The sequence below is a fragment of the Perca fluviatilis genome, chromosome 14 (genome assembly GCF_010015445.1).
Source record: "Perca fluviatilis chromosome 14, GENO_Pfluv_1.0, whole genome shotgun sequence".
NCBI classification, from domain to species: domain Eukaryota; kingdom Metazoa; phylum Chordata; class Actinopteri; order Perciformes; family Percidae; genus Perca; species Perca fluviatilis.
This window is the reverse complement of record NC_053125.1, coordinates 18,195,357-18,752,856: the sequence shown is the minus strand read 5'-3', so window position 1 is coordinate 18,752,856 and position 557,500 is coordinate 18,195,357. Positions and strand designations below refer to the sequence as shown.

At 40.2% G+C, this 557,500-nt stretch overlaps 28 protein-coding genes, 3 long non-coding RNA genes and 7 other non-coding genes across 61 annotated transcripts in view; 21 read left to right on the top strand and 17 right to left on the bottom strand.

Annotated features, from left to right (window-relative positions):
- vax2 (ventral anterior homeobox 2) overlaps positions 1 to 5,468 on the bottom strand; it is a 30,500-nt gene extending 25,032 nt beyond the window's left edge. The window contains exons 1-2 of the mRNA XM_039823163.1: positions 4,361 to 5,468; positions 1 to 70 (exon numbers count right to left, since the gene is read on the bottom strand). The exon at positions 1 to 70 is cut by the window's left edge and continues 118 nt beyond it. Coding sequence (XP_039679097.1) covers positions 1 to 70; positions 4,361 to 4,595 — 305 coding nt within the window. The 5' untranslated portion in view covers positions 4,596 to 5,468. The remainder of the gene's footprint in view (positions 71 to 4,360) is intronic.
- Positions 5,469 to 11,557: 6,089 nt separating this feature from the next.
- Positions 11,558 to 48,200, bottom strand: c14h20orf27 (chromosome 14 C20orf27 homolog). 3 transcript variants are annotated; one of them, XM_039823022.1, is made up of 6 exons: positions 48,113 to 48,200; positions 43,418 to 43,521; positions 32,534 to 32,670; positions 23,745 to 23,883; positions 22,035 to 22,160; positions 11,558 to 13,804 (listed from the first exon to the last, which is right to left on the bottom strand). In XM_039823022.1, exons 2-6 carry the CDS (start codon positions 43,434 to 43,436, stop codon positions 13,704 to 13,706), a joined length of 522 nt encoding a protein of 173 aa, XP_039678956.1. In that variant the 5' UTR covers positions 43,437 to 43,521; positions 48,113 to 48,200; the 3' UTR covers positions 11,558 to 13,703. The 3 variants fall into 3 exon arrangements, with proteins under 3 accessions (XP_039678956.1, XP_039678955.1, XP_039678957.1); XM_039823021.1 differs by having other exon boundaries at positions 47,822 to 48,163; XM_039823023.1 differs by lacking the exon at positions 48,113 to 48,200 and adding an exon at positions 44,643 to 44,708.
- Positions 15,705 to 15,775, top strand: trnag-gcc. Its single transcript has one exon. It is a non-coding gene; the product is annotated as a tRNA-Gly (tRNA).
- Positions 48,201 to 51,279: 3,079 nt separating the features above from the next.
- Positions 51,280 to 87,666, top strand: LOC120572304 (importin-8-like). Of its 3 annotated transcripts, none has more exons than XM_039821567.1 (6): positions 51,280 to 51,566; positions 69,739 to 69,886; positions 82,114 to 82,211; positions 82,315 to 82,410; positions 84,235 to 84,453; positions 87,056 to 87,666. In XM_039821567.1, exons 3-5 carry the CDS (start codon positions 82,116 to 82,118, stop codon positions 84,433 to 84,435), a joined length of 393 nt encoding a protein of 130 aa, XP_039677501.1. In that variant the 5' UTR covers positions 51,280 to 51,566; positions 69,739 to 69,886; positions 82,114 to 82,115; the 3' UTR covers positions 84,436 to 84,453; positions 87,056 to 87,666. The 3 variants fall into 3 exon arrangements, with proteins under 3 accessions (XP_039677501.1, XP_039677499.1, XP_039677500.1); XM_039821565.1 differs by having other exon boundaries at positions 69,739 to 69,927; XM_039821566.1 differs by lacking the exon at positions 87,056 to 87,666 and adding an exon at positions 86,670 to 86,760 and having other exon boundaries at positions 69,739 to 69,927.
- Positions 53,000 to 53,072, top strand: trnak-cuu. The gene has a single exon. It is a non-coding gene; the product is annotated as a tRNA-Lys (tRNA).
- On the top strand, positions 53,360 to 53,432 carry trnak-cuu. Its single transcript has one exon. It is a non-coding gene; the product is annotated as a tRNA-Lys (tRNA).
- Positions 53,926 to 53,999, top strand: trnan-guu. Its single transcript has one exon. It is a non-coding gene; the product is annotated as a tRNA-Asn (tRNA).
- Positions 54,522 to 54,595, top strand: trnan-guu. Its single transcript has one exon. It is a non-coding gene; the product is annotated as a tRNA-Asn (tRNA).
- trnan-guu lies at positions 56,688 to 56,761 on the top strand. The gene has a single exon. It is a non-coding gene; the product is annotated as a tRNA-Asn (tRNA).
- trnan-guu lies at positions 58,085 to 58,158 on the top strand. The gene has a single exon. It is a non-coding gene; the product is annotated as a tRNA-Asn (tRNA).
- A 4,867-nt stretch (positions 87,667 to 92,533) lies between the features above and the next one.
- Positions 92,534 to 114,454, bottom strand: gba2 (glucosidase, beta (bile acid) 2). Its single transcript, XM_039822744.1, is given in 19 exon segments — positions 92,534 to 93,459; positions 95,940 to 96,131; positions 97,972 to 98,087; positions 98,327 to 98,469; positions 99,490 to 99,596; positions 100,072 to 100,223; positions 100,779 to 100,886; positions 101,632 to 101,736; positions 103,487 to 103,671; positions 103,813 to 103,938; positions 104,397 to 104,436; positions 105,245 to 105,259; positions 105,335 to 105,530; positions 105,883 to 106,122; positions 107,034 to 107,252; positions 108,137 to 108,252; positions 108,508 to 108,599; positions 113,248 to 113,973; positions 114,166 to 114,454. Coding segments are annotated over 18 exon segments (2,601 nt in total). The 5' UTR covers positions 113,442 to 113,973; positions 114,166 to 114,454; the 3' UTR covers positions 92,534 to 93,204.
- Positions 114,455 to 114,864: 410 nt separating this feature from the next.
- Positions 114,865 to 120,779, top strand: rgp1 (GP1 homolog, RAB6A GEF complex partner 1). Of its 2 annotated transcripts, none has more exons than XM_039823402.1 (9): positions 114,865 to 115,229; positions 115,465 to 115,580; positions 116,736 to 116,869; positions 117,078 to 117,161; positions 117,332 to 117,481; positions 117,741 to 117,887; positions 118,701 to 118,828; positions 118,917 to 119,094; positions 120,011 to 120,779. In XM_039823402.1, exons 2-9 carry the CDS (start codon positions 115,465 to 115,467, stop codon positions 120,232 to 120,234), a joined length of 1,161 nt encoding a protein of 386 aa, XP_039679336.1. In that variant the 5' UTR covers positions 114,865 to 115,229; the 3' UTR covers positions 120,235 to 120,779. The 2 variants fall into 2 exon arrangements, with proteins under 2 accessions (XP_039679336.1, XP_039679337.1); XM_039823403.1 differs by lacking the exon at positions 114,865 to 115,229 and adding an exon at positions 115,238 to 115,332.
- A 90-nt stretch (positions 120,780 to 120,869) lies between these two features.
- msmp1 (microseminoprotein, prostate associated 1) lies at positions 120,870 to 122,830 on the bottom strand. Its single transcript, XM_039823404.1, has 3 exons — positions 122,635 to 122,830; positions 122,410 to 122,518; positions 120,870 to 121,457 (listed from the first exon to the last, which is right to left on the bottom strand). Exons 1-3 carry the CDS (start codon positions 122,741 to 122,743, stop codon positions 121,292 to 121,294), a joined length of 384 nt encoding a protein of 127 aa, XP_039679338.1. The 5' UTR covers positions 122,744 to 122,830; the 3' UTR covers positions 120,870 to 121,291.
- Positions 122,831 to 126,784: 3,954 nt separating this feature from the next.
- pik3c3 (phosphatidylinositol 3-kinase, catalytic subunit type 3) lies at positions 126,785 to 140,184 on the top strand. 2 transcript variants are annotated; one of them, XM_039823285.1, is made up of 26 exons: positions 126,785 to 127,193; positions 128,651 to 128,839; positions 129,119 to 129,262; positions 129,449 to 129,578; positions 129,801 to 129,827; positions 130,810 to 130,896; positions 131,572 to 131,667; positions 131,781 to 131,852; positions 132,089 to 132,193; positions 132,975 to 133,067; positions 133,790 to 133,975; positions 134,266 to 134,396; positions 134,855 to 134,936; positions 135,131 to 135,198; positions 135,291 to 135,396; positions 135,611 to 135,727; positions 135,983 to 136,114; positions 136,241 to 136,369; positions 136,696 to 136,765; positions 136,959 to 137,023; positions 137,106 to 137,190; positions 137,292 to 137,366; positions 137,453 to 137,621; positions 138,181 to 138,271; positions 138,419 to 138,544; positions 139,882 to 140,184. In XM_039823285.1, the coding sequence occupies exons 1-26, from the start codon at positions 127,129 to 127,131 to the stop codon at positions 139,894 to 139,896; spliced, it is 2,655 nt and encodes an 884-aa protein (XP_039679219.1). In that variant the 5' UTR covers positions 126,785 to 127,128; the 3' UTR covers positions 139,897 to 140,184. The 2 variants fall into 2 exon arrangements, with proteins under 2 accessions (XP_039679219.1, XP_039679220.1); XM_039823286.1 differs by lacking the exon at positions 129,801 to 129,827 and having other exon boundaries at positions 126,786 to 127,193.
- A 7,344-nt stretch (positions 140,185 to 147,528) lies between these two features.
- si:dkeyp-75h12.7 lies at positions 147,529 to 154,428 on the bottom strand. The gene is made up of 7 exons (XM_039822964.1): positions 154,296 to 154,428; positions 153,982 to 154,102; positions 152,957 to 153,126; positions 152,589 to 152,767; positions 152,101 to 152,263; positions 149,795 to 149,919; positions 147,529 to 149,691 (listed from the first exon to the last, which is right to left on the bottom strand). The coding sequence occupies exons 1-7, from the start codon at positions 154,354 to 154,356 to the stop codon at positions 149,455 to 149,457; spliced, it is 1,056 nt and encodes a 351-aa protein (XP_039678898.1). The 5' UTR covers positions 154,357 to 154,428; the 3' UTR covers positions 147,529 to 149,454.
- A 1,638-nt stretch (positions 154,429 to 156,066) lies between these two features.
- tesk1b (testis associated actin remodelling kinase 1b) lies at positions 156,067 to 182,868 on the bottom strand. 4 transcript variants are annotated; one of them, XM_039821639.1, is made up of 11 exons: positions 182,453 to 182,868; positions 180,944 to 181,649; positions 168,943 to 169,064; positions 168,493 to 168,541; positions 165,919 to 166,065; positions 164,900 to 164,982; positions 161,972 to 162,062; positions 161,239 to 161,322; positions 158,614 to 158,700; positions 157,856 to 157,952; positions 156,067 to 157,760 (listed from the first exon to the last, which is right to left on the bottom strand). In XM_039821639.1, exons 2-11 carry the CDS (start codon positions 181,136 to 181,138, stop codon positions 156,634 to 156,636), a joined length of 2,082 nt encoding a protein of 693 aa, XP_039677573.1. In that variant the 5' UTR covers positions 181,139 to 181,649; positions 182,453 to 182,868; the 3' UTR covers positions 156,067 to 156,633. The 4 variants fall into 4 exon arrangements, with proteins under 4 accessions (XP_039677573.1, XP_039677576.1, XP_039677575.1 ...); XM_039821642.1 differs by having other exon boundaries at positions 156,067 to 157,757; XM_039821641.1 differs by having other exon boundaries at positions 182,602 to 182,868.
- A 5,522-nt stretch (positions 182,869 to 188,390) lies between these two features.
- Positions 188,391 to 194,395, bottom strand: LOC120572517 (uncharacterized protein PB18E9.04c-like). The gene is made up of 4 exons (XM_039821854.1): positions 194,360 to 194,395; positions 194,071 to 194,241; positions 191,765 to 192,080; positions 188,391 to 190,351 (listed from the first exon to the last, which is right to left on the bottom strand). Exons 1-4 carry the CDS (start codon positions 194,393 to 194,395, stop codon positions 189,372 to 189,374), a joined length of 1,503 nt encoding a protein of 500 aa, XP_039677788.1. The 3' UTR covers positions 188,391 to 189,371.
- On the top strand, positions 191,804 to 201,317 carry faah2b (fatty acid amide hydrolase 2b). Its single transcript, XM_039821643.1, has 11 exons — positions 191,804 to 192,128; positions 193,250 to 193,332; positions 193,673 to 193,809; positions 194,060 to 194,269; positions 194,664 to 194,783; positions 196,298 to 196,433; positions 197,240 to 197,357; positions 197,476 to 197,595; positions 199,039 to 199,150; positions 199,855 to 200,043; positions 201,004 to 201,317. Exons 1-11 carry the CDS (start codon positions 191,937 to 191,939, stop codon positions 201,177 to 201,179), a joined length of 1,593 nt encoding a protein of 530 aa, XP_039677577.1. The 5' UTR covers positions 191,804 to 191,936; the 3' UTR covers positions 201,180 to 201,317.
- A 2,000-nt stretch (positions 201,318 to 203,317) lies between these two features.
- nelfa (negative elongation factor complex member A) lies at positions 203,318 to 212,000 on the bottom strand. The gene is made up of 11 exons (XM_039821638.1): positions 211,755 to 212,000; positions 209,760 to 209,931; positions 208,484 to 208,645; positions 208,174 to 208,263; positions 207,858 to 207,985; positions 207,616 to 207,685; positions 207,441 to 207,529; positions 207,239 to 207,347; positions 206,735 to 207,060; positions 206,527 to 206,626; positions 203,318 to 204,117 (listed from the first exon to the last, which is right to left on the bottom strand). Exons 1-11 carry the CDS (start codon positions 211,962 to 211,964, stop codon positions 203,933 to 203,935), a joined length of 1,641 nt encoding a protein of 546 aa, XP_039677572.1. The 5' UTR covers positions 211,965 to 212,000; the 3' UTR covers positions 203,318 to 203,932.
- Positions 212,001 to 213,233: 1,233 nt separating this feature from the next.
- c14h4orf48 (chromosome 14 C4orf48 homolog) lies at positions 213,234 to 216,714 on the top strand. The gene is made up of 4 exons (XM_039821355.1): positions 213,234 to 213,368; positions 213,578 to 213,710; positions 214,491 to 214,579; positions 215,592 to 216,714. The coding sequence occupies exons 2-4, from the start codon at positions 213,599 to 213,601 to the stop codon at positions 215,661 to 215,663; spliced, it is 273 nt and encodes a 90-aa protein (XP_039677289.1). The 5' UTR covers positions 213,234 to 213,368; positions 213,578 to 213,598; the 3' UTR covers positions 215,664 to 216,714.
- A 13,401-nt stretch (positions 216,715 to 230,115) lies between these two features.
- Positions 230,116 to 254,117, top strand: nat8l (N-acetyltransferase 8-like). Of its 2 annotated transcripts, XM_039822759.1 has the most exons (3): positions 230,121 to 230,727; positions 232,061 to 232,225; positions 246,266 to 254,117. In XM_039822759.1, exons 1-3 carry the CDS (start codon positions 230,424 to 230,426, stop codon positions 246,631 to 246,633), a joined length of 837 nt encoding a protein of 278 aa, XP_039678693.1. In that variant the 5' UTR covers positions 230,121 to 230,423; the 3' UTR covers positions 246,634 to 254,117. The 2 variants fall into 2 exon arrangements, with proteins under 2 accessions (XP_039678694.1, XP_039678693.1); XM_039822760.1 differs by lacking the exon at positions 232,061 to 232,225 and having other exon boundaries at positions 230,116 to 230,727.
- Positions 254,118 to 254,747: 630 nt separating this feature from the next.
- LOC120573211 lies at positions 254,748 to 255,651 on the bottom strand. Its single transcript, XR_005641662.1, has 3 exons — positions 255,603 to 255,651; positions 254,861 to 254,946; positions 254,748 to 254,776 (listed from the first exon to the last, which is right to left on the bottom strand). It is a non-coding gene; the product is annotated as an uncharacterized LOC120573211 (long non-coding RNA).
- A 230-nt stretch (positions 255,652 to 255,881) lies between these two features.
- poln (polymerase (DNA directed) nu) lies at positions 255,882 to 306,779 on the bottom strand. Its single transcript, XM_039822761.1, has 23 exons — positions 306,665 to 306,779; positions 303,784 to 304,608; positions 303,366 to 303,535; positions 302,904 to 303,016; positions 302,170 to 302,306; positions 301,707 to 301,775; positions 301,551 to 301,611; positions 301,061 to 301,125; positions 297,632 to 297,715; positions 297,324 to 297,419; positions 297,090 to 297,146; positions 296,770 to 296,801; positions 295,215 to 295,302; positions 284,225 to 284,282; positions 280,865 to 280,942; positions 274,836 to 274,947; positions 272,873 to 272,955; positions 266,213 to 266,344; positions 260,784 to 260,894; positions 259,660 to 259,738; positions 258,710 to 258,777; positions 257,160 to 257,221; positions 255,882 to 256,611 (listed from the first exon to the last, which is right to left on the bottom strand). The coding sequence occupies exons 2-23, from the start codon at positions 304,117 to 304,119 to the stop codon at positions 256,519 to 256,521; spliced, it is 2,184 nt and encodes a 727-aa protein (XP_039678695.1). The 5' UTR covers positions 304,120 to 304,608; positions 306,665 to 306,779; the 3' UTR covers positions 255,882 to 256,518.
- A 753-nt stretch (positions 306,780 to 307,532) lies between these two features.
- Positions 307,533 to 309,627, bottom strand: LOC120572516. Its single transcript, XM_039821853.1, has 3 exons — positions 309,397 to 309,627; positions 307,926 to 309,120; positions 307,533 to 307,541 (listed from the first exon to the last, which is right to left on the bottom strand). The coding sequence occupies exons 1-3, from the start codon at positions 309,486 to 309,488 to the stop codon at positions 307,533 to 307,535; spliced, it is 1,296 nt and encodes a 431-aa protein (XP_039677787.1). The 5' UTR covers positions 309,489 to 309,627.
- Positions 309,628 to 311,047: 1,420 nt separating this feature from the next.
- haus3 (HAUS augmin-like complex, subunit 3) lies at positions 311,048 to 316,613 on the bottom strand. Of its 4 annotated transcripts, XM_039822755.1 has the most exons (7): positions 316,501 to 316,613; positions 313,573 to 314,624; positions 313,240 to 313,449; positions 312,698 to 312,930; positions 312,236 to 312,470; positions 312,107 to 312,153; positions 311,581 to 311,694 (listed from the first exon to the last, which is right to left on the bottom strand). In XM_039822755.1, exons 2-7 carry the CDS (start codon positions 314,599 to 314,601, stop codon positions 311,688 to 311,690), a joined length of 1,761 nt encoding a protein of 586 aa, XP_039678689.1. In that variant the 5' UTR covers positions 314,602 to 314,624; positions 316,501 to 316,613; the 3' UTR covers positions 311,581 to 311,687. The 4 variants fall into 4 exon arrangements, with proteins under 4 accessions (XP_039678685.1, XP_039678687.1, XP_039678688.1 ...); XM_039822751.1 differs by having other exon boundaries at positions 311,048 to 311,694; positions 312,107 to 312,470; XM_039822753.1 differs by lacking the exon at positions 312,107 to 312,153 and having other exon boundaries at positions 311,048 to 311,694; positions 312,185 to 312,470.
- LOC120573208 (prostaglandin reductase 1-like) lies at positions 315,261 to 321,464 on the top strand. Of its 3 annotated transcripts, none has more exons than XM_039822758.1 (9): positions 315,261 to 315,514; positions 317,535 to 317,659; positions 317,859 to 317,904; positions 318,032 to 318,091; positions 318,678 to 318,845; positions 319,567 to 319,840; positions 320,034 to 320,139; positions 320,394 to 320,512; positions 320,677 to 321,464. In XM_039822758.1, exons 2-9 carry the CDS (start codon positions 317,554 to 317,556, stop codon positions 320,785 to 320,787), a joined length of 990 nt encoding a protein of 329 aa, XP_039678692.1. In that variant the 5' UTR covers positions 315,261 to 315,514; positions 317,535 to 317,553; the 3' UTR covers positions 320,788 to 321,464. The 3 variants fall into 3 exon arrangements, with proteins under 3 accessions (XP_039678692.1, XP_039678691.1, XP_039678690.1); XM_039822757.1 differs by lacking the exon at positions 315,261 to 315,514 and adding an exon at positions 316,622 to 316,741; XM_039822756.1 differs by lacking the exon at positions 315,261 to 315,514 and adding an exon at positions 316,659 to 316,786.
- A 1,659-nt stretch (positions 321,465 to 323,123) lies between these two features.
- On the top strand, positions 323,124 to 327,065 carry txn (thioredoxin). The gene is made up of 5 exons (XM_039822750.1): positions 323,124 to 323,273; positions 324,391 to 324,495; positions 325,204 to 325,269; positions 326,071 to 326,136; positions 326,670 to 327,065. The coding sequence occupies exons 1-5, from the start codon at positions 323,250 to 323,252 to the stop codon at positions 326,733 to 326,735; spliced, it is 327 nt and encodes a 108-aa protein (XP_039678684.1). The 5' UTR covers positions 323,124 to 323,249; the 3' UTR covers positions 326,736 to 327,065.
- A 92-nt stretch (positions 327,066 to 327,157) lies between these two features.
- Positions 327,158 to 445,394, bottom strand: svep1 (sushi, von Willebrand factor type A, EGF and pentraxin domain containing 1). 2 transcript variants are annotated; one of them, XM_039822748.1, is made up of 51 exons: positions 445,380 to 445,394; positions 444,068 to 444,107; positions 439,797 to 441,721; positions 408,103 to 408,358; positions 405,857 to 406,033; positions 380,174 to 380,332; positions 377,568 to 377,747; positions 374,981 to 375,160; positions 372,393 to 372,587; positions 369,590 to 369,708; positions 368,927 to 369,056; positions 367,127 to 367,234; positions 364,111 to 364,242; positions 363,375 to 363,566; positions 363,172 to 363,293; positions 362,977 to 363,082; positions 362,663 to 362,866; positions 362,244 to 362,477; positions 361,534 to 361,695; positions 361,140 to 361,301; positions 360,583 to 360,744; positions 359,712 to 359,800; positions 358,749 to 358,845; positions 358,369 to 358,482; positions 357,997 to 358,110; positions 357,490 to 357,691; positions 356,896 to 357,053; positions 356,041 to 356,239; positions 355,241 to 355,416; positions 354,887 to 355,011; positions 354,567 to 354,696; positions 354,243 to 354,413; positions 353,735 to 353,908; positions 353,469 to 353,588; positions 353,175 to 353,351; positions 345,310 to 345,394; positions 345,004 to 345,195; positions 344,346 to 344,513; positions 343,534 to 344,206; positions 340,580 to 343,308; positions 340,001 to 340,235; positions 339,459 to 339,614; positions 338,515 to 338,578; positions 337,706 to 337,879; positions 337,398 to 337,574; positions 336,191 to 336,373; positions 334,146 to 334,316; positions 332,677 to 332,772; positions 331,242 to 331,337; positions 330,287 to 330,380; positions 327,158 to 327,462 (listed from the first exon to the last, which is right to left on the bottom strand). In XM_039822748.1, the coding sequence occupies exons 3-51, from the start codon at positions 440,343 to 440,345 to the stop codon at positions 327,432 to 327,434; spliced, it is 10,899 nt and encodes a 3,632-aa protein (XP_039678682.1). In that variant the 5' UTR covers positions 440,346 to 441,721; positions 444,068 to 444,107; positions 445,380 to 445,394; the 3' UTR covers positions 327,158 to 327,431. The 2 variants fall into 2 exon arrangements, with proteins under 2 accessions (XP_039678682.1, XP_039678683.1); XM_039822749.1 differs by lacking the exons at positions 334,146 to 334,316; positions 445,380 to 445,394.
- Positions 419,558 to 420,924, bottom strand: LOC120573206. 2 transcript variants are annotated; one of them, XR_005641661.1, is made up of 4 exons: positions 420,846 to 420,903; positions 420,581 to 420,755; positions 420,191 to 420,324; positions 419,558 to 419,899 (listed from the first exon to the last, which is right to left on the bottom strand). It is a non-coding gene; the product is annotated as an uncharacterized LOC120573206 (long non-coding RNA). The 2 variants fall into 2 exon arrangements; XR_005641660.1 differs by having other exon boundaries at positions 420,581 to 420,924.
- Positions 445,395 to 464,022: 18,628 nt separating the features above from the next.
- On the top strand, positions 464,023 to 485,136 carry slc7a8a (solute carrier family 7 member 8a). The gene is made up of 11 exons (XM_039821767.1): positions 464,023 to 464,155; positions 469,985 to 470,189; positions 473,424 to 473,575; positions 478,211 to 478,336; positions 479,744 to 479,897; positions 480,338 to 480,461; positions 480,759 to 480,862; positions 481,090 to 481,186; positions 481,329 to 481,478; positions 481,669 to 481,846; positions 482,468 to 485,136. Exons 1-11 carry the CDS (start codon positions 464,023 to 464,025, stop codon positions 482,620 to 482,622), a joined length of 1,578 nt encoding a protein of 525 aa, XP_039677701.1. The 3' UTR covers positions 482,623 to 485,136.
- Positions 485,137 to 485,207: 71 nt separating this feature from the next.
- nedd8 (NEDD8 ubiquitin like modifier) lies at positions 485,208 to 487,660 on the bottom strand. Its single transcript, XM_039821770.1, has 4 exons — positions 487,395 to 487,660; positions 487,219 to 487,266; positions 487,039 to 487,121; positions 485,208 to 486,506 (listed from the first exon to the last, which is right to left on the bottom strand). The coding sequence occupies exons 1-4, from the start codon at positions 487,410 to 487,412 to the stop codon at positions 486,416 to 486,418; spliced, it is 240 nt and encodes a 79-aa protein (XP_039677704.1). The 5' UTR covers positions 487,413 to 487,660; the 3' UTR covers positions 485,208 to 486,415.
- A 179-nt stretch (positions 487,661 to 487,839) lies between these two features.
- Positions 487,840 to 493,823, top strand: gmpr2 (guanosine monophosphate reductase 2). Of its 2 annotated transcripts, none has more exons than XM_039821768.1 (10): positions 487,840 to 487,952; positions 488,380 to 488,539; positions 489,760 to 489,879; positions 490,374 to 490,457; positions 490,563 to 490,736; positions 490,839 to 490,920; positions 491,256 to 491,362; positions 492,116 to 492,158; positions 492,249 to 492,408; positions 492,524 to 493,823. In XM_039821768.1, exons 2-10 carry the CDS (start codon positions 488,453 to 488,455, stop codon positions 492,711 to 492,713), a joined length of 1,047 nt encoding a protein of 348 aa, XP_039677702.1. In that variant the 5' UTR covers positions 487,840 to 487,952; positions 488,380 to 488,452; the 3' UTR covers positions 492,714 to 493,823. The 2 variants fall into 2 exon arrangements, with proteins under 2 accessions (XP_039677702.1, XP_039677703.1); XM_039821769.1 differs by having other exon boundaries at positions 487,867 to 487,952; positions 488,441 to 488,539.
- An 8,976-nt stretch (positions 493,824 to 502,799) lies between these two features.
- On the top strand, positions 502,800 to 504,414 carry LOC120573605. Its single transcript, XR_005641738.1, has 3 exons — positions 502,800 to 502,874; positions 503,827 to 503,892; positions 504,306 to 504,414. It is a non-coding gene; the product is annotated as an uncharacterized LOC120573605 (long non-coding RNA).
- A 1,843-nt stretch (positions 504,415 to 506,257) lies between these two features.
- Positions 506,258 to 510,288, bottom strand: cideb (cell death inducing DFFA like effector b). Its single transcript, XM_039823427.1, has 5 exons — positions 510,162 to 510,288; positions 509,655 to 509,769; positions 508,025 to 508,183; positions 507,635 to 507,825; positions 506,258 to 507,135 (listed from the first exon to the last, which is right to left on the bottom strand). Exons 1-5 carry the CDS (start codon positions 510,191 to 510,193, stop codon positions 506,994 to 506,996), a joined length of 639 nt encoding a protein of 212 aa, XP_039679361.1. The 5' UTR covers positions 510,194 to 510,288; the 3' UTR covers positions 506,258 to 506,993.
- A 714-nt stretch (positions 510,289 to 511,002) lies between these two features.
- On the top strand, positions 511,003 to 518,797 carry tinf2 (TERF1 (TRF1)-interacting nuclear factor 2). Its single transcript, XM_039822645.1, has 10 exons — positions 511,003 to 511,410; positions 511,750 to 511,952; positions 512,087 to 512,194; positions 512,489 to 512,584; positions 513,056 to 513,166; positions 513,530 to 513,653; positions 516,166 to 517,009; positions 517,599 to 517,657; positions 517,768 to 517,847; positions 518,265 to 518,797. The coding sequence occupies exons 1-10, from the start codon at positions 511,377 to 511,379 to the stop codon at positions 518,382 to 518,384; spliced, it is 1,779 nt and encodes a 592-aa protein (XP_039678579.1). The 5' UTR covers positions 511,003 to 511,376; the 3' UTR covers positions 518,385 to 518,797.
- A 236-nt stretch (positions 518,798 to 519,033) lies between these two features.
- dhrs4 (dehydrogenase/reductase (SDR family) member 4) lies at positions 519,034 to 523,818 on the bottom strand. 2 transcript variants are annotated; one of them, XM_039822647.1, is made up of 9 exons: positions 523,676 to 523,818; positions 522,197 to 522,312; positions 521,075 to 521,252; positions 520,832 to 520,933; positions 520,622 to 520,692; positions 520,474 to 520,525; positions 519,678 to 519,812; positions 519,506 to 519,561; positions 519,034 to 519,420 (listed from the first exon to the last, which is right to left on the bottom strand). In XM_039822647.1, the coding sequence occupies exons 2-9, from the start codon at positions 522,307 to 522,309 to the stop codon at positions 519,306 to 519,308; spliced, it is 822 nt and encodes a 273-aa protein (XP_039678581.1). In that variant the 5' UTR covers positions 522,310 to 522,312; positions 523,676 to 523,818; the 3' UTR covers positions 519,034 to 519,305. The 2 variants fall into 2 exon arrangements, with proteins under 2 accessions (XP_039678581.1, XP_039678580.1); XM_039822646.1 differs by lacking the exon at positions 523,676 to 523,818 and adding an exon at positions 522,608 to 523,039.
- Positions 523,819 to 523,849: 31 nt separating this feature from the next.
- On the top strand, positions 523,850 to 533,913 carry efs (embryonal Fyn-associated substrate). 3 transcript variants are annotated; one of them, XM_039822641.1, is made up of 7 exons: positions 523,850 to 523,986; positions 524,849 to 526,171; positions 526,392 to 526,529; positions 527,526 to 528,461; positions 529,506 to 529,577; positions 531,023 to 531,280; positions 531,446 to 533,913. In XM_039822641.1, exons 1-7 carry the CDS (start codon positions 523,975 to 523,977, stop codon positions 531,629 to 531,631), a joined length of 2,925 nt encoding a protein of 974 aa, XP_039678575.1. In that variant the 5' UTR covers positions 523,850 to 523,974; the 3' UTR covers positions 531,632 to 533,913. The 3 variants fall into 3 exon arrangements, with proteins under 3 accessions (XP_039678575.1, XP_039678578.1, XP_039678576.1); XM_039822644.1 differs by lacking the exons at positions 531,023 to 531,280; positions 531,446 to 533,913 and adding an exon at positions 530,879 to 531,015; XM_039822642.1 differs by lacking the exons at positions 531,023 to 531,280; positions 531,446 to 533,913 and adding an exon at positions 529,719 to 530,310.
- Positions 533,914 to 534,039: 126 nt separating this feature from the next.
- Positions 534,040 to 557,500, top strand: part of acin1b (apoptotic chromatin condensation inducer 1b) — a 32,921-nt gene continuing 9,460 nt past the window's right edge. The window contains exons 1-13 of one of the 3 annotated variants that reach the window (XM_039822640.1): positions 534,040 to 534,210; positions 535,462 to 535,527; positions 535,846 to 535,957; positions 536,073 to 536,146; positions 536,469 to 537,050; positions 537,141 to 537,923; positions 538,292 to 538,374; positions 544,284 to 544,404; positions 548,922 to 548,967; positions 552,707 to 552,852; positions 554,300 to 554,446; positions 555,878 to 556,046; positions 556,237 to 556,382. In XM_039822640.1, the coding sequence (XP_039678574.1) occupies positions 534,076 to 534,210; positions 535,462 to 535,527; positions 535,846 to 535,957; positions 536,073 to 536,146; positions 536,469 to 537,050; positions 537,141 to 537,923; positions 538,292 to 538,374; positions 544,284 to 544,404; positions 548,922 to 548,967; positions 552,707 to 552,852; positions 554,300 to 554,446; positions 555,878 to 556,046; positions 556,237 to 556,382 (2,610 nt within the window). In that variant the 5' untranslated portion in view covers positions 534,040 to 534,075. Of the gene's footprint in view, positions 534,211 to 535,461; positions 535,528 to 535,845; positions 535,958 to 536,072; positions 536,147 to 536,468; positions 537,924 to 538,291; positions 538,375 to 544,283; positions 544,405 to 548,921; positions 548,968 to 552,706; positions 552,853 to 554,299; positions 554,447 to 555,877; positions 556,047 to 556,236; positions 556,383 to 557,500 lie in introns of all 3 variants that reach the window. The other 2 variants (XM_039822639.1, XM_039822638.1) reach the window with 2 other exon arrangements.

The window sequence follows — 557,500 nt, the reverse complement described above, 5'->3', positions numbered from 1 at the left end:
CGCGTGCGCTTGGGTCGGTCCAGGTCGAGGCCCTTCGGCAGGACGATCTCCCGGATGGTGCCTTTGGCGTCTGTTCAGAATAAAAACACAACTAAAGTCTCAGGACCATTTTGAAGGTTACTAGGCTACTTTACGTATAGCCTATTATTATAAAGTACAAACGGAATCATGTTTTCAGCAGTTTTAGGCTAAAAAAAAGACAACATATAAACACCTTTCTTTAAGACTGGAGTGAATCTATAGGCCTGCGCGGTGCCAAACCGATGTAGTATGAGTCTGGCTACAGGCTAACGGCTTTAAAAGAGAAAAAAACATTGATGGATGTGCGTCTTTGAGATAAACAAGCTACATACGTGTTATTATTTAGGGAGTGTTAATAACACGTATGTGCTATGTGAAAAAAAGGCCCTATTGTCATTAACATGTATGTTAGCTACACTTTTCTGCAACCTAATTGTGCTCAAATTACTGTCTCGTAATGGCAAATACGTAGTTTGCCCACATCACTGTCTATAATCCATACTCAGTAAATGTATCAAATATTTAGGAAAAGTTTATGTCTGTTGTTGAGATTTTCCTTATGAATCAATAATGTCCAAAACTCAAACGCGTACATTCCCCGTGCTTAGCCTGCGTAATGTTGGACCACGTGATTGTGATCGTATGCAGTCTGTCAGTTTTGCTTAGGTTACTTAAACATGAAAATATATTGTGTTTTCATGAACTAAAAACTCAAATTAAAATCCTTGAAACACATACATTGCACAAAAAAGTGTTAAGTGATAAGTGTTATTTCTCTGCATGCCATTTAACAATTTAAAGAATTTAGAGCCAATCAAAAGCTTCACTCTCAGCGGTTTCCAAAGCTCTGTGCGTCAGTATCCATCCACAACAACAACACTGGGTGTTCTTGTGCCTTTTATTTTCGTATTTAATTTGTTGTTGGGTCGTTTGTTCCGCACTGGGATATCGGTTATTAATCTCTTTGTTTCCAAAGATTGTCTGCAAAAATCAGAAATTATTTAAATAGAAGAAAATAAATGTGGGAGTATGAAACATAGCCTATATTAAAAAGGTAGATTTTAGGAAAATTAAAATTATAGAGAGATATCCTGGATGGGTCGGGGTCACTACATCCCGCCCTGAATCCAGAAGCCCTCGGGTTATTGTCTACACTTTTAAATACATAAATTTAAAAAAAAATCCTAATTTTAATTTTGTTGTAATTTTGTTTTAAATATGTGTTTCAAACAGTATTATCTTTGTATTTTTAGCTTTTTGTTTGCTTGTTTGTTTGTTTGTAACACTGTAGCCGGGAATATTTGTTCGTATTTATCACATTGAATGGAAGCGTAGGCCAGACAAGACCTCCTCTTTGTCCAGGGTTTTTAGGTCATAAAATATGCAATCCAATAAAATATGAAGAGTCCTGAATTAAATATGAAACAAAAATTGAACCGAACATCCATATTGTTTCTATAGGCAGGAGCTACCAAAACTTTGAAGTAACAGAGTAAAACTGAAGTTTATATGTTTATATATATTTAGCTGTAACAGGAAAATTGGATTTGTTTTGAAGACAGATATCTGCTTACATTAACGTTATTTTAAAGTGTAGTAATGTAGAGGTAAATAAAATATCGGAGGTACTTAAATACAGCAGGTGTAAAGAAAGAAGAATCAGTGCGTAAAAGGAAAACCTGGGGCTGTTTTTGCTACAGCATAGGGAATAAAAGAGTTAATGAAACGCAGTAAATGAATACGTTAGTACGCCCTAACAATATTAAAGTTATTTCAATGACTGTTGCTGTGTTATAGACCGTTGCACTGCAGTGTTTAGTTAACTTACAGGCTTAATGAAACATGCCTGAGAGGTCTCCATCTTTACGCACGCGTAATGACTTTGTGTAATGTATCGCCAGGCAAGTGAGATTCTGCGCCTGAGATGATGTAAACCCTCCTTATATTTAGATATTTAGACATGCTTTCTTCTACGGTTATAAAATAACAGCTCACACTGTGATGGAAACATTTGCGAGCAGAGGAGGGAACCAGCGTCTGTGTGTAGACCGACTGACCTCTCGGTGACCCCGGCCTCTCTGCGGAAAACCCAAGCATCCAGACTCGGCTTAAAAACAAATCCTGACTCTGCGGGCGTCGTTCGCTCAGTCAGTGCGAACTATATGTCTTCTGTATCTCCACCAAAACCGGCTCACACCCTGGTCCTTCTACAGGCCACTTTCTCCTCTGATGGACACCATTAACCAGCGACTGATGCAGCACAATAACGACTGTATGTTTAACGGAGTACTTTTACAGAGACTAGCCTATATATGAACACCTGCCTGCCAGATCTAATGTAAAAAAGATACTCAGTATCAGAAATGCATGTGATCAGCAGTAGAGAAATGTAATTTGATAAAACGCTGTCTTACAGATGACAGTAGCTCAAATAGTCTATCAATAAAATAACAATCGTTAAAGAAAATGTTGTGACTATTGCAGCTGCTACGATTACAAACAACACTGGAACTGATCGACTCTCTGAAGAAGCAGATAGTTTTAAATTATTATTATTTTCTGCATCCAAGTCTCTCTCTCTCTTTCGCCATTTCTCCGTGATTCTCCTCCTCTCACGTTCTCTGTGTCATTTACTATCTCAAATTGCTCGTTTTTTATACTATTTTTATACTATTTTGACTATTCTCTGGCTAAACGAACAGCTTCCTTTTATGCCAGGACACCGCACGACTAAACGTCCAATAAAACATCAACTAACCAGCCAGAAACACAAATATCCACAACATCCGCCTATAACCGAGGATTGATAGGCCGACATATTGATTCTGTCCACAGCAAACAGTTACACACACCGCTGAAAAAGTATTGCACAAAAATATCAGTTGCAATATAATCTGATCTTTTTTTTTCTATACGGAATTCTGAAACCGTGCAATCTGCTGAGTTTTTGCTCTTGGAAAGCATATACAATCTCAGTAATGCAGGAAAACTTCACAATAATTCACATTCAAAATACGCATCACATAATAATACATTTTAAATTCTAATTTGTTTCCCCCTCACGGGGTCGTTCTGTTTACGTGCTGAAATATTACAAATGTCCTACATGCAAAAACCTTAAATAACCTACAGGTCGAGACAGATTTATACTATTTATATGTTGTCTTTATGTTATTGGACTCTTTAAGCTTCCATGTAAGCACATGACACACATTTACGGTGCAATTTAATTTTATATAATTTAACGTGCAAACATAAATTAAATACAAATGTTTTGAGCTTAAAATATGACTCCAAAACCAACTATAAATTATATAGATTTAAAATTTAATTTTAAGAGTGTTTTCAGACTGTAGTGATTTTATCTTCATTTTCTGCATTCTCTCATTCAAAGGCTGCAGGGCCTCAGGAGGGCGTGGACATATGAAATATTATTCTGGTGTTCATTAACATAACGTTGGCACACAAAGACGATCAGCTACTGACAAGTAACCTGCCAAACACACACACACACACACACACACACACACACACACACACACACCTTTACAGTGGTTATCGATGGAGACATTTCTCCTGATTATCCTCAACAGTTCCTTTTTTTTTCTCAGATCTGATTTTTAACCTTCAGACACAGATGTGTTAAAGAGAAATGGTTCACTACTTGTGTGATAAAAACAATGAGGCAATATATTCATATAGGATATACAGTAAATCATTGACTGTTAATCTGTTAACTAAATACGTTTTTATATTTTCAAATGAACAAAAGGAGTTGTCACAGCTGATACAGACTGTGCCAAACAAGAGGCCTATATTGCAATATTATTTTTTTTGTAAGTAATATTTACGGGTGTGGTGGTGTTCAATCATTTAGGTATCACGGAAGTGAGAGTAGCCTATTGTTTCCAAAGCATGATGTTTATGTGTCCACCCTGCACCAGAGGTGTTGTATTGTTCAGCATCCAGTCCAAGTTTAACACACTTCTGTTTGAATAGACTAATGTCTGCGTTCTTTCAGGTAATGATATTTTCTAGTACCATTTTGACATGTTTTAATGGGAGAAGCACCAAACAACTCCACATTCAGGTTCCTTTTTTAGAAGATTTGTCCCAAATTGAAGATTTTTCTTCTTTCCTTTACTTACTTTAATTGCTATGACTGTCAACACATTGTCTGGGGTGATCCTATGACTAGGATTTTTATTGTTGGGATAATTGTGAATAGAATAATAGTGAAGTTGAAAGAGCCTCAATTTCCTGGAAACTCTCACACATATGCTACTTAGATTAACGCACAGAAGAAAACAAAAATCGGTGGTTCCCCCCGTTAACTTACCTCTTACTAATATCCTCCGACAGTAGTCAGGGTCCACTCCCAAAAGTTTGTCGTGTCCGTCTTCACTGGAGGACGTCGGGGTGGACGCTGCTGTCCCCGGGGTGTCGGTGGAACTCTGAACCGGGGACCGGCTCCCTATCTCGGCGCGGCATACTGTCTCCATCCGGTCCGGACACAGCGGGTTGGGTCCACAGCGGTGGTTCCCATCGCCCATAGTCGTGGCCTGATCAAACATCTACAAGTAGCCGAAGTTGCACTATCTAATATTAGGCTATCTCTGCGTCCTTCTGTCGCTGCTGCTCAACCACGTCTTTCTACTTTATTCTCCTCTTTGCAAGTGTTCTCCAGAGACCAGAGCGTGCCCTCCTCTCCCTCCAAAAAAAAGTAGATCCAGTTACATATGAACCATGCGGTCCTGCAACGGAACCGGGGAACGCTTCAGGTCTCGCTGCATGACACACGATCCGGACTCCAAACCCAAGTCAGCAGGTCGGGGGGGGGGGGCGTTGGTGAGGACCTCGGGATCCTGCTCTAACTATAGTAGCCAGGAGGTGCAGAAGAAATGCATGGTGCAGCTTGTAAGGTACAAGGGGGGCAACCAGATCTATGGAGGAGCGGGGAGGTGCCCCAAACACACGCACACACTGCTCACCCACGTAGAACTAAAGTGAGAGGCGGCGAGAAACCCACACAGGGCACAGTTCACGGGGCACAAGCCAGGGAAGAAAGTTGCTCCTGGTCTGTCCAGAGCAGCAGCCTGTTACTTCAGCCCCGGTCACATCCTCTGCCGATCCGTGATTGCATGGTGTTGTTGTTGGCGGTGAGATGGCCACATAAGGGGGGTCGGTGGTCTTCTGTTTTTGGAGAGAAGATAGGCTATGTCTGTGTTGAAACCCTTCAAGAGGGGACTCTCGGGAAAATGGTCACATTAGCTCCCAAATAAATTCTGGAGCGCTCGTGTCAGTTTTTTGTTTTTTAAATAATTTGCTTTAGAGCTGAAACATCACGTCTGCGCGGGGTCGGCCGATACACCGTGCCTACGGTAACAGAGCAGAGATGTTGGCGTGTGTGTGGAGGATATCTGTGGTGACACGGTACACTTTACAAAGGCATAAACCTCAGACGTCATTTCCTGCCCACGCAGGGTCGTCGCTGATTGGTCCGCCGGTAGGGCACGTCTTGACTAGAGGATGAGCGGCGCTGCAGACCGGGATCCCGGAGCACGGAGACATGAGACGATGGTTGTGTGCGCTTTCCGCTCTGGAAACAGCTAAATGCAGCGCTGCCCGGGCTTCCCCGCAGCTCTGTCAGACGCTGACATTGTTTTACGGCTCTGAAAAAAAAGTGCAAAGACAAACAGTAGTTTAACAACAGCCAGAAGCACTTCTGACACAGTAAGGCACAAACTTGTATTCTTTCAGATCTCACTCATTCATGGGCCTCAAAATTCACAATATGAAAATATAGGATCTTAAATACAGAATTGAATCAACATACTATTTGCATAGCCCATGGGCCTATAGTGTAGGCTATATTATTGGATTTTTAATAAACATTGGATACCATAACATGGTTTAGGTTTCTAAGCCTGCAGCCAGATTTGAGTGTTGTTTCATTTTCTTTAACAGCTACATTCAAGTGTTTAGGTGCAATTTTAAATATCCTAGAGTTAATGGTGACTAAAATTCTGGGTTTGGATTTCAACCGTTTTTTATGTCCTTATAACTGCTACTGCTACTGTTTCAGAAGATGAGAACAAAATCAATTTTTGTCAAAACTGTCTGTTTTTATCAAGATGATGTTCAAATACAAACATCTGTAATATCAGCTCAAATATCACCTGTATTATCTTATTCTAAAAATAAGATATCGGCCCTCAACAACTCATATTGGTCACATCATCACACATTTTTTTGAGGATGGATACAACAGCAGCAACACATACATATTAAAATATAGTCCAATACAAAAATATCACAGCCTGAAAATTAAAGAGAAAAAAAGATTGAATCAACTGTCTCATCAAACGTAACAAGATCAACACACAAGCTCTTCTTAGTAATAATAAAAAAGCATAAATGGAGGTTTCTATTTGTTTTCCATTGCAGATAAAACATCTCATTCACGGTCAATGACTGCCATTTATAGCCTGTATGCAGAGCCATCTTCCTTAATCACCAGCCCATGTGCTGGTGTTGATGGTGCAGCCCGTAGTTTGTTGTGATTGTGGGATGATTTCAGTTGCAGGAATGATTGAAACACTGGCTGGAATGTCCTCTTTACAGGTGAAACATCTTTGAAAACACTGCGGAGAAGAAGGAAAAAAAGGATTTTGAGCGGAATTATATAATTATAGTTTTGCCATGTGTGTTTTTTTCTTATTTTTCTTATCCGAGGCCGTAATTACTGCACACAGCCATGGGTCGTTACTCCTTTCAGCTGGCCTAATCTCACAGAGGATGAATAGAAACTGTCAATCAGACGCTGCACTCAGCAGCGAGACAAGAGGGGACTGATTGCTGCTGCTGTGCTGCGACACACACACACACACACACACACACACAAACACACACACACACACACACACCACACACCACACACACACCTTTTCTCTCCAGTGTTTTTATTTCAATTTCATTTCTTTACTATTTTTACTTCTACTACGTCTAACTTTTCTAAATACTGCTCATATTTTGATTGCAATCTTTAGGCGCATTAAGGAAACATTTTTGTGTCATTCTGTGGTGTGATTATAATATTTTAGCAACCGTATGAACATTTTATAGCTACTGCTTTTGCTGCAAAATGTGTCATGCAGCATAATTGCAGCACTGACTGACACCTCTTTAGTCTTTCTTGGGAACCTGATGCACAATGTCAAATAAAATAAGTAGAACAAGTTCGTAGTGATAGATCCATAGATAGATAGACAGACAGATAGATAGATATAGATAGATAGATACACAGACAGATAGATAGATAGATAGATAGATAGATAGATAGATAGATAGATAGATAGATAGATAGATAGATAGATAGATAGATAGATAGATAGATATATAGATAGATAGATAGATAGATAGATAGATAGATAGATAGATAGATAGATAGATAGATAGATAAGTTTATTTCCCACTGATTCAGTTGGTCTTGGGAGACTAATAATATGCACATAGGCCATAATTTAAACGCAGTTTAAAACAGGAAGTTATATGATTACATTGAACAATATTAACATACTGTAGATGTAACTTAATTAAATGACCCAAACAGTATAAAACTATAGATTCATTCATTCAACATTATGTTTACATGTCAATGCATCAATAATCCTGTATAATGAGAACTTTATTTTGCTGATAATAGTTGTAAGCACAACTTTTACTTGAAACAGAGTATCTTAACATCGATGTGTTACTTCTTCCGACCACATCTTTATTTATCACGTTTCAATCATAGCCCGTCATGTTCTTTTTTATTTTTTATTACTTCATCAATCATATGACTTGACTTTGACTTTGACTTTGACTTCGGATAGATTAATAACCAAGTTACTACTTTTGAAATGTTATGGCAGTTCTCTCTGCCCCGAGGAGATGTTTACTTTAGAATAATTTTTATAATTGATGATCTGAATGCAGTGTCAGCTTAAAACCACGTAGTGCAATCAGGGAAAAAAACTCATTTATTTCCTGATGATGATCGAATCTAAACGAATTCCCTTAAACTTCAACTCCATTTTATATGAATCATATTTCTGCTCCACTAAAAATCCCAATTACTGCATTACTGCAGATCCTGATGCCTTTAGCCAGAGTCAAAACCCACATCTACTCTCTGCCTGTATTTGCCCGCAGGCCAAAAGGAAACAAATGTTTATTTGAACCATGCACCGATTGCCTCATCTACGCCCCCCGTGTACGGCTGGATTGCGGCCTCGTGGAGATGAATCTGATCAATCAGATCAATCAACAGAGATTACTGTAATCCCAGAGGTCAGAGGGAGGCCGCCGGGCCACTCAGAGTTCACACATCCCACACAAGCTCCAGACAAATCTGTCCAGGAATGGCAAACATTTGGCCGCATGTACGAGGCCATGGAGGTGTGTTTTTAGGGAACGATTCATGTCAGATGATTTATGCAACCTGGTGTATATAGCGTTCAGTTTAGACTCAGTCATCAGAAAAAAAAGATTTTTGTCACAACGAACGCATGTAGGCTATTTATGATTTCCCAAGCCTTTATAAGAGGTATTTCAAAGGTGTCTTTTTTAATATTGAAGCACGTTATGGCACTCACAAGCAGTTGTGATATTAAATAATTCAAATTATTAAATATAGGTGAAAATAGGTGAAAAATGCGTTGGATCTAGTATGAAAAGTCGTATAACTGCTGCTGCTGCTTAAACTGGGCGCGGACACGGCGAGTTTTTTTAGGGTCAGGATTCAGGTGCGTTTATGGAGCTTTGTGGGAATGTAAAATACTAATGAGTGTGACGGACACGCAGCTTTACGCACCATTTATTGGAGTTTATTTTCCAAATTAGCAGCCACACTGGCCTCGTCTTTATGATAAAATCTCAGCGACAGAAGTCAGGTCAGAATGTGGCCACTTTAAGCACAGACTTATTACCAACATATCTTTTTTTATATGCTTTTCCTCACTCTCAGAAGGTCATAAACCTTACCAGACTTTTGTTTGCGAACTGTAACTCGAACTTTCCTGCTGTGTAGTCGAAGTTAGATCACTGTAATAATGTTGCACAGTACCTACAATTTATCTGCTTTATAAAGTAGATTGCACAAATAAGGAAACGCAAGACAACTGCAACTGAAGAATGTATAATTCGTTCAACAAAATGGCTAAAACAAAAACAGGGCCACCGTGAAGAACTGAAGTTAAGTAAACGGAATTTAGTTCATTTTATTGGAACTGTTATGAGCTAATACAAACTCGGCCTTGTTTTTAACGTGTACAGGGCGACATGTGAGTGTAACAATAAGCCTTTTAGTCTATCAGGAGTTTGAATTTATATTTGCTGACTGTCAGTGAAGTCTTCAGTTTGATAGCTGCCAAGCACCACGATGTCAATCAACCAAATACTGATCACATAATTTGATTTTACACTTTCATAGTGGATAATAATAGATGCATACATATTAAACAAATACAGTAATATAACGATGTGTAAGTCGGGCTACAAGTTATAATGTACGAACACAAAATATTTGACTTGTGTTGCATTAAAGGGGCACGCTGTCGATTATTTAAAATAAAGGTGTAAGACAAATAACTGCAAAATATAGGCTAGTTTTAGTATTAATATTTCTCTCTTTTAACCGCTTGTAGAGCTCAGAGTTTAAATATAGCTATTTATTACCCATACACACATAACATGTGGATTATTATTTTATTATTATTATTTAGACGCTGCCGCTGCAACGAGCTCAAAGTTAATGCATGTTTACTGCAAATGAATCCTGACCCAGACTGTAGCCTCTACACCACCAATAGCCTATACTACCACTGTAACAATCAAGGGTTGTGTAGCCTCATTAATGCAAACTGCGAAACTGTTCTTCTCCCCGTCACAATCTTAAAGCATTTTTGATAGAACACACACGCAGCAGCGGGGCTGGGGCTGCCGTGTCCGGGTGTAACTCAGGACTCCAACTGTCCCACTGTGCTCAACTCGGCACAGTTCTTTAAACTTTTGTTCATATCTTCGCAAACATCATTCAAACAACCGATACTGATTCATTTTGGATTGTCAAATGTATATTTAACATTTTCAAAAAAATCAAGTTAAGTGCTATACTCATGCATTTAGAAGTTTTTAATTTGCATTTTCAATAGCAATGGTTATCTAAGATTGGTTATATAACGGCTGCAAATGAGCCAGAGAGAAGAATCCACAAAGTCCTCAACTTATTTTTTTTGTAGGATACTTTGTCAGAAGTGCCAATCTGGAAATTAAAAGTTTTAAATGTATAAGCTTTAAAGTTGAGTTTTTCAGCACAAACTTATAGAGCTACTCTAATGACTCCTAATGCATTTTTGTCCCTAAATATTCATAATTATTCTTATAATGTGGACTTAAATGGTAGCTGGTTATTGAACAGCTAAAACTAAACTTAACCTTTCTTTGTAATCTACAGTACATCCACACACAGACTGCTCAGCCTGTCCTTGTCATGTCCTACTCAACTGTTATAGAATAGAATGCCTTTTATTGCCATTATACCCATGTACAACGAGATTAAAGCAACTCCTTTTCCAGTGTGTTAACATGTACCTAAGAGAAATGATGTGCTGTTTTAGTAGTGCTATAGTGGAAGGTTTGTTGTTGCACTGTATATATTTCCGCCTGTTATTTATCAGTCATGATGAGGCTGTTGGAAATCCATAGTTGCTGCCGGTTTAACCAACAACCTCACATTTCACTGATTAAAAAGTTGTTTTTTTAGCACATTCACCACCTTCTAATTCTAATTAAAAAACGTGCAGCTAAAATTTCCTAAGCAGACCTAAATTCTACATATCTCTATATTTATAATTTATATAAAAAAAAACTAAAAACATTTCTTTGGACTTTAGGGTTCATCAGAAAACATTGTTTTCTATGCAAATCAGTCTCTAAAAGTATGAAGCAACAAAAGGACTGGATTGTGATCATTGGAAACATCTAATTAGCATTTGGCCTACAAAAGAGAAAAGATTTCAGTCTCTTCAATATTTGTGCTTAGCTCACACAATAGGTTTTTAATTGGTGTGATTCTTCTATCTGAACACAAGTAAAAAGTGATTTTGTACCACAGATGAGAACAGTGACTGAACAGAAGTTTCAGTAAAATGGCAACAAATGTGTTGAATATTAAAAACTATATATAGCTATATTCTCTGGGGCTGATTTTGGTCTCTCAGGAAAGTGTACACACTCACATTGCTAAATACAGTGTTTTCAATTAAAGTTTCAGTTAAAATGACAAGTTAGTTGTTGCTGTTTAAACATGTAAACTAGTTAATCTTATAATAAACCCAAATTCTAATAAGACTTTCAAATTAATCTGAAATGTTTAATTTTTTTTAAATCTCACGAGAATATATTGTAACAGAGGTGACGTCAGTGCAGCGGTGTAGACTGCCACCAAGTGTTCCTGCTGTGAACTGACTGCAGAAGCAATAAGTACCAAAACTCAAACATACACTTAACTTTTATTCATTTTTGATATTCAGAAATACAAACCACACACACACAGAAGACAGATCTCAACAAATACACTGCTACAGTCTTGAAAAAGTAACCTATTGAGTGTTTCACTTTAGAAGAAGAAACCAAGCAGACTTTGACCTATTACAAGCAAACATCAAATAAATCTATTTAATCTACGACGACAGCTTGTGGTCCACTATGTAGAGACATTACACAGAATGATTTCCTTTAAGGCTGATTTATTCAATAGGGTATAACAAAACAAAATGTTGATTCACGCAGAACGACGACAGTGCAGCCAGATCATGGCACAAATGTAAAAAAAAAAAAAAGCAGAGCTGAAAAGTGATCATGAACTCTCGATCTGCACTCGTACTGTGATAGGAGCGATGGGATTGAGAGACAGATCCACCAGTTTGAGGGGATTTAACACTGTTTGTCTGGTGGGTGCAGGATATGCAGGAGATGGTAAAACAACATGGGGCTCAAGCTAAATGAGGAACAGGACGGTATAATGAAAGGCACTTTGCGTCGCATGTGTGCTCTGAAGGCTTTATGAATGAATTCAAACAAAAGAAACAAATCCTTCCCAAACTTTGCTGAAGTGGCTGCAGCCGGTTTTATTAAAAGGGGAAAATCCACCCAAAACACAAAATAATGCAAAGACTATTTTTATTGTCGATTAATCTAATGATTATTTTCTTGATTTTCTTGATATTTTCTTATTTTCTATCCAAATTCAGAGAATAAGGGAGCAAAGATCCTGGTGACGTCTTCCAATATCTTGTTTCATCGAACCAACAGTCCAAAACCCAGAGGTATCAAATTTAAATAAAGAAAATCTTTACATTTAAATCTAGAACCAGAGAATGTTGATATCTTGGCTTGAAACATGTCTTAAATCATTCAATAATTATCAGAATAGCTGCACATAAAAAATGTTGTTGATTGACTGATCAATTAATCAACTATACTTTATTTCAGCTCTATGCAATAGCCTTTAAAAAAAGTATTTTTTTAATTTTGTGAAAAGTGGCAAAACATAACGACATGCCATTATATTTGCAGCTCAACAACGTAGAAGTTTGGTAGCAGGGATCTAAAACGTAGACACTAAACATCAGAATTTGGTGTCAGCTCCTTACAATAAAAGGACAAAGCACTTCTTTTTAGATGCACTATTTCACACAAATGTTTCATAATCATGCAGGGAGATCATCCCAGAAAACAATACCTCAGTAGATTAATGCCATATAGCTAGCGCGCATGTTTTTAAGCATTATTCTTTCCTGTTTTCTTTTCTCAGAGGAAAGCCTCTCTTTTCATTATTGCTGCTGCAAATACTTTCCTCAAATTACACCTTAAATACACCTATTACAATACGTTCACACTCTTTGGGATTTCCTGGGAAATGCAGAAAATGAAAAGTAGTAGTTATCACAACAGGAACCTCACATATTGAAGATATATAACTTTAGCTTTCCATACAGTGGCCTGCAGGTTAACCTTAAGGTTAAACAGAGACATTAAAGGCTCCACATTGCTAATCAGTTCAACGCTTTTGTTTTTTTTCCCCGGAATTGTGCAAGTTTCTAAAGTTTCTATTCCTGTCTATAGGTCACTTTTAAACTACTAGAATAATAAAAGAGCCCTTGTTTACTCCCTCACCTATAAATCCATATGAGATTCAGTTTGCACATCAGGAAAAGAGTGACCTAGAGCACAAGAGGCGGTGAAAAAGGATCTCTGAGGCTGCACGGATTCAAAGAGTGCTGCTGCCCTCTAGAGGTTCAGTAAGGAAAACACAGATTAACAACAGAATACGTCATGGTGACAAACAAGAACTGGAGGAAACTGACAAACTGTTCAGGTGCTGTCGATGTTGTGAAAGTTGCAGCAGAGGAATGTTTTTGTAGGTTAATTTTGTCAGGACGCATATATCCATTTCCTCTGAATCCGACACTGAACGCTGTATGTACATTATGTGGCACTAAATCATTTGTGGGTACACACTTTCCTATTTGGTGTGTGTTTAATTTGGTAGGGGTACACTTCAGTGATGGCAGGTGTGTGTGTGTGTGTGTGTGTGTGTGTGTGTGTGTATTTCAGGTGAAAGGGGAGCAGGAGCTTTAGTCGAATCCTTGCCAGTCGCTCTGTTCAGAGTCGTACTCCAACTCCACCCCGATGCAGCGGACTCCCTCTAGCAGCATGGGCGTACCGTGGTGACGATCTAGATAAGTGGCAGAGAGAAAAAAAAAAAAAAAAAAAAAAAAAAAAAAAAAAAAAAAAAGAGAGAGAGAGAGAGAGAGAGAGAGAAATTCACTAATCCAACAGGTTCATTAAATACTTTCTCAAAGCTTAGCGAGCAATGGGCAAAATATTTTGGTCTGCAGTTTTCATCCATAGGCATTAGACTTGGTTATACAGTCTAAGGTAATACTTTCTAATATCTGTAATAAGGAGAACAGCTTCATTCTCAAGGCTGTCAGGAAGTTCAACACGCTCCCTTCTCCCCCCCATCAGGATCAGCAACGGCCACTTCATAAAAATTAAAAATGTTATTGCACACTTCAATGTCTTTATCTTTAGTTTTCTGTACTGTTTGATTTTGCCTGACATTTGCACTATTTAGAATGTATTACTGTATTGTACATATTACTTATCTTTTTTTTTTCTTTTTTAATTGTATATAAAACTTATCTTTCTTTATCTTATTTGTATACATTTCTTATCTTTTTATTTTATACTTGTACGTGTCCTCATTGCGCTGTTGGTCGGAGAGAAACGTATTTTCAATTGCTCTGTATGTCTGGCACATATTGGAGAATTGACAATAAAGTTGACTGACTTGATTTTAAACAATATTTGGCTTGCCTTGGAGCCTCAAGCTGGGAGCGTCAAAGTGGGCTGGTTACCCCTGGTACTATATCTGGAACAGCCAGGAGACCCCCGTCTGACAATCTCAGGTTGCTTTGTGCTAAAAAAGGACTGAACGTGTTGTCTGACCACTTTTGAAGGCATAAGGGTTATGTGCTAGCTAAGTGGAAAGCTGGGCCGTGCTAGAGAAGTGGGGAGACGCAATAATGTTTAAGTATAGGGATAACGGCAGACAGGTGCTCCTGAAGGACATTTATAGTGTGGCACTCAGTTGTTCAAATAAACAGTGAAAGAAATAGTTGTACCAAGAATGAAAAAAAGAGAGCTAGAGAGAGAAGTTCAAACCCTGGCTCCTCTCACCTCTGTACAGCTGGCCAAGAGGGTGTAAATGTCTGATTATTGGTTTTGGAAAGTTACAGAAATGGCCACAAATGGACACAGCACCCCCAATCCGAAGTCAGAAAGGCGCAGGAGGAGAGGGTTTCCAAACACCATCTTCCACCTAACAAGTAGCTGATGACACCAGTGCCTTCACATGGTGCCCGCAGTACCTTAAAAATGATTAGCATTAAAACTTACAGGATGCCAGTGAAGGGATGCAAGCATGGGAAGGATGTGTCCTCTTTTTTTCTTGTATTTGTTATTAAAGTCTTGTCGAGCATTTTGAAAACGCTGAAGAGCAACTGACTTTTGGCTGAGACACAAATGAAGAGCATATTTCTCAAGAGGGTTAAAACTGAGCTAATTCTGTCTCCATTGAACCAAACAGTCACTCATTGTCCATTGAAAGGTCACATATATCAGTCACAAACTGTAAGAATATAATCCATGTGTGCACACAGCGTGTGAGAAAGGACTGACTAAGAAACTCTGTTTTGCAACACTTCCCCAACCCCCTCCGAACTGGAAGTATCTGCTTACATGCAGTTTTAGGCCCTCCCACGTGAAACACAGGAAGCCTCCTTTTGAACGGCTCCAGTCTCAAAAGCTTCAGAGCAGGACGCAATAGAGGATCACAGAAATCAGAACAGGCGTCCAAACTATTCACTCTGTACGGTTACGAACTGATCAACCTCTCCAGTTCTCTGTCATGGTGATTATAAACAAGGCAGTGTTGGTATATAATGCGTGCATGCTGAATTAAACACGTACAATGAACATTTGTGAACCACTTGTGATAGGTTTCACAGTTGAGACCTTTTTTTTGTAACTCACTGTTAAATGTTTTTAGTGCACATATGACACATATGTAAGCATTGGTGGTTCAGTGGTAGAATTCTCGCCTGCCACGCGGGAGGCCCGGGTTCGATTCCCGGCCAATGCAACACACTTTTCTTCCCACCCCATTTCCACAATGTAAGCGAATGGTGGTAATGACTGTAGACACACATAAATATACTCAAAATAAAAGAGTACTTTTTTCTTTAGGATTGCAACAAATGGCTATATTCAGTATCAATTCATTATTTTTCGTTTAATTGTTTGATCTTTGAATTGTCAATAAATAGGGAAATCGCCCTTTACAATTTCCCAGAGTAACCCCAAGATGACATCTTCACATTGCTTGTTTGTCCAGACAACAGTCTGAAACCTAGATTTATAATTTACAATGATATCAATGATAGAAAAACAGCAAATCCTCACATCTGAGAAGCTGGAACTGGTAAATATCTGTGTATTTTACTCGATAAGACTTGAATAATTAAGCGATTATAAAAGGAGTTGTATTATTATTTTTTTTACTTCACTTTTTTTTTTTGCCAGTTCATTAATTGGTTTCTGAACTAATGATCTCAATAAATACAACCTTTAAAGATATTAACAGGCTTCATATAATCCATTTATGAAGATTGAAATGTTTGTTTTAAACATGTATGTTCAAATTTTTTAGAACATTTAACTTTAACAACAAATTAAACAAAGAAAAACATAAAAAAAGCTTACGTCTTGATTTCTTTCATGACAAAAACAACTAAAAAAACATGTTCTGATTTCTTCAGCGCTCCCTGGACACCACAACAGTCAGCACAATATTACATCACACGCATCTAAACGCAGTAGTGTAACTAAGAATAACAGCAGAGCTTAATCCTTTGATCTGGTCATCATCCAGGCCTCAATTACACACAGACATCTGGACAGATGTTCAGACAATGATGCGCGAGTAAAAATAAATACTCCCCAAGACAACAACCATTCATCCTCACGCACATATGTGGATGCATACAAAAACACACAATAGCTCTGTTATATATACGCCGGCAATAACGGAAACACACATTCGTCCTCTTTACCTAAGTCTCCATCTGCTGACACAACTGCCAGCATCTAACTTCAGGCTTACTGACGAGAACATGCTAATTCATTACAGGCTCTTCTCTGCCTCAGAGAGCTTTACAATAGCAGGGACCAGAAAATAATCTTACAGTGTAGGAGAGTTGTTTTTACCATCTTTCTGTACACCTAAAGAAGAACTTTTTTTTGGAATTTTATAAAATACCAAGGATTTGATCCCCTTTCTTGATATTTTAAAACAAACTTTTATCACAAGTTTTTTTGTAAAAACAAATGCAAACCACATTTTGCTTCCTATTTTTAGTGCTGTTAAAATGACCCAGGGTACAGAGTCACCAGTAGGAGGCAGTAGCACACCGATTACAGTTGTTCTCAATTGCTTTGGCACATTTTCTGACTTCAAAACTTACTGAGTCAAAACTCCAAGTACAATCCTCACACCACGTGATACATTCAGCACATCACTATGTGACCTGCAAAAGGTGATTACTCAATCAAAATAATTAACTCCTGTTTCAAATGTAAATAAACCCATCAATGAATAAATCACTGCCATCCATACAAACGGTTCTTTTACCATTGCTTAGACCAGTGGTTCTCAACCTTTTTTGGACCAGCACCCCTATCCACTATCCAGGTCCCTAACCCCCCCCCCCCTTCAAATATTATGTAGGCTAACTGCACCGAATATTAATGATTACGCCCTAATATAGGCCTATTATTGTTATCAAAAATAATCAAAAAATCAAATCATTGAATGACAAACAACACATGTATTAGTTTCCCAGGTATCAAACAAGCCATGTGAATAGAAATTATATATATTTACAGGTTTTTAAAAAAATGCAACCATTTGACATTCAAATTAAATAACAGCAGCCAATCAGAACGACTAGATATGTAACATTCAAACTATAATTAGGTATTATCAAAAGGCCTGCTGCATGTCCCTGGTGTGAACCTCAGCACCTTTATAAGGTGACTATAATTGGAATGTCCTTTGTTGTTTGTGAAGTGACCTTGGGTGTTGCGCTTTAAATAAAATGTATTATTATTATTATTATTACTATTACAAACACTAACGGTAGCCAATCAGAAACAGCTAGCAATTTAACATTCAAATCTATTTTTCATTCAAATCTAAAATCGAATTGTTCCAACGGAAAACAAGCTGGCACTTATCAAGGTAAAAGCAGGATCACACACACACACACACACACACACACACACACACACACACACACACACACACACACACACACACACACACACACACACACACACACACACACACACACACACACACACACACACACAAAAGTATTTTGGTGATGACAAACGACTTGAAGAACGACACCTACTGCTGAATGGACATAAGTTTACAACCTTTGAAAGATAGTGAGAGCCCTTATTTGATGCTTAGAAGAGTCTAGGTTAGAAGAGTATAGGTTTGTTATCGCCTGTCTTCCGAGTAAATAGCAGAAAAAAACGTTTGGAGAAACCCTCATATCGCGGTGTGTTTGGTGGAGGTGTGAGAATCCCGTACAGTAAACTTTCGCTTCCATAAGACAGTTTTAAAACACCAAACACAAGCTCTGAACTACCCGTGAGTTTGTGAACCAGTTAAATGTTTGCCAAACAACAACGCACAGTCGATATCTCTCGCACGTCTCTTTTCTTTCCCTTTCTCCATGAAATGAAGCTGCCTTCAGGTGCAGTAGGAAACGTGTTCTATAAACAATCTGACGAAAAACGGTTACTGTGAAATATAAAGTCTACTTGTGCTACATTGGGGGAGGGTTAAAGAATACAACAGGACGTCACGGCGATTCAAATCTGAACGCAGCTTCACGCTGAAGTACAGAGCTCATTTAAGATGATGCTCTGACGTCCCGTTTCCATGAAGGTAGCACGGAGTTGCGCCAAACTAAGCTGACAGAAGCACAGGAGAGTTATGATACCTGTCTCATCCAGTCGCAGTGCTGTAAACTGGCAGCTTTTAATGTTGCAGACCACTGATTTTTTTAGTAGTTTAAGTGTAAACATGTAGTGTTATTGTGAATCTTTGGTTTAAACTAGCTTTCAAACAAACGCCCCCCAAGGGCACCTCAACGCCCCCCTTTCCAAAATATTGCTTCTAACGCCCCCCATCATCTTCTGAACGGCCCCTGGGGGGCGGTACCGCCCCGTTGAGAAATACTGGCTTAGACCAAGACAGTCAAAATGCAAAGGCATCTTGTCAAATGACAGTGTACTCTAAAAGGGTGACAGTGACCCTGTGTAATATTGTCCAGTTGCTAACATTGTATATTCAGGCAGCTGAAGAGAAATGATGTCAGCCATGGCACACACTATACTTGCTCAATGTACAAACGTTTGTACACACACAAAGGAAACGTACAGAAACGTACAAAACTTCTGGCATGACGCAGCCCCTACAACACGTGTCAAACTCAAGGCCCGCGGGCCGAACACGGCCCCTCTCAGATTTTGATCTGGCTCGCAGATCAATTTAGATTCACAATATATTTTGGCTCACCTAGTTGTACGCCAAAACCAAAAAGACTGGACTGTTTTCAAACTCCAATTACGTTAACACTCAGAGCCGAACTTGGCAGATTTACATCCATATACATACAGCCTAAATCTATTCATCTGAAAGGTTTATAGCAAATTAATGCAAACTATTATGATCTGCAAGGCTTACTCAATGCATTTTGTGCCAAAGCAATGACAAATGACTATAGTCATGTCAACAACTGACCTAATGTTTATATAGTCATATAATTTGACTAAGTTTAATAGTCATTCGATGATTGTGCCAAAGCGATTGAGAAAAATTGTAAAATACAACTGTCATTTCTCACTATAAAACTAAAAGAGAAAGAAATAAGAGACTCCCAGATGTTAGGAGTCAGCTGTAGTAAAAACTAACGGGCTTCAAAATGTTGCGATCAAATTAGTGTGAAAGAACTTGCTGGTAAAATGCAATAAAATATATTCTGACATTAAAATGTGCTCATTTCAAACTCTGGATGAGGACTCTCTTTTGGAGAAAATTCAAAAAAAAAAAAATACTAAAAAGTAGGGCTGAACAATTAGTCAATTAATCGATAGTTGAAATGTATTAGCAGTTATTTTGAAAGACGATTCATTTTTAAGTAATTTTTTCAAGTTTTTTGATCATACACAACAAAGAATTAAATCCCCCTTTCAATACCATGGATATAGTGCCACTCGACCAGTCATGCCAAAACACCTATTTATGAACTATTTATTTTATGGAAAATAATCTCAAAATGAAATAGCCCCAATGTGGTGTCAACATAAAACACATTGCTTTCTAGCCGGAGAGCGGAGTTCACTTTGCGTCAAAAACAAAATACTTTTACCAAAGAAACAAAGAAACTCGTTCGTTCCTTGGGAGGATTTTAAAATGTTGAGTCTTAACAGCACAAAATAAGTTTTTGAATTTTGGTGTTTCCACTCAGGTAATGTGTGCAAATTAAAAGTATGCACAAAAACAAGTGGATGTAAACACTTTCAGTTCCCAACAGTTAAACAAGCCACAAAAGTTCATCTGAAAGCTAAAGCAATTCTTACCGCTGAGGCCCTGTTTACACGATGACGCTCGCAGGTGAAAACTACAAAATATTTTATCAGATGTGTCTTTCGTTTATACGGCGACAGCATTTCTGGGGCTTAAAAACGCAAAAAAGTGAAACCACCCTCCAGAGTGGAAATCTAAGCGGTGTGGAGAGAGACGAGAGTAGGTATATTTAAATTAGGGCTGTGAATCGATTAAAAAATGTAATCGAATTAATTACATACTCTGTGATTAATTAATCGCATACATAATTAACGGTGCCTGAACCGATACTTTTTAAGAAAGTAAAAAAAGAAAAAAGAAGGGTACTAAACAACAGTCGGTGACATTAAAGAAGGGCTTGTTTATTGCTAAGGCCATATGGTCAAAATTAAATGATTTGATAATAATCTATAACAATAACTTATTTCACTAGTAAATTGCTGTTGAACGATAAAAACAACCACCAGATGGGAACAGGACATTTACAATAACTTCAAATGCACCACGAGGCTGTAGTTTACCAGTTTCATTGAACGCACCGTCTGTGTTGTTTTTCCAACGGCAGCTGCAGATTGTTAGCCTAGAAATCTAGACGCACCCTAGTGGCAGCTGGCTTGTCAGGCTAGCAGATTGTTCCATACCGGTGTTGAATCCTCTACAGTAAAACAGTCAAACTTTACACCGTTTAGCGTTAGCTGTCAGCATTTTAACAGTGTTTAATCCAGCTACTAGCTAGCGGTAGGCTAACGTTAGCTGCTGTCGAGTATAGTGTTAACTAGCGTCACGTGCAGCGGTGTTTGTGTTGCCTGTATCGTCCGTTTCAGAGCATCAGAGAGAAGAGCAGACATATCAGTGGCACCAGATTTCGGTAGCCAGGGTTGGCAGGAAGAAGTAACAAGTAGCTAAATGTTCCAATCAATGATCCAGGCAGCACATTCTCGTCTCCCTCCTTCATTTGACAGTCGAATAGTGGCTAGAATGGCTCCGGGTCAAACGTCAATATGGAATGGATTAATCTGCCTTATTTTTTTTAACGCGTTATTTTTTGTCAGATTAATTAATCGAAATTAACGCGTTATTTTCACAGCCCTAATTTAAATGATTTCGACAATGTGGATAAGGTTGTTATAGTTCGATGACCATTTGTAGGCTATTCATTTGAGCCAGCTGCCAGAGTAGGCTACAAGGTCGCGAATGAAGAGAAAGAGAGAGAGTGAGTGGCAGCTGGCAGAGGAGGGTCTGCTTCAGCCTCCTCTGCTCACTGCCTCTCGCTCTCAAGCAGCTGCGAGGCTCAGGATATTGGTAGTGCTCCCGTGGGTGCTGTGGCTTATCACGGTCGACTGTCGGTCATCATCAGACAAACATGCAACTCCACCTCTTCGTCTGTCCAGACAAAATTGTCAGCTTTTGTTGTTCGCTTCGACATGTTTTGGTTTTTAGCGCTACTAAGGAGAGAAGTAGAAGGTTCTATGCAGGCGCGCAGACTTGGTGGTGTTGTGTGGCAGTGCCACCTAGCCGCCTGGCGTGCATACTACATCGAATTTCATACACTTTTGCGTCACCATATGCACGCAGATTCTCCCCCAAAAAACTCTTGTCTAAACGCGGAATAAAAAGTGAGAACGCAACGCCACTTTTGCGTTTTCTCTTCAGATCGTTTCCGTCTAAACATGGCCTTATATCTGTAAAGTAGCCTCACCCATGACTCTGGCGTGAACTTTGACTTTAACACAGATGTCCTGGTTGGTCTCGCTCTGCAGCAGCACCTCCTCACACAGAACTCCCTCCTGCTGGGCCATGTACTCGCACGTCACCTTCAGACCTCCTGGGAAACACAGAGACAGAAAGAAACACAAAGAAGATGAAGAGAGATTGGATTTCCTCTTTATTGCAGAGTTTTACTTCACACACGTAACACACTTATTTTGTTGTATCTCTGCGTGAGGTGATGTTTTGAATATGGATCTGACTGATACTAGACACACAATCATGTGGTCAAGAGAACCAAATGATGGGAAAACCCCCCCGACTAAAACACACACACACACACACACACACACACACACACACACACACACACACACACACACACACACACACACACACACACACACACACACACACACACACACACACACACACGTTAACATCATATACACAGTATGAGTAGAGTGTAATACAGTATAAAGAGTGTGGCAGTAAGCTGAAGGTAAAGGTCAGTAACCTGCTTTAGTTACAGGCATTTAGTGGGAAGGACTCCCAGAAACATTAGAGGATCACCTTTGACCCAATTTAGCAGATTTGGTGGCGGGGGGTGGGAGTCCAGTAGAGAGGGTTTACCACCTCTGACAGCACGACGAGTGACAAGAATTCAGGACAAACAAAAGTGTTTGAAAGTGAGTTTTGTTGTAATGACTGACGGATTGCTGAGCGAAAAAAAACGGTCTCAGCTGTCTGTTCCTGTAATCCTCAGCCATCTGGTCGGACCTCAGCAGCCTGTTACAGTGCCGCTGAGAGTCCCTTGTAAAGTATTTGACATCAGGTCTGCCTGCAATAAAACTGACTGAATGAATGTTGCATTGTATGGGGATTAGGGAAGATAACTAACATTAAGAAAAGTAATTAAAAAGGGGATTTATGTAATGAATGACATTTAGGAGCTCTTCAAGGAACTTAAGATCTGTGACTGTAACTTGTGACTTGCACTTAATATCAAATCTGATTTTACTGTTGTGGATTGACTATTTTTATTTGCCTTTGGCGTTTATTATGTCACAATGCAATCAAATGTGTTTTAATATGTTGTGTTCTTACTGTTTTGGTTTTTACTTTGTGATGTCCGGATTACTGGCAAGGGGATTTTTCATCCGTAAAATGTCTAGTTCAGTTCATTTTATGGCCACAATTTTAAAAATAAAAAGTAATTAAAGGGGTCCTTGTAAATAATTCATGTTTATGCTTATGTTAAAAATTATAATATATTCCATTATTTGAATTTTGTTTTTAATATTAGCCTTAAAAACAGTAACAATTGGGCTACATTACAAAGTAATCCTTAAGTATGACATTGACAAATTACCTTATCCAACCTGCACATACAGCAATTAAGCTTTAGAGGAGTAGCGAGTGAATTACAGGCTTTTTTGCCCTGGATTTGGCAATTTGGAAGTTGTCAGAGCTGTGTGCTGTCTGAAAGAGAAGACTGCAGACACTACTAAGCAAACTAGGCTCCCTGTCGGTCTTTCTCCAACTAGTGTGCAGAGTCCAAAAAAGCTGCAATATACAGTTCACTGTTCTGTGGTTGATAGACTTGAATAGAATTCAGGGCAAGCATAGTGTGAAGTAAGTTCTTTTAGATGCACTCTCTGCTGTGTTTATTCAAGTTATGTTTTTTCCTCCATGATCTTACCATCTGGTACCGGTGTGATATCAGTGATCCGGAGGTGTGGACTGGGTACTGGTGCTGGACATACATCCTTCCCCAGAGCGGGGACCTCGGGCAAGGTGAACACTATTTCATACCGGTGCTGCGTCTTTAGGAAACCAACCTACAGTGAGGGAGAGATATTTAGAGAGTTGAAAGGGAAAGAGACAAGTAAAGAAAACAATGGCGGTCTTTCTCTCTCCCACAAAGTTTGGACTAATCCGACTGTGACATAGGGAGAGGGAAACCGGCTTTGGCTTGGCCTCACATGGCATAGTGCAAATCCATTACAGCTCAATAATAAAGGATTAATTTCTATGAGAAAAATGGATAACTAATTCTCATAAGCCTTACACTGTTGGGCTGAGCTTTCTGTGAAGGAGTCCTCTAATTGAATTCAATAGTTATTGCTCTGGCAATCTTAATCCCCCTCACCTCTGCCAAATTGGCAATTTCAGCCTGATGGGAAGTAAACTAAATTACCTCCTGGATTTTACTCAATTCCAAAATCTTCCAATAATTCTTTCCCTTGTGAAAAAGATTTGTCAGTAATTCAAGAGCTTAATCTTATTTGTGGTTACACCTTCTACAGCAGTTTGGAGGATGTAGTAAGGACTCTCCAAAAGCTCGACCACCCAAACATGGACGCAAGCATGTTCAAATTCAAAAATCGGCATGGATTTTCTGTGTGGTGGCAATGAACAAGTTGAGTATCTCTGACCTTTGCTGATCTTTAGCATAGCCGGAGCTAGATCTGCAATGATTAGTCGATCAACAGAAGATTAATATGCAACTTTTCTGATAATTGTCAAGTATTCCATGATTTCAGCTTCTCCAATCTGAGAATTGTCTGCTTTTCTCGGTTTTATAAACTGAATATATCTTTAGGTTTTGGAAAACAAGAAGATGGCACTTTGACTGTGATAAACATATTTTACTATTGTCTGATATTTTACAGACTAAGCAATTAATATTCAAAATAATAGATTAATCAATAATGACAATATTCGTTCGTTGAAGATTCCTTTCCAAAATTCAGAAAGTACACTTAATTATTCAATTTAAAGGGAATTGTAGCCACAAAAAAGATTTAAGTAAAAGAAGTTATTTGATTGGTTCGTCAACAGAAAATTAAATAACTGATTTGTTTCAGTCACTTATTAAGCAAAAAACACCAAACATTATCTGATTTCAGCTTCTCAACGGAATAGGTTTTGCTTTATTCTGATTTATATCACTGAATTTTGAATATCTTTGGGTTTTGGGACTGCTGTTCGGACACAACAAACAATTTGAGGACTTCGCCTTTGGATCTTGGAACTAGTGATGGGCATTTCTTGACATTTTACAACGATTAACTAAATAATAAAAAAAAATGATCAACAGATTAATCAATAAGAAAACAATCAGTCGCAGCCCTATTCAAGATCATCCATAAGGTTGAGTCATATAAAATTATTTTAAGAAGGAGAACAAAAGAAAAAACGGGTTCCAAATTGTTATTATACATAACTGACACAACCAAACGCAACACTCCTGTTGCTAAGGCACACAGCACAATTCACACCTTTGCAATTCATACTACCCCTATGCAAAATTTAAAAGGAGACTAGACGGTAGGGAAGTGAGAGCAAGAGCAACAGACGGGTAGAGAGAGGGGAGTGATGTAGAGGTAGGTGCCTAACATTTAGCAAAGAGAAAAATTCATGAGGGAGCCGTCACAGAGAGAAGTGAAGAAAGCCTCACAGAGGAGTCAGAATAAAAAAAGAGAGACAGCGAGAGAGAGGAGGAGACCGCAGGGAAGTGCAGGCATGAAGAGATAAGCCTAAAAACCCTCCAGCTAGAGCTGCAAACGGCAGCTCCATCCCCACACAAGCCCTGGTTAAAGCAGCAGAGCAGAGACTGCAGACAGCATGAAGTGGGAAGAGCACTGCACAGAAAAATCATTCTGTGAGCATAGTCCCACGCATGTCCAGACACTGTGAACTGCCTCTGAAAAATTGATGTAATATGAATGTGATGCTGCAGATTTGGACCAAAAGAGAGGTTGGTTGATTTAATGATGGAGACCAAGGAGTGATAACCAATGTGAAACATTTCAGTAAGTATTCTCCGTACACCTCCAGCTGCCCCTCCAGTCACCGGTCCTTCAAGCTCCTGAAGTTGGCGAACAACATCTACCTCATTGGACTCATCTCTGGTGGGGATGAGTCCGCCTACAGGTGGGAGATTGACCACCTGGTGACCTGGTGCAGTCAGAACAACCTGGAGCTAAACGCTCTGAAGACAGTGGAGACGGTTGTGGATTTCCAGAAAGACGCAGCCCCACCCACCCTCATCGCCCTGGGTGACTCCACAATCAACATTGTGGAGATCTATCATCTCCCAGGACCTCAAAAATGCACAACAGAGCATCTACTTCCTGCCGCAGCTGAAGAAGTTCAACCTGTCAAAGACAGTGATGGTGCACTTCTACACTGCCATCATTGAGTCCATCCTCACCTGCTCCATCACCATCTGGTACGCTGCTGACACTGCTAAAGACAAGGGCAGACTGCAGCGAATCATCTGCTCTACTGTGAAAGTGATTGGCTGAAATCCGCCATCCTTCCAGGACCTGTAAGCCTCTAGGACACAGGAGGCGGACGGGAAAGATTGTTGTCAATCCCTCCCACCCAGGTTACAAACTTTTTAAACCTCTCCCCTCTGGCAGGAACTGCGGTCCATCAGGACCAAAACCTCACGCCACGAGAACAGTTTCTTCCCGATTTCCCTGGGCCTAATCAACAAAGCCCGGGACCCCCAGTGACAGACTCTGACAGACTCTTAATCTAAAAGAAATATACCTAATAAATCTATTTTGTATGGTCTTGACTATAGCAGTACTTTGCCTTATTATTTATTGCTTCTTTGATTACATTTATTGTATGCACCAAATACACCAAGGCAAATTCCTTGCAAGTGAAAACTTGCTTTAGTAATAAATATGATTCTGATTCATTTGAAGTCTAACTTAAGAGTGTTCTACTGAACAATGACATGTCATTTTTTTAAATGTTCTATGTGTAACACTGGGAGTCGGACACACCCAGAGAAAAAAATTAGTCATCCAAAACAATGGTGCAATTCTTTACTCAACTTGAGGGGAAATACCACACATTTTATGAAGTTGTATGTCCAGTTCACCAAGACGATTTAGTCAGTATTTATGAACATGCAACAGTCTTTACTAACTAGAAGCTGGACATCCTTACATTTGAGATGTCACTGGGAAAAAATTAGGGCTGCAGCTATCGATTATTTTAGTAATCCGAGTATTCTACCGATTATTCCATCGATTAATCGAGTATTCGGATAAGAAATACTTTTGTTTTATTGAAGAGCAATAATTAACAATAGTTTGGTTAAATTTTTGGAAAAAGCAACATTTTTATTGCCTACATTGCTTACAATATCATATCTCAAAAAACTAAACATTAAGTGCATTCAAGTTTTTTTAAAGAAAACTTTTTCAAAGACATCAACCTCAAACTAAGGCATACATTAAACATACATAAAGATTACATTAAGTTGTGCAACTTAACTTTCAGTTTCAACCTGAGACTGATCTGTATATAGGCCTATATGTAAATATTAGTTATACTAAACCTATTTTTATTTATATAATTGATTACAATGCTAAACAGCTCTGTTACACTTATGCTAGTAGATCGCTGATCAGCTGTTTCTCCGTGGAGAGAGAGAGAGAGAGAGAGAGAGAGAGAGAGAGAGAGAGAGAGACAAAAAATGGTGCTCAACAATCAGCTGTTTTTCCGAAGGGATAGTCAACGCGTCAGCTCTTTAGATCAGATTGTAGTCACCACTACGTATTTTCTTGTCTTTGTTTTTGGTAGTTGTTGCGTTTGGTGTAGTTTCATCGTCCATACGACTCTGTGATTCACTTTTGTCGGTCCGCTTCGTAGAATGGATGATTAAGTCAAACTCAAATGTTTTCTGTTGAGATGCTAAAGCACTGACGTCGTGCTATTATTGTGGTAAGCTAGTTCGATTTTGCAGTAGACATACTGTACAGAGTTTTAATTACATTTGAACTGATTCCAAACTTTGGACACTTTCTGTTGTTTTCTCCAGCCTGTCTCTTCTCTTAGCCCCTCGCTATTTATTTGTCGCCAGCAGCAGGCTGAGCAGCATACAACGTTGGTAACATTGATTTAACGAAGCTTTGAGGCAAGTCACCTATAAAAGAACTGTGCTGAACTGAGGAAACGCCATCATAATTAAGGATGCGATTGATTTAAGTCCAATATTCACTCTTCTTTGAGCTCTGTTTTGTTCTCCACCAACTCCTGAGGGAAATGTCTGCCTCTTTAGCTGTTAAAATGCTCCACTATGTTTACCAGTTGGTAACTAACTGTGTCTGTCTTCTGTTTGGTACTAAGCAGGTAACATACAGTGGGTTTATTAGAGCTTGTTTGCTGAAGACAACTGCCTATTGCACCTGTAAACAACGCTAATGAGAGTGGTGAACCAAAACAGTAAAGTTCTTAGATCCGTTGTCATTATAAAAATATGAATTGCTGCTCTAAACCAAAACTGAACACAAGTATAGCCCTTTCTTATTTCCATTCTCTTTTCTTATGGCAATTTTTCCTGTAGGCAGCCACATATCCTTGAAGTCATTAACCCTTAATCTGGTTACTCACAGTAATATGATTATAGTTAATGTGCATGTTAACCTACTGATAAAGCTCATAAACGTAATCTGCAAGTCTATAAACATGGCTGTCCTGAGTCACTCAAATAATTTCCATATGGGATCTGCAGCCACACTTTTTCCAGCTGATCTCTGCAGCACTGACAGCTGATTATGTCCATTATCAGCATCAGATACTAAAAGCACACAAAAACACCACCAAGGATTTTGTGTTTGATTCTATGTGACCCCGCTTGACGCAGTGACATACAGACATTGTGAAATTCAAATTACCCTATTCAAAACTGGTATTCATACAGCTGTTGCATGCATACCACTTCCATCCCACACACTCCCACCTCATATTTGGTCTGTACAACCCCCCCCCCGACCATTTCCATAGCAACACCACCCCCCTCTCCTCCTCAGCTCCAAGATGAGCCACGACGCCGGGCTGACAGCACTCTGTGCCCACTCTCAAGCGCGCTTAAAGAGCTTTGTGAAACACACTCGCACAAACTCACACTGCTCTGTAACTGTGAAGGTCACAGCCAAGTTTGTAGTCCATCTACACATGCACAAGCAGCTTTTTAGCAAATCGATTTGGCTGTGAAATAGTTTCAAAGCTTGGAAAGGCTTAGCTACAGTGAGTGAACGTACAAAACCTTCGTTTGGAATTTTGGTCTAACTGAGAAATGGCAGAAGAAGAAGGCCAACCTGAAAGGCTCCTGATTGTGTTTGGTGTTTATTAGAGCAGATATACCATCCAAGTTTAGTGTACTTCAACCAACATTTACCACGATATAGCAGGTTTTCTGGTAATTCAAAAAATAAATAGTCAATATGAACCCTAACCCACATGGTAAAGCCTAGTTTTGTATACTCCTGCGTGAATTAAATACTTGACATATGAAAAGTATTTTTCCTCATTTTACCAAGAACTTTAGTGCAAAATGAACATAACGTGCAAGTACCAGAACGTAAAGCGTCATCCAAATTGCGTAAATACTGCTGTAACGCCCGCTGCAACGCCGAAACAATATAGGAAAACATACATATGATAGACTTTTTCATATCATTTTGATATACTGTATATCGTCATATCACCCAGCCTTAATTTAAGTGGTTGAATTCATCAACTAAAACGAGAAGGTAAGTGACAGTAAAAAGAGAGAAAAGGAGACCAAAGAATAATATTGATTTAAATGATTCTAGGACTTACTCTGCCTGCAGGCAGGAAATCTTTTTTGAAAACGTAAGCTACTTGAGATGCACTTAGTTTTGTGTGCCAGCCACTAGAAGGTTAACAAATCCATGACTTGTTAGATAAATCATGTGGTGTCGGTCCTCTGCCCGTGTGCATGTTTTTTCTCAAACATTTAAATCAGTGCTTTTGAATTGTTTTCACATTAGGAGCTATTATTCACCTGTACATAGGCGAGGTTCTTATTTTTTCCTTTTTAGTGTCCTCATCCAACATCTAAAAACAAGACTTAGAGTCTGCAGCCAAGCTAGCAGCTCTGTAAAGCCCAGCGATGCTTTGAGCTACATGCTAACATTAGCAGCACTTTAACATGCTCAATGGTAACATGCAGATGTTTAATAATTAGGTTTACCATGGTTTCCATCTTAATTTAGCGTATTAGCATGCTAACATTAGCCCTGAGGCTAATGTGAAGGTCATTCATTTTTCGAGTATTTGGTCATAAACCAAAGTATTGGACAAATTAAAATTTGATCTGATGGTGGCGCTAGACGGAAAGTCATTTCATTCGAAAACACAAATGTTAACCTCATGGTGGTGCTATAGGAAAACCACCAAAGTCATTGGGATTCATCCTCTAAGGACTTTGTTGAGATATTTCTGTTTCATGTCCTGTGCTCAAATCCAGCCAAGGATCTTTGCAGCAAAGTATCCCTTATGTTTCTTCCTGGAATTTCAATGCTAATAATAGTGCAATGGTGAATAAGTATTCACAGTAATATTAATTACTAACAAATAGAATAAAGCCATGAATAACTGCATCTATGACAATGTAGGATTGAAGAGCTGTAAAAAAAAAACAAAAAAAAAAACAGCAATCTCAAAGAAATAAATGAGCTATGTTTTAATTGAACATGAGGGAACACGTTTCATTGATGCAACCCTTCATTAGCATCACAAACACCAGCAGCTTCCATGTTAATGAAGTCTGCCCAGCTGAAACAAGTTAACGGTCACTGATCGTCAAATTTAAGACACAGAAGTACATTTGTCTTTTCCACAGGCTCCTGTTATTACAGTTTTTGAAGTTTTTTTGGAGCCGGTGGCACCTTCTGTTGCTGTTGCTTGGCTCCTACATTGAGCTCCTCCAGAGTTTAAGAGCTGACAGCAAAAAAAACAGATGAGAAGTCTGATATCATTGTTTTCTGCCTTTATAGCCGACAGAGGAGATTAACGGTGATTTAAAAGACTTTAATCTTCTCCTGGATGTTTTGCAGATAAAGCCAGTCAAAGCTCGTAGAAACTGAGGACACTACCCCACTAGATCAAAGAGTTATAAATATGAGTATACCTGTTAAGACTTGAAGGCCCAGTGGACTATACAGATACATTTACAGAAGTTAGTGTTTTTGTTTTTTCAAGAAAATCTAAATTAATATCTGCTTCAAAAATGATTACTTTGTTTGAGGTGGTAATAAATCTGTTTACATCTTTAGTATAGTAGCTTGGTTTGGCTTGGGTTTTTATTTAATTTGAATAATTTGATGAAATAATACAGGATATTGTGCCTGTACAGTATGAACCTTTAATCAAGCTTTAGCGGTCGACTCCCAGTCTCGTCCTTACCTGCTCCCATTTTATACACTATATCTGGCATTTTAATTGTCAGTTTTTATTGTGAATCTGATCTACAAAGATATTATAACCCTGGCAAGAACATTAACTTGGACTTGGATTAAGTGATCTGCTATAAATGGTGTCCATAAAGCAGATGGGGACTGAATAATGGCTGTTGGCTGGGCAGAAAACTACTCCAGAACACTTTTTGATCCAAGGGAGTATGTAATGATGCCAGCTGATAAGTGGGCTTGCTAAAAAAAAAAAGCCAATCATTATCTAATACAGATAAAGATTTCCAGTTTTTAGTGTGACTCCTTGAAACTAAATGGATGCGATTGTAACATTTGCTGGATAAAAAGCACGATAACAACCCTATGCACTGCAGATGATATCTTCGGTCAGTCTAAGAGTCATGCATGACACTGTCTCATTTACTGCTGTCAATGACTTCCTTCCTGACGATTAACTACTACACCACGTCCATGGGTCCCCTGTCATAGTTTTGCAGTTCATCCAAGTAATGACTTGAACTGTATATCCTCAATAACAGCTAAATGTTTATCTCATGATGTAGTGCTTTCAAATTATATTGACTAATGTGATTGTTAATTCTATTGAGTTGGGAGGGAAAATTATTTTTGAAGCGAGTTTGGTATCAAATCAAACCAAAAACATAAAATCAAATATTATTTTCTCTAAGTTACAACAATTGATTATGAGCAATGACAAAAAACACTCAATTAACCTTTATAAGCTGGACATGGGTAGTAGAGTAATTTAAATTAGGTGTTTCTTAAAAATGTCAGTGGGCAGACCCCCTTGGAGAAAGTAACCTGTTATAACGATGGGAAAATTATTTTATTCTTTGCCTTCAGGGTTCAAAATTAGCAATATCACCAGTCAAATGCTGGTAAAATATGCAAGTGGCTGGTAGATTTGATTCACTCACCAGCCAAAAAAACAATGGTAATCTATTGAGTGGCTCGTGAAATTTGAACATTCACTAAGCATTTTTGGCTGGTGGGCGAAAAAGTTAATTTTGAACCCTGCGAGTCTTATATGAGTAACAGGACTTGAATTTGATACACAACGCATACAGAAGTTGGTAGAGATAAAACTTTAAGATAAAATAGAAGAGCTAGAGACAGTACTGAGTCTAAATGTTCACAATCATGTAAAAACCTTACAACCTTAAATTTAAACAAATCTTATTCATCCATTGTAGCTAACGAGTTACAGGTTAGTTAGTTAACACACCTTGACCATGAAGTTGCCGTCATCCTCCGGAGTCACCATGACGACGGAGTCATGTAGCTTTTCGTCGAAGTGAACATGTGATGGGGCTCCGGCAGCGGGGGGCTCTGAGAACCGGACACCTCCTGCTTTCGCACAACCTGAGAGAAGAGGGAAGAACCACTGAAGGTCAGAAATGAACAAAAACACTCACACTGGATGCCTTTTAAAGGGAGAAAAGACGTGTTTAACCGGGCCTGTCGACTCTCAGTGACATTAGGCACTTTACAACCATAGCAGGTCACTCAAACCTGCTATGGAGGTGTGAATGCTCAGGGAGCTGCCAAGGCCCGAAAAACACACACAGGCACATATATCTATGCACACATAGCTGATCATATACACTCACCTAAAGGATTATTAGGAACACCTGTTAAATTTTACGTTAATGAAATTATCTAATCAACCAATCACATGGCAGCTGCTTCAGTGCATTTAGGGGTGTGATCCAGGTCTAGACAATCTCTTGAACTCCAAACTGAATGTCAGAATGGGAAAAAATGGTGATCTAAGCAACTTTGAGCGTGGCATGGTTGTTGGTGGCAGACGGGCTGTTCTGAGTATATCACAATCTGCTCAGTTACTGGGATTTTAACGCACAACCATTTCTAGGATTTACAAAGAACGGTCTGAAAAAGTAAAAACATCCAGTATGCTGCAGTCCTGGCGGGCAAAAATGCCTTGTTGATGCTACAGGTCAGGGGTCTCATTTATAAACGTGGCGTACGCACAAAACGTTGTTTGTGATTGTGATTTATAAAAAACAAACTTGACGGGAGAATGTGCGGTCCTCCACGCAAACTCTGACCCATGCGTACGCACATTTTGGAGACAAAATAGGAATTGGCGACGCAGATGGTGAGGTGGTGAACTGAAGTCAGACTGCAGAAAGTACATGTGGGAATAAGGGTTAGGCTACTCTTAATATGTTTAAGTATTAAAAAATAATGCCTCACGCACATTTCTTCACACCATATGAAGATGAAATCCAGCAGTGTTATTTGCACTTGTACTGAGTGATAATTGTTCCATAAACACCTCAAACTCAAATCTTAAATAAAAACTCATTCTTAATATTTAATCAGCACTGTCTCGCCGTCACATTGTCCGCTACGGAGCGCAGGAGTAGGAGATGGCCCGACTGTATGGAATACAGGATAGCATCAAATACCATACCATTAGATAACTGCACAACACAGTGTAAATAACTAAATATCTGTCGTTAAAACTGTGCATATATCATCAAATGTCAAAGTCTGGAAATACAGCCGTTAAGCTCTCGCGCAATCGTTACGCTCTATGTCCTTGTTATCAGTCTAAAATTGAATACTGTTTATAACAAACCCTTCATGAAGAAAAGTGTGTTTGCCTATTACATTTCGATTTCAAATTGTATCTCTGGGTGGGGGATACCAGTTGTTGCTGTGATTTTAGCAAGGTGTTAACAATCACAAATTGTTGTAGACTAAACATATAAATACTGCGGTGAACCCATGCGTAATGCTGCATGATGGCACTGCTGGCCCTGCAGGAGGACAGCAATGGAAGAATCAGGAGAAAAAGAGACCATGACGATGACTGGCTCATATGCCGATTTAAATTCCCTAATGTAGCTGTAATAGTAATATAGCTGTGCTCTTGGATCTATGTACTGAATTGGGTCCAGTAGAGAGGGCAACGCACCGGAACCGTGCCATCCCGGTCCAAATACAGGTCCTCGCCACTCTGGGTGAAACCGGCTGTTTCCAGAGGGAAATGGCTGACAGCTAAGTGTTTTTTTAAATAAATATTATATATAATCTTCAACTTCATCACTAAGGCTTGTTTGGATATAATATATAGTTCTGTTAAAATATTATTATATACGTCTGGTATATCGAAGCTGTCCCCGAGTACCGTAATGCCTGCTAATTTGGAAGATTTTATGAATAAAGGTAGTCTATAGATCCGGTTTCCATACGCTGTGCGACAACAGGCCGAAATTATAATTCAATTGGCAGCAATTCCCAAGCGTCCGAGAGTTTTTTTTTGTTTGTTTGTTTTCTCCGCCAGTCGTCATGATTCGGCATGTTTCGGTGTAACGAAGAACAACTGCCAGGGTCATTAACATACTGATCAGCATTCACGAGGTGCTTTACATTGACTATTTATGGTTAAAAATGGGCGTGTACATGGCGGGATAAGAGGTTGATCCACGTACACACACTTGTAGGTAATCTCTAATTTATAAAGGGAACATTGCTTACAGGTGTGCGTACGCACGGTTTCATAAATCTGACTTTTTTTTCGGCGTACGCCAATTTGGGCTTTTGGGTGCACGTACACTTACAGTAAGGATCCTACGCACAGTTTTATAAATGAGACCCCAGAGGAGAACGGGCCGACTGATTCAAGCTGATAGAAGATCAACTTTGACTCAAATAACCCCTCGTTACAACTGAGGTATGCAGCAAAGCATTTGTGAAGCCACAACACGCACAACCTTGAGGTGGATGGGCTAGATCAGCAGAAGACCCCACTGGGTACCACTCATCTCCACTAAAAATAGGAACATGGGGCTACAATTTGCACTAGCTCACCAAAATTGGACAGTTGAAGACTGTAAAAATGTTGCCTGGTCTGATGAGTCTCGATTTCTGTTGAGACATTCAGATGGTAGAGTCAGAATTTGGCGTAAACAGAATGAGAACATGGATCCGTCATGCCTTGTTACCTCTGGGCAGGCTGGTGGTGGTGGGGTGTAATGGTGTGGGGGATCCCTTTCACCTTCAGAACTGCTTAATTCTTTGTGTCATTGATTCAACAAGGTGCTGGAAACATTCTTTAGAAATGTTGGCCCATATTGATAGGATAGGGTCAAACACGGTATTAGTATGGTATTCATATATATATATATATATATATATATATATATATATAGGCAGGACAGAGGAAGAGAAAAAGAGATCAAAAGGCAAAGAGCAAAGCAGTTGAACAGTTAAAGGAGAGAGGAAAAAGCCTGAAGAAGGGGAAAAGAATAAGATAAATGGATGTTGAAAAAGTCTGAAAAGAGTAGATGATTTAGAGTGAAAAATGGTAGAAATGCTCCAGGAGCTTCTGCTGGCTGCAGTTTTAAATCACCAAAATAGTTGCTAAGACTAGAAAGTTTGTTTAGATTCTTGGTATCACAGGGGCGAGGGACCAATATACAGTCATGTTTTGGTAATATCGGGGCCTTTTTGAATACCAGAAATTGGCCAATCATGTCTTTCCCTGCTGATATGATGGAGATTTTTTTGGAGAAAGGTGGCCTTTTAGATTATTCAGTTACTATGGTGATTTTAGACTGCCATCAAACTTACCTTTTCAATAAAATTACATAGTCCTCTATGTCTCCACGGGATCCCAGTGTCAAAATAAAAAGGAGCTAAAGAAGTTTAAGCTTACAAGCTAAACAAAGTACTTCCAACTAGGTTTTAGCGCTCTCCTATGACACAGAGACACTGATATTTATTGTTCTCCTGCCCAGGAATTTATTCCCAGTGTGAGAGAATGGAAACTCGTTCTCCAAATAAACCCCCTCCTTCCAAAAACAATAATTGTCTTTGACAATAAACAATTTGTCTGAATTTGAAGGGCTTTGGGCTGATTATAAAGCATCACTTTCCCAGACCTCAGAGGAGAGTAGAACATGTACAGAAGTTAAACAACAAGACATTACTAAACATTTGCTACATTTACACAACCTTTTAAATGTTTATTACATATTTTATTAATAGGAGGTTGTCCTTTTTAGGGACAAAGAAACTCTTCGGGAAATGGCTGTTACAGTGTGTGTGTGTGTGTGTGTGTGTGTGTGTGTGTGTGTGTGTGTGTGTGTGTGTGTGTGTGTGTGTGTGTGTGTGTGTGTGTTTATGATATAGACAAGGCGATCCTTGTCTATATCATTAACACACACACTTCCTTGTTTGCACCATGTTTCTTATTGCCACTTAACTCTGGAACTAGGCATTTTGGCACTGCTTCTCAGGCTTGGGTATATTTATATCCAGACTTACAAGGCATTTTCATCTTCACACTGAACAGGTATGTGGATTCAAAATTATTAATTAAATAAGCTAGATGTTAGCTTAATTCACATTAGAAGATTTTCTAATTTAAAAGACAGGATGATGACTGGATTAAGGCATGGTTTATTAAGTTATTATGAAAATAGTTCAAGATAAAGCAAAACTGAAGTTATTATAAATGTAAATCAACTTTGTGCCTATTGCTCCAAAAACCTAAAATGCATGTTTTCCCAATGAATTGCTTTCTATGAGCCATGGGGTCATGTATTAACGCACAATTTTCTACCAAAGTTAGAACAATTTTGGTTATTTCACATGAGAGATTTGTGCTTTTGTTTGTGTTCTTACTGGTTTGAAGTGGGCAGGGCTCAGTTGGGAAAAGGTGATGTCAAAGACTTCCATGCACCAATCATGATTTAGCAACATTGGAATCAAAATCTAATGACTGTTGCTTATGTTAAGCAGTTTGGTCGACATAAAGCCCTAGAAAAGTCAGCAAAAAAGTTCCTTAGCCAATAAAGAAAGAAGGCTGAAAAAAGCAACAAAAAAACTTAAAAAAACGTGGGGGAAAAAGTGCCAAAAGCATCAGCAAAAGTGACAAAAACTAGGTGGGCCGAAATTTATTGTGACCCTAAATTGATATGCGGGCCGGATCAAAATCTGCGAGGGGCGGGATTTGGCCTGCGGGCCTTGAGTTTGACACGTGTTTGTACTAGTTAGTGTGGAAAAGGGCCGATTGCTCGGCCTCCAGTATTGCTGCTCGCTAACCGCTCATCCAAACAACTTCACGTTCAACACTGAGCTTCCTTGGGTCCTGAACAATACACCTGCCATGACATAGTTGCGGCCCCTAGTAGCGCAGTATACACGGCATTTGCTAACAGCTAGCTAAATTATTTGGGACCAGGCTATTTCCTGGAATAAAAGCATTCATTCTGAAAGTTACATTGCTTAAAATGTTCAAGTTTGCTACAATGTAACATCTCTAGTCTGTCTTTCTTCATCATCTTTTTTAACTGACTGTAGCAAGCGACAGAGAGGGAGCAGTACCCAGCATGCCATTTGGCGGAAAATCAAAGGACAAACATGCAGACAGAGACTCCTTCCATTTTAGTTAGATTAACTTGATTGTTGGGAAAATTCAGTCATACAAAGTTTTGAAACCAAGTTTTCAGGGACTTTAACTCCAATTTAAACTTTAATCAGGTATTCTTGACATCTTGACAGTTGGGATATGGGTCTCCTTTTCTTCAAATTTGTTGGCAGAGGCATTTCTTCCCCACTTTATCTGTATTAATTAATAAGATAACAGAGCAGAGCCTGATAATAATGTAACATTTATCTCAAAGATCAAACCGATAGCAACATAATTCATATTTCTTACTTCCAAAACAACAGCACATGAAACGCCAATTAAATCACATCTCGCTGGAACAATCATGCCTTACTACAATTAATCACACCTCAATGTTTGAAAGTCTCAAATGAAGAGCCAAGTCTATGGTGTATACTTCTTGCACCAATGCATTTAATTGAATTCACATGCTGAATTATGTCTTTGCATTACATGAAGCACAGGACATTACTGCCCCAGTTGGCCTAGTTCCATTAAACTTTTATACAGACTCATATTAGAGATTAGAAATCCTTGCTATCAGCAATATAGGTCACAATAATGAGTTCAGGAGTTACATAATGTTCCATATGTGCAGGCTGGTGTGTGTGTGTGTGTGTGTGTGTGTGTGTGTGTGTGTGTGTGTGTGTGTGTGTGTGTGTGTTATGTGTGTAGTTATATTAAAACGTTGTTTAATATGTAAAGCGGTTTGATATGGAAAGATAAAGCAGAACACCTTGCAATATTAACAATATCCCATGGTAGAAGTTTTGATTAAAGATACAAGCGCAATATCCTAAGTCTCTCCCAAATCCAGATAAAGGATAACAAGAGCCAGGGTAGGTTTATATCTGAAAAAGAGTTTTCTTTTCTGACAATGTGCCTTCAATTCATATATTAAAATAAAATATTATCAAGATTTTCCAAGTGACGCTGATAAGAAAGTATATAAAACCCATGTATTTGATGACAAGAAATGTAATATCGCAGTGTTTGGGGTTGAGTATTCAACATTTAACCATTAAGAGCAATGTATAATATACAGTATATACCATACCTTTTTACAAAGACGTTTTCCCCAAATGTATACATGTTTATATCATTATAAATTGTATATCTTTGGGTTTTTCAACTTTTGGTTTTCACAATTCTTTCAGCTCAATTTGATGTAACATTCATTTTTATCTTTTCAACAGCTCAACGTTGTATCTTTCCTGCCACAGTTTGGCACCAGCAAAGTTAAGTATGTGCGTGAGACAATGGTCTAATCACAAAAGTTAAACTACAGCTCTCTTACTCTCCAGAAATATCACATCTAAAAGCACAAAAAAACTCTTCATTTCTGACTGGGAACTATAAGAGGCTTTTTGTATGAAGTCTAGAAGTGCATACAATAGAACTCCATGACTATAATTAGAATCACACATTAAGCTTAATAATGGTGGGCTTTCATACTGTAAGCCAGTCTATCAGCAGTTAGAGTTGAGTATGTTATACTCTGGAGTTTAGAAAGAGAGGGGGCTTTCATTTGAAATGAGTCTAACTGACCTTCCTCTAAAGGGAATTGAACATCCATTAAAGACATGTGACAACTATTATTCATAAAATCATCAGCGTCATGAATGTAAGACTCACTGCTAAAATGTGATGTTATGTGTGTATTTACAGAACAAGCATTGCAATCAAAGCCTCAAAACATACTGTAGAACCGACCGAGTCAGCCTTATTGTGCAGACCAGCCATGATGGTGGTGGGTGTAGCTGGCAGCATTGTTCAATTTTGTCATTCATTGAGTTGCATATTGCATTGAGTACTATAGCTCTACTCATCCTGTCCTGTTTTCAGGAATCATCTCGGCACAGCCTTATCAATTACATTGATTCACTGCCTCAAGAGCAACAAATATGACCATTCATAACTGTACAATGTTGATGATATATTGCATAATGTTTGAGTGACTAACCATTTGGCACCTAAATCTGCTACACATTCCCCTAAAAAGTAATGTAACTATTTAGTGTGTATAGGAAAAAACACATTTGTCATTGGCACGTTTTACTGCATCGCTTTAATGTTTACTTCTTCAGCTCTTTTTACTTTATACTTGCCTTTGATGTACTTGCACCTATACAAACAGCCTCAGAGCCCTGGGCCGAGCCTCTGTCAGGCTCATTATCACAATCCTGAGATCTGTGGCCTTTTTCGATGGGTTAGATAATCTCAGACAGCACCAGAGCAGGGACATACATCCACACTTACCCTCTCAGTAGTAGCAGACCCATAACCACACGGATGCATGTGCATGCACACAACATAAAATTTGCACATGTGTACGCACATGCAATCCCATTGAACTGGCTTATTTCAGATTAATCTCCATCTACTTATGTCCTTCCACTAATCTGTCTGTCTGCCTCTGTTGGATATTACAGTGCTCAGCCTATCAGCCTTCTTCTCTGAACTCTCTTTCAAAAAAATATCAGTATGCTCCAAATAAACAAAAATCTGCACGCTTGTACGAGGGAAAAAGCAGCAGGTTTAGGACCAAAGGAAGCACCACATTTGGTTTCAATCAATGCAATATTTGTAGGCTGATCAGCGTCTCCCTAACACCATCGCCCGCAATTAAACAGCTCTGTCATATGATTTCCAAAAAGCACTATGGCCAAGTTCCCTTCCTGTTTCGATGACCTCAAGTCAAGTAAATCGCAAGCTTCTCCATCTGATGAAGATATTTAATAACCTAACACACCTGGGACTCTAGCGTTTGTAAAACACAAATTCACTTATGTTTTAAGTACACTACTTGCCAGCCTTACTGTTGGACTGCACAAATCCATCTCAAGAAACACAAATATATGTGACGACACATGGGGCCCTATCTTGCACGTGGCGCAAAGCCCACCGCAAGTGTCTTTGCTATTTTAAGACCATCCAGCGCCCACTTCGTTTAAAGAGCAAATGCACCTGCGCCCATCTTCGCGCCCATGGGCGTGCTGGTCTTACAGGGAGGTGTGTTCAGGTGAATTCTTGGCGTATTGCTATATCTTGAGGCAGCGGGAAGTGATCGCGCTATTGACCATCAAAAACCTGGTCTAAAGTCAATAGTTATTTTAACAACAAATTAGTAAAATGCACACTATGCTTGTTACGCACACACAGGGAAGTGCAGCAGCACACAAACATGCAAAAGATTACAAATAAAAATATTATGGTGCAAATCCGCCATCATTATAGCAAAGCGCCAAGTGACAAACACGCCTGGCTTTTAAAGGGAATGGGAGATGACACTCTGATTGGTTTATTGCATGTTACGCCCAAAACCCACCTATGAATTAATTAAGACACTAAAGGCCGTTTTATAGTGTGCATAGAATCGACGGCGTGTGTCGCTGCAACGTGTAGCCTGACGTGCACCTCTCAAAATGTAATTACACATTACATTATTTATGGCGCACGAGCCGAGGTCGCGCACAGCTCTTTTTTTTTCAGTGGCGCGCAACAAAGCGGAAACAGGAGGCCTGAATGAGTTCGCTGACAACCGGATGCCAGGACTCTCATGAGTGACTGCAGGTCTCTCTGATAAACTTACTGGGTTAAGATGAGTTATTTTATGGTGAATGAAAGGCTTGATCCAATGAAGTAGGTCATTCAAATCAAATCGAAGCATTGACGGCAATGCTGCTGCCAGTTCTGCCGTTGTTTACCTTTTTCTTCTTCTTCTAGCCAGTAGAAATAGCAACATCAGTAGCCTTTGCTCATTAGCGCCACCGGTGTTCAGGAGAAGCCTGCAACTAGTGTCGTGACCACCAGCGCAGCAATAGTAACGGGATTTCATGACGTCACATATGCACGCGCCAGCTCGGCTGCAGTTACTGTAAAATACGCTTCAAGTATAACCCTTTTGAACCATGCGCCCGGCGCACAGACCCTTTTTTCCACAGTCAAACTAGCAAAAGTGGATTTGGACAAGCCCTAAACGCACCTGCGCCATAGATCGTTAAAATAGGGACCATACTGTATAATCAGCTAAATTAACATAAAATAAGTGATTACAAAGAAAGTTTAGGAGAGTGTTGGTTTCATCTACTGTCTAACACAGGGGTCGCAACCTTTTTAATATGAAGTGCCCTTTTAAAATGTTCTTGTTAATCCTTGTGCCACATCAGCATTAAGCCTGCCACTATCTACCGGGCCCGCTCAGGCAGTGTAATTTCTTTCCTTTGCGCCGCATTCTGTGAAGAAGGCAACAAGTACTAGCCTGTCAGAGGCAGAGTAGGGTGGGTCTTTGCGGAATGCGGACTGGGAAAAAGTCAATCAAACTACCGTAAATAATAGGCTGTGCTCCTTCCAATGGCTGTTAAAGAGGTCATTTGGCATGCAGACTGGAAAATGTCCAAAATACTCTCTTGCAAACTTATTGCTAATGTGCCTTAGTTGAGCTACTGTGTGCCAATGGCTGCTGATCCCTGGTAATAGGTGAAAACCACATCAGTGTTTTACAAAATGCTGTTTTTCCTGCTCTCACTCAACATAATGTGGAGCTTTTTAACTTATCCACTAAGAAAATTAGCATTACTACATTAGTGTAAACAAAGTTTGAATAGCAAACGGCTTCTTCAGAGATCCTTGCCTATTGTAAAATTGGTCTAAAGAAACAAGACCAAAACTACCCAATAAAAGTGTCTTTCATTTATAAAATACATTTATTCTCCTAAAGATGGCAACACATTCTAACCTCTCCCCGTAGAAAAAGGCAACAAACACTCTTCCTGTGACATTTCAGTCCACCCCAGACATACATATGTAAAATATATGCAAGAAGTCAATAGAGAAGCTCCTTTTGCACCGCCCTTCATTCAGTGACCTTATCAAAGAGAACAAAGGCCTGCAGAGTGGTGCTTGAAAACACCACATACTGTACCTATACTCCACTGGGACAGAGATAAAGCATATTCATGGTTGTGATAAAAATGTGATGAGTCATTTACAGATCTCTGCCAGGTTCTCTTTTTTTTTTTAGCCCTTCCTGCTTTTGAGGAAATAAATTTGCTTGCCTTCACAAAAATTCGTCGCAAAGCTGCTGACACCGACTCGCCAGCATCAACACACCCCTTTCCCAAGAAACCCAACTGAAAGAACAAATCGATTATGGAATTAAATCTAATTGATTATCCTTCCTGCAATGTCCCCAGGATGTCTCACCCCGGTGAAAAGGTTAATGTGGGGCTCTCAATCACAATCCATTATACTGAAGAATCTGTCATCCTGTTTTTAATTGCAACAGCCAACACCTTCTAAGAAACTTTTAAATCCAAGTGAAACGGAAGTTAAGAGTGTAAGTAAGTAGTAACAGTAGACTGATTTTCTTTCTGATGCCAAACTGGGCAAGTTTGGACCTCCTTCACTTCCCCTAAAATGAATTTATGCAATTAATTGTGCAGCGTGTTGCCACATGATTGATTTAAACAACAAAAGACAGTGCTGAGACAGGCTACAACTTAGATATTAACTACTGCTTGCCCTGTCTGCCTCAAAGCCGTATCTACAATTTAAAATTGATTCCACGGCTTTAGAGTGGACTTTGTACTACTGAAAGACTTAGGAGACGTACCTTTAAATATGAAAAGTTGGTTTACATCACATTTATTACAACATGCAATGAAAGCAATAATAAAAACTCACTCTTCTTAGCTGCAGCCATTTCACAAGAATTGGTCCAGTACAAACACACTTGGACACACGCTGTCACAGCCTTGTCATCTCAGCAGTGTGACCGCAGAACGAGCCTGCAAAACAAGTTAGGGTAGAGGAGACAATGTGAGAGAATCAGTTAGCAGTATAAAGAGAGGGGGAGAGAGAAAGAGACAGAACAATAGGCAATGATTAAATCAACAGAAGAACACTGGAAGATAAGGAGGAAGGTAAAGGTTCAACATGAGATCGAAATAAAACGGGGAAATAACGGCACGTCACAGTAGGTGTTTTTCTTTCCAAATGCATGGCCCCAGGTTAGCCTGTATTTGAGCTGAGAGCACAGCTGTGCTGTACAAGTCAATCCAAGAGTATCAGAGACTCCCAGCAGAGACTTCAATCAATGGAAACAACAAAACAGTCTAAGAGGATTAGCTAAGGGCTGAAGTTGCTCTTCATGGGCTTCACACAAATGGAAAACATTCATCACATCTCTGGGAGGTGCCCAATATGTGTTATTTCATCAATAACCAACACGTGTACAGTTCTACAAGTTTTCTAAGGCTGTGACTTTATATATTATTAAAAACCAGGTGAAAGCATGAAAGACCACAAATGACTCATTACCCTCCCTAATGTTATCAGAAGTGGAAACTGTAGTTGGTGCAATACTAGTAATTATAGCAGTAGTATTTTCAGTTGTGAAAACAACACAGTTGGTCAAATCATTTTACCACCTGAGTTGGGACAGGCAATAATGTTATTATTAGTAGGCCCACACATGAATGCCTATTAGTACTGGTTAGTACTTTGTTAAAATCATCTCGAAGGGCATCTGAACCAATCAGGCAGCATGGATAGTGTACAGGTTGCCAGGTTTGGCATGTTGCTAATAGTGCTAGGGGTGTCACGATTTCGATTTTTTTATGGAAAATCCACCGATATGAGCTTTCAAATTTCAATTAACGAAATGAAAAGCAGTATCGCCGAGTCTCCTAGTATTTTCTTTCTCTCCACCCTGGCATACTTGCATGTGTCCGAAAAAAAGAGAAGAAGAAAAAAAATAATAATAACACGGAAGACACAGCGTAGCTCAGTATGTAACGTTAGCTAAAGACGACGTTAAATTAAATGTAGCCTGCTGCTGCACTTTTTGAAACACCGTGGCCACTGCCGGAGTCAGAGTTGACGGAGAAACAACAGAAGTAGAAAATACCTGCTTCCCTGAAGTCACGGTGTGACAACACCTTGTTGCCTTCCCTCCCTGTGTTATGTAGCTAGCTAAACAACTGCTGTTGTCGGAAAAACACAGACTGAATAAAGGTTGCATTTACTTAAAACTGGTAAAACTTGTGGTGCATTCACAGTTATTGTAAAATACCCTTTTCTCATCTGTTTTTGTCGTTTAACAGCAATTTACTGGTGAAAGAAGTTATTGTTAAAAGTGATTATTACATTTTTAATAAATCATTTAAATTCCCCCCTTTTTTTGTGCTGATCCGAAAATTGATCCGATTTGTGACTCATAACCTGATCCGATCAAAGTATGAGTTTTGTGATCTGTTGCACCCCTATACAAAACCATTCCAAATAATCAAAGTGATGTAAGGCAAAACAGCTTATTGAACTCATGTCAATTCCTGATGATTCATAATATATAAAGGAATGAAGTAATGCACAAATCATGAATTAATTCATGCATTAATTCATGTACCCTTCCCGTAAAGTGTTACCATAACTTTAGTTCAAGCCTGTGGCAGCAGTTCCAAATAATTCATTTAGTGCCATGCAATGAAAAATACCTTTTCACAAGTTCAGTGGGTGCATTTTCCAAAAGAATGCTTTAATTCTGAAAAATAAAGTTGTCCCCCACGAAACTCACGCATGTCTTTTAATATTATTTCTTAGATATGTAGGCTACATACGAAGAAAATTCATGAATATTAACTGAGATACCCCATTGTGTTGTGAGCAGTAGACCTAGGTGTGCTGTTGGCAAAATTGTGTCTAATCTGTCTGTGTCCATGTCTGACCTGGGCTGGCACATGTTCACGTTAAAAAGCGTAAGCGTGCACAAGCACTACAGTCATGCGCAAAGTGTCCCGGTTTTAGTTCCGGGAAATCTGGTCACCCTATGGTTGCTGCATGGTGACTATAAATATACAGTATAGGTACTGTGGTGGCTTTTGAGTGTTGTTGGGACGCAAGATTAAAAAAGTTTTCTTTCACTCTTTATGACAAGCGAATACCTGACCTCAGCACAGACAGTTAGACAGATGAGGCTCATGCATGCAGCCATGTTAACATACATTTATTTTTTGCAGTCTTGATCAATATTCCAATCTGGACACATAAAAAAAATCTGACACTGCTGGTCTAACAATAGCCTTGGAAGTGTTCTTGTTAAAAAATATCAGCTGTGCCAAGTCTGACCTTGATACCTGTGATTCCTTTGAGTGGGTGGTATAACCATTTAATTGCCCTTTTTACACATTTTTGAGACCAGCGACCCCATGATTCACTTGTGGTTTGCACTTTCTTCTTTCAATGTGGCAAGGCTGGAAATTAAGACAGAGCGCCAGAGTCTTTGCTTTTCTTGCTGCAACATGGGAGGGAAGGATGTCGCATCATGGAACAGAAAAATGTCACATCCACTGAGAATAGGTTTGAATCACCGAATGATCTACTTGGAACAGTAGGAAATATCAGTGCTGTTTTGGGTGCCTAAATGGGTCGCTATGATTAGAAAGCCACTGATGAGATTCAAACGTCTCCAGCTGTGAGAGCAGCAGGGTGACACGTAAAGTATGTCTGATTGGATGGAAACAGCTTTGCAAAAAACGTTTACATAAATCCTTTAGGTGATTGTTGGCACATTACATACATTATTTAAAATTTGACCACTGCCATTGTATACAACTTGCTAAAGGATAACTCCTCTTTATTACATATAGGATCTGGTTTTTTGTTTTGTAGTCATGGCCATCCTTGCTATCAGTAATATTGCTGAGAACTGGGGATACAGCAACATCCTTAAAAAGGAACCCAACAGGGCAAGATAGCCTACACGAGCAGTCAGACAATCAAACAGATTTTAAACAAACCTGCAGGTTGGCCAAACTCATTTGGAAGAGAAAAACCAAAAGGGAAAACGATTTTCTCCAATTCCTCGTGCAGCAGCGTGGGCTGTAAAACAGTGTTGTTGACGGTTGCAAGTTAAAAAAGGCAGCTGTGACACCAGATAGTGTTGTGTGGTGCAACAGGGCTGTTGTGTTTGATGTTTTGAACACAAACATAGTGTGGGGTACAGGTCGGAATGTACAGTATTTGCAATGTCAACCAGGACAGATGTGACCCAAAAAGCTAATGCGATGGTTTGTGTCATTAAAGAGCACAGATGCATTTATAAATGAGTTGTTAGACGTAATGAATTATTGGTAACAGCTGTTGTTGCTGTATATTCATACTGTGGTAACCAATGCATTGTACAGACTGGTTCCTTCTGCAGTGACCTCCAAAGGATGTGAGCACCGCACCTTATTTACATGCACGACCACCTTATTTGAATCGTGAAGCGGACAGCCCTCCCTCAGCTCTGTGCCACAGTTGACACGTTGAAATAGCTAGATGCCACAGAGAGCAGCAACAAGTCCGTCTCCTGCTTTGAATTGACGCTTGTTATTTTTGGAAAGTGATTTGATCTCCAATATGAGAGACAGGCACATGCTGGGCGTGACGGAAAAACATAACTTGCTATAAAGTTAACACTATCTCACTACACCTTTAACCTTGTCCTTCGCTTTACCTTTGTTCTTCGTTGCACCAGTCAATAATATGTGATTCTAGAGATTACAAAGAATTACCGGTAGGTGTTTAATTGAAAAGCGAATCAACAGAAAATGTATCGGCAACATTTGTATCAGTCATGCTATACAATACTCTAAAAAGAATAGCGGAGATATTGCACATCTAGATATTGCACGTGCTGGGTTGTAGTGGCCCTATATACAGTGCCTCCTTGTTTTTCCGCTCTTAATTGTGTATGTAAGAAAAAAAAGGTAAATAACGCAGCACAACACATAATGAATATAACAAGGCTGTGACTATGAATACACACAAAAAGTGACATATTTTTACAAAACTGCAGTAAAACACTCTCTCTCTCTCTCTCTCTCTCTCTCTCTCTCTCTCACACACACACACACACACACACACACACACACTGAAACTAACATGATTAAACTACACAGCAACATGAACATCTACATGCTAGCTAGTGAGCTGTCCCGACAGGTGAGTCCGTCCTTGTTGGGTGTTATTAATCATTTCCGTAAAAAGTTGTCGCGTTAACACAAACTGTCACATTTCTTTTGGTTTGTCTACAGTCAAGCTTACCTGACTTTTATTCACGGCAGCTGATCATTCGTACTCGTACATCTAACTGTGCAGATAACCGAGCGTCTGTGTGTGGACGTGTTGTATGGTCCAGCTAGTAACCACCAGCAGCTCAAAACACAAACGGACACCACAGCCTCCACTCCCCTCTTTTCTCTTTTCTCCGGCTACACTTTCCCCATCGGAAAATTTCCGCATTTGATCACGTGGTTTGTTCGCGGCTCCTCGTGTGTTGCTTACAACCACAACCCGGTTTTTCACAGATGATGATTAAACATAATAGCTGCTCACCCGAGACACCTGTGCCGATCCTTTCTACTCTCTGTTCCGCTGAGAAATGAAGATCAAACCTGGTTGTATGCAGCGGTTGGCGCCTCCCTCACTCCAGCCGCCGGTGCTTTGTTGTAGTTGAATGGCGCCATCTAGTGGTGTTTTGTACGCATAGGACGAGTGAAATTAAAATTCTATGCTCTCTCTCTGTCACAAGGTTGTCCTTGTTCTTCGCTATTATGTCTATTTCTGTGTAAGTACATTAATAACACTGTAAAAAAAAAATCCTTTGTGTACTCATAGCATAGGTCAGAGCAAGTCAGATATGTACTGATGTGTATGACCATGCAAGGCTCTATAGACAGACAAGGGCGTAACTTTGGGTTCAACTAATGTTCAACTATGGGTTCAACTAATGCCCTTTCTGCATGAAGTTATGGTGCAAATATCTTAATTTATGTAAAGGAAATTATAATAGTTTTTTTGGGGGGGGGGTAGGTTGCACTGGCCAGTTTTGATTATTCTGGGGTTTATAACTGTATACAAATTATAATTCCGCAAAACATTTATAAATACATATGTATACTGTATACATTGATTCATTATCAGACCTCAATGACAACATCTATTTGTCTCAACTATTTTTTTACCATCAGTTTTAAACTGACTAACTACTAAAAGTAATGCATTCTCTAATATTTGTAGGGACAGCATTCCTGTTTTGTTGCTCTGATTGAAAATGCAGTTTGAGCAAATTTTGTTAAGCATTTTCTTAAGCAAGGTTTTAAATACTAGTCTCTCATTGTTGATTATTTTGTCTGTCTTGTTTTACCATTACTGTAAGTGTCAGAATAAATTGTATAGGGTAATGGGGCTACACCATGTAATATCTTATAAACTAAACAGACATTGGAAGGCTACTTTACTACATTTCATATATAACAAAATATGTGATTAGCTTATATAATAAATGTGATATTGTTACAGAACATACTGCCTAAGAGCATATACATCAGTTTCCAACATGGAAAGGGTTCTTACACGTTTATGTATCAGTACAGTACTGATGATTAGACTACTGACAGGGGGCATTCTGCCTGATGAGTTAAAGTAGGCCACATAGCTTTTTATATTTTATATTATATTTCATATTTTTCATAAAGTACGTTTTCACTTGCAAGGAATTTGCCTTGGTGTATTTGGTGCACACAGTAAACATAAAAAGGAAATAAACAATAAGGCAAAGTACTGCTACAGTCAATAACATAAATGCTACTTTAACTTAAGTAAAGGATCTGATGATGTAGCATTGATATTGTGTAATAAGTAGGCTAGGGGTGTGACGAGACACCCAGAGACAAGACACGAGATTGGGTTCACGAGAACGAGACGAGATTTTAACACTATTTTAAAGAAAACTTCAATGAAGAAATAAGACTGGAAAATAGTCCTTCATTCAATCGAAAGTCACAAAATACTCTCTAACGTTCTAACACTGGGTTTTACAGGCAGTTTTTTCCTTCTGCTATCGCTCTGCAAAAGTTAACTAAGTCAACTTTGGAAAACGGGATCTTCTTTGCTACTTCGAGGTCTAAATCAGACTCACCTGTCACGACGAGAAATGTCGTTAGGTTACAGCCTAACATTACATTGTCAGTTAGTTCACAGATGATGTGCATGCATGTATAATAATAAGATGCGTGACAGGTCGTCACAATTATCTCTGTAATAGGTGTGCTCATATCTTTATTGCGACAATAAAACTAAAGCAATTCAAAATGAAACTACAAATTAATTATAAAAAAAACTACAACAAGACGCATACAAATATATGTTAAGGAACGATGGAGAACATAGCAGTAAATCTTTATAATTTGATAGATTGAAGATTTACGACACTTTTTTTTCAGCACCATGGATATGTGAAGCTAGCTAGCCTAAATCGTTTTTTTTTTTTTTTTTTTTATTGCAATGCTAAGAACATATAAAAAAAAAACCCAGGGTAAATACAATTGAAAGCACAGTTACAGGTTATAAAGACAGGAGAATATCAAACAAATGACATAGTGAGACAGTTTTAAGGGCTTTAGAGTTGCTGGATGTACTGAGAGTGTCCAGGTAAGATTTGAGTTCCTTACAAAAAATAAAAAAGTAGGGCTTAGTATCCTGAAATTTACATTTGTGTAAAAAAACTTTGCAAGAAAAATAAATAGGTTTATCAAAAAATATTGGTCCTTTAAGTCTTTATCAAAGTTGTGCTGACCAAATAAAACATCTTTGTATAACAAAGAAAATCTCTGTGATGAGAATGAGCGTACAAAGATACAGAAATCCTTCCAGAACAGACTTGTATATGTGCATTCCCAGAAGAGATGAGAGACAGATTCTTCCTCAGCACCACAAAAAGAACAAAAAGTGTCAATATCAGGAAACATCTTTTTTAAATAAAGCTTCACCGGATAAAAAAGATGAAGTAATTTGTAAGACACATCCTTGACCTTATTGGTTATTAAATATTTAGAAGACAAAGACCACACTTTCTTCCATGGAATATTAACAAATTGGCCATTCCAGTATGGCACAATGTATGGGAGAGAAACAATCTCATTTTGAAATAGCTGTCTAATTCTTCTGTTCCGACCATTAGAGTTAGATAAAAAACAAACATTTCCAATATTTGTATCAAAAGGATGAGCGACTGACATAGAAATCTTGAATAGAAATCGTTGTACATGTACGGTTGTACTCGTAATTACAGTTTTTGGCGTCACACACACATAAACAACAATGGCGACCCCTGTTGATGCTTTTATATATGTCAATGTGTTGATGCTGTACAGACGCCGGTGACTAACAGTGGGAAATATAAATAAATATAGCTACATATCTAAATAGGCAAACTAAAGTTATTCCACACATTGTAATCAGAACAATACACATACGATTGTGTACTAATACAGGTTATGTTTATTAAATGAAGCCCAAAATATGTCGCCGACTAGAAATCGCTAGTATCAGCTAGCGCAACGTTAGGTAGCCGCTAACGCTAGCTAGAAGGATATGTGGTGACTTTGCACTTTGACTTGAAGCCGTAACTTACGGGCTAAAAATTGTGTCTGGAACGCAGCATAAGAGAACATCATCATCACCCCCCCACCCCCTCCGGGCCTTGTTCTAAAGATCCCGGATGAAAAAAGAAAAAAACCTATGCACGTCGATAGAGCATCTCTGAACAAGATGTGTCGCACGTTTTTAGTTTTGTTAAACTTTTGAAACGTTGTTTGGATTATTCACGAAGGTTAAATGTATACATCGGGTAACTTTTCGGCTCGTAATAGCCATTTTTACAACGCTTTATTTTAGTTAATTTGATGCGCAACTGGAGGCCTAGCACCGATCACCAACGCCCATCAGGCCAACGTTCGAGATTTAAGCTAACTAACGTTAGCTGACGTCAAGCTCTAGCTACTTCACGGTAAGAAAGTGACTAGCTAAGTTTAACATAAGATTTTAATGATTAGTCACGATTAAACTCTAAGTGTTTAGTTGGGTAAAATAGTGATGTAAATGTAGGAGTAATTACTGATTGACACATAGCTGTTGAGTAAAATATGTTAACCAAACGCAGTGCATAACATTAGCGGTGCTATCTTAAAACATTAACGTCAATTAGCATGCACTTGGCGTTAATAGCTTTATCAGTAATTGTTACTCAGCGTGTGACCTCTTGCAATGTTAAGTTGTGTTTAAAGTGTGCTATGTAAAGAACCTATAGGGAAATATAGTTAGTCGAGGTAGATTCAGTATTTTTAGTCAAAACTAACTTAAGTTCAGGTCGCCACGCGGTTGATGGCATACATCATTTTGACTTTAAAGCCGATGTTGCAGGGTTTATTTTCTAACGAATTTTTGCAATTTGCTTGTTGATATTAAACATTTAAAGCCCATGTTGCAAGTTTAATTTTCCAACGAATTTGTGGTAATTGCTTGTTGGTAATAAACATTTAAACTGGTATTCATGTATTTGATGTTGTTAGGTATCACAAAACAGAATATAACACGAAAAAGTAGGTACTATTTTACAGCGGTTTGTCTTTCCCCCACAATGCATTGCATGACGTCACGTTGGGGAGACGACAGGCGAAAGCTGTCAGTACCCGATCCGTTCCACCTGCACAATCCGTTCTGCGCATGTGCAAGATGACACTTATGCCATGACGTAGGCGCAGATGATAATGCTGCGTTCATTCCACCACCACCTTGGAATAACGGCACCGCTTCCACCTGCACGATCCGTTCTGCGCATGCGCAAGATGACACGTATGCCATGACGTAGGCGCAGATGATAATGCTGCGTTCATTCCACCACCACCTTGGAATAACGGCACCGCTTCCACCTGCACGATCCGTTCTGCGCATGCGCAAGATGTTCACACGCTAGCCTCCAGCTAACGTTAGTTAGCTAATAGCTAATTCGGCGGACCGCTAGGTGATTATAGCGGTCTGCCGTTAGCCTCCCCCGGGAAGCTAACGTTAGTTTAGCTAACGGTTAATTCGGCGGACCGCTAGGTGATTATAGCGGTCTGCCGTTAGCCTCCACCGGGAAGCTAACGTTAGTTTAGCTAACGGTTAATTTGGCTAACAGCTAGCTGATTGCAGCGGTCTTTATTATGTGTATAATAATATTGGAGGGAAAGTGAAACAAGCTTGGACGGGGATGCTGTTTGGCTTTTCACAAGTTCAGACAGCTAGCTAACGCTACGCCGATGTTTGCTAACGTTAGCGCAACAGCGTTAGCCTAGACTGCTAGCTAGTTAGATACCTATATATCTAAATATCAAAAAAAATCTGGGTATTGCAAAGGTGACTGCACGTTCTTAAATCCAACTTTCAGGTGCTTCAACAGTAGCCCGGCTAGCTCAGTCGGTAGAGCATGAGACTCTTAATCTCAGGGTCGTGGGTTCGAGCCCCACGTTGGGCGTGTTCTTTTTTTCCGATGTATTAGGGAATTGTCAGATTGTGTTTTTTTCTCCAGCCTGACTTAATTTTATCAATGATGGTAAAAAAACAACAACAAAAAAACAGTATCCCAGGGGTTTCCCTAGGTTTTTAGAGTGAGAGTTTGTGACCTCATCACAAAATAATGACCCTGCATTGTTGGCAGAACACAACAAGTGGACGCTCTGTTGCATTGGGGAACTGATCTCCGTAGTGTCATATGCTACCTAATGTACGTTGAACTACTCTACCTTCCATCTTGATCTAGGAGCCCGGCTAGCTCAGTCGGTAGAGCATGAGACTCTTAATCTCAGGGTCGTGGGTTCGAGCCCCACGTTGGGCGCATATCCTTTTTTCCATTTCTGGGGGAATTGCCAAACATTATGCTTAGGTGCAAATGACATAATTAGCATATACTACCTAATGTACCTTTATCTTCTCTACTTTCCATTCTGGCACAGGAACCTGGCTAGCGCCGCACAGCCATAAATCATGCTTTAGTCATGTGTGACAGTCAATGCAATGATGCAGGTTAGGGGGAGACTTGTTTTTTAACAGCTGGTCCTTCAAGTGGTACATTTGAATTTGCAGCTGTAACGCATTAAAGTGGTAACAGCGTCCAATAGAACCTAAAACATCTGTTCATAAATTGCATAAGTATAACCAGGACCCTGAGATTAAGAGCCTCATGCTCTACCGACTGTGCTAGCCAGGCTATGAAGAACCCCTTCCCCCGAAGCAGTAACACGCCTGCAGTCCCCTCATTCATGGTCCATCCTCCGTCGCTGCAAAGCACAAAATCAAAAACTCTGATCTGTGGAATAAGAACCAACTTCGTCTCTGTGGCGCAATCGGTTAGCGCGTTCGGCTGTTAACCGAAAGGTTGGTGGTTCGAGCCCACCCAGGGACGAAAAGCTTTTCTTACCAGTGTACTGTAACCTAAAATTAAAATCCCAGCGACAGTACTTTACTTATGTCTATGTAGGTTCTCAGTCATCAAGGTCATAGTTATCCAAGAAAGGTAAAATCTAGGGCAACTGAACCTGAACTGAAGAAGTCTCTCAGTTAAGAAACAAATCGTCTTTGAGTACCTTTAACCAAGTCCAGTTGCCCTTGACAGGATTTGACAATGACCAGATGGTCCGGGGCCACTAAAAAAGTATGTCGGGCAAGTTGATTAGCCAGTCGCTGGCTCGTTTGAGCCAGTGACATTGTTAATGCCAGTCCCAATCACAAGTCAGTTCCTTGTGATTGGAAACTATAGGTGCAACACTAGCTAACGTTAGCCTAAATAAAAAAATAATGTCAACAACTGCCGGCACCTAGTGCTGGGCAGTGTGACCAATAATGTGCATCACGTATTTTTCAACAGTCTGGCTGGTTCACTGTATTATTTATGTCATTTCCAAACCTAACATTGGCACACTCAGAAGTCTCTGTGGCGCAATCGGTTAGCGCGTTCGGCTGTTAACCGAAAGGTTGGTGGTTCAAGCCCACCCAGGGACGACTTTTTTAACCTCAGACGCTGCTTTAGGAAAAACAAGGTCAATGGGGGAGAGGAAGAGGCTCTTTATGCCTTCATAACGGCTCTGTCAGGAGATATACAGTCCCTGCAGTTTGAGTCTTTCCACATTAAAGCCTGGTAGATTCCTTTTAATATATCACTGACAATTACATGAGCTATCAACTCTAAAGTAATTGGAACATAACTTTAAATTTTCCCCAACTAGCCCCCAGGGCCAGTAGATCAGTTTTACTGGCCCAGAAAAAGAGGGGGAAAAATAGTTTTAGAAATTGTTAATTTATTACATTGTAGTGATTTATACAAACAACAAACAAAAAGCATTTTCTGCATCTACAAATATGTGTTCAGTCAGTTTAGTTGGATTTGCACACTAATAATTCCTATTATTATACAGTAATGCTTGTTTTAATTTAGGTGAAATGCCAGAATGATGCTATATTTTCACTGTCGAGGCCATGACACTGCTGCCTTCATTGACTTTGTAAACTTCCAATGTCGATTGTCATGAATCGATATTGTGTATTTTGGTTAAAAAAAGAGCAATGATAACTTTTGTAATATGGTTTTGGTATATATGTTTTAGATATTAAATACATAGCTAATTTGCTGTGATGCTATGAAGAGAAGACATGCTGATCAGGCAACTATCAGATATTTAAAGTAAAAGTGTAATAGGCCATTTTGACCAATCAGTACAACGTTGTGGGCGTGGCTTCAGAAGAGGCCCTAAATCGTACCCAGGGACGACTTTTTTAACCTCAGACGCTGCTTTAGGAAAAACAAGGTCAATGGGGGAGAGGAAGAGGCTCTTTATGCCTTCATAACGGCTCTGTCAGGAGATATACAGTCCCTGCAGTTTGAGTCTTTCCACATTAAAGCCTGGTAGATTCCTTTTAATATATCACTGACAATTACATGAGCTATCAACTCTAAAGTAATTGGCACCAACATAACATTTTTCCCCAACTAGCCCCCAGGGCCAGTAGATCAGTTTTACTGGCCCAGAAAAAAGAGGGGAAAAATAGTTTTAGAAATTGTTAATTTATTACATTGTAGTGATTTATACAAACAACAAACAAAAAGCATTTTCTGCATCTACAAATATGTGTTCAGTCAGTTTAGTTGGATTTGCACACTAATAATTCCTATTATTATACAGTAATGCTTGTTTTAATTTAGGTGAAATGCCAGAATGATGCTATATTTTCACTGTGTCGAGGCCATGACACTGCTGCCTTCACTGACTTTGTAAACTTCCAATGTCGATTGTCATGAATCGATATTGTGTATTTTGGTTAAAAAAAGAGCAATGATAACTTTTGTAATATGGTTTTGGTATATATGTTTTAGATATTAAATACATAGCTAATTTGCTGTGATGCTATGAAGAGAAGACATGCTGATCAGGCAACTATCAGATATTTAAAGTAAAAGTGTAATAGGCCATTTTGACCAATCAGTACAACGTTGTGGGCGTGGCTTCAGAAGAGGCCCTAAATCGTACCCTCCAGATTTTGTAAAAATTGCATGAGCCCTTTATAAAAAAATTAACTTTTCACATTTGTAGCTCCCCCTAATGACCAGTTTTTGACAAATGTGGTCCAGAGCCTCAAGAGTATCATGTTGATGCGCCGACAGTTTTGTTGTCACTACTTAGAACTTAAAAAAAAGAAGTCAATGGCTAAAATGTATTTATCACACTATTCCTGTTGCCACCTTCTCTCAGCCTACTGCCACCTCCTCTCAGGCAGATATCACCTCCTACCATCAGGTACAATGTTAAGATGCTAATTATGCAGGCAAGGTGTTTCAGGCAGTTAAGGAGAAGTTCTTTGGCAGACCTGGCGAAAATTGCAAAGTTCTGCAATGATTTAGCTTAGGCGTGGCTAGCGGGCAGCCCCCAAGTGCACAACATCATTGGGATAAAGTTCCTTTGATGTACACGGAATTTTGTGGAAAGTTTGCGCTCCTCTTTGGATCCATAGATATTGAATTAAAATCAGAAAAGTAGCAAATGGAAACGGGTGGGGCTTGAAGAGTGAGGCCCCACCCCCTCAGGTTTGTGCCAGAGTTGTCTCTGTGGCGCAATTGGTTAGCGCGTTCGGCTGTTAACCGAAAGGTTGGTGGTTCAAGCCCACCCAGGGACGACTTTTTTAACCTCAGACGCCGCTTTAGGAAAAACAAGGTCAATGGGGGAGAGGAAGAGGCTCTTTATGCCTTCATAACGGCTCTGTCAGGAGATATACAGTCCCTGCAGTTTGAGTCTTTCCACATTAAAGCCTGGTAGATTCCTTTTAATATATCACTGACAATTACATGAGCTATCAACTCTAAAGTAATTGGCACCAACATAACATTTTTCCCCAACTAGCCCCCAGGGCCAGTAGATCAGTTTTACTGGCCCAGAAAAAAGAGGGGGAAAATAGTTTTAGAAATTGTTAATTTATTACATGAGTTTATACTGATTTATACAAACAACAAACAAACAAAAGCATTTTCTGCATCTACAAATATGTGTTCAGTCAGTTTAATTGGATTTGCACACTAATAATTCCTATTATTATACAGTAATGCTTGTTTTAATTTAGGTGAAATGCCAGAATGATGCTATATTTTCACTGTGTCGAGGCCATGACACTGCTGCCTTCACTGACTCTGTAAACTTCCAATGTCGATTGTCATGAATCGATATTGTGTATTTTGGTTAAAAAAAGAGCAATGATAACTTTTGTAATATGGTTTTGGTATATATGTTTTAGATATTAAATACATAGATAATTTGCTGTGATGCTATGAAGAGAAGACCTGCTGATCAGGCAACTATCAGATATTTAAAGTAAAAGTACAATAGGCCATTTTGACCAATCAGTACAACGTTGTGGGCGTGGCTTCAGAAGAGGCCCTAAATCGTACCCTCCAGATTTTGTAAAAATTGCATGAGCCCTTTATAAAAAAATTAACTTTTCACATTTGTAGCGCCCCCTAATGACCAGTTTTTGACAAATGTGGTCCAAAGCCTCAAGAGTATCATGTTGACGCACCGACAGTTTTGTTGTCACTACTTAGAACTTAAAAAAAAGAAGTCAATGGCTAAAATGTATTTATCACACTATTCCTGTTGCCACCTTCTCTCAGCCTACTGCCACCTCCTCTCAGGCAGATATCACCTCCTACCATCAGGTACAATGTTAAGATGCTAATTATGCAGGCAAGGCGTTTCAGGCAGTTAAGGAGAAGTTCTTTGGCAGACCTGGCGAAAATTGCAAAGTTCTGCAATGATTTAGCTTAGGCGTGGCTAGCGGGCAGCCCCCAAGTGCACAACATCATTGGGATAAAATTTTTTGGAAAGTAATTTTGCAATTGCTCCTCTTTGGATCCATAGATATTGAATTAAAATCAGAAAAGTAGCAAATGGAAACGGGTGGGGCTTAAAGAGTGATGGCCTACCCCCTCAGGTTTGTGCCAGAGTTGTCTCTGTGGCGCAATCGGTTAGCGCGTTCGGCTGTTAACCGAAAGGTTGGTGGTTCAAGCCCACCCAGGGACGTTTTATGATTAAAAACAGGCCCTATAATGCTTTTTGTGGATTTCCACCATCATTTAGTTTGTTATATAGTTGTTTTGTGTATGTAATAGGTCTTTAAAGTAAATAAAAACACATTTTACACCAAAGGGAGCTTTTCCTCCTACAGAAAGAACTTCTCCTTAACTGCCTGAAATGCCTCACTTGCATAATTAGCGTCTCAACTATGTCAATTGGTGACATCAACAATTGAGAATACCCATAATTAGGGTTATAGTTAGGGTTTGCTGTGGTGTTGTGGGATTTGCTGTGGTGTTGTTTGATTTGCTGTGGTGTTGAGGGATTTGCTGTGGTGTTGTGTGATTTGCTGTGGTGTTGTGGGATTTGCTGTCATGTTATGGTGAAATGCTGTCGCCCGAAACACAAACTGCCTTTTTTTTAATGCTATTTTCGGCCGAATAATTTCTGTTGTTGAACATTCGGTGCACCTCTAATTTTTGAGGGGCTTGGAATGCTTGAAAACTCATGAAAATGTGCATACATGTCAGACCTGGTGAAAATGACAATAATAAAAAGGCTACACCTATAGTACAGACCAGTGTGAATACATTCAGAGAGGAATTATCAGACAACATTGACTGTCTGTCTTTCAAGCGTTTTTAACCTGATATAAACATGAGAAGCATTCCACTATTTTGCTGCTGAACTGAAAAAACAGTTTGAGCAAATTTTGTCAAGCAATGTTTTATGTAACAGTCGCCCCTCGTCTCTGCTGAGTTCAATGATACCTCACACAATAGTGTAAATCAAATGGGTCATTAGTTATAAAAAAGGGGTGTGGCTAAAGCATAGGGGGCAGGTCAAAACAACACCAATCAAAAAGGACACACAAGACTCTACCTTAAATGGTTCAAAAGCCATAAAATGGGGCGTGGCCTGAGTAAGTGGGCGTGGTTGAAGTATAGAGGCCGGCTCAATTCAATTTTATTTATAGTATCAATTCATAATTAAAGCTGCGAGCAGCGATGGACGGGCCCTCGCGCCTCTGCGTGCGTTGGGGTTACCGGCGGACGCCGCTCCTTGCGACCGTGCATTTGCGCGGCACTCAGACGCCGCAAACCGTCGCCACTGAAAAGGGAACTCCCCGCCGAGTTCAACGATAGCTCACACAAGACTCTACGTCATACGGTTCATTAGCTGTGAAAGGGGGCGTGGCTAAAGCATAGGGGGCGGGTCCAACCATCACCAATAAAAAAGGAAGTCTCTGCTGAGTTCAATGATACCTCACACAAGGGTCTATCTTAAACGGTTCAAATTTTAAGAAAGGGGGCGTGGCTTAAACATAGGGGACGGGCCAAACCATCACCAATGAAGAAGGAAGTCTCTGCTGAGTTCATTGATACCTCACACAAGGGTATACCTAAAATGGTTCAAATTGTATGAAAGGGGGCGGGGCTTAAGCATAGGGTGCGGGTCAAACCATCACCAATTAAAAATGAAGTCTCTGCTGAGTTCAATGACACCTCACACAAGGGTATACCTTAAACGGTTCAGATGTTATGAAAGGGGGCGTGGCCTGAGTAAGTGGGCGTGGTCATATTATAGGGGGCGGGCTCAGTATCACATGTAGACCACATATTATAAGTTTCATGTAAATCGGATGATGTTTGTCATATAAGGCAGATTTCATGTGGCCAGGGGGGGGCGCTATGACCAAAAGTCAATTTTGGCCTGTAGGTGTCCTCAGGCCTGGACCCTTGTCCATCGTGAGAAATTTCGGGCAGATACGACAACGTACACTCAAGTTACAACAACTTCTTTGGTCATCGCTAAACACTCAAATTGGCCGCCACGCCACGCCCACACCGTCTGACGAAAAGTTTTTCTTTTAATAACTTTTCATCGTTAAGGTGTTGAGATGGTACAGACCAAGTTTGAAGTCCATCGGATGAAATCTCTAGGAGGAGTTCGTTAAAGTATAGCACCTTGACTTTTAGGCCTTTTCCTGTTGCCACTAGGGGGCGCTATGACTTTAAGTAAATATCGGCCTTTATTTGTCCTCAGGGTTGGACTCTTATGAATCCTGAAAAGTTTTGAGGTAATCGGACAACGTACACTCGAGTTACACCCACTTCCTGTTTCGGCGGCGAAACGCACAAAATGGCCGCCCCACCACGGCCACGCCCTATGTCGAAAAGTTTTTCTTTTAACAACTTTTCATCTTTAACATCTTAAGATGGCACAGACCGAGTTTGAAGTTGATCGGATGAAATCTGAGTTCGTTAAAGTACGACATGTGGAAATGGCCAAAATCGCACTAATTTCGAACTTTGAAATCAAAATGGCAGACTTCCTGTTGGGTTTAGGGTATGGCTCTAATGACGTTTTTTGTACATCTTGACATGATACATATGTGTACCAAGTTTTGTGAGTCTACGTTAAACGCATTGCAGGGGCTCAATTTTCTTAACTTTCTAGGGGGCGCCAGCGAGCCATTTTTGTGCGCCTATTCCCGAAACCCTTAACATACGTAAATTTTCATCAGACTTGATGCGACCGCCAAATTTGGTGAGTTTTTGAATATGTTAAGGCCCTCAAAAAGCCAATTCATTTGACGGGAAAAAGAATAATAATAGAAAGAATAATTCCTTCAGTTTCAATAGGGCCTTCGCCGCTGTCGGCGCTCGGGCCCTAACAAGAGTTATCTCAAGACACTTTACAGATAGAGTAGGTCTAGACCACACTAGAATTTACAATTACCCAACAATTCCAGTAATTCCCCAAGAGCAGCATTCAGTGCAACAGTGGCGAGGAACAACTCCCTCTCAGGAAGAAACCTCGGACAGACCCAGGCTCTTGGTAGGCGGTGTCTGGCGGTGCCGGTTGGGGTTGTGATGAACAGTGGCAACAATTGTCACAATAAAGATAATGGATCATTGACTAGAAATAGTAATTGTAGTAGTTCATGGCATAGCAGGGCACTGCAGGGTGTCACAGGACTTAGCAGGGCGTAGTAGGACGCAGCAGGACGTAGCAGGGTATCGCAGAGCGTATCAGGACGTAGCAGGGCACTGCAGAGCGTAGCAGCTGTAACAGGGCATAGCAGGGCGCGCAGCAGGACCATGGCGATAGGCTGCAACCATGATTTAGGGGCCACCCTAATCCAAGGAAACATGCTGGGCAAAAAGAATACATATAACGATATCCAAAATCTGAGACAATATCTAGTCTCATATCACGATATCGATATAATATTGATATATTGCCCAGCTCTAGGAAGCACACAGATGGAGAGAGAGAAGCTCAGTGTGTCAAAGGAAGTCCCCCGGTAGTCTAAAACTATAACAGCATAATTAAGAGAGACAGGGTAAGGAGAGGAGCCTGGTCAGGCTAGAACTCTCCCCAACCGGATAAGGCTGTCTCCCTCTACTTTGATTGTATCATTGATTATATGGTAGATGAGTCTAACGACTACGAAGAGAAGCAGAGAAGAGAAGGGGTGCTGTGTCTGAAGCTATACACCCTCCCCCGCCGGTCTAGGCGAACGCTGCAACTCCTCACTCCCTAACTATAAGCTTTATCGAAGAGGAGAGTTTTAAGTAGGGCTGGCAAACGATTATTTTTTTTTTAATCGCGATTAATCGCTGAATTTCTATAGTTAATCGCGATTAATCGCATGTTTTATCACATGATTAAAATTCTGTTTTGCATTTCAGAGCTGTTTTTAAGTACATATTAACAATGGAAAGCAATTCTTACCAGTGTATCTTGATTTGGGAATCAAATGAATGTAAAGAAAGTTACTTCATGAACTTGACTTTAAGATTTGTATTTGTTTATTATTTATTGTAAACAAAAGAAGAAAAAAGAAAAAAAAAGAAGGGTACTAAACAACAGTCAGCAACTTGTTTATTGTCAAGGCCATGGTCAGAATTAAAGATGAAATAATAATGATTATTATTAATAACTATAACAATAACTTATTTCACCCAGGGCTCTAGAGTGCGACCAATTTGGTCGCAAATGCGACCAAAATTTGTAAGGGTGTGACTAAGATTTTTCCTAGGTTGCACCGGTGCACCGAACGTCCGTGCATCCGCTGCCTCTCCACGAACGAAGCGATGTTGTTTATATCGATGTGGTTTAATGTTGCGTTACATGACCCATTCCTTCTGTAAAGCCGTGCCTGTGTTTGGATCTCTCCTCCGCGCAGCCCCGCCCCCATTCACACGGCTCCCCTGCAACATGGAGAGACGCAGCGCCGCCGGTCCAAACTACTTACATTTGTCTACAGTTTTAATTGTTATTAACACAGCTGTATATTGTTAAGTATGAGAGGGAAACCTGTATTGGTACCAGTGTTTCCGCTGGTAACTCTCTGTTATTGCGGCCGCCATGATAAGAAAAACACATTAGAAGTTATTAAATGCAACTAACTTCAGTTTGTTGAGTAATAGCGTGTAAGACGGAGCCTGCTGGATTATAGTTCATAAAGGGGAGGGCGGGGGGGATGACATGTAGGAAAGGGCCGCAGGTCGGAGTCAAACATCTATATTTACCAACTGAGCTATCCGGGCGTCCTCTTTCTTTTTTAATCAGTCTGTTATTGTTGTTGAAAACAAGTGAAGTAGCTTTCTCAGAGATAATTTTTTTTTTATATATATATATATATATCCTAGGCTTTTTTTTAGATAACTTTCATTTACATGTGTTGCAGCCGTATATTTTTAAACTGGTAAAGGAAACCTTGTCTTTGCATTTTATTTTAATCCCAATCTGTTTTAATAAAAGAGCTTGTGAAAACTGGCTTTGACTTAAAACTGAACATTTAGCCCACTTTGTAAAAAAATACAGAGCTATATATTGTGTATCGCCATTCAGCGTTAACGGCGATGCAAGGAAAAAGTTGGGTGCACCTAAATTTTGTGCCGGTGCACCTAAATAAAAAAAGTTAGGCGCACCAGTGCAACCAAGGCAAAAAGTTATTCTGGAGCCCTGTCACCAGTAAATTGCTGTTGAACGACAAAAACAACCACCAGATGGGAAAAGGGTATTTTACAATTACTGTGAATGCACAGAGAGAGAGAGAGAAGCTATGTTTCCATCGACCCGTTTTTATCCGAATTAAGTGATATCGAATGAAAAATGCCTTATGGAAACAGTAAAATCCGACTGAATTTCATGAATATCGACTCAAATGAAATACGTTCGGTCTCATTGGATTTTCTCTTGATCGATATACGGCTTATGCGATAAACGCTGATGGAAACGTTATTTGCCGAATAAATAATGAATTGCGATTAAGTTTTAGGTCATTTTATGGTTGCAACCTGCAATAAAACGAAGAAGAAGAAGTTTCAGTTCATTTCCGCCCAGTATTTCCGCTCTGTTTGCAAAACAAAAACAGATGTAAGTGGACAAACGAGGAGACGAGATACTTTTTTAATTTAATTTACCAGAAAAATATAACAGCTATTTTAGATAGCAAAAATCTAAGAAACGCCATCATTTATCAAGAGCTCGCGAAGGAAATGACCAACAGTTACAACAGGGACATTAAATGCTTAACTTGAAAAAATTTAACGTGGTTTAATGTATCTAAACAACGATGATCATCACCAGATTTATCATGGTTATATCTTGTCATGAACACTTAAGCCTGTCAAAAAAACTAAATCTAAATCCAACGATTATAGAAGTTATCTCACGTTAATATTTTCTTCATCAGTGGCCGTGTTAATATGGCGAGGAAAAAGCTTAACGTGGTTTAATGTACCTAAACAATGATCAATCATCACCAAATTTCTCTCTCATATTACCCATCATAACCACGGAAAACTGTCAAATAATCTAACCCAAAGTCCAATTATGGACGTTATCTGACATAAAGCGTTTATGCTTCAGGGCAGCGGAGCGGCTGGGGGTTGACTCTCCACGGTTCTCATTGGCTTTATAAGTCCTAATGTGAAAAAGCTTAACATGGTTTAATGTACCTAAACAACGATCAATCATCACCAAAAACCCTCTTCTCTATTGCTCATCATAACCACTTAAAACGGTCAAATCTAACCCAATGTCCAATTATTTGGGACGGTTATCTGACACATTAACGTGAGATAACTTCTATAATCGTTGGATTTCGGATTTAGTTTTTGACAGGCTTAAGTGTTCATGACAAGATATGACCATGATACATCTGGTGATGATTGATCGTTGTTTAGATATATTAAACCACGTTAAGCTTTTCACTAAGCGCTTTAGAATGTCCCTCACGTCAAGAGAAGGGACTCCCGCGGAGTAAATGGAAGGCGCTCAAACAGCGATACACGGCTCAAAAAAGAGAGTTGTCTCGCAGCGGTTCCGGAGGGGAAATAAAAGGCAAGTTCCACCTTTTTGATGAGCTGGATCATATCCTCAGCCAAAGGTCCATCGGAGCTTAGGCTATAGCTTGGCTTCTAATATTAACAACTACTTTTGTCTAGCAAAACTTTGTTCGCAAAATTTTGCTTGAATCTTGTACGATTCAGTTCAAAAATGAATGGAAACACCATAAAATGTCTCAAATCAATTCGATATACCAATTTAATTGCAAAACAGCATGTGACGTCATTACGCAGAGGTTTTTATTCGCTTTAAAGCTGTTGGATGGAAACACACTTCCACCAGCTTTATTCGCATGAGTTTTTTTACCGAACTTCAGATAATTCGATTGACAAGTGGATGGAAACTTAGCTATAGAGACGCAGTTGGATGCTGTCCTCCTCTCCTACTTCAATGCCTAACGAATCTATCTCTTTCTCTCCCCTGTCTTTCACTGGTTGAAGCCTGAAAATACTGTAAAACTAATTAATAACTAATTACACTGGTCGGACTGTTGAGCTCTGTTTCAGACTGATACCTCCGGTTCAGGCTGGTCCTCAACACGTGCCTTTTTCAGTCACGGAAAATACTTTTCAATACTCATCTGGATTGAAGCCGCAAACATTCATTGTAAGAGTAAAACATGACATAACATTATTTATAATACGTTTATTTGATTCACAGCTGCTACATATAATGTTTTGACCTTGACAACCCAACTGCATTTTACCGCAAACTTTCGACTAGTTAACTTTCTAAAGCAGGCACAATCGCTTGTTTGCCAAGAGTCAGGTCGGTGATTGTGAATGTGTGATTGTGTAAAGGTGTTCACGAGATAGATACTTAACAGGAGAGTCTTAACAGTTTTATTTGAGTGATTTGAATGTTGGGCAGTTATTTGTTTATCAATAAATGCTTATAATGGCTACCACGCCCACACCTTTGGACGAAAACTCAAGCTTTTAAAAACTTTTCATCGTTAAGGTCTTGAGATGGCACAATGAATTTGAAGTTGATGGGATGAAATCTCTAGGAGGAGTTTGTTAAATGTTAAATGTATAGCACCTTGACTTTTAGGCCTACTTCCTGTTGCCACTAGGGGGCGCTATAACTTTGAGTCAATATCAGCTTGTAGATGTCCTCAGGGTTGGACTCTTACAAACCTGAAGAGTTTTGAGCCAATTGGTCAATGTACACTCAAGTTACACCCACTTCCTGTTTTGATGGCGAAACGTACAAAAGGTCGCATCAAGCCTGGTGAAAATTTACAAAATTAAAAAAATGTAGCCCCGCTTAAACGTACTGTTTAACGTAGACTAACAAAACTTGTACACATATGTAGCATGTCAAGACGTACAAAAAAGCTCATTGGAGCCATACCCTTAACGCAACAGGAAGTCCGCTGTTTTGAATTGAAAGTTTGAAATTAGTGCCATTTCCACGTGTCGTACTTTAAAGGTCCCATGGCATGAAAATGTCACTTGATGAGGTTTTTTAACATTAATATGAGTTCCCCCAGCCTGCCTATGGTCCCCCAGTGGCTAGAAATGGCGATAGGTGTAAACCGAGCCCTGGGTATCTTGCTCTGCCTTTGAGAAAATGAAAGCTCAGATGGGCCGATCTGGAATCTTACCTCCCCTTTCTCTGCTTTGCCCGCCCAGAGAATTTGGCCCACCCATGAGAGAGAGACATCATGGCTTTCAAACGAGCAAAGTGGCAGTTGGTCAAGGCCACACCCCCACCCCCTCTCTCTCCTCCTCAATACAGACCCAGAAATGGCACATACTAACGAAAGCTCATTGTGGGACTGGCTCTAGTGGCTGTAATTCTGCACCAAGGCTGAATTTTTGGGAAAGAGACTTCAGATACAGTATTAGGGGACCATTAAGAGTACCATGTCATGGGACCTTTAACGAACTCCTAGAGATTTCATCCGATCGGTCTGTGCCATCTTAAGACCTTAAAGATGAAAAGTTATTAAAATAAACATTTGTGGTCATGGGGCCTGGCCGTGGCAGCGCGGCCATTTTGTGCGTTTCACCATCGAAACAGGAAGTGGGTGTTACTTGAGTGTACATAGTCCAATTGGCTCCTGAGGAACTCTGAGAGATTTCATCGGATGAACTTCAAATTCGGTCTGTGTCATCTAAAGACCTCAATGAAGAAGAGTTATTAAAAGCAAAACCTTTTGTCGAACGGTATGGGCGTGGCGGCCATTTTGAGCAATTATCGATGAACGAAGAAGTTGTTATAACTTTAGTGTACATTGTCATATCTGCCCGAAATTTCTCACGATTGACAAGGGTCCAGGCCTGAGGACATCTATAGTAGGCCTGCACGATAAATCGTTATAAAATCGTGATCTCGATTCACCCTGTTCACGATTTAATTTTTAAACGACTTCGATTTAAAAAAAAAAAGGACAGCTCTAACAAAGTTCAGGGCTTCACCCTCAGCCAATGACCTTTTAGTCACGTGTTTCACTCGTCGAGCGAGCGCGGTAGTTTGGAAATAAACCAAATGGATATTGATGAAAACCCAGGTACTAGTGACGAGAATCAGCCAACCACTCAGTCTCAAACCGAACTCGTTCCAAAAAAAGGCCTGCGTTCGGTGGTGTGGAAGTATTTTGGATTCAAGCAAGACGACGAGGGTCAGTCCAACGTGATTTGCAAGGCATGCTTTGCCCCCGTTGCAGCAACGCAAAGTAACACCACCAATCTTTACCAGCACCTTAAACGTCACCACAAAGTGCAATATGATGAAGCCAGGGCCATATTCAGTGCAGTGCGTTAAACTTCTATTTTTGGTAACTTATTTGAATGGCCAGTTGAATGTTAATTCTATAAAAGGCAAGCAGTTAAAAAGTGTGCTGAAAAATCATTCTGTTTTTGATACTGTACTTAAATTGGCAATTGACAAACTCCATTTCTCTAGAGTCTGAAGCTGTAGCATGTTGATTGACATGTTTTAATTATGTAAAGACACGTTCAAGGAGTTCAGATAGAACCTGTATCAGGGCCATATTTAGTTCAATGTGTTATATGTCACTATTTTTGGTAGCCTACTGTACTTAAATGGCCAGTATGTACTTTATTTTCTTTATTCATCGAAGCCTCTATGTTTACAGGCTTGTGGTGATGTGCAGTGTGCTATAGGTGCCAAAAGAAAATCTGTTTGGTACTGCCAATTTGTTTTGTTTTGTCATGGTTCATGTGTGCATTAAACATTATACTACTACATCATACTATACAATTCTAAGCTAAAAAATCATGATTCGTATTTTTCCCCGAATCATGCAGGCCTAATCTATAGGCCAAAATTGACTTTTGGTCATAGCGCCGGCGCGGCAACAGGAAATCGGCCTTACAGTATATGACAAACATCATCCGATTTACATGAAACTTAGAATTAGGGATGCACGATATTGGATTTTGGCCGATACCGATATCGATGTATATACACATTTTTCCCCTGATATACTGTTCACTTTAATTCTACTGAAGAGAAATCCAAGTATCTCTCCTGTACTACCTTTACCTTATTACAGTCATGTGTTGTAGATAAGGCAATACACAGGACCAACAACATTTGATTCTACCATAAATGTATCATTTTACAAATGTAGACTGACATTCACCCCTGAAAAATAGTTAAATTATTTAACTTGGAGGAGAATAAATTATATGCCAGTGCCACATTTTATTTTTAAGTTCAGACTTCAAACTTCAGTCCTTAAGAGTAAAATAAATAAAAATAAATTTTCAAATAAAAAATGTAACTCCTCTCCTACTTGAACAGGTCTGCTAAATGCCTTACATCAGAGGAAACCCTAAACAGCCGTTCACTGTCAACACGTAGCACGACATGCACTCGTTCTCTTTCTATTTTCCATTTCACAAACGTATTATCAAATGCAGATGCAATTGCAGCTGCTGTGTGAGAACCGGAGCATTCCTGTGTGTGTAGGTCGGACAGCTTTTTTAAGGGTGAAGTCTTCGTCTATCCACTGGGCAGTGAGGCTCAACATGCTAACAGGACTCACGCTTGATGTCCAAATGTCCGCAGTAAAGCTAATGTGACTAGCGCCGCGAGGAGCTTTTCAATGTGACTGGCGACAACACTCTGGAGATCAGATAACGGCACATCAGAAAAGTAGCGCCGGCTAGGCATAGCCTTGGCATAGCATAACGCGGCTCCACCACGCTCAACGGCTGGTTATCAAGAGCAATACATTCAAAATTCAACTTTTACCTTTGGGTGGTCGCTGCTGTATTTTCTAGCTTTGTCAAAGGACTGAAGTAGAGGCTGCTGTTGGGTTTTTGTCGGCGTTTTTTCTTCTTACTTTTCTCGGTGCTGCTCAGGATGACGGCTCTTGAGATGCGTAATCATATTTGTAGTGTGGAACACGCCTCCTCGCATCACTTGTGCTTTACAAGTACTGCGTATAGCAAGTTTGTTATCTGTTTTACATTCGAAATACCTCCACACAGCCGACATGTTTTAAGTTTAAGTTGCTGGCGCTCATGCTACGTTCATGGTCGTCATGTGCGCATAGTAAACAAGACACCCTATCGGCATGGCTCATCGGCAGAAATATTCATATCTGCCGATGCCAATGATGACCATTTTAAGCTTTTATCGGCCGATACCGATGTCGTGCCGATATCATCGTGCATCCCTACTTAGAATGTGTGGTCTACTTGTGATACTGAGCCGGCCTCTATACTTTAACCACGCCCATGTACTCAGGCCACGCCCCCTTTTATGGCTTTTGAACCGTTAACGGTAGAGTCTTGTGTGAGGTATCATTGAACTCAGCAGAGAGTTCCTTTTTGATTGGTGATGGTATGACCCGCCCCCTATGTTTTAGCCACGCCCCCTTTCATAACCTGTTGGAGGTCGGTGGGCCTGCCACACTTTAGCATACTTCTCAGAGAGAGAGAGGCTGAACTAGGCTTTAGCATCTGTGTTTAGGTGACTGCAATATCTTTGTTTACCTTTTTAAAGGTTCAGCTAAACGTAATGAGTTTAAATACACTTTCAGGAAGACAGAAAGTTCAGCGAGTTGGGACGGCACTGCACAATAACACGTTGTGGTTTAACTGTACTGCCTGCTTAATTGTTTACTCAATTGAGTGTTCATTAAATGCTTCTGTGTAAGTTATCAAGGTCTCCTGAACCTTCTTCACGTATGTGAAATGAGTTGTGCTGCTCCTGAGTTTCTCTTTCTTTTTTTTCCAGGTACCAGTGCAAACATACTGAATTTCCAGCTGTACCTCCTGGAAGGCCTGGACAGGTGGAACCAGGATTCAGGGACTGCGGCGGTGACCAGCAGGCCGTCATCCCTCCTCACCTACGCCGGGACTCTGTCAACACCAACAGCCTGAAGGTGTTTGGCCGGACATTTGTTCCAACCTGCCAAATACACTGGTATGTCTAAGTAGGGCTGGGTACCGAACGTCGATACTTTTATGGTATCGAAAAAAATATTTCAATCCTATGAGTATCGAAAAATACTTTATCTTTCGGTGCCAAATTTCGGTTCCAAAAGCGTCTTAGCGTGTAAGCGCAAGCTTATCTGTCCTCTCTGCATACTGACACAGAGCGGAGCTCCGACCGACACACACACACATACGCACCGGAGAGGTGCGGACGGAGTAAACTGTCTGCAGTTTTGTTGAAGTCACAGAGAGTCACGGTTGGTTTCAAGTGTGGTTACAGTTTTTAAAACTTCACGCAGACAGCGTTTGCTGTGATATGATATTAATGGCGAACGGGAAGCGGTCGCGGTGCTGTTGACGTTCCACTTCCTCTTACAAGCAGCCACAACGGTGGTTTCTCTGCCCTGATGACTGACTGACAGGCTGAGCTTGCAAGGCAAGGCACTTTTATTAATGTTACTCTGAGTGAGCAGTTTTACCAGATTTTTTTAATTTTGATAACTGTTTTGATTCACAATTAAGGTGGAAATAAAAGCTTTGTGTTTAATGTATTTTTGTTGATGTTGAAATGGATTTTAAAACATATGGTATCGAAAAAAGTATCGTTAGGAATCGGTATCGAAACTGAGGTATCGAAATTGGCACCGGATCGAAAGATTCTGAACGATACCCAGCCCTATGTCTAAGTGATATCTGGCAACATGATACTTATGGTTTGTAGGTTTTTAGTGTTCTAACTTTAATTGAACAAGGCTTTATTTGTATCACTCCCACTGCCAAAGCAAACCGTACATGTATACTCATAGCAGAAACAGCTCTGATATTAAAATTAAACGGTATCACAATAGAATGCTTTGAATACAACTCCGTAGAGGCTGCTCCCGAGCAGTGGTTGGAGGACATACAAAAAAATAAGAAATGATTGTTTACATCCCTACCAGAGGCATGGACAATGGACAGTTTTATTTCTGTATGTTTTTTGATGGTTATACTGTTCAGTTTTTGTGAAACTGGTGCTGAAATAACTAGAGATGTTCCAATACCAGTATCGGTATCGCCTCCGATACTGCCTAAAACGCTGGTATCGGTATCGGGAAGTACTGGAGTTAATGCACCGATCCGATACCACATAATAAAGCCCTAAAGAAAATCTACGTTAAAGTAGTTTATTTATGTTCTTTTTCCGTTATAACGGACTGTCAAACTGGATAGTAAAAGAAAGTTTTGTGGCATTCATTGTTTGTGTTTGTTCGTTTCACAAAGAGTTTAACCTGAGCCAGACCGACAACAAAGATAGAAATCATATCACACCCATACAGGGATAGTAGTATACAGTTGTTAAAACATAATATATGACACACTGGTATCGGATCAGTACTCGGTATCAGCCGATACGCAAGTTCCAGTATCGGAATCTGTATCGGGAAGAAAGAAATGGTATTGGATCACCTCTAGAAATAACCATGCAACTTCAAGTAAATTAACAAGGTAGTTGCCATAATCAGGGGAAACATCATCCTCTGCTGTATGTCTATGTATCCAAAATAATTGAATTTAAAGTCAATAGTCCAATTCTTAATTCTGCACATATTTCTGTTACTGTAGTCCTATTTACTATTTAATTATTTCATCCATGCGTGGCGCAGAGGATCCGTGCGCACTGTCACCTGCCGCGGAGACGCTGGCCTCACTAACCTCTCCTCCTCTGAGTCAGGTCTCCCTCACACTGGACTCAGTTTCACTGAGCCTACTAACACTTAGAAAATAAATTGCATTACATCAGTGAGTTCAAATTGCTTATTGTGCGTAATTTGGACTGACACTGAGATGCATGTTGTTCTGTAACTGGTGTGGCGCTGCCACTATTCTCTTGATTTCCACTTCGACATTAGACATTTTTTGAGTGAAAGAAACGTTACATTTAGCATATATCGTCACAGGTAACAAGCTAACCATCACAAAGTGTTGTAACAATGCTGGGAACAGGCAAATTGTATCTTTATAGTTGTATCCATATGATGTGACAGACTTAGGTTAATATTTCACCAGGTCCGAGGGCTAGAGGGATGTGTTAAGTAGACCCCATAAAGTTATCCTGCAACTGATTTTGATACTGTGCTGTACGGATGGTAGCTACAGGATTAATACTGATACTCTAAAAGCTTTGTTTCAGATTTTTGTGGCTTTGAATCAAGTGCCTAACTTTGTGTTCAACATTGGGGTGGTTGAGATGGCCACTTTTGAGCAAAATTAAAATTTTGAACGTCAAACACAATTTTTCTGCAACGATTGTTGCCTTTTCTGCATCAATTTATGGTTCAAATGCCTTTATTTATGTAAAGGAAATTATTATAGGTTTTTGGGGTGGGTTGCAATAGCAAGTTTTGATTATTAGGGGGGTTGTAATGTTTGAGATACCAGTATCAGAAAAGCCTCCGATACCACCCTAAAATGCTGGTATCGGTATTGGCGAGTACTGGAGTTTATGCACCGATCCGATACCAGATAATTAAGCCCCCAAAAAGGTATACTTCAAAGTAGTTTGTTGATGTTCTTTTTCTGTTATGACTGACTGTCAAACTGGATAATAAAAGAAAGTTCTGGCGTTTAACCTGAACCAGACCATACAACAAATGATATAAATCATATCACCTGCATACAGGGATAGTAGTATACAGCTGTGTATGTATTTTTTTTACCACGCTACCCGTTTCATAAAATTTGATAATAATTTGAAGCTTCTGGTCATCAGTGATTTCAGGCAACAAGATCAGTTATATTTTTTACACAGTCATTACTGTAGTTGGAATTAAAGACATTAATGAGACCAAATAAAAAAAATATTTTCTTATAATAAACCACTTTTGTATCATTCATAGCAATCAAAATGTGTCACACTTCTTTTTCTAACTTTAAAATGTGTTTAGTCCAGCAAACAATGATGGACTGATCATGTGTTTCATATTCTCAAAAATCTGGTTTATGACGCCGAAAGCATCAGTAACATAGAATCGTTCAATTCAGTTAGTGAAATATTCTTCCTCAAATTTTAGTGCAAGAACATTTCTAGACAAGACATCAGGACATCCTAATTTCCGCACATTTTTCGTGAGGCGTTATTGGAATATATTTATTGTTGGACTACTTTCATTTAAAGGTGCTTACAGTTAAAAACAGACTTGGTGGAATGGTGCACACTGACATTGAGGAATCTGGAAATGTAGTTTTTATTTGTTTAAACTGGTGTGTGAAACTTAAATGTAACATGATAAGACAATTTTATACTTAAATGTAACATGATAAGCCAATTTTATTTTATTTTGATATTTTATTGAATCAGTTATTTTATGTTATATGGACTGAATGTGGGAGAAAACCGGAGCACCCGGGGTAAACCCAAACATACCGCCAAGGTAACCTGACTCCGCCAGATGGATTGCTTCGCATTTGCTCGGCATATCCATCTGGGAACTTTCGGTTGGAGAACTTTTGGGAAGGGGCGAAAATACTGGTTAGCTGATTGGATGAACCATCTGTCTATCACCTATGTTGGTGATAGACGGGCCAAATCAACCAATCAGATCCACGAAGCGTATGAAAATACATCCACAAGCCCCTGCTGCTGCAGGCAAAGCATAGCTCGTTAGCTCAGCAAGTAAGCAACATGTCGGTAAAGGATATTTGCCGTTTGTGTAACGAGAATTTAGGAATTAAAGGCACCATTTCAGGTTCCCGGTCCATATTCCAAAAGAAGGATCCAAGAGAAAAAAAGCATTAGCGAGTGGCTAATAGAATTGGGGCTACCGCTGTCTGAAAATACTGGTTAGCTGATTGGATAAACCATCTGTCAATCACCACCTAACCCACCTCAAAACCAACGCTGATTGGCCCGGTCGTTTGGCTAACGGCTCCAAATTTTCTCTATCTCAAAATGCCAGACTGATCTGCGAGTGGAAAACTGGAGCTCGCGAGATCAGGACGGTCTCACGAGGCTACCGCCAAGGTAGACGAGACACAAACTCAGAAAGGCTCAGGCTCGATCACCGAACCCTCGCCTTCTAGCTGTGAGCTCACGCTGTTGACCATTGAGGAGGCCCTGGTTCGGGCTCGGGTCCTGCCCCCCATCCAGGTGGCCTCCTGCTATATTGGTCTCTGTGCCTTTAAGGACAGGGGCCGGTGGAGGAGACGGTAACCTGGATGTGAGGCAGGACTGGAGCCCTTTACTGCTAATGTTGTTCTTTTTATATTTACTGAATATGGGAGAAACACTCGGAGCACCCGGAGAAAACCCTAACGTAGCAGAGACACTACGTTTCACTTAAATACAACCAAACCTGGTTCTACATCTGCAGATGTTGGAGATGGCTTTGCCCACAGATGACAAGAACCTGGAGATGGTGCTAAACTTTTTTGGTGGTGTCATCAGGTGATCTTTGACTAAGGAGGCAGTACAGTTGATCAGTGCTGGTTCCTCTAGATACATGGAGACCAGCACATGGTCTGCACAGCCCCACTTCTTATACAAGTCCTGGAGAATGGCCTTGTCAAGGTTTTGAAAGGTTTTCCAGCTGGTACCAAAATCTACACCCTCGACTTTGGTCCACGTTCTTTCAAACAGACGGCTAATGGTGGCCTCTGGGTTTCCAGTGGTCCATCCCACTTTTGTTTTCCTTAATATTTGCGAAACCAGCTTCTCTGTGAATACCTTGATGTACATTTTTCTAATTTTATCCTTTGCCGTTGTATCCTGTGAAGGTTCACTACATGTCTCCTCACATACTGAGCGAGACGCTGCAGCAGTTGCCATGGGCAGATGACATGGACCTCTGGTAACTGTGGGGTTGCCAGGGACTGATTTTTTTAATATGGTGTTTAACACCTTTTCACTGTGGGTCTGGGTGTTCAGCCACCACCCCATCAGTCCCAGGAAATGTCACACTTTGTTCTTTATGTCAGTGTACATGTCAGCATGTGAAAGAGGAACAATTGCGTTACCGCATGACCTCCTTCTCACTGGTTCTGGGAACATCGCGGGTGCAATCCCATGGATGAGGTCCTTGTAGAGGATATCGGTAAGTTTCTGTGTGAATAACATCCTCTTACTGAGGGACACATTCTTGAACTTGGGAATCACATTAACCACATCTCCAACTTGTGGTTTTTTACTGTCCATTGTCTGAAGCAGGGCGTCAAAGCTCTTTATGGCTTCCTGCATTGAGTGGCTTTCAACATTGGAGTCCTTGTTGAATTTGGTCCTCAGATCCTACAATATACGATGAAACCATGTTTTGGCCAAGCGCATTGCAAAAAAGGTATTGATCTTGCTCTCTATTGCTTTTATAAACTCTTTGAGCTTCTTTTGAGATGGTGTCCCAGCCAAACTCTTAATTTGGGTAATTGACCGAGAAATGTCTTCTGCAACATTTTCAATATCCCAAGTGCATTCATGTTGCAGCAGCTCATATTTAGAGTCTGGCACTTCATCCAAAAGAGGATTAATGGTCGTAGTCACCTCCTCCATGATTATTTCTTCCACAGCTGTTAATGTTGAAATCTCAATAACACTGTCCTCTGATGAGCTCTATATCTTCTGTCTCATGTTTTCTCTAATCTTCAGTGTCTTCCGGCTCAATATGTCCTGTCAATTCTTTCTGGGAGGGGGTCTGACCTGTGACACCTTATGTGTTTGAGTAAGGCACACAATTTTCACCTTTGCTGGGAAAGCTTTTAACATTTTGAAGTCTGCGAGGGCGAGTGACGCGCTGAATAACTACAGGCTCTCTAGTGGGCATAGTAGTGGAGAGAGCCAAGTTGACATTTTGTGCAACCTCTTTAACAACTAAGCCTGTCAAGCGCTGTGAGCTGACACACCATTTGGTCCTCAGCGTTCAGAGCTCCTCCAAAACTCTGATAAAGGATGCCGCCCAGACTGGACAGAACACGCTCCTCAGAAACAAAACACTCCTCAGATGCTGAAACATTTTCGCTTCTAAGAGTCTTCAACCAGACTTTTGACAAGGCTGTTATAATGTCCAAAAGCAGGTCAGCCATCATGATTTTAGTGGCATCATCGGGAGTGCGGGATTTCAACGATTCCCACTGTTTTGCTGTTATCCTTTTGAAAAAGGATTCGATCAGTGGGCGAACGGTATCTTTTGAAACCTGAGGAACAGGTAGACATAACACATTACAAGCAGGTAACCAAGTCACCACATGTGGTCATTGCCTGCTACAAGCAAAGTATGCTCAGATTATTATTCTATCTGACAACATTATATAAAGGATCCCCTAAGAGAGAGACCTTTTTTTTAAAGAGTAAGATCCTTTTTGTTTAACATGAAACGTCCCCAACATCGCTTTCGCCAAACCCACCAGACTCCATGTAAATAATCAGTAGTTTTATCCTAGTAAAACACTCTTCATTAGGTATGCACCGAATATTCGGCCACCAAAAATTTTCGGCCGAAAATGGCCCAAAAGGGCATTTTCGGTTTTCGGACGAAATACTTTTATCACCGAAACAATACGGCCGAAATGTTGTGATGACTCAAACATCTGCACGTGTGTCAGTACCCGATCCGTTCCACCTGCAAAGCGTCTCCTAAGCAAAGAGATTGAGACGGACCACAGAGTGAAAACAATGAAAAGTACGCTCTTAGAGTCTGTCGGCACACGTTTCAGTGAGATCTATTCGGATCCTCTGCACTTTATCGTGACTGTACTTGATCCGCGTTATAAAGACCATTACTTGGATGCGGAAATAAACAGGGCGCACAAGAAATAATCCAGGCCGCGATGGATGCGGAGAACCCGCGTGGAGACGGAGACGGATCGCGCACGGAGCAGCACCCAGCGCAGGAGCAGCGCCCAACGCAGGAGGAGATCAGAGCGCAGAAAAAAAGACTTGTCTCTCTGCACCAGATGAGGGGCATGCACCCTCATTGGCCTGCCTCCCTCTACTCTCGCTATATTATTAATTATATAATAAATAAAACTGATGACTACGAAGAGAAGCAGGTGGGCCAGGTTAGGTGGACGCTGCAACTCCTCACTTCCTAACTATAAGCTTTATCAAAGAGGAGGGTTTTCAGTTTACTCTTAAATGTGGTGACGGTGTCTGCCCCTCGAACCCAAAGTGGGAGCTGGTTCCACAGGAGCGGAGCCTGATAGCTGAAGGCTCTGGCCCCCAGTCTACTTTTAGAGACTCTAGGAACCACAAGTAGCTCTGCATTCTGGGAGCGTAGTGCTCTACTAGGACAATAAGGTACTAAGAGCTCTTCTAGGTATGATGGTGCTTGACCATTTAGAGCTTTGTAAGTCAGGAGGAGGATTTTAAATTCGATCCTAGATTTCACAGGAAGCCAGTGCAGAGAAGCCAATACAGGAGAAATATGATCTCTTCTCTTAGTTCTCGTCAGAACATGTGCTGCAGCATTCTGGATCAGCTGGAGAGTCTTAAGGGACTTATTTGAGCAACCTGATAATAAGGAATTGCAGTAGTCTAGTCTAGAAGTAACGAATGCATGGACTAGTTTTTCAGCATCGTTTTGAGACAGGATATTCCTAATTTTGGCAATGTTACGAAGATGGAAAAAGGCTGTTCTTGAGGTTTGTTTTAAGTGGGCGTTGAAGGATATTTCCTGATCAAAAATAACTCCTAAATTTCTGACAGTAGTGCTGGAGGCCAGGGCAATACCATCCAGAGTAGCTATATCTTTAGATAATGAAGTTCGGGGGTGCGTTGGTCCCATCACAATAACTGTCTGAGTTTAACATCAGGAAATTGTGGGTCATCCAGGATTTTATATCTTTAATACACGCTTGAAGTTTAGCTAACTGACCACTTTCGTCTGGCTTAATTGACAGATATAATTGGGTATCGTCTGCGTAACAGTGAAAGTTAATTGAGTGTTTCCTAATAATATTACCTAGAGAAAGCATATATAAGGAAAATAGAATTGGTCCAAGCACTGAGCCTTGAGGAACGCCATGGCTAACTTTAGCGTGCTTGGAGGGTTTATCGTTAATGTTAACAAATTGGGATCCCTCAGAGAAGTAGGACTTAATCCAGCTTAGTGCGATTCCTTTGATGCCAACTAAGTGTTCCAGTCTCTGTAACAGGATGGTATGGTCAATAGTGTCAAATGCAGCACTAAGATCTAGTAAAACAAGGATGGAGGCAAGTCCTTTGTCTGCAGCAGTTAGAAGGTCGTTAGTAATTTTCACCAGTGCCGTCTCTGTGCTATGATGCTTTCTAAATCCTGATTGAAAATCATCAAATAAACTATTGCTATGTAGAAAATCACATAACTGATTAGCAACCACCTTCTCAAGGATCTTGGATAGAAAGGGAAGGTTAGATATAGGTCTATAGTTTGCTAAGACCTCAGGATCGAGGGTGGGTTTTTTCAGAAGAGGTTTTATCACAGCTATTTTAAATGACTGCGGTACATAACCTGTTAATAAGGACATATTGATCCTATCTAGTAATGAAGTGTTTACCACGGGTAACGCTTCTTTGAGTAGTCTCGTTGGGATGGGGTCTAAGAGACAGGTAGATGGCTTAGCTGAGGATATCTTTAACATTAATTGTTGGAGGTCTATAGGATAAAAGCAGTCTAAGTATATGTCGAGACTAGTCGTTATTTCTAGCGACCCTGCGTTTAAAGGTGAACCGTTAGAAGTTGAGGGCAAAAGGTGATGAATTTTATCTCTAATTGTTATAATTTTATCATTAAAGAAGCTCATGAAGTCATCACTACTCAGTGCTAGAGGAATAGATGGCTCAGTAGAGCTGTGGCTATCTGTCAGCCTGGCTACAGTGCTGAAAAGAAACCTTGGGTTGTTCTTATTTTCTTCTATTAGTGAAGAGTAATAGTCTGATCTGGCTTTTCTTAGGGCCTTCCTATAGGTTTTGAGACTTTCTTGCCAATCCAAACGGGATTCTTCCACTTTGGTGGAGCGCCACTTACTTTCGAGGTTTCGCGAGATTTGTTTTAATTTGCGAGTTTGGGAGTTATACCAAGGTGCTAGTTTCCTTTGCTTTATCATCTTCTTTTTTAGGGGAGCAACACAGTCTAAGGTTGTCCGTAGGCAAGTTGTAGCACCGTCTACAAATGTATCAATTTGAGAGGGACTGAGGTTAACATAAAGGTCCTCTGTTATGTTAAGGCATGACATAGAGTCGAATGCTGTTGGAATATCTTCCTTAAATTTAGCTATAGCACTGTCAGATAGGCATCTAGTGTATAAGCTTTTATCTAATTTAGTATGGTCAGGTAGTAAGAATTCGAAAGTAATTAAAAAATGATCCAATAATACAGAATTCTGCGGAAATATTATTAAATCCTCAATTTCAATACCATATGCCAGCACAAGGTCGAGGGTGTGGTTAAAACAGTGCGTCGCCTTGTGCACACTCTGACTGAAACCGATTGAATCCAGTAATGAGTTGAAAGCAGTACTAAGGCTATCATTGTCAACGTCCACATGGATATTAAAATCACCTACAATAAGTACTTTGTCTGATTTAAGGACTAAACATGATAAAAACTCAGAGAATTCAGATAAAAATTCAGAATACGGACCTGGAGCCCTGTAAATAACAACAAATATAATTGGCTGTAATGTTTTCCATTTTGGATGTTGAAGATGAAGAACAAGACTCTCAAACGAGTTATAATTTAGTTTAGGTTTAGGATTAATTAACAGGCTTGAGTCAAAGATGGCTGCAACTCCCCCTCCTCGGCCTGAGCCTCTAGGAATTTGAGTATTAATATGACTGGGAGGAGTGGCTTCATTTAGACTAACATATTCTTCATGGCCCAGCCAGGTTTCAGTAAGACAAAATAAATCAATTTTATTATCTGATATCAAATCGTTTACCAATACTGCTTTAGAAGACAGAGATCTAATATTTAAAGTGATGGTTCGGAGTAATTTACTCTAGGGTCCTTTGCACCATGACCTCGAGCCAAACACCCCCCCAGAAGCTTTTTTCACCTGGGTCTAACACTGGGCGAGTTAGCGTAGAGTAGCGTTAGCCGCTGAGTAGCTTAGCGCGGGGCTAATGGACCCACGTTTGTATCTCTTAAATGACCCCACTAATAATGCCCGAAATGATACCAAAGGTCTACACTAGTATATATAGGTTATGCTCTCATAAAACGATGGATTGGAAAGTTTGTAAGTACACCAGAAGTTTATGAACACTTGCCTGCTCTCTTCTGCTCTCTTCTGCTCTCTGTTGCTGCTGCTGTTGCTGCTGCTGCTACCTGCAGTTAGACGAGTGCTTAGGGCCGTCTATAAATTACTACACCGAAAAGAGATACAACAAACATATGTATTAATTTAATGATTAAATAAGGTAATGTCTCCAAACTTACCTCAATTATTACTTGTCTCCTGCTAGTTATATTACAGCACTTACTTTAAAAAATAAGTTAAATTAAAAAAATTTTTTTTGCATCTCTTTTGGTGTTGTAATTTGTAGATGTCCCTAAGCACTCGTCTCATACCTAGCAACAACAACAGCAGAGAGCAGAAGCCAGCGGGCAAAGTGTTATTTACATAAACTTCTGAATTACTTACAAACTTTCCAATCGATCGTACAACCTATAATATACACCTATATACTAGTAGAGCCTTTGCTATTATTTCGGCATTATAGTGGGTCATTTAAGAGATTAAAACGTCATTAGTCCGTAACTTTTCAGCGCCAACGACTAAGCTACAATGATGAGGAGCTTGGATGTTTGGCTCGAGGTCATGGTGCGAAGAGGACCCTTAGGGTGAATCATCACCAACCACACTTTAATAGTCCACATCTAATTTTCCTATTTTGTTCTATCGTTGCAGTCGTTTTAATTCCAATTAGGTTGTTAAGTATAGGCGCATCTTTTGTTTACCTTTGATTTAACCGATCTGAGCCGGGGACAGACACCGTGCTTATTAGACTATGAGTGGGCGACTGCTCCAACGGAAGCACAGAGAAGTTGCACGACTGCACCTCTGATTACTAATATCAAACTTGGGTTGTCAGGGTTTATGTCTGATAAACTCGGTCAGATTTTTTGATATGAGAGCAGCTCCGTCCCAGGTGGGATGAATGCCGTCTCTCTCAATCAGACCAGGCTTTCCCCAGAACGCCCCCCAGTTATTCACATAGCCCACATCGTTAGCTGGGCACCACCCCGACAACCAGCGGTGGAAGGATGACGTACGGCTGTACATTCATTGCTGGTCAGGTTTGGCAGGGGTCCAGAGAAAACTACAGAGTCCGACATTGTCTTTGCGTATGCACAAAGTGACTCAACATTAATTTAGTGATCTCCGATTTACGGCCATTACCACCTACATGAAGTATGATCTTACTGTATTTACGGTTCTTTTTAGCCAGCAGCTTTAGATGGGTTTCTATATCACCCGCTCTAGCCCCAGGGACACATATGACCGTAGGTGCTGTAGCTGCCGGGGCCGCCGGCTTCACATATCGCAGTATAGAGCTCCCAATAACCAGAATTGGCTTCTCAGCGGGTGTATCACTGAGTAGGGAGAAACTGTTGGAGAGGCGAAGACGCTCCGGTTTAGAGCGACCGTCATCATGTGCACTCCCTGGTTTAGATCTAACGCTACGCTTCCCTCGGACAGTCACCCACTCGCCCGGCTGCTCAGGGTCTGACGGGGTACTGCTAGCAGAAGCTACAGAAGCTACAGTATGTTGGCCCGCATGAGCTACATGGCGCTGGCTAGCTACGGAAGCATATTATTCTGATTCCATGGTGCGGAGGCGTGCCTCAAACTCACTAAGCCTTGCCTCCAGAGCAGCGAATATACTACATTTATTACATGTATCGTTATCACTAAAGGAGGCAGAGGAATAGCTAAACATATGCTGGCTCTATACACGCTAAAAGTATTATTTAGTTACATGGAGTCTGGTGGGGTTGGTGATTTCGGGGCCGTTTAATGTAATGTTTATTTAATGTAACAAAAAGGTCTGTCTCTGTAAGGATCCTATACTGGATCAATTTCAAAAGATCTGTTCACATTAGTCACTTAGACACAAAAACATATGAAAATAGTGTCCAGGTTGAAAAATACTGAAGTTACCCTTTAATACACCAACCCACACAAATGGCGGTAATGTTAATGAAGGTCTGTGTTTGTGTTACAGATATGATGCCTCTTTTGCACAACTATGTTACCGTGGATACAGACATGCTCCTGTCCAACCCTAAACACTTAGAGGTCATCTACAGCATGTGCAAAAAGGTCAGGCTATAAGTGTCTTCACCTGCTGTTCTCAGATCCATCAAATGTGAACAAGGATCTGGTTTTTGACTGGTCAACTATTATGACCTTTGACCTGTTGTAGGTGCTGACCATCGATGCAGGTGAGGACGCACAGTTTCACGCTGCCAAACTGTTGGAGGTCATCATCCTGCAGTGCAGAGGCAGAGGCATTGACCAGGTCAGAAATGGCCCGACGCACTACAGACCTTCATTTTTATGGAATCAGGTACTTTCGGGTGGGGGCAATACATCTTTTTAGGGGGACATACGGAACAAATATTTTTAGGGGGGACCCATACAATACAGCCAAACTTGTATAGGATATGTGTACACTTTGTGTACAATTTCACAATTTGCACGAGGTCTCATTCAGATCAGTGTCCAACATATCCTGACGAGTACTTCAACTCTGGCTCTACAGATTTAGGGAATCTAGGCAGCAACATGATAAGTGAATGTTTTGTTCCAGGACTGTCTCCTTTTTAGAGGTCAGTGGAAACTGGGTAAAAGGGCCTAAGTGTAAGCGCAGTTATTTTTATTTCGGCGTCCATATTATCCAATCTGTCCGTTCATACTCGCGCTGCGATTGTTTCTGCGTCACGTCTATTTCTTGCGCGAGACGCGAGCGTATGTGTCAAGCCAGCCAGGTAATCACATACAGGAAGACCACAGTGTAGCCGGATACTTTATACTTAGAGAGAGAGACCGACGGACGGACAGAGAGAGTGACACACACACACACACAAACACACACACACACACACCGCAACATATAGGCTACAATTACCACAGTTTTCCCCACTCATCCTGACTCTTTCTATCGGGGATAGAGAGAGAGAAGGATCGCTTTGTGATTAGCTGCATTAAAAATACAGTAAGCAACATGTTTCACTGCCTGGCTTCAACAGGTTCACTTATCCTGCAAGCTGCAGAGTATTCGGTGACACATTCTCAGCACTAGTTGTGTGTTTTTCACTGACCGAGGTTTTGTAAACTGTACGCACGGATTGTGAATCCATGGGCACAGGTTATAAACTGCACACAGATTTAGGCATGGCTTTTTAGTTTCTCAGCTGACTCAGCTCCTTCTTTACCAGCGCTGGAGGGTAAACTCAAAATCAAATGTGACATAGTTTGAATTTGGAATAAAATGTTATGAATGCCTTTTAAAGTTCACCATTTTTCAAAATACACTACTCGATTAGTGTGACAGTGGTGTATGTAAGTATTCCTTTCCTAAGGCTAATGGAAAAAAGAAAACTAAGAAAACTCTTACTCATTAAGGGACAATCACTTGGTTTTCAATTATGAGAAATGAGTATGTTGATTGAGTAATCAAAACAGCTAATTACTGTATGTCAGTGCTAATTCACTCCTAGTATGTATGAGGTAGTTCATTGGAACACAATATGGTTTCCTTATTTAGTATCACTTGAAATTAGAATCATTTTACAGCACAACCAGCTCTCAAAGTACAACTTATTTTATTTGAACCTCGTCATTCTTCAGGTGTGCTGCTGCTTTCTAATTCATATCTTATCCAGGCGAATACAATGGCATTCAAATATAGGTGGCAAAAAAAAGCCACACTGAAACACAGATCTAGGTCCTTTTTAATATATAATATTCTTCCTTTATTCTCAAAATGTACATGTGCTCTAAACTTGGTAGGGAAATGAAAGATTGTAAACATATGACAAAGCCTTTTCACTTGGCTAAATTTACAGTGATTTAAAAAAAAAAAATTCTGAACTCTCGAACCCTTGTTTGTGACATGTCACAGTCCAGGCTCACTGAACCACACATGAGTTAAAGTCATTTAAACAATATTTAATTGGAAACTAAGACAAAAACAACATAATACATGAATCTGTAGTCTTTAACTCAGTGGTGGTTGCAATGCTGAATGTATGTGTGGTGTTATGAAGGTAAAAGGAAAACCAAACCAAACGTTGAACGTTGAGTACCCACAGCCAAATTTCTGTGTTTCTCCTACGTGCAGTGCATCCCTCTTTTTGTGGAAGCAGTTTTGGAGCGTTTGATGCGGGGGGTGAAGTCCAGTGAGCTGAGGACCATGTGCCTGCAGGTGGCCATCGCTGCTCTTTACTACAACCCAGCCCTACTCACTCACTCTGGAAAACATGCACTTCCAGCTCAACCCTCAGCCCATCACCACCCACTTCATCAACCAGTGGATGAATGACACAGAGTTCTTCCTGGGGTAAGGGGGGAGGCCTCTGTTGTTTTGAACTCGTTAGGGTAGAAATCACAAGTATTGGGCTACATTCACATTGCTACGTTTTGATTTTCAAGCAGAGTTTTGAGCCAAAAGTGATCTCCGTGCACCCAAGTGTTTTTAGTTCCAGTAGAACCTGATCTCTGTTTAAACTTTAAACACGCCCAAACCTCATATCTCATCATCATTCTGGTATACTGGGCATAAACAGGAGGCAGCATGTATACGCCACCCGTTGCTGGTAGTTGCCATGTAGCTTTAGTCTCAGAGAACAAGATGTCGTGACCGATAAAACCCAAACAGGCGGCGAAACATTGGCGTCAGTGTTGGTGTTGCCAAAGGTCTCCGTTTGCGGCCGCTGAGACTGCAAGACAACCCCACAGATTCCAGACCAAAACGCGTCAGAAGTGTTTCCAAATGTCTCCGTTTAGAGGCCAGCAAAAGATATTTTGTTTTTAAACCAAAACGTAGCAATGTAAATGTAGCCTTAAAAGAGAATGACCAGTATTGTAAAAGAAGTGTTCGTGTTTGATGCTTAAATGACAAATATCAAAGCGACAAACTGGAAGCTGCATTCAGTTTGCAGTTGGATACTGGTTTTACAAATGAAATCTACCACAGACTCAGTGAATCCATTAGTGTCATTGGTGACGTCTACAGTGGTGTCCTGGAACGTGCTCCAGTCTGCGTCCAACACTTCTGGCCTCCCCGTCGTCCATTAATTCCTGATAATGGACACCTCGTTGTAGGGCTGGGCAATTTGGAGAAAAAAGTCAAATATCAGGATATTCTTGACCAAATACCTCAATGTCGATACTGCAATGATATTGTAGGGTTGACAATTGATGCTTTCATAAAATATTTTCACAATGAGATTTTAAATTAATAATCATCAGTAATGTGGATATAATTACTAAGTGGGTAAAGGCAAATAATAAAACAGAACAGTCTGGTAATGCAGCCTTTAAAACCAGGAAAAGACAACACTTATATTACAATATCCAAAATCTAAGACGATATCTAGTCTCTTATCTGGTTTATTGGCATTTATTTAAACCAATCACAATTGACTGGGGGCGGCACTGAGTGCCGGATGCAATAACGGTGTCTCTGCAAAATAGTCTCGGGAAGGAACTTGTTTTGGTGAACATGTGTACATTCAAAAGTAGTTTTAGACGTGCAACAGAAAACTCAGATTGGACAGATAGTCTACCTAGCTGTCTGGATTTACCCTGCAGAGATCTGAGGAGCAGTTAACCATAGTCCTAGTAAATCCAGAGTTTAGAACGCCAACACAAAGAAAGCGGAAGGGGACGGACATCCAGCCCAAAATGAGGGACATCAGGCAGATCTTCCGGCGGCACCAGAACAGTCCCGTAAATGAATCGTCGTCGATATAGACCAGCCCAGCCCTACCTCATTGGGTATAAATTAGCTGTGTTTCTTTTGAAATAGGCTTCTTTTGCCAGATTTGTGCCTTTTTGTGGTTGTTAAAATCCATCATGAATTCAGTTCCAGGTGAATTACAAGTGTGTTAGGAAGTTTTTTTTTATGTCTATTAATGCATGTAAATATCTTGACAAGCACTCAATGTTTTGTGGATTCTTTAAAAAGACTTAAGACTTAAAGCGCTCATATTATGCTCATTTTCAGGGTTATAATTGTATTTAGAGGTTGTACCAGAATACATGGTTTTGTTTAAAAAAAAACACCATATATTTGTTGTACTGCACATTGATGCAGCTCCTCTTTTCACCCTGTGTGTTGAGCTCTCTGTTTTAGTTACAGAGTGAGACATCTCCCTTCTATTCCTATCTTTGTTGGGAGTCGCACACGCGCAGTAGCTAGGTAAGGACTACTAACCAGTCAGAAGTAGAGTATGAGGGCGTGTTTCACTACCAGATGTGAGTCGAGTGCAGATGTGAGTTGCACATGCTCAGATTTAAACGGTTTACGGCATAACATGTCATACTGAAATTTGTGAAATCCATAAAATAATAAACTTCTCATTACAAACAATAACAGAAGATGGAAATAATTTCAAAAACGTTTCAGCTATCTATGATTGTTTGATTGCTAAATTTCAAACTCAAAACGCCATTCAAGTGACAGCCTTTGTTGTGTTTGATTGCTAACTTGTAGCCAGCAGTGAACAAACTTTTTTATTGTATTGACATTACAGAAGTCTCTCATTCTTGTAGGCTACTACATCTGCACTCAACTCACATCGGCCGCAAAGTGACGCATGCTCAACTCACATCGGGTAGTGACACCGTGTCCCGACAGTAGCTAAGTAAGGACTACTAGCCAGTCAGAAGCAGAGTATGAAGGCGTGCCCTGACAGTACCTAGGTAAGGACTACTAGCCAGTCAGAAGCAGAGTATGAGGGCGTGCCCTGACAGTGCCTTGTGAACAGTGTTTCTCGCTTTGAGTGTCCCTTTGGGGATGGACTTTGGGCTTTTTCACTTTGTAAACCTATTACATATGCAAAAAAGACACAATAAAGGAAAGGGAAAAGCCACAAAGCATAATATGAGCACTTTACGACTCCATAGCTTCAGTTTCCCTCATTCATTCATTCCCCTAGGCTCCATGACCGTAAGATGTGCATCATCGGCCTGAGCGTGCTGATAGAGCTGCCCAGTCGGCCGGCAGTGCTGGAGGGAGTCGCCGCCCAGATTGTCCCCTCCATCCTGCTCCTGTTCCTGGGCCTCAAACACCTCTACGCATCCCGCCTTGTCAACAAACCAGACCTGCTGGCCCATGCATGGGCACAGGAAGAAGACCAGAATGGTGAGAAAAGATGGGCATGGACAGAACAAGGACGACGTTAGGAAAGTAAAAAAAAAACGGAGTTGGGAAGATGGAGTGCAGGACAGAGGCAAAGGGACTAATGTAGAATGAATACAGACAGAAAGAAATTCGAGAGAAGAAAAGAAATAGGCTTAGTGATGATAGTGAAATGAGATTCTCAATTTTTGCCAACATCAGATCTCCCACTACTTGAATCTTCATTCAGCTCTGAGCTGAGCTCAAATGAACTGCACCACATTTACTTTCTCTTCCCCACAGGCTCTTACTTTGCTTCAGTCAAGCGTAAAGGAATTTGATTCCCAAACCTTGTCTACTGCTTGTGGGGCAGACTGATGAATTAAAGGAGAATTCAGGCCAATTTTTACGTTAGTCTTGATCGCAATAGCTACGCGAGTACTTTCGATAGAAAAACCCCCGACCCGAATCAGTGCAGGTAACACGGAGAAGCTGCAGCTACGTACTACAAGCGTCCCCTGAGCTAAAACGGCAGTGCTCAGGGCAAGTTTTAGAGTGCCTTTGTGCCTCTTAACAGAGGCACAAAGGCACTATGCAGGACATCCACCAGCCCACCGGGCGCTCCGTGGATTTTTATTGGGATGATTATCACAGATGCCTGGCGGAATACACTCACCGGACGGCAGCTAGCAGCTAACGGCTAACAGCTATCTGGCTGTACACACTCACCGGAGGGCAGCTAGCAGCTAACAGCTACTACCGCACTACTGTTTTTTTAGGGGGGAATACACTTCAAGACATGACATGACCTGTCCTCTGGAGGACATAGCCACACCACCACCGCTCCCGTGGATTGTTATTGGGATGATTATCACAGAAGCCTGTCTGAATACACTCACCGGATGGCAGCTAGCAGCTAACGGCTATCAGCTAGCAGGGCAAGCTAGCTACCGGCAGGATCGAGACAGGGACCAGGGTAGGTGAATTTAAACAATGTCTGAGTTGAAAACGCATCTTGTTGACACGTAAGGGCCCTGTTCATGTGGCACAGACATATTAATTGCATTTTGTGTCTGTTAAGAGGCACAAAGGCACTCTAAAACTCCCGAGCACTGCCGTTTTAGCTCAGGGGACGCTTGTAGTACGTAGCTGCAGCTTCTCCGTGTTACCTGCACTGATTCGGGTCGGGGGGTTTTCTATCAAAAGTACTCGCGTAGCTATAGCGATCAAGATTAACGTAAAAATTGGCCGGAATTCTCCTTTAACTTAACGTTTCTCCTGCGGCCTTGTATCTATAATGCATTGCTTTCACTGCATTCAATGGTTCAGAATGGTGTATTCTTAAAAGGAAATCTTAAATTTTTTCCAGCAAATGTTGAACGTGTTCAGGTTTCAAATCTGCTATCAGTCATAAGGCAAGGATATGAAAAGACAATGTTGCAGAGCAAATATCAACTAACCAAGCTTTAGTGTTGTATGTATTTGTTTTAAATTCACCTTAAGAGTACTAATAAAGTAAAACCGTATACAGTACATATGAAAAGTTATTGTAGATCTCAATATAGCAATATTTGTTTTCTTGAAGTCAGTAGGCATACTAGAATAGTTTTTTTATATATGCACTAAGCCAGGGGTGGCCAACTAGCTCAGCATAAAGAGCACCATAGCAAAGAGCCACACGCCACATGCAGGTCGACACTACAACAGCAGCAGTGACTTCCAGATGTAATGACAGTCCTAATACATAGCAGTTTTCCTAGTTTTTTTCTTACCTAGATTGACCAATTGGGAAACCTCTTAGCAGCTCTGTAAGAACAGAGCAATGTTTTGAATTTCAGTGTTTCAGTAGAAAACACTGATTCACAGACATAAGTTGATGCATACATTGACATTAGCTTGAGTTCAGCCTGTTTTAAAATTGGGATATCCGTCTCTGGGCACTGTTTTCTCTGTGGTTCCCTCTCTCAATACAGTCATCCTTAGAAAGTTAAATCATCTACAACTGGGACACTGCATCACATGTCACTAAAAGGGCTTTTAAATTTCAGATTCAGCAGTGAACGGGTTAATGAGTAAGGTGATCTGTGGTCGCTTATTTTCCTCAGGTTGCAGGATCTGTCCTCAAAACTGCAGCATTTTTATTTTAAAAAATGATTGGCAGATGTATTGGCAGTATTGGCAGATGCATTCAAATGCGTTTTGCCTTATCTGAAATATGTTTCACAAAGTAAACACAGCCCCCAGCCACACAGTAAAAGCCTCACAGGTTCACCACCCCTGCACTAGGCCATCAATTATAAGATAGAAGTTCTATACTATCCAATATTTCATTTATTTCTAAGCAGATTTTCTATTCTGTATTCTGATTAAATCAACCTGGACCGTATTTTCCCATGCTTTTGTGTCTAAGTGACTGATGGGAACAACAATCTGTTGGTCCAGTATTAAGAGAGATCGCTGCAGTTGGTAGAGGTGAAACAAGCTACAATGTAAGTTAATAGGACAATTGTCCAGCTTGTATTTACCTTCATAGAAGTGCTCGTTTTGCCGCTGAGTGTCTGACAACATTATGGAAAGGATTTCGAAGGAGGTCGCCCTTTCTGTTAAAGAGTAAACCTAAAAACATCCCAGAAATTGTGTTTGCCAAACCCACAAGGTTATTTATGTAAATAAACAGTAATTTTAGCATCGTAAAATACACTTCATTCAAAGTCGACAGAAACAAAATAAAACTATGAAAAGCAGTTTGGTCGTCTTTCCATTTTTCCAACCATCACAACTCTAGCAGGGTTCATACGGGTGCTTGAAATCCTTGAAAATGCTTGAATTTTGATGTTGTGTTTTCAAGGTTTGAAAAGTGCTTGAATTTTGGATAAAATGCTTGAAAATGCTTGAAATTGTAACTATATTTCTTTCACAACAAATATCTAACTTACTGAATAGTTTGTTTATTAAATGGAGAAATAAAATGTTGGAGAGCCTAAAATTAAACCTGCTCGCTGTGTGACTGCGATCTGCCACCACGCCAAGAAGCAGCTCGATTGGTTGGGGTAAGGCATTTCACCTCGAGTGGTTAAGGTTAGGATAGCTGATTGATCACGGTTACGCTACCTTGCGTAAGCATCATGGACACCTGGCCAGTAAATGGTTTTGAAGGGCGGCTCTTGGCGTGCCCATAGTGGGATTCGTAATATCGCTGCCGGCAGGTTGTCGTTTCAATGAACGTTGGCTAGAAGATGAAAAATACAAATTATGGATTAAACGGGGACAAACCCTACGAGTTACCTCTTGTAAAGTCTGCAAAAAAGACGTGCAGCTTTTCACAATGGGCGATTCTGCGCTCTCGAGTCACATGAGGTAAGTTTCAAGTCAGCCAACTGTAGTAGGCTACTGTAAGCGTTAGCGCCAGTTAGCGCCTATTTGTTGACGCTACTAACTTCTAGCTAAGAATTCGCAGGCTAAGTTACTGAGAGTACTTGGTGTGATAATGTAATGTTAATATTGCATGTCCGTCATGGCACATTCATTTGTGGAATATGCAGTGAACATAGCCAAAGTTACATCACAGTTACTGTAACATTACACTACCCGCAAATTAAAACCTGCAAACGTTAGCCCTGTGCATAACAACAATCGTTGATTGCTGAACAGAAATCATGTCGTACAAGTAGCCTACTGTAAGGTTGAGGATGGCCTTATGCAATATTTACACTGCTCTATTCCAGTAGATAAATGTATATGTCTTGGCAATAAAGTAAATTTTTATCAGGCAGGTGCATGTGCACTGTCAGAGTCTTCTGGGTTAAAATGGAATTACAGGTTGTTGTCTCAGATTTTGTTCAAATCTGGTCTATATCAACAATGTGTCCCAAAACCAAGGCCTGTAAAATATTTCTGTTCAAATCCTATGTCTTCATATTTTTAGCCCTTGAAATTACAAAAGTTTTACAGCCTGCAAATCAAATTATCTGGGAAGCAATATTTGGACATTAATTCATAGGCAGCCCAAACTTTGTAGATTGGAAGACAAACATGTCAGTATGACTGAACCATTACAAGTTTGTACAGCATGCCCTAGATTTGGAAAAAAAAGTGTGAAAGGACATTAAGGGTAGCATAAACTTTGAGCATAATCTAAGAGGGTGCACCACCTTTTTTCCTGGATTTTGACCCAGAATGACCCAGCTGCATGTCGTTTGGCCCAGATCCTCCCACTCAGTGCTCCTCTCCATAGCTGTCTTACTGTATGTTATGTTAGGAACCATGAAGAGGTTAAACATTTTAAAGGTGATAATTCAGGGTTAGTGAAGTGAACCTGTCGAGTGATTTTTTTGGGGGTAATTGTTTTTACATTGACTCAGGCAGGTTAGATAGCAAGCAAAGTCTACTTAGACAGTGATACATTTTGAAAAATAAAACTTGTGTTCTGCTTAAATATCTGATCCTTCTGCTATTACGAAACACTATTTTGTCTGTTTATAGTAGTATGTCTTTTAATGTAACAAAAACACTAAATAATAATTTTTACTATGTATTGGTATATATTTTACGGTGGTGTAAGGTGCTGTAAAAAGCTTTAAAATGGACCTTGAAAGTGCTTGAAAATTGCTTGAATTTTACCTTGGAAAAGGTGTACAAACCCTGTTATAATTGAAACTTAAAAAAATTTATTCAAAAATCCACACAATTAGATGCTACAAGTCTGCATTATGTAGCTTCCACTTTTTACTAACCAAAAAATATAGAAAGCTGTGTTAGCAGCATTAGAGCTCTAAATTCAGGAAACAATACACGCATAAAGATTAACAGCGTGTTGGCATCATTAAATGAACACAATCTTAGTTACGAAACAACACAGGAGCAAATAACAGCAACTTTTTGTAGCATTTCTACAAACAGACAGCCGGATCACCAGCCAAATTAATGCCTTGACCACTCGCCTGAAGATATCCGAATAGAAGTACCTGTACGTCTCCCCTTCACAGACATGCCCACTTTGTTGATACCATGCAACGATTCCTTGTCCTCATTTGTTGGGTTTCTCCATTCATTTATTCAGTTTTTCCTTTAATTTGTCACCTGTCTGTATCTTGAGTAACTTTAACTTCAATAAACTCTGATGTCCCAGTAGCTTGTTGAAAAAAATATTTGAATTTAATTTTATCAATCTTGGAGACTTAAATAATAAAACACAAAGGTCTTTGAATAGATTTGACATTCATCACCTCAAGCAGCTTGAAAAAATAAAAAATAAAAAAAATTCATATATGTTTTGATTAACACAATGAACCTGCTGTTGAATCTCATTCAGTAATTTATTTAGCATGATTGTCATGAGTTATTGATTTTGAAAAACATTGCAAATGTTGCCACTATATTAATATACTGTAGATATGGCCAACATGCAACAAGGCACCAAATGCTATTAAAAAGACAATGACTACATGTGAGTGGTATACTAACACAGCCCTCAAATATTTAGCATATAAACTTATCCAAAATATGCTAACATTATTGAGGATTGTGAAATGTAGTGCTTGCATGTGTGTGCGTGCAAACAGACAATATGTTGCAGAAACACAAGGTAAATTTTTATTATCAATACAGACTGGCTCTAATTTTGACATTAGCCTGGCTACCACCCAACACCGCACGACTAAAAAAAATAAATAAATAAAAAACTTGCAGTCTCTTGAAAAAAAAGTTAAACTCCTCACCATAATACCATAATCTACAGTTACTACTGACTTTGTCAAGCAGAAACAATCGCAGTTCTGACATTGAGTCTCAAACATTTGAAGCAAAATAAACTGTAGAGCATTAAATTGAAGGTGTGTCAAACAGAGCAGCGGGGGGGGGGGAGGCGGCGGCGTGCAGATGAGGGTGGTGGCTGCAGGAGAGTTTGGAAGTCGTTTTCAGAGGAACTCACTGTACCTCTCCAATCTCACCAGTCTAATGGCTCAGGTCCTAGCTCTGATTTACTCTCAAATCCCGTCCCTGCTCCCCGTCTGTGGCTCCAGTTTGAGCTGATGTGGTCCGATCCTTCTGCGAGGTGTTCAGGGCTAGCTGCATGGCCCAGACGCTCAGAGGCCTCATGTACGCCAGAGAGCGATAGATGCTCTTCTCACAGTAGGCTTCAGGAGTCTGGAAGGCCATGCCCAGCCTCTCCCACACAGTTCGGTAGCAACCCTCCGCCGTGCGCATACCCTCTTCCAGCATGCCCTGAGAAAAAAAAGACAGCCGCAGAGGTGTGAGGCAGCATTTCAGTTAATGCCACGCAGTCAATGCAACCAGCCAGGCAAACATCAAGTTACTTCTACTTGCAGCACTGTGGCCTCAAAGCAAGAAGGTACCTGGTTTGAACCCTGGTCGTCCCGAGGCCTGTACTATGAAGCAAGATAAACATGCCCTGGATTTATTTCAGTTACCAGGCTTCACCTAACCTAACAACCGCGCTCCCGCATAACCTGTGTCACGACGGTGGTTCAATCAACCCAGGGTTTCCCAATCCAGCGACGCGGGCGTTCACATAAAAGCAGCGGTGTTTGCACAGCACGACCAATCTCAAACAGCTACCAGAGCTGCATATTTTAAATAAGAAGAGCAAACTATAATTCTACATAAATATGAACACAGACGTGGTTTTACAGGCAAAACGCAATACAGTTGCTGCTTCCTAAAACAGGAAGGAAAGCTGGCAAAAAAAAAATAGCCAACGCTGTTTATGCGTAAGGCCGGTTACACACTGGATGCGTGGCGTGAGCATGTCAGCTGCGTGGCGTGTCCGTTTACATTTCGGCTCCCATGTTAACAGGTTAGAGCTTACACACTGCCTGCGTGACACGTGCGTCTCAGCGAAACCGCGTGCCTGCTAGAAATAGAACAGACGCCGATTTTTCACGCGACACGCAAGCGTTTTGGAAGCGTGTCCAGGCAAAATAGAATAGGAAAAGAGGTTTGTCGTTTAGACACGAATACATGTTAATAAATGACATGTTGATGTTTGAAAGTCTCTAGGTTTTGATATAAATGTTTAACATGGGATTTCATTTTATTAATGGGAAACATACGTGTCCAGACAAGGCTAGCAGCAGCAGCACTGCGTCAGACACATTTCTGGTGTGTAAAGACAGAAAAATCCATGCAGCTGACACGCAACAGAAACGCCACGCTCACGCCACGCAGTGTGTAACCGGCCTAAATCACAACTCTTAATATCACTTCCCCATGAGTCAAGCACAAGATCTGACCATAATTATACTTGTGCTTTCCATAAACGGTCATTGCTTTAGCCTATTATTTCAGTTGTAACCCTGACAGTGGTATGAGATTGTGAGGGCAAATAAAAATATAAAAACATAATTCAAATAGATGTGCACATTGGAAACGCACGGCTTGAGAACGCAACAAATACTCCAGATTTCCACTGAATAAAGAACGTCTGCGGACCGGCTCCGCTGCGCGTCAGCTGCATGCTCCGCCGTCCGTCAATACCCACAAGGTCCGGATTTGTTGCGGCACGCTGTATTTTATTTTGAAAATTAACCGGATGTTTATTTTGTTTCTGTGCTCGACTTCCTGTCCTGCACTATCTGCCGTGTGCTGAATTGCTGCGGAGCTCTCCGGTGTCCGGCAAAAATAGAAGCTCTGCGTAATGCTGCGGATCGCCTGAGCTGTGCCGGAGTCGGAACGCAGCCGTTCTGCAGTCAGTGGAAATACACACATCGACTTTAATGGAAACCTAATGACTCCGCCGCCGTTACGCAGATGGTGGAAATTGGGGGATAGCCTATACATAATTCCCTCTGCTGAAAATCTATATCTTTCATAAAAATACCCATCAGGGAATGTTAATGGGGTTGTCGGTCTCTAAATGCTTTTCTGAGCGCACCTTTCTCTCTGTCTCTCTCTCTCTCTCCGCGCACTGAGCTCCACCTAATCTAAGAACGGTGACACCGTTATCAATCATGTATTGATTGGTCAGTAGGCGGTGCTTTTACACCGGTTGATCTCTAATCTCCAACATAACCTGCTACCGACCAGGTTAGGTTTTCAGCATAAGTTACCATGGCGATTTAACCCGGTAACAATTGATCCACCATCGTGATACAGAAAACCCTGGGTTGAACCTGAAGTTACCTTGTTAATGCCAAATCTTGCTTTGTAGTACAGGCCTCTGGGCATTTCTTTGTGGAGTTTGCATGTTTTCTACGGGTCCTCCGTTCCCCTCCCTCTCTACCGAGCTGATGTGTGGTGCATCACCCAGGTGGTAGAGAGTAGTCCCCCTACCCTGAAGCACTATTGGGTGTTTATGACAAAGCGCTATATAAATGTAATTAATTATTATTACTTCTAGGGCAGTGTCCCTAAACAAAACATATGTGGAAACTTAAAGAAAGTTATATATTTTTGGGAAATAGGCTCATTTGCTTTCTTCACAAGAGTTAGGTGAGAAGATTGAATACCGCTATTATATCTGTCCCTTTAATATGAAGCTGGAGTCATAGTTAACAGAACATCATTTTAGATTAATATACAGTATATTAAGATTTTTTATGATTAACAATATATTAAGACTTAACCATTGAAAACTTAAGAATGTAGGCCTTTGAATGATAAATTACTTGGGATTTTCAATATTTCAATATCAGTTTCAATATATACTTTATTGTGGTACAGTGTAGATACTAAAACACACACACCTCATGGATCATAGTGGCTGCCAGTCCATACACTACTCCAATCCAGACCTCATCTGACTGGACACTGGAGCGGTCGGGCACTCCCTCAGGACGCATGCCGTTAACTGCCCCCATCTGGCCTCCAGCGAAGCTCATTACATTCAAGTCAAAGACAGATTTTAGTGCACTCTGAATTTTTTCTTTTGGAAAAGCCTGGTGGGAGAAAGGAAATGATGCTGAAACCACAAAGCTTTGATGCATGTCTTAATGTGAAAACATGATGTTATTGATGTATAATTTGCAGCTTAATAGGGAAAGCAAGAGATGTTAGGTCATGAACATTAAAACAAAAAACAATTTACTGTGTGCAGTTAGACATATTTATAACATTCAAACAAATTTCAAAAAGCTATTTTGCTACTATGCATGTATAAAAGTAGAAAGGGGGAAAGAAAAAAGTACAGAATAGCCCTTTTCAACCTTGAAAGGAAGGTGGAGAAAGTGAGGGGAAAACTAACAGACAGCATGGAGGAGAACAGAAAGAGGAGTGAGAGTAGCTAAAGGAGGAGATAACTGAAAGTTGAATCCAGTATTTGGATGTCTTTGCTCAAAAAAGAAAAACAGTGACATATATAGAAGTAAACAGAGTGGCAGTTTTTCCAAGAACTGGCTGGATTTCCTGGAAATCCCTCAGCAACAATGTGCTGCTGGGAGTGTGCTGATCCCTGTGACCTGCTCGGATGTGCCTGTGGACTTCCTCGTCTTTGTTGGACCCATAGACCGTATATAAACTGGACCAACAGATCCCGTTGCTCTGGACGGAGACCAATGAAGGATATTAGAAGCACTATTCCGGTGAGCGCTGAGCGTTACTGCGCAGCCTCCAACTGAGAGAGACGACGTAGATGTGACGTGAGCAACCTGTCTGAAAGTGTGAAGTCTTCTGGTAGCTGTGCCAAGAGAAATCTCAATCATTCCCAATCTTACAGAGATGGAGAGCGTAGGTATATGTAAGGAGATAATATAGGCACAGGCTAATTATTGCTAACTAAAATGCTAGTTAACATAAGTAATTAAACTTCAACAGCTAATGTGAGTTGAAACTGTCTGTGAGCTTCTCCTGTACTATAGGATGATTCCTCTAATATGCGACAGTAAGTCGCGTGGTTATGACACAATCTGCTATGGAGCCATAATGTGAGATACAAAGTAATGGAGCCTTTTATACATCGTCATGTTTCTTTAGAAATAAACAATGGACAAATAGTCTTTAAACGCTTCAGATGTAAAATTATTTGCTGTCAAAGTGACATCAAAATGAATGCCAGTCAATGGAATGCTAACGTAGGGAGATCGTTTGGTAGCATCAAAATGGCGCCATAGGAGGTTTGAGTTCTGAAGTGAAGCTTACCCCCTTGATTGGACCTACACAAGTTAAGTTTTCTTCTCCTGCAACTCTATTCTCCTGCATCAGGTCTGGTTAAAGCACATTATCCTTCATCTTCTACCTTCAGTCAAGTTACATCTACTTAGAGGATTCCAAGGCTGGATCTCATCACCCTTATTTGATAGCTCCTCGGTCCTCGGCTGAACCGGAAGTTTTACAGTTCCTCTTTGGTGAAGGCCGTCTCTAAGATCTTTTTCTGCACCGAGGAGTGAGCATCGAGGAGGGATCATCGAGGAGCTATATCCGAGGATACACAACAGCAGCCTTCCCTGAAGCCGTGCAGCTGAAGGAGTTGCTAACTCCGCCCAAACAGCTGACAAATTCACACAACGCTTCAGAGGAAAGGACGTCCCATCCCTCTAAAACACATTTGCTTGTTGTCCCTCTCCTCCAATGATTTCCTTGCATCTCTCCCGGGCCTCCTCGGTGGGAGGGACTAAGATGCGAGGAAGGGAGGCAAGTGGAGGAGTCAGGGATGCAATTTAAGTGCTATGGGACGTACTCCATGTCATCTTGTATTGCTTTGGAAGGGCTAAACAGCTCCTCTACTAAAAGCAGGGCTTAATGCCTACAGTTTAAAAAGGTGGAGCTTGTGTTTTAACTTGCCTGGTAGTCTCCCTCTCCCAGCCCGGATGCTCTCAGGAACCAGTGGCCAGCACACTGGTCAGACATGACACTATTAGAAAGGTCTCTCCCACTGCTGTCATAGTTGTAGTACTTGCCTGACATGAAAGGGAAATAGAAAGTAAAGGAAAGGCAGTTTACATCTCAAGCCAATTTATTTTTTATCATTGATGTGTGTAACAGTATGTGGGAATAAGCAAATTAGTTTGTCATGCCTCTCACTATTTAGCTTTTCACAAGATTTTATCAAAATACACAATTTGTAGGTTTTTAAATATGCACTAAATGCAACTGAGTGAACCCTTTTCATATAAATATTTTATAGGCATTTACTTACCGTTCCACAGCAGTTTGTCAAAAGCAGCACTGCCCCTGTCCAAGATGTCTCTATAACGTTGGTATGTCTCTTCATTGTCCACCAGTTTGGCCATTTTACACATCACACACAGGGACGCTAACCACAGCCCACCACAGTACGCACTGTAGAACACAAAACCACACCAGAGAAAATAGGTTTATTAATGGGACTTCTCTCACGTAAAAACAGAGTGTGGAATTTGAGTCAAATGTAACCTTGCTGTAATCATGTAAAACACTGAAGGATTGACTTCATGGAAACATTTCAAGCTTAGTACTGAACTCAACCTTGGCCCTCAGGTCACAGTTAGAGAAGCACTGCAGCTATGCACAACTCATTTTTTCCTTCTTTGTCAGGAGTCATGCTTTTTTCCTTTTCCTTCTCCCTCTCCCTTCCCCCTGCTATCCAATTCAGACTTAAGGTAGGGCTGCTCGATTATGAAAAAATAAAAATCATAATCACCATTATTTTTGGTCAATATTGAATCGTGATTAACACAATTACTCGTTGTCTTTTGGAAAGATGTTGCAATTATTGAACTTAAAAAAACAGTGAAGAGTCAACCATAAAAACACCTAGAACTGTGAAATTTCCCTACATACTTTTCCTGTTTTAACTTTTTTTCCCCCACTCATTCAGAACACAAGACAAAATAAGAGTTTACTTGCAAAACGTAATGTGCAACAACAACAAAAATCTTGATTATTCTGCGTTTGTGATTAGGAGCCAAAATCGTAATGGCGATTTAAAATTGCCATTAATTGCACAACCCTAAATTAAAGTTTTATGAATTTATTGCATTTATGCAATTATCATTCAGTAGTTTTTCTATGAGGAGTGCTAAATTAATTAAAATAGATTTTAATAGGGGTTACATTTTTGGGAGCTAAGCAGTTTCAAGGTTACTAATTTGTTAATAGAATTTGAATATTTTAATGGTATTAGGTGTGGACTGTGTGCAAATAGTGACTGGGTATTATCAAAGAGCACTAAGATTCACTGGGATATAAGAGAACCAAAGGGGGAGAGTCCTGTGTACTCAGAACAAGGGATACTCTCTTTTGCTCACCTAGACATTTCTGCAACCTAATCTCTACTGATAGTGTTTATTTCAGGGCAACCATGTTTTTTCATCCTCTCACCTTGGTCCAGTCACCGTCCAACCGTCATAGGTCTGGTCAGCATATCCAGAGTTCTCTATCAGGCCATCTCCATCCAGGTCGAACTTCATCTCTGACTCCATTACCGCCTAGCAGAACAACCACAACAAGGAAAATCTGAGCAAGTACCACATAATCCAGTATACTCGTGTTTTGTGTTACCACTACAGTCCCTAGTCTGAAATGCAGACTAGGGCTTAACAATTAATCATTTTCAAATCAAAACTGAGATTTGAAAGAATGCGATTAGCTAATTGTGAAGACGATCGATTGTGAAATATTTAGTTGAATGTTTGGGGTCACATTTGATTTAACATTTTTTTTTATTCCTCTTTTCATTATTATATTTACCGTTTTTTCATACAATAAATGCTGGAATAATGTTACATATTCAGTTTCATTTATTTTGAATTACTTTATTTAACATCATAGAAGGGGCAAGACGTAGCTAAAAAAAAATAAAAACAAATAACACATTGCAAATCGAATCATAATCGCAATATCTGGCAGGAATTTTCGTCCAAATCGTTCAGCCCTAAAGCAGACTATATGGATCAGTTATACCTGGCAGACGGGCCACATGTCCTGCAGGTACTGATTGTCCTGTGTGAGATGAAAGTCCCTGTAGACCTGCAGGACAAACTTCAGGTTCAGGTCCTTCCAGTCTGCAGTGTCATGGATGAGGTAGGCATTTACCCTCTGCCATGGCTCATCATCTAGGGACAGAGTCATCATGTTCAGTACTGAGAGACAATTCAGGACGGTAAAAACTTGCCCGGTAAAAATGCCAGTTTTAAGCCAGTTTAAAATGTCAGCACAGCACAGAAATGCTAGCCTGGGAAAACCCTGACGAACTTCCGGCAAATTGAGATTTGCTCTGCAAGTCGGTCTGGCGAAGAGCCCATTCAAGCCCATTTCCAATTTTTCCAAATCGAGGCACCAGTCACAACCGTTGAGGCGGGCTTTACACGATGACGATTGCGCAGCGACGGCAAGCAGCTTTTTGTTTACATTCAACATGACGGCTACCGAAGCGCAGCAACCCGTTGATGCCGCTGTCGCCGCTACGTCACCCGGATTGTTGGTCTGATTGGTTGAAGGACTATCCAGAGGCATTTGAGCGGCGTCCGTTGGGGACGCCCCTTTGGAAATGAGCTGTGAATTAACCTTCCCCAGAGTCTGGTGTCAACCAGGCTACAGAAATGCACTGAAACCCATGAAAATAAAACATTGAGTTATCCCTGTAGTTAATGAGATTGTCTTTCTCCTACCTGGGTCTCCTATGTCGTGAGGAACCACGTTTTTGGCCTTGACAGGAGAATACCGCCCACTCATCAGATGGAGCCTCTCTGTGGGGTCCTGCTGAACCACACTGCCAGCTGAGAAGAGATTAATGCCCCTAAATAAACCCTTGCCCTGGTATTGCTCTTTATCAAATACACATGCTTAGATAATTGATACAACATTAAAGTGATGGTTCAGAGTAATTTCACCTTAGGGTCCTTTGCACTACGACCTCGAGCCAAACAACCCCCCAGAAGCTTATTTCACCTGGGTCTAACATTGGGAGAGTATAATAAAAGTATAATAAAAATATTTATTAATTTAATGATTAAATAAGGTAGTGTCTCCAAACGTACCTCAATTATATCTTGTCTCCTGCTAGTTGTACTACAGCACTTTTAAAAAATAAAGTTAAATTAATAAATATTTTTGTTGTATCTCTTTTCGGTGTTGTAATTTGTAGACGGCCCTAAGCACTCGTCTTACTGCCGGCAGCAGCAGCAGAGAGCAGAAGGCAGCAGGCAAGTCTTATTTAAATAAACTCCTAGTGTACTTAGAAACTTTCCAATCCATCGTTTTATGAGTACATAACCTATTTGTACTACTGTAGACGTTTAGTATCATTTCGGGCATTATTAGTGGGGTAATGTACAAGATACATTCTTGGATCCATTAGCCCCTGCACTAAGCTATTCAGCTGATAACGCTAACTCGCCCAATGTTTGACCCAGGTGAAAAAAAGCTTATGGGGGGGGTGTTTGGCTCGAGGTCGTGGTGCAAAGGACCCTAGGGTGAAATTACTCCGAACCATCACTTTTAAGATAACAGCACTTCACTCACCAATATCGTATTGCACACTCAAGGCAAGTTTGGGCCACAGCATGATAAGTGCAAAGGAGGCGTAGAAGTGCACATCGTATGTGTTGTACATTCTGTACTCCTGACCTGGGAAACCACAATAACATAGTAATGTTGGTCACATATTTAATTAACACATTAATATTTAGTTGTGAACTGCAATCAATGAAAGCCTACAATGTGATTTACGTTAACAGTTTCTAGACCTTGATTAACAAACTGCAGTAGGGCTGCAACTTATGAAATAGTTTTGTGTATAAAATGTCAAAGTAGTGAAAAATCCCGATTATATAATTCCCCAGAGTTTAAGGTAATGTCTTTAAATCTCGTTTTGTTTGACCAACAGTCCAAAACCCAGCTTTTACAATTATATAAAACAGAAATTAGGGGTGGTACGGTTCACAAAACCTACGGTTCGGTTCGTATCACGGTTTTCGGTTCTGTACGGTTCTTGTTATTTTTTCTTTAATATCTTTAATATCTTTCGTTATCTTTAACGCTCCAGAAATATACTTCAGCACATACATACATACATACATACATACATACATACATACATACATACATATATAGCTTAATTATCCACAATGTTGGATACAGTATTAAATAATGATATAGTTATATCATGTAATCATGCACAAACTGAATTTGACTTTAATTTAAGCACATTATTGGGACCATCTCTGAGGAAAGCTAGGTGAGATTTTGATACAGCAAGAGGGAAGACTGATGATTTCAACAAGCTTTTCATTTATTTGGCAAAAAAAGGAGAATGTGTATTGCCATCTACAGGAGCTTATGTGCCTTTTTAGCACATGAAGATTGAAATATTACAGAATATCAATTGAAATAACTTGCATTTATCAAACTTGCAAACTTCAGAGTAGCTCTTACAAAAATTGGATCCTTTAAAAGAAAAAGAGGGGAACTCTTAAAGCTCCGTCTTTTGAATAAGTCAGAATACGTTAAACATAAAAACAGTTTACGTTGTTAGTTAATTTCCTATCCTGGCCTGGGACACACATTCATACGGTTTGATAAAGTACTTATTGGACTTTAACTTATCATTGCACTTACAATAACGAGTGTAGCTGTCAGGTCCTCCTGTACGTCTCATCTCTGTTTTTTCCTGCATCCACCGTGTGTGTGTGTGTGTGTGTGTGTGTGTGTGTGTGTGTGTGTGTGTGTGTGTGTGTGTGTGTGTGTGTGTGTGTGTGTGTGTGTGTGTGTGTGTGTGTGTGTGTGTGTGTGTGTGTGTGTGTGTGTGTGTGTGTGTGTGTGTGTGTGTGTGTGTGTGTGTGTGTGTGTGTGTGTGTCAGTCACAGGGTGAACTGAGCAGCCCCGCCCGCTGCAAAGACCCGACAGGATTGAAACAGCAGCCTCTTCAGCAACTTTAGAGTGAAAAAACGTTACAGCGTACATTGATGTGAAACTGTATACAGGTTGGCGGGACGGTCTGAAATGTTTTGCACGGTCTTTCGCTGTACGTTTTGTTGGTAACTCATCCACACCTCTTATTTCGCACGAAAAGGAAACCCACTGTCTGAGGTCACATACGGGCAGCTGACAGGCACGAGGCTACATTGCGCAAGCGTCGAACCGTGCGGTACACACACGCTCCGAACTGAGACAAGCGGACCGATGTTTTTTCATGAACTGTACCACCCCTAACAGAAATGCACAAAATCCTCACATTAAAGAAGTTGGAACCAGGGAATGTTCAATTATTTGCTTAGTTGCGGAGGAATTTCTTTTGTCCACAAACTAATCGATTCATTATTTGAGCCCTAAACTACGTGTCTAGTCTTGTGGACTAACACGTTTCTTTGGCACTTACCTTCTAGGTAGGCAAAACGGCCAAACTCCTTGATAACAGGAGGTTGAGCTGGCAGACCCCCGTCCTCGCTGCGCACCCCACCACTGACATCAGCGTCCTCTGGTAGCTCTGTCCACACGGTCCCTCCATCCACCACAAAGTACAACTCATTAAACAGCGCTGACTTATACCAGGAGGGGAGAGAACTGCAACACAAGCCAAGGTGAGAGGATAAACACATTCTAAGCATTCATAGATGGAAAACTATTGATTGGTATTGAGGTCATTGTAATTTATCATCGTGTTTGATAAACTAGTGTTTATTTATCACGTAACCTACAGACTACCTGTCCTGCAGTATGGGTCTTTGCCACTCCTCAATGCTCTTCTCCCACTGTGTGTAGTGTGTTAGGGCGTAGTGACTGAGTGAGGGGGACGCGTCCCCTTTGGTCCCAAAGTAACGCGTGTATCTCCTGGACACAGAAAATCCAAACGCTAATGTTGGAGACACTGCATGTTCAAAAAATGCTAATACAAAAAGCAGAAAACATTGTATTTTGATTAAAAATTTTAAAGTCTTGTATCTTAGAAGGTCTAACTTTTGCCTTGCATTACATAATATTCCATATAGAGGTCAAAGGTGTGTCAGTTGGGCCTGAGGCTTTGAAATAGTACACAGTGTTGAAAGTATATTGGACAGCCAATAGCTTTGTTAACGCTAGACACTGTACCCAGCACTGAAAGTGACCCAAACCAAACAACCACAGCAAAGAAAGTTAACAAGAAACACTAGTCTGATCTTTTTTCAGTTAAAAGCAACACATGTAATAGAAAAACAGGAGGAAAGATATCTGTAGCTATGACAAACCCCAGATTTTACATTTCAGCAAAGCACCTCACAGTATGTGCGTTTTCTGTGGGTTTGATGTACCTGATGTGTTCCCTCTCTTTAAACCACCTTCCGTATGTGCCTAATCCAGGTGAGAGAGGGAGGTTATATTGCGTCAACCTGCATCTCCATCACGCTCCAACTACTACTACTATGCTGCATATATATATATATAAATATATATATATATATTATATTATATATATATATATATATATATATATATATATATATATATATATATATATATTATATTATATTATATATATATATATATATTATATATATATTATATATATTATATTATATATATATATATATCTATGATATATATATCATATATAATACTATAATATATTAATCATATATATATATATTTTATATATATTATATTATATATATTATATATCTATATATATCAAATATATATATATATATATCTATATATAAAATGAGATATAGATAGAGATATAGATAGATATAATAATAGATAGATAGATAGATAAGATATAGATAGATAAATAGATATAGATAGATATAGATAGATATAGATAGATATAAATAGATATAGATAGATATAGATAGATATAGATAGATAGATATAGATAGATAGATAGATAGATAGATAGATAGATAGATATATATATCACTACAGAACAGTATTAAAAATAATGACATATAGAGAAAATATCACAAAATTGGTAAACAACCTCCTTTTTACTTTAAAGAAATGGAGTGGTTTAGCTCTTGCTCTTTAGTCACCACTTATTTATTAATATAAAATTACAATAAAATATCGCTGTTTTTTGCACAAAAACTCAGAGATTATGTACTTGCGGTTATTTATTGAACTATCATTTTGAAAAGAGTTACACCAATTACTATTTTACGTTTTGTCATATCTGCTCACAATGTTTAATGCTCAAGTGATGGATTGCTATTGTGGGTGTTTTACTATGTATCAGTTTCTTTCATTCTACTTTCCACTTTTTTTTTTTCCATGTTTCTGCTTCATGTTGAGGAAACAAATTCAGACATCTGTTTTATTATGAATCTGTCTCATCCCTTCACACCTGTAGGAGAGTCCAGCCGTCCGTCAGTGATGAGGTCACTCCACAAGCCGCTGCAGGTTCCCTTTGGACTGAACGCTGTCTGGTGACTGACCTCCCTGTCGGGCTATTAAAATGAACACACACACGAACACACACACAAACACACACACACACACACACACACACACACACACACACACACACACACACACACACACACACACACACACACACACACACACACACACACACACACACACACACACACACACACAGTAAATCTAAAACCTAATGCTCACTAACACCACAGATTTCAAAACCAGTTGATTATTATAATTCCACTTCCACATAACAGAGACTATTGTTGCAAATCCTGGTTGTTCCCTGATAATTGTTTGTGCAGCTACTGTACCTACAGTACAACATTTTACAAAAAACCTTGAAGCTGCTAAAAATCATAAGCTTGTAAATCAAACCTGTTCTCTGGCTGCGATGCACAGAGTGTAAGGGTTCACTGCAGGGCAGTGATGTAGCAAGACCCCAGACACCGCCTCCCCCTCCTTCTCCAGGTGGAATGGTTCATTCCAGTGTCCCCCACTCTTGTCGTCCTTGTGTCCCGACCCATTGACCATAGTGAACATGATGGAGACATCCAGAACGAAGTCATTCTTGTTCTCTATGTCCCACACAAATACTGCCACTGGGAGACTAGAGTCCTGAGAGAAGGGAGATATACATGGTGGAATTTGTAGAAAACGTTTGTAGAACCAGCATGTCAACATACATACACCGTTTGAACCTGGCAATAAAAACTAAAAAAACTAAAAGTATTTTTTAGTAATTAATATTTTTTCAACATGAGCAAGGATCAATAATGATCCTTAAGAAGGAAAAAAGGCTTAAAACAATCAAAAATATGACATTGATCCTAACATTTTTTGTCTTTTTGTGGATGCTCTTTTTAGTCATGAGTTATCAGTATTCTGTAATTAGGACATATCTTAACCATCTGACTGCTTGGCTTAAACAAGCTGTAATGTAGAGTAAGTCAATCATTAGCCCACATTTATTTTGACAAGCTTGTGTGCTTTTCAGCAACTATACTATTTATTGTTTGTGCAAATTCAAATTGGACTTCTTAGGAGTAAGACATTCAAGTCTCTTAGTTATATTTGATACTGGATTTGTTAGGCCAATACTGATAATAAGATATAGTCGATAGTTATCTTTTTTTAAAACATAAAATATAAACACTGGTATTGGTCACACACAAGTATTGTGACCAAGCTAATGAACTAGATATTTGACAGTTGGAAAAAAAATCCCCTTGCCATGTAATGGTGACACTTTTTTTTTCCTCAAAACTAGTTTGGCATTTCTTTGCTGCAATTTCTTGTTACTTACCGGCCAACATATTCTGCTGCTGACTGCTGTAAGGTAATATCGGTCTAATTTTAGTCTTAATGGCCAAGATGTGATGGTTGAATTTGGAATCTATCCATTTTCAAAAACTTAAGTCCTTGTTGTATTTTCTTAAATCCACAATATTAAAAATGTTTAATGACTATTGCAACAAAAGTATCATAACTCTATTGGACTGTATGAAATCCAGGGATGCCTCTGTTACCTGGTAGTCATGGGGGATGACTGGGGAAATCTGTCTGCAGGTTAAGGTGACATTCTGTCCTGGCAGGTGGTAGACGGTCCAGGCGCGGGGGTACAAGGCGTGATAGAAAGCATACTCTCCGCAGTAGCCCCAGTTCCAGCCTTGTAGTGTGGGAGGACGCTCTACAGATAGCACCTGCTGGTAAACTGTTTGCCCACCACGTCGCAAACACACTGTGAACTAAGAAAAAGAAAATAAATGTGAATTCATTCATTCGTCAATTCTCAACTTTTTTTACATTTTCTTCAGCCCCACCCCCACCGCCACAGCCTAAACGCACTACCCCAATTCAAAACCGTCCGATGACCTATGCAGCGAGTGTGAAGGCAGCCTTATCTTCCTACATTTCCCAGAATGCCCTCTGACAACCCTCTGGGGACATATCTAAACTTAAATGTGCATCCAGCTATTGGTTCTACATTCAGGTGGAGACCGCTGTAGTGGAAATGAAAGTAATAGCAATAGAGCGAGTTTATCCAGGGACAAAAAAAAGAGTCGCACCCATTCCTCAAAACACACCATGCATTGCATTATAGTCTACAGAGACTGCTGTAGGTAAATAATCTGTCGCCTCTACACCAATGCCTGAATTAGTATTATTGTATGTAACTGAAAATTGTCTAAGCATTACAATCCAATGTTGCCGTATTGGACATATGTTCATGTGGCATTTAGTTGGGAACCGTTTAAATGTTCTCTCTTCAGCTGTTCTCTCTTCAGCATTTGGCTGGTACTGGATAGGAGCTGTCCTTCCTTCCTTCCTTCCTTCCTTCCTTCCTTTCTATCTATCCATCTATCTATCTATCCATCTATCCATCTATCCATCTATCTATAGTCCAGCAGCCTGTTAAGTTAAAACCACCCCGTCTAGATATACGCGACTTCTTATAAACCTTGACTTAACAGGCTGCTGGACTTTGATTGCTAAGATTCAAATAAGTCAGGGAGCCATTGTCCATGAACCAAAATATATATACAGCCAGATAAATATCCTTTAGTTATTCTTTATGATTTAGTATGCATGAGCATCACGTGAGTTTTTATCTATTTGAGATCCTACATACCTGGTTTGCTGTGACAGTTTTGTAGTGGTACATCCCGGGGTTTAGTTGCCATCTGCAGAATTCCCCCTTCCAACCTCTCGTGATGGTGCCTCCTCCAATACCGCCAAGTGGAGCACCTGCAGATTAGAGTACGGTGTCAACTTGGATTCAGTCACAATTACAATTGCTTTTAAGACCTTAACTGGTCAAATTTGAAGGGTCAAAATTGGTTTTGGTCCAAGATCACACAAAATTGATAATCAGAATTATACTGGTAGTCCACAAAACTGAAATATGTTGATAAAACCTTAGATGTTGGACCACCTGTCGGTCTAAAATTCAACCATTCAGCATATAACTCTCACTCTGTTGTAAGATAGATCTGAACTCACCATATATTTGACGCAAGGGTTGGGCACGAAACATATCAATAAATGGAGCTTTCTTTTCCACCTGGGTCTTCTTGTACCACCACTTTAGATACCTGGATGAACACATATACAGTTACAGTACACAGATTACCTTAAAATCGCAAGTGGAAGGATGCAAATGAGAAAGTAAATAAAGATGCCAGAAAACCAGCGAGGGCATCAACAAATTCTCAGACAGTCAGTGGTAATACTTGCATCCTAACTACAGTCATGTGTTAAAGGGTTACGAATAGGGACGTTCTTCATTATCAAATTAGTTTATAAGTAACCATCACAAGCATGTGAACAATTGGTTAACATGAGTTTTCTCCTTGCTTATTTAAAAAGCAGCCACAGCCGTTTCCAAGCCTTTAGCACACAAACACACAGAGGCAGAGAGAAAAGAAGGAATTGTGCAACTTCATGAAGGAAGCACTTGTAAGATAAGGGGAATGGGGTCAAAGTGGCAGCTCTACTTTATGTGAGTCTTGTTCGCAGTGAGAGTATGTGTGCATGGATGGGTGTCTAGGTGCAGCACTCGCTATCACACCAGGGTTGTGGAGTAAAATATTAATAAGGCTATGTTACAAAGGTTTCAAACCGCAGCCCCAGGCTTAGAATATCGCAGTTAACGCGACTCATTCATCCGTGTATGCTCCGAGCTCAGATCTTATACGTGGTACACTTTCCGCTCGTGTGCCGAATAAAGTAGAAAGCTACTGCCGAGTTGAAGAGTTGTATTTCAGTAGGTAAGCCATTAGCTCAGCACAAAACAGGCTGTAGTGCTAATGATGCCCCTCACTGCATTTAGCCTGCATCATTATAACGTTTAGCTCCTGGATTTTGAGTGGTCCTTGAAAGGTCAGGATGCAATAAACACGCTTTCTGTTCCATTGCTTAATATATCTGCAGCAAGCTGACAGGTTGGTGAACAACAATGACTAAGCATTTACTTTGCAGGTGCTGCAATTTCCTGTTATTTGCTCAATGCAAAATCCCAAACCTCTGCATTTACAGATGCTCAACAAGCATGTCTAAAATATGTAGTTCAGTGCTACAACTGAACCACTGGCATCTCTAGTTTTGGCCTTCATCCATCTGTGGTCTAAGGCATATTTATTTGGGATGACATTAAACGGTTTAAGAACCCCTACCCTGGAGGAAACGAAAGAGTACAAGCTTCAAAATAAATGACCGCTTCAACAACCATTTCTGTTTTGCTTGTATAGCAGGCTTTCCCCCCCCCATCAAAAAAGTATCTTGTCTCGATCGATTTTGACTAAACACTTTTAGAAATCTAGCATTTGCGGTGTGAAAAAACATCCGTTTCTTGAACCTCTCTTCTTTTCATTCCAGAACCCACCTAAGGTTGCCAGAAACTCTGGTATAGCAACCTAATATTAATGTGGCTCAACGCCTCTACGGTCTGCGGCATCAAATGTCAAAACATGGAGAAATGTAGCTTTGTGCTCAGCATTATGACCGTGTTTACACACCAAATAATGTTTCAGCATCAAAGGGCTTTCTTCTTGTTGTGAGTAAGATCCAAAGCAACTGCACAATTGCTGTGCATGCCGATGCAGGGCCTGTCTGTATTGCAAACAATAACTTCACAGGAAAATCTCAGTCCAGAGAAACAACAATGGTCTGCCGATACAGCTCCACTCAGGAGATGAATAGGATCAGCTCAAGCGAGTTATTTGAAGCCATGGCAGGTTGCATTATTGTGAGGATCTTTTTGTTCTGTGGCTCAGCTGGAATGAATCTACTGTAACCAGGGGCCCGTTTCAGGAAGGAGGTTTAACAAATTCTGAGTCTAACCCTGAACTCTGAGTTGATTTACCCTGAGATGGGAAACTCTGAGTTTTCGGATCCAGAACAGCTGATTTGAGTTGGTTCAATTTACTCAGAGTAGGTTGACTCAGAGTTAAGCACGTGCACCACCACAATAAAAAGGCAGTGTGAATGGAGCCATGATACTTCGATTCACCATGGCAACAACCACAAACAAATCGGTCGGCATACTTTACTCCTCTGGAACTCAAACTACTCATGCGCACATACAGCGAGTTTGAATATATATTTCATTTAAAAAAAAAAAAGCAACACGGCTGCTGCTGCTGCAAAATAGCGAGAATTGTTGTGGGAGAGATTTGCTGCTCGAGTCAATGCGTAAGCTCTAATATAGTGTATTACTTTCATATTTAATCACAGGTAACCTATAATATTACTGGTGAAAACTGGAATGGTATTACACCTATAATTTCATTTAGGTGCAATCCTGCGGGCGAAAAAGTAAGCTACTACTAATCCCATTCTGAGGTTGCAGCACCATGTCATTAACAGAATTATAATTTATAATCATTTAATTCTTTTTAATGACTATCACTGGTTTGTGTCCAGGGAACACTACAAAAATGTTTAAAAAACGTTTCAGAGCGAGGCACACTTTTAGAGTCATCACTCATCTTAGGGTTAAACAAACTCAGAGTTTTCACTAAACCTGCTTTCTGAAACGGGCCCCAAGTATGCTAACCTAAATCTAAGTTTCCAGTCCTCCTAATTGATATCTAATCACAAACACATTTACCATTCAGCTGATTTAGGTTGAACCATTGGTCCACTGATGTGGCGCTCAGTGGAAGGTTTTGGTGAAAAACAATCAATTGCAACTTGTAATGACCATGAAGTAGGTTAGATACACATTTTAAATGACTCTTACTTTCAAAGATTAACTATAAAGTACTCCATTAACTTATTGTTCCACAATTAGCTTGTTTGGGTACAGTATAAAGTGAAAAAAGCCTCAATAATTTACAGTATTTTTATATATTTTTCTAGAAGAAAAAAAAAGGTACTCCTGCCTGTACAGTGGTAACTTGTACAGTGGATTTTTTTATGTATTCTAGTAATTCTACATTGCTCCACCTCTTCCCCAAATAATGAAGAGCTGAAATTGTGGCTCTCCTTGGGCTTAACACTCTCCAAACAACCTAATCCTACTGCATAAAGACTATCACATTAATCTGTGCAATAGACAAATGTTCCCATGGCGATCACACAGACCGAGACACACTTTGGGTAAGAAATTGGAAAGGTCAGCAGCATGGTTGTTTTACAGCAACATTGCAACAGATTGAAGAAGTGAAGCAGGTTTGTGGTTTAACGTGAACTGTTTAAACAGTTTTCTGGGAACTTGTTGGATTTCAGCGGAGCACTAAGTCACGTAATACAAAAACAACACGCCTCACTGGTGTGTTTGCTCGCAGCTCTAAAGGAAATGGCACGTCATATCGAGGATAAACGAGCTTACGTTGCACTGTAGGTGTCACGTGGGGAGATGATGTGAAAAAGTAGCAGCATTAATAGCTGTGATTTGGATGGAAATAAAATGATATAAAAGCCTGAGTTATTCAGTCAAAAGGTCATCAATAAGAAACCCATTGAGTCCAAATCACTAAAGAGCAGGCCTGATGACGGACAGATGATGACTGTCGCACCAGACTGACACAGACACACTCTGAAAGACACACTGAGAAAGTGATGCAGGCCATGTGCCCAACAATCCACTAAAGCTGCAGAATGTATCACTTTGCATCTTGGAAGTCAGCAGGTTGTCGGGAAAACAAACGCAATCAGATCAACAGATGTTGAGATCCGTGCAAGATTTATTTATATATATTTTTTTAAATATAGCTGTAGGGTGACAATTCGGATGCAGAGATTTAAGATGTACTCACTTTACAAACAGACATTAGGTTTGTGGGACTGTGAATGATAGATCCCCTCAAATCTTCCAGTCTTTAATGCTGGAGCGGTTTAAACGTTTTGGAGAATTAAATTACCGGCACCTTGAACTTGACCTGGGACCAGAGCTCATGTACCACTTTAAAAGACGGGTCAACCACTTGTTAATTTCCTCTGAAAACAATGGAAGTCTTTTAAATTGATAAATACCCTTTTTGATTCAACAGAACATTTTTTCAACGCTTTTTGAATTGAATTGAGTCTAATTTGCTGGTATGGAAATACAGAGGCAAAATCATAGGCAGAAACACCAAGAACTATCTATCATCTGCACTTGAATAGACTAAACAAAATGGCAGACAACACTACAAAAGAACCCTTCACCCCCCTTCAGGTGTTTAAGGTGCTCTTCTATCTGTACGCAGAGACAGGAAATATAGACACATGAAATACATTTTAAAAAGACAAAAAGCTAAACTGGTTTAATACTGTTGTAATGCTTCTTGATGGTTTACTGTGATGAATGCTGAAATGTATCATTTTAACTGCAAATTAAACTGCCTTGATGTGGACAAGTAAAATGTTTTATCGGAGTGCATGGAAAATATAACTTATAGCAGCATCGACCATTTCAAGGCAGGATTGCACTTGGAGAGACGAAGTGGAGCAGAAATCTGACACTATAGGCTAATGCCTGCCCAGGTACTACACAGGAAAACATCCACATTGGTTAAATGATAACAGGTTGCACGGACATATGGATGTGTAAACTGAAAACAGGCTGTCATTAGAGGAAACAATCTCTAGGGTGTGTGCACTGTACAACGTGTTAAAGACATTACTATTGTTGAAGGAGTGATGATTTTTTTTTTTTTTTTTCAATGGCAATTATTTGTTGGAGGATTTTGTTTATCATAGAAAACTGTAGACATGGGCTTTTGTAGTGTTTTGTAAATTGTGGAGTGCATGTCTCACCTGATTCCAAGACCAATGTGCTCCAAGACATTGGACAGTGAGACATCTTTTGCTTGAAAGGGCTTTCTCTTCTCCTTGAACTCATGTGCCAGGCAGATACGCCAACCCTCCTTGGGCACTCCATATCCCATTTCCTTGGAGACATACCTACTCATAAGGTCCGCTGAGGATTTTTCACCCCACTCTGTAGTCATTTTAGCAGGATACCCAGCAATGTGGAGCTTAAGTATGTATGAATGGGAGCATGAAAACACTTGTCATTAATGATAGAGTTGTCACCACCTTATGTCAACAGAGTTAGTTTGTCGTGCCTTCACCATGGAGCAAAACACCAAGGAGGTAAGCTACATGTGACCTAGAAATCTTAAAATTCTAAGTGGTTCAGTAAGTTTCAAATGGTCATTCCTGTGGGTTAAACCGGGTTCCCAACGGACGAGCTTTGAATACCTGCAGGTAAATAATTGCTCCTTCGGGTAGAAGATCCCAACGGCATCATAAGATTACTATTATCCACGAGGTAATTTAGCCTCTACAGCTCAATATATGTTTATATTCTCGGGGGCTAGTTGCAGCAATTTGCATCACCATCACCTTCTGGATTCCTGTTTTTAACAAATGGAAGACCCCGTCCCCCCGTTTGCATGGAGTCCGGATGTGTCTGTGCTGCCAGCAGCTGACAGTTAGAAAGTATTGAGGGTGCCGATCTCAGTCGTTCATCCGGGACACCTAGAATGACATTAAAGATGATAAAACAAAATGGTTAAAAAGTGGTGATCACTTTTACCTGATGGACATTACAGCAGGGCCGATATCAAGCAAACATCTCAGTAACCGGCGGTTAGTTGCAAAGCTGCAAACTGATAACTTAACACCTTAATCATTAATCATGTAGAGGTTTTATTTATTTTTTTATAATACCGGAGAGACTGCGTCATCCTGCTGCTGCTCCAAACCGACCTCAGTCAGGACCAGGACCCTGTAGCTTCTGCTAGCACCTAGCACACTGCACTCAATATGCAAATAAATTTATCACTCATACAAGGGCTTTTATTGCCCTCAGATGAATACCTCAGGTAACAAATTATCCCAGGCTGCCTACACATACGTCTCCTTTTACAACATTCGTTGATCCAAACCTCCAACAAGCTACTAACTCTACCTTAGATGAAAAATCAAAGAATGGCTAATTGTTGTTTGGGTTTGATGGAGTTTAAATTTGTAAACAGGCTGGAAGTAAATGCCTGACAAGCCTACTTTAGGGATACAACAATCCGACAAAAAGCCGTTGCTGAGCCTGTACCATTCTGAGTAAAAAGGGGGGATTAAACTCGTCCCCGCGTATTATTCCTCCTTTCAATTGACAGGCGTCACACATTTTGATAAATATATAGTTTATTAAAAGCGTTATAAAACAACTTCTGTAGAATGTGAGGTGTTAGTTATTTGTAGATAGTTTACGCCTCCCTACAAGTTAACATAGCAACAGTCCACCCCTCGTTAGCTTTGCCACGGGGCGGATTTCTTTTATTTATTTAAGGCATGTCCCGCCCTACTCTGCCTTACTCTGCCTCTGATTGGCTTTCCTTGACATTCTTAGAGTAGGGCGATTGATGCCTTCGCCAATTTTTTTACTGGAATTCTAAATTGCCGTTTCACTGTGTAAAAACATGTTAAATTAAGATTGAGACAACACTAGGATGTTAAACAGTGTATATACTTAATAAATAATGTGTGTTACTGATACTTGCTTTTATTCTTTATGAGTTTTGTTTTCATTGGTTCGTGATTGGTCGAACAACAGCGGATATAGAACATCTGTTTACTGCTTACTGTAGCTGGGATGCTAACTAACCAGATACGCAATGTCTAGCTAGTTCTTCGAGAAACACAGTCACGTTTGGTATCGTTTTCTTCTAGAAATAAATTTAGGTCCGCCCTGGGATAAGACAGCGTAATTGTCCGCAGTAACGTTTGAGGCCAAGGTATCTGTTTAAATTACTTTTAAAACGGCACCCGTTAGCTAGCAAGCAGGACCAAACAAGTTAACTTCTGTCTGCAGTCTGACTAGCTAGCTAGCTTGTAGCGGTATGTTCATACAAAACTGTTTATCTTGCTGGAATAACAAAGCAAAGTATTTAAGGATCCCAGTGCATTCTCCATATTAGTGATTTGATGTTTGGTTTGCTAAAGTAGTGTTGTTGGTGTCTAACGTTACAGATGATCGAGGTGGTGGCCTCCATGGCCAGAGGCCCCGTGTTTCTCGCCGGGGAGCTCATGGAGTGTCTCATAACATTCACCAACCCGATGTCCCACCTCTCCACTTCTGCCACCAGGTAGGATTTAACTCCTTTAACCTCTTCAACGATCATAGACATGAAGATTACACCTTCTGTCCCTGCATTTGTAAAATACTATAAATATTGCGAAACATAAACTATTACAACTATTTGTGACTTTGAAGGCACATCCAAATCGACAAAGATTACTTACAGAATCACTACATCACTACATGTAATGTCCGGGACCCCTAGGGGGTCCTCAGAGTCAATGCAGGGGGGCCTCCAAATTATTGTTAATTTTTGGAAAGTTTTTTCAGAAATTAAAAAGTCTTAACATGAATCCAACATATTATAAGCAAAAATAAATCCCCACTGCTTACTGGCCTAGGTGGTCACTAAGGCAATCCACAGACACCATACACTTAATCCTAATGATTCACTTTGCCACATGTATGTTTTAACATTAAAACATGATTTATAAATCAGTGCCGACAATTATTAGTAATAGCTTAGTATTCTATGCAAAAAAGGTATGTATAAAGGCTTTAGGCCGCCCTACACGTTATTGTAGACCCAGTTTATTATGCAACTTCATTTTATACAGTATATGTAGTAGGGGGTCCCTGCTCCATCTCTCTTTTAGTTAAGGGGTCCTTGTCTTAAAAAATGTTGAAGACCCCTGATGTAGATAGAAGACAAAGGTCCTTGTGTGCTTAAACAAGAACTGGTACCCTGTTACTGACATTGATGTGGGTAAGGTATTCCCAAAAAACAGTATTTATGTTTTTTTCTGTAATCTCTGTATTGTTAAGGTTGCTGATGATGATTTGTCTTTGTATTTTGGTGCAAAATGGTCACAACAAACATAGTAAAAGAAAAGGGAAAAACAAGTACTGCAAATGTCAAGAATCGTAAACATATGATAGAATTTTAGAATAAACAACTGCTTTACGATAATCATGTAACATGCAGGTCCGTGGGCCAGGATAAGAGTTCTGCTATGTATATGGGACTTTTGAAATGTTTTTTATTTTTGAATTAGTGGATAAGTATGTCATTATTTTTACGTGACCATCTGAGTTGTTGTGTAGTGTCTTGTGACCTCATATAGACTGGGACAATGTAATGCAGGACACTTAAATCAATCATTTAATCAATCACTCTGTAAATGCCCTTGTGTAACCCTTGTGTTATCTCACTGTGTCCCAGTGAGATGCTGGCATGGGCCAGTGCCCAGATCCACTGCCAGTTTCATGCTAGTGAAAGCAGAGTGGCCCTGCCGTCCCAGGGCAACAAACAGGATGTCCAGGCTGAGAGCAACACAGTGCTTATTCCAAACAGAGGTTAGTGAGGGGAGGAATATATGCAATCTGAGAAAAGCAGAAATGAAAAAAAACATTTATAGAAGTGCATTTACATAAAGCATGTGTTGCGTTTTAAATAAACCAAGATTTAAAAGGTTCATCATATTATTGGCATTGTTTTATTAGCCTTGTTACTTTGTGTGCAGCATGCCTCGGAACACCTAAATACTAATCCTTTCTTTTACAGGAGAGCGAGGTCAGTGTGTGCTGGACACACCACCTAAGATATTATTCTGTGACCTGCGCCTGGACCCCGGGGAGAGCAAAACCTGTATGTGTGTACATATGTTAAAATAAATAAATAAATGACAACACCTTTACATTATTGAGCTTTTAAATGTTTCATATTTAGTATTTCTTTTCCTTAATGGTCATGCAACATTTATAAATGAACGTATTTGTTTCTGTGTGTGATTCAAACAGTCTGACTCTCTCTCACAGATTCATACAGTGAGATCGTACCCATAGATGGTCCTCCTAGTTTCCGTGGTCAGGCGGTGAAGTACGTCTACAAACTGACCATCGGCTGCCAGAGAGTCAACTCTCCTATCAAACTACTCAGAGTTCCCTTCAGAGTGCTGGTTCTGCAAGGTGAAATGCATTTGGACTACTTTTAATTTCAGTTGCTTGCATTTTGCACTGCAAAGCTTCCAGTGCTAATGGTGTGTGTCACTTGCGCCATGATACCACAGAAATGATTTTGTGGCAAATAAAAAGGGCCAGTTTATTTTGCGATTTACCATGCTTTTTTGGCCTGTGGAGATGAAGACAGTAATTCGTTGCCTAGAAAATGGAGTTGCAAAAAAATACTGTATGACATTTTGTTGACCTTTTCCTGTCTAACCTGTAGGCATGCCGGAGCCTCCATTTCCACAGGATGAGGAGGTTTCCCCTTCCAATCCGTTCCTAGAGGAAGAGGAAGCGAGCCGCAGGGATGCCCGGCCTCTGGAGAGAGCACTGGACATGCTGATGGTCACCACCTCGAGACGCTGTCCACGTGAGTCAGATTCTCTATCTCGTTGCTATGGTTTAAATATCTTTATTATCTCACTCTGTATGTTTTGTTTAAACCCAAAGCATGATTCTGCTTTTGTCAGTTTCAACTATTATTGCAATTTTATTTTATTTTTCTTGAAGTTGAATATATTCATAGAACAAATTAAGTTTCTAGCAAGAAATATACCTGTGTTGCCTCACTAGTGTCATAAACCTGGCTCTAGGTCATGACAAAACTGGGAAGAGACACAGTGCCAATAATTTAGAGAATTTATTATGAAATATGAAGTGTGACAATCAGTAACATCAGTAGTGGATGTGTGTAAAATGTGTGTAAGGTGTTGTAATGCAAAAAGGAACAACAGAACAAACAAAACAAAAACAGGGCTTCTGGTGGAGGGAGAAGTCCAGGAAGCTGGGCCTTTTATGTCCCGTGGAGCAGTGAGCTCCCAATCAGGCTGCATCAGCTGATACCCTAAACACTGTTACGCAGAGTAACAGTAGAACAAGCACACACAACTAGCAGGGGCCGTCACACTAGGTTAATTGTTACTTTGTTGACCACCAGAGCAGCTAATTTCCAACTAAATGTGACATGTAAACATGTCATATGAACATGTATTAAAATGGATGACAAAAGTAAAAACAAAAAATGAAGTGTAAACTATACACAAAATAGTAACAATAGTTTAGTAAATGCTCTGGACCTCTAAATAATACTGGTATTCTACTTTTAATCCCCTTTTCTGATTTTATATTTTCCACTGGTTTGTATTTGGATGTCCACATTTGTGTGTTCCTTTGTGTTGTCCAGACATGTTTAATATCACCAATATGCGTGGGAAAGTGGCAAAGTTCTGCATCTTCAAGACGGTTTACAGACTCGGGGAGGACATTATCGGCACATTCAACTTCTCAGAGGGAGACATTCCTTGCTTGCAGGTGTGTGTGCGCCGTTTTTTCTTTTTTTTCATTGCAAAAAATAGTTTTAATATTAATAATAATATATGTGTGTGTGTGTGTATTCCAGTATTCAGTGAGCCTTCAGAATGAAGAGGAGATCCAGCAGCAGTACCAGCGGCGCCCCGGACAGGTCATCAGTGTGACTGGACACGGGCGACACATGGAGTCCTGCCTTCACACCGCCTCCAGCCACTTCTCTCTCCCCATCCCCCTCAACGTCACGCCGGGTTTCAGCACAGACATAGGTCAGTCACCAGTAGGCTGAAACATGTCAAATGTGATGTCTCAAGTGATATTTTTTTTTTTTTTTTTTTTTAACCATGCTTGCATAATGATAATATTTGCACTCTTATAGCTTTTAAAAATTACACGGATTTGTCTGATAAGCAGAAGTTCTTTTTGTTTTGGGGTCTTTTTTGGTTAAAGTCTAAGACTATTTCAGCGACTTGTCATCCAAACCTTTTGACATAGTGAAAATAGTTTATTTTTGGTAGTTAGGACCATTATTAATAGAATGTTTCATGAGCCACCGTTTGACTAAATGTTAATAGTAATCATTTACACATCAAATATAGAATGCTTTACGCGTCAAAACTTTAACAGATGGGCAAATTTGTCCCACATGTCCGACTTTAGGTAAAGGCAACCTGTGGAGCTTTTGACCAGTGTTTGTTCACACCCAGACATGATGCATATATTTTAAGATTTAGCGTGACTTACACTCCTTGAAGATATCATTATTTCAAATGTTTATAAGCCCACTTCGAAGTCATAGAAAAAATGCTTCTTATAACTCAAGAACTTGCCTGAGAATCTTTTCTTCAGTAGCAGTGAAACTTTAAATGGTGCCAAAAATGTAGGTAGTGCAGTTGTATCAGTTTTGTCTGAGCGGGATGCCCACAGTGTCAGACCTGGTTGAGAACATTTCACAATCCCTGAAAAAGAAATCTGTGCAAATATAGTGTTCAGGTATCTAACTTATCTCCAGAAAGAACTCAACTGTTAAAGGGTTAATAAGGTTATTTAGACCCATATTATTGCCTTTTAATAAATGTATCAAGCTCTTTTCTACTGTAACTCCATAATATTCAGGATTAAGTCAATAACAATAACTTATCACACATCAACTTAACAACCCAAATTGGAACTCTGCTTGTACAGTGATGCTGAGATGGCGCCTTCACTTTGAATTCGTCACTGCCCGGGAGCCTATGGAACCGCCCACAGTTCTGCAGAACCAATCAGAGGTCACAGTTTGGGCCGGGGCGGAGCATGTCGACGTGGATACCTTCAGCTGGGATCTGCCTATCAAAATCCTGCCCACCAACCCTGCCTTGGCATCCTACATGTCCCACTTTTCAGGGACCAACAGCATTACTATTTGACTGTGTGTGTGTGTGTGTGTGTGTGTGTGTGTGTGTGTGTGTGTGTGTGTGTGTGTGTGTGTGTGTGTGTGTGTGTGTGTGTGTGTGTGTGTGTGTGTGGTGACTGTGTGTGTGGGGTGACTGTGTGTGTGGGGTGACTGTGTGTGTGTTACAGAGAGAAACAGTATTTTTAGCACAAAGATGCACATTATAGGAACAAAGGAGCATTATGATTTTGTTGTTTGCATTGTACAGTATATGCTGAGCCAGTGATTAGTTCCATATGTATATTATTCAACCTATGTTTTTTTTTTTTTCATATGCATTTCGCGGCGCATCTTAACTTTACGTATTTCTTTTTAGACCTCATGACGTGCAACTGTCTCTGTGGTAGCTGTGCATTTCTGTATTTATTTAATTTTTGATTCCTTTACTCATTTGCAGACTTTTTCGTATTTAAAATATTTTTACTGTTTAACTTTTTCTTTCAGCTTGAGCAAAGGCTGTATTGAGATGTAAATACTACAAGAGGAAAAAAAAATTAAAAGTGTGATTTAAATTTGATAGATTACGTGTTAAGAAGTTCATTTACAAAATTCTACATAATTTCTCTTTGTAAACAAGATTTTTATTTGGAGGATAAATGAGTTACAGCAGAGAACAGGTCAAATTCAACATGGATTGTCATAAATATTAGTGTATGTATATATTTGCTTATATTTACAATAAGTCATTGTTGGATTAATTCAAGAAGCAGTCAAAGAGTTTACTGTGATAACTAAATTCAAACATATACTGAAAATGAAGTATATCTTAAAAAGATAGATGTCTAAATGTGTTAACATGGTACATCATTTGGTGCTCAGTGTTAAAATAAATTCTCTGCTGGAGTTTTACTTAAATATATTTTCACAGACACATTTCCTTCATTGATGATACAATCCAAAAAGTACAGATGCTGTTAAAGTTTGATATTTGTACAGTATGTGTATAAAATGGTTACTGGTATTTAACTGTAGTGAATATTGGTTTCACAGGCAAACCGATTGAACAGATAGTCGCTGGTCTGAGTGGGTTTCTACCCGTCGAGTTGTTGCTGAAGTGATCCGTGGCTGGGGTCCTTGATGTCCTCATCTGGGGTGCAGGGCAGGCGGGGGTCGGCTGTCTGGACCAGGGACACTTTGCAGGTCACTTGTTCCACCCGCACCTTGCACCACGCAGGGAAATCCACGGGCCGTTGTACCCTGGACAGTTATCAAGGTAAAGGGGAAGATACTGGCCTTTTGCAGTTTTTTTTCAATCTTATGTCTTCAAATGCCTTCTGTACTCAGCTTTATTCTTGTAATGTGGACTGTGAACTCCTAACACTGTTGGAAAATCAACAACCATCACCAGAGGTTGCAGTTTAATGTGATCTTCCAAAACAGTCAAGTCTTGACATTTTCAAGAAAAGGGCCTGAATAAAAGCATCCAAAATGTTCTTGAGCCCTTAATGCAAGTGGTGGAAAGTAACGAAGCACATATACTCAAGCACTGTTAGTACAGTTTTAGGTACTTAGTAAATTACTGTAATTCTATGCTACTTTATACTTCTACTACAGTTTAGAGAGAAATATGGTTGTTTTCACTCCACTACATTTATTTGACTTATTAATAAGTTACTAGTTATGGTATGAAGCATATGATCAGCTTATAAATACATGGTAACATTTTATTATTTATTATAAAATATACAGTATATATACTATTATATTAAATAATAATAATGACTTTACTCAGGACACAATGAAAGATACATAGTGCACTAAAAAAAATATACAATATATAGAAAATATAGCAATACATATATAGTAATGTATCCTTAAACATCCTAAAAAGTTGATAAAATAGTTCCACTGAGCCTCGGCCAGCAACAACATTAAAATGCTGTTGAAGTAATAAGACAATATAATAATAAAACACTCTGAAAAGGTCAATTCTGCATCATGACTACTTTTATTTTGTACTACTTATAGCTACATTTAGCTGCTAGTACCTAAGTAAAAGTTTGAATGCAGGACTTGTAACTGAGTATTTTTAAATTGTGATATTGCTACATTTACTAAAGTAAGAGCGTGGATACTTATACAGTATACAGCAAGTAAAGTAACTGAGGGCATCTGGACACCAAACCACACAGGTTGTTTGTGTACTCACGTCTCGCAGCAACCGACACCGACAGGGTGCAGACAGGTGCACTGCATACACATGTTGTCCATCCAGGTTTCCCCCAGTGAGTAGTGCCTCCCCTCGAACACACACAGTGCTGGAACAACACATGCCAGTCAAAAATGAACTCCGTAAGAATGGAGAGATATATATATATATATATATATTTATTTTTTCAAGTCCAGATAAGATTTTAGAGCATGTGGATCTCACCTCTGGAGTTAAAGTGGCACTCCATGGGTGCAGCCGACCCACCAGTGGTCCACAGAAGAAGACCTGCAGCTGCAAGCACCCAGTTAACCCCGGCGAGCTCCATCTTCATCTGGTCTGGTCAGTTTCTGATTCCTCTTCTCCCTTTGCTCCCTTATTTATACATCCTGGTGCTTTACGACCATGGCGTGGAGGTGTGGTCAGCGCCGTCATGTGGCCCACAGGCCTGGCTGTAAAAGGTGTCAGCAGTGCCATCCGTTGGGGAGGGGGGTAAAGATCTTGGCGCTGTTTTGGCACTCCGGAGATCACCTCGCTGCGCTTCAGCGGGCATGAACCTCTAAAGTGATAGAAATAATGACACATCCATGTGGTGACTAAGAGAGGGAAGGGTAGGAGAGAGAGGTGAGATGGAGGGCAGAGAGAGAGAGAGAAATAGAGAGAGGTGTTGTCCAAGGAGAGTAGGCGGAAGAGAGAAAGAGAGCAGAGAAAGAGGGATGGGATGGAATTATCAAACATGATTCATCACCATTCAACCTCTCGTATGGTTTTGTCCAGTTCACTGTCCAGAAACTGAAGATGAGACTTATGTATATGTAAAACACATGCCAAAATACTGATCTACAAAAATTAATAAATCTAATTTCTAGACTCGAAATATAGACTTAAAAGGGCTTCAGATGATCTACTCAGGGTGCTTTCAAGGTAAAGGAAAACATTTAACATTTATCATATGCAGATGCTTCCATACAGGAGTCACTGAATGGTTTGATGAGGAAGAAAATGATGTAAATGAAATGCTATAGCCTAACAGTCACCAGATCTCAAACCAGTTTAACACCTATGGGAGAGTTTTGACAAAAGTGTCTCCACCACCATCATCAAAACACTAGATGAGGGAATTTCTTTTGGAAGAATGATGTTCAGAGAAACTGTTGGTTTTTCTTTATTTCTCACCCATCTGTATGTTCATACACAGGAGTCTGAACAGATTTATATGCATTTCAGGTGCAATTACCTCATATTAATGATGTCACACTGTTAACTCCAGTCTGTGACCTCATGCGGGTCCCGTCCAACCCCATAGGAATGATGGACAAGCAGAGGGTCAGGGAAGAAGAAACTTGTCAGACAGTATTGGCTTTTTGTGAGTATATTAGTATTGATAAACAATTAAAAACATACAATATTGCAGAGGAGAAAAAAAGCTTGAAGTAATTTCGAAGAACAGTTCATTACAAAGTTTGACAAGACGTTGATCAGGATATGTCAATTAAAAGTTTGTTAAAGCAATCCTTTAGTTTTAGCAATGTCTCACATCGTTATCTTTATCTGCTAATGAAGGCCATGAGATCTGGCTGAAAGCCCTGGGGGAAAAGTAAGTAGTAAGTATGTAAGTTAACCTTGTCATAAGAGGGCTTTTTGTTAAACTGCTATTTACAAAGTCAAGAATGAATCTTGAAGCTTCCTCTTTAATACACTTTTCTTAGTATTTGTATAACAACTCTTATTATTGTCATCATCAAGAAGTAACTACTAAAAAATCCAAATGCTTGTTTATGTAATTTGGCCTATACTGTATAGCCTTGATTTCAATATCTGCATACATCAGCCCCAAAAATCCATTATCTATTGGGCTCTAGTTTACTGGATGTTGTGCAGGCATGTGCATTTCTGTGTAATCCTAAAGTGTTCATATTATGCTTTTTAGCTTTTCCCTTTCCTTTATTGTGTTATATATTTTTTTGTGCACGTTATAGGTCTACAAAGTGAAAAAGCCCAAAGTCCACCCCAAAGAGACTTACCATCTCCAACAGAAAACACGGTTCACAAACTGCTCCAAACAGCTCTATTGTAGTCCAGTCTTTACTTCCGTGACGACTGTGCGTCACTTTGTCACACATGTTATAATGCTCGCCTAGCTGCTAGCGTGGCACGCCCCCATTTCTCTGCTTCTGACTGGCTAGTTGTCCTTACCTAGCTACTGAGCATGTGCGACTCCCAACAAAGATGGAACAGAAGTGTGATGCCTCATTCGGTAGCTAAAACAGAGAGCTCAACACACAAAAGAGGAGCTGCAGGATTGTGCAGTACAACAAAAATATGGTGTTTTATGAAAATGAAACCATGTAAACCTATCCAGGTACAACAACCTCTAAATACAATAATGAACCTGAAAATGACCATAATATGAGCACTTTAAAATATAAAATGTGACCTGACAATGCAATGCAGTATCACCGGGCCAACAACACATTAGCTCATCTTCTTCCAGTTGTTTTCTGTCTGCAGTCTGAGGTGCAAGATCATAGGAAAAATCCTCTCACAGGAGGCCCTGAGGCCTCATAATGTGGTGTTTTACGTGCCTTTTCTCTGGTACCCCCACAGTTGTTGGAGAGTGTTGATAGGCTTCCCTCATCAGTCAGGGGTGCTTCTTCATTCACTCGATTTGTATGACTCACAGTTGCCTCTCTCAAGCTGTACATTGTTTCTATGGAGACTTGTTGAAGTTCAAGTACTTTTGTCATCAATATTAGCAATATAGGCCTAGAGGTAGGAATACATAATAACACCTAATCGCAGAGATGGTTTGAGCATATCAGAGGTCAGTTTTCTCCTTCACTTGATTTTATTCAGATGCTGTTTCAAAGGATGGAAGATGTTTTAATGGCAGATGTTCTTTCATAAGTTGAACTCGGGTGGTGTTGACCTCTTCAGAGCCTGTGGGTCCCATACAATACCCTGACGATGAGTTCACACCCTGATTTGACAACCGGTTGTCGTCAGAGTTGATGAAAAGGGAGGACCTCATCAAAACAAAAGATGAGGATTTTCCTGTCACACGCCTGTTGCCCTTCACGGATATGCACTTTATTTGGGGACAAGTGTGTTTTAACTGCGGAGAACTTTGTTTGAAAGTTCAAGGGGCTGTCATCATTTGGTAACAGGACTGTTTTTGTTGGGACTTCTTCACAGTCAATAAATATCTTCCATAGACAAACTGTATCTTAAGTACAATGCAATTTTAAAGAGCATGCCTAGTTCACATTACCTAAATGTTGTGCATCAATTTTATTATTATTATTATCATTATTATTATTATTATTATTATTATGTTTTAGGGCAAGCAGGGTATTGTATCTCTCTGATACTATACATATATCTATGTCTGATTTGCTATTGATAAATAAATAAATCCCATCCAATTTGGACCTATAATATACTAAAAGTGCAGTTGAAAATAAAGGAATTTTGTTTTAAAAATTACATAGCTTTACAAAAAAAAACATTTGCGAAGGCACACAAAATGAAGAAATACAAATGTACTTGCTTTATATAAGGTTTCAATTTTTAAATTGCAATATTGGAACCCTAATAGCTAATACATCCATAATTTATTAATTTCTCTTTTGTTATCCTCAATGTTTACATTTACCTAACATATACAACTTTATTTTAATTGACTTTCATATCCAAAAATACATAAAAACAATAATATTATATTATACATGAAGGAGGTGTAGCTAATAACCAATTGATTTTGTATTTGTAATCATTCATTTAAGCATATAAACATAAGGACGAAATAAACTATATCATATAATTAAAATGTTAACTTTATAAACTGGGAAAAATAAACAACAAATGTACATAACGTTGTATGCTCTACATGCCATATTGATATATCAATGATACATATTGAATATGAATCAAATATATTGTATGTTGTTTTGTCAAATTAGCAAAACAGTTTGTCTCTTTTCCCAAGCCCACAAAAACACAGTAAGAAAGAAAGAAAGACATGGATCCTCGGAAACAGACATTTCCTACACAGATATTATTTATTTTAGTACAAATCATTGCATTATATAGTACAATATTTTCACAAAATAGGATGAGATGAGGTAAGCCTTTATTGGTCTCCAAAGGGGAATAAGTACAGATAAATACAGAAAAAAATAAAAATAAATAAAGCGCTGTATATAATTGCCAAAAGAATGCTTTGTTAACGTTACACTTTTGGGTGCACTGTCCCTTTTATAAGCAGGCTGTAAACCCCGCCTCTTTTCTACTTCCTCGTTGGTCCAATCAGGCTCGACGAATCAATACACGATGTGTGATTGCCTGCTCAGTTTATGGTTTTCTCACTCCTACAGCATCGAGGATCGACTACTTTAGCCTGACTGTAGATTTTTGGCTGATGCTGTGTTGTTGTGAAGCTATCAAAAACATAAAATCATGCCCGGTGGGGCATCCGTTAAAATAATGTCCATACCTTGAATACAGGCACTCCAAGTAATCTTTTTAAACGTGTGTAAAGACTGATTAAGTGGCTTTTCTTGTGAGCAGTAGTTTAAACGGGGGTTCGCAAAGTGTTTTGTGCTGAGCCGAGGCCTTGTCGCAGACCCAACCGCTTGCAAAGTCCCTTATAACCGTCCGGGGTTTCATGTTGAAGTCGTCAGGTTTTTGTTCAACATTTAGTGTTTCCCCCGTCGGAAGATGGACACTGATAAATTTAACTATGTTTACAGCTGTGACTTGGACATCAACGTTCAACTTAAGATGTAAGTTTTGTACTTAATGCGTCGCCTTTGGTCAGGCGGTGTAACTAATCTATCTTGTGACTTGACAGGATGCTTGCTATGTTTCCTATATGTGTGTGTTGGCGTGTCTCATTGACATATTTTTCTGACTTCAAACTATGTCATAACAGTCAGTTAATCTATCCAATTTTAATCAAATGGTCAAGTAAATGTCATGTTTATCACAACAAATCCCAGAGTGAAATGTGTTAAAATGTGTTTAGAGATGTAGTCTGACCTTGTATTGAAACAATTCGTCAGTTAATTAATTAGTCCATGTACAGGAAATTAATAGCTGACCATTTTGATAATTGAATAAGCATTACCTCAAGCCAAATATAATGATTTTCTGGTTCTCTATGATTTACATTATACGGCTGCAAATTGAACATTTGAGCTGATAAAACGAGTACGTTGAAGATTGGCATTCTGAAGCTAATCGATTATTAAAGAGCATGATCTACAAATGAATTGACAATGATACAAATCTTTAGTTGTATTTCTAGTCAGACCTACAGCTGAAGGAAAAGTAAGCAACTCCTCACATTTGTGAAAATGAAACCCAATACATTAAAAGAAAAATCACACTATAATTCACTGATTCTAATTAATCGACCAATAGGCCTGTTACAGAAATGTGATCGAAAATCAATGATATATTGTCGTTTAAAGACAAATTCCCTGCTTTTGGGACCGTAAAGTTATATTCTAAACCAGTAAACTGAATCCACCGTCATTTGACCGAAGTTGAATAACATTTGATGCTAACTTTCAGGACTTTTGATCTGAAAGCACTGTCACCTGTCATTATTAAAATATGCAGATCTCATGAGTTTCAGTATAACTGGTCTAATTAATTGTAAACTGTGTCCGGATTTTCTCTCTCATCTCAATTTTAACGAAATACATATTAACCATCTTTACTGATGCAGTCAGTCTAGTTATAGTGTACACTACATGCTAGTTTTTTTTCACATTAAGAGCAAAAAGAAAAGAACAAACATCAGAATTTGTAAAAAGAAAACGTTTGCATGTAGATTAACAAATCTATGGAAATAGCTTTCTGCTTATTTGTTGATGTAAATTAGTATTTGTATTTGTCCTTATACTCCTATTTTATATGTTAAAGAGCAAAAAAAGAAACATCCCAAAACACGTTATTTAAGTTGTTGTAATCACATTTCTCTATCATCAGAGTCTCTAGTCTTTATTCTTTTTTGAATTAAAATATGGAAAATCTAAATCAACTTAAAGCCCAGTCTGTAAAAGTGATGTTTAAGGAAACGCCAGAAAAAAAACACAAACCTTCCAAGAAATAGTTTACAAATGTTGACATATTTGTAAGAGAACAAGTTGAGCACTCTTGTTAACATTAGCAAACAACATATTTGTTTCTTGTCTTTCTCACCACCATTTTGTCTCTTCTCTCTTCTTTCCAGAGGCAGTTTAGAGGGGAAACGAGAGCAGAAGAGCTACAAAGCTCTGCTCGAGGACCCGATGCTGCGGTTCTCTGGCCTCTACCAGGAGAACTGCTCAGACCTCTATGTCACCTGTCAGGTGTTTGCTGAAGGAAAACCTCTCGCCCTGCCCGTTCGCACCTCGTACAAAGCGTTCAGTACACGTTGGAAGTGAGAACCAAGCTGTCTCTTTCTGTGTGTTTTCTCTCTTTTCAGTCACAAGACTCTCTGTGACATCAAATGAACTAGACATTCCCCCCAAAATTACATAAAAACATCTCTGTAATGTTTTTGAGAGTATTTTTATCTGCTCCCTCTTGTGTGCCCTATTGTTATTTTACCTTCTTCATAGCTGAAAAGACACTAAACTCCCTCCAATAAATTTCTGTTCCTCAGACCTTTATTTCCTTTCTTTTTACTCTCTAACCTCTGTCCTGCTGTCGTGTGCAGCTGGAACGAGTGGCTGCGACTGCCAGTCAAGTACCCAGACCTTCCCCAAAGTGCCCAGGTTGCTCTCACAGTGTGGGACATCTATGGGCCTGGCAGAGCCGTCCCTGTAGGGGGAACCACTGTCACCCTGTTTGGCAAATATGGGTGAGTCTAACCTCAAACTATTCCTTGTGGTTTGTTACTGATACAATAAAACAATGTTGGAAAGTTCTGTTTTGTTACCAGGTTCAACGATCAGCTTTGACTCCACCTCACAGCTGCATTTTGTAAGATTTCTTTGTAAAAGTGCACTAAAAAAAAAAAAAAAAAACTTCTTCTCTTGTCTTCCAGTATGTTCCGGCAAGGGATGCATGACTTGAAGGTTTGGCCGGGTGTTGAGGGGGATGGAGGAGAGCCCACCACCACACCAGGACGCACCAGCAGCAGCCTGTCAGAGGACCAAATGGGCAGACTTGCCAAGGTACAATACCGTATGCCTGTGGAAAGGAGAACAGGGTTAAGGATTGGGAGGAAAAGGGAGTGCAGTGGTGTGGATAGGAATATGTGTGTGTGTGTGTGTGTGTGTGTGTGTTTGTGGTAGAAATAAATAAGATGGAGGGTGAACAAGAAACATTGTATGTGCATTGGAAAAGGAGAGAAACCCACCGATACGAAGCCGTGTCTAAACCATCATCTGTTCCAGGGCCCTGACCTGGAGGTACTCAGTGATGTGAGTACAAGTGGAGGAGTTAGTGTTGGCAATGCAGAATGTGTGTGTGGTGTTTGTGTACTGTATGTGTGTGAAGAAGGCCTTGGTCCAAACGTATTTGCAAATCACTTATATATAAGTGATTTATGTATCTCGAACTGCTTAAATGCGGATTACCACATTAGAACAATAAAGACTGTGTCAGGGAAGTTCACATCATTATTTAAACGTACAAATACGTCCTTCGTCTGTTAAATCCCTGAACACTTTGCAGTGTTCTAAGTGGGGACCCCAAGTGTTGTATAAACAATTTCAATGCATTTACAAATACATTTTGACCCAGATTTTGGTGTAAATACTTGTCTGTCAAGGTGTATGGCTGCATTCTTGAAAGCATCACACACATTGTTTTTTAAGTTTTCTGCTGTTGCCATACATTAGTGTATTTTGTAAGTGTGCGTGCATGTTTTTCTTGTTTATGTTGCCACAAGAAAATTTGCCAACTTGTTGCAGCTTTTTGTAATATTTATGGGAGGGTGTCAAGGAGATAATTTCATTTAAACATCTGATTTACATCAGGTTTTTTTTAAACATTTAATTTCTATAATATATTTTTTTATTAATTCTGAGTGCAGTTGCCTTAATCATATCCAAAGTTTTTTCTAGGCTGATACCACTACTTTGTCATATGTTATTTTAAAGAGTGAGTACTAATTCTAACCAGCTGAGTTGTGGTCTTCCTGTGCTTTCATTCCCGACACCCACACTGACTGATGAGTGGATTGGCTGCTGAGTGTGTGACCGGAGATGCTGGATTGGCTGCTGGCACTGGATTTGTGCATGATTGGTTGAGCTGTTTGCACATCAGCCACCCTGCTGTGTCCAGTTCTGCTGCAACAGAACCTCAACCTCTGTGTTTTTTTTTGTATTTTAGTAAACCTTTTTTCCTGTTTCCCTATCCTCTTTCTTCCTCCCTTCTTTCTCGCTTTCTCTCTCCATCCAGTTGACAAAGGCCCATCGACAGGGCCACATGGTGAAGGTTGACTGGCTGGACCGTCTGACCTTCAGAGAAATTGAGATGATCAACGAGGTGAGTTGGTTTTAGCTCCATTGTGTTTCAAAACAGCATTTTTTTTATTCCTGTGGTAGAAAAGGCCACTTTGTCCAGACTGGAATATCTTAACAACTGTTTGATGGATTGCTGTGAGGTTTTGTACAGACATTCATGTCCCCCTCAGGATGAATTCTAATAAGTTTGGTAAACCCTCAACTTTTCATCTATCGCCACAGTCAGGTCGATATTTAAATGTTTTCCAATACTTTGGTTTATGACTAAATACCTGCTAAACTGACATTTACATCAGCCTCAGCAGTACTTTGTGTTAAGTGCTAATTAGCAAATGTTAGCATGCTAACACTATACTAAGATGGTGAACATGGTAAACATTTTTCCAGCTTAACGTGCTGATGTTAGCATTTAGCTCTAAGGACCGCTATGTTTTAATATATTCACCAGAAACACAACTCCAATGAATGCTAATATGGATGTGTAAATAACACGTTAGCCATATCAACTTGAGGTGATATGTCAATGTTGTGTTCACAACCTTTTTTCTGCTGTAGGTTTAAGTGTTTGCATGTGTCAGCCGCAATTTTTTAAATAATAGTCTCTTACTTAGTATCCACTTCTTACATAGTTATAATATACTTAACTAACTATTTGTTGTGTTTTGAATTGAAACGTTTTCTTCATATGTGTTTGCAGAGTGAGAAACGCAGCTCTAACTTCATGTACCTCATGGTGGAGTTTCCCCGTGTCAAAACAAATGATAAGGAATACAGCATTGTCTACTATGAAAAGGTATTTTCATATTTCTAAGCAAATAACTAGGTGCAATTGTAATATGTAGTATCCATGAATCATAATGAAAACGGTGCCAGCTGATTGGTTTATTTTACTTTGTCCCCACTCAGGATGGAGACGACACATCACCTGTTCTTACCAGCTGCGACATCGTCAAAGTTCCTGACCCACAGATGGGGATGGTGAGAGGAGAGACACACACACACACACACACACACACACACACACACACACACACACACACACACACACACACACACACACACACACACACACACACACAGTGATTTTTTTTAAGTGCATTCATGTACAAATAAGACAGTAATTTGGCATGTTTAATTTATAGTATATATATATATATATATATATATATATATATGCGCGCAGTATTTTCCAATGGTCCATGGTCTTTCTACAGGAGAACCTGGTTGAGAGCAAGCATCACAAACTGGCTCGTAGCCTCCGCAGTGGGCCCTCAGATCACGACCTGAAGCCCAACGCTGCCACACGTGACCAGCTTAATGTAAGTAACAAGCAGTCTAGTTTTTATTTAGGGTCCATACATAATCAACTCCAACAGTAACTAAGTAAGTGTTATTAATATAACATCTTTCAAGAGCTGTAATAATACAGACATAAAATAAAGACTCAAGAGGAGTAAAAACAATTTAATTTTAATTAATAGAAATAATAGAAATGGCAACACAGGCAAGTTTTGAGATGCTTTTTAAAGATGTCCACATATCCAAAGTTTAGGAGCCACAACCTTAAAGCAGTCTCAGTCTCCTTTTTAGTTTAAGTCAAACCCATCATCATAGAATGTCATAGGACCTCAAACTCCTGAAAAGTCAAATTAGCAGTTCAGCAGTATCACTGGTGATTATTTGGTTGAATTAACAGCGCTGGCTCTGCATTTGTGTGCTTTAACAGTGACTTTGAATGTAACTCAGCTTAGTACCGGAACAAACTGTTTTAACACAGATATTAATACTCAAGGATAATCTCTCTAGGTGTTATGCTCAGTTGAAGCGCTTCAATTTTCAGTATCAAAGAAGGATATCAAGGCATTTAACTTGCAGATACAGCCGTTATTTATTAAAGCACATACAGCTGTCTTCTTTTCCTTTTTCCTTTCAAGTCAAAGTGCCTTTATTTTTAATGGACTATCTGAGATCTCAAACATTTAATAAACAAGTTAAAAATACTGCTTATAGGTTTGGGATGCCCTGTTATGTCATTACCATGTCTGCTTTTGTAAATCGCTGAAATGGATTTGATCTGGGTGTGTCTGTATGCACCAACAGATCATCGTGAGCTACCCTCCAACCAAGCAGCTGAGCTCTGAAGAACAGGACCTGGTGTGGAAGTTCAGATACTACCTCACCACACAGGAGAAGGTGTGTGTGTGTGTTTGATATATTATGCTCTGACTAGTCTGGATCAAAGGAAGTACATTTCCAGGACAATTGCCTGACATCCAGCGCGATATCCTTCACCTTCCTCGCTCTATGTGTTGCCGTTCCCAAAATCCCTTTGTTTCAGGAAACGACAACAAACTTCGAGTTAGCAAGCTACATGCTGAAAATGGCAAATTTGGAGGAAAATTTGGATCGTACAATAAGGCAGGCCTCCTTGGTTCTTTCAGGGAATGATTGTAAAGATTTACAAATAATATGTTTAGGGCTTTTACTATCTAACTGGGATGTTTTGGGACCTTTTGGAGAGGATTGTTTGGACAAAGTACACACGGGGATACATTGGTAAGAGCAAATTAAGTTTAACCATGTATCCAGCTAATTTAAATGGCTCACCTTCCTGTATTGTGTGAACCTGAGACTATTTTGCAGAGCCACCGTCACTGCGTCCGGAGTTTAGCGCCGCCCAAGACGATTGGGATTGGTTTAAAGAAATGCAAACAACCCAGAGCGTTTTTTCTTCTTCTCCTATCTTAGAATGTATGTGTGCTGTAGCCAGACCTTACTCCACAGCGCTGTGGAGATGTGCTTTGGTAATGCGAGACTATGCTCTGCCATACCCAAGTCTACTCAGAATCTTATCTCCATCCTCTTCTCTCCCACATGTTCAATGCTTCCTCCTCCTCCTCCATCTCTCGCCACAGGCCTTGACAAAGTTCCTCAAGTGTGTGAACTGGGATCTGCCCCAGGAGGCCAAGCAGGCTTTGGAGTTGCTGGGGAAGTGGAGGCCGATGGATGTGGAGGACTCCCTGGAGCTGCTGTCCTCCCAGTTCACCAACCCCACGGTCAGACGCTACGCTGTGGCACGCCTGCAGCAGGCAGATGATGAGGTAGGCTTAGGAGGACTGAGGGGGGTCAGGAGGAGTGTATACTTGTGTGGGTTGATGATGATGATGATGATGATGATGATGACGACTTAATGTGTAAAAAAAAAAAAAAAAGACAAAGCTTTTTTCCAAAGTTTACTTTCCAAAGTATGCTTATCACAAAAGTATGAAGACAGTGCTGTTAAAAATGTATGAGTTATGTAACGATAAACCTGAGCTTTAAATCCATAATATTAAGTACTTTGGAAAGAAAGAGTCTTTTGCATAATTATTCCCGTCTCATCTCTCTCTAGGACCTGCTGATGTATCTTCTCCAGCTGGTCCAGGCACTCAAGTACGAGAACTTTGGTGATATTCAGGGCGGCCTGGAGCCAGGCAGCAAGAGAGACATCCAGGGACTTTCAGATGACTCCGCACTGGACAGGTCAGTATTTGGATGAGACTTTATAACGGCTACTGTGGCTATGGATCATAAATACGTCAACACTACTAGCAACTTTGACAGAAGCAAGGCACATGTGGAGGTTCTGTTGTGGTCAGTTGTTAAAATGTTTAAAAAAATAACACTGAGAAGCGAAACATTTGTCGTACCTCCAGTGATTATTTTTCTTGTTTTGTTTTTTACTGCCTAGATCTAAATTTACCTCAGGAATTCTGACTGGTTTGGAGAGTATTTGCTGCTTTGCAGAATTTGATTATTTTTCTTTCAGAAGCCGTAATGAACTCTTAGGGTGTTGTGATTTTACTGGCGTGACTCTCTAGAGCTCTGGCCAGAATCCGGAGGCAGAGAGTCTAAAACACACCATGTCTCCAGTTTAAGTAAAAGTGCACTTAACTTTTTAATTGCCATGTTCTCTGACTTTTTCTTTTCTCTATCTGTAGTTCCCAAATCCTGTCTGGCACATCTGGACCTTCCACTGCCACGCAGAAAGGCAAGGAAGGGGCCGACAGCGAGAATCTAGAGGTAGGGAAGGCAAAATGTTGCTGAACAGAAAAGTAGAGCAAAGAAACTGTTATATTGGGGAATATAGTTTTAATCCGTATTAATCTTCCCATAACACACAGACATTCATCAGTTGATGAAGCAACAGGGAGTCAGAAACACAGTATTGTGCCAGAAATCTTAAAAGTATTTCTGTTTTCTTTATCTCTTTGTAGCAAGACTTGTGCACATTTCTCATCTCCCGTGCTTGCAAGAACTCCACACTCGCCAACTATTTGTATTGGTGAGTAGCAGTTCAAAGCCTCTTAGTTTATTATTGCTGAACATGGTTTGTTTTATATTCATCTGTCTGCAAAACCTGTGTGCCGTCTTAAGGTATGTGATTGTGGAATGTGAGGATCAGGACACCCAGCAGAGAGATCCTAAGACCCACGAGATGTACCTGAACGTCATGAGGAGGTTCAGTCAGGCTTTACTCAAGGTCAGGCCCTCGGAAAACAAATCATTGTACTGTGCATACATTTAGACAACAAGTTGTCAAACTATTCCTTTAATCTTTTTTGCACTGTGATACATGTCTGCATCACAGCAGCACTGTCTGTATAGGTTCTGCAACAAACTGAACTACAACACGTACTATATATATATTTCTTTGTCTATTCCCATTTGATGGACACACTTCCTCTTCCCTCCAGGGTGATAAGAGCGTGAGGGTGATGCGGTCGCTGTTGGCCGCCCAGCAGACGTTTGTAGACAGACTGGTGCAGCTGATGAAGGCCGTGCAAAGGGAGAGCGGAAATCGCAAGAAGAAGGTAACAACAGAGTACCTGCACATGTAAATACTTGCTAAACCTACAACAGTATTTTCTTTCGGAGTCTACCTATTTAAATTCTGCAGTATGTGTTTCCATATTTTATTGTGCAAATATATCTAAAACATGCTTTAATCACAGGTTTTTTTTTTCTCCTACAAAATCATTCATTTGTATGGCAGTTGCTTTTTACTGCAACGGCACATGAGCACACTGATCTATGCTGAGTTGTGTTCCCTCCCCATGCGTCCACAGACGGAGCGGCTGCAGGCTCTGCTGGCCGACAACGAGAAGGTGAATCTTTCAGAGATCGAGCCGATTCCTCTTCCTCTGGAGCCTCAGATTAGGATCAGAGGCATCGTCCCCGAGACGGCCACACTGTTCAAGGTACAGAAAAATTTACTTTCATCCTCACAAATCACTTTCTCATCTTCTCTGCTTTGTCTTGGCTAAAACCAGTATCGGTGTGACACATTGTTCATGAGTCTTTTCCCTTTCGGGTGTGTATGTCAGAGCGCTCTGATGCCAGCCAAACTGATTTTCAAGGCTGAGGATGGAGCCATGTACCCAGTTATCTTCAAACATGGAGACGACCTGAGACAGGATCAGCTCATCCTTCAGATCATCTCGCTCATGGACAAAGTAGGAATACTCTTATTTTGGCGGGTTTCATAAATGGGAATTTACTGTATTTAGTGGTGGTTTTAGTTTATTTTAATTAGACTACTATGCACTTATAGTCATTGATCTCTTTGGGTTTTATTTTCTACTATGAAAAATGTTTCAGCTGATATGTTAAAGTTTACAATAATATTGGTATTATGCAGCTACAGTATATTTGTATCCATGATTTTTTTAATTTATTTATTATTATTTCATGAAGGATAATGACACAGAAATACAGTTGTTGCTTCCATTGTGTCTCTTTTATAATGTAAACAATATTTGTTTTGTTTTTGGGTTAATAGCTGTTGAGGAAAGAGAATTTGGACCTAAAGTTGACACCTTACAAAGTGTTGGCCACCAGCACCAAGCACGGTAAGTGATGACCTCTCAACACTGTTTGGTAGAAAATAGGCTCCTATAAAAATGTAATACATACAGTAATAAGGCTTCATTTGCTAGTTAGGGTTTAAAAAAAAAAAAAAAATATATATATATATATAAGATGTGTTTTATTACTGCTGTATTTTCTATACTACAACTATAAATAATTATATTCTTGTTCTAGGTTTTATGCAGTTTGTTCAGTCTGTTCCTGTTGCTGAAGTCCTGGCTACTGAAGGCAACATCCAGGTGAGCACAGAGGAGAAACAATCTGGACACCGCTTACATGTTGTTCTAGCTGACAATAGTCACACTTCGTTTGTTTCAACAGAGCTTCTTCAGAAAGCATGCACCAAGTGAAAAAGGACCATACGGCATCAGCTCAGAGGTGATGGACACCTACGTCAAGAGCTGCGGTGAGTCAGTTTATTTTAACAGAGCCATGTTTAATCTGTTGGTATGCTCTACCTGCAAAATGCAGTTAATCAATGTCGTCTCTCTCACTGCGTCCTTCCAGCTGGTTACTGCGTCATCACATACATCCTCGGAGTAGGAGACAGACACTTGGACAATCTGCTCTTGACAAAGACCGGTGAGGCAAACCTGTCAAATTTCAGATATTGATTTCCTGACCTAGCTTATGAAGCAGTTTTATAATATTAGCTCTCCTCCATACAGGAAAGCTCTTCCACATCGACTTTGGCTACATCCTGGGTCGAGACCCCAAACCACTGCCTCCACCCATGAAGCTGAGCAAAGAGATGGTGGAGGGGATGGGAGGCATGCAGAGCGAGCAGTACCAGGAGTTCAGGAAGCAGTGCTACACCGCCTTCCTGCACCTCAGGAGGTAAGGAGATCGGACACACAAATGCACAGAATTAGCAATTTTTTTGAAGAGAAGAGTCATGTTTTAGTACAAATTTAGCTACAAATCATGTCTATTTTACATTTTTGCCGACCACTTTCTTAAACCATTCAAATGACATTGAACCTTTTATGCTGTCACTGGTACCAAAGTATGTCAGTAGAGCATGAAAGTAAACTTGCAGAGACTTGGTTTAAGCAGCCAGGGGCTTCCAGAAACTTGGACAAAAATAATAGCATTAAATGTGTGCTGTGATGAATTATCTGTGTTTGCCGCTTGATTTTCATACTTTACCAGTTTTTAGATTCATTTCAGACTTTGGTTTAAGTCCATGTCAATAGACCGTAATGGGAAGTCTAGTCAAGTTGTATCTGGTGAACTAAAATATATAAAATTAACAGTACGACACATCAGCAGAAATCTCCAACTCCAAATAAAGGCCTAGTTAATCTTTGTAAGGAACAATAAGGTTAAAACTACAATACATTACCACACATATTAAACCATTGATGTTAAATGCTTCTTCCCTCTATTTCTTCAGATACTCCAACCTGATCCTGAATCTGTTCTCACTTATGGTGGATGCCAATATTCCAGACATCGCCCTGGAGCCTGACAAGACAGTTAAAAAGGTACATTTCTTTTTTATTTCAGTGGAGTTTAGATGTCACACCAGATTGATGGGGGCTTTATTTATCCGGGCACTTTAGATGGAGCCAAGTAATTACACTGGTATATCTTGAATAATGTTTTTAATGGACCTCATCATTTGTCTCCAGGTGCAGGACAAGTTCAGATTGGACCTGTCGGACGAAGAGGCAGTCCATTACATGCAGAGTCTGATTGATGAGAGTGTGGGCGCTCTGTTTGCTGCTGTGGTCGAGCAGATACACAAGTTTGCTCAGGTATGTGTACCCAAACACACAACATACTTAACGTCACCAATGAACAATTTGGATTAAACAGGCTAAAATGTGCAGCACCTCCTCTGGCTACATGTTAAAGGTCCCATGACATGGTGCTCTTCAGATGCTTTTATATAGGCCTTAGTGGTCCCCTAATACTGTATCTGAAGTCTCTTTCCCGAAATTCAGCCTTGGTGCAGAATTCCAGCGGGTGGGGGTGTGGCCTTGACCAACTGCCACTTTGCTCGTTTGAAAGACATGATAGGCTCGTTCGAGATGAGCCAGATCTGCGCAGAATCGATCACCGGCGATCGGCGCCCAATGCATGCCGGTTAGATTTGTGTCCGACTTGATCCCGACTTGCTCTGACGTCATGCACACGTGGGCAACGATAATCTCACGAGACCAAGGCGGCCGCAGTTCTGAGACGCAGGTAGCGCAGTTGCTTTTCACCAACTGCAAGAGCCAGGCGGACGCAGGTGGACCCAGGGCATGCTGGGAAACGCCGGCCTCTCAGCTGATCAAACAGCTGATTGGTTCAGAATCGACTCAACATGATGACGTTTTATATAAACTTTTTATTGATTTTCAATCAGAGGGATTTTAACTGTGATTTGTCTGATTTAAAAGCTTATTCTGTACAGAACACATGTTGTGTGGCTGATAGTTGTGTTTAAAAGTCAGAGAGACTAAATCTGTTCAGATTACGGATCATCTACAGTCTGTTGTTTATTAAAATCAGCAACAGATCGCATGTAGAGAATTTTGACAGCTACTTTGTCATAATAAAAACAACTGGAGACTGTGTATGAGCTGATATAGGGGTCTGATAACATTTTATTAAATCGGAATCGGACCACCGTGTTTCTGTCACTTCCTGTTCAGCCTGAAGGCTGCTGGAGTCAGCTGGAAAACTGTCCGACTTGAGAGCGGACTTTTGTCACCGCCCCCTGCTGCTGCCGCCTGCTCTCGTCTACTTTACAGGCGAGGCGCAGTTCATCTCGAACGAGCCTGATGTCTCTCTTTCTCATGGGAAGGCCAAATTCTCTGGGCGGGCAAGGCAGAGAAAGGGGAGGTAACCTTCCAGATCGGCCCATCTGAGCTTTCATTTTCTCAAAGGCAGAGCAGCATACCCAGGGCTCGGTTTACACCTATCACCATTTCTAGCCACTGGGGGACCATAGGCAGGCTGGGGGAACGCATATTAGTGTTAAAAAAACCTCATAAAGTGAAATGTTCATGCCATGGGACCTTTTTAAAAAGTACATTTCTCTATTCTGTTCAATCTAAAAAAAAAAAAAAAAAAAACTAAAAAAAACGTTCCTGTCTCTCTTCAGTACTGGCGCAGATGAGCAGAACAGAGACTGCTGAGAAGAGGCTGAACTGGATCGAACTTTTGCAGCACGACCACATGATGGTACGGCTCTGAGCCGACTTATACCATGTGTGTATGAGAGGACGAATGAAAGAAACCCAATGACACTGGTAAAAAGGCCAAGAATGCACTGCCAACCTTTACTGCAAGATGAATAAACAAGGACATTGATGTCTTTGTTTGCTTATGTACATATAATGTATATTAATTATTAAATGAATGAATGAAATGTATGGCCAAATAAAAGACTGTTGATACAAGTGAACGTAGAGGCCTTTTGTGGTTTTTATACTTGTGTATTTTTCAGCATTTTAGCCCAAAAACGTGCTGCTATGCAGCGCTTATGGCGCGCAACATGTTTCTTGATTGAGCATTGCTGACCATCTGTGGATGGTCATACCGTCAATGCTGGGGGTAGAAACAAGTCGAACCTCCAGAGGGTTGGTGAGTCACCGAGCGAGTGACTAAGCATTTCCTGCCAGACAGAAAGACATGAAATCAGTTCATGCATTTTAAGCCCAAATTGTACATTTCTTAAGGTTCTTTCTTTCCTGACGTGGGGGTTATTTTTTTATCTCTGATCACACTCGTGTGTGTTATATGCAACCACAGATCAACTTAAACAAAAAAACCTATAAGTATTGCCTTAATACTCAATACAGTGGCATCTAATGAATGGATGTTTAAAAAAAAAACAAATTAGGCACCTGCAGCAGGCAACATGTCTTTAAATTGATGTTGTTGAACTTTACTAAGTACATTTACTCAAGTACTGGAGAAGTATAAAGTGGCATTCTCATTCATACTTACTGAAGTGAGTATTATCTTTTCACGTCACTTGATACTTCTATTCCACTACATTTCTTTTTACTTCACTACATTTATCTGACAGTTTTAGTTACCAGTTACTTAGCATTGATTTTTGCACAGAAAGCATACAAAGAATCCATAATGACAAAATTTGTTCCATCTCAAATGACTATAACAGTAAAATCCTGCTTTTATATTAATGCATGAGTAATAATAATCTAGTAATATAATATATCTATCAGAGGGGACATTTTCCTGCATGGAGTACTTTTATCTGAATATTTCCTCCACTGTTCTTGAATAAAAACCTTTTTTTTGTGGAACATTACAGTTCTTCAGTCATGGAGGGTAACTGTCACCTATTACTCTATTCAACAGGACTTTGGGAAAGCAGGACTGATGCAAAACATTCATTAAATTATAGTCATCTTTTTTACTTTTTTTTTTGACATATACTATAAACTTTTTTGACATATACTATGACTTTTTTATTACTTCAGTTTTTTTATATAATATACTATGACATTTTTCGAAGTACTATACTAGGACTTTATGATGTTTTTCAACAAACTATACCATGACTTTCTTCGACATACCATACTATTGTCACGGTCCTGCTCTGTGGACAGAGGCCTTCAGACTTTTTGTTGTTTATATAACTTTTAGACCGTATTTCTGATTTCTTGTTTTTCTGGTTTTCAATTCTCGTTTTATTCATTGTGTTTGAGTTTTCTGTGTCTGTGCTGTTTGTGCCTTACGTGTCTCTGTAGCCCTGCCCAGCATGTCTTCCCTTGTACGCTTATTTTGTGTCGTCCCTCGCCAGCCTGACTTTGTGTTACCAGTCCTCATATTGTTACCCCTGTCATGATCCTGGGTTTTGTTTAGTTTCCTGATTTATTTTGGGGTGGTGCCATTTCTCATGTCTTGTTTGACTTCCTGCCTTGTGTGTTTTCCCGCCTTTGTGATTGTCTGCTCCACCTGGATGTGTTTCACCTGTTTATCAGTCCTCATGTCACCTGTCTGTCGTTACTACTCTCATTGCCTTGTGTATCAGTCTATGCGCTCCGGTCGTTGTCTCTCCTTGTTTTCTGGAGTCTCGCCTGTTTCCAGTGATAGTTTCTCCATGTTTCAGTGTTCCTAGTTTTCTTTTTGATTTCCCTTGGTTATCTGCCTGTTTTTGGACTCTGTGCTGTAAGTTTATTTTATTTATTAAGTTTAATTAAAAAATTTGAACTCCACCTGCTTTCTCCTTATCTGTTCTGCACTTGGGTCCAAACCTGCATTGTTGATATCAGTCAATCCTTTATTTGATAGGGACAATGCACATTAATGAACATCTGCATTGAAACAACAAAAACAGACGTAAACACGCCGGATTATAGCCGCAGGGCTAATTTACATCCGCAGTCCCATATTATTGGGACAACTATGACTTTTCGACATTATTTTATGACATTTTCCAACATACTTTAGTATGATGTTTTTGTGATGTTTTTCGACATACTATACTATGACTTTTTGTGACTTTTTTCGAAAAACTATACTATGACTTTTTTCAACATGCTATACTTTTATTGACATACTATGCCATGACTTTTTTCGACCTACTGTACTATGACTTTTTGTGACATTTTACGAACTTACTATGACATTTTCATGACTTTTTTTTAACATACTATACTATGACTTTTTTTCTGCATACAATACTGTGACGTTTTTATGACTTTCGACATACTATACTATGACTTTTTTCAACATACTATACTATGACTTTTAATCACGTTTTTTCAACATACTATTCAACGTTTTTGACTTATTTTTTAAATGCTATACTATGACTTTTTCGACTTACTATACTATGACATTTTGTGACTTATTTCGATATGCTATACTACGACTTTTTGTAATTTTTTTTAATATACTATATGATTATTTTTATGGCTTTTTTTTGACATACTATGACTTTTTTATGACTTATTTTGAGATACTACACTATGACTTTTTTATGACTTTTCGACATACTGTAGTATGACTTTTTTGACATTTCGACAAACTAAACTATGACATTTTTGACATTTTTTCGCCATACTACACGGACTTGTTTTTGACATACTATACTATGACTTATTTCGACATACTATACTACGACTTTTTTGACATTTTGACAAACTAAACTATGACATTTTTGACTTTTTTTCGCCATACTACACAGACTTTTTTGACATACTATACTATGACTTTTTTTTTTGACATACTATACTATGACTTTTTTTTGACATACTATACTATGATGTGTTTGTGACTTTTTTCGCCATACTACACTGACTTGTTTTCGATATACTGTACTATGACTTTTTTTCGACATACAATACAAAGACTTTTCGACATACTATTCTGTGAATTTGACTTTTTTTCGGCATACTATACTATGACTTTTTACTTTTCGACATACTATACTATGACTTTTATGACATAATATAGTATGACGTTTGACTTTTTCGACATATACTATGACTTTTTTATGACATTTCAACATACTATACTATGACTTCTTTTTGTTTTTTGCCATACTACACTGACTTTTTTTTTGGACTTTTCTACATACTATACTATGACATTTTATGACTTTCTTCTACATACTGTACTATGACTTTTTATGACTCTTCCAACATACTATACGATGACTTTTTTCAACATACTGTACTATGACTTTTAATTACTTTTTTCAACATACATTCGTTTTTGACTTTTTTTTTTTTAAAATGCTATACTATGACTTTCTCGACTTACTATACTATGATTTTGTTATGACTTTTTTTTTGACATTCTATACTATGACGTTTTGTGACTTATTTCGACATACTATACTATGACATTTTTTGATATGCTATACTATGACTTTTTGTAATTTTTTTTAATATACTATATTTTTTATGACTTTTTTGATATACTATGACTTTTTTATGACTTATTTTGCCATACTACACTATTACTTTTTTATGACTTTTCGACATACTATAGTATGACTTTTTGACTTTTTTTTTCGACATACTATACTATGACTTTTTTGACATTTCGACAAACTAAACTATGACATTTTTGACTTTTTTTCGCCATACTACAAGGACTTATATTGACATACTATACTGACTTTTTATGACTTTCTTCTACATATTGTACTGATTTCTTTTTTTTTTTGACTTTCTTCGACATATTATACTATGTTTTGTGACTTTTTTTTGACATATTGTACTATGACTTTTTATACATACTATGACTTTTTTCAACATACTATTTTTTTTTTCATGACTTTTTTTGACATATTGTACTATGACATCTTTGAGTTTTTCAACATACTATACTTTTTGTGACTTTTTTTCAACGTACTATGCAACTTTTATTTTACTTTAATTGACTTACTATAATTTCACTTTCTTCCAAAATATTATACTTAGTATAGTATGACTTCTTTCATGACTTTCTTAATTACATACTATATTGCCTTTTTTCTTGATATTATAACATACTGTCCTTACTATAATTTTTTTAGGAAATTTTCAGTGACATTATGTTGTAAATTATTTTGGCACATTTTTATGGCATAGCATACTATGATTTTCCCTGCCTATCAAACTGAAATTCGGGGACACCTTTGTATATGTATAAGCCACACTTTTGTTGAAAATTCTGGCAAAATTAGGCTTATCTTTACAATAAAACTATTGTGCCTTTTTATCAGCAACTACTTGGATGCGCAACAGGTGTGATGGCAAATTTGATTTTAAACATTATTGTCTTAATGATTGTTTTAATATTCTACAAAGATTATTAAATTTGTTCATGTGTAGACTTAAAGGCACCAGTGAGAGAGCTGGCCTTGTAGACTTTGAGCATAGCAGAAGTTATTTTCGCTAAAGAATTGCAGCTCCTCATTTGTTTATTTCTTACAGATAAGGTGAAGAAGGCTATAACACTGTCTGAACTGTATCTCTTTCTGTCTCCTGAGATAAGCAGGTGTTTTGTCTAATGTAGGAGACACAGGAGCAGAATGGAAGGTTGTAAAATCCTCTGACTGTCTATGGTATTTTTTAGAAAAGTGCCAGCATGCTAAAGATATTTGGAGAGGGGTGGCTTAACGGAGTTTCTTCACTATATGATGTTTGGATGTTTAGACTTTAGGTTAGAAGACCATTTCAGATGTGCCATGGTACTTGTGAAACTGTTTTCTCTGCATTTGCAAATGTAAATAAATACTCAAAGACCGAACTTTGGTTTAATTCTCAAACAGTCTTTTATTCGTTTCATCTTGTATTAATTGAAATTTACTAAACTCTGCTGCTTCACGGAAAACTTCCATCACACAGGGCAATGACACATTCACAATTCATGCAAAATCAAACTTCAAAGTTCTTTATTTGTCATGTGCACAACAATTCCAGTGAAGCAGTCATTGGCAATGATGATCTTAGTTCTCAGGAGCCCTCCGACAATGCCACACAATATGGCTAGTGCTAAAGTTAAAATATAGGAATAGAGTACAATATATTAAATAACATTTAAAAAAAAAAGTGTGTGTATGTATATATATATATATATATATATATATATATATATATATATATATATATAGGCAATATATAGGCAATGTGTGGTATATATATATATATATATATATATATATAATTTAATATATAATTACAATATATTAAATAACATTTAAAAAAAGTGTGTGTGTGTGTATATATATATATATATATATATATATATATATATATATAAACACACACACTTTTTTAAATGTTATTTAATATTGTACTATATATTGTTACTATATATATATATATATATATATATATATATATATATATATATATACCGACACACACACTTGTGTAATGAAGTAATAAACAAAAAAGTCATAGTTAGATTATTAAATTCAACTATTGTCATTGTACAGAGTGCAGGAACTGAGACAACAAGATTGGTATCTCACAAAGTGCAAAAAGCTGTAGAGTGTGTACAGTGTATATACAGAAGAAAATATTGAATTAACAATATGTGGAATAAACAGTAAGGGGTATGAATACACTTTATATGTACAGTATGAACAGTATTAAGTGTGTACGATTGCTGCCACAAAGTGCAGAGTTCAGCGAGGTGACAGCTGAGGGGAGAAGGCTATTCCTGAGTCTGCTGGTCCTGGAATGGAGAGTCTTGTAGCGACTGAGGCGGGCAATGGTATAGTTAAAAGTAAAAGAAGAAAGTTAGTATAGTATGTTTAAAAAAAAAAAAATATATATATATATATATATATATAATTTTTATTACTATAGTAATTCTATAGTATGTCGAAAGAAGTCATAGAAAAGTCATACCCATAGTATAGTGCGTCGAAAAGAGGAAATAAAACAAGCATAGTATGTCAAAAAAATAGTCATAGTATAGTATGTCGAAAAAAAGTCACAGTATAGTATGTCAAAAAGTCATTGTATAGTATGTCAAAGTCTAGTATGTTGAAAAAAGTCATAGTATGTGGGAAAAGTCACAGTATATGTCAAAAAAAGTGATAAAGTCATAGTATAGTATGTCAGTCATAAAAAAATCATAGTATGTATGTCAAATAAGTAATAGTACAGTATGTCAAAGTGATAAAAAGTCATAGTATAGCATGTTGAAAAAAGTGATGAAAAAGTCAGAATAGTATGTCAAAAAACGTCATAGTATGTTGAAAAAATTTCACATAATGGTATGTTGAAAGAAAAGTCACAAAAATTCAAAGTACCGGTATTGTATTGTCAAAGTCATTGTATAGTATGCCAAAGCCTAGGATGTGGAAAAAAGTCATAGTATGTGGGGAAAGAATTCACAAAAAGTCATGGTATGGTATGTCGAAAAAAGTCACAAAAAACATCATAGTATAATGTGTTGAAAAAAGTCAGTTTAGTACGTGGACATTTTTTTTAAAAACGTCATAGTATAGTATGACAAAGTCACAGTATAGTATGTCGAAAAGTCATAGTATGTCAAGAAAAGTCATAGTATGTCATAAAGTCATTGTATACTATGTGGAAAAAAAGTCACAAAAAGTCATAGTATGGTATGTCGAAAAAAGTCACAAATAGTATGTCAAAGTCATTGTATAGTATAAAGTATAAGTATAAAAAATAAATAAAAAGACAGAAAAGACATACTATAGTATGTTGACAAAAATCCTCTAAGTCATAGGATAATATGTCGAAATAAAGTCATAGTATTGTATGTCAACACAAGTAAAAAAAAAACAGTATAGCATGTCAAGAAACTTAAGTCATACTATAGTATGTTTAAAAAAAAAAAAAGAAAAAAAGACAAATGTAAATGCCGGTACAAAACAGCATAGCATGTCAAAGAAATCATAAGTTATATATTATGTTGAAAAAAGTCATAATATAGTATGTTAAAAAAGTCATAGAAAAGTCATGCTATAGTATGTTGAAGAAAGTAAAAAAAATCATTGTATAGTATGTCGAAAGAAGTCATAGTATAGTTTGTCAAAACATTTTTTTTAAAAGTTATAGTATGTCAAAAAAATTATTATAAAAAGGAATAGTATATCGAAAAAAAAAAGCCTAAAGTCATAGTGTAGTATGTCAAAATAAAGTCATAGTATATCGAAATGTCATAGTATTGTAAGTCGACATAAAGTCAAATCATTGTATAGTATGTTAAAAAAGTCAGCATTGAAAAAAGTTAAAAAAAAGTTTAGTATGTCATAAAAAGTAAAAGTCATATTATAGTATGTCGAAAAAAATCAGTCATAGTATGTTAGTTATAGTATAGTAAGTTGAAAAAAGTCATAGTAGGTGAGTTTCAAGTTTAAAAATCATGATCTGATAGCAAGACAAGAAACAAACCAAAAAAGGTCACCTCAGGAACACACTGCAGTTCACTCCACATGCCACAATACACACATAACCAGATGATATGCAAAATGAAATCCATATCAGTGGTTATTTTAAGAAAAATGACTGCAAATAGCAGAAAAGAAAAAAGGGTCAATCTTGTACCAGCACGACTGATGTGTAGCCAGGTGCTCTTTCACACAAGCCAGCTTCTTGCTTCATACATTAATCAATCTCTCCATAAGCAGAACAAGCCATACACCCTGGCTTGTATGTGGAGCTTTGGATACCCCCCCCCAGGTCTCTGTGGACTCTGGAAAAAGTAGAAGGGGAAACAAACAATGTTGGACGGCCAAACCCCCAAAGGCTCCCCAATGTTGCGGAAAGAGTGCAACACCAGCAGAACAGAAGGCAGAAAAGTGAACTGTCAAGATGTTCCTTGTTTTCATGCAGGAGGCAGGATGAGGTGTCGGTCACGGGTAACAGGCGGCGAAGCTCGGATGGGGCAACTGTGAGTCAGAATGAGCAATGAGTGATAGAAAAAACTACCCTCTGTTATCACTTTGGGGGGGGGGAAAGCAGCACGAAGGAGCTGTTGGCTGCATGTGGGGGGTCATGTTTATAAAGCTTATGGTTTGGACCGGCCTGTTGAGTGTCACTGGACCTCAGCACAAAAAGGCAGAGGGGGAAGAACCGCAACCAGATTTAGATTTTTGACTGAATCAGTGGTACATACACAGAAAAACAGCTCCTTTTGGACTTGTCAGATAAACTATTTCTGCTTCATTGGGGATTCTCACTCACCAGTCGATCCTCTGACCCTGTTCCGTGCAGCACTCTGACTCATATCGGACAGACAGTCAGAGCCAGAGGAATGTGCTTATATGTTAAAATTATAAAATTGGGAGCCACATCTCTATCACTCGATGAAAGGCGCCTGCTACAGAATTACATGTTAGAGGTCACCTGGTGGCTTTCAACAAGCAATTCAATGTTTGGTCATCTTCATTCATCCTCCTAGTAATGGACTCCATTTAAAGGCTCTGACACACCAAACCGACGGCCGACCGTCGGCAGAAAAGGCAGTCTGACTGATCATTCGGCTCCCGTCGGTCCAAAAAGTGCTTCGGAATGCGGCGCTAATCTGTATTGTAGCCCAAAAAATGAAAACCGCAAATGACGAACGCGTCAAGTTCGGAATGCGATCTCGTATTTTACGAAAATAATTCACCGATACAATAGCGCCTTTAGGTTCACAAGAAATGAATGTCAGAGGTCAACCAACTTGTGGAATAAAGCATGACTGTTGCTGGCAGATACAAAAGTTGATATTTGAGAGTCAAAGAAATGTATCCATTTTCCGCCATTTATCTGAGTTGTGGTCGTTGCGGCAGCAAAGGTAGCTCATGCGCCCTTCTTCCTAACCCCGTCCCCTAACTCTTACATTCCCAGGCCAAATGGGATGTCTAATCCCTTGAGGGTGTTCCATCTCCACTAGGAGGCATCCGAATTAGACCCTGAAACCACCTCAACTGGCTCCTCTCAACGCAAAGGAAACTAATTTCTCTTAAATTGTATCCATGATCTCATTTCTTCAGTCATTTTACATTTTTGATAACAATCACTTGTTGAAAATATTTTTTCTTCCATACATGCAGTTGTACATACTTATCCAGACATTTCAATGGACTTGCAGAGGTATAACAAGCGTAACTCCCTCTTCTATTTCAAACCTCAGACTCCTACAGACCCCCGCTGATGCATACCTTTTATAGAGCAACACTTGCAGTAAGATGGCTCTCAGTCTTTTAGCCTTTCAGTCTCCATTTGTCCCACCTGTTCCCTCATAGGGTGAGGCACAGGTGGGATGCTGATACCAGCTTCATCCCGCCACTGTCCCAGTACGCTGCACCTGAGCTGGGGTCGTGTCCGAGAGGATCACTGGTGTGTGTCGAAGTCTGATCCCGGTTGGAGGAGGGATTGATGGACATTTGATCGTCAGTGAATTCCAGGTGGATGTGACAAAGGTCGACAGGGACCGGGGAAAGGGGGACTAAAGAGACTGGATTGTGAACAGACACCTTGAAATGAAAAAAAAATGAAGATGAAAAATCCGTCAAGGAGAGGCCGTGCACTTTTGTATTGGTAAATTCTAAGAAGAGTAAAAAACTAAATAACTCATACCGGAGTCTTAGGTTGGTTTTCAGTGGTTGGTGCAGCTTGTCGGTGTCTTCTCAGAAACACAGTGACAAGTGGAACAAGGAGCAGAGAAATCAGGCCTGTCCCTAGACACAAGACAAGCAGCAGGCCTGAAGAGGGAACACATACAGGTCGGTTGAACAAATCGCTGCCCCAGCAAACATACAACACTGCAGAATTCCACACACAGGGTTAACAAGATTAATCAACAGTGAGGCTGCAAAATGAGCCAGCAGATTTAATTGGCCCTTTGGACTCTGCACAGACTCCTTTTTGTTTACCTCCTTAAAAAGCACAGAATCGGATCCTTTTTAAGAAGTAAACAAAAGGAGACTGTACAAAGTCCTGAAAGTTTCTTAGCTTCAAATTCACCCCTACCTGTGTGTGATATGTAGTTTTTGAATTTTGAAAACTGACGTGAAAAAGATTTGTTTAAAAAAATTCAAAAATGAAAATTCCTAAAAGCATTTCTTGTATGATGTTTGCTGAATTCAAATGAATGAATTTTTTTTTTACATGTTTGCTCATGTCTTATCTCTTCTTTTTTATGTTTCACGTATTCTCTTGTGTTCCTGTTTGCACCTCTTTTGTTTGCATTTTTAGTTGTACATGTATTTGTTGAAGCATTAAAAAAAATCAGTATACTTAGTTTTTATCACATTTTAAACACATTTATTTAAAGGCCCAGTGTGTAACGTGTTAAGTTGTTCATTATCAAAATGATCTTGCCCGTTCACAAACTTTTCCTTTTTCATGAATATTTACCACCACCATCAATTCCAAGTATTCCTTTTGGCTTGAAATTTTACATTTGCATTCGATGAACTGGGGTGGACGCTAGGGGTGGGAATCTCTTGGCACCTCACGATTCGATTCCGATTCAGAGGCCAACGAGTCGATTCTAAACCGATTATCGATGCAACATTATTTTTATGTACATTTCCATGCGTGATTTAAAAAAATATATACATATAAATCTGAGTTTGCTAATCACTTCCTAGACAAAGCAGCTAGACAACACTTAGATTTTGACATATATTTGTCACACACAAGTTTTAATGAAATGTTTTGTCTACTGAGGTTTTTGTTTTGTAGTCATTCTGAGCTTAAGCCTTAAACATGCTTGTGAAAGTCACCTTCTCTCCCAGTGATCTTCCATATCAGAGGCTCAGTCATGTTTAAAGGTGGATCATTGGCTTCTTAGAACATGAAACATGAGGTGGTCAGATGTAATGTGATAAAGTAGATGAACAGCCTATATGTGTTTTGCCTAATTATTTGATGTATGTCTTATTAGATCATGTGTGTATATATACAAAATTTAATTTATTTTTTTCCTTTTGGCCATTTTTGTGTTTTTTTTCTGCACTTTTGCCTAAACTCTAAGTTGTTGTCTATTATCCCATCCTCTTTCAGTCACTCGGTTTTCTGATTTGTACTTGTCTGGAGACAGTAACTTTTAAATAAAAATCAACACATTTAAAAAAAAAAAAAAAAAAAAACGTATTAACTTATCAAAATTGAGCATTGAATCATTTTAGAGAGAATCGTGATGCATCTAATAATCGGTTATTTGTCCCACCCCTAGTAGACACCATTGACATATATATAAGGGTAGACGCCATAGACAGTATATAAGGTAGACGCTCCATATTCATGCGCCATCTTGAAATACGTTAGGCGGTAAGGGACATACAGGACATACTGCTCCGCCTTTTGCATTTTCACTGTCACATGATAAACTCACAGAATCCAAAATCCAAATTTCAGGAACAGGAGTCTTCTTCGCGCAAAAAAAGAAAAAGGATATTGAAAAGAGTAGAATAAAGGCTACCATAGCTGGTTGATTGCGATATATGATCTCAACACTAGATGGGAGAAATTCCCACACATTGGACCTTTAAAAGAAGAAAAAAAACTGAATCACTAATATAATTTTGGGGAGCAGAACAATGTTTTTTTTTTTAAATCTTCCAACCACTAGATTTATGCTGTGACCCATTGGCCTTAGGTTGGGAAACTCATCAATAGATATCTGCATACTTTTGCATTCGAGGAAACTAGACAACAGCCATTTACGTATGACAAATGACCTTTTTTTAAAAAGGAGGCTCCCTCTCTGAGTGAGCAACAATGATCTCTCATGTCCTCTGTGCTCCTTTGTAACCCTCTTAAGGTTAAATTGTGATAAAGTTTAAGGGAACTTCAGGTTGATGCTAAAGGTCATGATGGGATTTAACGGCCTCAGAGTTTCAAAACCTAAAATTTGACTCGTCTTCAGTTTTCCTCACCTGATTTGGAAACAATTGTGACACACTGAGGAGCAGATTTCGGGGAAGCAGCAATGGAGAAGGTCGGGAAAGAGAAGTTGGCCACAGCACAGTAGTTCTGACCTGGAGCCAAGCCTGAGAACTCCACATGGGACACCACCTCCTGGGTCCAAACAGTACGGCTCTGCAAGAACACAAAGCACTGGGCTTTTCAAAATAAAACCAGAGATTCAAAAGGTTAAAAAAAATTCACTGACACTGATTTGATTTAGGGGGACCTTTGATTGCAGTAACACTTTTTCACATTTCATTACAATTATTTTTAGCATTTGGGATGCAATCGTACATCAGACCTGACATTTTAATAAACAAGTGTATTTAAAATGGCAACATCAGTGTTTTCTTGTTTATAATGCTGCATCCCATTGCAGGTCTTTAGAAATTTGCTTTATTTCACAGAGGGTTACGTTTTTTATATAAATATCAACAAAACAAAAAGCATGTCAGACCTGGTACTCCGAGTGATTGTGCTCATTGTATACAGTCACTGTGGTCCAGGGGTCAATTAGTTCAGAAATGGGACAGCACCTCCCCGGGGAGCACCTCCTGTTGGCAGCACAGGGGTACTGCACCTTCACCAACAGCTGGTCATCTTTCAAAGAGGCTGAGACAGAGGGAGGGCTGAAGGCTGGAGTGGGCAAAGGAGAGAAAGAGGGGCTGTTCATTATCATATTACAAATAAAAGCAGGTTAATGTACTTTTAAAAGCAACAGTTTTGAACCATGCAACAGAGAGAGGGGAACTGTCAGGCTCTGTACTCTGTATCACAGGCTTTCTTAAAACTGTTGTAATTCAGCAACTGCAGACTCTCACTGACTGAAGTCACTGTAGTCAAACTTGCGTGGCTTCATCCAGACGGTGGAGCTGGGGCTGAGGTGGACGCCCAGACGAATCATATTGTACAGCTCAAAGTTTGAGAAGGCCTGCGAGACGTCACAGCTGCGGGACGAGACCCAAACACACCACGGTACGTCCTGCCAGGGGCCTCTGCAACAAGAGTACACCCAAGAGTACACAGTCACGTGATGTACAAGTATTTGCATGAGCAAAAACAAAAACAGAAAAAATTCTCTTCTAATCACAGGCTTTCACCAGCACGTTTTATATGTCTGTGCAATTTAAAGGTTTCAACATAGAACAATATTAGACCTTTAATTTCCAAGATTCATACATTAATGTTAAAGCTGTTCAGTATTTAAGTCAGGTCATTTGAAATGATGTAGGCCTAAACTATAAGGCAATGTTCCAATTCAGATTTCACATATTGTTTCTTTTAATCTAAATGTTGAAATTTTTGTCTGAGATGGCAACTTTGTCATATTGCTATACGATTATTATAATTATTATGTACCTTATGTCTTCTTATTGCAATTTATTTCCCTTCCTGTATGGAAAGCAAAATACGCTTGTTGCTTGAAAAGTGGAAACCACATATTTTTTATCAAATCATAACTTTGTTGTCTTATTTAATTCAACACTTGATCTAGTACACTTCACTAATCACATTTTAAATGTGTAAGTATGACCATACAGATAACTGTCAATGATCCCACATGGATAAATTGTAGTGTCACAGCAGCAGAAGTACTTATTATGGATATGTAACTTTAAACTAAATATAAATACTAAATATATATACACAAGTATAAATAGTTACCAGAAGCGTATTGAAAAATAATTGTCAGTTGCAATAAAAAAAAACTTAAATACAAAAACGTGAGGGAATAAAATTGAGTGAGTCTTGTGTCTGTATGTGAAGTTACAGGATTGTCACACACACACACACACACACACACACACACACACACACACACACACACACACACACACACAGAGACTTACCCCTGTGTCTTTGTCTGCACGGTATAGGTGGTATTAGGACTGGCTTGGGGACAATCCCACCGCAGGAGGCATCCTAAGTCCAGTGATTCCACTGCAGGGTAACAGACTGACCCATTCGACCCTAGACAGTTCGCACGAAACACACACACCAAAAATAGCACACTCACATGGATGCTCATTGACCCGTTAAGTCTGATGGTCACAACTTTGTTAACACTTGCATGTAGGAGCACCCACAGAGGAGATAGCTTATTGAAACACAGGAAATTGCTACAGAGAAGTGAAATAAAAGTCATATCGACAACAGTACTCACCAGTGATCAGCAGCACGACACACAACCCCAACCCCACAGTGGTTACACTTGGTGTCTCCATGGCAACTCGGTGACCTCTGGATCAAGTGAGCAAGACTGTGATAGTCTTAGCTACAGCCTGTACGTCACTGTAGGTGACGACTCCCTTTAAAAGCAAGACAAACTGTAAAAACACACTGAGGAGGAGATGCAATAAGCTGCGGGGGAGAGCGATAGACTGGAGCCTAGAAGGAAGGTGGAAGGTGTGGAGAGATAAGGATTCAATTGAAAGCCGGTGTCTTTGTAAGAGAGAGGATAGGCTGTAATCCACTTAGAGGAGGAGAAGTTTGAGAGACTGAGACAGTTAGAGGAAGAAGATGCACTTGAATCATGATTAAAATAAGATATTAAATTGATGTTTTAAATAATATATTTGAATGATTTTTACTGAACTGTGCAACACACTTTCTTATCAAGCACCTTGAAAATCCTGGAGGCTATGCTAAACCAAGGTTTATGGATTTTAGCTCAGCTTTAAAATACCATACTCCCTAAGACCCTGTTAAACAAGCTGAAACAGATGGTGAACCCCTATATAATTCAATGGCATCATGGATTCCTCATAGGAAGACAATAGCAGGTGAAAGTTAACTCAAACATTATCCCTTTTATTGGGGGAATGTGGTGTGTATGTTCTGGTGTATATGGATCTGTGTGTGTTACTGAATGTTAAATGTAGTTTGACTGTACATGTATACAGATCTTTTTGTGTGTATTTGGAGAGACTGTGTGCTGCTACGTCACCTGTGTTCTCTTGAATGACCAAGATAAATCTCTCCCAAGGGAGTCAAAAAAAGCTAATCTAATGTTAACACATTGATGCCTAACAGGTACACTGTTCACAATCATTGCTAGGATGCTAAAATTAGCTAATTAACACCAAGTACAGCTGGGGCTAATGGGAATAATTAGTTATGCAGGTAGTTAAGGTAATTTGCAGAACTAAATTTAAAACTTTGACGTGATGATGGCACTATGACTTAACTAAGTTAAGGGACCACCAAAGTAATTACAATTCTTCTTGAGGGGAACATGAATGTCCAGGAATTTCATGACAATCCATCCAAATAGTTGAGACATTTCACTCAAAACAAAAATGTTAAACTCGTGGTGATGAAAAGTCAGTGGATCACCAAAGTCATCAGGATACATATTCCGGGCACCACAAATTTCTGCACCAAATCCCATGCTTATCCATCTAATGTTGAGATATTTTAGTCTGGACCTATCATGGCTAAAAAAAAAAAAATATCCCAAAACCCCCCAAAAAACCGATACATATCAGGAGAACTGCATTCTATCTTTTTTATTCAATGCATTCTTTAAATAATAACAATCTGTTCATCACTTAAGCAGGTCTTTGACCATTCATTCCCAAAAGTAATAATAACATCAATAGTTTCCTTATTAACAACAGTAATACAATTGAAGTGCTTAACCAGGCAACCAGAAGAGCCAATAGAGATCATACAGCAACAAAAAAAAAGGACAAAAGAACGGTGTACAGTACACTCTTACCCTTACACACACACACACACACACACACACACACACACACACACACACACACACACACACACACACACACAAAAAAAAACTTACCCTTACACACACACACATCTTACCCTTACAACAACACTTCTACCCTTACACACACCTACCCCACACACACACACACACACACACACACTCTTACCCTTACACACACACACACACACTCTCTTAGCCTTACACACACACACACACACACACACACACACACACACACACACACACACACACACACACACACACACACACACACACACCACCATCTTGATAATTAAAGACATTAAAGCAAAACTGCCTGTTCATTTAGAAACAGCACCAAACATCAAAAATCATTGCAGCAGTAATAATACTAAGCTTAACATTCCTCATTTGAGCATCATCATCAATATCATCAGTCATAAGAATCTTTACATCTGCACATTTACAGGATCCAACCAAATGGACCCCAAACTGGAGTGTTTCCATGCTGAACAGTTCTTTGATGTAGATCAATTAGTCAGATCTACATGTCGCCCTCAACCCAGCAGAGGGCGACATGCAACAAGCCACCAGCACCTCGTCCTACAGCTTTCACGGAGAAAGTCAGTGTGTTTTAGTAAACTGATCTGCACCAAAAACTATGTCTGGAAAATAAGCAGGGTATTGCTGTGTTAAAATCAGTGCAAATTCTTCGAAGACCCACTTAATTTCCAGGGATAAGCTTTTGGTTTCAACAAATCTTCTCGGTGTGCATTTGGTGTTGAGAAGTTTATGTCTGTGCCCCCGGCAAGGCCAGTCCCGGCTCCAGGCTGGTGGTGGTAGTTGTGGGGGTAGGGGAGGGCGGCAGTCCCTTGGGTCCCGGACAAAGCAGCCCACGTGAAGCTGCATGGTCCCCGTTCAAGTTCTTGTAGGGGTTTCTGCGCGGTGGAGCTCGGGGACACATTGAGGGAAAGCGAAGTCCAGCGAGGCAGCAGCCGGGACAGGAGATGACCTCCTCCTGGTCCAGAGAGTGTCCGCTGCCGGAGCCGAATGGGGATGACCCAGCGGGGTCGCTGGGAGGGAAGTGGTAGCCGTTGTTGTTTGTTGTGGTGGGAGCACTGGTGGTGGCACTCCATCCCAAGGGTCGACCCACGACCACGTTGTTATTGTCCAAATGAGAGAGGGGAGGCAGGCACGGGGGCCCGTTGGAGATGGCCGACCCCCAGCCTTTTGAGAAGGGAGGAGTGGAGGGTTGGATGGGAGTTGAGGAGTGGGACGGAGGAAAGGAGAGTTTGGAATAAGGAGATGAAGTGCTGTCTTGTGTGTCTGGGGAGCTGGTACAATCCATGGGCTCCTCCTCCTCGTAGTCCTCCTCTTCCCCCTCTTCCTCTTGGTCCAGCGACAGGGGTTCAATGGAAAGAGGAAGGCCTGAATCAGTTCCGCTCCGTTCCCTGATCTCCTTCTCTTCTCCTAACAGTCTCTCTTCTTCACTCACTCGGTTTGTCTCTCCGTTTACAGTGTCTACCTCAGACGTGGACTCCTCCTCGGTAAGGACAGTATTCGGCGGTGATGTGAGATGTGGAGGAGGCGTACAAGGCAGTGAGTGGCAGCGTCTGTGCCTCCTCGGTAGCTCACCGCTGTCGGTCTCGGACGCAGAGGGGTCGTCGCAGTCAGGTGGAGGAGGCAGGGTGAAGGTAAGGGAGATGACAGACTTGCTGGGAGTGTCAAACAGCTTGATCTTGCCTCCCTTGAGGTCCTCCCTCTGAGAGAAGGGGTTGACCCGAGCAGGAATTGCCATAGTAACAGAGGGGGACATTTCTGGGGGGTGGAGCATGTCGGATTTGCTGCGGGAGAGTCGAGGATCTGACAGGAGGCAGAGGGATCGTCTTCGTAGAGGACCAATAACTGGAGAAACTGCTTTAAAAGAAAAAGAGTGAATGGACCTTTTTAATCTGCAGAAACAAACCTGTTTACCATTTGGTGCTTACAGTACAAAGCGTTTAAGGACTCACCTTTGACTGATGGTTCGTCCTTCGGTTTCCTCTCAGCCTGTCTCCTCTCCAGCTCCACCACAATTTGGGAGAAGGATGGACGGAGCTTTGAATTCATCTGGCAGGAAGGAGAAACCAATTCAACAGATTGAACAAGAGCATGAAGGAAAGAGGAGACAAAAACTACAGTAATTTAAAATAAACTGCAGTGAAAAATGAAGATTTGATCTTGTCACTAATTTTTATTTGATCCATAAACTCAAGAAATTGAGAACATAGACACATGACTTTGATGCTAAAAGGTAGATGATGCCCACCAAGCATGCAATCTGTAAAATTTTTAGAATCATCTGTTGAAATTATGGTTTTCAGGCATTTAAAAATAGGTTACAACGTGCTCTATAACTGCTTTGTTTAAACATGAAAGCACCATTAAGTATAAACGTTCAATCCTCAACCAACATTTGGCATCTGGTACGAAAGACGTGATGCAAAAGTAACTTTTTCTTCTCCCAAGTTATGCTGTAGATACCTGGTACACCAAGGTACACATAGGTAAAGCTAATGCAGTATTATACAACAGTCCTGCAAAAAAATTCTACTTTCAGACTGTTCTACAAACTAGCTGTTGATTCCACTGTATGATCATTTTGGAAAAATAGGCTAATGATAGAGTGACTCAGGAGCAAAAAAGAGAACGGTAGAATTAACAGAGAAGGCAGGGGGTGCGTGTGTGTGCCCGCGCCTGCGTGTGTGTGTCAGATGGGTGTTTTTCTTACATTACAGCAGGCAATGGCCAGTTCCAGGAAGTCCGGAGGACAATCTCCCACCATCTGTTGAAAGGTGTCCACATCCAGACCAAAATCCTGTACAAAAACACAAAGGATTTTCAAAAAAGTACACTTATGCTCTTTAAAAAGAAGTGTTTTATGTTTCTGTACAAAAACAGGACACAAGGGGGAGAAATACTCTTAATAACTTTCAGTGTGGGTTTAACACTGATGCTGAGTCCTACATCCACACCACATACTAACTGTACACAGTATGTTGTTATTGCTGCCATTATTGCACTGGCTGTGCCAACAAGAAATGGTGCAATACATGTACCAGCAGATGTTTTGTTAAATTTATTATTGTTTCTAATGCCGTTTCACCACCAGCCGCAATTGTTTTTTTTATTTTTTGCAGCTGTGAGCAGTTCCCCTAATTTGACTAAGCATTGCGGGACAACAGTGAACATCAACAGCTTACTCAAAAATAAAGAGTTTTACTATCTACACTGATTTATCATAAAGTATATCTGAAGTGAGTAGGAGAGTCACACAGAGTATACACTAGGCTTAATAAACAAATCATAAAAGGCACTATATGTATTTTGTCAGTTATTTTGAGCATTTAGGGACATGCAAGATTCTTTCAAGATAATAAAAAAAAAGTCAGCTTCCTGTTTGTTCAAGATTAGCAGTTAGATACCAAAGTGAGATATCCACCATTTTACATAATTTTTTAAAATCATCTCTGGCATGGCGAAACCAATTTGAAACCCAAGTCATTTTGACATTGCTGCTTTTTCGTCATGTGCTTTTGAAATACCAACAGACTTCAGGCAGTAAATAATACAGGAATACACGAGAAGACTTTCATATTATTAATAATGATATTCACGCAATGATATACAGTGCCTTGCGAAAGTATTCGGCCCCCTTGAACTTTTCGACCTTTTGCCACATTTCAGGCCTCAAACATAAAGATATAAAACTGTAATTTTTTGTGAAGAATCAACAACAAGTGGGACACAATCATGAAGTGGAACGAAATTTATTGGATATTTCAAACCTTTTAAACAAATAAAAAACTGAAATATTGGGCATGCAAAATTATTCAGCCCCCTTAAGTTAATACTTTGTAGCGCCACCTTTTGCTGCGATTACAGCTGTAAGTCGCTTGGGGTATGTCTCTATCAGTTTTGCACATCGAGAGACTGACATTTTTGCCCATTCCTCCTTGCAAAACAGCTCGAGCTCAGTGAGGTTGGATGGAGAGCGTTTGTGAACAGCAGTTTTCAGTTCTTTCCACAGATTCTCGATTGGATTCAGGTCTGGACTTTGACTTGGCCATTCTAACACCTGGATATGTTTATTTGTGAACCATTCCATTGTAGATTTTGCTTTATGTTTTGGATCATTGTCTTGTTGGAAGACAAATCTCCGTCCCAGTCTCAGGTCTTTTGCAGACTCCATCAGGTTTTCTTCCAGAATGGTCCTGTATTTGGCTCCATCCATCTTCCCATCAATTTTAACCATCTTCCCTGTCCCTGCTGAAGAAAAGCAGGCCCAAACCATGATGCTGCCACCACCATGTTTGACAGTGGGGATGGTGTGTTCGAGGGTGATGAGCTGTGTTGCTTTACGCCAAACATAACGTTTTTGCATTGTTGCCACAAAGTTCGATTTTGGTTTCATCTGACCACAGCACCTTCTTCCACATGTTTGGTGTGTCTCCCAGGTGGCTTTTGGCAAACTTTAAACGACACTTTTATGGATATCTTTAAGAAATGTCTTTCTTCTTTTGCCACTCTTCCATAAAGGCCAGATTTGTGCAGTATACGACTGATTGTTGTCCTATGGACAGAGTCTCCCACCTCAGCTGTAGATCTCTGCAGTTCATCCAGAGTGATCATGGGCCTCTTGGCTGCATCTCTGATCAGTCTTCTCATTGTATGAGCTGAAAGTTTAGAGGGACGGCCGGTCTTCGTAGATTTGTAGTGGTCTGATACTCCTTCCATTTCAATATTATCGGCACAGTGCTCCTTGGGATGTTTAAAGCTTGGGAAATCTTTTTGTATCCAAATCCGGCTTTAAACTTCTCCACAACAGTATCTGAGACCTGCCTGGTGTGTTCCTTGTTCTTCATGATGCTCTCTGCGCTTTACACGGACCTCTGAGACTATCACAGAGCAGGTGCATTTATAACGGAGACTTGATTACACACAGCTGGATTCTATTTATCATCATTAGTCATTTAGGTCAACATTGGATCATTCAGAGATCCTCACTGAACTTCTGGAGAGATTTGCTGCACTGAAAGTAAAGGGGCTGAATAATTTTGCACGCCCACTTTTTCAGTTTTTTATTTGTTAAAAAAGTTTGAAATAGCCAATGAATTTCATTCCACTTCATAATTGGGACCCACTTGTTGTTGATTCTTCACAAAAAATTACAGTTTTATATCTTTATGTTTGAGGCCTGAAATGTGGCAAAAGGTCGAAACGTTCAAGGGGGCCGAATACTTTCGCAAGGCACTGTAATAAGGGGCTCTATAACATGAGACGTGCATGAGATGATAAGTATGTGAAGATAAAGGAACATGGGAATCATTAATGATGACAATGTTGTCATCGGTACCTCAGTGCGTGGCAGGATGTCGGGGTCGGCCTGTATTCTCGCAATGATCTCACACAGGATGATCCCGTACGCAAACACATCCACCTGCAGAGAGAGGACGACGAGTCAATCAAAGAGCGATACACATGGAAGGGGTAAAGATGAGATTGAATAAAACAGGAAAAGAGAACTACCATACAGTTTATATTTTACTTGTGTGCTTATATTCTAGGTTTATCAACTTTCATTTAACCAAACACTCAAATATGCTGGTGAACAGATCAAAATTCAAAATGTATTTCTCATGTAAATTACAAGTGCATATGCTTTATTGGTAATGTATGTAGTTTATGCTTTTATTGTAGACATGAAGGTCTGATTATGTCAATGATGTGGATTTGTATCAGGGTTTTTTTTGCAATATAATCTAAAAACATGCACTACATTCCAGATGTGGTTTATACTAATTTGTAGTTTCTTGTGAGGCAAGGCAGGCTGCATAACACAGAAAATGTCAGGCAAACAAGATGTCCAATGAGCCATACAGAAAAATACAAGCCAAGAAGTACACCTCTTACATAACTAAATTTGCCTTTAACATAATAACTGAGTTATTAAATATGTATTGCTTTACTTCACTGCCTGAGTACTGGGTTTATTTGACTGGGTGTGCTTTTATCACACCCACTATGGACCTTGAACTCTTGCAACAATCTGCAGCTGAAAGGTAATGAAGACAGCGATCTGTTGGTACCTTCTCATTATACACCTCTCCTCTGAGCACCTCCGGGGCCATCCAGTAGGGGGAGCCGACGACAGCCAGAGGCTCCTGGTCCTCCTCCTCACTGCAGAGCGAGGGAAGAGGCAGGGATAGATGAGGGAAGAGGAGAGAACAGATGGAGGCTTCATGTTAAACTAGTACTTATTTGAGGCACTTAAATCCATTTTACAACACCCACGTTTGAAAGGAGTGGATATTGCTTTAAAAAATTTCACAGGTTTGGGAAAGATTAATGTTTCTGTAAGGACTTTTGAATCAGTTAAAATTAAGTCTTTACAGAGGTTGGTCTGAAACTGCCTGAAAGAAAAGGACTGAATTAAATGACAAAAAGAGTATTAAAAAAAGCACCGTTAAAGGGTTGATTCACCCAAATTATAAAACAGCGAGTGGCACCTGCAGAAAGAATCATTCACCCTCGTTTTGAGTTTTCTACCTTTACTCAAATACAGTGGAGGTGAATGTAAATGCTAATTTGGCAGATGGGGCTTTAAAGAAATTTTACCTCGGAATAATAAATAGTTGAAAACATTTGTAAATCAAGCAATTAGTCGACAGAAAGCTAAGAGAGGGAGATTATGGGGTGAAACCCAGCTCTGTGAGTGTGTTTGTGTGCACTTCCTCTGTATCTAAGAAACCACAGTGTTTTTCAGTTACATTGAGATATGGTTGTGCAATTTTAGCTGAATAAAAAGGAAGGAAAACAAGAATCTGCAAGTCTCTCCCTCTCTCCCTCTCTCCCTCTCTCTCCCGCCCCGCAGCAGATACTTCCTGTCTGTGCTATTTCCATCTGCTACAGTGGGCTATGATACTGCAGAAAAACACAGCGAGGGAAGTGATGGCAGAGGGAGAGATGAGGAGCCGAGACGGTCATGGCTCCCAACCTAAACACCATTTGGAGAAGTGGACCGACAGAAACAAGAAACAGAGAGCGTACAGAAGGCAGCTGAGGGAAAACAGCTCAACAGAAAACTCAGAAGTGAACAGAAAGCGTTAATAAGGAAACAAGAGGAATGACGGGAGAGTAAAGGACAGGAGAGACTTCTTCTATCAGGGGCAGCAGAGATCCAGTAAGAGCAAAAGGAGGACTGGAATAGTTTGACCTTTTTTGGAGCGCTTTTCTTAAGACCTCTTCATGCCCTCTCCTTCCTTCCATCCATCCTTCCCTCCTTCCGTTCATGCCACAATCACAGTGGTAGTAGCACTACAACACTACCACAAATATTCGTAAAGGCTTGTCAACATCAACCATTCTCTGTTAGCACTCCGCTACAGGATACAGCAGTGTTTGACTACAATATAAAAGCAAACATGCCCTTGAAAAACGACAAACACAATTCACCAGCTGCTATTGAAGCAGAGGCTGGCGCAAACAGAGGCTTTAGGTTTGATAGCTTCAGGTATGCAAAAATACACAATGACACACACTCAGGTCAAAGCCCTGAGTGTGTAAAAAGTTTTTAGCCTTGTTTTTCAGCTCGATGGACATTTTTCTTAAGTCAAAAGCATGAAACATTTCGTGTTCGTAAACACGAAAGGTGGCCGCCACACACACACACACACACACACACCACACACACACACACACACACACACACACACACACACACACACACACACACACACACACACACACACACACACACACACACACACACACACACACACACACACACACACACACACACACACACACACACACACACACACACACACACACACACACACACACACACACACACACACACAGCTGTCTTGTCTCAGCAAGAGTCATGTTTACTACATGACTAGACAGAGCAAGGAGGGGAGGATAAGGAGTTAATGGGACATAATTGTGCGTTGAGTGTGTGCCCATACATGTGTTGGCAGACTCTGACCTACTGTCTGCCAGTTGATGCTCTATATTGTTATCAATTCACTGCCTGACTGTTGAAATAATTACAAAGTCGACAAACTGTCTAATTTGAGTCATGGACTTATATGGATGTTAAGGAGAAGTGATGTCAAGTCGTAGATAAACTGGGAACAAGAGAAAGTAAGTTTACTGAAGTCACATACTTAATTACAATTTGACCAAGTGGTACTTAACTGGAATATTTCCATTTTGGAAGACTTTGTCCGACTTAGTTCAGCATTTTGGGAAATGCGCTTATTTTCTTTCTTGCCAAGAGATCAATGATAAGAGTCTAGAGATGACTTTTTTTCCTGGACATGGCTGATAAACTTTATATTTTATAATCTTTATTATATATTTATCATTCCAAATTTTGGAGATTTTTATATATATATATATATATAAAAACTAGTTTTAGTTAAATAAAAAAAAAAAGAATTCACGGTTATAAAAAGATATGTCATTGAAGAACCAGCAGAAGAAAATTAAACTGGAATGCTGTAACGTTGCTGGTCTTTATAGTCCGCACAGACCAGCAGTGGATTGATGGCAGTGAATAAATTATGCCACATAAATGTCACAGCATATAAAAAAATAAAATAAACACACCTGCAAACAGAGAAGGAAACAAGAGAGGACGGCAACAGAGCGGCGAGTCCGCTGTGCGTCATGGCCACCTTGCAATGACGCCTCACAGTATTAATAACAAGATCTTTAAACAGTGAGTGGCGGCGGGGAGAGGGGGTTTAACCACAACATTCGGCAGGAAGGCAGCTTGTACATACTTTGGAAAAACCTGACTGTGCTTTGGTGTGACTAACATGTCTTTCTGTGTGTGATTGTGTCTCATCTGAGAGAAAAGAGAAGCTGTGGGACACATTTATGAACACTTTGCTCAGACGGATATAGCTAGGGATAAGTAAGACAAAGAGAGAAGTAGAGGAATGTGAATTATTGAGCGTGACTTATCTAATCACAGTGTTGATAGAAGTTTCGATGAATGGACAGACCTGTAATCTGGGATTTTCTCCGCCAGGCCAAAGTCTCCCACCACGGCTGAGCACACGCAGCCCTCCCAGCGCACCAGGCAGTTCTGCACAGAGGGGTCAGATGACACACAAATCACTATTACTATCTACTGTTGTTAAGTGTGTGTGTGTGTGTGTGTGTGTGTGTGTGTGTGTGTGTGTGTGTGTGTGTGTGTGTGTGTGTGTGTCAAAAGTGTTGAAAGATTCTGTTGAGCAGAGCTTTTAATTTGCTGTAAAGGACAACTGCTGAGGTTTCCACATTTACAATTGGGCCATCTCGCTTGAAATTAACAGAAACTGTTGGTTTCCATGCCTTTTTCCACTATGGAGTGATCATTTCCCAATGTCAACTTGACCACAGTATCTCCTCAAATTTGACTTGCTAATAGCCAACAGTTTCCAGCATGTCAACATTTCCTTTGCAGACTTTTTGAATTGAGATTTCAGACAATCCTCTTCGACCCATTAATATAAAAATAAAAAAGACTGCATCAGTTATCTTATTTCTTTAGGTTTTAAAGATTGATATGTGATATGTTTTAATCAATTTAGCTGCAAGCCATTTTGGAGTTTAGCCTGTTTACTGTTTCAGTAGTTTACTGTGAACGTATTCATTTTCCATTCAGAACTTTACCGAATTGACTTGCTATATTTCCCACAGATCATTTTTGTTGATGTCGCTGCAAGATCTGTGACGCATCTGCAAAGCCTCTTAATCTGCACCAACAGAGCAGAGCTTTTTACTCTTTCCAAAATCTACATTAAAAGCAAAAGATTAAATTGTTTTGGAGTTATAGGACTCTCATGTTGGAACAACATTAGTGTGTTGACTTCTTTGTGTGCCTCAGGGTAGTCATGTTCTTGCGAAACATCCACATGTTAGTGTAGTTTTATGTGCATATAATACACATGTGTTGCTACCTTAGAAACAAAGTCCCTGATGTTCAGTGATGTGTATGTGCTGTTCGTGGGCACTGACGCGTGAGTGTTTGTCTCATCACCTTGGAGGTGAGGTCCCTGTGGAAGATGCCCTTGCTGTGCAGGTACTGCAGTCCCCGGGCGATGTCCAGGGCTAGGATCATCCGCACGCTCCACGACAGGTACTTGTCACTCCCCAACAGCTGCTCCAAGTTACCACCGTTGATGTACTGGATCATTGGGATAAACGGCAACAAAAAAGGGGTTTAATTATTAAACACACAAATGAATGAACAAGGAGTTCATTCTATTTTGAAAGTGATCAGCTGCCGATAAAAGCTGCTTCCCTTATTATTTTGGGAAATTGGGATCTAAAAGTCACAATGATGCCGTGCAGTAATATCCCGTAAAGATTAGGGTTGTGCCGATGGACGATGATCGTCCATCGGCACAAACCTAATCTTTAGTGATGGCTGACTGGCATCACGATGGAGAGCCACCATCGTGATGCCACGCCCCCCACCCTGTCAGACCCTAGTCGCGGGCGCTGGACGGGAAATTGACAACTGTGTCGGCATTAAACTAGCAAAGACACTTGCGTCGGGCTTTGCGCTGTGCTGTGCAGGGTGCAAGATAGGGCCCCTTAAGTGGAAGCTACTTCTCCCCCCTTATGTGCAACCTATTGGTTTGTATTTGTAGTCTCTCTCTCTCCCTGTCAGTAGTAGCTCGCTCTACCTGGACTAGTAACGTATCAGCATGCTCTGCGCCTTGGCTTGGACACCGCGGTCTCGAATAAGAGAGAAAAGGCGTTGACGTGGAACACTAGCACACTTTTTTTTAATCCTCTCATTGGACTAACTTTGTGGATACTACTGTGTGTACATCAATAAGTAAGTCTGATGACGATGTTATGTAGGATTTATGAATGTACATTAGCAACAGTAGGCTAATTCACGAGGGTGCCATTTTATGTGTGAGCTAATATTGTGTCTATATATATATATATATATATATATATATATATATATATATATATATATATATATATATATATATATATATATATATATATATATATATATGTTCATGTTATGTGTTTATTGTTATGCGTTTATTGCAGTGCAAATATAACCTAGAATGTAGTTTAATCTCAGTAATGATGGTATATTAGGTTAGATAATAGATCGTAGTTAAGTGAAAGTAGGTCAAGTTGTAATTTACTACTACCAGCGGCAGCATAGCCATGTAATACTGTCTATTTACAGAGGACATTTAAATGTATGTCTGATCGTTTCTATGTTAACTGTTAGCCCATAGTAGTAGAAAAAATATTATGTAAAAAATAAAAGTTTTTTTCAAATTTTTGTTGGTTGCCGCTTCTAAAATGTGAGGATTTACTGCTTTTTTCTGTTTTACATCAATGTTAATTGTATATCTCAGGGTTTTAAGTGCTGTAAAGACAAAACAAGCAACGAGTTGAAGATGCCACCATGAGTTGTGGGAAACTGTGCAGCCATTTTTTTTTATCTTCTAAAATCTTAAGAGTTGTGTGAGCCTTTTTGCTTCTTCTACAGTGAGAGTAGAGATATAAACAGAAACTATAGCTGTGACATGAAACAAAGGTCACCAGAGACATTGTGGTTATACAGTATGGTATGCATTTTAACCACAAGGTGACCAGAATTTCCCTTTTTCTGACATTTTAAAGACTAAAAGATCAATTGCCCTAATAGAGAAGTCAATACCTGGGCCACAAAAGAGGTTTTACGGTCTATCACCTAACTCTCTTAACAGGCCCATTTATTACCAATTCAATATTAAAAAAAAAAAAAAAATTATTTGCTGACCTTTTGAAATAATACAACATGATGACGTGCCACACAAATACAGTTGTACCATTACAGACACAGCAGAACACCAAATTGTTGAGCAGCTCAGTAACTACGGCAACATCAGGTAAATCCATCACACATAAGAAACTGACTGACCCCAGTTTCGTTTAACCAAGTCAACTGTCAGACAGTTGTTGATGATATTACCGTTTTAGGCCTTTAGACATTGTTCATGTAGAGAGACGTGTTTGTTTTATAAAAACTCCCTGAAGTTGCTGTTTCAAGAGTAAATCTCCACATTAGCCCAAGACAGATGTCACAAAACTGCATAAAGAAATATATAAATTGCAATTGATATTTGATTTTTAAATCAAACTTAGAATATATCTTGCATCATTAATGTTTGAACAGGAAGTAAGAGGGGAAAATTTTAGTAGGCATCGTCAATTTTGCTGTCTGACATGACAACTGTGCTGTAGTTGAACTAATAAAAGGTTATCTCAATCTAAACCGTAATTGAAATAGTGGTCAGACGAATCACAATTAGAGGCATTCCCAAAATCAACCTTTCCTATGTCATGATTTGCTTTCAATTAATGTTTTGTATTTATGTAGAGTTGTAGGTCTAGATTTAAGGTCCATGATTCTATATTGGCCATGATCACAACAATAACATAAGTAGTCATTGGCAATTAAAATCTTAGGCCTCAGGTCTAGCAAGCAGTTGGCATGTAAAATGGCACTACATAATGTGTGCTTGTTGCACACATTAAAGTGATTCTAATTGCACACTTTTATTCAGCAGCAAGTTAATTAGCGTCTTACCTCTGTGAGGGCGTGGAGCTGCCCCTCGTGGACACACACGCCTATAAACCTGGAGGCAGAGCAGACAATCACTTAACAGAATGAGAACAACAGTTTCTAGACACACAAATACATTTCATGACAAGTCAAGGCTTTTTGGATGTAGGATATAAAGATTAGAAATAATAGAATGTGGGCGCCTGGTTAGCTCACCTGGTAGAGCGGGCGCCCATATATAGAGGTTTACTCCTCGACGCAGCGGCTGCGAGTTCGACTCCGACATGCGGCCCTTTGCCGCAGGTCATTCCCCCCCCTCCCCTTTCAAGTCTAAGCTGTCCTATCCAAATATAGGCCTAAAATGCCCCAAAACATAATCTTTAAAAAAAAGAAATAATCGAATGTAAACCAGGTATAAAAAAAAGAAAAAAAAAGAAAAAGGACAGCATGTTGGGATTCAAACGTTTCAGTTACCTGAGTATGTTGGGGTGCGACAGTCTGTTCATGAGCTGGACCTCCCTGAGCATGTTGGCTCTGTTGCTGGCCAGGATGTTCATCTTCAGAGCCATTACCTGGCCCGACACACGATGCTGCACCTGCATCAAACAACAAAAAACACACAATTTTAATTTATCCACAATTGACAAATTATTTCAATACTGTATATTCAACATTTTCTGTGTACATATTGGAAAGCCAAGGAAATGATGCAATGTAGCACCACCGCAATTAAAGCTTGTTCCACCTTTCAAAGAAACAGGACGGTGATGAAAATATTATTTAACACCTCACAGTACACATGCACACCTAAAACAGATATATAGCTAAACAGAAAAGGCCTTTAGCACAGTATTCATGATGGATAATTCAATATAAATACATAAATCACATCAGTTAACACTGATGAAAAGGAAACTACAATAAAGTTCTGAGTTATAGTCAGTTGAGTTTCTTCATTTGTTTTGGCTGCTTCTGTGCCCTGACCTGCTGCTATGGCAATGGCTCCGTCTGGTATGGTAACCATGGTGACATGACATGCCCCCCCCCCCTCAGGCTACATATTTGCTTGGCAAGTAGTTTGACTTCCAAAAAAAATGCACACAAGCAGCAGACGAGCACAAAAATCTCTGGCAGAGTGTAGAGAGAAGAAGTCAGATGTGTCTGTCTGTCGTGCGTCTTTTTATTTTCCTTATATTGTTTAAATATTATGTTTTGACAATATAAATTACATAAACAATAAACTGACCAAGCGAGGAGTCAGACATAAGTAAACATATTAGCTGCCAAATATCCATTCCAAAGCTGTAGGGGGAGCTCTATAGAGAAGCCTGCGAGCAAAAAGCGAAGAAATGGCCAAAACTGCATAGCGCCCCTCTAAGAACTTAATCGGCCTGTTTCACAGCTGTGTTTACGTTCTTATGGATGTAAACAAACCTTTAACAGTATCATAATGATGTATTTGTTGTCTAGTACTACTATATGCAGCTCTGTGAGGATTTATTTATTTGTATCCTTTAGTAAATGTTTATGACCAAATACCTGCAAAAGTACTTTCTGCACTAAATTTCAAATCCATTAACTAGTTGTCAAGACATTTTACTCAATTAAATAAAAGGATTTTATAGAAAAAAGGTATTGAAAAAGGAACAATTTTGGTATCCCTACCAAAACTTATAACTAACCATAAAATACCCTAAAGTATGTAATTAACAGTTTGCAATCATATGTTTTGAGTTTTGGTTGAAGGGACACAATTTATTTGCATTTAGGATCTGCAATCAGGCTTTTAATGCCTGACTGCAAACCAAATTTCCTTTTGAGCTAATAATAAAGTTGAACTGGCACAGGAGGATATCAGGTTGTGACTTCATTAGTGACATGACTGTGTAATAAAAGAATGAAAAGGGTGAGGGAGGAGGGAGAGTGTGTGAGGGGTCAAAGTCTGGAGTCAGAAGTGTTGAGCTGAAGTCAGTGTGACACTGGCCTGGATCTTAGCTGTGCTCTGGATCAGAGTGGTAATGGAAAAAACCATAAAGCATATTAGAGACCAGACTGGAGTGCAGTGAGTAATGCTATTCACACACACACACACACACACATCAGCCTGTGGCAAAGTACTGTACATACATACATACATACATACATACATACATACATACATACATACATACATACATACATACATACATACATACATACATACATACATACATACATACATACATACATACATACATACATACATACATACATACATACATACATACATACAGAACATGTAATACATGTAGTACATACATACCACCCATCCATCCATCCATCCATGTAAGGCATACATGTAATACATACATACAGAACATGTAATACATACATACAGAACATGTAATACATACATGTATTACATACATACATACATACATGTAATGCCTACATACAATACATACATGTATGTAAGGCATACATGTATGTAAGGCATACATGTATGTAAGGCATACATGTAATGCATTCAAGGCATACATGTAATACATACATACATACATACATACATACATACATACATACATACATACATACAAACAATTGTGTACAGTAGTTGCTTCCTCTAGCAAAGAGGAAGTTGGAGCAGAAATTTAAACGCAGCAGGAGTGTGGATGGAGTGCAGGACTAATCTTTATATATTTACAGAATTTAGGAGTATGATGCAGACTCCTGCAGGCTGGTAGATCGAGCTTTGTAGTCAATTAGGTTTCTTTATACACTCAGGCTTCTCCTGCTTCCATTAGCACAGATTTGTTTGGCAAGCAAGCAGGACTGTGGGAGCTCTGCATGGCTGTGGATTTACATCACACTTGTCTGCTTTTTCCCTGCACACATCTGCCTTCTTACTTAGTTGAAGAAACTCTTACATGCTCATCTGGAATCCTGTCACTAACAGTCTCTCTCTCTCTCTCTCTCACACACACTCACTCATATATAGGCAAGTTACAGTGCAAACGGGAGCCAACTGCTGATGCAGCAGTGGTTGGAAATGCAACGCTGCTACACCCCGAGTGTTTTGTTCCGACAGATTTTAGCCGCCAAATAAACAACATCTCACTCATTATTAAGAGCTGAGAGTCTGTCAGCAAATTGGGCAACATTTTCTTAGGTGTGTGTGTGTGTGTTTTTGCTAACCCTGCAAAGCCACAACGGAGTATGTGTGGTATTCTTTTTCAAATTCTTTATGCCAACCACTTTCCTGGTCATCTCCATGGACTCGCCACTGGAATGCCGATGTCCACGCCTACATCAAGATTTCCCCATGATATGGAGCAATTACACACACCCACGACAGACACACCCTTAAGCTCTCCTTTAAAAACACACTCGGCCTTGTAAAGTGCTGCTGTCAGCAAAGGAAAGGTCGCAGGCATCTTGTGCTCCTGCTATGTGCTGCCAACATGTGAAGCGATGTCTGTCATCAGCCGGTGGCCCGACAGGGCCGACTGATGCACAGCGAGACAGAGGACGTGTCAGAGACTGCAGATGATGATGCACACAAGGGCAAAAGAGATGTGTTAGACCTTTAAAAAAAGAGTTAAGGCTTCTTAGATAGAAAATGTGAAGACTGTAGTAACAGAGAAACTACAGGAAAATGTGTTTAAGTCCAGACCAGTAGTTGAAGGATGAAGTTAACAGATGGGAAAATCCGTAATGCCAGAAACAAACAGAGGCTATGAGTTTTATTGTACAGGGCTGTAGCTAGGATTTTAGAAATACCCAACTCAGGGGCATCCAAAGTCATTTTTGACCAGCCATTAAAAAGTTAGTAAAATTGCCTTTTCCACATTTTCTGCTAAAATATATATTTTGGCAAATATTATCTCCATACGCGATTGCTTAAAGTCTGCTGAAGAAATACCAAATCCTGCTATTTTTATGCAGGTTTTAGCATAAAACAGTAAAATTTAAGGATTTTGACTCTAAAACATCAGAACAAGCCTTTAAATACACTCACCATGTGAAGTTGTAGATTATAAACTCCTTCTCAGGATGCTAACATTCCGTGAAACCACACACACACACACACACACACACACACACACACACACACACACACACACACACACACACACACACACACACACACACACACACACACACACACACACACACACACACACACACACCTTGTGAACTTTAAGGTTACTTCACAACTTCCTAATGATATAACTGAGGGTCTCTAAAGGATAGGGGTTATTGGAGGAAATATGTCAAGACTCCTATAAAATCAGTTTCTTGTTGCTGTAAGTCTCTGCAAAGCAAAACATAAAATCTAAATGTTTAGCAAGGTTATTGTGGTATTTACATGATAAAGTATGTTACAGTCTTACTGGTCTGTAGCCAGGCTCATAAAAACAGAATCTACCCTTTAAAAAAAAAAAGAGAAATCTCATAATCATCATTAAATGTGCAACACTGCAGTGTTTTTTTACCAGACTAAAGCAAAAATCTGCCTGAGAATCAGCTTTTCAAGCCATCACTTCAAGACATCAGGAAAGCTTCATCCGATTTGACAAGCGAGCTTTGGGAGTAAAAAGTCCCTGAAGGAGTGAACTGTACTCGCTCTGTATGTGCATTGGAGAATCGAGAAAATTAGCTTTTACCACAAAACAACTCAAAGCTTAAGCCGGCGCGTGATGAAGAAGAAAAAAAGTGTCAGTGTGAATGCATCTGTGTGGGCGACTGAAACGAGGCACCCTTCAGAGAGTGAGCAGGGAGATCCTTCACCCCTTTGTGCAGTCAAGCCAGGCTCAGAAACACAACCTGATCCAGGAGGCGAACAGTCAGCTAGCAGACAAGCTGACACAAACGGCTCACTCTGTTGCACAACACTGGAGTGACCACACTCCTCCACATGCACAGGCCTAAACATGAGGGGTCAATCAAGTTCATACATGTAGAAATACACGTGTATCACCACTGACCTGTTGCTTGCTAGTCACCTGTTTGGTGTTAATGTTTTAAATAAAATGAAAAAGTGAGTGAAAGAAAGTGAAGAGTGAGTGAAGGTTTTGCAGTAGAAGGCTGGAAGGACAACGCCTGCATTACAAATTGGTTTGTTTAATACATTGTCATTTACAAGACAGAGGGTTTAATTAGAGAATGTTTAGAGTTGCATCATGTGTTATTGGAGCTAGACCCACTACCTAAAAGTCAGGATGCCTCTGCGGTTTCGATTTTGACCACTCTTTTTTTAATCCGTCTCTTGTAAGCTCTCAAACTTTTTCAAGTGCAATACTAAAATGGCAAGACTGCTTGTTTAATTCACCCAAGTTTTGGAATACAAGTGTATGAAAATTTCTCAGGATCTTCGATGTCTTGGGTAGAAGTTGGATTATCCAGAGAAACAGGGACACATTTTCTGGGAAGAGCTGGTCCTCTAGAAAAAAAAAAACAATTTAATTCCTTTCACCTGAATCAGGGAGGAGGCACATGTATGTAAAAACCATGGCAAAAGAAATACAGAGTGACAGTCAGTGTCGCTCTGTATGGCTTGACAAAACTAGAACATTTTTTGCAATTTCAGTAAACCAACTCTTTAAAAAAACATGACACATAGGTGACAAAAAAAACAACTGAGCTCTGCTGTACCACAAAAACATTTTGCAATTTCTGTGATACAGACTTGACATACACATGCAAACACTGAGCCATTTGTTTACCTTCTCACTGGGGAGTGGTCTTCCTTAAACTTTAGCTACCGCACAGCAAACATGTGGATGGGAGGAAACGCTCATCGCGCGCACGCACGCACACCCCCCCCCCTCCGGTAACCATAATGGAGAGGAGGGGTATGAAAACAGATAATTGTGCAAGTATTGCCCCACACTTCTCTATTTGAATCCCTAGTCCATCTGAAATGTTTTAAGCAATAAACATGGTGGTTCAAGTGAAGATAGCACATCCCATGCTTAGCGCTTTCGTGTTTGTGCGGCTGTGCAGAACGTAAACAAAGCTAAATACTTCTGCAGCAAGTGGCAGCGGAGCAGGCCCTGACTGGAGCGAGGGAGGAGAGGAATAATGAGAGGAAAGTGCTACAATAAGCCGCTGATGTTCAAGTCTGCACCTGCTCTCCCATACCAACACCAACATTCAATAGCAACATGGACACACACAGAGCCTCCTAATCCCGGACACTGACACTGATCACAAGCACACAGATGACAGCTGACGATGGATCGTGATTTGTGTGTGCATGTAACTCCTTTGTTGTCATTCACTTTGCAGAGCAGACATTTCGACATTTTGTTCCAGCACCCAGGATTTACTAAGAACTGATCATATACCAACATGTCCTGATGGAAGAGTTCTTTCTCTCATGCACAATGCTCTTTCAAGAGGACTGTCAGCTCTCCACTGTCCACTATCAAACAAAAGGCATACAAAACAGTCCAAAAACCCAAAGATATTCAGGTTACACAAATATAAAAACAGAGAAAAGCAACAGATCCTCCCATTTAAAAAGCTAAAACCAGTTAATGTTTCACTTTTATTGCTTAATAAATTACTTATTTTATCCATTTTCACAATTTTCTTTTGACCAACTAATCTACAAATTATATATTGGTACCAAAGACAGAAATTGTTTATGGAGCTGGATTAAATGGCAGAAATATATAATATAAATGACACAATTTTTCTGATATTTATGCATATTCACATGCCAATAAGAGCTGGAATGATTAGGAAATCAATCAATTTGTTGATTGACAAAAAATATAATTTGTGACAATTAAATAACATATTTTTGTTGTTATCTATAACAATAAATGGAATATTTTTTATACCAAACAATCAACAAAACACAATATTATGAGGGTTTTATGTATTATAGACAAAAATTCTTCACACATGTAAACAAAAACTTAAATTGCAGTTTAAATATAAAAAACTTTTGTAAGGGGACTTTAACTGCAATGTTTGTAATAGGATATGATTTAACCGCAAGTAAATATATGATAATACTGACCATTTGTCCAAAAATGAAAACTGGATATACACACAACACATACGTACACACAGCAGTTTTTGGCAACCCATTTCTTCCAATTACAACTCTGTCACAGGCAGCTGCCACACACACACACACACTATCATCTTCACTTAAGTTGATAGTATTTGTCCTTCGGAGACTCCAGTCTGTTTTAAATCCCCTCTTTATCCAATTACTCTCCTTCAGCTTATCATCATCATATCTCATGTGTGAACACACACACACACACACACACACACACACACACACACACACACACACACACACACACACACACACACACACACACACACACACACACACACACACACACACACACACACACACACACACACACACACACACACACACACACACACACACACACAAAATTCTCGCTGTGTGACTCATGTAAATGTATTTGAATTTCAGGTTTACCTCCCACTTTTATGCAACACTTACCAAGACAAACATTTGTCATCAGCCCTGAAATTATAAAGAAAATGGAGCTACAACACAATCAGACCTTCTCAACCTGTGCGGTTTGCAGTTTGAGCACACAAACCAGGGTGTGACCAGGCTGACAGAGTCCACAAGTACACAGGTTTTTGGAAAATGGTTTGTTTCCCCTCCTTCACTCTTTAAAAAAATAAAAATAAAAATAAAAAAATATATATCTCTGGGGCACCTGGGTAGCCTGCCTGGTAGAGCGCGTGCCCATTTACAGAGGCTCAGTGCTCGACGCATCCGGTTCCGACCTGCGGCCCTTTGCTGCATGTCATTCCCCCTCTCTCCCCTTTCAGGTCGAGCTGTCCGGTCACAAATAAAAGGCCGAAAAAATAAATAAATCTCTTTTCAAATAAAAAATGCAAAAACAATTGAAGCACGGTCAAGACCATGCAACAGACGCAAATATAACCTTATGTTGGCCAATCGGAGGCCTGAAAAAAAGTTATTAGCGGAAGGCTACCTGGCTGCAATGGCACATCAATCGCTCCGTAGCGCATGTCACTACCTGATCTGTACCAGAAACCCATGGGCTATCCTGACCATAACCATTCAAGGTCAATGCCGAAGTCCGACACGTCTTACCAAATTTGCAATTAGCCATCAATTTTCGTAAAACGGCCCATATTTGAGCTTTATATAGTTGATTTCTCGCAAAAAAAAAAAAGTCTCAGAAGTGAATTTGGTAACAAAACATTGCAGTGTCTGAAATATGAGATTCTGTCGTGTCTCTAATGTGTGTGTATGGCAATTTGCTCAACCAATCAGCACGCAGCTCATCTAAATATTCATGAGCATACCATATTTGGAAGAAAAGCTCTTGTTACAAATAGGGCCAAAACACAGGGATGCATGAGGGCCAATAAAATATCAACCAGGCCATTTTCAGCCCAACCAATGTTACATACCCCATTAGGAGACCATAAGGAACAGTGTGAAATACCCTATATAATCATTCTATCACCCCTTTAACATAAAGCATCTGCAGCAGCTGGGGTGGTTAAACATGAGCAAGTCGCAACACTGGAGGTCATCCCTTTGATCCCAGGGTCCTCCTAAGAGATTGGCCTATCTTCACAGTTCAAATTGCAAAAGAACAAAAAAGAGATAGATGTTTTAAATGCAGTTTGAGTGGTGAAAATCCATTCAGCCACTGTGGAGATATAAATGTCTAAAGTCAAGAAAACTCTCTTGCCTGCAAATTTCAGGGCATAGGTTTCAAGGAGTATAACATCAGTAGGTTGTAAGCTGTAGGTGGGTAATTTTCACAACTGACGCAGGGAATCACGGACAGATTTGAAAGGGGCAAAAAAAGCATTGCTGAGAACATAAAAACCCTTTGAAAGCTTTCCTTAATGTGTCATATTAAGAGGATATTGTGCTGGGGACATTGATATGCTTCTCAACACCAACTACAAGCTATCTGATTACTGCTGTTGCCTTGGTCGTGCTGCGCGCCCTGCTATGCCCAGTTACACCCTGCTACACTCTGCAGTGCCCTGCTACGTCCTGCTATGTCCTGCTACACCCTGCTACGCTCTGCAGTGCCCTGCTACGCCCTGCTATGTCCTGCTACACCCTGCTACGCTCTGCAGTGCCCTGCTACGTCCTGCTACGCCCTGCTACGTCCTGCTAGACCCTGCTATGCTCTGCAGTGCCCTGCTACGTCCTGCTACGCCCTGCTACGCTCTGCGATGCCATGAACTACTACAACTACCATTTCTAGTCACTGTTCCATTATGTTTGTTGTGACTATTATTGCCACTGTTCATCACACCCCCAAACCGGCACCGTCAGACACCGCCTACCAAGAGCCTGGGTCTGTCAGAGGTTTCTCCCTAAAAGGAAGTTTTTCTCACCACTGAGGTTTCTCCCTAAAAAGGAAGTTTTTCTCACCACCGAGGTTTCTTCCTAAAAGGAAGTTTTTCCTCGCCACTAAATTCACCAAATGCTTGCTCTTGGGGAAATTACTGGAATTGTTGGGTCTTTGTAAATTATAGAGTGTGGTCTAGAACTACTCTATCTGTAAAGTGTCTTGAGATAACTCTTGTTATGATTTGATACTATAAATACAATTGAATTGAATTGCTGGAAGACCAATATAGATCCACACATACAAGACTTTTATGAAAAGAATAAGCACTTAAGTCACTTTCCACCAAAGTGGGATGCTGTGGAAGCTTTTGAAAACGATGTTGTGAGATTTCCATGTCTCATGTAAATTAGGGAGAAGGTACAAATGAGAACCAAATCTGAAGCTTGTTCCTGTGTTTTCTTTTTCTTAGACAGTAGTTGTTATCTGTATTAGCAAATATACCAATCTATTATCAGAACGCAATAATCCAATTGGAAATCAATCCAACTTGTTTGATAAAAAAAAAAAAACTGCAGCCCTGAGAAACCGACAGAATAAATAAATAAATCCTTCTTATAGGTAAAAGAACCATTGACCAATGGTGCAATGTCTGTTTTGTTTAGGAATGCAGTCGAGCCTTCAGGTTGAGTAAAAAGCGGGAGTCTTGCACAAGGCCACACAGACACTTTCCTTTGAAGAATATTAAAAGGAAGATGAAAAACAGCACCTGAAGGATTTGTCTCGACACATGTGCTCCTTTCCTTTCTCCCTTTGTTTTTGCCTTTCCCTTTTACTTTTTTCAGTTTGCACAAATTAACACCGGATAGGTGAATGGTTGCCTGTCTGCCTGCCACAAGCCTCCATTGATCTGCACTGAGGACTGATGCTCAACAACAGCACACACACGGCAGGAAGCCAGAGCCTTTGTAGCAAAGTGCCGGACATCAATTTCAAAGCCTGAATAACATGCTGCATATGTGTTTACGGTACTGCTAAATTTAATAAACAAAACATCCAAGAGCGTTTATTTCTGCACAACAGGTGGGCTTTTTCCTCTGAACCAAACCAAGATATAGGAACAATCATTTAGTCAGCCATGTCAGCAAACATTTTAAATGTGACCGATAGCTACGGTAACAATTTAGCATTTATATGTCGCTATCAAAAGGGCAAGCCGATCCAAATCTAAGTGCCAACTTAACAGGCCAGCAATAAAGACGGTGACATTTGCATGCTCATTGGCCATTCAAAGGGCAAAGCTAAGGGAGTGGCTTCAAATGACAAAGCACTAAGAGTGAAGTCACAACAGAAAAAAAGTCTTATATAATGAGATGAGGGTCAACTTGGCTGTGACTGGATAGTTCAGAGAGCACATTCAATTCAGAGATTTTAACTTTAAATGTATCAAATGTCAATGTCTCAGTACTACAAAGCTTAAACATAATATCAACCACTGTTATGTGAGGGACTACACTGACTCATGTTTTAACCTTCTGACAGTTATCGTAAATGTTTATTTTGTTTATTTATTGCCAAATGTTTGACCTATCCCACATGGGATTACCAGACCCCACTGTATATCAGATCTTCGTGTCATGCATATGTAAAGGGGAGCTGAAACAATTAGTTAATTAATCTATTAGCTGATCAACAGAAAATAAATCTGCATTAAGTTTGATGGACTAATTGTGATTTTTGTGAAGTAAAGTTTTTTTACTTTTTTTTTTTTTAATCTAAAATGTGAAAACTTCCTGCTTTTCTTTTATATGGTAGTAAATTGGATATTTGTGGATTTCTAACGGGTCAAAACAAGCCATTAGAAGCTGTCAACTTTGTCTCTTGAAACTCCTGATGGGCATTTTTCACTGACATTTTATAGACCAAACTATTAACTTAAGTATATAATGTAAATAATCATTAACTGCAGCCTTAACACAAAGTGTACATTGTGCACAAAATAGCAGAAAAAAACTTTATTTCCTAATAATTTACACTTTTCCTTATCTTCCAGCTTTCTCCACTGTAAAAAATTCCTTGAAAATCCCACTGAAAACTGATTTTTATTTTATTTTTTATTTTAAATAGTAGGTTATCACCTGACAGCAATGACATGTGCCTTTATACCCACATCACGCATTTAGTTACAAACAAAGATCAAACAAAACCCTGGAAAGAGGAAGCAGGAAAAGGGTTGGAAAGAATACACATCGCTCCTGCTTCAGCAAGTCTTGGCACTGCTCCCACATGGGTATGAAGATGCTCCTAATAATCTCTCATTAACAACCGTATTATCATATGCAGTTACACCTCTTTAGTTTGTTTAATTTACAGGTATTATTGTTAGTGAAGAGTAAGGTCCTTCAGTCTGAACACCTGTTTCTCTGACTACATACATGACTGATTACCACAATACAAGCTCTACCAACTACACACTACCTTTGTATTGTGGTATCTCTCACACCATCACACTAATATGTATGAGGCAACTCAGAGCCATCATTAATGATGCGATCCTCAGAATTAGCCTCTATGCAAGTTAACAGCAGCGTGACAAAGGGGGGAAGGTGGCTGGTCTGAACAAAGATGGAGAGTATAGAGTTACCTACACGTGCCCGATCTACCTGTCCTGACAGTATCCACTTGCACACCAAAACACACTGTGTCCACCTTACACAACATGTGGGTCACTGAAAACACGTGAAGAGAAGAGCACCATTAGATGGGACAGTGAAGTGTAAATGTCCACCATGACGCCATCCTTCAACAAAAGAAAACTACCATGAACAACTTCCTCCTGCAATTATTCAGTATCATGCATCTTTTTTCTCTTGGTTTTTGGTTTAGGATGCACTGGTTTCCATAGATACCACTTCTTTCATAGATGATGAGGGATCAAGTGAGTTAACAGTTAGTCAACAACTCACTCAGCGCTGCTGTATAATCATCTTAAATAATCAAATAGACCAACTTTGATTTTGTGTAACCATGGGAACCTGGAGGATGTGAACATTAAATCTTGAGCCTATCCTAAAGACAACTTAAGTTCTCAGAAAAAGCGAGTCATAAAACATCACTTGATCACACACACTTTGTTTTACCTTGAACACCTCGGAGAAGAACCCCGCGCCGATCTTCTCGCAGCTGAAGTCATCTAGACGGGCCAGGCTGGACACGGCACTGCGCAGGGCCCGGTAAGAGGACGGTCTGATCCGGTTGGTTCCGTGGACGCTGTGCATTGGCGGCTCTGCCTCTCCCTGCTGCTCCAGCTCGACCCTCTTCGTCTCCATCTCCATCTCGGACGCCCCGGGAGGAGAAGGAGGAGGCGAGAGGAGGACGTAAGACGTGTGCGTAGTTTAAAATCCAGCCCGACTACTGTTTACATTTCCCATGTCCGCTACAAGGCCACAGCGCAGGGCTCTCCGGAGGGGAGGAGTGGGGAGGAGCTGTGGCCAGCGACCGGTTAAGCCTAATTCCTCTGTCAAATTCCTGCACACGTCCGGAACTGGCTTGTTTTTATCTATGTCTAACAAACTACGCAGCTGCAGCGTTGCATCCTGCAGAGTCAGTGCGCAGTTTTGGTGAAGTCCCTCATGCCGTGCAGCAGAGGAGGCTGTGCCGTTTCCTAAAGTGCGAAGGCTGCGGCTGCTCCTGCTGCTGTCTTTGCAGCGGCGTCTCTCTCACGGTTTCTTTCAAACTGCTCCTCCTGCAGTAGAAAAAGCCGGGGCTCCCCTCCTAGTTCCACCAATTGAATTCCGGGTTTCCAGTGCGTACAGAGCTGCCTCTGTGACGCTGCGGCCTATAAAACTGAAGAGAGAGAGTGAAGAGGGGGGCGGAAACAGGGGCGTTAATTCACTATCATAAAGTGTGTGCATCTGATGAGACTGATCGGACACTAAAATTCCTGCTCACATTGACTGGACCTTCGTTATTGGCTATAACATAATCTGATCAGTTTGGCAAATTATTATCCGACGCACATTGCTTCGAGGCGTGATAAGCTCTTCGCATCTCAAATTGTGTTCTATCTGCATTACCATGAAGACAAACGGGATCACATATGGTCTCAATAAACACATGCTGAAGGAAAAAAATGCCATTTAGAAGAACAACTAATACACAGAGCAAAACGTAAATGAGGCTGTTTGACATGTTACAGTAGGCCCATCTGCTCTCCTGTGATAACAGCGTGGATGCAGCAAGATATCGCATCTAATTGTTATTGCCTGCACTTTGCACACACCGGCGCGCTTTAAAACTGATCCGATGACTCGGGCAGTATTCATGGCTGCGCTAATGGTCGCTCGGTCACGTTGGGGTTCTCAGAAAAGCGCGCATGTCGCCTGCAGGATCCTGCTGATGCTCTGCAGGAACCTGCGTGTCGCGGAGTTCAACACAGCCTGGCTGCGGCTTGTAAATTATGGATGCCAAACTGAGCTGAGTTTGTGAGCTCGTCTGTCATGGACTCAAGTCCCCTCCGGATAGACCTACACAAACGCACGCACGCATATTTCAGCTTCATCATTTTTACTGAAAACGCTGACGCACAACTGCACCGAGAGCGAGCGGGGGACGCGTGTTCGCCAGCAAAGGAGGAGGATCTGACTTACCTAGCCTTCTTCTAAATACAGAACACATGTGCCGGTGTCCTCTATTGAGTCCCGAGCCTCGATCAGCTGCGGCGTCCGGTTACTGGAGCTTTATTTTACTAATTAATCATCTTTGTGCGCTGCCTACACACACACACAAACACACTCACACTCACACGGGCTCCAGTGCTGGTTTCGTTTTACGTCGCCGCTGCCTGCCTCCTCGCAGCTGGTTGGTTGCATGAAGGAAGGAGAGCGGTGACTTTTGCTATCCTTTATTGGAGGCTGCAAGGCGGGGCGGGTCCACACGTGATCACTACAAAAAATTGCACCTGTGGGGGAGTTAGAATCGGCCCAGTTCTCATCTAGTCGGTTTGTGTATCCAAACTCTCCTTATCAAAAAGGGCTACAGCATGTAATTAACTAGAAAAGTGTCATATTTCTGCCATAGAAAATCACAGTTCACAGAACGGTGACCCTGTATAGGCTATATATGTTGTTATGTAATATTATTATTAGTTAGATCTGTCTAGTCTGGATTACTTTTACTTTTATTTATTAATTCAGTGATTTTTTTTTCTTTCTTTTTTTTCCTCAGTGGTCTGTGGGCACTGGGGTAAAAATAAGCTTTTGGGCCATTCTCTAAGTAAGCTACCATGTTACCTCCAAGAAGGACCTGCCTCGGTTTACTTTATTGGTGCAAATTTAGGATTATTAAAAAAACATTACATGCGGTCGCCCGCTAATCTCGGGGGTCATAAAATAAATCTGAAGATGATTACCAGAATATTAAAGAAGAAGTAAAACGTGCCTACATTTTGTTCATTTTCTTCCAGATTCTTCTCAAACGCTGGCGAGGTTTGACCTCTTGAGGACATATATGCAACCTGTGATTGAGGTCACAAGTAGGCATGGCTGTACAGGGTCACAAGCCAAAAAGGTTTGAGACTAGTTTGTTTTGCAAATAAATGTAACCGGTATTTATTCAATTCATTTGAAGATGGAGACCAAAAACACAGCTAAGGCGCCTAATTTCCCTCCTGACTGTCTATAAACCTGCTGAGTGGACACAGTTGATATACTGTAAATTAGCCTGATGGGTTATTAAATGAGGGCAAAACAAATAAATGGCATGTCCAGTTGGGATGTGTTGGCTGTGAAAAAAGGATGAAGCCATGTATGGTATAATTGTATGCATGTATTTATGTAGCTGCACACGAGGAAGAAAATTAGAATAAGCAATAAAATTCAACCACGTGGAGAACATTGGACAAGAGACATTAACTGGACCAGAATGAAACAGGTCAAACCAATTACAGTAAGACAAAAGAAATGAAGACAATTCCAATCAAACATAAATGTATGTTTTGTTTGAGGAGAGATTTAAAACACGATAGTGACTCAGACATGGATATATGCTCTTTACAGCGGGTTGTGAACATTGTTTGGGGAACCCAAAAGGGGCCGAATGCCAAAGAGCCATAAACAAAGTGTGTCATACAGCGTGAAGCCATCTCACACTTCACAGCCACATACTCGGAGAGATGGCCCACCGTTAACACATTCAGCTGGAGGTGTGTGATGAGGTTTATTATGTCTTCCTTGCTGAACAGATCTGCGGTCTCTCACTGCATTATTTATCAGTTTATAGTCTCTGTCCTAAGCCAGAGGAAAAACACTAAAGTCACACGTCGCTGATAATAATATGTACTATTTATTATTTAGTGCTTCTGATCACTTATTCATCATGCTGACGGTTATATATGTCTTGAGTCCAAGTTGGGCTTCAGTGAGTATGTGTGTGGGGATTATGTGCAGACATTCATGTGTGTGTGTGTGTGTGTGTGCGCGCGTGCATGTCTGTCTGTTTGTGTGATTATGTAGAGTCCCTCTGACCTTTCTCTGATCTCAGGGTTAATTTATCACCCAGCGGGGATATATATTCTTGGGCAGAGACTTTCCTCTGATGATTTACTGTTGTCTTTATTGACTTACCACTCAAATAACTGAACTAGGTGTGTGAAGAGCAAACAACGAGACAATCCAACCAAACCCTCCTAACTTTAGGACAAATGCTAAACAATGGCTAGCAGATAGTATTCCCTACTATAATGTGGATATAACACACTAAACTAAAAGGGTGAACATGGTAGCATTTAGCTCGAGGCATGTCTGAGCCTCACTCAGAATTTCTATTTTCTACTATTTCTTAAAGGGGAACTCCACCGATTTTACACATCAAAGTCAGTTGACAGGTCTTGGGGAGTACCACTACATAAGTTAAAAAAGTTGTGTAAAACCTTTTGTGGATCCAGATGAAGCTGTGTGAAGTCTGATAAATTACCTTAAGTGATGTCACTTGAGTCAGCATCTGTTGCGTTGAAGACTACAAGTTTGAAAATTAAAAAAACATGGGCCTGTGGAGTTTGCAATAGTAGTAGTCCACTCCTCATTTCTGCTTGAGGCTAGCGGCTCGTGGCTACATTAGCTGCTAAATCTCTGACCAAGCTATTGGTGGTCCAGTGCATTGTGGGTAATGTAGGCACCAAGGAAGAAGATTAAAAAGATGACACATTTGGTTATGTTGCATCAATTGTTATACTTTCTTAAAAGTTGTCAATGTTATAGGAGTGCAATGCTAAATCGGTAAGTAAGCTTTTAATGTCACTGAATGCCTGTGTCCATTTTGTTAAATGGGTTGTGGACTGTTAAAACACCAGGGATAATGATGGGACAAACTGATACATTGTCAATAAATCAAACCAATCCATGAACCCTAACAGAAACCAATTCACATTGTTAAAAGACCTAAATCAATCTCTGATTTAAACAGTCCTGTATTTGTCTTGTAATTCTTGTTGCGATTTTTTTGTGAAGCACTTTGACTAACATCTCTTGTATTAAAAGTGCTCTATAAATAAATTGTATTATTCTTATTGTTACTAATAGAAGTCATTTATCAGGCAGTCGATGTAGGAAAACAATAACTTACCTACAAAATCCTCCATCATTCATAATTTATTTTTATTTCACTATAGTAAGACTGGGCTTAAAATCAATGCGGTTTGGTCGTCTCACGAGGTACAAAAACATTTATTTTAATGAGGCTGCCTCACATTCAGATCCCATACTGAAAAGTTTTAACAACACCCGGCAGGAAGGGAATCAATAGCACGCTTCTGCTTTATCTAACACCTGAGCTGTTCAGATCCCCTTCACAAGACAGATCAACTCCTACAGAGCACAATAGTAAACGTTGGACTAAAACCGATCCACAAGCTGTTAGTTACAGTGATTGAAAGGAAGCTCACCCACTAAATGATATCCCTGCTTCCACATGAAACAACCTGTCTCTCTTACGTTATATTTTTAGTTTTTTTCTACACAAAAATAATCATTAAAACTACTCCAGCTAAGATTCTTGTATCAAAAAAACATATGACTGTATCTCACACCTCTAAATCTGTACAGCTCTGGTCCGGACCCTGCTCTCAGTAGAGTGTACAATATAAATAAAACATCAAGCCTCTCCTGCTTCTGAAATTACAATTTCCACCTACATATCCAGGTCTGGACAGTAAAATCTATAGCCTGAGCCTGCTGTATCTCCCCATCTGGCTGTCCCAATGGTGGCCCCCCTCGTTAAGACTCATCTGTGGGTGGTAACGATCACACTCTCCCCCTGCCCGGCCCTTAGAGGGAGCCAAGTGGGGGGCCAGGGGCCTTTATAATTGGTTTTTAGTGGACACCAGCTGTTTCATGTGCCCACAGGCCTGTCCCCAAAGGAGGAGCAGAGGGATGAGGTGAGTTGCCACACCCCCGCCCCCTCATCTCCTCAACCTCCCTCTCCTCCCATGCTGGATGAAAGACTACTGCTGAGTAGACAATAGTGAAGGTGGTGCTGCTACATAAAGTTTGTTTAAAGAAAAGCTATACTTAAAAGGTCCCAATTATCAAAAAACATTAATGGTTTTAATAAAAAATTTCCTCATAAACACATTATTTTTATTTAGTAGAGATTTTTGTTTAGATTTGATACTACCATACAGCGGATAGAAGTCAACTTGCATTACTAAGCAGCTAAATAACCTAAAAAACGTATGAATCGAGATTTTAGGGGAAAATACCACAAGGTTTTACCTGCTTCTTCCACCCTGTGAATCATTATATTATGTATCTGGGTAAAACATTGAGCCCTTGTTATTTTAAGTAATGAGAATGGTCACTTAGGCACACAAACAACCACAAAGACACACACACAGGCAGCTTTATAACCTCAAGGGACAGACATATCAGCCTACATTGGTCTCCAGGGCAGAGTGGAGACACTAAAGTGGATCAGAGTGAAGTGCTGCTTCGTTCAAATGGGAAAAAGTAAAGTAAATTACTGTCCATTTAGAAATGACTGGAACAAGAGGGAGGATTTGTGTCTGTTAGCTCATTAGGAAAATTAAATGCCTGGATATTACTATATGTGACCAATTTGGTTTTGTGTTTGTAAGTGTTTCCAAGGACAAAAGAGTACAAAATGATCAGGCTTCAGACAGTTTTTTCAAAAAGAGTCAAAATAATGAGCTATTCAGTAGGTAGATGGCATGTGGCGTATTATCCCAGGACAACAGTGACAGGAATGAAGATGGAAATCAATACAAAAGAGCCAGAAGCCATCCTCTGTTGTTCACTGACCCTGTATCATTTTACCCTAAAGGCATGCATTCACAAAGGCTTTACGGTTACCATAAAACACGCCAGAGCACATGCTAAAGACACCACATAATCTCAAAATAATGGGCAGTTAAGTGCAGGTACATTTGCAGGTACTTTCCCAGACAGCAGCATTTGTCCTGCAGCTTCACACAAGGATACAAACACTGCAAATTGTGTTTTTTCTCTGGTTTTCCCTCTTGTCTCTACATGCCCGGTAGTTTTCTGAGCCTCAGGTTTCACCTAACAGGTAAGGAATGATCCGTTTCTCTCCACTCGGCTGGGACTGTGATATGTTTGTATCTCTCTTCCCCTCCCCCCCACCACCACACACACACACACACACACACACACACACACACCAGAGTATTTATCTTTTAATTCTGTGTCCATCACTTCATTTTGTTGACAGAAAATAGAAGATTAAGTATTGCCTACTCAGTGGTGTGTTAATGGATTAACAGGTTGAAGGTGTGTGTGCAAAAGGTTGCAGCTAAACATGCACTTCCTTCAGTGGACAGAATTTAAAGTGAACTCACCTCATCGTGGTAAAAAACTTCCTGCCCCTGAGCGTCCTCTCCTAATCTCAAAACAGGCCGTGAAATAAGGTCCCTTGTGAAAAAAGACAACAATCAATAAATAGCTCAGCAGGGTGTTGTTGCCATTCTGTGGATATTATTGATTTCATATTTCTTTTACTGCACACAGTCGAGCCCTAATATGAAGTTTTCAACCAATATGATAAATGCACAAACCCTCCCACTTTTTAGGCCAATGTAGCTGATTTTTTAAATTTAAAGAAAAGACAGGAACTATTCTTTAACATATAAATGTCATAAAGCTACTATTAGTATAGCTGTCGGATAAATGTATTGGAGTAAGACGTAGCCTAATGAGTATTTATTACTAAAATGTAGCGGAGAAGTCAGGAGTCACATAAAATGGAAATATTCAAGTACAAGTACCTTGGATTTGTATTTAAGTACAGAACTTGATTAAATGTACTTGTTCACTCGCACATGCACATGCACACACGCACACACGCACACACATAAGATAAACATACATACTCATAGACTTCACATGCACCAATAAAAACCTTGGCTAGAAATCCTATATGCAACACATCCGTACCACGTTATTGTAACCTGTTACAATGTGTTTTGCGTTTATTTTAATATTAAATAACACTTATTAAGAAAGAAGATATGAAGCAAAAGATACCAATTGGATAAAAGGCAAGAACATGCACTGATAAGATGTTATCAAAGGCTGTTTTTAATAAAGTTTCACAGGCAGTCTTTCAAATGGTTAAATAACAGAATTTTAAAATCATTGTCATTGTGTTGATTGAGTTGGTGGTGCAGTGTAACACAGCAGCAGCAGCAGCAGCAGCAGCAGCAGCAGCAGCAGCAGCAGCAGCAGCAGCAGACAGTATGGATTATCCACTAACCCACTGACCTGCATTGCAGAGGTAGTTCTTTTCTTTTGCTACGTGCTCTGTTTGGTTAATTTAAAAAAAAGTGTGTGATCATTACAGCCTTTAGCAATGCTGCCCTCTAGTGTTGACATACAGTTACTTCATTGGGACCTATTCTGTGTATTACATTCTATGGGTCTGTGTGCAACAAGAAATACTCTATTCTGATATTGAGTCAAATGGCCCATTTCAGAATAATGTAAATTATATAATTGGGATAATAACCAGTAACTTTAAGTATCAAATAAATGTAGTGGACTAAAAAGTACAATATTTGCCTCTGAAATGCCGTGAACAGTGTAACAGTAGAATGTAAGTACAAGTACCTCAGAATCAGACATGGATTTATTGCCAAGTAAGTAACACTTACAAGGAATTTCCCTTGGTGGTTGGTGCATACATAAACATATTAAACATTAATATGAAATAAACAATAATACAGAAACAACTATCTACAAAATAGCTGTTTAACATAAGAAAAAAAGAGGCTGAATGGTTTAGAGCAGAATGTGCAAAAATTATGCAATGGGCAGGTGTATAGTCCAGGATGTAGGTTAATGCAAAGTGTAGTTTTTAGGGCCTTTTTGATGAGGTCCTGGGAGATGATGGAGCCCATGAAGCGGAAGGACTTCACAGTGTTGACTGGGGAGTCACCCAGGGTGATGGGGGTGGGCGGGGCTGCTTGTTTCTGGAAATCCACAACCGTCTCCACTGTCTTCAGAGCGTTTAGCTCCAGGTTGTTCTGACTGCACCAGGTCACCAGGTGGTCAATCTCCCACCTGTAGGCGGACTCATCCCCACCAGAGATGAGTCCAATGAGGGTGGTGTCGTCTGAGAACTTAAGGAACTTGACGGACTGGTGACTGGAGGTGCAGTTGTTGCTGTACAGGGAGAAGAGCAGAGGGGATAGGACGCAGCCTTGGGGGGAACCGGTGCTGATGGTCGTTGAGTCTGAGATGTGTTTCCCCAGTTCACCAGGTGTTGAAGGCAGAGCTGAAGTCCACTAACAGGATCCTGGCGTAGGTTCCTGAGGAGTCCAGGTGCCGGAGGATGAAATGTAGAGTCTACAGACCTGTTGGCTCTGTAGGCGAAGTGCAGGGGTTCCAAGAGTGGTTCTGTGAGAGATTTGAGGTGAGACAGAACAAGGCGCTCAAAAGACTTCATAACCACAGAGGTCAGGGTGACAGGTCTGTAGTCATTCAGTCCTGCGATCCTTGTTTTCTTGGGGACAGGGATGATGGTGGAGGACTTGAAGCAGGCTGGTACATGGCATGTTTCCAGTGAGGTGTTAAAGATATCTGTGAACACTGGAGACAGCTGATCAGTGCCACTGCACCACTTCAGGGTGGAGGGAGAGACAGAGTCTGGCCTGGCTGCTTTGCAGTGGGTTTTGTTTTTGGAACAGCCTGTTAACTTGTCTCTCCTGGGTGGAGAGGGTTGTTGTTGTGGAGGGGGGAGGGGGAGCTCTGAGGTGGCCAGCGATGAACAGGCCCTGGCTGGCCCCTGCTGAGGTGGGGCAGGAGGGCTGGAGCTGGTGAATGGAATCACGGGGGATGGTGTCAGGCATGGTCTTTCAAAACGACAGAAGAAGTTGTTGAGGTTGTTTGCCAGGCACAGCTCGTTGATGGGAGTGGGGGGGCTTTTGGTTTGTAGTTTGCGATCTGCATATAGAACAATCTGTCCTATAGATGTAGAAAAAGCTGTTCTATATCTGTGGTGATCTGTCTGAGGCCCTGCTAGACAGAAACAGTCATTAACTGAGAACTGTTGTTGGAGTTTCTCAGAGTAGTACAGAGTAAAATGGTACTTTGGTAGGCCTAACCTACAGCACTTGATTAAATGTTCTCAGTTATAGCCTTCTTTTCACTACTAATTTAGACCATCAGAAGAAAACAGAACTACACAGTTAAATGATTAGTGAGTTTTCTCGTGTCTAGACACACATATTCTTAAATGTTATATAATATAGTATTTCTTAAAATCCTAGAAATAACCCTGTTCTGTTTGTAGTGTTTTTTTCTTTGTTTTATTTACATGTAAAAAAAATGTCACGCTATAGTTATAAGCCTTACTAACCAAGGCTTAAGAACATTAGTGTCAGGTCTACATGTTGAAAACAGAGCCTGTTTATGCAGTGAGGTCAGTTCAGGTCTGTATGAAGTTAATTTTCTAGCTGCGAATTTACTGTTACATTGTTTAGTAATAAATGACTGACTGTGAATGACTTTGCATAATAGAGCTATTCAAACAACCACACACTTTTAATCCATAGTTTCAACTTCACCTCGGAGGCCGATTTAGGTCATTGTCAAGCTCGCCAGAATCAATTATATATTGGTCCATATCCGGTCATCATTTTCAAAATAAAAAAACATATTTCAGTCTTTTTTTAATTTTATTTTTAAGATTTAGGTCTTTACTTGTTACAGGACAGCTCCGAACTCGTGGCCGCCGCGTCGAGGACCGTGCCTCTGCACATGGGCGCGCGCTCCACCAGGCGAGCCACCCAGGCGACCATATTTCATAGTCTTTTTAAAGCATACAATTTTAGATTTAGTTTGAAGGTTTATTGTGGACCATGGAAATAGTAGGCTATATTACCAATAAATAAATAATTGAAAATCTTAATTGAAGGTCTATACTTAGGCTACTAGGTTTTTTTCCGGGATCGTTCAAGCAATCTCATGGTCTTCATAAGCAGATCATCTCCATGACAAATGAACAAGTTCCATCCACTGATAGAGATTGTGAAATGTGCTTGAAAGCCCTGGAAAAAAACAACAACTAGGCCTACTATGTGGACGTTGAGTTAATTTTTTTCTTTTCAGCTCCAGTTTTTGTAAAAGTTCATTGTAAAATAGTGAAAATCCAAGTCCTTTTTTTTCTTAATAATATAGAAAACAAATCAGCACTACAATCAATATGATATAGCTACAAAACAAAGTCAACTTAAATGTAAAATAGTAATACATACAAATGATACAATATGCAGGGACAAACATATTTTTCTTTTTGTTTTCCAAAAATGTTATAGATTGTATTTGAGATAAAAGTCTACTAACAATAAATACGTAGGCGTTAGGCTTTATAACGTTAGCCATACGTAAAAAGATGGCAAAACAACAATTTCCGGTTCTATCCTCACTAACCTGTGCTAACTTGACATAGCAGGTATATCTTCAGCCGCTGTTTGCTAGGAGGACGAGTTCCGTGTTGACTGACAATCATCTTGCTAGAAGGAGTCATCGTACTGGGCAACGGAATCGCCGTGACCACGGCCGAACTACCGCTGACCCTCCGTCCTCTCCCTGCGGTGGAAACATGGCGCCATTGAGCCTTCTGGAAAAGGCTCAGGTATGGCTCTTCAAGGCGGTCATTGGAGTCCTCTTTACGCTGTTTCGGCTCTTGTCCCCTCAGAGACCCGTTATGTCCGGGAAGAAGCTCCCGCCCATCAGCAACCCTCTGCTGTTCGTGTCAGCGACGCAGCTCGCCAAGAAGATCCGGAGAAAAGAGGTGTGTACACGGTTGTCAAACCCCAAGACAATCGCTGCCTGAAAAAAACAGATTCAGCGTGACTTCACAGTTATAAATAGTCACTTCTTACTTAAAAATGTAATCTGAAAAACAAATTTTTGTTTAGACTCACAAAAGTTTAAGTAGCAGTCAGCTATCTCAACATCTGGTTATCTGTAGATTCTTCTCTTACATCCCAATAGCTTGTTTTTCAATAGGCTAAATAAAAAACCCAATTAAAGCCAAAGCCAGCTGCACATCTGCTCCACTCTTTAAGGATCTTTCCCCAACGGTTTTATTTTCTTTCCAAGCCTAAAAGTCTTTATAATGAGAGAGTAGCACCTGTGCTTCTTATCATTATACACAATATAGAGTGGACACAATAGAAGCAGCTTTTCTGTATTGTCCCTGCAGCCTTTTATAATAATAATAATAACAACAACAACAACAACAACAACAACAACAACAACATTTATTTATATAGCTCCTTTCATGAAACCCAAGTATACTTTAATTAAATTCATTTTAAATTAAATTAAATTAAAATATATGAGGCATCTTAATTTATTGTGACGGTATCAGACAGGTATCGGCTGGACTTTTTGTTTGTCTGTTTGTGTGTTTGTCATTACATTGTAAGGCATCCACAGTATACTGTAGAGGCACATTGAAACACTATAATATCAATCCTACAACTTTGCAAATCTTGTATTCATTGTAAGGCTAGACTGCAGTATAGTGTGCAGGTTGTTTTTATGTATAGCTGAAACAACTAGTTAATCAATTGGTCAACTATTTTGATAATAGATTATTACCCCAATTCACCTTTGTTTCTTCAATATTATAAACTGAATGCTTAATAGGTGAATTGAAAAAAACAACCAGCTTAGTAATGTATAATGAAAAATAACTGCAGCCCTACTGTATGTCCACGCCCATTATTATGTTAGAAGAGGAACATAAAAGCTAAGAATGTTCATCTCCCTGCCCCCATTTTTAGGACAAACCTGTTTCATATTTCACCTGGAAGAATACACTGCAATCATTTAATCTAAGTCTGGCAGTGTGATGTGTTTTTCTGTTCTGTGACTTACATGCACCTAACTAAAGTGTTTCTGCAGGTGTCAAGTGTAGAGGTGGTGAGGGCTTACATTGACAGGATCCAAGAAGTCAACACTTTTGTGAACGCAGTTACAAAAGACAGGTAAGAAAGAATCCTTATCTGATACTTTTACCTTTTTATGTTCATTGTGCTTTAGACGCAATCCTTGTGGGTGTATGGAGCTAAATTGTTAATTATTTATAATGCTGCCATTTTCCTGTTTTAACTTTACTCCTGTACAAAATGTGCCCATGCTATCATCTGTCAAATTTGAAATCATCTTTTGACAAGCTGAAATTGAAAATCTGAAATATTTTACTGAAAAGTATATACTATAATGGTATACAGTTTCCACTATGATGTACATACATTTAAAATCAAGACTTTTCAATCAGGAATTAAACAGAATTGGGTCAAATAATTGATTTATCTCTCCGTCCAGATTCGATGCTGCCCTCCAGGAGGCATCCCAGGTCGACAAGCTGATTGAGGAGGAAACTGGAGGAGAGGAGGTGCTGGAGGACCGACTGCCTTTACTGGGAGTCCCACTCTCTGTCAAAGAGTCCTTCGCCCTCCAGGGTAACTACCAGAAGTCTAACCTCCTGTCAGCCACTTGAAACCAGCCACTTTACTTTGATTACATAAATCTAATAACCAGTATTTGAGTCAACATTTGATACTGATAACATATATCCACCCACATACCACTACTTGGATAGTTCAAACATACAGGTAAATAGTTGTAATTATTAAATGTAAGATTTAGATTTTGTTTATTTAGTTTATTCCATGCTGCAGGTAAGCATTTTGACACATTTCCCACCTGCAGGCATGCCCTACACTTCCGGTTTGGTCTCCAGGCGAGGAGTCGTGGCCACCGTGGACGCTCCGGTGGTGGCCCTGCTGAAGAGAGCGGGGGCCATCCCGATCGGCGTCACCAACACCAGTGAGCTGTGTATGTGGTTTGAGTCCCACAACCATCTCCACGGCATCACCAACAACCCGTACGACCTGGAGAGGATACCAGGAGGGAGTTCAGGTTAGACACTGTTGGTTTAACTTTTGATAACCGAATGGTGAGTTGGAGAGTTGAAGGATCGACTTCTCTTTTTAGGGAAGGGAATCGTACACTGTTGTTGGCTTTAGGTTCAGAGTCAAGAAGCATCAGCTAATTGTCTGCAGGAATAGCCCTGGTGTTGCATGATAATCATATTACAGTACACTGCAGACACAAACACAGAGGCTCTGGCCCTGGTTCCTTAAAGGGGAACTGCACCATCAAAATCTGTTTTAAAGCTATTGTGCGTAGTTTCTGTCTCCCCCATGAGGAATTATAAGTAATGACAACAAAACTGTTGGCGCAGCCACATGATACAAGCCTACCAATGTATTTCCTCTCTTTGTTTATGTCCTATTCCCTCTGCCTGTCTCAGGTGGGGAAGGCAGCATACTGGGAGCAGCAGGCTCAGTCATCGGCGTGGGCTCCGACATCGGTGGCAGCATCCGTATGCCCTGTTTCTTCAACGGAATATTTGGCCATAAACCCACTCCTGGTAAAAGAAATTTAAATGTAAAAATTGATATTAAAGGTTCAGTTGGTAATTGTTTAGCTATAAAATTAGAATGTTTGCTCAAATGTTTCTGAAAACATTTGAGGCGAGAAATAGGCAATGCAGGATTGCCACTTTAACTAGCAGTTAAGAAATACATTTTATAGCCTATTTTTCTTTTACCATGCAACACGTTTTTAATTACTTTTTTTTATAATATTGTTTAAACGGTTTACCTGAATAATCAGTCAAAATTCTTAATGTCAGTTAATGGTTAAACAGTTAATTATTAACACCCCTAGTTGGTGGAGACCAAAAACAGAGCTAAAAAGAGAGTACATTTGGACTAGACCCTCCTCCATAGTGCGCTGGAGGAGAGTCTGGCTACTCCACATAGCATTCGGGGATGGGAGGAAAACATGCTGTGGTTTATTGGCATTTCTTTGAACCAATCACAATCGTCTTTGGTGGTGCTAAGCACCGGAGAAAAGCCGCGGTGCTGCTGCAAAATAGGCTTGGAAGGAATTTGTTTTGGTGGAACGTATATGTTTAAAGTTGTTTTAGTCATGAAACAGAAAACTCAGATTGGACAGATAGTCTAGCTAGCTGTCTGGATTTACCCTGCAGAGATCTGAGAAGCAGTTAACCATAATCCTCATAAATCGACCAGAGTTTAAAATGCCAACACAAATGAAGTCCAAAGCAATGGATATCCGGCCTAAATTAGTGAAATCCGGCGGATTTTCCGGCGGCAACGGAGAAATCCCGGAAGTGGAACGTCAAGGATATAGACTACATTTGGACTAACATTCATCATGTGGACACAAACACAATTCCAAATGAATGATAATGCTGCTTCGTAACTGACAAGCCATATGAACTTAAAGTGCTCATATTATGCTTTTTTGGCTTTTTCCCTTTCCTTTATTGCGTTATATATCTTTTTTTGTGCATGTTATAGGTTTACAAAGTGAAAAAGCCCAAAGTCCACCCAAAGGGACTTACCATCTAAACAGAAAACACTGTTCACAAACTGCTCCAAACAGCTCTATTGTAGTCCAGCCTTTACTTCCGTGACGAACGTGCGTCACTTTGTAACACGTTATAATGCTCGCCTGCTGCTAGCATGGCACGCCCTCATACTCTCCTTCTGACTGGCTAGTAGTCCTTACCTAGATACTGAGCATGTGCGACTATAGAATAGAAGTGAGATGCCTCACTCTGTAGCTAAAACCGAGAGGACAACACACAGGGTTAAAAGAGGAGCTGCAGCAATGTGCAGTACAACAAAAATATGTTTTTGAAAATTAAACTATGTAAACCTATTCTGATATAACCTCTAAATACAACTATGAACCTTAAAATGAGCATAATATGAGCACTTTAAAAGGGTGTTGATATGTCAATGTTGTGTTTACAGCTTGTTTCCACCGCCCCTAAATGGCCTAAATGGTTATTGCAGGTTCAAAGAGCACATTTATATACCAGGCTTCACCGTGACTGATGTGTTTCTGTAGGTGTCGTGTCCTGGGAGAACCAGTACCCTCCCTGCACTGGCAGACATGAGGAGTACATCAGCAATGGTCCCATGTGCCGCTACGCTGAGGACCTGCTGCCCATGCTCGAGATCATGGCGGGACCCAAAGCTCACATGTAAGAGCTTAAATACATTTTTAGCTGACCCAGCACAAACCGTAGGTTTCTATAAATAGTTCTCTTTGCCTGTGCATTATGCAGTTATTATGTTACCAGACTTGCTATGAAAAGCTTACTTGCAGGCAGCCGGTAGAACAAAATGTCCTATTAAGAGTAGATGTTGTAATATTTCAAACAAATCGTTGAGATGTGTCAATCATCAGGAGGCACACGCACATCCATATCCCTACAATTGCCGTATAAAGCTGCCTGCTCCCATCCATTTGGAAAAGTTTCCTTCACAAAAATGTTACTAAATGCTCAAAAGAAGAAGTCCTGCTGTTTGAAATCATCAGATAATAATAAGATTAGCAGTGTATGTAGTCGTATTAGGAGACCTGACACAGCTGTCAACAACGTGACGGTGTGTCACCAAGAGCAGCGATGTACTGTGACAGACACGAGAGAATGGATTGAAATGAAGTTAGTGGGAAAAAAAAATCTTTCTAAAGCAAACCAGTCCATAATTCTCTCTTAAGAAGAATCTGTTTGTACAAGTTTTTCTTGCATGAGGCTCAATATTTCTCTTCCACAGGGAAATTAGATGCAAATATATCATTTAGAAATGTAAATAATGTCTTTATTCACACAAACCTTTATCAGGTGAATGCAAAGAACGTAAACCATAATCCAAAGTGCACCGGGCCAAGAGTCCAGCAGACACCCACACCCTGACGTTATGTGTTAAGATCAAACCCTTGAGATACAATGGTTAAGCTTTAATGTTTGTCTAATTGGCTGTTTTTTCTTACACATGTACACAGGTTTTCCTTAGACACAAAGGTTGACCTGAAGAAGCTGCGGTTCTTCACCGTCCCTCATGATGGCGGCTTTCCTCTGTCATACCCCATCAGCAAAGAGCTCATGGACATTCAGAGAAAGGTGCGTTGAACTTCAGCAGACCGCCTCTAGTCTGCAAAAAGTTGCAACATGAGTGCTGGAAAACCGGGTTTATCAGGAAGGTGTTTACGATTTAAAATCCTTCTGTGATGTTCTCCAGGTGGTGGAGCGTTTGGAGGCTGACCTCGGGGTGCAAGTCCAAGAAGTGTGTTTCCCAGAGCTCCGCTACAGCTTCCAGATCTGGAACACCTACATGGGTCTTCCTGACAAAGAGGGAAAGGTAGTTCCTCCTGACAAACAGTCCAGGTCCAGAGCAGCGTGTCCCTGCATGTCTGTACAGAACATTGTGAATTATTAGTTTTCCTCATAGTAAAATTAAGATAAACAGGAAAGACAGGAGGGAAACAGGCATTAGTTACAATGCTGTTGCCAAGACTCTCTATCTAATAAAGTGAAAGAAAGCAGGCCCAGTCTTGGTCGCAGGGTCTTTTGTAATCTGCTGCCCAGAAATGGTTTGCTAATCTGTTTAGTTGCCAGGGCATAGCAAGCACACACACACACACACACACACACACGCGCGTGCACGCACGCTACGTGCCATGCTTCTTTATATTCTACTCCACTACATTTCAGAGGTGAATACGGTGCTTTTTACTTTTCTGCATTCATCTGACAGCTATATTTACTACTAGTTGCTTAAAAACATATGATAAGCTATCAAATATATAAAATACAATGCAGTGGTAAATATGAGTCTTGTGCTCAAACAGGAGGAAACCTGCTTAACTATTCTAACAGAAAAGGAGAATAAATTATAATAAAAATGTACGCTTGTATCCACAAAACCCTGTGAGGTTTAACGGAGGACAGATTTTAGTGACAATGATTATTCTGGCTGCCAGCTTTCCTTCTTTTGACGGATATGGATTTTAAAAACAACATTTCAGGCATCAAATCTGTAATATTTAGTGTGTATTACTACGTTACTGTGTTAAGGTACTTCATGACTAAAGCCACCTACAGATGATCCACGGTAAAACTGCTCTGCGCTGGCCGTTCCATTGTTTTCCTGTTAGGAGATCGGTGCCGCCCAACTAAATGGACTGTATTTATATAGTGCTTTTCTAGTCTTAACGACTACTCAAAGCACTTTTACATATTACAGGCACCATTCACACACATTCATACACTGTGGCCAAGGCTGCCGTACAAGGTGCCACTTGACATCAGATAAACATTCACACTCCGATGGCGCAGCATCGGGAGCGATTCGGGGTTCAGTGTCTTGCCCAAGGACACTTCGACATGGAACTGCAGGGCCAGGGATCGATCCACCAACCTCCCGATTGGATTTCAACTTTGACCTCGTTGCCGCTGACCTTTCAAGGCGCAACTAATTCCTGAACATTCCTACGCTGCGCTTTGCCTCAATGCTCTGCGCCCTACCTCGAGGTTTTGCCACAGATCATGTGTAGTCGGCTTAATAAATCCCTTACTTGTTTTAAATGAAAGACTGGTGTTGACACGCTCACAGTACAAGAAGGACAAAAACACAGGTTAGTTGTCGAAACAGAGAACAGCAACCACATGACTGACTGACTGTTGTTGGTGAATGGTGAACAGCACAGCAGTGTGGCCACTGAAGTTTAACATACACACCTGGTGTGACCTTTTACCTTTTAAAGACAAAAATAACTGTTATTAAAATGTTTCCTTCTCTTAGCCTCCTCAGTCATTTGCTGAGCTGATGGGGGAACCAGGTCGACCCGTGTGGCCTCTGTGGGAGCTGCTGAAATGGATGATGGGAAAATCCGAGCATACCATGGCTGCTATCGGTAAGAGGGGGGAAAACCTTCATTTCTATTATTTATACTAATCAATTAAGTTTTCCCTTAACTGTCTTCATTTCTTCATATTTGAGTGCAATAACATGTTCATTGTTGCTAATAAAGCTGTGATACTATGGAAGAGTTCAATATCAAATAAAGAAAAAAACATACATTTCTTTATATATGAATACTTTTTGTGAAAATTATAAATGAATGAAATGAACAATTTGTGAAATTATTTAAGACATTATTAAAAATCAACTCATTGATTTAAAAAATGCCATTACAATATTAAAATAGACTTGAACAAAAATCTCTAATTTAATAAGTTTTAATAATTTCTAATTTTACAAATTGTATAATTTATATATTTTATGTTTATTCATGTAATTATCTATTTTATAATTACATATGTATTTATCAAATATTGAACACTTACAATGCTGTGCAATATGACACACTACATAAAAACTGTAAAACTAACTGTAATAAAACAAAATAAATGACTAGATAGATACTCATATTGACGGTCATGAAGCCTTAACTGATGTCATTAGATAGACGTTTTATAAAATCAATTTTGTGTGTGTGTGTGTGTGTGTGTGTGTGTGTGTGTGTGTGTGTGTGTGTGTGTGTGTGTGTGTGTGTGTGTGTGTGTGTGTGTGTGTGTGTGTGTGTGTGTGTGTGTGTGTGTGTGTGTGTGTGTTCAGGTCTTTCCCTGCTGGAGATGACCCATGTGTCCAAACCCTCGCCCTTCATCATCCAGCAGAAGGAGAAGCTGCAGAAGGAAGTGGACGAGCTGCTGGGGACCGACGGTGTTATTCTTTACCCCTCGCACCCCCGGGTGGCTCCCAAACACCACCACCCGCTCTTCAGACCTTTTGATTTCGCCTACACAGGTCAGTCCTCCTCATATTTCAACAGTCCTGTCTCAAGTGTTCAGTGCAAAAGTAATTCTTCGAACACTTTCTACAAGCTGCACCTTGATTTATTTGTAAGATTTTTGAATATTACAGTTCTCATTATTAAAGTTTAGACTAGCGAAAGCACTCTGCTCACAGTGTTCACTGGTTCACACCACTTTTCTCTGGTAGGATTTGAGATGTAGAATGGCTCTTAAGTTGCAGCTGGAGGGGCCACAAAGAAGTGTTTACTTAAATAATAATTCCATACTTATTTACTGTATTGGCCTGATTACAAGAAATATTTTCCAGAAACATGTCTTTGCAGAATAACCCTCTAAGAAAGGTCTCAAAAGCACAACACAATAAAAATTGTCAGCTTTCGTCTCGTTTGGGACAATAGTCGATAATATCTCTACAATTCATACTAGGATGATAATTAAAGCTTCTTATTCTATGTGAATGCTCCTCTAAATGTATCAAACACAATGCGTATCATTCCAGTTACAGGACACATCCCAAGCTCTAGTAAAGTTGTGAAAGAGAGTGCTGCACAATTAATCACAATTTTATCCAAATCGCAATATAGACTAGTGCAATATCCAAATCGCAGGGCGGCGCAATATTTGTTAAAGGCAAAATATGTGTCAAACTATTCTGAATTCAGTATTGTGGTGCTGCAGAGATGTCCCGGCCTACAAATCGTATCCTACAGACTAAAGAAAAAACCTTTGTTTGGTACAGATTCTCGCAAAAATTACACATTTTATTTCAATGACAATGAGAATAATGATTGATCAATTATGATTCCCTCCAATATTGTGAATCATGTCATATCGCAATCGCAATATCAGTCAAAAATAATCGCAATTAGATATTTTCCTTATATCGTGCAGCCTTACTGCAGTCTTATTTTTATTTCCACATACTCACCCTTTCATCGTTCTCTACCTCCAGGTATAATCAACATCCTGGGGCTGCCGGTCACACAGTGCCCTCTGGGTCTGGGTGAGGAAGGTCTGCCCCTGGGTCTGCAGGTCGTTGCTGGGAAGCTGCAGGACCACCTAACCCTCGAGATGGCTCTCTACCTGGAGAAGACGTTCGGAGGCTGGCGGGACCCCGGGGCCAACTAAAACCACACGCTTACAAGCTGAAAGCGATTACCAAAACTCCAGACTAGAGCCGGTTGGACTGAAGATTGTGGTACTCTCTTATCTGCCTTGCTGCTTGCTGTAGTACACAAAGAGGCACAATCAGACCGTTGAATGTTCGAAGTGAAGTGATTTTTGCACTAATGAGTTGTTCCAATTGTCATTCATGATTTTATAATTTACAGACTAGTACATCATGAGCACAAGCTTTAAAAAATAAAAATAAAAAATAGATTTTTTTTTATATAAGTGATAATTGAACATTCACATTAACACATAAAACAAGGCTTTCATGACTGGGTATCCAATATGTTAACATTTTGATATGGTGCCAGTATGCAGAAACAGTCAGTCCTGTGTGTAGTGCAGATACCTACCTTTTATAGAACTTGAAAAATTAGTTCTTCCTAGTTTTTTTCACTGACACCTGTACAGTTACATGTGTATGTGCAGTAGACCTACGGTTACTTTAATACTTTTATTGTATGTTAACTCGTAAAACATCAGCACGACTGCTCCAAGGTTTTAAACGCCCTGCACACCCACACAGATGTTTCTGTTGTTCTGACCGCTCAGGTTCGTACTTAGTGGAGCTAAGCTGAGTTTTGTTACCGGACTCCTAGTCTCGCTTTGCCAGACCTTCCTCCACCGCGGCGCTGCAGAGGAGGGTCTGGCTAGTCCACACAGCATTCAGGGATGGAAGAAAAACTCTGCTCTGGTTTATTGGCATTTCTTTAAACCAATCACAATCTTGGGCGGCGCTAAGCACCGTACGGCGCAACTGGGCCTCTGCAAAATAGCCTCGGGAAGGAACTTGTTTTGGTGGAACACGTGTACGTTCAAAAGTAGTTTTAGTCGTGCAACAGAAAACTCAGATTGGACAGATAGTCTAGCTAGCTGTCTGGATTTACCCTGCAGAGATCTGAGGAGCAGTTAACCATAGTCCTAATAAATCCACCGGAGTTTAAAATGCCAACACAAAGGAAGCCCAGGGCAACGGATATCCAGCCTAAATGAGTGAAATCCGGCGGAATTTCCGTCTGCAACATACCAATCCCGGAAGTGGAACGTTGAGGATATAGACTACCTGACTCCATATACATTGAAGAATCATAAAAGGTGAAGTTTGTCCTGCATGAACAGGTGCAACTAATCTAGAGAGATGACAATCAGGCGTGGTCAGGACATGCTCACACATCCCTGAGGTCAGAATAATGGAACCCCTGTGTAGGTGTAAAGGGCTTTAGAACTACAGTAATGCTGTAGACAGTAAAACACATTTTAATGCACTGACAAAACCTTTGTTGTGTGGTAATGTGAATGTTACATATCAGCAATTCATTAATGTGGTGCCTTTTTTGCTGCAAATCATTAGTTTTATTTAATAATAAGAAAAGAAAAAAAAGGTCTGAATCTTTTCTCTCATTTACAACTTCATTTTTATAACAAAACACTATTTTTGCAGCAGGTCAGATGCTTGTTCTTTAAATGTAAAGAATTAACCTGGCTGTTAAATGAACTTCAAAACAGTTTTGTCACGGAGTGCAAACCTGATATTACACATTTTCCTAGTTCAAAGGAATATTTGAACATTTTGAGAAACATGCTTATTCGCTTTCTTGCTTTGAGTTAAATGAGAAAATTATACATAGATAGAATGTCAGGCTGTGGTTATGTGTGTGACCATTTCTTGGCTGAGCAATTCCTTTACACATACAAGGTAAACAAGAATGAGTGCACTGTAGTTTCCTATTCTAGTTAAAATAGTGGAATTCAACTTCAAAGACAGTTGAGTAACATTAACGTACATGTCAATTTAGCGGACACTTTTATCCAAAGTGACTTACAATTGCTATATATCAGAGGTCGCACGCCTCTGGAACAACTAGGGTTTACGTGTCTTGCTCAGGGACACATTCATTGATGTAACGCAGTTGGAATCGAACCCAGATCTCCCACACCAATGCCATGGGTCATATCCACTGCGCAATCACCACCCCATTTAGGCCAAAATGCTGCTGAAAAACTGCTTAAATGTCTGGCTTAATGTTAGAATTTAAGTACAAATAAACTCAAATTCCCAAAAGCTAAAAGTGAGTAAAAGATGAGAAACGCCCACCTGGAGTCTGTTGTCACTTTATTTTCTTCCCTTCTTTGGAAAAAGGATGAAAAACATTTACCAGAAGGCTCCAAACAGAACTTGACAGCATTGAGAATTCGTTTTTTTTTTTTTGGTCACCTCTTTGATGACTGTCATTGTTTTGTCACAAACCATGATTCTGTTCTGAAAGGTAGAAGATAAGCTGCAAATGTGACATTCATACAGGAAAATACAGACGGCTCGTCTTTTCTTCTTTCGAGACGCGACATGCTTGTACCTTAGAGCACAAATGTTGAAAGGTGCCTGCCGTGAGAAGAATTCCTCTGCTCAGACTCGTATAACTCTCTCACCCCTCCTGACCTCAGCATCATTCAGGAATCGGAGGGGATTTAAAAACTGAAACAATAAAAGGCTAGGGGAAACAACTGAACAAAAAGTACAGAAATATTCTTCAAAGAGTCCTGCATTTTGGCGGTGCCGAAACAGGGAGGACCTTTCTCTCCTTGACGACCTCACACCCGCCCAGTGCTTGATTTGGCCCAAATGTGTATGCAAATACTTGTACGTGTGTAAACATGTTTTTTCGAAGTGGATAAGAAATTTTGGGTGTGTGATTTTGAGCAAGCTAAGCGCCTCAGGAGGTATTGGTGATGGGTTTGTATTTCTTGAGGCGGGTCCACTGTCCTGTGGAGTAGTTCATTTCGAAGACTGTGTCCACCAGCATGGTGGTGCTGCCGGTGCCGTCGGCTTTGGGCAGGACCTCTGTGTGTTCGCTCAGCTTGATCTGGATGATGTCCCCCTGCTCCGGGCACGGGTTCTCTGCAAGACAGACAGACAGACAGAAGCAAGCAGACTGGTTATTATTGGCCCTACCAGGTTTGTGCATTGTGTTTAGGAACCGTCAGGGACACTTAATGTAAATACACTCACCTAAAAGGATTATTAGGAACACCCTACTAATACCGTGTTTGACCCCCCTTTCGCCTTCAGAATTGCCTTAATTCTTCCAAGGTGCTGGAAGCGTTCTTTAGAAATGTTGGCCCATATTGATGGGGGGGGGGCAAAAAAAAAAAAAAAAAAAAACCCCCCGCGGGGAAATTTGGAAACAACCCATACCGATTATTTTTCTTATTTTTTTTTCATCAGACCAGGCAACATTGTTCCAGTCTTCAACTGTCCAATTTTGGTGAGCTCGTGCAAATTGTGGCCTCATTTTCCTATTTTTAGTGGAGATGAATGGTATCCGGTGGGGTCTTTTGCTGATGTAGCCCATCCGCCTCAAGGTTGTGCGTGTTGTGGCTTCACAAATGCTTTGCTGCATACCTCAGTTGTAACGAGTGGTTATTTGAGTCAAAGTTGATCTTCTATCAGCTGGAATCAGTCGGCCCATTCTCCTCTGACCTCTAGCATCAACAAGGCATTTTGGCCCCCCAGGACTGCAGCATACTGGATGTAAATCCTAGAAATGGTTGTGCGTTAAAATCCCAGTAACTGAGCAGATTGGGAAATATTCAGACCAGCCCGCCTGGCACCAACAACCATGCCACGCTCAAAGTTGCTTAGATCACCTTTCTTTCCCATTCTGACATTCAGTTTGGAGTTCAAGAGATAGTCTTGACCAGGACCCCACCCCTAAATGCATTGAAGCAGCTGCCATGTGATTGGTTGATTAGATAATTGCATTAACGAGAAATTTAACAGGTGTTCCTAATAATCCTTTAGGTGAGTTTATATGCCTGTGTAGTGCATTTATGCCACTGGTTTTCATTTAAATTCATTGAATGAACTCCTCGAAAAAGGCATTTGAAATGACCGCTTAGACCGATGGATTTGCAAACTTACCAGGTTGAATACTGGGAAATAAGATCCATGTATTACCTAGGAATAATTGCCAAAACTGGTCTCATTTCCAAGGTAAACTTGCTGGATCTCAGGATTTTTAGCATGTGTTGGCAGTCAATGAAGAAAATCATAACGACACCTTCACCAAACGTCACTAACACTTCCATGCAACTGTCGTAGATATAGTCCGATCTTAAAATGCAGTCGTTTCACCAAATTACTTTTCATCGTAAGATGGCAGCGAAAAAAGCCGATTGCAAAATATGTTAAAAAAAACAACCTAATTGTTGCAACAATTTGCTTAATCAGATCTGAAGACCAGAAGTGTTGTGATGACAAGGCTCATTTCCAAAAGACTACGCATCAAAGGGGGTAAGGAAGGAAACACCGGTCATAGTGGCAAATACATTTGTTGGGCTTGGACCATTTTAACAATGTGCGTCAGTCCCTCAGTAAGGGACAGACATTGTGAGAAAGAAAGATAGATAGATAGATAGATAGATATACATACAGTGTTGGGAAGGATACTTTCAAAACGTATTTCGTTACAGAATACAGAATACATGCCCACAAATGTAATTTGTAACTTATTCCGTTACTCAATCTGAGTAACGTATTCTGAATACTTGGATTACTTCAGGATTACTTCCACATTGAATTGCGTTTTATAAGTGTAGGAGTGCAGCTATCACATCCAGCTTACTAAACAGGCCTATAATGGTGTGTTCTTTTTATTCCAACTAGCTGAATGTGTACCTGAAAAAGCATAGATTATTGTATTGGTAGTCCCGAACTGCATACTACAAAAATCTAACCGCAGTCTTGCTACCACGAGCTAATTTTAGCTAACGTTAGCTAGCATGTAAAACGGGGATAGTCAGTCTTTAAACGGCTCTGGAGCTAGTAAATCAGCACATAGGAGAATGTAAAGTCGCACGTCAATGTTAAAATAGCAAGGTGACCAGTAAAACTACAGCAGACGACTACCCTTGGCTAATTAAAAAAGCTTACTTTAAGATGCTTCTTCAGGTTGGAGGTGGAGTAATTTGGACGCTGAAGGAGGTTGGTTGCTGGCAAGCACAGGTTGCACTGCACAGTTATATTTCATTCTCCCTGTTCGTTCTTTAATGAGAAATGCTGTTTGAATTTCCAAGATAGAAACTTATTCCTGTCCTGGCTCTGTCGTGCCGGTTCCGACTATATTGTGACTGATCACGCAAATAGCTATTTTTTTCGATTTTCATATATATATATCTATATATATATATATATAGATATAGATATAGATATATAGATAGATAGATAGATAGATAGATAGATAGATAGAAAAAATAAAGAAAAAGCGGTTATTTTTTGATGAAGCAGCTAGTAAGATTCCTCCTGTACCTCTGGATCCAGCCATGAAGCCCAGGATCAGGGCCTTCTCTGGTCTGGTGACCTTGTTGGCCGTCTTGAACATCTCCTGGGCAGCGTACATCTGGTCTCTCTGAGGAGCACAAACAGCACGCAGCAGAGAATTTAGCTGACTTAGGAGAACACAGAGCTTAAATACATAAAACCGATTCAGTTACTGAAGAGTCCATCTCCCCCTTACCGTGAGTGACAGATTCTTTTTGGGCTGGGGCTGTGGTGGCGTAGGGGTTGGTGTCGGGGTGGGGATCTGAGGTGTGCTGGGAGGCTGGGTGGTCTCGCCGCTTGCTTGTAGCTGTCGGGGTGCGGTGGTCGGGGCGGGCTGGCGTGGTTGAGAGGGGGGGGGGTGAGAGCGTGGGGTTGTGCGATTGGCCGTTGGTGGTCGCCAGCTTAGGGAATTGGTCCTCGTGTTTTGCCGGTCCGGTGGGGCGGGCGCGGCGCCCACTGTTGCAGACTCCTCCGGTTGGCGAGCCGACTGCAGCGTGTCCCATCCCGAACCACCAGCATTCGCTTTAGAGGAGGTTGGTGAAGAAAAGACAATGTGAGATTGACATGACGCGCTGCTGATGCCTGCAGGGAAGTTTTCTCGGTCTCTGTGAACTAGTGAGTATATAAAAGAACTGAGCCCTGGATGCTAAAGAAACTTATGTTTGACCCAAAACTACAATGCTTTGTGGTCTTGTCTAACCTGGCTGGGCCTCAGAGCTGGGAATGTAAGAGGAGGAGGGAACCATGCTGGGTGTGGCCGGTAGGTAGCTGGTTGACGGCAGAGGATTCTCGTTTAACGCCCCCAGTTTCTGAAAAACCAAACAGCATTTGTTACGATGGAGCCAGAGTAAACAGGAGAAATCCAGAACGTTTGAGTGATGTGAACACGTGGAGTCACGTACCTGTGCAGAGACGAGGCCCGCAGCGTAGTCCGGTGTGGTGTTTTCCACCACTGCTTCTTCTTTGGCTGCTTTCTCTCCGGCCTCCGTTTCTGAGGCAGAAGAAAACATTAATACGGACTAATACATTCATGGTGTAGATAAACTTGGGCTGATGGAGGGCTGGAAATATAATTACCCAAAGTCTTTCTTCTCCTCTTAGCTTCTCTTCCAGCTCCGACCATATCCAGCTCGGAAATATCTAACAGCTGAAAAAGGAGTGAGAGAAAAAAATTTAACCTTATTACAAATTAAGTAAGAACAAGACAATAAAACAACTGCAAAGTGGTAATTGTGAGGGAAATTACATGTTACAGACATGATGCATAAGATTAAGCAGGATTCAGTTTTCTGGTAGCAATTTTGGAAATATGACATTACCTTGACCCCCCTCTCCTTACGCAAGGGCGTCCGTGCAGGTGCAATAGGTGTGCGGTTACTGGGAGGGCTGAACATACTGGGGGCAGTGGGACTGCGGAATGGGGCCTTGGGAATCCCCTTGAGAGGAGCTGTAATGCAAATATTGACACATGTATCACCAACAGAAGGCAGATAAAATGTTTCTTGGCTATCATTTGGAATAAGTGACATATTAATGTAAGACTTTTTGACTGATAGAAATGAACGTTATGATGGTACTTTTTTTAAAGCAATGAAAGAGCAGATGTGTGGGTGCATTTATTAATCTTCAACTCACTAGTAGTGTCAATCTTTTTGACCAATCCTCTCCCTTTGGCGTGAAAAGGCACTCCGGCTGTCTTTTTTAGCTGTTGGGCTGTCTCTGTGGCTAGAATAGAACCAAAAAAGAATATACAACAGAAATAAAATAATGCACAATTCCAGCTACCTCTTTGGGACAGGTAAACTGAGAACAAACAGAAATAAATAATCAACAGATTCACAATATTTGATCTTGTACACAACGTAATATACAAATATGCCAAAAGCCACAGATACACCGATACGTCAAAATAAAAAAGCAGTGTGTTTTAGTTGAAGTAACTTACATTTTTGTAGAAGTTCTGCTCTGAGGGTTGCACTCTTGGGCTTCCTCTTCAGCTGGAAATGTTTGACGGGGGGTGTAAGGGGTCCCACCAGAGTGGTTAACGCACTCTTGTTCAGGTACTGGCACTCCAGAGGAAGCATGGCAGACGCCTCGCACTCGCTCACTGGAAAGGAGAGGAGGGAAAGAGATTAATCAGCAGTTTACAGCAGGATAGAAACTTAAAGATCTCTGTCTGTGGCTGCTTTAAGCGTGACTTGCCCATGTTCAGTGATGTTCAATGTTAGATAAATCCAAACTAGTTTGCAAAATTACAAATATATATTTTTAAATTATAATCAGTCAATGTGGCCAGCTGGTAAAAATGTGTATCTACTTGCTCTGGAAAGGACAAAAGCAACACATTGTTGTGGATATTAAGGAGGATAATTAAATGTACAACAAGGTCTCAAATGTTGTTGAACTACCTGTCCTCATGTGTGCATCACAGCTGGTTGCTGTGTCATCTGAGTGAAACCACTACATGATGTGACCCTGAAAAGGTCTAAATAATCTCAAGCAAAGAGATATTTGAATTCTGTGTGATTAACACATACCTCAGTTCAAAGCCAACCACAGTAAGCAGAGGGTCAGCATAAACATTTGAGATATTAATCTTCTTTATACCCTCAGTTTTCTTAGCGTTCCCTCAGCTCGACTTCCTGTTCAAGTGTAAGTGATTTAAGCGTATATAAAGTGTAATAACCAGTGCTAGTTATCAAGAAAGGAAATTCCTACACTCATCAGCCAAAGTATGCCATGTTTGTCTACATTATGAGCCACTTTGGTGGTTACCCACCCACCATCATTTGGAAGTGTTTTTACAAAAACAATAGTGTAAATACTGCTCACCTGATCTACAAATCTCCACCTTATACGAAAATATTGAAGGCCAGTTTCTCCTGCCATTTAAAAGTTGCATTAAACTGCAGGGAACAAGCTGACTGACATGATAAAAGTTCTTACTATCTACTTTTCCAAACAGTACCAGCACATTATGTGGATATCTTAACTTATGCAATCAAGGAACCGTTCTAATTTGATAAATTCAACCATAATATGTAGACAATTCTGCTGTAAGCATATATTATTCCTTTTCAGAGCAATAGGCTGAGTAACAGATCATTAATGGTGTGTTGTTGCGTTTACATTTTTTTTTTTATCCATGGTTTTAATGTGCCAGTGACAGTCAGTCAACCACAGCTAAATGAATGTAAAAGACACAGTCACACATCCCCTACCTTTCTCCCTGAGCTCTCCAAGAATATCCTGCACATTTGGATTCTGCTCCTCCAAGTCCAGATTGAGAGAGCCAGTCTCTGGGAAGGACTTGAGGATGTCTGCAACCATCAACACCCAGGGCTCTGAATCCACGGTAGCCAGTTGGATTATCTCCGACAGGGCCTCCTTCATCTGGGGAGAGAGGAAGACTGTGTTAGTGAAACCACTTGAAGATCACAGATTCATTTTTAACAAACTAATGTTTTTTTTTAAATTTGCAGATTAATCTTTCCAGTTTTTTAATAAATAATTTAAACTGTAATAATGACAATTGCCCATTAGAAGCCCAGAATGCGGCCTTCAATTTGCTTATTTTCTCTTGATCAACTGTTCATTTAGATCTTGTTACTGTTGCTGAGTACTTATAGCTAGAACTCTGTTAGCAGACAACTGACCTAGATTTAATCACTGATTGATCACCAAGATTTTATTCTGCAATTGTTGTGAGATGATGTAACAGGATTTGTGAAGCATCTGTCAACTTTGTATTTCATGTATGCAGCTTGTTTACATTTACACTGATCACATGTAGCCAACAGCATAGCTCGACAACCTACAATATTGCTCAGTGTCACACCATCTGCTAAAAGGAATGTAGACATATGGCAGCAATCAAATCATCTCTCAGATCATTTAGTGCAAGAGGTACAAGTGGGATTAGTCACATTTCAGCAGATTTTCTTGATGTGTCCTGATGTGTAAAAGTACAGCAGAGCCACCTGCTGACTGTACACAAAATACTTTCCTCACTTTACAAAATACAGCAGCAGTACACAAACAAAGAATAGCGCAGGGAATAAATTAAATATCAAAATAAGAGTTAAAACAGAGTAAAATAGTAAACAAAATATGTCACCTTGGGCTCTGTGGTGGACATTATACACAATTTTCTAAGGTTTAAGAGAGCAAACAATCGCTTGATCAAGAAACTAAATAACAGAATAATCAACACAGAAAGTAATCGTTAGTTGCAGTCGTTATGTCAAGTAGTTCAAATTAGCTCCAATTTAAGCAGCTACAACACATTCATTGGTCAGTAATAAGGCAAGAAAAAGTCAACTGATTCGGGACGTTCTGTCAAGTTCTTTTATTTGGTATACATTTTGCTCCAACGTTACTACTGTGCGGATCTTTTACTTCTTTTTCTTTTTTTACATTGGAGATGCTATTGCTTTTACGTAAGAGTTTCCCCCCCAAATCCAATGACTGAATAAGATTTTATACATGTACTCCTGTTTATTATTTTTATGCAATTGTCCCTAATATTCTTACTTTATGTTCATCATGTTATTATGTATAAATGATTATGTGTGCTAATGTTGTTTACCTGTTTACCTGTATCTTTGTATATGCATTTTGACAAAAAAAAAGTGATATATGTCGGACTAGATGATGGTAGCTCTCCAGCTCAGTGTGCTCTCTTGCCCCCATCCCACCATAATGTCTGTACGAGGGAACCGCTCTAATGTTTCCCGTCGTCTGGTAAACCACTGCTGGAAAAAACGCAATTGTGTGTTAACGTCAAAGTTACGGCCGTTTTATGGTTGTCGTCAGCTACAGGTTAACGTCAATTCGTAAAGATGTTGTTCTCTAGGAACTGAGGCAAAAACTTCAGGATCAGTCGCAGGAATAACATCAGCTTTCTGTTTGTTACGTTAGCTACGTCGCTAAAGGGTTTTCACATCGCATCACATCGGTAACTCGCCGCCTCCAGTCATTTCATTGAGGGGAAGGCGGCAGAGGAAAGCGGTTTTGATCACGGCGGTGACCGCGCACCTAGAGTTAACAGTGCTGAACTTAGACGTTTCGGTAGCAGTCTGGAACAGGAACAGGAACAGCAATGGTTAGACGTAGAACAATTTCCCGGAGACTGATCTAATCTCTTAGCTGTGTATTTAAGTTAATGGCTTACTTTACCTGTCAGGCTAACAGTTAGCTAACGCACAGCAACCCACCTCGTCAACGGTCCGCCTGGGAAGATGCAGCATCCCGAGCAGGAGTTTAAGCTTCACTGGCGGCGATAAGCTCGAAAAGCACAGTCGTATGTTGTCAATTACTGACACGGTGAGGAGAGAAGCGATGCTCGGAGGCGTCCAGAGCTCGTCCGTGGATCCCAATTTGTTGTGAAGCCACAGGCCGGTGTCGCTGTCCTTCATCGACGCCATCTTGGAAAAAGAAGTGTTTTGAGTTCGGGCATTTTAATGGGCTACCTAAGAAAACAGTCAGGACCCCGCCCACACTGGGCTCGAGTATTTTCTTCTCTAGGATGGCGAAGGCATGTCCCGCCCTACTCTGCAATTCTCTGCCTCTGATTGGCTTACCTTGGCATTCTAACCCTAACCAATCCCACTCCTTTTGCCTACACTTAACCAACCCAACTAAAGCAGGCTACAAGTACTAGCCAATCAGATGGAGAGTAGGGCGGGTCTTGCCTTCGCCATCCTAGCAAACAAAATTGGGGGCATTTGACAACATTGAACCATAAAATAAAACATAAAATAAAAAAGCAGGTATTTCACCTTTAATACTATGGCCATATGGGTTGAACGGTTTTGTTTGTCCATATATTGTATGCTTTGTTAATAAACTAAAAAAGGTTATATTTCGCCTTTCAAATGGAACTGTGTATGGGTATAACTATGGGTATATACTATATATAGTTTTTTTTCCTCACTTAATTCTTTTAAATTAAATCTTTTATTCATGTTTATTATTTTCACTCTACAGTACCAATTTAACCACAACCCCTTATAATAAAATGCTCCATGACATTGCCTAAGTAACAACGAAAAATAAAATAAAGGAAAAGAACATTAAATGTGGCTTTTTTTAATTTAGTGTGAAATAATTCAGTGACGTTTTTTTGACGTCTCAAACCATTTCTTACAAAAAGTGAAAATGACCATTATATATATATCTGCAATAATACAGTACACTGTATATGCACAATGCAGTATTGTGTTATATATTATGATAATCAAAAGAAGTACCTAGATCTTCTATACAAGTAAAAGTATCAGTACTGCATTGTAAAAACAAAAACAAAATACTACTACTATACTACTACTAATACTATGTATTATCATGTAAGCAAGATTTTAACGTGGTAGCTGATTGGGATGGAGCAAAAGTTTACTACGTCGGTTACTTTAATCTACAGTATAGTCTATGTTTGGTATGTTAAATCTTAACCTGAAAAAATTAAAACTGTAAAATACATGTGGTGAAGTTAATATTTCCCTGTTGTGGAGTGGCAAAAAGTGGAAAGTTACAAGCAAAGTCCAAAATACAGCATTTGATTAAATGTAGGCTACTTATATACTTCCCACCATCGATGATGTTATATATATATATATATATATATATACATCCAATCTACTACTACTATTATAGTCTATTGCACGTTTGTCAACGCCTTTATTTTTTAATGTTTTACCGGAAGTCTTGATTCGGGTTCTCAAAGCAGATTTTCGATGAGCCACACGCATGCGCACTCCCTTAACCTACATTAAACAATCCTAGGTGGGCATCTTGCGCTGGCGTTCGGCAACAATATCGACTGATTCACGGTAGGATAACGTGGAGTTTATTAAATAAACAGTACATCTTCTCTGCTTATTGTATTTTAAATACATATATATACATTTACCGATGAAAACTGGACTGTTTTCTAAACAAAGCCTTTCAGATTCTGTTATTTAATTAACTGACGGCCGTGTAGGACATTTTCCGTTGTTGTACTTAACTACTTGCACATTGTTATTTTTAATTCCAAAAGGTAATTGATCACATCATCACCATGGCGTCCAGTGGATATGTGCAGGTAGCGGTGCTCCTTCTGGCGGTGCAGCTCCTCTGTCTCCGTGCAGCTGATGCGGATCAGGAGACTGGAACTGTCATTCCTGCCGAAAGTAGGTGGAAAAATATGAGATTTGGATTTATTTTTCTGCCTGTTAAGTGCAGGTTTTAAAATGTTTATTAGGCGGAAATCTGTCTGCCATAGTGCTGTTTTTCATAGTCCAATGATAGCAGGTTCCCTCCAAGGGTTTCTTAGTGGGAATTGTAGGTCATCCTCAGTGGTGTATTTATCACAACATGAAAATCGGCCCGCACTACTACATTAAGACCCATTTTATCATCTCTACTAGGTTCAAACAATGTATTATAATAATAATAAAGTAGCGGCTTAAAGGCGAATACATATGATTTTGTATTGCAGCCACCATTGGTGATAATTGGAAATTTGACCCTTTTGTCATGAAAAAAAGCCCTGAGGTCTAGCCTTCTCCACAGTTATATTTACTATTGTCAAGATGGAAATCTGCAACATTTACACCAATATGTAAAAGTAGACCTCCCCAGTGAATGCCAGAAGAATAAAATCAACATAAGTAGCTCCTCAAATCTACATTTTCTAAAGCAAATAACACAACCTTCCCTTTTACAGACGAACAGTTGAATTCAAAAGCAATAAAAGACACCCCTTGCTCAATTCAGTATCAATACACTCAAAGGTGTTGCTGCTACAGTCCTTCTTGGTCTGGTATGACCACTTGCTTATGGTGGCTAATATTAGCAGTTGTTAGCAAACCTTAGGTAAATATTGCTGTGTCGCTAACTAACATCTCTGAGTCAGGTCACTGATTTAATGTGAATCTCTTTATTTCTATATTCTTTCCTCTTATTTCCAGGCCGCCCATGTGTGGACTGTCATGCATTTGAGTTTATGCAGCGGGCACTGCAAGATCTAAAGAAGACTGCATTTAACCTTGATGCCAGGGTAGGTGAAGTTGTCTTGTCAGAAGCTGAGGCCCTGTATTATTGCCTTTTTTATGATTTTGTTTGACAAATGTTTCATCTCCCATGGCAAAGTGTTAAATGCTGGTGATTCACCAGTTGATGAGTCTTCCACGTAACAACTGGTGTATGATAATACAGACTTTGTCTTTGAACTATTGATTATGGGGTTGGATGATGATGGCTGGATATCGGAGGTTTTAAGATGCGCTGTCATTTAACATACATTGTATTTAATGTGATCTTATATGGTAGGTGTCACGATGAAGTCAAGTTCTTAAAAAAAAAAGTATATGCAAGTAATATAATTGTTATTGTCTTTATTTATGTAAATGTATATGATCTAGCAAATAATAAATGATGGTTAAATTGGTTATCAAGCTTTCCATAATAATGTTAGTACACCAAAAAAAAGCATACATACATTTCTGAATTATAATGCAGAAACCCAATAATCATAATAATAATAATAATAATAAATCAACCAACAGTTTTCTTGATACAGACCTACCTGACACTTTTGGGATTATTATGTTGGATAAAAATGTTTGACAAAAATACTATTTAGTCAACAATTCACCTTTTGAGTCAATGAATAATGTTTTATTTCTATATTTACTACAAAGTTCACTGTATTTTACAGCATTATCTTTGATTGATGATCAGTTCTAGCATCTTCAGAAGAATTTAAAATGTTAAAAAAAAATTTTAGTAGTGTCTGCAGTGTTCCTCACGAGCTGCATATAGCCCTAACAAGCAGCCTGTATGTTGCCAGAGAGGCAAAATCTGGGAAAAAAGAAGTCCACAATTTAACCTTTTGATGAACTTAGAGCTTCTCCCATCTGGATTTTAGCGGTTGGACAGTAAAAGGACACGGTTTCTTGTTTTTAGTAAATTAGTCAAATAGAACCTGTAAAAGTGAGGGGGGCTAAAAATAGGATTTTGAAAAGTAGCAATTATACCCTTAAGTTGACTTGTTGTTTTGTCCCTTGCAGACAGAGACGCTGGTGCTGAGGGCAGAGAGGAGGGCTCTGTGTGACTGTATGCCCACCAACTCACTGCGCTGAGTCACACCCTGACACACTGACAACAACCCTGTTCTAAACCTCTACTCCTGCACAGCGATTTTCATCTTAACTTATTCAGACAATAGGCACTTTATTTTATTTTCTGTCATATCACGGTTGAGTGAAGCTTTGATTTGAAATCATGCATCAGAAGGCATGTTATTGTTTTTGCCTTATTCGGGACGACTTTTATACCACTGATGTTTTACATCGTGAAACACATGCCTTTGGAGTTTGTTTTCATCGTCATAGGATTTGGGGTCAGTTCTCATCTGTCTCCAATGAAGCAACTATTTTTTGTACTTTTTAGTATCTGACTGTATAATGTAGATACAGTAGAATGCATCAATTAATTTCCTTGTTGAATGTGTTGTATGAGATTAATGTTTACGACGATTATACACATCAAACTGTAGCATCACGTGGAATTTATTTAACTGCTCAAAAATATCTCAATAACAGTTTAAAATAATTTAATTAGCTTTAGGAATCAGGCAAATTTCACTGATTTTAAATGAATTATTTGCAGCCTGGCTTCTTTTGCAAAAAGTTTCGGTAACTTGTTAAAGAAAGTTATTTTTCTTTGTTATAACCATGAAGATTTTTTTTTGAAAAGGAATTAGCAGAAAGAAATATTACCAGACGTTCGAACAATATTTTCAGACTTTCTTTTTTAGGCGGAAAAAGCGTACTACTTGTAGGTCTTAATTTAGCGCCGCACTGTAGCATGAAATTACAGCACTTTTTGTTAACCTACTGTTAATGTAGATTGTATGTATAGATGCTGTATATGTACACGGGTCTTCTCTGTCTGACAAAGGTGTATGCAAGAATAGTGATGAACGATATAGTATCATAAGTGAACGCAATGTCGACAGGGAAGGGAGGACAGATAGAGGAAGCTGGCTACAGCAGGGGACATAGAGATAGAAATAATAATTGTCTTATTGTTGCTTGTTCATGAACAGTGTACTTTGTTAACATTATGTCACAAGACACACTATTTATATCTTAATGTTGTACCTATCAATAAAAACAATGAATAATTTTTTACTGCTTTTATAATTTTTTCCGGCTGGGACTTTTATCACAGGTCATCAGTGTGATCTGGAATAAAGAAGCACCGTGTGGGTTTCTGCTGGCATTAATATGAACACAAATGCATTCATTCATTCATTCATTCATTGTGGTCTCTGTTAGGTCTCACAGCTCAGTTGTAGGTGTAGCACTGAGATGACTATGTGCAACAAATGTGTAAAAAGTATTTCCACTTCTACTGTGGGCCTTTAGGGCTTCAACTAACACTCATTTTCATTACAGATTAATCTACCTATTACTTTCTTTTAAAAGATTTTTTGGGGCATTTCAGCCTTTAATGGAAAGAACAGATATATATGAAAGGGGAGGGGGATGACATGCAGGAAATCGTCTCAGGTCGAACTCCAACCCTGGACCTTCTATTCATTTATTCTCTCAATAGTTGCTGCTTAATTTTCAGTTGATTGCCTAATTGAACACTAGCTACAGCTCTACTTCTTTCATTTACTGCTATGAATGTTATTTTCTCAATTGTTATCAACCATTTACGCCTGCCTTACATGTAGGTTAACATTTATTAGTGTGCAAGTTGTAAAAGCAAGCTAAGCATTTTTGTTACTCCACCGCTAATAACACCCCCCCCACACACACACACACACACACACACACACAACACACACACACACACACACACACACACACACACACACACACACACACACACACACCTGTTTATTGATTTACAAGAGGGATTACAGCATGGAAAAAGAAACCCTGCTATACCCCTATCAAGACCAGCAGGAGGAGCCCTAAGTAAAAGCATGGCGCTAGCTGTGTCGCAGCAATGCAGCACTCTCCACATCTCTGCTTCCCCGTGGCTATAAATGCAGATGGGGTGAAATAATGTAAATAGATTACAAAAAAGAGGAAACTGAGGCAGACATTGGCCACTGAGGCGCCTGTAGTGACCTGGCAGGAATCTCAGCCCAGAGGCACCACCATGTACTGCCACTGTTCCAGAAATCCCCTTGTACTGCACCACAGCACACAAGCAACCGTATTAAAACAGAAGCGATGCTCCAGACAGTTCCGTTGCTGAGACAGCCTTAAACTACCAAACTTTTATTGGAATGAGTGACTGAGGGTTCAGGACACCAAGTATATGCTGAATCACTCTGAAACATCCTTGTTGTCAAGCAGCATCCTCTTTCTCTTCTCTTCGTCTCCCACTCACTCACTGGCTCCTTCTCTCTACAGAAGCCTTTCAACTTTTCTTTCATCTGCTTCTGGAAAAGCTGACTGAATCTTCCAGCTGTTTGAAATTCTCTGGAGGGGGCAAGCAAGCAAAATCCTCAATACTTTCTTCCCCTTTTATCTTACTTTGGCATTGCTTTGACCTTGCCACAAAAGTTTGCTCTCCTCAGCCAACTGTGGGACTTATTCAGCATACCAGAGGGTAACCCCAGCCAGGATGAATCTGAAGCAGCCATTCACTTTGCTTTATATGGGAAGACCGAGTGGAAAGGCCAGAGGTCAGTTATAGCACAAAACTGCATATGTAGATATTCAATTTTCAAGAAAACTAGAGCAGCGGTTCCCAATCGTTTTGGTCCATAACCCCACAGGCCTGTCAGATGAGCTCAAGTACCCCTTTATCGATACCATTACGTCTCAAAGGTGTTCATTTGATTTGGTTTTAAACTAGATGTGATATAAACCTATTGATTACTGCTACCACTAGGGGTGGAAAGATCCTTCCAACCATTTATCCAATATTGACCCTTGGCACATGACGTCACTCTCTACTTGCGCAAATTATGAACGCCATGACGGACAGCCAAGAGGGTAAAAGAGCATCCAGAACGCCCTAACCCACGACAACTTGTTGTTCAATAGAAGAAGCCATAAAGAAGAAGATGGTATTATTATTACAGTTTATTTTGTGTTATTTTTTTTGTTTTTTAAGATCAATTTTGAGCCATCGCTGAGCTATCATTTTCTTGGTCGCGGTTGAGTCGGCTAGCCAAATTTTCTTCTGTCTAGTGTTATTTATTTTAAACTGATTGAAACTAATGAAACTTTCCGCTCGTCTACTACACTGTTTAGCTTGTGCTTCCAGTGATTCTGCCGTCTGTCATTGCGTCGTCACATGGTCGTGGTCACGTGTTTGCAAAGGGTGAATACTTTTAGGTATTTTAACCATTAACTCAATACTTTATCATTTACCCAATACTTTTAGCTATATAACCATTTACCCAATAATTTTAGTTATTTAACCATTTACCCAATACTTTTAGCTATTTAACCATTTACCCAATAATGTTAGTTATTTAACCATTTACCCAATACTTTTAGTTATTTAACCATTTACCCAATACTTTTAGTTATTTTAACAATGTATTCAATACTTGTAGCTAACTATTTTAACTGATTATTCATTACATATAGCTATTTGAACTTTTAACCAACTATTTAGACTGTTTATTGATGATCTTAAGCTAAATATTTGAACTGTTTATTAATTTTAGCTAATTGTTAAAACTGCTTATCCACTACTTTTAGCTATGCACTTCACCTACTTAGCCATTTGCTGACTGTTTAGACTGCATGTTCTCAGTCAAGATATTTACATTTTGCTTAAGCAGACAATGTTTTTTTGGAGCTGCTGATTCACCGACAGTCAGCAAATTGTAGCAGAGATCAGTGTTAACACGGTGGTCATCACAAAATGATCAAAGATCAACAGCTGGTGTGAAATTAAACATTTTGTTCACCAGCTGGTAATGCCTCTACCTGAAGAGGAAAAAACAACAGAGTGAACAACACAAACAATCGTCACAAAAACAAACCCCACATGATTCAGAGTCACCACTGGGTTGATGAGAAAATCATCGTGACATCCCTCAGCCTACAAACACTCTTTCATTAGGTTATTATGCACTTAACGATATATGATTCAGAACTTGTCAAAACAGTACTGTTACAGTAATACCATGTCATGGTTTCTTTGTGAGTTATGCAGTTTCAAAGTTTGAGGAACTTTTAAGCTGTGCATGTGAAGAGTTATGTTTTGAAAGCTTCACATGGATGACAGTTAAACAAACACATCTGGAGCCACAGTAAATAAAGATATAATATATTTGCGCTTGTTTTAAATATGTCTAGATAATCTCTGTGATCTCGGAGATGAAATTTACCATGCTTTTAAATTCCAAGTGAATAACAGCTTCAACTCCATGTGTGAGAGTAGTAGTAGCAGCTCCATGCTGCTCTGTTTAGTAGGAGGCCACAGCAACAACAGAAGGCTGGACAATTTGCCAATGTTAGCAGGGTACCATGAATAAGTGATATGCATGATGCTTGCTTTAACTATTCATATGTACATTTTTTGCTGGTCCACCATAAATTACTCATTACATGCCGAGTCATGATCATGAATCCCATTACGTTTCTTGCCAGGGCTTCAGTATATTTCAGTACATGATAATAACAAAGCCAGTATTCATGACATTTAATAGCCTACATGGAAATTAAATGTAATATTTTGTATAAATAAACTATTTTCAAAGTAAATTATACTTAGTTATTATTTATTACAAGTTTAACAACTCTCAGCTAATCGGATTAATCAGGTCTGTGTGGGTGTGTTTCGATCAGATTTGATTGACATGGAAAGGCGATATAAGCAACAATCCCACAACCGTCGCCAGGTTCTGATTCAAAGGCTGCTAAATCCTAATTGGTGCAAAGAAGTGTTTGACATCACCTTTTTCCAACTGAGCCCCGCCCACTTCAAACCAGCGAAAAGACGACCAACACAAAAATCTCTCATGTTAAACAACCAAAAGTGTTCTGACTTTGGCAGATAATAGCGTGTTCACGTTGGATCCCATCGCTCAAATGAAGCTTATGTAGAAAATGTTTTTTAGGGCCTTTAACAAATTTTATCCTTACTTTAATTCTTTTTAAAACTTGAATCTTATTCTTACAAGTCCCATTACAGGGACAAAGCAATCCTTTGGTAAAAATTGCAGTCTGCCAAGCCACTGCTCTGCCTAGCCATAAGTCTAGTTTTTGATAATATAACCCAGACGGTTGACTCAGTATGTTTGCTCACTGTGAGGCCCGGGAGAAATTCATTCTCTTGACCAAAGACTCAAGAAGAAACACTGATTTAGAAATGTAAACATAAGTACCTGAATAGCATCACTTGTCAAACTTAAACAGTACCATGGGTGTACAGATTTCATCCCATTCATGGGAATGATTTAAGTATATCTTAAGTATATAACTTACATTTTACCAGACACTTTACAATACACTTTGGATTCATTTCAGCATTTTGGGAATCAGAAAATGCTACTTTGTAGGGTTTTGAAATATATGAAATATTTGGGGAACAATCACAATGATTAAAAAGCACAACAAAATGCCAATATTAAACATTTTATTTCATGTTGTCAAAGGCTTTTACTTGATCCCATCACTATGAGACAATGAAAAGACTGAAATGCTATTTATTGTAAATAGTTGATGACCATGACGATACCCGTGGTGCTGAAGTTATGAAGACAAGTATACATGTGACATACAGACAGGGTGTTGGATTCTGCCTTCTCAGCTTGATTGCCAAAGGAATCCTCCTCTTCTTAATCTTCGTCATCGAAATAACCCTCACATCCGTGCAAAAGCCAAAAATTCTTCAGTGGCTGGGTTCTTCTCAGCACTATCCTGCGTTGGCTCTTCAACTGCGGCGGCATCATCAACTGCGGCGGCATCGTCAACCTTTTCTTGGTTGGCTGAATCAGAAACATGTAATTGCATCCATTAATAAAGGACAGGTAGTCACACAATTGTTTCTCCAACATTGACAACCTAACATGTATGTACAAAGTTATGAAGTTGCATCAATACATAAGACACATCTGGTGCACATACAACATTACTTCAAATAAAACAAATCATATTTTATCATCTAGTTACCGTTGTCTTCTGCAGCATCGTTTTGTGTTGGTGCTCCAATGATCACAGCCACAAAAGCAAAGGCCAGCAGAACAATTAGGATCCTCATTTTCTGAAAGAAATCATAAACACTTACCAAAACACTATTAAATGGTCCGTGATTATTTAGTAAATGAATATGTTGGGTTTATTTAAACCCTCATGCCCTCCTCGGCCATTTTTGTACATTTTTCTCAAGTTTTTTTTTTCATTTTGTGATCATTTTTGCTGTGTTACTGCTTATGGCATGAAATTTTGTAGGAACCTTTCTTTTCAGTCAAATTTTCTAAATCCAGTGTTTTTTACTCTTACATGTCTTTTATACTTAAATGATTCATTTTGTACCCTCTGGACACCTTTGAGGCAAAAATGTCCACGCACACAAAAACTGTTATTAAATCATCATATATCAATATTTTCTTCTGCTTTTTTTTCATGAATCACTTAAACAACTTCTAACCTAATCAAAACCACCAAACATTCAATAATTTTCAGGATTTTAACCCTTTAAATGCCAGTTTATGTATTTGAAGTATGTCATTATTTATAAAAAAAACCCACAAAAAATGATTTATTTTCCATATAATGAATAATATGTAGATGGGGCTTTGGTGGGGATTAGAGGCTTGGATATGTCAAAGATAAGCAACAAAATTAATTTGATTGCATTAGTATTTTTTATGTAGTTCCAGATACTCCCTCTGGACACCTTCGAGGCAAAAATGCCCCCATTGAATTCCATTATAACCACATGTTTTGATCTCACTGCCTTTACAGTATAAAACCATGCATTCTGTAATGTCAGCATTTCATGGTCATATTTAACATTTTTACAGTATTTCAACAAGATTCAACCATTTTGCCCTTGTAGGCCGATGCATGAAGTCATTGTATTTTTTCCAGTTATATTATGGAGCTGTGTGTGTGTGTGTATATGTATGTGTGTGTGTGTGTGTCTATGTGTGCGTGTGTGTGTGTGTGTGTGTGTGCGTGAGAGAGTTTTTGTAAATCTGGGTGAAAAAAGGGCTTCTTTTAGTTTAGCTTCTTTCTATTAGTGTGTTCAAGAATCCATGATGTGGCATCATCTTTCGACCTTTTCTTCACTCTTGACATGATCCAGCTGATTCAGGAAATGACAAACCTACACGGGAGGCAAACCTACACGGGAGGCATTCAATCTCAGGATGGAGTGATGTGGATGCTCAAGAGATTCGAACATACATGGGACTTCACACTTGGCAGGTGTGTACCGGTCCAAAGGGGAATCTACCCGGAGCCTGTGGGATGTCCATAGTGGGAGACCAGTCTTCAGGGCCACCATGTCCCACAAACCATTTGAAATGCTAAGCGCCAGTTTACAGCACATGCAGGAGACAATGTTTTTATTCAAGCACGTCTCCAAAGACACATGAAATGCATCCTTCAAAAGATGCCTTTTTTCAGCCCTAAAATGATCATTGCTTGCTTGCAGGTTTACACAAACTCTCACACACACACACACACACACACACACACACACACACACACACACACACACACACACACACACACACACACACACACACACACATACACACACACACACACACAGCTCCATAATATAACTGGAAAAAATACAATGACTTCATGCATCAGCCTACAAGGGCAAAATGGTTGAATCTGGTGAAATACTGTAAAAATGTCAAATATGACCATGAAATGCTGACATTACAGAATACATGGTTTTATACTGTAAAGGCAGTGCGATCAAAACATGTGGTTATAATGGAAGTCAATGGGAGCATTTTTGCCTTGAAGATGTCCAGAGGGAGTATCTGGAACTACATAAAAAGTACTAATGCAATCAAATTAATTTTGTTCATAATCTTTGACATATCCAAGCCTCTAATCGCCCCATTCCCCTACGATTTATTTTATGGAAAATAATTAATGTTCTGTTGGGTTTTTGATAAATAATAATTGCTTTAAAGAATTCAACTGGCATTTAAAGGGTTAAAATCCTAAAAACCTATTGAATGTTTGGTAGTTTTGAGCAATTTAGAAGTTGTTTAAGTGATTTATGAAAGAAAAGCAGAAAACAATATTGATATATGATGATTTAATAACAAATAGTGTTTTTAACACAAATAGTTTTGTGTGCATGGACATTTTTGCCTCGAAGGTGTCCAGAGTTATTTTTTTTAAGGAGGGCATGAGGGTTAAGGAGTAAAATAAAGGTAGGCTACTGGACTCACCTTCAGTTTGCAGTAGAAACTAAAAAAAAATCAATCAACTTCAACTCAAAACAAGAGTATTCTGACTTTCTGACTGATGCACTTCAAATATATATACTTTTGAGCGATTTGTTTTGTTTGTACTGTGACTAAAGCATCCAATGACAAGTGTTTACAGTTTGCTAGACAAACAATGCTCTAGGGTAAACTGTAGCTAGCTAGTCAAATAAGCAAACTCCATGACTTGTATGAAAAAACGGTCACAGGCTATCTTTTAAATTTAGTATTATCATTTGTATGACTCCTTTTAAGACCCGAATCCTATCAAACGGGGTTTCAAATTTTAGGGTGAGAACTCACTGATGTGTTTGGCAAATGTGACGCTATCGAGGCTAACGTCGTGGTTACTTGATGGTAGACTCTCCCAAATCCAACAAAGAGCCGGACAGAGCCACATTACACTTTTTCTTTTTAAACAAAAGCTTCAAAATAACTTTAAAAACTAATGCAGGTTAGTGAGTTAATGATGTGCTCTTTGGTCTTAGAATGCTAGGTTGTCACTGTCAGTAGTAAGCAAGGTAGCAGGACAAGCAGATAAACATATTGTTTAATTCATTCCTTACACTTACTTTTGTGTTTTTGGTTTTGGTATGGCTAGAAACTTGACTCTTCAAACTCTTTATAGTGTATACCAACATGCCATGCCTAGTAAAGTTATGATTGCTACCAGGGGGCCCCACTCAACTGAAAATCTAAACTTTCCTTTGGTTGCTCTTGTTATATTTGGATACAATTTACACTTCCTGATTTTACTATGATACTTTACAACTTTTCAAAATGACATCATAATTACAAAACTGGAGTATCTTAAAGTTATAACATCCTGTGTTTATCTACTTTTTTAATGACAATAAAAGTGTACCAAACGGGTAAACTTTTTATTCAGCACAGCAGGGCTGACACAAAACATCCAATGCTATTTCCCAGAGATAGTTCAGTCTCCTGCTTCTACAATAATAACATCTCTCTTTCTCCAGTATGCACATGGTTACAGGCTACAGGGAAATAAATAAATACTTTGATGTGAAATGTAAAATTGACCCCCAATATTTCACTTTACAAGTTGCAGAAGGGGAAGAAATTAAACAGAAACCATTCAAATGACAGCTGACTTTTATAACAAAGCCCAAGTCTCCATGTTTTCAGAATGATTTTGGTTTGCTATTGCTATTGCTATTAATTTTTTTTAATGAAAAGTTCCTCTATTGTGAAATAATGTCAACGTGAGAAATGTCCTGACTTTTGAACAAAACATTAATTTTACGATATTTGATTTTCGACTGTCAACTGTTCCTAGCAGCAACAAATATTAACTCAATATAATATAATATTTACTATTCACTAACATGCAACGTTTACTGTGTTTGTATTGGGACATAATGTGTTCTGCAAGTCAGTTTACCAATGCTCCAAGGCATCTTACGCAATGTATAGTCACATAGAGTAGACTCTGTGTGGATGGCCACGGGTTAAATATATCATCTCAATTAAAGCCAAAAGTATCTGACTATTGCAGTAATAGTTTTATAGGCTATGAAAATCTTGTCAGTGGAAAAAGTGTTAGAAACTGGCATAGGAAGTTAGAACATATTTAAATTAATTGTTTGTCTCATCCATAAACAATTAGTCACCAGTTTATTGCAGTATGTACATCTTCAGATCTAATACATTCCAGTACAATAAATCCTATTATAGTGAAGTTTACAATGCTAAGTAGGTGTTAATTTACATTCCTTTTTATTTAGCTGTGGTGTTGTATTGGCTTGAATTAGTACTGAAATGTATTACTAATTTTATAGACTTAGTTTGGGGATAAATACATTTTGGGAAAAGGCCATAGACTGTATAAAACTAGGCGCATGATGTAATATAACAACAAACCCAATTTTAACAAAGTGTCATAAAAAGTAAAACATTATAAACTTTAAAAATAGGATTAATTAATGGCCAATGTATTGGATTGCATTAAATGGTACAGGTGGACCTACAGTAATACTCTAATAAGTAAAGTGTAGAAATACAATTTTATGAGTAAAGCAGTAAAATGAGTCCATGAGTAAATCAACAGAAGTCTTCTCACAACAGTCAGGGTGGAAGGGGTTAACTGTATGAATGGTCTCTTTTGGTCTTCTGCTGACTAATATAGCCATAAGTAAAAAGTCATTTTTACTTCCAATGATACTTTTGCTGCTACTTCTTTTATTGCACCCATAAGCAGTTGTAAACAGCTGTTCACAAAGCAGTTAACTTGTTGGATTGCTTTGTGAATACAGTAGCTGTAAACAGCACCACTGATTCTATATGTTACTGAGCTACGTTTCAGGTTTCTCTTTGTGACTCACTTTTTTTATTATAATTAATCTTATGTATCCACTGTGCCTTGCAGTTAAAAGTAATTTTTTGCATATTCAACTTTAAGGTGATTAAAGTACTTTTCAAGGAGCTTTAGAAATCTTTGCCTCTGTTGCTCTACTTGTAACCACAAGAGGGAGACAGGCTTCTGGTAGTAAGTTAACCCCCACACACACACACACACACAGTGCCTAAACATTTAATTTTCAATTATTTAATCTGCCTCAAGAAAACCAGCAGTAAATGTGTCCAAATGACTGTATTTTCATGTTTGAATGTGCAGTATGTTGTGCTGAAGCTTATTTTCCCCATTTTTCTTTTGTTTGGTTTTTGGCTTGACAATCCACAGCAGATTATCCAACAAACAAAATCTCATAAATTGTGGGAAAAAAGTAGTGTCTACATGTCCTGTGTGTAGGAGATGTTGTTCTTTTTTTTTTTTCATTGTTTAGGAGATGATGTTCTGTTTTTTTTTTCATTGTTTAGTTTGGCCAACCTGTGCCTTAACATTTCATTTTCAATTATTTAATTAAACTTAATTTAGTTAAAGATACCATTATTTTTTCTTTTATTAACACACTTGCCAGTTTCTTTCGGAAAGAAGTGGTTTGTGCCTCAAGCTAGCCTTACTACTGTTGACAAAGACACGTTCTTTAAAGAGTATTTCTGCGTTTTAGTGTTGGAATGTAACTACGTACGTAAGTACTTTTACTCAAGTGCTGTGCTTAAGTATATTTCTGAGGTACTTGTACTTGCCATACTTGAGTAATATTTGACATACAAAATATACTGTATGATTAGTTCTATTAGTTCTAGACTAAACTACACAACAGTGTAAAAAAGTAGTTCAATTTAGCTCCACTCTGACCAGCTGCCCAAGTGAGATGTATCCTAGAATAAAAAAATACATTAAATGAAATCATATTATCCTATATATATTTTCAGTATCAGAACTAAAAATATTATATCATGGAGGGGGACACACATAAAACAACACGTCTATAGGAATCGAATAAAACAATAAGGAAATGTCCAATGTTTTTGAACAAGGAGTCACTGCAACTACATTAGAAGCAGTTCAAGGATTTATTTCTTTAATTGGTGGTAAAAAAGATTCCATAAATTGTTAGTGGTCAACCTAGATTTATTTACTATTTTAATCTCTTTATATCCTGCAATAAAGACCATATATTTTTGCTCAATACTAATACAAACAAATATAAGCAAAAGAACAAAACAAATTTAAATAGAACTATCCCAAATTTTTTCTCTTCAATAATTGCTATTTGAAATGTCCCAATTTTAGACAGATCTAGTTATTTTTTCCTAAAATAGCAGCTCATTGCTACATTAAACCCACATTAAAATTAGACATAATATATTTAACTACAAAATAACTCTGCTATAGTGTTTTTTTTTTGTCTGTTTCTGTTTAGAGGAATTTCAGTGTGGATCGATCTGCTGCAGCAGGTTAGCTTTGAGATCTCCAACAAGAAAAAAAAAGTTTATTTATTTAGGGAATGCTAGTATAGCTAGAAACACTGGGCCCTGGGGCCCAGTGTTTCATAATCTGACCATGTGTGCTTCGGGTCAACAGACCAATTAGAACATCGAATGTGGTGGTAAAAAAAGGCATTTGCCTTTGCTTTGAATTTATGGGAATACTTTGAGTTGCCTTGTTATTGAAAAGTGCTATATAAATAAACAGAGGAGAGGAGAAAAACCAAACTGCTGTACCCTGCACAATTGGAAACATGTTGAAGCCTTAAACTTCTGAGGAGCAGAGACGCCCAGTCGCTGAAAAGGTCAAGAGGTCAGGGCAGGAGCAGAGGCAGGAGAGTCAGAACTGGCATGATAATAATCAAGATTATTAAAACATTACGTGGCGCTCTGTTTTCAACGACTCTGCTAATGTGGCAAATGACTGAGAAGCGCATTTGCGGACATAGTTTGTAGTTTATTCAAGGGACTGCTTTATATTTTCACAGATACACCCATACATTCCATCAACCACACTATTTCGTTATGCTTTGTTATTATATTATTGTGCAATCTAATTTTTCATTGAATTGAGATTGTTGAGCTTCTTTATTTTTGATGTGAAGATGCATGTCAAGAAAATGGAAATAAGATTATGGGGCATAAGAAGGTTTTGGTGGATGTATTATTTCCAAAGTGGCAAAATAGAGAGCATGGCATTTTGGAGATGCTCGAAAATTAGATGTTTTTACAACTTTGACGTTTGTGTTCGCTTATTTAATGGTTGCGACATTACCGACAACACTTGAAGGCTGCACTACCGGGAGTCAATCAAAAAGGAACACTGCGCATGCTCAGAGCATCTTCCAACCGGTCGGCATGGTGAGATTCGCTGCAGAGCAGATGCTGATGCGTAGAAAATCATCTTTCGACGCATTTTTGTAGAGCAAATGTCTGCTCTGAGCAGAGTAGGCCTATGTGAAGAATGCAGGTATCAGCCTGCCCTCCTCCTCCCCCGGCAGCTCTATGGTGGGAGGATGAGGAGGAGGATACCGTAGGAGGAGGGAGTGCGGATGGATGCAGCCTTATCAATAGCAGTTTGCTTCTGATGATCCGGTTCAAACTAGTTCTGCTTTACATATGCGACTGTGGCTCTACAAGGCTGCACACTTTCACAAAGAGATAACAGCCAAAATGTGTTTTCATATGTTCTCCGGACTTGAACACATTAAGTCTTTGTTACGGTGCCAAGGAAACCGTTATTGCATAATATTCATTAACCATGTGGCAGTGATGCGCAATAACGGTGCTGCATTCTTTATTGGAACATTTTGTTTTTTACTAATATGGACATGTAGGCTATTGTTTTACAGCTGTATTCAACTGTAAAGCACCCTTATATTCGTCATCCCCTAATCATAATATTGAATCCCCTTTAAAAAATAAAAGCACACGCAAATAATGGCAGCACTTTTGTTCATGAAAGCTTGACTGTATAATAACAGTCACGGTTAATTACAGGGAGTGTCGGGGGACAACAAAGGGCCGGATCGAGCATCATCATCATCACCACCGCCACAGTCGTGCGTAAAACCGGGATTGTCGTCGCTGGTGCTTAAAGTGTACGGTGCAAGTCGCCGACAGATGGGCTAATGGGATGTTCCAGATGCGCAGTAAGGCGAGATATAATCTCCATGTTAAACTGATGTATGACAGGAGCAGGGTTTCTAAGCGAAGGGAAGCCGTGGAGGAATCACTGCAGTGCAGCAGAGCTGTCAGTCAACAGGCAGAGGAGGCTGCACACAGCCCACTGGTGTGCCTAGACATTAGGGCGACTAGCAGCTGAAATTAAAGCTGTATAGTGTCCTCTTAATGTCGATTCATATCAGGATATGTCTTACATCAGGATCTTTTCCACCCACTCATTGTCACTGTAGCCTTTTTATCTGCGCAACAACGGAGATGTCCATCGTTGTGATGCATCTCTGACAGAGTCCAAGGCAAAATCGAACTATTTCACCTCAAATGTATTGTAAACCTGCATTATAAATTGTTAAAAGCTACAATTAAAAAAATATAAACAAATTATTAACAACAAGAGCATTTCCTAAGCTGCTGTCGCCTTGTTACTATTGCGCCTTTGTGCTGCGTATCGCAGTGTGGGGATCCTCCTCATTGAAACACATTATAAAGACAAGGCTGTTCAGAAACAACCTCTCTACGCAATCTCGCCATCACACCCACTTCTCATGGGCCCACATCCTCAAAATAGGCTACACACGCCGCCGGCACACATAAGCCTGTTCAGATGCAGAGAGAGCGACTGTGTCTGTCTCTCCCTCCTCCCTCGTCCATCAGCATATAACGGCGCAACGCGTCCACCAATCTGTGCAGCGAGAGGACCACCCCAACCCCTGAACCTGAATCTACCCGCCCTGCCTGCTTATAAATACTGCTTGAATAACACCGGCAAGTCGTCAGAAACGCTCAGGGTTGCAGCAGAACACCTTATCCCCTTCATCGTTTCTCTGTTTTTTAAGAAAATCTCACACATCATCCATTTCACTCTCATTCTTTCCCCTTTTTCCGAACTGTAGTTGTTGTTGCGGCCAGTTGCATGCATTTTTCGTCTCCCAAAATGGTTTGCGAGACTAAAATTGTTGCGGATGAACACGATGCTATACCTGGGACCAAAAAAGAGTCGATCATGTGGAGCTCTCCTCCGTCCAGTGCGGCTCTGAACCCCTCCGAGGCAACGGATGTGAGAAAAGATGCGGTTTTTATCCGCGAGTTCGAGTGCGGGGATCAAGAGGAGGTGCGGCGCATCTTTTATGAGGGCATTATGGAGAGGATACCCAATACGGCGTTTAGGGGGCTCAGGCAGCAGCCCAAGACTCAGTTTTTATATGCTCTTCTGACAGGTAAGTAGCCTACCCCCATTACCTTGCAATATGCACACTACACCGGTTTATGTATTCCCATGTCAGCTTTCAGACCCAATTTTCTAACGCTATAGAAAATTCAACATATTACCTCAGATTAATTATGTAGCCTATATATTAGTTATTTCTTTGCTCACATCACATTGGGTAACATCGCTGTTGCGCCTTCGTTGGATGTTTGCATCCTAATGTGATTTATTTGAGGAGAGTGTCTTGCTGTACATCCCACACATAGCTATCTAACGTCCAGTAACGTCCAGTTAAGTTGAAATCTGTTACAGCACCACAGTGTGCCAACGCGGCTCTTTCCGCCGGCACACACCGGCATGTTGCTCATCATGCAACAAAAGGCATGGCCAGGCGCATGGTGCACGTGTATAACCGGTGGGCCTGCTGATGATGTGATGACATTCCGGTGCCGTGAATGAATGAGTGAATGAAATTGAGGATTGGCCCACGGGGTGCGCGCACGTACCCAAAAAGCACGCACCCCAACACACACATTAATATCCCCCGCGGCTCGCACACGCTCCGCCTCTGCCAGCCTCTGCGCCAGTCATGCTCTGATGTCGTTTGGCTTTTGTTGATGTTGCCGGTGCAGAAAGCCTCATGTATCGTGACCGGTGGCGTTACGCACGTAAAATAACACATTGTTAAATACTCAAAATCTTTTGACATGAACAAAACACTTATTGTGTTATTTTGGCGTTAATTAGACTGCACGGGACAAACATGATGGTCCTGCCTGTAAAATCCCACAAACTAATTCTATTTCAGTACGGTCTCTAAAATTCTCCATCAAGTCACTACCCTATATATATTTCCGTGCTGATGTTTGACACCACGCCGGGTTGCAGTGGAGTAAACTAACTACTTATTGCATGCCACGCAACACCATGCTATGCAGCATCCAGCCTGCTTGTTTGTTTCACTGTGCGCCCCCCAGCGTCACATCCGACTAATTACTTCAGTATGGACTGCACTGGTTTGATGAATTCAATACTAACACTCTCTACTCTAAGTTTTATCCTGTCAGATTTTGTGCTTCTGCAGCTATGCTGATGTGCCTTACTTCACAGTTTTATGAAAGTTACCGTGTGAAACTAATCATAATCTCTCTTTATGAAAATGTTCATGTTGTATCATTATAACAGAATTTGATGCAACTGTTTCACTTTATTGATGTTAACGAATGTCATATTGCCTCTGTTCTTTTATGTTTGTGTCTGTGTGGGGTCAAATTCCGCCAAAATCAAACATGTGATTCTCTTTTCTGACAGGTTTCGTTTATTTTTCTTCCATTTCTCCATAGTAATGTGCTATTTCGTGACCAATTCCGTCACACTGACCTGCTGTGCGCCACTCATTCTCATGGGTGCGCGCTACTACTACAGCAGGAAAGTTATCCACGGTTATCTGGACTGTGCTCTGCACACGGACATGGCTGACATAGAGGCTTATTACATGAAACCCACAGGTAAGACGAGGGAGCAATGTCACTGTCCTCATTGTAGTGTGACTAATGAAATACATACACGTTGTCTGGTTTGTCAGTCGACAATGCTCCACCACCAGTGTTGATTTAAAAAAAGAAGAAATAGGATAAAGATAAGGTATTAAAAAAAAAAAAACTACTTTAAAAAGTTAGGGCCTGTAACTTTGCTGCAGCTGGAAGGATAAAAAGACAAAACAACTACATGAAAGGCAGTGAACCTACACATGGAATTAGGGCAGTGGAAGAAGCAAGCTTGTGACCGGGAGGTCGTCGGTTCAATCCCCGGACCGACAGGATAGAAATCTGGGTGGGGAAAGAGCTCAACATGTGAAAGAAAGGGAAAGAGTAGCGCTTATGAATGTGTATGTGTTCAGGGCGTTCCTGCATAAGAGAGGTTGCCTCTTAGTGAACCTTCCCTGAATAAATAAAGGTTAATAAAAATAAATAAATAAATTGTTAAACTAGCTCGATCTAAAGAGTCTTTATGCAATCCAGAGGCAACTCATCAAATATGCAGCTCCTCTCTCTGCTTTCCTTCTCCTCCACCCCTCCTCCCCGTCTCTTTCTCCACTCCTTCCCCCACTTGCTTCCTCTCTGAGCTGCACTTGGTCACGGGCAGGGAGGAGAGGTTACATTACAGCGCTATTGATCACACTGAGGAAACTGCTGATACACTTTCTGCAGTATGCTCGGTGTCGGCAAGGCCCATTTCCTCCACTAAAGCTTCTAATTTGAAAAATCAATCATCTCAAACTATTCATTCTCTCCAGGAGTCAAGTTTTTGGTGTGAGCGATAACCAGCCACAAACATGACACACTGCCCTGTAACTTCTTGGACACTTTTATTCCCTGTTAACCCAAACCACGTGGCCGATATAAAAAGCAGGTGTTGGTTAAGCCGGTCAATTGCCCCCCATTGTCACTTTCTCTCCGACATTGTGCCCTCTGGCCTGGTAATCCACTGCATACACAATTGCAATTTAGCATTCCCATTATTGGTGCAGGGCCGAGATGGTTTAGAGGGGGTCAGGCACCACTGCTCTTGGACAATGCTAATGATTATATCCATGCAAACTGAATGGGCCCAGGGGGATGAACACCTGGGCACCAACGTGCAGTGCTGATGGCGAGGCACCTCTCACGTCACTGTCATTTGGTGTGCGTTGTTATTCGTGAAGTGTGTGGCACGTAACACGTAGGAGTCTGTGATTATCTACAGAATGCAACTCTGAAAGGCCCTAAAAACATATTTTCTTGAACACACTTTTATTTTTTTTTACTAAAATTAGAGTTTTGCTTATTTTACATTTGAGATTAAAACATTTTTCTCTGTGGTCTTCTCGCTAGTTTAAGGTGGGCGGAGCTCAGTTGGAAAGAGGTGATGTCACCATGCACCAATCAGAATGTAGCAACATTTTAATCAAAATCTGATGACTGGTTGGTAACTAAATCAATCAAGCCAGACTTAGCTGAGTTTTTTACTCCACCCCCCAAAAAAAACAACAACATTAACTTGATTTTTTGCTTATTTGTCATAAATATTTAATCTAGAAAGAAAAACATTTAAAACCAAGCTTTCAGGGTCTTTAAGCTTGTAATTTGGAGGAGAATCATGGTCTCTCTAAAATGAACCAGGAAAAGAAAAAGACAGATTTAAAGAAAATGTCTATCAGTGATATACCTGAGCGAGGGGATGAAAATCAGTCTCATAAATTGATTCATTGATTGATATCGTACTTGCTAAGATCAGATATTAAGGGCTACTCGACAACCAAAAAACTGCTGAACACTGTGATTTGTCTCTGCAAACTAGCTTCCATTACTTCATGGAGCTAGGGTTAGAACTGAATCTTCCAAACTGCACTGAAACAGTATATGCTAGATTGTGTTTGCTCATCTGTCAGGCAACAGCTCAGCTCCCAGCATCCACAATGAACACTGGGTAGGCGTACTGTAGGAACGAGTGAAACAAGTTGGAAATTATCTCTTCAATTCTAGACATATTGAGGACAAAATGTTTTTTCAGTAAATACGGATAACAGTGACAGTTTGTGTATGAAAAAGGTTTTTGGAGGAAGGCAAGATAAAGATGGCGCGTAAGATGTTTATATGAATGTGTTTGTGTTGGGTGCATGAAAACTTGTTGGGTGTTTAATAACAGAGACGTCTTGGTGTGGTGGATGATAAATCGGAGCATCACAGAATATGAATGATGTATTGCTGAAGCCAGGGTTAAAAATAAGCACCATCCACCAGCCAAATTCTGGTAAAATATGCAAGTGGCTGGTAGATTTGCTTCACTCACCAGCCAATAAAACAATGGTAATCTATTGTGTGGCTGGTAAAAGTTGAATATTCACTAGCCATTTGGCTGGTGGACAAAAAAGTTAATTTTGAACCCTGGCAGTAACCTAGCAGTTAATCAACCTAAAGTAGAAACTGTATTGAAATGCAGAGAGATTTAATGACAGGGAGAAAGAGGGGATACTTGTAGCGATTAAGCGAAATGCGAATTAAATAAACTCTAATAAGTGGACACTGACCACAGACTGCTCTGGTAATAGAGGAAGACTAACTGATCTGACTGGAGCCACGTATTCCTGTACACATTGAATGACTACACCAATCAATAAGCTTATCTCCTATGTGTGTGTTGTGATCACTCACTCTGCTGCCAGCTGTCACCTCTTTAACATGCCATATAAAATGTGTGTGTGTGTGTGTGTGTGGGCAGAGAGCTGTAAAGCAAATTGAAGTAACAATGGCTGGGAGTATAAATGTATATAGCTGTACAAAAAAAGATAAAAGCGTGTTTCTTTAACAAAAAGGAGGCGCTGATATGGTTATATACACATATTGAACTGAATTATCAAAGCTCAGTTTGAAATAAAATAGATACATTTGAAACTGAGATTTGGTACAACTCTTAATTGCTTAAAGTCCATTATTCGAATTCAACAGTTCAATAAGAGTTTGACAAACTGAAACTGATGTTGGCACAAACTTTTTTGTACACTCTGACTCCTCCTTCCATCCATCTTTCTCTGTCCCTCCTTGGACGCGATAAACCAATAATGACTCAATCTGGCAGTCAATATGTGTTAACAACTACAGGGCATTTGCTGAAAGAAACTGTAAATGAAGATAAAATACTTTTCAACTGAAAGTATTTTTCTCACAGAAAACTAAAGCAAAACATCATTGGACTTATTTATCTCTACGCCGTTATCCCTGATTCCTTGTACTGCTTTCAGATAATCTCTTTGCACTTCTTCAGAACAAGACTTGCAAGTCCCCACGAACAAGAAAATCAGACATTTTTACATGTCAAGGGCTACAAAGCTAACATTATTTTTTTTTAGCCTTCCAAAACTTTAGTAAGCAGCTAAAATATTTAATTCTACAACTTGTAATGACACTTTTCAGGCAACAGAAACAAACACCACCTTTGTTAATGTGATTGCTTATGGCACCTTATGCACCAGTGTCTCTCACTGCATCACAGGACTGGTTCATGTCAGTACCTATCTCCTCAAATTGTGTCCACGCGTTTTTTTTGTACCTCTCATAGGAAATGAATGTTGGAGTTACAGCTATCATTACTATGACTTTGCATTGCTTAATACCATAAGGGTAGGACACCAAAAGTGGGCATATTTTAAATAGCTTTTGTGAAAAGGGAAACCAACTGTAAATACAGAAAGAAAGAGGTTTCCCCTCATGTTCAAGCAGTAGGCAGACAAGATACCCCCTCCCTTGCCCTATTGACTTGCTTAATCACTATAGGTTACTCTGAAGCAGCTTACAAAGTGAATGTAATATAATGAGGGCGACACTAGACACTGATCCAAATCCTCCCTGGCTGAAAGTCTTACCCACTCAGTAATACTGGCTGTTTAATGAGGCGTCATGACCACTGCACATGCCAGTCAGTCTCATTATAGCTCTACAGTATGTGTATGTGTGTGTGTTTGTGTGTGTCTGTGTTGAGCTTCCTCCACTGGTACCTGCTGTGCTTATTTTAGCTCTGAACGACAGAGAGAGAAAGAGAGTGAAAGAGAGAGGAAAAATGTGTAAGGTGGGAAAGACATGAGTGCTAGATAGAAAATAGGAGCATCCGGGGCAGGGGTTTGTTCCTCAATTATATGATATATTTTGTGTGTGTGAGAAAAAAAAGATAAATAAACAGTTTGCTGGTAAGCACACAGACAAAGAGATCTTGTGGGTACATTTCAGACTCCTCAGCACCTTTTGATTAATGAGGCATCTTCTTTCTATCCTCTCCTCTCTTATCCATCCCTCTTGTTGCAGTTCAGCCTTTCTGTCTCCCAACTGTATCGCACCTCTTCCTCCTCTTCCTCTGTAGTTCTCATCTACGCTGAAAGTGCAGAGGAGGTGCTGCAGTGGCCAACTGGGTTATCCATCATCCTGGCACAGAGGAAGTGATGTTTCCTCCCAGCCATTAGTCTCTTTCAAAAACTGAAAAAACAAAATAAAATACAGAAAAATGTAATTTACTATTCATTCGTTCATTCATCAGTGGCAGCAGACAATTACGTTACTGCTACACTACTCATTGTTACGCTGTAGTTACAAAAGTTAAATTAACTCAGATATTATTGTACACATTCACAAACAGTTACATTCACAAAAAAATAGAATTAAGTGCTGAAACAATTAGTCAAAGAAAATCAATCATTTAAAGTGCTCATATTATGCTTTTTGGCTTTTCTCCTTTTCTTTATTGTGTTATATATCTTTTTTGTGCATGTTATAGGTTTACAAAGTGAAAAAGCCCAAAGTCCACCCCAAAGGGACTTACCATCTCCAACAGAAAACACTGTTCACAAACTGCTCCAAACAGATCTATTGTAGTCCAGCCTTTACTTCCGTGACAACAACATGTGTGACTCCAAACAAAGATGGTACAGAAGTGAGATGCCTCACTCTGTAGCTAAAACAGAGAGCTCAACACACAGGGTGAAAAGAGGAGCTGCAGCAATGTGCAGTACAACAAAAATATGGTGTTTTCTGAAAATTAAACCACATAAACCTATTCTGGTACAACCTCTTAATACAATTATGAACCTGGAAATGGGCATAATATGAGCACTTAAAGTATTTTTCCAGAAAAAAAACAAACAATTACAATTAATCATGAAACAATCAACATTGACAATAAGTTGCAGCCCTAGTAAAATGACAATATTAGAGAAATTCTTTGACATTTTGGGAAGTATGCTTTTCTTTTTTGGACGTAGAGTTAAATGAGAAGCTGGATCCCACTGTTATGTTTGCACGCTAAATATTGAGCTAAAGCCAGCAGCCTGGTTAGCTTAACATTAAGACTGGAAACGGGGAAACAGCTAGCCTGACTCTCTCTAACTCAGAATAAAATGTGCCATCCAGAGACACATCAATTCCCTGATAGTTGATTTACATCTAAATCACATAATTATTTTTTAATTATTTTTCTAGCCTGTCACAATGTTAGCCATGTTGTTACGTCACTGACCGACTCTGCTGTTCCCATCCTTGACATACTGAGAAACTGGAGAACTCATCAGTCCATTACTTTATATGCTGCAAGTACATGAACACGTGTCTCTGTCGTCTATTCAGTGTTTTGAGATAGTGGAGCCAATCATTAATAATGCATTGCAGTCTCACTACCCTCGGCCTTTGTTTCACATTCTGCTTAAATCAATACTGAACAAAGACACTCATTGGAATGAGTAGATGACGTATCAACAGCAGCTTCATTAATTGCAGCATTTGGGATTTTCTCACTACCTTGACTCTCTGGTGACCAATCACAACGCTTGATCGCTACTGATAAGCAATTGAAAGCCTGTTATCAATACGTGTGTGTGATTACCTGTATGCTCTACAGATTAAAAGTGATTTGTTCAGTTTGGTCTTGATTTACACAGAACCAGTAAAAGTAGGGATGTAATAGATTAGACTCACATTTTGCATGTTGGTGTGAAGCTCAGCCGGATGGCCTGAAAACAATGCCATGTACACAGCAAAGTGTAGCATGTGTGTAAAATGTGGGCATGTACCTGCATGCTTGCATACAAACAACAGACTGATCTCATAAAGTGGCGTGTGTATGATACGCCAATTCGTATGCCATTTTGGCGTGTTATCAAGATGCATAACCGCTTTTCAGTGTGTTTATCAACGCCGTTCGGCCGCCATTGACCTACATTATGTGTGAATTTTTGCCGTAGCCAGTAGTATGAAAGGACGTAAATCCACAGAGGTTGGTTGGGGTGGTGGATGGGTAAAACACAAGACTTTTACCCAGGAGAGCCAGGATTGCTTCCTGCATGTGGTGTTTTTCAGCTGTTTTTTTTTTTCTTTTGTTCCATTTTTTTTTAAGCCTTCCCCAATGTTTCTTTCCTAAACCCAATAGTTTCTTGTTTTCCTAAGCGTGTGATGTTGGTCACCGTCGTGTTTTTGTGTTATTAAATCCTTTCCCAATGTTCTTTTCCTAAACCCAACTTTTTATTTATATATATATTTTCTTTTACACGCGTGTGACATTGTACTCGCGATAACACGCAACGTGGTGAGGCCACTTGGTGTGTGTGTTTACATCCGCTGTATACAGCGTAGACATACACGTGGATAGCTCAAAATGCGTACAGATAACACAGCATTTGGCTTTAGGAAAGTGGCGTGTATGTTTACGCAAAGTCATGATGCCATGTTGCAAACAAACATGCATAGATGTGTTGATGGGCAGGAATGCAGTAAAACCAACAGTAAAGGGCCAGACAATGAGTTCCTCTGAGCTAATGGAAAGGTGCACGCTGTATGAGTTTATTGTGACAGCACACAGATCAATGCAACACTCTCCTATGCACGTTGGATTTAGCTTAAAGGTGCGTAGGCAGGATTGCGAAGATCCAGGACTTTCAAAATTTGAACATTAACAACTTCTCAGTCCCTCCTCCCTTTCCGCTAAAGCCCAAAACGGTCTCCTAAGTCCCTCCCCCCAAAAGGGAGAAAGAATGCGTGTGCATGAGCAGTGATTGACACGCAGTTAGACACCCCCCCTGGCCCTGATTGGTGCATCTGAACAGGGAGCTGTGGATTTTTGCAAATCGCACTACAGGCTGGTGGTGTCAGAGGAGCCAGATTTCTTTTTGAATTACCAGCTTCATATAGTTCTACTGGAACATAGGGTCAGTTTCAGCAAATATGACATATATTAAATAGTCTTACCTACTGCACCTTTAAAGGCCAAGTCGTTAGTAAATACTTCTTCTACTGTAAATCCAGGCTTCAATACACAATAACTATACATTTTCTGTTGTGCGTTTGTGTGTACACATCTGGAAAGTGTGTCCTGTGTCTGACGGTCACTTCTTATCTTCATTTGTCCGTGACGGAGGACTGCTGACTAGTGGGTTACACATGACAAGCTAATCCATACTCTGACCAGAGGAGGAGGGTGTGTCCATGTGTGTGTTTGTGCGTGTGTTTGTATGGAAGAGCATAAGGCAGGGTGTGTGTGTGTGTTGTATAGGACCATAGAACACACTTTCAAAAGCATCTTAAGCATTTCTTCTTAAAATGGAAAGTTGTACATTAAAATAAGAAGATGAAGATATACAGTACAGTACCAAGACACAAAAAATGTTGTCAAAATTGATTGTTAGGATAGAAAATTATGCTTTAACATAGTCTGATATTGCACCACATGTATACAAGATAGAAATATTAAAACTAGCAGCAATGCCTACTCGCCATTTAACACCTGGCAGGGTCAGATAAATCATGCAGTGATGCAACCATTTAGATTCAGAGCCACTACTGAAAATCTTCAGCGTGGCCTCCAACAATGACACATATGCGAAAACATAACGCATAAAAATAACCACACATTCACTGATTAATTATTAGAACACAAAGCAAATAGACACAAAACACAGGATAGAGTCAAGCCACTTATGAGCTTTTGTCAGGGCTTACACCCACAGCGCTCAGGACAGACAAGTGAACAGCACAGTAAGGCTGTGTCTAGACTGAACGCTTATCGAATGAATTATCCCTCCCTTCCTGAAGGAAAAGAGAATAATCTTGTTAGACACCATAACAACTATTCCTGTGTGTGTGCAGGTGTGATTTTTTGGTTTTTATACATGGTTCATATCACATCAGCCAGTACTTAACACTCCCACACACATGCACGGAGGCATATTAATATACTTGTGAAGTGGTTAAAGAAATTAGATCTGTCACATTAAGAATATAGTAATCAGATTTTTGCTTGTGTGAGAATCGTTATGAATGATTTCCAGAGCTCTTTCTCTTGCCTTCACTCTCGGCCTGTCTTGAAATCATCTGTATTCTTCAGGTCCCCTCCCCCTTCTGTAATAATGGTAGATTTGATCTCCTCCCTCCCCCCATCGTGTTTGTATTCCCAAGCAGCAATAATGGATCCTTTCAGGCTCATCGCTATTACTGTTAACATGGATGCCGCGCCTTCCTCCTCCTCTGCTCACTCAGTCGCTCTCTTTCTTTTTCTTTATTGTCCCTCTTTCCTCTGTTTTTCTACTTCTTTATCTGATTGAGAAAGCTTTTACAGACCAATACATGAGTAACGCATTGTATTAATACTATATTAAGCTCTACTCTAGCAGGTGGTGGTGTTGTTGTTGTTTAGTTTTTTGTCTTGTTTTTTGTTGAGATTTTATACTTCTCTGTTGTTATGTAATTATTGTGTTATATGCTGGGACCCCCTCGAAAACGAGATGATACATCTGAAGGGGTTTATCCTAATAAAGAAATTTGAATAGAGGGCTTATTGACTTGCTCAAAAGGACACAACAGGAAAAGGGTGAGGCCTTTTTTGGAAAAGTGTCTTATTCATTCCCTCTCTCCAATCAATCTTGTGGCGACATGACAGACTAAACAGCTGCTCCTTCATGACCTTTAGGAGGAGTACTAGGAAAGAGATGGGGGTCATTAAGAGGAAAGATATAAAGAAGAGAGAGTGGCTTGATCCAAACATTTCAACCATTCCACAACCTTACAGTAGATTTACAATTTTAGACGAGGATGGAGTTTTTTATTTTTTATACTATTTTCCTCAATATTCTCTTTGATGTCTAACTCTTGGCAACTCTCCTATTTCCCTTAACAAGAGACAGACACAATATTTGGTAATTTGGTCATAAACCAAAGTTTTAGACAAGCAGAAATTTTTGATTGACAATGACTATTTGGAAAGTTATTATTGAGATATTGCTGCAAGCATGGCTAAAAACCTTAAATTAATGCATTTCACATTCCAGAAAATCACACACAGCTTCACCCATGCAGTTAGGAGCTATTGCCTTGCCAAAGAGAGGCTTTACAATGGTTGTTGAGGGAAACAGGAGTGTCACTCCTTCACTTTCCTCACATTTTCCAAGTAAGTCTTGGGATACCAAATGGCGAAATACGCAGCATATGCAACAGTATGCCTCAAAGCACCCATTTTTTGGGATCAAACATGACATTTCAGTTGCAGATCTGCAGACTTGATGAGAGTCCGGAGCATCTTAATCTCATATAAAATGCCTTTTGGAGCATAACGTTATGCCTCCTCCTCCAATGCCGTGTTTTCACCGTATGATACTGCTCTGCTCGACTTGACTCACTTTTTTGGTACCAGGTCCTTTTCTCTTTTCGTTTTCCCCTCAGTGTAGGTGGGATTCTATGTCGTGACATCATCTCCAACGCAAATTCTTTCATCGACAACCAAACAGAGGACCTTTTACACTTTGTCAATTGTACAGCGTTTGTGGACTGCCATTAAAAAAAAGAAAAGAAATAATTGAGTAAATACAAAATTCAAAAACAGTCGTTTCTGACAGTACCATGGCTATTCAAAAATGGCGGGTTTGTGCAGGATTTCCTGTGCCGCGCTAGTGACCATTCTCTCTGACAATCAGTGACTACGTTTACAAGCTGTCAATTTTCGGGTTATGGTCGGGTTAAGGTCACTATTCGGGTTTCTGAAACATTCGGAATAACCCGTTTACATGCGTGAGCAGAGAGAGTTACTCCTGTATACATGGCATTTGTAATCAATTGGCAATATCCCGATGTAAACGGCGACGCACGGTTAGCGTCTGGACGTACGGACAAACCCTGCTTCGCGTAACTTTTCGGTCACCTTCTTATAAATCTCACTATCTCGGTACTTCCTGCCGTCAACAAAAGACATTATATTCATGGTTTTCACCACACTAATGAAGAAATTGGTTTCCTCCTCGCTCCAAAAGTGTGGTGCTGTGCTGCGTCTCGCCATGTTTACCTCTACTTCTTGTTTACTTCCGGTATACTGCGCGCAGGTTTTCTGGCGCATACAAGAAGTTCCTCTACTCAAAAGACCAAGATTCCTTGCGAATAGAACATGCGTAGAACACAAATCAATGTTCCTTGTGATGGGGATATGCCGATACGCGTTTACATGACCAAAATTTCGGGTTAGAAAAGGGGTAACCCAGGTAGCATATTCGGGTTTTTAAAAACCGGAATATGAGCATATTCGGGTTTTTGCCGGTGTTTACATGGCCGTGCGCGACCGGGTTATTGCTAATATTCCGGTTTTGAACAGGTTATTGGCTGCATGTAAACGTAGTCACTGACACTGACTTATTGCTAATATTCCGGTTTTGAACGGGTTATTGGCTGCATGTAAATGTAGTCTGTGGTCTCCAGTGTTTAAACTCCACCTGCTAGTATCCACTCAGCTCACTTGGAACCTCGACCGAGGTGGTACCAAGAAAAGTGGTTCTAATGTGAAATGAACTGAACTGGACTGCTTGGTGGAAATGCGCCATAACGTTCTCTCTCTCGCTTTTCTTTTTGTCTGTCTGTCTCTATCTTCCTATCTCCACAAAGTGCATTTCCCAGCAGAAATAATAGCTCGCTAAATCCATGCAGTTTAATAGCAGCAGTGTCAGATTCAGCAGATGTGATGCTCCTTGAGCAGTGATGTCAGAGGTCAATATATCCTGCTTAGCTTTCACAAAAAAGCAGAGTCAGAGGGGGAAGAGGGGCTAATAGTGTTAAGTAATATACAGTCTGATAGGCAGACAGGCACATGGGCGGTTGGTGCGCGTGTTTTCCTGTGCTGTCCTCATTCTTGGCATAGGCTCAGTTCAGACAGATGGTCAGGAGGGCTTTATGGAAGCATATTCCCCCTCCTATGCCAACACCCACCCATTCACACACATGCACGCACGCACGCACGATCGTAATAATGCCGGCAGAGTGCCGCAGGAGTTGACACTGCAGATTTATATAATGAAACATCATTCCATAGTATTAGTGAAGGCCACAAGACACTTAACTACCCAGAACTTTGTAAATCTGAGTCGTATAGACAATCTCTTAAACAGTCATCCATCAAAGCTCCACATTCAGTAATTACCTTCACACTTTGTTGGCCCCCAAGTGGCAGCAAGACTGATGACTGATGCTTTTTGTTTTTAAAGGGTGAAGGACTTTTATTATACAGGAATGTAACGTCAGTTAACTGCAGAGTGATCTGACATTTCTTCGGAGACAGTGAACGAGACAAAATTCTGGATCAGTTAAGTTTCCTCAGCAGTGTCTCCATACCTGACATCAAAATTTGATTTGGCGAGACAGGGTGAATCTATAAAGTCTCAACTGGGGTAACAAGATGCTCGTATGTGCTGTTTATGGTTATTCAGGATGTTTCCCCTATGAGATTATAGGCTAGTGAGAAGACACTGAAAATCTTAAAATACCCCTACCAGAGGTAAAACAAAGCACAACGTTTTTCATATTCTCTTAGGTTTCGCACGTACTGTATGAAATGGTTTCTTCTATAAAATATTTTACTGCAAAAGCGGTTAAAAGACAGATATTGCGACCCACCCTGTAAATAAAAGAAGTGCAAAATAAAGCCAGGCCGAATGGGTAACGATCCACCTGAACTCAAGTGATTTCATAATGCGAGCTCTGATAGATCCCAAATGTGGTGCGACAGTGGACAGGGGGTTAACATTAGCATATGGGTCCTGCCTCTAGCCTATTAGTGAAACACCGGTTGCAGACAGTCTCCCAGTGATGCCATACCCCTGTCTAGCTATCAGGGTGGGGAGTACTCAGGTTTTCCTGTTGCCGCGGCAACCTACATGACAGTTGTTTGATTCAGTAACGGAAGCCTCCGGATCAGCTTAACACAGGCCTGCAGGGGCATCAAACCCCTCCTAACACACGGGACTCCAGCAGAAGCATGATGTTAATGTCAACGCCTGTTTGAGTGTGTGTGTGTGTTCTTTACGTCATGTGTGTGTACGAGTGAGGGACTCAGCAGGATAAAAGAAAGAGGGGGTTATGTGTAAAGGCAAGGTAAGACAGAGTAAAGACACACAGAGAGAATTAGATTTCAGAGCTCATGGACAGAGGGACACAGATTTTGACTGTCCGCAGATCAGCCAGAATAGTCAGATTTACTGTATCTATAACAAACATATGGCATTTTAGTACAGAACTATGTAACCTCTGCAAACACGTGTACATACTGCTGACATTGATAGAGAGGCGGTGTAAACATGGTTACGTAATAAAAAGCAGAATGTTAAGAGGGTAATTTTCCTTGAAAGATTACGATCGTTAAAGGAAATTAAGCAGGGGCATGCACCTATGCGCTATGTTCGTCTTTTTAAAGTGCCTGATAAAGATTCAAAGGGGAATGATTTCAAAACACGTTAGTCGGTTATTTAACACCCTGTGAACTAGTTATTCTTCCAGGGTAATGTGGGCACTATTAATAACAGAGGGCTTTCAAAATGTGCTTACATTTTCTAGCTCTGAAGCTTAACATAAAAGCTCAGTTCACATTGTTTTTATTATTATAAAAGCTTATTATTATAAGCACTGAAAATGGCATTCAAAGGTAAAAAAAAGGATGATTTACAAACATAATCACGCTGTGTCAAAGTGAACATCTTAGAAACTGCAGCACAAATATAGATATTAAATTAGATAGAAAAATCGGGTTATATTCAAGCTTGAAGTAGTACTCTGGTGGAGGAGCATTGTCTGCTGATGTTTCCATCTGCATCGGTCTAACCTTTGTTTGTCTGTATGAGCGTTATTCGTCTTTTTATCCATCCGTCACCACTGTCTGTTTGAGTGTCTGATATATCAACTCTGGGATACAGCAAGTTCTTATACAGTGTGAGCTTTCCTGTCTATGCAGCTTTTACATGACAATACAGGGTTTGTAAAATAAGATTCAATTCCTGCAACACGATCAAGTAAACTTCACCCAAAACGTGTCTGTCTCTCTCCTGTGAGATCAGTGCGTCTGCTCCAGTACACTGTGAGCCCTATGTTTACTCCCTGCATCCCTTCTTCCATTCTCTCTCCTCTCAGAGCATTGAAGCCATTACGACATGATGCAACATGCTGCTAATGGAAACACAGGATGTTCATTTTGATTTTGGTTCTAAACACTCATTTTACCACCGTTGTCCTTCCAGTTATTCATTTCATCCATCCATCACAATGCATATTATGTTAAATAAGCCCTGTGTGATTGTGTGCAAACGTTACACTATAGAAAGTATTTGGATTCAATATATCTGTCAGAGATTTGGAATGTGGTCTTGAGCTTCACAGTACATTGGTGCAGCTGAGCGTGAGGGTCTCTACCCTTTATTACCTCTACAGAAAACATATTTTTCATTGATCAAGACTAAAACATTGCAGTAATGACACTGAAGCTTTAGGCCCTAGCCTTTACCTTTATTTATTAAAGGCATAGTTTGACATTTTGGGAAATATGATAATTTGCTTTCTTGCTGAGAGTTAGATGAGGAGATTGATACCACTGTTAATCTTCTCATTTAACTCTCTGCAACATTACCCAAAATGTTGAACCATGCCTTTAAGTGTTTAATTTTAAATCTAGCCTTAGCAGCAGCCTGCTCATAGAAACATAATTTAATCAAACGTATTGTCTCTTGTTTCTGTCAGGCTCCTGTTTCTGGGTGGCAGTGCTCGACGGACGTGTGGTGGGGATCGTGGCGGCGAAAGGCCGCGAGGATGACAACCGAGTGGAGCTGCGGCGCATGTCGGTGGACTCTCGGTACCGCGGCAAAGGCATCGCAAAGGCACTGGGTCGTCGTGTTCTGGAGTTCGCCGTGCGCAACAACTATGCTGCTGTGGTCCTGGGCACGACGGCTGTCAAGTTGGCTGCTCACAAGCTGTACGAGTCACTGGGCTTCCGCCGAACGGGCCAGAGCGAGGACTACAGGCTCCCCGGGATGAACCGCTCACCACTGGAGAGGCTCTTCTTCCAGATCCGCTACAGCCGCTACCGCCTGCAGCTCCGTGAGGAGTGAGAGGTGACAGGGAGAGGGAGAGAGAGATGGAGAGGGGGAGATGGAGAAAGAGAGGGACAGAGAGAGAGAGAAGAGAGAGACCAACGACCCTCCTTCACCCAGAGCCCCGACCGCATCCTCTCCTCTGACAGCTTTTATTTATTTTGTGTCATTAGAGATAACTTTGAGTACTTAACACTTCTACTATTTCATCTTTAAAGTCACTAACTTTTTCATTACTTTTATGCTTTTGTTGCTGTTGTTTTTGTATTATACTTTTACATTTTAAATAAGTTTCCTCTATTTTATTAAGCTATTTTTTGTACCTTTACTCCTCCCTTTTCATTTTGGGAGAAAAAAAGGCTTTTATAGAAGACATCTAACTGGCACCCCAACTAGGCACCCTCCCCTGCCCCTTTGGTTTTAAGATGATGTGACTCTGATCAATACTCCCATTCATTACTACTCCACAACACCCTCTTTACCCCTCCCCCATTACCTCAAGCCCTCCCTTCCCTCCCACATTCTCCTTATTTCCCCACAGCAAAATTCAACAGACGGGTGTAGATGCAGGAGAGTGCAATGAGACATTAACATTCTGTGTCATAGGGGGTGGACAGAACAATGGATGGGTTGGGAGGGGCAGATATGGCTTCCTCAAGAGCAAAACACACAAAAAGTGGTGGGGGAGCTTGTGGTACACACTCTTTTTTAGCTCTTCAATGCAACATTTTGTGTGTGCATTGTGGACATGCATGCTCACACAAAACAAGTAATTGGGCTTTTAGCCAGTCTCTCTCAAGACACCATATTGAAGCACAGCAAGAGTGTGTTACTGACCCCCATAGTGAGAGAGAAGGATGACAGGATGGTTACCGGAATATGCACTGTGTATCATGCGTCCTAGACGGACTTGGATAAACACAGTACATCTTCCTCACACGCCCTCCTCTTCATTCCTCTTACTGATTCTTTTTTTTGGATCTCTCCTTCCTTCCTATTGTTTTATTAATCATTGCTTTTCTCACTGGAGCTGTGGAGAGGGTCTCTGATTGGTTGAGGTGACAGGAGGATGGAGCTTTCTCGCTAACAGATCCCAAGATACAATATAGCTGCATGTCAGAGCTTGTGTGTGTGTGTGTAAGTGTGATTGTTGAGATTATGTGACTGTGTGTGATTTTGATGAGGCTATGGTCATTACACTGTGCCTCAACAGTGTATGACGAACAATTTACCTATTTTTATTTTTGCGTGAAGAGACACGCACCTTTCTTGAGTCCAGTATTATCTAAGTAAACAACTACTTTCTTTGTGTACTTAACATACATAAATTGTTTACTGAGTGAAGAAAGATACATTCTAACATTTTGAATATGTTTAGTATTTGAATGATAATTAGTAATTTTATAACTTTAAACACATATTACCACATTGTAATATGCAAATTTTACTGTCAAAACTACGACAATTACAAAGTAGCTGCAGCCTTCACTCCACATACTTAATCCAGGTTATTGGGGAACAACTTGGGTAAGACAAGACTACTAGCAATACTTGCAAACCTACAGTACATGACTGAGCACAAACAGCAAATAATTATTTAAACCAACATATTGGCATTAGTATTCCCCCTTCTCCATGTATTTATATTGTGTAAACAGTTGAAAACTCACGTAGTGAACAAAACATCAAAGTATTTCCCATAACACCTCTCTCCATCTCCATCCTCTGACCATACAACCAGCAGTAGATTCAGCCATCCACGACTCTGAGCCTAAGTTATGTCATCATACCATTTGTAAAAAGTAAAATATAAATCAAAATACAACAAAAAAATCACATAAGATGAAAAAAAAAGAAAAAAAATGAATACAAATGTAATCATCATGAAGTTAATGACCCTCCTTGCCTTGCTGCCAGCCCCCCCCCCCATCCCAAAAAAAAGACTCTCCCTACCACCCATTCATGAATCTGTCTGCAACCCTGGGCTAGACCCCATACCTTCCATCTGAACCCTCCACTGACTTTCCCTATGCCAGGCCCCACCCAATTCCTGCCCATCTCTGCATGCGCCACAGAGCCTTGCTGCACTGCTTTTATTATTCCATTAGAAGCTTGGTGGACGAAGCCTAGACCCTGCGCCCCTACTCTGATGTCATCTAGGCAGTGTGACGCTCTGGGACAGGCTGGTGCCAGGTTGCAAGGGTGATGTATGGTTGGACGAGTATGGGTGTGATTCAGAAGACACAGAAAGTGAGAGAGAAAATGTGTGTGTGCGTGTGTGTGTGTTCAGAGTTGGTGCAGAGTCACTCACTAACTGCAGCACCGTCTGGATGACATCATGCCTGCCAGCCAACCAACTGTAGAATGCAAAAAGCAATGCAAAGTGTGGCATGCCTCTGTATCCGGTGTGTGTATGGTGCCTGCCCTGGAAAAGTTTAGAAGAAAAAAAATCAACTAATTTATATACGATATATATATATATAGAAAAGAAAATAAGCTTCTTTTTTAAAATGAAAATATAAAAGAAATGTGTGTTACTTTGTTTGAAAAAAGAAAAGAAAATTGTATTATTTGCATGAAATGTGTCTTTGAATGCAACACTTTTAAGGGAGAAACTCCTAGCACATGGCATACAGTGGAACCATAGATGTGTCTTTTTTTATAATGGTTTATTTTATTTGAAATGATTAAAATAATTCTCTAGGAGTGAAATTAATACCAGCCACAAGCCAGTGCTCATAAATATTTCAGAGATATCAGTTTCTTAAAGCCTTGCTATATTTGAAAGCGGCTATTGATATTCAGATTTATCCGTCACTGGCTGGAGGACAAAAAAGTTAGTTTCCTTCCTTGATCACAGTGGGAGTGAGGGCATATGACTGAAAGCATCATAGCTCTTCTTCTATTAAACCAGCTTGTGGTAAAGGTCACAAACACTTTGCAGAACTAAGAATGATGCAAGAGATAAACATTTTTTCCCATGCAGTGCACAATATTTCATCCACTAAGTTATTTGCCAAGTTTATCATATGCAGATAAAGGAAATGCAGGCTGCAGGATAGTGTAATAGTTTTAAGTGACGGTCAAATGTTTAGACTCTGCTCCAGCTGACACAGGCAATAGCTGCTTCTTGTTAAAAGTGTCCTCAAACGCCACACTGACCTTCTATCTGTGTCAGCTAAATGCCTAAAATATACAATACATACCTGATTGATTTTGCATCTAACTTTGGATTAAACTTTCCACAATATAATTTTTTATAATTAGGTATGTACATACATACAGTCGCCTTTAGCTATTTAAAGCCGTTGAGATGCTTATGTATGTCAGGTCCCCCTCCCATCCTTTGTTTAAGCCATGTCTAGAGGAGGTTTAGCTACTGACAAGTTCTTTGTCTTTTAATTAGAGCCAACCGAAGTTTTACTTCTACAAAGTAAAAGCAAGGCACACATGCACTGAAAACATCAACCAGTATTGTTTTAAAAAAACACATCAGATGTTTTCATACAGGAACATGTGGAGGATGCCTCACACCACCTTGATGCATCTGCTTTGAACTTGGTTGTTGCTGGAGAGTCAATAGAGGACCAGACTGTATTTTGTGACATATCTGGAGCAACAGCTACCACTGGCCTTCACATTGCATTTACAAACTTCCTATGAAGCTAAGGAGGAAATTAGGATACAACAGCCAAACTAGTATGAACACAAAATATGATATCACAGTTGTGAAATGTAAGTGCCAGTGGTGCTGAGGCTTTAGATAGAAACAACACAGCGGACACATTTGGAGTGTCAAATAACTTATGTTAGTTATCGCTGCCGGTGTGTTTAGGTCCTTACTAAATGACTCAACCCATTCTTTATAAGACTTGGGTGAGGTCCGAAGGTTAAGAGTGAGAGGTGGGCTTTGCTGAGGTGGATTGTAAAAAACAACCTGTGGATCTTGTGGAAGAATGTGAAGTCTGTCAATTCTGAGCCAATTCTGCTGCTGCCAATCTCAGTTTTTGCCTGCTGAAATGCAAAATACTCCATGTATGTTTTTTGGAGAAACTATTATCCATACTGGTACATTTTCTGAACAAAGGTAATATCATTCAAAAAGCCTTTGCCAAGGCCTTATACACCGGAATCAAACGCTGGAGTTCAAATATCTTGTGGACTGCATGGCTTTAGTTATTTAAGGGGTGACTTTGAATTGTAAAGGTGAAGTGCACTGACTATAATGCATTTATTTCAAGTCTGAGCAATGTCTGTTTTCTACTTAATGTGAATAATATGCCATCTAAAGTCTCACCTCCCATTTAAACCTGGTAATACATACTTAATGTTAGAATGTAGTAATTAAACTGTATGCAACTTCTACCCGAGTGTACATTTAGTTACAAACCATTCCTCTGAAATGTTCTGCTGATGTACAATCCAAAAACATCCTCACACGTTTTTTATTTGGTTTTCTGTGGTTTGTTTGAGTGCGAGTGTGCTGTCCTATTGGTTGAGGTTTGAGATAGTATGCTGCATAAAGGCCTCTCCTGCTGGTGAAGGCTCTTTTAGTTTTGAGTGCTTTAGATCCCCAAAATGATCATCTGATGCTCTCTGATGGCAGACACAGAGGCACAAGCTGAGGCTAATGAAGCCAAAGCTTCAACTTCAACAGTTTAAAAAAAAAAAAATAATTAGTATTTGTCACGATCAATATTTAATTCGGTTTATCTACTGGTGAAGGAGCATAGAATTCAAAACTGCACAAATGTACAGATCCTGTGGGTGTGTTGTGTTGATGGTGTGTGTCCATGCTTGACAGCCTTGGGGCCGAACACTCACAGGCATGAATGTAAACTGCCAACATTTAAGGTCTTAGAACATTTTTTGTTTTAAATCTTTCCTGGTTGCTTTTTACTTTATGAATGAGAAGGATACGAGAAAAAAAGTTGAAAAGCAGCTATTGTTTATTTTATTAAGTGACTAAACCACTACATTAGATTTTAGACATTTAGTGTGATTGTAAATAGCCGTATTTCTGCTTGTTGTTAATGTATTATTTACTGCAACCTGTCATCTTTGCCGGTTTTAACCAATCCTGATGGAGTTCATTTTTGTCTCAGAAGATGGCTGTCACATGGAATGTTCCACCTACCGAGGAGGGCGAGGGGTGAGGGAGGAATGTGCCACATTGGCAGTTAAATAGGGGTGTGTGGTGGGACTGCGGGAGGAGGTCTGCAGCAACAGAGCTCCATAGCATGGACTCCCTCTCTCTCTCTACCTCTGGTGAGGATTTTTGCTCCACTGTGGCGATTACAGAAGGACTTACTCTAGACTGAGGCCACGGGTGCCAAGAACACATAAGCACTTGTAGCACAACTGTGTCTTGTTTTGCTATTAAAGTACAGATAGTTTTGATTTTTTACATTTCCTATGAAGAATATGGATAAAGTTTCTCTTTCTCCTGTATCGACTGTATGTATCATAAGCATATATACAAGACATGATACCATAATGTATAATTTGCATTACGACCCATGGCTAATTTTTGAGGTGGAAATTTGCCAAAGGTGACAGTAATTTCTGCATTTTTTTCCTTATGCGGCTATATATTGTTCTACACAATCCTGTACTTACTTCGTATTATTTGGAGAGAAAAAAACCTGCCCACGTGCCATCTAACCAAGCAATAAATACAAACAGAAAACCACAAAATAATGCTTAATATGCATATTATCAACAATGATTTTATTAAAAACATGAAATGCTGCATTGATGTGATATCCCTTATACTGTACCAATTAGTGGCAGTGATGCCATCACATTATTGGCATTGCAACATTACCACTCATTACATCGAAGCCTGAAGGGGTGTTTGATTGTAAAATGTTTCTGTTTTTTGTATTTTTTCTTTACAAAGATGTTTTTTTTAAAACCCGAAGTTGAAGTACACAGGTGTACCTCTGCAAATTTGTACAGATGTCAATAGGAAATGACAAGAGGGGGATAATGGATGCTAAAGAATGAGCAGTTCAAGCAGACAGGAAAAAAGATGGTGCAGCCCCATTCTGAAAGTGCAATCTGCTGTATGTCTCTTAGCTGAGCTTTTATTTAACCACAAAGACTTTCGACTTAACTTGTACCACTGAGACATGCACTGCAACTTCACTACCACAACTCTGTCAGTACAAATTGAAAAATAATCAATTAAAAATCAACAGCAAGAATCACAAATCATAAACATGTTTCTCACAAGTGGGATTCAAAGTCTTTTTTTTTATTGGCAAATTAGCTACTGTAAAGTTGTAAAGTATATTTTACTGTAAATAGCATCTGGGGGTCATTTTTACTCCTTTTGTAAAAGAAACTGTGGATTCAAAATATTTAAAATATATATTTTAAAGATATTTACAGCACTAATAAAGAGCTTATACAGTAGTGCAGGTGTCTTCATCTGTATTACCTCAAAACAATCCCATACTGACTAATCACTTTCAGGGGCTACAAAGCGAGCCATCTTAGCCTTGGTGTCTCTATCCCAGGCTGATGGGTTCAGACATAGCCTTCCTTGTCCTGCCTGTCTGCTTGAACTCTCAAGTCACCAGAGAGAGCCAAGAACACTGCAACAGCAGCAGCTCTGTTAGCTTATAGCACACACCAGCCAGGGCCATGAATATCAGTGGCTCTGGACTGAGCTATCTAGCTATTGCAGACTGCTGCAATGCAAGGGGCTCTCTCTGCCCTGGAGCCATGTCATGGCTGTTGTCTGTTGCCAGGAAACCGACCCACACAAAGCACAGCAGGGGATTGATATGCAGCCACACTGTGGGGAGGCAGTCAGGTCAACAATCTATCTATCTAAAGCAATCTATGATAGAAAAATGGAAGGAGGGATTGATACATAACTGGATGAGATGGATGGACTTGGGGGGGAAGGGAGTTAAATGGTCTTTGAGGGAACTTTGAAAACCTGGGGTTAGGACAGGGGTGCTTTGGCTACGGTGAGGAATTTGAGAGAAGAGGCCCCATGTAAACTAGAGCAGTGAGAAAATAGTGCCAGGGTCCCATAGGGTTAGAGAGGTTACAGGGAGAGAAAGAGAGGAAAAGCAGGGTCAAAATGACATGGTGTGGGAGAAGATTTTCATGTAATACAGTAATAAGGTTAAGTATGATGTGATGATTTTGCAGATTTAGTGATTCCCAGGGAGACAGTGCTTAAGATGAAGAGGCATGTTCATAGGTTCAACCAGTCTGCCCGACCTCAGTGAGACTGCAGTGACAACCTGGTCTTTATTGGGGTCTATTAGCTTTCAGTTCCCTTTCTGCCATTCCTTTGGAAGACTGATGTATTACCACACCAGTATTACTATTATTATTGTGATTATTAACCTTTTCTTTTATACTGACAAACACTTGGAACACTGTATAGATGTAAAGATGGGATTTCCTGCATTATGACGATTGAAACATGGATGTAAATATATTGTATCAATTAAAAATGATGATGCATTAAGCTTTTATATGTTGCCACAGTAGACTGATTTTTTTCATACTTGCAAAGACAGCAGAGAAGAGGAGGTTAAATGATAGAGAATAATTTGAGATAAATATTAGATTTGAAGTGATATAAGTATCAGCAATCACAGCCGTGAGGATATGTGCTGCAGGGTCTACTTACAAATCTGACGGGTCGCCATGGCAGCTAGGGAGACTCATGCTGTTGCCCTTGACAACTGGAGTCTTCAGAGGGACCCTTGGGCCTTAGCTGTTGTTAATGGCACAGGTCATTAAAGTGAAGGCATCGTTTCTTCAAATGAACATAATCATAAGGTCATTCATATCATTAAAGCGAAACATTTAAGAAATAGAAGAGTCCAACATACGATGGATCTCCATCATGCATTTTTCTGTTTTTTATTTATAAAAGTAGAAGATAACAGGCATAATGTAATAATTATTCCTCTCCCTAATATGCCTTGCTGCCAGATTATTTTAACTGGTGAAATAAACGAAAATGTTCCAATTGACTATATATAGAATACAACTAAACAGTTTTTTTTAAATTAGTTTTGTTTTACCTCCATAACTACTCTGAACACCACTACTCCAAATTTCACTGTGTCACATACCAGTCTCACGCTCCCCTCTGAAAGGGTGGGGGACGGGACGGCCGTGAACCCTAAAACCACAGAACAATGAGAGAATAGAGGACAGATTTCCATAACACTGTCCATTGCTCTGGTTTTGAACTGCTCAAACTGACCTGGTGAGAAAAGCTTCTCTCACAACAGCACATGGAGAACACATTCCTGTCAGTGGGTTCAACAGGCAAAGGGAAGGGCTGTTGCACTGAAAAAGAAAGGAAACTTGAGGAATATAAATACATGACAAGACAGAACTGTTGGCAGATCTGCTGGGTATCCCACATGCCACCTTTGTACCAACCTAAAAAGTGACAACTCCTATAATTAGTAGCCAACGTGAGGTGACATTTTAAATAGGTAATGGGGGTTAGGCTTTTTTTTTTTTAAATGTCACAATGGTGTATGGTTCTGCCTAGACCCATTTTGTAGGCTTAAAGGGTCTTAATTGGAAGGGCCAAAAGAGCCTTGCTGTGGCTGCCAGAGACTAGGAAAGTCAGTCAGTGTGCCTGGAAGCCGGTGATTGTGTCTGAGTGCTTTCATGGTGGCTGCGTAGATTAAAAAAAAGAGTAGGGGTGTGTTTTTTAAGTGTGTGTATGCTTGTGTACGAGCATTCGTGGAATGTGTCTTCTGTGACAGAAGCACCAACACGACAAAGGGGAGAGTGGGCTAGCGCCAAGTGAGTGGATCAATGATGAGCTGGAGAGAGCGAAGCGCTGGATGCACATGGCTGAGCAAAATTAGATCATCTTTGAATCAGCTGAATGCAACCAACAAAAAGGTGATTTATTGGAGAAATCGTCCTTGAAAATATCCTGACTTTATGGCATTAAAATATTAGAATATCTGCTGAATACAACTGACCTTTTTTTGACTCTCCATTGCTCTTTGCCCCCGCCGTAGAATCATCGTCAATTAAGGGTGAAAGGAATATTGTCAGGGAACTATGATTTAAAACTCATTTGTAACATTTGTTTAAATTCAAGATAATTATGCTTGTTCAAGTATTCTACGCTTCTGTTAATAAGAGCATCACCTCTAAAAATGCTCTAAAATGTAATGTGCAAATTAGTTTGAAGAATTCATTAAGGATTAGTGCCTAGTGTACAAAGAATAAAACCTGCATGAGAAAATGAAACTGGGTGAGAAGAGTCATTGGGTTTATCAAGTGGGAACCTCAAAGCAAGAATTATTCTGCACAAAGCATCAAAACAATAAATACAAGCATGTTTTCTATAGAACACAGTACACCAAATTGCAGGTACACAGTAGATCAACGCTATGCCTTTTTACAAAAAAATCATACAACACATTTTATGAACCAATAAATATCAAGCACTCTCTCAAATGTGGAGATTCACCTTGGCAACACGGCAGAGAAAACAGCATTGGTCTTAATAAGAGTGTGAAAACAGAGGAGAGGAGGAAGGAGAAGAAGAGCGATCCAGTCTCTGGCTCCTGCCGTTGCCCCCGGATACGGATGGAGTGAAAGCAAGAACTGGGAGCTGGAAGGAGCTGCAGCTGCCTGGTTTCCATAGCAATGTGGATGCAGGACACGTGAAGAGAGCGGGAGAGACAGACTGAGTGAAACAGAAAGACTACAAGAGAAAGAAATGTAACAAGAAATTAAGAAGAGGCAGAAAGACACAACCAAGAGGGAGAGGGAGCAGAGCAAGAAAATATTGTAAAATGTATTCGATACAGGTGGTAGAAGAAGCAACAGAGGTGGTGAAAGGGGGAGAAAGATAGAAAGCGCAAAAAGAGCAAAAAGAGGAAGGACTTAAAGAGAAAGAGAGGGAGACATTGGAGGGATGTTAAGCTCAGACATGGATCCCCAAGACTTGCCACTGAAGACTGCCACCTTCAGGGGGACCTGGAACACACACACACACACACACACACACACACACACACACACACCACACACACACACACACACACACACACACACACACACACACACACACACACACACACACACACACACACACACACAGTAAAAGAGAAAGGTGTCAGTGTGTCAGCATACATGTGTAGATGTCATGCCCTGTGGCTTGTTGTCTGCATTACAATAGTCAGTAGTCCACTGAGTAAATATTTGTTTTATTGAAAAAGCAGTAAAGATGATTTCTGAGTCTTAAAATTAAAAAGTGTGGGTTGATGGGTAAAATATCTGCATAATATCATGCACTCTACTTAAGAAGTATGAGTTTCAACCACAACACGTGCAAGTAAAAGCAAAGACTTTGAATACTCCATGTGCCTATTTCTTGGACCATGTTGTTATTGTGTACACCTCCATTTGCCTGGGTCCCGTGGCAAAAAAACTATGTATGTATCCACGATTGAACAAAGGTTGGACACGACAACTGACACTATTATATCACTGGATGATTTTAATTTCAGGATCCATTTACTCACCTTAAGATGGACTCCTAGATGGTCAATGTGCTGAAGGGACTCCATGGTGCTCCTCACCAGATCTACACCAAAGTACATGCACAAACATGTAGAGTCACTGCATTGTAGGTAATGTAGGTGCAGGTTTTGACAAGGAAGAAGAATGTGTGTGAAAAAAATATGCTGCATCGATTTTGATCATTTAAAAAATAAAACTGGCCATCGTGAGTCGGACATTGTTTGATGCAATGCTAAATCTGTGGAGTTCTCTTTGAACTGTAACATTGTCACGAATTGTCATGAATTTACCAAAACAAGCCTTAGGGCCCTATCTTGCACTCAGCGCAATTGCCTTTGTACACTGACGCGACGCATGTATCATTCCTATTTTGTAACCGACGCACAGCGGACTTTTCCCTCCACAGACGCACGTCGGTAAATTAGGGAATGTATTTGCACTCCTGGGGGCGGTTCAGCGAAAAGAGGAGGCGTGTTCCGGCGCAAACGTTACGTGGTCCTATTTTGCAGTTTCAGAAAACAATTCCGCCACTGACCAGGAAAAACCTGGTCTAAAGTCAGTGGCGCTAGTCTAAAGTCAGTAGCGCGTTATTCAGATGCTATTTTAGGGACGAATGCTTGGCCATAATGTAGCGTGTGCACAACGCGCATACACTTCTCTCATCTACACGGACGCAGCAGTTCCCATTTTTGCAAACCATACATAATTACAAAGGAAAATATTACTGAAAATGCGCTTCAGGTGTTTGGATAGGTCAGGAGGCACTTTACAGTACAGTCCTCAAAAAGTCGCAGCATTCTTTGTGGCTTGTTGTGATTTACACATTTCCATGAATCATGGATGTGACATAAATGAGGAAATATTAGAGGACTTAAGGAGACGTAATGTTGAACTACGGTGGGATTGGACACTCCGGCGGAATCTGGTCCGGGAATAATGCGCGATGCGCTCCTGATGGAGCGGGTGGACGGAGATGGAGTGGGGGGGGAGGAGGAAGGGGCACAACAGGTGCAGGTGGTGCGTTTGGAGGCCCACGCTCCATGGCTGCAGCAATCCTCTTCAGACTTGAGGAGATGCGCCCGAGAGGCCGCAGCAATATCGCCACCCGGCCAAGACAGGCATTTATTACTTTGCCGCATCCCGGACAGCTCCCGCTGGCGTGTGCCAGGCAAATCCGCCGTCATAATAGGAATCCGCCATGGAACAAGCGCGCCTGCTCTTAAAGGGAATGAAAGATGACGCTCTGATTGGTTATTTTCACGTTACGCCCAAACCACACCTAGCTACTTCAGACCAACCCATTTAAGATTTGCGTCGGGCGCAAGACTCATTTATCCCGCCGTTATAATAGCAACAGCGCCAGAGATCCGCCCACAAAGCTACTTGCGTTTCAGATCGTTAAAATAGGGCCCTTAATGTCTAAAACACATTTCAAGCATTTATACTATTTACATACAGTATTCTTCACTCTACAAATACTTGGCGTCACAGGTCATGGGTATTTGATACAAGGGAAATATCTGATCACTGATATTGGAAGTTGAAAATTCACCTGCAAACTGTTCCACCTGGGAGTCCTCCACTTCGTACAGAAGCTCATCGTGGAGCTGTGCTATCAGCCTACAGTTACAAACACATTCAAAAATGTATAAACACACCAACTACTGATAGACTATAACTTCAATTTAGGGCTGTACCAAATGTCTTTTTTTTTTTTCATTCGAAACTTGGATTGAGCTTTTTGAATTGAGCTTTAAATATCTGTTGTCATATTTTAGGACGTCATCACCCAAAAAATAAAATAAAAAATAAAAATAACTCCTTGAACAAAATCCTCAATTTGAATGATGTGATTGATCAGATTAAATGAGTTAGTCTTTTTTTATTAAATCAACTTTCTTTAATGAATATTCTTTCTCAGTTTCGTCAACATAAATACATGTAGGCAGCAGGCTAATCAAATAAGGGTATAAAATAATGATGATCGCACCCTTAGCCTTATAGCAACATTATGCTATGACAGAAACAATGCTCTGGAGTTATTGGAAATGTTTGAGCACAGAAACAATCTTCATACAGCCTAATCTTTTGTGCTGAACTGAGCAGAAATACCAGTTATAATTAATAAACATGAAAAAAAAAAGAGCTGGTCAGCAATCGAATGTTGATTTAGAATTCCAATGTCAACATTATGAAAGAAGCTTTGAAGCCTCAAACTATTTGGTACAGGCCTACTTCAACTACTACTAATATTGCGGCATCTTCATCAACATGCCACCATGCGGGCTTCAAGTAAGTCCTCCCTGTACTTTGCATCCTGCTCACCCAACATACTCATTTAATTCTAGTATACTTTGGTAACAGCAGCAATCATCTGAGAGAACTCTATTGCTGAATGATGGGAGAGAGTGAAGGACATATTGTTACATTAGGTATGACATGGGAAAAATGGCTCATAATATGAGTGTCTTCAGTCACTAGCCCCATGTTGAATGGTTGTACCTGGCAGAGTGTGAGCTGGAAGAGGAGACCAGCTTGAAGATTCTGATCATGGCCATCTTACAGAGATCAGCAGCAGAACCTGCACACACATACACAAACAAATGGTGCTTTTCCATTACATGGTACCTGCTTGACTCGCCTCGACTCTACTCGCCTTTTTTGGTTTTCCATTACAAAAAAAGTACCTGGTACCCGCTAACAGATACTTTTTTTAGTACCACCTCAGTCGAGGTTCCAAGCGAGCTGAAGCGAGCCGAAAAGGTGACGTGAAAACCTGCAGGCTGCTGACTGGTCGGAAAGAATCGTCACTGATCACTGCATTGCTAGCGAGAGATGGCATTTTTAAATAGTTTAGCCAGCGGTGTTTTTTTGCTGACGGAGGCTCCACGCAGAGCTTTCTCCGTAGCATACAAGTGGCCTGATGTTTATACTTGTGCGCTGGTGTGTGCATGTGTGATGTGTGTGTGTGGGGAGCTGGTGAGCGAGGGAGAAGTGAGAGAGTGATGGCGATTAGCTCCGCAGCGAGTAGCGACTCTAGAGTCATATATATGTGAGGGAAACAAAGTGACTCCCCTGTTCTTTCTGACCACGGTGGGAAATCTGGAGCAGTAAACGTTAACTATCTCTTTGATATCATGTTGTTTACGGAGACGGAGAACCAGGAAATGAGTCGGGGAAAAGCCATTAAAGCAACGCTACTAAGCCACGCCCACGGCAGTCGCTATGACCACCAGCCACGCTGAGGTGGTACTAAAATCTGCAATGGAAAACGGACGCACAGCGCGTCGAGGCGAGTAGAGTCGAAGCGAGTTGAGCAGGTACCATGTAATGGAAAAGTGCCAAAAGTCCCACACAGTTGCAAAGGGGTACTCAAGAGGATGAATAGATTTAGCCAGCAAAAGGCCTGTAGGCCAGGCAGTGGTTAGAAAGCTAAACTGAAGAAGCTGACTAAGGATTAAATGAGCTGTAAGGTAAGATATTAAAGGTATTAAATAGTGTTATAGTGATTTACTTTCCCCACAAACAGCTAGTTTCAAACAACTGCCACTTCCTGATCATTAGAAGTAAAACAATAAGATTACAGACAAGCCTACGCTATCACACAGACATGTCTGTCATCCTACCTTGGACCACAAAGTTGACTGCCTGCCTCTCAGCCTGCATGCGGATGCCCCAATCGGGGGCGTTGATGTTAGGGAGGGTGCGTCGACGACCCATGATGGAGAGCACATACCCTAAACAAAAGCAAAAACACAATACATTTAATAATTAACAGTTATAATTCTGAAGAATGTATGCGAGGTGCGATCATGCCTTCAGTCTAGTTTGAGCAAATCTGTCTTTGAGGGCTGAGAGATAGATTTATTTTGTTTTTACTGAATATTTGAAGGCAAACGGTTTACATTTTGCTGACATATAAAACTGTATATTTTATTATATTTATTTTACTATTCATAACACTTATTTTGTTGCAATTGTATGTTCTTGAAATTAATAATTAATTCATTATAATTAATTAATAAAATATAGTTAAAAATATAATTATTGCAGATATACCCTGAAATATTGTGATACTGTTTTAGGGCCATGTCGCTAATCCCTAATGCAAGGAATAAAAGACTTAATATTGTGTGCAAATAATAAGAATAAAAATATAATGTGACCTTCAGTTACCTATCCATCTCCCTCTCCCCCATGTTGAATTGTCATGTTTATTAAATGAGAAACAGAGTTATACTGAAATGATATTTGTGAACTTGCTTGTGTAGATGTTGCATCTTGCTGAATTATTGTTATACATATAAAGCATGTCTTGTATAATATAATGCAAAATATTAACATTATTATTATATAACATAGAATCTGGTATAACTGTTATATCTTTTTTTTTTTTTAAGACATTCTTCTGATATTTGCTTGTCTAAACAGACAGAAACAGACAGGTATAAAACTGGTGTAGTTCCACCTTTTAAAACATACAAGGGGAAGATGCTCATCCAAAGTCTTTATTAAGTTTTGGCCTATAACTCATCAGTCTGTGGATGAAAACACTCTACCATTTCTGAACTCCTTTCAGGCAAGTGACTCATGCATAATGACACGCTGAGCAGAACTAAAGCTACAGATTTGAAGAGAACAGTTTCATGAAAAGTAATTTGTTGAAAAAGCATTATAGATGATTATGGTAACAGTGGGTTTACAATGACACATGCACGCACACACACACACACACACACACACACACACACACACACACACACACACACACACACACACACATGATTCAAATACAAAAGCAAAGAGAAACACATTCACATTCCCAGTACAGTCACACAAACACACATTAGAAGGCAACACAAGAATGTGCAGTGACGTGATGCACACATTATACCCAAACACACACATCATGAAATGCAGGTATGCAACACACACACACACACACACACACACACACACACACACACACACACACACACACACACACACACACACACACACACACACACACACACACACACACACACACACACACACACACACACACACACACAAACTGGACCAGTACATTCCACCAGCTGGACAATAGAGCAGGCTTTACAGCTAAATCCCTCTAGTATCCCTTACTATGAGGAAAGCCAACCAGGGTATGGAACCTGAATGACCCTCTTCCCAGAAGACACACATACAATCACGGACACAAGCATAAATGTGTAGGAAATGAGCGCACAACAGACAGTAACAAACACAAAAACCTTCTACTCCCTGTGAATTAACCCATGACACATGCGTGTGACCTTTTCACCAGGAATGTGACCTTTGCTCTGGGGCCCAAGGACAGGGATGTGAGGTCTACTTTGTGACACACAAATGTTGTTTCCAACCATGGACAGTTATGTGAATCACACTGGAATGTGTGTGTTTTTCATACCCAATCGGCAGCTTTTTAAGTCAGCGACACAGTGCTGTTCAAGTTCAGGCTGTTAGTGTGGAGAAAGCAGAAGTACGTTTAGTACATTTATAAACTTTTGGTGGTATTGTACTGATGATATAGTTTCATTGTTTATCAAAATTCTGTTAAGCAAGTTATAATTAAAAACTAACAAAATTAGTTATTAAAGGCACTGACAACCTATTCTCAATCAGCTTTTTTACTGAGTGATCTGGCCTTATACAGCCAAGTTAGTCTTGCACTTCCATGCACCATTTGGGATTTAGCAATATTTAAATCAAAATCAAAATGTATATCTAAGTGTTAAACACACTTAAGAATGTTAATGTTTTTCATTACCTTTTAAGTTGTTATGGTGAACTTGTTAGTGTTAATAAAAGTTGCTTATTTACACATCCAGCTGTTACAGAGCAACATTATCATTGATTTGGAGCTTAATATTCACTATCTTTTAGCTCTGTTTTTGGTCACTACCAACTCCTGAGGGAAATATCTGACTCTTTAGCTGCTAAATGCTCTAATATGGTCACCAGCTAATCGCTACTTTTGTCGGTATGCTGTTTGGTGCTGAGCAGGTAGTGCACAGTGGGGTTTTAGAGCTTTTTAGCTGAAAACAGCTGTCTGCTGTGACCGGAAATGGCGCTATGAGAGCAGTGAGGGAGAACGAAAACAGTAAAGTTGCGACCAGACAGCTAAAAGATGAGCAGAAACTCACTATAAAGCTCCGTAACGCTAATGGGAGCTGAAGATTCAGGTGATAATTCTTTGTATGTTCATTGCTACGAGTGATCCCTTTTACATTGTCATTTGATACATTATCATTATAAAACATATTATTTACAGCCACTTAATTTCTTAAAATTTGAAACCAAGGGGCTTAAAGGTCTATGTTTGGTCTGATGCAAAGGACAACAGCAGAACACAGTTCATTACACTGAACATCAATTTGGTTAGTTTTTATGTAGTTTTGTATACATGAGCCATATTGTAATATATATAGACATTGAAAAAACATTTTTATTGTTACTGTCAAATTAATTTTTGTGAAATTGCCTAGTATACTGGAAAGTAAGACTGGTAAGAAAATGTAATTTCTTTTGTATATCTCAGCACCCATAATGACAAATTAGTAATATTCACTGGCAAATATATGTCTTAATTATAATATCATTTCAGAGAACAAAAGTTGACTTTTCTCATCATCAGTGTGTGTGGTGTTTGAACTGAAGCTGCCCACATAGCTCAGTGTTGCTGCCATTTGTGCGGACCATTATCCATGACAGAGCATAAAAGGCTGAAGCAACAGCTAAACTGCAAATCCCTTCATTATTAATGACAAGCCTTTGCCAGCTCCACTGTGTGCAAGAATCTGCAGTTGAAATATCTGCATGAGTATGGGCATGAACAATTTGACTGTGCATCAGAGCTAGGATGTGTTTATGAGTGAGTGTTTGCACAGCAGGGTCTATGCAGATCTAGGCTTCCCTGTGTCTGCTGTGGCCTTCAGAAGACTTGGCTGGTTTTTTGTCTTTATATCTCAGGCAGTCTTTATTTGATATAAAAAACAACAGGACAGGCTTACCCAGTGTGATGGCTTTATCTCATTTTAATATCAAGGACAGCGAGCATGGACCATTCAGAAAAGCGCAGTCATGGTAGATATGGCTATAAAGTAATTAATTGTAGTGTATATAATAAAAAGAAACTATCAAAATATTCCTATTTTAGTCCTCATCTTTGGCTCATTTCTTCTGGGTTATTACTTTTATGTTATTCTTCCCCCATTACATCCAAAGCCTTTTTACTCTCTTCTCCTCTCTCTGCTATTACACCCACATTGTGATACTGACCTCACATTCATGTTGCCCTGTCCAATACATTTTCAACAAATATGACAGTAGCTGAACCTGCACTGTTCACCTCATCTCTGCTCAGCCTGCCAGCATCCAAAAGTTCTGAACAAAATATTGCTGTATCAGATACCAATCAACTATAAACTCAGGGATGTGCAGAGTGGACGAGGAGCCCAGACATGAATTAATCTCTGCTGCCTGAGTCACAGCACAGCTAAAACAGCCATCTAGTGTGATACCTTATATCCCCTAAGCCAGCACAGGTTACAGAGGACTATTTTATCGATCAGCTACTGTAAATTTCTTCTGTGAAATGAGGGAAGAGACAAATGGAAAAGAGATATGAAAACAGTGATTGGATGAGGAGGAGTAAAAGGAAGAGAGACAGATAGGCAGGACCATGGAAAAAAAGAGAGGAGACACAGAAAAGAAACAAAGTGAAAGAGTGAGATAAACAGACTGAAGGACAGCAAGACAAAGTGTGGGGCGAGTGGGGAAAATAAATTCCGGCACTGTCTCCGATGGGACGATAACGATGGTGATGAGCTGAATTAAAGCCGACTGTGTGGCGCAACATCACATACACGGTGATCTGTACACAGCATTTTGGAAGAATGAGTCCATTAGGCTTCAATTAGGAAACGGAGAAAAGGGAAAGCAATGAGCGGGGAGTGTCACCGGTGATATGTTGCTGTGGGGTGATGGATGATCACCTTTCTGTGTGGGGTCAGTGTTTGTGACAAAGGTATACGCCATCTCAGCTGACAATGTTTACTACAAAACAAGGTTAATTTATACAGTAAGTGTTATCAAAGATAAAATGAATAATGATCCAGTTTTGAATGCAAAAAAAGCCTGAGCGTAAGTGGCATTTGTTAGTACTGATACAATTGGCTCTTTCTCACAGAGACTACTATTTGATTGGGGTGTAACTGGCTTATAATTTAACTGTTGACTTTTTACATGCTTTTACTAGACAGGGAAAAGCTGACACAGCACACATAAGATAAAGTTAAGATGGGATTGGATACCAAACCTGAGGCTGAGGTTTTAACCCAAACATAGGCCTCAGTGTTAAAGGTTGGAGGATCTGTTTTGCCGCAGACTGACCTCATCCCTCCGCCTGTCGACACTGGGCTCATGTACTGTCTGCAATGAGGTCTCAGGTGTGCAGTGTTGGCAGTTCAGTCCGAATATAAATTTAGTGTCCCTTCTGAACCATCAGCCCCTTGTCAGCCCACCCACCATCCACCTCGTCCCCCTTACGCATTGACCCACGGCAGTTTGTCTCATTCCTGCCAATGCAAGCACATCTTCTTCTTCCTCAGCCAAACACACACAAATCCAAAGAGAGTGTGGGTGTATGTGTGAACACCTAAGAAATTCAAACTATATAGTGTATGTCAAAAGTGCAGGCCCTAACCTACACACACACACACACACACACACACACACACACACACACACACACACACACACACACACACACACACACACACACACACACACACACACACACACACACACACACTCTTTTGTTATGTTTGTGGGGACATGTTGCTGACTTCTCCGGTTTGTAATCCTTAACATTAACCCCTAGTTTCCCTTACCTTAGCTTTGATTCTGACCCTAACCTTTAATCCTATACATAAACATTTTGCTATTGAATTTCTCCAATGACTCAACATAACCTTGAGGCAATGCTTTAGGCTATATGGGATACACAATGGGAATTTGAATGTACACAGACCTTGTTTGTGGCACTGCTGGATGGTCCTCTGGATGAAGGCATGGACTTCTTTGTAGGTCTGCAGGAAGCTGTCCTGGAATCGGCTGGCCTGCTCAGCGCTCACCCCAAGGATCCCCGACAGACGCTCACGACCTGCAGAGAACAGCATTTGGCTAACTAGTATTTAACTATGCAAGCTTACATCAGGGAGAGAAGTTACAAGGGAGACATTGATGTCATGCAGATATAACATAAATAGTAGCCTATGATTAAGTATAATTATTAGCCATGATAATTCATTGTGTCCTAGATTACAACTTCCTCATTGATTTATTATCTTCCACACACAAATAAGTGTTAGTAGAGTTAGCTAAAAAGTTGGCAATATCTGAAGTATGCTAAAGGAATAGTGTTGCATTTTGGGAAATACACTTATTTGCTTTATTGCAGATGGTTAGACTGTAGGAAGTTACTGTACCTGGCATATAACCCCCAATAACACTGCAATGTGTCGTTTTTACACTTGAGTATTTGTACGATAGAGCTTAGATCGGGCCCAAAAAATCAAGCCCGACCCAGCCCGAGCCCGTGCACGTTGTGTCCGAGCCCGGCCCGGCCCGGCCCGACACATTAACTGGAATTATGAGCCCGAGCCCGATTTCAACCCGACACTTTTTTAATCCGTGGGCCGTCATAACTGACGTTCTCAACTACAATTCAGAGTTGTTTGAACTGCAGAAATCTGTTTAAAATTATCTTAATGAATAATGCAACAAGAGCGAAGCATGTAAACTGTACTGTTTGTTTATTCAGAATGGAACGGATCGCAAATGGATCTGAATGAAGAAACGTAAAAAAAAAACTCAACGTAGGCTATTTCTCTGGGAGGGCTTGCCTCGCCCTCAGGGGCAGCCTATGCTTGGAGAAGTAACAAAAGAGGACGTTGAAGGCTGAGTATCATCTTTTCTGCCATGGCGAGCCTGCTTCATGTGTCTGTTCATCATCCACTTCTCCGTTTTATTTGCTGTCATAGGCGAACAGCGGCCGCACTTAATGTACTCAACAAAGCCGACACATATGTTGTCACTTCCCACAACTTGTTTAAAATGGTTCTATACCTCCGACTTTCCTCCAAACTTGCTCAAAGGTAATTCTCCTTTTTCTTTTTTTCTTTACATCCTCAAGCTCCTGTTCCGCTTAAGATCCCAATACAGCCCGCAGCGGTGTATGTGGGCGAGAAATTCCATGATTACAAGATGCTTAACTGCTGCATTTTGTAACTGTAGTCCAACTTGTGTAACTTTTTGGACACATTTGTTACTTTGGCCTAAATATAGCCTATATAGATACAAGTTCTGATTATGGCATAGCTTTCTCCCCACCCAATTAGGCTAAAGTAATGATTAAAAAAAACCCACAAATGCTTGATCAAGGGCCCGGCCCGGCCCGAGGATAGTGGCGGAAAATAACGGCCCGGCCGGGCTCGGGCTCGGGCAGAGAATCTAAACTCTATTGTACGGATCAAACAAATAAGATATAACGTGTTAATTAGTGACTAGCTGTACCCTCGTTTCCAGTCTTTGTGCTAAGCTATGCTAGCCGGCTGCAGTTTTATATTTATCATACAGATATGAGAATGGCATCAATCTTCTCATTTAATTCCCGATAGGAAAATCAATTAAGCATGTTTCCCAAAATGTCAAACTATACCTTTAATATCTATTTTCTGTGATGATCTGCATTGCGAATGACCTAACTGCTAAAGACCTTGAGCCGACAAATGAACAACCAGTGAATTTAAATCGAGCAAAACTACCTTTATCATGACTGATTGAAGAGTGTGAAAAGAGATAGGAGAGGCCAGGAGAAGAGAAGAAAGTTGAAAGGGGGCGAGTGAACAGAGGACAGACTGGACCAGAAGATAAAAGAAATGAAGAGAAAAAGTAGAGCCAAATGAAGGGTGAAAGATTGAAGAAGACAATATAAAAGGAGGGTGGGGCAGAATCAGGGCAAGAGATGTGTTTGTGTGTGTGTGTGTGTGTGTGTTGAGTGAAGATAGACGTGCTTTCCCAGGAAGTGTTAAAGGTGTATAGTTTGTAACAAGAGTAAAGGAGCGGGCTACAAGGTGACGAACAGATCGATAGAGGCGTGTAGAGGATGAGCTAAAGAGTGACACTGTTACTGTGTGTGTGTGTGTGTGTGTGTGTTTGTGGTTTGGAGCTCTAAGGGGTGTGTGCTAATGTGTGGTTGGTGATGAATAATGTTACGCCAAATAGCTGAGAGCTGGTAGGAAGGTTAGCAGGGGGGACAGGGAGTATTTTTTGCAGTATCATAAGCCAGTGTGAAAAATCATCCGAGAAAACACATACTAATAAAATATCTATGAGAATGCTGCAAATAAATCAAATCAATTTAATGTTTTAATAATCAATATAAAAACACTTAAAATAAAGTTTTAGTCAGAATAATAGGTTGACTTCTAATTCTTAGTTCCTAAAAGTTGACTTGGACAAGATTACCCTTAAAGCGTAACTCTTGACAAAATACAACCTAGGGTCTTTTTGTGAACGTACCCGAGTCAAACTTTCGTTTAAAAGCACATTTAGGACGGAAACGCATCTTTTAAGATTTACCGTATTCTAACCCATTCAAAAGGCCCTTTGACCGAAAAACGAGAATACGGTAAATCTTAAAAGTGGCGCTTCCGTCCTAAATATGCTTTTAAACTAAAGTTTGACTCGGGTACATTCACAAAAAGACCCTAGGTTGCATTTTGGCGAGAGTTACGCTTTAAGTACTGTATTCAAGTGTTTTTGCTGGCAAAATGGCACCCCAATGAATATTTGATAGATATAAGATGGATATGTTTTTTGTATTAAGAATAAGGATAAAATAAAAAAAGCCTTGGAGCAGATGAAGACATCTGAATTAATTTGAGTTGGCATGTATGTCTGTGTGGCAGGTACACAGTTGCGGGAATATGTCCCTTTGAAAAAAATAAAAAAGTAACCAGTTAACCTCTATCATTTCCATTTCCTTCTCTTTATTTTCCCACTGCAGATTATACCTCTGTCTCACCACCTACTTTATTAGTTGACCCATTTGAATATATATATATATACTGTATGTCTGTATGTCTGTGTGTGTTTGTGTGTGTGTTCATGACTCCATAGCATTGCTCTGCCCCTCCCCCCTTATTTGATTATTGTCTTGCGAACAAAGCTTCCTTTTAGTATTTGGTATCCATGGCAACACATCCTTCTGTTAAGTGACTGTGATTAAAATAAAATGCAAAGACAGGGTTTCCTTCCCTGTTTGTAAATATACAGCTGCAACATATGTACAGTAAATGAAAAATAGATTATATTATAGCATATAATATAGGCAATTTAATATAGGCCCTATATTAGAAACAAACAGGCTTATCTCTGAGAATGCTCCTTCAGTTGTTTAAACAACGTGAACAGAATCAGATACAAAATCTTTCTTTGATCATGAAGCTGATTGTTACTTTTAAATTCCCTAGTTTATCAGTGAAGTGTCTAAACTACACTGCGGACTGGATTCTCTGCTCACAGAGTGACAGCTGACTCACATGAATGGGTCCAGCGCAGGTTAAATGCGCATCGGCAGGTCATCTGTGTTACATATTGTATGTCAAAGTTAACGTTAGATCCAGTAACTAATGCTTTTTCTTTTTCATAGAGTTTTTAGCCGCAGCGGCCACCACAACAGAACATTGCTAGTGGAAACACTAGTATTTACTAGTATTTAGTAATTACAGGTTTTCTTCTCCTACTTAACAAAATATGCAGCTGTGCAAATAAAAATAAAACTGTAGGCAGATGTCAGCAGTGTGGACCGGCGCTGTGTCTCCCTCCATGTTGCAGGAGAACCTGTAAGCAAGTGGGGGTGCGGAGAGTGTGAGAGAAGATAGAAATGGATTCTTTACGGTAGAAATGGATTATATAACTATATCTCGTTTGAAAATATATCGATATACCTTATAAAGTCGATACACTGCCGAGCCCTACCGCGAATAGCTGTCCGTCTACATACTGATCAGGAGCTCCTTCTATTCCTCCTCTCATTTCCCTCTTATGGCCGGGACACATATAGCCGACGGCCGACCATTGACAGAAAACCCCGTCGATATGATCAGTCGCGTCCCCGAGGTCCAAAAAACTGCCACAGAACAGACCAAAAAGACGAGAGGAGACGAGACGTAATACATCTCTATAACAGCAGGCTGAACTAATCTGTAATGTTGCCCAAGAAATGAAAACCGGCAGCTGATTGGACGAACGCGTCACATGGGTTTGTTTTCTCCGGAAATTCAAAGCCAGACTGTCATGGCGGCCGTTCAGAATATGATCTCATATCGTACTAAAATAGTTCACTGAAACATGAACATGTCAGGTCGAAACATGTCAGGTCGGCCAAAATGTACGCTGACAGCCCCCCAGACGGAAGACGGCACGGGACACACCGAACAGATTTGAGTCACTGACCTCGCCAGACTGTCCAACGGCCGATAATCGGCCTGATGTGTCCCGGCCCTTACTCCCAGCCCCACCCACTCTTCCCCTTTCCCCTACATTACTCTCTGCTTCACCACCTCCCCCGTCTTGTTTGCTTTTAGCCTACATTTCCTCTCTCAGCATCTCACTTTGTTGCTCTCATTTACATCTCCTTACGCACTCCATATTTTCTCAGCATTTTTAGCACTGACCTTTTGCTTTATGAATTGTCACTGCATGCATCCCATGCCCCCCTACATGTCTCAAATGAATGGCTTTTACACATTTGCCTCATTGGTTGTTGTGGTCAGCCACTTCAGTTCCCAAGCTTCATGCAAACCATGCGCTTCAGGTCACTAGTGCAATCTATTTAGCTGTATACCACAAATACAGCCCATGTATAGGCTACTGATCATTTACTTTAAAGTAAGGCTGTGTTTAGACAGAAAAACAGTGGTCAATTAAACGGCCCATTTGTGTGACGTCCTGTTGGGTTCTTTAACCCCCCAATGTAGCACAAGTAGACTTTAGTCGGTTTCAACTTTTCGCTGAAGGCCTGCCAAACCCCGCTACAGCCTAAACGCACTACCCCCATTCAAAATGAATAGAAAGACCTGCGTTTTTGCCGCACCGTCTGACAGCCAACACAGGCTGTGTGAATGCCCACTAAGTGAACATCAGTACTCATACATGTCAAATTCAGTTAAACACATACAATAACATCGACACCTCAGGTATGAAAGCTGTATGAACCAGCAAAACTTTTTTATGCATGACATACACTAAAGTATCCACAGTTTCTTAAACAGGATATAACATTTTTGATTCAGATTTTCCCTAAAAAATGTCCCGATGTACCTAAAGTTTATAGAGATAACTATATACAGTACAGGCCAAAAGTTTGGACACACTTTCTCATTCAATGAGTTTCCTTTTATTTTTTTATGACTATTTACATTGTAGATTCTCACTGAAGGCATCAAAACTATGAATGAACACATATGGAATTATGTACTTAACAAAAAAGTGTGAAATAACTGATAACATGTCTTATATTTTAGATTCTTCAAAGTAGCCACCCTTTGCTTTTTTTATTAATAAGGGAAAAAATTCCACTAATTAACCCTGACAAGGCACACCTGTGAAGTGAAAACCATTTCAGGTGACTACCTCATGAAGCTCATTGAGAGAACACCAAGGGTTTGCAGAGTTATCAAAAAAAGCAAAGGGTGGCTACTTTGAAGAATCTAAAATATAAGACATGTTTTCAGTTATTTCAAACTTTTTTGTTAAGTACATAATTCCACATGTGTTCATTCATAGTTTTGATGCCTTCAGTGAGAATCTACAATGTAAATAGTCATGAAAATAAAGAAACACATTGAATGAGAAGGTGTGTCCAAACTTTTGGCCTGTACTGTATATTAAATATGAAAATAATGAGCACAGAACACTGTACAGCAGAAGCCATGCAGGTACGGCAGTCATACATAAATGAGACATGTATGATTAACTGTGTTTTGAAAAGGTGCTACAGTCTGGTATAATAGCAGTTTTGACAACAGACTCTAAAGTTATCAAAACCTCTCTTTATCACACAGGTGAAAGCTGTATGCACATGCTCTTGTTTTGTATGCCCAAACACATGTCCACATCAGGTTCACGCACTTGACTCTTGACTTGTGTGTGTGTGTGTGTGTGTGTGTGTGTGTGTATGTGTGTGTTTTCACAAGAGCATACACATGTGTGTGAAACAAAAATGGGTCACAAGTGACACAGACAAGTCTCTTTTTGGGCCACATCAGTGTATTATACATTCATCTTCCTCTCTATTTTTATCTTTTCCTGTGCCTCCACCGCCTACCCCTCATCCCTGCCCGCCCTATGGAATCAGGAATGTGATCCACGCCATGAAAAAATGCTATCCCAGCAGAAATCCCTGGGCATCTTTGTTGAAAGATAACCTAAATCTTATGATACTGCAATCTCTTCCCTCCTCCTCCTCTTTCTGTTTTGTTTCTGATTGATATCTTTTGCTACATTTACCCTCTTCACACAATGAACCACAATTTTGACAATACAAGTAAATTGTCCAGTTGATTAATGAATCTGTATGTTCATCTGTGAGAGTGTGACTGCGTGTATGTGTGTGTGTACTTACCTGCCCCGTACACAACAGAGTAGACAATACGTTTGGCATGTTCCCGATCCTCAGAAGTCACCTCACCCTCACTCACCCCCTTCCTGAGTGACAAAGATAAACACATTGAGAGAGACGTGTTTGATTCTATACTACATTAAAATATTTCAGGGGAGAACAAAATGGTCAAAAGATTTGTTCGAAAATCAAATTCAAACCCAGTTGGATAATTAACTGATGGTACAAGCTAAAATTAAGTTTTTTTTTTAAGGGAAATATGCAAATGCAGTCCTTGGTTGACCAATGTATATAAAAAAATATATATATTATACAATGGATACCGGGGACAACCTTGGGACACAGAGAAGGTAGAAAAGAGAGAAAAGTGACACAGAGAGGGAGGAGACAGAAAAGGAGAGCAGAAAAATCACTACAAGAACAAAAAGGGAAATAAAGAGAGAAGCTATGTGAGATATGGAGGTTAAAAGGACATAAAGTACAAGGAGACAGAGGGACTACAGATAAGAACAGAGACAGGAGGAGAGAGAAAGAGGCAGGAATGGACAGACAGACAGAGACAGTTATGTAATGTGACTCGTAGACAGCCGTAGTACTGCGGATCAGACAGGGCAGGAGGACACGTCTGCAAAGTGGCATTTCTGGAGGGGCTGACTGGGAGCTGCCACTGCTGATCAGTGTTGAGAGAGTACCCGGCACCCCCACCACACACACACACACACACACACACACACACACACACACACACACACACACACACACACACACACACACACACACACACACACACACACACACACACACACACACACACACAAATTAAAACCGTATCTGGTGAGCTTCAAGACTCCAGAGTTTCATGATGTCAGATGTCTTGATGCCTGTAGCCTCAGGATAAGGACTCTTGATTGATTGAAGTGATTGCACTTGCAATGCCTCTCTCTCCCTGTTAAATGCCAGGTTAAAGTAAATTATGGTTAACCTATAACCTCCAGTGGGTGACTCGAATGGGAGCATTTCCTTTCAATGTGCATCTAGTTGATGGAAATCCATTCTGGGTTTTCACTGCCTCCTGCAGGCAAGGCATTAATCTACTTTTTCTTTTATCTGGTACACTACTGTTCAAAAGTTTGTAATCTCCTGCCACAAAAGTTTGATTCGATACAGCCAGAAGTCTGAGGAGACTACTCTATATTTTAAATATATTCTTTTGCATTTAGATGTTATTTTGGTTGCAGAGTTTGCAAAAAAAGTAATGTTTTGTACATGGTGAAAAACACTGTACAATGGTTCAACCAGACTGACAACTGAAGGGGCAGAAAGATACAGATTCCTCTGAACAACAGTTGAATTAGAATAGAAGAAAATGACAACTAATAGTTGACAACTAATCAGCTCTAATCAACAAGCGTGTCGCTTTAGCAAAGCTATTCTTAAAACTTCACAATAGAAATAGGTGGTAAGTCTAGGGTTAGTACTATTGGAATTTTATCAGGGAATATCAGCATACTATGGACTGAAAAATCTCTTCAATCTAACCACTGAGTAGACTGCAGAGGGCCCAAAGAAAAACAGGACACTAATTTACTTATTTAACTAATTTATTTAGAGCCTTGTTGCACCGTTATGGTTCAATAATGATCAAGGGTCTTTTTTGGACTGGAAAACAAAATCAAAGGGTATTTGCGGGAAAGATGGTTACAGCAGCATTCACCCCGTTCTTGGAACACTGTGGGGGACCAACTGGAAGTTTGAATCACCTAATTTATCATTTAATGAAAGCTTCTACATTTGTCTTAGCCTTCCATAAAATGTGCTTGTTGCTGTTACGTGTTACTGTTAGGAGACACACATGCATCAACACTCACCTTGGCAAGCTGTTCATGTGTGTGTGTGTGTGTGTGTGTGTGTGTGTGTGTGTGTGTGTGTGTGTGTGTGTGTGTGTGTGAGAGTGTGAGAGACCTACCACTGAGAGGCCAACATGGTAAAGACGTCCGCCTGCGGGTTGGTGAAAATGCGGAGCAGCTCAGGGTCGGAGGAGAGGTGAGCCAACAGACGCAGCTCCACCTGGCAGAAGTCTGACACGTACACACCCGCACACAGACACACCCGCACGCACACACCCGCACACACACCTTCTTAATGTCACATCTAAAATCATCATCATCCAATCACAACATTGAGATTTGCGGAAAAAGACTTATTTGCTTTCCTGTCAAGAATTAGATAAAACGATCGATACCACTCTAAGACATGAGAGTGGTTTCGATCGAGAGAGGGAATAAGAGTACTTGCCAAATTGTCAAACTATTTCTTTAAAGCGCCCATATTATGCTCATTTTCAGGTTCATAATTGTATTTAGAGGTTGTACCAGAATAGGTTTACATGGTTTAATTTAAAAAAAACACCATATTTTTGTTGTACTGCACATTGCTGCAGCTCCTCTTTTCACCCTGTGTTCAGGTCTCTGTTTTAGCTACAGAGTGAGACATCTCACTGCTGTAACATCTTTGTTGGCAGTCACACATGCATAGCTAGGTAAGGATCATATCAGCTAGCTAGCTGTTTAAACAACTTTGGTCAGTTACAAGGCAGGATTAGCCGGGAGACTTCTTCTAAACGAGGGCGCACTTCCAACTTTACGTGGAATACCTGCAGAACAGGGACATGTAAGTAGTTCTTTTGTAGATTATGGTAAACTAGTGTGTGTTGTAACAGTGTTTTTCCATTGAGAACGAGCTAGCATGCTACGGTTAGCCCCTTCGTTTCGGCTAGTGACGTAGAAAGCCCTGCAGATTTTGAACAGCTCACCTGGAGACTGAAGGCAGGTTACATTCAGAAACCGTATCTCACTCAAAACAGCATGGATGGATTTTTTTCCAAGTTTGTATGCGTGTGGAAGCACCAGAGACAAAAAAAAATTCATAATATGGGCACTTTAATATGGGTGCAAATAAACAAACAGAAATATTTCATGGAAATTTTCAAAAAGAATAAGCTGAGCCCGTGCTTCTTTGACATGATGTTGCAATTATGTTACTGCATCTTATCCACCTAATTCTCTATAATAGGTCTTGCAACAGGATCTTCTGTGAATGCATCAATGTGATCTGACTGAATTGCCATCATTTGGATCTAATTTGCTACATCCGTCTCACAGTAAGCGAACCCTGCCATCACATAAATCCATGTAAAGCTGGGTTATTAAGGAAATGTCAGGTTCCTTGGAAGCACATAAATGCTGATATTAAACCTCAATGTGACTATTCACATTGACCTCAGGATTGTGTGAATGCAAATGTTGCACCTACTGGCTAAACATCAAGGAATAGTTCACTAAAAGGTGAAAAAAAACACATTTTTTTCATTTAACAAGGACTTTAAAGCTTTAGTGCGTAACTTTGTTATAATAATAAATGCCCGTTACATCCAAGCCGTTGCCAAATGAGTTGCTACAAAGCTAAGACTAAAGCTAGACTATCGGCTCCACACAAGTCTCTCTGTATTGCTCAGCATGGCTGCGTTTAGAAAGTGGTGTCGTCCAGCGACTTTCGCGTGCAGAAACCTTTATAATATGCAAAAGGGATTAGAATCACGTTTAATAATTTTTGCCAAACAATTTCTAAGCTAAAATATCTTCTTCATCTTTTGTTAAAGAATTAAAACAGTTGAGGTCAATTTGTAAATAGGATAGGAACTGCAGGACTGACACAATTTCAGGACAGTAAAGTTGCAGGACAGACATAAAACAAATTGTCTTAGAAATTTGCCCAAGGGACTTACATAAGCAGAGAGATAACCAGAGGCTTTAAATGCGACAAACTGACGGACACACAGCAAAACATCTACAAAATAGGCGGACAGAAACTCTGTCTCACCTAACAGCACACTATAATACCCCTGCGTGTTTTGTAGATGCACACAAACAGACAACTCTGTAAACAGAAATATGGACTGACACATGGGAGAGAGAAGACACTCACACGTGTCTTTGTGACGGGGGACATTGTGTTAGGGCGACATATCCTGTGCTCACAGGTACTCTAGCTCTCTTGTCAGATTGGCAGATCTAAACTGAAACATCTCTCAAGATGTAATCACACATACACACACTCATATCAACCCCTACAAAGCAACCGCAGTACAGTCCATTACTGCTATTTCACTCAAGACACATCTCTTCCTCTGCTCGGCTACTTCAAAATCAAATAAAACCCGGCAAATGTGGGGAAAAAACGACTCAAAATGGATGGTGGGGAAAATGAGACTTTCTCTCAGTGACGATGAAGCAACCAGCTGTAATAGGTTTCTGTTAATGTGGGAAGAGAGAGAATGATGGGGGCATGGGATTTTGAGGGGGAAATATCATGCACTGAAGCATTAAAGTTAGTTATTTACATTTCTTATAATTGAGATAAATCTGACAATTTACTTTGATACAGTTTTCAGGTCATATTATTCGGCCCTACTGAAAAGAGGAAGAAAATTCCTCAGCTGTTCAGTTCACAACGCAGGTTAAAAGGAACACCAGCTACTGTTTGACCCAGGTCAGCCGCCATAGATTGAAGAGGAAAAAGATAAAAGGGACAGGGAGAGCCTCCAGTGGGATGGATAAAGAAAGGAAAGCAGGGTAGGGTTGTGATGGTGAGGTAAGCAATGAAGGAAAAGTTTCTAAAGATATCCTCCCATCAATGTTTTATGAGTCAGATCACATTTCCTCCAAGCATGGCCGGCAGCTTCAGAAACATATTGCTGACCAGGATTGTGTGTGTGTGTGTGTGTGTGTGTGAGAGAGAGAGAGAGAGAGAGAGAGAGAGAGAGTGAGAGAGATAATTAATAATATGAGACTACACATGCGAAAGTGTGATCTTGAGTGAGTGTGTGTGTGTGTTCTCCAAGGCCACCTTCTAACAGAGGTAGTCTCTGTGATTAAACCCCCACCACCACAATCAAGAATCCTTGTATTGATCCATACAGTAACTTCCTCTGTAGATTAACCTGTAGATGCTAGACCAGGTAAGATTAATTAGTATAACTATGAATTTACTGAATAGCCATTATTGCTTTCTGCTCGCTTTAATAAAAATTTAAATAAAACTTAATCAATGGCAATTTTAATTGAATATCTGTAGCCCTTGCAAAACTTTGACCGTTGCAAACAAATACACAAGGTAAAATTAATCCTTTCTGGGTTATGGCCACTTGATGGTATTTGTCATTATTTCTATAAATCATGTATTGAGCAATCATTTAATTAAAATAACAACTATTTATCTGTAATGAAAACACTCATTAGTTGTAGCCCTAACAAAGCACTTTGCAGGGTCATGTATTACTTGAGAATAGAGGTATTAAAAACAATAAATAAATTGGTACTAGCTCCTTGGAGAGCATACTAAGATATTGAGGGGGCTATGCCGTGGGTCATACATTTTAATGCCGTCACCCACAGTATCCTGAACAGCCCTCAGTAATGCTTTGCAGTACAGTATGAAGGTTATGCATAAAAGCTTAAGAGCTCAACTAAAACCTGCACAGTGAGAACATGAAATGTCCCTTGTGTGTTGTGGTTGGTCTCGAGAGGCTTCCAGGAAGGATGATTTCATCAGCATACAGGCCAAGGCAATCTAAGGATTTAGGTAGAACTGGATTGTGAGAGTTAAAGTCAACTGGTAGAAATGAATGCTATATGTACCCTGTACTTAATAACTAATACCACAGAGGACAAGAGGAGAGACTGGACCAAAATTCCAACTGAACGCAGGATTTATTCCAGAACAACAGCTGTTAGTCTCAATCTCAGTATTAGTATTACAAATTTTGCTTTACTGTTGAAATACGTAATGTGTTTGGATTGGAAAGTGTGGCTATATTAAATCTCACTTGTAAAATCTTACTAAATCTTCTACTTTGATGAATAAACAGTATAAATACATTTTTTCACCAATCGTTAAACCCGCAATGATTTTTGGCCATATTAGGGAAAGTGAAAACAACATATCATCATTACACATAGTGAAATTCTCCAAAATTACTGCTATCATTACAACAAAGCACATTATGCAACTGCTGTTAACATTTTGAATAACCTTTAGCTAACAACTTCATCCTGTTGCACAAATGAACTGTGTTTTTAAAATGCTAATTGATATTTGTCAAGTAGCCCCTTTGTACAGTAGAAACATACAATATATTGCACAAACAAAACCTCGCTATTTTAATAACCACACCACTGACACAACAAATGTTGCTCTTTACGAATGCTGCACACAACGCTTGTATGGATTTTTTTTAAATCAAATTTATCTTACTTTATTATCGACTAGGGGTTAAAAAATAAACAAAATGGAAAAGCTGAACTAAAATTAACAGGGTCGATGAGGGAATTGGGCCTGCCTTTGTTCTCATTTTGGCTAGCCTCTCTTTTTCCTCTCAGCTCCAGCCCCCACACACCAGCAGACATCTCCCAATAGAAAATAACTGAGGTGACAATTGCAATACACACACACACACACACACACACACACACACACACACACACACACACACACACACACACACACACACACACACACACACACACACACACACACACACACACACACACACACACACACAGGTTGCTTGAGGACAGGGAGGCTGTTTAAAATGAAATAAATATAAAATAAAAGAATAGTATGTTTTATCTTTGGTAAAACAGACTAAGCCATGTTTTGGATTCTTCTGAGGGCTGGTTCGATAAACACAACACACACTCAAGACAAATCTGCGTCATACCCCCCCACACACAATGCTTTTACAGACATGAAAGTAACATTTAGATACGTAATTTGTGTTGACATGCCTCTTGGTTGAACTTTTTCTAGGGACACTGAAAACTGATTTTAGATTAAAACACACACACACACACACACACACACACACACACACACACACACACACACACACACACACACACACAGCAGTTGTTCCAGTTTGCGAAGGACATCGGAGGACATAAACGGGTGACTAGGCGAGGGCTCCCTGGAAGGGGTTGTTTCCATGGCAACCTGGCCTAAGTGCATGTGTGTGCCTTTGTGGTTGTGTGCTTGCCTGCTGGTGTGTGTGTGTGTGTGTTTGTGAATCCCTGCCATGCTGTGTGTGTATATGTGGGATCCTCGCTCTTATCCTGCTGCTGCTGCTGTCCTCCTGCTAACCCTGGTTTATCTGTCTGGTTATGTAAGTGCGTGACAGTGTCAAGGCCAGCAGACACCCAGCGTTCCCTACAAAACTCTTCCAGGCTGACAGTGTCCCAGCTCTCCCCTCAGTCTGCACAGCATGGACCTGCGGTACACCCTGAATGACCTTCTAATACCAGCTGAGGTTGTCTCAGCATAAGAGGGTTTTTCAAAGTTACAAACTTGAAAAGTCAAATCAAGCCATGGGAAAACATCTATGCTGATTTGAGATGCAAGTGCAAGTACAAAAATACAATCCAATACAATACCAAAACTCAGACTCTCATGTCGCTGTCAAAGCAGGTTGTCAAACATGTTTTCCACAAGGCTGAATCACTCCCATAGGTTTAGTTGGTCTCTGGGTCAACAGTGAATGCAATGACATGCCTGAGCAGCTAATTGCTCCTCAATCAAGAATAACTTAATTTGTATAAAAACATGTGCAACGATTAAAGTCTATGCCTGTGACCTTTACTTCATAGTTGCATTCTAAGTACAATGGACAGATCCAAAGTAACTGTTTTAAACATTAAAAACATAAGTATGACTAACAGTAGGAAGTAAATAAAATATATTAGAAGGTGCTCAGTAAAACATAAAAACAGCTGACTCCCAAAATATATTAATTAAAACCTTTCCCAAAACAATCCAAACGTTTCGGAAAGACACAGAAAATCTGAGCCTCATTACTTTGTATGAGATTGGGTGACAGGATAAAAAAATAGTTCTGTATGAAAGATGTAAAACATTAAAGTTTGACATTAATTATTGTCTTACCTGCAGCAAGAAAAGTCCATCCTTCCTGAGAGATGAACATTGCCCGAGGATGAACAGTCACCACCTCCTCCTCCTTTCCTGTGGGGACCAAACACAGACCCCTGAGGAACACCTCAGCAAATCATCCCTCACTGCAAAGAGCATGCTACTTTAAATATACAAACCATGTTACGATAGCCTCTAGTAACCTGCTTGTTTAGATTTAGAATATTTTGTGTGGTACAGGAAAACTAAAGCCTGTTTTTGAGGAACACAAGGGTTTCCAGTATTCATTCATTTACGGAATTTAAATATGTCCAATTCAAGAAAAAAACATTTAATGTGATGAAAACAGTGTTTTGGGTCTAATAAACATCTAAAACTACCACAATACCATTTATTATTGTATGATAGTATGGTAATAGTATTTTCTTTTGTCATTGATGTTTTAGATTTATACTTTTAAAATGTATACTTATGATTATAAAAACATTTAATTAAAGGGAACACAGATTTAACAAAAGTTTAAAAACTGGCATTAAAAAAAGACAGTGTTTTGTAAATAATAGCAACTTGTGTGCCATGTTGAACAAAACACTGGAAACCACACACACACTTAGCTTATCCCAAATGCATTTGTAATTGTGTCGTGCTCTATCAGTTCTCCATTTTATTATTAGAAACACTGGTTAGAGGCCATGCAAGGCAAAACTTAAATTAAATCGACCTTCCATAAATAAGCAGAGCATCTCATCACATGGATGTCTTTCACAGCACATTTCCAAAAAATGTATTGACTAGACATACAGCATAACACAGTAAATTAGTTCAACTATCCTGTGTGTTTATTTGTGTGTTGGACAAAGAGAGCCACACAGAAACACAGACAGTGAGTGGCTGGGGACTTAGAGGAGCAATAAAGAGAGCTAACACTGACATCTGATGTAATGAGTACAAAGTAGTTAAGTTGTGAAGCCACAACGCCCCATTGAGAGGCAAATCAGAATCCAATTGGGATCAGTCTATCACTGCACTCTCTGCTGCAAGGAGCTGGACTGAAGTGCTGGCTTTAGTGCAGGAGAAATGATGGTCAACAAAGAACCATCACATCCCACGTCAGCATGATGAAAATACAACTACAGCAGGACATGCACACACATGCTGATGCTGAAAATGTGGCATCACACACACATGCAGTCACTGTAATCAGTTGTGATTAGGGCATCACCTCAAGACATAAAGTAATAACTGATACAGGGAAGACAGACAGAGAGAGAGAAGAGGGGTAATGGTGGAGGGAAAGAAGGGATGATATGAGCCATGTAGCAGGGACAGAGAGAGAGAGAAGAGGATCTGATGACAAGGAGCTTTGGGAATCTGAGTGAGTGAGGAGCAGAGGTGCTGATGTTAGCACCAATGAATCACTCAGAGAGAGAAATAAACATATAGAAACACTGAGGAAGCAAGGGACAGAAATAGAGCTTTAAAGCTGAGTCTGGCACCACTGGCTGTGACTGACAGCAGAGTCAATGTGGCCTGACCATGCCAACAGATAGATGGACTTGTTTTGATGTTTTATTCATCTGCAAATGGAGAAATGTAGGGACACACTGTCAGTCAGTTAATTTGGTACCCCTGGAGCAGACAAGTATTAAACTGGAGCCCTCCAGTTAAGCAAGAACCTCAGAAAACAACGACCAAGCATTTCTCATTAGAGGCTGATTATTTGTTAAGTAGTGTCTGTGCAGTGACAGTCACAAACCCATGACATCATAGTTGGAAAGACCAACAGGTTAGAATACAAATAAGTGAAAACCTAATGTTCATTCCAGCGTAATTCTACTGAAAACAAATGTCTCTTTCAGGAAATTAATCTTCCTTCAACAAAAAATGTAGGTGAAATAGGCAAAATGTCAATAAGTCAATCAATCAATATACAGTAACCTTTAAGAAATAATGTCCTTTAGATATTCATTCAACACTTCATTTTCATTAATTTGAAATGTAGGATTTTTTTAATATATATTGTTGGGACATCTTTTGCCCCCACTGTCTCAGAAATTGGGGCATTTACAAAATGATGAGGGGCACTTTAAAAAATAGTAATTACTGCATAAAGTTGCTGAAGTATACTACTGCTATTATCAGTGCCTTTCTATGTAACTGCGCTGTTTGCGTATGTTAGAGACAGAAATGGAAATTAAATGAATAAAATAAAAATAAAATGCTGGCTTAATGTAGGTTTAGGATATTGGCCTAAACTGGTAAATATTATTTATTTATTTTCAAAATCTTGTGGGCAATTTTTGCCCCTCAATCACGTTTTATAGGAACATTCTGAGATTTCTTGGGGCATTTTTGCCCCCTTAATTTCTGACACTGAATGTAGATAGCGCCTTACTCTAAACACAAAGTGTGGTCAAGGCTGAGCATGTATAAATTCTGTCAGGAATTACAATTATGTTATAATATAATTGAAATGGAGCTCTCAAGCAACTGCCCCACAAAATGACGAGTCAGGCGGTTAACTCAAAGTGTCTGTGTGGCTGTTTTAAGGGCAGGACGAGATAATTGAAACTTTATTCAAAAGGAAGAGGGATAACAAGAAGAGGGGTGGTGAAACAGAGGAGGGATGGGAAAATAATCAAATCTAAGATTGCCAAGTTGATGCTTCTGTCCATATTGGTATTTTGTTCTCCCCAAGCTGTCTTAAGAAAAACATTGTTCTCATAAAAGTAAACAGAGATATTTCCTTTCAGGTGAAGGATGGGCTTCGTTCTTGATGTTACATACGTGATCAATTAAACACAGCTGTTCATTTTCTCAGATGTTTCAACTGGCTCTGTAACAGTTTACACACTATACAAGGGCCATTCTCACAATGAATCTTGGAACTTTGTTAATTTACCCTTCACAATCCTTTTCGGTCCTGATCAAACCGGCATCATTTTATACCAGACAACACAATGTCACCCTTAACCTCTTTTAATCCAGCGTCAGCATCATGTAGGGCTGAATAAGCCAAACGTAAAATATTTTATTACTGAATTACGTTAATTAGAACCTGATAGTATAGTACACAACTGGCTGTGCAAATTTTAAACATCATCCTAAAATCAAATATGCAACATAAAATAAAAATCAGAAGCCACAGTACAGATAAGACAAACACCAATGTTAAGGAGACACTTTTAGGGACTAGCCCTTGCTTCTGCAGACTTTTATCATCCTTATAAAGCCTCGTTACTAGCTCACTGCTCATCAGCTTTTTAGATGCCCTGAGAGATGTCTCCCTTGCGCCAACACACCCACACCCACACAAATGCCTCATTCTATAGAACGTGTGGGAGGTGTGCGTTAATGAATGTGTGTGCACCTTACCTTCGATGTACTGCTTCTTGGTGATTTGAAGTGGCTGTCTTGGCAGGGCTTGGAAGTTCTAGGTAGAAAACACATTGTGTAAGCCTGCCTGACTTAACTATTTCCCTGTGCAGTGTGTAGTTGTACTGCAACATTGTCTCATTAGTCATTACTCGATGGAAGTGGGTCTTCACATTGTCAACATAGTGTTTAGTACAGATGAATTATTCCCTACTGCGTGGAAACCTAAATAAACTAATATAGCTCTACATAAGTGAGAAAGGTCAGCGGTATATATCTGCAGCCACTCCCAGCATGCTCCTTTGAGGCAGTAATGAAGGGATGGAAGAGGAGATGGAGCTGTGGAGGTGATAATCACTTGTGTGTATTTCTGTGTGTTATAATAAGATGATGTCATCCCTCTTCAAATGAGGCTGGTGGGAGTGCCTCGAACTACGTACTTCATTGTAAAACTGATTACTTTTTCTGTAAAATTCTTTTAACTTCTGTACAGTATATTAAAAGCACATAGGTCATATCTAATCATTGTATCATATGTATCATACAAAACTGTCTGAAAGGAAACACATGTAGAGGTTTCTTGACTTAAGGAAATTGTTGGCTGTAAATGTTTTAACAACACACATTTCTATATTGCATCGTTATTTCTTGTATTGTGTTCAAAGTGTAGTTTAAAGGTAATGTTAAGGATTAAGCTACATGGATTATATACATTTTAACAAGTTGTTACTTCCCATTTGTTCAAACGTTTGTGCTCAAGTGACAGCCCTGTTTCTACGCATATATTGTACTAGGTGTAATGTACTGTTAACAATTGCTGCTGCAGTGGCCCAATGTCCCTATGATAATGAACTCAAAGAGATACAACTTTTAACATTGGGACTCTGCAGCTACAGTTGTTAATATTGCTCCAATTAAATATTCAATGTCCTTTTCAGACACCTCCACAATCTAAACATATATTGCTGCCTGCTTAATGCTACTTTTCCATTTAGACTTGCTTCTTGATTAGGTTTGGGTACTGAAACCCGGTTCCACTATGGAACCGGTTCCTACGCAAACGGTAGTATTCGGACCGGATTAGAACGCAAATTTCGGTTCCGACTGAAATATTTTCCCTGTGTCGCTCCGGACAGCGACAGACTCTTTTTTCTTTCTCCCTTTTCTGCCGAGTGGCGCACGTGCCCGCTCACGGTGTGAAGTGCGTGTCCGCGCTATTCTGCTGTTCTGCTATTCTTTTTGTACGCACTCCGAAACGGACATAAAAATATCACACTTTCTCTGTAGTCTATCGTTAGCTAGCTACCGTAAATGTAGGCTACTTTTAAAATTCCATATTACCCCTCTGGGCTCACCAAAACGGACGTGAAAGCATATTAACCATTCACTGACTGCACGTGATCGCTAGTAAATATATTACACTTGCTCTGCTAGTCTATCGTTCAGGACAAGACCCTGTAGCCTGGTGGTGGGGGAGGCGGGACAGCAAATTGTCTGCCCTTTCAAACTCATACCTGGGTGTGTACAGACCTCTTGGACACCATCTGAGAAAGTTTTCTCATGTGCAGGACATGCCATAAGTCAGGAGAGGTGTCCTATCTTGCCAGAGAAGGCAAATATGGTAATTTTTCTGCAAATGAACTGCTAAAGTTTGAAGCTGGTTGGCATACCAACTCAACATTTATTTTGTTGTTACTTGTTAATAGTGTAACTGTTATTTGTTAAATTATTGTAGTTGTGTGTTAGGTGACTTAGGTTTACTTAATTTATGTTTAAGTACTTTAAAATGTTAATATATTGTTAAATTGAAATTTTCAATTTAAAATGTCATTTTTCAGTTTTTCAAGAATCGGTTTGGAATCGGAATCGTTTTAAAAGTACTGGTTCGGCATCGGAATCATTAAAATCCAAACGGTACCCAACCCTATTCTTGATACAATCTAGAACAACTACACAGTACACACCACCATATAATGCATTAAATGAGATCCACCGGTGAGGTGCAGGGCAAAAAGGGGCTGGATACAACTGAAAAGAATGAAATAGTTAGCTGACATTAAGGAAAAACAGAAAGCCATCCTGGGATTTTAGCCAACACTACAGATCTTTCAAGTTTTCAGACATACATCTTAAAATAGGAACAGCCTGATGCTCACTGGGCTCCTGGCCCACCGTGCATCGACCCACTGAGTAATCTAAGACGTTGCTGATATAGACACACATACATAGAAAATTACACGTATGCAGTTTTCTTCTGCCTGAAGGAGGAAAAACAGCAAAGGTTATAAGGCACATCAGCCCAAATACACAGTGTAAGGGAGAGAAAAAAAGTGTGTTCAGACTCAGCAGTTCCATTTTAATCCCGGTCAATCCCATTGTATCCACTCTTTCAAACACAAACAACTCAAGGTGTGTGATTATGTGTGTATAAGGAGGTTGTTAAAGGTTATTTACCAAGGACTTGCAGGCGCATTAATTAGTGTGTGTACGTGGAAACACACACAAACACACACAGACAACATTGGCTAACATGATGAAGGGGACTGGCAAAGACAGGGACATAGAAACACACACACAAAAACATAACAGTGTTTCCCATCATGGTCAGAATCCAAAAGTGCACGTGGGTGATTGGTTTGACCGATTGGTTTGACTACCATGAGTGTGCATGCTTGTGTGTGATCCAGAGAGAGAAAACAGCTCTCTGCTTTCAACACTAATTCATTATTCACTAGCTAGAGGGAGGGGGTGGGGGGTGTAAAGACAGGACTGCAGTGGCAGGGTGTGGCCGCCATCAGGGATCAGGCACCAATCACACACACGATGCTACAACTACTGTACATGAGATATATGACTGCAGTGTGTATTTTGGGCAGAGTGTATGAGGAAAAAGTGCAAGGTGTTACAACTGTATGTGTTTCTTGCCCTGTGGGTGTGTTGCCCTGTGATGTGACAGGTGATTCCGTGTGTCAGATGTGAATGCTCTGCTTTCCCATCATGGACAGTGTTGCAATGACGACAGCATAAATCAGTACACACACACACACACACACACACACACACACACACAGCTACAACTACTAACTTCTTTCCAAGGTACACTCAGACCTTTTTCTCCAGCTTATACACACAAACCTTGCAACAGAAATAACTCTTACAAGGACAAAAAATACACGCACTGCACATTACAGGAAAGAAACAAAAACATTTGTCTGACTACTTCAAACGTAAGGACCAGCTCTGACATTCTGGTCCAAGTTGCATCACACTGATCATAATTCAGACCTTCTCTCCAAAATACTGATTTGTTGAGAGGACATAACACACAAAGCTTTAGAAGGACCACAGATAATGGATAAAACATTTAGCATCCAACCATCTAAATATTGTTAATAGCTTTTGTTGATTATTGTTATGTAAAAGCGAATGGTGCCCTGTGTTTTGATATGCAATCAAAACCTCCAGATGCTTTTAAAGAGAAAGTTAGATGTCAGCATGTGAAAGGAGAGATGGAATTAAGGGAAAAGACAAAGACAATTAAATAGATGGAAAGGCAGGGAAAAGAGAGAGGCGATTAAGATATACACGAGAAAAACAAGAAAAAAAGAGGAGCAGGAAAAAATATAAAAGAAATGTAGACTCCAGTACATGAGTGATTTATAGCATGAGAGAGGATGAATGAGAAATTATAAAATATGAAATGGGTCAGCTTGCTCTGTTCACTGCTGACTGTACAGTTTACACACACACACAATCACTCTCCTCAGCACTGGTCAGTATACATAGTAACCTCAGTGTACACACACAACAATGCAGAGGATCAATGTCAACACACACACACACACGCGCAGATTGCAGTTACACAAGCACTTTTACACCATCTGTCTGTGCCAATGAAATTAAGTAGTGATCAGAAATGTAACGACAGACTGATAAAATGTTGCTTAATAATCTATTGCCGCCTTTCCACTGCATGGTACTGCACAACTCTACTCAACCTTGACTCTTTTTGGTTTTCCATTAGCAAAGCAAACTGAGCCGATACTAGAAGGCGGAGTCAAAACACTGCAAACAACTGACTGGTCAGAGAGAACCGTCACTAGCGTGACACCCTGCACAAACCTGCCATTTTTAGATAGTCAAGGTACCGACAATAGCGCCCGCAGATTGTTTATTCACCTCGCCCAAGATTTTGAAAAATTACAGCCAGCAAAACTAAAGCATACAATTGACGAAGTGCAGACATCTTTGTTGAAGATGATGTCACTGCAGTTTCATGCGGCTGTGCTAAGGCGATCAGCTGAAAATCCCACGTACACTGAGGGGGTACTATTCGCAGTGGAAAACAAAATAGAGAAAAGCACAATATGTATGTACAGAAGCGACACATGCATGCTGTCTGTCCAACACATCTTAAAATGCAATATATGGTGATAATGACTTAGACCACACACACCTACACTGTATGTGGTCTAAGATGTTATCACCCTTACTGTGACATGAGGAACGGAGAACCAGTTCATTAGTGAACACTGTGTGAGGAATTAATGTTAAAATAAACTGTAAAAAAGACCAAATGTTCATTAAATATTCCTTTTTTTTTTTTTTTGGGCTCAACTCTTCTATTGGGCCACTTAATGGCATGCACGGTTGCGCTTGTTTTTCGTGTTGTCTTTCCACAGCACCGTTCCTTATTCTACATAACAACCTGGTGTTTGTTCGTTTTAATGCCCCCCTTATGGCCTAATATGGGTTCACAATGGCCTGAAAATGAACGTGCAGCAGGTCTGCACGGAACTCATAAGAGCCTGACAATGAGACATGTTGCCAAACCGCCTGTTAGCATGGTTAACCCAGAGATTTCATGTTTTTAGATTAGCTTTGCTTGAAATATTAATGAAGGCTTGGTTAATGCTACTTCATTTGCAGGTAACTAAACAATCACTTAAAGCAAAGATATTTGGAGTTAGTGCAGGGGGGCTGACAAATTAGGTTAAAACATATTTTTTTGAAAGTTTATTTATTCAAAAATTAAAATGTCTGAAAATATACAATATTAATCCAGCAAATATAAATTGACCTATCTGTGAAAAAATACATTTAATTTACACATTGAAGATAAGTTTACTATAGATAAAGTAGCCACTATGGTAGCCATATAGTTAAGCTTAAGGATTCACTGTGCCTTCCACATATATGTTTAGCATTAAAACATGATGCATACATAATATATTAATATCCATTCATTTTCATCCATCCTGCCCAGTTTAACATGCAACTGAATTTGATACAGTATATGTACAGTAGTAGGGGGTCCCTACTCCATCTCTCTTTCAGCTAAGGGGTACCTGGCCTAAAAAAAGTTGGAGACCCCTGACTTAAAGTATTTATTGTGAAAGAGTAGGATTATGCATGTGTCATAATGAGTGGCTGCTGCTGGTCCAAACGTTTTTGCATTCAATTATTCAATTACTATGCTTCCTGTGGGGTATAATACCAGCTCTCCATCTCTGTTTACCTTTTAGCAGCAGGATGGCAAATAATGTATTTATAACCCGTACTGAGCTCAAATAAATTCCCTCTTTCACAAACAAAATGCACCTAGAAGGTAATCTCAGGTGCTGATTGTCTATGACTGAGTAAAGGGTCTATGCATGTCATTACATCAACGTGTTTGAATTACAGAGCTGACACAAATGCTGGTGTATTACCCTCTGTTGCACACATAAAAACACAGACAACATAAATATTCCTACGCTGTCAAACACAAAACACACACGCTACTTGAAAATATGCCTGAGCAATTGACTGCCAAACACACCAACACACATGCTTGTGTTTTCCTCTCCTGGGCTCATTGACTTTTAATGGGCCACTTAATCATGCAGTTGCGCTTGTTTTTCGTGTTGTCTTTCCACAGCACCGTTCCTTATTCTACATAACAACCTGGTGTTTGTTCGTTTTAATGCCCCCCTTATGGCCTAATATGGGTTCACAATGGCCTGAAAATGAACGTGCAGCAGGTCTGCACGGAACTCATAAGAGCCTGACAATGAGACATGTTGCCAAACCGCCTGTTAGCATGGTTAACCCAGAGATTTCATGTTTTTAGATTAGCTTTGCTTGAAATATTAATGAAGGCTTGGTTAATGCTACTTCATTTGCAGGTAACTAAACAATCACTTAAAGCAAAGATATTTGGAGTTAGTGCAGGGGGGCTGACAAATTAGGTTAAAACATATTTTTTTGAAAGTTTATTTATTCAAAAATTAAAATGTCTGAAAATATACAATATTAATCCAGCAAATATAAATTGACCTATCTGTGAAAAAATACATTTAATTTACACATTGAAGATAAGTTTACTATAGATAAAGTAGCCACTATGGTAGCCATATAGTTAAGCTTAAGGATTCACTGTGCCTTCCACATATATGTTTAGCATTAAAACATGATGCATACATAATATATTAATACCTCCTCCTCGCTTTTTTTCTCTTCGTTTAAATGCAACTGAATTTAATCGACGGACAGTTATATGTACAGTAGTAGGGGGTCCCTACTCCATCTCTCTTTCAGCTAAGGGGTACCTGGCCTAAAAAAAGTTGGAGACCCCTGACTTAAAGTATTTATTGTGAAAGAGTAGGATTATGCATGTGTCATAATGAGTGGCTGCTGCTGGTCCAAACGTTTTTGCATTCAATTATTCAATTACTATGCTTCCTGTGGGGTATAATACCAGCTCTCCATCTCTGTTTACCTTTTAGCAGCAGGATGGCATAATGAATGTTTAGACCGTACTGAGCTCAAATAAATTCCCTCTTTCACAAACAAAATGCACCTAGAAGGTAATCTCAGGTGCTGATTGTCTATGACTGAGTAAAGGGTCTATGCATGTCTACATATAGAACCATGTATTAGTTGCTAGTATTGCCCTGATCTAGCATTATAAGACTGCATGCATTATTTTTTCACACTGCTACATCAATGTATCTGGCTCTAATTACACACAGAGTGTGAGCGCAAATTGAATGAAAGACACACTGCAAATTTCCCTGAGCTGTCATAAACATAAATCTGGCCCACAGAGAGACAGGGCGAGAGCCTCAGAGGAGTACTGCCATGTTGAACAGATGGGGACGACTGAATCACTGTGCTGGTGTGGGGTAATATAATCACACTGCACCAATTTATTGACTCGACATGGAACACATGCACACATACAGACACACATGCATGTCTGTATGCCCACATTTAACAGAGAAATTATCTCCATTCACACTGCAACCACAACTAAACACACCTGCCAAAATCCATCTGCTCAGCATGAAGAGAGAGAGAGAGATCAGAACATGGCTGCAAAACCCACAGCTGGCTTATCCATTAGTTGGGAGTAGGGTGACTAACTAGACCCAGCTCCCTGCCATCAGTCGCTGTCCCTCTGAACTCTAAGATTGCTCCTGATAGCAGTGTTGAAAAAATGTCAGTTTACCTAACAGTGGCCCTGGCTGATTGATATACAGTACTGGAGCAGATATGGGACTCTAGGAGCACTGCCCATGGCAATTTAATGTAGCCAGTAAGAATCTGTTATTTTACCCAAATGTCAGCATCATTTTTAATTTAGGTTACTGTCAAAATCAATGAATTACTTAGGATAAAAGAGAGACTTCTGTCTATGATTAATTATGTGCTGCAGTCAAATTGTTTTCATGAATATTATATTCTTGTACTTAACTATTTACTTTACACGGCAGCTGGATTTTTGCAACGTTGGTCCCACGTTGGTCCCACGTTGGTAAATAAAATAAGATAAGTTATGCCTGTCTGTGTGTATACACCAGAGTGTGTTTAACACTGCCAGGGAGTCAGCAGAGAACATGGCACACACTTCAGTAAAGTGCTTAGACACAGCAGCACAATCATAATACAAAACACACACAACTTATTAACATATTGCCATATCAAATATTTTTCCTACACAACATTAGAAAAACGTGATCTGTCTAGAGTAAACATTGTACCATATGATTGTAACCTAGGCAATAAGTAAATCATTATAAGAGTGGTAAATGTGCACAATCTATAGGTAAAATCCCTCAGTGGAATTTGAGAGATTTTGAGTCTTGCTGTAGGAAAAGGTACACAAACAATTTAAATATTAAAAGAAGTCACCATTTAGAGTCAACCCCTCTGCACTTCACCCTTTGACACTACAAAAGAAACAGTCTGTATGTTGTTTTTTTTGCAGGAGTGAGTGACTTTCATGCATTTGTGGGTGGCATGAATGTATATAAATCTTGGAACACCATAAAAGACTCAGGCGCAAGCTGAACAGTGCATGGAGAAAGAGAGAGAGCAGATGATATAGGGCTGCATCAAGGACCCGGCAATATGAATATTGTTTCGGCTTTGGTGCTACAAACAGTCAGGAAAAAGGCAGAGGAGAGAGAGAAATGAGCCAAGAGGAAGTTAAATCTTATCTGTCCTCTTTGGTTTCACTGCTACACTATTTAGGATCTTAATGAGAGGAAAAGAGAATAAGAATGGGCAGGAATTAAGTATCATGTAGAGAAGGGGAGGAAAAATAGACTTGAGCGGAAGCTGATATTTTTGCTTCTAGCAGGTAAAAACAGATGAGGCAAAGCTCCACAGAGAGACTCACTTCTTGCAGCGCTTTAAACTCAGCACCAGTTTATGGCTGCCATGCTTTAATCCAGGCACCCCTTTGTTACTGCAGTGTGGCTTCACCTCAATTGAACCCACAACAGATGAAAGCTAAACCCCTCTGCAGCACTCCTCATTTGAATGTGTGTGTGTGTGTGTATATATGAACTGTATGTGTGTGCAGAGTGGTGAGCGGCAGGACAGCTACCTACTTTTCCTTAACGCAGAACTATAAATTGCAGCTTTCCCCCCTTCAAAGCAGTGGGAAGTGACATGTTATACACATGGAATAATAATAATAAGAAGAAAAAAGTCTAGAGGGAGTTGACTATTCTCCCTACTGACTCTTTCTGATCTTCTCAATCTAATCAATGAAGCAGGAGAGTTTGTCTCCATGCTCTGTCACGAACTAAACTGAACATTTAAATAAATATATTCACGTCTGCCTATCTAGGCTTTTTTTTAACCATTCTATATGTAGGATTGCTGTCAAACTGGTTGGATCCCTTACTGATGATTAGTAATGGTGATTTAGGAAGCCAAGTCTAAGCTTGTGCTTAAAGTGTTAAAAGCACGGTAACAAAACACTTACACAGCTATAACAAATCAAACAATGAGCGTGGAGCTGAATTGGCTAATATTCCTGATTGCAATTTTGTGTTCTTTAACACTTTCAGTGGGAACAAGTTATAGCACAACATAGGCATGAAACACACCAAATACACAACCAAATACAAGCATCAACACACTTAATAGGAAGCTCAACCAAATCCCAGAACTGTGTTAGAGCATAGCTGTGTTAAATTGCAGCTGACCAACAGTCACATAAATCACTCTGTGACCGTACGATCAATTCAATGTGTAGCTCACACACACAGCTGCAAATCGCTTAGAGAGATTAGAAAAGTTTAATGTCTCCACGGTTACGTATGTGTGTGAGCAGTGCTCAGTGACAGAACCACTGGACCCTGACAGCTAGGTAATGTTGAAATGAGCTATCGACCACACCATACTGAGAAGAGAGATAGAGAGAGAGAGAGAGAAAGGTCTGTTTTTTTTATATATGTATTCTTCAGCACGTTGTGTCTGCATTTCAGAGATTAATGCATGTACTTCTGCCAATAAAACTTTATTTTTGGTGATAATTTCATGAATTCATTTCATATTTTAGTTATTCTTTATGAAAACAAATTCTCAATTTGAATGTAAAATAGATCAATCCCACAATGCCTCTGTCATCAAAAAGCTGCAATAATGGTTAAAATTGATTGTTGTGTATTTTCTGATGGTCTAAATGTTGTTTTAAAAGCTTTCTGAAACACTGTACATTTAAAGATACTTAATATTGACACCAAAAACTATGCACAACTACAGTCAAAATACTAAAGCCCCCCTTCCCCTTCCTCTTCCACATGCACACAAAATCTCAACATTTATATTTGTAAGCAAGGATCTAGTATTTTGTATGTATGTTTTGTAATAACTGTGGTGTTAGCGTCATCAAACAATCTCTTTGAAAAGACAAGTATGGAGAGAGAAAGCTAGATAAGCGTAAAAAAAACAGGGATTATAAAAGATCCCATGGAATTAGAGATGTCACGAGACCCGGTACTTCGGTACCAAAATTCTGAAAACGTGCCGGTACTCATTTTTCCACAGTACTGTAATGTTTAAGTATTATTATTATTTTCTATTTTATTTATTTATTTATTTTTTACACACACCGTGGTATCGACTTTAGTATTGAGTATTGTGTACTTTTGTTGGTATCGGTACCAAATACTAGATATTTGGTATTGTGACATCCCTACATGGAATGCTCATATTGAGATTTTTGAAGGTTATATAAAGGACCTGGTGTTTCATACAGTGCTGAAACACCAAAACAGGACAGTCTTGTACTGTTTTGTTATGATTTTACACACTAACAAGCAGAAGATATGTGTTTGATATTCTCGTTATCAGATGTTACCATTGATAAAAAAGTTAGTTAGTTTAGTATGTATCCCAGATGCCATTAACTTGCCTGATTTTAACCAACACAGACACTCAGGTCCTTCTGTTTCCAGTATTGTGAGTTTGATGCGAGTATTGCAGACATGAACAGGTTCATGACATGCCGGCAGCACAGCAAACAGCACCTACTTTCCACACAGCCTGCTGTTCAGCACCATGGATAGCTCTGGTGACTGAACACTTTTGTCCTGCTGAAAAACAAGCAGGAGTAGCTCAAGCCTATAGTAGCCACTTAACAACCCGGATCAAAGAAAAAAAGATGAAGACAGAGAGAGATGTGTAGGAAAGGCAGTCAGGTCATACTTACTGGGTGCTTGGCTGAGACTCTCCCTGTCACCGAACTTGTCTGGTACCACGTAGAGGAAACGTAGTTCTGATGTGTTGTTGAGAAAGACAGAGATGCAAAGGAGAGTCAAAATGAATAAACAGAGGGAAACTGAATACAATCCAACATGTTATGATGTCAACTTTTAGAGGCAACAACTTTGCAAACCACAATTAAATACTTTCATCACATGATATACACGTTTCAATGAATCAGTAATGTTTCTATATAGCCGATTCCTATCCAACTCAGCTTGAAAACAACAGCTGTGATGCTCATTGCCATCGTCCCTCCAATTCTGCCTTTGGACCGACAAGCATCAACAATGCCATGTGAATGATTGAGGCCCAATTTCAACAAGCTGTTTGTAGACTGTAGTGCCAGTTTAGTTGGGAAATAAGCAGGAAATGCATCAATATTGTGCTCAGGGTTGCTGTTTAGTGATGTAACGCCAACATAAATGACATATCAGTATGTTGCTTGTTGCTAGAAGAACAGCTAGGAGATATGATAGGTGATATGAGACTAGATTCATTTGGCATGGTAGACCTTAATTATTGCTTTTTTCTAGTTGAAGGAAATTAACAGTGCAAGCTTTTACCTGCTTGGCCATCATATTCGCTTAGTTTGCAGATTAGTTTTTCTCAGAGACTAAAAAACACTGAAAAAACAGTATACTGTCTTCCTGTAGTTTGGATTTAATATGATATAAAACCACTAATACTCATTCACCTAAATACCACCACATGCTTCATATCTGGGTTATGAGTAAAAACAAATCACATTTGTTTTTGTTAACAGCATCCATCTCTAGCTGGGATTGTTGCCTGCTCTGTCCAAAAGACCACCAAATGAATCACCACCATCAGAAGCCAAAATGGCTTTAGACACAGCAAGACCAACTCATTTGCAGAGTTGAGTAAGCACATATTGACAAACACAAGCTGCTACTCCCATACAGAGCCCCATGTGGAGGGGCAGTCAGACACAGAGCTTCATCTTTTCTTTGCCAATTCAGTAAAGCAGTGGCAGTAAACAGGACCAACAGCTTGAAGAGACCAGGAAGATTTTTCACTATTAGTTGCTACAGCAGGAGCATCCAGGCCCGTGAGTGCTCTCTGCTGTAGGGGTAGTGCTATCACACCTTTAGAGGTTGCAGTATGTACCCATGCTGTAGCTGTGCTAAACAAATATGAATAGCCTACAGCATTACCCTGTGGTTTTCAATTGTATTACGCAGAATGTATTGTGTTATGACATTTACACCAGCAGCACTTTAAGAAGGTTAATTGAAGTACGGCCAGGGCATTCTCTCTAGCAATACACTTTTTTTGCTGCTTAATTGTACGACTGATCTAGAAAAATCCATATCTCAGAGTGAACAAAAAGGGGGTTACACAGTTGTGAAAGATCTTGTTTGTGTGTGTGTTTTTTTTAATATTTGTATGTAATTTTTTTATATTGTCAGTTGTGTACATGTTTTCATTACATCGAATTTTTCTCTTTACACTACTGCATTAAGAGTATGGCGTCAGGGCCGTCAACAAAAGTGGACTTGATTTTGTGAACCTGGGGGTTACAATGCAGACAGTTAAAACCAATGGTTATACTTTGAGATACTATTTCATACTTCCAAATCCATATACTTTATGTAAGCCCTCAAAAGGCAGAGCTAAACATAATTCCTCCTAAATGGATTGTTTATAACATACCCTATCTAACTCCAACCTTAACATTTGATTTTGGTGGCAAAATAACCGACATAACAGACTCTAATAAGAAAAGCAAACCCTTTGCTAAACAATGTTTTTGACAATTATGGCACGTGAATAAAAAGCAGCAGAGAACATGACCGACCTGTCTGTACTCTAGAATGATCTTTGGCAGAGGGTGCAGGTCCTGAAGCTGCAACAACTGCAACAAAAAAGACAGAAGAGAGAAAGAAAGCCTGTCTGACATGCATGTGTGCCTCTGGATTCATCAGTACGAACGTGTCAGAGCACATAATAAACTTCAAAAAAGATTGAGCTGGTTTTTCTTAGATTAAAATGATTAAATCAACATATCTGTGTGTGCCTGTGTGTGCCGTACTGCAGCTTCTGATGTTGACTGCTGTTGTTTGTTGATAGTCTTTGGAAGTTTCTTGTTCTCACAGCGCTTATGGAGGCACAGCTTCTCGAACAGGACCTTCAAACATTGTAAATCCACAATATCCATGAATCCATAACATTGAAACATACACGCATAACACAGAAAAATACACAGATAGTGTGCATACATACAGTACATGCATTCACACACGCGCACAATATACAAAGATGGAAAGGTCATACATATTTTATGCAAAAGCATACACACACATGCATACAACACACAGATGTACACGTTAAGGTACACACTGTTCGTAGTTGAGTGTTGCTGGTGACCAGGAATATTTGTCCAGCTGCTCGGTGGGCCTCCTGCTCCAACTGCTTTATCTTAGCCTGACAGAGAGAGACAGCGAGAGAGAAAGACAGAGACAAAACAAGAACAAGGAAAGAGACAGAGGGGGAGGGAAGAGAAGATCAAGGTAAGACTTGGGTTGTTATGCAACATTAGTGGACCATAACGGACCATCAAGGGGCTTAATTACAAAATGCTATGATACATGATAATTTCTGACATGTTAGATAGTAGTTCATTTAAAAAATAAAGACAAATTATTGCCCTGTTTTCTATATCTCAACTTATTAAGAGTTGTTGGTAAGTGAACCCAAACATAGAACACAGACCAGGAATCAGATAAAGTTTAACAAGTTTATTGCAGGAGTGACTGAAGTTATTTGAGGCGAGAATTGTTAATATGTGTAAGATAGAACTCTAGTTTCTCCTTCCTTTCAATGGCCAAAGGCAAATCACTCTGTTAATCTGTCTAATGCGCACATCAGTCACACAGCAAGTTCATTAGGATCACACACACAGACAAACTAACAACAAAAAGCATTAGCTAAATCTGTCACACACACTCACAAACATACACAAATTAGGAAAAAACAAATCCATATGTATATACTGTTCAAGAACATAGAGGCAAACAACTACACACACACACACATTCTAAGACCTTAACACACACACACGCACACACACACACACACACACACACACACACACACACACACACACACACACACACACACACACACACACACACACACAGAGAGCCAGTCAGGGTTTATTTAATGACTGCTGTGATAATCCAGTCAAATACAGAATGAACTTTATCTCTCAGGATGGGCAACACAGACAGCATGATAAACTCAGTGAGAGAGAGGAAGTGAAGGGATGAAAACTCGTAAAAGGAGGGACAAGGGAAAAGAAAGCATGATCAAAAGAAAGGGAGAGAGAAAAGAAAGGCTATGATGAAGGATAAAAGGCAAGAAAGATAGGAACTAAAAATGCTCATGGGGAAAAAAGTGAGGGAAAGAAAAAGAGACTGATAGAGGAGAGCGAAAGGTAGAGGCACTTGACAAAAACATATGAAAATGAAAAAGGAATGCAGAGAGAGTGTGACAGACAGAAGTTAAAAGAATTCCTGCTCATTCAAAATACATCCTAAACATGAACATTTCAGTTTTTTATTACTGGGGTAACACCCACACACCAGCACCTCATTACAAGTCTGACTGAAGTAGAAAACACTGCTTAACAACTTGACAGGCAAACAAGAAAATGAGGGAGAGAGAGAAACAGGGGCAAGACTAGGCAACAGCAGGGAGTGCTGTGGCTGGACCTTGATAGAAAATGGCATTTGAAACAAACATACATCAGTCAGAGGAGTGAGACTGTTACAGAAAGAACTAGAGAAGATGATGGGCAGAGGCGGGAGAAGCAACAATGGTAGAAAGAGCAATGAAGGAGAGGAGGGTGGAGAGACAAGACAGATATAAAGACAGAGAAAGTGGAGGAGCTGGCAGACGTGTACCAAAATATGTTCTTCTCTCTCTGTCTTAGCCCAGAGCAGGCTCCAGACTGCCTTATCTATATTGGATGCTAGCCCCTTAGTGTTGCACCCACCCACGGTATGGCAGGAATCTAATATTGTAGGGCAATATTTAGGATTAATCACTGCATCAAAATGTGGACATTTCAGTTTGATCCTGACATGATAGTTGTTTACAGAAGGATGTCTATCTGATCTGAATAGTGATGTCTGAAAAACACAGACAGAATGTTAAATGAGTGTTTATTAAGTGACATTTGTCAAACTGAATTTTATTAATACTGACTGAAAAGACAAAAGAGCATGTGAGTGTCTTTGTAAGATGCAAGCTGACAGACAGAAGGGATCCTCCGCTTGGTGTTCAGACAGGTGAACTTGACAGCTCAAATAAAAAGAAATCCAACACGACAGAGTGGGGACATGCACTTAAAGGCCACATTACAAAAAAACACACGCACGCACACACATTGCAGCAGTCTGTAAAAACGTCAGTGCTTCAGTATGTTTGTGTATGTTGGCAGGGGCAGACAGTGATGCTCCTTCCTGCAGCACAGCTTCCTGAAGGAAAAAGATAGACTCTCCATCCTATTTATAGTAACACAGCCAGCAAGATACTAAAAGACTCTCTCTACACAACACCCCTGCTGGCACTTGCAAGTAGTTGTAATTGGGTTTGCGAGTGTGTGTTTGTCTATGACTGCCTGAAAACGTGTATTCCTAAGCATGCATGTGTCCACAACATCTGTATTTCTGTCTTTGTGTGTCCATAATCACTCTCAAATATGGTCTCCAGAATTGGTTTTTATCTGCATGTAAACAGGACAGGTACCCAGAGGATGTCCACCCACCACATCACTAATCCTACCCAGAAGAAGAAAAGGAGAAATTATATTTTTCTTTCATTCTCAGGCTCTTGAGTTTTTTTTTCCAGAGATCTCTCCTGTTTCTCATATCCCCCCACTGTTTGGCTTCCATTTGTATTAATACAGCAGCTGTCTACCGCAGTGTGGTTCAGCAGCCGGTCTTAAAAATGCAATCAGCTAAGAATGATGCAGTACAAATGTGAGCTGACCCTGAACATCATACCTACACAAAGGCCAGCACCAAAATGAAGTTTCCAGGGGAGCGACTCAATTAAGTTTGTTTGATATAAACACATGGAAGCTGTTACATAAGACTCCGACACATTTTCCTTATTCATTGCATAATGTCTTTTAGGATTGGCCTTAATAACTTAGGGTTATTTCTATACAAACTCACTGAAATGAAAAGAAATTATTAATACATACTTATTTCTTAGAAAGGAATCACTTTTAAAACCCTTACAATGTCCTATTTTGGTGTAGAACATTCAGATTGCCTCAAGATCCAGTTTTGCACACCGAATTTTTTAAAAGTCTGTCTTATTTTTTTAAAGAAATATACATAGAATACTGTTATACTAGCTAAAGCATTGACACACTTTTATCTAAAAGTCCCTACCACCATAAAAATGAAGGAAGCCTAAGTTTCCCCCCACCAGGCCTAAGCCATTGGGAGTTATTAATGTACTTTTTTTTTTTTAACTACAGTTACAGTGGGGCGGCTCGGGGCTGCTGCAGTATTTTACTTAAAGGTGCTGTAGGTAGGATTGCGAAGATCCAGGACTTAGCCAAAAAATGTGAACATCGACAACTTCTTAGTTCCTCCCCCCTTTCCGCTAAAGCCCAAAACGGCTCCTAAGCCCCTCCCCCCACAAGGGAGAATTAATGTGTGTGCATGAGCAGTGATTGACACGCAGTTAGACCCCCATTAATTCCATTATGGTATTCAATGTACCACAAAGGTTGTTGACTTTCTGCCTTACCCCCAGCAGGTCTGAAGTTCTCTTAAGAGCTTCTTTGTCCACATGGATGTGATGGCTCTCCATGGCTGAAACAACACAAGTATTTACTGCTCCACAGGACCTGACAGTAATTATGGCTACTACTAACAGAGGGTTAATATGACTGTAGAAACCAGATTTAAAGGTTAATTTGAAAAGAACGGGCCGTGTAAAACAATATGTATGCAGCTCTATTGATTGAATTAGAGCATTGACAATGTTTAGTAATGCAATATTGTCTCTTAGTCACAGCCTAAACAAAAACTCTAAGTATGAACCAAAAACCAACCAATATTGCATGCTTCTAATGCAGCCTAACACAAATGTGTTACAACTTGCACTTTATTTTGGTTATTCAGGGATATTTCTTCAAGAAAAATGCACTGCATATGGGTGAAAAAACTGAAAAGGTTTATAGTATTTCATAAATATGTGCTTACTGTCTACTGAAAGAAAAAAAAACTGTTATCACCTGCCAAAACAGAGATCATGCTGAGCTCCATGTCTGAGTACAGCTCCCACAGCCCCTGGCTCTACACACAAAAAAGTCAGTCAGGTGATCTATACGGTATGTACAGGTGTGTGTGTGTGTGTGTGTGTGTGTGTGTGTGTGTGCACATCAACTAACCTGTAGTTTAAAGCATAGCTTCATGTTAAGACAGTAGAGTGAATAGAGACCTGAGATGACCTGAGAAACCTGAGTGAGACAAACAGAGAAAAAAAGAGTAGGTGGGGAGGAACATACTCAGCTTGCTTTCTAAAGATGATGTGGATTTACTACTTGTGTTCAGGGAAGAATAGGCCGTCAAGGTACTAGGAAATGAGTGGTTAAATGGAGTATGAACTGTCTTCGATGCCTCTCAAGGACAGATTTCTAAATGTAAATTCCAGCCACTGTCTATTGGTGGGGTGAAGTGTTGACTTGTGTCCCTCAACATATGACCACTAGACCAATGTGTCTCAGCATTAATCATGCTGTCCTTCAAAACACTGAAACACCTACCAGCTCCAAGGATTTGTTCTGTAGGTCACCCTGATGCCTTAACAGGGAATTTTCCTACTTGGATCCATAAATTCACATCTTAACTAACCTTCTTGGTACCCAGGGCAGGTGTTGTATGGGGTCTTTTGCTGTGTTTATTGAGAAGGTCCGGGTAACAGGAGGAGGGATTTGTAGGATCCAGAAGCCACCCTGACACCTGTGGGTCCTGGATATGGCAGCCTGCCACTGGAGAGAGAGCATGATATTGAGCAGTATTCAATATGCTGTACTGCATACTGATGAGACATTGGCACCACATTTTGGAGATTACAGCACATCAATAAAACATAAAAATGTGTACACATTTGTATTATGACTCGTTGAAAATGTCTGATGCAGGAGTGGTTGGACGAGTGTCCATGCTGTTCCTTTTCTTCTGTGAAAACTTGTCATTACTGAAATCATTGTAATCAATGCAATTCAAGCTTTCTACAGCTGCTGTTGTTTGTGAACAATGAAACTACAAACATTCCACTGTTTTGTGTTTTTGATTGTTGTATTTTCACACAAATTGTTTGTGCCTGGGATGTTCCGGCTCATTATGTTGACAACAATGGAATAACGAAATACTGAGAAGAAACTACAAACTTTTAACAACCACTTTTCAAGCCTGAGTGTTGGAAACATTTTGGGGGACTATCACTTCAGCAAAGGACGTGACTTAAGTCCTTGATAAATAATGAGGGTGATGAAAGTAGTGTTTTGAAGTAAACAATTGGAACTGGATGTGTTTCTATGTGTGTATGTGCATTTATGCATGTATGTGGGGAGGGTTAGGGATGCCTTGTTTCCAGCTGAGGTCTCGTCCGTAAAACTGCAGAGCTGTACGAAGCAAATCCTTGGCTTTATAGCACACCACCAGTTGGGATCTTGATAGCACCTGTAGCAATATATCTCTATGGAACACAGACACACACCTATGTACTCCTGTTTCAAAACTACATAAGTATGACACTTTTTTGATGATGCAAAAGCAAAAATGGACATACACTAAACGTACACTTGAAATTCACACATATTTACTCTCACTTCTCTCTGACACACACACACACACACACACACACACACACACACACACACACACACACACACACAAACACACACACACACACACACACACACACACACACACAAAAACACACACACACACACACACACACACACACACACACACACACACACACACACACACACACACACACACACACACACACAACACACACACACACACACACACACACACACCTAGTAAAGAGCTCCTGGCTCTGGTGGTTGTGTTGCTGGGCCCATGCAGGTGTGTGCTCTAGTTTTAAGTAGACCAGACTGTCATTTGGCCCGAGCGTGTCCTCTGGTGTGCTGCGGTCAACATTGTTCTTCATCAGTATGAGGAGGCCACACACTGCTTGAGTGAGCTTCTTTATCAAGGATCAAAGAGGGAGTTAACAGTTAATGAAGCGGTTAAGCCACAAGAGTAAATGGTTTACAATAATCTTATAACAACTGGGACAGATAGTTGGAACAAGGCAAAGCTAGAGTCTGTCTTCCTTTACAGATGCAAAGGAAAACTTAACGGTCACTCAAAATTGTTCAATTTAACTTAGCAAATCATGATGTCAAGTCTTCGAATTTTATCAGCTGCAAAAAATTGACCAGCTCTGCTTACCTGTTCTAGGTCTAACTGAGTTGTTCCATCTCGGTACACCAAGGTTAGCACCAGCGCCTTGGTCTTTCCCACCTTCTCAAGCATTTGCATCTTCTCGTCTGGGTTCATTTTACCAGAATCCTTTACTCTAGGATCAGACGTCAGGGCTGCAGTCAGACAGCCAGCTTTGGATTGGTTCTGGGGCTCATTACCATTAGCCTCCTCGTGGGATAACTTTGGCCCATTTACTCCCTGGTCAGGCCCACATTTGGCCCGCTTGAGTGGTTTGCAGGTCACAGAAGATGGGGTCTGTTTGAAAGTATTCCTAGCTGATTCAGGGCACCTTCCTTCCACCATACTCTGCCAGATTTGTCGAGTTTGCTTTGGGCCATATGGGTCTTTATGTACCCCTAACCCTTTTCCTGTCTTATGTAAAGGACTGACTTCAGTCTGTGGTTTTGGGGTTACAGCTGGAAGTTCAGGGATAGAGGTCCCGGGCTTGGCTCTCTTCAGCTCATTTACCCCTATTTCCCCTGCCTTTTCTTGAGAGGAATAAGGAGGCTCCCATTTTGGAGGACGTCTGGTTAGGTAGATTTTAGGAGGAGGGTCAGCATATTGTCGCTTAAGTACTTCAAGCTTCCTCTTTAAGGGGAAGGAGGGGATCAGGGGAGGATGACATGAATGAGTTTCAGATGTAGGTAGGTGGCGGTTTCCCAGTTTTTTGCTCGGTTTTGTGGTAGTTGAGATCAAGTCTTGTGCTGAGGACGAGTTTTGTTCTGCAGCAAAACTGCATGTTGAGGCCAGTATCTTGGTTGAGCTGATCCCTCTGACATTTCCATTAGCAGTCTATACACCAGGTGAACAGTGTGCAGTCAGACAGGGACAACAGAGAGAACAGGAGAGGCAAGAATAGATTTAGAAGCAATTATTTTGCAACATCAGAAGACTTATAAACACAATTGTTCTTACTGTCTGTGTTAGTTTTGTTCCATAGAAAATCAATACACAACAGCAAATCTGTTTAGAAAAGTCAGCAGAATCACAGTAAATGTTCTAGTTGCACATAATTATCACAGAGAGAACAATGCATGCCTTATCTAATTATTCATGTTTAGAGTTGGATAATATGAAACATGTGAAAGAGAATGAAAGCTGAGAAAGTAAACAGGTAAGCAGGTGGGTAAGCAAGACAAATTAAAAAAAATTGGAAGCCGAGCAAGCAGGAAAAAAGAAAAGGGAAGGATGTAATAAGAGGACTGCAGCTCCCAATCAGACGCAGGCGCTGTGTCCCAGACAAAAACACAGACAGTCAAGACACTGTTTGTCTGACCGACTGCCTGAAGTAGTGTCACTCACACTCGATCACACTTATTTATTTTTCATGAAGAGGGAAAAAAGCTTGTTTTGGCTGGATGACGATGAATATTTTACTCTATCCGATTAGATTTTAAAGGGTTCAATGAACTAACATGACAGATTACATGTGTAGGACATATATATGAACGTATGAAGTATATCTGCTGTATTTGTATGTAATGTAATACATAATATGTCACACAGTGAGTATCATACTGTATGTTAAGTCCTGTGATGGATGGGTGCAAGTGATGGAGATTAAAATAAATAATACATACGGCTTGATCTGATTGAAAAAGAATTTCAATTACCAAAATGTAAGATACGGTATTGACACAAAACAGAAATGTTATGATCCCATAGAGGCCAGTGGAGAAGTGGGAGGATGAGAAAAAAGGTGAGAAACAAAAGTACAGAAATTTGACTCCCATCTCCCAAAAGTACACCCTCACCCCCCTGTAACCTTCCCAGCATCTTAAAAACATCTCCATTATTCATACCCTGAACTCCCATCTCTATTTATGCAAAAGATCTGAGCGTGTGCACGTGTTATTTGAAATCTAGGTAAGAGATGTGAAGTTAGGTATTCTGAGGATTTTTTAAGACAATGTGTGAGTTAATGAATGCACAAAATTCTGTATGTCAGCACTGCAGTGGGCCTCGGCATGTAGGAATTCCTGTGATTCAGCTCCCAGAGGAGAGTCTTCCTCATTTTGCTGTAAACACAACCCCTTTTTCCTGCTGACAAAGTCATGAACCCCCCAAGGGTGCTGTGCTATAGGATATAGATAGAAAACCGAGGCAGGCCATGGCCCAAAGCCCAGTACTGGGTGGAGGAGAGTGTGAGAGAGTGAATGAGGGGAGAGAAAGAGAGAATGGATTGGTGTTTCCTGCTTATTGTAGCAATACAGTGAAAGCCTCTCCCACTTTTCTCCCCTTCAATTCTCTCACTGCATCCTTCTTTATCACTGTCCCACATCATCCTTCCATCTATCCACCTTCCTCCCTTTACAGTTGTTCCTCTTTGCTGCTCTCTCCTTTTCTGCCAATATATAACGTGGACTACTTTGTTAGGTTTATTTTTTATTTTTTGGCATTACGACCCATTGGGGAGCCATCACTTGTCAGCTTGCTGCAATACTGCCGACAGCACCCACGTTTCACACAAGCTAGATTGGTTTCTATGTGCATCGAGGAAATAGAAGCCTAATCCCTTTGAAAGCAGCTATTTAAATTTCAGGACTTTTTGTTGTGTTGCTGCTGTACACACTGTTGCCTCTGCTTACAGGGATTACAGCGTGGGAGACAGATGACAACAGGGAAAAATAAGTATTTCGGAATAAAAATACCATTAAACAACTCTTAGCAAGTGAGGGAAACTTTTTTTTTAAAGTGTCTAAGCAAAGGTGACTTTGTTTAAAGGACAAAACTATAAAAATTTGAATTTCACTCAAGATCTTCACCTCATGTCCATCCATTTACGTGTGTGTAGCTGTCATGTAATACAGTATTGGTAATATTACAGACTTGCTCTATGGAGACTCACTTGTACATTGCCAAGGTGCTGCTGGTTCCCAAGGAGACAGGGAGCTCTGAACTCCAACCTTTTTGCCCTGCACTTCTGGGACAACGGTGGCGTAGAACAACCTTCTCTACCCGAGTCCTCTAGAGGGGAGGAGGTAAGAGCATTTCTATCAGATCATCACTTTTCAGACCAATCAATGACCCCGCTCTGTTATGTAAGTATGGGTTGGACTAAGCATCTATGGGCGCTTACACAGTGCGTGAGTGAGACCTCTGCAGTGTGTGACAGGACAAGGTCAACACTATACATCCTGGCTAAGATCAAACTGACATTTTTTTACGACACTTGTTTGCGTGTGTTGTTGAGTGTGTGTTTGTAGATGTGTATGCGTGTTGACTCAGCATTGTCTCAGCAGCTGAGGCTCAAGCCACCTTCCTGCGGCTGTAATGTAAGCTGGCACACAACATCTCTCCTCAGTGCTGAGTGTCCTCAGCACTGCTCTGTCATCGCCACTCCGATGAAAGAAAGATGGCTGAAAGCCACTGGCAAAAGTCTGAAAAAACTTAAAATGCTTAACACCCCCAGTACTGTTTTGTCTAGGCTAACAACTGGTACCAAAAAACAGTCCCCAAAATTTTTATTTGAGTCAGAGAACTGAACCGAGAATTGTAGCACTTCATTTGAAGTGTAGCTTTATAGACTTAAATGCTGTAGTATGCTGGTTCCATTAATTAATCTGCTCCTCTAGGAAATAATACAGCCCTAATATTTTGACTTTGACAATTTTAGTCAAAGCATTTTAGTCACTCTTTGAGTCTCTCTCCCCTTTAAATAGGTAGCAATAATACTCCTTGGGATGTTTAAAGAGACCCAATGGCTTAGTGGATTCTTAGTGTGCCTAGTTGACGACAAAAAGTCCTAGTTTATTGGAGAGCATTTACTCCTGCAGTTTTTTGCTCTTACATAGAAAAGTATTCTAGCACACTCTAGTGTTAATTAGTTGAACTACACATTAGTCACAAATTCCTTACAGTGGTAAAAATGTGACATTCATTATACTTTTTTGTTGTTTTTACCATTTTCTGAAATATTCTAAAAGTAGACTAATTTCTACCATCTCCGCCCCATCAACTACTCTCTGGCACAATAGTATTACATTTTATAACAACTTGGAAACTAATGACGGTGACCCAGACAAATGGAATATAAATACTCGAGATACATTTATAGAAAAAAAATAAAAAAAAAAAAAAAAAAAAAAAAAAAAAAAAAAAAAACCAACTTTTGAATTTTTTCCATTTTTGCTGTCCACAGGTGGCATCACATACTCATTTCTGTCTTCCCCCCTCTCTCCTGGCTCACTGTCTCCTCCAGGTAACTCACTGACCCCTCTATAATCTGTCTGACACTGGCTTTCTCTTATTTGGACATCAGAACAACAGTGCTGCTCAGTCTCAATTTTATCTTCACTGCTTGAATCAAGGCCTGCACTGCTCTCTCTCTGCACTTCCAGACCGACCTCCATTACTTCTATTCCTTCCTCTGTGGTTCTCTCCAGGTTATCAGCAGTGGTGTCACCCAGGAATAATTTGGTGGCCTCACACTGCACCAGCGGGTTTTCTGTGTTTTCCTTCTCTGCTGTTCCAGTCACAGTCTGACTCACATCCTGAGGGCTTTCAGTTTGGCAGTGACCCCACTTGTGATCTCCCCTTTCTGAAGATACCAAGATCTTTTTTGGAGCGCCCAGAAGACATCCCACTGACATCTCTTTATCCTCAATGCTAGATGAATGTTCAACTTTGATTTCATGTGTATTAACTATGTAATCAAAGTCATTATGTTCTTTCTGCCCAGACTTTGCATCCTCAGAATAACAATTGAAGCTTTTGTCCATTTTACTTGTAAATACCAAATTCAAATTTCTCTCTAAACTAGTGTTCTCATTGGTTCCCAAGAATATAAATCCTTGCATTTCATTGGATGATCCTTTCTCATTTGGCAAGGGTGCATCCCAATGTCTTGTCTCTTGACACGTTACTCCATCCTGCATTTCATGTCCTCGGTCTGACATTTGTGCTGTACCTGCCTGCATATTTTCGGAATCCACTATTTGCTGAACCCCTTCCTCTGACTGGTGATAGAGTATGCCCCCATCTTCTTCTCCACTGATGACCTCTTTAGTGGGGTTGGATAGAAGTAGCTTCCACTTTTCTTGGCTTTCCGAACCTACAGCATGGTCTAGCTTCTTCCTGGGGATATGCCAGCACTCTGCATTTCTGTATTCTTTCTGTGCACCTGATGTGTCATTATCAGTCTCTTCACTTATTTTAAGGCAGGAAGAAACTTGGTGACAAGCCAAAGCAGGTTCAGCTTCATGGGTATTAGGGTAATTGGTTGGGGGGAACAAAGCCCTATCATGATCCTTCTTGTCCGGAGAAAGATTGTGGATGAAAGGTGGACTGATTTCTTCAGTGGAGCTATGAAAGTAGAAGACAGAGTATGCTGAATTTATAATGCATGCTTTTCACTCACTAAACGAGCAACAGATCATTAATACATGTTAAACTTCAGACTGCTTTCATTTATGTTACCCAAAGTTATATTTACTTAAAAGGGGAAATGTCAAAGCGACAAAATATTCTCTTCACCCCTGAAAACTTCGGAATATATGAAATACTCTCAAGTATGTGCACATACATTAACACTTTGATAACAACAAATAAAATACTAAACCCATTTTCCTCGCTACTAACCTTCTCCATGGTGTAGCTTGATGTTCATAAAGTCTCTTTGGTATTGGGAGGGACAGGGTGGATCTGTCTTTATTGGAGAGAGATGCTGCCATCTCCTCATGCTGAGTGAATGACAGAGCCTGACTGGACTGGCAAGCAGGGGGTTTGGAGTACTTTCTGTGGGAATAAACCTGTGAGCACTGATAATAGGCTTCAGTCTGCCTTTGACGTGAGGAATCCCAGGACCATAAAAGGAATTTATTTTACTTTTTCTGTTTTACAGTTGCATTAACTACATTAGAGATTAGAATATATTATTGCATCAATATATAAAATCAGGTCTCATATAACCGTAATAAACATTTGTCTATTACAGAACAGTCCAACCCATAAAATGGTTTAAATTCCAGTGTGATGTCCTTTTTTCCCTTGTTTATACTAATTTACTGCACAACGGCTGGAAATTACTGTGCAATTGTGTTGGCCAAGAGGCTTCTGCACCAATCTGCTCAGGTTAATAATACTTTCTTTTTTTTTAAATAATACAGTAGAAATAAGATATTAATAACATAGAGATTCTAACTAAAGATAAAAGCATGTTTTTACGTATGCGGTTAGCTTTTACTTCATCCGACGTACCGGTCTATGTCTCTCTCTTTGTTCTCTTGTTGACTCAAGGTCCAGCTGCTTTGAGCCCACGGCTCCCTCTGGCTGCCATTATACCGCTCCTCTACTACACACACGCACAACAAAAGGAGAAAACAAACTCTCTGGGAACTAAATATATTAAGTATTAAGTAACTTATACAATGCCTAATTGAGCAGAAAAAAATATAGAAACCAATCTGACCTGTTAATTAGATCATGTCTCCTTGTTTTAAACTATATACATACAGTATGTATCCACAAAGGCAACTTCTCTAAAACACAGGATTTAATGCTGTTGAAACCAAGCTTGATAATTAAAGCAAATGTGGGTTTTGTCAAGCAATACTGTATGTCAATGTGATTTATAAAGTAGGTATGCTTAATCACAGGTTTTTTGTTGTATTACTGAACTCCAAAACTACATCTACATATAATATTCTAGAGCAAGATTTGCAAAAATATTTTACAATCATTCAAAATGTTACTGAGCTACAATACCATTTTCTACTAGTTTCAACAATGCAAAACAAAATTTGAGGAGGAAATATTCATCACAAAGAGGCTAAAACTGGGAAACAGAAAGTGTATCTACATCAATCAAGAAACCAGTTCACTAGTGGCTTCACTTGTCATAATATACTGCATACAAGATATTCTATGCTTGTGCTCTGACTGACTTTGCCTGCGATTGTAGGAGTAGTTGTGGTTGCGTCTGGCTGCATGTCCACTCTGGGCCCGCAGAACAACCAGGATCTTCTGTGCCGCCTGAGACAGAGGCCCTGAGTACAACCTGCTGCTAGACTGCTCCATCTCCTCCCTGTTAGAATGCCCGCTACTCTTTCGCTCTACCTTGGGATATCTGACTCTTCAACTGCCAATGGTCTAAACAGAACAAAAGGGGGAAGAGTAAGGTCAGTTAGACACAGACCTGGTTTAAACTGGCATCTTAAAAACACATCCAACCCTCCAGATATAGACTTCACTAAGCTTAAATTTAAAAAGAAAATGCACAACTAAACCTCCATAAAACAGAACATTTTCCTTTATTTGATGACAAAAAGAAAACAAAGATATTTAGAACAACACAAGACACAAAATAACCTGATTAGTTTATGTAAAAATTGTTTAAAATAAAACACACTCAAATTAATCCCAATCATCATATAGGCAGCGCTGCTCCATACGCAATCAAACTTTTTCCCAAGTTGAGTGTTGTCCCAAAGATAAAAGAATCAAAGGATTGAGCCCCGTCTCTTGCATAAAACAAGTGAAGGTGCAGATTTGAAGTAGGTTCACAAGCAGGGCTTTCTTAGTAAACCTCGTCCACTGAAAGCATAGTGTACTTATAAGATATCTTCAAGCTTTATAACACCGGTTGACTCCCTTAGCACAGAAACTCAACACTGAAGTTGAGCTGGCACTCCTTATTCATTGTGGCAGGCTTTACTGCTGCCCTCTCTTCGCAGCCATTTTGCCCTCCAGATCTTCCACTACTTTCTGCAGCAGCCGGGCATCCAAGTGGAAGTAGATGTACAACTCCTTCTCTCGCCTGAGGAGGGCATTGCGCTCCAGCTGAGAACGCTTGGCTTTAACTTCCCCCATGATGTCTTGCATTACATGCTGCAAACTCTGCAGCTGAGACTCTGCTCCCAGAAGCTTCACCGTCAGCTCCTGTACAGACAAAGGAAGAGCAATGAGAAATTAACTAAGAAAAAAGCAACAGGCCAAGGGAACACTCACATATTAATCAATAAAACACAACTAGTTATGCAAATAAGGTAATTAAAAAAAGTAATTAATTAACTTACTTGCAAATACTTTGTTAACATCTCAAACAACAGACATAATGTGCCAATATAAAAGTACAATACAACACTGTTCCTGAAACTAAAGCTTGTGTCATCCAGCAAAACAGTTCCTCCTGAGAACCATTAGTCATGCAGTGCTTTTGTACCCGTGTCTTCTTATTAAAGTACTTGACATTGTGAAATATGAGAAAACTGTGCAAAAGAAAAAACATATTGTGCTACCAGCTTCCCTCACCAATAGTGACGACTAGTAATTTAAAACTCAACTGACTCACATTAAGGATTGCTTCTGAAATGCACTCTGCATAGTTGACCAAGATGACTGTGCAGAAAAGAAAAGGAAACAAACCCACCTGTGCATTAGGGCAGAGCAGCTCCTGGTCAGTGATGGCCGTTGGACGTACCTGCGGCCCTAAGACCAGCTGCTGGAGCTCTGTGTACATTGCCCTGTGGAGCGCCTCACAGTCACCATAAAGACGAGCAGCTGTGTAGTACTGCTCACGGCCAGCACCAGCTAGAGCATCTTGGGTCACCTGAAGGTTGCCTGCAAGGTCACGAGCAGCGTGGTTCAATGCTTCATATGTCCGGAAAGGCTCTGATCGACCATGGTCTGAATCATGGTCAAGGATCTGGAGCAGCCTGAGGAAAGAGGAGGTAAGTGAATAATCCTGGTTTAGGTCTGCAAATATTCTTAGGCCTTATCCATGAAGACAAGGACAATAAATTATTAGAATTCAATAAGGTATACTAGTATAGATAAAAAAAAAGTTGACATTGACGATAAACACATTTTTTTTTTTTTAAATGCTCTCAACGGTTTTAGCTCTGAAACAGGTATACAGCACATACAGCTTGAGTCTTCTTACCTGCTGAAGGCTGCATCTTTGCAGCTGATGATAGGGTTGGGTCTGGGGTTGATGGCCAGGTCAGGGTGTGCCAGGGACTCAATTCTAAGGGTTGCCATTTCACCTTCTTTTACCAGTCTGCTATTGACTTCTTCCAGCTGCTTAAGACAAGTCCTCCACCTCCTCAACTCCATCTCCTGACCCAGGAGCACCAGCTCAAAGGAAGCCTTCTGGCGGAGTAGGTAGTCTCGTACCTAGGAGGGAAAATTTAAATTTCCTTTTACTATGGCTGTTGGTTTTATTTCATTCTACAATGCATAAGGCTGATGTTTGACACAGGGATCCAACTATGACTTTTATTAGTCATTAATTCTTAGTTTGCTAGATCTAATTAGTAAAAAGGTCACTTTTAACAGTATTATGTTTCCAAGCACCTTGTATCTCATTAAAATGTTTTGGAGCAAGACATTTTAGTTCTAAGTAGCTTAAGCAAAGCTGATTGATGGCTAAACCTGATCCCTGCTGAAAAACTAAGGGTGAAATGGGTGATATCACCAACTAACCTGATTCTGTCTGGAGGTGTAGTAGTCCTGCCGGGCTACTTGCAAAGCCAGGTCTCCCCTCACTACCGGCACATTAAGCAACCGGGCTGACTCTCTGAGGGCAGCAGGTACTGGTCCATGGAGCAGAGCCTCCAGCTCAGCCTCCACCGCCTGCAACTCCTTCCTGGAGACAACTTCACGGACATGCAGTGAGGAGGACATGCATATGCTCTGGTAGAGTGAAGAGATAGATATGAAGTAGAGCTTAAACATAAACAGTAATAAATGAAAACACTATGAGAACTGTGATACAGTTTGCATGAAATAATAAAACATGCAATATGTCCGATTTACCTTGGTATGAGAGGACTTCTCAGAGAGCCAGTCTAGTCCAGCCTTGAAACTCTTCTCCTCTGCCATGGCCTGCATCAGTTGGTGCTGGGCCACAATATAAGACCACTGAAGTCTGGCCATCTCTGTCCTCCTGTGCTCCACCATTCGCGCCTCCCTCTCTCTCCCCTGGTGCTTGTTCTCTTCATCCTCTCCATCTTCACAAGAACTGAGGTCAAGGACCTGGAAGCGCTCAGAGCAAGAAGTCTCAACAATGTCAGCGATGCCCTGGAAGAAATGCTTCTGAGTAAAGGCAGCTAGTGTTTTAGTGTTGAGCTCCTCCTGGTGCAGGTAGGGATCCAAGGGCAGCTGAGAAAGGAGGACAGTGGGGCTTTTTGAGACAGAAGGGTTTGATGGGGCCACGGGTTCTCCGTTTCCTTTTTGCTTGGCCTCCGACTGAACTGGGAGGTACGAAGCAAGCTTTCTCACCTCATCTGTTAGGTTTTGTAATAGAGCGTTGGTGTCTGCATTCTCAGCTCTAATGGAAGCGCTGGCCTCCTTTAGCTTACATGCAGCGCTCTCCCGCTCTTCACTAAGTCGTAGATCAACATCTGCACGAGAGGTGGCCACAACCTGTAACCTGTTAAAACGATGTTGCTTTAGCTCTTTCTCTTTACGCAGTGCCTGGAGCTCTGCCTCCAAGTCCTCTATGGCCACATTTCCCTCAGCTGCAAACACAGCAGATGAAGATGAAGAAGAGGACCCTAAGATGTTTGCACTGCTCCCATCTGAAGGTCCAATGGTTTTAAGGAGCTCGCCCAAGGCTGCTTCATCCAGAAATGGCTTGCCCGACTTACGCAGCTCCTGAAAAGCATGTACCTCCTCCTTAGTGAGAACATTGCTCTGGTTAAGGGTCCGACAGACAAAGCGCAAGAAGTGAAGGTTCTCCGGGGCACAGTCAAACAGCCAGTCGAAGTCGGAGGCCTTCAATGATGATGCACCAGGATAACCTAGACGGCCCACGGCATCCACAAACTGGCTACCGTCTAACATGGTGGTTCAGCACTCTGTGCCCCCTTGTTATTGTGGTAGTCAGCACAATGTGAATTGTGGAGGAGGATTAGGTGAAGACCAATACAAAGAGAGTGAGAGTATATAATACAAAGCATAATCATCATAATCTCTTAAAATAAGAGACGTCCTGATTTATATCAGGATCGGGGATAATTCAGGCACTCAAAAAGAGACTGTTTTCTGGTCATTTTGGAAGTAGTAGTTTGTGGTGCTGCTAAATTGCCTTGTGTTTCTAATATATTGTCCACCCCATTTATATCAGTGAGGGTAGACTAAATATAAGAAAATACCACTCAGTCAGTATATGCAATATAACACATGCAATTCAACATCACCACAAAAACTCCTCCAAATTGACCAGAGTTGAATCAACACCTCTCCAAAACAGCTTCAACAAAATAACTAGTGATGTGCGGATCGATACTAAAGTATCGATATTTACGATCCCAACGTCTCCTGGTCTAGTATCGATTCTCATATAAAAAGTGTTTATGTTATCATAAGTAACTTGTCACCAGAAAAGTCTAATTATATCCAGATAGGGGAAGGAACTACTTCTCCTTCCGCCAGTCAGTTGTGTGTGCACTGCGGCTCTGTGACTGTTAGAGTTCCCCGAAATACCAGCGTTCTTACAACAAGCTAACAGAAAGCAGTTTGTTCAAATAGAAAATACTAGTGAAACATGAAGTAAGCTATCCTAATGAAATAAATGCAACAATGAGTAACTTTCCCGAGATCAGTGCTAAGAGTGTATTGAGAGAGGCTGCATATAGCCCATAGTTTAAACAGAATAGAATTTAGAGGTTTCTTTTTCGTCCCCCTGGATATCATACTGTACAACAACAACTGTGGTATGTGGTATCGCACATCACTAATTATAACCTTCATCAAGGTAAGATTTTTGCAGGGTTGTTGAATTTCACTGATGTAGTCCAAAAATTCTTGTCAGGACAGCTAAACAGTGACTCCTTTCTCCATGGATTATGCCACAAAACACTACAGGAAGTAGTATACAAACTATATATAACAGAAAACCATTAAAGAAAAGCTGTGATGTAGCTAGGTTGTACTTTCTTAATGCAAGCTATCAAACGTAAAATTGATTTTCCAATTTCAATTTGAGCTTTGAAGTTAACAGTTATACTGGATAAACAGGGCGAGGCTCACCCAGCTTTTGGCACATTTTACGGTGTATTGTTAACTTTAAAATTTTAATCAGCATGGATAATAATCAGTTAAAGTTAAGCTAAGTAACGTTACATTGTATACGTTAATAGCCGTATAATTCATATACCATATAGCCTATAACATTATATTATCTTTCAAGTATCAACTCCAACTTAACATCACTAACGTTAGCTAAGTTCTTCTTTATCACAAACGTTACAGTAACAACGTACTATAGCTATTTTACAGACGCCTCTGAATCTTTCTTACAAGCTAACGTTAAGTTACTGCAGTCGCTTGCTAAGAAAAACTTTTCTGTAACGTTAAATTTCTAACATTAACGTTAAATAGTTGTCGGTGTTTTAGCAAATAGCTTGAATGCTGATATATTAATTATAACTGAGATGTGCTTAGGCAGAAAGGAGGCAAATATTCGCTTCGGTCATCTGGTAAAGGTAAGCTAGCTACCCCCTCGTATTATTAACGTTAGCATGCAGATTCATCACAGAGGTTAGCTAGCTATCTTAATTTTGACTTGCGGTAACGTTACACTCACTAGCCAGCAAAATAGCTTGAAAGTAGTTAACGTTATAGCTAGCCTGCTAACTACCATGCCACTTCAACAAGCAGTTATGTCAAAAGCAATGTATTTCGTACATTATCTGACAGACAAAGGTAAAATGAAAAACAATTATCACTCCATTAACTTACTTTCAATTCAGGAACTCCGTTTGGTTAGCATATCATCCTAGCCAATTATCCCGCGCGCTAAACATCCAAACTGACGGCACGTCGACACGCAGGAACGACGTGACGTTCTACGTCATACGTTGGAGGCAGCGTTTACTTTTCATTCCAACCAATACATTTAAGGATTGAAGCCTGGCTCCTGCCTTCTCGCCTCCCAATTTATTCAACAACCCTCCGCCGCTGCTCCCTGCTCCTGTCCTCAGTGAGTTCACGACTTTTGCTATTTCTTTGTGGAGAACGACAATAGGTAGGTGATATGGACAACGTTGATAGAGCTGTATGTAATATAACCTACTCAAACGAACTAGATTACCTGCTTATAGGAGAGGTGGCATTCGTAAACAGAAAGCAGACTGGGAGTTCACGTCTCACTTATGAGCTTGTACATTTATGCGGTTTGCTTTTTCGAACTATGGTTAATAACTAATGTTATCTTACTGGTTGTTACATGTAACTTTAACGTTATCACATACTAATAACGTTAACGTTACACATGTACTCCCTGCCGTCTTCTTTCAACCGTATTAAGAGCAAAATCTTTCCCGGAAAGAAATCATTCCAAGCTATCATCGATGTGCTTGAGTTGTAAGTTCACGTTATCATTAAAGAATATTTGGTCAAGATGAATACATTCCAACTTCTGTGTAAACAGCCAGGATACTGCAATCTAAGGTGTAACGTAAGCCGTCAATTTACTTCACTTTGTGCTCTTTAAATAAGCAGGAAAAAAAATGTGATTGAGTTTGACCCACAGTATATCCACAAGTTAGTTTCACATACCTATGAGTTTAATTGTCTTTATGAAGTTTCGGTTTTTCTCATCATGATTCAAGTAGGCTTTTAAAGAATTATTATAGCTTTTACTTGAATTCACTTATTAGTAACTGGGTAGTACATCTAACATGTCTTGTGTTTTGCACAGCGCTGGGAATGAGATCACTGCACCAAATGTTACTGTCAGTTTCATTTCAAACAACTGCTTTTATCTCTCACAGCTGCCCCGAACAGATAACCATGGTCCAAGCCAAGACGTGGATCCTTACCAAGCACTTTGACGGCTTCCCGAAGGACAGCGACTTTGAGCTTAAGGTGGAGGAGCTTTCGGCACCCAAAGATGGGGGTAAGATGATTTTTGTCTCTTTATTCTCTCTGCTTAAGCTTGAAGAGAAGTGTACACTCTTTGTCGTCTTCTTTTTTCAAACAACAATCCCAAAGCACTTTAAATGAGTCAGTATTTGCTTGATTGAGTCACATACAGAAGAGGAAAACATCTGTTCAAGTGTACACTTGTTTTGCACTGATGTCTCTCTTTGTTTCAGAGGTGCTTTTGGAAGCAGTGTTTCTCAGTGTCGACCCATACATGAGGTGAGGGGAGAGCAGGTCCGGGCATCTGAAAAAACATTCTAAAGTATAATTGTTGTTAACACTCTGTTTTAATAAATCATTCATTAATCCAAAAAATGCATATACAATGCACTGTTTGTCTCTCCAGGCCATTCAGTAGGGTTCGCATGAATGAAGGCGATGTGATGATTGGAACTCAAGTGGCCAAGTAAAGAACACAAACACACACACACACACACACACACACACAGGAATGTCTTTAATCTGTGTATGTACCGTGCATGCCCCAATGTTTACTGAAACAGAACCCGTCCTGCACCTGCTATTAATTACTGAACCCTTTGATTCACAGTGACTGGAAAGCAAAAGCGCACAATTGAAATGTTCTTGGTTAAGTGTTCAGATGCTCAGTCCGTTTCAGTGGGAATGTCTTTTATGGTAAACATGCATAATAAATTACTCCGTGACCAAACTTTCCAAACAACCTCAAAATAATCTGTTTTAAACACATGTTCTGTATTATCTTTACACTGTTGTGAAGCGAAGTGCATAAAACTCATCTGCCACATGATTTGACATCATACAGTCCTCTAGGATACCACAACACATATATCAAAAAAACTGAAGAGTTGTAATTTTTAAGGTAGTTTTCATTTTCTATTTAATCTGGTGTTTAGTTAGCAACTTTAAATGAGCTCAGTGATGCCATGGATGGAAGTTGGAACAGGTGAGACATATTCATTGACCGAGGACTTCTTTCTTCTGCTTTTGTGTTATTTTTGTTTTTTCTGTAGAGTGATTCAAAGTAGTAACCCAGCATTTCCTGTGGGAAGCCATGTTGTTGGTCGTTGTGGCTGGAGAACCCACACAGTCTGTGATGGGACAGACCTCATTCCAGTCATGCCTGACTGGCCGCAAGACGTCTCGTTGTCCCTGGCTCTGGGTGGCATCGGCATGCCAGGGTAAGACAGAGGTTTGCCTTTATAGATAGAAATAGAATGCAGAGGAGATATATGTGGCAACCCAGGCTTTCAAAAGTAAAGATGCAATACTTTTCCTCTAAGACAATTTACTGTGACTTGTTTTTCCAACTTTTACAACAACATGATGGACGTGAAGCTGCCTGAGCTGAATCATCAGTACAAATTTCTTTTGATTTACATATTTGAATATAAGTTAAAGATGCAAGACCTAAAATCTTACAGGAAAGATAAAGGAGTGGGATAAGAAACTCAGCTTGGTAGCTAAAAGTAGAAGGTAGGCTTGGGCTACTCTCATGTGTGAACTACTATGCAGAAAAAGAATACCTTATCCTCCCTGAGTACGTGTTAGATAAGACTGCTTATCTGGAAAAGTTATTGTCATTTCCCTGCTTATGTTTGAGGCCAGTTAAAGGGAGAGAGTTGTTTCTTAGCTATTTTAAAGATCCTCAGCAGAACAGCTGAGTTTAGTCTTTTTTTTTTTTTTTTTTGAGAAAATAAACCGTTAAGGCTCCAGATGTTTTGTCCTGCTGGGGAGTTGAAGTCATCTTTTAAACACTGATTACCTTGGTATGGAAGCATTTATAAAGAGTTTACATAATGAAGGTCAAAGAGGCTGCTCTGTGGAACTAAAAGGAAAAACAGACCCTCACAGTTTTAGTTTTTGTAATTAATGGAATATACTCTTTCTTGTTCTCTCCAGACTGACAGCTCTGTACGGGATAGAAGAAGTCTTGGGACTCCAGAAGGGGGAGACCCTGCTGGTGAATGCTGCAGCCGGGGCAGTGGGCTCCGTGGTGGGCCAGATTGCAAAGATCAAGGGCTGTAAAGTGGTGGGTTCAGCAGGGTCTGATGCCAAGGTGGCTTTCCTCAAAGAACTGGGCTTCGATGAGGCCTTCAACTACAAGACTGTTGGTTCCCTGGAGGAGGCACTGAAGAAGGCTTCTCCAGAAGGATATGACTGTTTCTTTGAAAATGTAAGCAATGGTGGTGTAGCTCCACGCCCGTAAAGTGTCCTTGAGCACTTCATATTTATGCTCTCCTTTCTCTGTTTGGCTAATGTGGACGATCGAGTTTTCCAGCTTACTTTAACACTGTCGACTAAATGTTTAAAACTTAATTATTGCAATTATTTTTACCGGTTTAACTGACACTTCTTCTTCATTCTAGGTGGGAGGCCCTTTTTCAAGCGTTGCGATACAGCAAATGAAGAACTTTGGAAGAATAGCTGTGTGTGGAGCTATTTCCACATATAATGACACCACACCCCAAACAGGTGTGTATATCAATATTCCTGCGAATTTCTCTGCTTTAACCTGCTTTAAAAAAAAAATAAAAAAATAAAATGAAATGGTTATTCACCCCTAACAACTTCACATGTTCAGATGATTTTGCATCTTTTTCACTAGAGGGCGACATTGTGTTACTGAAATGTGGGATGAAATGTACAAACTGTAGATTGTAGATGTACAGACTTTGTTTCCTTGTGCTACCATTGGAAGTTTTGTTTTCTTCAACCATCTCTCTTAGGCCCATACCCCCACCTGACCATGATCTTCAAGCAGCTTAAGATGGAGGGCTTCATGCAGAGCAGGTGGGAGCACAAGCACCCGGAGTCCCTTAAGAGGCTGATAGGATGGTTGAAAGAGGTTAGTGACTAAAAACAATTTTTCATGATGCTTTTTTGTGTGTGTGTGTGTGTGTGTGTGTGTGTGTGTGTGTGTGTCTTTAGTAAATATTTAATCTCAATTAGTAGGGTTGCCCATGTGTCTGCTCTCTGTCATTTTGTGATTTATTTATTCTGCATCTGCAGGGCAAACTGCAGTGTCGGGAGCACATCACAAAAGGCTTTGAAAAGATGCCAGCTGCTTTTATGGGGATACTGCAGGGAGAAAACGTCGGCAAGGCTATTGTCGCAGTCTGATGTGGAAAGCGAGATCAATGGAGAAGAATCAGTATTATTAATACCTGACCCATTATTACAGAATTCATACATGAAGGACTGAGCAGTAGACAGTTGGCAACTATTTTTTCTTCGTATTAACAGATAAAAAAATGTGATTCATCATATTTAGCATTAGTTCAGAAGTCATTGTTAGAGAGTTAAGTCTGAAACCATTTTTTTTATTTAGATGGTTTTATCAAACTGCAACATCTGCTAGGTTTGGATTTTCATTCATGGTAAGGCACATTTTTTGGTAATGCGTTTAAATAAAATAGTTACTTTAAAGAATCCCTTTTGGAAGCACAAATCTTAGCATTTGTTCCTCATGTGCCACTACATGGTAGCAAACTAGTTGAACCTACTGAATTTTTTTACAAATTAGTTTTTAACCACCATCCAGATAATTGAGTATACAGAACATTGTTTGGGAGACCTCAGACTACTGTGGGAAATCGGCAAGGTACGAGAAGAGCGTTTTACTCTATGAGGTCGACCCAAGATTGTTGGTCTTCTATGCCAGAAAGTACCTGAATGAGATGTGTAGATCTGCTGCTGATACATTCATACGTTACTCACTGTAACATAATTAACCATGTGCTTTGTATTTAGTGAGAGCTTTTGTATAAGTAATAAAATTCAGCGTATTTGTTTTCAAATTTTCTGTTAACATATTTCACTTACTGTATGTGTTGGGCTGTATATGGCATACTGTGGGTATCTATATAGTATTAATGTATGCATGGCCTGAGAACAGGAAAGAAAGCTATTGAAGATGTGCTCTCTTTTCAGTCCTAAAATGAGTGAAGTCTAGATGATAGAGCAGACACTGTTAGCCTTCTACTGCAAATGCAGCTTTTTATTTGATCAGCAACGATCATTAAATGTATTTTTAGACACTCATTTGAATTTCATAAGGTTGTGGCGGGGATGAGAGCCCCAGCTCCATGGTTACATAGGATGCTGTTAGTCCAGTAGAATAGCACAAGGTTTACCCACTTTGGTGTAGAAATGTGGAGTTGACATACCTCCAGGAGGAGTATGACTTTTTTTACTGACCCAGGCCCCTATAGCCCAATCCCAAAATTACACTTACCAGTAATGACGCTCTGGGGCAGAGCTTAATGCTCAAATGATCAAAATAATGTCATTATGACGCTGGAAAATTGTTTGATGTCCACCAAAAAATACAGGGAGTTAAAAAAAAAAAATCTCAAAAGGGACAAAATATTACTGGTCTGTGGTCTAATAGCTAAGCTTTTTGTGTGAGCATATATCAAGCACATTAAAAGCTACACTGTATGCCAAGTGACAAGACACACTACTGGTTGAGGGATTGACTGGGGGCACAGCACACATTTTGCTCAGCTTGATGAACGAGGCAAATGTGTATGCGTCTATACCAAAGTGGGCAAGATTTTACTTTGAAGAAGAAATCCTTAAAATCTAGTGTCTAGAAATCTAAAAGTATCAAAATATTACGTTCAGTTTTATAAATTTAGTTGGTGTAAAGGCAACATCAAATGCAAATCCCAGCTTGTTGGAAATAACCGAATTGTTAATACTAGCTTACACCACATATTTGGAAATAGTTACACAAAATAAACGTGAAGATTAAAAGAATGGAGGAGGAGGAGGGGGATGACGTAAAACCGGTAAATCACGTACGGGATTACTACACTGGAATTGAGCTGCGCTGACTCAGTCGTTTACGGTAAAACAAGAATTTGTCAAGTCATTGTGACTTGAATTACTATTAACCGCTTTCCCTGCAATTATTTAAATACTATTACTTATAGGAGGAGATAATAAAATATACAGTAATATCATAAAAAAATAATATAATCAATTAAGGTAATTAAAATACTAATTATACAAAAATAGACTACAGTACAATATGTTAACAGATTAAGTCAGCTTTATCTCTATATTGACTGTTCATCAAAACGATTACAAAACATGCAGAAGCACTAATGTACAGGGAGACAAAATGGAACAGTATTATATTCAAGCGCCATAGTTGGGCTGATGGATAATAAAAATGGCAACACCCAACAGCGTCAAATCATTTGGGGCGTAAAGCAACAAAAACAGTGAAAATATTACGTCGCTGACAACCTTCAAAATAAACACCGTTATTAGAGAAAACTTTGCAATGCATCATATAGAATCAAAACAAATAATATATGAATTGTCAAATGTGTACGACATAAATATGCAGTTAAAGCACATTTCACAGCCACAGCACAAACCCATCGCTTCAACGCCGTGTCACAATGACAGCAACTTTTATTTTTAAAGCACATTGACTTCCGCTGAGGTGTGGCCTGCGGTTGAGTAGCTTGACGCAGCTGCGATAAAAACGCGGAGTGTCTGCTGAAAAAAAGGATTCACAAACTTAGCCGCTCCTTGTTCACCTCGGGGACGTTCACTCAACAGCTATCATGGTTCGCGAAGTGCAAGACTTGGTAAGTTGTGTCTTGTTTTATCCCAGCTTTGGCCGTTTACCGTTGTTGGATGTCGCCATTGTAACACGTTAGTAGATGGGTTTAGCCTCCACCGACCGGACCCCCTCCCTTCACCCATTCTCTAGTTTTATTTTCTAGGATTGTGTTAGTTGACAGGGAGCTGGATAAATAAACCTCTCTGATGACTTAGCTAATATTCAGAGTAAACCTATAGGCACAGATTTCGTTGACTGGGTGATTCAGCGTGAATTACGTTGGGTTGATAGATAGCGTGCCGCCGCCGCTACCATGTGGACTTTGCCATCTTGTAGGGTTTTTCCTGCATAGAGGAATGTTTGGCGCCCCAAAGAGGTTTTAGTCAGCGCCAAAGAAAAAAATCAACAGCGCCAACACGTCTTTGACTTCCAGCAATTAACCCCCTCTCACATCAACAGCCGCTAATAGATCCGTTTTACCGTCCAGAGTCAAGCAAGCTGTCCAGCTCTCTGGGCTGTTAAACTGCGTTAGCCGGCATCTCCACGTAACGTTAGCTAGATCGGTTCCAGAAAAGCGGCTGTGGGCTAACGTACACTTATGAAGTGTTTGACGCTCAAAATGTCCTAGGGGAGGACCGATATCTTAATACATCCATGGGGAGGACCCACAGACCGGTATCTCCATCGAATGAGGCTGTATTAATGTTGGCCAATAGTAGCGGGTGGAGCTGTACGTTAGCAACTTGTAGCTGGGCGTTTTCTGGACGCTCGGGTGGGGACTGTAATGTAACGTTAGGCTACTTTTTATTATTACAAAGCAAAGCTTATTATAATACCCAGACGTCATTGCCGGTGTTGCGTAGCGCCCCCATCTGTGGTTAGGGTTGGGGATAAGGTTTGGTTTAGGTAACCGTATACATATTTGTGTAGGTAAACGCAACGCAAGTATAATAACTCGTAAGCATGGTCAGATCTCGCGGTTTTATGAGGGAAATAGTCATTTTGTCTTGGTCCTGTACTGCCTTTAAATGTAGCTGACTGCTAGCTATAAAGAGTGAATAAACTGAGTCCAGGTGAGTTAATCCATCACTGCTTGATCAAAACAAGTTCCAAACGTTATTAACTGTTTTCATTTTCTGTAGGCCGAGTTTAAAGCCATCCTGGCGGAAGCTGGAGACAAGCTGGTAGTGGTGGACTTCACAGCCACCTGGTGTGGCCCTTGTAAACAGATTGGCCCAGAATTTGTAGTAAGTGAATGATTAACTATAGTTGAATGATTTATTTGTTTTAATGGTTAGATAAAGGAAAACCAAAGTAAGATCATATTGAGTTTTTGTTTTTTCATACTCAAATTTCTGTTAAGGGAGAGAAAATTGTTTATTTCACTTCTCAAATCATTTTTAACCAACAAAATGTTTTTGAGACAATGTTGGTCACTTTCATAAATCTGTGGCAATGACTTAAGACATTTAGACACACCGTAGATGCAGCCTTTTGTGAATCAAATTTTTCTCGTTTGAGTTGTTCAAGGGAGCCCTTTCCTGAGGGATAGGTGGTGCTTAAGGGCAGCATCTCTTGTTGCTCAGACAACCGTATCCTAAGCTGTTCCAACCTTAAGTAGGAAATGCTAGCCTGACGTCGTCCTACTCAGATTCCAGTCTGAATATGAACACGAACTTCCCGAGCTCAAATGTTGTGGGCTAGGCTAAGGAGTGCTGCTTAAGTGGAAAATGTGATGGCTGTGAATAACTTAAAAAAATAAATAATAATAATAGACCTAAGATTTCAGATTTGTAGACATGCTCCTCCTATACCTTTTTTATTTTTATTTTTATTTTTAATTTTTTAATATAAATCTTTTTTAAATTGGGAACATAAATACATTACTATATCCTTTTCTCACGATCATATGATCACTGTTGGACTCTCCTAAAGTTTTTCTTCTTCTCTTGCAGAAAGAGTCACAAAAAACAGAGAACAATAATGTGATTTTCTTGAAGGTGGATGTGGATGAGGCCGAGGTAAGTGTTTTTATTTCTATTAAGTTGTAAACCTGAAGCACAAATAGTTTTACTACAACTGCTGCTAGTACAGAGATCACCAACACACAACAGCAAGTGACTTAAAGGATACAACTCGTATTATGTAAGTGAGCAAAACACTGACCAAATTGCTCATCTTCTCTTTTTTTTTTTTTATAAAGATATTCTGAAGTTGTTGAGTTCAGTTAGATACTTTTTAAAGTTGAATGTGTTGTATTGTGTTACAGACCTTAAGTCAAATTTATTATTTCCAGTTTTACACAGCAAAAGTTTCACCTATTTGTTCGGGTGCCAGCTTACTCCTGTAACCTTGTCTACAAAGAAACCGCTGCTGTGGTACAGTGGTACTTAGGTATGGTTAACCAACTTCAACTTGGGCTGTAGGTTCGTACAGAAAATGGAAGAGCAATACTTGAGGCTGATACTTTGTGAAAGGCACAAGGCAGGCAGTGAAGATGGAGGGAGAGGCTCAGGTGTCCTGTTGATCTAATGACTCGCACTGGTTTCCTGTTTGCAGTCTATCTAAACAAGTGCAGTCTAGCAGCATTTCACAAGTTGAGACTAAACTATTTCTGGCTTCAGTGTGTTCTATCTATTTTTTTATTTATTTTTTAAATCCCTGTATTCACAATATGTTTATTCTCCTTAAAGAAGACCATACGTCTTGACCTAACAGCTCCTGGTCGGTTTGGCCCATTCACATCATCTATAGCCTTGCATGTTAGCTCAAAACAGTCCTCCATCAGTCTATCTAACCGTTGTTCCTTTTGCTCTTTTTAGGATGTGAGTGCATTCTGCAAGATTAGCTGCATGCCTACATTCCTGTTCTTCAAGAACGGAGTAAAGGTAAAAAATGTCTGTCTGTGAAGAACAACATATTATTCATTCACGTTTCTGGCCACCTGGTGAATTGCACTGAAATATTGACTCTCCTTTTTTAGCTCTGAATTGGTCTCGATCAGCTCCTGAAAGAAATGTCTCTTTAGCTACTAAATGCTCAACTTTATTCACAAGCTAGTCGCTAACGTTGTCTGTTAGTCGGTTCATCAGCGCTTTTCTGCTGAAACCCGCTGAAGCTGAAAATAAGCCTAACGCCAGAACCAGTCAGACGGACAGATTGTTAAATGGCTTGTCGTACAAGACTGAAGAGAATTTGTTGCACCGGTTTTATTTTCTCAAAAGAAATCTTTGCGTACCAACGGAATTCACGAATGGTACAGAGCTGGTGTACAAACATTGACCTATTGCATTATAATTCCTTAATCCGAATACATTTTCAAATTAATATTAATCCTATTTTATTTGAATACGGTATCCTTGTGATGTTTCTTTTTAAACTTAAAGCTGTCTTTAATCCTCCTGTCTGTACTGTCTTTCAGGTGGACGAGTTCTCCGGTGCTAATAAAGATACACTGGTTCAGAAACTGGAAGCTTTGAGAACATAAAGTCCCACGACCAATCCACACACACCACCACCCACACACACCCTCATTGTATAAACCACAGTAGTCCCTGTTGTCCTTTGTACATCCCTGAGAAATTCCAGTTTCACGTCATGTACAATACCCATCATGTCTTCTATTCCACACGGACGACAATTGGTGACACACTCTAGTCCTGTCAATTTGGTGTATGTATTTACGGTCTTAACTGAAATTTGATTAAAACCTGCTGACACCGGAGGAACACTTTTAATTCTGTTTTTATATGAGATTGGCTTTGCTCCTGACTTTCTTTGTCGTGTTCAAGGTGGATTTAATAAAAGGTGAAATACAGGAACTTTGTACGTGTCTAATTCGCGTTCGAAAAACTCAAACTTTGATACACAACCCCTTGCTGTAAGAGCAAATCTGATTTTAAAAGGGCATTTAATGGTATTTATGCTTTAATAAAAATGTGAGAATAGTTTACACACATACACTGGACAATCACGTCAATAGTTTTTACACATCATACAAGTATATAGCAGCATATGTTTAATACTGTTGAGTCTCTATATGAAAAAATACAGCTTTATTTTACAAAATGGTTCTTGCTTTGCCTTTGCAGAGAGATGAGAATGAATGGTTTACAAGTGTAACAGTTAAATAAACAAGAATTCCCTTCATAAGACAATTCACATGGAGCGGAGTGGAAGCTTTTTAGAAGTGATAGTATCCCGATTTCCTTTTCCTGCAAAGAGAAGGAAGGAGAAACCGTAGTCAGTCGACATGTATAAAATGAAGGTTTAGTCTGTGAAAAAAAGTTGACTAAATACACTGAAAGGAAAAAAAAACTAACTGTACATTGAGGCTGAGTGTAAGAACCCATGAAAAACTAAATTAGACTATTACTGAAGGGTGATATTTGTGCTACAGATTCAGAAGTCTTTTCCTCGTCATTTTATTACACTTAAAAGTAAATGTTGCTACCCATCACCTATACATCACATTTCCATTATCAGAATTTGCTTGTTTTGCAAGTTAAGATGACATAACCAGAAACAAATAGAATCTGGATTTTTTTTACAGTTTCCAGATTCAGCGCACTGTTTATCTGCTTGGGCTGGAGATGTGTTAACATTCTAGTTTTATTTCTTAAATCTGCAGATTCCTTGTGGCCCTGCTCATAACTCATGGCACTGTCAGTGTTGATTCAAGTTAGGATTTCTCAGAACGCCTTTTGACAACCTACAGAGACCGTGTAACCGTAACACACTAGTATCCAAGTTTGTCTTGCCCTAGATTTGGTCATGTTCGTGATAGGAAGTTATCATTTCCCTGTATACATGACTCAGCCATTATCCAGGTTTCAGGTGTGTCTTTGACATCCAGCCGGCTACTGAGCAGCCTGAACACTTTATTTTTTTTATTAATTTATAAACTGCAGGATTTGGCATCTCCATTTGATCACCAGTAACGGAAGACAAGATTGACAGTAATGCTTATCCTTTGCATTTAGGGGTCAATGTTTCACTTCTGTTTTAGCATGTAATGTATAGCTTCATTACACATTATCATCATATCTTGTATTACACTAAGTGAACTCTATGGAACACACCTGCACATGACAGGTCAAGTTTGTATTGTACAAACTGCAGTATCTTGGCTTCTTTAGGAGTACTCAAGATGGTGCAGTATTCAAGTTTCTCAAAACCAGGATAAGAGCTTATTCCAGGTAAACCTAATTTCACATAGGGTATGAACTGTAACAGTGTTTTAGGTGGCAAAAGTTTCCACATAAATAATTAAGATGCCTGTTGAAACAGGTTATTCCTGGAACCGTCTCTACAGAAAAACAGCAGCTGCTGTGGTACAGTGGTACTGTCTGTATGGTTAATCAGATAAAATGTGTAGGCGGAAACCAGTGAAGACCAATGAAAAATACTAGGGGCAGATCCTGTGTCAAACACACACAAGGCTCATCTAATAACTCTAATATTTCTAATAGATTCATCCATAAAACCGCTGATAAAGATGCTCCTAGTGGATGACTCATATGAAACTATGGACTTCTCGTAAAGCTTATTTGTTTAGTTTCCATTCAACCCGCAGTTTGGACAGTGTACAAAATAGAAGAGCAGGGTGAACCTACAACAAAAAAAACAATGCTAAATAAGTAGATTATATGTAACCCCAGCTAAGTTGCATCGCTTTAATTCTAACATACCAGATACCTGCGTCAAATGTAATGACCATATGTTATTGTATGTGGAAGTGTCCACAGATACTCTCATTCTGGAGGAAGGTGTTGGACCTGGCACGCCAGATCACTGGCGAGGAGATGCCCCTTAGCCCTAAATTATGCTTATTAAATCTCTACCCAGACAGCTTTATAACCTCTAACAAAGTTAGGTCTCTACTGAATATTGGTTTTTTAGAAGCCAAACGATGCATTGCTTGCTCATGGAAATGGACACACCTTGTGGCACATTGCAGTGGTTGACGGGAATGACTTTTTAGGCTTGACAAGTTTTGGAAAATTTGGAGCGTTTTCTTCAATTTCCTTGAGAATAACAATATGGATGTGGATGGTTGGAGTGATAACTAGCTGGACCAAGCAGTGGTTTTTTTTGGCTTTTTTTGCTTTTTGTTTTTGTCTAAATAAGATAACATTCTCCTAATGTCTGCAGTGTGCCATCTGTACTATACGGTGTTGAGATAAACAATGGCGGTATGTTTTTCGTGTAAGCATACACCTATAGATGTACAGATTTATGACTGTGGGTACTACATTTGATTCTTGGTCTCTTTTCTGTTTTGTGTTATGTGCCTTGTTGTACTGTTTTTGTCTGTAAAATGTACACAAATTTCAATAAATACATGTTTAAAAAAAAAAAAAAAAGCTAAATGTCCAATAAATATTTAAATGGAGCCAGTAGGATTTAGATTTTCTAATAAATGTGTGTGTTCCAAATATGTGTTTTCAAGTTAGCCTTATTATCAAGTCTCAGCAACTATCCTTCAACTGGCCATTTCATTAGCACATGAACTAAGTTACTTACTTCACTTTCAGCAAAGACAGCGTCACAGTAAGGCAAAATAAGTCAGATTTTTACACAATACCCAATATATATTGTACATACGCATTAGAGGATGGATACCCGACCTCAGCCCGACGGGACCCAGCGGTACCCGACAGGCCGGGGCGGGTTCGGACAGATATTTAGAAATGATATTCGGGTTGGGCTCGCGATAAGGCATTGAACATTTTAAATTTAAAACAGCTTATTATGTAGGTGTGCGCTTGTGTTAACGTGCACTTGTTGCCCCATGTGCGCTGATGTGCTCATCTGTTGACATTTCCGAATGCCTTCCTACAGTTGTTTAATAAAAGCGGGCTTTCCACACAAACAAACGTAGGCTACATGTGTCATTAGTATGAGAAAAAAAATTAGATTTTAACTGTGTCGGGCTCAGACATTAATATCTTAATGCCTGTCGGGCTCAGGCCGGAATACCATCTATTTATTTAAATATTTGAACTTTTTTGTTTTGGTTTGTCTGTCTCTTATTACCTGGAGCAGTCGTGTCCGCTCCAGCCTGAACTGCAGTGACATCTGTTCGGCCTGATGCATCTGCCTCCATTCAGACAAGGTGATGAACACACAGCTGTGGACATGGCAGACACACACACACACACACACACACACACACACACACACACACACACACACACACACACACACACACACACACACACACACACACACACACACACACACACACACACTAATTAAAACACAACACAATCCTCATTCCTTTTGCTCAAGAGTAAGTTGCAAAAATGATGAGTTCTAGAAAGAAGGAAATATGCTCTGGTTTTATGATAAGGTAGCCGAGTCCTGTTCTATTACTGCATTCTCTCGGCAATGAGAGCGACGAGACAATGTCGATGCAAGAGAAAAATGCAGCTGCAGTATTCTGGTGGAACTACCCTTTAAAGGAGGGCTGATTCATCTAGTGCACTCTACCGTCATGACAGACAGATGGTTAAGTGCTCACTCATTCTTTGGTGCAAGCCATTATCACAAACCCTCATTAACACGGTCATTGATATAAAAACAACAATCCAATTAGTTAAATATTTGAAAGGTACAAAAGAGTAAAACATAAGAAAAGCTAAATTAATAAAATAGGAAATAATATCAGGTAGTAATAGCAAAGTTTCAAAATGAGAGATTTAAAAGTCATACATTACTACATTATTATTTACTAACAATTGTAATTCACATATTTATAAATGTTACGTATTATTAATAAATATCAAATACATAAACAGAAAAAAAAACTGGCGTCACACAACCCCCGCTGAGTCAGTGGTGTCAGGGTGATAATTACAGGGACACAAAGGGAACTCTGTTACTCTCTGCATGCACTCCATTCCTATTAAAGGCGACAGTAGGTGAGCAGGTTTACCCACATGTGTACCAGCCTAAACATCACACCCCACTGACTCACACATGAACTCACCACTGTGACAGCGTGTGCCGGTCCACCCGGTGGGACACTCGCACTGGTAGGGTGCCACACAACGGCCTCCATTCAGGCACGGCAGGATGCAGATCGCTGCGATTAAAGAGGAGAGAGGAGTGTGAACAGGAAATCATTTAAGACCATCAGTCCGCTCTCGCTTTGTTGAAATCCCAAACATTTGATTCTGTTTTGAAATTCAAGTTTTCAATTTGTGACCCCAGGCTTGAAAGAAGCATATTTTAGTTTTTTTAGCAAATGTACAGCAAAGTTCAAAAGAAATAACTCTATTCTTTATTTTTTTTTTTAAAGATATTGATTAGGGACGTCTTCAAATTGCTTTAGTAAAAAACTCAGGTATTCAATTTACTTTCATAATATAAAACAAAGAAAACCAGAAAATCCTTACATTTAAAAAGCTAGAATCAATGAATGTTAAGCATTTTAACTATAATCTATAATTGAAATAAATAAAATGTTTATGTATTACCTGTTAATTAGTTCACTGACTTAATTGTTTTAAGCACTATAATAATCTGCATAAATCTTAGGCCATGCTGGAATTTAGCTCAAGTGTCAAGTAACATTTAACACTGTTGACTATTTTTTTTTTTTTAACTTATATGCACAGCGGTGCTTTGAGCTAAATGCTAACATCAGCATTCTGACATGCTCCCAATGACAATGCTAACATTCCTATGTTAGGCATGTTCACTGTGTAGTTTAGTGTATTAGCATGCTAACATGAGCTAATTAGCACTAAACACAAAGTACAGCTGAGGATGGAATGTCATTAGTTTTGCAGGTGTTGGTCATAAACAGCACATTAAATTGACTTTATGATGACTTTAGATGAAAAGTCAGAAGAACACCAAAGTCAGTAGACGTTATCCTTTTCAGGAACCATGAATGTCTAAAGCAAATTCTGTGCTAATCTATCAAGTAGATGTTGAGATATTTCACAAGATATCTGCAAACTTTGACCTGCTGACGACCCTGAACGAAAAGTCGGAGGATCAGCAAAGTCAGCAGGATTCTTCCTCAGTTGCTTAATTGTGTTAATTGTTGTATTTAACGGCTTTTCAATCAATGTGAGGCCAGTTTCCAATCTTGCGTTTAGATTTTTGGTGATTATTGTTCCTTTAACTTGTATGTTGAGTGAGCAAGAGACAAAATGTCTAACTATCTGATTGTGTTTTGTTGAGGTACAAAGAATCAATGACAATAACTCTGTCAATGTCTCAGCTGAAAACAACCTTTCATCCTTTATCCCTGGCTCTGTTTGTGCACCTTTGTCCGCTGAAACCTGCTTAGCAAGCTGGTTCGCGTGTTAGGGAGTGTTTGTTTGAGTCTGAATTGTAACGCACTAAGGATCACGTTACGATTGCGTCACAACAGCGTTCACTAAATAATCTTTTATTGATTCAATACTTACGCTCCTCACAAAGTCGTCCCATCCAGCCCTCGGGGCAGGAGCAAGTGTTGGGCCGCTGGCACACACCTCCGTTCTGGCAATGCAACCAACACACCGCTGAGGGAGAGGACACACACAAAGTCATGTCACATTCAGATAAGAGGAATGCTGCCCAAAACAAACACACACACACACACACACACACACACACACACACACACACACACACACAAATTATATTCTGCATGTAGAATAACACATTTTTATACTTCACATACAGAAGGCAATCTTCTTTCAGTACAGAGGAGAGGTATTCAATCCCTTTACAGTGAAATAAGAGGAAAACCATGTTTCAACAACAACCTCGTGCACTAGAACAAAAGCAGCATTCACAAACCTGCAGATTAAATTACCCCCCTGAGTGCGTGCGTGTTTCTGTGTGTACACGTAGATAGGAACATGCACAAACCCAGCAGCTGTTAGGGAAAGGATAGCCTGAACCCAGCCCTTCTTTTCATATGTAAAACATGTAAGTGGTCATTTGTATTTCATGTCGCTTGGGATCGGCTGTGGTTTCTCTTGAAATTTGCAACAAGGGAAGAAGCTCATGAATATATGGGACAGATTTCTTATCTGTACCTATGTTTGTAAATTGTGTAATTAGTCTGTGATGTTCACTGCTTTTATAGTTTTTCTATTTTGAACCCAATTTCCCTCTGACTGCCCCACATTTGTCAGGAGAGTGAACTTCATGTTTTAACCGCAGACATTATATAGTGTTCAGTTTATAGTTCTGTATATGGTCTGGCTCGTGCTGATAATGGATCAGAATTCCAACTTCGAGGACTGTCTAATCTTCTACACAACATATCCTAAACCTGCACTGGATTCTGGTCAACAGAGCCTACTGTAAGACCAAACAAGTCTCAAACAAAGCTCTTCCACTTTGATCCTGAAGGCCATCCACCAAAACCAAAACCAAGGTTTTTTTTGCATAGCTTAAAAAATGACCACCAAACGGTTGATGCGCTATAATTATCTTGTCATGTCACATTGTATATTTATATCCACAGGAATAAGAAAAAAACACCAATAGGCGATACAACGGCCCTTGAAATGCCAAGCCCATAACAACCTGACACGGGTTTCTTCCTTTAATGGGGCTGGATCCAGGATTTACAAAGTACTCATATTCGAGAGCACAGGAAGAGGCGAGAGGGAAGAGGTTCTGTGGTGAAGCTGAACCGTATCCTTTCCCAACCTTATTTGGTAAGGAGGCATTAGAAGACAGAGAGAGCAGGCACTGGGATGTTAATAACCTCCAGAGAAAATTGTATCTGTTGGGGATGAGCAGTGGCAGTCCAGAGAAGAATTAAAAAGCAGAGAAGCAGCACGGCGTCATGTTGCAAAAGGGACAGTCAGAGGAAGCAGGAAGTGTCCAGGGAAAAGGGGAGAGTCCCTTCTGTTGAGCACAGAGGTGTTTTCTCTACCTCTGCATGTGGGAGGCGGCGTCCAGGTGCCGTTCTCCAGACACCTGCTCCTTCCAACGCCCTCCATGGCGTAGCCGCCAAAACACGAGTACACCGCCACGTCCCCGAACTGGAACACCGCCCCCCGCACCACCCCATTGGCCACATGGAGGGGGGGGCCACAGGACACCCCTGTACAACAGCCCAGATGGAACGACCTACGAGTTACTCACTCCACGTTTTCTGTCTCCTCTGTCTAAATTATTTTCTGCCTTAACATGCTGCTACTTTACTGAAAGGCCTAAAAAGTTGATGAGCATATCAATCTTCTGTTTGAGCAAAGAGGAAAGTTGCAAATCTATGGGTAGTGGACAAAATGAAAGAAACACCTTACAGTATAGTACAATTGCAGCTTATTATGTTAATCTTTTCTTGAGACTGTCAGAGGTGTTCATAAAAATTGAAGCCTCCCATTGTTTCTCTTCCTGTTTCGGTAGGCCGGTAGGTGTTTGACAATCATGTACCAGCAATTCAAGAAGTGAATTCTTGGACAACACTTAACAGAAGAGTCACTTTGCAACAATATATACAAAAAACGTAAAAGAAATTACTTAAACTTCCGTTGGTGTCAACAACAACTGAGCAATATGAGCTTCAAGAAACGTTTGTTGGGGCTTCTAATGTATATGTAAGGTGTTAATGTTATTTTGTCTACCCTTAACATATTTATAAAAAAATATTGAATATAAAATTGTGCACTGCAGAGTAAGAAATCTGTCCATTGTATGAAATCAAGCTGTGTTTTTCTATCCCGCTTTGCCTGTGAATTTCATGCAAAATATCCAAATGTGTCAAATACTTCAGTTGTGTGGCTCGACAATCGGTGGACTACCTCCCTATGGCCAAAAGAGGACTGAAAGTATTACAGTGAACAGGCATATAGGGGAATAAATACCATGCAAATACAAAACAAAAAGCCATAGCAACCTAAGCACCATTGTTTTGCATATTCAAGACAACTGCACGCAAGAAAGATCACAGGATTATCTGACAAAGGTTGCCATAGAAGCGGCAGAGGTGCCCATAATTAGTCCAGCATACAGGACACCAACACAGGGTTTGATACAGCCCCGTTTGTTTTGATAAAAGCTCAGTGAGAGACGGACAACAGAGAGAAATGGTACTTCAGCTAACAGGCAGATTGAAGCCAACAGCCATGCAAGCGTAGAGAAGTGTTTGGCAGAAGACAAGGGGAGCATGCAGAGGTGTGAAATATCAAATACACAATTTCTACCCGATTATCTCATAAATTATGACATGATTTGCTAGTCTTAGTAGTACATATCAACACCCAATCCAATTATTACATTTGATTGATTTCCCCGAACATAACCAAATCACATGAACTGGATCTCAGACTGAGCAAGGAGAAGCAAAACAATTCATGATTTGTTTAGGCCAAAAGTGATATTTGAGATTTGAAAAAAAAAAATAATTGAATAATCTGGACATGCTATATTGACAGAAACACTTTACATGAACAAACATGGTTGGAAATGATCCGTCAAAATTGAAAGAGTTGTGACAAACGCATGTATTAAGACATAATCATTTACAGTCGAACAATAAAGTATAAACTATCAAAAGATGACGTGACATTTTGAGCAGTAAACATCACTGCAAATCAAGTAATTAAAATAAGTATAAATTATAAAATTAATTATAAATAAACACAAATTTAAATTTAGAAGAATTGAGGCAAAAAATACAAAAAAGAAATCAACAATTACCATATGTACTGCAAATGATGTTTACCTGTCTACCAACATACAGTATGTACCAATACTGATACATCAGTATTAATATAATATTTGTCAATATTAGTGGCATGCTGATGGATTGGCCAGGCTTTATTATTGGTGGATTATGTGGTGACATATTGTAGGTGTGTGGTTTTACATTTATTTTAAATAAAATATATACTGTATACTTGCAGATATGAATCAACAATCACGCTTTCCCAAAGAAGATATACAATGTTTTTCACCTTCGAAGAAAACACCTACTTTCACACACAGAGCTGATGGGGCTCCAGGTCTGGTCTGGCCTGCAGGTGATGGTGCCGCTGCCTTTCACCTGCTGACCTTTAGAACAGCTGACACGGACCGACTGTCCCACATGAAACTCCTGCTGGGATCCGTTCCTGCTTCTGTCCTCCCTCCAGCCTGGAGGAGCCGGGCAAGACTTAGCTGTAAGTACCAGAAGTGAAGGATTATTGACTAACTGTCTTTATGTGGTTGACACATAAGCAATAGCTTATGTAGCTGTAAGCAATAAAAAAGTATTATTTCTCACGTTTACCACAGACACAACACCAATATGGCATAGCTAACATGGGTACTGACTATATATAACAGATGTTTAGATTTGAGACAGTTTAAAAATCTATCTTTACATGGATGTTTAGGGGAGAAAGTAAAACTTATGTACCCCAAAACTTTTTTTTTTCTGTATTTATAGTATATCTGTGATACCTATAAAGTCTAGTGTAAGGCTGTACTTGGTGATAGTCCTTTCTCTGTGTATGTAAATTAGGGGTAGATAAACGCTGAAAACATCCATGAATGTAATGTAATCCCACCACAGACATTGCAATACTGTATGCCACAGAGGAAAGTAGCACCTTACACGTTTCACAGAAGACAGTATTAATGCAGGGCAAGATTTCAGTATGTGCTATATAGAAGCCTCTATTTCTATGGTCACTTGATATTTGTTGTTATATATGTTTGGGGTCAACAGTGCATACAAAGAAATGTATGTTAGTTTGAGACCACAGTTTGAGTTTAATTTTTACACATATTCTGCCGCATGACTCAAACATGTGTCTATTCCAGTGAACTGCTCTGACTCAAACTGTCTCTAAACTATTAAGTAAGAGAAGCTCTGACTCTTTGACTATTTTGCCACAGGTTATGTTGTGAAACAGATAATGAAACACAGTGATGTTCCAAACAATTCTGAGCGTTTGCTTGCACTGTGTGGTCTTTTGTGTTGCAAACGTTTGCCAAATGCACAGGAGTTTATCAAAAGCAACCGTTGCAACAAGGATTGTGTTGACAAGCTGTAAAGAAAGAAGTCGAACATAACAGGAAACGCTAGCAGCGGCAAGTAGTAGTGACTAGTGAATTAATTTATTCATATCACACCAGTTAAACGCCCCCTGTATTCTGCATGCATGTTTCTGTGTAACTCTCTGTCAGTGTTTCTCACGTTGGCAGGTGGGGAAAGCGGAGCTCCAGGTGTTGCCCCCCATACACACCACCAGAGAATCTCCCACCAGGTTGTAGCCTTTATCACACTGGAACTCCACAGCGCGCCCTGTGTTGAGGTTGTGCTCTTGCGCTTTACCATACAGCATCTGTTTCGGGCTGTCGCAGCCTTTGGCCACTGACATGAGAGGAAATAATGAAGAGTAAAATCATGATTCAGAAAGAGAAACGGAACTCTAGTACTTGAGTACAGGTAGAGCCTTCAACAAATCAGCTTTTAATTCATTGCTTACTGGCCATCCTCCGTACCTTCACATGTAGGTGCTGGCGGGCTCCACGTGCCATTGGCTAGACAGATGAGAGTCTTTGGGCCGACCAGCTGCAGGCCGGCATTACATATATAACTGGCATTGTGTAGGTAAGTCTCTCCTGACGTCTGGACCTGTGCATGTTGTACTGTGGGAGGAGGCCCACAGGATTGTGCTGAGGAGACAACAGACAAGTGTAAACAACATGTGAAAGGTGTGGTGGTATAGATGTATGTGTGTACAGTACAATGTAACAGATTGCACAACATAAAGATCTAAATTATCTAAATTATGTTCGTTTCACTTTGTTTTGAGAGTTTAACATTTTTTTTTATAATTACGACTTGAATCAGCACCGTGGACATCAAATAGGAGACAATGTTTTGAATAAACTATCCAGAAAAAACAGAAGGAATGGTGTCATGTGCCTTGTTCTGCCACTTCAATTTGCAGCACAGTTTCTAAAGGATGTTTGTTTTGTAACAGGAAGGCACGAGAAATTGTGTACTTGTCAGATTACAGGTGCTGCCTTGTGACGCAACTTCAATCATAATCTACATCATAGATTATGTCATACAATGCATTGTCCTCTGTATTTGCTCAGCTATGAAACATTACTAAAAAAATCTAAAGAATGTGTGCATTTTTGTACAAATAGCCAATATGTGTGGGGCTTCCTGTCTTTGTAAGTTTTAATACTCTTAAGACGTGTTCTCAGCTTTACTGATGAGACACTAAAATCATAGGATTAAATATTTGACATTCTTAAAGACATTTCCTGGTCTGTCCCTCATGTGTAAACAAACCTACCAACACACACTGGCTGGGTGCCACTCCATGTTCTGTCTCCCTGGCAGGTCTGGATAGAGTCTCCCTATGATAACAAGAACAACATGTAAAGATACAAGAACAGTAGACAACCTAGAAATATTGATGTGTAGAAATAGCAGGAAACACAATAAAGTTAAGATCCATAATATAGATTTTTTCATGTCGGACTGAAACAATGAACCTTTTCATTTTACATAATTATCTTACTGCTGTTAAAGTTAGCAGATTGTCCTCTTTGGGTGTGTTGTCAGTGTAATGAAAGGCACTGTGGTGAGTATTCAAATTGCAGAGGGTAGCATATCAGTGAGTATCAGTGTATCAGGAACAGAGTGAGTCAGCTCATTCTGTTTGCACCGTAACTGCACTCTCCTATTGATTGCTGAGGAGAAAGCATGTGACTTTCTGTAATCTGATTGTCATTAGCTCAGCCTGTTGTTTAAAAGCAAAGTGCAGGAGGGGAGAGGAAGTCCTGTGTTGTATTGCAGTAGATGACTGCAAAGATTTTCTTTTTGAAGGCACTATTGTACACAAATCCTATCTTTTAAGAATATTTTTTGGCCATTTTTAGGCCTTTAATCGACATGACAGCTGAAGACATGATAGGGGAGAGAGAGGGGACATGACATGACATGACCTCTATATATTGGCGCCCGCTCTACCAACTGAGCTATCCGGGTGCCCACGCAACTCATATCTTGGAAAAAAATACATTGTTAAGTTTGAACTCACAGCAAAACAAGAATGTGTTATACTATCCACAATTTTGAATTAGAAGTGGTTTTCCAATACAACTGTGTTTTTGCTCGTCTTCGTGATGTTGTTTTCCCCATTTTTGTTTTCAGATGAGGTCATTTATATATATTATAAACGATTATAAATCTAATGAAACTCTACAGATGGAAAGTTGGCCTGATGAGCAGTACCTTCATGTCAAAGCCTGGCAGGCATGAGTACATGACAAAGTCTCCATAGTTGTAGCTGTCCCCCTCAGTGACACCGTGAAGAAGAGGAGGGGGTTTCTCACAAACCACCAGGTCACAGGAAACTGAGGAGACACTTGGAGCCCAGCTTCCACCCAGCTTATCAAACCATACAATAGAAAGAACAGGAAAGTACTACATTATTCATGGTTCTTAATTGACATGTTCAGTGGATGAATTTCTTCATTGGTCATTGTCAACCCATAAGTGCTACTTCTTTAAATCCCAGTGACGATGCACAATATTTTAAACACTATGTAACAGCAAACAGACTGAAACATTTCACGTCTGCACTCCTCTAAATCTCAGCTAGGGTTTCATTATCAAAAAAAACTAAGTCATTTAAGAAAGCAGGTCACAACAAATTCTTTGCATTCACATAAAGTGACCAAGAGCAGCTTGTTAATCATTATTCAACCAGGAAGTCACATTAAGATTAAGGATCTCAGAGACTTAGACAAATAATTGACCAACATCATTCCTACCTGGCACTCAGCCAGTGCTGACCCCTGCAGGTAGAGACCAGAAGGGCAGGAGAGGGTGATGGTGCCTCCAACAGGAGTGAGATCCTTCCCAGTGATTACAAGATGGGGGATGGAGAAGTTGGTGGGTAGCGGGCAAGGGGAGGGGCTGCACCGAATGCTGTGTTTGGACCAGGTTCCGTCACTCTGGCAGGAGAGAGAGGCTGTCTTTGTGGCTGAATTGAACCCATCCTCACACCTGGAGAGTGAGAGGGAAACAGGAAAATGAAGAAAGAAATAAAGAGGGGACACACATGGGAAAAATAGATTTGGAAAAACTTCCTGTTCAAAACAAAGCAATTAGTCTTTGATATGGATATTCAATAAGTTTGACAAATATACGGTGCAGACAATCAGACATCTTTACTAAGGGTAGAATAATTTCTTTGAGTGTAATTGGGCTATAGTTTTACCTGATCCCACAAACTTACTGGGAGTGTTTTGTTGCAAAAATATTCTGGTGTAATTAAACCAGAATGGCTAATGTCCATCAGAAATGACAGAAAAATAAGGTTTTACAAATGTCATAAATACAGTATTCACCTGTATGTGATCTGGTTCGGGAAGGTGAAGCTGTCTCCCACCACCTGAGCGTGGGCTACAGTTGGAGGTTTTCCACAGTTCACAGGCTCACAGCTGAGTCGGGGTTCCCCCCACCTGCCGTCTCTTCCACAGGAGATGTGTGGGTACCCCTTTGGCTGGTAGCCAGGCCGACACCTGTATACAGCTGTGTCTGAGAAGGTGGCACTGCCGCCCTGCAGGACAGCATTAGGAACTGTAGGTGGGGCGACACTGCACCTCCCCCGGCCACACACAGGCACACCGGGGCTCCACACCCCTCCCTTCTCACACACCGCCTCAGAGGGACCCAGCAGCTTGTAGCCGTCGTCACACTGGAAGTGCACTAGGTCTCCGCAGGCGCTGTCGCGACCAAGAACCGCACCAAATTTCACCACAGGGAGGGCACAGACGCAGGGCCGACACTCAGGCACGGTGCCCACCCAGAAGCCTTGAGCGGAGCACCGCAGGATGGAATCCCCGACTACCTCATAGCCATCAAAGCAGACGTACTCCACCACGTCATCGTAGTTGAAGCTGGAGCCGTTCAGAAAGCCGTGACTGATGTCCTCGGGTGGATCACAAGTTATGATGTCACAGCGAGGTGCAGGTTTGTCCCAAAGTCCATTCGACTGACAAATGCGTGTTGGATCTCCATTAAGTGTGTATCCCTCATCACATTCATAGTTTACCTTGCTGTTGAAGCCAAACTCTGACCCCAACACACTCCCATTGGGTATTGGTGGGGGTTTGCCACAGCGGGCAGGTACACAGGTAGGAGACCCATGGCTCCAGGTGCCATCAGTCTGGCAAACACTGATAGATTTCCCTTGTAGGAGGAAACCGTGCTGACACCTCAGTTCTATCTCATTATTATAGCTGTACTCCTCTCCTGTAAAAGTAATATCACTGGGGACTTTAGGGGGACCACAAGATACTGGCTCACACCAAGGTTTCTGTCCATTCCACTTCCCATCCGCCTGGCAGGCGATAGTGTCACTACCCTTCAGGACAAATCCAGGACTACACTCATAGTGCAAGACCTCAGGATACACAAAAGCCCCTCCGTGAGCTGTGCCATTAGCGATAGCGCCTGGGTCACCACAGGAGGCAGGCCGACAAACTGGGGCGTCATTAGTCCACAGTCGACCTGATACACACTGCCTCACAGGCTCCCCCTCCAGCTCATAACCGTCCTCACAAGTGTACTTGACCATACTGCCGAGGGAGCTATCAGTAACATTCACCCAGCCGTGCTCTGGACTGGGTGGTGTTTCACACTCTGCTGGGACACAGGACGGGGCCGTGCCGTTCCAGCCTCCATCTTCCTGACACACCAACCTGGTGGGGCTTGTGAGGTCGTAACCTTTGTGGCAACGATACTCGATAAATGTCCCATGAAGGAAGCTCAAGTCCATAGGTGAGGCTAATGATCCACTGTCTTTAGAAGCAGCATAAGAGCTTCCTCCCTGCTGCTTCACCCTAACATATTCCCCAAAGTCAATGTGAGGAGGCAGACCACAGTCCGAGGGCACGCAGACAGGAACAGAAGTAGACCAGCCAAACTCCTCACAGGTCAAATGGTCCTGGCCTACTAGCTGGAAGCCAGGAAAGCAGCTGTAGAAAATGGTGACCCCGAAACTGTGATCCTGGCCTTCTACGAATCCATTTTCAACAGGTTGGGGTGGGGTGCAGGATATCTGCACACAAGCAGGTGGCTCGATGTCCCACTCCCCACTGGCCAGGCACTTCAGAGTCTCTGGGCCTTGAAGACGATAACCACGACGGCAGGAGTAGGTGGCACTGTGACCAAACTGGAGTTTTGTATAAACTACTTTTCCATTGACTGTCTGTTTAGGGATTGAGCATTCAATTGGGCGACAAGAGGGCACCCCTCCAATCCAGAGTCCATTCTCTCCACAGAGGACAGTGGAGTTGCCCACTAAATTATATCCAGTCTTACAGCTGTACAGTGCTTTGCTGAGGTACATCAGACCCTGGACATCAACGATACCATTAGAAATCTCCACAGGCTGAGGGCATTCAACAGGGATACACTCTGGGTAAGGATTGCTCCACTGCCCGCTGGCTTGACAGGACACAGAGCCTTCTTTTCTTAAAGTAAAGCCATCCATGCATGTGTAGCTCACCACGGAGCTGAAAGGGAAGGGAGGAGAGGACAAGGAAGGGCCACCAAATGACACTTCAGGCAGTGAGCCGCAAAACACCTGCTTACACACTGGAAAGGTGTCGTTCCACTCCTGGGATGGGGTGCAGCGGAGGATTCTGGCCCCCTCCAGTACGTAGCCATCCTCGCAGGATAATTCCACTGTTCCAGATTCAGAATCCAAGCCCTTCAGGACCAGGTGGTTCTCCTCCAGTGGCGGCTCTGGACACTGCACCGGTGAGCAGCGAGGACGCCTCGTCTTATCCCATCTTCCGTACTTCAGACAGGTCCAGGTGGCATCCCCGGCCAGCTCATAACCCTCATCACAGACATACTGCACTTTTCGGCCCACTTGGAAATCAGATCCCCTGTAATGTCCATGGGCGACGTTGGGAGGAGGGTCACAGGTCAAAAGGACACAGGTGGGAGGGTCATTGTTGGACCACTGGCGGTTGGCTTGGCAAACTCTATCTGGACGACCAACAAGCCTGTATCCTGCATGACAGGCGTACGTCACCTTGCTGTTGAAGGTGAATCGAACTCTGCTCTATATGGGAATAAACAGAAGGATACATAATTAAACATATTTACTCATGTAACCAGAAGCTTAACATATGAAAAAGGTGTTTTTTTTATTGGTAACACTTTATTTTAGGTCTGTTACTTCCCAATAATTTTGATAAATAAAGATGTAATTTGGTCACAATTATAGGAAAAATAGAGACAAAGCTCTGAGACAGTTATTTGAGTTTAAAAGGAGTATGCGGCTAACCTGGATGTATCCATTCCTGAGTAAGGGAGGGGGAGAGCAGGACACAGGAACACAGGTAGGCAGAGCTCCTCCCCACTCTCCATTGGCCTTGCAGGTCCTCCTTTTCTCCCCTCGGATCAGGAAGCCTTTATCGCAGCTGTACGCCACCACAGCTCCAAAACTATAGTTTGTTCCACTCACATAGCCCCGATCAATACTCTCAGGCTTGGAGCACCTCACCGGCACACAGCCGATATCATGCGCCGAAGGCTCCCACTCTCCTCCCATCAGACATCTCAGTGTGGCTGTGGTGTTGAGCATGAAGCCCTCCTCACATTTATAGCTCACTTCAGTGTTGCTGGCATATTTGGGTTTGTTGACCGAATCTAAAATAGCATGGGGTAGCTCAGGTGGACGTAAGCAGAAGTTTGCGATGCAGCGAGGGGCCTCCGTGCCATCAGGGGGCGCCCACACACCCTGAGCGTTACACACCATCTTAGAGTTGTTGCCAGCAGTGTATCCATCAGTGCAGTAGTAGTTAGCAGTGTCTCCAAACAGTTGGTGGCTCTCATAGGGCTCGGCGTGGTCGATGGCAGGTGGGGGGCCACAGGAGCGGGGGACGCACTGGGCTGAGCTGTCACTCCATTGGCCACTTGGCAGACATTCTCTGGTCTCTGGGCCAATCAGAGTGTAGCTGTGAAAAGAGATTAGCAAAGAGCAAAATAAGTCACAGCTCATCAAAATGCGATATCAGAATGTTAACATTTTAGTTTAGTTTTAGTTTGTTGTATCACGTGACAAAACAGCATAACAACTGAGTCAACCACATTTACCCTTCTTTGCAGACATAGTGCACCTTGTTTCCCAGTTCAAAATTCTCTCCCACGGTCACCGCATCATTCAGGGTCGGAGGCTCGCTACACAGGACGTTCACACAGCGAGGGACAGGCCTGCTCCACTCCCCTGTCGCTTCACAAACCACTTCCATGGAGCCCTGTGGTCTTCGCAGCAACACACTACTTAGTTTACACACTCACACTACTGCAATCACAGTGTCAAAGAGATTTATAGAGGACGACTTGTGAAACAAATAAATCAATAATGGCATGTTACAAATTGCCACAGAGCATCATACAGTGTTCATAATGTCTGTGGAGCTCGCAACTGCATTGTGCTGACATAACTGAATCAGCGTCTGTAAATGTAATTTATTTTTTAATCAGCAATAACAATATATATCTTGTTTCAGATGAAATTAGGTGTTTGATGGTTGATTCTACAAACACAGTTGAGACATCAGTGGCTCGGTGCAGTTATGAATTTGAAAATAGTGATGAAAAAGAAAATTGTTCCAATAACTTCCTGTCCATTTGTATTATACTTTATTTTATTATATCACATTGAGGATTATGTCAACTTAAAAAACCTGATATGAAATTCAAATTATGGGTACAATTGGCATTTATTAGAAAACGTATAATAAATCCATACCTGTATCCCTCAGCACAGGTATATGTCACAGTAGACTGGTATGTGTTTGTGTTGAGGGTGTAGTCAGCGTTCGCAACAGTTTGAAGCCCCCCGCAGGTCACTGGGTGACAGACCGGTGGCGTCCCGCTCCACCTCAGACTAGCAAGACACTGGAACTCATAGGGGATCTGAGGCAGGAAGCCCTTCATACAGCTGAGGAGAAGGAAAACAGAGTGAGACCCAGAGGTTAACAAGAAACTCCACAATTTTATAATGTTTCCTACTGTCATTATTACAACGTGGTGTTGTACGGGATGCAAATGATACCTGAAAGTCACCTTGCTTCCATAGGTGAAGTTGTTGCCCTTCATGATGGAGTTCTCTGGGACAGATGGCGTCGGGCAGGAGAGGGCTACAGTGCAACATTACAGAGACGATTAGTAACTGCTGTTTTCTATCACATTAATATTTCACTAGAAAGTTTAAAAGAAGAAAGACTAGAGGGTTACAGACGCCTGTCTATGTTATTGATGAAATGTAGATTAGACTTTGGCAAAGACTTTTTTCTAGGATTAATGCAACATTACATTTTACACTAATAGGATAAAAGAAGCACACAGGAAAGTGTATAAATGGATAGAAGCCAAAGAGGTGTAACAGAGAGGCATTAGTGAATGAAGGGGAGAACTACTTAAAGGGGTACTTGTGATTAAATATTGCACTTCCATGGAGTTGAGGGATTTACAAGTGACAGATTAAAGAATTAAAAGGCCAAAATCAAAGCAGCAAAGGCCAAGACACTTTTAAAGACTTTAGAAACACTGGATCCTACAATTCCCCATAATTAGACCTCCCCTGTATATCAGTCTGTACATATGTCTTTCAAACTCTATCCCCACATTTTATGTCGCAGGCTTTCTGTTATAAATCTGAAGCCCATAACATTGCTGGCTTCATCTATCTGTCAAAATAAATCATCATCAATGTCATTCAGATATAGGTGACTTTTACGTTAATGTTCTTAACGGCTTTATTCAGACAAGACAGCACATTTACGGAAAGAGTTTAAATTCTTATAATAGCAAGAAAGAAGAACATTTTTGTTTGTTCACAGGCTGCATCACTGATGGATTGTACACCGCAATGAGAAAATAGTTTTTATAGACTGATCTGATCTGAAAAGAATCTCCCCAACAACCTTTTATAGTTTATTAAACGGATTTTGTTTTCTTTGTGCATAAGATATGAAGATTGAAATAATACAATGATCTCTCCTGCTACAGTCTTTTCATTAATCCGACGGCAGTTCAGACTTGGGTCGAGCTGAAAGTGAAACAGAAATGTTACTAGGTCTGACTAAGTAAGATTGCTGTCGTCACTTTGACAGGTGGAGTGCGCGGGAGTGTGTGTGGAGTATTGAATCGCCACGTTTGGCGATTAAACTACGTTATTTGGTTTCTGATTTTCATTTTATCGAGTCTTTGCTGTGCAGTCGAGAGAGGAGAGCAAAATGCCGAAACAGTCAAAAACAGAGACTAAGCAGCAGGTAGATTTGGTGACGGAGGAGGAGTACGTTAGCCTCAGTCGAGTCAGGGGGCTAATGGATCAACAAAAGGATATGTTCAAGGAACTACTCCAACAACAACAACAGGAGAACTTTAAAGGATTCATAAAAATTATTGTGGAAACTACAAACACCCGAACGGATGCAATATTAAAGGACATTCAAGAACTTAAAACAAGCCTACAGTTCACACAAGGTGAGGTGGACAATCTGAAGGAAGAGAATACAAAACTGTCCGAACGAAGTGATATATTGCAATCTGACGTCTATAAAGTTTACGACAGTTTGCTCACCATCACCGATAAACTGGAGTACCTGGAGGGGCAGAGCCGCAGAAACAACTTAGTATTCGAGGGAGTGATGGAATCGGACCGTGGTAAAGTTGGTTTTATATTGGACGTTGGATATTCGACACATTCGAAAAATCTATTATGCAGCTTACCCTTTCAACCTATTCATGTCAAACCACTTGTGATGAACTCAGTTACACATTGCACAAAGCTATTTTTTTCAAGAAACCCATCCTTTAATTTCCTAATCCTGACCTTTTTTTTTTATAAAAGAAGCTTTGTGCAATGTGTAGGGGGTTAGCTGAGTTCATCACAAGTGGTTTGACATGAATAGGTCAAAAGGTCAGGCCACGTAATAGATTTAAAGCATTTTTTTACATTAAAAAATATTTAAAAAATTAAAGGATTTTTTTAAAAAAAGAAGCTTTGTGCAATGTGTAGGGGGGTTAGCTGAGTTCATCACAAGCGGTTTGACATGAATAGGTCAAAAGGTCAGGCCACATAATAGATTTATGGCATTTTTTAATATTAAAAAATATTTAAAAAATTAAAGGATGTTTTTTTGAAAAAAAGAAGCTTTGTGCAATGTGTAGGGGGTTAGCTGAGTTCATCACAAGTGGTTTGACATGAATAGGTCAAAAGGTCAGGCCACGTAATAGATTTAAAGCATTTTTTTACATTAAAAAATATTTAAAAAATTAAAGGATTTTTTGAAAAAAGAAGCTTTGTGCAATGTGTAGGGGGTTAGCTGAGTTCAAGGACAAGTGGTTTGACATGAATAGGTCAAAAGGTCAGGCCACATAATAGATTTATGGCATTTTTTAATATTAAAAAATATTTTAAAAAATTAAAGGATGGGTTTTTTGAAAAAATAAGCTTTGTGCAATGTGTAGGGGGGTTAGCTGAGTTCATCACAAGTGGTTTGACATGAATAGGTTGAAAGGGTAAGCTGCATAATAGATTTTTCGAATGTGTCGAATATCCAACGTCCAATATAAAACCAATTTTACCACGGTTGGAATCGGCGGGGGAGACCTGGGCCGACGCGGAGGAAAAAGTGAAACTTCTGTTGACGGAGAAGCTCCAGCTGCAGCACACGGTGGAGGTGGAACGGGTGCACCGTATAGGGAAACCCGGCGGCGGGAGGGACCGGCCGAGACCCATCATTGTCATGCTACGGCGCTGGAAGGATCGTGAAACTATTTTACAGCGCGCAAAACGTCTCAAAGGAAGCAAAATTTACATAAATGAGGACTATACGGACACAGTTAAAAGGAAGCGAAGAGAATTGATGCCAGAGTTGAGAGCCGCAAGAGAAAGGGGCGATATTGCCTTCTTGCGTTATGACAAGCTAATAGTTCATCCGCGCACCAGCACACCAAACCCAGTGTAAACATCAGGATATTCGGCATAATTCTGGTATGTTGAATCACTTCTTTTCACATGGCCACTAACAAATCTACAGGAACTTTGGACTTTGAACTCTCTTTAAGGAAAATTAAGGAATCAAACAATATGGATTTTGCATACTCACAATATGATTTACAGAACACTGAGATTGACATCGACCCTGAAAATAACTTCTTTACGAGATCTGTTAATGACTGTCAATATTATACAGAGGATCATTACAATGGCAATTTCAAAAATGTTAATACATTCTCAGTAATCCACTTCAATAGTAGAAGCCTTTATGCAAACTTTGACAACATTAAGAGCTACTTAAAATCGTTTCTAAATCCATTCAGTGTGATTCTAATAACAGAAACATGGATACATAATGAGAGAGAAATGGATTTTAGTATTTAAGGTTATGAGTTTATAAGTCAGAACAGAATGAATAAGTATAGTGGGGGCGTAGCAATGTTTGTAGACTTAAAATATGGTTATAAAATGATTGAAAATATGACTATGGTGGTGGATGATATACTTGAATGTCTCACTATTGAAATTGTAAGGACAAAAAAGAAAAATATAATTGTAAGTTGTATTTATAGAACACCAGGGTCCAACATAGATGTGTTTAATAATTGGATGGAGGAGCACTTTTAACACTCAAATCAGAAACTCATGTTTGTTGGGGGTGATCTTAACATTGATCTGCTAAACCCAAATAAACATAAAAAGACTGACGAATTTATTAATACTCTATTTAGTATAGGTTTGTTTCCTCTAATAACTAAACCCAGTAGAATTACAAACCATAGTGCTACATTAATTGATAATATTTTTTCCAATGAAATAGAAAGTAATACAGTCAGCGGATTAATGATAAATGATATCACTGATCACCTCCCAGTTTTTGTATTAAATAAAAATGAATATCAAAAAAAATGAAGAGGATTTCATGTATTGGTTTAGTAGGGTAAAAACAGAGAAAACTATTGAAGTATTTAAAAAGGATTTATTAATGCAAGATTGGAGTATCATATATAGACAGAATGACTCTAACAAGGCATATGATGAGTTTGTGCGAGTATTTAAAAAAGTTTATGATAACAACTGCCCTATAAAAAATTTTGTAAAAAAAGAAAGTACAAAGAAAACAAATGGATGTCTAAGGGATTACTGAATGCTTGCAAGAAAAAAAATTTACTTTACAAAAAATTTATAAAAGATAGAACAAAAGAAGCGGAGGATAAATATAAAAATTATAAAAATAAATTGATCGGTATTATACGAAAATGTAAACAGGATTATTACAACAAATGGTTAGATAGCAATAAGAATAATAGTAAAGGTTTATGGAATATTTTAAATAGTTTAATTAGAAATAAACCTAGAAGGATCAATTACCCACAATATTTCAGAGATGAAGACAAAACTATAAATAATAGGAAGACTATAGTCAACACATTTAACAAATTTTTTGTAGATGTTGGCCCGAACCTTGCTGCAAATATTGCAACTGTTGGAAGCTATAAGTGCAAGTTAATAGACACAAATCCGAATACGTTGTTTCTTAAACCTGTGGAGGAAAACGAGATATTGGACATTGTTAGAGGGTGTAAAAGTAAAACCTCGACAGATTATTATGATATGGATATGAAGACCTTAAAATGTGTTATTGAAAGTATCTGTAAGCCGTTAACATTCATTTGCAACTTATCATTGCAAACTGGCCAATTTCCTGATAGTAGGAAAGTAGCTAAAGTGATTCCTCTGTTTAAGGCAGGAGATAAGCATCTCTTTACTAACTATAGACCTGTTTCCCTTTTACCGCAATTTTCAAAAATCTTAGAGAAGGTTTTCTCTTCTAGACTTGATAGCTTTATTGAAAGAAATAAATTACTCGTAGATAACCAGTACGGTTTTAGGAATAATTGTTCAACTTCACATGCACTCTTTGATATAATTGATGAAATAACTAATGCTGTAGACAACAAGAAATTTGCAATAGGGTTATTTATTGACCTAAGTAAGGCATTTGACACAATAAATTATGATATTTTAATTAATAAGCTAGAACGGTATGGGATTAGAGGGGTAGCACTACAGTGGGTTACTAGTTATTTAAAAAACAGAAAACAATATGTGACAATAGGAGATTATCAGTCAAGTTATCAAGAAATGGTGTGTGGCTTACCTCAAGGTTCCATTTTGGGTCCAAAATTGTTTAACATGTATATAAACGATATTTGTAAAACATCTCAAATACTTAGATTTATTTTGTTTGCAGACGATACAAATATTTTGGCATTTGGAAACGATTTACAACAACTGTGTCAAATTGTAAGCTTGGAACTCAAACGTGTTAATAAGTGGTTCAAACAAAATAAATTATCATTAAATCTGAGTAAAAGCAAAATGATGATATTTGGAAACGGTAATTCCAATGCTCAGGAAGCAATTGAGATAGAGGGTGTTGTTATAGAGCTGGTGCATGAAATCAAATTTCTAGGAGTTATTATAGATGATAAAATTACTTGGCACTCTCATTAAATACTTAATCACTAAAATATCAAGAAGCATTGCAGTAATTGCAAAAGTAAAGCATATTTTAAACATCAAAGCTCTGCATACTTTATACTGTTCTCTAATCTTGCCCTATTTACATTATTGTTCTGTGGTATGGGGTAGTACTTATAAAAGCACATTAAAACCAATAGTAATGGTGCAAAAAAGAGCTATCCGACTAATTCATAAAGTTCGGTTTTTGGACCACACAAACTCATTATTTTTAAAATCTAAGATCATGAAGTTTTATGACATTGTTGAGTTCCAATCGATACAGATGCTATATAAAGCAAGGCACAAATTGTTACCAAGCCAAATACAAGGAAGGTTCCAAGAACGTACTGGTGGTTATGAATTACGTGATGATTTAAACTTTAGGACGCAGAAACATAGTACAACTTTGAAAAGTTTTAGCCTTACAGTTAATGGGTTGCATTTGTGGAATAAGTTGGAGATGGAGATGAAACAATGTCCAAATATCAACCTTTTTAAATATAGACACAAACAAAAGATTTTCGACAAGTATAAAGAAGAAGAAATGATTAGCCATTAGGAGTATTTCTACCATTGGAAGTGTATATAATCCATTTTTGTTCTGTTTTGTATTTGTTTTGATTGTTATATTGTTTGTTTGATATTGTTTCGTTGTGTTGTTTTGCAATATGTTTTTTTGTACTATTGTGAAATGAGAAATTTTATTGTATTATTTTATGGGGGGGCGCTTATAAGCTCTTTTGCTTCTGCCCACTCCCTTTGAGCAGAATGATAACTGCTCAAATAAACAAATAAACTAAACTAAACTAAAACTAACTAAACTAAACTTTTATGTTAAGGTGACCAAGGGCTTTAGGTCTCAAGTCATGACATCATCGGGGTTATTTTCTCAGACTTGAGAAAGCTCCCACAAGACATTATACAACTGTTTTCCCAATTTGAATAACACTCTTCGCACCAGTGGCTCTAGCAGCCATACACCCATCACCTCATACTGAATTTGTGTGTACATGCAAAAAACCTCAGTGCTGTCGCCACATGTTGAACCATTAGTGAACTTTCTAATGCAACAACATAATTTAACTACTGTTATTGCTGCATATAACACAAAGAAAAACAGTCAAAATTCAATTCAAATGTTTTGATTTTGGCAGAGAACATCACACAGCTGCTTTATATATTTGAGTTGACATACAGTTTCACTTTAAAATGTAATAACTTCACTTTCAGTAGGACGATCAATTGCCAGTATGGGCTGAATGTGACAGATTGACACAGTCTGCAGGCGCTGAGTAAGTCAGTTCCTCTTTCTCTATGAGGAAGAATGTGGCTTAGAGCCAAAATGGAGGTGCTGCGGTGGATTGGCCTTTCAGCCCGTGGCAGACAAAAAGACAGCTGCATTCAGTATATAATCACCTTCACAACACATTGCATAATGTGTTTTTGAAAAGTGTACATGCGTGTCTTTGAGTCTGTATGATTTGCTTTTCTGTGTGTATGCATAAACAAGATCTCTGGGTGTGTTTCCTGGAGTGTATTAGTACTTCTGCTATCTGCATAATAATAACAGCAATAACAGCATTTACTTTCATTTTTGTGTTACTCAGATCCAGTTGGCTCTAATAGCTGGATGATTTGATAAGGAAACTGCTTTATCATGAAGAATAAAGAGCGGTTTAATGGCCGTAATAGTAATGAGTCCCTTTCTATTGAGCTGTTCCAAATGTGTTTAAATGGGAATGTACATTTATGTCTTAGGTATACAAGTATATCTATGTTATCAACCTATGATGTTCATGTTACGTTACAGCCATTATGAAACTGTCTCTATTTACTGAGAATGCAGAATGAAACCTGGCAGTGAAATACTTACACATCTCACACATGATACTGGAGGAAATGTATATCAAGTACTGTATCTCACTCCAACACATATAAAGGAGATGGTAATATTCTATAGTTGCCTATTGTCATCAAATCGTAATAAAAAGACTGACACCCCTGCCCTGTCTATGGTTTACAACTTTAAACATATTCATCTACATCTTATAAAAAGGCTCAGTATTTTCCCAAAACTGGTGGGCACTGTAGTTTTTTAGTAAACGTTACTCAAACAGGAGTAAATTGTGTATTTGTTAGGGACTATTTTCAGCCACAGATTAATACACGCATTGAGTATGTGAGTATTTACAGCAGCTGGACGATGCATGCAACCTAAATATAGAGATAGAAGATATATTTATTACTTTCAGTAATTTAACGGAGATAAAAAGAAATCTGACATTTTTCTGACCACATAATATGAATCACTTGAAAAGCCTGAAGGATTTAATATATAGTACAGATGCTGCACAGTGTTGGCATGACATGACCACTCAACCCCTTACCTCTGCAGTATGGGACTGGGTCGTCCCAGCTTCCTGTCTCCAGGCAGTGGAGGCGAGACGAGCCGATCAGCTCATAGCCGTTCTCGCAGCCAAAAACAACCTCACCGCCCATCAGAAAGTTGCTGCCCTCTCTGTGACCAAATTCTGGAGACCCAGGGTTCTTACACTTCACTGGCTCTGATAGGAAGACAAACACACACACATAACAAATGGGATTATATATGGATAGATACAATGGTTCCCTTTAATAGCACTTTCTCCAACATGGATGCCTGTGGACCTGCGTCTTATTACCTGTGCAGTTTTTTCCGTTGCCACTGTACGGCTGGATACAGGTGCAGGTGTAGGAGCCGTCTGTGTTTTGACAACTAGCGTGGTCATCACAGTCAGATCCAAGAGCACACTCATCCACATCTGAACACACACACACACACACACACACAGCAGAAGAACGCACACAAATACGTAACACAAATATTTGTGCCTTGTCAATTTTCCAAACAGGATTTACTTTCCCATGTATCACTGACTAAAAAATACAATGTTGTCTAATGAAGTACCGAGACAGGCTGGTGGATTTCCTCCCCACTTGCCACTGTTGGTGCAGTGCACCTTGGTGTCTCCCAGCAGGTAAAAGCCAGCGTTACACTGATAGACCACAGAGCTGCCGGCATGGAAGTCTGTCCCCTGAAACAAGCCGTTCTCCAGAGCACGAGGAGGGCCACAGGACACTCCTGCAACACACAAAAAGTAATATTATCAAGGACCTCACCCCTACAGGCTGTCTACCTAATAGATGTATTCTTCTTATTTTGTTATGTCAAACAACAGTACCATTTATCCATCTCCTGAAAAAGGAATGCAGTAAAATGTTTTAATTGTTTATCAGAGATTTCCATGTTTAGGATCTTTCAAAGTACTTAATTCTTTAAGGATTTTTATAACCCCAGAAATGAAGTCAGTGGACTGAAAAACACATCCAATCAGCCAAGACAGATGAAAGAGCACATGGTAGGATATGACTCATTTACATTTCAAATCAGAGAGCAGTTAGTGTATTTGCCTTACGTTCACAGCTGGGCAGAGGATGGCTCCACTCTCCTTTATTTTGGCACTGTAGCACCGGCTCCCCCAGCAGGTAGAAGCCGGGATCACAGGACAGCTGGACCTGGGCCCCGGGGCTCACCTCCACAGTGGAGGCGTGCAGGTGGGGCACTGCGTTCTCCAGCTTGGGGCAATCTGTAGAGACCAGGGAGGGTTTTCAGTTTTGGAGACAGAGCTGTTAGGCTAACTGAAAAAAACATACTCCAAAACACTGTGCTGATCCATTTTAGAAATGTATTTGAACTTCATCATTCAAGTTAGTGTATGTTTTTGTGAAGCGTCTCTTACCAGCACAGAAAACGCTGCTGTGGTTTACTTTGACTCGGCCCACCACCCCGCTGAGGAAGTCTGGCCAGGCGAGCACATTCCCTCTGTGGGTGACATGGGAAGATGGACAGCTGCTGGCCAGGACCTTGATCTACAGTATAGAGGAGAGCAAGATCAGTTGGTACAACATAAAAAAAAAATCATATTCACATTCACATAAATATTCCTGTTTCTTGACTGTGATACATGTTAAATTACCTGGTTTCCTATACATGGGTTCCATTTGCCTAAGCATTCCTAAAGAGTATATTTAAAACAGAAACACCAATTACTAAATGTACCTGTTGAGGTGTGAGAACACGATCCCAGATGTTGAGTTGGCTGATGGAGCCGACAAAGGATTCAACAGGGTTGAAGCCCTCGCCCCTCTGATCCTGGTCCTGACCTAATACCAGCGCCCCACCGCCTAAAGAACACATGTTAAAGGTCAGAGGTTAACGGCAACTTACTGAGAAACTATTCCTCGTCTACTGGGTTACTGTGTTTATATAAAAAACAAATACAAGAAACGTATACAATGTAAATTTGAAACAAAGACATCCAGCATTGTTGTACTAAAGCAATTACGCTCATTATAACTACTTATAAATCATTGTTATGGCAGAAAGGTGACCAGGTCGAGGATAGCACTACACCTGGGATAGTGGTGCCGACCGACAGGCCTTTGCCTCCGTCTGAGGGCTTCCCATTGATGTAGATTCTCCAGTCACCATCCCAGCTCCTCCAGGACACCCCAATGTGGTACCATTGACCTGTGTTCACTGCAGGACAGTCAGTGATCCGCTCCTTACCATTCACATACAGCACCCACCTGTAGGGATGAAGGAAAAACAGTCAAAGAGGATTTAATACAAAAGAAAGAAAGCATTAGGAGAGGTGTAGCTTTGCCAGACCTTCCTCCACAGCACTGCGGAGGAGGCTCTGGGTAGTCCACACAGCATTCTGGGATGGGAGAAAAACATGCTCTGGTTTATTGGCATTTCTTTAAACCAATCACAATTGTCATGGACATGCGCTAAGCAACGGACAGAGCTACCATGATGCTGCAAAATAGCCTCTGGAAGGAACTTGTTTTGGTGGAACGTGTGTACGTTCAAAGGTTGTTTTAGTCGTGCAACAGAAAACTCAGATTGGACAGATAGTCTAGCTAGCTGTCTTGATTTACCCTGAAGAGATCTGAGGAGCAGTTAACCATAGTCCTAATAAATCCACCGGGCTTTAAAATTACAACACAAAGAAAGGGTAAGGTAACGGACATCCGGCCAAAAAGAGTGTCATCCGGCAGTATATACTACGAGAGGTGACTCTCTCTCTCTGAGGAATGCAGGATAAAACTGGAAACAGGAGAATTATTGCATACACTGCTAAATGTGTACTGTATGATATAAAACTGTGTACATGCATTTATATTCTCTTAACTTAGTATATCACTGACCCATTGTAGTCTATGAGAAGGAAAGCGTTGTCGCTGCCCTCCACAGCGTAGGAGACAGGTGTGCCATAATTGGTGGTGTCCAATGACCTCATCCAAAAGGTACAGGTGATCTCTGTCAGCGCCGGCATCACTCCATCCATCATTACGTAACCATGGATACCAGACACCTCAAAGTCCAGGTTGAAGGCAGGGGACATCTCTGATAGGACAGAAAAACATTTACATGTATAGGCAAGGCAAGGCAAGGCAGCTTTATTTGTATAGCACATTTCAGCAACAGGGCAATTCAAAGTGCTTTACATAAACATTAAAGAGCAGTTAGAAAATGATTAAAAACTAATTAAAAACATTAAAAGACAAGAATAAAATTGATAGTGCAGTATAAGAATTTAAAGAACTGAGAGATAAAATACGCAAATAAAAGTTACAGTGCAGTATAAGAAATTAAACATTAAAGAGCAGTTATTGAGTGTCATACAGTGTCATCAATGCAACTTCAGTTTAACAAATGAACAGTTATTTAAAGAAAGGCAACATCAAAAAGATAGGTCTTTAGCTTTGATTTAAAAGAACTGAGAGTTGCTGCGGACCTGCAGTTTTCTGGGAGTTTGTTCCACATATGTGGAGCATAAAAACTGAACGGTCATACGTTCATACGTATGAACGTATCCTTGTATAGAGTGAATAAAACAATTTGTTGGATTAATTAAAAAATTGCTGTTGTTACCACCTAGCCTTTTCTACATGACTGCTCTGGTCGTCCTTTAATCAATAATAATTCAAGGTAAAAAATGGAAAATATCTCTTTTCCTCCTCTAGAGTTGCCATGGTGATGTGTCATCTGTCCTATAGTACCTGTCTCACACCTGGTTCCGTTGAACCCAGGGAGGCAGCGGCAGGTGTAGGACCCCAGACCATCCATGCAGCTGGCCCCGTTCACACAGGGGTTAGGATCGCACTCGTCCACGTCCACCTCACACAGGCGGCCACGGTAACCCTCCACACACTGACACCTGAGAGAGGGAAGGAAGACACGGTATAATACCACTTACAGAGACACACTACAACATAGGTTCATCATGAAGCATGGAGAACATGAGGCCTTTGGCCAATCAACAGGTCAGTGGAAGGGAAAAAATTTTTTTTTTTTTTTTTTTGTTAAAAAAGAGGGGGGGGGGGGGAGGGGAAAGGGGGGGGGGGGGGAAAATTTTTTTTTTTTTTTTTTTACCTTTTCTTAATTTTCTTCAAAATGATGTATGAATGTATGTATGAAAGCACATAAATCAGGACACGTGTATACAAAATCTGTGTTACTCTTTTAAATAAATAATTTTAAGCTGTATATTAAAATCCTTGTTTAGAAGACATTACATCATAACAAATGTAAAGAGGACTAATATAGCGTTACAAATGCAAAGAGCTGCTTCATCCCATCAGAATCATTATTACCTGAAATTGTTAACATCATCCAGACACAAGGCCCCATTCAGACAGGGGGCGCTGTAACATTCATCGACGTTGACCTCACAGCGATCCCCTGAGAAGCCAACGGCACAATTACAAGTGTAGCTGCCAGTCAGGTCATCACACACACCTCCGTTCAGACAGGGGTTGGAGAGGCACTCGTTGATTTCCAGCTCACAACGAGATCCTGCAGAAGTGTGAAAAGAAAAAAAGGAAAACAGCTGCATTTTCAAAGCACTAACTTTAGTATTTAGCCTTTTTCCACACCAAGGTCAGACTTTTTGTATAAGGTATGATTATATGTGTATACACTATATACAATGTATGCAGTAATAGTAGATATTGTACTGACAGAATAAAGTTCAACAAAGTCTGCAGGTGTCAATAATAATAATAACGATCTGTAATGTAACAAGTTTAATGGTCTAATGAGGAAATCAACTGTCTAACTGATGTCTAGAATAAAAATCTAACCCAGTACTGTTATCTAACCTGTGAAGCCGCTGGCACAACTGCAGGTGAACTTGTTGACCTCGTCCACACACACACCTTCATTCAGACAGGGAGAGGAGATACACTCGTTCACCTCCGCCTCACACAGAGAGCCTGAGACAGACGAGGGAAAAGTAGCGAAACACAGATAGAGGCCTATGTCTGGTTTAGGAGTTGTTCAAGTAATCAATGTTTTTGACAGCTACTTAAAATGTGTAATCAATGGCCCGTAAGTCAAATCCATAAACCTTTAAAGACCTTGAAATAATCAATAAAGTTGACATTCCATTTACCAGTTGAGTACACCAGTTATTTTTTTTAACTTTTTGCTCTTTCCGTGAATCACTTTATTATTTCCTCATGGTCCCTTACCTAAAAAGCCAGGCTTGCACTGACACTGGAAGTCTCCCATACCGTCTTTACAAAGGCCTCCATTCTGACATGGAGCAGAGTCACACTCATCTATATCAATCTCACACTTGGCACCTAGGAGAGAAATATCAGAGGCTGTATCAAACACTTACCATAACAGAGTCAAATACAACACAACTGTGCTTGAGGTGAATGTCAGTTGCTATAAAAGTCAACACTCAAGCAAGAGTAAAAGCTGGGTATTGTCCACAGAGCAATGATAGGAAATACAACAACACTACTAATGATGATCTTATTCCTACTGCGTAAAACTCCCTGTCCTTATTAAAGTTGTTAATACATAAACACCACACTAGATGAATCTCAGACTGGTGGTTTACCTGTGAACCCAGGCATGCAGGTGCAAACGTATCCCGCCCCGACCTCCTCACATGTCCCCTTATTCTGACAGGGATTCAGGAAACACTCGTGGAAAACCTGCAGGAACAGCCAATCAGTTCAATGTGTCACCCAAACAGTAAAAGCCTTACTGAAAACACAGCTGCAAACTTTGTCCAGTAAATCCTTCAGTTCATGTTCTGCTCATCATGTCACATTTCTGTCCAATACGTTTTTTTCCTTCAATGATGTTGTCATTATTGGTTTCATTATGTATGTATGTATGTATGTATGTATGTATGTATGTATGTATGTATTCATTAGGAATGCTGACAATTTGAGTTTTAAAAGCGGTTATAGTCAGACAGATGACACGAATCCATCCTCATGTATAAATATAAGTTGATATAGATTATCTATATGAGTTCAGTTCATTAATTACCTTGCAGAACACAGCTTTGCTGGTCCACCGCTGCCTCGATCAGTAAGTTTCTTTGTGTGACTTTGGTTGTTTTAAAAGGGTTAGGAACTAACAAAACTAATAAACTAACCGATCGAGGCAGTGGTAGACCAGCAACTCCCATGTTCTGCGAGGTAAAATTACTGTTTTTGTCAAAGAAGTCTGGTGGCTTTGAAGAGAGGGATACAACAGCTTTAGTTCCTGTTGTAAAGGCGCTGTTTGACAGCAAGCTAAAGCAGTGAAAATATTTTAAATATAGCGTACACTTTTAACATAATCTTTTTTTTAGGTAGGCCTTTTTAGGTGGCTAAAATGCGTTTTGCTGTGTGGCCCCGTCCACAGCAGTACATTGCTTAGCTTACGTATCGTGACTCCTACCTGCTTCTTCAAACTGGGCGGCGTACTGGCCACCATCTACTGTAGGTTATAACCCTGACTACCTCATCCAACCCCACTTCAAAAGATCCAAACTATCCCTTCAATTTTGAGACAGGAAAAGACTAACCTGACTGCTTGCTTGGTAGTCTTCAATGACCTCCACCTCTGGAGCCGCAGTTACACTCTCCTCTTTGGGAAGAAAACTGGAGCCAAAACCTGACAATGACACCCAGAGAAAATACACGCAACGTAAGCACAGACAAGTCGGAAAAACACATCAAGGATCTTTCCACTTGCTAGCAGACTTGTGATCTGTGTGAACAAAAGCCTGTATTCTTATTGAAAACTGGCAGCATGTCCTAACCACTGTTCATTCCCACACTTCAGACATGCAATGTTATTCATTTCCATTATGCAGCGGAGCAATAAAGTCATATTATTTACATTTCCCCCCTGATCCTGTGCAGTAATTTCTTTTCCAATTGGTTTGAGCTGCCACAACACCGATCAGACACCACACAACTTGAGCGATGGCAGCAAGTTTTGAAACAGTTGAAAAGCTGTCACACAGAGCAGCCGACACTGAACAGTTTCCTATCTTTTGCTCTATGCTGACTTTACTTGGCAAGTCTCAACACACGTATGCTGTTAAAATAGAAGTCTGCTGGCCTAATTTAAACTGGAGCTAGGGGTGGAACAAACTATGACAGTATAGTTTATTTTTAATTGACATTTTAGTTTTCAGTTTTTAAACAGAAGGTAAGAAATCATCTGCATTTTGTTGTTGTTTTTTGTCTGAAGATACTACAGGACAGAACACTTAGATATTTGTAAGAACAACAGTTGGGATCAGAGATGTCATGCTGAAACCAATTTGAATATAAAACCAAAAGAATATAAAACCAAAGATCTTCTAGATTCACCAAAACAAAAATGGAGAGCTTGTGTGTGTATTTGTGTGACTTGAAAAGGATTTGGGTTTTTTTCTGATCACTTACTGGAGCAGTGCTGTATGGTGGTTGCCCCAGTAATGGTTGTGGTTCCATAAAAGGGACATGAGAGGCAGTAGGAGCGGCCATGTTCAGGCTGGTAGTAATCTCTGGGACAAGGGTAACAGGGAACTAGACCGGTACGGGAGAAATGTCCTGCCAAACACGGGACTGCAGGAGTGGAGACCAGAGAAAATCAGAGGAGAAGAGCATCAGAAAGAGAAAACAGAAAAGGAAGAATATAATGGAGCAGAATCACCCAAAAAGTGACATTTGTAATTTAACTGGGAAACTCAGGTAGCAAAGATTTTCACAGTTTCCAGATTTATCATCCAACTTTAAAGGGTAATTATATGAAACTTCTTCGAATTTGCCTTTCTGAAATAATTGCACATAAATGGCAAATACTAACAGACACATTTTTGCTCACAGGCTGGAATTACATTTGTTTTTGTTACCTAGCAGCATTTAGAATAACTTAAGAATGATGAAGGCTTTTCAAAGTTAAAATAGACAAGTTGATAGGACATTAAGGGAGTGTACTCCACACTGTCAGACTGTATCACCTCCACACTCTGTCTCATCCACCGCTCCTCTGGTGACAGTCGAGGTCTCATCAGGACAGACGAGACACTCCCTGGCGCCAAAACCAGGCTGGAAGTGACCCAGCGGGCATGACTCGCAGATCTCCAACCCATTCAGAGAGTTACTACCAGGCTTACACTGCCCTGCAAAGATATGCAATCACCACATTATGAGCAACATTCAGACAAAGAAAGAACATCAAAACAACATCAGTTTTACAATCAACAAACATTGCCTAAGACACTAAGAATAGATCAATAAGAGTCACTTATTACACATATTTATGTACAAAATGTACCAGATATTATCAAAGTTATTTGCAAATGCAGTTTTCCTTCAGTAAGGCTGAGGTCTGACTGTGTGAACGCATTTTACCTTTGCACTCGGCGATGCTGCGGGAGTGCAAGTAGGCCGTGGAGGTTCCCTCAGGGCAGGACTTACACTCCAGCTGACCCTCCTGGTCCTGGTAGGACCCCAGCCAGCAGCTCTCACATTCGTTGTATTCCAGAGAGAAATATGTTCCCACCGGGCATTGGACTGCAACAGCACACACAATTAGTGCATTGCATAAAACAGTACATACAACTTTTATAGTAGCATTAGAGTTTCTTAAAATCCCATAATTTTACATGTATTTTATATGGTTATAACGGTAAGAAAACCCTATTCCACAAATCAATTCAATTCAATTTTATTTATAGTATCAAATCATAACAAGAGTTATCTCAAGACACTTTACAGATAGAGTAGGTCTAGACCACACTCTATAATATACAAAGACCCAACAATTCCAGTAATTCCCCCAAGAGCAAGCATTTAGTGCAACAGTGGCGAGGATAAACTCCCTTTTAGGAAGAAACCTCGGTGGTGAGAAAAACTTCCTTTTTAGGGAGAAACCTCTGACAGACCCAGGCTCTTGTTAGGCGGTGTCTGACGGTGCCGGTGGGGGGTGTGATGAACAGTGGCAATAATAGTCACAATAAAGATAATGGAACAGTGACTAGAAATAGTAGTAGTAATCAAATCAAAAGCTGGTTAGATGGTGTTAGGTGGATGTAGCCTCCATTCACTCCCCTTCCACTCACCGCACATCCTGCCTTTGAGCATTGAGCCTGGCCTGCAGAACAGAGAGGGCTTTTTGCTTTCCAGAGATTTGGGATCAGCTACAATCATCTCTGAGGATACGTGGAAACTGGACAGCGGCTGCTTGGCCAGCGTTCGCTTCAGACGATTGGTCAGTTGCTCCAGGGTCCGCAGGAGTCTCTTCTGATTGGCCACCTCTATTGAGTCGTTCCTTGACAGGGGCAGAGGGATGCTTGCTGGGAAAATGGACAAAGTTTAAAGGACTGATAACTAACAACTGATGGTATTAAAAATATAAAAAAACACAGATATAAAATGATATAAAACACATCATATGGTTATTATGCAGACAATGACATATACATATATTCCCAGTACAGCAAAGGTCAATAAACACGCAGCAAAATCATGTTTAATATACCTGTAATGTTGAAAAAGATCTGGATCTTTTGGTCTCTGGTGGGTCCTGTGATTTTGCGGTGCCTCTTGGTGCGATGGTGGGGTTGCACGCTGCTGTCTTGCTGCTGCCTGGCAAGCTGTCGGGTGCCTGTGGCAAAGCCTGACTCAAAGTAGGCGTAGTCCTGAGTGCCCTGAGGACCCCAGCTGTTGCTCCAACCCCCTGGTGCTGATAGATATTAAGACAGTAAGAGGTAAGAATAATGAGTTAATAAGATGCTTTCACTAAAATACAGGTGGGATGGTTAGAGAGAGTGTATTTTGTGCACATAATCCTACCAATAGAAAACCCGTTCTCGTAGTCGTAGTTGTACTCTAGACAGTGACCCTGTGACATCACCTCCAGCTTGCAGGTGACATCACCACTGCTACAAATGTTGGGGAGCTGTGGAGAAAAAAAGCATCATGTGTTTGCGTTGATTTACAGCAAATCAGTGGTTGTATGTGTGTGTATATGTGTGTATATATCCCCACCATGCCTCCCAGTTTGGTGTTGAACTCCCCAGTGAATGACTTGACCAGGTCCACATCATCACAGCGAGATGCTTTAAACAGCATCTCAAAGGGTTTGACCCCATTGTTTGCTATACGGTTCACTGGGAAAGAGAAGTGAAGTGAAGACAGTAGGTAACAAAATCTTGTAAAAGGAAGTAACAGAATACCGGCGCTTCGCTTACCTGAGCAGTCAGGTCTGTTTGGAGAGTAGGGTGGCTCCCACACACCATTGTAGGCGCAGAAGTAGCTGTGCACTGCATCCTGAGTGAAGCTGTAGCCATCTTTACAATGAAGGGTACAATTAACACCCTCCTCCTCTTCAGAGCAGATGAACTCTCCATTCACTGGGACATACGGACGGTCACAGGTCGTCCCTGGGCAGACACATAGTATATAATATTTCCATGGTTTGGTCATGTTGGAGCACAATATTTAATAATACCACCATAAACACACCTTACGATTCCACACTGAAAGTCTAATATACAAATACTGACCTTTTCATACTGGCCCCTTACATACAGTACATATTTAGGGACTGTCATAATTTTACATTGTCTTTCATAACTAAGTATAATTTCATTACATGCACTACTGTTTAGTCTCAGATTTTGATTATGTTGTCTTATATTTCTTTGTTTACAATAGTTTTATCATCAAGGAACTACATTTTCTTCTTCTTCACAGATGCTTGAAAAAAACCTGATGCTGTTTGACCAATGAAAAAAACAACAACAGAATATACTGCAGAAAAACACAGTAAATGTGGGATATACATACTTTAAACATACTGAATAAAAATTATGGATAAGGTCAAAGAAGGAAAATATTTACACAAATAACACACGAAACTGTACATTTAGCCAACATTACTCAATAAAAGCTATTCAAAAGAGATATTGTCTGTCAGTTTTGTACCTTGCACAGTGATGGTGAGGTTGCAGGTGCGGCTGTTTCCTGCTGCATCAGTAGCTGTGTACTGGACCAGAGTGTCTCCTACTGGGAACACGGAGCCTGGAGTATGGCTACTGGTCACTGTGAGGCGACCACCTGAGAGACACACACATTATAAAAGTGTTGATTACAGACATACAGTACATTTTACAAAAGCGTTGTGACTGTAAAACAACATCATCATCAAAACATTACACAAACATACTTTCAGTTAATTATGAAAAGAAGAAAAAGTTAAGTTAATATACTGTATATATTCTTTCTTTTCTAGTGACACATCAGCATTAGTGCTGAAGTGTTACTAAAAGTGTTACTCCACTTATCCTGCAGAGGGCAATCCTGATCGTACTCCATTTTCCAGGACTAAATGAGTCACTCTTAGTAAACCATAGAAGTTATGTTAAACAATGATATGTTGACATGGGAATGGTTTGTCTGGGCATCACATGGCAGCAAAAAAATCCAGCTCTTGGGATAGGAGATGGAAAATTGCTACAGTCTGGTTGGCTTAAAAACAACTAAATGTGAAGAGAGTGAAGGATAGAGCCTTGGGAGAAGCAGCGGTGATGAGAGAAGTGTATGATTGTGTGTGTTTGCATGTGTTAAATGCTGTGGGTCTGTAGGCTGACACACAGGATGTAAACAAAAACAAAAAAACTCTCCAAGCATATGCGCTGCAAGTGTGAGAGACACAGACAAAAAGAGAAGATGGGAAAACTGAGTGATTGACCTTTTGTTTCACTCCAACTCCATTAAGGGTAGCAAAGTCGTTTAAACAGGGCTGACACACGTCTGGCCTGCTGGAGTCTGGTGTCTCCCCTTGTATATAGCCTGTGTGTGTGTGTGTGTGTGTGTGTGTGTGTGTGTGTGTGTGTGTGTGTGTGTGTGTGTGTGTGTGTGTGTGTGTGTGTGTGTGTGTGTGTGTGTGTGTGTGTGTGTGTGTGTCTGTACGTGTCTACCGAGTCACAACTATATATAGCGCTGGCATCAGGGTGTGGGCCTGGAAAAACAAAACACTGACGTCGAAGCAGTGCTGGGCTGACGTCGTGTGGCCCAAAGCAGCCGCAGCAGCCTGTTATTACAGTGTGTGTGTGTGTGTGTGTGTGTGTGTGTGTGTGTGTGTGTGTGTGTGTGTGTGTGTGTGCGAGACAAGTGTGTGTGTGTTGGGGGTGCACCTCTGCAGACAGGTGGGGATTGAGCATGCTGGGTCTCGAGAGTGAGAAGTCTGAGGCCTGTGTTTGTATATACGTCCATGCCTGCTTACATTTCTGAACACACACAAAACACATATCTGAGCTGTGTTAGGGTTATTCGTGTGTGTGTGTGTGTGTGTGTGTGTTTGGGAGGGGGTCTGGAACCCTGGAGAAGTCTGGTTTGTTGTCTGTCACCACCACAGCTACAGCACCAGGAAGTCAGCCAGCTCTATGATATTTACATCCATTTGGCAGCGTGGCCTTGATGCACTCCTTTATTGCGGGATCTGTCTGAATTGCTAAGCATCAATGTAGTGAGTGCAGCAAGGTGGCCTAGGCTGAAAAGAGAGACTAATGTGTTGCATATTAAACATACTTGCTCACAACAGCAAGTACAGTATGTACTTTCTGACCTCTTGAACTGCCCTTAAACAAGAAAAAGAGCACCAGTTTTGTCACTGAGCTCAAGGTGCACTGGATAAAGGTGTTTTTTATGTGGTCCAGATTTATGTTTTTGAGAAAGAGCTGCAATAAAAGAATTACTAAGAGGACATCATGTTCATTTACTGTATTAACCCTTGAACTGCTTCAAACCTTGAATAGATTCAGTAGGCAAAATGTCTCAGCAGTCAAACACTAGATAACAATAACAATTGTAATGCTACTCTATAAAGATCTCACTGCACATGTTTAATTTGCATTTGCCTTATTACAAATATAGTTATGTTATGTTATGTGAAAAGACTGAGTAGCCCAACCACTGTAAAAATGGGTAGTGGTAGGAAGCCAATTGGGGGTTTTGTCCAGGGAATATTAAGGTGGTCAGGTATTAGTGCTCTATATTTACAGACAAATGAGCAGAAGTGTAAGTGTTAAGGTACTTTACTTGTGTATTTAGATTCTTTTTTCTCCGTTTCAAAATTAGTATAGTTTTTTACTCCACTATTATATATAGATATATTTCTCCACTGTAGTAACTAGTCACTTTAATGATACTGATTTTAGATATACATACATATTACATATCACAATCTTATCAAGCAAACAGTACATTTGCTGCTTAAACTTCTGTACTTCCGTAGCCGGGTTAGCTCAGTTGGTAGAGCAGGCGCACATATAGAGGTTTACTCCTTGACGCAGCGGCCGCAGGTTCAACTTCGACCTGTGGCCCTTTGCTGCATGTCATTCCCCCTCTCTCTCCCCTTTAATGTCTTCATCTGTCCTAAAATGGGCAAAAAAAACTAAACTTCTGTACTTGCACATAATTCACTCTGATTAAGAAAGAAAAATATGATTTGACAAGTAATTCAAAAACGTTTAACTCCCAAATGAGTCAATTACTATGCATGCTCACATAATTATACAAATGACTGTGTGAGGAATGGATGGAAAGAGCGCAAATTCTCACAAAAGAGCAAAAACACCTGCTTCTCTCTGCTGCCTCTGTAACATTAATGACATTAACAGACACTGTGACAACTTCATCTGTCCACTGGTCCTATTCTCTCTCTCGATCTCTCTTTTAAACACAGACACACTAATGAGGCATTCATGCACACAATTACAATCCATCCTCTCATTGTTGGACCATATGTCCAGTGTCTCTCAACATTAATCACAGACACACACATAAAGTCCTCTCCTGATCCCCTTTTTCCAGTCACCCAACGGAAAAGATCCTGTTTAACCATCATCAGTGGAGGAAGAGGGTGGAGTACAGTGGAACAGAGGAGCAAAAGAATAAACCATCTCGGGAGCTGCTGTCTGAGAACGGCTACCAGACATACCTGAGTTGTCGGAAAACTGTGGCACCTCCCAAAAGACCGCCGTGTCCATGTCTGCGGCCTGAACTGTGGGCGGCGACCTGCACCTGTCAATCACTGGGGACTCCGTATCTAGAAAGGGATATAAGGTTGTTAATGGTGGTTGATGACCAGATGGAGAACACACAATAAAAACAGCACATTTTTGAACATTAAACATATCGATCATCATCATTTAACATTTACCAATGACAAAAAAAATCCAACTAAAAAAGCACAGTACAGTTGTAGCACACAAACACACAATTGCTCCCAAGACTGGAATAGATTACAGCTGTATTACATACAGAATACAAAGTTGGGAGTGCTGCAGAGTGCTACACTGTGATCTGACTTTTTCGTTGAAGCAATACAGAGTGTCAGAGGGCACTAGTTAAACACATGCCTCTAATAAAAAACTACAACGTTCCACCACCATAATAACATATGGAAATGTTCACGGCTACCATGCTTGAGGTTTTTCCCCCTGACTGCTGTGATTATCGAGCGGTTGACACGGGACACCCCAGTTTTTCTCTCTCTGCAGTAACACGGTTTGGCACATGCTGGGGGCAGATGGACTCCCTTACTGGTGAGTATGTCAATTAAATCACAGTTTCACAGTGAATGACAGAAAAAGATTCTGCAGCACTTAGGTAGGCGGTTGGAGAGGCTGTCCTGTAATCGAGAGCCCACTGGTTTGAGTGTCCATAACCTGAAAACGGTCCCATATTGTAAGGTTGTGAGGTTTTCATGTCTTTTTTTATTATAAGGCAGGTTAAGGTGCTATATAAATACTGTGAAAGTATCAAAGGGCTCAATCTATGGAGAAATGCACACTCCCTATATTCAGAAACTGTGCTTTTAAACGAGCCGTCAGGACTTCGGTACAGTTGTGATGTCACAGCTATACTATATATATATATAGGTGGAAAGTGCTGCTACGGTGCCATTACAGTCATTCCCCAGCTGCAATGACAGTGCAGAGACGCCAAGAGCGCAAATGCGGAAGACCCAGAAACACTGACTAATCTGCATAGTCTGGAACCTTTAAGTTGTGCAATGCAAGTATGTTTAATTATGTTAAAAGCACATTGTTGACTCTTTACCCACATTCACACTGCAGCTGTGTCTCAATACAATTTTTCTTGCCCTTACATGTGACACAGTTCTGTTATTTTCTACTCAGCATTGCAAATCGCTGTCACCTTCAGCTAATGTTTAATATACTCCTCTGAAATACATGGTTACCGTGGGTTGAAGCTAATGACTTTTAAGACTGAACACATGTTGCTAACTGTCATCTCTTTGTGAAATGTAAAATTGGGATGCCTGTGGAAATGTGTCTCCTTCAATCAGTTTTGATGTGGACTACAAGGTAGATGTTGTGGTTTTAGTGTAGTACAACATCAACAACCTACAGTACATGTGACTTGTATTTGAATGCTCAAATTCAAATTTGTCAGCACTGCCATGGACAAATAATGTTAAACCAGTAATCTGAAACATATTGTATACAAAGCAGTGTGTACTTGAGCCAGCAGAAGACAAAACAAGAGATAGAAAGCCAAAAAGCTAACGTCATTGTTATTAGGGAGATGCCTCGCCTTAGTCAGATGAGATGTCTTGATGTAGTTTTTTTTATTGTTTTTAAAGACACTATGTGTAGAACGTTAATGTGAGTATAGCATCTTTAAAGTTATTCTGATGGTACAAATTGTTGCCGTAGGCCATTTGCAGCACACATGGTTTGTGTTGATGCAGTCTCCAGAGAGATGAACTCACCGATGACAGTGACTGTGAAGGAGCAGTTGGCCTGGTTCCCCGAGCGGTCGATCCCAATGTAGGTGATGGTTTCCTTTCCAATTGGGAGCAGCTGGGGTGGAGTGTATACTGGCTTTACCTGCACCACCACCTGAGAGAGGGTGAGACGGTCAGTTTAATATAAATAACTGACTCAAAATGGGACTCGTAGACCTTCATGTATCGTTTCATTTTAAGGATATTTAGGGACACAAAGAGGAAAAAGTATCCAGTATTTCATTAGAAAAATTGCACAAATTATAGAAAAGTCAGAAAAATAGACATAACTTTGTTCAATGCAAATGTTTTTGTCCCCAAATCGCAGGTTGGGAACCATTGACATAATTCCTTGAATCACTCTGGTGAGTTAACTGGCTGAAAAAAAACAATTTTTTCAATTTTAATTCTTAAATGAATAAAAGAATAATCAATTGATTAATTAGTTAAAAGAAATTTAATCTGCAACATTTTTGATAATTGTTGGTAATTTTTAAAGCAAAAGATTCCAAACATTCTCTTGTTCCAGCTTGTGAATGGTTAGAATTTGCTAATTTCCCAACATTATTCCAACATTAAAATCTTTAATAAAAATGATTTATAGTTGCTTCCCTACTACTGTACACTTTGTTTTGAAAAGTATCCAACCTCTTCTTTCGAGTTGTCCGTGGTAGTCGGGACGTTCCAGCTAACATTGGCGGTGCCGCGCCGCTCATCTGTCTCTGCTACAATGTTCTCGGGGCACTGGATCCCTGGTGGTTCAGCATCTGAAGAGACACGGAGAAAGAACAAACTATACGTTTTAGAGGATGGTAAGAAGCAGACGAGGGACTGGACACTGCAAATGCTTTATCTGATTCCAGCAATTTAAATTGAATACAGTGAGATTCAAATAATGCAGATGTTCACCCCATCACATCCTGTATACACTGACCTCATCCTGCTCCTTGTTATGACTGAGGAAGTAGATGTGTGATGTCATCTGACCTCTTGAATCACAAGACGTCACACACTCATTATTAGTCATTACTGATCAAAGACAGAGTGCCCCGCTGTCATTGTTCCAACAAGACCAAATCCCACTGACGTTACATTTATACTGTATGTGGTTGTAAATGTCCCTTCAATCTCTTTATCCACTAGCTCAACATCAGGCCAAAATGGGCTCATGGAAAAGGAAGCTTCATCTTGGATACATTACATTTTTTGGTCTTGATAATCAGTAAAAAATAATATTCCAACTTGTTATTGGTAAATCCAACAACAAGAAGCCGCAGCTGGAGCTTAACCCTATCAGTCCAAGCAGAGTGCCAGTAAGTTGCTGTTTAAGTGATACTTGTACAACCAATTAATATATCTTGCTATAAATCAATATATTAAAAGCTCTGGTCCTAACAAACAAAATAAAGATGATTGTGTGTAACTGATCCTTGTGTGTTTTAATTGAATTCTGAGCAATGTATGCATCAACATCTGATTGTGCCCCACTCTCTTTATTGTGGCAAAAAAAGGTTACCTGTGTTAATTATTGATATGATGTTTTTATTAACTAGTCACAGTGTAAGTATTGACCATTGACCCCTATGAAGTCAGAAGGGTTTGTGACATGGTTTGACTGAGTAAAAGGAAGGTTTAAATTAAAAATAATCTCATGGCAAATGTTGATCAACTGAATGTCCTGCCAGGTACAGTAAACAGCAATGGTACAGCAGACACATTGAGATTTAGGAAATGTGGACGTGCTTGCAAGGTCCCAAACAAGCAGGAAAAGTCTGGCTGCAGAAAAAAGAATATTGAATACTCTCACTTTAACATTATAACATTATAATTGACTTGCCGTTGAGCAATGCACAGAAGCCCTTTTCAGCAGGCGACACTAGATGATGATGGGTAACCATCTCTATGTAAAGTGGTAGTGCTCTCCAACTCATCACCCACCATGACCATTATATGAATTCTTTATTTTTCTCTTTCTCATACAGCATGTTGTAACAATGTGAAGCCAGCACAGTTTAGTTCATCTCAGGTCAAGCCTGCAGTAAATGAGTAAAGCCTCCAAGAGTTGAATCTCCCATCGATCGACAGTGGTCATGCCTATTGCGTTGCGTAAGAGAGTTTTTCCCATCTGGACCTGATGACCCATCCACTTAGGCATCCATCTCTGCTAAACACTAACACACTTAGCTCCAATCGGCTCCATTCATCTTCATAACAAGGGAGGAATATTTCACTTTGGGTGTCATCAACATGAAAGTGAAAGGCGAAAGAAGCCAGAAGCTTACAAAGAGCACTTTCAACTCTGTAATAACTTTCTATTGCTTGATCTCCTCAAAATGTGCCGCATATATTGCAGCACTCAATCTTTCTTCTATCTTGTCTACATTTTCTTTTTAATATCTCCCTTTCCCTCCCCTTCCTTCAGCCCATTTGTGCCTGAGGGGATCAGAAAACTCATCTTCTCTCTACCACCCCATTATAAAACACCTTCAGATGACTCATCCTCCCCTCTCACCTCCCTGTCCGCCCTACTTCTCCATTCGTTTTCATCTATATGGCACCTCTTCCTCTCCTTAACGATAGCAGTTCTTTCATTAGCAAACTTTCACTAAGAGTAAATGAGGGGATTGAGGACATTCAGGGCTTCTCTGCACCACCTGTTTCACCTGCAAGGCATCTGGAGGGCTGCATGGAGTGAAGGGGAGAGACATGAGAGCTCGGACATGGTATGGTTTGAGTTAGTGACCCGAGGCCCCTTTCAAAACGGGGTAAGCGCCAATCTCACCATTCACAAAAATGCATTATAGGGAACGGATAATGGAAAAACTTTTCCCTCCAAGTTTCCTTTTTACATCTTCCTCCTTGAATTCTGTATCTTTCTTTTTTTCTTGTTTAACAACCCCTCTCTTTCTGCCTTGCAAATAAGTGTACATTTCCTGTAGTGTTTGTGTATAATAAACTTAGAAACTGCATAAGGAGGAAAACCGGGCTGGCAGGTACAACCAAAAAAAGGCCATAACTACTAATCATGTTTTTCTAACAGCCGGGGAATGGTCTTAGATTCGTAGTGTATTTCCAAAAATGTTAAACTACTGCTTTAAATAATGTAAACCTTACCCCAATAAAATTACCAAAGTAATTGGTGATAAAACTCTAACTACACTATACAACCTCCGCCTACCCAAGTTTTGACATTTGACCTCAACATACAGTACTTCAAATCCTTGTTAAGACCCTAGAACCAATTTGCAGCTCTTACAGCTGAGCCTGACCTCAGAGACAAAGTGAAAAGATGAATTTCCTCTTTAGGAAACTAACACACACACACACACACACACACACACACACACACACACACACACACACACACACACACACACACACACACACACACACACACACACACACACACACACACACACACACACACACACACACACACACAGTATGTTACCTGTACATATGGCTTTATGGACATTAGCTGTCCAGTTCCCAGAGCTCATGCACACTGCCTTCCTGTTTCCCTGGAGAATGTAACCTTGATGACAGGTGAGCAGGCAAGCGGAGCCCGGCGACACGGTCCTCTTCCCGCAGGCAGGGGGCGACAGCAAGATGTTCTTCAGGGTCAGAATGGGGGGACAACGCACCTCTGGGAAGAGGGTGGGAGAAACCAAGAGATGAATCTGATATCCGTATATATAGTTCATTTTGTTCCTGGAAAAATATCTGCAGTAAGAGTTGAACTGGATTCCACATCTCATGACTCATATTTTATTGTTCACTTTAAAAATAGTCAAAGAAGTTTTCAGTACTGAATTGAGCTGAAAATGGCATTTATTGTGCATTAATGAAATCAGGCTTGCTGCGGAAAAACAAATCTATTGAGTATTAGAAGATATGGCCGGTCTGAGCAGAAAAGACAGAACAAGCAAATAAACCCTTTTCCAAGATCATGAGCGTGTTATCCAAATGTGATAAAATCTTAATTTCAGCTGGCTCCACTATAAATGCCAACAATAAAGCTATTTCAGGGTCTGTCTATCAAAAACTGGCACAAAAACAACAAACATTTGGTGGGGAAGAGTGAGGGGAAGAAAGCACTAACCACAGGACTCCAACACTGGAGGCATTTTTTTTGAATTATTGGGATGCAGGCCAGTGTGGCTTTCACTTGATGATGGATAGATCTCATTCTCTCCCTGTCTAACTCCTGTTTCATTGGCTTTAGCTATAGAGGCTAAAAAGGGAACACTCACTGAGAGGGAGATTCAACATTGGAGATTTCAATCAAAAAATGTCTCTGCATCCTCTCAGGGCAGCCGAGGCGATCCCGTTTCACCACAGCGCAAACAAACACTAAAACAAACCATTCAGCTGCAACGACAGCCCACAGAGTCCTCTTAGCTGCATTAAAGAGGTAACGGCAGTCTGTGATGGTCGAACAAACAAGCTGTAACTCAGTCAGAGCACGGGGGTAAGAGATGGTAGTTATCGATAAACGGAGAGAGTTTACCGGAAGCAGACCGGTCGGAGTTTTTAAATAGAGCAGCTAGCTGGTTGGTTGGAAGTGAGTCAGTGCGGGCTGGAGCAGTGAGGCCGGAGGTTTGTGGCTAAACATTCTCACACTGTCCCTTTTTTGTGTGTTGCTGTGCCTGACCTGGGTGCTCTCTGTGGTGGGCATGAGTATGTGCAACTATTTTAACTTAACTATCAGTTCTGAAGTGTGTGGGTCATTTTGTGTGCATGTGTATATACACTATGTACTGTAGTTTTGCTATGAGAAAGCAGATGTATCTTTCTCTGGATGATGTAGTGTGGCTCTGTGCAAACACATACCATATGTTTAACCATTGTGCATGTGTGAGTGTATGTTCTCATGTGTGTTTACATATGTGTGTAAAACCACGTTTTTACATAGAAATACCCACATTATGTGTTATTTTAGAGTAATTTTGATAAATCATCTTTATGTGTTTTTTTAGCCTGACAGGAACCACTAAGCGAAAGCTAAACAGAAAACATGATCTTACAGTTAAATACAGTCAGGCTATAGTAAAGACGTACTGCTACAGAAATCTATTGTGTGGGTTTGAGTGAACGCCGGGCTGCATGATTTACCATAGAAAATAATGCAAATTGAATAACCAAATAAAGAAATCTAATTTAACTCCAGAGATGAGGGAACCACAAGACTTTGGATAAAGACGTGACAAATGAAAACAAATAAACTAGTTGAGATAGATGAATTCCCTTGGCGAGGACATAAGTAAAGTGAATTAAACTAGGACTGAACTGTGACCTAGTGTCTCCTAGGATTTTTCTATCAGGATGTTTGCCAAAATGGCCACATGCAGACTGTGTGTGTGTGTGTATTTTGTGTGTGTGTGTATATATATATATATATATATATATATACACATATATATATACACACATATATATATATATATATATATAGATATATATACACACACACATATATATATATATACACACACACACATATATATATATATATACACACACACACACACACACACACATACACACATACACAAATCGTCTATCAAAGAATTTATAAACAAAAACAAATACTGTGATTTGAAAATGATTGAGAGCACAAGACAGATTATGTCTCACTTTTTTTTACTATATAAACAAATAAGACAGCTATGCCTCAATTAATATTCAACTTTGCTTTTTTTCCTCTTCAACTTTCAGTGCAGTCATAACAGGCTGCGGTGCCTTCTCAATGTTTTCTTTAATTCTTACAATGAATTATGTGGCCTACTTTTGTTTTGGAATCTTATTTTTCCTTTAGATAATAGGTTAATGTGTTTAATAATGCATTTTGATATAGAACAACTGTGTGCCAACAACTGTGTGCCAAAGACAAATACACAAATAGAAAAAATACCGCAGATGGAGGAGAGAGTGAAAGATTAAAGGAAAAAGCACCTCATGACAACAGGAATCAGAATTTCTCAATCATCAGATGTCATACACAGGCTGATATAGAGGTTTGGGGTGATGAAGGCTTACCCACACACCGAGGTTGCGGTCCACTCCACTGGGAATTGGCCTGGCAGGTGAGTCTGGAGTCTCCCTCTAGCCTGTAGCCTCGCTCACAGCCCACCTGACACTCCGCCCTGTAGGAGGCGCCACCATCGCTGCACCTTAGGAAGCCATGCTGGGGCCGAGAGAGGGGCGGGCAGGAGCGGACTGTGGGTTAAAAAGAATAAACATGAATCCAATCTCGCAAAACAGAAGAAAAAAATGTGCTGAATGGCTTCCTTTTTTTAACTTCCTTTGGGTTACAGTTTCATTTGCTGTAAGCACTTTTTAATATTTTTGAAAACAGACAAGGAAACCTTCCTGTTGTTAAGTGACAAGAGCAAACGGGGATGAAAAAGCTTTTTCAACTTACTTTAATGGTTTGTTTTAGCCAATTTAGAGGCATATAAAATTGTCACAATCACAGAAAATATTTGACACTGAAAACAATATACTTCTGCAATATCTGATATTTTTGCTTTTCATTATGACTAAAACAAATTATTTTCGAACTGTATAGAATTAACACATGCTTTTCATGCTAAATATGAGGTGTAAGTCGTAAACACAGGTACTGTATATAAATCCCAAGAGGAGGAGAAAGCATTAAATCAACAGCAGGAATGTACAGCACTATTATCATCATCGTTTACAACTTGGGACCTATCATTTAACGCAAAATGTGAAAGTCCCTACAAGATGTGCCTGTTCTGAGTTATGCTGAGGTCTAGAAAAGGGTGTGTAGTGTGTTATTTCTCATCACCACCCATAGACAGACAGGCGGGTTCAGAGGAGACCCCCTCCCTCAGGGCTTAACTAGCTGGGAGGTCCTACAGTATGTGGCAAAGACTAGACTTAGTGTAACACATACAAGCAGACATATGCATACACACTCAGAAAATATATACCCAAAGCCACTACTATAAATCTTCAACATACACCCTTGAATATTCAGAGTCTTGGTATTTCTATGAGTCACAGGGATGCTGTCTTTCTGTTAAAACTGGGATTTTTCTCATTAATCTCTTGACCTCCAACTCCCTCTTCCTTTTAATTATCACTTTCTTCTTTCTTGAACAGCCACACAATTTTGCTTCCTGCTGTACAACCTTGTTTATTTCTTTCTTTATATCCTTTTCTTTCATTCAGTCTCTCCTGTATGAACTCTCTTTCTATCTAACTAACTGAACTTTCTTCCTCTCAACATCTGGCCTGGCAGAGAGCAGTAGTCTCCCAGTAATTGTTGAATCATTATTCAGTGTAAACACATATGATCTCAATACACGGCAAAACAATCTTAACACGCCACCACACAGACGCCATCTCACTCTAGCTTTTCTTGCAACAAATCAGATCAACTCATATCCCTCATCTTGAGATGTTGATTTAATACTTTATAAATGTTAATGAGGGTTCACAGATATTAGAAGAGAGGCGGCAGGCTCTGAGGGCTTTGATAAACGTCCCGTAGCTTAATGAGGAATCATATGAGACATGTGGTGTGGGGGAACCTGCTGCAATCAATCAGATAAGCTTGCATTGTTTGTGTGTAATCAATGCATAGCCAGGAGCATTATATTAAAAGAGACTGTGTGCATTATGCAAGATAATACAAAGTCTGCAATACTGTAAAATCAGATGCAGTATGCAAAAAGCATGTCACTAATGTATACATTGTGGAGATATTTGGCTATAACTGGAGCTGGAACACAGCTCCAATAAGTAATATGGTCACCAACACACCTTTTTATTTCCTTAAGGAGTTATCAAGAGGCTTGACTGATATTAACATGATCGACAAGCTAGAAAAGACAACTCTTTGTGATCATCAGCAGCCAATCAGATTTCTGTGCTTACTTGCTTTCCCAACAATACAATTTAGCTTGGTTATTTGCAGTTCTGTCTTGTTTTTTGTAATGTAATTATTATTAGGTGATAGCAGGCGCCCAAATCCTCCCACTCCGCTACAACCTTTATTATACAGACTGGAGGAAAAATATAAGAAATGCCTTATAAATTATCGCCCTTGGTATAATCTTTGTAGTAGCATGACGCCACTACATCCATTTATTCAGGGCCTATGGCTCAAACCACTTGTATTAAATCATGATTTGAGCCACTAGTTGATTAATCATTTAGTTGATTGTCAAAACATTAATTGACAGAAGTTTTGATAATTAATCACTATTTTAGTATTGTTTTTTCCAATCAAAAACACCACATAATATATTTTTTATATCATTATGAACTAAATATCTTTAGGTTTGGATTGCTGGTTGGATCAAACAAACAATTTGAAGACATCACCTTGGGCTCAGGGAAATGTTTATGTCATTGTATAAAGTAAACAATGAATCCATTAAATGACAAATGGCCCTAACCCAATGGCAGATTAATCGATAATGTCAATAATCTTCAGATGCAGCTCTACTCTACTCAACTCTACTCTAGCGACCCATTAGCAATAAATTAGAGGTAGAGTGAATGCATGATTCTGTTGAACTGGTAAACTCTCACGACACCTCCATCTGTGATGATTTCTATTTTATCATCATGTGGCCTTCTTCCTCCTCACCTCGGCAGCTGGCAGGTGTCCCTGACCAGGTGCCATCAGCCTGGCACAGCCTGATACTGGTTCCCTGGAGGTCAAAATCTGGCTGGCATCGCACACCACAGGCTGCATCAAAGTGGTTGTTGCAAACATTTTGGACGAAAAAGCCATTTTCAGGAGGAGACAGTTCTGGACAGTATACCACTGAGAGGAGAGGAGAGGAGAGGAGAGGAGAGGAGAGGAGAGGAGAGGAGAGGAGAGGAGAAGAATTTAGTAAAATCCTGAATTTCATATTGTAGCTAACACAAAAAGACATGCAAAAACAAACAATGTAACACACACACACACACACACAGAAAGCCAAAAGTTAATGTTCCTGACAAAAAGGATAATAAAGCATGAAAGCAAAAAATTACAGTTTGTCAAACATTACCTCCCCAATCTCCACAGAGGGAGGAAGCTAAAGCACAACTCAGTCCATGAAACTGATGATTAATGAACATTGATGTGTTCACATGAACGGCTGTGTGGAAATCAATGGCTCATTCTTCAAGGAATGGGAAGACCACTTAAATTACTGGAAGCAGATTCACAATACAGTATGCTCTGATACTAACCTCATACTTCTGGGTTTCTCCTACAGTTGATTCATCCTCATGCATCACTACATTTTTACTATCCTTATCCATTGTCCTTATTGGCTCTCCCGTATTTCTTGCTTTATGAAACATGTTTATTCACGTGTTAAAACTTGTATATAGTTTTCCCCATCATTACAAACACAGCTGGATGACTACACAGTGGTCTGCTTGCCTTGACTAACTGATTTGTTGGGTGTGAGCTAAAAGCATGCACTTAGAAGGAGGGATTTTTTTTTCCTTGGGAACGCCTTGCATGACATTTAATGTTTAAAATAGTAAAAATAACAAATGGTAAAGCATGAACCAGAGACAGGTGGAATCACTCATCTGCAGAGGTGGGTAGTAACGAGTTACATTTACTCCGTTACATTTACTTGAGTAAGTTTTTGAAAAAATTATACTTCTAGGAGTAGTTTTAAATCACTATACTTTTTACTTTTACTTGAGTAGATTTGTGAAGAAGAAACTACTTTTACTCCTTTACATTAGGCTACAATGAGCTCGTTACTTTTCTTTTTACCTCTTTGGTATTCTACGCGTCATTGTTTGTATTCCCCCCGCGTACGCCTCATTTTAATGTTTTATTTTGAAAGAGAGAGAGAGAGAGAGAGAGAGAGAGAGAGAGAGAGAGAGAGAGAGAGAGAGAGTTCCGCCAAAGGCTCTACCACGTACGTGACTGTTCATCAATCAAACGTAGTTGTGCAGTCTCGTCAGCTGGCAACAAAAAATAGGCGACGCTGATGTGTCAACGCTTATCAATATCACTTCCCCATCAGTCAGGACCAAGATCTGACCATAATTACACTTGTCCTTTCCATAAACTGCCGTAATTAGCCTATTATTTCAGTTGCAATCCTGCCAGTGGAAGCGATCGTGAGAGCAAATAAAAAATATAAAAAACATAATTCAAACCGCTGTGCGCATTGGCTCAAGAAGCAGAGAAATAGCCGATATGTAATTCCCTCCCATTCAAATCTATATATTTCATAAATATACCCATCAGGGAATGTTTACGGCGTTGTCTGTCTCTAAATGTTTTAACTTTTATGAGCGCACTCTTCTCCGTCTCTCTCTCTCTCCCCGCACCGAGCTCCGCCTGATCTTCTATAAGAACGGTGATGCCGTTATCAATCGAGTAGGCCTATTGATTGGTCAGTAGGCGGTGCTTTAACACCGGTTGATCTCTGATCTCCAACATAACCTGCTCCCGACCAGGTTAGGCGTCCAGCATGAGTTACCACGGCGATTGAACCCAGTATCAAGTGATCCACCTTCGTGATAAAGAAAACCCTGGGTTGAACCTGAAGTTAGCTCGTTAACCCCAAATCTTGCTTCGTAGTCCAGACCTCTAGCCTCATAATGAAAGCATGTTTACCTTAGTAAAAGTGCCAAACAGCAGCTCCATTACCTTGTTCTAGTTCTGCCTGCAGAGCCTTGTAAAAAAAAGTAGGTTTGGAAATTTGTGTTACTTGCTTATTTATTTTTATGTATTATTATTTTATGGATTTTATTTTTTAAGTACTTGAATTTACCTGGATTATTTTAATTTAAGCTATTTTGTAATTAATTAATTTTTATTTATTTTATTGATTGGATGAACTATAATTTGCCTAAAGATGATTATTTAGTATTTTTGTCCATCTGATTGAATGCTTACGTTAAAAAATAAATCAGACGTTACTCAACAGTTACTCAGTACTTGAGTAGTTTTTTCACCGAGTACTTTTTTACTCTTACTCAAGTAATTATTTGGATGACTACTTTTTACTTTTACTTGAGTCATATTATTCTGAAGTAACAGTACTTTTACTTGAGTACAATTTTTGGCTACTCTACCCACCTCTGCTCATCTGTTTTCATAAAATTCACCAAATGAAGGTGTCAAAAGTGATTTTCTGCAAAAGCGCACAGACAAGTGCCCGTGGTTGAGACCAATCAAGCTAAATCAAATATAGCTGATAGTGCCGTTAACAGATCAGTTACTCTTACCCTGGCAGGTCATGCCTATTGGCTGATAGCCCGGCTTGCAGACACAGTCGCTGAGGGAGGTGCTGCCTGGCTGGGAGGTGAGGTGCGAGTCGGGGCATGGCAGGCAGGTGGTCAGACCTCCTGGTGTTGCCTCTGGTTTATAGGTGCCGGGTGGACATGCTGGAAGGATGAGAGCAGAGGAGAAATACTGTAATTATGCTCACTATTAATGACACACAGAAAAAAAAGACAGATGGATGGAAAGATTGGATGATGGACGTGTATAAAAGAAAATTAAGTTGAAATGAAAAACTGGCTCGCTACTGCAAGACAGCGAAAAATGCTTTATGACTGAAACTGAAAAACAGCTTTACAGATTTATGAGGAGACTTTGATCATATTCATGTCTGGACATGTAGTGGCGGAAAATGAGGCAAAAATGACTAAATGATCTCACTGGTTAGGTAAAAGAGACAATTTCAGTTCAGCTTCTTAATTATTCCAAGCAGTGAAAACTGTTTTGTGGCACCGAAAAAGGCAGAACATTTTACTATTTTGCAAAGAAATGCGACAATCAAAGAAAGGTTTATGAGCATCTAAAACCAGTTACAGTTCACATGTAAGCCACACATGGGCTACATTAGAAAACCCTTTTGATCACCTGCACATGCACACACTCACAGACACACAGACATAACAGAGTATGTTTCCTATTAGCATCACCTGAGTCTGATCAGAGGACATGCTGTAAAGACGAAGCAACAGGGGTCATATAAAGGTCCTCCAACATTCTTCCATTCACCATCAATCAACTTTGTCTCAGTGCATCACAGCATTTCAGAGGAGTGAAAATAAATGACTGAATCCATCACACAGTGTCATCTGGGTTTAAAGGTTACTTTCACATGGGATTGTTCATAAATTACGGATTAACTGATTAAACCTGTGATTCACTGTAATATATTCAGTGACGTAATGTGCGTCTAATTCTGATATCCAGTGATCTCATGAGTCTCTGATGTTTTTAAATTAACTACTTTAAATTAGCTCCAAAATCCAGATAATGGTGATTATTATTATGTTATTACCAGGGACAACAGCCCTTATCAGCCATTATACGGGAAGTTTCACACAAGCAATTTGCTGTGCTGACAATTCCCATAATTCACAGCGATTACTGGTGCACTTTGCAGGGAAAAAAGCTTTATCAGTTGCTGTCCAAAGTCAACGCAATTTTCTTTTTTGGTGTTTTTGATCCTGTGAATCCAAACCACTTTAAAGAAAGCTTTCCAGCAGCACAAACACATTACAGCCACTGTATCTTTGATGACTGTTGTAGTTGTTTACATGTACATATGATTCATACCAACTGTTTTCCCATCACGCCCATAGTCATAAAGTTTAGAAAACCCTCTCAGGAGTTACCACAAAATGACTAAACTAAAAATGGTTAACTAATGTTTGTATTGTCAATTAATCATTCAGTCTATTAGATGTCAGAAGGTAATTAGGAAGGCCTGTTGTGGTTTCGTGGAACCCAGGCTGGCTTTTCTGGGGTCTTGTTTGGTCTTATCGTTTGTCTGGAGCCCAAAGATACTCAGTTTATCATACAAGTCTGAGAAGACTAACAAGTGTTTATATTTGGGGCCTGGAGTCACAGAACATCTGGCATATTTGCTTTTAAAAATGACTTGGACGATTGGTTGACTAATTGTCTCAGCTACAATTTTATGTGCATCCTAACTGACTAATGCTGTACCACTGTGCTTTTATGTTTTAATCTGTACTCCGGTTCTATTTCAGGAGTAAGGAAACCTCATTCAAAATCCCATTAACGTGTTACTACCCTAATAACTAAAAATACAGCCTTGGAACAGAGTCTCTGTCAACATCAAGTCGCTTCATTTGCCTACATAAAGACGGTAGAAAAACTTTTTTAGTGGCCTTTATGAACATTTCCCATGAAGCCACAGACCATGAGCTAAACATCCCAGCTCAAAGGGTCACTGCAAGCTCAGACATGTCTTTAATAACAGCAGGACAGAGAGGAGCAAATGCTATAAAAGTTTTAAGACAGCAGAGATAATTAAAAAAAATGACTTTAGAAGAGAGCATTGCTGAGTTGAAGCATATGGACAAAACCAAGATTTGATGACACAAGTACTTGTGCGGTCAGGCTTGTAGGTTTTTCATGGGATATTTATATTTCCTTTTCCTATAAATTAATAATTTTATAACTAAAATCACAAATATTTTAATTTCTAATAGCAAGTGCTTTAGGGATGCTGATTTGTCTTACAGTATGGAAAGTAAATCCTAGAATCAAAATTTTTTTATTGCATTAAAGGGGTGATAGAATGCAAAACCGATTTTACCCCTGTCATAGTTGAATAACGACAGTTTTCTCAAATCCTCCTCATTTGGCTCAACCTTCTATCTTTGTAACGTTTGTGTGTGCGCGCTGAGCAGTGGTGTGTGTGTCAGTGTGTGTGTGTCTGCGTTTGTGTGTGTGCGCTGTGCGCAGGGCAGCAGTGTGTGTGTGTGTGTGTGTGTGTGTGTCTGAAATATGAGACCTGCTGTCGCGTCTCTAATGTGTGTGTATTGGGATTCGCTCAACCAATCAGCGCGCATCTCTAATGTGTGTGTATTGGGATTCGCTCTGCCAATCAGCGCGCAGCTTTTTTAAATATTCATGAGCATACCATATTTGGAAGAAAAGCTGTCGTTCCAAATAGAGCCAAAGCACAGGGATGCATAAGGGCCAAAAAAAATAGCACCTGGGCCATTTTCAGCCCAACCAATGTTACATACTCTATTAGGAGACCTTAAGGAACAGTGTGAAATCAGAATCAGAATCAGAAAGGGTTTTATTGCCAAGTACGTTTTTTGACACATACAAGGAATTTGTTTTGGTGTTGTTGGTGCACATCACACATTCTCTAAATGTAATATTAAACAATATAAGTATAGGTATAAACAATATAAGTATATGTACACAGTATGTATTAAATTAAAAATAAAGATAGAAATAAAATAAAATAAAATAAATAAATAAAGAGCAAAGAGCATTACAGCAGAGAGAACAGTGGCATGAAGAGCCAGGTGGAGAGTCAGGGGTGGTTTCCGGCCTTGTTAATAAGGCTAGTGGCGGAGGGAAAAAGCTGTTCATGTGGCGTGAGGTTTTGGTCCTGATGGACCTCAGCCTCCTGCCAGAGGGTAGTGCTCAAAGAGTTTGTGTCCGGGGTGGGAGGGGTCAGCCACAATCTTTCCAGCACGCTTCCAGAGTCCTGGTGGCGTAAAGGTCCTGGAGCGGTGGGACATTGCAGCCAATCACCTTCTCAGCTGACCGAATGACACGCTGCAGTCTGCCCTTGTCCTTGGCAGTGGCAGCAGCGTACCCGATGGTGATGGAGGATGTGAGGATGGACTCAATGATGGCTGTGTAGAAGTGCACCATCATTGTCTTTGGCAGGTTGAATTTCTTCAGCTGCCGCAGGAAGTACATCCTCTGTTGTGCTTTCTTGACGAGGGAGCTGATGTTCAGCTCCCACTTAAGGTCATGGGAGATTGTAGTTCCCAGGAAGCGGAAAGACTCCACAGTGTCAATTGTGGAGCCACAGAGGGTGATGGGAGCTGGTGGGGCTGGGTTCTTCCTGAAGTCCACAACCATCTCCACTGTCTTTAGAGCGTTGAGATCTAAATTGTTTTGGTTGCACCACTTCACCAGGTGGTCAGCCTCCGACCTGTAAGCGGACTCGTCTCCATCAGAGATGAGTCTGATGAGGGAGGTGTCGTCCGCGAACTTCAGAAGCTTGACGGACTGATGACTGGAGGTGCAGTTGTTGGTGTAGATACCCTATATAATCATTCTATCACCCCTTTAAGTAACAGAAATGATACATTTATAGTATAATTTGACTAGTTTTCTGGTACACCTTTCATACACATGCACATATGACATGGGTTAACTGAACATGCATGTTTGAGCGATCCATATGAGACTGCTGGTTAATAGTCCAATTTTTGACTCCAGACTGCAATCATAGTTTCAGACACATTACTGCTAAACCATAGAATTTAATGGAATTAGACAGAATTGTATTACATATGGATCAAACAAAGTTTGACAGTTGGGTACTGCACTCTTACGTCATACTCTATTTAAAGGAACACGCCGACTTATTGGTAATTTAGCTTATTCACCGTAACCCCCAGAGTAAGACAAGTCGATACATAAATAAACTATTAACACTTCCATTTTTGAAAGCATTCTTAGTTTACAGCATTTTTTCATACCTGCCTAAAACTTTTGTACAGTACTGTATGTGCGCCTGCTCTACCCACTGAGCCAACCTGGCCACAGATGCTCTTTAAATGAGAAAATCAACCTTCTCAACCCACACCCACACACATCATTTAAACACTTAAAATAAATGTAAAAAAAATATGCAGAAAAACCTGTATCCACAAAGGATATCTTCAAAGCCCTTGCTGCTGACACCCTAGTGTCAGCAGCAAGACTAGTTATGAGCTTTACTATTTCAGTACATCAAAATTATAATATCACTGTCTTTGTTGGCATCAGTTCAGGTCTCCAGTTTACGTCATTAAGCTTAAGTAAATTGTGATTTTTAAAAAACAAGCAGGTTGAATTACAAGCCGTTCTGTACGGTAGGTACAACACAGAATCCACAGTACTAGTATTCTTCACAACTCATTTACTCGCCGCTAAGCAAGAGGCCAGGTGTGAATTTCCACTGCTGAGCCAATGCCAGCCTCTCACCATACTCTCTTTCTCTCTCCCTGCGTCCGCCACTCCACCCCCCACCCCTTTAGCTGAAACCCAGCAGCAGGTCAGCCAGGAGATGTTAACCAACTGTAAAGCTGGCTGCTGGCACTAAAATGCACCCAGTAACCCACATCGCACATGCGCACACACACACATGCGCACACACACACACACACACACACACACACACACACACACACAGACACACACACAGACAGACACACAGTCTGCAGTTTCCATTTGATAACAAAAGCAGCCGATGCAACTTCTCTATCCTGCGTCCTTTAAACTCAGAGGAGTCATCTTACATAACACGGACCGACAGCTAAAAGTGTCCCCTCTGTTCAAGTCCTCGGGAATCTGTTTTACGGCTTCATTTAAGGTTTACAGGAAGCCTAGTTATTTTTAATATAAATAATAATTCACTGGCAGCGCAACAGTGGAAATATTGTATCGAAAAAATACAGTATTACATTTCAATTCCTGGCAGGTTGCATGTGCTGGCAGGTAGAAATGTACACAGACAGATACATGGTCACTCATATACACATACACACAAAGTTTAGAAAGACCAGACATGGCTTTTGGCTGTGGGAATTCAAGGGGGGGGGGGGGAAAAAAAAAAAATTTATGTAATTATTGCTATACTACTTCAAGCAAAAGTCAGTTAGATCCCATACTGAAACTAATTGTGTTTGGACCCGGCACTGGTCTGAATTACGCAGCAGCCAATAGTCTCGTTTTGGGTCCATCTAGTTATTGCCTATGGCTGTGGAGTTAATTCTGCTGCACTGTACCCTTCATTTAGAGAGGAAGTGGACCGTCAGTGGGCCAGACGACCATAAAACAGAAAGAGCCTGCTGTGTCTGGACTGGTTGTAACCATATGGAGGGACACCAGCTGGTCAATGAGATCTACTGTATGCAGTAATGATCTTAGGAAAGGAAAAACGCAAGCCTCCATGATCAGAATCTATTTATTTAAAGTTAAAGCAATATTTGAGCAATCTTAATAAGTTAGATGATGTATCATAACATCACAGGCTTTCATGCTTTCCGATTCTTATAACGTCCTTTTAAAAATGTTTTTCGAATAGTTTCTTGACAAATTTGCAACATCAGAGTGAAGTATTACTTTAATTAAGGAAGTTGTAAGAACGCCAATCAATCATTTGAGAGCAGACAGGAAAATATATAAACAGATGTCTGAGTTTCCAACAAGGCATGTCTGCTTCATCACTCCTGCAAAGTGGTGACGTTTTCTCTGCCTCCTTTCAAAGGATAAAAATTTGATGATATTGTGTATTTTTCAACAACTCCCATGAAAATACCAAAATCAACACAAACTGATCCTTTTTAATCATTATAATCTACTGTGTACAGTAGTCAAAGCTTGACTTCTTTGCTGGACTTCCATTATTGTCTAAAAACTATTAAACTATTAACTATTAAAAGCACATTGATAATCCAGACTGTTGCACTGGGTGACATGTAACTTCATTACAATGTAGATGGTTACTTTTATTTATTTTGAGTTAATCCCATAGACACTGTCCTTCTGTCCTGTGTCGTGTGACGTGGAATTACACTAGCTGTATCCTTTAAAAGAGTACTGCACCAAATTAGCATTGCACTCCTATAACATGGTAAGACTCACAATGGGACAGTTGACACAAAAAACTGAACCAGAGATATCATCTTTTTTTATTCCGCACATTCTACTTTCTTGTCAAAACCTAGCACCTTCGGTCAGCTAATGTAGCCTCGAGCCGCTAGCCTGAAACAGAAATGAGGAACGGGCTACAGAGGTCTGGAAAGCTCACTTCTTTCAAACTCCACACACCCAGATTTCTTCAATTTTAAAACTCATAGTCTTTAGCACCAACCAGTGCTGCCTCAAGTGACATGACTTGATTTTGCGCCACTCCCTATGGAGACACAAATACTTTTCACATGCACATACGCAGAGTACTCCAAGACCTGTAAACAGATTTTGATGTTCCCTTTTAAGATTATAACTCTTACTCAGATAGCATAAAGTCCAAACCTCACCTTTGAATTCAAAGACTCACTCATATAATTGTTAACTATCTTAGCCGTCACGGACATTCAAAACACGATAAATATAAGAATACTTCAGGAATCTTAGGATTCAATAGGGAGTCAAAGCCAACAACAAAACCAAGAACAGGCCAGTTCATCTGTTAAAGTCCTTTCTCCTATTATGAAGTAAGTAATTTAAACTGGCAGACACGTCTGGCCCGGGAGCCAAAGTTACTATCACACGAGAATCTCTCAAGTCTCTGGGGGGAGGCTGTGTTCGATTAACCAGGCCTAAAAACAGACTGGGACGGAAACGATGAAAGGAGATCCAGAGGGAGAGCGAGAACATCTGCCTCTTCAGCCACAATGACAAACAGAGAGAGACAGATTTTCATCTTAGAGGGACATATTCTGTTTAGTCCAACAAAATCCACAAACACATGCTTGCAAAAACTCATGCCTATCCATACAGTAAGCATACATACATATGTGCTTCCCACATGTTATCTAGCACAACGCTTATTTTTCATGACAGGGAAAGTGATCTAAAAAAACACTTAAAACAATCTAAAACCTCAAACTAGGCAAATCTTGCAAGTCTGATTCACAAGTAAGCCTGGGGCATCAAACATCTGGTCAGATCTTGTTTACTTATTCTTTTATCAAATACTACATTATGATTTTGCCAATTTTAGACTAATGTAAGCAAACATCTTGTATGGCTGCATATATTTCGACTAAATCCAAAAGTTAACGTTAAAAATTTGGGTTTGTTTGTTAAATGAAAAAAAGGTTTGTATTATATTGGTACTATTAGTTGGTCAGTGTAATCACAAGGACGCCTTATGTGATGACACTGACATCTTTTGTTTGTTTGAGCTGTTGACAATGTCAGACAACTATTGAAAAAGAAACACTGTTCGCTTTGCATCTTACATAGAGAAAAACAAGTATAAGATGTAGGGGATTTTTCTATATCACTGCCAATATTATACCTGAGATTCAGTACCAATTTCAAAATAATACTTTTTTTTAATACCCTACTTTGTGGTATATAAGCATGTTATAACCATTTATTATTTTTTCATCTTTTTCGTTGTCAAACCAAAATAAACTATTAAGTTACAAAAGTTTCCTGACTTGGATAATATCTGATCAAAGAATAACTTAACAAGCCTAAGCATATGACCAGGCAGTCCATGTCTTAATCCTATCCCACATACTATTGGAAACACAAACAACAAAACAACAGACAAGATTTCAATTTTGGGAACATAACTGTCACTGACACAATGAGTAGCTAACATTATGGGCAAACATGTGAAAAGCAGACAGTAAAAGTAACAAATACTTCTGTGGTCCTATAATATTTGTGATGCCGTGACCCAATTCTGTCGGTCTGTCGTCTTCAAAGCCAAACAATGAACGAGGAAGTGCAGCAATATTGCGAATGGGCTGCTAAATCTGGACAGAGGACTGGCTGCTTGTGGTCGAAGGCCCTCTCACACAAGAAATGTTAAGTTGGGCCTTAAATTCCAGGGTATTTCACTAAGAAAACAATGTTCACATGCGAGGAAACTTTCCACTCTTAAATGAGACTTGCACACTTGAGGTGCATAAATAGACAATGGAAATGGACAATTAAAATGTATAGTCTAGCCCACAAAAACAGACATACATTCAAGCAAAGGCCTGACAGAGACATGAAGAAACTGGTGCTCAGTTTGAATGTTTCATTTGACATAAACACAGTCTGTATATACATAAAATTTGAGCCAGCAGATTATATGAACCTCACGCAGAATTCCTCTGGACCAACCCCCATTCATTGCACTTATGGTTGCCTCAGTGACAAGCCACCATAACATAAGAAAGCACTAGCATCTGTCTACCATTCACCATTTCATTCACATTGCTCCATTTGGCAGAGTTTTCCATGTTTCAGGACTCAAGACCTCATGAAGAAGAGTGAAGATCATTCTGTGAGGTACTGTTATACCAAGAAGCTACCTTGTGTGTGTAGCATCACCAAGCACCAATTAAACAAAATGAACAAGAAAAAATGAGTGCAAAACATAATGACTGTAAATAGGAAAATTCCTCACTGCTGAAGTGTCCCCGAGCATGACACTGGAACCCTTACTCTAAAAATAAATAAATAAACTGACTATTTCAGCTATTTATTATGAACCGGGAAGCTTTCAACAGTTGGTTTCAGACGTAAAATCCACTGAGAAAAATCACACAGCCAGCCTACAGACAGCTGTCATCTGGTTTAGTATCTCCTCTGCTTGGAAATACGTTACGCCGTCATAGAATCAAAAACTGAAACCAATAAGTGCAATGTGTCTGTGTTTGCAACGATAAGGGTCACAGGAATTGTCCAACCTCAATACATGGGTCACCTGCTGCAAAGAAAGTTTGGGAAGCCCATCCTCGTGGAATGTCAGGATGCTCTAAATTGCATCGGCAGATTCTCAGTAAAGTCTGGTCTGCTCTCCAGCTGGATTGTGGAGTGAAAAGGAGGGTGTGGGTGAGATGTGGCTGCTGCACAGCTGTCCACCTACACAGCCTCCATCTGGGTCGGAAACGGACCTCCACGAACTCCCTGATCCCAAGAATGTGAAACTTATGCTATGTGATGCAAGGCAGTCTTAGGAGAGGAAACTGAGGAAGTTCAGTGGCTGTTCCATCGCTGTCTGCCTGCTTATTATTCAATCCTCTTCCTAAAGGAGAATGACTTCACCGCAATTGCTAGATACCTCTTGCGGATTCCAAAGGACAGGGAGACTGTCCTGCTCGCTTATTACAGACTCCAGGAACACTGGGATTCAACTAGAGAGCGAGGCAAACCGCTAAACAACTGTACAAACACAGTTTGGTCCCCCAGTCTGGTGTGCATGATTACAGATGTCAGTGTGCTGTGAAATCTTGTGATAAAAGACTGGGGTATGATCTCAGTACACTCGGGACCATGTAGCATAACACTAACCAAATTCCAAGGATGACGGGTGTGTTATCGGACATGCATGCACACATACAGTACATGCATGTGCAAAAAACACACCACCACATGTACACACATGCTCATACACCTACATAACACTCACACACTCCGCCATTCCCACAGTAGCCTCAGAGTTGGTGCTTCCATGTGGAATTGTGAGCTCAGGGATATTTTTTTGCTAAACAGATTCAGTTGCAGGACTCAGGCCCATCCAGTGCCCACATGCTTTACCTTGGTTGTTTGTTTACAAAACTCACTCACGGGGAAGGCAAAATGTTGCCACACTGGTGACTTAAGGGAAACAGGAGGATTTTGTGTTGTTCTTCTGTGATCTCCGACTCCGGCAGTGGTCATGGTGTCTGGAAAAGAGCAGCTGGAGGCTACCGGTAAGCTAACGTTACCCTGTGTCTTTAGCTGCATGCTCCCAGCTGGTAAGCTACACTGTGTCTGCTGTTGATTTTTTCTTTTGACATGTGCAAGTAGGCGTGGTAGAGTAGAGAAAAAATACTGAGGGAATCGCTGATCCTGCTTCTAATTTCGATAGTTGAATTAGTGACACCCCTATTTGCGTATGTGTTGTGTGCACATAAAGCAGATGCTAATCCAAATGAGAGTCACAAACAGACTGAAAACACTTCACACCCAAACACTAAATCACACCGTCGCAGACAAAAACTCAGTCATGGAGAGACTATTTTTACTGAAACACAACAATTTCAAGATTTGAAGAAGCAGTTGTGTCAGAACAAGAGCAGATTTGTGGGTCAGAGAGGAGAGAATGCTTCTCTTTCAGAAAGCTGGCAACTGCTGACTTCCTCCATGCTTAGCCTGTGACCCTTGACATAGCGTGTGTCCCTCTTCATCACCTCCCACCAACTGGAGAGATTTCAGTCAACAGCTCTCTCTCTCTCACACACACACACACACACACACACACACACACACACACACACACACACACACACACACACACACACACACACACACACTTGAAAGATCAGAAAGTAAAAGGAAGTAGGAGGGAGCTGAAAGAGCAGTGAAGAGGGTTGGTGAAAATATCCAGAGATGGATAGGGGTCACAGAAAGGGACAAACATGTTGGATTTGAAGAAGGGCAAAGGCCTTGAAAAAGACACTGGAGAAAAGCACTTAAGATGCTCAAGGAGAATGTCATTCCACCTTAAATTCCCATGGGCACATTTGTCAGTTTAAATTATGTGTGAGAGAGAAATGGAAGCACAAAAAAGTTAAAATATTTTAAGTGCAAAAAGTCATGGCAGAGACGTTTTTTTGCCTCCAAACAAGGTGTACTTTGTCAGCACTGGGTGATGTTGGTGGCGCACACACGACCATGATTGAAAAAACCCTTAAAAAGAAAAAAAATATATCATTCTTGGCTACAGTGTGAGTTAATAGGGGTTCATTGTCGTTAAGTATATACATAACGACAATGAACCTCTATTAAGCCCCCCTAATGCGTTTCATAAAGACCAATGTGAGTATTTTTAATAAAATAAAATTATAGTTTAAACAAACTATATCATAGTTTCACAAATATAAATGAAAATTGCTCACAGTAATTTGTTTTGGAAAACAGATCAGGGAATGTTTACCATTAAATTGATCTATCAAAAGATATTGTTTTGCCTTATTTTTTTTATTAATGACTGATAAATTGATAGACTGATAAACAAACAAACCATATTACTTATAAATCCAATATCTTTTGGTTTTGAGTTCATAAAGACATCCATCCATCCATCCATCCATCTTCGTCCGCTTATCCGGTGTCGGGTCGCGGGGGGAGCAGCTCCAGCCTTGTCTTTATGAACTTTTGAGTTCATAAAGACATTCAATAATTAATTCATTACGAGAAATAATTACAGTACATAGAGCTGACATAAATAAACATCTGTACATTGGTACATCTGTGCTGAGTCTGTTTGTGTCTCCACCGTGCTGCCTGCAAGTCCTCTAGCCAGGAATCCGATCACAGCAGATTTAACAAAAGGTGTTTCTGCTCTTCTTAATCTCACTATGTAAATAGCTAATTTACGTCTGGTATCTGGAGAGATCCACGGAAAGACTGAGAGAAGAGGGGGAAGCTGTGAAAGGAAGGTGCAGGGATGATACCTAGCAGTGGAAGGCAGGAGGAAATTAAAAAAGAAATTGACAGAGCGATTAAAAAAAAGACGGAAAAGAGTTAATGACACTGAGGTTCTGCTTCGCACCACTGGCTGTTTCACGGCTCCTTGTTTTTCATCTCCTGCAGAGGATGGTCCTATTAGGCCCAGTTTATAGCCTCTCTGCCTCCTCGCTCCTTCATCTCTGTCTCACACACACACACACACACACACACACACACACACACACACACTCACACACACCCCGTGTCTGCGTTACAGCATCACTGACCTACAAACACGGCAGCAGTAGTCATCAATTAAGGCTTTTTACAGACCTATATGTGTCGTTTAATGAGGGGAGGGGGAGTGGAACGGGGCTAAAAACGTGGCGTTGAGGGAGAGACTAATATGGATTTCAACACTGCCTGTACTTTAAGACTAAATACAATCTGCTATAAAGCAAAAACTTCAAACACCAAATGACATGAAAGACTGTCTGACACCTGACGGCAGCTCAGACACTGGGCTCTTTAAAAACCAGCAGAAAAACTCCTTTTTAGGCATTTCTGGTGAGCTGCCAAATTTTCATCAGAGTTCAACATTTCATCATGTTGCTTTATTTCTCCCCAATTTCAACTATTACTTGTTAAAGGATTACTTGGATTTATCATAGATTGGGATTTATTTTCATAGCTTTGGCCAACATTTATATCCGTTATAATAACATTGTATTCACAAAGTAATAGCTGAGGGAACACGGCATCATGTTTGACGGGACAAGAAACACTTAGTGTTGCATTGTCAGACCACACTCCAGCGCCGTGTCAGTGCTGGAGTAGGGTCTGGCTACACCGTATATCTATTCTGGGATAGGGAGAAATTTCTCTAAACCAATCACAACCATCCAGGGAAGCGCTAAGCCCAATAGCGGAGATAGTGAGAAGGGAGGAACATCCAGTGTTAAGTTTTATCCCAGCAATGTACAACAGTTGAGCCAAACTAAGAGACGTGTTCGGGTGATCTGTTAGGTTGTTAACATTCAAGCAATTTAACCTGATTATCTACCACTTTATTTTGAGGTGAAAAGTAATGTGAGCACACCAGAAATGTCACTGAAAACCCCTGACTGTTAAAAAACGGAATTATCAGTTATTCAACGTTGACATTTCTGTCATGAATGAGTCTGGGAGAGTTTGTTCCTTTGCATTACAGTGCCACAAGCCTGAGGAGCTGCAGGTGTTTAGCTTTCACAGGTAGCTTTATAGGATATACAGTATTTCTTTTAGAAATAGTTGAACCCGTGGCCGGTTAGCTCAGTTGGTAGGGCACATATACAGAGGCTTATTCCTTGACGCAGAGGGTCCAAGGTTCAAGTCCGACCTTTGACGGTTTCCTGCATGCATTGCCCTTCTCTCTCCCCTTTCATATCTGAGCTGTCCTGTCTATTAAAGGTGGAAATGCCCAGGGTGCGAACTACGGGGGAGCTAGGGGGAGCTCGGCTCCCCTTAATAAGACATCGGCTCCCCTGAAAACGTGATTTGTGAAATTTTGGGGGGTCTCTAAAAATATTGACAATGTGTCATTTTGACGTGCAATTTCAGTTTTGTGTAATGTGATCATCGTGGATTATTATGTGTAAAACTGCAAAAATATTCATTCATGCATGATGGCGATTTAAACCTAATTCACTTCAATAAAGATAACTATACATGCTATTCTTGTTATGAGCATCAAGGCGTGGCGGTGCTGCGGTGCAAATTCAACTTATGTTTAGTAGGCTACATGTTAACTCAAAGATTCGCAGAAAAAAATCTAAATGTTGGAGGCCATTAATTGGCGCGCCAAGTCCTTGAAATCCATTCTGCAAGTAAGCATCATATAGCCATGGCAAAAAAAAAACAGTTTAATTAATTTTGGTTTTACTAAGAAATTGTGTAGCGATGACATTAATAGCTAATTCACCTGTTGCAAGCCCTGTTAGCACACCTCCCACCGGAGTGACAACGCAAGAAGAAGCCTCTCTGGCTGAAGATGATCCTAACCCTCTTGCTCCTCTCTCCCGTTAAATTGGAACAGCCAGCAGTGGAGAGACTGGAAGAGCCCATATACATGGCTGTTTGTTAAGGATGGAAGCTTGGGGTGCGTCGCTAAGGTCTAATTGAACGGAGGAATTATGGTATTCTTCGGTAGCCTGAGTAACTTTAACCGTTGTTCCTGTGAAGTCTCAAAGACTGCCTGATGCTTTGTTTATAGACTATATGTGGCTGGCTGTTTGCTATTTGACCTATCTATTCTTGTCTATAAAGTATAATAGGGTAAATCCTGTAGTGCATACACTTGTAGCTGTTATCTATCTTTGTAAGTCATTGTCAGTGGGCTCCCCCGAAGGCTATGGTATAGTTCGAACACTGGAAATGCCCAAAATAAAAATATAGTTTATCAGAATCAGAATCAGAAATACTTTAATAATCCCAGGGGGAAATTATTTTTGTTACAACTCCAGATATACAAACAACATATAAAAACAATATATATTATCCAGACTTTAACATATATATTAAAAACAAATACACAGTAATAATATATAAAAGATCAAATGTACAGTGTTAAAGTGCAAAAAGTGCAATAAAAAAGAGAAATTATTGTCAGTGTTTGAGAGATTACAGAGATGGGGTATTCGACTCTCCGAGGGTGGCGTTGTAAACCCAATTTATTTGCCCATTTCATTCCTCTGTAGTCACATGTTGATGTTTTGTCTTTTATTTACATAACATCAAATTAGAATATAATTACATTATATATAGAATATACATTACGGGTCATAAATCACTTTGCAGTTATGTCCCATATAAATATTCTTAATTACTGATCTTATTAGTGGTGATAGCCCCCCCCCCCCCACTCTGTCTCTCTCTGTCTGGCACTGAGCCAGTCTGATCTTTGCCCAGTCACTGAAAGCTCTCCATCCATCCACCACAAAAGATGCATGACTCCAGGGTAAGGAATTGCCCTCCCTCTCTTTCTCTCTCTTTCCACTCTCTGCTCACCAAAGAAAAACACAAGCTTCCATCCAATCAGTTTAAGCAATTAATGGGGGTTGTGGGAGTCAGGGTGGTGGTGGTACTTGACCCCCAAACACCCTCCTCCGTCTGTCCTCAGGAAGTCCCAAGCATTTGCCCCCTGCTCATAACTAAACTAAAACTGGGCCAGAATTCATGTTGAGCAACTGAAGCTTTTATTTTTGCCACAAAAACATTAAGAAACAAGAACTTGGACAGACACAGCACAGACAAGTACAGAAGCAGACAGTCTGCTGTGGTTATTGATGCTGTGGGGATTAGGATTTGTGCAGTTGGAGGAAATAGAGAGTCTTTATACGCATGTTTATGTAACATGTTGGATGAGATGGCCAAATGTGCCTCCTCTGGTAGAAATATATTTACTTTTGAAAACATTGAAGTGCAAATTACAATGACTGAGCAAACAGAAGGCCAGTGTCAAGTATTAGGCTGCTTTCATCCGTCTGCTGGCAGTGGTGCTAATGACATTTTGGTAAATGACAAGGTATCTTGAAAACTTCTGGCTGGAGTCCATGACATCTGCTGTAAATATTCATAGTCCCCAGATGTTGAATCTTAATGTTTTTGACCTCCTGAGCCTCCTCCAGTGCCATCATCAGGCCACAATGCTTTCACAACATATCAAAATGAAATGGACAGTTTGCCAGCTGAGCATAATAAATCCTTTTAGTGACTCTTTTGGCCTCTCATCCTGCAGCACCATCAGGAGAAACGTTTTGAGCATCAAAACTGGTAAGAATAGCAAAACCATTATAACATTGGTAAATTAAAGACCAACAGGCTAAAGTTTACAATTTTCAATACACCCCCAATTAAAACACTAGCTTTGTAATACCGTCTTGCCACATTGGTCTTTATGCAAGCCCTTTAATGAACTCTTTTCATGAAATACATATTCTGATGAAATTATTTTTACTACTAAATTAGTAAAAAGTAGGGCTGGGCAAGTTAACGCGTTATCGCGTTAACTCATTAATAAATTAACACCGAATTATTTTATTGCGCATTAACGCCGTTTTTATTATGTCTTTTATTATTGTAAAAGTCTGTTGCTCACAGGCTTTTATTTTGTAAAAGTCTGTGCTGACTGCTGCCGCACTTACAGGAACCAGAAAAGAAAGTAATTGGCGGATAAACAAACCAATAAACATGGAGAAGGGTACAGAACTTTTGCATGGCCATTTTCATTTTAAAGTTCTTCCAGACGGCGCAGTCGACAGAACCAAAGTTATTTGTAACCACTGAAAAGTGGTTTTCTTATCACCGGAGTACTTCCAGTCTGAAATATCACCTAAATGCAATACACACAGTTGATACCAGCAAATCATTCAACGAAACAAACAGTGGTGCGTCGGCAGACTACGTTAGATGCAGCATGTGGGAGAAGTATAGATGAACAAAGGCAAGAGAAGCTAACACATGCCATAGCCAAGTGGATAGCTACAGACTGCAGGCCCATTAGTGTTGTGGAGGACGTCGGTCTGAGAAACATTCTGAGAATCGCAACAAATGACGGCGGGTATGAGATTCCCTCAAGACACACCATCACAAGAAGAATACACGAGTTGTATGAAAAGGAGAGGACCACAAAAGCGACACCTTTACAACGTGTTACTCTCACTGGGGACTACTGGACATCACTGGGTAACCATGATTACCTCGGAGTTACAGTGCATTATATTGATGAACAGTGGGCGCTGCATTCACATGCTCTGACTGTAATGAAGCTCAGCGCAAATTCTTTCAGGAAGATGTCATTAACCCAATCACTCCTCTTTCTTCTTAAATCAAATCAGCTGTTTAGAAGTGACGCTTTCAGTTAAAGCTGCTGTAGGTAAGTAAGACTTTGCCAACTAATTTGAACGTCGACAACTTCTCAGTCCCTCCCCCCTTTCTGCTGAAGTCCAAACGGTCTCCTAAGCCCCTCCCACACAAGGGAGTTTGGAGTTTGACAGAACTGCCGGCATGTCAGACAACATTTTCAATAAGTAAACACCAACACAATGTTAACTTTACTCACCAACAGTAAAACGATGCTAACTAGCAAGCTAACGTTAGCCATTTCAGAATCATATCAGACCGACCACTGTGCAAACGTTACTATTATCCTCATCAACCTAGCTTTGTGGACTTTTGACTACTAATAACCAAGTGAAAGATAAATCATTTATGGTAATTATGTTACCTGTCGAGAAGAAATGTGGCTACATCTGCATCATTCTTCAGATCTTTAAAATCCCGGAGCTCACGCCACCTCTGAAAAGCCACCTCTGAAAAGCCACTCCAATATTCACCCGAGTTTAGGGAAACCAAAGCCGGTCTTGGGGAAATCTTTCTGCAGCTTGTGCGCGGGGAAGGGGGAGGGGAGAACGCTATATATGCGTGTGCGTGCCTGAGCAGTGATTGACAGGCAGATAGACCCCCCTGTGGCCCTGATTGGAGAAAATCAACCGGGAGCGGTGGAATTTTGCCAATCGCACTACAGACTGTAGGTGGGGCCAGAGGAGCTGGATTTTTTTTATATTACATAATTCATGTAGTTCTACTGGAACATAGGGTCAGTTTCAGCAAATATGACTTACCTACTGCATCTTTAAACCAATCAGACTTGGCCACGAAATTCAAGGGCCAATCACAGCCTTACAACTCTGCTTTAAATCTGTTCTCTCCCTGTGCTGTCAGCTGTCGTTTCAGGCAAAGTGCTCGACCCTCCACCTCCCCTGCCGCCTCCGGTCATCGTGTTTCTCCCGGCTGACTGATCCGTTACCTCTTCGGTCTGGTCTCCGGTCTCCTTCTCCGCCGCCACCAGTGTCTAGGCTCCGTCGAGGGTTATGTTCCTGTTCTCTACCCCTTTAAAAATATATTAATTCGATGGAGTCTAATCTCCAAAAGACTTTGTACATTTTATATTACAGTTGTACAATAAATATTTTTGCATATCTGCAAACGAAGTCTCTCCTGATTGAAATGAAAACAGAGGAGAGACATGCTGAAACGTTTGTGCTTCACCTCACTCTAACCGGGACATTTGGTACTGAACATAGACTGGTTATGCTACTCCCTGATAAAAGAAAAAAAAGGTCTGCTGTTATCTCAGAAATTGCCTGTTTTAATGTTATGATTGTGGCTCAGGATTTTGTGGGCAGTTTTATTTTATATATAACAAACAGGATAACAATGCCCTGGCAGTGGCAATAAGCTTTCATTTTGTATTTGCTTTGATTACACTGTTTAAGTTGAGATTTACACAAAATATTTATTTAACTGCTACTGTATAAACAAAATGCTGATTTTAAGTAGCAAAAAATTGCCGGTGCAACACGGATGTCTTCTACTTGATGATTTTATTTCTTAAGGTGCATAACAGTGACTAACGTTTCGATGTATAGTTACATCTTCATCAGAGTCCTTGTGGTCTGCAGAAGCGCAGAGAACTCCCCCTTTTTTCCTTGCTGATGTTAAGTGTTTGCAGAACAAATGTTATGGCACTTTCGTTCATATGGCAGAACATTTAAAATAAAATTGCGCTATACACTACTTTTGAATTCATTATTGGATTTTGCGTATAACAATGTGATTAATCAGGGAAATCATGCGATTAAAACTTTTAATCGTTGCCCAGCCCTAGTAAAAAGTAAAAAAATTAAAAAGCCTAGTGACCATGTACTCATCAACTTGGGGACAGAACCTGAAGACTAGCTGTAGTGTACAAAGACTGGACAAACCATGCATAATGATTGTTTCCAACAACATTTAGTCTTCTGCAGCCAGAAAGGAGCTCATATTGAATGACACAAATCTAAAGCAAGTGTGCAACAGAAAGCATTTTGATTTAGTAAGATGTACCAATGTTTTAAAAGCTCAATGTTGTCATCTTTTAGGACTACAGTATACAGTATGTAGTGTCCGTACTCTCTCAGGTGATATAAACAGGCCTGGTTCTGCACTACTGCCAGGCATCTATTATGTGTCAGATCCTTGAATGTGGTATATTTGAATGGGTCAGAGGTGTGTGCATGCGAAGCACGCCACAAAACGTGTTGATCCCTGCATAGTGTATACTTGTGTGTAAGCGAGTGTTAGCGTGACAGTGCATAAGATAATGATAACCACCAAAAAAAACAAAAAAACATTATCACTGGAGACCTCTGTAAGGGGGCGGGGGGGTGAGGCCAGAGAGTGAAAGGAGAGAAGAAAATAAATAATGATTGCAACATTCCTCCCATTTCAACACTTTTCATAGTCCTCCTTAACATTTACTGTAACAAATTCCACCTCTCTTGTTGTCATTTGAATTCTTCTGTTCAATTTATGTCCACCTCGAGGCTTCCTCTCCCGGGATCTCTCGGTCATTCACATCGAGACCACAAATATTTACAGTACAGAAGCAGTGAATGCCGCCTCCTTGCAACAGACACAGGGAAACAGAAAGTACATCCGCACAGAGACGGATGTGTTATATGTTCAGGGTCGAGTTAAAGCTCACTGCTGCCACGCGTCTCCTCTTGGGATCAAGAGGCTTTAATCGACTAAATATTGTAAACATTAAGAAATTCTTCTAGTATGAACTCTGAGGAGGGTGTGTTTTGCCACACACACACACACACACACACACACACACACACACACACACACACACACACACACACACACACACACACACACACACACACACACATCATTCCAGTCAACAGCTCATATCTTTGGTAAGTCAAAGACACCCATCAATAAACAAAATATTGTGTTCAGTGCAACAGAATCTACTCAGACTTAAATGTGAGTAAATTAGGGTCTTAACTATTACTGGCATACAGAGAAAATGAACAATGATGGACAAAATAATGAAAATAAAACCTACACACACAAAATGTCCACTTACTAGCGTTTTCTAGAGCTTTCAGTGTTTTGAGTTTGCTCAGTCAGTTGTCATAGAAATGGCTCAATTGTCATGATACCATACTGAAAGGTTGTGTCTGAAATTCCATACTAGCATGCTTTTTAGCAGGCTAAAACAGTATGTGAGATTTTTTTAGCATGTCTGAAACCTTGGTATGAAACAAATAGTACGTGAATTGCATACTATTTCCAGTAAAATATTACAGTATGCAAACAATGGACACTACGTTGGCATAAATATCCCACAATGCAATGCGGCACACATGGTCATAACCGATAAGCAGACAGCGACCATAGCCACCAGTGATACAATGCAGTTGGAGGTTCTGGAAAAAGCTAGTAAGTGGACTTTAAGATTTTTTTGACAAACAAAATATTGCTTAACATTTTAAAGAATAGCCACAGAAAGCAACATTAGCATTTTTATATTGGCAACTATTAACCTGAATAAACAGCTGTATCCTAGATGATAATAACATATAGTAGATTACATTTCTCAATATAGCATCAAATAAACTGTAAGGTAATTTGGTCTATTCACTATTCACAATTAATTAAAATGAAACTGCAATATAATAGTGTGTGAAGCTCCTTCTTTTTAATGTATTGAAGTCTGAAGTAATTCTTGCTTATTTAAGCAGCCAAGCAAAAGGGTGAACATTGAGAAAGATAAAATACAGTACGAAACACACACACACACACACACACACACACACACACACACACACAAAAACGCGCCGCGATATACAAATAATTTAGACATCAGAGAGATAGTATTTTATATCTCTAAATCAGACTGCAAATACTTTCTCCAAATCTTTTTCCTGTCGTCTCACTTGCCATGCTTTATCTTTATTTTTTCTTTCCTTTATTCCTTTAATGCTTTCTTCTGCCCTCTCTCCCCCATTCATCCCCAGCAGAGCTGTCTAGAACAAAGCCTGTGCTGACACCACATTAACACAGTCCAGACCTCCTGTCATTCACTCAGGCTACAGAAGAGGCTGATAAGCCAGAATGTGTGACAGGAGGGATACATGTTGCCCTCATGCACCCCCACGTCTCTCACTCCATTTACCTACTTCCCCATTCCTGTGGTGATCCTCCGTGACGCGGATATTGTGAGCTTGAGATTGGAATTTGAAAAGATGTCCTGTACGGCCTGTCAGAGTAAACCAAACTGTGCAGGAAACGGGTTCATCATCCGTTTCTATCTGCTGGGATTCCAGTCGTGTTTTGTGGAAGAGGCTGTTTCACTTGGCTGTCGACAGATTCATAAACAACACTGCTGTGCACTGTAGGGATTTGGATAGTGTTTCCAACAGAGCCCTTCAGCCAATGATAATAATAATCAACTGACAGGCCTAAGGTTCGGCCATATTATTTTCAGATGTGTGAAAGACTGCTAAATGTAAAACAAAGTCCAAAAAGAATAAAACCTCTCCAAACTTTTAGTCTAGACAACGAGACCACCTTAAGCCACACACCGACCATCAAGCTTATGCAAGCCACAGCAACTTCTAACTCTGGCAGTGTATGGCTGCGTCTGCCTGTCACTCAAGAGCCCTGGCATTGCTGACGCAGACGGTGTACCCATAATTCATCAAACACCTTCATTTCAGCCAAGCCCATTGAGGTTAAAGAGTTTGTCGCGTTTACTTGTATGTTTCATGGTTACGTACTGCTCTCACCACAAATCTAATTGGTTTTGGAGCCACTAATACTTCAAAAGAGCCTCATAAGTTATTAGAGAATAAAGCCTTCAATAAATGTAGTGCTCAATAACATATATGACGGTATTTCACACCACTTAACAAAACCAAAACTGAGATGAACAAGGCTAACAGTGGCCTTAGACTGCCAACTTATCCACAACAGCAACTGCAGTGACACATGTTCCAGCACACTGCGGGTACATGTCAGCTCTATAGCATGAGGATGACGACTCCTAGACAATCAAGTGTCCACCACAAAAGAGCCAACTCCTCTCCCATGAGACATTGTTATATGAGTGAGTGAGAGACAGACAGAGGAAGCCGTCCTCAGTTGCGGTTGCAGCGCCTCGCTGTGTCCTTCCTTCCTCGAGCCAGCTGAGCCAACTCTGCAGTCTGCTTTCTGCTATTAATTAAACCATTAAAACAGATTAATAAGCAGAGTGGGGCTCCAGTCTCGACAACATCTGATGAGAATTAGGGAGAAGTGCTTTTTGGCATGATGACCCCGATGCCCTTTCCTTTAGCTCTCACTTTGCTCTCACTTCTTTTCTCTCTGCGACTCTTAAACTCTTAAACTGATCAGTATTACTTAAAGTTGTCCGTCGCTCAAATGGCCTTTTGCCCTCCTTCTCTGCCTGTTATCTTATTCTAGATTGAAAACATGTGGGTACAGAGAGGAAGACCTAGAGGGCAAATACAACCAGGATTATGGCCCATTGTTTCCTATTATTAGAGCAGATTGCTGTCCAGATTTCTGACTGTTTCCTCTACGAAGCGCACTCCGCACCGATTTTCGTCTTAGTCCCTCGTTCCCTTCCACCTGCCTCCCCTGCCCGAAGGGTGAGCACTGAGGTTTAACAGCAGTTACTTAAACACAGAGACACACACACCAGCCAGTGCATCTGCAAGTCGTTCTGCTCTCCAACAATCACACAGACTAGTTCTCTGTGACTTTCGTGATTACATATTCAGTAAAAACAATGTATCAACCCTTAACCTTACACTTTAATGACTGGGACCACCTGCATGAAATTGCAACATTATGCTGTGTAACTTGGAGATTTAACAGACCAGAGAATGGACATTTAGAAAACAAATGAATGTGTCATTACACAGGCTGCTGGCAAGCACTTTAATTTGACTGTCTGCAGTGTTGAATTGATTTTAAGCAACACACTCAAACAAAACAAAATGAATGCATTGCAAAGTTTTTCAATTCCGCAGTGGGAGCTTTCAATAGAATTAGAGGATGAATGTGAGGCTTTCCCCTCAAAGAAGAGCCACTGTCTCCCCACTTCCATTCAGCAAAGACATTTCTGTCTGTGGATCATTAAAGATGAATCTCTTCTCACCTCATTATCTAATTTATTTTAGATTATTTCTATTATTTTATCTATTATTTTATAGTAGTCAACCCAACCAACTGATGGAGAGAAAACAAGAAATGTCCCTGAATTTGAATCGATGTTTTGTGGAGTTAAACACATAATGGAGTTCATTAAATCATGTGAAATTAACATATTTTTAGACTCTAAAAGAGGTTAGGGGGAAACTCTGAGGAAGATGGTAGGAAAGTTAAATGTTTGTGTTGAAGAGAAATTAAAAGATAAAGAAAAAAGAAAGCCCGCCTACATGTCATATATTTAAATTTTTCTTGACAAAAACATCTATCATTTTTAATTGTCATCTGTACATTTTACATTACTACAATTTTTTTCGGGACCCAGGGAATGATTCCATGGGCCCTGTCTTGCACCCAGCACAATTGCCTTTGTACACCGACGCATGTATCATTACTATTTTGCACCCGACGCACAGCAGACTTTTCCCTCCGCAGACTCACGTCGGTAAATTAGGGAATGTGTTTACGCTCCCGGGGGGGCGGTTCAGCAAAAAGAGGCGCCGTGTTCCGGCGCAAACGTTCCCTGGTGCTATTTTGCAGTTTCAGAAAACAATTCCGCCACAGACAAGGAAAAACCTGGTCTAAAGTCAGTGGTGCGTTATTCAGATGCTATTTTAGGGGCGCATGCTTGGCCGTAATGTAGAGTGTGCACAACGCGCATACACTTTGCTTCTCTCATCTCACGGACCCAGCAGTTCCCATTTTTGCAAACCATACATAAATACAAGGGAAAATATGACCCTGTTTTACACAACATTTCCATGAATCATGGATGTGTAGATGACATAATTGAGGTAATATTAGAGGACTTAAGGAGATGTGATGTTGAACTGCATGTGCCGATGACACTTAACCCAAACGCCCCAGCAGCAGCACGGGAGAGGAGAGACAGAAGAGCTGCATCGTCTGTAGTGAGGTAATCCCGGTCTAATGTTAGACTACATTGCAAAAATATCCATTCATCCCCTCGCGATTCAGTGAGAGTGAGCCCAAAACGTCGGGAAGTATGTTTTTGTGGCATTTCTTTATTTACATTTTGTCAAAAAGAAAAATCAATAGCAAACGTCGGTCTCCTCGGGTGTGAACCGCTCCTGGCGTGCGCCCATGGATGTATTAAGAGCGTGCGCCTAGCAAATCCGCCATTATAGCAAGTATGTGCCTGCTTTTAAAGGGAATGTGCGATAACGCTCTGATTGGTTTATTGCATGTTACGCCCAATCCACACCTATGAGTAATGTAGCTACTTCAGACCAACCCATTTTAGATTTGCGACAGGCGCAAGAGTCATTTATCCCGCCGGTATAACAGCAACAGCGCCCAAGATCCGCCCACAAAGCTACTTGCGTTTCAAATCGTTAAAATAGGGCCCCATATGTGTTTACACCACATTAATATACTGTATGCATGAACATGCCTGCTTTTGCATCTAAGATTTACTGTTTATGGTCACACACATTACACACACACACACACTTTGGCTGAAGATCTTATCTGTGACGTTTGTGTGCAACCACAAAATAATAAGTCCTAGAGCCACAACATTATAAATAACCAGTAGTAAGGAACAACAGGGTAAACCCAGAGCACTCTGGCAACAGATGAAACAGATGATTTAGTTCTTTAAATAGATACGTATGAAACAGAAGTGGGAGGCAAAGCAATAAGTTAGTTTTAAAATGTCAGAAAGATTTCCGATGCATGTAAAGAACAAAAAATGTATGTATAAGATGAAGAGGAAATTGAAGGTGGAGGAGAGAGAAAACACACAAAGACATCACTGTCTCAGTCCTCCACCTCCACGGCACATTACTGAGGCAGTTTTACTGAGCTTACACTGTGATAAGTGGACAGTCTGCTTATTTAACTTTCACACAGAGTGACCTCCTCCTGATTTGGAGGAGACGCTGACAGGTAAAGGAGACAAGGACAAGAGGAAGAGAAACTATAAGAACAAACATGATGTTTTAGTGCTGCAAACTCTGAGCAAAAACAAAGTCAGTCAGGTTGTGGAAAGTGGTACGAAAAACCTTTTACTGGGTTGGTTTTCTGCTTATTTAAACACTGTTATAGCTTTGCAGGGGCTGAGGGCCACTGCTCAGGCAAAATACTTTTTCATTTAAGTTAGACCGTCAAAAGAAGTTTTCTGTCTTTTACTACTGATGCGGACAGGGGTAGCAACTCACTTTGATGCTTCCACACAAAAAGTTGTGAATGATAATTATCAGTTCAAGATCCTATGTATCATTTTACACAAAGTAGAACACATATTTACCCATATGCCTTTCTAAACATACACACTAGCCGCTTAGGTTACAGACATTTTGGGCTGATCTACGTCTTACTTGTTCCACCTGACATGTCTTAAGGGTAAACTTGTCCAAGGTCTTATTAGGTATCAGTGTTTGGCACAGAATATTGTACGAGCGATTTACAGATAAAACCTCTCCTCAAATGCTGGCAAACTCATGAAGCCTTCCAGGTAATTGCAAACCCTTACATCACTGCTCTCTACTAATAAAAGATACATTGACAAAAAAAGGAACCTTTAAAACAATGTGAGGAAACAAGTTCCTGTGAGAGTTTACAGACACAGCTGAGATAGAGGCGATGCTGGTGAAATGCCACAAGATCCTGGCATACATCTGTCCTACCTGTGCACTCGTGCTGAAGACCCTTGCCGTAGTATCCCTTCTCACAGATGCAGTCGTACTGTCCAGTGTGCGTGCCGCATTTACAGCTGGCCATCAGGTCGCAGCAATCCCTGCCTGCTTCACAGAGAGAAGAGCAGCGCGACAGATCTTCCTGGATGTAGCTGCCCGTGGGGAGGTCTGAGGGTGGGAAACGGACACAGAGAAGCACAGGGTGCAGTAGGATCAGATTTCACTACCTGGAAATCAGACAATTTCACTAAAGTAGTCAGTTGTTACAGTAAGGGGTCACCTACTTGCAAGGTGCATGAATGAGGGAAAGCAGTCTTAAAGGGCATCTAAACTATGTATTATTACAGTATATTGGTAGCCTCTGTACAGTATGCCATTAAGACTGGCAACAGACAGGCTTTCCAGACTTCGGACATCCTTTCCTCAAGAAATAAGAGTGAACACCTTCACCACAGAAATGCATAAATACAAAATCTACAGTGCCTGCAGGCCACACATGTATTATTGACTAAAAGCAAACACCATATACTTTTTTCCAGTATAGAAATTAAGTAGTCACTAACAAAAGCCCATAAATCATTTTGCAAAGGAAGGAATTGAGACTGAAGCCAAAACTGGCTACAAGGAAACTTAAATTTCATTTTGATAAGTCAATTGGCGCCTCTTTACAGTATTTCCCTCTTATTGAGAGAGCAGGAAGACAGAGAGGTCTCTGGTGTAATTTCTGCGATTTGATGCATGGCCAGTGAGAGTGGCTCAACATGTGGCTCCACGTTTGAAAACCTGAGTGTGTGCTTTGAGGCTGCTGTCAGCAGAGGCATTGGGCAGACTTCAAGACAGACGGACCGGAGGCTGAGCTGATAGTGCGGTGTGTGTTGGCTTTCATTCTCACGGCCTTATCCTTGTGCTGTCTCACTGATCTTTACTACTGCACCTACTGTCTGGGATTTCAGAAGCTGTGTGTGAGAGTGCACATATACAGTCTGCAAGTGGATGTGTAGGATTTATAGCTTTCTACACACTCAGAGCTGTACTCAGCTGTGATATTTATGGTGTTATTTAAAGTTTTAAAGCCATGACTGAAACCCTCTTTTCACCAAAGTGTGGGAAGTCCCCCTCAAGTGTGGGAAAAGGGCCTCACTCTGTTCAATCTGTATGGAAGTGAAGCCTTGAAGGCTGTTGGCAGTACATAAGAGACCATGTGAAATGTACGTTGTCAGATTCCATTTGAAATATTATCTGCTTCCTTTTATGTAAACTTTAGGGTCAAATCTTTAACTTAAGAAATATTGCTAAAGGTCAAATGGTGATAATGGGAGCACTGAGGCTTTAAAGACACAAAGAGCTCTGCGGTAGCTTCAACTTCAATTTACCAAAACACAGGGTTTGATGTATCTTTCTTGTGCAGCAAAAATGGGTGGGGAACTATTTAAGGCTGTGAAGTGAGATTGCAGAGTTTTTTTTAAAGGTCCCATATTATGCTAATTTTCAGGTTCATATTTGTATTTTTGGCTTCTACTAGTCTATATCCTTGACGTTCCACTTCGGGATTTCTCCGTTGCCGATGGAAAATTCGCCGGATTTCACTCCTTTAGGCCAGATATCCTTTGTGTTGGCATTTTAAACTCCGGTCGAATCATGAGGACTATGGTTAACCTCTTCTCAGCTAGCTAGACTATCTGTCCAATCTGAGTTTTCTGTTGCACGACTAAAACTACTTTTGAATGTACGCATGTTCCACCAAAACAAGTTCCTTCCCGAGGCTCTTGTGATTGGTTTAAAGAAATGCCAATAAACCAGAGCACATTTTTCTCTCATCCCGGAATGCTGTATGGACTAGCCAGACCCTCCTCTGCAGCGCCACGGTGGAGGAAGGTCTGGCAAAGCCAGACTAGGCTTCTACTAAAACATGTTGACATGCTTTAATGTTCAAAAACCACATTGTTTTTCTCATGGTGTCTGTCTGAATGTACCGGTGTTCAACCTCTGTCAGGAATGCTCCATTTTAGAGCTTGTCTCTTTAAGCCCCCCTCCTGAAAAAGCCTGATCTGATCTGATTGGTCAACGCTTCTGAGTCTTCCGCATCTGTGCTTTACAATATGGGACCTTTAATAAAGGTAACATCACCTCCAGAGAAACTGTGATTCTGTCTTTGAGATATCTTTAAAAAAAGCTCTACTATAACAAAAAATTGCACAACAAATCATCTTAAGGTTATCCTCATCTGTTTTTCATACCTTCATGCAGTGCACGACGAGCCAGGGCCTCAAACTCTGCAAAGTTGTGCACTAGGTAGCAGTGCTGGTCCTTTGGGTGCGAGGCCATGTCGTGAAGCTCCTTGATGTTACCCTGCCAGATGCCCAAGGTGAAGATCTCAACACTACGTTCCCTCAGAGCTGCCGCCACCGGCCGAGGGTCCCCGCCGTTGGAGTAGCCATCAGTAATCAGGAAAATGACCTTGGTGGCGTTAGCACGGGAGTGACGGAGAATTTGCTGTTAAAGAAGAAAACAAAGTCATTAAGTGAAGGATTTATTAATAATAAATACAATCTGATTCATACCACTTTTCCCTAATGTTGGTTAAACTTTAAGAGGAATGTAGACGTTGCACTTTCAAAGAACCAGAAATATTAAGTTGACAAGCAAAGACAAAATTGTGTCCTAGTTAGTGTAGTCATGCTCTTACCGTTTTGCCACGGTTGACCATTCAAATACACACATCCTGCCTGCCAGCACGCTACCAACATAGCTCCAGTTTTAGTGACATGACTAAACTGAATAACGAAGAACGTCACACACAACCACTAAAAACAGCCCTCAATTCTAGGGTTCCTCAAAACCCTACATCAGCAAGACACAGGCAACGAGGGCACGATGGGGAGGAGGGACAGAAAAGAAGGAGAAAGCTCTACAATTGTAATTATTTCTCATACAGACTATGCAGCTGCTTGCCAGTGGTCTAAAACCACCAGAGAACACTGGGCAACGTAGACCAGGCTGCTGTGTCCGCCCCAGACACCGGCTACAGTTCCCAAACTAACTTTAGCCACTGTTTACAATCCACCACATACAATTAGACAGAACATTAAAGTGTAAAACAACAACAGGACCATCAGCTAGTTTTGCTGTGGAGGCCAAGCTGACAATGTCTAGGTGTGTTGTACAGTAAGGGTGTTCCAAATGAGGTTAAGAGGTCATTTGGATAAAACCTGGTGAACAAGGGATGAAGAGAAAAAGAAGTTGGAGCAACGAGGTACAGAGAAAGTAAAAGCAATTGAAGAAGCAGGAGCCAAGATGAAGTCAGAAGAACAGATATCTGCTTACTTTCTGCAAGCTAAAAAGATCAGGAGTATATCATAAAGAATTGTAGAATGAGAGGGAAACAAAGGATGTGTGTAGGAGGAGGTGGATGATTTTTCTGTATTCTGAGTCCAAACAGGACGAAATAGCTACACATGACAGACTGTAAAATACGAGGTAAAGCGAGAGGAGACACGCAAGGGTGTGACCATGGAGGGAAACAGAGCAGGAGAGAAAGCTCTGGTCTTTATTGTCTAATTGGCTAAACTTCAAGCAGCTCTGGCAGGAGCGGCGTAATTACAGAGCCTGTGAAGCGAGGGAGTAAAAGGAGGATGGAGAAAGAATAGAAGAGAGGGTTTCTCTGATCCTCAAAGCTCCAGGCTGCCTGCTGCTCCAGTTCCCAGCCCCAGGAGGTTTGCTACGGCCGCTCCCAGCTGTCAGTGCACACCATTGGGCTGCCGCATTAAGGAGCAAGGAGCCTCTGTGGCTCCTGCCAACTGTCAGCACAGTGATATTTGTGTCTATGTGTTAACAGGTCTTTTCATGCCAGAACAGAATAACAGTGGATAAATTGATGTGTTCACACTTGCAGGTATGCCTAGCTGTATCCTTTTTGTGTTAATATTGCACGTGTGAGTGTTTCAGGGTGTTTTTAGGTCTTTTATTAGGCGTCAGCTTAAAGTGCTCTTAGGCCACAGCGGTTTCTGCCTTAGCCATGAGTCAGTGGCTGGTGTTAGCGACTGCGGAGATGCTACCAAACGGAGCATACGCATGCATACCCACTAATAACACCCTCCCGATTCGCCTCTGCATACTTTAGGTCAGAGTATTAACATAAAGGCAACCACAGGAGCCAGTGTGTGGGAAGGGGCTGCCATGTAGTGTAACTCTCTGCATGCACCTTATTGTTCGAGGCATACAGTACACAAAGCAAAACAATTGTGATACAGACAATCACACAGGCTGCTTACGGTGACAACAGGAACACTAAACACTTTCTGTTTGCATGTACATGTGTACAATAAGTGAAGAAAAGAAGCTTCTGACTGGTTGATAATGAAATATCAAAATTCCACCTGTTTTTGATTAGGAAAACATATTTCCTCTGATCATTACAGCACCCTGTAATAACAAAGGGATAAAGAAAGATATGAAAGAAAAAGTGGAATTTTAGCTTCAAAAGGTTAACTTGTCAGACTAAGCCAACATGCTGAAAAAATAATGGCAAGGCAAGTCTCTTATTATCGCGCATAAATTCTTAAAATGTTAATGTTCCTTAAAGCAAGTCAAAATATGCATAAAACATTTTGATTTTAGTCCCAACTACGTAATTTTGCACCAGCAAAATTATTATTATTCCTGAAAACCCTTGAACTTAACTTGAAAGATGCTGATATGTATTCCATTCTGATCTGATGTCAAGACTTGAGATGATCTAAATAAATAGCATGGGTCATATGCAGTGAAAAGAAATGAATGAAGTGTCAATTTACTTTTTTTAAGCTAGTCATCTCATTCTATACGTGCATCTTAGAACACCTTGAACAGCTGTCAGCTTGGCTATTAAAACAAGCCATATCTGTGATACCTTTCTCATACTTATTTTCCAATCTAAAGATGAAACAACCATATAAATAAACCATATAAATAAAACCATCAGTCCACTGATCAAAAAGCTGGAATCTGGATCCTTATTCTGACGGACTCTCCATCTCCAAACAGATGCTCGTATGATTACAACTTCAAAAGCAGCCACCTCATTGCATTTGGCAGAAGAGACTTGGAAACCTTTCCACACCTTGAGGGGCTAACGGTGGTGCCAAGGTACCCCAGCTGTTAATCAAAGGCTTATATATGCATGGCAGCTATTCTGAATGGTAAATTAAGAACCCCCTCCCCCATCTCCACTGCACTGCTGCCCTCCTGTGACTTTGATCAGAGTCTGAACAGACCTGGCTCAGAGCAAAGGTGGGTAATGATTTGCTTCTTTCTCCATTTGCAACAGCGGGTACCCCATTGAACAAAGCAGTAAAAAATGGATGGAAAGACATAAAAAGTCAACATTAGGATAGGAGTAAAATGTATAAATATATACTTTTTAAAGTTTAGTTCACTATTTAAAACACACTGGAAGAACTGTGCACCTGCAATACATTATCTCATATTTTATTCACAGGGACGTATGGATAAACGATCAATGAAATTAATGGTTTGCTGAGGTGCACAGTATGTACTATATGAAAACAGAGTAAGGAGAACATTTAGTATAGTAGAACAGTATTATGCAATGCAATACAACAGCAAAAAACGTCTTCCTTAAAGGTCTATTAAATATTGTCTACCCCAGGCTCTGCTGCAATTATTCTCTTACACGGTTTTTCACTTCCTTGACATCCACCTTCCAAAAACAAAAACTGTATTTGCAAGCATTCCGAAGCAGATGAAAAAAACGCAACCCAACTGCATCCGTTCGGAAAGCCTTCTCCCCATCAGTCGGAAGTGAGAGTGCTTGTTTTGACAGGCTATCTGCTCTTTGCTTGGGTGGTAAGAATAACAACAACTCTGCAGGGCCTCAAAAGAACAACATGAACACACATATGCACAATTTCAGACACTAGACTCAACTTTGGTATTATTGGGCAACATCTCAGGGACACATACTTTGGATATTTGAGATAAACTAGGTCACTTGCAGAAGATCATTTGTTTCCTGTGCGAGTCAGCGATATGCCACCATTTTTTTCCCCCCACAAACATCTTGTTTTAAAGGAAAAGCACATTCATTATCTAGTAAGAGGCTTCCGATTCAAAAATGTTTTAACTTTTAACTGTGGTTAAAAGCAAATTGTGACGTGGGAGCAGGGAATGTGGACCTAAACGCAGAGAGAGGAAGGCAGGCAGGAGATGGTTGGACTCAGGAATTTAATATAACAAAAAACAGCAGTACAAAGACTGGAAAACTCACAAAATAACAAACTGACAGGCAAAACACAGGCAGGAGAAAACTGACACACGCAGGAACAGGCACAAGGCACAGGGAAGCAACACAAGACGATCTAACAAGAGACAAAGGGAACACAGAGGCTAAATACATGAGGGGATGAGTAAATCAGGAACAGGTGAGACACATCAGGGCGTGGCAGGACAATCAACAAAGGAGGGAAAACACAGGAAGTAAACTGGACAAGACAAGACAGAAAACAGACTATCAAAATAAAACAGGAAGCAGAACATAAACAGGGAAATGCACGACGGAAAAATACACCACAGATCACAATACACAAAACACAATACATCAACACAACAGGGAACAGAAATATACCGAATGAATATACAAACACAGGAAACATACAGAAATCAATAATACAGGCAACAGAAATGAACAAACAGGTAACAGAAATGTCCGTAGCCATCACACAAATTAATCCTAAAATGTTTGACTTGAGCGCACATATAAAGCATATGTTTAATTTCTAAACATTTGTCTTCAAGCTTTAATTCCATTTGTTCCACACTTTATGCCACATCATCTCTATTTCACTAACTTTATTTCACAAAACTTTCCCTGCTCTTGTTTTGCCCAGTGGGTACAGGACACTGTAAGGGTAAGAAGATTGGTTTCCATAAGGGCCACCCAGGATGCTCAGGGCCATACATGTGGCTTAATACGTGTTAGTTTATGTAGTGCAAATCATGTAAACTTTACACAAAAAATTGAAGTAAAGTTCCTAAATAAAGTTTTTGGATAAGTTTTCTACTACTCAGCCTGTCAGTTACAGTTCATAACAGTGTGGTACATAAATTAACTTGTAGAGACTTGAAAGTTGCCACACATACAGCAGACAGTCCATCTCATAAACGTCAGGTCATCTTTTTTTTTTTTGGCAAAGTGTGTTGTCGTTACTTGGTAACACAAGTTTCAAAACGCTCTCATGCTGGTGAATTTAACACCCACAATTTTAGATTGGCTGCCAAAAAGTATTGCCCTCAGAGGTAATGCTGAAAAATCAAACCTGTAGTTCTTCAAAAAGTAAGATGTTTGTTAAAGCGGCCTATGCTCCCAACTGCAATATCACAAGAAGCTATCATAACTTGTCAGAATAATAAAAATAAAGAATTGTTTGTTGTGGTTGTGTGAATGTGTGCTTTGGGATATGTTCTGCATTAAAGTATGCACAATTTAAGCAAGTGTGGGATGTGTGAGCATTTATACTAGATGCATGTACTATGATATATCAAACATCCATGTATAAGACTAAAGGCCGGGACACATCAGGCCGATTATCAGCCGTGGGACAGTCTGGCGAGGTCAGTGACTCAAATCTGTTCGGTGTGTCCCGTGCCGTCGTCCGTCTGGGGGGCTGTCAGCGTTCATTTTGGCCGACCTGACATGTTCGGTCGGCGGCAGGGAAGTCGGGACTCACCTGGAAATGATGAGCGGAATGAGGTGACTACAGTCTCTCAAAATCTGATGAAAATCTTTTAAACTGACCTTTGTTGAGCTGAAATGAAGACAGATTCAGTAACTGCATGGCCTATTTCTCGCTTAAAATGTTTTCAGAAACACGTTTCAGTGAACTATTTTAGTACAATATGAGATCGTATTCTGAACGGCCGCCATGACAGTCTGGCTCTGAATTTCCGGAGAAAACAAACCCATGTGACGCGTTCGTCCAATCAGCTGCCGGTTTTCATTTCTTGGGCAACATTACAGATTAGCGCCGCCTGCTGTTATAGAGATGTATTACGTCTCGTCTCCGCTCGTCTTTTTGGTGTGTTCTGTGGCACTTTTTTGGACCTCAGGGACGCGACTGATCATATCAACGGGGTTTTCTGTCAACGGTCGCCCGTCGGCTGTATGTGTCTACACCATTAGACATCTCCTGCACTGCCATCTGCACATCAATCAACCCCACATGGTGTCCCATCCCAGAGAAAGTTTGTATCTGTACTTTAGGAGGAGTAGACACTAAAAGCTGCACAATATTTTAGGAGAGGATCGCTCATCAATCATTGTGCTTAAAGTGGAGGTTACCAAAACCACAGAAGATGTTTTTGGATAATTGTTAACCTGTCTGGGGTATAGTTGGCAAAACATTAGGGATGGAAAACTATTCCTAGAACAGGAGAGCCATTACAGGAAAATGCTCCCAATTTGGCAACCAGTGACTTACTCACCACTACCTAATGATTTAAAAGTCTTCACTAAAGTCTCCATGTGTAATGTGGACTTCTAAGCAGGCCCAAACTGAGCCCAGTTTGACTGAGAAGTGTAATGGCATCCAAAGTGTTGGAGAAGAGAGTGCGGACAGTGTCAGTTAATTGCCAGACACGGTAGGCTGGACGGCTGTGTGTGTTAGCTTGACGGTTTCTGTCACACCATTCATCAAACTCAACTAGGAACAATGAGAGGAGGAGAGACACAGGAGAGAGAGAGAACCTAATTCCACAATGTGATGCCAAAGGGAAAGGCTATCTTGGCTGGCAAATGAGAAACTCATTCAATTATCCCCCCACTGGTCTCCAGTATTGTGCTGGCGGAACGAAGCGGTGAGAGAAACATTTTAGGCACTGATCGTGTCCCAGTCGGACACGGCATTCTGGGTAATTGGACGAGGAAAGCTGGTTTGATTGAGTGGGAGGAAGAATAACAACGGCAGTTACGGTCTTAGTGCCAGTTGGACGATGGCGGGGTCAGACTGGCTTGGCAATCTGCCTCATGTATCTTGAGTTATTTATATTCATTATATTTCTTTTTAAATGTTTACGGCATGTGTTTGACATTTTGAATATGTAAATGGTATGTTTTGTTTCTCTCAGTAGGCCTGTATATACAGTAAATATGAAAGGTATATAGTATCAGCTTTACGTATATCCGCTTGTCTTTTTTATGGAGGTCTTACAGTTTTATTTTTGATATGTTGAATGTTCTACAACTAGATGTACAATCACATAGTTTGCACAATATGTTACATATCACTGAGTGCATGGTTTGGTTACTGGCTAATTTCATCATGAGGTTTTTGTGCTGCATTCATGTTTTTAACAGGATAAAAACCAGTGTGCTTAATTTGTTACACATGTATCAGTTTCAATAAACGGTTACTGTGACTTACATTACTAGTTACTATTTATTTTTATAGTGAATAAAGCAGATTTCATCAGCTACAGATTCTTTTTGTCATGTTTTTTAAGACAAAAAATCCATCCATTAAATTCTTAAACATCAATTTGCAATGTCCAGGAGTTATTCTGTGATTTAGTGGTATGATTCATTTTCTGTTGTACGCATTTCTTCTTCAGGTCGTCATTTTTGGATGTTATCCAAGATGCCTCTGAGCAGCAGCAAGTAGGAGGTGAGTTTCTATTGAGGCTGATGGTAAAGAAACTGCCTCTCTAACACTGCTATGTTAGACAGCTGGAAATTTCTCTGCCAGTAAACTGTATCGTGGCTGTGTTGGTAATTATCCACGTGACATAAAAATCCGTTTTCTTTTTACAGAATTACGTTTCAAGAGTGGAAGAAATCCCACGAGTTAAGTAATATTTGTGACATTCATGAGATCATTACCTCACTACCCAAAGCCCAGAGCAACCACAGCATCATCTCTAAGGCCGAGCTTTGATTTTGAAATAAACAAAGGCAACAGTGTGGTGAAGCGCAATGCTTTTCTTGACTCCAGACTGGCGTGTTGAAAGTGCTTATACGCAGGGAATGATTTGGGGACCGTCGCTGCCTTAAAGCATCCATGAAAATGTATCCCATCTCATCCAGACATAGCTCAACCACACTGTGGAGAGAGATGCAGCATTTTCCATTGTTATGTTGACTGTTGTTGCAATTCTTCCTCATGTTCCTCTTTCTGTCCTCCCCTTCTTTCTTCTCCTGAGGGATTTATTTGTCTTGGCACCAACTGCAGGTGGAGATTTCCTCTAATAGAGCGGGGAATTGAAGAGACGTCAGTGTTTGTAGTACATATTATTGGAGAGGTTTCAAATTACAAATGAGGTTTGTTCTGGATTTGACCCTCGTTGGTAGACTCGTTGATAAGTTGTTTTAGACCTCACAACATCAGGGGGGAGCACAAGCTGGGAGGCCATTTGAAGAGGACACATTTTGGGAACGTACAGACTCGGCTTCAGTTGCCATGGATTTTTACAAAAGCTCTAAACCTCACCATAAATCAAGAGAAATGTGGAACATACGATGATGTTGCACATACTTCTACTTCTCCAAGAAAACTGAAATACCAATACAAATTTGCGGTTGCTGGGAAACACCTGCATTTAGTGTTTGGATACCCTGAATTGAAACAGATTATATTTGTATGCTTTTGTGTTCTCCTCAGTTGGGTGATCCGTATCAGGTCTTGGGGGACTGCTTTCTTGCCAACACACGGCATTTCAAACATGAACTGAAGTTGAATTTGGATAACTACTTGGAACAGAGTGTCTTACTCAGGTTCGAAAACACAACTAATAGATCCAGAAACTAAAATCTTGCACAATCAGACCTGGACAATGTGAAACAAATCACATAAAAAGCATACAAACAAAGACAACAGGATGTAGGCATATTTGTGGGTTTACATACATGTACCAATTACCTAGTTATCGTCAAACAGAGATGTCCAGACAGTCAGACAAACACGTACACACTCACTCACCAAAGAAAACAACCCAATGGAATCTGGCACTCTCAAACACTAACCTCAACATAGCAAGTGGTTTACTAATAGACCTACACGCCTTAGCCCATAAAAACATGTTATTTAGTTAGCCACCACTGGCTCTTTGAAATAGTTTTGGTTTCTTCAGGTGCCAATGTATGACGCTTTTGGTAAATCCTAATCTCAAGATGCCAAAGTAAATCCTTATGCTTAAAGATTTTGTGTGATTTGTGTCCTTAATCACAAAGATGTGGACTTAATCCTGTTTTGTGAGCACAGAGCAGCACTTCAGAGGTATGTGATTGATTTGTAGCAACAAGATGAAAAGTTCAAGTGTGCACTCATCAAACGCAGTTAATTCCTTCATTGGAAATGCATGTTCGTCATTCAATATTAGAGGCCAACCGATACATTGGCATTGGCAGATGTTATAAACCCATTTTAGTTTATGAATATTGCAGCAAAGAAATGCCAAAGCTTGTAATACCTGGTGTGTCCACCAGAGAGGACTGACAAGTTTAATTTTCAAATGTAAAATGTCCCACTAAGTACATATGTGGTAGCAAATATTTAAAACCAATTTAAACGAACTTCATCAAAAATGTTTGTTGAGATTGAAAGTTTATCCTTGACCTTGGAAAGTAAGTAAGTAAGTAAGTAAGTAAAATTTATATAACGCTTTTCACAGATAAAAATCACAAAGTGCTTTACATAAAACATACAATATGATACATATTAAAACAGTGCAAAATTAAAATCACAAAGTAATACATAAAAACAAAAACAAAGTGCAGACAGGTCAACCAAACGCCTGTTTAAAAAAGAGTCAACAGAGACAGCAGATCATATTAGAGCAGGTAGAGCATTCCAAAGTCTCGGTGCTACCGACTCAGAAGGCTCGGTCACCACGGGTCCGAAGCCGGGAACGAGGAACAGTTCGCAAATTTGAAATATTGGACCTTAGAGGACGCGCTGTCAAATGAGGTTCCAGTAGGTTAACCACATATGCAGGTGACTGACCGTGCAATGCTCTCATGTTAATGTGAGAATCTTAAATGAAATTCTATATTTAACAGGTAGCCAGTGCAGGGTCTTGAGTACAGGGGTGATGTGAGACCGTCTAGATGACCTTGTACAGTAAGTAGCCTTGTGGCAGCATTTTGGATGGATTGAAGGCAATCAAGGGCAGACATACCAAGTGCAGAGAACAGTGAGTTGCAGTAATCAATGCGGGAAGAGATAAATGCATGTATGAGCATCTCAAGTTCAGCAGTTGAAACTACAGATCTCAATTAATTTGTGTAATTAATTCTAGCAAGTCTTGTAAGCCGATAGGTTGGGAAGAGTCCAAAACCGTAAGAGAGAGAGAATGGCTTGAATTGTGTGTGTAGGCCACAGGATGAATACTAGGTCTAATAGCAGTCACCTTATCAACAAAGAAGGTAAGGAACTGATCGCAATCATCTGTGGAGAAACATGGTAATGCGTTGAGTGGCGGTTATACTAAGCATCATTCACCAGTGTATTAAAAGAAATAGTAGTGTTCTTTTAGGACATAGAAGTTCAACATTTATAGAGAGATTAAAGAAAATACAGTAGGTCCTCACAACGGATCTGACCGATATCTAACCCCAGAGAAAAAACAAGGTCCAAGGTTTGACCACACTGTTAAATATTTCCCTGTTAAATAACAGGAAATTACTGGCAGCAGGGTTACCATTATTTTCCTGTTATTTTAACAGTTTATTCTTGTTAATGTTTTTTTTACAGTGCACTCCCCGTAATGTTTTTTAACAGGACTTTACTGTAAATCATAGAAAAAACAGGAAATTACTGGCAGCAGTGTTACCATTATTTTCCTGTTATTTTAACAGTTTATTCCTGTTAATGTTTTTTTTACAGGAAATTGATGTTAAATCACCATTTATTTTGTTTCCATTAAATATTGCTTTTTAAATGTAATTTTAATTATTTTATGTGTACCACTGATTGTAATAGACATATTCTAGCATGAGTTAATACAAAAATAAGCATAATACATTTGTTAAGTGAAAGAAAACTATCTAGTTCCGTGTTGAAATTAACTTTTTTTATTGTAATACAAACACTGAAAGGTAAATACTTACAAATGTAAGCACACATAGATTGGATCAATCACAGAAAAATACATCATGTTCATTGCTGACATCTACAACACTGTGGGCCCTATTTTAAGGATCTAAGTAAGTGGAGAAGCCTGCGCGCAGGTGTGTTTAGAGCATGTCCAAATCCACTTTTGCTAGGTCAACAGGCCTGGTCCTAAAGGGTTGTTCTTAGTGTCTTCATTAATCAGAGGTGTGTTTTGGGCGTAACATGCAATCAACCAATCAGAGATCATCTCCCATTCCCTTTAAAAAGCCAGGTGCGTTTGGAGCATTGCTATTATGATGGAGGATTTATCTGTAATCTTCTGCATGTTTGTCTGTGTGTTTGTGTGTGCTGTATGTCCCTGTGGTGTATCAAGCATAGTGTGTGTGTGCTGTGCCGAGCCTAGGAGCATTTTACTAATGCTCTGTTAAAATAACAATGAAATGCTGCGTTATTGACTTTAGACCAGGTTTGTGTTGGTCAATGGTGCCATCACTTCCCACTGCCTCAAGATAGCAATACACCCAGAATGCACCTGAACACACCTCCCTGTAAGACCAGCACACCCAGAATGCACCTGAACACACCTCCCTGTAAGACTCAAACTCCTGGTCACTCAAAAATGTTACACATAGGCTGAGATTAATGACAAACAAATCTCATGTTTATGGCTTAAAAATAGTTGTAGCAAATACATTTTTAAACCCAAATACATTGTTCAATATAACAAAATACTGAACCTCAACACTTAATGTTACCCAAACCACTTAAATTCAACGTGGATGAATACATTCAAGCTAAGACTTAACTTAAATTCATGGAACTCCTGGTCAATACTGTAAAGAGCAATAAACAATAATAACACTGTCACTGCTTAGACCACTAACCATTTTGTAAAACAAAGCACACAATGAGGATCCTTTGGAACGTCTTGGTTCTAAGAGAGAGAAAAAAAAGAGAGATCCATGAATTTCATTTTGATCCAAAATTAAATCACATGGCTTTACCAAAAGCTAATTTCAGGAACAGAGCACAAAACAGACAGAATAACATAAAATAATAGAAAGTGTGATGAGTAAAAGTAACTGAAAGAACAAAAACAGAATGACAAAAGAGCATGGAAGAGGAGTTCAGCATTCTAACTTTGAAAGGGAGTTGAGGATGAATTTCCCCAGTCTCCTGAATCATTGCTGTTTGAACATATGTGTAATGTATACATCTAACTCACCATTTTCAAATGAAATCCCACTGAAAGTCCATGAGCCTACGCAAGAGGATGGTGACGTGTGAATTGACCGTTCTTCGTTTTTTTCCTCTTTGCAACCTTTGTCCTTTTTTTCTGGGTTTATACCCACAAAGCATCTGAAAAAATTATACACTAGTTGAAAATCTAGTAATTCACACAGACTAACAGCACAACAAAGTCAACAAATACATGAACTAGTACATGAACTATACTCAACATGCACTATTTTCTTGCCTCTATGAATATTGTAAGTTGCACTCAAACTTTCTAAAGCAAAGTTAATTGCTAAATCCCATCACCAGACCTGTTAAAACCATGCTTGAGCCACAGCTAGGCCAGAACAAATGCAGGTTTTAACAGACAATATCTTACCTCTGGATGAATTCAAGCGTGCAGGCTGCCTCCTCTTGGTACTGTAGGTTAAAGATGTAAAAACAGGAAGAAAAAAAAGACGCCAGTTCTGTCACAAAGGTGGACTGGGTCCCTTCGCACACAATTTGGCCCTCAATGCTGAGCATCCAGCGCTGGAAGCGGCTTCCCGTTTCTCCTGAAACAAATGTTTTAACTTTCAAATTTCTGTTTTAGTTTTCATTTTGAATACAGAGTTTAGTTTGATAACATTGAATTCACTACATACAAGATATGGGAGATCATCTTGATCAGCAGTGTGATCAGGGATGGTACCCTGCATCTGCATCTGTAATTTAAAACAAAAACAAATGTACACATTTATCTACAAGTCAATGATAATCCAAACAGCAAAAAAGCACAAAACCGGGTGCACTATCCCAATGCAATTAAAAGAGAGATAGCTGTTCACATAGATACAGCACTAGCCCAATCAGTAGTAGCTGTTTTTGCTGGATTGGACAGTTTGTAGCCCAAACTGCTATAATCCATCAAAGATGAGCAGCTGACATGAAATCATCAAATACAGTCTTAGACCAACTATCTAGCATCATTAACAGCTATCAGTAAATGTATTTAGCCGTTTGATTTTCAGGATGAACCTGCTTTAACCAGACATGGCAATGAATGAAAGACATGGCAAGAATGGCACACAAACTTGACCACGGGAATGCTACTTAGGCATAACGTTAGCCTATTATTTATAGATTTAGATCGTATACATGAATGGACATTGAAATAAATTGTTTTCTAAGATTAATGGACAAACTATCGAAATCTTGCTAGCTGGAATCACCTAGCAGCTAGCTAGCTAAGTTAGTTAATTTCATTGACATATATAAAAGGTTCATTTCATGTCATGCAAGTCCGTGGCATTTAGTATACATCAACATCACTGATGTTAAAACTATACATGACTTTAAAGAAATTCGAGTTGATCTCACCTGATTATTGAGATTTTGGTCGATATTACAACCGCGATCTTCCGACATGGATCTCCGTGTGTTTGTTGCAGGTTCAAATGCCTTCTTCTACGCTCCTTCCCAGAATCCAAAAAATACTGTATGAACATGTTATTTCAGATAGATGTGCGGTTAAATAACAAAAATGAGTGTTATTTAACAATGAGATGTAAAATAACAAACATTTGGTGTTATTTAACAAATATTCCCTAAAAATTGACAGTAAGGCGCAGTTATTAAATATAACAGGTTAATCATGTTGAAATTTGGGTGTAAATTTACAGAAACATTTAACAGTGCACCTGTGTAAATGGCGCTGGAAACATGCTGCTGAAATTTAAGGATTCCGTAATATAATAAATTACTACTATTACTGCTACACAGTTGGCAGCAAAACTGATGTGCAAGTTAAAATCACCAACTAATAACACTTGGTCAAACTTAATAATAGAGGTCAGGAAGTCAGTGATATCTTATCAAAACTGGCCAGCTGGACCAGGGGTTCGGTAGATTAAAACAGAATAAAATGGCTTTAGCCAACCAACTTTAGTCAGTTTCAATTCTGTGCTCACCAATTGACAAAGTAATAGATTTTTCCAGACCACAGCGAGACCACCACCGTGACCCAATAGCCGTGGAGTCACAAGAAATTAACAGTCTGTGGGACAAAATTCATTTAAATGATAAACTCCATGCTCCTTTGCCAGGCTTCAGTCAGAAATAAAAACCCAGATGTTCCCTTTTAAATAAGTCATTTAAAATGTGAGCCTTGTTCGGTATACCGCGTGCATTTATCAAACACATTTTTGATTGGAACAGCAGAAGAGCAAGCAGCAGCAGCACGAGGCAGCCGACGGAGGTTCCTAGTGCTTATGTCGCCTTTATAAAGTGTGTGGGCGGTGGGCCCTGCCCCTAACAATGGCCTGTATTGGCAAAGTGTCCGGTGAGAGTGGTTACAGACGAGGCCAATAGGGGGAGTTAGCGGAACCCTGTAGTACAGGTTCATGCCTGCAGAGGGAGCTAGCATCACAAACACCTGGTGGAGGGGTCAATGGAAGAAAGGAAAAGTAATCGGTGACCGGTTTGTTGTCCAGAGCTGCAGTGGGGGTTGTAGTGGTTAGTCAATGCCGAGGAGCTGTGGTAATGGCGTGTAAACAGCAGTTAAACAATTTCAGCACAAGGTCCACTCAGTAGCTATTCTGCAGCTTTTAAACGATTTTTGGTCAAATATGTGAACCTTAAAGAGCTCAGAAATATAAGAAATTAACATCAGCATCTCCATAAGAACTGAGCAAAGGGAGCAACCCAGTGTGATACATTCAAAAGCTCTGGAACTGCTACTAAATGGACTTTGTGTTGAGATTGTTTCATCAACTACTGTACTTTTGAGTTAACATGGACAAGAACATGAACTTAAAGAGCTCAAAAAATCTACATTTCCATAACAACTGGGTAACTCCATCTGCTGAGTAACAAAACCCAGCATAAGTCGGGCTCCATTTAATACACAGAAAGTTTCAATCAAAAAATATGTACCAGACAACCTACTTTTAAAAGAACCATGGTTTCCACAGCCCTACTGGAAACACGGTTTTTCCAGTGACATCAAGAGACCACTGTTTTCTAACGATATTCATCGTATAAAGGCATTTAATTGAGGCTGCTAAAGCTGCTGTCAGTGGCTGTCATTGCAGACGCCTCCCTGACCCTGCCGAAAGGGTATTATTCTTCAAAGCCTCCTCACCACTCCTCTCTGTACCTCTCCATTCCAACACCCCCTCGCCTTTCATTTAACGCTCTCATACACACACACACAAAGCTCCATAAGGCCAGTGTCAGCAGCACCTATCAATCGCTGAGCAGTATTTTAAGTAAGAGTGAATCGGTCTATAGGTGTGTGCGCGTTTATGTGTGAATGCACGATCAGTGGAAAGAACAGAGTGTGATGCGAAGAGAGAGAGCATGATGTGTGTAGAGAAGTGCGTGTTCACAAGCATATGTGTGTGTGGGTTTGTGCACCTGACTGACTAAAGAGTGTAAAGCTGTAGATATTTAGTTTTTGCATCCAACAGTGACACTAATTTTATTTAAAAAAATGTTGTAATGTTGCACAAACTAAAATGCAAATTAGATACATTTACATAATTTAAACACGCTATGTAGAGTCCGGTAGGTAGCAACCACTACTGCAGCTTCTGTGTTGACTGAAAGTGACGTTGACAGGACAAAAAAAGTCAACCAAGCATTACCTTTTAAAAGTTAATAAAATTAAACTTGATCTGCAGAGTAGGATCACATTTTCTGTGCACAGAAGGATGCATGCATGAGAGAGAGAGAGAGAGAGAGAGAGAGAGAGAGAGAGAGAGAGAGAGAGAGAGAGAGAGAGAGAATGATTCATGTTTGCCCAACATTGGGCTGAAGTGGTGAAATCCGCCCTTATAAGCTAGCAGCAGCTCCTGGAGACTCCCCACTTTGTAGATCTGATTTTTATGACAGGACTTACACTCCTCCTCTCTGCAGTCATTAAACTAAAAACCTAATCTCAGGGGAGCAATTAACTGTAGGTGTAACACGTAGAAAATGACACAGTGACGGATGCACAAGGCCGATGCGGAAAGGTCTAAAATTACATTTTTGTCCGTCGAGGGGATTTATTGACATCTGTGTTTTACAGAGCCGGGAAGTGTAAAGATTGCCCTCTCCAGTCTCCTGTGCTGAGCTCATTCCAAGTCCCCATTTCTTTAAAAGGAGTGAAAAAAGGTGCAGAGGATAATTGGGACTTGAGAAATGTCTTTTGGGCCTGGGTTGAAAGACAAAGCGGTGTGTGGTAATTTCCCCTCTGGTAAAGTATCTGACTACTGATGCATGGACCAGGAGAACATTGGAGAACAAGAACGAGAATATTTTGTGTGAAACAGTCGCTAATGTCCTCCTCCTCCTCTCTCGTTTTACACATTCATTAAAAGCATAAATCCCATTTTTCACGTACAGTGAAGACACAATAAAATGTCACAGAGTGATTCTGATAAGTGAAGGATCTTGGTGGGTTTTCCATCTAAAAGCATACAAATAATGACTGGTTTAGATATACATGCAAAGACGGGCAAAATGAATATTAACACTTAGATGTTCAAGAGTTTTTATCCTACGCGCACACGCACATACACACACACACACCTGATACATCAAACCAAAATACTGGATTGGTAATAAAACAGTTATTAGTAACAGTAGTTATAGCCTCGAGCAACAGTACCTTACATAAGATTGATCCAAGATTTGTGGGGAATACAGAAACAAAATCGGTATTGGACTTGGACAAAGCCCTGACTTTAAATATCAGAATCAGGAGAAACAAACTGGGATCAGTCTTGAGCGCACACACAATCTCACTGTTGTTTCCACTGGCTTCAATCACCTCATTTTTATTCTCTAATTTTTTCTATGACTGGAGTCGCTGGTTTTGGCCGGAGCAAAGCCCAGTTATTTGACCGCAGCAGCTTTAGCCCAAGGCCAAGTGGATAACTCTCCACAACATCCAAACCAGCAAATACTGTACATACCCTTGAGGCAGGAAAATGAGGCATGACGCAGAGGGAGAAGCGGTGACAAACTGCAAACAGAAAGAAGTGAGACAGATGGACAGATCACCTGGTTCTGAGGAAAACCGAGACAGTGAAATTGAGACAGTGTGATTCAAACAGCAGTCGGAAAGACAGTGACTGCAAACTCAGCAGCTTTTGCAGAAGCTGAATACTTTATCAGCAATAACTGCAATTATTTACAACCTTTCAGCAAAGTCTAGAATTACTAAACAAAAACTAATTTGACAGTAGACAGACAGCAATACTTTTTAAGCGGTCCAAATTTTCTAGAAACACAGACAATATACATATGGATGCACCCTTTCCAACAAAGTCAGATTCAGATCCTCTCATCCATTTCAAATCCATTCAAAGCCACCAAAGGCTACCAGCTCCTTCAGGATCTATCACACATGCATCAGTTTGTTCAACACTTACTCACGCATGACAATGAATGTACTGTATGTACACAGTATACAGTAGTGTGTGTGTGTGTGTATGTGTGTGTGTGTGTCTGTGTGTGTTCTCCAAACTGCATTTTATGTTGTACTCAAAGTGGTTCCTGAAGGGGTAAAGACTAATGATCTCCTAAAAAAAAGATCTAAAGAAGATCAGGAAAAATAAGTAGTTGAAGGATATAGTCTGGTTTTACACTGCCAAGTCTATGGCTGCTACAGTGAATACAGATGGGAGCACGATGCTTGGAGAGTTGTTGGAGGAAACTAGTGACCTTGGATTGAAGGGTTTCGTTTCAAATGAGATATCCAGGGTTTGGAAAATCTATTAGAAAATGGTTAAGAACAACAAAAATGAAACAAAATGTGGGGCTATTTTACAGATTGGACAATGCTTGGTTTAAGCTCTTGGTTGACAAAATGGTTTATTCGAAGATAAGATAATCTGCATTTCCAACTTTCTAACTTTTTAATTACTTCCATAATAGATGTGTGTCTAACTGGAACGATACGAGACTGCAGCATTACTTGCTGCTGGGACTACTATAAAGAGATCTTTGTAAGCATCCAGACAGGTTGCACATATTTGGCCATGTTCAGCCTCTTGTGGGTTTTTCTGCACTATAGTGAGCTGCCATTGCCGCTGAACTCAGCTGACCTCTCTGTGTGCATATCACTGCCCTACCTGCTGTCTGTCAACACTTCTCCACAGATATGTAAGTCAGGGAATTCAAAGGGTCCTTACATGGTGACAGCTGCTGGAGAACAGAGGTATTAGTTGAAACACATCTATTGACCATGTCGTCATTACTGCAACTATTCAAGATGCTCTGTACAAAACAGATTTAAATAATCTGATGAAAAACAGGTCTATTCAGGAAGCATTCGTGTTTTGCACGTTGATTAAAATTGGATCATGGTCAAGTCTGTCTCTTACTGCAGGTCAGTTACATCAGGCCAGCTTGCCCGTTTCATTGTGTTAGTCTGAGATAATTGTGGATGAGGAGGCCTCAGGGTCTTTCTAGACATTCAGAGGTCGGAAAATGGGCCCCCGTTTCTGGAAAATATTCGGTATCCATTTCAGAGAGGAGGGCAGGGGTGAGCAGAGTGTGACGAGAGACAACAGGAGTGCACAGGCCACCGTTACGCAATAAAGGCAAATAGTGTCTCTACAATTAGACACAATGAGGTAGAGTGCAGCTTAACCACTGTATAGGGCAGACTGTGTGCACTTTGAAGTCATGTATAGTTAGATATTCAAACATTGATCTTTAAACCAGCAATAACCGATTAAATTATTTACACCAGCAGTTACGGAGCAACATTATCATTCTTTTGGAGTTTTTTTCTGGTGAATTGATGAATGTCAGTCCGATATTCACTCTATTTTAGCTCTGTTTATGTTCCCTACCAACTCCTGAGAGAAATATCTGGCTCTTTAGCTGCTAAATTCTCCACTATGATCACCAGCTAGACGCTGACTGTGTCTGCCTACCGTTTGGTGCTGGGCAGGTAGTGTATAGTGGCTTTTTAGAGCTTGTTTGCCTAACCTAAAGGTATTTCATTTACCATCATAAAAGACTAAAGAAAAGAATCAAATCGTCATATTTGGACAGCTTGAGAAATGATTTAATCAAAATGTTTTAGCATGAGTAGTCAATCTGAAAAAAAAAAAAAAAAAAAAGAAATCACTTCGAAGCCCACTGTTTCTTTTCCTCCAAACAGAAGTATTAATGATGACAAAACGGAGAGAAAAAACTGCTTTGTCGGAACGCTTGTGGGGAAAATGCAGCAAAGTGCCTCAGTGAAGCATATTTGAGGTTGATGGACAAAGTTATGAAAGAAGAGAATGGAGACTATTTCTGTCAGAATGATTTAGTATGAAGAGGCCCACAACCCTAAGACTAAAGCATTTCTTCCTCCTAAACCCACAACAGACACACACATACACACACTAAAAGCACACCCAGTCATGTTGAGTCTATGGGGTAGATCACCATGACAGTGTCTGAATAACTTTCCATCTACACCATGAGCATACACGCCAGGTGATCAGCCAGTAAAGTGTGTTGGGAGATAACTTGAAGCACTACACCAAAATTAGATTATTTAAAAAAAAAAAAAGACACTCAATATGATATAATAACAATATGATTTCAGGATATGACAGTAAAGCATGTAATGTTATTAAGTCAGAAGTTATATTAAGATATCTGCTTTCAACAAAATCAAATTTGAAATATACCATCATCTACATTTTGAAAAACTGACTCTCGGGTAACACCTACTTTCCAAAACCAATACATTGAAGTGAAAACATTTATACATTCCATCATTATAAAACTAAACATTTAAGAAACAGATTAAGAAGCAACAGAAATGAAGCAGATGGTTTTCTGAGCCAGAAAGAAGAGAAAAAACAACTGCAAACCTCTTTTTTTTTTTACTCCTTTTGATCTAGCTCAGTGATTTCCAAGATTCCAAAATTTCCAAAATTCCTGGATCGTATCACAGGACCATAGGACATGAAGTAATTGTCTGTCCTCTGTCTTACATTTCCAACAATTTGGTGCATATTTCAGACCAATTCCAAACAATCTGGAAGGAGTCCAATAGAAGCGATGCATAATCTTGAACTTAATGAGGCACACCCTCCCATCGAAAGGACATAGTTTTAATATTCCTATAGATTCTGTCCCACTCCTCATCATCCAGTGTAATACTCAGATCCCTTTCCCATGTCTTTTTGAGGACTGTCCAGACTCCATCACCCAGGTTCTGCATAAGCATAGAATAATACCCAGAAGCCTCATGACCTTTTCCATATTTCAACAACACCTTATCTAAACATTCTGGTGCCTTCGGGGCTTAAAACTGGATCCAAAAATCCCCACTAACAGATGGCGAAGTTGCAAATATCTGAAAAATTGAGACCTAGGGATTCCAAATTGCTGTACCACATCCTCAGATATTTCAAAATGCCACTGAGATACAGATCCCCCAGTGTGACAATTCCCTTTTCCAACCATTCATCCAAAAAAAAAAAAAAGGGGAGATCTACCAATACATAACTTTGGATTCCGCCAAACACTTGATGAAGTATTTAGATATGATTCCAGTTCAAACAGCTGGGCAACTTTGGTCCAAACGACATTTAAGTGAGAGATTATCGGATGTGTTTTTGCCTCACCATACAGTTTGACAGATGAGTGAAAATGGGGCAAGAACAGATTGCTCAATACAATACAAGGGTGGGGCTCTCTCAGGAGGAAGTAGCACTTCAATATTTAAACATGTTCATGTGAACCAACTACAACAAGGTAAAACTTCACTTTAAAAGTAAAACTGAGTGTTACTAATACTGTTACTAATACTGCTCCGCCCACCACTTACAGTATCTTGTTTCGGGACAAAGAAATGTGCCTTATTTTAAAGCCTCACTTTACTGTCCAGATTAATCATGAGGTGCTATAAACAGTAATGGTAGTGACCCAGATCCTACTGCAGACTCAGAAATTTTAAATCTGTTGTCTGGTGTCTGTGGACTCTCCTGTCTGTCTTATCAGGGCTTTCCTGGCTGGTAGGTGAGGCAGCCTGTCTGCTCCATCCTTCTGTCTCATTTAACCCTCCCGGAGACCCTCTGACATTAAGAAGGAGGAGGAGGTGGAGAGGGAAGAAGCAGACGGACTGACGGGGAGGAAATGATTAAGGGTTAGAAGGCGGGAAATGGCAGTTGCACAGACAGGAAACAGACTTTTCTTATCATCTTATCAAGGCTGAGTCCAGCCTTGGAGACTGGATCAAAGAGATGCACCTTGCTTTCATTTGTTAAAGTGGGCACTTGTTTGCATCGGCTCTTTCACTCTAAATGTAGTCGTCTTCCCTTTTTCTTTAGCAGTCGTACGCTTGTTCCCATTTTAGGGAGGTTTGAAGGAGAAATAAGTTTATTCTCTTGGTGAAAAAGTAGCTCTCCATGTTATCTCTCTACAGTGTTACTTCCAACCTTCTTAATTTAGTGCTGGTGTGAATTTACTGGCTTGTTTAAAATTCCCCCCGTGACTCAAAAAAATGCTCCGGTGAGCAAATATATTTTCTAGAAATGAGAAGGGCCCGGAAAATCACCCGCCGTAGACAAAATTTTCCAGCATTTCCAGGTGATGGATGGTGTTCATTTCCCACCTTAATTTGTTGCACACAAATTCAGGGTTAGACTCTCAAACATTAATATCAAGTGTAAATGTGTGTGCATTTCAGACAGGCCAAGAATGTACAGGATCTGTACTGTACGTCTCCACAAGCCAAATATATGCAACTTACACAAGCCTCAGTTAATCTAATAGACAATGTTTTGAAACACAATACCGAGTATTTTGTCTGTAATGCGTCAAAGCGCACGACGGTAATGTTCCCCTGCCTGACACTCTGCTGGGGAGGTCTGTGGCTCTGGAAGAGAGCATGATGGTAAGGAATGAAAAGGGGAGGAGTGGAAGAAACGGCGTTGACCCACTGGAATGAGACGGAGGCCTCACAAACCCAGCACTCAAAATTTGTTTCTCTTATTGTGGTCTGTCAAAGCTCAATAAAGAAAGGCATCATCTCAAGTAGAGCTGTATGAAGTGCGATTGACAAGTGTTCCCTTTCTCTGAAACATCAACTTGGACTATCTGTACATTTTAATTGACTCAAGATTTCCAATTGGAAAAACATGGCGGCTGTCAAATTTCTCCTAAACTATCCAGCAAAATGTTTTTCTGAATAATACGGGGTGATAACAAGAGCTTGTAGTTGCATTTTGCTTGATGTCATTTTACATTTGTGACTATTTAAAAAGGTCCAATATTTAATATATTTACTGTAATAAATCCAAAAATGACCTCAATGCATCATCAGATATTAAGGAAACATGCTAAGTTGAAATACTATCTTTTCTGACAACAATGCTAATGCCAGTATTTTCTCCTTTTGAAATTTTCCGCTCCGTGACGGAATTTCTGTTTGTGTGTTGTTATCAACTGCCCAGTTTGACAGCCAGGCCGGGTTGCCAGATATACCTGTAAAAATGTAAACCCAGCGCGCTACAGCTGTAACGTTAGTACAGCCATGAAAGCAGCAAACAAACGAACAGGATCAATGGAGAAAGATTCTACCAGACTTAAAATACACGGCATGTTTCTAACAGTTGCGTGACCAGAGACGTAACAAACCCCTGGTAAATACTGGAGATGTATTTGAAAGATGGAGACAGCTTAGAGCCCAAAATGAGTTGGATTATTTCCTCCTGAACAGGTAAGCATTAGCTTCAGGCTAATTTATCACAGCCACTAAGACAATAAGACAGCAAGACAGTGTTATTTTTAGAGGTTCCTACCGTAATTCTAAGCCAAAAAAGTGCCTAGCAACATTGTTGTGGATGCTGCGGTCTCAGCCTGGCAACCTCTGTGAACTTCAAGTCTGGGGAGGAGGGGGTGGGGGAGACGACTCTCTCCAGTATTTTGAATTTGTACTGCAGTAACTATTTTAAAGTGCTCATATTATGCTCATTTTCAGGTTCATAATTGTATTTAGAGGTTGTACCAGAATAGGTTTATGTGGTTTAATTTTCAGAAAACACCATTTTTTTTGTACTGCACATTGCTGCAGCTCCTCTTTTCACCCTGTGTGTTGAGCTCTCTGTTTTAGCTACAGAGTGAGGCATCTCACTTCTGTACCATCTTTGTTGGGAGTCGCGCATGCGCAGTACCCAGGTAAGCACTGCTAGCTAGTCAGTTGCAGAGTATGAGGGCGTGCCACGCTAGCAGCTAGGCGAGCATTATAACGTGTGTTACAAAGTGACAAACGTTTGTCACAGAAGTAAAGGTTGGACTACAATAGAGCTGTTTCGAGCAGTTTGTGAACAATGTTTTCTCTGGAAGATGGTAAGTCCCTTTGGAGTGGACTTTGGGCTTTTTCACTTTGTGAGAAGATACATAACACAATAAAGGAAAAAGCATAATATGAGCACTTTAAACAGTAGCTGTCAGTAATGCATATTGCACCTTTAAATGAAAGTACTTGTTTACAAGGTTTGCACTGTTTGAATTCAAAAAGTAAACTAAACAGCGCCCCAAAGTTTTCAGATTGGGCCAGCTTCCAACTGTTTGACTTAATTAATTTTCAGTGGATGTTTGCAGAAGATCATGCAGAAAAAGGTTGCGAGATTTGGTATGGATTTACAAGTCTAGAGTTGTGTTGAGGAAACAAACACAATGTCTATAAATGCAAGCATACATTCTCATGCATGACCTATGTATTGACTGTAACCATGTAAAGACATGCAGCTGGTCCATAAACTCTCTGTGTGTGTGTGTGTGTGTGTGTGTGTGTGTGTGTGTGTGTGTGTGTGTGTGTGTGTGTGTCTGAATTTTTTGTAAATAATGAGGGTGAACGTATGTGTTTTCCTGGTGAGTTGGGCACATGAGGGGTCATTGGAGGAATCAGGAAAATAAGCCACCTGCTCATCCAACTTATACAGATTTCAGTTTCAGAAACACACTGGCTGGCTGAGTAGAATGCTGCTTTTATTAAGGGGCTGTAAACTAGTTTGTTTTGAACCAGACTCAGGCAGAGCCTAGCCAACAGTCAGGTTAAACCATTACTGTGAATAACCACCAGAAAGAGCCACATTCTTTCTATCAACTCCTTGACCGAGGGCTTTTCCCCCTCTTTCTTCAACTTTTTTCCTCTCATTCTTCCATCTTTTCCCCACTCCTCTTCACACGCTGCCCATCTGTCTGTGTCTTATGCAACTATGAAGGCCGACTGACACAGTAAAGCCGCCAAGTCCAGTTTAGTGCTTGTGTTTTTTTGCCAAAGCCGGGCCTGCCTGCAGAGAGCAACAGGGGGAGTTTATCTGGCAACCCAGTGGCAAATCTTCAGGATGAAGACAAATGATGAGAAGAAAAACAAGTGATGGTGGGGATTTTTCACCTGGCTAGTCCAGATAATATCTTTTCTCTCCCTGTATTTTTATAGCTGACACTCGTATCCAAAGCAAGCTATAATAAATGCAACAATGGAAAACACCATAATTCCTGGATCAACAAGATTGCTAACAACCAATAGAATAAAATGAAAGGCTTTGAGTCATATTTCCTTGAAGATATTTGGTCATGTAAAAGGCAAATGCATGGAAAATAAATTAAACGAGAGCTAAAAAGACCAGGGAAATGGATTGACTTTTGCAGGGTAATTACGGTATGTAGAGAGGAAAGAATATGATTCAGTTTGGAGAAGATGATGTTAACTACTTCTGTCTCAGGTACAGTAAAGTAGTTATTCTTTAGCGGCCTGAAAACATTAACTGAAAGTCAATCAATCAGCTTCTTTGTAGGGCGGTTATGAAAGTGCTGGAAAACTACAACGTGGTGAGTGATGTCATCAGCAACTAGGTTAGCATGTCAGACACGAGGTTGAGAAGAGACAGATCCTGAAATGAGGCATGTGAATCATTATGACAAAGTGCTGCACTCTTAAAGGTCCAATATGTAATATATCAGGGTGGCTACAGGTATAAACAAGTAAAATTTAAGACTTTTTAAGACTACTTCTAAATGAAATTTAAGACTTGAATGCGGTGCGTTTGTAATTATGTTCAACCTGACACTGAACCAGACAACCAAAAGCAAACAACTCGACTTGCATGTGCATTATTGGTTAAATGACCATGTCCAGTCAAGATTATATGGAGCAGTTCATGGGCCATGCAACTGCCCAGGATCTACTTCAGCATTTCAAAGTAAGTGTCCCATAAATATATTTATTAACTAACCTCTTGTATGTTGTGTTTCATATAGTTAAGCTTTACTGATTTGTCAAGTGAATAACAACTATGGATAGGGCACTACATGTTAATTAGACAAATTAAAATGAATTAAGTAAAAACAGCCAAATTGAGTTTTAGAATGGTATTAGAGTCTGCTGTTTACCTGCCAATATGTTTAAATAGTATACAGTGCTGCTCATAAAAACAGCCCCACATCATCACATACCCTTCACCATACCTAGAGATTGGCATGGTTTTATTTCAGTTAGCCTCATAGCTGGTTTGATTGATTGAGAGATGATTTTATTGAAAGTGCCCCATATCTAGGTATGGTGAAGGGTATGTGAGGATGTGGGGCTATTTTAATTCTAAAGGCCAAGGGAACTTTATCAGGATGTATTGTATCTGTAGCCCCCTGTATTTTAAGGAAGGGCATTTATTTATTTACGATACATTATTTATTCACAAAGAAAATTGGTGTCCTTAAAGGTTGGACTTTTCCTACTTTTTTTAATTAAGGAATTAAGATCAATTTCCAAAAGATGATTTTTGTATTCCTCTTTTTAGTCAACTTATCATGGGTTCATAAACTTATGAGCACCACTTGTCATTTAACCAATAAAGCACATGCAAGTCCAGTTTTTTGCTTTTGGTTGTCTGGTTAAGTGTCTTGTCGAACATAATTACAAACGCACCGCATTTTTGGACTTAGGTGATGAGTTATTTTTTGATATATGGCGCTAGTCCAAATTTAGCGTAACGTATCTGGTCTTGTCCTTTCCACAGGTAAATGACTGTACAAGCCCCGAATCTGGAAACATTGCTTTGAACACTTCTTCAATCCCGTCATTATACCTGTAGGAATTGTGGCTTGTCACAGTCCTCAGCACCCAAATCACCTCTGCTCGGAGTGTTGGCATAGAGCCACAATTGCTCGGCGGTCAGCTGGCATTGTTGGCTGTGGATTTCCCATCCTAACATCCAGCGTTGTAGCGTTGACATCTTTCCTAGCGGTAGAAATGGTGTAGCAGAAACTAGCAATTACAGGCTGCTGGCGAGCCTTTACGTAGTACGTAGTTTACCAAGTTTGAAATTCTTCCGACGCATAACGCAGTTCGCTTCATAAACATTCCCAGGCACCGACCTTAACCAATAATACTCGTTCTTTTCAAGCAATTTGTAATTGAATTTCCATTTCCCCATGTTTCTAGGTGGTTATCAACCATTGCTGTATTACCTGTATGCGGCGAAATTGCAAATCCCACTGACTATGGCCACGCCAAGACCCGCCCACGATGCAGCTCGATTGGTAGGGGTTAGGCATTTGACCTCGGTTAAGGTTAAGGTTAGGATAGCCGATTGGTCAGGGTATAGGTCATGTACAAATGGGGTTACCTTGCGTAAAAAATATTCGACCTGGCTGGCAGAACAGATTGCCTGCATTTTCGCGGTTGCATTACACAAACATATTTAAGACCTATCCAATCTGAATTTAAGACAATTTAATACTTTTTAAGGCCTTATTTTTAGGGAAAGTGATTTAAGACTTTTTAAGACTTTTTAAGGACCCGCGGCCCCCCTGTATATTTACTGTAATAAATCCAAAAATGACCCCAATGCGTCATCAAATATTAAGAAAACATGCTAAGTTGAAATACTATAACTATATTAACAATGCTAATGCCAGTATTTTCTCCTTTTGAAAATGTCCGTTCCGTGACGGAATGTCTGTTTTGGCCTGTGTGTTGTTATCAACGGCCCAGTTGCCAGATATTCCTGTAGAAACGTAACCCAGCGTGCTACAGTTGTAACTTTAGGACAGCCATGAAAGCAGTAAACAAACGGGATAAACGGAGAACGATTCTACCTGCCCTAAAAAAAACGGCATGTTTCTAACAGTTGCGTGACCAGAGACGAAACAAACCCCGGGTAAATACTGGAGATGTATTTGAAAGATGGAGACAGTTTAGAGCCCAAAAGGAGTTGGATTATTCCCTCCTGAACAGGTAAGCATTAGCTTCAGGCTAATTTATCACAGCCACTAGGGACGGGCATTTTATGTAATTTCAACATTTGTGTACTCACACTGAATTATATAGCGAGAGTACCAGAGTTAGTTTCTCGCAAAAACAATTGAGACACAGCCAGTAAAGTGATCCCGACTGGTCCTGGCTAACGCCGCCATGCTAACCCTGCCATGCTTACCCTGCTAACTGCTAACGTTACCGGAGGACCAGGCAAGCAGCCCTTGGCTGTTTACAACGTGTAGTTCAGCGGCCAGAGCCGACAACGTAAGTTATTTTAAGCCACGAGAGGGGGGCTGTAAATCGGGAAAGGACCGTGAGTTTGCAGTGCGTTTAGCGATTTTGCTGTAATTCTAAGCCAACGAAGTGTGTTCAGTTGGGTGGAAAACGATGGCAAGGTAGTGGTATTTTTAGCAGTTCCTATCGTAATTCTAAGCCGAGGAAGTGTGCCCGTCTGGCATCTGGAGAGGACGGCGAGGTTGTGGGGATTTTGGCAGTTCCTACTGTAATTCTAAGCCGAAAAAGTGTGTCTGTCAGTTGGTTACAGAGCTCCGCGTGAGCACGGGCTTTTATGACTGTCAATATAGCTAGCATCTAGCGTTAGCTACTCCGCTGTGCTGTGAAGTAATGTCTGGCTATGTGAGACAATCGTTTAGCAACATTGTTGTGGATGCTGCGGTCTCAACCTGGCAACCTCCGTGATCATCATCTTTGAGTCTGGGAAGGAAGAGGAGGGGGAGACGACTCTCTCCAATATTTTGAATTTGTACTGCAGTTTAAACACTAGCTGTCAGTATTACATATTGCACCTTTAATAAACTCATAGTGCATGACATTTACCCTCATCTAGATTTTTTCAAACACAGATGATGTGCTGGATTATATCAGTAAAGTAAAGAGAGAGAGAGAAGGGCTGGGTATCGAACCTCTATACTTTCAGTGCTAAATTTGCCAGTATCGAAAAATGACCAAACCCTCAGTATGCTCCAAACAAATTACTTGACAGATCGTCTACAGTAACAGTGTCTGAAAACCCATTTCCAAGTGGACTCTAGGGGGCTGCAGCCGACAGGTTTTGGTCCTTTCCAAAACCAACAATCCAACACTTTATGCAGATAGGCCAGTTGTGCAGAGGTGCAAAAAGTATGCAGGATTTGAACTTCGTTTTCAAGCTCTCTTTTTTCATTCCATTATTACATTTCAAGTGTAAACTCAAGTGCCTTCGAGCAAAGACTGTCAGAAAGTCTCATTTCTAAAATGAATTGCATCTCATCGCTTTCTAATACAGAAGGCTTCTTGCCACGCCTTAGCGCCTTAACAGTTATACTTTATACTGTATACTAACACTTTTACTAAAACTTTTACCTTTAGATGTGGTCAGACGACACATTGTACAACAAATGTTGAAGAATATGACACCATAATAAAGAGCTAGAGAAGTGACGTATTTGACTATAACAAGCCTATATTTCCTCATTTTATACAGATATAAACACTGCTTACTCGTTTAGTGTATTCTCAAGTGTCTGTTTAGACATTTACTGTATATATTAGTTAACACCAAAATTTGCCTAAACTAAGTAAAAAAAAAAAACAGAATTCACTTTGGAACCTACATACATTGAAACCTACTGTATGATGTATAAGGTGAAAAGAGAGACAGCAGACAGACAGCAGAGACACAGAGTGAGACAGAGATGAAGAGTGCTGGAGGAGAGCCCTGTCTCTACATGCACGGCTGGTGGAAAAATGTCTCTCTTAATGGATCCCAGCTTTCTACAGCACTTGGAACAGCCAAGACCAGCCAAGGGAATAAAATATGGCATTATTATTATTATTATTATACAGCAATTATCAATTATCCTCTCTCTCTTACTTTCACTGTCTCTCTTTCTTTCTGAGACAGATGCACACATCACATAGACTTACACACACACAACCTAATTTTACCTTGAAGCCTTAGAAGGATACACAGGAGCACAAACACATGGAGACACGTGTATGGCCAAAAGCACAAAATCACTAATTATATGCACTGACACACACTGCAAAATTCCCAATTCAACACACTCGCACACTGAAACAGTCGCCCTATAGTTCAATCGGTACATGATGACAGGCGGATATGCGCTTTGTGGATTAGTGTTAGCAGACCCATCCTTTGTGCAGCTAATGGAAAGAGATGACAAACGCTCATTTTTTTCTTTTTCCAGTCAGATACAGACGATAAAACAGAGATCAGGCGTTAAATCACACACAGGCCTGTTTTTTTTTAACATTACTTCCTCGATCATGTGAAGACACAGTAAACGTCAGACTGAATCCATCAGGTGTGGAGTGGTTTCTGGAGTACCAATTGATCTCCTGCTTCTCAATCTGTATCTGCTAGGCTCATCTATCTTTCCAAAAAAATCTCAGCTCTGTGTAGGCTGCAACTAGCTCTCCCATTGCTCATACAATGTTCAAGTCGGCCTACGGACTCTCGCCATGTAGAAGCCATACTGGAAGGAAATACAGCAGTGCTTGTAGGCTATGAAAAGCAAATAACAGAATGAAATCATCTTTTATTTTAATCAGACTTCAGAATCAATAACAATGTTGGGAAGACAACTTAAGAGCCTGAGCAGCAAGATGCCCTGCTTTTTTTCTAAAGACAGCTTTGGCTGATTTAGACTGCTATATCACTTGATAAATCACCCAAAACATTCTGAGTGTTGTGTGAATAATGATAAAGGCACAAGAATTCCCCCCAGTCTTTTCTTGGTATTGTTGTGGTCTTTAGCAGCTGGGATACAGCCAGCACTTATCAGCACTTAACCAAGGAGGGTGAGCTGAAAACCTGTCCTGAGGGCCAAGCTTTCAGCACTTAGCCAGAGGATACGGTCCAAGGCTATTAGCTTTAAACAGGGATGGATTGAAGGGTAAAACTCAGCTTACTTACATCTTATCTGTGAAACTAGGCTAATGTGATTTTTTATTATCTAAAGTGCATTCATGGAAAGTTAGTGCTGTAGCATCAAAGTGATACAAGCCATTTTCTGAATATTACTGTTAAAACTGATGGTTATATGCCTTATGATGATCACTGCAACAAACTTTTTATTCAACACCACATTACTGCACAGAACCAAGCTGAGCTATTTGGATACTCATCAGCTGTTTCATTACAAGATTGTACTAGCGTCAAAGAGCTTTTCTGACTTCAGTGCACTCAGTCATAACACCTATTTTGTATTTTTGTCACCAAGCCATAATGTTAGCCATTTGTCCTTCCAACAACTATCAGCAGAATGCAAAATACCCTATAAAGTAGCTTAATAACTGTTTTTTTTTTTTCTAAGCAAGTTTGCAGACCACAAAAACACCTGAATCTTGTACTGTGTGATCCTGCAATTCAGCGGATCTGAGGCATGAGCCAAGGTGTGTGTGTTTATACAGGACCAGCCCCTATACCACCAACACAGCTTATACAGCTGGGCTGTTTGGACTTGACGGATGAACTTTGCCGTATGTCCTCTGTGCGTGTTTGAGTGTGTGCGAGCACTGCTGGGTGTCAGGCAGCTCAAATCAACAAACCATAAACATTTTGACCACTTGTAATCCAGCATAACCCCCAAATCCCTGACTCTACAACAAATTCAGCCTTACAAGCTGAAATGTTTCTGTTTAAGAGGCAAAACTTTCAGGAATAATAAAAAACATTTGAAAACGTTATCAGTAACATTAAAGCAATTCATATTCACTCAGAAAGCTTCATCTAAACCACACGCGTGTCTTGCTATTTGTTCCACTTTTCCAAACCTATTGCTCAGTGTTTTTGAGTGTTATGCATGCAGTTCATTTTTGTGTTTGCATGGGCTGCAATGTGCATGCATCTGCGTGTGTGTCTGTATATTTTTATCACGGGAAACTCCTGAACAATTAGCAGACGAGTGGCTTGCCCACTATCTGCTGGTGTGTAATTTAGAGGAAGCAGCAACAGCAATGCCACGCAGGACCTCATTAACAACCTTACTAAGCCACAATCACTCCCTCCACACACAGCTAGCTGCATACTAATTGACACACACACACACACACACACACACACACACACACACACACACACACACACACACACACACACACACACACACACACACACACACACACACACACACACACACACACACACACACACACACACACACACACACACTTATGAAAAGCAAGCTCAGGTTCATTATTAGGATGCAAAGTGAGCAAAATTCAAGAAAATAAATCAACTTATGCACAAACATGCAGGCACATTTAGACACAGACTGACACACATGCCTCACTGACAATGTTTATTTTATCTTTAGGTCCGACTCACCGCTGCCCTCTGGAAGGCTCCTTTCGTGTAGGTGCCCCCTCCTCTGTAGTTGATAGCTGGGATCTCCTGGTTGAACAGGGAACACTTGTGCTGGTGGGACTTTGGCGCTGAGATGTGGTCCACCCTCGTCACTACATGGGTCTTGGATGAGAAGGTGACCAACGCCACCCGCGTGTCCTCTGGAGCAACAGGAAAGTCGGACAGCATCTTTCGTACGAACCTCAGCTCGCTCAGGAAGTTATTGGCCCCCACGCTGGACGACTCATCCACCAGGAAGACCAGGTCCAAGCAGGAGCTTTTCTCTCGTAGCTCACGGACATTTCGCTTAAACGCCTGGCCGAGGCGCTCCACTTTGCTTTCTGCACTCTCTGACAGGTTGCCGGCTGACGAGGAGGTGGTTAGGGGTGGCATCTGCCTGGACCGGCGGGACTGCAGCTGGGGTTGGGATTGTTGGGCTGCCGGCCAGGCTGTGGTCCATCCATCCAGGATGCACAAGACCAGAAGGCAAGAAGTCCATGATGGTATTAAAGAGTATCTTTGAGAAAACATAGTGACAGTCCGCACAACACCTGCACTGAAGGAAGGACTTTGTAGAAGAGAAAAAAAAAAAAAAGATAACGTGGATCCTCTATCCAAGAGGAATTTAGTGAATTTAAATGCTTCCTACGCCTGTGTCAGCATCCAGGAACATAGCAGACCGCAACAGTTCATTGCAGGTTTCCTCAAAAGCATTGCTGAATGAAGATGAGGAGTCTTCTCTTTGCATTCAAAATGTGCCTCTGTCCATCTGCTCTTCTCTCTCCAGTGGAAGAAAACTCCAGTCCTGTCTGTAAAAATGTTTAAGCTTGCTCGCAAGGTATCTGTCTGCCTGTCCACAAAAATAATTTGTTATATCTGGCTTTTTTCCTTTTTACATGTGTAAATGTACTGTTTGAAGCGTGTTAAGAGTCTGTATATCTATATGTCCTTTCTCTCTACTTCCAGCCTCTTCGGTCTGCAAGTCAATCTTTTAGTCTGTGCATCAGACCCAAAAAAACCCAAGCCTCTTCAATCCTCTTCAGTCCCAGTGTGCTGCCCCTCAGGCTCCTGTTTTCCTACGTGACGCTCCTGCCTGCACCGTCAGCCAAGCTCTGAATGCTTGTTCCCCTCTTCTCCCCAAACCATTTAAAAAAAACACACGGAGGAGGAGGACGGAGGAAAAAAGTTGAGAGACAGAGAGGCTGAGGGGAAAAAAGGGGGCAGTCTAGTTGTGGCCGTGAAGTCATTTTTTTCCCCTTCATTTCTCCTCCTCCTCCTCCTCCTCCTTCTTTTCTCCCACCTCCCCCTCTCTCCCTATCTTTTTCTCACCCTCCCCCTACTCCCACCTTCTCTGTATCTGTCTCTCTCGTCCTGACAGAAGAGTGAGGTTCGACGTCAGTGCAGCTTGCCTGTCAACTTGTCAACATTCCCAAAAACAAAACATCAGCAACAACCACCGTGCACTTCAGGTAACATCACAATGAGATTAAACAAAGTGAGAGTGAAAGATGGGATGAAGGGAAGAGGGGGCAAAAAGATAAATTAGATTAAAAAGTCAGACAAGATTTAAGAAGCAACATCAGACAGATGCAGAGTTTGGATCAAAGTCTGAAATCTCGATCTGTGCTTCAGAGTTAGGAAATAGTTAAGTCAGCTCTGGATACGTGCTTTGTCAAATCATCACTCTTTCAGCTGCTATCATTTTCTCTTTGTGTATATTGTTTAAGAAATAAAAAAAAGAGGAGGAAAGAACTGCCCTTCTCACTCTTTAGATGTGTCTATTTCTTCCTGCACCACAGGGATTCACTCTTTCACTGCACTGCTTTTCTACATCTCTTCGGTCTCGTATAGCCTCTCCCTCTTTCTCCTTCTCTCTCTGCTGTCGTGTTTTCCTTCAGTGATTTTATCTGTAACCAAAACAAAGGCAGCCGGTGTTACAGAGGCACACTGTGCCTATTAAACCAAAGGCCTGAGATTTACAGCAAAGAGCTGGCTTTAAAATTAGCTGCAGAGGCTCATGAAGAAGAAAGAGTCAAAATATAGAGAGGGAAAGAAACCGGACAAGGAATAGAAAATGAAGAAGTGAGGGAGATCAAGACAGGGACCAAAGTAGAAAATGAGATACACTACATGGCCAAAAGTATATGGACATATAAACGTTACAACTAGCCTATACATGATAGGCTGGTAGAATATCTCATTCCAAAACTATGAGCATTATTCTGCTGCTATAACAGCCTGCATCCTTTAGATAAGTCTTTCCACAATATTTTGGAACCTGGCTGAAGGGATTTGCTTCCATTCAGCCACAAGAGCATCGGTGAGGTCGGGCACTGAGGAAGTAAGGGCTCGCAGTCGGTGGCCAAATGTATCTCAAAGGTTTTGGATGAGGCTGAGGTTAGGGCACTGTGCAGGCCAGTCATGTTCTTCCACACTAAATTTAGAATAACATTTCTTTAGGGACCTCACTTTGGCATGGGGGCAATGTAATGTTGACACAGGAGAGTTGCCACCAAGTTTCAAGCATACTTTTGTCTAAATCATCACTGTATTCTGCAGCATAAACATTTCCCTTGATTGGAATTAATGGTTATTTTCTCGATTAATCGTTTGGTCTATGAAATATCAGAAAGTCAAAGAGCCCAAGGGGATGTCTTCAAATGTCTTGTTTTGTCCAAAAAAAACAAATCCAAAACCCAAAGAAATTCTATGACAATAATATAAGAGAGGGAAATACAGCAAATCCTCACAAATGAGTAGCTGAAAACAGAGTATTTGGCATTTTTGCTTGAAAAATTACTCAAATGATTATTTGATTATCATAATAGTTGATTTTCTGATGATTGACTAATTGTTTCAGCTCTAACCAGATCATAAGAGGTCTAGCCCAAACCACGAAAAACAGCCTTAGATCCAAACTATACAAAGGTATGTGGGCAGGGGTGTCTACATACTTTTGGCCATATAGAGTTTAGAATGAGATAAACAAACAAATACAGAAAGTGCAATAGGCAAGACAAAGTGAAAAAATGAAGATGTAAAGAGAGGTCACAGGAACAATAAAGAAATGGGAAGTTGACAGAAGGTGTGTGTGTGTGTGTGTGTGTGTGTGTGTGTGTGTGTGTGTGTGTGTGTGTGTGTGTGTGTGTCCACCAGAGCAGTCCAGTGCAGTCAGTCTTATACTATTAGCCACAGCTCAGGCACACAGAGTGTTTATTAGCCTGTATAAGCCAGGCTTTCTCTGTCTCTCTCATTTAACGGCACTGGAAACTTTTGCACCAAAGAGGTGGGAAGAGAAAGTACTGGCCAGATAAACTGACTGAGACACAAACACAGAAATATAGAGACTAACACACACACACACACACACACACACACACACACACACACACACACACACACACACACACACACACACACACACACACACACACACACACACACACACACACACACACACAAAAACACCCACTCTTGCTCTCACACATGCTGAAAGGGGGATGAGCACAGCTGTGACTTCCTGCTTTTTGGCACTTGAGACCCCCTCACCAGACTTTCGTGGGGTTCCCAAGGGAGATAGGGGGGTGGTGGATGGAGAGGACAAGGCTTGTGAGTATGTGTTGATGGGGGGTTGTGTGTTGGTCCCACTGAATATTCACGCAAAATCTGTGAGGGAGTGTGCCTATATCTGCACATTTTGAGTAAAGCTTTAATTGCTTTTATGACATTTTTACAGATAAAAAAAATATATATAATTTCCATGACAAAAAAAGTCAAACAAAAGACTCTAAAGGCTTTCTTATCTTTCCTTCAATGCTTCAGTCGTAAAACAGAAATGTTTTCTTCTTCAGGTATAAAATGTGCAGCTAGGCATGACATGATGTGCAGCCACCCATTTAGCAGAGTCTAAACCATTTCAAATCAAAATAAAGCAGTGGAAATTTTTCATTGAACAAAATACAAAAAAAGAACAAACAAATAAGCAATCAGTCTGCTGCAGATCAAACTTAATGTCTGCCTTTCTTAAATTCCAGACAATTTAAGGCCCTTTTTTTAGACACTGACTTTCAAAAACAAAAATTAAGACATTTTAAAGGATCTTTGGGAAGCATGTGAACACAGGATGAATGATGTGTGCAAAGTTTCACACACACACCACTGGCAAAGTGGATAAAAAGCTTGATCCACAGAATTAAAATATGTCACACAAGAATAGGTCACAGACACTGAACCTCAGCTGTTAAGACACTTACTTCTGCTTTCTTCCACACTCTGCCTTTCTTTCTTTTTCCTCTGTAAAAGCAAAAAGACTCAGAGGTCAAAGATTGTACGATGGCAATGGATGTCAAATGAGAACCTCTTTATTCCCTTTCACACATGTTCTCTTGCTTGTCTGTAATCCCCTGACAGCAGGCTTAAGCATCAGATATACTACAGTTGACAACACATTTCTCATATTTCTTGGCATTTCTATCCTAAAGGATGAAGCACGTATCTCAGCAGGACAACCTTTCCGAAACATTCCTTCACAGCTCAGTTTTATTCAAAATCAGGTAAAATATTCTTCCTGTGTGAGCTGGGAGAAAAAACTACTTTGACCTGGATACGCACATGACTATTGTTACAGCCAGTGGATTTTAGTAAATGTGGACTTTCATATGAGTATTATGTTGAGTTAATTGTTAGTTTTTTTTTACGAATTTCCATTTCCTTTTATTACTTCTGATTTGTGCTGAAACAATAAGTAAATCCACCCATACTGTAAGTACTGTATTTGGGTTTTGGGTTGCTGGGCAGACAAAACAAGCCATTTGATGAGATTACCTAGGTTTTCAGGGAAACAGTGATGGACATTTTTCACAATTTTAATGAACTAAATCATAAGTAGAAAAATAAACAGACAGATTAATCAATAAAGATATTCAATTATTTTAATTTCCAGATTTTTGTATTGATTGATGAGAAGAACTACAACGGTGACCTTCAGAACCCCTGCAAGAAGACGCACAGGTGAGCTCTATTAGAAGTCATTATAAGCTTTCCCCTTTTGTCAAACTTTAACGACGTTCAAGATATATAAACACTCCTTTAGTCCTACATTTGTTTTCATAGTATGCTTTACATGTAGTTATTAATGTCCTTGCTTTGGAAACAGCCCCAAAAACAATTTAACATTAACATTAGTTACTGATTAAAAACTGGAATTGCCTTTGCAGTGCAACTTAGACTGAAAGGGTAATACTTCCAATTGTACTCAAGACTAATGTCATAATTTAGAAATGTTAAAGAGCATTTAAAACAACCAAAAGGAGACACCACAGACCAGGAACAACGTTCACTCTTTAACGAGACCGCTCACCGCATTTAGCTAGCTAGCTTAACAGTTTCAATTATCTAGTCATCATTAATTAGCTTAGCAGCGCCAGCCAGGCTAACGTTAATGTAAACTCTACCATGCCTGTTTAACTGGTAACTGAAATGAGCTACGAATGAGAAACCTTGGCCTTTTGGTAATTTAAACCACGTCTATTAACAGTATAAAAACTAAATTAAAAGCTCACTTACCAATAACGCTTCCAAGAGCCTCTTTCTCCAGTCAGCCCATACTTTGATACAGAGTTATGTTACATTGCCCACTGCAGGCGGCTGCATGTCAATACAACACAAATGTGTAGAGGATGCTATGACACACTGTGGCCGCTAGATGGCGCACTAACATAAATGTGTGAGGACGGACGAATCTGAATATCATGCATCAGTTTTGACAATTCTTATAAATATGTCTCAAGTCCTCCAACATTATTGAAGTATGGAATACTGAGTGCCCCTAAAAGTATTAACAGAAGTGCACTTAGGTCAAATAAAGTACCCATTATGCATGACAGCATCACATCTGCTAAACACCAGACATCACGTTTTGCTCTGGTTGGTAGTTTTATAAATCAACTCAGCACCTTGTCAAAGCACTATTTTGCAAGAGTTAGGGCTCTGCATGTCTGTGGTTGTGCACTAACTTCCTGCAATATCACTGTTTCCTGCAGAGGTGGGTATCGATAAAGTATGGAAACTCATTAATAACAAAAATATGTGATAATTAGTCTAAGGTTCCTTGTGTCCGACACCCAACCTGAGACCTTGGCCACGTTCCAGTAATATTCAGAACCTCTCACTTCATATATGTGCTTCCTCTTTTATGATATGTTTGTGTTTCATTGCTCAATTGCCCTGTGGGGACAAATGATAGTGAAATGAAAGTGAACACTGATTGATTGATAATAGACACAATATGTCCTTAACGGGAGGTTAAGCATTTGAAGCATATGAGTCACATATTTTATTCTCAAGTGCTCTGAACCTTCCAGAAAAGCTAAAGAAATGAGTGAGACCAGCTTTTCATCAGGTGTTACACTTATAAATCTGTTCCTGCAGATTGATAACAGCTTGAGTTTATTTTGCGCTCATGCTCGCTTCATAGTTTTTGTCATTAATAAATCTCCACAGACAGATGTTAATGGTCAAGCCAGGCACACAGACAGACTGCAGTATGTCGGGTGTGTGTGCTACTACACAGTCATCCAGAATATCAATACATCTGCAGGATCAGAATGCAGCGTGCATCCAGTTTGTCAGTGAAGTGTATGAATTTATATCTGTGTGTGTTTGTGGGTTAGATATAAAGCTGTGTCAGATGACAGTGGTAAAACGAATGGCTTTATGTTTAGCTGAAACTATTTATAGTCATGGCTGCACTCACGCAGCCTAAATATTTTATAAGTCCAACCAGCCTGCAAGAAAGTGACGTCCTTGAGGTAGAAAATCGACTGTACACACTCAGATTTATTGTCCTTTACTGAATAACCTCACACATCTAGCTATAGCTGCAATCTGTAGCTGTACGATTACTCAGAACCTGTCTGGTTTTTGGTAGCCATCAAGGTTACGATCAGTCAATACACAAAGTCTTTCAATTTCAGATTTTATAAATCGTGACCAATACAATAAATAATTTCTGCCTCATGTCATATTTTGTCAACACAAATTGTGCTGCATCCACAAAGATCCAATCAGTGACCTTCGTTCTTTAAGACATGCAAATGTGAAGATATTAGCATTCAGAACAGGCACTCAGGCATGTTTGCATGCAAACATGTTCATTAACCTTCATTTTCATTGGCGCTCTGACTCACATTCACACCGCCACACATTCCTGCAGGCCACTGAAGAGAATATGAGTTAGGTGTCTTGCCTAAAGGCCCCTGAAAAAATAATCTAAGATTTTTATTTCATTTTCATACTTGTATTTGGGGTTTCTACTAGAACATGTTTACATGCTTTAATATAAAAAAAACATACCACAACAACCTCATGCTGTCTGTCTGAATATACAGCCATTAAAAAGTTAGTAAAATTGCCTTTTCCACATTTTCTGCTAAAATACAGTGCCTTGCGAAAGTATTCGGCCCCCTTGAACTTTTCGACCTTTTGCCACATTTCAGGCTTTAAACAAAGATATAAAACTGTAATTTTTTGTGAAGAATCAACAAGTGGGACACAATCATGAAGTGGAACGAAATTTATTGGATATTTCAAACCTTTTAAACAAATAAAAAACTGAAAAATTGGGCGTGTAAAATTATTCAGCCCCCTTAAGTTAATACTTTGTAGCGCCACCTTTTGCTGCGATTACAGCTGTAAGTCGCTTGGGGTATGTCTATCAGTTTTGCACATCGAGAGACTGACATTTTTGCCTATTCCTCCTTGCAACACAGCTCGAGCTCAGTGAGGTTGGATGGAGAGCGTTTGAGAACAGCAGTTTTCAGTTCTTTCCACAGATTCTCGATTGGATTCAGGTCTGGACTTTGACTTGGCCAGTCTAACACCTGGATATGTTTATTTGTGAACCATTCCATTGTAGATTTTGCTTTAGGTTTGGATCATTGTCTTCTTGGAAGACAAATCTCCGTCCCAGTCTCAGGTCTTTCGCAGACTCCATCAGGTTTTCTTCCAGAATGGTCCTGTATTTGGCTCCATCCATCTTGTTGCCAAAAAGTTCGATTTTGGTTTCATCTGACCAGAGCACCTTCTTCCACATGTTTGGTGTGTCTCCCAGGTGGCTTGTGGCAAACTTTAAACGACACTTTTTATGGATATCTTTAAGAAATGGCTTTCTTCTTGCCACTCTTCCATAAAGGCCAGATTTGTGCAGTATACGACTGATTGTTGTCCTATGGACAGAGTCTCCCACCTCAGGTGTAGATCTGTGCAGTTCATCCAGAGTGATCACGGGCCTCTTGGCTGCATCTCTGATCAGTCTTCTCCTTGTATGAGCTGAAAGTTTAGAGGGACGGCCGGGTCTTTGTAGATTTGCAGTGGTCTGATACTCCTTCCATTTCAATATTATCGCTTGCACAGTGCTCCTTGGGATGTTTAAAGCTTGGGAAATCTTTTTGTATCCAAATCTGGCTTTAAACTTCTCCACAACAGTATCTCAGACCAGCCTGGTGTGTTCCTTGTTCTTCATGATGCTCTCTGCGCTTTAAACGGACCTCTGAGACTATCACAGAGCAGGAGCATTTATACGGAGACTTGATTACACACAGGTGGATTCTATTTATCATCATTAGTCATTTAGGTCAACTTTGGATCATTCAGAGATCCTCACTGAACTTCTGGAGAGAGTTTGCTGCACTGAAAGTAAAGGGGCTGAATAATTTTGCATGCCCAATTTTTCAGTTTTTTATTTGTTAAAAAAGTTTGAAATATCCAATAAATTTCGTTCCACTTCATGATTGTGTTCCACTTGTTGTTGATTCTTCACAAAAAATTACAGTTTTATATCTTTATGTTTGAAGCCTGAAATCTGGCAAAAGGTTGAAAAGTTCAAGGGGGCCGAATACTTTCGCTAGGCACTGTACCTGTATTCACTCTCTGTCTGAAACGCTCAGTTTCAGCAGCTGTCTTTTTAAGCCCCCCTCCCAAAAAGCACAGTCTGCTCTGATTGGCTTGCGAGAAAATGATAGTCTCTGCTAGCATGAAAACAAGTGAAAGTGAGATCCAAAAACACACCTTGTAACTTTAGGCAGCTAAGTCCTTAGCTGCTGGGTGATTGTGTATTCATACAAAGACGAGATAAATGCACACATGTACACAAAAACACACACACCACGAGGACTGAGTATGTTAGAGACCGAAAGGAAGCGCCGTCGTGGGAAAGGTCCACAAAAAAGAAAGGTGTCAGATTCCACACCTTCACAAGAGCGATAGATCATATAGTACACACACACACACACACACACACTCGCATACAATCAACACACACAAAAGCAAATAAATTCAGGCAGTCATCATAACAATAGTCCCTCTCAACCTCAGCCTATACTATGAAATGTGCCTTTTAACTGTATCACACCATCTTCCTCAGCTAGTCTATAACGTGTCCTTTGAAAAGAGAGCTCACTGCTGTCACATATGCTCTGATGAAGGCTTTACTCCCGAGCCCTGTCAGCAGATTTGTCAGTCCATTTGTTAAAAAATTCACCATAATGATCCAAACTGTTTTACTACAGATGGACTGCTGACCCCCCCCAACAAAAATATGCACCATGTATGCAACAACCAAACACATTTGTGACTAATTCAATTCCCTCAAAATAATGGCCACACAGACAGCATTTGTGGCCCCCTGAGAGTCTGGGGCAGCAGGGCTGCCGCCCGCTCTGCATTAATATCTGGACACACACATCTGGACAGATCGTACATCTGCACAAAAAGCATTTCACAATACATTTCTAAATACACAAATAGGTTTCAGATACACAAAAAAGGCTTTACACTGTTCAAATCAGTTCACGCTTTCTCTCTCTCTGTTTCTATCTTTCTTACTTCTTATTTATCTATGAGAGGAAGCAGGAATAGGAGAAAGAAAGGAGACAGAAGACCAAGAAGAGGAATAAACAATAAGAGGGGAGAGATATCCTGAGATAGTTGGAGGAGGAAGGCAGGGAGGAGTGGGAGAGAGTAAGACGAGGAGGTCATTATTAGAAGCAGTGTGAACTGGATTCAGCCAGACTTCCATAAAAACAGCCCCGTCCAAGAAGTGCTGACAGTCGGGGAGGGGCTCGACCGAGGGGGGTAGAGGGGAATGAATAAGGGAATTGCACAAACACATTCGTGAAAAAGAGGATACTCTGCACCGCCTTGTGAATAACACCCAGATCTTGTTTTTATCTGTACGAGTCATTCTCATTCCTCCTCACCCTAAAAGAGAAAGTTGTGGTTGATAGAGTTGTTCTCGGAGGATCTTAAAGAACACAAACACACTCAGCCACTGGCTCAGCTGATCAGAATTATTGTACGTGCCAAATCCCTTGTTATTCTTCAGGGATGTCTGCTGGTAGATTTAGATAGGGAATGAGGAATAAGATACACAGAATTTAGGGAAATCTATGCAAAGAAATTAGCATGAAATCAGTGTTTCTTTTTGTCTATATCTTCTGTTTACATACTAACTAAACTGAATGTGTACATTATTTCTAAGCATAATCTGTTTGAGGAATTGTTTACATTAGATTTGGATAAAGTAGCAATATTATATCCTTTGTCCCAGTCTGACCTTGCAATGATAGGAACGATGATTCAGAAAGTAAACAGTTATATTAAGGATCTGGGTAAACAAAGAGCCGGATGAGAAACATGAAGTGTGTCAGCTGTTAGCAGTTTGGAGACGTTTGAGTTTGAGTTTTGGGCTTGAGTTTTGAGACACACGAGGAGAGCTGAAATCAAAACATGTGTGATTATGTTCCAACAACTATTCTTTTACAAAAGGTTTTATTCATAGCAACTGACTGACCAAAAGAAGTTTGTCAGGATACGTATGAGTACATGAGAAGTGTATTTCCCAGCAAGCAAACAAACAAAACAATAACAATGGCATAATGAATAGTAGCAGATAAAACCACGTTACACGTTGTCAATGCATTTGTTGTTCATATAAAAATATTGATTGGTGCAGCTAAACGCAAGTTTAGAGAGTCTGTTCATTGATAGACTAGAAAGTACAAGAGCACTTGGAGAGCTCAGACCTCCGCCAAGGCCATGCCCTATCTTACAATTTTAAAGAAAGTGAAATGATTTGTGTATCTGCCCTGTGATTCGGATCCGCTCCAAGACTTGATGGGTTCTTCCTTGGCCCATGCTTCTAACCTGACGCACCAGATGGTTTGATAACACAGAACCGTCTGAGAAGCCGTCATTGGAAACTGTTTGGGAAAGGGCAGGCAAAAAACCTGGCAGGTGATTGGATGAACCATCCAATCAATAACACACACCTATACCACACCCATAGCTGCCATTAAATATGGGCATTATAAGGGAATAAAGTAGATTGTAGGAGAGACACAAATCAACAGTCAATTTTAGAGGTTTGAAGTAATAGGGATATTATATTTTATACATGTAAAACACAACAATAGCAGCTATTACAAATCACCCGCCACATCTTCCCCACATCTCATGGACACTGAATAATAAAATTAATTTTTATTTCCTGTTCATACATTATAGATTTTCTCTTCACCCTAAAATCAGCTACCCCTATTTTGGGGCCGTGGTCTCAGCATGTGTTCTCGAACACATTGTCCCAGAACTCATATGTTTCTGGACACATGGTAAACACAAGGCTCAAGTTACCATCTCTACTCCCATGCTCACATGCCCCCTTCACCACTTTTCTCCTCCTCCTCCTCCTTTTCCTCTTCCAGCCCTTCAACCCTGTTTTTTAGTATAGTGCTTATTTCTCCTCTCTTTATCCCTCGGTATTTTCTGCAACTCTCACTTTAAATTCAAGAATTCCTTCAAACTGTATGTAAATCCTTTGACCTTTTTCTCTCTCTTCACACTCCCTCTCTCACATCTCCATCTCTCTCTCTTTCTTTCTCCAACTTTCCCCCTCTTCCCTCTTTTGTGCAACTGGCTGTCACAATAATGAAATTGTAGTTGATGCTTAATACAAATAATTGTGATTAACAATTTGGTCTTTTACCTGTTAATTTGATGCCACACAGTGGTGGTGCTGTTGTGTTTGGCTTTGCAAATCCACGTTGTTAATTTTAGTGACTGCACAACGTAATGAGCATGTGCTTCTGAATGAGCATGTGCTTCCTCAGGACAGGAAGACAGTTTCTTGGAAAACACACCGGTGTCATCGCCCTGCTCCTTATTTAGTGTTAACAGGCAAAGCAACGTGCTGCTGATGTGTCTAAAAACATGCTGAACATAAGTTTGTCACAAAACAAACATTTGTCTACAGTGTATACACTGACTTCTATCTATCTGATTGTGAACTAATCAACCAGTACTTGAAGCTACATTATTTAAGTATTAAATAACATGTTGAGGAAGGCCAAATTACATATTATTCCCTGTTCTATACTCATATATATAGGTGGATTAGTTTTGGGGTCTGTGCCACCAAATACAGAGTTGTTTGTTATTAAAATTTAAATATTGTTAAAATATGCTACACTATGTTCCCTGAGATAAATAGAAACTGTTTTTTGGTTATGACACAATGGCTACTACTCTTTCTCCTCCTCCTGATAGTATCCTTTTTGCTGGTTTTAACTTGTGCCCCTTGTTTTTCGGCTAAAGCCAACAGTCAGGACTTAGTGCTCTGTTCTCCTTCACTCGGACACAATCAAATTACAGGGAGGAGCGATTTCACAGAGTATTTGTTGTGTGCAAATCTGCAACCTGTTTATCGAGAACCTGATTAGGCTGATACAGGTGGAGAATTGAATTTACTGTAACCAGAGGAAATGGTAATCAAACAACAATGTTCTGAGACTCAGTTTGATGAAATAAAGGAAGCAAAACATGCTTTAAGAGGAGACAATACTGTAACCAGATTCTTAAAGACATGACAACAACTTATCTCATCCCAATACAACCATCACAGTTAAACAGCAGCTCTGACCCTTTCATCTAACTTCCATAATGGATAAGCAACTCTCTGATTAAACATGCAAGTGATTAACAGCTGTTTGCATTGCATTATGATCTGATTTCCCAAATCAAACACTTCATTAGTTACCTCTCTTATTTTTGTCCTAATTCAGATGGTTTCTGTTTAACAGAACAACATTTGAATTGAATAGGTAAATGGTATGGGACATTAAAACCATCACTAAGAAGAAAAAAAAAAGTTTCGCATTGGGGACTGTACAAAAATTATTAGGGGGTCAGAGAAAAGAAAAAGAACAAGAAAAAATAAATAAATAGATATAACAGTTCTATCTCTGGATCAGGATTCAAACACACACACTTCATCATCTGTTCATTCACACTTAACAAAAACATTTAAAGCTTAATCTTGTAAATTAGGGGAGAGTCCAAAGAAAACAAATCCTTCAAATTAGATGACAAAATACATATTGGTAGGATTTTATATTTACATTATTGCTTTTATTGTTTTTTTTGTAAATGAAATATTAGAATCAGCTCTTCTCCCTCCCACAATACCTTTCATACAGTCCCTTAAGAGAAAGCAAAACAAGATAAAAAGCAGTGGTGACCTGTAGAAAGAATATACTAAAAAACATGAACAAAAACATAATTTTGAACATTAAACATATCATAGCTTGAGTAATTGAACACACTCATAATACTGTGGATTATGACATATAAATAACATACATACTGTATGCTAAGGTAAAAGGGAATACAAATGTACTGACATGTTGAAAAAGAAGTGTACTATTTGAGAGTGTTGAGTAGAGAGCAGAAGAGCTCAGCTCAGTGCATTAGTGAGATGACTCTGGCCCACTTCCAGGTTCTGTACTCTCAGTTTATCAGGAGGGATATCAGTATAATTCTTCTCCCAGGTCTTTTATGAAAGAATGTGTTGGTGTGTCATTTTTGGTTTTAACTAGCAGTAATCTACCCTCTTTCATCTCTCTTTTAATTGGCTTCTGGTGCATCTGACCAGAGGGAGACCCAGACAGCTCAAGGCCATGAAAACTGTTTTTCACTTAATCTCAGACTTCACATGATCATATGCTGAAATGACTTAAAAAATCGGAATCAGAATCCGGTTTATTGCCAAGTAGGTTTTACATACAAGGAATTTGCTTTGGTGTTTTGGTGCATAACATTAACACAGTAAGAGAAAATGAAATCAACAATAAAAGCAAGTAATGCAAAAATCAAGAGACATAAATGTAGAATAGAACAATGGGTAAGTGTAACAGCCTTAGCTATCTGAAGATCATACATTTCAAGGACTGTAGAAAAAAGTCTGCTTTTAAAAGCTTTTGGACCAAACTCTGGTAAACCAGCCATTATTGTTGATGTTATTGTCCAATCCTTGTTGGAGACCTGCATCTCCCTGTGGTCTGCCTGCCTGGCACCACAGCCATTACCTCCCTGTTTGCATGTTATTGTTCCAATTTTCCAGCCACTGGGCAGCAAACAACCTGAAACAGCTGGGTTACTCATTAACAGTCTTATCTGGTGAATCTCCATGCCTTTCACCACCCGATCTATCACCTGCCAGGGATGTAGAGTGTGTGTGTGTGTGTGTGTGTGTGTGTGTGTGTGTGTGTGTGTGTGTGTGTGTGTGTCTGTGTGTGTGTGTCTGTGTGTGTGTGTGTGTGTGTGTGTGTGTCTGTCTGTGTGTGTATGTGTCTGTGTGTGTGTGTGTGTGTGTGTGTGTGTGTGTGTGCGCGCGCGCGCGCATGCACGTTTGCTACATATATGTGTGCATATGTTTTAGATGATTACATCAGCCTACATGTGTTTGGAAGGTGGAATATGTGCAGACGAATGACTGCAGAGGTGTATCCAATTATTTAATCTGCCTTTTGGAAACATCATATCATCATATCTTTAATTAAAGTGATTTAAATGTTTTAACCACAGCTGACAGAATACACATTTCATCTATGAGGCCGAGAAAATCATAAAACCCTCACCGTTTCATTGTATTTGAAAAAACTGTATACTATGTATGTGCGAATACAGGCATTGTTTGTGTCCTGCATGCATGTCCCCCACAGACAGCTATGCATAAGTGTGTAGCGCTATCAGAGTAAATGCCCAGGGTCAGCTTTACAACATTGATGAACTCCCTTCAACAGCTGACTCAGGACATGCCTGTAAAGTTCAAACCAAGCGCCATTCCACTGTCTGAAAATCGCTTCTCTTGCCTTTCTTCACCATTTTGTTTTTTATTTCCCCGCAGTTTTGACTCAATAAGTCTCTCGCTCAAATATGAAAAATGTCTTCAGATATGAATTGTTTCTCAATCTGCATCCTCAGTGCTCTCCTGTACCGGTAACAGTAGGAAGCTGCACTAGGATTCAGAATTGGAGTGTCATAGAATATTAAGACAGTTTTGGATTTGTACTCCAGAACATTGGATTTGAAATGACACAATGAGTGTTAGGTTAAAGTGAATACTTTCAGGTTTAATTTACGGGTACCAACATCCATACTGTGTAAACATTGTAGCACTCATAAACACAGTTGCACAATTTTAGGACAGTGTAGTAGAACAATGATCACTTTATAACGTAAGAAGTGGTTAGCTCTCAATTGTCCAAGTCAGTCACATAACCTTAGGGCCTCATGACCACAAATGTCTTCCTCATGGTGGCCTTAGAAATGTCAGAGCATCACCAAAGTTACTGAGATACAATGTCTGGGGATCATGAATGTCTCTACATCATTTCATTGCAATCCATCCAGTAACTGTTGAGATATTTCACACCTACGTGGTGGACCGATCTACCAACATACTGGCATTGCCATCCCTATAGCCATGCTGCTAGCTTAGCTATACTGTGCATATGATGTGGATTTAAACACTCTCATATTAAAACTGGAAGTCAGCAGTTTAACCTCAGTAGTTTCATTTCAAATCCAATTGGCTGGCGTACAGAAACAACACTGACGGCAGTGTCCATACAATATAGAGTTATATAAGTTGATTCATGCCTTTACTTTGCCATCCTTGTTCATCTTTTCTCTGTACTCTGCTCTTTGTCCATGTCCCCCCCCCCCACCCCCAGTCTTATCTCTTTGCTCAAATGGTCCAGTAAGCTAATCAAAACACACACACACACACACACACACACACATGCAGAAGCACACACACGCATCCAACTAAACACAAGCCATTTATTGACGGAATACCCGTGACTTCAGCAAATACTGACCCCTTCCTTCTAAGCTGTTAAGTGCTTAGAGGCTGCATGATGAATAAAACCAGTGGAATATTACTGAATACTTGCATTTTTTGAATGGGACTGAAATCTTGAATATTCCTAAACAAAAATATTTAAATAGTTGGGCTCATAGAAATTGTGTTACAGTTTGTTGAATGGCAGTTTAACAAATAAAATACACGTCATTGTTATCTTGCTGGAAAGTTGAGAGTTTTAGCAGCCTGGGGGGGTGGAGTTGCATTTAACATTTGTTTTTAAACTAACTCATGTTGGGTATTTAATAAAGAATTTGAGTATTTTTTACTTTTGGCCAGTAAATAAATTAACACATTAAATATTCAGTTTTACAATCGTAATCTCACCTTTCCATATTCAAACAAAAGGGATGTGGTCAATTTCCTAAAGCTATTACCTAGTAATTGTTTTAACAGAGCCCTTCATAATGTAATGTGAATAATTTAAAGTATGCATTTAAAAGCAATCTAATCTAATCAAGCAAACAATGCCAAATGGAGGCAGTTTGGATTCAATCAGTGTGTAGGGAAGACCTCTACCCTACCACAACCCAAACAATAAGGGGTCATTATGTATGATCCCAATGCCTTTCTACAGTATACGTGTTTAATCAGCAGAGAACGGAATCAAATCAGAAGAAGACAACATTCATGATTTCATATGGCAGAAAAAAACAAGGAACACCTTACACCTTTAAAATAAGAACTAGTTTACATGTGAAAAATGTTTAAGTTTAGGTTTTATGGACTTTGATGTAGCTGTGATCAAGGAGGAACTTCTATTATATCAGCTGTTCCTTTAAAAAAGGCCAAAATCGAAATAACCTAGGAATCAACAACTGAACATCATTTAACACAGCGGTTCCCAGTTCTTTGGAGTTATTTCCCCCTTTTAGATAGTTTCCTTTGAACAATTGTTAGTAGCCTGAAAGGGTCAAACTACAGTATTTCACTAGACAGAAGCTAAAAGTATCTGAACATATCCAAAGAGTTAAATTATCAAGTAGATGCAGCTCAGACAGCAGTTATGAATTTGATTTAATAGTGGCATGCAGTTAGCGTGACCATCCTGCAGTAGAAGGAAGTTTTTAAAGGAAGCTCTGATCCTCGAATCAGCTTTAATGCCCAAGTAAGTGTGAAAACATACACGGAATTTGACTCTGGCTTTTTGTTGCTCTCAAACACATGCATATGCATACACATACGTACTGTATACATACACAAACAGCTCTATGAGAAATAAACCAAACACATCAAGACACCAAAACCTGGCCATACTTGCTGACCTATTAAAAAATACTATGGGTATGCACGGCAGCAAAATGAACTGTTTACTAATGGTCAAACGTGTATTGTGAGTGAGCAGTGTGTACCGCTTCCTGCTTCACTGACTAGGTACATTTAGAGTAGCTTTACACTGCAGAACCAAACTTTTCAGACAGTTTACGTTGTGCAGAGAGCAGCACAGAGTCAAAGAATCTGGGTCAGAGGTACAGCTCAACTCTGCAGCACTAAAGTAGCACAAGAATGCAAGCAGTATTTTCATCTGTTGAGGAGATTCACGTGTCCTTGTTGTTCAGCCCATTCAGCAAAGAACAACACCAGCTTGCTCAGTTTTGTAGGAGATTAGTAGCTGAGAATATGTAATTTCTGCCTTTTTGTTCTGCTGACTATCATGAGTCAACAGTTGTTCAGGAAGCGCCAGGGGTCTCTCAGGTGAATCTGAGGTTTCCTATGAAATCGCAGGAGATGCTGATAAAGCGAAATGTGTTGGACATTAACTGAAAGACTCAGGTTCAAGGCCTCTCGCCCTGGCCTGCAAGCATCTGTGCAGCTGGAGCGTCCTTGAGCAAAACACTGAATCAATTTGTAGCTGCTGTAATCTGCATTGCTGATAAAAGAAGCAAACTGCAAAGTTATATGGACTTTCAGGACTTGACCTTTCCAATCATGGGGCCCTATTTTAACCATAGACAGTTAAATTAATGGACAAAGTGACACCGTAGACTTCCACGGAGACCAGTGAAGGATATTAGAAGCACTTTTCCGGTGAGTGCTGAGCGTTACTGCGCAGCCTCCAACTGAGAGAGACGACGTAGATGTGACGTGAGCAACCTGTCTGAAAGTTGTAAGTCTTCTGGTAGCTGTGCCAAGAGAAATCTCAATCATTCCCAATCTTACAGAGACGGAGAGCGTAGGTATATGTAAGGAGATAACAGGCACAGGCTAATTATTGCTAACTAACGCTAGTTAACATTAGTAATTAAACTTAAACAGCTAATGTAAGTCGAAACTGCCTGCAAGCTTCTCCTTCTACTCCGACAGTAAGTCGCGTGGTTATGACACAATTGTTAGCTTATTTTTACAAAAACGTCTGCTACGGACCCATAACGTGAGGTACAAGGTAATGGAGCCTTTTATACATTATCGTGGTTCTTTAGAAATAAACAATGGACAAATAGAGTCTTTAAACGTTTCAGATGTAAAGTTATTCGCTGTCAACGTGACGCCAAAATGAATGGCAGGTGATGGCTTGTTAGCATCAAAATGTCTCCATAGGAGGTACACTTTGCGGACGCTCACTTACCCCCTTGATTTTAACAATTTAAGCGCACGGCGTGAAGCGCATGGCGCAGGTGCGTTTAGGGCGTGTCCAAATCCACTTTTGCTAGTTTGACTGCAGAAAAAAGGGTCTGTGCACTGGGCGCATTTTTTTAAAAACTTTATTTCAAAAGATAATTTACAGAAATTCAATCAATGCAATATGTAAACAAGTAAAATATAAACATGTGTAAATAATATATGAAAGTGAAAAAAGGAAGTAGTCTAAACATAAGAAATAAAGGAAACAAAAGGAGACAGACTTTCAAGAATGTTAAAAATAAAGACAACAGGGGCATTTAAACGAAGAGGTCTGAGTAGATATCAGATGTTAAAATAGCTTTCTTATTGGATACTAACTTAATAGACTCAAAGTACATGTCAAATTCAACTTGAAATAGTTTGAAGCACGGTGTTGAACTAGAAAATGTTGCCTTGTGGATATGGAACTTACCTAATAAAATAAAGAGATTTACAATATTACACAACTTTCTATCTTTATATTCAAAATAGGTAATAATATGTTTCCCTTCAAGTGTGATTGTATGATTTGTTTTAGATACCATATATTCTTCAAAACCTTTCCAGAATGCAATACAGAATGAGCAACCATAAAAAAGATGAGTTAACGACTCTTGTTCTGTTTTACAAAAACTACAATAGTTATCAACAGCCATGAATTTCGAGACAAATACATTTGTAGGGTATATATTATGTAATATTTTTTTGGTTTTCTATTATGAAAAAAAGTACCTGGTACCTGCCAACAGGTACTTTTTCCTGAACAAACCCGCCATTTTTAAATAGTTTAGCCAGCGGTGTTTATTTTGCTGCCTCCAGCTTCTTTTGAAACAAAATTTGTCTTCTGGCTGTGGCAACAGCCACATCCCGAAAATCAAAAACAACACACATTCAACATTCTGTGTGTGTGTCGCGTTAGGTCACGGCAGTTTCCTGCGGTGTTGCTATGACGACCAGCCACGCTTGCCTTGCACATGAGGCCGTACTAACAGTAGAGTTCCACACAACAAAATACCTCGCGAATTTCGGCCAACAAAAGTTTGCCTCGGGGGTGTGGTTGCGAAAACAACACGCAAGTCCGCAACATTTTTTTAAATGTCCCGGGCTGTCAGAAGACAGGGCGGTAAAAATGCACAGCAGCAAACCATCGGTAAAATGTTGGCTCATAAATGCTCTGGTAACCTGGCTATATAGCCTAGCTGCCTTGCTATGCTTACAATGAAATGCAATGTCCGAACATGCAAGCGGTTGACCTGTCGGCTAGCTGAATCATTTTGAGTGTTTAAACTATCTACAGTAGTCTATTTGGTGGTGTGTTTGCCCTGTTTAAGTTTGTGTGACATATAAACAACAATCTGTGTTGCTACAAGTGTCAATGTTCGCCAACAAAACATGTTATCAAACAAATGCACAAGTAGCCTAGCTAGCTAGTTGCCTGGCTAGGCTGCTGTCACTACCCAAAGTGAGTAGAGTTCAGATTTGAGTTGCGCATGCGTCACTTTGCGACGAGTGCAGATGTGAGTTGCGCATGCGTCACTTTGCGACAAGTAGCCTACAAGATGCTAATGGTGGTTTGAGCTAACGTTAGCAATCAAGTAGCCTACTAGATGCTAACGGCGTTTTGAGCTAACATTAGCAATCAAGTAGCCTACTAGATGCTAATGGCGTTTTTATATATGTCAATGGTTTTTAGCTAACGTTAGCAATCAAACAATCATAGATAGCTAAAACGTTTTTGAAATGACTGCTAGCTACAAGTTAGCAATCAAACACAACATTGGCTGTCACTTGAATGGCGTTTTGAGCTAACGTTAGCAACCAAACAATCATAGATAGTTAAAACGTTTTAGAAATGATTTCCATCTTCTGTTATTGTATGTAAAGAGAAAAGTTTATTATTTTACAGATTTCACAAATTTCAGTAAGACACGATATGCCGTAAACAGTTTAAATCTGAGCATGCGCAACTCACATTTGCACTCGACCAGAGCCGGTCTGACTTGGCTAACATCGGGTATGACACGTTATGCCGTAAACTGTTTAAATCTGAGCATGCGCTACTCAAATCTGCACTCTACTCACTTTGGGTAGTGACACTACAATGAAATCCAATGTCCGAACATGCTAGCGATTAGCCTGTCGGCTAGCTGAAAAGTTTGAGTGTTTAAACTAACATATACAGTGATCTATTTAGTGGTGTATGTGCCCTAACTAAGTTCGTGTGTCATATAAAACACAATTCGTGTTGATAGAAATACCAATGTTCAAGTAGAAACATTTTAATCACATTAAAATATTCATGATACGGCGCTGATAATCTCCGCCATCTTTGTCAGACTTTTTTTGTAACTCCCGCCTCCAAACACAGACACACGGACCTGATTGGTTCTCGAATGGTCCTCATTTGAATAAAGTTAAACTTTCGTCAACTTTATTTCGCTCCCCTCGGCGATTCGCTCTCATCTCGCTCAATCAGGGTGAATTTCGTCTCCATTCAACCTCAATGAGAGCAAAGCGAAATTTCGCTGTGTGGAAACCTACAGTAAGGGGTGTTACCATAGACTGTATATTATTGACAGTCTATGTTACAGAGTCAACGCATCGGTACGCATTCGCGTCCGCAAGGTTATGCGTTGCTATGCTTCGGCCTCCATTATGCGTCGATGCGTAGCAAAATATGTCGTCCTAGTTTTTGTTACGCGACGTGCCGATGCACACAATACTATGCGTTGTTGGTGGGGGCGACATTGCAAGTATTGTACATTAATTCAAGTATATTATTTTTACAGAAGGTTTGAATACAATGGCGGGCGAAGAGGAAAAATTATGCGAGCTTATACCTAATATATAGGCTACTGTCTATATATATATATATATATATATATATATATATATATATATATATTATATATATATATTAGCAATAGGATGCACTCCTCTTCAGTTGCCATTTTGATATGAATATCACCCGACTCTACTACCCCCTGTTGCGTGAGCGGTGTATTGCATTTCACGCTTGCGTCCTCTTGAGCTCGTCGCTCGCGTTGCTTGCTCGCACTGCAATGAAAAAGGAGCACAGGGCACCGCGGCTGAGTTGAGCAGAACTGAGTCGAGCAGGTACCATGTAGTGGAAAAACGCCATTAGTGGTGTGTTTTGGGCGTAACATGCAATAAACCAATCAGAGTGTCATCTCCCATTCCCTTTAAAAGCCATGCAGGCGGTTTGTACCTTGGGGCATTGCTATTATGATGGAGGATTTGCACCATAATATTTTTATTGTTAATCTTTTGCATGTTTGTGTGCTGCTGCGCTTCCCTGTGTGTGTTTAACAAGCATAGTGTGCGCGCGCTTTGTACGAGCCAATGCGCATTTTACTAATGCGCTGTTAAAATAACAATGAAATGTTATTGTCTATTGACTTTAGACCAGGTTTTTGTTGGTCAATGGCGCGATTACTTCCCTTGCCTCAAGATATAGCAATACCCGAAGAATGCACCTGAACACACCTCCCTGTAAGACCAGCACCCCTATGGGCGCAGGTGCATTTGCTATTTAAACGACGTGGGCGCTGGACGGGAAATTGACAACTGCGTCGGTCTTTACGCTGCGCTGCGCCTGGTGCAAGATAGGGCCCATGATCTTGTTCTGCACAACAGATTATATACAGTAGCCTACAGAGTAAATCAGTGCTCTAAAGAAAACAGCCTGTTCGCACAGAATTTCATAGGCCTACAGAAAATGACCGTTTTTTTTTTTATAAACAAAAGTAGGCCATGCATAGCCTATATTCAAACAATAAATACACCCCTCTTTACAGTTGTTGTTGATACAGTAGGACATCCGTTTATTATTTTAAACATGTTATATGCAACTTACAATTTTTTTATATATGTTGCTCTGTCTGTCTGTCTGTTTATTCTGTGTTGTCTCAGCACTTCAGAATAAGGAAATAGCGTATTCTCTTTTACTGCACCTCCTAATTTAAAGCGAAATACACTTTGACACTGGAGCTATTTAAGGAAGTCAAAGGCGTTTTGTTTCAAACAATCGAAAACAAATTATCATGTAATGTACGAGTTTAACAATCATTTATAGGAGGCTTTACTAGCACACTAGGCACAAAACACATCAGAAAGATAATGACGGACACACCTTCTGATGAGTATCTTATAGCCTACAGAAAGAAAACACTTGCACGCAGACAATGTTGAATAATGGCGAGGCAAAAATGCTTCTAGTGTAGAAGCTGGTGGTGTTCTTTTTTTAATCTTAATTTAAGATTCATTTTTTACTGCATGCAGGGTTTAGAGGTTGGCTCTGGCAGCTTGAAAAATTCCTACTACTGGCAGCATGGGGTTAGAGTTAAGTAACAGTAGTTGGAAACCCCCCAGCAGTCTTGAATCATGTAGAGTGACATCTTGGTGAAAGGGCTAAATATAGACTTTGGCTTCTGCTGCATCTTAAATATTAAGTGTGAATGAGTGAGTGAGAGCCTCTGTGCTTGTGTGTGAGTGAATGCGTGAAAAAATGGGTTGTGTGAGGAAGTGGTTAAGAGAGAGAGGGGTGCAACGGAGGCGGCGCTACGGTACTCATATGAAGGAGACCGTGTAAATTTACACGAATACAACCTCTCCTTTCCAAAATATAAACACTGGTCGGGAGTGTATGAAGGTAGACCTGAACGAGTTTCTTCTGGAGCAGCTGCTGCTTGCGCGCAGAGAGGATGCTTTTTGTTTCTTCAGCTCACACCTGGAACAAGGATTCTGTGAGAGCGTTTTGTTGTTTTTGAAATATTGTTGATTTTTTATTTTTCTTTGCTCACATTAGAAACACAAATAGTTATCCTTGTGTGACTCTAAAGGAATGCCATTGGAATATGCGCTTTTCGCTCGATAATCGGACTTGATGTGCGTTTAGATCGCGACCTGTAGCGCCACATGTGACACCGGCGGGCACCAGAGCAAGAGGCGATTTGGGTTGCCAGCTGTGGTCATACCTGGAAGACACGTTACAGTTCCAGGTGCAGCTGTAATCACTATTTTGCTCTGGAGGAACAGTACACTGAATTTAGCACAGTATTTCCAACAGCCTGCCTATTTTTTTGCACATTTTTTTTCTTGATTTGTTCAGTGTAAAACCCCTCATTGTCACAGGTTGCTGACAGTGCACTAATAATCAACTTTCCTCATCAGATAAGTGCAGCACGTTTCAGCCTACGTAGTTTTACGCACACAATAGACGCTTGAGCTCGAAGCGAGACCAGCGCACGGACAGCTTAAGGTACTGTGTGGTGGAAAAGAAGATAAAAACGTATCCAAAAAGCCGGGTAGCCGAGTCCAGCCATCATCATGACGGACGGTGCAAGACAACGGAGCAGCACGTCGGGGTCTGCCAAGGATGCTGCCGGTGAGAAGGAGTCGGGAGGTGGAGTAGCGCTCAAGAAGGAAATCGGGCTTGTGAGCGCCTGCGGTATCATTGTTGGTAAGTCTGTGTTATTATCATTTCCAGAGCCAGGACTACCATGTGGGGCGACCAGTTGTCTAATTCACCCACAGCAACTTTCCCTCACATAGCTACTGCCTTTTAATGGCCTGCAGTTCATTTGAGTGTCTGAGAAAGTGTTTTTGATGAAGAGAATTAAAATGAGAGTGTGAACTGCCACCTGTGTTTCAGTGTGTAAGTGATTGTGATCAGCAGGGTATAAAAGCTGCACTATGATCAGATTACTCCACTTAATGAGGAGCTTAGAGTTTATGATGAATGTGTGGGTGTTTCAAGATAAGGATCCTGGCACAGAGTCAGTGAAATTAACCTGCATCTGTGCCCCTCAACGTTTACATAGACAGTAGTTGTTTAAAATGTAGCATTTGTTTACTCTACTACACAGTAAGAGCACACACTGGTTTGTTTGTAAAAGTTAACTATGTGAAGTCAGATCCATCTCAGTCTGTACTGCAACAGTGTAATGCCTCTTTGCCCCCCTGTCTTTAATCAATCAGTTTGATGTCATCTTTTCTTTGTAGCCTGGCCAGCGATTATGATGTCTTTACCCTCATTCATCTCTGATGCTCAGAAGATTAGGCCCATTCAGAGCAATTTGTAGGCTCACATGACTGACTTAAGACACAGTGTGATGGCAGGCTGGCAACATGTGGACAGTCAGAAATTGGCCTACAGCACAGATCCAACCTTAAAGGGGCACTCAACCAATTTTACAAATTAAGCTTAGTTTACTCATCACGGGTGGTACTACTCAACCTGTGAAAAAATAAATCAATCCTCCATGGGGACCAGATTGATTTGCATTAGGATCCAGGGTTTTGGAAATCTCTTGCAAGCCTCTCAATTTGTGTGTAATGACTATATCTAAAGCTATAGTAACCCAATTAATCTACAAATCGTTTCAGCTATACATTATACAATAATATTACTGATAAACTTTATGATCTTATTTATATAACAATGGAGGTAAATGACACAAATGCAGTAGCATGGCTGTACAGAGGCTGGTCAAAGGCTGTGACAAACAAAAACATCATCAGTCAATCAATATAATTGCAGGGATGAAATATGGCACAGGTTGGGCAGGTGAGAGTGTGTGGTCTTTGTGATGACCTTGGCAGACATTGATGAGAAAGGAGAGGATGACTCATTCACTGCGTTTCCACGGTAACGGGAGAAATGTAGCGAGAGTGAGTGTGTATGTGCACATAGGAATTCCCAAGAGAGAGACAGACGGAAGCTGGGAAAAAGGAGGATAAGAGAGAGAAAGAGACAGGCAGAGATGAAGAGGAAGAGTAACTTACTCCCTAAATGAAGGCCTCAATTTTGCTCTGCTGTGAATTGCACAGTAGAAGGTAGATGCAAGGTCCACAATAAACTCAATTTACACTCATTTTTATTGATATAATAATATTTTCAAACCTTTCCAAGGCAGTGATCATTCTCTGAGATGATTGCAAATATTGACAGATCACTAAAATCTATAAAATTCTTTGTTAAAATAACTAAATGAGCAATTAATCCCTTTGTTTCCAACACCTTCTCTCTGTAGCCCCACCCTTGAGCGTATCTATACAGCAACATGTAGATAATTCAATTAATAAAACATTTTATATGGCCATAGAAATAAAACATTTTTTTTTTATGATTATGGCTCTCCAATTATCAGCCGACTATTAAGAAACAGATTTTTAAACCACTAATGCCATCGTAGAGGAATTTTACAGCTGTCCAGAGTCCATACACCTCAGCGTAGTCACCAGACTGCTCTTTGCCGGGGCTTTTTGTCCTTGACCAAGTCACTCATTCATGCTTCGGCTCACATTGTCATGTGTGGAAGAGACGTGAGGTCAGGTGACTCGTCTGATCCTCTCTTTGTGAACATGCCCCGCTGGGTTTCCATGAAAAGGGCTGAGCACACGAGGACATCAAACGGTTTTATGATCTATTGTACAGTACAGGCATTTATCACTCACACACACAGACACACACACAAACACACACACACACACACACACACACACACACACACACACACACACACACACACACACACACACACACACACACACACACACACACAAATCCAGAAACGTGCAAAGCTAGGAATTGGGATTAGAAGTGAACTTTTGGCCACTTGGAAGAAGACTCCACCCTGATAATGCTGTTTTATTAGCTTGCCTGGCTAAGCCATGTCTGAGCTGGACTCCAGTCCACGATTGTTGTAATTGAATTGCTGCTCAACTTCACATCACTTTAATTAAACAAGCTCAGTTTTATGCTATCACAGTAGCTTTTCATCTTTAAAATCCTGAGGTGGTAAAAGTTGGCAGAGGTAATGATGCCACCAAACCGTCCTCTTTCTCACAAATTGCTCCAGTGTTGTAAATTTCTTTGGTATAATAATAACTCACACACATGCATGCACACAGGGCCTGCATGGTCCTTGAGTGTCTGGCTGAGGGCCAAGCAGCAGGTTGCTTCAGCTTGGTGGCTGTTTAAACAGGGATTTAACGACGGGTGGAAATGCAAGAACTAATCTTAGAGGGCTTTATAAAGGCTGATTAGGGTTATATCATAATGCTGCACAAACACACACATTCTTGTTAATATTCATAGTCCGCTGCTGCTGCCGTGAGCGGTGGCATTCAATCCTGTGTCATGGAGGCCCTAACAAATAACAAAACAATGTATTTCTCTCATTGGTTCTCTCTCAGTGTTTGGATTTCACTTAAGATGTAACTATGCAGGTTTTTGTTTTGTCTATAGCTTCACAAAATGTATCTCCATAGTGTGTCTCCATTTTTAACTACTTTCTGGCATGTTATAGACCGAATGATTAATTCATTGTTGAGAAAATAATTGGCAGATTAAATGATAATGAAAATGCTGGACAGTTGCCCTAATAGTAGCCCAAATTATGATACAGCTTAACAACATAAAACACAAAATTTGCCACAAAATTAAATTAATCGGAAAAGCAAGATTGCATTCTAGAAACTAAATCTAAAACCATAAAAATAAATGGTGTCAATTCTAAAGTGGAGCCTCAGCCTGTTGCTGTTAGAAGGCATCAAACAAAGTCCAAGAGGAACAGAAATGTGCTCAGAGAGCATATCCAAGACCAAGCCTCTTCCTTTGTGAAGCAATAATCAGATCAGGAGAATATCAAAATATCCTGTCCTTAAAGAGGCTGAGACCTGCAGAGATTTGTAAAAAGATCCAGAAATATGACAAAGAGACACGTGGACAGATGTGATGCACACTGCCGAGAGATTTGACAGTTCAGACTTTTTATCCACTGCTTACTAAAGTTGATATAAACGTGTATTTGGTCTTAGATCAAGGTCAAGAGAGCGAGCCAGCGGTTTAGCAACAGCATGTTAAGTTAAAAAAAAAGTAACGTTCCCTCTGGGCCTGTTTGGAGACAAAAGGATGTGAAAATTATCAGAAAAACAGGAAACCTGAAGAGATACCACACAGTCAGCATGTCGCACAAACTCACGTGCAATGATGCACATGACACGAACACACAACATGCAAGCGTGCATATTTGCTCACCCCGATAAAAGCACTCGCTCACCCTTAAATAAACATCTAAATATGAACTCATTCAAACCAGAACGTTTATCTGCCTCTGCAAACTTGGTGTTGCAGAAGCATATCAGGGACTTTGCAACAGAGGAAAATGCTGAGTCAACGCATTGCTGCTGTTTTATCCACATGTCAAATGTCAAAGGTCATGCACTGAAGACCACTGCTGCCATAAAGATGTCAGAATAACCAGTGGTTTGATGGTTTGTTTGTCGTCTTTTTTTACCTTTCACCTGCAACTGGACTTACATAAGTGAGCGGCTTTCCTCAGCACTCCCACTGATGCATATGGAATCTGTTAAACAAATGTGCATGGTCTCATGCTTTCAGTTGAGCGGTTTGGCATATGTTCAGATTTTGCTTTAAATTTAACTGATCTGAGAAAGTACAGTCTTTTATAGTCTTTTCCTTTAGGCGCTGGAGGTTGCAATATTGACATTTCAACATGTTTTTCTGCAACAATTTTTTTTATGAATGAATCTATAGTTTATAGTAGTTTAGTCCATTGGTTCCCAAACCTTTTACTTTTTGACCCCTTAAAGTGAAGCAATGTCTGCTACTGACCCCTCATCACAGGTTATGGCCTCAGTCTGGACATAAGTTATGAGCAGTTAAACTGAAACTGAAAAAAGATTATTATACTTGAAGGATTTTAGAGACCTGAAGATGTGTATGTCTAATAGCTAAAAAAAAGAAAAAGAAAAAAAAGATCTATTTGCAAGGATATAAAACTAAGAAAAGCCGAAAGTCATCCATTTGAGAAGCAGGAACCAGCAAATATATGTAATTTCTACATTACAAATTATGTAAATCACCCCTATTATGTTGTCACACTATGCACCTATAGCTGCAAGTTATACATTGTTCATTGACAGTTGGAACAGGAAAGATTATCTACACTTCATTTAACTCTGCAGGCGGAATGTGACAGTATCATTCATACCTTTGACTTTTGTACTTTATATTGCCACTCAGCCTATTATCCAGTTATGATTCAAAGCCTTCAACGTTTGACCCCGATGTCTTTTTATTGGCCGCTGGGTTCAAACACAGTCAACCCAGCGATTGTAAGCTCCTAAAACCCGGCTGTGTCGAAGCCTCATCTGACAGGAGTGAATCTGTCCAGAGGCTCCGGCCGGCTTCTTTTTTAATGTCGGACTAGAACCCCAGTCGTCTGTCCCTCCATCTTTTAGCTCCTGTGTAAAATGCCTGGCACACTGATGCTCATTGAATCTGTCAGGGCATTATTCCCCCCCCTTCTGAATCTACCTTCAATCCCTCCTCCCTCTTCTCACTCTTTGCACTCTGTCACCCCACTCTCTATCTTGCTCCATCTACTCATAACTCTGCTAACTCAGCAGAAGTTCCCACTTTGCCTAATGGCTCAGCTAATTCATCACTGTTCAAACTGTGCAATTAACAGTCTCTGATTAACATGTTTCTTTATTCCAAACATTAACAGGAACAAAAAAATGACAGTTTGTGGGTTTTAGGTGGAGTTTTGTGCAGTAACTATTTCTTAGTGGTTAAGATTTAGGTGTAATGACTTCCTAGTCTTATTGTCTCAGGGAGGTTGCCAGATTTGGTGTCATCGTGCTTGCTGAGGTCGCTTGTACATTTCTTTGTGTTGGAATTAATTAGTGAGCTTTGAAGGTGTTGTTATGCACACTTTTCTACTTCAGGCAGAGCTACGCTAGCTGTTTCCCCTGTTTCTAGTCTTTATGCTAAGATAGGCTAATTTCCTCCGCGTTCTTGCTCCGTACTTAATACACATACATGAGAATGTTAAAGATCTAAAGTTGTAGGTCTTACAAGAGACACATAAACTATGTTTTTAAATAATGGTTAAAAATTGTAATACTAGACCCTACACTTCCCATAATGCAACAGGATAGCATATTTTTGACTCCCTGCCTTCAAACTACACTCCCCCAGTTTGTAATCCAGGCTTTTTAACATAGTGGCATCACTTGAGTTATTTTCTCAGACTTGACAAAGCTCATCCAGAGCTGTAGCGATGCTGTAATGTGTCAAAATGGTGGAATGCCCCTTTAAATGCACTAAATGTCCCACATAAAAAACGTACTTTGTTTTCACCTCTGCTTATTCACGTAAACACTACAGCTTCTCACGACAATGCTGACAACAACAACAACAACCTCTTATTCATTCTGCACTGAAACCTGACCCCTCTCTCTTCCCTCCCTCCATCAGGTAACATTATCGGCTCAGGTATCTTCGTCAGTCCGAAGGGAGTGATGGAGAACGCCAGCTCCGTGGGTGTAGCCCTGATCGTCTGGATCATCACGGGCGTCATCACAGCCATTGGGGCGCTGTGCTACGCCGAGCTGGGCGTCACCATCCCCAAGTCTGGGGGAGACTACTCCTACGTCAAGGACATCTTCGGAGGACTGGCTGGGTGAGACATTCAGTCATTTACTTACAGTTGGAAACAATCAGAGGGGCGTTCAGGTGTATTTTCATATGACATTTGCAGATGGGATTTGAGTCAGTAAGCCAGACACATCCAATGAGACTGGTGTATATGAGTGGTAAGCAATGCAAATAAAGAGGAGGCTTTTGACAATATGTGACATGTACAGGAAACTACAGTGACTTTGGAGTTTTTCTGGGATTTTTGATTTGACATTTAAAAATGTGTTCTAAAAGTTTTATATTTAATCTGCAAAAAAGTGCCTGGGTTTTCAAGATTTAAAGCAGTGGTTATCATTTTTGTTAACCAAAGACAGACGTTAAAAGCTATTTTTTGTAATAATCTAAAATTATTATTTTTTTAATAATTATTTTTTGGGGCTTTTCCCTTTATTACATGGAGACAATGGCTAGGCATGAAAGGGGGAGAGAGATGGGGGATGACACGCAGCAAAGGGTAGCAGGTCGGATTAAAACCTGCGCCGCTGCAGGACTCAGCCAACATGGGGCGAACGCTCTTACTAGGTGAGCTAGAGGCTGCCCAATCTAAAATTATTTTGAGGCAAAGGGTAGATTTATTTATGATCAATCTTTTTGCTGACTCTCACGTCACTCAGGTTTGCTAAACCTCCAGGTCAAAAGTGCTTTCTATTAAGTGTATGACCCAGTTTTATTAGAAGAAGGGGCCTCCCAAACAATTAAAGTTAATTTGACATGGATTTAGGTGAGCATACCAACATGTCTAGATTCCTCTCTTTATCCTAGTGGATGAGCCTGCTCATATAGGTCAGACATTTTGATCCAAAGCAGGGGGGCCTTAAACCTGAAGCCAATACTGACTCATATGGTAGATTCACGAGCAGTAAAAGAGAGTTTACAAATGTGAGGCTGGTTCTACGTCTTTGTCAACCAGTTTTGAATTGACTTTCCGTCCACAGCTTCTTCCATTCATCCATAAGGTAACGCTAGTTCTTACAGTAAACGCTTGGGAACCATGCTAGGTTAATTTCCAAGTAACACAATGTCATTTGTTAGCGTAGATTTAACAAACACTGTGCCTTTGCCCAGACTGTAAACACAGATTAGACCTTTGTGTCACAAGGATACATATTATCAAGGTATTTTGAGAGAGGAATTCAACCAGACAAAACATACAGTGATTGTTTTGGTCCCTTTGTACGGTTGCTATCAATACACATCAATGAACGCTCACCTCAAGGGACTCGGTAGTTCAGTTTGAAGTGTTGGGGCCACACCATTTCCCTGTGCCCTCCAGCTAGTATAAATAAACTGTGTTCAAGTGGTGTTTGTTTTTGTTTTCCTGCACCTTTTATCCCTGTGTGTGTGTGAATGTGGGAAACAGTTATGCATACTGTATAAGTCAATAACTGCAGTAACAGAAACACTTGTTGCAGCTGGGGGAAGGGGAGCTTATAGAAAAAGGGGAAGAGCTCGTAAAGTTGTACGCTCAAACGCGACTTGAATGGACAGCGTACAAAGGCTCTTTGTTTTGTCAGACTAACAAGGGTTGTGTTACACCCATAATGTGCAGTATATAGACTACTATAGATGCCACAGGTCGCAGGGAGTCATTGTGTAAAACGGCTTAGAGCGGGATTATGATATAGGGCTATATAAAAATGAGAAGAATTTATTGCTACTAAATCCTCTAGTTGTTCTCCACACATAGGACTAGCAGATAATTTTAGAAGTACAAAAGTATAATCAGCCATATGTATTAAAGTATCACATGTAAGTATGCAATAAATCATATTTATTGATACATTAAACTGCAAGCTGCATTTGAATATTGTAGTTGGTTCATGTGGCGCTATGTCTACTACGATACTACTACAAACTACTACACAATAACTATAGAGTTTTGGTTTGTGTAATCTACAGCAGTGCATCACATAATCTAAGTTTATCATATGTTTAGCACATGAAACCCAATCTGCAAAGTACAGATAAAGAGTAGGCCTACAGTAAAAAGTACAATATTTCCCTGAGAAATGTAATGAAATTGAAGTATAAAGTTGCACAAAATGTAAAGTAAAAAAAATTATCAAAATGTTACTTTGTGTCAGTGTTATGGTGTCTACATAGAGCTCTCAGTCTGCATTCAAATGTACATTTTTACTTTAAACACACACACACACACACACACACACACACACATTCCAGTGAGACACAATCCCATTAACGCAGTCAGCTGTAATGATCCTTCTATAAGCTATCAGGGAAATCCATGTAAAAAAAAAACCTAGTCTGGTTGTCCCTGCTACACTCAGCTAAACCCTCGTGCTCTCCTTTATCTCATCTCACCGCCTCACACACTCACCCGTTTTCTCCCCCTGTATGTGTGACGCACTAGTGACCAATCCGTGTCACTACTGACAAGGCTTGCATCAGACTCATATTGTCACTTTCTAACATAGCGAGCACACACTGACTAAGTATCAGTAATGTTCTGCCATATTGGTGCATCGTGATGTCCCTCTGCTTCAGTTCAATGAGTCACTTCAATAAAACCAGCCGCCAAACTGAAATTGTATTCAAGTAATCACAGATGCTTGTTATTGAATATGAACGTACGGTGACAGCCCTGAAACGAGCCATTACGTTTCCATATCAGTCACTCACTGACAGCAGTCATGAGGACTGCAATGAGTTATTATTTTATTGTCGTCTCTATCTGTGCACTGTTTTTTTTCATTTGATTGTTTATCCTGTCAAACATTATAGCAAAAAAAGCCCAAGGTGACATCTTCAAATAGCTTAATTGAAAAAAAAACACACACAAAGATAATTAATTTAAAATGCCACAAATCAGTAAAAAAAACAGCACATTCTCATGTTTGAGAGGCCGTTACGAGCATGTTTGCTTTTTAAATTTAAATTTAATGACACATTTATAAGTCCATGAATCATTTTATTGACTAATTGTTTCAGCGGTGCATGTTTCAGTACATTAAAAAGTTATTAAATAGGTGAGAGGCCAAGAATGGTAAGAAACAGAGTTCACATTTGTGTCACCTTCCTCAAAACATAACCTGCTGTGAATGAAAATCTGTAAATGGGAGGATGTATACAGTATGTGCCATGTGCCTTTGTCATGTGTTTCCTCCTGTTTATCCCCCACCTGTGTGTGCTCCTGACACCCTACTGTTTCTCCCATGCCTCTGTGTTTGTAACTGTTTGTAACTCCTTTTTGCCTCAGGTTCCTGCGTCTGTGGATCGCCGTGCTGGTGATCTATCCTACCAACCAGGCTGTGATCGCGCTAACGTTTTCAAACTACGTCCTGCAGCCTCTCTTCCCGACCTGCTTCCCACCGGAGACCGGCCTGCGTCTGCTGGCTGCTGTCTGCCTCTGTGAGTAATACCGAAGTTTCGGCACAAACACATGCAGTTGCTGTTGTTGCCCGCATACGTGTTTCCTAACACAGAACATAACTCGGATGGCTGAGCAAAACTCACTTAAAGCAAGGTATCATATCACAGAGTTCAAGGGTTTTCCTTACCAAACTAGGCTAGACTAGATTGGTAGTAGATCAATACACAGTGCCTGTCGTGTACAATAGTACCTGTGTAACCAGTATTACGGGTTAGCTGAACGTGTAATGCGTATATCATGATCATGGCAGGAATATTCATTGCAGGGATTTAGCACATAAATCTTTAACCACACTCTATTACAGCTCTCTGTGAAATCTTTTGCCTCAACTGTATTTCTGTATTGAGAAATGCTTATTTGCTTTCTTTTGCCGAGAATTCAATGAGAAGATTCACAGGACAGCGACAGTTTGTCCATGTGTTGCAAACAGTTCAACCAAGTGATGTTCCCTGCTTAGGTTGTTTGATTTGAAGAGTTTGTAGAAGCTTGAATAGGGGAAACCATTGAGTATTTCATATAAAAAGAAGCAAATTAGACTAAAGTCCAGAAAAAGAAACAAATTTGTGTTCAGAATATACATATTTTTGTTACAGAATGTTCAGTAAAATGTTCACTAACAACATATTTCATTTGTTTTTCCAACAACTACAGCCTCTTTAAACTTTTTTATAGCTATGTTTACACAAATTGGTGCAATATGAACATATTTTCTAAAAGACAGGTTTGCACTTGTAAATGAATCTACCCATATGAGAAACATTTGACAAATTAAACTCTTTCTTCAAAGAAGTACACTTTTCCTGGTGAACCAGCTCACAGCTCTAACTCCACACTGATTCAGTATTGATTATCTAGTGAAGAGTGCAGGTAGCCTAAAGAAATAGCGCAAAAGAACATTCGCTTTGGAGTAGGCTTGTTGATACAGGCTTAAATGTTGAAAAAACAACGGAAAGTGTGAAAATTCTGTGTGGCCACCACGGAAAACAGTCCAAAGTAAAGTCAATGAGAAGATGATGTAACATTAAGAGCGACAACGCTAGCAAGTAGTATGAAAGCCCAAAAATAGAAACAAACAACAGGACTTTCACCCAGGAGACCGGGGATCGTGTCCCGCGTGTCACAATTCATAACCCTAACCGTCCCGTTGTTCTTTTCCTAAACCCAACCTGTCCGCTGTATACGGCCATCCCGTCCCGTTCTTCTTTTCCTAAACGCAACCCGTTGTTGTCCCGCCCACCCACGACCTTTTCCTTAACTTAAGGGGCCGTGTTCATTTCACGGAATTCTTCCGTGGGTCCATCACGGATTTTTCAGCGATTCCGTGAAACTGCCACAGATTTTGAGTTAAGGGGTGTTCATTTCACGGAATTCTGTGAGATCCGGTTGCAGCCACTGCAGCAGCATTCACTCTGTTGGTTGCAGTTGCATCATCACAGCTGTCACACATTGTCTGAATTATGCCTTGATTTATCCAGTTTATGTCCCAGTTTTCCTAGTTACTTTGAAGCTCCTATGTTATTTAACCCTCAGTCAGAGGTCATCTAATACAAGATAGCAAAGCAGCTAGAGGAGTGTAGCACTAATAAGTGAACCTGTGAAGACAAATGGGTAAATGTGTTGCCGCTGACATGACAGTGGTTGATTTGAATCAGTCAACAAAGTTCACACACACACACACACACACACACACACACACACACACACACACACACACACACACACACACACACACACACACACACACACACACACACACACACACATACACTGGCCAAATACTGCAGGCAGCTTTTAGATAGACAGACAGACGTGGACACTGGGGAAGAGTGTGTGTATTGTGTGATGACATTTAGGGAGGATTATTGAGTGCATACATATGCAATATTCTTTTAGTCATTACCACTAAATGCATTTCAGGGAAGGGAAACTGCTGGAAACATCGCTGAGTCAAAAGGGTTTTTGCATGTCTTTTGAGTGGTCAAGGTTCTTCAGTAAAAAGTAGTACTTATTTTTTATTTTTTTTCCATCCTGTGACATGCTGTTCACTGGCAGATGGCCTCAGTTGGCTGCCCTGTTTGGTTTGACAAAATGGAAATCTCGCTTTCCAATGGCATGCACATTAACACACACATTTGTACTCAGTGAACCAAGAGTTCCACTACTTCATTACCTTTGCCAAATAAGTTGTGCTGGTCAGTCAGCAGAACATCACAAAGACATTTCAACAGAACCTCGATGTCTACTCTGATAGAGAAAAAAAATAGAAAAATCTCTTTTATTCCTCACGTAGAGTTCTTCATAAATGGACACGTGGTGCAGCTATTGTGTCCAGTCTACGCTAATTAACCTGTTTCTTTGCACATGCCCTTACCAGTTTTATTAAAATCTGTTTGCATGCTTTTGAGATATTCTGCTAACCAACAGACAAACTGTTTGACAGAGGTAATAACAGTGCTGCACTCTCTAAAGGTTTCATTAGTTTGGATTACACACATTGGGCTACATTTACCTGTCTTTCTTGTCTCACTTTCAATAACACCTGAAGCAAGATGTCCTTAGCTCTGACAAGAACTGCTAGCAGTCATAACTGTTTGTTTTCAGCTTTGGCTGAACCAGTAGAGTGATGTCCATTGGACAGATTCCCGTCAACAATGATATCATCCTTGTTGTTTATGGGCTCAACATGCATCTGCTTCTCTGTTTACACATTACTTTGATTTCCCAGATCTGGCCCCTTGCAGAATATTATGTAATAGTGTGCAGAATATAACCTTACGTATTTACTTACAAATCCAGTTCAGATTTAGAGACCAAACCAGATGCTGCCAATCGCTGGCAGGTCTGGTCACTTCAATCTTGCAGTGCAAGGGTTTTTCAATGTGTACCATTTGAAAAACATGCTGCGGATTCTCTTACTACAGTCGGCAGAGTGGGAGGTCATAACTCTGTCATGTTTTCCAGCAGGCTCATAGTTAACTCTGCTAGTTTCCATACATACGTTTGTATACTCAGCTTACAGACAGCTGAGCGACCCCCCTTCGGCTCCATGGTTCGAAGAATGTGTCCTTAGATGTTTGCTCGAAGGCAGCAAATATGAGTCACAGGGGGGCGGGTACACATGTGTTGTTACTGTAATGCAGTGCTTTGGCGAAAGATCATCTGGTTCTTACAACAACTCTGTGTAATGGTGAATTAAGAGGTTTAAGATGTATTTACTCAGGGCTACATCAGTGTATTTTAGTTCATTGTGCCTGTGTGTACACAATACACAACTCAAGTCCTAAGCTGATCTGGGTGTTAAGAGTTTCTCATTTCCTGTTTTTTTGCGGCTACTCCCCCTCACTGCAACTCTTGTTCTGTGTACTGTAGTAATTTGTAGTAACGCTGCAGGAAGTCATAACTTTCCCCCCTCTACCCACTAAAAACACACCAACCTACAAACACCATAAACATCTCTACACCAACTACAAACCCCACTCTTTGCACTTGTCTCTTTATCTGCACCCAGTACACACATCTACAGTGTCAATGCAGACCCATGCATGTCTGTTCATGTGCATCTGCCTTTGCTCCCTGCAGTGGCAGCTCAGAGTTATTTAATGTGATGATCTTAATCCCACAGAGTCAAACACGCCTATTATTTAATGGCACCCTATTGGCCTGAACCCATTGGCCTCTTGTACCCAGCAGTACAGATCAAATCCATTATCTCTGTCTGTATTCAGTCTTAGTTTGAAGTGAGATGAATAGCATTTCCAAATGTATTTTCACATCTGGAGTTTGGAATCCTTTTTTTGTCTTTACATTACATTGTAAAATAAATGGAAAGGATTATTATTATTATGATGATGGTTTTAAGAAGTTACAGAAAGTAGAAATATCAAATACCTGCAGTACTTCAAGAAAGAAAATGATTGCAGGTAAGACGTGAGGCGAACTGTGAGAGATAAAGGGTGAAGTTCAATGCCATGATGCAGCAGCAGAATCAAAGGTCGCTGCAGTGTTTAGATGTTAAGACACGTCGAGTGTGCAGCTTTTTTTTATTATCTTTCTCCACTTGCTGACCTGACATCAGTTCACTTTCCATCAAGTGACAATAACCAGGTTTTTTTTTTACAACGTCTTCATCTTTTCTTGGGAAATAATCTGAGTTTTACTACTACAACAATGCACTCACAGTTCCTTTACCAGATCAATAAAAGAGTCAACACATAAACCTTTATCTACTACGTTCACTTCATAACATAATCATTTTACAACCTTTCGTTACTGTCAGTGCTAACTCGTGTTGTGCAGCACAACGTTATTCAAACCCACCAAATTTTAGTGGAGCGATCCCAACATTTCCAAAGCTATCAATATGCCAGGCAGAATTTTGGGGAAATAAGTATAAACTGATGCCCAACACATGCAGAATGTGATAAAATGGTGCATTCATAAAACAAAAGGGAGTCTCGGGTTTGAATATGTCACATCATTAGAGCTTAAATTAGAGCTTAAATAAAGAGTTGGAACAAGCTGATACAAAATGGCACTTTAAGAGGAGACACAATGGAAAAAACGGGTAAAATAAATAAGCATTACATTTTACTGTGTTTTATTTGTGCATCTAGTGCTGCTGACATGGGTGAACTGCTCCAGTGTGAGGTGGGCCACCAGAGTGCAGGACATGTTCACCGCCGGAAAGCTGCTGGCCCTTGCCCTCATCATCATCATGGGCATCGTGCAGATCTGCAAGGGTAAGCACCCTGAGTGCATACGTCCACAGTACATTCCACCTTTGTCTGGTGTCTATGTGTGAAAGGAAAAAAGTCACACACACTCGCGGTCACCGGGGGTATCGTCAGTCATTCGGGACAGTATAGACTCCCTGTGGACGCTGCAGGGATCACTGAGTTTCTGGGGCCCCTTTTAGTTAAAACTCACATTGCTAATATCAGCACGCCTGTGTGCGTTTGCTGTCACAACATGGCTGAGGGCCAGTTGTTACAGGGGCCACAGAGAGTAGGCCCCTGAAACAACAAAATGGGGATTTCTGTGCGACTGTTTGAAGTTAAATGAAGACTTCAGTGGCTGATTTGATGGGAGACTTTGGGTCATATATAAGGGATTGTATGAGACAGTACAAATACTTTAATGCTCTCTGAAAACATGCCTCAAGAAGGGATTTCAGGAAATATATAATGATAAATGAAAAATTAGGAAGATTTATGGATGGTTTAGACCAGGGGTCTTCAACGTTTTTTAGGCCAAGGACCCCTTAACTGAAAGAGAGACTAAGCATGGACCCCCTACTACATATATTGTATAAAATGAAGTTGCATATTAAATTGGGCCTACAATAACGTGTAGGGCAGCCTAAAATCTTTATACATACATTTTTTGCCTAGAATACTAAGCTATTAAAGTAGCCTAATAATTGTTGGCATGATTATATATATCACGTTTTTATGTTAAAACATAAATGTGGCACAGTGAATCCTTAGGATGAACTGTATCTGTGGATGGATATCTAAGTGACGAGCTTACCTATAGGACAGTAAGCCTATCATCAGTGTGGATTTATATTTGCTAATAAAATGTTAGATTCATGTTAAGACTTTTTAAGTTTTTTAAAAACTTCAAAATTTTGCAGGCCCCCCTGCATTGACTCTGAGGACCCCCTAGGGGTCCCGGACCCCTGTTGAAGATCCCTGGTTTAGACATTCACCCCAAAACAAAGTGTTTGATAATCTCTCAGTGGGAGCTCTGGGGTTACTAAATAAGTCACTTTACAGGATTTAGCAGAATGTTTTTTACAACTTGTTGTACACACACTGATCGCATTAGATGATGGTTTTCAGATGGGTTCCCTCACAGCAAGCCCAAAGCTTAAATGGAAACCGGTTTGTTTACCCCCAAAGCCAAACAACATTAGCAAACCCAAGACAATTTCTCAGGAAAGACCTATTTACTTAGGAAAGGTCATATAAACGTACATAAGGAATGCAGGAAACCTTGACTAAATGAGACAATTTTGATGGCGAACTAGGATGAAAAGACATTTCTAAAAAAAAAAAAAATTAAAAGGGTGGGGTTTTCTGATATTATAAAGTGCTGCCAATTATAAAGGTCACCTAAACATTTGCATTATCTATCTTCTGTAGGAGACTACTACTGGCTTGAGCCAGCCAATGCCTTCGAGCCCTTCCAGGACTATGATGTGGGTTTGATAGCTTTAGCCTTCCTACAAGGCTCTTTCGCCTATGGAGGGTGGAATTTCCTCAACTACGTCACAGAGGAGCTGGTGGACCCCTATGTGTAAGACGCTTTATTCTGCTTCTCATATCTCTAGAACTATTTAGTTGCTATTGTTAGAAATATAGCTGTTTTTAAAGCTGCTAGTAGCTATTTCAGTGATTAGCAGTTACATACCGGCTAAGCTTCCCAGTTTAATCCTTTTTCTTAAAGCTCTCTGAAATGTATTTAACTTAGCATGAGATAATTCTCACCATCATCCCCAGTGTCTGGCCACTGACCTAGAAACAAACTGGTAGAATAAAATGGTTTATTTCTTCATTTCCTCTGCATTTTCTGTCTTTTTAACAATCTCAAGTTTTTAATAATCTTGGTATCCATTAATTCACTTCCCCTAAGGTACCATTTTTAATTTCCTTCTTTAAATCCTCCCCTGTACCCCCTTCTCTTAAGCTTTCCTCCTCATTCTGTCTCCTAAACATTGCTGTTTCTGTCTTCTCCAGGAATCTTCCTCGTGCCATCTTCATCTCCATCCCCCTCGTGACCTTCGTTTACGTCTTTGCCAACATTGCCTACGTCACGGCCATGAGTCCCCAGGAGCTGCTCGCCTCAAACGCTGTTGCCGTGGTGAGTATCTCAGCGCATGACGTAGGATGATCAAAGACACACCTTGATAGTAGAACGACTCTGTCTCCCTCTAGTGAGTGAAACGTGTTGGTTGATACCTTTTGAACGTCATTCATTGCATTCATTAAAGTGTCTTGAGATAACTCTTGTTATGATTCGATACTAAAAATAAAATTGAATTGAATTATAGTAGTGAACGTATTGACACGTAATGAAGTAAGCATCTAACCATCCGCCTGTGTGTCGGCCTCCTTTCATCCAACCTCTAACCTCCATCCTCCCGCTCCTCCTTTCTAGACGTTTGGTGAGAAGCTGCTGGGAGTCATGTCGTGGATCATGCCCATCTCTGTGGCTCTCTCCACATTCGGGGGAGTCAACGGTTCCCTCTTCACCTCTTCCAGGTTAGTTGGCTCGATAACAGCTTCGATTAGACGGGATCTACTATGTGTGGGCAATGCACCAGCTGTCAACAACGCACCTCTAATAATTGCAGTGAATATATTATCTAGTCTCCTTCATCTTAAACCTCTTTCTAGTATTTCATTTTCATCATAAAAAGTGTGGATGTACTGTAGACTTAAATACTGTACATGCAGTAACTGAATGATTGCATCTCTGTCTCTCACAGATTGTTCTTTGCTGGAGCCAGAGAGGGCCACCTCCCCAGTCTGCTGGCCATGATTCATGTGAAACGCTGCACTCCCATCCCTGCTCTGCTCTTCACTGTGAGTACCGCTCTCACCACTACACTCCTCGTACATTACCTCCTTCAGATAAGTCACGTTCTGTCTCTCGTGATACACAGATAAACCAACCACAAATTATCAAACCTGCCTCTTACCCTCCTTCCTCCTTATTCTTCCTCAGTGCCTGTCCACCCTGCTTATGCTATGCACCAGCGACATGTACACCCTCATCAACTATGTGGGCTTCATCAACTACCTCTTTTATGGAGTCACTGTCGCCGGGCAGATTGTCCTTCGTATTAAACAGCCCGACTTGCACCGACCAATCAAGGTGTGTTTATGTGGTGTTTTTGCTCCACTTTTAGCTTGGTCTTGTCTCATAAAAACAGCCATAAAAAGGACATTTCATGCAAAAATTCACAATAGACAGATGCAAGAAGAAGAAATATTATACAAACTGTCAAATGATCGTCTCTACATGAGTGTAATACCTTGTTGCTTTGTTCTCCCTTACCTTCCAGATCAGCCTCATCTGGCCGGTCATTTACCTCATTTTCTGGGCCTTCTTGCTCATCTTCTCCCTTTACTCTGAACCCGTGGTGTGTGGCATCGGCCTGGCCATCATGCTGACTGGCGTCCCAGTCTATTTCCTGGGAGTCTACTGGGACAATAAGCCACAGTGCTTTGACGCCTTCGTTAGTAAGTTAGCTTATTGTCACGTTGTTTTCAGTGGTGAAATGTTTGACATGATTAGAACCTCAAATACATTTTATGCCATCAGGCAAGTCCATGGAATAGGTCAACTATTTGGGAAATTTGCTTATTTGTTTTCTTGCAAAGAGTTAGTTGAGAAGATTATGCCTGTACACTCTGTATGGAGCGAGAGCCAGGAGGCAATTAACTTAACATAAAGACTAGAAGCAGGGGGAAACAGCTAGCCTGGCCACCAGCTCTAAAGCTCACATATTAATAACATGTTTGTTTAATCAGTACCAACACAGAAATGTACAAACGACCTTTTGTGGTTTTGGAGGGAGTCATGCAGGGTTGCTATTCTTGTAAGTAATCATGCCTGGCTCTTCCTCAATACTGACTTGACAGAAAGAGCTATTGATCTTTTCTAACTTCTGGCAAGAAAATGAATATAAAGTATGATGTATTCTTTTAACACAGTACTTGTAAACATGATTGAATTTGAATTATTTGTCCTGGGAACAATGCCATATATTAAAGCTTTTTCTTCATGCATTACATGCATACTGTGTCATATGTCATGTAAAAGCCTCTTTCTTAAAACTCTATGTTGTTCTCTTCTTCTAGATAAGATGACGTACTTGGGCCAGAAGTTCTGCGTGGTGGTTTATCCCGACATGGGTAATAGCGGTGGGAGCGGAGAGGAAGGAGAGGAAATGAAGGAGGCCAGGTCTCCTCTGTCCAAGGCGGACGTAGACAACCACAAGTCAGCGGACTGCTAAAGAGTTTTATCTCCCACCTGCCTCAAAATAAACAGACATATGCAGACGCACACGTGGGTGCGCACACACACAAACACACATGCAAACATACATGCAAACATACACCACAGTTTATAGTGGATTTACTGATCAACACTTTGTCTTTAATATTTGTATCTGGTTTTGTATCAATCAATAATTTTTGTGCCAAATATAACATGAGGTATGTAGAGTTATATGACGTCAAACGTTTTTGTCTGGGGTCTTTCAAAAGTGCAATAAAGAAGGTTAGCACCTTCCAACTCCTCAATACATGCTTAAACAGACACGTACTACTCTTCATCATCATCCCATTTCTTTATTCTCCACTCACTCCTACTGTAAGAGCATCATTTCATTTTTTGTATTTTTATCAAAAGACTCTTACTCTACTGTGATGGCTACACAAACACCTTTTCTTTGTTTAGTTTTTTTGTTCTTTTTGTGACACATTGGAAATGTTGCTTTGTCATCCATTCAGCACACCAAAGCTGTATTTTATGCAGAAACTCAGATTCAGATCAAGTCATTCAACGTCGTGAAGTACACTGTAGTACTGCATTTAGGTTTTAAAGGTGACTGTGATTCCGAAATGATTCTCCTTTTTTTTTGGAATTGTGTTAATTGTTTATATCATTTGACTGTGTTGTTATTTTAGTTTTAATATTTTAATTTTGTTTATATTCTTTTTTTTTTTTATTCAACATCATATACATCTCGGCCTATTTTTTTTACTCTTGCGTACACCTGAAAGCTGATGTGTGAACTGTTCTTGTTAATTGCCTTAATTAGAATATAGTCTGTACTTGGGTGTCACTACAGCTCTGTTTTGACTGATGTGGAGAGATGGTTAATCCTCGTACATTGGGGTAGTTTTCAGTAAAAAAAAACTACAAAAACAATTGTTCTTGTATGGACACTACACTGATAATTAACCCGTTTAAACTGCAAGTTCAGCATGGACATAGACAACTAAAATGAATAGGCAAGACATTATAGTGTCCACCACCACATTTGCATTGTTAATGTGCAAACCCCTACACCGACACATGTGAATGCCTGCGTGAAAAACAGTTTTAAAGAGACATTGATTGTCTTACATGTTTTACGGAAGAAGTGTTTTTGTAGCTTAACATCTAGCTGTGTTTAAATTTTAGTTTGTTCTTTATTTAGGGTGTAGAAATTAGAGCTTCACATTAAATATTTTTTAATTCTTACAATTCATAGAAGATATTTTTAGTGCAATATTAGTATAGGCATCAGCGAAAATTTAACATGCACTCTTGAATAAACCCACTCTGTCTGGTTTGGTAATAGTTATGTATCTATACTTATGTTGTATAATATAGTATCAACACTCCTTCGCACATAAACACACAGTATGTTGTCTTGTGTCTTCAGTCTTTCTGTAATCTCTTAGTGTCTCAGGGCATCCCCACTGCCTTCTACTTAAATACACTTGCCTAAAAACTCTAGACCATAACAACTCAACAGATCCAATTGCCTCTATGAAATCCACTCTGTTAGTACTAAATATCTGTACTGGTGCTTTTAGATATTTATTTCCTCAGGAGTCCCTGTCTTAAAAGCAATCCCAAGACAAAATCTTACAGAGGTACAGTAAATCATTCTAACTATTAAGAATCATTAAAGTTGGGCCAGTATCGTAAAGGTTTCTTTTGTTGAACTGTAAGGGGAACAGGGGTCTTGGATGTCTTTACAAGTACAATGATTGTGTTTTGTGCTTGTATGGTTATTGTGTATTTACAGTATACACACGTCATGGAAGTCTGTATATTGTCTCAAATAAAAAACACTGACTAAGGTGTGAATTTGTAATTCAGGGCCTCATTTATATAGGAAAAACTGCTCCCTGCCTTTATCTTTATTCCAGTGTAATCATTTTAAAGAGCGTGATTAAATTGTTATTACTCAATTTTTAACATGCAACATAGTGAATTTCAGCAAGACTCTTACTGTACATAAATGAGGCCTGAAAATGTATTCACCTCAAAAATGAAATGCTGCAACTTTGTGATAGGGCAATATGAACTATGCAGACTTAAACCTCTACCTGCTTGTTTACTGCTTACAATCTAAAGCAAGTTTAACAGTGCTGATTATGTTTTGATTGTCTTACTTTCTTGCTGCTCAAGTTTCCCTAATAAGCTGCAACATCCAGTTCTTGCTGTAATTCAGACCAAAACAGGCCTTCAATATGGTGGAAATATGAAGGTCTCTATGTTGTAATCTAAGCAATTATTCTTCTACCGCTCCATCATCGCACTACAATGCACTGCCTAATGAGAATGGCATTTCTAAATCATTATGTGTACACATTGGTCTCTAATTTAAGTGGCCATTTGCAATTTATCTACCACCCTGAGAGCCAATTTGACTGACGTGTCTCTCAAACTTAAGTCTATTTTTGTGTTAAAAATGTAAATGTACATATTGGTAGTGAGTGTGTGACAAGAATAAAAACAAAAAAATATGTAAGACTTTTCACGTCTCCTTTGTACAGCTGTTTTGAAAACTGTAAATTAATTTATGGAGAATGACAAAAGTGAGGCATTAACATTAGTTTATTCTACTGACAAACTAATCCACAGCATAGGTCCATGTCACGCGATTCTATACACACTGAGGGGGCCATATGGTGCTGACACAGCAATACCAGAACTAAACGTTGTTTCTCTGAACACACAAACAATATCCATGTAAACTGAGGCCATTGTCAGACAAGACCATAGCTGGCACGTTCCTTGTCTAAGCACAGTAAAATGTGCCACCAGCACAAAAAAAAACAAAAAACAAATAAAATTCATATGAAATTATATAAAACATTATCCTACTTAATGGACAGTCTACTTATGAAGCAGGTGTAAAGCAAAGTCGGTGGTACATGATTTAGAATTAGTGGCAGGAGGTTCTCCTGACTAAAGTTTGACATTTAGGGAAATGCTTTTATTCGCTTTCTGCCTGAGTTAGATGAGAATATCAATTTTCTCATGCAACTTTTAGCCAGAAAGTCATTATATGTATTTCTCAAAATATTCCTTTAACTATGCTGTTGTCCATCTTTCACAAATCTAACTGAGCTACACGGGTGCTTTACAAGAGAGAATGACTTTTGCAAAGTTAATACACCCTGTAGCCTCAGATAGTTATACAGAGTGAGATGGGGCTTTTTGTAGGGAACAGAATAAAACATGAATGAAGCAGAAAAGTCACGCTCTGAAGGAAAAACCTGTAATCCAAGGATGGGTTTCAGCATATTAAGCTACAGTTATCTCTGTTGTATATTCAGTGGAATAAAGATAGAGGCTTACATGCAGAGCCACAGAAAGAAACAGAGAATTATTTGAACGCAGTACAGTACAGTTTTCTGTAGCACCAAAATTAGCTCTGGATTGTAAATCTTTAGCCAAAGCTTTATTTAATTCTGAAAGTAACTTTGCCTTTGCTGCCAGGGCAGCTTTAACATGTGGAGTGTCTCGCCATGACAATGTTATAGTGAGAGGGGGGAGTGTTTGCAGCCAACACATTTTTGGCTGTAGGGAAGTGGCTGCCACAGGTAGAACCTGATCTATCTCTTTCTACCAATGGCTCTGTGTTGCCTACGATGCTGCCAGGTGACTCCACAACACATGGTTGTATGTCTTCGCTGTATCCGTTTACTGTAGGCATCACAGAAAGCTAAGGCATGTTTCCAAGTGATGGCTACAACACAGGCTTGGAGTATAGGCTTCTGGGAGAGCCTATACTGTACCTGTCACAGCACCTGCCCTCCTCGCAGAGCAAGTACCAGATGGAGAACAGAGCCTCCCTGGATTTTATAGTCTGCCGCTGTTTTCTCATCGTTCCTGAGAATAAAGACAAAGGGGATGCAGGGTAGAAAGTGTCAGACAGCAGAAATCCCACTATTAAAATTGTCCTACTAAAGATACACAGTTTTTGAAAACGGGTCCAGAATATAGAGGATTTAAAATAAAGGCTGAATGTTATAGTTTGTAACAAACATTACTAAAACAGGGGTAAATAGTCCATTTGTTTGGGAATATTTTCAGCTGCCGATTGGTGCACAAGTGAGTATTTACAGCACCAGGATGGTGTAGTATGTGGGATTGACTCAAAGCAAACTGCAACAGCCTCTGTACATCGTAATGCGGGAACATGACGATGTGGCTCATTGATGTATTAGTAATAGTTTTTTGACAACAATGGAGGTCTATGGCACAGAGGAATAAGATTTATCGGGCTTTGGACACATAGGAAGTACTTGTTAGGAGGATCAATTCATTGATGTATTTTTGGTTTACATGGGAAATGTTGGCAATAACAAAAATCCAGAATATTAAGGCTAGGTATATTAAAGAAAGTGCATCCTAATCTTACATCTGTTTTCCACTGTAGATCAACCTCTGCTGCTGCGGAGGGATCCCTTCTTTCTCCTCCACCCTTTCTTTAATACGCTCCACCTGGATGGAAAATAATGTAAAACATGCTTAAACACATACTGATTAAAGGGTAATTATTAGCATACAGCACATATGGGAAAATAAAAGATAATTATACCTTATCTGTGGGCTCTATATCAATTTCTATCTCTTTCCCTGTGAGTGTCTGAGATAAAAAATTTAAATAAAAAAAACAATGTGAGGGTTATTGTTGAGCAAATAAAAAAGATAGGACGTAACAACTATTCAAATGTTTACTGTTAAACCACTGGGCTAATACTTGCTTTGCCTTACCTTCACTTTAATCAGCATCTTTGTTGACTCGTTTTATAAAATAAACTCGAGCAGGATCAGTAGTATGATATTATCTTAACTAAATCTATGATTTGATATACAACAATGATGACACAATATTTTTTGTCAGGAAACTCGATTCTCATACCCTTGCAAAAATAAAACGGGTGTTTCCTGTGTTCCACTGTGAATCCCACCGCCTTCTTCCGTTTGTACGTCAACGGTTCCGCTTCAACTTGATTTCGGACTGCGCATTTGCTTTATTTACCGTCAGAAAAGAACAGGAGTTTCACTAAAAATGTCTTCTACTAGTGCGCGTATCGCCTCAACAAAATTAGCCGAAATGTGTTTGCTGAATACCTCAAATAACCCTTACGACATCAGCGCAACGTGTCGTAAAGCGAGTCTCGCATTGTAGTTTTTGCCTGTGCACCGCCTACAAGCTAAAGCCCTTTAAAAACTACAAGGTAGATTTGTGTTCGCCCCCGTAAAGCTTCCCGCGCACACAGTGGAAAAAGACATAGCGGCACAGACAAAATCAACCATACTTTCAATAAGGTAAATACTTGATTTAGCTAAATATATTACTTAAGTTAAAAGCTTTTTCTTACGTTAACTGTTTGCAATGCTAACGTTAATCAAGTTGATGTGATACGTTAAACGGCATAGCTAACCTTGAATTTTGACATCTGGGCTAAAGAAAAAGAAGCAACTCTGTTCAGCTTTGTGGTTAAGTATGCATGACTGAACTGTCAGTAGCATTTTTGAATTCGCTAGCTAGCTAAAGAACGCCTTATTACATCTCCACCAAGTAGTTATTACAGTTAAGCCTAATGTTTAGACTTTGCCTGATATAACGTTAGTTAATGGCAATTAATGACCATATCTTGTATGAAGGGAGAAAAAAAAATTGTCTAAAAACGAAAAAAACACGCAGAACAAAGCAGTCATCCACAACTCAGATCTCGCTCTCTCTCTTTCACAGATCCACATTCTAGGACAAACTGCTCCATTTAACATTTCTTGTTGTTACACAATCTGTACAGCCTGTTTCCAAAATGCCTCGCATTGAGAATGACATCAAGCTGGACTTCAAGGATGTGCTCCTCCGTCCAAAGCGGAGCACACTTAAGTCGAGGAGCGAGGTAGGTGTAACGTTACAGCTGTGGATGTGTTTTTTACACATGAAACCTGACTGATGTGTGACGACCAGAAAAAAAAAATTATTATTACTTATTCCTGGTAAGGTAATCCTCATAGGCATTTGGTAGTTATTAAAGTAGGGAAAAGTAGTAGTAATAATAATAATAATAATAATATATTTATTTATATAGCACATTTTAAAAGCAAAGTTAGAAAGTGCTTTACAGTAAAAGATAAAGGTAGTTAAGACCCAGAACTCAAGATAACAATATACAATAACTACACAACAAATATCATCAGTTAAGAAAAAGTCACAAGATAAAAGGGAGTCTTAAGACTGAAGAGATCTAAAGAAAGATAATGAGTTTGCCAGCGTGACATCCTCAGGCAGGGAGTTTTACCGACCCGGACAGCAAAAGCCCCTTTGTTGACAATTCGAGATCTTGGAACCAATAGTAGGGCTCTGCCAGAGAATCTCAAGCAGCGATCAGGCTAATAAGCAGTTAGCAGATCACATATATAAGCAGCAGCCATACCATTCAAGGCTTAAAAAAGCAGTAACATCTCAATTCTAAAACTCACAGGTAATCAGTGAAGGGCAGCAAGAATTGGTGTGATGTGGTCACTTAGAATGGACTGTATGTGTGTTATATAGCTTTTATAGTCTTAATGACTACTCAAAGCGCTTTTACATATTACAGGCACCATTCACACACGTTTATACACTCTGGTCGAGGCTGCCATACAAGGTGCCACCTGCTCATCAGATAAACATGATTCACACACATTCACATACCCATGAAAGAGCAATTCGGGGTTCAGTGTCTTGCCCAAGACATGGGAGTGCAGGGCGAGGGATCGAACCACCAACCTTTGATTGATAGACGACCACTCTCACCTGAGCCACAGCCGCCCACCCGCCTGCTATAAAGGAATTGCAGAATCAAAAATAACACAGAGGTTACGGGTCTCTTTTCCAACGTTGTTAGAAAAATAGTATATAGGTAGGTATTAGCCTTCGTTCACATTTAACCAGCTATTTAATGAAGTCGAGCAGTGATCCTTTAGCCACAAACCTGCATCTACAAAATATAGGCTCTTGCTTTCTTGTGACTGTAGTAACATATTGTGGATCATGTCTGAAATACATTTTCCTAGTTAGTTAAACAAATCTATAAAAGTATTAACTACACTAATGTCACATTATTTTTGCCTTTCACAGGTAGACCTAATGAGGAGCTACACTTTCAGGAACTCCAAGGGCAGCTACAGAGGGATCCCCATCATCGCTGCAAACATGGACACCGTGGGGACCTTTGAGATGGCCCTGGCTTTGCACCAGGTAAGTTATGCATTACATGGGATGTGTATGAATCACTTATTATTTCACAAAGAGCTTTACAGAGCACACAGGGTTATTTATCATTTTCTCTTGTACAGTCTTGGAGTCAGCTAAGTGAACCTAAATGTATTCCAAGCAGTGGACGCTATAATGCCTAATAATCCCTATATTACAACGCATGTTGATAGGTGTGGTGATCAAGCCTTCCCTGATTATGGTTCCCAGGTGCCTGAACTTAAGTATTGGTGGCTTATGTGTAGCATTTTTGTCTATATCCACATAACGATAATGAATGACACAAACTGCTGTACGTCATAATTCCGGATCCTCTTCATTTTTAAGTTACAAAAAGATAAGAGGCACCTCCATAGATTAAAAAAAAAAAACTCACTAAAATATTGATTTATTTATTGTTTTGTTTGTTCATTCACTCCATTGCTCACTCACTGTTAGAATATCTCAATTACTCTGTTTTTCTTTTTCTCTTCCACTAGTTCACTCTTTTCACCACGATTCACAAACATTACTCCGTGGATGACTGGGTGGAGTTTGCAAAACAGAATCCTGAATGCCTGAAGGTACTCAAAGTGTTAATCATTATGTAACTCTTTATTCCAGGGAGTTTTTTTTATGGTGGCATTTTTTTGTAACACAAGTCCTTCTCTTCTCCGTTTATCTTCCAGAGTGTAGCAGTTAGCACAGGGACCGGGGAAGGGGACTTTGACAGGATTTCAGCCATCTTGGCGGCGGTGCCAAAGCTGCAGTTTATCTGTGTGGACGTGGCCAACGGCTACTCCGAACACTTTGTTCACTTTGTCAAAGACGTCAGGGAGAAGTTCCCCTCTCACACTATAATGGTCAGTAGATGTCTGCCTTTAAACTGTGGGGCTGAAAATGGATGTTCACATGTCAACATTTCTTTGATAAGTAATCAATAAAGCATTTTTTATGCTGCTCAGGCAGGAAATGTGGTGACAGGAGAGATGGTAGAGGAGCTAATCCTGGCTGGCGCTGACATCATCAAAGTAGGCATCGGACCAGGTGATTACAGCCTAACATATTTCTATGTCTACATGTTATTTATATTATATTAAATTTAACTTTCACATACTCTCCTGGATAGATATTCGCCATGTAGCAACCTTCATGGATGTTTTAATTGTTTTGAACTGCTTTAATGTTTTATGTTAAGCACTTTTTAATTGCCTTGTTGCTGAAATGTGCCATACAAATAAAGCTGCCTTGCCTTGCCCCATTCATTTGGCACTTACAGATCAAACAGACCATAAACAATGCTTGCAAATTCAATAGTCATCATAGACTGCAAACTAGAAAATCTTAAGAGTCATCTCTTGTCCCTGTGTCTTCCTCTACAGGCTCTGTGTGCACCACCCGCAAGAAGACGGGGGTGGGCTACCCCCAGCTCAGCGCTGTGATCGAGTGTGCAGATGCTGCCCATGGCTTGGGTGGCCACATCATCTCTGTGAGTGACTCTCTTCTCTGATAATCCAAGGATTTAATCATGCGTTCTACACAGTTCTTTTTGTGTAGAAATAATGTTGTTTGTTTGACATTCTGGGAAATAGGCTTTGCTTTCTTGCTGAGAGTTAGATGAAAAGATTGATACCACTTTCATGTCTGTGTGCTAGTTATATGAAACTACAGCCAGCAGCCAGTTAGCTGAGCTTAGCATAGAGGCGGGTAACTGGAAAACGGGTTCTGCCATCCATTCCGACATTGACGTCTAATTGTCGGAGTGGCGGCACTTCCATTGTTTTCAAACGTTCCACCACTCCAACAATTTTTGTTTCCATTAGGGTTAGGGTTAAGGTTTAGGGGTTAGGGTTAGGGAATAGCAGCGTGTCGGAATAGCGGCATGTAATCCTGGGAAACAGCTATCCTGGCTCCATATGAAATGATCAAAATTCAGAATTGTTTTCCACATTTCCAGTCTTTACGCTTTATTCTAAGCTAACTGGCTAATGGTTCCAGGTTCATATTGACTGAACAGAATGGTATTGATCTTCTCATTTAACTCTGGGCAAGAAAAAACAATGCTTTAAACAGAAACTTATTCATCTCTTTTCTTCCCACAGTCAACATGGTTTGTTAGACATGTATTTCACCCTGAGAATGTGCAGCCTTATCTTTTGTCTCCAGGTTGTACATACAACCATGATAAACATCCAGTCACACTCAAAATATTGTGATATGTTTTGTCTTCTCTTTCACACAGGATGGGGGATGTACTTGCCCAGGAGATGTGTCAAAGGCTTTTGGTAAGCTTTACTGTTTTCAAATTGCACTCAAATTCCAACCATAGTAGGAATGCTTTCTGTTCAACTTTCTCACTATATGTTTGCTCTCAGGTGCTGGAGCGGACTTTGTGATGCTGGGCGGTATGCTTGCTGGACACTCAGAAAGCGGGGGAGAGATTATTGAAAAAAATGGCAAGAAATACAAGCTGTTCTATGGAATGAGCTCCGACACGGCAATGAAGAAACATGCAGGAGGCGTGGCTGAGTACAGGTCAGAGTCACAGTTATTTTGGTGTGTATTGGAAGAAATATGTCAGTTTTTTCTTATATGTTTTTGGGTCATTGGTGTTGATATAGTATACCATGTTGTTTTTTTTTACTTCCAGAGCGTCGGAGGGGAAGACAGTCGAAGTTGTTTACAAAGGTCCGGTGGACGTGACAATACGAGACGTCCTGGGCGGGGTCCGATCCACCTGCACCTATGTTGGGGCAGGTAAACTGAAGGAGCTGAGCCGCAGGACCACCTTCATCAGGGTCACCCAACAGCTCAACACTGTCTTCGGGAACGACAGCTGAATGTCCAGCTTGATCCTGCTTCAGAACCAAGGCTATAAGTCTGCAACACTGCCTGAATGATGCTGTTTGTGGATTGACCATGCGTAAACACAAGTGAACAGACATGAATATTAGTACTGAAATAAGTATATTGGGTTTTGACTTCATTGACATTTACAGAAATATTTTTCATTACACAGACTCGGAGTTGCTTTAGACTCTGAATGTTACTTTTTTCATACAGTCTACAAAGTGTTCCAGGGGCCAGTGTCCCTAGACAGGAAGATGTAAGCTAGAGCAGTATGTCTCCAGCTCTTTGTATGTCTGCTGTCTCATCATTCCAATGCAAGGTCCTTAATTTCAGTTTTTATGCAAATCCATAACTGTCTATTAACAGTATCTACAACATGTAGTTAGGCTCTATGCTAATATTATACTGTAAGCCTCACACACACATATAAAATTATAGCAAATGTCTTAAATTATTTCGAAAGTACTAAATATGTATTTAGCTGCTGGGGCTAATTAGGAAATATAACTCTTTTTAAGAAATGCAATCATTCCACCACTCTTTAAGTTTTGCACTTTAATTACTTGAGATTTGATAGATTTAGTTTCCATTATCATTTCATAGATATGCTTTGAAAGTTCTCTTAAATTTTTTAAATTAATAAGATTATGGGATAATTTATATATGGACCAGTATATGCTGAATGCTAGAGTACAGTACTAGAGCACATACTGTACGGTACAGACCAATGAAGTGCTGAATTCATAGCAGAGGTGCTATTCAACATAAAGATATATTATGCAGCCTTTATCGTCCCTGGTTCTAGCTGCTCCTGATCAGTACCAAAGTTTGTGTGGGCTCATGTTAGCGATGTGCACATTCAAATTATTGTATGATTCATAACAGCTGTAAAATTAGGGGATCATTCCTTGGAGGTTTTACGCCTTGAGTATTGGGTAATTATGGTTTCACTTCACACAGTGTCTGTAGATACTCCACTTCAAGCTGTTATTACATGATTTGTGTTATTTCATTTTCTTATTGTCACATTGGTGTGAAAATAGCAAAATGTAAAAATATAAATGCAGTTTTCAGTCATTAAAAACATTCCACATCTTAAATTTTTACTAGCTTTATTATGAATCGGATCATTCACAAAGTAAGTACGGTACAAAGGAACAAATGTCCTGACATTCTGATTACATTTTTAAAGACTGCTCTGTAAAATAACTATGTGAGAACAATGACACATTCACCACCAGTAGATGGAGACAAACACCTTAAGCTGGCAGACAGAAAAAAATAGAAACATTACAGTTAAAAAAACGACCTTATTGCATACATTAGAAGTAACTCCTAAAACAAAACAAGCTGAAGAGGTTACATTGCTTCTAGTGTATATGTATTTTTTACACTAAAACAATAACAGCATTGGCTTATTTCTGATATTTGAGCTAAAAGCACTATTTTCATTTGACAGCAACTTGATGCTTAGCAATGATGTGTACTCATCCAATGAAAGCATAAGGTGCTGTTACTGTAGATATTTGTAGCCATGCACTTCTTAACTTTGTATAATGATAAGCAATGATCAGCGCGCTCCCACCCATTACTGAAGCTCACAAACCACCTCTGTGATGCGTATGTCACCAATATATGTGCCACAGGAACAACTGGTGTGAGCAGTAGTGTTATAGAAGAGACCATGTACATTTACTTCGGTGTATCCATTGCTGTTCTTGTTGTAAACCTTCCCACAGGGGCACTTCCATTGCTGCTGGGGGATATTTTGGCCATTTGTGTTTGCTAGTTGAACAAAGGGGGCCAGGTCCCAGTTGTTGAGGCTCATCTTAATTGTGATTATTTCTTCCCTCTGGTGCTGTCCGATTCTGTTGAAGAAGGACAGTGAGGAAGCAGCAAAATTCCAAAACACCTCCACCATTTCAGGTCGTGATACTGTACAATCTCCATTTTTGCCCTGATGTGTGATTAGTACGGAGGAAACCCTGCGTTTTTTCTCTTTTGTGGCCATGACATTTTTCTGCTGCCCAAAAATACCTTCTGAATTGACTGATGCATCACAACAGTCATCATACTCTGTTGTGAGGGAGCTGAGCTGGTCACCTTCGTAGCACAGACCATAGACATGTCCATCCTTCAAGTTCTTTGCAGACTGTTTGTCACATAAACCAATGGTCCAGTCAGAGTCTTGGGAAAGTCTGACCATCCACCTCTGAAAGTTAGGAGGTGACTGGGCACTACGAATTAGAAGCATAGCAGAGCATTGCTCCAGCCAATTACTGTAGAAAATCTTCCTTTTGTCTTTGGACAGTGACATGCCAGAGCCCAAAGTCTGTGGGTCAAAGACCAGGTCTGAACTTGTAGCATTGAGCTCCTGGTGGTTCTCTGGGTCAACCAGAGTCAACAGCGATCCCCAGAAGTGGCCTGCTTGCTTTACCATTTTTTCACCATTCTGTCTGATCTCCTGAACCAGTTTGTCCCGATCGCTGCCAGGCTCCAACCCTTTTCTCAGATCCACAGCCTTGGCCTTCTCCACATCCTGATGCACCTGAGAATACATCTGCAGGAATCTGAAGGTGTCCTTCTCCTTCTGTGCTGCTTGCATGCTGCTGTTGCTGGTTTTGATAGACACCATGCGGGCAGCGACTGAACTCTGGACACTGGTCAGGGCAATGTCACGCAGGTTAGTCACAGCCTCAATGAGACGCACACTGGAGCGACCCAGCTTCTCTCTTTCACTCTTCTCCCACTTTTCCAGACTCCCATTCTCATCATCAGTTTTCCCTAGTAAGGCCTGCTGCTCAGTGTTGAGTTTCTCCATGAGCTCTTTGTGGGCTGTGGAGAAGGTCTTCATATTGTGTATGCGGTGCTGGTCTTCAATGGCGCAGGAAACACACACACAGGTCATGTCATCCAAGCAGAAGTACTCGAGGAGTTTGCCATGTTGGGGGCATTTAGTGGTCCCACATAGGGCCATAGGCTCAGTCAGAGGATGAGTCTGTAGTAACACAGGAGTGGTCAGGTGGGCCTGGAGGTGCTGGACGCACATGGAGATCTCACATTTCATGCAGGTCTTCCGTGCTGGTTTCCTGTCCTCCTCTGCACACATCTCGCAGAAAATAACTTGGAGGTCCTTTTGTAGATTGTCAGACATGTTTTCAGAAGCAAGAAGTCAAAAACAGGAAGTCCTGATTCGATTTGAATTTAATATTTTAATCCTTAGGATATCCTTCTTGTTGCTCTTTGGTTGACTGTGTTTTTTGGCAGAGTAGTAGTTCACCCGTTTCTGGTTGCTCAGTTTCTGTTCTGATCCGCTCTGTCACACCAGCACTGGACAAAAGTTTCGATTTCTGCAAAACCAAACATTCAGGGTGTGGAGTGAGTCAGACAGATGGCTGCAGCCGCGTCTCCAACGGTACATTCAGAGGGTCAAAAATACGAAATCGAGAATTATTTTCTAGATGCAGTCACGGTTAAGTTAGTGAGCATGTTGCAACGTTAGCCATACAGAGCCGGCAGATTTGTGGATGTTATTGTTGTATCCATATTTGATGAGACCTGCGACGACTTACCTTTTCTTTTTATTCGCCTAATGCTTTATTTGCAAATTCATAACAGTACAAAAAAAGGTCAAGCATAACGAGGTGAAAAACATATAGCTCAACAATGAAGCCACCCACATGTAATAGGTCTACTAAAAATAAATAATACAATATGAAAGTTATAGATATGAAATTTGGCAAGAAGAAAATTTGATTTATAATAAAATATTGGTTAATATTGGCTTCTGAGAACAGAAAAACGAAGTAGGCTATAGGCTATTTTTAGAGGTGAAGGGACCGTTTAAAACTGCATCAACGTTTAGCGTTGACATTTGTTTAAGCAACATGAGAGGGTTTAATTTCGAGGTCCGTAAGCATCACTGAAGTGTACCCTCCAATATTGCGATTATACAACAACGTTTTACAACAACGGTTACCAATAAAATAAAAGTGATAATCAAACTGTATATTGTGTAGCAATTCGCTCTTAAAATAAAAAAACCGACAGGATTTCTTGTCCCTCCCGCATTAAACACAAACCTGCTTTGCTAGCTGAATCGTGTTGTAACTAAGACATAGCTGCTGAAAAAATAATTGTATTCATTAGCATGATTGCCGTACTGTTTAGTTCAAAAACATAACACCAGACGCGAGCTTTTATTTTGAAAAGTAGACCAAGAGGGAGGCCAATGATGTATTACAGTTTTTTTCGATTGCTAAACGACAGTGGGCACAACTGGAGTCACATGTGCAAAACTCTAACCACAGTCTGCACAGCAGCAGTTCATGTGGACCAAACTCTTGTTCGTTTTTCATTGCTTGAACACAGTTTTCAAAACTCTACACACTTATCCCATGACTTTAACCACAACGTGCACAACACTGTAGATTTACAGCACTTTGTTCAAATGCTAACACACTGCTGTCAAAACTGTTAACCACACATTCAAAACAGAATAGATTTCAGTCTGGTGCCTATCAAACACTGCTGATTGCAATTTTAGCTGAAAGCCTAAGCAAGTGTCTTATTTTAGAGTAGTTAGTGAACATATATTGTATTTATACAGAGAAATCTCAGAAAGCTTTTTTTGTAATACAAACACCAAATAAGAATGAAACAATTATACACTGTACTGTTTGAGAGAAACAGGTAAAAGAGCAAAGATACCAACATGTCCAGGTAAGATGTCTGAGGTTATATACACAGTTATAAAAAAAAGTGAAAAACACTATATCTTTACAACAGTAAAACTGCGTTCTTACTGTTTTTCAGAAAGTAATGGAGGTGAAAGCAATAGAAACACCACATTCATTAGTATTTAGAGATGATGAAGACATCCAATGTGATGAAGAAAACTTGCCACATGATGCTGGAGAGAGGCAGGATTAGTCACACTATTCTTTGGTACTGTTACGTATGTACCTTTAGTTTTTTTTCCCCAGTAATTCCATAAATTACTAGAGACAAAATACTTTATTGAAGAAAACTGCTGATTTTCATTCCTTCTTCTTTACCTTATGTAAAAATTGGTATGCTATACAATCTATATTTTTTCCTTAAATAAACTATTGAGTAGTGTCAAGTCACTCAAATTGTTCAAACTGTAAAGATGAAAAAGTTTGTAATTTCTGTATTGGTGTTTGACACTAGTGTTTTTACCCTCAGTGTGTTCTGAGTGACAGTGTGTGTTATCTCAGTGAGGCTTGTGCATAGTGTTTGGCTGCACTGAGCCTGTTTTGAGACGTGTGTTAAGAGTTGTGTTGCTTTGAATGAGTTTTGCAGCTGATGTGAACTGTTTAGATCAGGTGACTGTTGGTAGTGCAGACTGTAGTTTGAGTATTGCACATGTGACTCCAGTTGTGCCCGCTGTCGTTTAGCAATCGGAAAAAACTGTAAGAGATAAGATGGGAGGCTCCAGGCCGTAGCCATACACTCTTGGATTTGGCTGCAGCCTTTCTGTTAGGCTTGGTTAGGGTATATAAGTTTCATGTCACACGTGTTAGAATTACATATTATATGCAATTATATTATTATAATACATGTTATAATTATTACTGAGATTTTGTTAGCACTACAGTATATTACTTTTACTGCAGCTTAGCACTAATCACTGACATTTATATCAACCAAATGAAACAAAGAAAAAATACAATTCTGGTAGTGATAGGTAGGCATTGAAATGAATGTGATTAACAATGTGTAACCGGAAATGTGGTGATGTGGGCTATAGACAACAAGGCTGTAATGTGCAGGGCACCAATTACTTCTCCACAAGAACAGGTGGCCTGAGAGGACTTCTGGTAAATGTACCCTCCATAATTGTATACATCACAGGTCTCAATGTAAACCTTTCCACATGAGCATTTCAATTGCTTTTGGCATTGTTGTTAAAGGGGTGATAGAATGATTAAATAGGGTATTTCACACTGTTCCTTATGGTCTCCTAATGGGGTATGTAACATTAGTTGGGCTGAAAATGGCCTGGTTGATATTTTATTGGCCCTTATGCATCCCTGTGTTTTGGCCCTATTTGTAACAAGAGCTTTTCTTCCAAATATGGTATGGTCATGAATATTTAGATGAGCTGCGTGCTGATTGGTTGAGCCTTATCCCCGTACACACACGTAGAGACGCGCGCTGATTGGTTGAGCGAATCACCATACACACGCATTAGAGACTCGTGCTGATTGGTTGAGCAAATCCTCAATACACACACATTAGACAGAATCTCATATTCCAGACACTGCAATGTTTCCTTACCAAATTCACTTCTGAGACTTTTTTATGCGAGAAATCAACTATATAAAGCTCAAATATGGGCCGTTTTACGAAAATGGATGGCTAATTGCAAATTTGGTAAAACTGTGTGTCGGAGTTCAGCTGCCTATGTTGCTGCCTCGCCGCCCGGCCTGCCTTCCTCCACAGACCCCGGCCTGCTGTGAGCTCGATTGAGCTGCTGCAGCCCACAGCACCTCATACCCGCGCAAAGTCACCGTTTGGGCTAATTGACAACTACCAAACGCCGCTGCCCTGACAGAGCTCCAGGGCCTGCATCTCCTCTCTTCCTGCTAGCTAAATGGCCCGTGTGTGAGAACGCGGTCAGCGAGCTTGTTACACCAGCAATCTCTTACCACATGTTACACACATGTCACGCCACTTAGCTATACAACATATAACTATATGTTTTATAAAGCTAACAACGGTGTCCGATTTCAAGTTAATGAATATTTCTGAAGTTTAGGTGTTTCGTTAGCTGCGACTGTCCCTTCAATCCTATGTGTACAGATTGCGGCTAGTTAGCTTCACTTTTGGTCGTAATTCGATTATATTACAGTTTGAATTTCGTCACGCCACATATACAACATCTAACTAAATGTTTTATTAAGCTAACAACGGTGTCTGATTTCAAGTTAATGAATATTTGTGAATTCCAGAGGAATTCTAAGAGGAGGCTAGCTAGCTCTCATTGATAGAGCTACATCCAGCCGCAGGCTCTATCAATAAGACTCATGGACAAGCGGCGTTTATTTCCCCAATCGTTTGTTTAAATAACTCAACACATTATAATTACACACATTAAAAGAGTAACTGGAACCTGTGGTAAGATAATGCTGGTGTAACAAGCTCGCTGACCGCGCTTTCACTCACATACACCGGGCATTTAGCTAGCTAGCAGGAAGAGGGGAGTTGCAGGCCCTGGAGCTCTGTCAGAGCAGCGGCGTTTCGTAGTTCATTAGCCCAAAACGGTGACTTTGTGCGGGTATGAAGTGCCGTGGGCTGCCAGTCGTGCCGGAGCTCAATCGAGCTCACAGCAGGCCGGGGTCTGTGAAGGAAGGCAGGCCAGGCGGCGAGGCAGCAACACAGGCAGCACCAGCCTCTGAAGTCCAACACACAGTCGGACAAAATTTGCAATTAGACATCAATTTTCGTAAAACGGCCCATATTTGACCTCTACATAGTTGAGTTCTCGCATAAAAAAGTCTCAGAAGTGAATTTAATGGTAAAATAGCAGATGAACAATGTATACATTTTCTGAGATCTGCACGACCTAGATTCAGAAGACTACCTGATCTCAGGTCAGTTGTGTAGCCTATGTAAATGTTGGGGCGTGACCGTTCTCTTAATACACCCATGGCTGTGACAAAGGTTCCGGATTTTGAGATGCTTACTTAAGCAACCAGCTTTGTTGAGATTCGCCCATTTTCAGTGGCAGTTTCAAAATATGATATTTTCATAGTAAAGAGGTGTCAATGGGATTTTGAGCTTCTATGTATGTCCTATTTACCCACCGAACTGTCGTTATTCAACTATGACAGGGTAAAATCGGTTTTGCATTCTATCACCCCTTTAATGTGGAAATAAAGCTCCAGGTCTGACTGTGCTTGTACTTCCACTTCCAAGCGAACAAAAGGGGTTAGGTACTGGCTGATGGAGCTGATCGTTATTGTGACTATTTTTCTTTCTTTTTTTGGTGCGTGATGATAATGCTGAATAACAATAATGAGTTAGGAAATCTCTATACAACTTCCACTTTTTGCGGTCGCGCTATTTGTTTTGCCATATTTTCACCTGGAGGGTTGACTGCTTTAAGGGAAACCATTCGCCTTTTCTTCTTTAGGCTTCCCTTATAAAACTAAAGATTGACCCTCAGTTAAATATTATGAAATAGCTGTTTGCCTGTTGCAGGTCCCTCTGAGTCATGGTGTGAAAGCTTTACCTGTACTCTCCAGCAGTATCATTTCCTGGGAAAGAAACTGTCTACAGTCTACACTCTACTCTTTTATAGCAATATAGTAGTGTAATCTTTATTGAATGATAAGGTAAGACAAATGCCTTTCCTTGTCTTACCTTATCATTCAAGATTAATAATTTACAGGCAGGGACGTGCACAGACATTTTGGGTGGCCGGGGCTTAAGAAAAAAAAGGCCTAATAGTTAATAAATAATTATTTATTTGAAATTTAAAAAAAAAAACATTAAATATATTAACACAACTCTGACTACCTTACCAATGTATCTTATTTCCCTTATGCAATTGTTTAATATATTTAATAAATACTCAACAAAATAATCAGTTCACACAGATACTTTTTAGTATTCATCAGGTTGATCACAAACACCAAAGGAAACTCTGCTACAATGGGCATGTTTTCTATGCTACTAGTTTCAAGTATATATTTAGAGTAGGTGACTGCACCAAGGAGAGGGACATCGTTTTAAATTTTAATATAATCATTTTAAATAAATCATTTAAAATATTTTTGTGTTAGAATAAATAGAACTTCAAAAAATCTTTTTGATAAATCTCAACAAAAAGCTTCACACTAAACTGTAAAAGGCTTTTGCTGCAATTTTGTTAATTTTACAGGAAAAAACACTGCACCAATAATGAATAAACACTGTTATTTTTAGATGAGGAGCCTACGATCAAAATTCTGCTGAAAGCGGAACACTTTTTTCATGTTGTTGGCAATTTAGAGATTAGAGATAATCTATTTTAGAGATGTTAGTAAAACAGAAGTTAACTATATGTTTAGTCTTTCAGCTAATTAGCTGTAAACTCGAGGCACTGGCTGCTTAGTCTTTTGTTCATCCAGCTAAAACTAATGCTGGCAAATTACTTCTACCTTTATAAAAAGTTATGATGCTTGGCTTTTCCGGAAACCGTTTTAGATGGGTAAACTCATAGACAGTATATAGACTTCATTGTTATTATGCAGGTTAAGTTTGTGGAGCTGTTGAATTGTACACTCCATCCGTCCATTCAGAGGACTGGAGCTGCCAACTGTGATAGGAATTCTTGTTTAAATAAACACTTGCCTTTCTGTAGGTTTCCTCAATCTCTCTGCAGATGGACAAGCATGTGCATTGAATGAGTTGAGGATAACTGTGAGAGCCTGCTATGTATCCAACTTCAGGGACAAACATTATAATATCACAGAAACACCTTGTCCCTGAAGTCTAAATAGTACAGAGAACAGATTTGTAGCCTATTACACATATAGTCAACATCATGCGTGAGCCACTTTGAATCCAGGAGTTAGCTAGCTAGCTACATGAATAACGTTAATAAGAAATGGTTAATACATCAATGTGTCCTGGACTGCTATAACAGTTGGATCAACTTTTCTTTCTTTTTTCTATAAACATTTTCAACAAAAAATGAACATAACCTTGATGAAGGTGGGATTTGCAGGGCATGGTATACGCTCCGCTCACTTTTTAAACAGCTCCGGTTCTGTATGTCCCCATTCAATTGCTCTATTGATGTTTCAGAAAATGCTTATATAAAGGGCTATAAACCCTGAAACCAAGCCTACCAAATACGAGATGGATCGTGACCATAAACCATTTGATTCGGCACAAAAAACATTTTGAAAAACGAAAAAAGGCAAAGAGACAAGATCAACTTCAGTGGTAGCAGCATGGCAAAGAATTAGCAGCTAGCCTTTCGCGGTGCGGTAAACATTGCCATGGTAACGGTTCTAAACCGTCCGCTCCACCAATCACAGATGTCGCTGTTAACGTTATAAACGGACTGAACTCTGAACCCAGATCAGGAGAAAAATATCCCGTCATACTTACAAGACATTTCTGTGTACTTGAAGGTAGGAACTCCAAACCATTCATTAATTGAAGTTAGTAATAATGTCGGTGTCTTCTTGATACTATCTGCTACATTAAAGATAAACAATTGTTGGTAAAGAAAACTTCGCTAAGTTTACTGTATCATAATCACAACAGTACTGTTAAGCTTACATAGCAAGCCAATGCTAGCTAACGATCTTACATTAACGTGCTAACCATAGACATAGCTAGAACTCTTGTTTTATATCTATGGTGCTAAACGTTAATTCAACGCGAGTGTTGATGTTCTTTCGTTGGTGTTATGGTTAGCTAGCTAGCTAATGATTTCGTTGAAACATGACATTAACACGGGGCACTTGATATTTCGATTGGTTAACCATCATGCTAACAGTTAAGTTAAACTAAGGTAACGTTATTGTACTTCACTTGGGTAACGTAATGATATTTCTATTATATCTAACGTTAACTTTATTCCACTGCATTTCAGAGGGAAATGTAATTTTTATTTCTTCACCAATTTTATATCTTTCTGGGTTTTAGTTCCTAAACTGACTAATCACTGGTAACTTTGCTAAAGATGAAACAAAAAATCAGCAATGTTGTATAAAAATTCGCTCTATCTACTTACTACATTTAAATGCTGCAAACACATTAATCAGTAATAAAAGTAAAATATATGTACAATTTGACACTTTGAAATAAGTCATTTACCCAATAAAAAATGAAATTATTACGTGGCTGGTTAGCTCAGTTGGTAGAGTGGGCACAGAGGTTTATTCCTCGATGTGGAAGGTCTAGGGTTCAAGTCCAACCTATGACGGTTTTCCTGCATGTCTTCTCCTCTTTCATATCTCAGCTTTCCTATCGAATAAAGGCAGAAATGCCCGCCCCTCCCCCCCAAAAGAATGAAATTATATTTTGTACATGATATGTAATATTTTAATTTTGAATGCATGCTTCTTTTACTTACAGTAAATGAAGGTACTGCTGCATGGACATGGCTGTCAGCTAACAACAGATAACACTGCTATTAAAAAGGTATTTATTTTACATCCTGTTAAGGTAAAGTAGAGGTGGGTAATATGGATCCTTCATCACAATATATGTTATTTTATATCATATGTATCATACACTTTCCTAAAAGTTCAGTTTAGTCAGTTTATAAATAAAAAAACTAGATAGATCTGTCTATTTATGTCTTAAATTGACACCTGGCAAATCAAGTTTTCATCAGATTAAGGACTAAGCCTTGATACATGGTGTGCGGTCCTGCAGGTGAGCTAGCGGGTGCCCCATAACCAGAAATATTAAAGTAAAAGGATATCTACCACTATATAAATGGTAAATAAAAAATCTGACAGGTGACAAATTTATATCTTCTCACAGTATCTGTTTTTTTTAATTTAATTTTATTAATGAATACATATTTACCCTTTCTGTTTGTCTGTTAGTTGCAGGAGTTAATGCCACAGAGGAAAAAGATGAGGCAAAAAGCTGATGGAGGACTCCCCAGGCTTGTACAAGAAACACCCAATGCTCCTGGAGAATCTTCATCAGAACTGAACATTGCGCCAATGGCTTTCAATCTGAACCAGAGCAGTGCAGTGTGTCTCCCCCTGGTCTCTGACAGTCAGAGGCTCATATGGGTGCACTCAAGCGAGATCAACCTACAGCTGGATGGTGCAGCAGAGCTAAACAAGGCCTTTGACCGCTTTCCATACCTGACAGAGAAAAAGACAGCTGCACTGGCGCAGCGCTGCTCCCTGCACCCAGACCAGGTGAAGGTTTGGTTCATGGTACAGAGGCTCCATTATGGCATCAGCTGGGACTATAAAGACATACGCAAGGTTCAGAGGAAGATCCTGTCAAGTGGGGGAAAGGAAAAGATGCAAAACAGCATGGGGAAGGACGTAAAAGAGGATAAAGGAGAGAATAAGAAATGCACAAGAGAGGTAAAAGAGCCTGGTGGGAAGAAGGCAGGAGAGGTTAGGGAGGAACAGAGTGCAAGTGAGGGAAGGATGATGGGAGAAAATGTGAGGGATAATGAGCGATTGGAGAGAAAAATTAAGCAGGTGCAACCAATGAAGCAAGAGAAGGACAGAAAAGTAGAAGAAGACATGGGGAATACCCAGAAGAAAAGGAAAAGGAGGACAGTGACGGACAAGATGGGAATGAAGAGAATGAAGCAACGGGAAGAGGGTGTTGTGGAGAGAGCAGAGGAAGAAGAAATAAGAAGTGATGAAGATGAGAGGGAGTGGCAAATATTCACTCAGTCGGAGACAACACTTTTCACCAGGAAGAAAAAGAAGTCAAAAGCAAAGAATAGATTACTGTCGGTCCAAGAGCGGCCTGCCATAAAGAGCGTTGTTGTGCCAGATGAGTCGCTGGATGCAAGTCCTCTGCTCATTCCTCCTTCTCAAACTCAGGCCTTTGACATGCCCCCTCTCACTGATAACCAGACAGAACTGCTGGAAAGAGGTGACGCTGTTCCCCCGTCCACCTCAAATATTCATTTGATCCCTGTGAAAAGCGACGTTGAGGTGGAAACAGAAATGCAGACAAATGCAGCAGAGACAACAAAGCCCAATGGTGCCGGCCCTGATGTTGGCAAACTGAAGGAGTTCATGGAAATACTCAACGATCTTGTCGTTGCAGATGGTTCACCCAACATCGGCCAACAGCTGGATCGTCATGAGGTAGACCCATGCACACTTTCCACCCGGCTCCGCTGCCATAAAAAGACGCAAACCCAGATGGCGATGATGAAGGTGGCTTTCTTGCACTGCCAGTATCCAGATAAGGATGACTACAGCCGACTGGCAAACGCGATTGACATCCCCCGCTACTTGTTGATTCAGTGGTTCGGTGACATGCGCTATTACATCAAGAAAGGAAGACCACGCTGGATGAATCAGGAGCAGCACAGCCAGGCGCTAGACAACATCTGGTACCGGCAGTGCCTGAATGCACTGTTAAAGACACAGTCACAAATGGCAGGCAGTGAGTGCGGCAATAAAGCAACCTGTGAGATGAAGCTTGACACGAGTGAAAGCTGTGGCAAGGAGGAAAGTGTGCCGGTGCCCCCAGAGTAGAAATTATGACCCAGCCTCTGTACATATTATCCCTCTGGGGACAATGAAGATGAATCATCTCTTCACATTTGGAAATATGCATCAGAATCAGTTTAGTGACTTGTAATTTGTGTGTTTATGTTTTGAACTTTCAGACAGATGTTTGCTAAAAGGTTGACAAGTTAAGACACATTCCTATAAATTTGCCTCCTCTTACATATTGTTGTTTTACCATTTTTGTGATTACGTGTCGTTAACGTGTATCTTTATCTGTAGTCGTTTCAAAAGATATTCACTTGCAATATAGATGCAATTTTACTTTGATGAGTCACTTTGTGATGTGAAAGTTTTTATTGTCATTCAAATAAAACACCTTCATGGTTCGAACATGACTCATCTTGTGATTGGTTACCTCTAAACATTCATAAACTATAAAATGAATGAAAACTTTTTTCTCAGTAGTGTAATGTTTTTTTTTAAAAGTCAGTGGCATTTCAGATCAAAATAACAGCCACAGTGGCTGTAATCTCAGAGCAGATTGAAACAAGTTCACCTGCCAACACGTTATCCACACCAAATTAACAAAAATAAAATACAATTCTAGGATATTATGTAAAATATATTGCACAAATAAAATAGAAAAACTACATGAATAGTTATGACTCTTATTTTATCCAGCTAGATCACTAAGCTTCCTCTTTTGTTACTAAAAACAGTTTGTGACACTTAAGTCATTAAAGATTTTCTTTTTTGTCTGTTACAATTTGTTTATAACCTGAAGTATAGTCAAAATATTGAAGGATGAAGAAGAAAATGGTCATACAATCATTCATAAGACTTATTGGGTTTGCTTAATATTACCTTAACAGATGGTCATGTGTAAAAAAAGTGGTTTATTTCCCCCATCTGAAGGAGGTAAACAGCAGAACAATTAAACAATATAATAACTACCCAATAGGGTGCTCAGTTATGGGAATAGAGTCAAAAGATCTCAGACTGGCCTACCAATCCCTATTAAGTCAACAATGATATCAGATGTTACCACTAAATAGGTCTCTCTTGGCTCCATCAGTTCCAGCTGGCTGTGTACTCTGTCCTCTGTGGCTGCCAAAGCTCAGCACCTTCGATAATGCGGCGGATCATGGAGGCAGAAGTGATAAGTAGGTGTCCAGCGGCGTAAAGGAGGGTGGAGGCTACACGCAGGGCTTCTCTAAAAAAAAATAAGAGAGATAAAGTGGTATAAGTATGATTTTGTACTGATTGGGGTGGGGTTTTTTAAATGGGTTTTTTGTGTAAAATTTTTTTTTTTTATTTTTTTTTTTTTTTTTTTTATACAAAAAAAAAATTTTTTTTTTTTTTTTTTTTTTTTTAAAAAATTTTTTTTTTTTTAAAATAAATAAAAAATAAGACACAGATGGCAAGTAGGCCTACATTTACTCAAGTACAATTTTTAAGTACTTCACAGTGAACTACTGCTATTTATTCCACTACATTTATTTGTATTTTATAATATTTTGGCTTGTGACCAAAATGAGTTTCTATTAATGCAGTAGGCTATTTTTACAGTGTTGTGTTGGCACTTTTACTTCTACCCCTGAAAGGATGTAGTAAACAATCTACAACAGCAGTACATGTCTGAAAGAAGCAGATGTTATTTTTTAAGTAGTGTCTTTATTTACTTTTTTGTAACCCCCTTCCCCTGAGCTTACCTGAGGACTTTCTTGGGCCCCAGACACTGAAAGTTAGCGCTCACAGAGTACAGGCCTTGAAACGTGGCCTTCACACTCAGGGAGCCAAACACGTCCTTTGGGCTCATCCTGTAAAGGTCAAAGGTGACTCGAGCTATGTCTTGTCCGGTCCGAGGCTTGTTGTGGTCTTGAGATTTGTACACAACTGCACCCTGGGGGATCAGAGACAACAGTCACATACATGAATAAACATTAGTGATGCACAGAGTGTCATAATAGTGTATCATGTAAAGACAAAAAGCATGACCCAAACCGACAAGAGTGCTAAATCTGTTTTACGTAAATGCAGATGGGATGCATATTGTATATGCTATTTAATTAATAACTATTGGCTATTTTGGTCAAACAAACCGGTTGTGGTCTCCATGTCTGTCCAGGCTCCAGAGCCATGAGTTTGGTGTTGTCAGGCAGGGTCATGAGGAACTCGTCGGAGTCTACCTCTGTACCGTCCTCCTCACAAACCAGAGACAGAGACACTGCAGACAGGGACAGCAGCAAAGCCTGGCATACCTATACGGCACAGATTCAAATTGCTCTGGAATAATGTGCGCTTGAGAAAAAAAAAAGCTTTAATATTCTAAATAGTATACCTTCTTCTGTCTTGTAATACAAATGTACTGTATATGACAACAAATGAGCTGTAATCCAGTTACAACAGTGATACAGATTTCAGACACAAGCATTTGATCAGCCTTTAGTCAACCAGAACAGCGTATTCTCATAGAAATATGAGGCTGTTTATATCAATCTGGTAGTCAGATGAAAACACATTCATGTTACCAGTGGTGGAATGGTACTCAAGTACTGCACCTAAGTACAGATTTGAGGTACTTGTACTTTACTTGAGTCTTTTCTTTTCATGCCACTTTCTACTTCTACTCGGCTATATTTCAGAGAGAAATATTGTACTTTTTACTTCACTACATTAATCTGACAGCTTTAGTTACTAGTTACTTTACAAATTAAGATTTTTCAAAGAAAACACATAGTTTATAAAATACATTGTTAAATTAAACTAAATTAAACTAACCACACAATATATAGGCCTACAGCTGAAATGATTAGACCATTAAACACAGAACTGTTTGGATCGTTTCCACTTTCTAAAATGTGAAGATTTTTCTGTATTGAGTACTTTTACTTTTAATACTTTAAGTACATTTTCCTAATGCTCTCAGTACTTATTTCATCCATGAATTAGTAATTTGATCTGAAGTCCCGCCATGTTACCAGCGTTAAATATGAGGCACAGCGCTAAACTTCTGATTTCTTAACCCTTGTGTTGTCTATCTGTCGACCTGCAACGTTTAGTTTTTCTGTGTCAAAATTTAAAATAAAATAAAAAAATGTCAACGTTTAGGTTGACACTTTTTCCATACTTTTTACTTAAGTAACATTATCAATGCAGGACTTTAGCTTGTAACAGAGTATTTTTTACAGTGTGATAGTAGTACTTTTACTTAAGTAAAGGATCTGAACACTTCCTCCACCACTGCATGTTACTCTTTAATCCAACTGTAGCAACTTTAAATTGGCCAGCAGTTACACATAATTTATATTCAAACTTTATCCGAAAATTCAGTCTGGCCCATAGCTATATGGGCCAGACATCTTATCTTTATACCCCTGTGAGTGCAGCCTTGACCCATGATATGATCACATATCTGACATAGGATTTTAGACATTATATTGTTGAGATTTTTTAGTAAGTGATTATTTAAGTTGTATACTTAATTCTTAATAAACGGCTAATGTTTTCCTTTTATTTTATTTTTATACATTTATTATACTAAATTAATTCAAGAAAAACATGTAGGTACATCATTTTATAATGAATTTTTCTTTTACATTCCTTCTGATTTTTATTACATTATATAACAATATTAATCATATTACATATACTGCAAGCAGCATTACCCTGTTCAGAACCACTTGTGTTATTTCTTTCCATGCATTATGTATCTTTTACAGCCACTCTCACCCTCTCTCTCAGCTCCTCCAGGGTCCCGGCTGTGATGCCCTTCCTGGTCTCCCTGTTGTGACAACACACTCTGAAGGGACGCTGTGGTGGAGACCACACTCGCTTGGTCACAGATCTGAGGAAAGACCATATGTATTATTAATAACACTAACAATGATTCTGTTCTATTCAAGTGTCCCACTAAGCCATGACAGTGTGGCAGAGAGCCGGCTTGCACAATACCAGGAGCTTGAAACTGAAGCCACTAAATGGATCATTAATTGTATTTCCACATTGTTTTTCCCCTGTGACATGTCACACTGGCCAACACTTTAAAATGTCATAATATAACATAGCTCAAAATTACATTTGGTTCAAATTCATTGAGTTAATTATTTTTCTGTGTAGCTTATATTCAATTTGGGGGCTCCAACAGCCACACAATGTTGTTTGGATTGTTGATCAAGCGTAAGGATCAAAAGCAAATCAATACAATATCAACAGGCCAAAAGTAATTCTCACACTTACTTGATAAATGAAGATGTTGTATCCATGCTCATCAGTTTCTTGTCACCAACTTATTTTTTCGTATGGTGTTTTGGAATGGTGATAACATCAGTGCTGCTGGTGTTTGACCCAGCAGCTGGACTTTGCCCCAAACCTGGTGATAACTCAGATACAGAATAGCACAAGGCAAAGTTCATCTCGCCTGTGTGTGTATATGAAAGACATCCTTTAGTTATTATTACTTATGGCCTGACTGGATATTTGAGGTTGATAGCAATATTGATATTTGAGAAATAAAAAAATAACCAGATTAAAAAAATCTGGTTATGTTTCCAAATGAACATATAATATAAATTAACAGTTTTGGAGCCCTTATATTTGTTATTGTTTTATGTACTGCAATTTCTTGTTACTTATTGGCTGACATATACAACCCTCTATAGCTGTAATAAGCTATATGAGCTGACATATACATTGTCCCATGGAACTTATCTGACTCTAATACTTGTAAGGGATAGATAGATATTACAACAACCTTGATATCTTCCAATATTAAATCATGTTTAGGCAAATATATTCCCATTGCAGGGACATAAAACTTGGTGTTCTTGTTTTTAGCCTTTTCTCTGGGCCATTATCTTAGTTTTATTGGTACATAATTCGTATTCATTATGCTCCTTAAAATGCTCTGACGTTCTGCAAACCATTCCGCCTTACATTTTGTTGTGTTTTTTAAACTATTTTTTAGATCCTTTGGCTGTCAGATCTGCAACGTCATATCCTGTCAACATCTTTTGGTGCGCTTGTTTTACATATTTCATAGTTCGCGCTCGGACGGAGTGCCTCGTTCGAACCAATGTATTTTATTGCAAATGCGCGAAGCACCGCCAAACCGGTGCGCCCCAGTGAAGATTTAAGAAGATTGAATGGTGCAGTGAAGGCGGGAGGATGAGAAGCCGAAGTTTTGATACAAGTGTTGCTAGCTTTGTTTTCAAGCGGGTAAACAACAACAGTGGTACTGAGGTGTAACGATAGGTACATTCAGGAATCACCGGAGTTAGTAAACATCATCTCAGCAGCATTTCCTAAACAACTTTGCATGGATAAACGAGTTAGTTCCGCCTCAGCTTTGAAGTGTACTCGGGGAGTAGCTAATGTGTCAAAGTTGCTAAGCTAACCTTAGTGTCTTAGCGTGAGCTTGTGGTCATTGAATATCTGACTGACGGATTCAGTAGTATGGCAAATGTTAGAAGAAAACCAATTGAAGATGGTAAGTGTTAATAGCTGGGATTACTTTAAAACTAGATGTGAAATCATTTTGTCAGTAATGTAGTGATCATGGTTTAACGTTACATTGATTCAAGTACTAACTTAGGTTGTGGCAAGTGACTGTCAGTGTAACGTCATGCCACATCCTCACCCCAGCAGACACAGCTTGACAGCTGATGGTAGACTCCTGCTTTATTATCATATCAATTAAGTAATATATGCACAGCCTCACCAGGGGGCATCACATCTTTGCACAATATTTGTCAAAAGCACAACAAAGCCTAAGAATGTATTTCCATTATCTCATTTGTTCTTGCGCCGTGCTTTGTCTCCTGCACAGACACCAGCCTTCCTTTTGCTGCACTCCAGCTCTTGGCCCCGCCTGTGCGCCTGGTGTCTGCAGCCCTCTGGAAAGTGATGAAGCAGAGGGATGTGATGCAGTATGGGGTTGTGGAGGAATTCGTCACATCAGCCTGCGAGACTGTCCCTGGGCTGCTCACTGTGAGACACCAGGGCAAGCTGGCGCTGGGGCTCAGAGGACGGGTGAGATTTTGACATGCCGGTCTATTTTATTCTCCTCCCCTATCTCTGTGTCTGACTGCATTATTACCATGTATGTTTCAGTATTATATTCCTGGCTTGACTGCACGGTTCATCAACCTTACCCTTCTTCTCAGTTAATCTTGGAGCTGTGCTGTACACAGCTGGATGAAAAAGTGATAATGCCACACCTGGAAAGGATCCGTGCTCCTGCTGCTCTGTCATCCTCCTCTGCTCCTACTGTGGTAAATTATATTTGATGTTCATAATCCCACAACAAATTGCATTGCCATTTGTTTCACTGTGAACACTTTGAAGGTTTTTATTCCAAAGAAAAACTGCAGACTCTTTATGCTTCTTGGCACATTGCTTCAGTAGACTATTTCAACATTTGCATACCTTAACAGTAATGTAAAAAATAACTTGACAATATTAATAAAAAAAAATAATGCCACACGGTTGGTGTTTTGTCAATATGATGTATTTGATATGCTATCACTCATGTATGTAATTATTTTTGTTGCTATTTTTTCTCCTAGAGGAGGGATGTGAAAATCATGAGAACAGTCGAAGGTTTCCATTCACTGGTTCATACTCTGCTAAAAGACCCAACCGAGAGAGAACAGTTCTTCAAGGTAAATCCCTCTACTAGTGTTTAATTGCAATCATATAGCAGCAGCAACTAGGGCTGTCCTTGACTAAAGAAATTCTTAGTCGACTAACGATTAGTTGATTTAATTGACAGAGCTGTGTGCTTTGAGAGGTGGTTAAGACTAGAAAAGCACAATATAAATGTCGTTAATTAACCATCTGTAAAATTTCTCCACAATTAATCCTGCAAAAGCACCACTTTAAATCTTGTGTTTACCATAAATGTGCTCAGAAGTTTCTTGGAAATGAGTAATTAAGCATGAATAAGCATAAAAAAATGACTAATCGACTAAAGAAATCTTAGTCGACTAAGACCAAAACGACCGATTAGTCGACTAATCGACTAAGAGGTGGCAGCCCTAGCAGCAACTGATTTCAATCTCTATCGTGATCATTTCTCAGTTGATGTACGTAGGAATGTAAGGGCCAACAATTCTTATTCTCTCTTCTCATAGGAGGAGTTTCCCGTGGATTATGGTACAAAGTTTGACCTGGAACTAGAGAAACTGCTGTGGGAGTTTTTGATTCGACTGGACCAGTTGCTCCCAGTTCCCAGCCTAGCTCAGGTAGTGGGTGCTTTTGAGAACAGCTTCCCTTGTTTTGTCACAAATTACACCTTATTTATAGCTATTCCTGCTTTACAGAGAACATTTTCTGTAAAAAGTTAACTCAGTCTGTTTCATAAAGCTCTTAGTTGTAAGTTTTAGTCTGCAAGAACACATTAGGAAAAATAAATATTTAATTTGCAGTGGATGAGTATATTTTTGTTTTCACAATAGCTAGTAATCATATAAAAATGTGTGTGTGTGTGTGTGTGTGTGTGTGTGTGTGTGTGTGTGTGTGTGTGTGTGTGTGTGTGTGTGTGTGTGTGTGTGTGTGTGTGTGTGTGTGTGTGTGTGTGTGTGTGTGTATTAATAATTTGTCTCCAGACTGTGTCGTGGCTCAGTGATGCCCCCCCTGTCCTGCAGGAGTGTGCGCGGGCAGCCACCCAACCCCAGCTCTTGAAGATATTGCTTCAACATCAAACTTGTCTAGGTCATCTGGAGAATGCAGGTAGAACTAGATCATTTCTTAGCTTAGATTCTTAGCTAGAATGACAGTAACTGTGAGGCCTTCATTGTAGATTTCTCAGGGTGTCTGCAGGGTTTTAAAAAGTATTAAAAGGTAGTAAATCAAATTAGTAAAAATTAAGGCCATTAAAAGGTATTAATTGTTACGAGGTATACATTTTTTGAATAATTTTTTTGCAAACTATGAGTTGTCCATTTGTTTTATTATGTCTATTTAAGTTGATCTTGTAAAGTCCGTGTGATATTATATCCTATCCCGAATCGGGTAATAGCCTATTGTAGCCTGACAAGCCAGACCCACATCCAGATGTTGGGTCTGGGAACTCACCATTGGCAGGGCTCAATCCGAGGGGCGGGATAAACGGTTGTCTTTCAAATTCCCTCTGCACGCTACAACCAAGCAGAACAATGAAGATAGCGGAGCTAGTTGATAGATTAAACTTTTGCCGTATCCGGTCGGCAAAACTCAAAACACATCTTCCTTTTTTAAGAATTACTGCAGTGCCGTTCTTTCTTTTCTCAAAGAAAAGCTTAACTCCAAGTCTTCCAGAGTCGCGGCCAAAGCCGATTCCAAAGACCGCTGTTAGCCAGCAGCAGCTCTGCTTTGTTTAAAAGTTGTTTGTATCCAACAAACATGAACAGAGATCCTGAATGGTGCATCACACAGATGAAGAGTATAGTGCAAACGTTCCTCCAGGGCAAGCAGTTGGCAGGTGGCATCTCAGCATGGTAAGAAAATATTGTATAGGGACAGTATAAGTGGATAGTTTATTCAGATTGATTAATGACATGTGTAAGTGGTCTCGGTGTGCAAGGTGGTTTTGTGCATTCTCGTAACAGTGTGGAAATGTCATTGCTTTTACCTAAATAATTTATTTGAACAAGTTCTGAAAAAATATGCTATCTACTCCTAGCTCTCAATGTAGATGCTGTGATGGATGACATTGTTTCCTCTAGAATTGTTTTCAGCAGCGGGGGTGGGGCTGTTGAACGTCAAAAAGTAACGTTAACTGAAAACAGCGTGTAGATTCTTTTTAGCATCTCACATCACACTTTCAGTCACTATGACCACTACTACTATTGTCAGAAACATTGATTGTGCCAAAATATGAACAGTAACGTCGCGGTCAATGGGCTTATCTGCTAATGTTAGCTACCGACAGTTACCTTAAGGTGTAGACACACTAGGCCGAATGTCGGCTGTTGGACAGTCTGGCGAGGTCAGTGACTCGAATCTGTTCGTTGTGTCCCGTGCCGTCGTCCGTCTGGGGGGCTGTCTGTGTTCATTTTGGCTGACTTGACGTGTTCAGTCGGCGGCAGGGCAGTCGGGACTCACCCGGAAATGACGAGCGGAATGAGCGTGACTAGAGTCTTTCAAAATCTGACGAAAATCTTTTAAACTGACCTTTGTGGAGCTGAAATGAAGACAGATTCAGTAACTGCATGGCCTATTTCTCGCTTAAAATGTTTTCAGAAACATGTTTCAGTGAACTATTTTAGTACAATATGAGATCGTATTCTGAACGGCCGCCGTGACAGTCTGGCTTTGAATTTCCGGAGAAAACAAACCCATGTGACGCGTTCGTCCAATCAGCTGCCGGTTTTCATTTCTTTGGCAGCAATACAGAGTAGCGCCGCCTGCTGCTATGTAGACTTATTACGTTTCTCAAGTCGGTGTCACCTCAGTGTGTCCCGAGGCAGTTTTTTTGACCTTGGGCACGCGACTGATCATCTCGGCTGGCTTTTCTGTCAACGGTTGGCCGTCGGCTTAGTGTGTCAGCACCTTTAAACCATCCAGCAAATAGACGGTGTCGTTGCCTGAAACCGGTGATTTAACGTCACCGCTCATTTTACACACGGTTTAACAACAAAACAAAACGCTGAGTGACATTACTAGCTATGTTTTTCATGTTGGTTTTGAGCAGTATGCACCCCTAGTGGGGAAGAAAAAGCAATTAAATTGAAGCACTTACCATGAGATCACAGGTACACTTAGTTTATAATGGTTATAATGGCATCACAAGAAAGTCAAAACGGTGAATGCTTGTTTGCTTGTCTGTGTGTATGTCTGTTTTCTTGTATTTCACTTGCCTCATGGACTGTTTTCCATGTGTACTCATTTGGGTGTCTGTATATACAGAAGAAGGTTCACTTAGTTTTAAGTGGTTATAATGGCATCAGTGAATGCTTGTTTCTTTGAACTGCTTTAATTTATCATTTTATTTAATCTATTAATTTTATTCAATAGGTGGAATAAATGCAATCTATTCTATTGACTTTCCCTATCTGCATTGTTCTATTTGCCAAGAGGGTGTAGTTTTATAAATATCAAACTCCGTTTAATGGTTAGAAACGTGTTGCCGTATAAACCTGTAACTCAATGGCGTGTTGGTTTTAAAAAATATTGAGAAGGTATTAAAAGGTATTGAATTTACCTCCAGGATTTCTGTATATACCCTGTTTCTAATTATCCACATGTTGTTTGGTTTTTACAGCATCCCTCCCTCCAAACATGGGAGACTCCATCCTGGCTTCACTTTCTCTGCCACCCTCTGGAAGAATACCTTCAAATCAACCAACAGGAGCCAAAGGGTCTGCTGTGGAACTGTCTGCTGGTACACAGACAAGAGACAAAACGCCATTTATTACACCGGTTATCGGACTAATATCAAATGAAGATGTACCAGTTATGATCAGAACACTGAGAGGTGGCGAGGCAGCCAGTTCAAAAGATGCAACCAACGAGCACTTGCACCCAACAGAGTACTTGAAATTCACTGTGGTTAAACAGAGGCAAAAAGTCAAAAATGATGGAGCGGAAGAGGAGAGGAACGCCTCAGAAAGAAGCAGTGGAATTAAACGCAAGCAACCTGACCACGGAGAAAATGAATCCGATGAGGATGAAGAAGTGTTAGGTATGACCAGAACTGGGAAAAAGAGGATACGCAGCAGTTTGAGAAATGGAGCAAGCCTGCTCGGGCAGGATAGAGGTGACCAGAGGACAAATGAGAGCGAAGAAGACGAAGCTGTAAGAAACGAGGCGCATAACAGAGCAGTCCTTGAAACCTGTATGACCCGGCTGGGTATCAAAACGCTGCACCTGCCCGAAGACCCATCGATCTGCTCCCTTTTGGTCTCTTGTCTGAGCAACCAACCCAGAGTTATTATTGAAAAACTGTCTCTGACTCCTGCTAGCGCTAACATGACTGACAGAGGAGGAAAATCCTTGTATATGAAACCGAAGAATCAGAGGAGGAAGTCACGGGGGAAAGCTCCAACACATAAAGGCAACCACCCTCAAAATCCTGACTTGGATGTTCCTGGCCTGGACAATAAAGAGTAAGAGACATGGGAATACACAGTGCACATGGTACAAAGTACGCCTTAGTATTATGTCAAGTTGTATTGCAAAAATGCTGCTGCTAGCTTAAAATAAATGCTAAATTACATTGTGTTTTGGATTTTGGAACTAGCTTTTTCTCTGCCTTGGATTCCTGTGTTTTAATTATTGAACATACCAGTGATCGCTGCAGTTACATGGCAGAACCAGACATTTTAAATTGACCTTTCAGGAACCCACAGGGACAAAATGTTTAACTGTTGTATTAAATATTGTAGACCATTGTTTGAACCCTCCATATACAATAAAACACTGATTTAGTTCAATGTTTCCGGCTTCATTTTATTTTTCTGTCTCTGTGAGAAATGATTAGTGATTTAAATATGTATATATTGATTGTTCTTTTAGAGCTGCAGGTCCTATAAAAACAAACCTATTTAAGATTTAACAGTTTCCTGGTTGTGTTTAGACTTTAATTATAAATGGCTCTAGCAAAACAGCTTAGTTAAAGATTGAAACCTAATTAATAAAAAAAAAAAAAAAAAGGATTTGACTTCATGGTTTAATTATGTTGTTTCTTCTTGACAGAAATTATCCCGTGTCACCAAGTATAAGCATGTCTCCCTTTCAGCAACGGAGTAACACAGGTGATTTAACAAATCATGTCAATTGAAAGTAAGGAATTAAAAAGAAAAGATTAGCAAAAAAAAATGACCTGCACAGGTTTTAGTTAAACTATGTTTTCTTTTGTTTTCAGGAACGTCGGCCCTTCCAAGAGACAGTGAAGACTACGTAGCGGATTCTGAGGATGAGGCGACAAAGAACTTCAAAGGCAGGGTATGTACTCTACAAACAGGAGAAATGGTTCCCACCGGCAGTGAAAATCCTTGAAAATGTGTCAAATTACAGAAGGCATCCCTTAAATATTTTAGCTATTTTAAATTTGTATTTAAAAAAAGAAATCTGGCATTGAAATTAATCCTGAGGAATAATCTGTTGCACAACATCATTGCAGGTTAATGAAAAAAGATTGACTACAACGTGCAATTTCAAACAGATGTCACATTTAAGCCTTCGGAATTCACCGAACAAGACACTTGACGATTATTGTTTTTGAAAAGTGTGTTACATATGTAAAGCAGTACAATATTTCAAACTTTTAATTGAAAATGACACAAAAACTAAAGTAAATTTTAAATACTGATAACTTTCTTCTGTCGTCAGTGTTGTTGTAACTGACTCTGTCTCCCTCAGCTGTTTATGAAGCGCTACTACAAGACCAAACACGGCACATATGTTCCCACTCTGAGGGAGTACTGGAAGCCTGGGATGACACGGTGGGAATTGACGTCTGCTGGCAGCAAGCGCAGATAAGGAAATGGATTTTCACTTTGTCAAGTTTGGTGTTGGGAAACTAACGGCAGAATGATGCCAGAGGAGAAAAGACAAAAATAATTTGGAATGCCAGCGACTGTGGCTGATGGACATTAATTTTCGTTATCTTTCTCTCGATTTGATTTCATTGTAGCTGAATCAGATTTGAACTTGAATCAGTGGTTTGTCATCATGGAAAACAAGCCATGAAATGGCATCGTCACAGATTATAGGCACTGTTCTGTTATGGGTTTATGATTATGGGCAACAATTGTGTTATTTTAAATTGTTACTTTACAGTGTGCTTGTAAATAAAGACCAGACAATATCTGGATTATCTGTTACAAATAAGTCACTTTATAAATATTTTAAAACTGCAATATGCTGAGTTAATAAAATTAAATAAAAAATGACACTTTGTACATTATTTTGCATTTCATTCACCATGTTAAAGTGTCTTTGGGTCACATTGGTGGACTGCCCGTTTGATACTGAAGCATGCTCTTGAACTGCTCCTGACACCCAATTAATAAATCAACATGTGATACAGAAGTAATAAGTAAATAATTTTAAAACCCATCCACAACTGGGCTTGTCAATCAGATGTACATTATATTTAAGTACTTAAACATCAACCAGGAGCAGTTTGTGAAGAAGTGAAAATCCATGAAAACCTTCCCATTTATTTAGAAAGTTAATGACATATTATCACGTGGACTGTGAGGATGAAATTAGTTGTCACAGAGTAGAAATCTTTACACGGAAATTCACCCAGGAAACCAAGAATTGGTTATAGGATTTCACATTCCTCAGTATCCTGGCTTATATTGGCGAATTATAGCTCTCATACAAAGGTTTACTAATCAAAACATATCTACACAGGAACACACAATTAAGTGCAAATTCGTCGCCACTGGAGATTCACAGTCGACAGCCTATCCCTCCAGTCACTGTGATGGTCTCTCCAGTGATGTAGGAAGCCTCCTCAGAGCACAAGAAGGCAATCACTCCACCCACTTCCTCTGGCTCTCCGACTCTAAAAGGGAAAGATGAAATATGGTAGTCATGTGTGCATAGTACAACATATTAACGACAAACTTCCATGTGAGCATGAGCTGTACCTTTTAATGCTGAGCTGCCTTTTAAACTCGTCCATGAGGTCTTCATTTCCCCATAACTGTGACAAAACAGTGGTGTATTATAGAGACTTCAACATTTACCAAGAGTAAATTAAAGAAAACTCCCATGTTTTAAGCGTGTGATACAAAGAGGACAGTGTGTTTTTCTCCTCACCGCAGAGCTGAAGCGGGTCTTGATGACTCCAGGGGCCACGCAGTTGACTCTTATGTTACTGTGGGCCAGCTCAGGAGCCAGCGCCCGGGTCAGACCCAGCAGTGCTGTCTTACTCACACTGTAAGGACCCAGGGCCTGCAGAGACAGAGACACAGTGTCCATAACATACACATGCACATTGGAACTACAACTAACAGTATAGAATAGTTCTATGGGGAGTCTGTAGTACCTCCTATTTATCTTAAAGTGCTCATATTATGCTTTTTGGCTTTTTCCCATTCCTTTATTGTGTTATATATCTTTTTTGTACACGTTGTAGGTTTGCAAAGTGAAAAAGCCAAAAGTCCACCCCAAAGGGACTTACCATCTCCAACAGAAAACACTGTTCACCAACTGCTCCAAACAGCTCTATTGTAGTCCAGCCTTTACTTCCATGATGAACGTGCGTCACTTTGTAACACGTTATAATGCTCGCCTAGCTGCTAGCATGGCACGACCTCATACTCTCCTTCTGACTGGCTAGTAGTCCTTACCTAGCTATTGCGCATGTGCGACTCCCAACAAAGATGGAACAGAAGTGAGATGCCTCACTCTGTAGCTAAAACAGAGAGCTCAACACACAGGGTGAAAAGAGGAGCTGCAGCAATGTGCAGTACAACAAAAATATGGTGTTTTTAGAAAATTAAACCATGTAAACCTATTCTGATATAACCTATAAATACAATTATTAACCTGGAAATTAGAACAATATGAACACTTTAATACAAATGTTTGTTCCGCTTATACTCTCACTGACCTGCATTGGTTGGTATCCAGCCACAGATGACACAAATACTACATTTCCCCCTCTAAATAGAAAAATAGAGCATTTGTGTTAATTAAATGTACAGTGAAGAGTTGTATAGTCTTATTTTGTTTGGATTATCTTTTAGTTTGACACTCACCCCCTCTTCTCCATATGAGGCACCACCAACTTAGTCATGAGGAAGGCCGATTTCACATTTACAGACAGGATCTAGAAAGAAATGTAGAAATGATCCCATTAATTATACTGTTTTAAAATAAATGAAAGGAGGAAGAAGAATCATTTTTCAGAGACAGGAGCCTCATTCAAACAATTCTTCTGTGAATCCCAGGGCTTCATTTGTGTGTACCTTGTCCCAGACGTCCTCTGTGGAGTCCATGATGTTTCCAAAGAAGGGGTTAACTGCTGCGTTGGATACCAGGATATCGATGCCTCCACACTGATCCAGAGTCTACTCCAAACACAGAATGAGACTATTAATGAGCTTATGAGTCTAATTAATCAACGACAACTTCATAATTATTGGTATGCGGCCATGTTAACCAAACTTGTAGATGCAGTTGTTTGAGAACCATATAACTGTGGTACTTACCATTTGAACCAGTTTTTCTCTGTCTTCTCCTTTGCCAACATTACAGGTGGTCCCGGTCACTTGGATGCTCTGGCTCTGCAGCAGTGCCACAGCCTTGTCCACGTTGGCCTGCCGCCGGCTGCTCACCACCACATGGGCTCCTCTCTTTCCCAGAGCCTGAGCTGCAGCTAAACCAATTCTGAGGAGGAGAAGAAAAGCAGTAAGGGATCAAGTCTGTAACAACTGCTATTACCATCAATATAGCTGTCTTACATGATGCTATTATGAGACAAATGTTTGACATCATTTCAGATGCCATCCTTTGAGATTTCAAGATTCGAGATTTGATGCTTTATGGCCATTTCAATAGCCTAGAAATCTAGACGCACCCAAGCGGCAGCTAATTTAATTTGCGGGTCTGGCTTGTCAGGCTACCATTTCAATGTACCTAAATGGAATTTGCTTTAAGAGAGTTCACATAAATCAAAACAGAACCTTAGAACATAACATGACCGTACTAAAGACATAAAACAAGTGGTAAAAATGCAAAATGATCATAGTCAAATAATAAAAATGTAATGTATATATATAAAAAAATATATATAGATAAATCCAATGTTCCCATAGGAACATTGGATAGCATCAGCACCATATGATGGGTTCCACTGTGTACATACCATTTAGTGTGGCTGTACTTGTTCTAATATTTTTTAGCCATTTTAAAGATTTGTAAAAATGTCCCTTTTTTGTAGTCTAGAGGTGTAAATTTCAAGGTTAGGTAGACCATGAGATACAGTTTGATGCACCACTTTGCTCAGCCTTTTCCTGTCTTGACCTGGGGTGTTGCTGTCACAGTTCAGTTATTGCAAAGGTGAGGATGCTCTCAATACCAACTTAAAAATGTCCTTTCTTTAACTAGGAGAACTTTTTCAGCTGTCTTACAGAGAAAGGTCTTTGTTCATAGGATCACAAACTATTATAGATTATATCGTCAAGGGAAATGTTTCATGTTATATTTCATTCCTTATCACTGCTTCATCAGGGCAGCTAACTGTTGCCAACGCAATTTTCTTAGTAACTGTTCTGTGTATTTTAGTATAGCAGCAGTATAGGCAAAACAGGAAATCATCGTGGAATTCTTACCCATCTGTAGAGGCAGTGACTATGGCTACCTTTCCAGCAAGGCTACTTTGAGACATACTCCTTTGGCCAGCAACAGGATTTGTCCTAATGCATCTGAATACACTCCTCAACATCACCTGTGAACAGAGAATAGTATCTAGGGTAGAGGTCACCTGGACTCTGACAGCACTGGTGCACAAGCTGAATACTGAGAGATATAAGTAAACAGTGAATGTTGAAATTCATTAAGTCACTTATACTCATTATACACTTATTGATCCACGGTGACTTAACAGCAACGACATGAATAAAATACTTGATCGTTAGGCAGACTCAGACAACTCAGTTCAAGTGTATACTTTTATACATTTGGCTACATTGTATAAAGTAACTAATTCAAATATGTAAATGTAATCAAGAGCATTAGCCTACCCTGCAGTTCATGCAATATTGAACATGGAGGTACAGTGGAAGAATTTCCTACGCCTCTCAAAGTCTACTGCCTGGACCTTTGACTACCAACGATCTTATATATATGTCAATGCCAACGATTCATGTCGCTGCAGTCAGTATTTTCCGGGCAAAAGACCTGCTGTCAAAATAAAAGCCTCCGGAAAGCTTTAATTCACTCCAGTTTAATTCAATCGTACAGCCAAGTCCGTCAAAACAATCATGCAATTCTTTCAGGGAATTTAGAATTGTGCTATACTGTCCAGTGGTAGTCGGAGCGTGGGCACACTTTTTTTTTCTTCTTCTCAGTTTACAGCTTAGTTTTATGATTAACGGCCAAATTCAGACATCCCTAAACGCAACCCGCAAAAACGAGCCAATCACACAGGCGGTGTGTTCAGGGCTGCGGTTACCTACGCGACTTCACAGATGTTGGATTGGTCTAAAGCCTACAGCTGACGCTCAAGCATGCTATTTAGATCTGTGGACTGCTCTGAGGAGGCGGAGATCATTTTGTTGTCATCGCCGAAGATTGAACGCCGATGGCCTCAGATTTTCACGCCTGAAAAGAAGTGATTTTACGTACCATCGAATGCGACGCCGATGCTAAGTTTAAAGGCGATAAGAAAAAAAGCAACGTAAGTATTTTTATAATGATGGGTGCTAACGTTGGCTGGCAAACAGGTCGACTTTAGCGGTTTAACCCGGCGGTACCATTGTTGTTTTAAAACTGAACTTTAGTGTTAGCAGCAAAAGGCGATGAATACAGCCAGCGTTAACATAGCCAACGTCTACGGTAGCTAACGTTAGGCCGCGGCAACATAGCTCCCCTTATTCTAAATAGCTTACGTTACTGTTCAAATGAATTGTCATTTGAACACGAATAGCCATGGATAACTATAGAATATACATTTTAAGAGCGAGTGTACACCGCTTATTTATCTACGATGCTAAGCTAACGTTAGCTTTCGCTTAGCGGTTTGCATTCAATGTAACTTAACGTTACTGGGCGTGGAAAAGGATAGACAGGTGTTGCCGCTGCCTGCCTACCTTTCATTTCACGTGTGCCTTGTAACGTTGTAAGTTGTGGTTAACCGTATCGGTGTGTTGTGAATGAGTCGTGAAGAAAGCGTTCAAAGCCTTTCTGCATTGATTGCAGAGTCCTTATGAAGGCGGAGACGACGAGGCGCCCGGGCTTAGAGATGTGTCCTGCCCAGACTCAGCTGTGCTTCTGTACCGAGTCTCTCCGGCGACCAACACATGCATGAGAACCACCGCTGATCTAGATGGACGACCCCGACTGACCTACTGGAGTTATTCTCTGAGACATAACCGTTAACTTTGCAACAATGTCTGTCTCCGTGAGTACAGTATTTGTCTCTTTGTTTGTATGAATTTGCATGCACTTTTGTGATGGTATCACAATGATGTACAAATGTGATCAAAACTCACTTGGAACCAAACAAATATAATTTGCTGGGCATGTTTTTACCTTTTGTGTATTATCTCACAACATCTATATATTTTTATCAGGATCTTTATTGCCTCCATTACTGTTCTAAGGGAGTCCCACATGGCTCAGTGGAGCCTAGTTGTCCCCAGGGGGTTGGTTTAGAAAATGAAAGGGGGCCTGGCTCTCTGACTTTGGGTTAGCAATTAAATCCTAAACAGCAAGGGACAGATGTGCCTCTTATCCCCTCCCCCTTCCTCTCATCTCGCTCATTACCATTAGGCCCTTATGTCCATTTGATCATTGGTCCTCCCTGACTGTGCCCATTTCTTTTCTTTCTCCCTTTCATGTTTATCATGATGCTAGCTTTTATTTATTTATTTATATATATATATATATATATATATATAAATTGTGTTCACCCATCCTCTTCCTGTACTTTTGTCTCTCACACTGACATTTTACGAGATCTTCCCTATTCACTCATATTCGCTCTCCATTCACTCGCCATTCAATAGCCCTAAACAATCAAACCTTTTATAACCCTGACTTGGTATTGCCATGTCAATGTACTTGTTTGTTTGTGGTGTGCAGATGTGAGACACTCTTGGGTGAATTTAGGCTGTCGATTAAAACCTACTTTTGTGTGTGTGTGTGTGTGTGTGTGTGTGTGTGTGTGTGTGTGTGTGTGTGTGTGTGTCCATTTTGTGTAAATTACTAAATGGAAGGGTCCGTGTTAATGATTTCTAATCTTTTCCTGTCCTCTTTCTCAGACGGTATTGGCAAAGGCGCTGTTCGACAACACGGCAGAGAGCCCGGAGGAGCTGGCTTTCCGGAAGGGTGACATACTGATGGTTCTTGAACAGGAACAGGGTGGCGGGCCGGGCTGGTGGCTCTGCTCCCTGCATGGCAGACAGGGCATTGCCCCTGCCAACCGCCTTCGACTCCTTCAGACTGCCCCGCCCCCAGGCTCAGACCCCCGTCGTGATCCCGCTGAGGACTCAGTCTACCTGTCGCCTGTTCCTCCACTGGCCCGGACTGCTGTCAGCAGTAGCGCAGAAGACATAGATGGAGTGTATCGCTCCCCGCCAGGCGTGGGTGAGGGACGAGGAGCCGCCTTAAGGCCCGGGGAGCTCCGCAGAGTTGAGGGTGGGCGCCCACGCTCACACTCCAGCTCTGGCACTCGGCCTAGACCTGACTGGGATTTAGGAGTGGCGGGGCGTCCACGCTCCCCCTCTCTGAGAGGACGAGGCGCAGAAATGACAGGAACACTTTATCAGACTCCAGTAAGTCCCATGCCTTCAGCAGCTCAGCATACCAGACAGCCAGGAGCTCTCATGGCTTCAGAGTCAGTGTACCTCGCCCCCACTGGAGTTCCAAGGGCGGCTGATGAACCAGAGGACACTACATATCTAGTCCCTAGAGAAACACTAACAACAGGACACTCTGAAGACTGTTACTTGGTGCCCAAAGGTACACCACTTGCAGGTGACAGTGTTTACCAATCCCCAACAGGAGGAATTGTGGGCACTGCTGTCTGCTCTAATGGCCCTACCGGAACACTCGGTACCCCACAGTTGAAAGTCAGCCAGGACACACCTGGAATGTACCAAACACCTACCCCTGTGGGAGCAAGCCTTCACAGGACTTCAGCCACAGCTTTGGCCCACCAGCACCCATCTCAGTTATCCCCAGTCCAAGCATCTCCCAGACCTCTGCTCAAGGGAGTTTCACCCAACCTGGCTGTTGCCAGGGGCAAACCAGGCCTGGCCTGTCACCGCGGCTCTCCTTTGCTGATAAGAGCAGGGCAGGTCAGGGTTCCTGGCTCACCAAATTTTACCCGCAAACCTCGTCCACCGGCACCTCCAGTGAGGGGAGTCACCAGGAAAGATGCCGCACAATCATCAGCTGATTCTAACAGTGTCCACAAACCCACTGCTCAGGTCACTTCTGCAAGCCTGCAGCAAGAAGAGGACAAACAGAGGGGACTTCCTCTGAGTATGGAGGAAAGGATAAATAATAGCCTGGAGAAAAGTAACAACATGCTGAACAAAAACGAAGAAAATCGGGATTACTCCGATGCCGTGGATGACCAGGTATGCGATGGCTACTTCAACTACCACACTGTTGGAACTGTTGTTCTGCCTAGAACAGTGTTATGTTGTAGGTTAATTCATATTCTAATTGCTCCAAAAATGTGGTTGTGAGTGGAGTGTGTTTGCATGAGTTTCATTAGCACGTTAGAAAAATATACAAATTTTGGTCGACCAAGACCTGCAATCATAATTCGGTTTTGTGCTTTCGTTGTCTTGGTAGGTGTATGATACCCCTCCCAGAGGCAGGTGGCATCGTCCAGTCCCATCTTCCCTTGGTGGTGGTGGTGATGATGATGATGATGATGGCATCTATGACACCCCTCGCAGTGTCCCACCACAAGCTGATTCTGAGACAGAGGTAAAGATAACACTAAGCAATCCTTACAGAGCCACAGATAGACCTGTGTTATTAGTACCTGTTTTCTCAGATGTGTTTAATCTCCTCTTAACTTTATGATTTTATATCAAATTTTGGAGGTTAAAATGTCTATTTACACAACATCTGTGTTTTAAAGTAATTGTGCAGACGTTAAACTTTCATCGATGATGTATTCCATTGGTTTTGCTCTTACGTGTGTTGTGCCTATAATTTGCTCTTTCTTTTATTTTCGGACAGTCAAATAACAATCCTTATGAATGTTATAATTGACCAAGATATAGCTGGGAACTAAACTGGTGAATTAAATTCATGTCTGTACAAGTGAAGGGATTCACCAACAAGAGACATTTTTTCCCACATTCCACCATCAGTCTGTCTCCCTGCCCCCTTCAAGGCGAGGCCACACCTGTCTCTTTCTGCTGGGGGAGCCTGTCTATCCAGTCCAAATGCTGTTGCTATTTTCTCTCCGTCACACCCATTTGTCATGGCCATACCACTAGCACCCTGCCCCCAGTGGTCTTCTGTTTAATGTTACTTGAATATGTCTGCCAGCTGTTGATTATTTTTTCTCTTTGCCTGGAATTACTGTATGTGGACTCATTGCTTTTACACTTAGCTGATTTTACGGGGACAAATAGGTCTCTTTCCACCTTTGGTGGTTGTTGCGACTCTTTGACGGTGTGGGTATCATTTGTTTTTACTTTAACCAGTTCAGTCTGATCATCCACGCACAAGCCAGGTTTAAAAGTGGACTAAAGTCTTCTAAACTCGCAAAAAACATGTTGTTACAAATTCTGTATGCCCACAGTATTGTGGCTGCATCATGGTTCCCTTATTGACACAGAAACCCCATACTGTGTTAAGGCACAATGATACTTTGCATCCCTGTCTCATAGAATCATTCTCCTTCCAAATAATCAAAGTCAACAACACGCATAATTTCAAAACATTCCCTCTGTCTTATCCCCCACTTAGGTCTATGATGTCCCCACCATCACTCTGAATTTGTCCACATTAGATGTCCAGCCTGACGAAGTTGATGACGATGTATACAGTGTTCCTACACTTCCAGGTGTACCTCTGGGCCCGGGGGAGTCCACCAACAGCCTCTCTGGTGATGATGTTGGACAGGTCTATCGTGTCCCTGGACCTGAGAAACGAGCCAGCAGTGGAGGTCATAACCGAGACTCTTCTGAGCATGACTGTGGCATCTATGACATGCCTGCATTGACTGCGGAAATCCTCCCTCACTCTTTGTCATCCTCCTCCACCTCTACTCGCCGCCTCTCTGTTTCTAGTAATGGTTCAGGTGACATGCAGTGGAGAGCCACACTTTCCAGCCTTGTCCACTCGGTACTCAACACAGCCTCCAGCTCGGCCTCCACTCTGTCCTCACGGGACCTGGCCACCTCGTTGGCTGAAATCCTGTCGACCTGGAAAGCCAGTCATTCAGATGATCCTCCACCGCCTCTTCAGCAGGCATGGGCTCGTCTATCAGACCTCCTTCCGCCGTTATCCGCTATTGGCAACGCTCCTCCATCAGAAGGGCTGTTGACGCTGATTCAGCGCTCCCTAGAGGAAAGCGCCCTCCTCTTGCAGGCTCAGGGCCGACCACGTTTGCCTTCCCAAGATTCCCTGTCCCGCAGGCCACTGCCTGCGCTCCCAGTGCCTGATGGGAAGCCCTCAGCAGGTGGGATGGGCTCGCGTAAAGGTAGCTGGATCCAGGAGCGGCCCCTGCCACCAACCCCTCAGCCTGCCTTCCCCTTGCCTCCCACTCTGTCGACTGTGACACTTACAGTGGGCGCCATTGACGGAGAAGATGACCCCAGCAATGAGTACGCGGGGATCGGCTTGACTCCCATCCCTGCCCCTGTACCTACTGGAGACAGTGTTGGATATGTCAAGCTGCAGGTCAGTTTTCATGAAATGAATTTGTTATACGACATCTGCATTTTATTTTCCCATGCTACTATTGAGTGTAGGGGTGGGAATCTCTTGGCGCCTCACGATTCGATTCAGAAGCAAACGATTCAATTCTAAACCGATTATCAATGCATCTCGATGCAACAATTTTTTAATGTACATTTCCATGCGTGATTTAAAAAAAAAAAAAAAAACAAACATAAATCTGAGTTTGCTAATCACTTCCTAGACAAAGCAGCTAGACAACGCTTAGATTTTGACATATATTTGTCACACACAAGTTTTAATGAAATGTTTTGTCTACTGAGGTTTTTGTTTTGTAGTCATTCTGAGCTTAAGGCTTAAACATTCTTGTGAAAGTCACCTTCTCTCCCAGTGATCTTCCATATCAGAGGCTCAGTCATGTTTAAAGGTGTGTGTGTGTGTGTGTGTGTGTGTGTGTGTGTGTGTGTGGGTGTGTGTGTGTGTGTGTGTGTGTGTGTGTGTGTGTGTGTGTGTGTGTGTGTGTGTGTGTGTGTGTTTGTGTGTGTGTGTGTGTGTGTGTGTGTGTGTGTGTGTGTGTGTGTGTGTGTGTGTGTGTGTGTGTTTGTGTGTGTTTTTCCCTTTTGGCCATTTTTTTATTTTTTTTTCTGCACTCTTGCCTAACTAAACTAAGTTGTTGTCTATTATCCCCCATAACTTTTTTTTCCTTCTTTTCTTTTGATTATTAACTTATCTGCATCGAGCATTGAATCGTTCTAGAGAGAATTGCGATGCATTTAAGAATCGATTATTTTTCCCACCCCTAATTGAGTGTTTGTCATGTTCATCCACAATTCCACCTTTGTCATTTATCTTTACATGTTTTATATATACCTGCATTCTTTTCTGTTTTTGAACTTTTTTTTTGTGCTTCAACACATCTGTACAATTGCTGGTAACTATTTATACATATCATGAGTGCGCATGTAGATTTATGGTAACAATACAATCAAACATAGACAGTAAATGTGTCTGTAAACATGCCTGATGGATCTCTCCGTCCCACTCTAGGGTAAACCTGAGCCACTTCCTGATGTCCTGGGTGAGAACGGACACATACAAACTATCACTGCAGAGCCAACGGTGAGTCTCTACTTCTGTTATTTTTACACATTCCTTAGCTTCTACAGTCCAAAGACTGTAATTTTTTTAGACGTTTTTTGTTGAACAGAAACACACAGCAAGTCCACACAGATAAGTCATTGATTCACTCTGTGTTCACAGTGCGCTCTGTTTACTAATGAGGACTGTGACTCATTAATCCAGCTTGATGCAGCTTTTCAGCTCCTGATGTGGTCCAAATTCATCTTCAGTCTACACTAATGATGATTACCCAACGCCACCTGACTTTATATCAAATGAACCCCTGTTGATGTCGGTCTCATTAATCTGTCCATTAATCCATTATGCGTGGAGATTGAGAGAATGTTTACAATGTTAAAGCTTTCATTTTTTTTTCTGATAATCCAACATCAAGGCCTACAGTTGGAGACTTGTAACAGCATACAAAGCAAAATTACAATCATGTATTGTCTTCTGTTATCTCTTAAATCAGTTTTGTCTTCTGTTGCTTGAGACTAAGGTCATGTTATCTTATCACTCAGTCTGCATTTTCTCAAGTCGTGGCTAGATTCCTTGGTTACGCCATAGACCACCAACAAGAGGTCACTTGTAAATCGTAACAATCTTGCCTCACATAGAATGGAGGCTGCAGGACAACAAGTGACAGAAAAGCACAGTCATTCTTTCAACAGTGCCACTTGCTGACGTACCATATATGCGTGTGGTTTTGTATCTGACTTTCTTTGGCTTTTAAGTTCGGAAAAAGAAACACATCAACTCAGAGGTCTGCATAATGTTTGTTTACATCACGAATTCAGATAAATGGTTGCTTATGATTAGAGCTGTTACTAATGATTATTTTTTTGTTATGGATTCATGTCGATTAATTGTTGATAAATCATTTGGTCCATAAAATCAGGTCAGAAAATAGTGGGAAATTACTGTTGTAATTATAAAAATATTATAAAATATCTTGTGTTGTTCACCCAACAGTCCAAAACTCAAAAATGTTCAGGTTACCATAATATTTAACAAAGAAAAGCATCAAATCCTCACTTTCAAAAAGCTGAAAGCAGCAAATATTTGGCATTTTTGCTTACATTGTTTTTTTCTATTATCAAAATAGTTGGCCAATCAACAGAAAATGAATTGGGTATCAGTTAATCGACTTATTGTTGCAGCTATGCTGAACAGTCATTTAAATGTAATGTAATTATGTTGTGTGCTGTATAGCAAAATGGCTTAAAGCTTTAATTGCATCTGTGGTTGTTGTGTAATTATTGGACGTATCTAATTCATTCTCCTTGTTTGGATTTCCCCAGCTGTGACAAGGATTCAAAAGGGAAAACTCCACTTAGCCATCCAATTTCTCAGATTTGTCATCTCCTAAAGACAATGATACATTTAGTGCCCGTGGCATATTTGACTCTGAAACATGACTTTCTCTATTGATCTTCCTTGTACAGTTGACCCCATCCCCTCCACTTCCTGTGTCTCTCTCCCTGGAGGACTCAGAGCTGCTGTCCTTTTACTCGTCTCAAAGCCTCGCTCACCTCTCCTGCCTGGCAGACGCCATCGATGTGCTCTTCAGCAGCGTGCAGGGAAACCAACCTCCCCGCGTCTTTGTCGCTAGAGGAAAGAGTCTTATTGTGACGGCACACAAACTGGTGTTTATTGGGGACACGCTCTCCCGCCTTCTCACCTCTGCCGACCTCCGGGCCAAGGTATGTAGAGAAAACCCTGCGCAGTTTGTTTTAATGACATTATTCATGTGAAATCATAAGATATAGCCTGTATGTTGAGGAATAAAAGTACAAAGTATACTTGCTTCTTTTTTTTAAATATCAAAGCTGTGTAATAATTGCTTTTATTTCTTTTCTCTACTTCAGATCACAACCTCAGGGGGACGACTCTGTCAGGCCTTGAAGTCAGTTGTTGTGGCAACAAAGGGCGCTGCACAAAACTACCCTTCAGTATCCGCCACCCAGGAGATGGTGGACCGTGTCGCTGAGCTCTCCCAGCAAGCAGCTGGCTTCTCCACTCTGCTCCAGCGCCTGGCAGAAATATCTTCATGATATTTCATATCACTTGCGTAAAAACTTTGTTTACACTACACATATATTTTCTCTCTTTGAAATGCCTTATTTGTTGTTAGACTCTTTCATTACCTTTCGTTTGAATGGGATTGAAGCGAGCGAAGTTGAATCCTGGAACAAGTGTTTAGCCTTGCTGCAGCTGCTACAAAGCTGAGTTTTTACAGTTGGTTCTGTCCTCTAAGTGTGTGTTGGTTTGCCTTTTGTTTATATACTGACCTTCCCAGCTTTGATGCCACGTCTTTTTGAGTGTTAACTTATTGAATATTTGAAGCTCCTCCATGGCTTTGAGTGTCCATGCAGACTGTTTGTCTTGGGAGCTTTGCTTTATTATGTTTGCCATATTTTCTTTCAATCACATGATAGCAGTTTTCCTTCCTTGCTCTATTTATTTAGCCATCCCCCCATTCCAAAAATAGCACAGAAGGAGGCCTCACATCCTGGTTTTGGCCTACTTTTTACTGTTAACCTGAAAGCCCTTTTGTTATCATTCTGAAGCTGTTGAAGCAGCATATCAAGTGTTCTGGGCAAACTTCCTGAACCCTATTCCATTTCTTCCATATTAAGCCTGACTTCCATTCATAATCTGTGCAAGTATGTGTTGTGTTTGTGTAGTACCCATTTCCACTAGAGAGCAAAGATTAACTGCAGTACAGCTTGTAATCCACTCAATGAGGATAACAAGAAACCTCTCTCAGTCTACGTTCATGCAGTCGTACACACCTCTTGAAGAAAATTTAAATCCTGTCTGACAGAGAGAGAAATCATATTTGAGGGAGTAATAATAGTTGGGTGAGATATTGCCTAATCCTGTTCTTTCCCACAGTCACATGGTAGCCTGGCAATGGATAGGAAACCTGTCGACCAAGCTCACCTGTCTCGACACGTCTTGTTATGATCTGCATGCTTACCTTTCTTTGCTTTTCATGTTAATTTCCCATACGATGCTTACCCCTGTCTTCTTACTCACATCTGCTTTGATAGTTCAAGTCAGGTAGAAACTAAGGCTGGGTATGATACATATAATAAATTAATTGATAATGTAAAGCATAGCAGTGGAACACGGCACTGTACTGAACATAAGTTTCATTATTTTACACTTGCCATATCAAGATTTTTGTTAATATTTTGACATTACTGTTGTGATATTGATCGTAACTATATGGCCCAGCCTTAGTAGAAACTGAAATGAAGTGCAGCATTTTTAGTTGTTAATTGAAATGGGGGGATTTTGCATTTTAAATCCAACAAAACCTACCCGTTTTTCATGTCAGACCATTGTATTAGTGTCTGACATCTACCATTTTCTTTTATACCAGTTATTATATTTAAAATGTTGTGCACAAACAGCTCAGAAACATGTTGAATATAAAGCTGTGGTGGAACATAAAGTAGACTGGAAGTTGAACAAACGTGATTCTTTTCACATTTACACTACACATCTCAACTTTACAAAGGTGCTCTACAAAAGTTGGATTATAATACTATAAGTGTTATCTATTTTCTGTGTTGTCAGTCATATTGCTTAACCTTGCATTCAAATTTTACTTTTCAGATCCAAATCCGTATCATCAGGGCATTGCATAATCATCTTTTCAGTTTAAATCTTTTTGAGGTAAACTGTATCCTGTTTTTACATCCTCTCTGCTGCATTGCCACCTTGTGGGGGTTTGAAGTATTAATTAATGAATACCTGCCTGCCAAATCGGACATGGCATATGTATGAAGAGAGCATGATCGCAAGTAACCTTTAGCAGTATATTTATTACTGTCAATGTTTATATTCTTTGCTTTCCAGTTTGCATGGCTTTAATTTGGAACATTTAAATATGCACATTCTTCACCAGGGGGTGATTTTACTGGGTAATTTACAACAAACATTTTATTTCTTCTGAAAAATGTTTAGTTACAGTTCAAATATATGGCTGTTTTTTTTCTTTAGTACAAGGAAGTTATTTACACAATGTGGACTCATTTGAGTCTCTTATCTGTATTTGCTGAAGTATAGAAATGAATATTTGACTTTTCTCCTACAGTAATACACCTCTTTACTTTTAACACTACATTTGATGCCTGTCTTGTATTCCTGTTCAGAATGCACAAATGCATCTTTTACAATTAAACAATTGTGTTTGAATTATTGATTGCAGTGGTAGTATGTCAAAAGAAAAATGTATCTGCAGGATGTTTCTATTTGCCGTGCCTAAAATAATTGGTGCATTTTTAATCCAGAGTTCGAATAAAACCTCTTTAAATGAAATAAAGTATTACAATTGTGTGGCTAGTGGCCTAATAATTGTTTACAACTGTCACTGTAATGCTGTGTGATTCGGAAAACACGAGCTTTTCCGGAAACTGCCGAGTTGTGACGCTGAGCAGCAGCCGTAGCGACGCTTGTTGGAGTTTAGACAAGCGGAGGGAGCAAAATGGCGGACGAAGATATTACGCTTGATGGAAAACCTCTACAATCGCTTAGAGTCGCGGATTTGAAAGCCGCTCTGGAGCAAAGAAACCTCCCAAAGAGTGGACAGAAAAACACACTCTTGAAACGACTGAAAGGGGTAAGTTTTCGCTCATGTTATGGACGCCTGTCGAGTCTGTCTAAGTTCACCAGGAGGCGAGAGACGGTAGGGGTTAACGTTAGAGGCCGTAACGGTGTGTGGGCTCGGAAGCGGGAATACATAAATCGCCTAGCACCCGTTATTATACATCAACAACAGTTTTTGTTTTATGATATTTGTGACGGACAGTACAACGCAGCTGTCCACCGACCGACTTCAGACTTAATTCGTAACTACACTTAGTGCACCGTGTTGCACACAGTTGAACTGTGCACCTGTCAACTCGAGGCCTAAGCAAGCGAACAGCCGCACATAGTGTACAGTACATGACCGTGCCCGCGCTTGGTATGTAAGTGTATCGGGGTTTCGGGGGCGCGCCTCGCCATGTAAACACACGAGCTTCATCAATTTATTCAATTTAGTTTAAAGTATATTTTTTTCAACAATATTGTTGTTTTGCACCAGACATCTAGCCCATAAACAACCATAGGTTTCAGGGTAGTAGCTAGGATTTTAGAAATACTGAGGTCATGAGTCGCTCTTCCCCCAGAAAAATGTTTGCAGCAAATAAAGCCTAAACACAGATTTTTAAACATTTGATTTGCTCAGTTAACTGTTCTCTTACAATGTTTTTAAATTACATTTCCCAAATTAGGGCGTAAATGCTGTTTAAAAACTCCCTCCACGTGGCCAGGAATATAGTTGTGGATTGTGGTTGGAAAATAATTTCACCTTTTTAATTATTTATTTTTCATGGCCTAAAAGTAGTTAGTTCTAAAATATACTGGAATTATTATTAATAGTGGATTGTAAAAACGGCAAACATGGGGAGAGAGAGGTGAATGACATGCCCTGTCGGAATTAAACAAGGGATGTTGTAATTGGTATGGTAATGCAAATTTTTAAAATGATAGCAAAAAGACCATGATATTGCTGATGAAAATATATTAGTACAATAGGTTTACCATAAAGTCACAAGTTTCTGTAGGTGGAGACAAGTGTAATTGTGATTTGCATACATACAAAACACATGCCTGCGTTGGCCCAGGGTACAACCAAGCCTTCAAAGTTGTGTTTATGATGCCGCACTTTTAGAGGTGTGATTTCCAATTTTTTTCTGGGGGAGACCCCAGACCTCGTGTTTTATTACAGCTGGCCTGAATTTATTTAAAAATAAAAATGGTATTACTTTTCCTTGTGATTCAGTGTTTTACATTTAGATATATTTTCCCCCTTCCTTATTCCCTGCAGGCTCTGATGCTGGAAAATCTTCAGAAGTCGTCCTCCTCTCACAGTGGGCTGCAGCCCAACTCACAGGTAAGAATAGATTTTAATATTTTATTTTTTTAAATGTGTGGACATTTTAAGTTATGTAGAAATGCATAACTCTCATACGTTATTGGCATAAGATAAATAAGAAACCCATAGACATTCCCTACAAAGACAAAGAGTTCTTAATAAATACTTGTCAAATGTGCTCATTTTTGTTTTACTAGCAATACTTCTATCAGGACAGGAGAAATACTTTAAAGATCAGGTTTTACCATGCAAACAGTCACTGCTGTTGGCTCTGTGAATTTTAACCGTACAGATGTAATAATAAAGTGTTGTTTTGTGTACCTTATTTTGTTGTAGATAGGTGAGGAGATGAGCCAAAATAGCTTCATAAAACAGTACCTGGCTAAACAGCAGGAGCTTCTTCGCCAGAGACTGGAGAGAGAGGCCCAGCAAGAGGAAGAGTCAGATGGTAATACATAAACACACACAATCACAAATCAGTCAATAAACACAATCTCTCTGTCCTTTAGCCTAAAGGAACTGGACAATATTTGTGTCTTTCTGTCCTTCTGTCTCTCTGACAGAAAGCCCAGCAGTGCCGGAGGAGGATGAAGACCACTCAGAGGACAATGACAGCTCTTCCTATGTCTCTGACAAGGTCAGTAACCTCCACACACTGAATAGTCAGATGAGGAAAACTAAGGATTTAACTCAAAGAACAGGACACACTAAGCTGCTAAATACTGATCAGATGAATGTAAAATGTATTTTTCATTCCCTCATTATTCTTCTTATCATGCAGGTGGTGGTGGTTTTTAATTTACACAAAATTATTTTTAGTTTGAATAGTGATCCTGTACTCAACATACACCTGGAAATGAATGTTCCTTGCTTGTAAATGCCTAAACATGTTAATAAATGTATAGAACAAATTTAGTCATTTTGGCTTCTCTCAGACTGACTCCATTAATTTTGCCCAGAAGCATTGCTCCATACCCCCCAAGCCCTCAATGACCAGGGCGGAGGAGAAAGGAGGAGGTGATACAATGATGGGTCATGGCATGATGGCATGCGGACCTGACATGGGCCCCGGTCCTACCCTCCAACCCCAGGAGTCCCTTGAGGCTCCAGGAGCTAGGATGCAGCAAGCCACCTTTCATCAAGGACATAAGGAGCCACCAGCCCCATCTCCTCCCCGTGCCGTAGCTTCCCTGTCAGTGCGCGTCCTGGGCCAGCCTGACCGCCAGGGGCTGCCCCCTGCCGTATCTCGAGCCCAGGAGAAGGAGGGCACTGCACCGATTGAACCAGGATCAGCTCATCCTGTCCTCCACCTTAGCCGATCTGCCAGGGTCTCAGCAGGTCAGGTCCATGAGGACAGTGATGACGATGACGACGGTGATGATGAGAGCGAGAATGACGAGGATTGGGGGCCTGGTCCTGGCGGGGCACCAAGGGGCAACAGAGTACCTCCCCAGCCACAGCAGATGCCTCCCAGTGTCCCATCAACAGCGGCCAGATCCAAACGCAAGCTTCAGCCTCCGCAGCACATCCCACCACCACAGGTACATCACACACCAATGCAACTGCGCCACCCCACTCCTCCTCCCTCTCCACCCCCTGACCTGTTTCCCCTACCTGACACTCCCAAACAGAGCCCACCAGACACAGATGACCAAGAGGGAGAAGGCCCTGAGGCTTCACGTGGTCCAAGGGTGCTGCCATTCCCATCTTCCACCATGCAGAGGCAAGACTCTGACTCAAGCTCTCGTTCCAGCAGTCCTGAGCCCTCTGCGGAGCGCAGGCCAGGGCCTCTTTCTCTGCTCGTACACAAGATGGAGTCAGAGGGGGCTTTCCGTGCAGCAGAGGCCACCTCTGCTGTGGATATGTCAGCAGAGACAGCACACTCCACTGCTGAGTCTGGCAGTTCCAGTGAATCTCCACTGCTAAGATTGGAGAGAAAGAGGCTACTAGAGAACAGAGAGATGGAGGAAGAAAGGCGACTGAAGGAGGAGAAAGAGAGAGAACAACGCCAGAAGCAGGAGAAAGAGAGAAAGAAGATACAAGAACAGGAGAGAGAGAAGAAACGCTTGGAAGAAAAGAAGGAAAAAGAGCGGAAACAACTGGAAGAGGAGGAGAAGCAGCGTCTGAAAGAGGAGCGAGAAAAAGAGAGAAAACACCAGGAAGAGGAAAAGGAGAGAAAAGGCCAGGAAGAGGAAAAAGAGAGAAAACGCCAGGGTGAGGAGAAGACAAGAGAGGAGAAACTGCTGAAGGAGAAGGTAAAGAGACAGGAGACAGCAAACAAAGGCAGGGTGGCTGTAACTGAGGCCCGAGACTCAGGTTCCTCATCAGATTCTGACTCCAAATCAGACTCCTCTTCACGCTCATCTCAATCCTCTTCCTCCTCCGGGGATAAAACCAGCCATGCCATGCTGAAGGTCAGTGATCAAACTAATGTGGGTGTCAATCACTCACTACAGCATTGATAGAGCTCTATGAGCGATAGGGATTGTGAATTGGATGCCATGCAGCGTCACACTCTTAAGTGTGCTTCATTTCACTTTTGCCATGCTAATGTCTATCTACCAGGTTGACAGTGTTTAAGTGCATAGAAATATTAACATGTAGAAATAATTTTGGACCCAAATTATTGCAGAATATTGGCTAATTTATTTTTGTTAACAGTATTTCAGCCTTCTTGTGTGTATTTGTTCTGCTTACATTGAGATGCACTTTAAATCTAAATAATCTTTGAGCATAGTGCTATTTGTTTTACATTGTTTTTACTTGAATAATTTTTTTACAGAAGGCAGACCAAGGACAAGAAGCAGAGGATGAGAAAAAGACTAACCTGAGTAAAGGGGCAGAGAAACGATACCTTTCAAAAAGGTCTGTAACCATCACTAAAATACAGTTAACCTTATTAACAAGTGGATGCAACACATTCTTGCACTGTGTGATGTGACACATGAATTCCTATAATATTTTCCACTGATAAGGTCTGTTTTCTTTCAATTGATTCTGCTATTCTCTCTATTCCTCTTTCTGGATATTTCAACTTGCTTTTGACTTTCAAGATTAACCTTCTAAAAGAAGTTTATAAATTAAATGTGGTGATGAAATCACAAAAGAAAATATGTAGACAATGTGTTCTTAATCACTTGATTTTTTGATATTAAGGATGATGATTAAATTTTTAGCTATGCGGTCATGCTCCTGCACACTTTGGTTAAATTAACTTTGGACCTCAGAGGAAAGACCAAAAAGCAATGTGTATTTTGGAAACAAGAGATCTCCATGCAACAGCTCCCACTAAAACCTATCTTAACATCTATAATGTATCCAGTATTAAAGAAAGGACCATGTCTGCACTGAAGTTAAGTGATGTGCATTATGTTTAAGGGCTCTATTAACTTGTGTTTAACAAACATCAGTTTCTCTTAAACTTTACTGTTTTTACCAATATATTTTTACCAATATGTTTATGTTTTGTCTTGGGGGTCATTAATTGGTCACACAAGTGTGGAAATAATTTAATATTGTATATTAATTGTCAGCATATAAAGGCATAATAAATATATGTTCCATTTTAAAAACATTGGTCACAGAGCTGACAACATGCGTCCAAGATCTGTTAAACATGCATCGGTTGTAAACTGCTTTCCCACCTACCGCTCAGGGGTGTTGGAAAGGGGACTGATTACACAGGTAATATGATGCTAGAATGAATAGGCTCGTTCAAGATGATCCAAGCCTGCGCAGAATCGATCACGCCGCCCAATGCATGCATGTTATATTTGTGTCCGACTTGATCCCGACTTGCTCTGACGTCATTGCACACGTGGGCAACGATAACCCCACAAGATCAAGGCGGACGCAGTTTTTAGAGCCAGGCGCCGCAGTTGCTCTCCAGCGACCGCAAGACCCAGGGCATGATGGGAAACGCCTGGCTCTCAGCTGATCTAACAGCTGATTGGTTCAGAATCGACTCAACACGATGACGTTTCATATAAACGTTTCATTTTTTTTAAATATTTGTCTGATTTGAAGGCTTATTCAGTTAAGTGAACACATGTGTGGCTGATGGTGACGTTTATTATGAGAGACTAAACACATTCAGATTACAGATAGTCTGTTGAATATTAACATCAGCAACAAATTGCCTGTAGAGCATTTTAACAGTTACTCTGGCATAGTAAAAACAACTGGGGACTGCATACAAGCTGATATATGTGTCTGATAACATTTTAATAAATTGGAATCGAACCTAACCGGAGGTGAGTGTTTCTGTGACTTCCTGTTCAGATGGAAGGCTGCTGGAAACGGCTGTAAACTGTCCGACTTGACCACGGCTTTTTGTCGCTGCTGCCGCCTGTTCCCGTCCACTTTACAGGCAAGGCGCAACTTATCTTGAATGAGCCTAATAGCTGTTGATGTGGGGAGGGGCCCATAGAGAATGCCTTTGTACAGGTCCCAGAATTTTGTGCTACGCCCCTGCTCCTACTTGTATTTCTTGTCAGGCGTTCAATGTGGCAGCCCTACAAGCGGCGTGGCTGCCTGCTGTTGATTTTCTTTTGAGAAAAAAAGGTCCCTTTCCCGGTCGTCTTTTTTGTGTGTAATTCAAATTTGTTGCTTGCAGCAGAAAACGTAATTTCATTCAGCGCAGTTCCTTGCTTAATCAATATTTATTAACTTATATTTCTGAATGCGACACGTTTGAGCAGCTAACATAGCTTTTATTTTGGAAATCTTTACCGGAAGATAGTTTGTAGTTACTCTGGTAGACTTGACACTGGTCTCGCTAGCCAACATGGCCGTCATGCATGCATTGCATCCTTGATACCGACGCAGTGCACGGCTAATCAGCAGGAGAAACAACCGCGACCGGATTTTTTATTTATTTCGCGTCCCCGATTTCAACCCACGCCTGACCGGAATAATCGTTAGTGTCAGAGTGTTATTGTCTGTCCCCGTGGGTTTCCTTTCAAGGCCGGCCATAATGCTGTCCGAAGGCAACAAAAACGGGTAAGAGTGAGCTAACGTTAGAGGGCGACTCAAGGCTTTAGGTTGATGGTTTTACTTTTACACCCCTTATCTAGAACGCAATGGAGATACATCAGCCTGTCTCAGTCTGTCGTGTCTTACCGGGAAACCGGCTGTACATTACGATGCTGATTAGCTAGCATCTCCTTCCTGCCTGTTCCATGTCATCAGTTCACATTGGCCTGGTTATGAGCGTGTTGCATGTTCGTCCATGTGAGGAGGACCGGGGTTGGGACCGTCGGTGAGAGTCTTTTGTTGAGTGAGGAGCCAGGGAGATTTTTTTTGGGGGGGAAGGGGTCTCCTTTCTATGATTTGTGGTTAAAATAGCTTCACATTGGAGGAGCACATTGATAAATAAATAATGGGCTCAGATTTCATGGTGTGATGACGAGTCATGCGGACTGTGATTTCTCTTTCATTTTGACCTCAACATTTTCTGACATGCTAGGTGGCAAAAATATCGTTTTTTTTTTTTTCTCAGAATATACGTTTTCTTGTGTGCCATCCTAATGTTGTCCATTAAGGCTCATTTATGGCCATACTGTACATGCATCTTGTTGTCTAGCCTACAGAAGACTATATATTTTTTATTTTTCGGTTTGTGTGGCTGTAGCTGTTAATGATCTCACTGTTGTCAAGGGAGATCATTAAAGCAGACATCTGTTAGTTGTACAGTCAGTGTGAATGGACCCTTATGCTGTGATATAATTCTCCCAGCTGGCACCAGCACTCTCATCCCTTGGGAACTGACTACTTGTCTGCTTTATGAGTCCAGTTTGATGATTAGGACATGATTTGAGTAATTCTGATGAGATACAGGTCACACTACACTTTGTCAGGTTTTTGAGAAGTTTAACTAGAAGTAATGGATTTATTTTGTGATGCATTTGACATATCTCAATATTGTTACTTAGGTTCAAGCTGTACTTAAATGTGCTTCTTCATTCCAGCCCAGTCATATAGATACAAAGCTGTTTTAAATGAAAGGCTTCAAGGGTGTTATTTGAAAAGAAAAAGCCATGCATCGTGCATGCTCACAGTTAATCACTCATTCATCTTTCTTTCAGTGATTATATCACCTCGTCCTGGCTTTTCCTTCTTTCCTGATTCTGAGGGATTGTATTTCTAGGTGACATCTGTCTCCCTTTATAGCCTGTGCAGGTGTGTCTTTGGCCTTGCCTAAGAGCAACATAGACATTGACATTCACACCTCGGGCAAATGAGGAAAACCAGTTTGGAGAAGAGGAGGGGGAAATGCTGCCCTCCTGCCTACACTCCTCACTGCCAGTGACTAATCTCCAGGGGAGGAGGTTGAACAGGTCTCTTAACACAAATTTCAGTGTTACAGAGACTAACTACAGGCCCTCCTTTTTAAAGAAACTTTGCCAATGACCATGCTACATGTCATGGACAAAGGGAAAAGCTGAGGTTTGGTTGTCTGAGCTGACTGTGTGAGTAATTATTAGCAAGTTAGAGAGATTTTTTTTTCTTTACACTTATTGTTATTGGTGTTTGAGCAAGAAAGATTCTTCCGAGGGTTAAATTGGGCACTCTACCACTTTCATCTCGGAGGTCACTTAAATAATGGCTGCGTAAATTTGTCAATTAATCAATCGGGAAATTAGTCGATCGACAGAAAATAAATCTTTCAAGCAAAAAATGGCAAACATGTCCTTGCTCCACCTTCTCAAATGCAAGATGTTGCTGCTTTTCCTTGTCTCGCATAATGGTAAAGTGAAAAGTTTTGTGATGTGCCCTTTTTACTGTTTAATCTATTAATCGAGAAAACAATCGGCAGATTAAAAACTGAAAAGCAATACTCATCACAAGCGCTACTGAATATGTTCCTTTTTGAAAATTACTGTATTGCTGCTTTTAATTCAGGAATTTTCTGCAATAACTGAGAAAACATTTAAGACAAAACTTGCTGCAGAGATTGGTATTGGCACCTGGGATTCACTTTCACTACCAAACATTTTTTTGTTTGATACTTTTCAGAAATGAGAAGTATTTTTAAACATATTTACTTTCTTTCCCGGTGAAATGAGAACTATGAAATGCACTGCAAATCATCATGTAACGAATCAAACATTAGAGGAGAATGTGCACTGTGATAGAGAGGATGTGATTCTCCCACCTACAGGGTGCTGCCTCGGTGCCTGTGCCATCACATGGAGGCAGTGGAGGAGACTTTGGATACCGCTGGTAGGGGAGGTTGAGGGAGTAGCTAAAAATATAATGATGACATCTGCTTGGTTTTGTCTTAGATAACAGTGATACAATCAAATAACATGTAGAGAAGCTTTTGGCTGTGTGAGGTCTGACTCATAGTAACTACGAAGCGTGACTTTTATTAGCTGAGTTAGATTTGTTTACATTTTGTTTCAATAATGACCCAGCGTGGATCAGATGAAGACCAGACACATGGAGTCAGCTGTGAGCGTGTGTCTTGGACTATGAGTTAGTTTGAGGAGTGTTTGTGACCCTGGGTGTCAGCTAACTGGTGAGTTATTCATAGCAGGAGTGACCCAGATCACTGGCCCCTAGCACCCTGCCTCTGACTCTTCCCAGTGTTTTTCTCTGTCTTGCCCTACACATCATTTTGTCTCCTCTCAGACTAAACCTCACATTGTCTCTAGAGCAGAGCTTGAAAGCAGTCTTTCTTGCCTTAGTCCAGATTGTCTTTGATTAGGGCAGAAATGTATTGTTTTATTTAAATTTTTCTTTATTTAATCTACTAATTGTTTCCTTGATTTTTGTTTGATCTACAACATCTCAGATGATAGTGAAAAATGCCCATTACAATGTCCTAAAGCTCCAGATGATGTCATCAAATTGCTAGTTTTGTCTGACCCAAACACCCAAAACTTAAATGTAATCTATTATCACATAAAACATAGCAAAGCATCAAAATTTCACAGTTAAGAAGCTGGAACTAGATCACGTTTGGTAATTTTGTATTGAAAAATTACTTAAATAATGAATCCATCATCAAAATAGTTCCAGATTGTTTTTTGGTCCATTGACTAATCGATTAATCAAGTCATTTCAGCTATATCTTAAATATTTAAAGTAGTGATACATGTAGAGCAGCACTGCTTTGTGTTGTTACTAACATATTAATCTCTCAGAATCAACATGAAGAACTTATTCACGAACCAGTCAGACTAGTAAATCAGTTTGACTCATACTTGGTATTTTTTCATTGATCCAGAAGCAATAAATTAAGGTAACCACTTTATTTTTCTGAATCTAAGGTTATGCAATAATTTTTTTTTTTTAAAGCATGCTCAACAACTATCAGAAAATAAAACCTATCAAAATGTTGAAAACTAAAATAAATCAAACGAAAGTCATGATACTGGTATTTCTTTGAACATAACCGTCACACCCACTCAGAGAGGGTGCTGCCTGGTCATTATGAATGACTTCTAAAAATATAACTGTGTTTAAATTATGCTTCACTTGTTTGACTCATTGAAGAAAAATAATTTTACTGTGATTCATAATTTGAAATGTCAACTGCCACCACGTAACTCGTAGTAATTCAGAGGTAGCGTCAGAGATGGATTTAGCAAAATTTACACAAGGGCAAAGATAACAAGCTTATCACCAGTTGAGAATTGGTAAGACTAGACACTCTTACTGATCAGTATTGACCCCTAGCTCTCAAACCGTCTTTACAGTCGAATCCTTTTTTTATTTTTTTTTTCCCCACCCGCCCTCTTCACCCTAACCTTCTCTTCCTCCTGCAGGGAGGTGTCAGAGCCCAGCGCAGCTGCCGTGACAGAGGTGGAACCAGACTCTGAGAGCTCCATGGCCCAGCAGCCACCCTCTGGGGCTGAGCCAGAGAACAGCGAGGGCCGTCTGGAGGAGGTAAGGTCACTGAGAAGGGTGGGGATGCCTGGGTCTTTGCTCGGTCTCTCACTAACCCGCAGCCTCATTCATATAAAAGCATGTGTAGTTGGCAACACAAGTTAATAGGGTTACTTAAAACCAACACAACCCCAACATTTTTACAACCATTAATTCCTTTGGCTCCTGTGGAGATTTTATCCTTTTGATTCTGGCTCTGTATTCAGTTTCTGCGTCCTTTTAATCTCTTAAACGCTCATCAGATTACTCAATTGGGGGCTTCCACAAATGCTCATTGCTGAACAAACAGGGGTTGAGTTGGAGTTGGGTCCTGGGGTAAAGAGAAATGAACTAATCCCTTCCATCTGCGTTTAATGCAACTAATATTTCATGACTTAGATGATCTCTCACACACTTGCCTTGTCTGTCTAGTACCTGCTGAGGGATGATGATGCTGCTGGAATGCAAGTAGTCATGTTAATAGTATGTTAAATTAGATACGATACTTTATTTGTCATTGTACACACAGAACGAGGTGTGTGTGTGTGTGTGTGTGTGTGTGTGTGTGTGTGTGTGTGTGTGTGTGAGAAAAAAAGAAAAGAAATAAACTGATCATTTACTAGTTATCCTGCAGGCATGCTCTTCAGCCACCAGCGTCACCTATTCGGGTGACACTTACGTCCTAAAGCATTTGATCGGTCTGCCTTAGTCAGCTCAAGTTCTTGCATGTGGTGTGTCAGGGTCTTCAGAGTCCTTGTATCGGACCAGAGTACTGTATTTTATGCTATCACAAGCGGTTTCCTGTGTTTAAATAAAAAAAATGCAATTAATTTACATTTTCACATTCACAACCTAATTATACAATTATACAGTTTCTGGAGCTCATTAAGAAGCTACTGTTAGATGTGGCCATCAGCCTTTACTACTTACACTGTTGAAACCAGATTCCCACAACCATACATTACATTTTAGGCATTGAGGTCGAGAGTATCTAATTTAGATTTACTTGTGAGCTGCTAAGTGATTAAAGTTATCAGCAAGTGTTTCTTTGTTTTTTACTGTTTGTGGGGTTTTTCCCCTTCCTTGGGTTTGCATGAGTAATGGACCCTGACAGTGTGTGTGTAGAGATGCATCAGGGCTTGTTTCTGCTGTTTCTTTCACCCTGTTTTCATTCTCTTTGCTCTCTTGCTTGCTCCTTTCACCCGGCCTCTCTATCTGTCTCTCTCTTTTATTTACTCTCTTTTACTGTCTCTCTTCCCCCCTTTGTCCTCTTACTTTCCATCTTTTGCCTTTGTATCCCATCATGAACGCTTCTCTCTCTCTATATATATTTATGGTGTGATTGCTGTTTAAAACCCCATTGATTGCTTTGTTATGAAGGTGCCCATGACTCTTCCATTGCCCCTAATGGTACCTGCTGCGTACTACTACTACCACCAACACCAACACCTCCTCCTCTCCTCCTCCTACTCCTACATCTCCTGTCCCGCTATGCCCAAGTGCGTCGCTGATACCAGAATTAGGCCCAGAGTCTGCAACCCCATCGCACTGAAAAGCATGAGCCTGCAAGGCCTCCCCTGTAGCCCTCCAGTGACGTGCTGAGCCAGCAGGAACTGGAGCTCGCAGACTACCACCGATAGAAGTGGCAGCCATGGTAACTGCAGCAGCACACAGTTGCCATGGTAACCCAGCCTCAGGGGTTGGAAGCCTGCTTACTGATCTGAACCGGACTGGACTGTACTGCACTGTTCTGTGGTGATCAATGATGGCGTACGGGCAGGAGGGGGGGGGGGTCTCCCCCCCTATCTGCCATTTTAAGCATCATAAGCACATCCTCAGAGTTGCCCTCCAACATCCATACCTCTGTCCTCCAAAAGGCAGATGCATCTTAGACAAAAGACAAAACTCTTCAGCACTCCAGTTTTGTATTTTCTTCTACCTCTAATCCCACACTGCCCCCTGCTTGTGGGGTGGAGTAATGACTTTGGACTGAGATCCCCTGCAATAACCCATACAGTGATCAGGGCTTGAGCGTTTATATGATCACTGTTTGGGGTTTTTAGATTTAAAACACTGCTTGGAAGTGATGATTATGGGACTTAATTTTTTGAAAACTTTGTGGATAAGACGTTGTGGATTTTTACTCACACTTTGAAAAATCTTTATCCTCTGCCTTGACGAGCTGGCCAGCCTTTTAAAAGTGACTTCAGTTACTCATGTAAGTTCTGTCACCGTGCTCAAAGTTGCCATCCATAAGAGAACTGTTCCCCTGAACTCTGCCACAGTTCTAATGTAACAGACTTTTAAGTAATCTGACCCACATTGTGCTCCAAGAATTGTTTTTGGGTTTGAGTGGCATTGATCGTCCACAGTGAGAGCTGGATCTACTCAACAAGTCATCACCCCCCTTCCTCTGCTGCCACACTGTCAGTGATCTCAAGTGTGACTCTGTGGATGTTTCACCAGGACGTCATGATATCCTGCCTCCCCTGTGGACTTGACAGATGGACGACTGCAGTTGTTGCTCTTCGCTACACCCACAACTTGACCCTTGCATCTCGTATGATTTCATGTGAGTGCAGACACACTCATGTCAGCAAATATTGTCACGATGTCCATCGGCCCTCTCATTTTGCCTTCTTCCCTGGATTATAATTTAACAAAGACATATCTGGATTACTTTTGTCCACCTTTATCCCACTGAAAAGACCTTACACCTGAGCTGTCAATTTACAAAACAAACTCAAGAACTGTGCAGCACGTTCTGGCTGCTTAAAAACAGGAACTTATCTGGACAACAGACACTTTACAGGACAACCTGTTAACATTTTGACATTTTCAGATACCGGTCACAAAGGCTTTCAGGACTTTGCTTTGGATAATATGGACAACTATGACGGTTAAAGACAATAATTTCAAGCATCACAAAATGGAATTTTTTTTTTTTTTTTCACTTGCCAGATATACCGTAACTCACAGATCATGGACTCTAACAAAGTATATGTCAACCCCCACCCCCGTAAGAATCCATCACAAAGTAATTTGAAACTCTTGCCTCCCCAAAAGACTGAAACGTGACTTTTTAATCAGCAGTCAATCAAGAAAAGTCCTCCCCAGTCCCATTCAAGAAAAAAGTCCAATCCAGTGATCAGTTCCTGCCTGGTGGCAAATCTGCACACTCAAATCGAGCCCCGCCCTCACTCCTCTGCCTTCTCTGATTGGATCCTTGTTGCCTAGATACAGTACACACTGTCGTGCGGTTGGGCCATAGTCAAGCCAGTAAGGAATCAGGTGTCAAATGGTACCAGGAAATGACTTGTGATTATTCCTCTATTTAAAAATGTATACAATTGTAAAGGATTAACTGTAAAAACAAAAAAAAACCTCTTTCCTCCACATCTTCTTTGTAAATAAGAGGAATTCATTTATTTCCTCCTCGTAATTTAGTGCAAATTTTTTAACTGTCACGTGTACTGCAGTTTTAATTAGTTATTTTGTCACCAAAATGAAAGTGTTGATCATCCATTTGACATACATTGCTAGTCTACAGTTGTTCTATTGAACATGTTCAATCTTCATGGTGAATTTAAACTGCAGTACTGAAAGTTCTGACAGATTTTTGACTCTTCAACACTCGGTTCTCCACCTCTGCTGCACAGAACTCAGCACTAACAACATTCAACAATGTTAGTCAACTACAATACTTGATTCAACTACATGCCATATTTTTTATGTTAAAGGAGCACCATGGCATTATTAACACCACACAGAAATAATGCTAGAGCTACTCAGGACTGATCTGCTACCATCCCACAATTTGTGTGTTGAAAGCCCCGTTCATACAGAATGAATATTACAATGGATGTTGCTAATAAAAGAGAATAGAATTTGTCAAAACATTTAAGATATTATGTAAAATAAGTCACAGACATATGCACTCTGGACAGGTTTAAAACTATTAACCAGGGCAAGTAATATTGAAATCATCCCCACCTCCAGTTAAAAATGGGATGGGAATCTTGTAAAGTGACAGGATCCACTCTAACACACTGACAGACACTTTGCTTGTCTCTCTTTCCTCTCTATTCTCAGTCCTCTGATGGACATTATCTTGTAATAACTTACAGCACTAAGATACGACCCAGTTTGAGTTTCACACAGGCCTACTCATGTCCTAATACACATGATGTACTTGCTTTGTCCTAAGAGTCACACACACACACACACACACACACACACACACACACACACACACACACAGAAGGGGAGTAGCGAATGATTTATCTCAGTGTCTTTGAGCAGAGGTGGAAGGCGGAAATGTGTCTGGAGTCTCTATCGACCAAGAACTCTCCTTAATGTGGTACAATTGGAACCTCCAGGCCTCTGTTACTTTAACCCCCCGGCCCCACCCCTCCTCCACTTTTCCTGTTTCACCTCCTCTCTGTTGTTGCCTGTTTGGGTTTTGACTCTTGGTTCTCATCTCGCCCCGCACCCCTGGGGTTTCTGTATGTTCTCTTTCTGTCTCTCCCTCTTTCTAGAGCACCACTCCTAAGGCTTTTGCTGCTCGCAAGATATCCTTGACCAGTGAGTATACCAGTTACATCTTTTGTCCAACATGAGAAACAAGGGTGAAACAAGAATGAAAAAGAAAATACCCGACTCTTAGCATTTAAAACCCTTGTGCAGAATTATGTTTTTAAGCTGCTGATTAAAGTTTTTGACCTAAAACAAGCAGAAAATTGTCAAAGCGGCATTCGGCGGTAGCTAAAAATGAATTTAAACTAGTGGCGGGCATAGATTAATTTTTTTAATCTAGATTAATCTCACTGTAATCTTGGAATTAATCTAGATTAGAATGGCTCATTAGAATTCTGATGAAGGCATTCAGAATATGTGTGCTATCCAAATAATGACTAAAAGTAAGTCGTTGAGAAAGGGTTTCTCAAGCCAGGTGGCGCATTAGACCAGGGGCTCATCTCCTGTTTCCAAAATGCATCACAAACTGCTTGAGAAAGCTGTTCTACTATGATAATTGGTGATGAAAATAAATCATGTTCAATAAGATGTACTTGTGTTTACCAACTGTTTATTCAGTTAAACATGAATTTTGAACTGTATGCCTACATACGAGGTCGTGATGAACTGAGCTTTGTGTCAATCAGTCCAAGCTCTATTTCTCCTTCTTCCACCAGTCACTCAGGCAGACCAGCTTGTTCACATTTTATGGTGACAAGATAGATCTCCTCTTCTGCACAATATGGCCTGCTAAAGAAAAAAAGTCTCTCGCATGGGACAGTTGTGGCAGGAGTCCCCAAGTATTTACGTGCAATGTGGGCCATCTTACCATAGACAGCAGTGTGCTCTGACCACCACTTCAGTGGACACTGATCTAGACTGGCACTGGGCTCTACCTTGTACCTCTCCACAGTATTGTCTTCTGGTGTCTCCTCATATGATTCTGAGTCTGATCCCATCAGTAGCAGGGCTGTTTTCTTCTTGGGTGGCTCAGGGTTCTCCTCCCCGAGTGGCTGCAGAGCAGGTTCTTCTCCCGTCACCAACTCGCTTAGCTTTGCCCACACTGGCTCCCTCTCTGCTCTGAGCAAGTACTTGAGGTCCTTAAATCGTGGATCTAAAGCAGTCGCCACCTTTGATGAATAAAAAATTATTGATTGATGAAAATTTCACTTTCCAAATCCAACCTCCATATTTCTTCATGACTCATTCATCTATTCATTGACCAATCTACTGGCTTAAGTCTATAATGGTCAAACAATGCAGTTATCTTCTGGTCAGTCTGACATACCTTAAGCCATTCCAGGTTTATTTTCTCGCTCCGCTGGTTGAGGTCATTGGTGAAGGCAGCCTTGAATTGCACAATATAGGCAGGATCATCATCTGAGATCTTCATCGCGTGCTGGAGGTGGCACAGGGCAGGTAGAACCACAGAGCAGGATACATGCGTATCCCCACCAAGGAGCTCAGTGATGTACCTACACAGCCACACACACACACACACACAGCCACACACACACACACACACACACACACAGCAATAAATAATGACTGAGTCATTTAACTCAGATTACACAATTTTAAAGTTCTTAATCACATTACATTTAAGGGCATGTGTTTCTTAAATACAAAGTGACATTTAAAAAAACTTGTATGCCAATTCATGAACACGCTACCTTTGTAGACCATACCTGCATGGCTCCAGCAGTTTCTCTAGCTTTGCCAACTTCTCATATTCAGCATTTGTTGGGAGGGCCAGATTGTGCTTCTGCTGAGACAGCATTGTGTGCAGTGCGTCTCTGTTGCGCATCACGCGCTTGATCATCTCAAGGGTGGAATTCCACCGTGTTGGAACATCTTGCACGAGTGGCTCCTGAACTTGTCCAAGGGAGGCTTGCTGGACATTCAACTCGTCTGAGTTGGCCAGACTGTGTTTGAAATGTCCGACCACTTTACGGCCCTTGGCCAGTGCACCATCAAAACCACCTTCCCGAATGACATTACAATAGCTCTCTGTACAACATGCGCAACACAGGGCAAATGCTCGAATGGCAGTATCATCCCTGCTGCCACCATATTAGGAGCGCTGTCTGTTCCAATAGTTCTGATTTTGTCAGCTATCCCCCACTGAAACTGCTGGGCACACGCTTCTGCAAAGTGACGCTCCTCTGTTTCATCATACCTAACGGACAGACAAAGTAGATCAGAATAAGTTCACTACTAGTAGTAAACAACTAGCAATCATCAAGAAGCAAACATAATGTGGTGGTAATTCGTGGTGTCGTGGTAATTAATAGGCTAAGTAATTATGTAATTTAAAATTACATAACGTAGCCTACCTAAAACGAAGGAGTGAAGTTCCCAGCTGGCATCGATGAGGTGTACAGTAACGCCGAGGTAGTTATCGTTGTTGACAGATGTCCAATGGTCCCCAGTCAGTGCGACACACCTCGCCTCTACCATCTTCTCATCTTTTGCGGCTTTCTCTGCCGCTTGCTGGTCATGTATTCTCCTCATGATAGTTTGCCTAGCAGGTAGTTTGTAAGATGGGTCACCTGTGGCCGCCTGGAGAACAAGCTCGAGCCCATCATCTTCAACCACGCTGATGGGCCGGCAGCTGGTGGCAATCCACTGAGCGAGGAGATTAATTAGCTTGGCTGATAGAGCTGTGCTGACGGGCTTGCCTCAGTTGCACTCAAACATAGTAGTTTGACGACGACTCCTCCCCTGCGCTACATCAATGCTTGGCCCGGCATCTTCCGCATTAGCTAAGGGATGCTTTGCATTTAGGTGGTACTTGAGACTGGAAGAACTCCTACAGTAAAATGATTCCGCATTGCACAAGGTGCAAACAACCTTAGTCTTGTCGAGGTTTCCGTTGGGAAGCTTCTTAAAAATAAATTTTCCCTGAAGCAAACCCGGCGGCTTCATAGCTGCATCCATGTTAGCACGTCACGTTTGATGTGGTAATTTCACAGTAGGCACACAGGTTCGAAGACTCGTTCTCGCCCCCTACAGTGCAATTCGGCTAGGTATACATCCGCGCTAAAATATCAAGATGAAAGTCATCATAGCTTGCATAGTATAGACCCAGCTCCCAACCCAACTTTGAGAATAGATTAACGGCGATATTTTTTTTTTATCGCCCGATAAGAGTCTCACGTTAACGCAGCACGTTAACGCCGATAACGGCACACCACTAATTTAAACTCTTTGTGGTCTGTAATGTTGATAGAAATAAGATTACACCAGTGTTATCCTTTTCGTACGGAAATGCTGTGTTGACATAATGTTGTGGAAACGCTGATTAAAAGTGATATTTCAACAAAACACTTTAATTAATGTGCTGGTTTGGGCAACAAAGCTACACAATTTCCTGCTATTTCAATCAGCAAGGACCCTGTTCATGCTTGTGGCTCCAGTCACATTGCCCTATATACAAGTGCTCACTATATTTATCTACTGCATGGTTCCTTTTTATCTTTCACTGCTTACCAAATGTGTAAAAACATGTTGAATTTTGTTATAAATAAACCAATATTTGGAAATAGTTACGGAAATAAGTTAAGCATGCAGTTCCATTTATAAACTCTGTAAACTTGAATTACTTACTGGCACCTATGGCAAAACTATTTGGGTTTAAGTATGTAAGCAATTATTTTGTGCTTTTAGGCTATGAGCTTGCAGTAACTTGTCACGAAAGTTCTGTTCAACAGGGAGCAAATCATCTATCTGGGAGTGCATTTCCTCTCTCAATGATGAACTGAATTTCTTTCTCTCTTTTTTTTTTTCTTTTTTAACTCCTCTGCAGGCAGTAAGACGTCTCCAGCCACCACAGATGGAGGAGCAGGTGAGCCTGAGACGGGAACTGCAGCAGGGAGGAAGAGGCGGTGGGGCTCCAGCACAGCAGTCACTACTAAGAAACCATCCATCATCATCACCACTGACTCACTGAAGGTACTGGCACGGCATAGCGACCAGGAACAGCTGTCCATGTAGGCTTGGGAAAATGTGGAAAATACATTTTTAATGAGTTCACTTATTTTAACTGTGGCAATATTGTTTTAATGGAGCTGATATTTTGGCCAATATTTAATTATTGTTTTCATGCCAGAAAACAAACACCGAAGCTTCTGAATCATTGACAGACTGACATTACTCTTTAAGATCATTTTATTTTTCAGGGTGAAATCCTTTAACCTACTGGTGACCCTCTATGTAAAACCCATCTAAATGTACTGGGTAGGTCTGGAAAATAAAATTGCATTTGTTTAAACCAATGAAAATAAGCTTTTAAAATTGATGGTGTTACTCTGACAGCTACTGGTTTGGTTACATCTTCCCTAGTCTTGCATTGCCAGACCTATCTCCACAGCGCTGCGGGGGAAGGTCTGGCAAGTCCCCATAACATTCCTGGATAGGAGAATAAACGGTCAGGGGTTGTTTGCATTTCTTTAAACCAATCACAATCGTCTTGGGCTGCCGGACGCAGCAATGGCAGCTCTGCAAAATGGTCTCGGGAAGGAACTTGTTTAGGTTGAACATTTCTGTTCACACAATATAGTACCGTGAGCTATATAAATTAGCTGGATACATGGTTAAATGTGATTGCTCTTACCAGTGTATCTATGTGTGCATTTTGTCCATAGCAAATCCCCACCAATAGGTCCCAAAATGTCCCAGTTAGAGAGTAAATGCCGTAAACATATTCTTTGTAAATTCTTTCAATCATTCCCCGAATGAACCAAGCAAGCCTGCCTTGTTGCACTATCCAAATTTTCTTTAAAACTTGCCATTTGAAACATTGCATTGAGGTTCCGGTTTATGTCGCTTGATGCGTCTGGAGTTTAAAGTTAACTCAAACAAAGCGGAACGTGAGGGACATCCGCCAGAACTTCCAGTGGCGGCGGAACTATCCTGTAAATTAACGTCGATATAGACTACATCTTCCCTAAATCAGAAGATTTATTTCCAGTAATGTTTTGAAACTGAACTGTGAAATGTATTAAGTTTTAAAACCTCCCGAGTGAGCTGGGAGAAATTTGAGGATTTTATTAAAAGAAATGCTCATCATTTACATAAGTCTGTGAAGGTTCTCAGTCATCCAGGTCATAGTTTTCCAGGGAAGGGCTAAACTCAAGGGCAACTGGACTTGGTTAAATTTGGTCTGAACATGTTTTGTCTCATCCGTGATACTTCTTCAGTTCTCCAGAACAGAGCACCTTTAACCAAGTCCAGTTGCCCTTCAGTTTAACCCTTGCCTGGACATTTACATAAGATAAACCTTTGCAAAATGACTGAGGGAAAACAAAACCGCTATCCATCTTTGCTTGCAGTGTATCAGCTAACAGATGTAGTCAACATATTCAACTATTATCCTCCTGTCTGTCTTTCTACTCTTCAGTCACTGATCCCAGACATCAAAGTGAACCAGGAGGCAGTGGTGGAGCTGCACCCAGAGGAGCTGCAAATGTCTGGGGACGATGAGGGCCTGGACACCAGCCGGGGCGACCAGGACAAAGGCCTGAAGATCAGAAGAACTGTCACACAGGTCAGAAGAGGCATACTATATTATTGCTGTCAGATGAAAACGTAATTGTAAATACTGACTAAACTTCAGGTTTCTGTTTGTACCTGTATCTAAAGCTGCTTACACACTGACCAGACGCCCGACCGTTGACAGAAAAGCCAGTCGAAAGGATCAGTCTCCCCGTGTTGGTCCAAAAAGTGCCACAGAACACACCAAAAAGACGAGACGTAATACATCTCTATAACAGCAGGCGGCGCTAATCTGTATTGTTGCCCAGGAAATGAAAACCGGCAGCTGATTGGACGAACGTGTCACATGGGTTCGTTTTCTCCAGAAATTCAATCATTCAATTCAGTCATGGCGGCCGTTTAGAATACGATCTCATATTGTACTAAAATAGTTCACTGAAACATGTTTCTGAAAACATTTTAAGTGAGAAATAGGCCATGCAATTACTGAATCTGTCTTCATTTCAGCTCAACAAAGCTCAGTTTAAAAGATTTTCGTCAGATTTTGAGAGATTCTAGTCACCTCATTCCGCTTGTCATTTCTGGGTGAGTCCCGACTGCCTTGCCGGCGACTGAACATGTCAAGTCGGCCAAAATGAACGCCGACAGCCCCCCAGACGGACGACGGCACGGGACACACCGAACAGATTCGCGTCACTGACCTCGCCAGACTGTGTGATGGCCGATAATCGGCTAAGTGTGTCCCGGCTATAAGATGCCACATAATTATAAAGGCCCGGACACATAGAGCCGATAATCGGCCGTTGGACAGTCTGGCGAGGTCAGTGACTCGAGTCTGTTCAGTGTTTTCCATGCCGCCGTCGTTCATTTTGGCCGATTTTACATGTATAATCGGCGGGGCGGGCACTCCCGGCAGTCGGACTCAAATGACCTGTATGACCTTATTGGTAGAGTGCTAACCCGGAAATGGGGAGCGGAATGAGCGTGACTAGAGTTTCTCAAAATCTGACAAATCTTTAAAACTGACCTTTGTTGATCTGAAATGAAGACAGATTCAGCAACTGCACGGCCTATTTCTCGCTTAAAATGTTTTCAGAAACACGTTTCGGTGAACAATTTTAGTACAATATGAGATCGTATTGTGAACAAGTCGCCATGACTGTCTTTGAATTTCCGGAGAAAACAAACCCACGTGACACGTTCGTCCAATCAGCTGCCAGTTTCCTTTCTTGGGCGACAATACAGATTAGTGCCGCCTGCTGTTATGGAGACGTATTACGTCTTGTCTCTTCGGTGTGTTCCGAGGCACTTTTTTGATCAACTCGGGGAGACTGATCAGTCAAACTACCTTTTCTGTCGGCCGTCTGGTTGGTGTGTAAGCAGCTTAATTGATGGAGAGAAGCTGAAGAAATGTTCCCTACGTCTTTTGCCAGTGGTTTTGAATTGTCACATTACTGTTTTTCCCCCTTTAATTCCTCCTCAGGTTGTTCCAGGTGACCAGGAAAACGGGCAGACAAATGAAGAGGAAGAGGTGGAGAAAACTGAGAAAGAAAAACAACGCAGGACCTCCAGAGACAAAAGGAAGAACAGCGTTTCTGAGGAAGTGTCTGAAACACAGACATCTGTCAAGCTTGAAGGAGAGGCAAAGAAAGGTGAACTGCCTCACTGTTAAGTTTGTGGGTTTGTAATTGCTGTAGATTGTTGGGTACAAATCTCTTTGATGCCTTCTCTCTTCCATGATCCCTCTGGCAGCACTTCATCTTTCTCTCTGAGTAGGATGGGGCGGAGGGGATGTCTGTAATCAAGGGCACTCTTCTCACCTCTTCATCATCTTTCCCTCAGTTACCCCCAGCGACAGTCTGGTGCGTCGCTCCATAAGTCAACAGAAGTCTGGCGTGTCCGTCACCATCGATGACCCCATCCGCACAACCAGGCAGCCCTCGCCGCCTCACGGCAAAGTCTCAAATATCATCCATGTGACCAACCTGGTGGGTTTGTAACTTATTGCATTACATTACAAGGCATGTAGGAAGTACAGTTAAATGTGGTGTTCTTTGGTTGAGTTGGAGCTTCAAACTTCCCCCATAAACAATATGGGGGGGAAATAATTGTACAGCGAAATCCAGCCTTTGCGATTCTACCCTACAAGTTTTTCATGAATGAAGCATAATGTGTTGATGCCAGTGGTAACCACATATTCATCATTCCCATAATTAGAGTCAGGAACACTTACCCAGGTATTATGGCTGTAGTCAAGTATCACCTTAGGTTTTGGGCACACTGCATGACTAAACAGACTATGACAAGACTAGACATTACACATTTAATGACTAGCATTTGCAGATTTTTTAAAACTTGCATCATAGAAGCTAGACTGAAAGTTACACGTGGATCACAGACCAGATATCTAATGCCACCCAGCCTCACTAATCTCCAAAAAGCAGGAGCTCTCAGACTACACGAACACAAAACCCAAACAAACGAGACTAAAAGTTTATAGCTCTGCTGTGTGACTGCAATTGTCATTTTGTTTACCTGAAAACTATACTGATGGAATGAATGGATTTAAAATGCAACTTTGCTCTCTGATTGATATAAACCAGCTAGAATTCAGTCATTATTTTTTAGAGGCATCATGTCATGAAGTGTTGGACAAATTGAAATGATGACCCATTTGTGGTGCTAGATAAAATGTCAGGGGGTGCACAAAGTCATTCTCTGGAAAATATGAATATGTATACAACATTTCACTAGTTGTCAAGATCATCATCATCATCATCATCATCATCATCATTTTTACAGCTACACTATTGGAGGTTGAGCATTTCTCTGTCCACACTTTCTGTAATTGATTCCCCCTGATCTTACTCTCATTGGCTGTTGGCAGTCTTCATTCATATTAAAGTCGTCAACACTTTATATTCAGATATGTTCCATGGTTAAATAAAACTTGAAGCACATTTGATTTAATCACACTCTGTCATCTTGATACAGAACAAGATCATCTCAGCTGAGCTCTTTTATATTAATTTCTCTCATGTCTCCCCTTGCTTTACTTGAACTGACCCAGTCTGACTGAAATTGACCATTGATCTTGATTGAGCCA

What these genes read in the sequence shown, in the direction of transcription:
- c14h20orf27 (XM_039823022.1), bottom strand. An exon ending in ACGGCAACTTCATGGTCAAG is followed by an intron (nt 23,884 to 32,533) that starts GTGTGTTAACTA and finishes CCCTCACTGTAG; the next exon opens with GTTGGTTTCCTAAAGACGCA. An exon ending in TATCACACCGGTACCAGATG is followed by an intron (nt 22,161 to 23,744) that starts GTAAGATCATGG and finishes TGTGTTTCCCAG; the next exon opens with GAGGTCTGAAGGTGACGTGC.
- LOC120572304 (XM_039821567.1), top strand. Translation starts at nt 82,116, where the DNA reads ATGATGCCTCTTTTGCACAACTATGTTACCGTGGATACAGACATGCTC. An exon ending in TCTACAGCATGTGCAAAAAG is followed by an intron (nt 82,212 to 82,314) that starts GTCAGGCTATAA and finishes GACCTGTTGTAG; the next exon opens with GTGCTGACCATCGATGCAGG. An exon ending in GAGGCAGAGGCATTGACCAG is followed by an intron (nt 82,411 to 84,234) that starts GTCAGAAATGGC and finishes TCCTACGTGCAG; the next exon opens with TGCATCCCTCTTTTTGTGGA.
- rgp1 (XM_039823402.1), top strand. Translation starts at nt 115,465, where the DNA reads ATGATCGAGGTGGTGGCCTCCATGGCCAGAGGCCCCGTGTTTCTCGCC. An exon ending in CCCCGGGGAGAGCAAAACCT is followed by an intron (nt 117,162 to 117,331) that starts GTATGTGTGTAC and finishes TCTCTCTCACAG; the next exon opens with ATTCATACAGTGAGATCGTA. An exon ending in GGGTTTCAGCACAGACATAG is followed by an intron (nt 119,095 to 120,010) that starts GTCAGTCACCAG and finishes CTGCTTGTACAG; the next exon opens with TGATGCTGAGATGGCGCCTT.
- msmp1 (XM_039823404.1), bottom strand. Translation starts at nt 122,743, where the DNA reads ATGAAGATGGAGCTCGCCGGGGTTAACTGGGTGCTTGCAGCTGCAGGT. An exon ending in GTGCCACTTTAACTCCAGAG is followed by an intron (nt 122,519 to 122,634) that starts GTGAGATCCACA and finishes GTGTTGTTCCAG; the next exon opens with CACTGTGTGTGTTCGAGGGG. An exon ending in GGTGTCGGTTGCTGCGAGAC is followed by an intron (nt 121,458 to 122,409) that starts GTGAGTACACAA and finishes ATAACTGTCCAG; the next exon opens with GGTACAACGGCCCGTGGATT.
- pik3c3 (XM_039823285.1), top strand. Translation starts at nt 127,129, where the DNA reads ATGGACACTGATAAATTTAACTATGTTTACAGCTGTGACTTGGACATC. An exon ending in GCGTTCAGTACACGTTGGAA is followed by an intron (nt 128,840 to 129,118) that starts GTGAGAACCAAG and finishes TGTCGTGTGCAG; the next exon opens with CTGGAACGAGTGGCTGCGAC. An exon ending in CACCTACGTCAAGAGCTGCG is followed by an intron (nt 137,191 to 137,291) that starts GTGAGTCAGTTT and finishes GCGTCCTTCCAG; the next exon opens with CTGGTTACTGCGTCATCACA.
- si:dkeyp-75h12.7 (XM_039822964.1), bottom strand. Translation starts at nt 154,356, where the DNA reads ATGGAGACACCAAGTGTAACCACTGTGGGGTTGGGGTTGTGTGTCGTG. An exon ending in GTTTGACTACAGTGACTTCA is followed by an intron (nt 152,768 to 152,956) that starts GTCAGTGAGAGT and finishes TGCCCACTCCAG; the next exon opens with CCTTCAGCCCTCCCTCTGTC. An exon ending in AAAACCAACCTAAGACTCCG is followed by an intron (nt 149,692 to 149,794) that starts GTATGAGTTATT and finishes TTTCATTTCAAG; the next exon opens with GTGTCTGTTCACAATCCAGT.
- tesk1b (XM_039821639.1), bottom strand. Translation starts at nt 181,138, where the DNA reads ATGGAGATGGAGACGAAGAGGGTCGAGCTGGAGCAGCAGGGAGAGGCA. An exon ending in ACATCCTGCCACGCACTGAG is followed by an intron (nt 158,701 to 161,238) that starts GTACCGATGACA and finishes GTTTTTGTACAG; the next exon opens with GATTTTGGTCTGGATGTGGA. An exon ending in GGACGAACCATCAGTCAAAG is followed by an intron (nt 157,761 to 157,855) that starts GTGAGTCCTTAA and finishes TTTCTTTTAAAG; the next exon opens with CAGTTTCTCCAGTTATTGGT.
- faah2b (XM_039821643.1), top strand. Translation starts at nt 191,937, where the DNA reads ATGGCGCCATTGAGCCTTCTGGAAAAGGCTCAGGTATGGCTCTTCAAG. An exon ending in GATACCAGGAGGGAGTTCAG is followed by an intron (nt 194,270 to 194,663) that starts GTTAGACACTGT and finishes TGCCTGTCTCAG; the next exon opens with GTGGGGAAGGCAGCATACTG. An exon ending in TTCCTGACAAAGAGGGAAAG is followed by an intron (nt 197,596 to 199,038) that starts GTAGTTCCTCCT and finishes TCCTTCTCTTAG; the next exon opens with CCTCCTCAGTCATTTGCTGA.
- LOC120572517 (XM_039821854.1), bottom strand. Translation starts at nt 194,395, where the DNA reads ATGCTTCTTGACTCTGAACCTAAAGCCAACAACAGT. An exon ending in AACCTAAAGCCAACAACAGT is followed by an intron (nt 194,242 to 194,359) that starts GTACGATTCCCT and finishes TATCCTCTCCAG; the next exon opens with GTCGTACGGGTTGTTGGTGA. An exon ending in CTGGAGACCAAACCGGAAGT is followed by an intron (nt 192,081 to 194,070) that starts GTAGGGCATGCC and finishes TGACACGAACAG; the next exon opens with CAGAGGGTTGCTGATGGGCG.
- nelfa (XM_039821638.1), bottom strand. Translation starts at nt 211,964, where the DNA reads ATGGCGTCGATGAAGGACAGCGACACCGGCCTGTGGCTTCACAACAAA. An exon ending in CCAGGCGGACCGTTGACGAG is followed by an intron (nt 209,932 to 211,754) that starts GTGGGTTGCTGT and finishes CTCTCTCCCCAG; the next exon opens with ATGAAGGAGGCCCTGTCGGA. An exon ending in CTTCATGGCTGGATCCAGAG is followed by an intron (nt 204,118 to 206,526) that starts GTACAGGAGGAA and finishes TCTGTCTTGCAG; the next exon opens with AGAACCCGTGCCCGGAGCAG.
- c14h4orf48 (XM_039821355.1), top strand. Translation starts at nt 213,599, where the DNA reads ATGGCGTCCAGTGGATATGTGCAGGTAGCGGTGCTCCTTCTGGCGGTG. An exon ending in AACTGTCATTCCTGCCGAAA is followed by an intron (nt 213,711 to 214,490) that starts GTAGGTGGAAAA and finishes TCTTATTTCCAG; the next exon opens with GCCGCCCATGTGTGGACTGT. An exon ending in CATTTAACCTTGATGCCAGG is followed by an intron (nt 214,580 to 215,591) that starts GTAGGTGAAGTT and finishes TGTCCCTTGCAG; the next exon opens with ACAGAGACGCTGGTGCTGAG.
- nat8l (XM_039822759.1), top strand. Translation starts at nt 230,424, where the DNA reads ATGCATTTTTCGTCTCCCAAAATGGTTTGCGAGACTAAAATTGTTGCG. An exon ending in TTTATATGCTCTTCTGACAG is followed by an intron (nt 230,728 to 232,060) that starts GTAAGTAGCCTA and finishes ATTTCTCCATAG; the next exon opens with TAATGTGCTATTTCGTGACC. An exon ending in TTATTACATGAAACCCACAG is followed by an intron (nt 232,226 to 246,265) that starts GTAAGACGAGGG and finishes TGTTTCTGTCAG; the next exon opens with GCTCCTGTTTCTGGGTGGCA.
- poln (XM_039822761.1), bottom strand. Translation starts at nt 304,119, where the DNA reads ATGGTGGAAGGAAGGTGCCCTGAATCAGCTAGGAATACTTTCAAACAG. An exon ending in AGTCAACTTTGTGGTCCAAG is followed by an intron (nt 259,739 to 260,783) that starts GTAGGATGACAG and finishes ATGTGTGTGCAG; the next exon opens with GTTCTGCTGCTGATCTCTGT. An exon ending in TCCAGCTCACACTCTGCCAG is followed by an intron (nt 258,778 to 259,659) that starts GTACAACCATTC and finishes TTGTAACTGTAG; the next exon opens with GCTGATAGCACAGCTCCACG.
- LOC120572516 (XM_039821853.1), bottom strand. Translation starts at nt 309,488, where the DNA reads ATGGCAGCATCTCTCTCCAATAAAGACAGATCCACCCTGTCCCTCCCA. An exon ending in CAAGCTACACCATGGAGAAG is followed by an intron (nt 309,121 to 309,396) that starts GTTAGTAGCGAG and finishes CTACTTTCATAG; the next exon opens with CTCCACTGAAGAAATCAGTC.
- haus3 (XM_039822751.1), bottom strand. Translation starts at nt 314,601, where the DNA reads ATGTTAGACGGTAGCCAGTTTGTGGATGCCGTGGGCCGTCTAGGTTAT. An exon ending in AGAAGTCCTCTCATACCAAG is followed by an intron (nt 313,450 to 313,572) that starts GTAAATCGGACA and finishes TCACTCTACCAG; the next exon opens with AGCATATGCATGTCCTCCTC. An exon ending in ACACCTCCAGACAGAATCAG is followed by an intron (nt 312,931 to 313,239) that starts GTTAGTTGGTGA and finishes TTTCCCTCCTAG; the next exon opens with GTACGAGACTACCTACTCCG.
- LOC120573208 (XM_039822758.1), top strand. Translation starts at nt 317,554, where the DNA reads ATGGTCCAAGCCAAGACGTGGATCCTTACCAAGCACTTTGACGGCTTC. An exon ending in AGTGTCGACCCATACATGAG is followed by an intron (nt 317,905 to 318,031) that starts GTGAGGGGAGAG and finishes TTGTCTCTCCAG; the next exon opens with GCCATTCAGTAGGGTTCGCA. An exon ending in TGACACCACACCCCAAACAG is followed by an intron (nt 320,140 to 320,393) that starts GTGTGTATATCA and finishes CATCTCTCTTAG; the next exon opens with GCCCATACCCCCACCTGACC.
- txn (XM_039822750.1), top strand. Translation starts at nt 323,250, where the DNA reads ATGGTTCGCGAAGTGCAAGACTTG. An exon ending in TTCGCGAAGTGCAAGACTTG is followed by an intron (nt 323,274 to 324,390) that starts GTAAGTTGTGTC and finishes CATTTTCTGTAG; the next exon opens with GCCGAGTTTAAAGCCATCCT. An exon ending in TCTTCAAGAACGGAGTAAAG is followed by an intron (nt 326,137 to 326,669) that starts GTAAAAAATGTC and finishes ACTGTCTTTCAG; the next exon opens with GTGGACGAGTTCTCCGGTGC.
- svep1 (XM_039822748.1), bottom strand. Translation starts at nt 440,345, where the DNA reads ATGTTTTCTCAAAGATACTCTTTAATACCATCATGGACTTCTTGCCTT. An exon ending in CGGACAACTCGAAAGAAGAG is followed by an intron (nt 369,057 to 369,589) that starts GTTGGATACTTT and finishes ACCCTCTCTCAG; the next exon opens with GTGGTGGTGCAGGTAAAGCC. An exon ending in GGAAGCAAGGTGACTTTCAG is followed by an intron (nt 345,196 to 345,309) that starts GTATCATTTGCA and finishes CCTTCTCCTCAG; the next exon opens with CTGTATGAAGGGCTTCCTGC.
- slc7a8a (XM_039821767.1), top strand. Translation starts at nt 464,023, where the DNA reads ATGACGGACGGTGCAAGACAACGGAGCAGCACGTCGGGGTCTGCCAAG. An exon ending in CGCCTGCGGTATCATTGTTG is followed by an intron (nt 464,156 to 469,984) that starts GTAAGTCTGTGT and finishes TCCCTCCATCAG; the next exon opens with GTAACATTATCGGCTCAGGT. An exon ending in ATCTTCGGAGGACTGGCTGG is followed by an intron (nt 470,190 to 473,423) that starts GTGAGACATTCA and finishes TTTTTGCCTCAG; the next exon opens with GTTCCTGCGTCTGTGGATCG.
- nedd8 (XM_039821770.1), bottom strand. An exon ending in ATATAGAGCCCACAGATAAG is followed by an intron (nt 487,122 to 487,218) that starts GTATAATTATCT and finishes TTTTCCATCCAG; the next exon opens with GTGGAGCGTATTAAAGAAAG. An exon ending in ATCTACAGTGGAAAACAGAT is followed by an intron (nt 486,507 to 487,038) that starts GTAAGATTAGGA and finishes CTTTATTCTCAG; the next exon opens with GAACGATGAGAAAACAGCGG.
- gmpr2 (XM_039821768.1), top strand. Translation starts at nt 488,453, where the DNA reads ATGCCTCGCATTGAGAATGACATCAAGCTGGACTTCAAGGATGTGCTC. An exon ending in TCCCCTCTCACACTATAATG is followed by an intron (nt 490,737 to 490,838) that starts GTCAGTAGATGT and finishes TATGCTGCTCAG; the next exon opens with GCAGGAAATGTGGTGACAGG. An exon ending in GGAGGCGTGGCTGAGTACAG is followed by an intron (nt 492,409 to 492,523) that starts GTCAGAGTCACA and finishes TTTTACTTCCAG; the next exon opens with AGCGTCGGAGGGGAAGACAG.
- cideb (XM_039823427.1), bottom strand. Translation starts at nt 510,193, where the DNA reads ATGAGCATGGATACAACATCTTCATTTATCAA. An exon ending in ACAACATCTTCATTTATCAA is followed by an intron (nt 509,770 to 510,161) that starts GTAAGTGTGAGA and finishes GTCTTTCCTCAG; the next exon opens with ATCTGTGACCAAGCGAGTGT. An exon ending in AGACATGGAGACCACAACCG is followed by an intron (nt 507,826 to 508,024) that starts GTTTGTTTGACC and finishes CTGATCCCCCAG; the next exon opens with GGTGCAGTTGTGTACAAATC.
- tinf2 (XM_039822645.1), top strand. Translation starts at nt 511,377, where the DNA reads ATGGCAAATGTTAGAAGAAAACCAATTGAAGATG. An exon ending in AAGAAAACCAATTGAAGATG is followed by an intron (nt 511,411 to 511,749) that starts GTAAGTGTTAAT and finishes TCTCCTGCACAG; the next exon opens with ACACCAGCCTTCCTTTTGCT. An exon ending in CAGTTCCCAGCCTAGCTCAG is followed by an intron (nt 513,167 to 513,529) that starts GTAGTGGGTGCT and finishes ATTTGTCTCCAG; the next exon opens with ACTGTGTCGTGGCTCAGTGA.
- dhrs4 (XM_039822646.1), bottom strand. An exon ending in CCTCATATGGAGAAGAGGGG is followed by an intron (nt 520,526 to 520,621) that starts GTGAGTGTCAAA and finishes TTTTCTATTTAG; the next exon opens with AGGGGGAAATGTAGTATTTG. An exon ending in AGGCAGCTCAGCATTAAAAG is followed by an intron (nt 519,421 to 519,505) that starts GTACAGCTCATG and finishes TTTCCCTTTTAG; the next exon opens with AGTCGGAGAGCCAGAGGAAG.
- efs (XM_039822641.1), top strand. An exon ending in CTATCACTGCAGAGCCAACG is followed by an intron (nt 529,578 to 531,022) that starts GTGAGTCTCTAC and finishes TTCCTTGTACAG; the next exon opens with TTGACCCCATCCCCTCCACT. An exon ending in CTGCCGACCTCCGGGCCAAG is followed by an intron (nt 531,281 to 531,445) that starts GTATGTAGAGAA and finishes TCTCTACTTCAG; the next exon opens with ATCACAACCTCAGGGGGACG.